Here is a 502,297-nt window from a genome sequence, read left to right as displayed (position 1 = left end):
GCTGCTGTATGGCCTATTATGGGACGTATATTTTTGTTCCTCATCTCTTCAAGGGGTTAAAATATCTGTTTTGGACGTCTTCCCACTTCCTGCTGCTGAAAAAGAAGGGGGGGTGTTCTCTCAGAGATTGTTCTCACTTCCTCAATGGAAACCAAGAGGTGTCAAACTCTGTTTTTATCACTTCATATGTTAGCAAGACACAATGGGCAACATTTTACTTTTTGTTGTTATTCACTTAATGGCCATAGGGCAACAGAAATCTTCATGTTTACTTTCCTTCCAAACACATTCAAAAAATACCACCCACACTCTATATGGTGTTTAGTCACATTAATCTCTAAGTGTACAAAAACTCAATACCATAAAAATGAAATGCCTGGTGGAACGAAACAAAAAAAGTCTTCTTTAGGTGCTGAAGGCTGAAGAGCAAGGGGGTCTGCCTGACCTCCACTGGAGATGAGTTCCATAAAACTGGGCACACAATACTGAATGCAAAGCCTCTGGTGGATACAATTTACATGCCATAATTTTAAAAAGAATAATAAGCCAACCAATAAAAAACAAATATTAGAATATAAAAAAGTTTTCTTTCCCTTTGTTGATAATTGCTGGTGTAAACTGCTTTCACAATGAGCATTCACTGAGGAAGAACCATTCCTTCACTGCTGGTGGGGTACTCCAATCAAGAACCTAGCTGCTGCATTCTGCACCAGCTGCAGTTTCTGGGGTCAGCCCAAGGGAAGCCCCACAAAGAGGACATTGTGGCATCCAGTCCTGAAGTTACCAGTGCCAAGACCACAGTGGGCAAGCTATTTTTGTCTAGAAATGGCTGCAGCTGTTTTACCAAAAGTGAGACCACGTGTGCTTCAAGTGGCATTTCTATACTATGGTTACCAGACATCCCCATTTCCTGGGGACAGTCCCCGGATTTACAAATCTGTCCCTGGAAAAAAATTCATCCCCAGAATGTCCCCAGATTTATATTTTAAGTGTTGTAGATTTATTAGAAGGGAATGAATGTTGTGTGATTGGTTCAACGGCACAAGACACATCATATGGGGACTTCCAGTGAGGCAAAATGGCGGGCGTCGCAGCAGCGAGCAGCTCCTGAAGCCAGCCAAAGCCAACTGCACTAGCAGGCTGGCTCCGGGCTGCTGAGACTGCTGCTGACACCCACCCACCCCTGGTACCCAAATCGAGCCGGGAGCGAGAGCACCCTGCCGACTGCCCAGCGGTGCTCCGGAGCCAGTAAAAACCCTGGAGCTGATGCAGGGAGAAGGAGGAGAGGAGAAGGAGATGAAAGAGAGAGAAAGAGGGGGGAGAAAAAAGAGGGGAGCCCCGACCTTCCCGCACTGCTACTGCCGCTGCTGAGGAGGAGAGGTAAGAGAGCACTGGGAGGGCAAGGACACATGGCCTACTCCATGGTGGCTAGCACTCCAAGAGAGCAGGCCAGGGTCCAGATGAAGGCCATGTGACAAAGGAGACCACAGGAGAGAAGATATTACTTATTAATTTTTAAAAAATAATTTTTAAAAAATAACTTTTTTCCCTCTTCCTCCCCCCCCCCCAAAAAAACGTTTCCCTGGATTCTTTGGAAAAAAAATCTGGCAACCTTATTCTATACTGTCTTCTACATTGAGTCTCAGGTCAATGAGTGTACAACAATTTATAAAAAGCAGGAGCAAAAATGTGAAGCTAATGTGCGGAAAAGTTTTTCCAGCTGGGTTCACGATTCGCTTGTGTATTCACTCACAGGGTTGGGTTTTAGGTGATTTTTTTGTTGTAGCCCTTTATCATGACAGAAGCAAGGAAGAGAGTGGCAAGATTCTGTACTCCTAATATAGATTGCTTTCAGAAAACTGAGCGAGTACTGGTGCCTATATTCAACAAAATTGTTGTTCTAGTGCAAGCCAGTGCAACGATACCTGTTAACACAATGGGACTTTCCCCTCTAGTCTCTCCTCACACACCCACATAGCCCCCCAAATCTGCACTGGAGGGTCAGGAGAACCCCCAGAACAATATGCCAAGGGAGGAGAGGGGAAATAGTTCCACTGGACAAGGAAAAAAGCTTGCACTGACAGAACAATCTATTGAGTGGTATGCTAAACACAACCCTTACCCCTTTTCTATAGTTAATGCCAAGCATGTGCTCCTATGTATGTTTTTGTGTCATTCTTGTTCTCATTTACATGACAAGAAAGCGACAATAAGCAAAATTATAAACCAATTGACTGCTTTGCAAATTTCTGAAGTATAGTAAAATAGTGGCACCCACTGGCCAAATGGTACCATAATTTTCAAAGCGTTTCCTAGACATTAAGAACAGCTAATGGAAGCTCTCAAAAAATGATCTGCTCATTTGTGAAACCATGCAGAACATGTTTAAGGAAGTCTAAGTACACATCATTTTAACAATCAGCACCCATAAAGAAGCATTTTATGTTCACCCTTAAGGAACGTTGGCCAGTCATTCTGGTGCATACGTAATAATCCTTCGTCAAATTCTAAACTGATGCAGCATTTTCAAAAGGCAAATCCATGGTAGCAATCATATAAACAGTATTTTATAGGATTTCTACAGCTATAGAAATAGAAACTTGTTCCCTCTCTCTCTCTCTCTCTCTCTCTCTCTCTGTGTGTGTGTGTGTGTGTTTAAGATGAGGTTCATACATTTGGACAGATATAAAGTATTCTGCACACAGAGTCAGACTTGCAGCATTATTCCAATGTTGGAACTGTGCTGGCCCACTGATTATAGATTAAAAAGTTATGAAGCAATCTGAGTTCTGTTTTGTCCATCTGTAACAAGCAAAATAAAATATAGCTTCTCTCAGTTCACTAAAATCTCATGTTTGCTTTCAGGTTGGTTTCAAATAATTCTACTTTATCCTCCATCCACATATCAACATTTCCTGTGTATTGAATTGGGGGAAATAGTGGAGGTGGGTACAAGCTGATTAGATTTCTTCCTGCAGGCACCTAAATAATAGCCACCTTATCCCCACAGCCCTCCATTCCAGAATTGATATTCACTATGAACAAGTTTTATAAAAGAACAATTTGTGCATGTAAATCCCATGTGCAGCTCCCAAAAGGTCAAAGTAATACTTCTGTGTCAAGAAAGCAAATGACTAATTCTAGTGCAGAGCGTCTTTGGAAAGCTCTTTTGTACAAAGAGCAAGCAGCACTCTTGCCATTATTCAAGTTATTAAGAAAACCAGATCCCATCAGCAAAAGTCTGAGTGCCACAATTCTACTGAAATCCAGTGAAGAGGTGGCCATAGCCTTGGGTAATTGAAGTCAATGGTTTGGCTCATGAGAAGAAGCAGTCGCTGAAGCAAGCTTGGCTTGTTCCATCAGTATCACAATGGTGACATTTTAACCATGCCAACTGCCTTGAAGAAGTGTGACACCTTAGTGCCAGGAATGAACATTTTACAATTTTTTCAGTGAGGTCTCAGTTCTTAACTTGAGCCTCTGCCACATGGGTGGGTAAGTTATCCTGGTTCACCTTCTGATATGATTTATGAGAACAAGCAGTGTCCACCATGAGCCAATGAATCATTCTTGAATCTAAAGTTGCCTGCATTCTCATGAGCATCCATTATTAAATAGGCATGCTACCTATTTTCTCATTGTTTTATTAGGCTAATTGACTATTTGTCTACTATACAATTGGCTGTTATGGAAGCAGCCTCTCACCAAATAATACAGCACAAACAACTTCCCATGGATATTTGGCTTGTCTTTTTTGGAAACAGATTACTAGTTTAGTTAGCTCCTTTGGCTGATCCAGCAGAACAGTTCTTATATTCTTTCTTTCTAAACTTCCCAAAAGATATCTAATAAGCCTTTGGGGAGAACATTGAACTAGATCAGCCTTCCCCATTCTGGTGCCCTCCAGATTTGGCCCACAGCTCCCATTATTCCTGACCATTGGCTCTGCTGGCTGAGGCTGGTGGGAATTGTAGTGCAAAACATCTGGAGGGCACCAATTTGGGCAAGACTGAACTAGATGAACCCCAGCCTTATCCAAGGATATTATTAAGCTTTTGATAATATGTAAAATAAAACCAACAGACAATCAGTAACAAGCTCTCTCGCAGTCATTAAAAACACTGCCTGGTTGCTATTCACAGCAGTATCTGCTCCTCAGATGTCCAAGTGCCACAGCTCAAAAATGTTTTATTTAGTCTTTGCTCTTGAGACACATCTCTCAGCTCATTTATCATTTCATTAATGTGCCATGCATTTGAGATGGTGGATATGAAATTAATCCCATTACGCTGTGTGAGGGAGAATTCAAGGGTTCTCATTTCTTACACTCTTTAGAGCACGTATTCAATGGAACTTCCTTTTATAAATTAAAATAATATGCTGTTCTAAAACTTTAATTAACTGTATTTGTACAGCATCTCAATTTCATCATAAAATTTAATGTTTAATGTTCACCTGCCTTTCCAGGAATGAGATGGATGAAATAGCTTCTGATTAATTTTTCCATTAGTTCCTAGTTAATTTGAATCATGAAGGCAAGTGAGAGAAGAAATGTATTTGATGACCCCACCTGAGATGATGAATTGCTTTCTAGATACCTTCCAGGGCTACCTTCCCTTTTTCTATACTTTCTACCAGCAGAAAAAAGGGTCAGAGAATATAAACATTAGTTTCTCTCTGATCTACAGATTATACATAGCCATTGCTATTGTGGGATGCGGGTGGCGCTGTGGGTTAAACCACAGAGTCTAGGGCTTGCCGATCCGAAGGTCAGCGGTTCAAATCCTGGCCCTCCTTCCAAATTTAGACTGGAAATTTACAAGAGGCAGGACCTGTTTTACTTATTTTATGCCATAAAGAATCATGTACATTGGTTGCACTAATAAATAATATCAGCAACAACAACAATAATTGCAAATGACTAATTAAAAGACTGCATAGCTTTAGACTCGTGGGTCTTCAGTTGTTTATCTGCAGAAAATGTTACACCCTGCAATAAACAAGGTAAGTACTGCAACTGAAAACTGAAGAATTAGTTTTGGTGTTCTCCCTAAAGTGTATTATATGGATTATTGGTCTTGGAGTCCTGGGTGGGTTTTTAAAACTGTTTTAATTGTCTCTTCACATTAGGTAACCTGTCCTTGGACCTTCTGGTCCAAGGATGATGGTGATGATTATTAGTTTTAGCGCTTGAAAGCCAAAAAGTGCAATTGAGGGGGCAGAATGAAGTCTTGGAAAAGTTAAAGACAAAAAGTAGAAGTGACTACAGAGTTCTTCAAAGCAGCAACTATTTTAGAACGCTGTGACCTCATTTTCATTCTGATTAGGGATAATATAACCAGAGTGTGTATACTTGGTGAACTGGAAAATAGAGGGAAATTAAATAACTTGAGGATTAATGCTGCTCTTGAGGGCCCCATCAGACTACTGTGTAGTCTTTTTGTTCCTAATGAAAAATAGAAAGTGTATAGAGCTATCTTTGGCAAATATATATTTTAGAGATGACCAAAGGCTCTTTGTGAAACTGGGTTGTGATGCTCAGTCTTTCCTTCCTATTGCTTGGTTTCTTTCAATCCTGAAATGAAATCCACCCCACCACCCCAATCATCACTTTTTTTTTGCACATTAAACCTATTGGAAGAGAAAGTTCCAAATATTAAAACTCTCAAGAAATTTTAAGATTTGTCATCATGTTAAATAATTATAAATTTTATTTCATCTACAGTTGAGGCTAAGAGAGAGGCAGACAGTTACTGGGCACCATAACCTATTTAAAGAAGGAAGTGTATGTGGTGGTCTAACTTTCTATCTACTAGGCTCCACTAGCTCAGGCATACATTTGACTGAATCCTTTTCCTGAAGATTATTTCATCTGTTAGCTGGCTGTGACTGATACTTTGCCTTAGGTACCAGAAGAGCTGTAAAATGATTCATCTAAATATTAACTATACACAAATCCGGCATGTCACTGAATTATACAAGGAAGGGTTCATTCCGGGACCTTGTGAGGCTAGACTGTGCCATGCAGTCTGGAACCCTCTGAGATGGTCAGCTACCAAGCGTACATCAAGTCTTTATGAAGACAATCAAAGGCAGAGAGTTCCAAAGCATTTTGAAGCAAAATTGCTCTTCATCAGGAGAGTAAAATCTTTTAAAAGTCCTTGGAGTGGGAACAAAATCAAACATATGACCTGCAGCCTTCTTTTACAAGATGTCAAGATTCCATCTCCTGATGAAGAGCTATTTTAACTTGAAATGTGCTAGTACCTACAGCCTGCTTTTGATTGTGCACATTACGGCATTGACGTAGAAAGGGTGCTATCTCAGACAGAGGGGCGGTTTTCAACCACTTAGAAAAGCTTGCTTTTGGATCCAAATTGCTTGCAAAAATGTAGTCAGTTTTAAGAGCCTTTGTTATGCGTGCATGCACAGAAAATGCCTACTGCACTCAGAAGGGGCTTACTCTCTGGAAAATACAGTGGTACCTTGGGTTAAGTACTAAATTCGTTCCGGAGGTCCGTTCTTAACCTGAAACTGTTCTTAACCCGGAGCACCACTTTAGCTAATGGGGCCTCCTGCTGCTGCCACGCCGCCGGAACACGATTTCTGTTCTCATCCTGAAGCAAAGTTCTTAACCTGAAGCACTATTTCTGGGTTAGCGGAGTCTGTAACCTGAAGCGTATGTAACCTGAAGCGTATGTAACCTGAGGTACCACTGTACACTATGGTGTCCATCAGGATTCAATTTTGTCTTCCACGACATCTACATGAAACTCATGAAACTGCTGAGTGAAGTAATCTGGAAGCCTGGGGTGAGGTGTTAACAGTATGCAGATGGCACCCATCTCTTGGAACAAGTGAAACAAATGCCACCAAACTCTTTCTAAGAGACAGTTTTCAAAAAAGTTTTAAGACTTCACACTCTCTCCCCTCAAGCACTGTGAGTGGAAATAGTTGAGTAAGGTTAGATTATAGCCCTGTAGCTCTCAATAAGCAAAGTCCAGCTCTCCTGTCTCCACCATGGTGTGCTCTTTATATGGTGTAATTGCAACAATTTGGAGACTGTCTGTCTATGTTTCTGAGAGACTGTTTTGCGCAACAGATTGACACAAATCACTACAAATAGATTTGAGTCAACCTGACCTGCTCTATAGCATTTTGAAGCTTCCTTGATCCAATCTGGGCAGGGCTCAAATGGGCCCAGTTCAGGATTTGGCCAAATCCAGGGCACAAGCAATAGTTTTCAGTGGAAGCGGTTGAAAAAAAAACAAACCATCAAATGTACAGCAATTAGGTGCAGAGAAATCAAATGACATTTTTGAATGTATAAACCAATCCTCTATCTGCACAAATAAAGCTGGATGGTCTTACCATGCAACCAGAAGAAGAACTCTGTTTCCCAGAAACAGTATCCATGCAGACTGCACTATTCTCTAAAAGGCTGTGTTCCCTGTGAAATGGAAGACAGAAGATGACAATGGCATTTGCCACTGACATTTATTGATGAGAAGAAATCCACAAGAAAGCCTGCTTTGGATTCAGACTGAATGTGACTGTTTAATGGATGGCTGGAATGTAAGAGCCATTAAGGGAAAATAAAGATATCATTAAATAAGTAGACAGAAGGGAGTTGACTGTGCTAATGGATGGCCACAGAATACCAAAGGGAAGCAAGAGACAATTGAATAATATATTGTATTAGCAGAAATGCACTAGTGACCCAAAGCTACAGTATAAAATGGAGATGAATCAATAGAGTGTAATGGGAAAGAATTATATGTGGGTTGTTGAAGATAGTGGCATGCTTTTTGGATGAGAGCTGCTCCCCAAAAGACTACTGTAGTTCCCTGAGATGTATAAATCTTTAATCAGCTTCCCAGCTTGTTCTCTCATTCTTGGCACAAACTCTCTGGCTCCCGCCATAACTTAGTTTATGGATTTTCTTTTGCTCTAGTTAAAAAAAACACAAAACCAGGCTCATTGGAAAACAGTTTCTACAAGATCAATACAATATTTGTGGCGACAATTTTATTATTATTAGTATTTTCAAAGTGTTTTTCTATATAACTGTTCCTTCAGATAGAAAAATTCATTCTCTTAACCAAAGACTTTGAATATGAATGTTTGCTGATGACTTACATGACTCTTGAGATTGTGGAAGGAAAGTGATGGCCATATTGCCCAACAAGACAATTAATACATGTCTTCTAAATGGACACCAGTGCTCTAAACTATACAACTAATGGTGAGTGAGCCTTCTCTCTTCCTACAGGGCAGTCAAAGCTAAAGATCGAGTCATGAAAGTGAAGACTCCTCACCAATGCAGGCATAGAATAGTAAATCTTTCTATGACTGAAAGCAAACTATTGCTCTGCTTGAAATAGATAAAGTCCTCCTTCTGCACTTGGCACTGTGTTATCTTTAACCTTCAACCTAAAGGTGTCCATGAGAGTTGTGGCTGCGAGTCAAGGCCCCATCCTCCGCTTTATGATGAAAGAAGACACATGGACACAAGTATTTTAGGTTAATGGGCTAAGAAGGGCCACAACTTTATTGGTTACAGAATGTGAGTGTCATGGTCCGGGTTACAGGCAGTCAGAGTCCTGGCTTGGTACATCGGGACCGGGGTAGAGGACAGGAAGCAGGAATCAGCAGTCCAGGGATCCGGAAGCCAAGGGTCCAAGAGTCAGGAAACCAGAAGTCAGGAAGCCAAGAGCCGAGGGTCAGGAGACCAGGAGTCAGGAAGCCAAAGCACAGGTGGGTAGCGTGTTGCAGTGGCAAGGAGCCAGAGGGAAATGCAGGTCTTATATACCCCTCCCGGCCCTTGCCACCAGGTGCTACGAGTCTTCTGTCAAGCCTCACCTGTGCCAAACTCAGGAAGGTCCCAGTCCTGCGAGGCCCTACCAGTCACAGGGCCTACGTCCTGCACGCACTCCTGACAGTGAGTGGTGAGGGTGTGACACAGGCCCAGGGGGACCAACCACGCCCTCCCTGCAAAGCGCGGGAAGCGAGTCCTGCTCGCAACCCCTCCCCTCGCGGAAGAGGAGAGGCTTTTTATTTGCCCCCATTCAGTTGCCCCGGTTCTATGGAGGAAAGCTGTTCCATTGTGAAAGAGTGCCATTGTGAAAGAGTGTCATTGAAGAGTGGGCAAAAACATATTGGAGGTCATGTTTTTAACCCACCTGATGTCTCCAGTTAAGTCACATCATTTTGCCCCATATAAGACAATGGAACTCAATAACTAGGCTTCAGCTTTGAGAACATCTGAGAAGGAGAACAACATGTTTCCCTTTTGCTCCAGATATATGTCTGAGGAGATGCATATTCTGACTCCCCCTCCAGCTTAAAATTTGGGACACAGCTCATGTGTCAATAGAATCTCTACACCCAGTACTGATGCCCCCAATGCCTGTAGCAAAGACATGTCTTGCTCCCCTTCTATTTAGCCCCTTTAGTCCCCCCCCCATTGGCCAGCAAAATTCCCATCAGAGGGGTAACAACATGTGTCTGTTCCTTCCCCATTCTCATCAAAATGATGGGTATTTGCTAGTTTAAATCTGCATGGTAGAACTGAACCCTGGATTACATAAGCATCTTCAGGGGTACTGCAGAGATGTTACTTTGCAGATGCAGGAGCCAGGTGCAAACTATTAAACTGAAATACTGATACTATTTATGTGGAAGTAGTCTACTTGTTCTGTTTATAAGATTTTGGTTTGATGATCAATACAGAGCCCAGTGGGATTTCATAGGCCTCCTACTCTAGTCCAGGCTCCTCCAAATTGAGTGATACCTGCAAAGCTATTGATTTCAGTGCAGCTGTATGCATCGCTGGGAGCGGGGTCAACAAAATAAATGAAAACTAAAGCTACACACTTGAAATCTAAACAATGCAACAGCCCTATAGTCTGTAGTAATCACTGACTCAATGTGTAACCAACCAAACAAATCCCAAGTTGTATATCAGATGATGATGTACTCCTTTGCCTGATCCTTTGTTCTCCATAGCAGTGTACTTAAAGTACAAAAGTGGTGCCAAGAGCTTGGATGAATGAGTCATATGCTTCAGAAGCCATTCCCCCCCACATGTTTAGGAGCATCTGCAGGGTCTTCCCAAGACATTTTGCTGCCTGAGGTGAAGGACAAGATGGTGTCCCCCATTCCATCAATAGAAGTCTACTGGAGCGGCAGCTGAAACTTGCTCCCATAGTAGTGATACTACCTTCAGTGACGAACTTTGGGCTTTGAAATTTCAATGGCACCTTGTGCAATGCCAAAATTTGGCGCGCACACAGACACACACCTCTTGCCTTCCATTGTTCATCACTGTTGCAGAGCACATTGCAGCACCTCTCAGCTCAGTGCCCAGTGCAGGCGAACTGGTCATGCTCCCCTAAATCCTCCTCTACTGCCTGAGGGGGCATTCCAATGGGCACTCTGCTTGCCCCCACCTCCACCACCGGCATCAGCACCCATTTCCTCACTCAAAACCAGTGGCAGAGGTGGCTGTGCTGGTGGTGCCGGCAAAGGCGGCAGTGGCAAGCCAGGGCAGCACTTCCCATTTTGCCTCAAGCAGCGAAATAGGATTCTTCACTCCTGTTTATGGAGCTGCAGAACAGGCTGTGTGGAAGGCACAGCTCTATCTTCCAGCAGAAGGTTATGCTTGGAGACTTAGGAGAAACTGCTGGAGAACTGACACCGCTGCTTCCCACCGTTTTGCCACTAAGGCAGTTGCCTCAATATGCCCAGTGGTAGGGCTGGTCCTGAGTATCTAGATTACAGAGGAATTTTCCTATGGAGGTTATTGTGCCATTTTACTTTATGTATGCATTCTTCCCCACCGATGGACATGACCCGTATGCAATAAAATGTGATGAAAGCATTTCACATCAGCCAGCACATAGTATGTGAAAAATGGATATGTGAGAAGCAGGGCTTTATCAATGCCCCCTTAGTGTCTGTTTGGGGTTCTTAAGACCATTTTTTTCATGAGTGATGATGACTATGCACTCTTAAGGTTACAGCCCAACCTAGGTGCTATTCAGATTACCTTTGTAGCTATTATGGAAGCACTGCTTTTGCAATAAATGTGCATCTCCTCAGTTTTTTGTGTTTTTTTAAAGGCAGCAGCATACCCTCCAACATTTCTCCATTGAAAATAGGGGAAAGTGGGACATTCCGGAATCAAATTATCTAAATCAAGAACTAAAGTGTGTGTGTGTTAACTGGAATGTTTGGTGTGGCTCCTGCCTGCTATCTGGGTTGCTTTTTACCAAACTATTCCTTGCCCACAGGCTCTGCTAACATGCTTTCTTATCATAACTGAACAGTGTTATGCATATGATTGTGGTTAGCTGAATTTTGTTCTATTATGCAAAGATGGAGGCTGAAAGAGGGGCCATAACTAGGAATGGGTACAAATTTGATTCATTTCATGTTTAACGGTGAACCTACTAAATATATACTTTCGAAAGCAATGCAGAAGCCATTCTTATAAATTCTTACTTCACCAGATTTTGCAGTGTGATTCTGCAGCCAAGTAACAAATACACACACTTGTGAAAATAACATTCAAATTGTATTACAACAGGGGGAATGACTTTGCAAAAATGTGTGCGTTAGGAAAAATTATCTGGTGAATTTTCATGAGGACTAATGTGGAAATGTGGAGAGCTGGAAAAAGGAGAACCTGAGAGGAACCAAAATTAGCACATTTGCCAGAACTCAGAATAGATACTTGGTAGGGGAAAGGTCTCATATTCAAGTCCTCCCTGGCATCTCCAGTTAAAAAATTATCAGCAAGGCTGGAAAAGATTCCCAAAGCTTTGGAGAGCTGCTGTCAATCAGAACAGAAAACAGTGCTGAATGGCTAAAGACAATCCCATATAGCTGTGTATTATATTTCATGCAACCTTTATGTCCCCTCTTATCCCACCCTGTGATTTTATGAAGAGAAGAGACAGAACAAGGTAAAATAATAAGGGCTGCACTGTCAGAAGCCTCCACAAGGACTTCCACTAGGGCAATGGGCCTTTCCCCCCTTTCTTGCCCCCACACCAAAGCAACTCTAGGCGGTCAGGAGAACTCTAGAGCAGAGTGTGAGGGGAGGGGATGTAGAATATAGTATCTGGCAAGCATAAATGCTTGGACTGACATAAAGGTTTCCCTAGTGCTACTGATGAGTGTTCTGATATTATCAGAGCTCGTCCAGGCTTCTGGTAGCTTCAGCCACTCTTTTAAACAGGACTCACTTTTAATCTGGCAAAATAGCTCATGGAATTTTATATAACTTTTATCATCTTGACTTTTCAACTGTTTAATAGCCCTTATCAGCAAATAAAAACCTCCCACGACAGCTGAGCAGAGTGATTGAGAAAGCCATAAACACAGAAAGGAAGAAGACATCTATAGTTAAACCAAGCCTGAATGCCTGTTTGCTGCCAAAATCCTCCGTAAATACAGAGGTCTAACAGGTTTATTATCCTCCCTTTGATTGTATGTCATTATAAATGCATTGTTTTCAAAAACACCAATTCCTCCTTAGTGCACACTTTGCAGTAAAACACACTGATCTGGATTCTTTTAAAAGATTAATAGACATAGCTCCCCTCAGATTCTAAACTTGTAAAATGACTAGATATTGCTTTGCAAATTCCAAGTGTACAATTGCAGGATTTATCTATACTGTATTGCTAGATATTAGGAGGTGAGTGAGAAAGTAAAATAGGATGAACTTTGGATTCATGAAGAAAGGACTACTGTTTAGGAGTGCATTACAAAGGTCAAGGGCTGTTTTCACCAAGCTGGTGCCTTCCAAATGCTTGATCTACTACAATTCCCATCAGTCCCTTCCAACATGTGTATAGTACAGTGGCAGAGTGTCACACAGGCAGCTAAGAAGCCAAGGATTCAATTCCCTCTCACTGTATGGCTATGGGCCAAGAATCTCTCAAGCTAAAATGAGCAGGCACCAATAAAATGGGCAGGGGAGGGCCATGTATGCTACCTTGAAGTCCTTGGAAGATTAATGCAATACAATCTAAGAAATAGATGAATTGTGTAGACAGGCATATCCATGTTTGGATGAACCTGGAGCCCACCTCAGCCATTCTCCCTCCTGCAATTTCCATCATGCAAGGGGATGCATAACAGATGCATAACAGACCCTCCAAGTTTTCCTGTTTTCCAGGGACAGCCCCAGATTAACAGAAGACATACCAGTTTCTGATCTGATCCCAGAGTGTCCCACTTTTTCTTAGGATGTCCCTTTTTTCATCAGTGAAATTTTGGAGGGTATGGTAGAATGTTGCTATTTTCATCATATATGCGACTCCCGAGCCAAGGAGGTTTAGAAGACATCTGAAGGCAGCCCTGTATAAAGAAGGTTTTTTTTAATGTTTAATGTTTTGTTATGTTTTTCTATATGTTGGAAGCCACCCAGTCAGATGGGCAGGGTATAAATTATAACATTATCACCACCACCACCACCACCACCATAATTATTATTGAATAAAAAGGTAAAGGACTCCTGACAGTTAAGTCCAGTCGCGAACGACTCTGGGGTTGCAGCGCTCATCTCGCTTTACTGGCCGAGGAAGCCGATGTTTGTCCGCAAACAGTTTTTCCGGATCATGTGGCCAGCATGACTAAGCCACTTTTGGCGAAACCAGAGCAGCGCACGGAAACGCCGTTTACCTTCCAGCTGGAGCGGTATCCATTTATCTACTTGCACTTTGACCTGCTTTCGAACTGCTAGGTTGACAGGAGCTGGGACTGAGCAACAGGAGCTCACCCCATCGCAGGGATTCGAACCGCCGACCTTCTGATTGGCAAGCCCTAGGCTCAGTGGTTTAGACCACAGCGCCACCCACGTCCCTTCATTATTGAATAAAAAAGGTAAAGGTAAAGGTACCCCTGCCCGTACGGGCCAGTCTTGCCAGACTCTAGGGTTGTGCGCTCATCTCACTCTATAGGCCGGGAGCCAGCGCTGTCCGCAGACACTTCCGGGTCACGTGGCCAGCGTGACAAGCTGCATCTGGCGAGCCAGCGCAGCACACGGAACGCCGTTTACCTTCCCGCTGGTAAGCGGTCCCTATTTATCTACTTGCACCCGGAGGTGCTTTCGAACTGCTAGGTTGGCAGGCGCTGGGACCGAACGAACATTATTGAATAGGATGCCCCTATTTTCATCAGCAAAATGTTGGAGGGTATGGCATAATAACTGACTCCACCTCCTCTGTTTCATCACTGTCACTGTTCCTGGAACTCTGCCTGTGTTGGAGACTGAACCTCTGCAGCAGGGAGCCTTTTCTACTTGTATAAGTGCTCCATGTGATCTAGAAGCTTCATCTTTCAGGGTTCTAACTTGCATGGAGAGCATATGCAAATAGAATGAAAGTTCTGCAGTAATTCAGTCCTCACTGCATGGAGGACTGTGGAAATGGTGGCAGTGATATGGGAGAGAAAGGTCAAGGAACATGCCCCTCACACTTCATTGTAAGCAATGCAAATTGTATACAGGGAAGGATGCCTAAAAATGCATCTTGTGCAGGCACCTAATTGTGCAGCATGTTATAGAAATAGAATAGAATTAGAAATACTTTATTGTCACTGTACCACTTGTTTATAGTGAGATTAAACGAGCCCCCTCCCTCCCCCCCCGCAATCTTTCAGTCCTTGTTACACTCTGTGTGCTGTCGTACGACCACCAACCCCAAATGTCAGCTGTAACGTTGCTGTCTTCCATTCAGCAGCTTCATGGCCCACGGGTAGAAACTATTCTTTAACCTGTTCGTGCGGCTTATCATTCTTCTATATCTCCTGCCCAAGGGCAGGAGATTAAAAAGGTGCTGGCCAGGGTGTGAGTCACCCCTGAGAATGTTCCTCGCTCTTCTGAGGCAACAGTCTCCTGCAATGACATCTAGCAGACTCAGGGGACAGTCCATGATATTGTGTGCTGTCTTCACCACCCTCTGTAGGGACTTTCTGTCCATGGCTGTCAAACCAGCGTACCACACCGTAATACAGTATGAGAGAACACTTTCTATCGTGGACCGATAGAAGGAAATCATCAGTTGCTGTCTAACATTGTTCTTTCGCAAGACCCTAAGGAAATGAAGTTGTACAGTACCTTGAGCTGCTTCCATACCTACCATGTGCATTACTGTGATTAAGACTCTGAATAATACTCTTCCTGTTGCTTTTAGTAACTTGAGGAGCTCAGGCTGAGGATTCTATTTATGGCTTCCAGACACCGCCTCAGATTTCACCTGGAATCCTGGTATAATGGTTTCAATTGTGACCAGCTTTTTTACACATCACATTAAGCACGTATATATGCAGAGCCTGAAACCCTACGATGACCTTCAAAAAGAAATCCTGGACATCTCCACAGTCCGAGTAAGCAATCTAAAAGGGGATAAGGAAGTTCTATTTAGAATTGGAAGATATTGATTAGTTTCAGAAGCTAGGAAGTCTGGTTTTCAATTTTAAATATATCCAGAGAACTGAACACCCCAAATCCAAGATCCTATCCTCCCAACACAGTTTGCCACCACCACCACCAGTGGAAAAAGCTCTAAAGTGCTATGAAAACTATAGCTCAGCAGGTTAAAAAAAATGGCATTCAGTTGTAGCAGTGCCTTGTGGATTCCATCCATTATTTCTGGAGAGGTGCTCCAAAATGAGAGAAAAAAGCCCTTCAGCAGAATTTCTCAGACAGGGATCTTATTTTCCCTGCATTTCGTATTTCTTTGCCATGCAGCTCCTTCTCCTTTATCACCTTTATTGTTCATGAGGCTTCTGCATCTTTTCCAATCAAGCAGATTTGTGCGTAATTTATTATTAGTTAAGAATTAATAGGCAACTGAAAGTATAATGCTACATTTCCCCTCTTATCTTTTGGTTTTCAGTAGCATTAGGCACAGGAGTCTCGGCATTCAATTTGTCATTTACACACATTGTTTTGTCATGTAATATATTGTGATGTTAGGCTACAAGAAATTTTAAAAAGCTCTTAACTGCTTTTGTCTGATGTATGTTTCCAAAAGAACCCAGTGCTATTTAATGAGCACCACTTACAGATTTTTTTAAAAAAAATATATTAAACAGTTTATAAATGCTTTTAAATGAATAAAGGTACCCCTGCCTGTACGGGCCAGTCTTGACAGACTCTAGGGTTGTGCGGTCATCTCACTCTAGAGGCCGGGATCCAGCGCTGTCCGCAGACACTTCTGGGTCACGTGGCCAGCGTGACGAAGCTGCTCTGGCGAACCGGCACCAGAGCAGCACACGGAAACGCCGTTTACCTTCCCGCTATAAAGCGGTACCTATTTATCTACTTGCACTTAAGGGTGCTTTCGAACTGCTAGGTGGGCAGGAGCTGGGACCGAATGACGGGAGCTCACCCCGCTGCGGGGATTCGAACTGCCGACCATGCGATCGGCAAGTCCTAGGCGCTGAGGTTTTACCCACAGCGCCACCCGCGTCCCTCCCAAATGAATAAAAATAAATAAAATAATGAACACCTCTCTTCTTAAGTAAGGTTTATTTTTATATTTGCAATGCGTTTACATCTCTCACATCCCCCTGAAATGACCGTATTTTGAATTACACATACATGGTTCTTTTTAGCAGGGATGTGAGCAGCAATGCAAATTATACAGTTTGAATTGCATCTCCTTGCTAAAGTAAGACAGACAGAGAGAGTACATCACAATGGCTTCTCTTTTTATTGTAGAATATTCCTTCCCTCCTTCATTGCATTGGCTTTTGAAGCTGCAAACATCATGGTATGAGAAATCTGCATAGAGGCAATTATGCACAGAATGAAATAATTTAAATATGGAAGTGGAACTGAATAAACAAGAATGGAAAATTAACACTGCAATCCTATGTATTTTTACTCAGGAGTAACTCCCATTAATTTCAATAGGACTTAATTCCTAATAAAGATGTTTAAGATTGCAGCCTCAGTGGAGGGCTACAGTCCCACTAACTAGACAATGAAATGTGGACAGAAATTAAGGCTTTTGAGGGAACATCTATAAGACTGCATGTAGAACAGAATATCAGCACGTAACACTTCAATATTTTATGTGCTTCTGAAAGACACCAGTATAAAGAATGGGCCATATATTTTGTTCTGCATTGAAAGCTTCTGCTCTCCATGGATTCTAGTCATCATTAAACTGAATTTTAGCCCAAAGATTCCACTGCAGATTTAGGATTCTTCCTTCAAGTTAGAAGTTGAAGGGCTGACATATATAGGAAAGGAACATAGTCTTCTCCAGGTTTAACTCAAAGATCCTATCAAAGTTTTAGAGACTCTTGCTTCAGATGAAGTTTTACAGAGCTGTTCTGATAGTGCTCCTTTTTTAGAAGAAGGCTTTTTTGTGAACGCCTTCCCTCATGAGGTACCTTAATATGTTCCCAAATATTGGTATGAAAAGGAAATTGGACTCTCTCATATCACCCAAATCATCCATAAAAGGTGTTTCAGTGCAATTCTCACTGAAAGTATGGGGTGTGTGTGTGTGTAAATAGTGTTTTTTCATCCACAGCATAGTGAATTTTCATTAGCAGTATCTTGTAATGGGGAACAAACACATATATTTAACAGTTATGTTAAACAGTTACATATAATGTTTTTACTTGGATGGGTGGAAGATGAACAGGTGAGAGTTCATTTCCCCCCTAAGAGTTCATTTCTACCCTTGTGTAGAGTGGAAAAATGCTAATTCCCTGCAACAGCAGAGGACACCTGAATCACCTATAAGTTGGGTAGTAGCCATATTTCAGGAAGACTGGTTCAAAATAATGTCAGAGGCTAAGGGGACATTTCCATTATTCTATTGCTGAGCGATACATGACAGCTGATGTAATGTACTTTATTCTGTCACATTTCACCACATAGTGGCTGTACTCATCAATTTTGCAGGAAATGGTTACAACATGTGGGGATGTGGAATTGCTATGTCAAAATTATGCTCTTTCTCTCAAGAAATATTCACCTTTCAATGTGTGTAATAATTACATCCTTCTCACTTTAATTGTCCCCTACTGTTTCAATTTGAGACTATACTCTTCTTTATTTCCTTCCCTCAACTACCGTGCTGAGCTGCAACTCTTCCTGTCAGTGCTGGTGGGTCATGAACCAACAGTTCCATTCTTTTCTTTACCGGAGTTGTTATACAGCTGGATATGTGTTAGTATAAAGTGCTCTGAGACCTTGGAAATGAAGAGCACTCGACAAAAAGTGAGGTATTGTGGCTGGATTTGAAAGTGAAGTGGAAAACAGAGCACGGAAACAAAAACCAAAGCACAGAGGGCTCAGCCCAGTGGAAATGTTGCAGACAGCAGTGTAAGTTCATGGCAATGAATGATAGATGAGATATGCTGGCATTCACTCTGTGCTGGGAGCAAGCTTGGCAAAAAGAAATAGCAGAAGTGAGAAGTTTGAAGAGAAATAAGTTAGATGTCTCAGTCATTTTGCTACAGAAAACACAGTACAAAACATCAGGGAGTGAACTTAGGAAGGCTTAGCTGAAAGTGCTTGCTCCGCCTATAAAGACCTTAATGGCCTAGACACAGGTCTGCTGAAGGACTGCACCATCTCATATGAGCCTACTTAAGGTCACCTTCTGAAACCTTGTTCCAAGTGTCTCCTTTCACAGGTTTAAGTGGGTTTCCAGTGTGATGTAGTGGTTAAGAGCGGTAGATTTGTAATCTGGTGAACCGGGTTCGCGTCTCCGCTCCTCCACATGCAGCTGCTGGGTGACCTTGGGCCAGTCACACTTCTCTGAAGTCTCTCAGCCCCACTCACCCCACAGAGTGTTTGTTGTGGGGGAGGAAGGGAAAGGAGAATGTTAGCCGCTTTGAGACTCCTTCGGGTAGCGATAAAGTGGGATATCAAATCCAAACTCCCCCTCCTCCTCCTCCTCCTCCTCCTCCTCCTCCTCCTCCTCCTCTTCTTCTTCTTCTTCTTCTTCTTCTTCTTCTTCTTCCAAGGACATGACTTTTTTCAGCTAGTACCCTTTCTATGAAATGCCCTCCAGAGAACTGTTTACCTTTTATGTTGGAAAACTTTTGCTGGACAAAATTTCCCATGACCATTGGGCTATGATGGCTGGATCCAACAGCAGTTGTCATCCAATGCTGTTTTGGCAGCCACCAGTTGCCCATCTCTGCTCTTAAATCATCTCTGCTCTTAAAAACACTTCGTTTTCTTTGACCTGAACCTATCCACCAATCAATTTCACTGGCTGACCCCAAGTATTTTGAGAGCATGGGGATGGAGCCATTTTTCACACCGGAGGGACTCTTCCAAATTATTATTACACTGTAGCAGAGAATCTGGTTTAGCTAAGACTTAACTCTACAGCATTCTCAGCATCTGCCAGCTGTTTCCAAGCTGAAGCAAAACTGGTTTGTAAAAACAAATAGTAGGGACACTGTCATCAAGAAGAGAAACCTTTAACCTTAACCTGTTTCATTTTTTTCACCTGAAGAATTTTTTTAAAAAGACATTTTATATTCACAATTCTTTTTTTTTTTAAAGAAAATGTTAGAAGTTTTAAGGAGAGATTTCAAATTAAACAGCTTAATCTGGTGCTAGGCAAATGATCCAAAACTTCAGTAAATAATTCATCTACACAACGTACACAGTGGGGCCTGTGATGCAAATTGTGTCAAGGGGGGCTTGTTTTGTGCAGAGACATCTTAATTCAGTACACAAAGATAATCCAAACCCCCATAAATGATTCATTACTGGATTGAGCACTGTGGATTTCTCCACAGACATGCTCTATAGTGCATTAAATATGCACATGGCTTTTATGATGCATATTGGGAGAGAAGGATAATCAGTGCCTATTTTATCACACAGATACCTTAAAACTGAGAGAGTCGATATCTAAGCACAAAAATGGAAAGCAACCACCTACCTGCAATTATTGCAGTAAGGCACATATATGTGACATTTCATCACAATATACAGGTGAAACTTGGAAAATTAGAATATTGTGGAAAAGTTCATTTATTTCAGTAATTCAACTTAAAAGGTGAAACTAATATATGAGATAGACTCATGACATGCAAAGCGAGATATATCAAGCCTTTATTTGTTATAATTGTGATGTTTATGGCGTACAGCTAATGAAAACCCCAAATTAACAATCTCAGAAAATTAGAATATTAAATGAAATCAGCAAAACAAGGACTGTAAATAGAGCAATATTGGACCTTTGAGAAGTAGAAGCATGCACATGTACTCAGTACTTGGTTTGGGCCCCTTTTGCATCAATTACTGCCTCAGTGCGGCATGGCATGGATGCTATCAGCCTGTGGCACTGCTGAGGTATTATGGAAGACCAGGAAGCTTCAATAGCAGCCTTCAGCTCTTCTGCATTGCTTGGTCTCATGTCTCTCATCTTTCTCTTGGCAATGCCCCATAGATTCTCTATGGTGTTCAGGTCAGGCGGGTTTGCTGGCCAATCAAGCACAGTAATCCCATGGGCACTGAACCAGGTTTTGGTACTTTTGGCAGTGTGGGCAGGTGCCAAAGTCCTGCTGGAAAATGAAATCAGCATCCCCATAAAGCTCGTCTGTGGAAGGAAGCATGAAGTGTTCCAAAATCTCTTGGTAGACAGCTGCATTGACCCTGGACTTAATGAAGCACAGTGGACCAACACCAGCTGATGACATGGCTGGTTCAATGGACATGGGATTACTGAGACATATCTGACCCTAAGGTTCGCAACAGATTACACATTCATCATCCCTATTTCCATTTCACCCCTAGCTATTGATCATTGATCATGCTTGCTGGGGCTAATGGGAGTTATGGGTGCAGCAACACCTAGAAGGCCCAAGGTTCTCCACACCTGGCTTATGAACTGATTTTAGCTAGGAGAACTCCTCCATGTAAAATCCAATCTTCAGGGAGGTCAGTGCCAAAATATATATATCGGAGTTTGGATTGGATTGAGTTTGCATTTGGTGTGCTCTGCATGGCACAGAATGTGAATTTATGTTTCTTTCAGGATTGCACCAAAATCATTGCACTCATTTCACACGCTAGCAAGGTTATGCTTAAAATTCTACAAGGAAGGCTCAAGCAGTATGTGGACCGAGAACTCCCAGAAGTGCAAGCTGGATTTAGAAGAGGCAGAGGAACCAGAGACCAAATTGCAAACATGCGCTGGATTATGGAGAAAGCTAGAGAGTTCCAGAAAGACATCTACTTCTGCTTCATTGACTATGCAAAAGCCTTTGACTGTGTCGACCACAGCAAACTATGGCAAGTTCTTAAAGAAATGGGAGTGCCTGATCACCTCATCTGTCTCCTGAGAAATCTCTATGTGGGACAAGAAGCTACAGTTAGAACTGGATATGGAACAACTGATTGGTTCAAAATTGGGAAAGGAGTACAACAAGGCTGTATAATGTTTCCCTGCTTATTTAACTTATATGCAGAATTCATCATGCGAAAGGCTGGGCTGGATGAATCCGAAGCCGGAATTAAGATTGCTGGAAGAAATAGCAACAACCTCAGATATGCAGATGACACAACCTTGATGGCAGAAAGTGAGGAGGAATTAAAGAACCTTTTATTGAGGGTGAAAGAGGAGAGCGCAAAATATGGTCTGAAGCTCAACATCAAAAAAACGAAGATCATGGCCACTGGTCCCATCACCTCCTGGCAAATAGAAGGGGAAGAAATGGAGGCAGTAAGAGATTTTACTTTCTTGGGCTCCATGATCACTGCAGATGGTGACAGCAGTCACGAAATTAAAAGACGCCTGCTTCTTGGGAGAAAAGCAATGACAAACCTAGACAGCATCTTAAAAAGTAGAGACATCACCTTGCCAACAAAGGTCCGTATAGTTAAAGCTATGGTTTTCCCAGTAGTGATGTATGGAAGTGAGAGCTGGACCATAAAGAAGGCTGATCGCCAAAGAATTGATGCTTTTGAATTACAGTGCTGGAGGAGACTCTTGAGAGTCCCATGGACTGCAAGAAGATCAAACGTATCCATTCTTAAGGAAATCAGCCCTGAGTGCTCACTGGAAGGACAGATTGTGAAGCTGAGGCTCCAATACTTTGGCCACCTCATGAGAAGAGAAGACACCCTGGAAAAGACCCTGATGTTGGGAAAGATGGAGGGCACAAGGAGAAGGGGACAACAGAGGATGAGATGGTTGGATGTTGTTCTTGAAGCTACCAGCATGAGTTTGATCAAACTGCGGGAGGCAGTGGAGGACAGAAGTGCCTGGCGTGCTCTGGTCCATGGGGTCACGAAGAGTCGGACACGACTAAATGACTAAACAACAACAAAATTTTTTTATTTTATTTCATCTCCTCTACTTCAGTATGTAATAGTATGTCATATAGATACAATTGCTACTTCAGATCATGCTCCAGTATCTCTTGCCATACAGATAGGTAGCCGTGTTGGTCTGCCATAGTCAAAACAAAAAATTTTTTTTCCTTCCAGTAGCGCCTTAAAGACCAACTAAGTTAGTTCTTGGTATGAGCTTTCGTGTGCATGCACACTTCTTCAGATACACTGAAACAGAAGTTGACAGATCCTTCTATATAGTGAGAAGGTGGGGAGGGGTATTACTCAGAAGGGTGGTGGGAATGGGTGGTGGGCAGATAGCTGTGATAAGCCAGACTTAAAACTTAAAACCATGGAGAGACCTGGTCTGAACAAAGACATTGGATTCTTATCTCATTATACATGACAAAGCCATTTTTCACCTTCTCACCCCTTGCTTTTTCCTGTAAGATCTATTGCAGTCGTTAAGAGTCGTCAACAGGCTTATCACAGCTATCTGCCCACCACCCATTCCCACCACCCTTCTGAGTAATACCCCTCCCCACCTTCTCACTATATAGAAGGATCTGGCAACTTCTGTTTCAGTGTATCTGAAGAAGTGTGCATGCACACGAAAGCTCATACCAAGAACTAACTTAGTTGGTCTTTAAGGTGCTACTGGAAGGGAAAAAAATTTTTTGTCTTGCCATACAGTTATCTGATGTTGCTTAAATAATAATAACAGTAATAATAATAATTTATTATTTATATGCCACTCATCTGACAGGGTTGCTCCAGCCACTCTGGCTCTTGGCATTTAAACACGGAACTTCTGAATAAGGGGGGGTGGGTTAAGACAGAAGGGAGTTGAATTTCAGGAATATTTTGAAAATAATGGAGGTACAACTTCTTCATGTACTATTGAATGGTGAGCATGTAATGTAGAGAAAACAGTGAATCCCTTTTTAAGTCTATTTGCAGCATCCCCTTCTCCAAATCTGCATCGAAGTTTACAACACGCTAAATATGAATTTAATAATTTATTGCCTGTTAAAGCTGAATTTGCATTGACATACATATGCCAGAAGTATTGGGAACATGCAAATGTTCCATCTGCGCAACCATTGCAGTTCACCAGACAGAATGCCCCCTTCCCCATGCACTATTTTGGGGGTTCTCCTAAAACGCCCCAGAGCCAATTTTGTGGTGACACAGGGGTAGCGGGGAGGAGAGGGGGGAAGCTACGATAATAAACATTTAGAATGACTACTACTCTGGAAATTTTATGCTATGGCTTCATGTAACATCTGCTATCATCAGTCCATGACATCTCGTCCCAGCAAAAGCAATAAAATAAAACTACAACATCACAACTCAAAGCAGATGCAGCAAAACTAAAGGATAAATAATAAGAAAGAACTGTAAGTGACGCTCTAGCCAGGCAGAAGCAGCAGCAGAATTCAATATCATTAAAAAAAAAAATCCTGCAGCAAAGTAAAAACTCCAGATAGAATAAAAACTACCATGCTCCCCCAAAAGCTTCCTAGAAAGCAGAGTTTTTGCCACACGGTGGAAGCCATTAAAAGGAGAGTGGGGAAACTCAAGCCAGGTGTCCATCAGGAGCAAGTTCCAAATCCTAGCCACAGCTAACCAGAGCTGTTATACTTACAAGGTCACCCTCTGTCATTGCTGTGAAACTACCTATTCTTTAGCTCTGGAGCCTTTGTGCTTGTTTTATTTAGTCATCTTGCATTGTTCTTCTGTCACTCATTTTCTACCTTTCTTCTTATGACAAAAAAACGCTGCTGATCAGCTGGGCTTTTTAGCAAATATATTACTTATATTCTCACCTTCCTAAAAAACCCAAATGTGTTTGCATTCAACTTAGAACTTGGAAATGAACCAGAAAAGTAATGAAACGAGGATGAAAGCACTGGTAGGAACCATCTGCTATAATGAGGTCTATTAAGAAAGTTACATTGGTATTCTATTAATCTTGAAATAATCTTTTAATTCCCTCTTCTTAAAGGATTTGCCTTCCTATCTCAGCCACTGGCTGGCTTTGCTATAGTTTTCTTTTGTGTTTCCTCATTATCCAATCCTTGTTCCGAAATAGCTGTATCTTCGTTTTTAATTACTTTTCTCCGCCTTCTCTATATTAATCGGGCTAGTTAGGTCATTATCTTCTCTCTTCAGGCCTTTTTGAGCCAATTTATTGGTCATTTTAGTGTAGACAATTTTCCCCAAGCTGCAGGTATAGGTACACGTCGAATGATTTCATAGACATAAGCTAAATCTTCGATTTAATTACCACATTGCTTCATGAAGCAAAGCTGTTGTCCCTTTGGATTCTCCAGATATAATACCATTACGTTTTGACATTGAATCGGAACAAATTAAAAACCACTTGGGCCAGGAAGCTGCTGTTCTGTGTGCCATAGTAATTGCAATAAATTGAGCACTGTAGAATTTCAAGGGAACATTAAACTGGATCGATTCCCCACCATCCCCACCATCACCCTGGTTATAAATGCAGTTCCTCAAAGAGTCTCAAGGGATAATGAATGTCAGTGCACCACATGGAAATGCGATAGCAAACTGAATTTCATCTCTGATGTCGAGTTGGATTCACGATACAACAGAGGCTTACAAAACTCATCTTATATAGGGGGGGGGGAGTAGAAGAAACCCTTATAGCCAAAGAAAAAGTATACTTTAAAAGCAATAGAAGCTGTTATACTCTAACTGGGAACAGGTTCAAATCTTAAAATTTGCATGTGAGCATAAGTGAAAAACATATTGGCATGATGGCGCTCCATATGGATGCTATAATGTTTGTAAACAGCTTACCATATTGCTGGGGCTAATCTCACAATGAATCCCATGCCTCACTTCTGCTTCCAAGGAACATATGTTCAGAAAATGCTCCTGCGGTCCACCTAGTTAACGGGTGATTGTGAAATCACCATTGAAATCGCCATGGCAACTTGTGCTTGTGTTGATACAGTCTAAAGAAAGGGGTTGAATTACCAGGCTGGTGGCATGGAATTTTAGCAGAACAAAATTGTTTAGTAAATGTGATTTCCTCAGAACTACACCCTTGTGTAACTAATGGTCTTTGCTGTGTGGTTTTAAAGCAGTACCATAGCATTGGCTCCATGTCTTATAAACAGGAATGCCGTTGTATAACTGAAGATCCTCTCTCTATACCAGACTGACTGTGCTCTGAGATCTTCTCAGGAGGCTCTTCAATGTCTTTTGCAATTGAGGGAAGCTCATTATGTCTGTTATATGCATAACGACTGTATGTTTGATTGTGTACAGCTGCATTAGGTAATACAACAACAGTTACATGAAATGGGGGAGGATGTTGGGATTTCATTCCTCCCATTGCAGGATGTGTAATTGTTTTCATCACATGTCTGTGTTGACATTCCATACTGTTGGAGTCATGAGAACGGAAGTTTCAGTTACACTGTTCCATTATGTTGTACTATTGCTTTTCTGCTCTCTCGGAGATGGAGAAAGGAGCCATGTTTTCTTTTGTTCTGTTTTGTACATAATAAAGTAGCTTAGAAATCTACATCTCCAATGCCTAGCTTCTGCTTGGACTCTGCTATTGTATTGTGTGCATATATCTTTGGATATGTGTTGCAGAAGCGCATCGGGAAAGAAGAGTGATGAATCATCCCAAGGGTTGCTTGTGGGGGAGAACGTAGCTGCCTGGCATTCTCTAGTTGGTGCAAGAAGCCCAGCGAGGTCTATCTCCGTGTACCTAGGCACTAACAGGTGAGACGGAACCTGAGCCTCCTCTGGAGGTGCCTGTATCATGGAATCTCTTCTCACAAGTGCAACTGGCACAAATGTAAAAATTTTGGCATCAGGCTATTTACTTGTTTGCCCAGGCATTATAAATTGATGATTATTTAGCTTACTCTCTTGCCTTGAGCTGTGTGTTTTGTTTTTCAATTGAGATGTATTTTATCATTTACATTTTGTAATTTATGTATCACTGTAGATGAAGCGTGGGTTGGAGACACTTCAAATAAATAAATAAATAAATAAGTAAATAAATAAATAAATGATATGTATCAGGTGCAGAAATGCCCATCTATGTATGCATGCTTGATTGCTTGCTAATTATCAGTGATGATCAGCTGATATACTGATGTTTCTAGAGCCATATGACATTTATTGAGTGGGTAATGTTGTTGTTGTTGTTTAGTCGTTTAGTCGTGTCCGACTCTTCGTGACCCCATGGACCAGAGCACACCAGGCACTTCTGTCTTCCACTGCCTCCCGCAGTTTGGTCAGATGAGTGGGTAATATCAGTGAGTAAAAGATGTTACTTCAGTAGCCTAGCTACAAAGCATGTAAGTTTGTCTGCGGTTTTAAAAATTAAGGTGCCTGGGGAAAAGGTGGAATGATGATGATGATGATGATGATGATGATGATGATGATGATGCACATAGCCAGAATCCCATCTGTCAGCCATGATGCCATGGCATCATAGAAAAAGAATGACATGTTGTGAACATTTCCAGGATGCACTCTGTAAACACATATGCACAAAACTTCAAAGATGCTCCAAAAATCATAGGACATAATACATGGAAGCTTTTATCGAACTTAATTTGGCTAACAGATTCTGAATTGCAATAAGGTACTAATGGGTCAGTCAGTTCACTCAGCCTTGCTTTGAAGGACTTCTTAAGTGAGAAGGAATGTTAACCTTAATACAGTACGTCTTTTTTTCTTTTCTTTTACTTTGTCGCTCTTTAAAGAGCTGCCATGTCTGCCAAGTTTCTCTGCATCCCGGGATTGTATTTCTTATGCCTTATTTCTTTAGAGGAATGTACGTCTCTCTTGGTTGCTTCTCCAAAAGATCTCTTTAACCTTTCATTAAATGTGCTGACAGCTGGTATCAGTTCCTCATGAATTAGTTCAGTGCATTTCCATTTACATATGTCCCAACAGAATTCATTAGCGTTCCGTGCAGGTTCCTGTCCTCTGATTTCCTTTGTAAATTCAAACATGAGCCAGAGTAAATAATTGGAAGTGAGAATATGGAGAGCAAGGTGGGGAAGAAGGAATGCTCAGGTGCCTGTGTTGCATCTAATTTACATTTCTGGGGCACGGTCTCCATAAGGCAGATTTGCTCAGACTGGCTTCTCCATTATCTTGAGGAGTGCATGTGTATGATGCATTATAACTTTTCAGAATGATATGTCAGATAGGTTGGGAGTGTTTGAATCAAATCCTGTCTGTTCATTGGTCAAAGGAGGCATTCCACATTGTGCACTACCCTTGCAGAAGGTGTCAAGCATTTCACTGCAGTGTGCTTTTCCACTTCTAGTTACCCCCCTACTGCAGCTGTCTCCCCCTTTCAGCCCCACCATCTTGCCATATCTGGAAGAAAGAGTAACAGACAAGTTGTAACTGCACCACGGTTATTTCTCATTCTTCAAGACTCAGCAAAATGCCTGGTTAACAGCTTGAAGGCAACATCAGACAACATGGAGGCAGCTGACAAACAGCAAAGAAGGTATGGTTTCCATTGCAAGACCATGGTGCAAACTGCGCTAATGGTTCTAGCTGTCTTAGGATATTGAACAACAGGACTGCAAAAATGTTGGGGAAAGAATTTGAGTAATGGAACAGAATGCATGGGAAAGTGCCTATGAAATCAATCTCAGCAAAGATTCAAGAATCAACTCTTAAACTTTAGGTAGCACTATACACTTGTAATTTTTTCAAACATTAACCCCAGTCTGTCTGCAAAATGCTGTAAAAGAACAGAAAGGCATGTATTTCCATTTATTGTGGCAGTGTGCAACATTCTCATGGACATGTTTGCTCCAAAGAAAATGACTGAATAAACTGAAGGCAATGGCCACACTGAATCTACCAAGATACAGAGCCTAGATGGTTCACAATAACTGATCAGGTCACTGAAGCTGCAGTTCTATGTACACCTATCCATTAAACTAAGAATTATGAGTACTTGTATAGGTTTGTGCTGTTAGAGTATCAAACTCTTTAAAATGCAAATATTGTTCATGAGCTAAAACAAAAAATCAAACATGAGCTAGCTCAAACACATGGAGGAGAGCACTTCTCACTTGCATTTCTGGGGCAGTCTGCACAAGGCACAAGTCCTCATCATTAGGCAATACATGAATAGTTTACTTAAGGATTTGATTTATTTTAAACATTTTAAATAGATTTAACCAATTTTTATTTTTATTGTATTGCATTCCTTGTACACCACTTAGAGACTGCTGTAATTAAGCAGTGCTGTATATACATTGTCTAAATACAGTGCTACTACCACTACCAATAACAATAATTCCGCAAGGCTTCTTTACATATTAATCACTAGCATGATTAAAATGTATTACTTGTAAAAGGATTTGCATGATGTAAGCTAAACACCTAGAAATTTGAGGAAGAAAATGTTTAAGTAATAGAGTTTAGCATTATTAGTAACTGCTGGAATAGCAGATTACTACCAGATGGAAAATAGACCAACATGTTGTTGCTGCTGCTGCCACAGCTGCAACTAATATCACAGCCACTACCATTATTTACCATTCATTTTATGCTTAGTACAAGATTTTAAAATGAAAGGTGGAAGCAGGGAAGAGAGCCCAATAAAAGAAGAGAAGCGGGGGGCGGGGGTGGGGGCGGGGAGAGATGAAGTGGTTAGTTGGCAAATAGATGCAATAGGGCGTTCAGCATATGTTATGCAATCTTTCATTCCGGAATGCTTCTTCGAAATGCTTCCATTCATGGATCTTGAATTTGTAGCTAGATCTGAATGTAAAAATGCGACTGCTAAAGAGGAAACATTCCATTCTCTCCTCCTGTTTCAGCAAGAGTTTGTTCGGGTTCTTCATGTGTGTTTAAGCTGCAAGGACAAGCACAAGTCTTTTAAAGCTTGTAGTAAATAAGTACACGGTTGTTTTGTTTAACTTATTCATTTAGCTCAGTTTCTTTCGCTAATACTGCAGTTCTGGTGCCAAATTAAGATTGCCAACCCACGAATGGGTAAAAGTATTGTACAATACAGTGGTACCTCAGGTTACATACACTTCAGCTTACAAACGCTTCAGGTTACAGACTCCGCTAACCCAGAAATAGTGCTTCAGGTTAAGAACTTTGCTTCAGGATAAGAACAGAAATCGTGCAGTGGCAGCGGGAGGCCCCATTAGCTAAAGTGGTGCTTCAGGTTAAGAACAGTTTCAGGTTAAGAACGGACCTCCGGAACGAATTAAGTACTTAACCCAAGGTACCACTGTACATGGATTTAGTTGGGCCTGAATTTCAGTGGAGTTTGTAGGCATAGTGGTTGTGTCAACATACGCCTTAGGATAACAGATTTCTTAGGATAGTAAAAAATAAATAAATCCTGATTACCCCCCCCCTCAATATTAGCATATAAAGCCTACGGGATAGCATCCATTGGATAAGTGCAGAACAATTACTATGGCTACATTGGTATTTCCCAAGAAAAGAATGCAAGTCCTGCCCTGAGGCTTACTTACAGTCTAAAAGAAAAATTAAAAAGGACAGGGCTATTGGGTAAGGATAATAAACACAAAGGGAAAAGGAGAATAAATAGAACCAGAAATGTTAGTGTGGGCTCATATAAAAATTATTATGTCTCTCTTTCAATTAGACACAAAAAAGAATTGGATTGCAAACTAAACTCTATCCTTTTGGTTTCTTTTTTTTATAAATAATTTTTATTAATTTTCCAACATACATTTATAATATCCAATCTAAATTTATCACATATTTTCTCTTTTGGACTTCCTTCAGCCTCTCTAACAATCATCCATTATTCAATTTTTTAATTACACATTTCCTAATTTTTATATTGCATTTTATATACCTTCACCCTCTTATTTTTCTTCAACACAATATTCCTCAAACATTCACAGAGCTTCTTGAAATCCCACTAACCTTTTGGTTTCGTCAATGTGGTATTTTCTAATCTTTTTACCTAGAGAGGGAATGAAGATTGATTAGTTTTAAGAGGAACATCTATTCTAGGACAGTATCATGCAATTTAGTGAACCAACAGACTTGGCTAAGTCATAATACACAACTCTTGAGGAGTAGAAAACTTTCACTAAAAGCAACACGAATAGCATAGCAAGCAGTCAGGACTCTTCTTTGTGCACAACTGAAAGACCACACAGAAAGAGATAGCTGAGGGTGACTTCAAAGATTCACCCAAGAGGGTTTCATGCACTGGAAGAGAAATGGAGCACTGAAAGTGGCAAGGCTCCCTATTCCTTAATAATCATAGGAGATATGGGCTGCAGTGCTAGAGAATAGTGTGCAGCTTTTAGGAAAGAAGAGAAAAGAGAATAAAGCTCTGTGAAATTGGAGGGACATTGCTGCAGGAACACAGTTTTGTTCAACATTCTGGGGCTTCACAACCACTTGAGTTGTTTTTTATGCTGATAGTCTACTCTTTTTAAATACAATTTTATATTGGTGTATATTGATGTTGTCTCCCTGCTTATTTAACTTATATGCAGAATTCATCATGCGAAAGGCTGGGCTGGATGAATCCCAAGCTGGAATTAAGATTGCCGGAAGAAATATCAACAACCTCAGATATGCAGATGACACAACCTTGATGGCAGAAAGTGAGGAGGAATTAAAGAACCTTTTAATGAGGGTGAAAGAGGAGAGCGCAAAATATGGTCTGAAGCTCAACATCAAAAAAACGAAGATCATGGCCACTGGTCCCATCACCTCCTGGCAAATAGAAGGGGAAGAAATGGAGGCAGTGAGAGATTTTACTTTCTTGGGCTCCATGATCACTGCAGATGGTGACAGCAGTCACGAAATTAAAAGACGCCTGCTCCTTGGGAGAAAGGCGATGGCAAACCTAGACAGCATCTTAAAAAGCAGAGACATCACCTTGCCAACAAAGGTCCGTATAGTTAAAGCCATGGTTTTCCCAGTAGTGATGTATGGAAGTGAGAGCTGGACCATAAAGAAGGCTGATCGCCGAAGAATTGATGCTTTTGAATTATGGTGCTGGAGGAGACTCTTGAGAGTCCCATGGACTGCAAGAAGATCAAATGCATCCATTCTTAAGGAAATTAGCCCTGAGTGCTCACTGGAAGGACAGATCATGAAGCTGAGGCTCCAATACTTTGGCCACCTCATGAGAAGAGAAGACTCCTTGGCAAAGACCCTGGTGTTGGGAAAGATTGAGGGCACAAGGAGAAGGGGACGACAGAGGACGAGATGGTTGGACAGTGTTCTTGAAGCTACAAACATGAGTCTGACCAAACTGCGGGAGACAGTGGAAGACAGAAGTGCCTGGCGTGCTCTGGTCCATAGGGTCACGAAGAGTCAGACACGACTAAACGACTAAACAACAGACAACATATTGATGTTTTATGGTGCTGATTATGCATGAATCTGATAGCTTTGCTGAAGACTGGTGCAAGGGCTCAGTCCTACATACACTTACCTGGGAGTAGGGATTTCGGGGGTGGGGAGTTCATTTCAGTATGCATTTAAAGCCAAATCTATGCAGTCTGCACTTTCTCAAACAATATACAAACAGAAATGCAGCCATCCTTATCTGGTGCAGTTCTCCAGCCAAGCAATGTTTACAAAAATTAATGTACGTATTGGGGAAAGTGCATAAAAATGAAGATGTTTGTGAAAATAACATACAAAAATGCTGGGGAAATTGCTTGTAAAAAAAAGTCTATACAGTGGTACCTCGGGTTACATACGCTTCAGGTTACATACGCTTCAGGTTACAGACTCTGCTAACCCAGAAATATTGCTTCAGGTTAAGAACTTTGCTTCAGGATGAGAACAGAAATTGTGCTCCGGTGGTGCGGCGGCAGCAGGAGGCCCCATTAGCTAAAGTGGTGCTTCAGGTTAAGAACAGTTTCAGGTTAAGTACGGACCTCCAGAACGAATTAAGTACTTAACCCAAGGTACCACTGTGGTGGTCAAAACTGCATATAAAAGTGTATTGATTAGGAGAAATTCACACTAAAATGCTGATTTCTTTTACACTTTTATGTAGAAATCTTTATCCCAGTTTGCATCTGTATTGGATTTGAATTATTATTTTTTTGTTTGTTTTAAATTGTTTTAAATTACTTTTAAATATTGAGTTGGTTTTAATGGTTTTTGTTGATGTTTTTACTATTAAATCACTTGAAGATTTTTTAATTGATAAATATAATCAAATGAATAAAATAAATACTCTCTCTCCTCTCCAGCATGGAAGGAAGGAAGGGAGGGAGGGAGGAAGGAAGGGAGGAACCAACCAACTAACCAACCAACCAGCGAAGACAGAATGGTCTATGAAATGTCAGAGGCATTCCTGGAATGAGAATGAGTTGCTCTAGGACTAGATTAGCACACTAGAGCTTTGTTAGGGGAAAGTTCCAAAAGATTTCTTCAGTACCAAGCATTTATTTAAAACAGAGTACAAACTGCATATTTCATACTTACGTCTCATTAGCAGTACTACTGGAATCAAGAGGAGAACCAAAAGCACAATAGCACCAAGAATCAGCACTTCCTAACAGGAAAAAATACAAACCAAATAGGCTTTTAAAACTGTTATGATCCAGGTTAAGTTTGCCAACAGACGAGGACACCTGGACACCAGTGTTCTGGCCTGAAGCTCCAGTTGGTGGGCTGAAAGGAGTGGATCGATCAGCACATTTCACTTGAGTTGGATTTTGTGATCCAACCCACTCTAGCTTCCAAATATACGAGTTCACTTTTCTTTTACATTTAAAGATCAGAACTAGAGATGTAAGTAAAAGAACATTTACACATGCTGGGGACAAGCTTTCAATAGATTTCTCTTTCACCTGGATCAGGGTGCATTTTTGAGGGTGTAAATTGGAACAGCCTTGTCATGGTAATCCCTTGTGTGCTTACATTATGGCCAGAAAAAGCATATGCAGATGTATGCTGAAGGCCTGACTTTTCTTCCCTGGAGTAGAGCAGGAGAAGGATTCAGGGAAGTAATGCATGTCCCAGTGGTTGACAATACAGAACCCATGGGTACCAGTGTGCCCACCAGTATCATCTATGGCACCCATGAAAAGTCTCAGTAAACATCTCAAAAATCCACGATACATCAGAGACTTGATCTTTCTATTCCATTCCTGTTTGCACTGGCTCAGTCTCTCCTACAATGAATATACTCCCTTAAACCTGTCACATTTAATTGAGTGTCAGGATTGGACACACACCTTCCCACCCATTCTGAACAGAGAAGAGGAACAAAGAGTTTCCCTCCATGAACAAGTCTGGTGGTGGCTGATATAGATGGATTTCTGCCCATTGACAGGTTGACTGTTGTGGGAGAGGGATCACGCCTGCACCATTTTGTGGCCACATCTCTTTTTCTGCTCTTTTAGATGTGGCAGCCATTTTGTGTTCTGACAGGGCCCCACAGCTGTCATTTTGTGACTGGTGTCAAGATATGCCCACTGACCCCCAAAGGTTGGTAACCCCTCACTTAATCCCTTTCTGACTGGCTAATGTTTCTGCTCCAAATCCCATGCTTTTCCCTGTGTACATATATGGCAGGAGTCTGAGCTTGTTGAAAAAGTAAGCAACCAAATACAATAAATACCTTATATGTTACTAGCATATTAGAAATTCCAAACTGGTTTTGGCTAAAAAAAGAGGAAAAAATGAGGATCACAAATCATAAATACACATTTTGAAGCTTATAACATTTCAATGAGAGTTTCCACAATAAAACTGGTTGAACAGACATGGAGAAAATTTAATTTCTTCAATTTTTATTTGCAGTGGTGGCCATCTTTATAATGTCATTGCAGCTATAAGCTACTAATGAGAACATGACACCACAGATATTCTTCCAGTACATAGGATTATGAATCAAATGAAACCACCCTAACCACTGGAACCTTGTGGGATGCCTGGAGTAGGGTTACAAGGAGGCAGCCATTCCCATCCCAGGTTGATCACAAACAGCACCTTTTCTTTCCATTGCAGTTCAGCTTCTGCTAAAACCTGTTACTCATCTCACTATTCGCTATGGCCGAAATGTATGTAATTAATGAAGTAATTAATTTCAGTGCATTTCAGTGGAAGGGGAATGTTAGGAAAAAGAGCAGAAAATAATGTAATGACTTGTGTAACATTTCTGGGTAAAAAAAGAATAGTGAATACCTACTTGTTATTTGCTGGAGTCATTTCCATTCCTGACTTCTGATTATCATGTGAATGTTGGGGATTTTCACTTCCATTCCTGTTTCCAGTGGAGTTCTCTGACATCTGTGGGTGAACCACAGCACTTTTGGGGGACTGAAGGGTTTGGTCTTCTGAGAAGTAAGGGACAGTTCTCTGAGGAGATTCTAAGGGATTTGAAGAGGAACATTTGACTGAGTAGACTACAGTGCTGATGTAGACAATAAAAACACCCACCTAGAGTAAGGTTACCAGATTTTTTTCAATGAATCCGGGAACACTTTCCAACTTCCTACTAAATAGATGGATTTTGTCGGGGGATTGATTTGTAAATCTGGGGACTGTCCCCAGGAAACGGGGACATCTGGTAACCTTAACCTAGAGAATACAGTGGAGGAGAAAGCAGCAGGAGATACAGTCTACTGAGCTCATAGGGATCATCCAGCAGCAGCTCCATTGCCACAGGAATGAGAGACACTGAGGCAAACAGCTGCTTTTGAGCCCAGGACTGTGTAACAAGGGGCAGGTTTAAGAATCTATTCACATTAAACTGTATACACATCTTCGGTACTCCCGCAACCACCACCACTTTCCACTACTTTCATCTACTTTCCTTCAGGCAACATGGGGGCTGTGGAGACAACAAACATAATGTTGGGGCCCTGGCTTTGTTTCTCATCATGCATCTCAGGTCCCATAATTCCTTCCACTTGGGAGTATGTTCCCACCAAACACTGGAAAAGAACAGATAACATATTCCACTGTGATCTCTTTACCTCCAGGTAGGATATTGCCTTATAGTGCTGGTGTTTTTACTTTTTCCTGGATCCTACGATAATGACCACAAACTGACCATTGCATAGGAGAACCTTCAGGGAAATTATCTGTGTGATTTTTCACAAATGGTCTGACACAGTATTGTAGATTTCAGGCTTCCAGGAACTCTCCAGTTTGCAGCCCTCTCACACCATTTCACCAGAGTGCATATTGGGGGGAAATTGGAGTTTCTTCACTCTTCTCTGAGGTAATATGGAAATACTGACTGACTTGGCAAGCTTTTCGGGCATCTGAATTATCTGAGGAAAGCCTTGAATTGGTTTTTGGTTTTGGTTTTAAAGTGAGATGGGGGGGGGGCGAAAAATATGGTTAGAAATTTTCTCTTTAGGAAGAGAGGGTTTTATTCTGGAATTATTGCCTAAGTTTATGGGGTCTTTTCACATGGGAGCAACAGGAAATCAATGAGCCCTCCTTCCTCCCCCTGCCCATCCCCAGACTTGGATGTTGGCTGCTGTTTGTGGCTAGGAATTGGATTGTGGAAAACAAAACAATTAAGTCATGAACGCACATGTCAAATCTAGAATCTGAATTTCTGAGGACAGTTTCACAGAAGCCACCGGGGAGTCTGGCCAATCCTTTACAGTAGGAAAGGCAAGTCATCATAGGCAGACCTCGCTGCCATGAAGAATCCTTCTTGTGAATGCAACCTCCTTACATGGTCTGACTTGCATTAACGAAGTCTTGAAGAATAGCTCAAAATGGAGAATTGAAAACAATTGTTTTGGTGGGTTGCATGGGAAATGAGGAAGCTCATAAGCAGAAGGAAAGGAAACTTCTGTGTTTCTTTGGTCCTAGTGCCAACAATCTGGAACATGAAATGTGATTTAAGTAACTGTGTTCCAGGGTACACTTGACTTCTGGAAAACTGGCTCTGCCTTTGGGTTCTGGGAGAAATGCCCAGGCCCATGAAATAAAGACATTTTTGGGGTCACGCGGTCAAGCTATATCTGTTGCAGCAAAGATTAATACAGAACTAAGAAATACTTCAATCCGACAGACAATGGAACACACTTAAGAATGTCATACCTCGGGTTACGAACGCTGCAGGTTGCGCGTTTTCGGGTTGTGGACCACGCCAAACCCGGAAGTACCGGAACAGGTTACTTCCGGGTTTCGGTGCTCGCGCATGCACAGAAACACAAAATGACATCACACACATGTGCAGACACAGTGCTTCAGACTGCAAACACTGCGGGCTGCGAATGTGCCTCCCGCACAGATCACGTTCACAACCAGAGGTATGACTGTAACTGTGAGGGAAGAGCAATCCAGATAAAGTGGAAGGTGGGGTTAGGGGGGATATTTTAAAAGGAGCACAGAAGAAGTGGGGAGCTATTCCCCACCCCCTTTCTTTTTTTCTCTCCTCAAAGTTGCTTAACCTAACTGGTTTTTCAATTGGAGCTACTTCTAGTCCCAGATTGCCACGGGGGGGGGGGGCATATGGGAGAGCCAGTGTTTAGGAGGAATGAGTTCACTTCTCCACTTCCACCTACCTTCTCACTTATGCCATTTTATGCTTTAAATTGTCCTGTCTTTATATGGATTTCCAGTTACTTCACCCAGATCTTCCACCATCATTTCTCATTTGACAGCCTGTATGTAGCTTGTGTGTTTTCAATGCCTGTTGAAAACCCTTTCTATTTTACTCAGACTTTCCCTAGGAGAACAGCTGTCTTTTTGTTTGCAGCTGATTGGATTATTACTGAAGAATATTCAGTCCTGCTTTCAATGTTATCTTATGGCTGGTCCCCCTGCCATCTTGTTCACCACTTAACTATTTTATATCAAGCATTTTATAAATTCTTAGAGCAAATAAATAAATAAATTGAACTTAAAGGAGGCAGTTCTTCTGGGTTAAGCATTGTACCTGTAGCTGGAGAGGCAGTCACTGTGGTAAAAAAACAACAGACATTTTCGGTCAACTCATCCTGGCGACGGGTTGGTGATGGTTTGAAGTTGACTGATGGAGAAACAGTTGTAAGAAAAGCCATGCCTGTCGTCACAAAAGATGTGGTCATTGTTGGAATATGAGCATCAGTGGGGGCTGCAGTGGGGGAAGCAGGGCTATTTGAAATAAAAGGAGAGGCTTGTGGGAAAGTAACTGTGGTTATTAAGGGAGAAGGAGTACTTGTGGTGATAATCAGTTGAGGTGTGGTGGCAATAGTTGTGGTGGAGACTGTGGTTGTTGTGGTAGAGACTGTAGTTGTTGCTGTAAGAAAACAACAAAAATATGTATCAGAACTACATCTATGGAATGGGAACAAAGCAAATGGTGGCCAAAAAGATGACAACTCAAGCCAACAAATGAGGTTGGAGGTTGAAGGGGAAATTGTTTACTAACTGAGATTCTGTGATAGGTCAGATGAAAATATTTTTGATTAGATTGTTCAGTTCTGCTGCCAGCTAGATCAACTGCAGCTTTAAATTGTCCTGTCTTTATATGGATTTCCAGTTATTTCACCCAGATCTTCCACTATCATTTCTAATTTGACAGCCTGTATGTAGCTTGTGTGCTTTCAATGCCTGTTGAAAACCCTTTCTATTTACTCAGACTTTCCCTAGGAGAATAGCTGTTTTTTTGTTTGCAGCTGATTTGATTATTACTGAAGAATATTCAGTCATGCTTTCAATGTTATCTTATGGCTGGTCCCCCTGCCATCTTGTTCACCACTTAACTATTTTATATCAAGCATTTTATAAATTCTTAGAGCAAATAAATAAATAAATTGAACTTAAAGGAGGCAGTTCTTCTGGGTTAAGCATTGTACCTGTAGCTGGAGAGGCAGACACTGTGGTAAAAAAACAACAGACATTTTCGGTCAACTCATCCTGGCGACGGGTTGGTGATGGTTTGAAGTTGACTGATGGAGAAACAGTTGTAAGAAAAGCCATGTCTGTCATCACAAAAGATGTGGTCATTGTTGGAATATGAGCATCAGTGGGGGCTGCAGTGGGGGAAGCAGGGCTATTTGAAATAAAAGGAGAGGCTTGTGGGAAAGTAACTGTGGTTATTAAGGGAGAAGGAGTACTTGTGATAATCAGTTGAGGTGTGGTGGCAATAGTTGTGGTGGAGACTGTGGTTGTTGCTGTAAGAAAACAACAAAAATATGTATCAGAACTACATCTATGGAATGGGAACAAAGCAAATGGTGGCCAAAAAGATGACAACTCAAGCCAACAAATGAGTAGGTTGAAGGGGAAATTGTTTACTAACTGAGATTTTGATTAGATAGTTCAGCTCTGCTGCCAGTTAGATCAACTGCAGCTGAACAATGGTCCACAGACTCCCCACACAGTGAACTTGTAGTGCAGAGAAACCTAACATCTACTTTTCATAATTCTCATAGGATGGGGAAAATGGGCAGAGGATAATAATTCCACTCACCTCTATTAACCTGTAGATTCAAGGTTATTTTAATGTCATTGAACCAGCCTGGGATTTCAATACGACAGCAGTACAATCCTTTATCTCTTTCATTTAGACTTGTAATTGTCAGGGACACATCTCCCCATGTCACAGATCCCCTTAACTGGTACCTATGTGAGTTTCTTGATATCACCCGCCTTCCATCTGTGCGGAGAATTTCGTTGCTGCATTTAGAAGTCGGGCAGCTGCCTCGGCCCCAGCACATAACAGTAAGGTCATAGCTGTTTCGGACAGGATAGGTGCATGGCAGTTTGATGGCTTGGCCCACCACCCCTCTTACTACTGTTTGAGATATGGTATCCACTGAGAAGAAAAGAACAGAGAAAATGGTCAAGAATATTTTACTCCATAAAATGTAATGTTGCTTTCCTGAAATGAAGGAACCAGTTTTCCTGAAAAACTATATATTTAAATTGTTAGCTATATATGAATGCGTTCGTCACTTTTCTGTTATGTATATAGAAATCAAGCACACCTTTACATTTATTTATTTAAGGTGTTTAATAACCAAGCAACATACAATTAAAAATAATTAAGTTCAACAGTCAATATAACATATCAATACAGTGGTACCTCGGGTTACATACGCTTCAGGTTACATACACTTCAGGTTACAGACTCCGCCAATCCAGAAATAGTGCTTCAGATTAAGAACTTTGCTTCAGGATAAGAACAGAAATTGTGCTCCGGCGGCGCGGCGGCAGGAGGAGACCCCATTAGCTAAAGTGGTGCTTCAGGTTAAGAATAGTTTCAGGTTAAGAACGGACCTCCAGAACGAATTAAGTACTTAACCCGAGGTACCACTGTAGTCTGAAACAAATAATCTAAACTAAAACCCAGTTGAAACTAACAAGCAGCAAGTCCATTTGACATATGTTTTGATCACAGTGGACTGATAGAAGGAGAATATTTTTATCAGACAACGCTTCACTTATTATTGCATGAATCGGAATCCTATTTATCATGCCTTACACCCCAGTCCTATACACATCTCAGCTGTAATTTTGCCCGTTTTCCACCTGTCTTAGATTTCCTAGTCATTCCTGAATCATTTTCAGTAGAGGCAGGCAACCTGTTGCCTTCCAGATGCTCTTAACTACAACCTCCGTTATTCCTACCCATTGGCCATGCTGGCTGAGGCTGATGAGAGTTGTAGTCCAGAACACCTGTAGCTTTCCACCCCTTGTTTTTTTAAGTAAGTAGATTCTGGCATCCCCACTGTCAATGCGAGTTTACACTAGAACAGTGAGTTGTACTTCTGTGACCAAAGCATCTTGTGTTTTGGGGATGAGGTCAGAACTCCCTTTGTAATGCTTGAAACACAGAGAAGGTGGACTCTCTCATATTCTCCCTTTTGCTTAAGGCACTCTGACAAAAGAAAGTTCTATGAGGTGGAACAAATTACCTGCTTAACTTCATTGCATTTCAGTAGGGTCAAGGAAACGAGGATTTGTAACATTGTGCTTGTTTCATCCTTTCCTAGCCTGCTCTACCCTAGAGTTTGACTATTTATAATCCATACCTTTCTTGTCCTCTGTATGAAGTGACTTCTAATATTTTGCTGAGTAGAGGGCATGGGGGGGTCAGTGCAATGCCTCTGGCTGCTCAAACTACACAGTGCCCCTCTGCTCCTGTGCCTGGTTGTTGAAGCGGCAAAACGACCCTGTGATTCTAATCCCTACCCGGCTCAGCTCTCCCAGAGAGGGCCGCAGGCATGAAATGCTGTGCCTTGATTCTGCTGAGCGGTTCTTCTCCGGAGATCTGTGAATGTCATTTCCTCTTGGCAACACTCCCAGGAAAGATGCGGAGGCTCCTCCAAATGGGCCCTCATAATTTTCATGCAACACTCCCCAGGTGATATTAGGACGGCACTGTCTTGCTATAGGATATGTTATTGGGATGATATTGCTTCTGGCCCGTGGGGTTTACACATTTCAGTAATGCTCTCATTACGAAGCAGGCTAAAATAATTTCAGGGGTGGAGGGAAGTTCAGTAGCTAATGAAATGGAAAGCAAGGGCATTGGCCCATCATTACAACACCAGCATTGACCAACAACCTTTTATTTTATGGCATATAGCATAAAGAACTGATAACCTTTGTATAAGAACATTCAGTGGACGTCTAAGAATTCTGTTCTCCTTAGTATTACTAAGCTGTTCATTAAAGGTCTGCTCCCACTGAAATTATTGTTAACGGTAGAAATTTCAGCAATGACGAATAGAAAGGGCCAGCTTTGGGTTAAACCACAGAGCATAGGACTTGCTGATCAGAAGGTCGGCGGTTCGAATCCCCACAACAGGGTGAGCTCCCATTGCTCAGTCCCTGCTCCTCCCAACCTAGCAGTTCGAAAGCATGTCAAAGTGCAAGTAGATAAATAGGTACTGCTCTGACGGAAAGGTAAACGGCGTTTCCATGTGCTGCTCTGGTTCGCCAGAAGCGGCTTAGTCATGCTGGCCACATGACCCGAAAGCTGTACGCCGGCTCCCTCGGCCAATAAAGCGAGATGAGCAACGCAACCCCAGAGTCGGTTACAACTGGACCTAATGGTCAGGGGTCCCTTTACCTTTATATTGAGAGATAAATCAGAGATAGCCACAACCTGGGAACCTCCTGTGTGGATTGCTGTAATGCATTATATACACTTGAAAACAATCCAGAAAAGTTAGTTGGTCCAAAACAGGGCAGCAGGATTATTAACCAAAACCAACTGCTATGCCTATAATTGAGCAGGAATTTGCCACCCACATTGGCTTCCAGGCCCAGCTTGAAGTGCTGGAATGTGTTGAAAGCCTGAAACAGCATGGAACAAGGCTTCCTGAAGGATTGCTCTCCCCATATATACTTACCCAGCAAAATCAGCTGGCACAGTAGGGAGATGCCATGCCACTCTATCCCAACAGTGGTGTAGGGGTGGGTCAGAGCAGTAGCAAGGACAATGCTGTGCCACTTCACCAATGTGCCACTCCCACCAGTGTGCTCACACAGCCCCAATCTTGCCACCATACTAGCCCACTCCTCCCTATTCCAGTAAATGGTGCAATGCCACTGTCAGGGGGCAGCAGGGTGGCATTGCACCAGCACCTCCTGCCACCCAGATCTTCTGAAGCTCTTCTACAGGTACCCCCACCAAACAAGGTGCAATAGGTGTCTACTAGAGAGAGGGCCTTCTCAGTGATGGCACCCTAGTTATGGAATGCCCTTCTTAGACAGTCTTGCCTGGCACCTAGGTTGGATACATTCAAGACTAGGTAAACAACTCTTTAAAATTTACCCAGGTTTTTCCATTATAGATTCTTAGAAGCTTTTAGTGGTTTGTTTTTTAATCCTTTATATTAAGGTTATTCACTACTGCTGGCTTTACTTGCATTTTATGGTGTTGCTGGTTTTACTCAGTTTTAGATCTTCATGTTCATGCATTCCCTTACGTTTCTTTTTATTGTAAATGCTCTTAGTAGCACAATATTATAACAGAGGTGCCTAATCTTTTAAAAAAATATATATACCTGAAATGTCTGATTCTACTTTTAATGGAGTTCGTTCTTGTTTGACTATTCATCTATCATTCAGCATTTTTATCTCCTTCCTAGCACAGCCTATGCAGCAAAACATTTTATTTCAAGTGAACTAACAATCTGTAGTGAATTTCCATGGTGTTTGAAAACTGAAAATCTTGAAGTGGAATTCTAATGGTGTTACTCGTATTCAGGGTACAGCCATTGAACTTAAGTAACTCGTTTCCATTGACTTGATTTGATGACTAAGATGTTTCTATTTGGGGAAAGAGCCTTGAACCTTTTGGGTTGCCCAGATCTCCTTGTGAGTTACACTGGGACATAATGTCAATAGACATAATGTCAATTATTATTTTCATTGATAAAATTATAATTTGAGCTAACATGGAGATTCCATTTGTGACTGCAGTGTAAAATGAGAGGGGCTGTGGTGTTATGTGACAGATGGCATGTTTTTAGTCCTCAAACTGTAATGTTATCACTATGAAAATGTTATTCTTCCTACAAAATCGCCTATTGTGCATATCAATGCCCAAACGATTTTGTGTTTTTTATTATTGTTTTCAAAATCAACAAAGTGACAAATTCCTGTTTCCCCTACAGTAAAGCATTTGCACATAAAACTTGTGGTTATGTTCTGTGGACAGATCAATGTTCTTCTAGCATCACAACTAGAGGTTACACTTCTATCACAGCTCTTCTAAAGCGATTCCACAATATAGTTATTCTGAGGTTGAAGGTCCTCAGACAGAAATGTAACTAATAAACATCCACTCTAAGAACAACCTTTTCTTCCTATATCCCATCCCACAGTGCCATTTGACCACTAATACAACAAACTAGATGTTCCAGTGTACCAGGACAATTTGCTGCAATACTTTACAACTATTTTAGCTCATTGGCTAAGCTAATGACTGGCTTAAACATACACATACAAACAAACAAACAAAAAACCATGACGCAGAGGCAACACTTGATTATAGCAACAATTTAACTCAGAATTGTCTTCTGAGACTCCACTGGAAATATTTTTAAACAATCAGACCACTAAAACAGAATTCCAAAAGTCTACTCTTTACCAACACATATAATTTTAGACATTCTTTTATTAGCTTAAATATGTGGGATTTTCTTCTCCTCGCTGCAAAACAGAAGGTACAAAATAGAATCTATTTTGTTACATGATCTAAAAAGAATAATGAATCTTAATAGCAACTCACCTATACAAATATGAATCACGATCCATTGAAGTAGTATATGTGACATGTTTACAGTTCATGAACCCCCAAAGTGTCCTGGGTCGAAGCACTTATCACATCTTAACCAGTTTGAAAGTGCTGAGTGAGCGTTGCCTTTTGCAATTTCTCTATTTTGAGTTCAAGCACCTTAAGCCTCAATGCCTCTGTGCTTCTAACGGCCAAACGGGTGTAACACAGGAGACCCATACTAAATTATCCCTCTTCAAAATAATAATAATAATAAAACCAACTGCAGGGACATTTGATTTCTATTCCATTGTCCATTACCAACTTTATTTTTAAGAAAATGTTTTGTATTAATTTTTGAAGACACACAACCAATGAAACGAAAGAACCAAAACTCAAAAACGAAATGAAAATGAAAGATGGCATGGAATTGTGGGTGAAGTTACCAGAAAGTAACTGTATACAGTAGCATATGCTTTCCAGGGGCCCCAGCCAACAGAATGGCTGGGGCAGGTTCCACAGGGGATAATATACTGAGACACGCAAACTCATGGGCAGAAGGAGGAGCTACGCTAATACCATACCATGTCATTACAGAGGAGGCTGGTTTAGTTGTTTGTTGAAGAGTATCTCTGCCTCCAGGTCTGGTTTTAACCGGATGGATACTGGAATCAACAAGGGAGACCCACATGACCTGAAGGTGCTGCTGTGTAATGCCAGGTCATTGATTCATAAGACTACTGCCATCCACAACTTGATCGTGGATGGAGGACTTGACCTGGCATGTGTAACAGAGACTTGGTTAGTTGAGGCAGAGGGGCCTATTCTTGCTGCTGCTTGTCCACCAGGTTTCTCTTACGCACAGCAACCCAGGTCATATGGGCGGGGAGGGGGAGGTGCAGTGATTTTTAGGAAGTTATTAGCTTACACCAGGCCTATTGGGAAGACCCAGTTTTCTGAGTGCATGTTCTGAAAGCTGGGCAATAGGAGCAGTACAGGATTCCTTTTGGTGTACCGACCTTCCTGCTGCACCAAGGATTCCCTGCCCGGGCTGCTTCAGGTCGTGGCGGATGTGCTCCTGGAGACACCTAGCTTGGTTGTCCTAGGGGATGCCAAAACAACCTTACAAGGGGCCACTTAGGACTTTGTGGAAAGTATGGCCTCCATGGGGCTGCCCCTAAATACCAAGTTTGGCCCAACTCATAGTCATGGAAATGCCTTAGACCTGGTGTTCACCTCTATGGATGTGGGTGATCTGACACAAAGCAAAAGTGAAACAAAAGAAGTGCCATGGTCGGATCACTTCCTGGTGCAACTGGACTTCTCTGCAACCCTTCCCCTCTGCAGGGAGGTGAGACTGATTTGGATGGTCCACCCCCGCCACTTAATGGATCCAAATGGTTTCCAGAGAGTGGTAGGAGATGTTTTATCCCATGTTGATAGCCTTTCAGCTGATTCCCTGGTGTCCTGCTGAAATGCGGAGTTAACCAGGGCTATCGACTGTCTGGCTCCAAAGCACCCTCTCCAATTATATGGAGCCCGGACAGCCCCATAGTTTTTTCTAGGGCTGAGGGCAATGAAACAATCGCTGAGATGGCTAGAGTGCTGGTGGCAAAAAACTCATTCTGAATCGGACCAGACATGGGTTAGAGCTCAACGTTGAGCCTACCAAGTGGTGATAGTGACAGCAAATAGGACCTTCTTTGCCGCCTCTATTGCATCTGCAGAAAACAGCAGCAGGAGACTCTTCCACCTGCAATGATTTTGCAAAGTTTTTTGCAGATAAAGTCGCTCAGATTCGGAAAGAGGTAGACTCCACAAATCTTCGGGGAAATCGGGAACTAAGGGAAACTTGTTTTCCTAAGTCCAATTGCCCCATGGGGAGAAGAGGGGCAAAGAGGGGAAGAGAGAAAATGGGAAGGGGTGTGTGGGTGTGTGGGTGTGGGTGGGTGTGGGTGTGGGTGTGAGAGAGAGAGAGAGAGAAAGAGAGAGAGAGAGAGAGAGAGAGAGAATGCAAATTAATTAGTAAAAGGATGGAGTGAGAAGCGTATGCGAGAATAAAGGACAGGTGACCAAGGTACATGCTTGTGCAATGTGTGTGAACAGATGGTGCACGGGAGAATGGAGTGGCTCTGCTCCCACTTTGGCCTTATTCATCATCCGCTTCAGCCCCACTCACCACAGGCAGGCATGCACCCCTTGGCAGTTTTTTGCAGATAAAGTTGCTCAGATTCGGAAAGAGGTAGACTCCACCGTGGGAGCAGGGCCAGGGTGGGAGAGTGCTGGAGTCCTGTCTAGTCAAGTTGTATGAGATCAATTCCAATCTGTTACCTCCAAGGATGTGGACAGGCTGCTTGGACGAGTGAAATCAACCACCTGTCTCCTTGACCCTGCCCATGCTGGCTCATAAAAGTAAGCTGGGAAGGGCTGGGTGATGGGCTCTGCAGGGTGGTGAATGCTCTGCTCTGTGAGGGAGCCTTCCCAGACCTGCTGAAAGAGGTGGTCATTAAACCGCTTCTTAAGAAAACATCTTTGGACCCAGGCAATATGGCCAACTATCGCCCAGTCTCAAATCTTCTATTCTTGGGCAAGGTGATTAAGCGAGTGGTTGCTGAACAACTCTAGGCATGCCTGGAGGATGTGGACCACTTGTATCCCTTCCAATCAGGATTCAGGCCTCATCATGGGACTGAAACTGCACTGGTTGCACTGGTTGATTATCTCCGGTGGGCTAGGTACAAAGGTGAAAGCTGTTTCCTAGTTCTGCTGGATTTCTCAGCGGCCTGGTCGATGGACCATGACATCCTTCTGGACCATCTAGAGGAGCTGGGAACTGGAGGCACTGTTATACAGTGGTTCTGTTCCTTCCTCCTGGGCCATGTCCAGAAAGTGGTGTTGGGGGATGAGTGTTCAGATCCCTGGGCTCTCACCTGTGGGGTGCCTCAGGGTTCCATCCTCTCCCCCATGCTTTTTAATATCTATATGAAGCCGCTGGGAGAGATCATCGGGGGTTTGGGCTGGGTGTTCATCAGTATGCAGATGACACCCAGCTCTACCTACCTCTCCTTTAAATCAGAACCAGTAAAGGCGGTGAAGGTCCTGTGTGAGTGTCTGGAGACGGTTGGAGGATGGATGGCGGCTAACAGATTGAGGTTGAATCCTGACAAGACAGAAGTACTGTTTTGGGGGGACAGGGGGCAGGCAGGTGTGGAGGATGACCTGGTCCTGAATGGGGAAACTGTGCCCCTGAAGGATCAGGTGTGCAGCCTGGAAGTCGTTTTGGACTCACAGCTGTCCATGGAGGCACAGGTCAATTCCGTGTCCTGGGCAGCTGTCTACCAGCTCCATCTGGTATGCAGGCTGAGACCCTGCCCGCCCGCAGATTGTCTCACCAGGGTAGTACATGCTCCAGTTATCTCCCACTTGGACTACTGCAATGCGCTCTACGTGGAGCTACCTTTGAAGGTGACCCAGAAACTACAATTAATCCAGAATATGGCAGCTAGACTGGTGACTGGGAGAGGCCGCCAAGACAATATAACACCAGTTCTGAAAGACCTACATTGGCTCCCAGTACGTTTCTGAGTACAATTCAAAGTGTTGGTGCTGACCTTTTAAGCCCTAAACGGCCTCAGCCCAGTATACCTGAAGGAGCATCTCCACCCTCATTGTTCTGCCCGGACACTGAGGTCCAGCTCTGAGGTCCTTCTGGCGGTTCCCTCACTGCGAGATGTAAGGTTACAGGGAATCAGGCAGAGGGCCTTGTCAGTAGTGGTGCCTGCCCTGTGGAACACCCTTCCATCAGATGTCAAGGAAATAAACAACTACAGTAACTGACTTTTAGAAGACATCTGAAGGCAGCCCTGTTTAGAAAAGTTTTTCATGTTTGATGTTTTATTGTGTTTTTAATGTTCTGTTGGGAGCCGCCCAGAGTGACTGGGGAGGCCCGGCCAGATGGGCGGGATATAAGTAATAAATTATTGTTATTATATATACAGTCATTAACATTAAACAATGATCCTGACTGTGTTGCAAAAATATGTCATTATAATTTCCAAATTTCTGGTGTGGCTGATGAAGGTTCCTGATGTAAACGATGGGTGTTAATATAAGAAATAAGGTACTACTCTATGCACTGGAATTTATCTTTCTTTGCTTTTTCATTAATAAATCTGTGGTACCAAGTTATTTCTTCCATCAGCATAATAGTCCAGATACCATGCGGGCAATGCAGTGTTGGCCAGTGTCTTACATGATATGGTTGAAGAGAGTCAATTCACAAATTGGGAATTCCCAAATAAAACTGCTAATCAACAAAAGACAGGAAATAATCTTTATTTATTTTCAGGGTTTTGCCATGTTTGTGTGTGTGTGATTTAGAAGGACACACATAGTAAAGGACACATAATAGTAAAATCTGAAAACTCCTGGTCTCCAGGAAATGGAAAGCTCGTGTGGAATATAAAACTCAAACTGATATATCAAAGTAGTACTTTGAGTGCCCTCTAGTGAGCCACTGGAAAAATTAGAACATAGTTTTCCCTCTGATCTGCAGATAACAATAAATGACTAATCTGTATTAAGTTGTATATCTGAGTTGCCCCTCTTGTTTCCTTCCCCCTCTTTTTTTATAAAAAAGCTAAAGTTTTATTTTGCAAGAAAGTTTAAAAATTATGGGCAACAAAAAGGAGGAGGACACATAACGATGTAAGCAGATCGATAATTAAGGGGAAAGGGAAACTTACTAATTACAGCTCGTGGTGGTACAATACAACAGATTATATCAATCTTATGGAGGCTGTGACTGTACTCAGGGATGTCAGCCAAGACTATGACCATGTGAATTGCATTGCCAACCCTCTGATTTCAATCAGAATACTCAATGAAAGATGTTATCCCAGTAGACCTCAAGGACTGGAAAACTGGTCCATCATGTGGGGAAAGATTCCATGTAGTAAAGTTTTCAGCAGCAGTCACATGGCTCTTTGTTGTCCTTTTAATTGAGAGAACCTCACTTGCAGAAAAGACCTAAGAAGTTGTATCTGTGCCTTTAGGTGATAGATGGCCAATTAAACAGACAGTAGGCGACTGTGGCATGGTTCTTCAGAAGGAGAAACTGGTTATGGCATCCTTTTCCAATTTGATGCCCTCCAGATATTTTGCATGGCAAATTTCATCATCCCTAACCACTGGCCATGCTGTCTGGGCTGATGGGAGTTGTAGGTCAAACTATCTAGGGGACACAAGGGTGGGAAAGGCTGGGTTATGGCACAGAGTCAGGCTTCCAATTCTGGTCTGTTTCTCTTACACAGCATACTAGAGGGAAAGACATATCAAAGCACAGTGGTATGCATATGTACGGTAATAAAGTTGCAGTGTCTCACGCTGTAGAAAAACATGTGAAGTTCTCCCCAAAAAGTCTGGCCATCCGTGAATCCGGACATACTCGTTGTTTTACTGATATCTTTTTGATAGCCAGTCTGCTCCAAGTAACACCTCTTGGTGTAGTTGTCAACACAATCTAAACTGTGCATATTATTCTTATTCTAATCCATCTCATAAATATTTTCCGGTGCACGGACACCATTCTCCATAACATGTCGAATTCCTCCAGTGGCTGAGCTTGAGATTGCCACCTGACTGGAAAGAGCAAACAAATATAAATCACGTTTGGGCTAAATGAAATATGTGAAGTCATAGCAAATATACTATTGTTAAAGTAACAAGTTTGATCATTCAACAAATTCTAGTATTCCCCAGTTTTTGGAGTCTATCCTCTAGGTTATTCTATGCACCAATTCCCTTCAGTTTGCTCAAGGCAGGAGTTTAAGACACACACACACAGGTGTGTTTAGCTATTCTGACCTAGGACCTGGCTCCCTAAAGAACACTGTGTATTGTTATGAAGCTGTTCAGCTATTTAGTTCTTGCAGGATGGGCCCTTTTGAGGATACTGCCATCTGCAGAGGCCCGCTTGATAGTCATGCACAAGAGCTCTTTCTCCTTATCGCTATCATATTGTAGAACGTGCTCCCCTCAGAGTTACGATTGACCCCTTTTCCTTGTTTTTAGAAAAGGTATCAAGACACCTATTTTTTAATTTGGCCTTTTAAATATTTTTGTTGTGTTGTTGTTTGTACTGCTTTCATTGATTTTAAAGTTTTTATTTCTGCGAGTAAAGCAACAACACTTGCAATAAGCTACCTGACCCCGTGAGGGGGAGGCCGTGATAGAAAGAAAGACAGCCAGTTCCTCCTCACTGATTCCTTCTTTTTTAGTAACTATTTCTTGGTAAAGTAGATCACTTCCTTTCAGGCTTTCGTTTCTTCCTGATTCTTCTCCAGGCTAGGGGTACTGTCTTGGTGACACGTAATACCTATACTCAGAATGGCTTTGGCTGGCCTGAGTTTGCTGTGAGGCATCTTGATGCTGCTATGAACATGCGCTGCAGCATCCAGGCCATACACCTGAGGTCTATGTCACCTCCCTGACAAAAAAAATCGGAAGAAGTGTCCCTCTCCAATGCAATAATCCCATTACAAATCATACACAAACTGAAACAATCTGGGCCCAGTTAAGGATAACCTGAGGAAGACTTGTTTTCTGAAACCATCAAAATTGTACCTTATCAACATCTCTAGAAATAACTCAGGACCAAACAAAATGGACAAATTATGGTCATAATATGTTTTCTAGTGCTGAACTGAAAGTTACCCAGTGAGAACTCGTGGATCGAATTTTAAAATCTGGGGGACAAAACATATCCATAGCCTTGTGTTTTGCTGCTGTTTTGTGGCAACAGCATTCTCCCTCTCCCTAAAATAATTACTCTGTAAATGGCATAGCATTGTTCTTAAGGATGTACTGAGAGATAGAAATGGTCACCAGAAATAACTCAATATACCCAGTGGGGTGTTTCGGGTTTTCTTTTTTTTTACCTTTTCTTTAAACAGCAGACCATTACTTCATTTCATAATCTGCTTTTGAAATTCCCCTCATTTTGAAAATTGATATTCAGGCCTACCCTTCTGCAGTGGCATAGCGTGGGGGGTGCAGGGGCGGCCAGCCGCACCGGGCGCAACATCTGGGGGTTAGGGCAAATCCACGGGTTAGGGGGCGCAAATTACTTGCCTTGCCCTGGGTGCTGACAGCCCACGCTACGCCACTGCCCTTCTGTCTGCTTCTCATAACTAGCCCCATGTGGCCTTGGGGGTGCTGCTGTTTGACGCACATGGAAGTATTTGCATGCTTTAAATCCAGGCCTATAAACATCCTAATGTAACCCATGATGTTACCTATATATTTCCAATGAATGTGAATATGTAGCACTCGTGCTGAACTCTCCAACTGTAATATTACTTCACTTTGTACCAGAACAATTGCAAGTTGTAGAATTACTATAGCATCTACTCTTCTTAGCATTAAACTAGAAACAGACTTGAATAGTAATTACCTTATAGAATTACTCATCTTCTGCTTCTTGTGGAAATACCCTGTGGGATGTTTTTAAAAAGCATAAATAATATAAAAGGCAGTTGCTTTCATTAGATTAAGAGTGAGATTAATATAGAGGAACTACCAAACAGTACTTCCTGATATTACTGCCCTCCAGAAAGTTTGTCCTATTTTCATATTTGTATGCAGCAAGTAAATCATCCTGATTTTGCTAGTAAGGCATTACCTGAATATGTTTGCACTTTCATTGTTCCAAAATCCATTTTGATGAAAATAGGGCAATAGACAACCTGGTTACTATGGCAAGGTGACTATTGTCTCTCTTCTCTACTCCGCAGTATTGGCATAATGAATCACAGTAATTGGCAATGAATACAGTTTGTGTTTATTGGTATTAAAAAATGTTAATTATTAACTATATATGGTTGTTTGTAAAAGATGCTATGCTTTTAGTGAATAACAACAAAAACCAAGGATTGGTGGCTGCTATAACATCAGTGGACTGGACTTATTAAAAGCCAGATGTGCCAACTTGAATAAAATATTGCGGGGGCCAGTAAGCCCCACCCTACATAGCTGCTCACATGATGTGGCACACACATACCATTTGAATAGCAATGCCCCTCAACTTTGGGCGCCCCCGGCCTCCTCAAATATTTTACTGGGTTGCCAAAGACTCCTCAGCCCCTAGGATTTGGCTCCTATGCTAGAGGCATTGAAAAGTTGTAAATTGACAGGTGTTGCATGCAGTGTTGGCATGAGAAGCTTTGTTTTTATAGTAGGACAGGGATGCAGAACATGTAGTCTTCCACATGTTGCTGGAATTCTGCTCCCATGAGCCCCAGTCAGCATGACCAATAGTCAGGGATGATGAGAACTGTAATCCACAAATTTAGCAACTCTGTGCATAGTTTACAAAAATTCATTAACAATAATGTACAACATTTCAGCAATTTATAATACATGGTACCTCGGTTTACAAACTTAATCCGTTCCGGAAGTCCATTCTTAAACCAAAGCTGTTCTTAAACCGAGGTGCACTTTCCCTAATGAGGCCTCCCGCCACCAGTGCCCTTCCACCGTTTGGCTTCTGTTCGTAGACCGAGGTAAAGTTCACAAACTGGAACACTAATTCCGGTTTTGCGGAGTTCTTATACTGATAGTTCGTAAACAGGGCTGTTCTTAAACCGAGGTACCACTGTACATGAAACCTTAACAATATATACAATGCCAAAATAATAACCACATGCACAACTCAATATCTCAAAGCCAAATGGTCCAAATATTTCTGAAATACGTCCATGAGAACTACTCTCTATATGTGTACTTGTGCTGGTGCAAACCAACGAAGGGATGTAGGATACTCCAGAACAGATTTAAAGGGCACATGAGGGCAGAGGTGTGGTGTCATGGGCCAGGGAGGCCATGGCCCTGGGCACACAGCTGACTGTGCTCCCACAACAGGCACGGAGTCCTGCTGGCAGGCGAGTTTGACTAGTGGGCAGGTGGATAGAGGCAACGGGCAAGTAACCTGTTGAAGGCGAGCTCTGTTCATCCTCCACAAGCACCCCCCTGGCGCGTGTCCCCACCCCAGCTACCCAGTCTACCAGGAGGTGCAATACTTGCCCCATCCCGGGAGCTGGCAAACCCATGCTACGCCACTGCATGAAGGGAGGGGAGGCAGAAAGACCCATTGTGCTAGTGGTGATCCTTACACTATTGGGACCTTGACATAGCGCTGCATTGAATACAATCCTTTAGTCCCACAAATATTGACTAATAATGATACTGCATCTCTTCCAGCACTAGCCCTGAGAGATTCTGTCTTCCCTCCCTCATTTGCCAATGTTGAAAAATATATAGCGAAATTCTGCAAAACTACAGGAATACTTACACTTAAGTGCCAGCATTGCCACAATGAGCAATAATACTACTGCACATGTTCCAATGCCAACATATAGGACTGTCCTTGAAGGTTCTTCTTTTCTTTTCTCTCTTAGTGTGGTAAAATGTAAAGAAATATTCTGCAAAAAAATATATACAGAAATGACCTCACTGAGTAGAAACTGAAAAGTGCAATACAAACACTTATGTCCAGATATAACAGATTACCTTTCAAACAAGTTACTTATACAGAAATGGAATTAATAGGGTAATTTAGATGAGGTGAGCTAATCTGCTAGGAGTGTTATAGTACTGAAAATTATGCTTGTGCTCATGAAATCTGATGAGATACAGTACTTTTCCATGTATAAGACGAGGGTTTTTTTTCTTTTCAAATGATCTCCAAACTGGAGGGGAGGGGATCGTCTTATACATGGTTAGTGCAGAATTGGCACGGGGGATTGGTCGTTTTCGGGAGCAGGAGATTGTCAGTGGCGTTTGGGTGGGTGATTGGTGGCTGCGGCAAGCACTGCTTTCAATTTGCTGCGGTGGTGGCAATGGGGTGTGTGATTTGCGTCATCTGTTATGGTGCTGGCTGACGATTGGTGGGTTTTTCGAGTTGCACTGCTTGTTATGGCGGGTGAGTGTTTTTTTTCAATTCCCCCCCCCCAAAAAAAAAGCTCAACAACTCTGGGCAAGCTCCCCCCATTTTCTTAAATTTGAGGCATCTTATACACGGGGGCGTGTTATACACAGAGAAATACGGTAAATTATGATCATAAAGGAAAAATGTCTGTTTTATATATCCATCTATGTGCACAGTAATTTGCAAAGCAGAAAAGGACACTTTCAATCTGAGAACAAACACAGGGAAAGACAGCAGGTGGAGGATGGAGGCAAGATAAAACAAGAAAGAATATTAATTTAGTTATATTTAAGCTTAATAGCATGGGGCATGGGGAGCAGGGGGGGGTAAGAGAGTCTGCCAAAGGCTTCATGTAAGAGGAAAAGAAGAAGTCATTTATTTATGGTTCACTCACCAAAAATGATGGATAGCAATAACAAGAAAGAACAATATTTAACACAGATAAGTTCTGGAAGGACATTTTGTACCTATAAGTTATGTAACATTTCCATCAGTCTGCAAAGAAACCAACCATGCAGATACTTACATCCTGTGGGGGTTGTGTGCTGGACATCCATCTTGGTTCCAAAGCAAGGTAAGTTTCAGTGAAGTGTATAGTAGCTGGACAAAGCAAAGATAAAGTGGCATACTCATTCATACAACCTGGATTCGCAGTGTTGGTGCTGACCTTTAAAGCCCTAAATGGCCTCAGCCCAGTATAACTGAAGGAGAGTCTCCACCCCCATTGTTCAGCTCGGACACTGAGGTCCAGCACCGAGGGCCTTCTGGTGGTTTCTTCACTGCGAGAAGTGAGGTTACAGGGAACCAGGCAGAGGGCCTTCTCGGCAGTGGTGCCCAGCCTGTGGAATGCCCTCTGGTCAGATGTCAAGGAAATAAACAACTATCTGACTTTTAGAAGACATCTGAAGGCAGCCCTGTTTAGGGAAGTTTTTCATGTTTGATGTTTTATTGTATTTTTAATATTCTATTGGGAGCCACTAGAAGGGTGGGGTACAAATAAATAATTATAATTATAGCTGTCTTTGTCTTTGAAAACATAAATGGATGCTTCTGGATGATGAGTCCCAAGTTATATGCATGGATAAGAAAATCTAGTGTTGTCAGTTTAAAATGGGAGTTAAGCACACTCACTATTTCTTCTAATTTATTCTTTCTTCTTTTCTTTCAGAGTTACAGTCAACACTTCATTTCATTTCACTCCATGCTTCACTAGACTTGAGACTAACCAATGGAGACTAACAAATTCACAATCCATCTATATACATATACCTGGTACTCTAGCTGTAGTTGGACTCCAGTTCCCTGATAAAGAAAAAGAACAGACAAGTCAGTTGCACCATACCATATTTGGCAAAAAATGTAAATCTTTGCTGTATTACAGGGGTAGTGAACCTCTTTGAGCCCAACTACCTGATTTGTACCTGTCCAACCTTCCAAGGGCCATAGTTCTTACAGGTATGTCCTGTTTGGAAGAAATTGTCTCACAGACCATTTGACAGGACCTGGCAGGTCTATTTAGTTTGCAGGCTTAAGGTTCCACACTACTGCTATATTAGCTTTGGGTACAAGCCCCAAAAGCATTAGATACAATGGAATATATTTAGCACTTTTTGGACTTGTGGCTGAAGCTAACATAGTAAAGAATCGTGTGAACATCTACTGGTCATTGAGGTTTACCAAACTATGGATGGCTGTGCAGAAGTTGCATTCACACATATACTTTGGACTTGCCCAGTGGTCTCTTCCTTTTAGCAGGAGATCAACTGCTGTCTCGTTTTTAGTTTTACTTTTCATTCCAGCAGAGGTCAACTATGACCAAGCCCTCTGATCATGAACCAAATTCCTGCTGCAACTTTTATATTTCAGCAGGTCATATAGCCTGAAAATCTGAGCCATCAACTTGTTGGATTGAAGTCTTGCTTGGCACAGGACTATTTCTAAGAATATGAGAATGTAACAGCAGAAACCCGCTCTTCCTCCCTACCTTTAGCTGTGAGTGTAAATACAGATGCATATTTGTGTGTGAAGGAAATGTGATTATTGGGTAATTATGAAGAATTTAAGGGCATAATGACAAAAGAACTGTTTTGCTGCAGTAAACCAAAAGCCCATCGAGTTAAGAAATAATTGACATTTAGCTATTGATACCCATCCTCTGCAAATATGCATAATCATTTTTTAATGCTACCCATGTTTGGCGGGGGGGGGGAATAGACATATGATTTATTGGGATTGTTAGCCTTCATAGCAGAAGCTCTATCTTTTTTGTAAAAAGTTTTATCAAGACCCTTTAACATTTTGCCAAGCTTAAAAATATGCTGCAAATATTGTCTTAGGTAGTGACAAACTGGCATATGCCTGGTGGAAGCATTCTGCTCACCTTTCTCAATCACAACTTCAATGTTATGTTTCAGATCATTGAACAAGCCACTTATGTCCACACGACAACAGTATGTTCCCGAATCTTCTTCTGTTCCGTTCACAATTGTCAGAGACACATCTCCTTGATGAACATCTCCCAGTAGATAATACTTGCTATCCTTCTTATATATTGATTTCCGTTCGTTGGTCTGGAAAATTTGACTGGAACACCAAGATAGAGGGCAACTTCCTCGCCCCCAGCATATGGTTCTGATCCCATTTTCCACAGTAGAATAATGACAGGGTAAAGTGATGTTCTGGCCCACTTTTCCCTGTATTGTAGTCCCAGCAACTGATGTCAACAAGCATGTAGGGGAAGACACTACAGTTACAAAAAAGGAAAGAAAAAAGGAATGGAATTGTGACAAACTGTGGGAACATCACTGTATTTGTAGAAAGATTTCCATCTCAGCAACTTTCCTAAAGCCTAATATTATGCTGACTTTGTAATTTGAAAATATTCTGCCCAGGCACATATTCCAACACCTCGCCTCAGTCTCTTGAGTTGAAGCCAAGAAAACGAAGAGCAAACACACCCAAACTAAGCTGAACAATAATATGGGTGCTCAAACATGAAGTATGTTTCTCCATGACAAAATGTGTAGTCATTTATGGGGGGCGGATTCATAGGGCTGTATCCAATGGAGTCCATTCAATATCAGAAAGCTCTCTGAGCTAATAGAACCGTAGAGGAATGGAGAAGGAATCTGATTTTTGAATGGGGGACCTTTGGAACAATGTGGAAGGTAGTGGGGTTGCAGGGAAGAGGGTGAGTTATAGGCTCCCTGTTCTGCTGAGAAACTCTTTGCTGGATCAAAGAGCTTTCCATCAGCAGAGGAACACCATTGGATGCAACTTGTAAATACTAACTTTCAATAGCAGTCATCACTTATGCACTTCAGTGGAAGTTTCTGAAATGTTTGGTAAATTCTTTAGCAAGCAACAAAAAATAACTGATAGATATTCTTATTAAACAAATCAGTTTAGAGCAGTGGTTCCCAAATAGGGGTCCGGGGACCACTGAGGGTCCACGGAACACACCCAGGGGACTTGCTTATCTTGCTATTTGCACGATGAAAGCCTTCCACGGATCATCCAGCCTCTGCTCATGCCCAGTGCCTGCTTGCTGGCCAGGGAAAAACTTGTGAAAGAGTTGCTGGGTGCCAAGTGAGCTGGGATTGAGCAAAAACCTCTGACACAGTTTCTTAGGGCTTTTGCGACTGGAGGGGGCAGGGGAGAGGAGAGCAAATGGTTTGCTCCACGGGGCGGATTGACATGCCTATCATTTTTTTTAAAGTAAGGGTTCCCTTCCCCCTTCCCCTTGCTCTCTACTTTTTAACTAAAAATAAGTTCTAATTTCTTCCAAGGTCTATCAAGTTTAGAGGACTCTCCCACTGCTTGTGGGTACGGTTTTCAGTGAATCTTGCCTTATGACTTTGGGATTAATGTCTCGGTTTGGAAGTCCAACAGGGAAAATAGCTAAGCAAATTGCCACAATATATATATATATATATATATATATATATATATATATATATATATATATTGCAACAAAACAGCATTTTGTTTTCTTGTTTTCTGAGTCAAGCTATGTGGCTACATTTGGGAGTGGGAGGAAACAGATGTAGGGCAGAAACCAAATAAATTTAAAAGTTGGTTGTTTCTATTGGGTAATAAGCAAGAATAAAAACCTCACTCCAAATAAGTACTGTATTTAACTAATTAATCTATTTAAGCCAGGGATGAAGCGGGCACAGAAGGACTGTGTTATAAATTACTACTACTGCTGCTATTACTACTACCACCACCAAAACTACAAAATTCCATCTGTTTTCTACTCAGTCTTCACCAATACTTTATCAAGCCCTGACCAAGCCTTCACCTATGTCTTGAAGGTGCAAGATCCCTCAGATAGCAGAACCTTATGCTACAAAGTTTTGCTAAGATGCACCATCTCAGATTACAAGTAAGGAATAGCATATAAAAAGCCTTCTGCATATAGAGCACTTGCAAGTTCTATACACAGTTCCTTTTTTTAAATTCAGTTGTAGTGTAGCAATGGAGAACTTTTCCTACTGTCTGGGGATAGGCAATAGCTCAGGGTAGAGCATCTGCTTTGCGCATGCCCTGGCACCTCTGGGTAGGGCAGAGATCCTTATCTGAAATCCTGGAGAACTACTGCCATTCACTGTAGAGACAATACTGAGCCAAATGGATCAGTGGTATGACTCAATAGTTTTTCTGACAGATTCAAAATTTCATGTGATCAGTTGAACAACTTTCCGTGGTTGTGTATGGTAGCCTACTTGGCAGACATTTTCACATACTTGAGCACTCTCAACACAAGCCTTCAAGGTAGTGATGTGAATATTTTTTATGTTGAAGATAAGACTGAGGCAGTGATTTAAAAATTATGATTATGGGCAAGCTGAGTATAAGGTGGTAGCCTCACTAATATCCCAACACTGGAGACATTTCTGGGGGCCAATGACATAGAACTGATGCCATAAGTAAAACATTACATCACTGAGCACCTGCGTGATTTAGCGACCAGCATCAGAGATTACTTCCCTGCACAAAATCCTGAGCACTCATGTGTAAGGAATCCTTTTGAATGTGGTGATGTACAACTATCTGCAGAAGAGCAAGATGTACCTGTTGATGTGACTTGTGATGGCTCATTGAAATCATTTTTAAAAGACTGTAGACTGGACCAATTCTGGGTGAAGGTTTTCGCTGATTATAAGAAGTTAGGTGAAAAAGCTTTGAGACATCTAGTTCCCTTTTGTTCCACATATCATTGTGAACAAACATTTTCAACATTTTGTTATATGAAGAACAAGCATAGAAATCAACTTGCTGCTGAACCAGACTGGAGGATAAAAGTAGGAAATATTGAACCAGATGTGGAAGATTGTTTGGGACTAAATGAGGCATGATTTCTCCCATCACATTTAGCTTTAGTGTGAGTAAAAGAAAAGAAAAATATGTTATCTACCAGAAACTAAAGAGCATTTGCGCTGGTGGGAAGCCCCTTGGTGGTTAAGGACTGTGGTCAGATTTCACAAGAACAGAATATATTTTCTTTCAAATGCTGAACTCTGTATGCTGATAGCATGTGACTCATATCCTCACAGCTCTTGCTGACGCTGTTGAGTAGAGCCCCGTGTTTCAAATCATACAAATTGATAATGTGTGGGGATATCATAGCATATTGTAGCACAGAACCAGGTATTCTGGAAACCTAGGGTGCATGTGAGGTTTATAGTTTTCACATGGTTATCACAGGGATCTGTTCCAGTTAGGTGAACATGCATTACATGCAGTCAGCCTCAATAACATCTTAATATGTCACATGGTTGGTGCTGACGGTTAGGAAAAGAAAGTAGTATTAGTGCCTAAGCTCTTGAAATCATATACCATATGCAAATAACAGCAGCATGTTAACTTTCTCTCATTCCTGCATCTTCATCCCTAAGCACGTTTACTCAGAGACAAGTCAATTTAGGTATACATCTGGTATTACAGCCTTAAAATGTTAGAAATCACAATCATTTGCCAGATGTCTGGTCTTGAATTAAAGAGAATTAAATATTTACATACTGAACAATTACACTGTACAAGTATAAAACAATGATTTCCCAGAAGTGCAACTCCACAATTTATAATTTTTTAAATGTTTGATTACCTGTAAACACCACCAACAAAATTCGTTCCAGGGGAAACATGGTATAGGCTTAGATGGCAGCAGAGGGTGGCTTTGTTCCTACTGCAAGCGGAGATTTAACAGAATGCTCATTTCACAACCAGGCTTCTGACTTCTCTAATTTCTGATCTACATCATGTGTGACCTAAGTCACAGCACTCAGCAGCAGACTTTCTTTCTTTTCCCCACCCTGTGGTTAGTTCACATCTCACTGGGCCACCCAATGCTGGTGTTTGGTAAATACTGTGGACATCTTGGTTAAAAGGTAACAAACTTCCACAGCAATGACAAAATGCTTTGCTCAGGACATCAGAGGATGGGATTTGTTCTGTACAGTACTCCCATAATCTTCAGAAATTGCCCATAAGATTTAAATGTGAAGATAAAGGCTTTCTCATTATACTGTTCTACACCATTTTTTTAATTGCAAAGTGTGGCTGGAAAGTTATGTGTAGACAGGGAATTAGCATTCAGGCTAGGATTCAGCTATTACAGGGTCTTGATGTTGTTCAAATTAATGGCTTGCTAAAGCAACTAATAGATTAGAATTAATCCAGTGCATGCACATTCACTGTGTCTTTAAAGAGAAAGAGAAGTCACCCACTCAGAAGCAACCAAGCCTCCCTCCCCATTTCCAGGGGTGGAGGGCATGGTGGTGTCGCAGTGCTTATCTGGAGAGCTGAATCGCTGCTGCTTACTGGGAAGGAGCGGGTGAGGTCAGTGTAGTTCAAATGCTCCAGCAGAAGCACCAGATTGAGTCTGCCAGTGTGTTTGCATTGCACTAACCTCCCTGTGTTAAGCAGCAGTGGCACTACTGTTTGAAGGTCAGGTAAGCACCACTGTGAGCAGCTGTCTGCTGTTGCCTATTTTGTGCCTTAATCTTGCCAACATCTTGAGTTTTATAATACATGCAGCTGCATCAACTTCAAATGATAAAATTCAGAAAAACTGCACCAGACCCCCTCAGATGGTATTATATGTGGATTTTATGACACCCACTGGGTGGTATTCAACTAAATTTTATTCAGAGTAGAGCCATTTAAAAGGGACGCGGGTGGCGCTGTGGGTTAAACCACAGAGCCTAGGACTTGCCAATCAGAAGGTCAGCGGTTCGAATCCCTGTGACGGGGTGAGCTCCCATTGCTCAGCCCCAGCTCCTGCCAACCTAGCAGTTCGAAAGCACATCAAAGTGCAAGTAGATAAATAGGTACCACTCTGGTGGGAAGGTAAACGGTGTTTCCGTGCGCTGCTCTGGTTCGCCAGAAGCGGCTTTGTCATGCTGGCCACATGACCCGGAAGCTGTACGCTGGCTCCCTTGGCCAATAAAGCGAGATGAGCGCCACAACCCCAGAGTCGGTCACGACTGGACCTAATGGTCAGGGGTCCCTTTACCTTTTTAGAGCCATTTAAATGAATGGAACTAACTTAGTCGTGTTGATTACCGTAATTTCAACAGGTCTCCTCTAAGTAAAAGTTGAACACCACCCATGGAGTTGGCTCCAGGCTAAGTTAATTGAGCTTAAGTTCCAATCACTTAAATGAGGCAAGTTAGTCATTATTTTAATATAAGTCCCATTGAAATCAATGGGATTTAATTTTGCTCACTGCTAGCAACCAAAGTCGTGGTACTTTAGTGCATGTGCACAATAAAATCCAATACACGATAAATGTTGATTTCTGAACATGAAGGTGAATGCCTTAAAGAACTCCAGAGCCTTATTTTGATTGACTACTGGGGTTTGCATGTGCAACCATAAATAAATATTGCACTCAATTCAGATAATATTGAGAGGATAGCTAATGAAGATATGCTTTTCTCAGCTAAACAGCACCACCAATTTTTATTAGTGCACAACAATGCACTAATGATTTAGTTTCAGATTAACATAAATTGTTTATAGCAATGCCACCAGCAATAGATCCCTCCCCAACCCCCAGGAGACAGCCCCTGTTAAAATCCATAAGTTCAATAAATAATGAATGCAATGTACTGAATAATATATTGGTAATTTCAGCATAATAATTGCTTTTCTTAACCAAGGAGAAACGAAAAAGTAGCATCTTACTTTGTAAGAGAAGAAAACAGAAATTCATCTCATTACTCCTTCAACCCAATAGAGTTTAACCCATACTCAGTGCACAAATGTAGTGTGGACAGTCACAAGCCAGTCCTCGCAAAACAGCCCTGTACCATTGCTGTCTGTTTCAGTCTAGCTTTTTGAGCCTGCTGAAACCACATCCTGTATGAAACAGAAAAAAGGAACCTGTCCATTGCTGATTTCAAGAATAGACTGGTGTTTATATTCTTGCTGATTCAACCCTTGACATTTTCCCTAGCCAAGACATACATAATTATTATTTATTTACTGATTAAATACATTTTATTTGTTTGTTTTAAATTACTATTTTGCCTTTCATTCCAAAGTGCAAATATATCACATAGGACACTGGGTTGAGGAACCCATGGCCCTCTTAGTGTTTTTGGATTCCAACTTATCTCACCCTTAGCCAAGATTCATAGCTCTTCCTTCTATAATTTTGCTTTTAATTTGGTTGATACCTGTCCTAGGGCCACATGGGTGTGTGGGAATTAAATACAAAACAATAACACCCAGAGATGGTGGACAAAGGAGGCATGGCAGTCCAGCTAACTGTGGTCCAGACCAGTGCTTTGAAGCTAATGCACCATCATCACTTTATTTTGTATATAAAAAAGGAGTCCTTTTAAATGTTCCCACTTTCTCGGGAGCTTATGAAGAGCCTGTTTATCAGCAGGTATGCAGGAAGCTGACTGGGGATGCAGTCTCCCCCAAGCTAACTGGCCTCCCCTGCCTTGACATGAAAACTATGCACAAGTTAATTTGTTTTATTTAGTTAGTTTTCAAAATCGTCATCTCCTAATCACATGGAAGGGGTTTTCTTTAATTTCCTACAGTTATAGTCACGGTTTTCGATCCCAGTGAGTGGGAAGCAACTGTGTCAGGATGAGTGTGAAGAAGCCCAGAATTTGTCACTAGGCCCTCTACCCACTGGCAAAAGCAATTGTTGGCCAAGAAACTATCTCCGGGAGACACTTAGTACAGTGGTACCTTGGGTTACCAAGGGACGCGGGTGCCGCTGTGGGTAAAACCTCAGCACCTAGGGCTTGCCGATCGCATGGTTGGTGGTTTGAATCCCCGCGGCGGGGTGAGCTCCCGTCTTTCGGTCCCAGCTCCTGCCCACCTAGCAGTTCGAAAGCACGTCAAAGTGCAAGAAGATAAATAGGTACCACTTTCTAGCGGGAAGGTAAAAGGTAAAAGGCGTTTCCATGTGCTGCACTGGTGCCGGTCGCCAGAGCAGCTTTATCACGCTGGCCACGTGACCCGGAAGTGTCTCCAGACAGCGCTGGCCCCCGGCCTCTTAAGTGAGATGGGCACACAACCCTAGAGTCAGACACAACTGGCCCGTACGGGCAGGATACCTTTACCTGTACCTCGGGTTACAGTCGCTTCAGGTTACAGACTCCACTAACCCAGAAATAGTACCTCGGGTTAAGAACTTTCCTTCAGGATAAGAACAGAAATTTGTAGAGAATTATCTCTGCAAATAAATCTAGACCTACTTAAATTATTTCATCTCATTTGCTATGGCTGGGCATCGCTAAAAGTGCTCTGCAATATTAGCATCAAGCACACAACTCTGAACACCAGGGACCATCTAGGAAGGAAGAATAATTGCATTCAACAGATATACAGTGGTACCTCAGGTTACATATGCTTCAGGTTACATATGCTTCAGGTTACACACTCTGCTAACCCAGAAATAGTACCTCGGGTTAAGAACTTTGCTTCAGGATGAGAACAGAAATTGTGCTCTGGTGGCGCGGCAGCAGCAGGAGGCCCCATTAGCTAAAGTGGTGCTTCAGGTTAAGAACAGTTTCAGGTTAAGTATGGACCTCCGGAACGAATTAAGTACTTAACCCGAGGTACCACTGTAAAAGACATTCTAAGAATGACCATGCTTTTCAGCCGTTTCCTGAAGAAAAGGAAGAGAACTACTTCATCCTACAGCTGATTTAAAGTGTTTGCATCTAAGGCTGTAGTTTTCACCCTGCTTTTAAGTGTCACTGTACTATTACTCTAAAGCAGAGATACATATTTATTTTATTACATTTATATACCACCTTTATCTTCCAAGGATCTAAAGGTGGTGTACATGGTTCTCCTTGTACTTGGTGTATGAAACTAGTTTACTCATGTCCCTAATGCATGATATGACTGAATACATTCTTTATGAAGGCAGCAACATAGAATGTCGTGGCAAAACCACAACCAAGATATTTCTTCATTTTTTAAAATAGATGTGGGTAGAATAATACTGTACTTATGAGGGAAATAATCATAATTTGCAAGTTAGGTGCTGCCCTCTTTTGCCAACTCACAGGAAAAACACTGCAAGTATGATTGAACCCTTAATGTCACCAGAATGACAACTAAAAAAAAACCTGCCATACACAGTGGAGTTAGTAGAAATGTTTAATACATGCACACTCCTGTTTCATTCCTGAGGCAAAGAAACAATGTTTCATAAAATCATGAGGATTCCAAGTAGAACACACTGATCCAAAGAATCTAATTTAAAGAGGGGAAAATACATAGGAAGTCCATTGGCAGGAGAGCCAGTAGCCATTGTGTGGAAGCGGGACTCTAGATGCTGATTTTCATGCAGAACCCCTCTCCCCGCAGTACCAGCATTGGGTTGCTATCCATTTTGGGCTGGTGGTTCTACTTCTAAGTTTCCACCTCCACTCCTATCTTTCCTGAATTGTATCCATGGCAGCATTGAACTATCCAATATTCCAAAAACAAAAAACCTCTTGACCCACTGCTGCTTTTATTAGCACTCATGCTCCAATATATTGGGGGACCCTCTGGAACAGCACAGGATATTGTGCAAAGGGCTGCAGCGGGTGCAAGGGCAGAATTGGTGGGGGTCTGGGAGATACACGCTTACGTGCTTTCTGCTACTGGAACCATCAATGGATAAAAACCGCTGTGATTAACAACTGTAGTTAACCTCACTGGTCCCTGAGCAAGCTGTGAGGCACTTGCACTATAATGGAATCTTGTGTCATGATCGTAGGGCCCATCATGCAAGATGCAACATTTAGTGACAAACAGACGTATTTTTAGAAGTACATTCATCTCAACAGGAAACATTTAGGTATTTATTTGTGTGTGGTTTTTAAAAAGGTTGTGTTAAACCAAAATCAGTTACTTCAATTCATGAAGTAAAATTCAGAAAGGAAATTCTTGGAATGGTTTTTTGCTTATATTTGGCATAACGTTGTTTGCAACAGTCTAGCAATATTGTAGAATATGTATTTTGCTCTGACTGAAACAAAGAACCACCAGAGTACAGAACTTCCCACACACAATCAGGAAATGAGTTATCAGCGGAATCTGGGCAGTAACAAATGACAAAAGTGATGCTTTCCAGAATAAAGCCATCTATCTGTTTTACTTTTATTTAAAGCCAAGTAGACAAAAACATAGTGCACACTAAAATACTATAAAAATAAATCAGAGTTTATTGTCTCTTACAGACCATGTTCCATGATTGCTCATTAAGTATCACTATCAAAAGGCAGCATAGAAGAAAATCTCACACTCTACTGAACTCTTCAGCATCAGTTTCATTTTCACTCCCAATAACTTTTATTAACTCAAAATAAGCCTACAAAGAGTCTTTATGTCATTTCATCAATAATGCTACACATGTTTGCATCTTTATCCAAAACCTGATCCTTCTTGAGGTTAGAGCTTGCTCTCTGCTGGTCATTCTGTCCAATGCAACTGAGACTGTCTTCATGGTCCAAAGGTTCAGTTTTTATCCTCATCCCTCCATCTGAGTGAGGCAAGTCATCTGGCAGAGAGGCCAAGCAGTTCTGGATCATTTCAACAACTCGTTCTAAATGCTTCTGGAACCTCTCTGCAGTTTCCAAACGCTGACGTTTCTGCACTTCCATCATGACTCTCAATGTCTCTCTGGCTTGGTGGGGTCGATATTCATTTATAAGATGATGCACATGAACAAAAAGCAGTTTTAAGTCTTCCAGTTTCTCCTCTCGTTTTATGCTGCCTGGGCTCCTTATCAATATATCCAAAAGGTCCAAGAAGTTGATCAGGATAGACATGTTGAGTTTCCTCAGTTCTTTCTTATGGTCAAACTGCATGGGATGTAATCGCTCAATGCCTTGGCTTTCCAATGGTCGAATAATTAGTTCATCACACTGAAACTGGTTTCCAAACATCATGTAGCTATCTTTAATTGGTGGCGGTGGCTTCGGGGTGATACCTTTACGGATATTTTCATCTGTATATTCTTTAATATATTGCATTGGAGGGGCAGGGAGGGCACTCACTTGCTGAGGTTCACCCATTGTGGAAGATCAAATCACTAAAATAATGAACAATTATTTAGAATGTTAGTTTTAGAGCAAAAAACAACAACTACCATATTTTAATACCAGTAACTAGAGAAAAAAGTATTTATAAACTAGAAGAGAATGGTTCGTTTAATTTTTCCTTTTCCTTTTAGGCCTGCTATGGGAGAAAAATTACTAAGAAAAATATTTACTAGCTACTTCAGGCTTCCTTAGCCTCAGCCCTCCAGATGTTTTGAGACTGCAATTCACATATACCTGACCACTGGTTCTCCTAGCTAGGGATCATGCGAGTTGTAAGCCAAAAACATCTGGAGGGCCGAGGTTGAGGAAGCCTGAGCTACTTAGTTGGGCTCCTTTGAATGTTTCACAACAAACATTACTGAGAATTTAAAATAAAATATTGACAGAAATGGTAATTTGTGCTACATTTAACAAGACAGAGGCAGCAACTATTCAACAGTATTTCAGAAACAGAACTCATTTCAGAAAGCACCTTAAATTACATGGACACCACAGCTTGCATTACATAAATCCATGTATTTTGCAACCATGCTGTGAATTTAGAGTGCAATCGTATATACACACTTACTCAGAAGTATTATTATTATTTATTTAGTAAATTTATCAGTCGCTTTTTCTTGCCAACTCAAAACAAAAGCCCACAAAGCAACATTAAAATGAAACAAAAATACATTAAAATATTACATTAAAAATACATTATAGTCCCACCCCATGCTAAGAGGCCACAGACAGAAGCCAAAGGCTTCTTTAAAGAGGAAGGTTTTTGTTTGGTGCCTAAAGATATATGGGACTTAACGGGATTTACTCCCAGGTAAATGTTTAAATAGCATGGTTTCTGTGTTGCTCATGGATCAGGGAGCAACGCACGGTCACCTCGCTTACTTTTTCCTGATCCAAAACAATTCCTCCCAGTAACAAACACTACTGTTATTATTTATTAAATTGATATACAGTGGTACCTCTTGTTAAGTACTTAATTCGTTCCGGAGGTCCGTACTTAACCTGAAACTGTGTTTAACCTGAAGCACCACTTTAGCTAATGGGGCCTCCTGCTGCTGCCGCGCTGCCGGAGCCCGATTTCTGTTCTCATCCTGAAGCAAAGTTCTTAACCTGAAGCACTTTTTCTGGGTTAGCAGAGTCTGTAACCTGAAGCATCTGTAACCTGAGGTACCACTGTACTGCCCTTCATCCAAGTACTACAAAGCAGTTTACGGTATAAAAACAAATCTTGGCTGTGAGTTCTGGAACAGCCGCTCCCTTCCTTCCTGGCCTGAGAGGGTGGAGCCCGGACTGACTGCACCTACAAAAGCCAAGCTTATTTTTAGGGGCTTTGGTCAATACAATTTTTTTGCACATTTAAATCTTTCATGACTTAATGCAGAAATTGTTCACTTTGGCTGTAGTCTTTCTGATATGTTTTAATTTATTTACAGCTACTTCTGCTACGTTTGCGATTATGTACACATAATTGTACACATTATTGGCCACCTCATGAGAAGAGAAGACTCCCTGGAAAAGACCCTGATGTTGAGAAAGATTGAGGGCAGAAGGAGAAGGGGACGACAGAGGACGAGATGGTTGGACAGTGTTCTCGAAGCCACAAACATGAGTCTGACCAAACTGCGGGAGGCAGTGGAAGACAGGAGTGCCTGGCGTGCTCTGCTCCATGGGGTCACGAAGAGTCGGACACGACTAAACAACAACACATTTTCCTGCCGTAAGCCACCTTGAGCATGGTTTTAACAATGGAAAGGCGGCATACAAATAAAATGACAAAAATATGTAACATCGTAACAATCATCAGAATCACACACACACACACACAATTTGAACGCCCATAGATTGTTTAATTAGCCAAAGTCCTGGAAGGAGAGGAATGTTTTCGCCTGGCGCCTAAAGATAACCCGACTCGACTTCTGTGGACTGTAAGGATTTAATGTATTTTTAATATAATGTATTTTTAATATAATGTATTTTAAAAAATGTAATATGGGCGGCTGAGTCGACCTTACTGCGTTTTCACTGTCGTGAAAGGAAAAAAAAAGTCTCTTCTGAAGATCCCTTCCAGCTCAAGTAGCAGTTTAGATTCTCACCATTTTTAGAGGGAGGGGCAGACAAGAGCTTTTGGAAAGGCGGGCAAATGGCGGTTAAAAATCAAAAGGAACCCCGCCCCCCGCAACATTCACCCCCCCCCCACTTTAGGAGCCCTGGCCCTATCTGGTTCTGCAGGCACAAATCGGCGCAACTCACCTGGTCTCCCTTCGCAGCTGCCGCCTCCGTTCCTGCTTCGCTTCCCTCCGCTTCTTCCCTCCCCGCAACTACCGGCACAGAGCCACTTCCGGCTTCCTGCCTCCCTATTGGCTTACGCGTCGGGACGACGGGCAGGGGAAAAGGGAGTGGGTGGGGGGACGGAGGGCGGGAGCAACAGCCATAGACTTAACCGCGGGCGGAGTGAAAGAGTTGCTTTCTGATTGGCAGCTCCTGATATCCAAGGAGGTTTCGTCATCCTCTTCGCCATAGATATTAGAACGCGGAGCCTCCTAGACTGGCCATTCTTCCACGCACAGGACTTCCTGGTTTCTTTGTGATTCTGGTCTCATCATTGAAGGGGTGAGATCGCAAGAGAAGCTCAGAGGAGACCATGCCAAAAATGCAATTTCTTACTTTCCCGACACCATAAGATCCCAGGGTGGGCTACATCAATTTAAAATTTTATGTCAAAACAATTTAAAAACAAATTACGATCTCATGAATAGAATGGCTTCTAATATATGCATACTGTATATGCTTTTTGGGGTAAAAAATTAAAGGTGGTCCTGAAATATAAGTGCTCTGTGTGTGCCAGCACAAAATGGCTGCCTTTGGCAAAAGGAGGGGGAAAGTGGCAATACAGTACAGAGTGTTTGTGAGCACTGACACAAAAATACCCTGGCAGTTGTCAAAGCTCAGGGTAAAGAGGTGCGTCTTCAACACAAGCTACAGAAATCTGTGGGGAGGGAATTCCACAATTTTGAAACTGCCACAGAGAATGCTCTCTGCCATGCCCACCAAAAGGGCTCCCTCTGCTGAGCATAACACCAGAGTGGGTCTGTGGGCTTTCACATATCTGGGGCTTATGCGCTATCGGGTTTCCACTGGTCCACACTGGTTTTGCATAATAGTCCTTGGAACAAAACAGAATAGGAGTAGGGAAACTTCTCCAGCCTAATAAGAAGCTCAAGCAGCCCAAGGGCAGAGCCAAATATGTCCCAGGGGCCAGGTGGACAGGCTCCATAGGGCCACATCGGGCCCATGGTCTGGAATATTTTCTTTCTAACACAATGCAAAGGAGCTTGGAATTTGCATACATCATGTATAAATCAACAGTGTAATAAAAGCAGAGTCATGTCTCAGGATGTACAGCACCAGGAGAATATCTACAGCCAAATGTTTACAAGTGAAGAATTAATTCTGGTAGGTGATATCGTCTTATGTTAATATAAGATACAGCACTTAAATTACATTTGTCTTTGTGTTATGCCTCTCTTAGGCAGTAGAGAGCAGCAGTGATACTGTCCTGAAAGGAATACAAACATGGTCTTTATTATTTTAGTTTTGTGAAATTATTACAGTGGTACTTAAGGTTAAGTACTTAATTCGTTCCGGAGGTCCGTACTTAACCTGAAACTGTTCTTAACCTGAAGCACCACTTTAGCTAATGGGGCCTCCTCCTGCTGCTGCTGCTGCTGCGCCGCTGGAGCACGATTTCTGTTCTTATCCTGAAGTAAAGTTCTTAACCTGAAGCGCTATTTCTGGGTTAGCAGAGTCTGTAACCTGAAGCATATGTAACCCGAGGTACCACTGTGTATGGAAAGCGCTGAAAAAGTGAAAATACTTTTTGGGATAAAAAAATGGTGCAAACCTCAATGGAGGTGTATTTTTAATGTTCTTTGTACTTGTTTTTTTGCCTGATGAGGCAAACAGCAGTCTCTGACGGTGATTTAGGTGTGAGAAATAACAAGAAAAGGGATAAAAAATCTTACTCTTGGTTTTTTCTTCTCATATCAAATTAGTAACACCCTTTGGCTGCTTTGAAATAAAAGTAGAGTGCTGTTGTGCTCATGTACTGTGTGGGCTTCCCGTGGTTATCTGGTCGGCCACTGTGTGAACTAGATGGACTTTGGTTTGATCTAACGAGGGCTCCTGTTATGTACTTATTAACAGTACAATTCAATACATTTCTGCTCAGAAGTAAAGAGCATTGAATTCAATTGAAGTTATTCCTAGGAAATTTTGTATAGTATTATAGCCCTAATTACAAATCTCCCATGTCATGTAATTTTTAAATTTAATTGTTAATTCATTGCAGTGCATATATATATATAAAATCTAAAAACAGACACATATTCTCACAGGTGATTTCACGGTTGCCAGGAACAGTATCTTTCAGTTATCAAATGTCTGATGAACAGAAATATTTTTAAATTCCTCCTGAAGTTAATAATGAGGGAGAGAGATGCTCATCACCAGGGCAGGCATCCTATGAATGGGGAACCACTTCCAAGAAGGCCCTGTCATGGGTCAGTGCCATAATCCAGTGATAAAATACAATATGCAATAAGGGTCCCTATATATCAAACACAATCATCAATTAGAGATGATGATGATTTATATACAGCCATAATGGCTTCTAAGGGGTTTACAAGCAAAAATCCATACGTAATAACGATACACATGAAAAAAATTCCATCAAACATTTAAAAAATGTATTTCAAATAAAAAAACACATAAACATAGGACAATTAGCAATAATGCTATGTTGTTGTTTTGTCGTTTAGTCGTGTCCGACTCTTCGGGACCTCATGGACCAGAGCACGCCAGGCACTTCTGTCTTCCACTGCCTCCCACAGTTTGTTTGTAGCTTTGAAGACACTATCCAACCATCTCGTCCTCTCTCGTCCCCTTCTCCTTGTGCCCTCCATCTTTCCCAACATCAGGGTCTTTTCCAGGGAGTCTTCTCTTCTCATGAGGTGGCCAAAGTATTGGAGCCTCAGCTTCACGATCTGTCCTTCCAGTGAGCACTCAGGGCTGATTTCCTTAAGAATGGATAGGTTTGATCTTCTTGCAGTCCATGGGACTCTCAAGAGTCTCCTCCAGCACCATAATTCAAAAGCATCAATTCTTCGGCAATCAGCCTTCTTTATGGTCCAGCTCTCACTTCCATACATCACTACTGGGAAAACCATAGCTTTTACTATACGGACCTTTGTTGGCAAGGTGATGTCTCTACTTTTTAAGATAATCCTATAGAACTGGCAATATATCTCTTTTGACCCTTTTCAGATATGTCCCATTTAGTCTTAAGTCTTGGGAAAGGTTTTCTAAACAATCTTATTTGGTGAGATATTGAGAAGTTAGGCCATACCTGATACAATAAATTAATAAATCTCAGATGACAGCAAGACATGCAAGTTTAAAGGGCTGTCTATGGAAACATCAGACCTATCAGTTACTTAAATAGTGGGTGTGGACTTCATCAGACCTAATGTTTGTGCTTTACGCATTCATTCCTTTATTATTATTGTGTTTATTAGGTAAATTGTAAGTGACTTTCTCTTGGCTTTTTTTTTTTTTAATTCGGTGCCTGATTTACCTTTCCATTTTCTTTTTCTTATTCATTTCCACCTCCCTTTCTATGAGCATATAAAATAATATAGTGTGCACTTTTCAGGTGACAGTGTATGAAAGGATGTGGTTATGGTTTTTACATCAGAAAGGAAGCTAGCTGAGCAGCACTGCCTGAATGACAGATGGAAAGATAAGCACCTATGCTGCTTTTTGCATCCACTTTTGTGAAAGACAACATTGTCTATCACATGAATTCTCTTTCCCAGGCTTATGTGCTTTGGTATTGGGGCCGGTGCCTTTCCATCCTGGAAGGGCCCCTGTTACTTGATGAACAATGAACAACGGTGTTCTTCTTGAAGAAGAGCTTATCAAAAAGTCCCAGCAAAAGAGAAGGACGTCTCCCTCCAATTTTAAAGTACGATTCTTCGTTTTGACAAAATCAAGGCTGGCGTACTTTGAGCATCGTCTTGGGGTATGTGTGTTGTCTCCCATATCTTTTTCAGAGCATCTTATCAAAGGATAACGAAGGGGTAGGGAGAAACTGAGTGAATGAGGTAATCTGGGGCTAGCTTATGCGATAGTGGCTTTCCCAGCGATTGTGTTTGCTTTATGTTTGAACAAAATTGTCCTATGTGCAAACCATGCATTCTTATTTTAATTTAGGGTTCTGAATAAAGATACGATAGTGCTTGTTCCTTTCCAGGAGAACTGTTTCAAGGCATCCACAAGTGATTTAAAAAGCATTGTTTGCCTCATTGTATGTCATTGTAAGTTTATAGACGCCAAGAAGGCGGACAGCTTGATGTAGATATGAGAATGTTGATTCTCAGTGGTTTGAGGGTTCTAGAGCAGTCTTTTAACTGCAAGCTGAAACGTTTATCAGGGCCTTTTATCTTCTGTGGCTTTGAAAAAACGGAAATGGAGCTAAGTCCTGCAGAGCCATAAGGACACCAGTCTTACTTACACACAAACACAAACACTACCCCATCATTTAAGTATCACCCAAATCTGTTCCTTGAACACCACACAAAGTCTCATTGTCCAGACAGAACTATTGTTTCAGGGATTAGGATATCCTTGGAAAGAATTGATATGGCATGCTAAAATACCACAGCGGGACTAAGTAACAGCTAGCCTGTAGTTACAGCTTCTGCTATTGGGGGTCCCATTGGTCACCTCCCTGCCCCTGCATGGCTTTTGTCATCAGCTAAAAAGCTGCTTGCTTTCTAAGGAGTTTGCTGGTCATTGTTCCATTTTATTGAAATCTAATGGTTGTTTTCTCTCTGTGTTGTTGGAGAAGCTTAGATAAACATTGTAGGTGGATAGTTCAGACCCAATGTTCAGGCTCAGGGTGGTAGAATTTTGCTGGCATATTTACCACAGGTGCTGGATGTTGCCTGTTATATTTCCAGCTGGAAAACATTTCCCCCCTAACTTTTGCAGTCCTTTTGTCTGCTCTCATCCCTCAAATGCTACAGACCACACCTAGAGACCAGGTCACCAGTGCAGTAACTGGAGTTGTGTGCGGATAACATGGTAATAGAGGGAACAGGCAAGAAGAGGAACAACTACGTTTCTCTTCTTTCATATGGTACTGATGGTGTTGATTAGGCAACACCTAGGGTCCAGGGTAGGAGAGGACAATAGGTAGAATGCTCTCATGTCATTATTAGTAAGTTTGTTCGGTTCTTGAGATGGCAGATCCAAGATGGAGAAATTATTAAAGAGCTTACAGAATAACAAGTGCCTCTTCCTGGGAGGTGACAGCAGCATTGTTGCTTTCTTCTTTCATTGCTGTTAAAAGGGCAGGATATCTGAATTAGGATTCCCCTACACAGATTTTAGATTTAGGTTAACTATGCAGTGGAAGACTAAAACTTACTCTGTTTAGCACCACTAATTTTGATAGGACTCAGTTGATGCTAGGGATCATAGAATTGTAGAGTTGGAAGGGGCCACAAGTGTCATCTAGTCCAACCCTCTGCAGTGTAGGAATCTTTTGCTCAATGTGGGACTCCGTGGTTATGCTAGAGGATTCTGTCTGAAATGGAAACGGGAGCGGAAGTTGCCACAGCCTTCCTATTCGTCATAGGTCAGGAATAGAAACGACACAAGAGAAGATAGGCAGTATTCACTGTTGTCATTTCCCCCCTTTTAATCTGTAAATGTTACAACTAATTGTGTTATTTTCTGCATTGCTTTTGATGTTTCCCTTCTATTGAAATGTATTGAAATTATGTCAAATTTGGCCATAGTGGATAGCGAGACAAACAATGTAGGTTTTAGCAGAAGCTTCTGTAGTGGAACAGAAACAATGCTGATTACAACAAGGACAGGACCAGATGAAAATTGGTGCCTCCTTGCATCCTTAGTTGATGCAACCCTGTGTACATATAGCATAGAAAAAAAGTAGGAAATGGATAAGAAAAAGTAGAATCTTCCATCGAGGACCTGAAAGGAGCACATCTCTGAAAATTATGTACATACTGTACATAATCTAAATTTGGATGGAGGTAAATTCCTGCCAACCTAGCAGTTCGAAAGGACGTTAAAATGCAAGTAGATAAATAGGTACCGCTCCGGCGGGAAGGTAAACAGCATCTCCGTGCGCTGCTCTGGTTCGCCACATGACCCGGAAGCTGTACGCCGGCTCCCTCGGCCAGTAAAGCGAGATGAGCGCTGCAACCCCAGAGTCGTTCGTGACTGGACCTAATGGTCAGGGGTCCCTTTACCTTTACCTAGATTCCTAGAACCAAAACAGATGAGACATAGAAGAATATGTGATCAGATTTTCCAATTAAGTTTAACTTAAAAGCAACCAAAAGGGAGGGCCTAATGGGATTATGGAAGCAGAAATGGGAGGGAGAAGGGTTTTCCACCCTCAACCCTTTCTCCCATCAATATTCCCTATTAAGGTATTATCCCATAGAAGAAAACATCCAGTGCTTTTTCCTTTACAGTTCTAATAGCAGCTTCAGAAGAGAGAGTGATTTATAGTTGAATCATATCTCATAGTAAATGCATTTTTAAAAAATGTGCATAAACTTGTTTAGTTTTGAAGAAAATGCACATAGGAGGGCCCTTCTCTGGAACATGTTACTGCTCCAGATTAGAGACTGTACAGATTTTCCTAACAGAAATATCTTTCCAGATGCTCCCCCCCTTCCAAATTACTCTTTGCTGGTAAACTGTACTAGGGTGGGGTGGGGGTGTTGAAGCGCACACTGTCCCCAACATTATTTCTCCTCTAATCCAATACAGATGCCTCTCCTGGTCATAGATCTCCTGCATATTGTCTAATTTGGCCCTTAATCCCTGGTAATCTGAAACTATGTTTTGCATTTGATCTTGTTGCATATCTCATGACCTTAGAATTTATTTTAACCCAACATTTAGGCTGCAATCCTAGGCACACTTACCTGGGAGTAAGACCCATTGAATACAGTGGGATTTACTACCCATTATCTATGAATATAAGGACACTTACCCACTTTTTAACACTAGTTTTGTGGTATAATTTAAGGCCATGGAATAAATGGGGATGACTGGCACAGTAAATGCTTTTTTAAAAAATCAAGAGGCATTTTAAGTGTGTTTTTCTGATTTGATGCTCTATCCCTGTTGTGCAGTACTTAGAAATGATGGTATTAAGCTAATAAAATACATAATTAAATATCAATATAATATTCTTTTATTAAGATACATAACCTGATCCTGTACTTTAAAGTGCACTTCTAAACATATTTGCTAGGGAAGACCCCTTGTGCTCCATTGAACTTCTTGTATGTAAACATGTTTAGGATTACACTGTTAGAATACAATTTACAAGACTCTAGATGTGTTGTTGTTTTTAAGAATAAAAAAAGGCAGAATAGGTGTAATTTTCGTCAGGATTGCAGCATGCAGGCGTAGGGTGTTCATTGAAAATTCCCACTTATTTTAGTGTGAGAGAAGGACCACTAGTGCAGAAGGGTTTTTTGTTGGGATAATGGCTGGTGAGGTAAGATGCTGCAGTCCTGATGTAGATGTTCCTCCCTAATGTGTGCTATTAATTAAAATAAGAAATCAGGGTGGCTGCTGCCTTTAGATCATGGGTAGGCACACTAAGGCCCGGGGACCAGATCTGGCCCAATTGTCTTCTAAATCTGGTCCTGGAATCAGCATGTTTTTACATGAGTAGTATGTGTGCTTTTATTTAAAATGCATCTCTGGGTTATTTGTGGGGCATAGGAATTCGTTCATTTTTTCTTTCTTTCCAAAATATAGTCCGCCCCCCCACAAGTTCTGAGGAACAGTGACCAGCCCCCTGCTGAAAAAGTTTGCTGACCCCTGCTTTAGATGCTGTTCTGCTTGCCGGGCTTCACACAGACACCTGGTTGGCCACTGTGAGAACAAGATGCTGGGCTAGATGGGACATTGGCTTGATCCAGCAGGCTAATCTTATGCTCTTATGGACAGTCTTACTGTCTATTTTGACCCTTAATCTTTGAATAACCTGTAGCAAAACACAGATTTTAATAGAGCCCAATAGCAGCCTTTGGCAAATGAAATCTTTTATGGGCCTATTTCTCAGCTCTGCTGAGAGAGCAACACTGCTGCCTTAACACACTGCGTTTCCCAAATAAATTATCTTTTCCAATAGCGGAACTATGTGTACATTGAATGTTGTTCTGGGGCAGTTAGGTGATTCTGGGGCAGTGGAGGTTTTGTTTGTTATACAGTGGTACCTCGGGTTACATACGCTTCAGGTTACAGACTCCGCTAACCCAGAAATATTACCTCGGGTTAAGAACTTTGCTTCAGGATAAGAACAGAAATTGTGCTCCGGTGGCACGGCAGCAGCGGGAGGCCCCATTAGCTAATGTGGTGCTTCAGGTTAAGAACAGTTTCAGGTTAAGAACGGGCCTCCGGAATGAATTAAGTACTTAACCCGAGGTACCACTGTACGTGGTGTGTGTGGAGACTTTGTTTCTCTCCTACACTAAGACTGCAATTTTAAGAGGAAGACTGGCATGATGGAGGGAACTAGGGGCCTCTTAACTTGCTCTTCTTGTGACATTTTTCCACTGCAAAATGACCACATCCCAGCCACCCTCAGCTGATAAGACAGCTTTTTAAAATCAAATAAATAAACTGAAATTGTTGAATTGTTGCTGACAAATTTACAGTCTGCATGATAGTCTTCACTAATGGACAGATTTTTGTTATCAGTCAGACTGTTGGCATATGCAGGGTTAGGAATGCATACGTCAGTACAGTATATGTGAAATCAGACTGTTAGGGGGGAAAAGAGAGTTTTGTCTGCAGCAGCAATTTGCATGTTATAATAGGGACACGGATTACAAGACACTGGTGGATTTATGCAGGGCGGCAATCTCGAAAACACATATCTATTATGCACGCTTTACTTCATGGTAAGATGGCCCCTCATTGTGTACTGTATAATGAAATTTAGAAGACACAGATCCTTATTGTTGCTAGATTTTCTGAGGTTCATTCTTCCCCTGATGTATGTACAAACCTTTCATTAATGTTAATGGCAATTATGCACTAAACATGAGAGGAGAAAGAGCTTTCTGTTCCAGGGATGAGAATTGGAGTTTTAAAAGTCATAGCAAAGCTTGCATTTAAGAAGACCACAGCTTTGCAGTTAAGAAGAACATAGCTCTTAATTCTCCTAATAGCAACATATTTCGTCAGTTTTCCTTCTCTTTTTTTTTAAAAAGCGGACTACAAAATCAGTAAAATGCCATGGATGGTTTCAGTGGCTGGGAGCTAGGTTGTTAAAATATTCTGAAGTTTCTTGGTTCTCGATGGAGAGCGTTGTGGCGGACAGCACAAAAATATGTATATTTAGAAATTTAGTCCATTGCATCCACTGTGGTTCTCCCTGCCTCTCTTAATAGCAAGCATCTCTCCAGGCTTCAGCCACTTGGTCAGCCAGGAGTGTAAACCTTGGATGAAATCTATTGGATGTTTCATTGAAATTCTTTTACTGTGTTAGAAGTGTTTTGCCATCACAATTCTTTGAGATAGCAACAGCTGCAGTGTAAAATAGAATGTAAAACAGCATAGTATTGCTGCAGAGACAATAATGAACAAAGGTGACAGTCAAGAGACACAGAACTGCACCTGAAACAGCTATTTATTGCTGATATTGAACAAAGGCACCTTACCCTGTGTCTTTTGTAGGTTTAGCTCGCGTAAGAGACTCGGAGCTGCTGTTTCTCCAGGTCTTTTTGCTCTCTCTTCCTCATAAATGCATACGACAACAAACACAACTTCATTACATATCTTGATAATGTCCAAGATGCATTCCACCCCACCACTCAATGATTTGGGGCAGAGCCTCATGGCATCTGCAACATGTTTATTTGTATTGGTTTATTTAATAACATTTCCCTAGTTTATTTAAAACATTTAAAATTCCAAAGTGGTTTACAACACATAAACACTGATAGAATACAACAATCATTTCAATTCAAATAAAGACCTGGTCTCAGATATTAAGCAGAGCAAGAGGTGTCTTTAACAATATTATCTGAATAGTTAGTATTTCAGTTTCTCCAAATATCAAAAGTCTTAGAGTACAATATTTTTGTACAGTGCCATTGTATATGTATGTAGGTTGTATTTGTATTTGTTAACAATGATGAAAACCGTGTGTGTGTATTATAGTCAATGCAGGAGCTTCCACAATAGGTGGACAATTCCATGCACAGAGAGAGAGAGTTTCTTATAGTTTCTGGAATCTATTTTGATATATAACTCATACATTTCTGTATTTTCCTTCCTTGCACCAGACCCCTGCTGTTAGTTATGCTTCCTCATTTCTCAAAAAGCCAATTTCATTTTATTTGCTTTTCCTTGATTTTCAAAAAGGGCATATAGATGTCCCCTTGCAAAGTATTGTTTTGTATATCTTTCCTCTTGTGCTGTTTCCTTCAGTGAAGTCTGCATGGACCCAGGAACAATGCATAACTTGTGCTGTTTGTCTCTTGAACCTTGATGCACATAGATCAAGAATAATTTAAAGTGCAATTGTACTTTGAAAAGTGACTATGTAAAAAGGCCTCTTGCTGTTCAAAGGGCCTTCTCCCAGTGTGCATTCTGATTCATAACTGCTGGTTTAAGTGACAATGATAATTGTTTTCTCCTTTCTGTTCTGTTAGCTCTGGAGATTGAATCAAGGAAGCAGTGGCAGCGGCGCCGGGTGTGTGTGTCTCTTTGTGAGCATTACTAAAGGACTGCATTATTCATTTCCATTAGTTTATGCCTGTATGAATCCATGTTCACATTGGGTCAAGATTCTCAATGTCTGAGGCAGGTTTCCCCAGTGAAGTAACTAGATGACATGTGCCCTTTAATCCCTAATGCAATCTGAACACCAACCTTCCTCAAGGGGAAAGGTTATTTCCCATGTTGATTGCCAGTTTGTTTCCAGGCCCATGGTGTTCACACTGGTGTTTAAAGCCCTTAATAACTTATGCTTCAGATATCTGAAATGCTGCCTCTATCCCAACCGACCCCCCTCAAGTGTTAAGATAGGCAGAAGGAGGGCGCTTGTCATAGTTCCACCACCATCAGAAGTGTGCCCTACTTTACAAGGGATAAACCTCTATTTGAAGGGCCGTCAGTCCTCTGTTTGGAAGACCTCTCTGTTTGAAGGCCTGTTTGGTCCAAGTGTGGTTTAAAGATAAAGAACCTTAAGAAGGGAGAGCACAGGGGACCTTAATGTCACCCATCAACAATTAACACCTGAGAGTCAGTGACAAGCAGAACCAATTCTAGTTCTGTCCCCATCCTCCTCTCTGCTGATTTCTATTTTTTTTAAGAAGATATTTATTAAGATTTTCCATTTTATACAAACAAAGAAGAAAAGGGAAAAAATTAAAAAGAAAAAATATTAAAAACACATAAATTTCATAACTTATTTTTCAATAACATATTTCCCTGACCTCCTCGTGCCTCCCCTTCTTGTATTCCAGTTCAAATTATTCATCCAGCAAATCCTTATCTCATAGCATTACAGCTAAAAGCCTTATTTTCTATCCATCTTCTTAAATTATTGTAACTTATACTTTTACTTATATCCAAAAAAAGAACGATTTTTTCATATTCTTTTATACCATTACAGCTGATAACCCCTTAATTTCAATCCAACATCACTCAATATTCCTTAATATTACAATATTTTTGCAAATAGTCTTTGAATTTCTTCCATTCTTCTTCTGTCGATTCTTCTCTCTGGTCACGGATTCTGCCAGTCAATTCTGCCAATCCCATAAACTCTCTGCTGATTTCTACAAGGGCCACCCTGTGACTAAGGAGGAGGACAATATCAGGCAGTGGCGTCCTCCAGGCTGGTTGCATTCTGCTTAATATCAGTTGAACATTAGCATTACATGTAGATTTAGGCAAAAGCTGTTTTAATCCTCACGTGTGAAATCACCACAGGAGTATTGACTGATTTAGAATGCCGTATTTTTAATAAAACATTTAATATGGTCATTTGGGGGCTAACAGGGTTAGCATGTCCACTTTTTTTGCTTCACCAGGGTTAAGGTAGGCTTGAACAGACCTTGCCTACGCCTGTTAATAAGAGATGTTCACATTAAGTGGTGTGTGCAGCAGAATCCTAATTGTTGTGAGCCTCCTCAAGCTCTGCCAGACTGTTTCCCCTCTTGATTAGCCAAGGCTACTTATGCCCAAATGTGATTTTATTGCATTTTGTGTGTATCCAATATACAGCTTCATTGTATGCAATGCATGCTAGTAACATGCAGGTGTTGTTTTGCCTCCTTTGTTTCAATAAGCGGTGTTTCACATACAGTGTGTGCATTGTGGGTTTTCAGTGCTAAAACCACTGTGTGAAAGAGACGAAAAGCCTTTGCTGCTCAGATCCTCTCCCGCTTTGCGTTGTTTTTGAGGCTCTGAAAAAGGAGATAAGTATTAGATCCTAGAGTGCCCTAGCACCTGATGCCAAGACATGTTGCTCTAATCAGTTAGTCCTTAGCCTAGGGTGTGTCAAGAATGGGACCAGGGCAATATTTCCAATCACGACACCATTCAGGTGCTGTACGGAAATCAGAACAGGGTGCCTGGAGGCAATTCACAGCTTCATGTTAATTTCACGGTCATGGCAGAATCCACAGAGATCTGCAGATTATTTCTGTCAAGACTTCTGCAGAAAGCAGCTCAGTTGCCCATGTTTCCCACTGCCAAGATGGCTGCAGCACAAAATAATTGATGCCATTTAAACGAGTGCATTGTTCAAAATAAAAAAAGCAAGTCTCCATATAATCAGAAAATAACACTGACTGTGAAGGTTGCTATCTGGATTTGCAAAATGCTGGTCTGTTTCCTCCTTGTGTCCAAAAGGTCTTGGTGCTTCTCTGTATCGGGTGCAATGGTTCAGTTCACTGTGTTAAGTGAGGGTTTAGCATTACAAAGGAGGAAAGGGGAGCTTGGGAACCTGAGCTTCACTGCGGCTTGTCCACATTACAGTACTGACAAATACAGCCAGTGTGTCTTCAAGGAACACTGGGCAGCTGATCATTGTAGTTGATTGCAACATTGTAGGAGTGTAGGTGATTGCTACATTGTAGGAGTGCTACTGAAATTGCTTCCCCTGGAAATGCGAAATACCATTAATATGTGCAGATTGTGTTCAATTTTGTTCAATAAACTAGTATCTATTTCTTAAGCGTTGAAATTAGAACTTGAAATTGGAGGGATATTGTTCTTCAAAATCGACATTAATTACAGCCCTTTCCTAATTTTCCTGAATGCATTATGCTGCTGAATGTCAGTACAGTACCTCACAACTACTAATATATATTTTCCTACAGTGAATTATTTTTTGTAAGCTATGAAGGTTTGTGATAGGTTATGTGAGGGAAATGAGAATAGTAAGTGACAAAATGGAGATGGGGACAGGTGTCATGAAAATGATGGGATACATTATTTTTTAATTTCTTTGAAAATGTGTATTTAAATCTAGATTTTCAAGATAGGCTACAAAAGAGAGCCATAAAACAAAAATAAAACAGATCAAAAACATTAGATATAAAAGCAATTATAGTAACAGTAAAAATACAAAAAATACAAACTTTTAAAAAAAATTGTCAAAAACATGGCTCTCTGGGCAGCCCAGTCCAATGGGCGGCATATAAATAATAAGATGATGATTATTATTATGCAAGCCTACAGAGTGGCAGGGATATGTAGAGAAGGACCTCTGGTGCCAGACGTAACAAACAGGTAGGTTTCTGTGGAAGGAAGTGATCACTTAGGTGCAAGTGTGAAAAGTTTTTATGCAGCTGGAGATTAAAATCAGTTTGAATTGCACTCAGAAATGAACAGGAAGCGACTGCAAGATATGATCTGACTGACCAGGTCAGCAATCTTGTTGCTGAAATAGGGAAAGTGTGTGTAGAAATGCATATACTGAAAATAAAATACAAAAATGTGTTATGTTAGGGGAAATTACTTTGCATAAATGTGTACATTAGTCGAAACTGCATATAAGAATATGTTTATTAAGAGTAATCTTTATATTTTCCATTCAAACTATCATGTTAGGAAGAAGATTTTAGGCAAATGAGTTATACTTCGTAGAAGAAATTGTCCTGGAATCTCTGCCTAAAAAGGCAAATGCAAGATGAAATGATTATATTGATCAGAAAATAAAGCAATTGCATGTTTGGAAGATTGATTTAATATTTCTTTCTATCTCTTTTTGCATTCTCTCTCTTTCATTGGTACTAAAAATTGTAACATAGATAAGTTTTTTCCTTGATTTTTTCCAATGTGCTTTTCAGATATGAAGGAATAACCAAGACTTGGTCCTGTAATGTTAACAGTAGAACAGGCACTGCCTACTTCATAACATAACCCTTTAGAAAAAATTACAGACACAAACTGAATCCTGTGTTGTTGTTTTTATCTCTTTTTTTGTAGAAAAAAAGAATTCTAAAGGGCTCAATTGAACTATCAAAGATAAAGTGTGTAGAAATTGTGAAAAGTGATATAACAATTCCATGTCACTATAAATTCCCTTTCCAGGTAAGTGAAAGTTTGTGACTCTGGGCCAGCTGTCCTATTAGGCAGAGTGATGAAGCCACATCAGGCATGAAAGGGTAGCAAGTATTTAGATATTTAATTCATTTTTGCTTCCAGAGAGAAGCAAAAGAGGTGGAGTTTTCTATTTTAGATGACAAATAACTTTGCTTGCCTTAAATTGCCTTTCACCTTGACTTTGCCTGGGGTGGGGTGAGGGGCGATTGGCTAAGCCTCAGGAAGCAAGGTGTCTTCTTGGTCCAGCCCTATCAGTTCCATAACCTAAGCTGGGCTAAATCAACCAGTTTGACAAGTACCAGAGTCAGAGAGACTTTTCTGTAGCTAACAGTGCTCAGACTGTGGAGCTTCTTCCCTGAGGGGATATGTTAAGCCTCAATTTTTCACTTTTAAGCGTATCTGGAAAATGTTTATTTTCCTATTTCTTAACTGCACAAGAACGAATTTGGGTATCTGGAGGGGAAATTCAACATTAGGAAAAACTCAGCTGGCTTTCCTTTTCTAAAAGACAATTCCTAACCCTTTCGGCAGCAGTTAGCTTTTGAGCTAGATGCAGATTAGAGTAACATGGGTGATTTATTTGACTCATGCAACTGGAGATAATTTGGCAAATAATTGAATTATTTATTTCTGCTACAGATATATAGATAGATAGATGATAGATAGATAGATATCCATGCCATATTTTGACTTTTAAAGAGTACTTACGGTATGTCAGAAGTAGGTTATTTTCCTATTTGGCCTGGAATGTATTCTATGCACCTTTTTTCATGTTGTAGATTTTTCATGACAACTATCTGCTGTACGTCTTTGCTCCCAGCCAAGCGAGCTGTCAGAAATGGGTGCTGGCTCTGAAAGAAGGTAACTGATCACAGTGTAACCTCTCAGGTCAATAAATATTCTAAGAGCAGGATCAAAACTATTGTTGTAGCATAAACTTTAATGACTCAGAGCCCACTTCAACCACTTTCACATATGCTGCCAATACTGCATGTCTACTATTGAGTTCCTTTTGAGTGCAATCGTCCTGTTGAGTTCCATGGGATTTACTCCCCAGTAAAGTATGAGCACAACTGCCTCCTGAAATGCTTATAAGCCTCTCTCCTGCTGTCAGCATACATATATAAAAGACAGAAATGCTGCTACAAAAACCTTTGTATAATATTTTTTTGATTGATTGATTGATTGATGGGCATGCAGGAAGGCAATTTCTGCTTCAGCTCGTATGCTGTCTTTGTGTCACTTTTGAGCTGAATTGTGAGTTGCTGGCACTCTGGACTGAACCATTTCAGACTGCAAATGAGGGGTCATATCTTTTTGTTTGTCCCCCAGTGTGGGCAAAAGCACCGAAGCTTCCTTCACATAGTAAATACGTAAACACAACAGCAAGAATGTTTTAGCATTCCCCCATATGCTAGGGACTATCACTGAAATGGTATAAAAATACCTATAGTAAATAATTTTCTGTCCATGCTAGGGACTTTTGACATAGGGAAACTTATTATTTTTTAAATGCAACAACCACGATCCCCACATCGGTAATTTAAAATAGTGCAGTCTGGAATCTGTTGCTTCACTCCATGTAACATAGCTGTTACATATTCAGTAATCCAGCTGTATTTCTTTTGGAAATTTGGCCTAGCCAAAGAAGAGAAATTATTGTATCTCTGTTGGCTGGCCACTTCCAATTGTAGCCCACAATGATGGGATGGACCAGATGTGCCCCTCTGCATGTGGAATGTAATTTTCAGCTACACTGAGCCTTCTGTCACACCTTCTCCTTCGCACTCACTGGCAGTTTATATGGGAGGTACTATAACAGCATTTTTCATCAGAATGCCACATAACGATAAAGATTGGTAGCCATTGTCAAGATGGATAGGCTGGGGAAATTTGACACAATCTTAATTTTTCCATCCGACTTTTTCCAGAAACTAGGAACAACAACAATTTGGTGGCAAAGTTTCACCCAAATTTCTGGATAGATGGGAGATGGAGATGCTGTGCTCAGGGAGAAAAACTGGCAACAGGCTGTGTGGAGTATGTTCCAGCCAATACTGGTATGTAATTCATTCCAAGTGTCCTCATCCCTTCTGAATCAGTACTGAATTGATGATTTACCCTGATGTATGATGCTTTAATTTAGATGAGATATCAAGCAAGCACCTGGTCACCTTTGACAGTTGATATCCCATGCCATGTTTAGTGCTCCCTTGTGTTTAATTAAGTCTTCGCTCACACACATAAAGCTTATTGCAAGCTGTCTGTGTTCTGTGGTTTGACTCACTCACTCGAGTGATCTGTTTATGCTATTGTTTGAACCCCTGGCATAGATTTACTGGTTGTCCTTGGCACTAGAGGTCCACAGCCTCAGTGTTGCCCATCTGCAAAATGGCTACATGTTATATGAAATGTCTTCTAAATCCTTTGTTCTTTAATAATTAGTTGCATGGTTGTATGCTCCGTATAGTATGCAGCTGGCTTTGGCTGCTTGAGTTCTCTGCTCTACTTGCAGTTTTATTTATTGCTTTGACACAAGGGTGGGGTTTCCCCCCTTCATTTTGATGGCTTTAGAACCTCAGGCCCTGGGGCCAAATGCAGCCCTTACACCTATTTGTCTGGCCCTCAGGACTTCCCCCAAGGCCACCCCACTCACTGGCTCTGCACTACACCCTCCTTTAGCCTGGCTGGAATGACTTCTTGAACTGTGATATCTCTCGTTTGCATGGATGGAAAGATGGGTAGGAGTGTGTAGAAACCTCTGACGTGTGTGGCTGCTGGAATGCAGCCTCTTGTACAAAAGGAAGAGTCATAGAACTCTAGATTTGGAAGGGACCACAAAGGTCATCTAGTCCAACCCCCTGCAATGCAGGAATGTTTTACCCAATATGGGGCTTGAACCCACAAGCCTGAGATTAAGATACTGATTTGTCCTGCCCACTTTTCCCTCTAGCCCTTCTGGAGGAAAAGCAACCCTTGGGCTGAAAAAAACATTCCCCTCCCTTGTGTTAGACAGATCAGTGATTACCCTGGTATTAACCAGCCTCAGGGTATTTGTAAGCATGTGGAATATCCATGTCTCTGAAGTATACAAAGTATTTTCCATGGGGATTACTCCACCCTCTCTTTGCTGGATCCACTGTGCATCAGAGCTCCTGCTCCTTTACTGCTAAATTTCCTGCTGCATAAAGCTCTGCCTACTGCTGGGCTGGCCAGTGAGAAGCAACAAGCTCCATCCCTTGGCGCTGATACCGAGTGGGACCTGGTGGAGCCAAGAAGTGAGGCCAGGAAGGCTTAACACTTCTTGGGCTTACTTGTTACCCGAGGGCCTTCTGGCGGTTCCCTCATTGCAAGGTGAGGTTACAGGGGACCAGGCAGAGGGCCTTCTCAGTAGTGGTGCCCGCCCTGCAGAACGCCCTCCCATCAGATGTCAAGGAAATAAACAACTATCTGGCTTTTAGAAGACATCTGAAAGCAACCCTGTTTAGGGAAGTTTTTAATGTTTGATGTTTTATCATGTTTTTAATATTCTGTTGGGAGACGTCCAGAGTGGCTGGGGAAACCCAGCCAGATGGGCTGGGTATAAATAATTGCTGTTCTTGTTGTTATTTATTATTATTATTATCAATGTTCACCCAGCTGCAATAGTTTGACCTTTCAGGTTTTGGCAACCTTGGTAAGTGGGCAATGTGCTTCATACAGCAATGCTCATGTTTAACGTAGTTTCATAACGGCACTGTATAAATGTGTGACTGCTATTGTGGGGAATGGAAACTGGGTCCAAAAGTGGGGAGAATAGTGAATGCCATTAAAATTTATAGTTTTGGGAGTGGTTAATATGAACCTCAGAGACAGAACTTGCAGGTCTGCTTTGGGCCGGTTCAAATGAAGGTTTGCTATAATATGATTGTAAGAAAGTACTACTTCAGGTCTGCTTGCCTGAAGCCTCTGGCCGTGTGGTTAATTAACCGTTCTTCCCCATGCCCATGCCCAGTCTCTGAGCCACTGCAAAGTGTGGTGAGAGTTGCTTCATTGCAGGAACAGAAACTGCAGAGCAACCAACTCTCCATTTGAAAACAGAGCCACCCTGTGGCTGTTTGAATTTGCCCAGATTTGTAGGATTATGATAGTTCTTTCTACTTTCAGAGGAGGTTTGAAAAAGGGCAACCACCCCCTGTGAGGAAAGGTTGCAGTATTTGGGACTGGTTACAGATAGGTAGCCGTGTTGGTCTGTCATAGTCAAAACAAAAAAAAAAATTTTTTTTTAAAATTTTTTGTTTTGTTTTGAGTATTTGGGACTGTTTTGCTTAGAGAGAAGGCGAGTAAAAGGCGGCAGGACGGAAGTTTATAAAATTGTACATGGTACAGAGAAAGTGGGTAGATCGAAGTTTTTCATCCTCTCTCATAACACTAGGAATGGACATTCAAAGAAGTTGAATGTTAAAAGATTCAGAACAGATAAAAGAAACCACTGCTTCACACATTGCTTAGCTAAACTATGGAGCTTTCTCCCACAGGAGGCAGGGATGGCCACCAACTTGGATGGCTTTTAAAAAGGGTTAAATTCATGGGGAACAAGGTTATCGGCAGCTACTAGCCGCTTTGGTTATGTTCTGCCTCCACAGTCAGAGGCATTATACCTCTGAATACCAGTTTCTGGGAACGGCAGGTGAGTAGAGTGCAGTTGGGCATCCCACAGGCATCTGGTTGGTCACTGTAAGAGCAGGATGTTGGACAAGGTGGGCCTTTGGCCTGATCCAGCAGGCTTGTCTTTTGTTCTTTATGCTTTGGTCTAAACATGAATCATATTGTTGGTAAGCGTTTCTTTTTCTTTTTCTAGTCTCCAAGAAACCTCTTCCCCCAACTCCAGAGGATAACTGGGTGAGCGTAAAGAAATGGCACAGGCATAGTGATGAAGTGCAACGTTGTTAAAATTCAAATATGTTCAGATATTTCTATAATATTTGCATGTATCCAAAGGCCGGCTCCCTCAGCCAATAAAGTGAGATGAGCGCTGCAACCCCAGAGTCGGCAACGACTGGACCTAATGGTCAGGGGTCCTTTTACCTTTAAAGGAACACCTATATAGCTATCTATCTATATCTATCTATCTATCATCTGTCTATCTATCTATCAGTACTTTTCCGTCTATAAGACTCCCCCATGTATAAGGAACCCCCCCCCCCATTTTTGGGGACTCGGTTGTAAGAAAATGAGAGGAGATGGCCCAAGTTGTTGAGCTTCTCCCCCCACGCAGCTGTGGGCAGGAAACACTCCCTAGATGGATTACCGCTCGCTGCAGCATCGAGAAAAGTTGCGCTCCCGCCAACCGGCTGGCTGGCTGGCAGGTGCGCTTCTTCTCCCCACCCCCACCCCCACCCCCACCCCCATGCTACTACCCATGTATTGGACAACCCCATTTTTATGACACGATTTTTTAGTCAAAAAACCTTGTCTAATACACGGAAAAATATGGTATGCACTTGTCTCGTAATCATTTTTAAATAGTAATTTTGGTTGTGTCTTTGGGAAAATATAGTAAGGGTCCTGAACTGGGTATATATCTTCTTCCCATGTATAGCTTTGAAGTGCAGTATTTCATAGTTTAGGATTTAAGTACTGTATGCAGTAGTTTAAATCATTCATATGTGCAGAAGACTGTTGTGTGTCTCCAGTGCATGTATGATGTAACGTGAGTCGCAGGCATTTTAATATACTTATTATTTTCATATGCTTAATCTGGGCAATCTTTCCATCCTAAAATGGGAATGGAAAGATTGTGAGTATCTGACACATTGACTGGGTTCATACATGAAGTCCTACTTTGGTTTATCTGTCTCCAAACTAACCACCAGCTGTAGCCAAGGTTTGCCCTACAGTTTACAGCTTGTGCTTTGCCTGAGAGAGCTAAATAGTGAGTCTTATGTCAGTGTAGCGCAGCAGCAAAACTACAGGGGAGGAGTGAAGTGGCCACAGTCTTATCTTCTAGAGCCCACACATGCAAGTGAGCTCACACATTTAAGTGTGACATGCAAGCTAGAACACTGGGTAAACATACAGATGTATTTCTTGTAGTTAATTTTGCATATTTAATATGGCTCATTCGAGGGTTTTTTTTTTGTTATTTCTGTACAGAGATTATTTGCAGAGTCCAAGGAATCTCCAGTAATAGCCATTTATGACTACAGTGCACAGAATCCTCAGGAGCTGGAATTACGGTGTAACGAAGAATACCATGTTATTGATAACTCTGAGGTCCACTGGTGGTTGGTTCAGGATAGAAATGGGTAGGTAGGCCATTTGCTTTGAGTTTCTCTTCTTTTTGTAATTGCAGACACAGAATTAATAGCCACACAGCTTTCTCAGACTGTACTGCTTCCTGCTCAGATTGATGGTTACTGGACTCCATCTATAAATATAGTTTGGAAGCTTATCCTCTGTTACCAGTAATAGCCCTTTGTAGAGGAGAGTTTAAAAGGCTTCGTGCTATTATAAACCATTTTAATTCATGTATACTTTGGGTGGAAGATGCCTGGGTTTCTAGTGTACTAATATTAGAGCATTCTGTTTTTAACAGGCACGAAGGATATGTACCAAGCAGCTATGTGGTAGAAAAATCACCAGAAAATCTGCAAATATATGAGTAAGATTGTTTTTCTTCTTTAGCTACAACATTGGCTTGGATCCCAGCTAGCCACAAATGGAAGAGTTCATTCCATTTGCAGAGGGAACTGGGATCTAGCATAGTAGAAGGCACCCTGGGGTACAGGGACAAGGCTGGACTTTTCAACAATCTCTTCTTTCCCTGCACTGTGTTTCAGCCTCCAGAGGTTTCCCAAAGCCCCTAAAGCATATTTTTAAGGGTACAGGGGAAAGGTGAAATACATGAAAGGCTACTGACTTCTTTCTGCTGATGTGAGCGTCTTGCTGCTGATGGGGCACTCCTGCTGGCAAACGCTTAAATAGATCTAAGGCCAAGCGATTATTACTACAAAGGGGGTGAGAATTCAGTTGAGTAGATTTTTTTAAAAAACCTTCCAAATGAAGGTGTAAATTTGTTTCAGGTTTGGGAGGGTTGAACTGATAGACAGGATTGTGGAACTAGTGAAAGGGGATATTATCTGTTCAAGGGGCAGAAAGCTATTTCAAGGAATATTTAGTCTGCTGAATTGTGGAGAGTAACTCTCCTTTTCCTTTACCAGACGTGGCCATAGCCATGCAGTTTTTGCATGCACTGAACATTCAGAATCTGCTTAATTTGTACTGATTAATGAATTCTGATTTCCTTAGTATGTTCTTCACAAATTAACATGGATGATAGTTCATGAGCCATTTTATGTGCAGCATAAAAACAAGAAAGTAACCCAAATAACTCCAAAGCCAAGGAGTTTACAGCTAAAGCTGTACAGCCTAACCTCACATTCTGGGACTTTTTTGACCATTGCAGGTGGTACAACAAGAGTATCAGCAGAAGCAAGGCAGAAGCCCTGCTCAAGGAAGAGGTAAAGTGAATTCCCTATGGTGATGGTCTTTTATTTTTCTTTTATATATATATTTTATGCTTTGGTTACTTTGAACATGTTGCAAAAGAGACATCTTGGGGAAATGCAACAACACTCTTAGTAGCATCATGTGCTCCTGATGTTCAACATGTCCTATAAGACCAGGGCTTTTACAATGGTGGCATCTGTGCCACACTGAAATGTGCTTCCAGTGAACATCAGGCAAAAACCTACAGGGATTTTAAGGTGCCTTATAAGATTTGATCTGTCTACTCAGGCTTTCTCAGAGGAGTAATCTAGCTATGTTTATATAGTAATTTGATCTAGTGATTTGCAATGTATTTTGTATATGTTTTAGTAATGTAATTTTATTGGGGGAAGGGTTCGGTTGTCACAATGCTACAATATTCTTTTTTCCCCTTATTGGTAGTTCTACAGATATTATTTTAATTAATTTAAAATAATGATTTTTAAAGTCACTATCCAATCCTCTGTCACCTGAATTGCCTGATTATATAATTTGCTGGGTTGTAAGTAGTAATCTTTCCACCACCAGTTCCAGGCAGGTGTCTCTCCCATCCTTACCTGGTTGAACCTGGACCTTATGTTCTACCACTGAGCTGCAGTCTTCCTCTAAAAAGCAGGATGAAATATAATACATTATGCTAACCAAGCGTCTTTGAGGATTGCCTCTTTCTTTTCTCATATTTGTACCACCTGTGTTTGTTCTTTTTAAAAGAAGCCCAAGTTCCTGCCTTAGCACCAGCACCATTATACTTTGTTCTAGGTCAGGCGGAGATGTGAATTGGGGGAATGGTGATATGGCTTCAGCCACTTAGTTTAGGGATTCTGAAGCCTCTGTTGCATCACTGTTCATCGCCTCTGATTTTCTCCTCCTTTTCAGGGTAAGGAAGGAGCCTTCATGGTGAGAGATTCAAGGCAACCTGGCACATACACGGTCTCAGTTTTCACAAAGGCTTTGAGGCAAGTCAAATCCCAGTGGATGTTTGCTGTGGTTCTGTTATTTGGGTTTTTGTTTCTTGTGTTTTGTAAAAGGAAATAACAATATTGATTTTAAAAACTGAGAGTCTCTTTAAATATTTTGACAAGCATGACAGCTTTCTGTTCTCTTCCTCCCAAAACATGTGTTTGAACCGTAATAAAAATGGGAACATTATTCCCTGAAAATGTCACGGCAGAAATCTTGATGCACAGTGTTGTATCAGTTGTAAATTCCTGCATTTATTTCACATGACAGATTGGCTACACACACACACACACACGCACACACAAATCAGTAAATGTAAATTTGATCACACTAAATTAACAGATCCAGAGAGTGGCCTTTTCTGCAGTGGCTCCCTGTTTGTGGAATGCTCTCTCCAGGATGGTTTACCTGGCACCTTCATTATATATCTTTAGCTGCCAGGTGAAAACATTCTTCTTCAACCAGGGCTTTGGTTGATTAATATCACACGACATTATAAATGAGGGTTTTTTTTGGGGGGGGAATATTGTTTTGTTTTGTTTTTGTTATAACTATTTATTTTGTGCTTTTATCAGGGGGTTTATTGAACCGCCCTGAGATCTTCAGATGAAGGGCAGTATATAAATCTAATTAATATATCAATAACGATTATAATTTTATTATTTATACCCTGTCCATCTGGCAATAATAATATTGAATCATTTAACAAGGTATCAAACATATCTGTCCCCAAACTTTCCAAAGTGTGACCTTCTAAAGGTGCTCTTTCTAATTGTTGTTTAAAGAGAAATAATGGAAGGGTTTCTTTTCACTACCTTTTTAAAAAGTAGAGGCTCCTAGAGTCAAATAAGTGTGTGTTTGTGTGTGTGTGTGTGTGTGTGTGTGTGTGTGTGTGTGTGTATGTCTGTGTTTTCCACTTTGTATCTACAGTATGTGCCCAAAGTTTCACTGATGCTTGGTAATTCTAGTTTGTTTGTTTTTTAGCTGCTTCTATACTGTTTTGAAAGGAAACTTATTTGTTTGTTTTGTCTATTTAAGCAACGAGAACAACCCTGTTATAAAACATTATCACATCAAGGAGACAAGCGACATCCCCAGGAGATACTACTTGGCAGAGAAGCATGTTTTTGATTGTATCCCGGAACTGATCACCTATCACCAGCACAATGCAGGAGGTATGTCCAGGCAAGAACAGGAGAAACAGCTTTGAAATGATCTGAAGATGTTGGGATTTTTTAATACATTTTTTAAAGTTGCTCTGTAAATCAAAAGTTCAGTTCAGCTGTTTTTAAACATGAGTGGTTGGTTTGCAGATGCAACAGTGCCTCTGCAGAGTCTTGGTGTCAGCAGTGGGGAGTTTGGATTGCTCTGTTAATTGAACTTAGTTCCCATAATTGAATTCACACAAATTTCAATGGGAAATAAGTTCAACTAACTTATCCAGCCCTGTGTAAATTACCTGTGTTTCTGATTATCTGAATGATTGTAAGTTATACCTTGTCTCTTATATTTGCCACTCTGGGCCCAAACTTTATACTGACAGAGCTTCATAGAACTTCTTTGGGATGTAACTTCTCTATGAATCATAGTCCTAGACATATTCAAACATATTATGTGAAATGTGGCTGTCATCTATCTCCTTAGTCTCCATTAACTCTTGGCTCCATGGCCCATCTCTTTTCCACCCCTTCCAACAATCAGCAGTCAGTGTCACCTTTTCCTCCAATTCATGTATACATATTTCCCATCATGCAGGTCTTGTTACTCGTTTGAGGTATGCTGTTTGCTCCTGGAGAGAAAAGGCTCCTGTTACTGCGGGCCTAAGCTATGGTGAGGAGACTGCATTGACTTGATTGTGTTTTTATTCTTCAGTTATATTCATTTGGCATAATGGTTCCACTTGTCTATAGAAGTTAATGTTGCATCCATTTTTACTGAGAACAGGCTCACATCAATGAATGGATCAAGTAGAAACGTACTTTTAGCAAAAACAACAGAACCTCATAGTATCTTAAATACTAAGGGTGAAATTCAATGGAACGCTAAGGAGATTGTTCCATCAGTGTAAACATTTCTGCTTGTCCAATAGAACAATTTCCCCTTTCCTCTATCTGTATTCTGTTTTGAGGTCTCCCTGAATGCCCCCCCAAGCAGATTTGGGGAGTGCATGGGGGCAACGGGGGGGGGCGAGCCTTTAAAACAAAATGTGTATGATGGTGCAGTCTAATGGGGAACTGATGAATTACTATAAGAAACTAACCACGTTCCATTATTATCAAGATTAAATTGTCAAAATTTGAATGAAACTTCTCAAACCCTTAAAAACTATTATCATATCTGGGGGTATTGTAAAAGGCCTAGTACTGCTGCACTCCTTTTCTTCCATAAAGCACTACACAGGCTTGAAAGTGTTCTTCTGCTGCCTTATTCTAGGAAAATGGATGATTAATCCTCAGGAACTGACATTTGACCAGGAGATTGGCCTTGGCCAGTTTGGGGTGGTTCATCTTGGTTACTGGCTGGGCCGGATGAAAGTGGCCATAAAAACCATTCGCACAGGAGCCATGTCAGAAGAAGACTTCATTGAGGAGGCCCAAGTCATGATGTAAGCAATCCTGCCGAGGTCCAATACCAGTCAAGGTTCATTACATTGTGTCAAGCCTTTAGAATGATGCCAGGTGAACCCAATGTTGTGTAAAACAGAGACACCATTTCCTAGTATATGAATCGAATGGCAGCATGACTTTTTATCTCTTAGTGCAGCCTTCACTAATGTCCAGTTTTGGACAATCTCTATAACCAGAATTAAAATGTACCGAACGTTGTGCTTCAAATACAGGCTGAAAAGTTGTGGGACATATGAGTGCTTTGTAAGGTTCTCTTTGTCCCCTTTACTTTGGTGGAATTGGTCTTTACTGGAACAATAAGAGCTAATCACTGAATTTCATTTTTTATCTATGTGCAGACATATGCACAAATAAATATTAATGAAGTCATGATGCTTGGAGACTACTTAGTGCAGTCCTATATATCTACTCAGAAATTTGATGGGAGTTATTTCCAGTCCCAGCTAAGGCTATAATTTCAGCCTGAGTTTCTGGTTGATGATGGATCTTTATGTTGTCCTTTTAAACACTGGGCAGTTCTAGAGGGATAAGGAATATAAAGCTGGCATACAGCAGGCTATTTTTACTGCAGTCTTTGCTTGGCTCAGCAATTCTTCTTTTTACGATTCTATGAATTTTTGCTTTTGTTTTGAGATAATATTTCTCTAGACACCACGACAAACATGAAAAATGTGGCATCAATTATTTTAAAGCTTGAAGAAAATATTTTCGATTTTAAAAAGCAGTAATTTGAATCAATATAAAGATGGGGTAAAATGCTGTTTCCACTGGGACTTTTGATGCTGCACAATCTCTCCTAATGATGAAGTTGGAAATGAAAGATTGACTTTGATGTCACTGGTGCTATACTCAAAGGAAAGGCATAATTTTCGCTTTTTATAGCTCCTTCAATTAAAATCCCTATTGTATTAATATCTGATGCTTATTTTCATAAAGACACAAAGCAAGCTCAGGTTGTTGGGGAAACTGCATGAGCATTTATTATACACATTCTGAAGTATTTAAATGCATTGTGTATGTGAAGAGTATTTAAACTACATTCAGCAAGGCTGTTGCTTGAACAGAAAATAGTGGAAATGTCAATTACATTTTGTTTATATGTCCAAGCAGTGCAGAATCCATCTTACTTTTCAAGAGATTCGTACAATGATGAGAGAAATATAACATGAACTTTTCCAGGACCCACAATTTGTGTGTATACCATTCCTGGGTCTGGTTTTCTTCTTTCACATTGATTTTCTTGCTCTTTTCTTAAATTTCCGGTTGAATATGCCCATATATCAGCTTCTGCAAAGGACTTCACATGACTACACTGATTTCTCCTCCTATATCAACAGGAAGCTCTCCCACCCCAAATTAGTCCAGCTGCATGGGGTATGCATGCAACAAGCTCCTATGTGCCTAGTGTTTGAATTCATGGAGCATGGCTGTTTGGCTGATTATCTCAAGAGGCAGCGAGGGAGTTTCTCAAAGGAAGAGCTCCTTGGAATGTGCCAAGATGTGTGTGAAGGAATGTCTTATCTGGAACAAGCGTCTGTCATCCACAGAGACTTGGTATGTCTGGGTCATGTCCGTCTGTACCTCTTGCAAAGAAATTAGTAAAAGGTAAAGGGACCCCTGACCGTTAGGTCCAGTCGTGGCTGACTCTGGGGTTGCAGCGCTCATCTCGCTCTATAGGCCAAGGGAGCTGGCGTACAGCTTCCGGGTCATGTGGCCAGCATGACTAAGCCGCTTCTGGCGAGCCAGAGCAGCGCACGGAAACGCCGTTTACCTTCCCACCAGAGCGGTACCTATTTATCTACTTTGACGTGCTTTTGAACTGCTAGGTTGGCAGGAGCAGGGACTGAGCAACGGGACCTCACTCCGTCGCGGGGATTCGAACCGCCGACCTTCTGATTGGCAAGTCCTAGGCTCTGTGGTTTAACCCACAGTAGCAGCTCTTAAATAAAGAAGGAAGTGAAATTATCACCACTTACAAACCATAATTTAAATAATTAGGACTGTAACAAATATTCTTCCATTTCAGTATGTGAGCCAAAAATAGCGGTTGTGGGGCCATTATAGTTATTTCCTGAAAAATCCTTTTATTGTCAGAATATTTACTCTTTTAGGCGACCCACCCCCCATCTTCAAATGCTATTGTTTCCCTACCTGCTGAGGCTCTGGTCCATTGTCCTTGTCGAGTTTTTCCACAGACTGGCCAGTCACATGGGTGATCCCAGCAAACTGGAAATCGCATGCTAAATGGGATGATATCACATCACTATGTAGCCAATTATATTTTGCTACATGAAGATATTAGTGAGGGAACACAGTCTGCTGAGAATGAGGGCAAACCTACATGGATCAAACATATTCATGAACCCAGCCAATCAGATTTGACCATATGATTATGTCATTGAGTGAAGAAGACAGACTAATCTGATTAAAAGAGGAGGAGCAAATCTGAGATATGTAAATGAATGTGCAAACATTTTCACAACCTCTGTGGAAAAATGCTCAAAGGTGTCAGATGTACTTTTCAACACAGCTAAAATTGCTCTTGAGAAATAATGTGTTGTTTCAGTTCAGCCCTACTAATACTCTCTTTTTCTCCATTCTACACAGGCTGCTCGGAATTGCTTGGTAGGAGAATTCCAAGTTGTCAAAGTGTCAGATTTTGGAATGTCACGGTAATTTGAACCTTGTATGCATACTGGACAAGTAGAATTCCACTAAAGTTTCCCCCTCCTTTTGAAATGTGTCCAGCAGCTACTTCATTGTTGTGGCAAAATATACATTTAGTCTGGAGCTCATAGTTGTCCTGTTCTTGCTGAAACTTCCTCTAGCTGTTCCCTCCTTTGACAATTTTTTTTTTTTTTAATGTGAACTCAAATTGCTGGAGGCACCATTTCTCATGATTTACACACTTGATTTCTTTTGCCCCATTGTCATTTCCAATCAAACAGTTTGAGCCATTGTAAAAACCTATAAAAACTAAGAACAAAGAAAATAATGAGATGCCTCTATCATACCACATTCAACCCTCTGGAAAAGAAATCCCATCAACTGTTAAACCACTGTCATCACCTGCTGTTTTCCAGGCATCATTTCACTAGTTGCTAGCCGGATATGTTCTGTAGTTAACAGGACTGTTGAAATGGTTGGCAGTATCTGATAATATGGAACCAGAGGCAGTGAACCATTTGGATTAGCTTCCAGTCTGGACCAGGACATATTATCCTCTTCACCAGTAATCACGTATTATAAGGAGGATGTTATGTTAGCATAGTGCACAGTATTTATTATTATTAATTCAATTTATATACCACCATCACAAGATCTTAGGGTGGTTCACAGAATAAAATCCAATATATAAAAACAAGTAAATAACTCAAACTAAAACAGTAACTCCCCCCCCCCCAAAAATCCCCCAATACTCACCCACAATATTGTATGAGATCCTGAGAACAGATTCTTATGCTTGCAATGTATGCATTCTGCCATGGAGCTGCAGCCTTTCCCTGTGTACAATGGTGTTTGTGTAATGTGGACCCTGGAATCATTCAAATGGGTTGTGGCCTTAAACACGTTGCTCTGTTTTAGATACGTCCTTGATGATCAGTATACCAGCTCCATGGGCACCAAATTCCCCATCAAATGGTCAGCACCAGAGGTTTTCTCCTATAGTCGGTATAGTACCAAATCTGATGTATGGTCATTCGGTAAGAGCCTTTAATCTCAAAATTCCCATTCACTTAATTACTTCATTACTTCTTGAAAAGACCTTCCATTGTTAATCCTTTCTAGATAAGAAGTTCCAGCCTCGTCCTCATATCCCTTTTGTGTAAAAAGGCTTACATTATTATTATTTAAATGTAATATGTTTTAAACCATATTTGGCTTAACATTTCCTATAGATGGGGAGGGGGGGATTGCAGGCGCCAGCATGGTCTGTGACTTATTATTAATTTGCATAGCATGGTTTGCATAAGAGGATTCTTCTGTCAAGTCATGGCATCATGCTTCTGCGAGCCTTTCCGCTTTGCTACCCCTCAATCTTTTCACATTCTCCACTGGGTCATTAAACCATCCTACTGTGACCTGAGGAATGACAACTAGCCTTTACCTATGAGTGAGCACTTCAACTAAGAGTTTCGTGATTTTGCTTATTCACCAATAAAGGATCCTGGAAGGACATCCCCTAGATTTATAAATGTTTCAAAGTACTTGTATCATGAAGATGCTTCTTGAGAGCCGGCATTACTTAGCTGATATGAATACGGAATTCCGCTAGAGACAGGCTAGCTCTGTGCTTTTTGCATACAGTTGTCAACTGCAATTAAGAAAATATCCTTTCCATTTTGCTTCTTTATTTTGAATTCACAATTAGTGTTTTGGGTGGTTTGTTTCTAGTCATGCAGAACAGCAACACTTGTTTAAAGTGAGTTTCACAGTTTCGATTTAACCGTGTTTTGATTCTGCAGTTGTGTTTGATTAATTAATTTTGACCCTTTTGAAAAGCAAGTTGGCAGACAGATCATAACCCCAGTGAAGAAGTTGCATTGTCTGCAACAAAGAAATTTTTAATAATTTACATGTGATCATTGTGAGCATCAATGGTAAAGTCCGGAGAGCCAGTGTGGTGTAGTAGTTAGAATGTCAGGATTCTTCTTCTTTGGCGATCATTTGTAGCCGTGTAAGATTGTCTTCCATAAACATGGTCTTAACAGTGAGTCTGTAAGTGACTGTGCAGGCCAATTCTGGATCCACACATCCTTCCACAGTGGGGATATAGGTTTTCTGGCGGGAGTTAATCACAGTATGGATTTGCCAAGTGTGCCTTCCTCTTAGCACGTTTCTCCCTTTTGTCCTGAGTTTGAGCATCTTCAAAGCCCATGACACCTTTGGTAAAGGCTGTTCTCCAATTGGATCTGTGAGGTCAGGGTTGAATTCCCCATTCAGCCATGAAGCTCACTGGGTGACATTGGCCAGTCACTGCCTCTCAGTCTAGTATTCCTATCAGGGTTGTTGTGGGGATTAAACAAGGAGGGAGAGAATCATGCAAGCCACCTCCAATTCCTTGAAAATATGGGATATAAATGCAATCGATCAGTCCTGGCTCCCACATGTAGGCAGAGGCAAACACGTAACGTACTGACAATCAGGAAACCAGTGAGACTAGTTCTATTGTAAGCCTCATTTAGTCTCAACATAGGAAGCTGCCTCATTTATGTATTTATTTATCTGAAATTCTGTTCACACTTTTCCGAAGGAGCCCAGGGCAGCAAGGACAGCCAGTCTTAAAAATAAATAAATTTCAAAACTGTTAAAAACACCTAAAAAAGATACATTTTAAAATGAGTCAGCAAAGTTTTTCAGCAGGTGGCCGGTCCACTGTCCCTCAGACCTTGTGGGGGAACCGGACTATATTTTGGAGGGAAAAAATTAAAAAATTCCTATGCCCCACAAATAACCCAGAGATGCATTTCAAATCAAAGGATACATTCACTCATGTAAAAACATGCTGATTCCTGGACTTTCCGCTGGCCGGATTTAGAAGGCGATTGGGCCGGATCTGGCGCCCGGGCCTTAGTTTTCCTACCCATGTTTTAAAACATTCTAAAAACTATTACAGTTAAAACCATTGTTTCATCCAGTGATCTCAGGGATTATTTCATTTTAGTTGTTGTATTTATATCCCACCTTTTCTTCCAAGGAGCTCAAGGTGGCATATATGACTCTCCCCTCCTTCATTTAATCCCCACAATAACCATGTGAGGTAGGTTATTTGTGGGGCATAGAAATTCGTTCATATTTTTCCCAAAAAAATATAGTCGGCCCCCCTCACAAGGTCTGAGGACAGTGGACCGGCCGCCTGCTGAAAAAGTTTGCTGACCCCTGGACTAGATTATCCACAGGGTCCCTTCTAACTCTAGGATTCTCTGCTGCCACTGCCATGTGGTGGGAATGGCTATGCACATGTACCTCTCTTCAGTCAGATTTGGGCCACCTTTGCCCTAGAAGAGGATTGCCCAGGGCTCCTCAGTAAACCAAGTAGCCTCCCAGACACAGAAGATGTCTGTGGGAGAAAGGCGGGCCATGACATTAATGTGGATGCGCTCTCTTCCAAAATTATATGTTGCTTGTTCTCTTTCAGGAGTATTGATGTGGGAGGTATTCAGCGAAGGCAAAATGCCTTACGAGAACCGGACCAATGCTGAAGTGGTGGAAGAAATCAGTGCTGGTTTACGTTTGTATAAGCCCAGACTGGCCTCCAATACCATTTACACACTCATGAGACATTGCTGGAGTGAGGTCAGTACTAGAACAGGTGCAGATTACTTCATATATGAGAAGAGGGATCAGAATGCCACCTCGTAAAGGGGGATCCGAAACAGCACTGGTCTTTACTTAAGGAGAGCAGAAGTAGTCCTGCTAACACATTTAAACATTCTAAGAAAAATAATATGCAAGTTTAGAATTTTAATTGGTCAAAAATTCTGGAAAATCTGTCATGTTAGGGTGGGGTTATCCCACTGCAGGTGTTAACTAGATTACCAATGCCAGGACGTTTGCGTTTTCATCAGCAATATAATTCTCATAAGCTTTAACATACTTGTCAGATTAAAATTAAGAATGTTGATGATGACGTAGGGCCACAATCAGACGAAACCTTTTTCACGTATTTACCAGCTCATGGAGCCCTCTGCCATATTCTGCACCTAGCCTTTTGCTTCCTGGTGAGAGGAAGCTTTGTCTGGTACCAGAAGAAAAAGGGCTCACTGCACAAAAACGTGACTGGGCTGGACAGTCACATATGAGCTGCTGTCTATTGTTTTCACCATCATGCAATGCTTACTAAACAACACTGCAGCTGCTATACTTTTTATATATGCTGGAAGCTGCCCAGAGTGGCTGGGGCAACCCAGTCAGATGGATGGGGTACAAATAAATTATTATTATTATTATTCCTTCTTAGAAGGTTTTCAGTAAGAATGCTGGCATGGTTTTTTTTTTAGCTTATTGTTGATTTTAATTTTTTGTTTGAATGTTTTAAAATAGTTGTTTTTAGCGGTATTTTCCATGGTAATTTTATTCTTTTTGTAAACCACTTTTGAGTTTTTATTACAATCGGGCAGTATAGAAATCCTGCAAAAATTCATTAATTAATTGCTTTTCTGGGTGCTATTGGCCTTCACAATATGGTCTTCAGTGTTGTCTTCTATGTTGTCCCTTCAGAAGCAAGAGGACAGACCCCCCTTCTCTACCCTGCTTTACCAGCTCAACGAAATATCTGAATCTGATCTTTAACTAAAGATGAAAGGAAGCTGCTTCTTAATTAAAAAAGAAAAAAGATATGAAAGGCATGACCACGTTTAGCACGCCTTGTTCAGATGTATTCATTCACCTTGAAGTAGCTGACCTGGGACAGAAATAGCAACAGGAATCCTGGCTATTTAAAAGTCCTACACAAACTGAGAAAATGGATAATGCAAGATGCTTTCAGGGTTGTGTCTAATTATCTGTTTAGTGAGGATCCAGGAGTCTATCTTCTGTTTCACATGGTGATACCGATATTGAAGATGATGAACTGTCATTGCTTTATGGAGCTGACACTCTTTTTTTAATTGAAAAATGACTCATTTCAAGGGGAACTGAAGTATGACTTTCATCCTCCAAGCCTGCTTGAAGCTGAACGGGAATATTAAGCTATTCATAAACAAATGTTTTGACAGCAAATTCAAAACACAATTTTCTTGCAATATAAATTGCATGGATTAACATAGGACGCAGCAGGGACAGGTGGGACACGTTACTGCATCTTGTACATTGGGAAAGTTAAGAATGGACTGCTTGCTTTGAAGCTCTGGAGTATAAACTATAGGATTCTGCTACTTGTTTATTTTCACTTTTTACATAATGTGTTGAAAGAAAGGGTGGGGGATATATATCTTCAGCAGGGTTAGCTAATATACAAATATTGTATAATATATTCTTTCACTATCAGCTGTTTAAAAACTGTTGTTACAAGAAACATGGGTAAAAAAAAATGTGAGCACCTCAGGTGGCAAGTGTTGAATGCTATTAATGACAGCAAATTGTTACTTTATTTTACATGAGAGAAATATAAATATATGATAGATAATGTACATTATATTGAACTTCCACCTTAGTTGTCAAAATTTCTTGAACTGGCCCTTTACGTGCTTACCCATTTCCAATGGTCAATTAGAATGTACATTATTATAAAATACCCTGCTGGACTGCTCTCCATTTGAGGATGACTTTGAACTGATTGTATTGTATTAGAATAGTATAGCTATTTAAGAGTTTTTGTACATTGTTATTGCTGTGATTATGTTTTTGTATTGTGTTTCATTATATAAATTTTGCTAGCCTCTTTGACCATTTTCAGATTGTAAAACTAGAGATTCTTTTAGAAAAATGCTGGAAAATAAATAATAACGGAAATATGGAATATGTAGATGAGATGAGAAAACTATTACAAACTGTTGGAGAGTAATATGTCCTGTTGTCTTCCATGTAAATACTATCATTACAAAAAGTTTCAATGCACAGGTTCACATTTAACAAATCTTATATATAAAGGAGAGTTCTATTGGATATTGGTGGTTGGCCCCAAAACAGGAACTTTAAAACAAATGTCCTGATCTGGCAAGAATGCCACTGTATACGCCAGGCATAGGCAAACTCTGGCCCTCCAGATGTTTGGGACTACTATTCCCATCATCCCTGACCACTGGTCCTGTTAGCTAGGGATGATGGGAATTGTGGTCCCAAACATCTGGAGGGCCAGAGTCTGCCTATGCTTGGTAAACGCAGCCTACATGTGTTCCTTGTGTTAATGTCCGTAGTCCAGACACATCTCATCCAGGCTCTACTTAACTGACTGAATGTATTTCTGGTGCAAGGCTGTACATCTGCATCCAGGACCACAATCGTTGCATAAGACCATTGCAGCTAAATCAAGGCCCAGGCTGTATCCTATGGAAGAGAGACTTTGCTGCAGAGTTATCTTTGACAGTGTTAAAAACTGAGATATGAAAGCTAGCAGCTAAATGGCATCTTAAACCTAGCTTATGGGCGCAACAATGGCATTGCCCTCAAAGAGGTAGAGCTGTATCTTGCTCTTGCATTTCAGAGTTGTACCCTCAATGTACAACTCAGGACTTGCTTGTCCTCGGTGTAAAGGAATTGTAATAATCTGATACTGTACATAGTTTTTCATAAAAGTCTTGCTGTTACACATTTTTTGAAATCGTTTTGGAGTAGTAAATATAAGAGCACCTTGTGTCAAACATTTTGTTAATCATTCCCAAACAAAATAATAATAAAACATCAGAAAAATCCAAGATTAGCCATATTCAGAGTAGAATTAATAGCTGTGACTAAATTATATACCTTAATCTAAATACATTAAAAGTACATTAAACAAGGCCACTTAAAACCTAAACAAAACATGTTGGGTTTAAAACCAAACAAAAAAGCCCATTTGAACTTGGTTGTGATTTACAGGCAGATCCGATCAGGGTTGAAAACAGTTTTTTCCTAAATTGTTCCCAAATTGCTTCTTTTGTTTTTTATATATTGCATTTTATTGTATTACAATTTGAATTCCTTAAAATTATACTCTTCTTAAGCCCTGCAAAATTCCTCTTGAGGTTTAATTTCTCCCTTTTGCCCTTTCATGCCTTAATTTCCCCTCTCCTACCCTGCCTTCTTTCTTGCCCTTAGCTTCTGTACCTGGTCTTGTGAATATTTTTGGAGTGCTTTTATTTGGCTGCCTTTTCATTTTCACTTGAATGATTCATTTTTACTTGAATGATTCATTTTCACTTGATTTCCTTTTCACTTGTTTTTTATTGGGCTGCATTTTCATTTTCACACACTTATGGGCGTGTGATTTATTCTCTCCCCCCCCCCCTTTCTTTTAGGGGAAATAAGGGTGGAAATAAGAAGCAGACACCTGACAATCTAGGGCTGGCTGAATGCTCCACAGGCGAGGCTTAAACTGCTTGCCTCTCCCCACTCTTTTTGGAGCCTCCTGCTCCTCTCTTCAGCCCTTAAGATGAGAGAGAAACGCCGAGGCCAACAGGCAGGCGCTCACTCTTCCTCACAGCAAGCAAGCGGACACGCAATCGCTGCTCATGCCGCCGATTTCTGTCGTTCTCCCCTCCTTCCCCGAGTCTGCCTACAGAATTTGCTCCAGCAGCGGAGCCCATTCCTCCAGCAGTTTCAAGGAGGACGGGCTTTGCGGGAGGGGGGTGGTTTCACAACCCGCGAAGTCCCCTGTCGTTAACAGGTGCAGTTACTGCCTGACAGGGGGACACGGTCGATGCACGCTGCGGAGGCGTGCAGGGCGGAGGTTGCGCGCGCGGGGGGGGCAGGTTTCTTTCTCGCGCCAGGGGGTGGGGGGCGATGAGCACAAGAGCTCAGGAAGCGCGCAAGCTGTAGCCATTTCCTGCTCTTTGTGCGTGTGTGTGAAAAGGAGGGAGGGGGAGGGGGAGAGAGAGGGAGCCTGTCTAACTAGGACTGTGTGTGCGTGTGTGTGTGTGTGTGACACGAATAGATCCGAGGAGGAGGAGGAGGCCGAGGCTGTGGCGGCGAAGGTGGAGACTGCCGAGTGGTGGCAGCAGCGGCGCCTCAGCATCTCTGCCTCCTCCGTTGCCCGCCGCTCGCTGCTGCATCCCGCGCAGAGCCCAGCCGCAGAGGCCGGCAGCATCCTCGCTTCCAAGGCCAGGTAAATTTAAAAAAACCACACCGGAGGATCCCGCCACCCCGCAGCCGGGGATCATGGGGGCGCGACGACGATGGCATCCCGGCGCGCGCGGCTGGGGGAGCCGCTGTCGAGCACGAGGCGGAGCGGCCACGACTAAGGCGGCGGCGGCGGCGGGGTGGAAAGATGCCTCTTGGCGCGCGGCTTTCTCGGCTTTAGCGAAGGGTCTGCGGCCCGGAGGACGAGAGACGGGGGTGGGTGGGTGGGGGTTGCATATATATATATAATATAGACGCAGGTGCGGGGTCGTTTTCCTCCCGGCGACAGAAACGGCGGACCTTCGTCAACATCCGTCGCCCGCCCCTGCCCGCAATTCATTCATCTCCTGCTCGCTTCGGCCGCCGACCATCAAACCATGGTGGTTTGATGTGGGGGGAAATCTGGGCAGTGTTTGGGCCGGAGGGGTCTTTCCCCCCCCCCCCCCCGCCAAGCCTGGGAGCCCGTTACCTCCCAAGGGCCGAATATGACAGCTTTGCTTGAAGGGCGTTGAACCATGAGACTGCAAAGCTCTGCCATGATTCAAACGGGTTTGCAACAGGCTTCTGGCAAGACCCCGGGCTCTCCTCCCCCGCCCGTATATTTTTATTTTTGCATTGCGGGGGGGAGGGTGTCACTTGCTTGGATGCATTTCAAAGCATGGATGCAGGCCTGCCGGTGTGTGTGTGTCGCAGGTGGCCAGGTACCGAAAGAAATTGGGCCCAGCTTGGGTTCCGAAGGATTTTCCAAGAGATCTCCCAGAATGCCTAGAGCTACCTGGGATATTTCAAGGCCTCCTTGTTTATTATAGAGCACCAAGCAAGTTCCGTGTGATTGGTTTGTTTCCTATGGTGGGGGGGGGTAGGGGTGGAAAAAATTGTGGTGGTTCCCAGGATTCTCTGCAAAAAATGAAACGCTTATTCTGTCTTTCTTAATGAGCACATAGGGTTTAATTAAGCAGTGGCTTCCAGGATCAAATCGTAGCTTGTCATTCCCTTGCACAGTTGGTCAGTAATTTAGTCATTAGGTGGTTGTGGGGTTGTTGTTGTTGCTTTTGTTGTTTATTTCTGTCTTGTTGGTTGGGAAATTAAAGGTGTGGTGCATAGGCAGAGATAGATCAGGGTGTGGGAGGCGAATGGAAAATGCTCAAAGGGAAATGATGTGGATTCACAGCAAACATGCACATTCTCAAAACTGGAAAAATAAAATAAAAAAGATGATAAAGTGGTAGAGGTGAAGGTGCAAATAAACATAGTTGAAAAATCAATGCTGCAGATCATACTGAAAGAAGCAGTTGGAGCCAATGGGATATGTGGTCTTTAACTTTGTATAATTGGAGGTACTGTAATTCACTCAAAATATATTTTGGTTTGGGCAATAATAAATCAAGCTTGATTTTTTTAAAATTCTTTTCCTGTCCTGTGTCATGTACACTCATATCTGCATTCCATCCTTGAGAATACATTTAAACAATGTTATACAGAAGCATTTGTCTGAGTCAAACTTTTGAACCCACAAGGTGTGAGTGGGTTGGAAATGAATTAGCTAGTTTATAGGGCCAAGAAGGTCCCAGATGACAGGAGATGAATTGGTTTTGCAGAGAATTGCTGCACAACTCACAGCTGAGATCTGTGAGGGGAGAAAACATGAGAAGGGCAAATAGAAGTGGGTGAGTTCTGATGGAGCTTCTCTGGACTCTTTTTCCCATATGTGCTTAGTGGGAGTTAAATGTAAATAAATAAATAAATAAAAGAACAAACCAGAATTTGAAGTTGCAGCTGAAAAGGATATTGTTGGTGATTCAGAGGGGGCCTCTGAGCCATCTGTTGCTGTCATTGTGGTGGCTGGGGCTGTTGGGTTTCACATCAAAATAATCTTAAGTAATGAGGTTGAACTGACCTGCAGGAAATGGAAAGGAAGGCAAGCTGTGATCAGGTGTTATTTGTTGTATTAGACAGTGAACTGCACCTCAGGATGTGTAGAGGATTTTTGGTTGCTGAAATGTAAGTAATCATCTGGCTCTAACTATTTTAAAACTAAGCTTTGCTCAACACAGCAGTTCTCAGAGTGAGAGATGCACCTCTTCACAGAAGTCATCTAGGAAACAGCCCCTACCAACCTACCTACCAACGAACTAACCACACTCTCCTAAATGAGTGTTTTAGAAGTCTCCCTGTGGTGTCATTGTGTGCATTTCTGCATATATTCTAGATCATCTGTTTTTCTTACAATTAAGTTTTGTTTTCCTACAAACCTTCTCATTCCCCAACCTCATTTTAGCTTTTTATTTTATTTTATTTATTATGTGTACCTCACTTTCCCACTCCCCAAAGGCAGCTTACAGTCATTTAAAATCCAAACAAGAGTTAAATGCTATTTCTGAAAGTTGGAAGATCTTTTGCAGTGGCTTCTGGTGCTATGTTAGAAACTGCAGCCAGAATGGGAAGTTAGATACACCACAGTACCCATGGAGAAGAACCTGGGTATGCGCCTGGAGCTGTTCTGACATAATAAGTAACTCTGGTTAGATGGAAATGGAAACTTCTGTATTCCTTGTGGCCACCCGAGAAGAGAGGGAGCTGGAGGAGTGTGCAAGCTCAAGGCTTGTGCACTTAATGCTAAATCATAGTTTAGTGTCCCATCCAAATACAGTCATTGGGTCTTCCATTTCAACTTGTATTAGATATGTATATTCTAACATTTCAGCTATGAGAAGAAGGGGGATGTCCCTTTAGGGGTGTAACAAGGAATTGTCTATTTGTCTCCGTCTCTACCGCCTTATATTCCTGGGAAGGAAAGAAAGGAGTCATCACAGGGAAAACATCAATGCATGAGGCGGATGGTTCTGGGTGATTTCAACATAAAAGCTAAGGTGACTTTGTCTGGTGTAGTTCAGGAATTCATGGCCTCCATGACAATCATGGACCTGTCTTAGATTATATCTCAGCCAGTGCATGTTGCAGAACTCACAATGGATCTTGCCTTCTGTCTGGAACAGATGATAATGTCATTACTTGATCAGGTTTGACCTGTAAGCTTCCCAGGGGTCTGGGATGGTTTTGATGCTCCATCCTTGCTGGCTGATTGAACCAGAGGGACCTGGACTGTCAGCGCTGGCCATCTGCAGAGTCCTATATACTCCTATATACTTGTAGGAGCTTAGAGTAATTAAGTGATAGGCTCCACGGCTAGAGCACAGGGTGTCAGACAACTTGTAGCCAAAATGACCTAATACAGGTAAGAACTCACTTGATGTCTTGGCCTTTGATGGTGATAATAGTGAACAAATCATATGTGTCCATCACCATTGTGATATAGCGTTGTCCACCTCAGTGTCGTCCAACAGAGCTGTTTTGTGTGGTGAGGGGTGTCCTGTGTGTGGGCTTCATGAAACAGACCTTGGAACCCATAGAAGCCCACTAGGAAGAACTAGCAGTGCATGAGCTACTGTAATGTGTTTCACATAGGGCTGCCTTTGAATCTGTTTCAGAAACTTCAGCTGATGTAGAGCATAGCCATCTGGTTATTGGCAGGTGGTCAGCACATGCTACCTTGATTGGGTTGCCAGTGCATTTTTGGACCCACGTTAAAGTACTGGTTATTACCTTTAAAGCCCGGGATGGTTTGGAGCCAAGCAAGTTATTTAAAGGATCACTTGAAGCCATATGGTCTTGCCCACAGCTTAAGAACTCAGAGGGCTGACTTCAGTGCCTGCCTGTAAAGTCAGTTTGACTGATGAGCAAATGTATATAACCTGAAATTATGGAATGCAGTTCTGTAGTGATTAGGCAGACCCCCATCTCACACGTTTTTTTAAAAAAAGTTTTTGATAGAGGGAGACATGAATGAGTTAACTGGGTTAAGGCTGAGTTAAAATTTATGCTGGTGATTTTAACATTATTATTTATTGTTGCTGACTTTTAAAAGGTTTTTTGGAATGTGTTTGCATTTTAAAATACTGTATGAGAAGGTACTATGTGGACACTCTCAGAAAGTGTAGTACAGTATATGTCCCTTAAATAAATAACTAATGTTACGCTTTGTAGACAACAGTGAAAGAGGGCATTTTCAAATAATTTGGTGGATGTTTCATTAGCGTAGCTTATTGTTACAGAGCAGAATTTTATTTCATAAGAATTAATGTGTGCTTATAGGAAGTGCTTTAATTGCATAGCTTCCATGTCCTGGCTTAGTGTAAATATATAGCTATCCATCAAAGCGACAGGTATTTCTACAACACCACTAGGACCCCCTAATAGTTCTTCTTGGTATAAAGTGTTTAGAAAAGCAGTATCCCAGTGGAATACAGTAATTCTAAAGTGATAGCATAGGGACATATGGTGGGAATGAATGTCATACATTAATTCATAGAATTGAGCAAATGAGATGAGAATTGGTATTAAAAATGAAAAATTTTGAACTATTGAAAACTAATGAAAACTATTAAAACTATTGAAAACTTTAGGCTGATGGTAGTTCAGTAAATGTGTGCCTCAATTACATTTTTTAGCTTCTTTGCAGTATTCCTGCTGGTTCCCATTAGACCAATGGTCTTCCACACGTGGGTCAGAAGAACCCATGAGTTGGCCATAGTCTGACCTATGGTCACAGCAGGAACTCTACCACCATAGCAATATATTATGTAAAATCAAAAATTGGATCTCGAAGCTCATTGGGCTAATGATATATAACAGATGGGACAGCTGACCCAACTCATTTTTCAATATTAATTATTTCTGTGAAATATGTGTCAGTTTGGAATATGTGGTATTTACTTTATTCGGAATGCACACATTTTGATAATTTAATTAGAATGTTTTGGTTACATCCAATTAACTATTACTTAGAGGACAGGATTCAACAAATGAGTCCCATCACCAGAAGGTCTGCAGACGCCATGCAATTGGCTTATGGGGGGAGGTTGTTTGCAAGAACCCCCTGGAGCAGCTCATGGAGAAGAGAGGGGATCAGTCCGTCTAGCAAGCCAAATTGCTTGTCCTGATAGAACAATCAAATTAGTGCTACACTGAATTCCTCCCAGAGTAGATCTGTTGAAATTAATGGATATAACTTAGTCATATCTATTAATTCATTGAGTCTACTCTGAATATGGCTGATCTTGGATTAGAGATGGAAAGGCCTGAAAAAGGAAGGGGGTGAGGAATGCCCCACCCAAGCCTTACTTTTGTGGTTTTTTTCTTAATCATTCTCAAACAAAATAATATTTTTTTAAACAAAATATTTGAGACAAGGTGCTCATATATTTACTAATCCAAAACAATTTCAAAAAATGTGGAACAGCAAGACTTTTATGCAAAACTATGTACAGCATCAGATTATTACAATTCCTTTACACCGAGGACAAGCAAGTCCTGAGTTGTACGTTGAGGGTACAACTCTGAAATGCAAGAGCAAGATATAGTTCCACCTCTTTGAGGGCAATGTCATTGTTGCGCCCTGTGAGTTCCAAACCAGGCCAAGGAATGGCCTGAGTGGGTGCAGCTGCACTGAAACTGAGAGGATAACAGAAAGCCTTCCCTGAACCTTCTCTATATAACCTTCCATGATTCAACACAAGAATCAGGAGCACCTTTGCTGTTATAGGCTCCCCATATGAGCTTACCTATGGCTTGAGGTTTACTGGGGTGGTCCTTCTGGTGCTTCCAACCCTGAGTGAAATTTGGGGTTCTGTGAGCTACCAGAGGCCTTCCCAGTAACAACATCCCAGCTGTGGAACACGGTCCCCAGACTTTGCCATCAGTTGTATAGGCCTTTAATATGTGTTAATTATGGTGCCAAAAAGATATATTTATATGAAGGGGGTATAGGGAGAATCCAGGGCCTGCCTGCAGAGTGGAAGGAAAGGGGGGCCTTTTTCTGTTTCCCCACTTCCAGTCTCTCTCTGAAGCATGGAGAAGAGACCCTTTTAAGAATATTAGGGGGTGAGCAGGGGATGCAAGGCTTTGTTTTTTGCAGTCTTCACATGAGGACTAGACCATGTGAAAAATGAACATAATATTTTAGCTGCAGTTCATTCATTTTCAGCTTTGTATTCTTGTTATTAAAGAAGTGCACCTAGACATTCTGTTGTTGCACCGATAACCTAGGATTAAGGTGCCATTTAGCTTCTAGCTTTCATATCTCAGTTTCTAACACTGTGGCAGAGACGCCCACCTTGAGTGTCCCGTTTGCAAACCTGAGACTTACCGTAAGTGTCCTTCTATGATCCCACTCCAAGGAGGGGTCGCCTCTCTCCACAGGCAGGATCAGTGAATGTGAGTGAGGCGACACCGAGCAAAAGGGATGGAGGGAAGGAAAGAAAAGAAAAGGCGACTGTGTATTCCTAGCCCCGCATGGAAGCACCATCACAGCCTGAACCAGAGCTGCTTCTTCCCGGCTACCTCTTCTTCCTGCACTAATAATAATAAACGTGCCAACCCTCTTGCTGCCCACCAGGCAGTTACCCCAGATGGCCAGCTGGGGGGGGAGGCGCCTCTGCTCAGAGTTTCACACCCACCCCCTTCACTTCTCATCCAACACCCAAGCAGTCTTTTTGAAGCAAGCAGGGGAGCAGGACTCAGGTGACTCTGAGGCCAGAAAAGAAAGACGCTTCTCCACTTCTCCAAGACCGGCTCATGTGCACAGGAAGGGACCAGAAACCTTGCCTTGGTTGTGCCTGAGCGGTTCCCACACGTGGAATGTGACTTGTGAATGGAGAGTTTCAAACTGTCCCTATAACATTTCCTTTGGCATATAAAATGGTATTGTATTTCTCAGGCTCATGACTGATGCTCAGGTTGAGAAGGGCTATTCCTTAGGTTAGAATTGCTAAGTGACAGTTTTGATGGCTAGCAGTTTACTTGGAGGCAGTTTTGTGTTGTTGTTTTGCAGTGTGTGTGTGTGTGTGTGTGTGTGTGTGTGTTGGTTGACCTGCTTGAGTTATCTGTTTTGCAGGTAGCATTTTGATGATTACCTGCTGTTCAAATGTCTTCTAGTAGTTTGACTCTTTGACTATCTTCTTCAGTCACAACTTTGTTTTTTGGAATTCTGCAGTGTTGAAGATGGAGCCGTTCTAAGTTGATTTCTGAATCATATGCTCCTTGTTAAACATGGAGAAGCTATTCTTTTGATCTGCATAGGATGGTGACTGCACATTTATGAAAGCAATTGCCCCAGACCAATTGAGTAGCTTTCCCATGTTCATCATGGAACAAGTGCTTCCAGACAGCACAAGGTCATCCTACTCTAGTGATAATTTTGCCTAGGGAGTTGCTGGTTTAGGCTGGCTTTGTCATGTCTGGAAATACTTAAATACTCTTTTTAGGTCCTCTGTGAATAACAGAAGGCATTGCACAGAAAATAATTTTTAAGAAGGGGGCGGATCACTTAAGATTTTTTGGAGATAGTGTCTTCTGTGCTTCATCATGTAATTTGAAGCAGAGTATGTGCTGTGTGAAAGGTCAAAAGTCTCCTTGTGTTTTTTTTTGGGGGGGGGATGGAAAAAAGTCCCTTCTTTCAAGTTAGCTGATGCAATCCACTTCTAGTGTAGAAAGTATGTAGTTATCTGTTGAGAGCTTGGTGCTGTAACAGTAGTCGGTCAGGCATGACAGTGCAGGAAGTATTGCACCTATACATGAACCACAAAGAGTACAGTTTATATCCCTCCCACCCCATCCTGTTTTCTCTTTTGAACACTCGCTTTGTCAGCTCTGTCCCATATAAACCCACGAGGCACAGATGGCTTCTGTTGGCTAATACCCCCTGCTGACCTTTTGAGGATCACTGACCCAGTGACCCCATTGCAGTATCACTGGAAAAAAGAAGGAACTATTTGGCTTTTATGGCTGTGGAGATGATGACAGCGGCGGCGGCACTAAGTAGCAGATGTTCTTGGCTCATGTGGGAAAGCTTGATAATTCTGCCATTATAGCAACAAAAATCTCTCCTTAAAATCATGAATTGAAAAGGAAAAGACATGAGATTAGTGTGTAAGCTTTTTCAAGTTGAATCAATGGTAGGTAGGGTTGCCACTCCCCCCACCCCCGCCGAAAGGGCTGCTGTGCTTTGAACAGCTGCCCAAGGAGCAGATACTTTGCTGGGGTAATTTTTCTTGGTAGGGAAATTAAATGGTGGGGAAAGCTTCATCTGTTAACATTTCAGCATGCCAGGGACCAAGCCAGAAAAAAACCCCTGGCAATTCTAATTATGCAGAATATGGATATATTTTGCTTCGCTGTTCTCATTTAAATATTTTTGTCTGTTTGGGGTAATGATATCAATGAACAATTGTGCTGCTTTAGAGGGGAATAGTACATCCTTTCCCCTTTCCATATTACAGCCAAACTTTTGTAAGAAGCAATATTTGAGTGATAACAATACTCAGCCATGTTGTAAGCAAGGCTTTCTAGCTTCAGACCTGCCCTAGCTTCCTTTACTTTCAACAACATTTTCACACAGAGTCTCTGCCAGTGAAACTTCCGCCCTCAAAGAAAACAGCATCTCAAAGCAACCAGCAGTGACAGGAGCAGCCATGCCTGCTGAACCTCTCCATGTCATGAAGCCGTTAAACGCACATGTAGTCTCCTTCATTTCATGAGCACATGCACAAAGAAATATGTGGAGCAGAAGCACAGCATGAAATCTGCTATGTGGGATGGAGTTTGCACTGAAGATATTTTGCTTTCTAACGCGGTTTTGTAAAGATAAACTTGGGCTGCTGTCCTAAGCCCACTTACCTGGGAGTAAGCGCTACTAAATGCAATAAGATTTCTAAGTGGAAATGATAAGGATTGCATTGTTAGTCATGTATCTTATGCCCAGAAGGCAAAGGGACTATTATAAATAGGCTGCAGACATTATGTAACATGGAATGATCCAGCAACTACAAGAAATTTGTTGTTATTGTTTTCTAAGCTTCTCTGCGTGAGCAAAACAATTAATGTTCATGTCAGAAAGAGATGCTCTTGTCCACATGCAACATTCCAGTTCTGAGACCAATGGCCACTTTCTGAGGCACTCCAGCCCTCTTCTCCAGCTGCTGAACACTTCAAAATGCGAAGCGTTATCACATATCAGGCACCTTAAATAGGACTTTCACATCACCTCACATCACCTGGGAGGGAAACCTCAATGCCAGGTTTGCACATTTATCAGTAGGTGTGAAGCAGCCCTGAGATGCACAGAATAAAAATGTGACAGAATCGAACTGTGGGATATAACCTCATTTCATGCAAGACTGCAGTGAGATAAACAAGAGGCATTCACTTCAGTACCTCTGAGGGAATATTATTATAATGTGTGCATTCCTCAAGAGGATTGCTACTCCGCCTATCTTTGGGCTTGCTCCCAGGGGCAATGAAATGCAAGCTCTTTGGGTTCTATGAATGTGTAAAGAGTTTGAGTTCAGCTCCTTCAAAATGAGAATAGTTGGTGTGACCCATATTTCTTCCTTCTGGAAACCTTTTCTTGTAAATCACTGACCACAAAGCCTAGGCAGGCAGCTGCTTTGCTGTGACAGCTGTTTATCACACTTGCCATAAGGACCTTTTCAGAATTACCTCATCTGATCGTTGTGTCCATCTGTTGTCGCTTCCATACTTGAGATTGTAACACATTAAATAACAGAGCCTTGATGACCACTACAGTTTTGCAGGGCCTACTGGTCCACAGATAAATAAAGATAAACAGACATCCATAAGTCCTTGTACAAGGGGAGGAAACACATTCCTCTGCTAGACATAGACACCTTTGCACATCTCCCCCCCCACTCCCCATTCAGTAGACTTCAGAGAATGTAGTTTGACCTGTAAAGAATCAATTAGTTGTTTGATCCAATCTAAAATGCCCCATGGGAATGTAAAGATAATTCAACAGTTCTATAGTGTGCTCGGATGAATTATCAGAATTTTACAGACTCAGGAATAATAATTAGTTTATTCAGCAATGTCGGCCTCTGGGTTATATTGACAGAGGCCAAACTTAATTGATAAAACCTCATAAACAGAAGTAGAAGAGGCATTTATTTTATTGAGCAATAATGCCAGTGTATCTGCTGCACTGAATCTGCACATGTTCTCTTAAGGTTGTGTTTCCTTTGCAGATATAACCACACTTTCCCACCACACTGCAGGTGCCTGTGCAAGTGCTGTAGACATTTGTTGGTTGTTTCCTTTTTCTGATGTGAAAAATAACAAAGTACACAGAATATTAAAAGAAGCACATGATCAGAACAATTGAATTAACTGGATAAGTAGAAGCTTTTGAAAGATGCTGCAAAATAAGGGAAATGTTTTCTGGGTGTCACATGTGAAAGTGTTATCACTGAGGACTTCTCTTCTGACAAACGGGGTTGGTTTCTCCATACTCAGGGGACTCAGTAGGTACATGAAATTATAAAGTTTGTACATTTTAAAAAAGCAGAGCAGAGTTCCCAGAGTGTTACTCGGGACTGTTTGTGTATGGAAATAGTTTAAGACAGTGAGGCAATGCTTCTTAAAGCGGCTGCACCACAGTAATGGTGTGCTGTTGGCCCATAGCATGGTAACCGCATTACAAGGTTAGTATTGCACAAATGGCATGCAGAAGGTAGTCTCAAGATCTTTAGATACACAAGGTACTGGAATGCTACAAATTATCCTTGTACCTCTCATCTGTGTCTCTTTTATCTTTCTCAAGACGAAAACATTTTATCTACCTGCCCACTATATGATTGTGGTGTAGCCTTGTCTTAACTGCTTGTGTATGTAAATCAAATCAAGTCAACGTGGTTTTCCTAATGATCTCAGCGATCCACATGTGGGCTACCAGCAGGCTATCTTAATGCTATCTTATGGCAGTTTCCCTTTGGAAATGCAGCCATGCAGCTTTGTCCTATGCAGGTTAACTCAGCAGTATATGGTGTGTTGTTGGCCTGGTGGAGCTAAGTGTGTATAGTATTACAGTCCAGTCTGCATTCCAATCCATAGTTACATCTTGTTTAATTCCTACTGATTTTAGTGGGGCATGTGTTTGCATGTTGGCCTGTTGTCTAATTTGATTCCATTTGTTCTGAATCCCTAAGTTTTCTGGCACTGGTTCTCTAACATAATCTTATTTTCTTTGAGTTTAGTTGTGAGTCTGAAAGCTTGGAGCCATGACAACTCACGTAACACTGGAGGATGCTCTGTCCAATGTGGACCTGCTGGAGGAGCTGCCATTACCTGATCAGCAGCCATGCATCGAGCCACCTCCATCGTCTATCATGTACCAGGTAAACAGCAGGTCTTCAAACATTTTATTCTAGGGCCTGCATGCTTTTGCCATTCATTTCTGCAGTTCGTGGTATTTTGAAGTCAAGCAGAAAACATTGTGATTGGGGAAATATGTAATACAGTAAGCAACAAAGGATGACTACAAGGTTTCTAGCTGGGGCATTCAGAAGAAGGTCCACTATTTGATTGCTGATTCATGACCCTAAACTGTGTTTTATATAATCAACTTTTTATTTTGTTCTCTGTACATCCCAATGTTCTTTTGTTGCTATGGCCGATGGCTGACACAAATAGGCTGTAGTGAAGTATTTTGCAAACATGCAAAGTGGCATATTCACTGCTCACATCTGTTACCAAGTTCGACCCAAAGTATCACGTCATGCAACCAGTGTAAATCTTCTGCTAAAACTGGTCAGTGCTACACGAGCTGATGTTACACCGTGCTCTTTTAATAATAAATTCTTCCACAAGGAGTTACAAAAAAATCAGGGAAGTTGTTTCCTGTGTTGGTCTAAATATTTTCAACAGAGCAAGAAGCTGAAAGGTTGAGATGGAGGAGGGAAGCTGAGGGTGATTAAATCCTATGCCTCAATTTCTTTCTGTTTTGACTGTTTAGATAATAAAAAATGACTGAGGTGGAAGAGACCTTATACCACTGAGATTCCAGGCCTTAATAAAGTTTCAGAACTCTTCCCTCATATATATATTTTTCCCTCTCTTGCATTGCATGCTTTCTCTGGGGAAAGTTTGACTGACGCTGACCCCGGTGAAAGCACGGGAACCTTTTCTTGTATAACAGTTTCCTTCCTGAGATTGATTGACCATCTTTCAAACAGGGCTATGATCCCTTTGCTTCCCTTTCCATGCTGTCTTGTGGAAACATGTATTGGTTATAGGTGTGTGTTCTAAGCACAGTAATGATCAAATAAGCATGAATTCACTCATCCAGATTGTTGGCTACTGCCTTGTGAATGACCACACCATATGGTTTATTAAAACCTGCTACTATGGATTCCCTTGTTGACTAATTACTTGAGGTGATAAAAGACAATGACACTGTAGTGACTGCATAATAAATCTATGTGTTCCAGCTATCAAATAAGTGTTACTCTGTGTGTGAGAGCTTGCTCTAACTGCGAGCGGCATTAACCTTTGTTTTTTTATTTGCTCGCAGGCCAACTTTGACACCAATTTTGAAGACAGAAATGCCTTTGTAACTGGCATTGCTAGGTATATTGAACAAGCTACAGTGCACTCAAGCATGGTAAGTGCCATAGATTATACACAGCTGCCTACACTAAAGGGGACTCGGTGTAAAGTTGGTTGAAGTGTAATTGTTTTTTTGTGGTAACCAGCACTGCCATTCTGCCAAAATGTGTGTCTGTCTTCCAGAATGAAATGCTGGAGGAAGGGCATGAATATGCAGTGATGCTTTACACCTGGAGGAGCTGTTCCAGGGCCATTCCCCAGGTAAGATGTACGGTTGGACTCAAGCCCAGCCCACTCAGACAGAAATTACAGTCCAGGGGGAACAAGGGATGGAAATATTTAGAAGAATTGCAGAGAACCAGGGCTAAGGTATTGGCATAGGGGCTCTGATTTGGGTCTTGGTGAGGATGATACACGTTTTCCATCTTCTCACTATCAAAATGTTCATGAAGCGGTGCTGAGGTTCTGAGTTTGTGTGATCAGGGTGGGGTGGCTTTAAGAGGGGATTAGACAAATTCATGGATGATAAAGCTATCAGTATCTACTAGCTATAATGGCTGTGCTCTTCTTCCATGGTTGGAGACAGTATACTTCTGAATATCAGTTGCTGAAAACCACAGGAGGGGAGAGAGATGTTGTGCTTAGGGCCTGCTTGCATTTAGTTGGCCACTGTGAGAACAGGATGCTGGACTGGTTGGGCCACTGGCCAGATCCAACAGACTCTTCTTATGTTCGTATGGGCCTTTGTTACTGGGTCAGGAGCTTGTCTTCTGGGGATCCAAATTTTCTCCCACTGTGTTTGTTAAGATGCCTATATTAAACACAAATCAACAATGTCATTCCTATTTCATCAGCATAAGCTTCCAAATGCCATACAGGTCACAGAGAATAGCATTGCACTAAGCACTGTTAAGGCCTCCTCTGGGCTATTGTGATTAACTTATAAATACCATTTCCAGTGTGAATTCAGTATGATACCAGATTGCTCTATATGCAGCCTGGGAAATACTCTAATTCAGCAAGCAGTGCTGGTATTGGTGCCATTATGGACTCCAAGCTGGATCAATATGCAGTTCTCCTAAGGGTTATCTTTTGCTGTTTGACTAATGTGTCCCTATCCCTTTAGTCTTTGTAAATCCCAGCTGAATATTTCCTTGCTTCACATGAATTTTTGATCACATGATCTAGTTTCTTGCTTTGATCACTGAAGCATATTGCAGGCGAATTTATGCAAACCAGGTTAAAAGACCACTAGATCATGCTGATGAAGGGAATGACTCTTAGGAGAGAAAGAAAAAAATTGTGCACAAATTCTTGAGAGCCTGATGTATCTACTTCTGTTGTTCTGCCTATCTGCCATGCAGTGTATGCTACACTTCAGTTAACTTCACAGAGGCTTCGTGTGTATTTATTCAATCTGTTTCTAGTTCACCTTGTAGGTCACAAGCACTCACAAAACTGATTACAATAAAAATCTATGTAGGGCACCATCAATAAAGCTTGGTGGAATAAATAAGAAATATTTTGGTGCCGCTTCAAGGCCACAAGAGAGGGAGGCAACCATAATTTTGGGGGAGGTAATTGCAGACGTTTGTGGAGCCATCACTGAAAAGGCTCTTTCCCTAGTACCTGCCAAAACAATTGACTTTAGTGTCAGGCTAGAGAACAGGGCCTTTGAAGCCAATAATTGGGCTCTGGCAGGTTCATATAGGTATAGGCTGTCCTGCTACAGAAGATCTCTTTATTCAGCTAGTCATTTAATATATGAAAATAAGTGTAGATTTTTTTTTTGTAACCTGGTCTTATTGAGTGTGGAAGATTTTTTTTCTTCTAAAGGAAAATAATTAAAAAGCAGTGTTTTTTATTTAAATTGTTTTGGAAGATAAGATTTGATTTAATTAAAAAACCAAAAACTTTAGAAAATTTAGAAACAAAAAAGAATAAGCGATGAAAGTGCAAATGCAATATTATGATGTCTTCCCAAATGCAAATAGAAACAAAGTGTTAAGCAAATATAAAGTATGTGCTGCTGGCCAAAGATCATTTTTGATACATATTACTATTTAGAAAATGCTCACAAAATTATCTGGCTTGGCGACTCTCCTTATCACAGATCTCTGTCACGCTGCTGTCAAAATAAAAAAGCAGAACATTTGTCCCATTAGGATAACTAATGAAAATAAGTGTTGTCCTTCAGGTAAAGTGCAATGAACAGCCAAATCGGGTTGAGATTTATGAAAAGACTGTGGAAGTCTTGGAGCCAGAAGTTACAAAGCTCATGAAGTTCATGTATTTTCAGGTAAGTTTTGGGGGAGCTTCAAAATTCCTATGCTTCCATATGATCTCCTTTGCTCATCAGCACGGTCAGTTCTGATGTTGCAGAGTAAAGCTGAAAATGCTTCTAGGAATGTGCCTTAGTTCACCTTATCTCATTGCGGGGAGGTGGGAGAGCAGTGTGCCTGCTTTAAATTTGGCACATTTGCCAAAAATGTAACATTATTCTTTTCATTCACATAGCTGACCTATTTGAAGTTCTTAGTTGACATGATTCAACTTTGGGTGGGATTCAGCTAATGAGTCCTGCCAGCAGAAGTCCTTACACAGGGCTGGGAAAGAGGGAATCATTCCATCTGGCAAGCCCAAACACTTGCCTTGAAGGAACGATCACCATACTATTTTCAAAACTGTCTGTGCCTTCCCCCTGTTGAGTCAACAAACTACTTGCATAACTGATGTGGGCACAGTTTTAGTCTCTCAAATTCAGTTTGGGTCTTTACTTGTGACACAAAACATAGTCCAAACTAGCAAGCCACAGGATATGATCTCAGATGATGACAACCTTTTGAAACAGACGTTTTTCCTCTTGAATGTAACTAAGCTGTATGTAACAGTATAAAGAACAGCAGCCATATCATTGGTCTGCCCAAAGTACTGAAACACTTTTCTGAGGGACGCTAAATAGAATAGCAATGTTGGGGTCAGGTATGCTGCTCTGAGCACCAAATGTGGGTTTGTTTTCTTTCCTGTAAGATTATCTGTCAGCATTTTTGAAAATGTGTTTTGAGATCTGCAATTTCTACCTGAAAAGCTGAAGGACACAAGCAGAAGAGAACGTTAACATTTCATTTTCACTTGCAGTGGACATATACCATTTTATTCATCTCAGCAGGTAAAACTGCTCTGCTGCTTGCTGAGTTGGTATTTATTTCAGACTATCTCTCTATTTGTCTGTCTGTCTGTCTGTCTAACTACATACATACTATTCAATTTTAGTATATATGCTGCCGAAGCGAGCACTAACTACATACATACTATTCAACCACTTTTGCTGCTTGAATTTTCCTCGTCGAGAAAGCTAAAAGGTCAATATTTGGAACAATGATTTCAACTGCTGGGTGGAAACATGGCAATGTTGAGGCTGAAAAAGGGAAAGAGCAGGCGATGCGATCCTGATCCTAGTCAGAACAAGGCTATTCTCAGCAACTATTTGCTCAAGGCCTTCCCATTTCACCCCACCTCTGAATTACCCATTTGTTGCTGTTTTCCAGAGAAAGGCCATTGAGCGATTCTGCAGCGAGGTAAAACGTTTGTGTCATGCAGAGAGAAGGAAAGACTTTGTTTCTGAAGCGTATCTACTGACATTGGGGAAGTTTATCAACATGTTTGCTGTCCTGGATGAATTGAAAAATATGAAGTGCAGTGTCAAAAATGACCACTCTGCCTACAAAAGGTGAGATTGGTGAATGCCAGTTCATTTTTAGTGTTGCCGTTCTGAGATGGTGAATTGTTGGGACCTTTGGAATTAGGCCCTGTGTTATTCCAGCAGTCTATGAGAAATATTTAGCAGTAGAAATCTATTTTTAGGGAAGCAAAGATAATGAAATGGAATGCTTCTCTTAACCTTATGGTAAAGGCTCTTTTTACAGGCCTGTATTACATGGCCACAAACTAGCATAGTATGTACAGAAATACCCTGGTCAAGGTAGGATTTCTGTTGTCTTTCAGAGCAGCCCAGTTTTTGAGGAAAATGGCTGATCCCCAGTCTATTCAGGAATCGCAGAACCTTTCCATGTTCCTAGCAAATCATAACAGGATCACACAGGTATGGTAGTTTTATATTATTTTTTCTCCCGTCATGTGCTCAGTTAAGTTACTACTGTTTTGCTTTTTATGTGCGTTATAAAGCTTTAATTCCTGTTTTTAAGTCATAGACTGTCATCTTGAACATAGAATTATTTAAATAATTAAAATTAAATAATTTAGCAAAGTTAAATAATTGACCTAGTCTAGGTTTGTTATCAGATTGTTGTCACCCCCATTAAACATTTTATCCTTGCAACAATCTGTGAGGTAGGTTAGGTGGAGAAAGATTGACTGGCCCAAGGTGCCCCTTTGAGTAGAGATTTGAACTTGGGTTTCTCCAATCCTTGTCCCAATGCTTCTCAACTGGTATCCTCCAGGTGTTTTCGGCTACAATCCCCACCATTCCTGACCTTTGGCTATACTAGCTATGGCTAATAGGAGTTCAGTACAAAAAAATAATAATATTGAAGGCACCAGGCTGGAGAAGGCTGCCCTAACCATTGTGCCGCAATTCCTTTGTACCTGCATTTGTTATCTGGAAAGGCCATAACCAATACTTATTGGCTCTGTACACTGAAGTAATTAAATTAAGTTTCACAGTCTTTAAACATTTTTATTTTTGTCCTTTGTTTGAAATTGCTAAGGGTCTTGTGGGTTGTTACGTTTTTTTAAGTGCCTGCATCAGCAGCTAGAAGTCATTCCAGGTTATGAGGAGTTGTTGGCTGATATTGTGAACATCTGTGTGGATTACTACGAAAACAAGATGTACTTGACGCCCAGTGAGAAGCATATGCTCCTAAAGGTAATGTCTCTACCTCTCTCCAAAGATGACTTATCTGTCTCTTGATCTTTCCCTCTCTCATTGTGATCCTTGTTCTAAAAATAAATGTTTTTATGGTTCCTGGTTATTTTCCTCCCCATTTTGCTTCCACTTTTTTTTCTTTTACCCATATTGTGTCAGGCTTAAGTTTCACCTCTTCATGAAGACACAACAGCCCTTTATTTACAAATGGGATCAAGTCTTTGGCAGAGTCAGTTTAATACCTCTTCCTTCCACATATTTTACTACTACTTCTACTACTACTATTATTATTATTATTACTAATAATACTTACATCCCACTTCATAGCCCTGACAGGCTCTCAAAGCAGCTTACATAAGATTTCTCACAATAAAAACCATATTCAGGTCTGGTATCGGGTACAAAAATAACATAGTATCCCTACAAGTTCCTTCCCTCATCCTTGGTGTTTCCCTTAGGCCCCTGCCGACTAGGCAACTGGTGTCTTTTAAGACAAGAGAGTGGGTTTAAGCAGCTGACACTCACTCAGCCCATGATGTAGGCAAGCCTTCCCTTGCTTGTAGTTGCCAGTTGCCAGGCAACAGTTCCCACTGACGGGAGGCAATTGATATGTGCCTGCTTTGAGAGACCATTACTGTCTGAAAAGTGGGATAGAAAAGTTAGTAATGTACCCTCAGAGAATAAAGACCAGTCTTCAGGTGGTGTGAAACATTTCTTCTCCAGTTTAGGATTCTACCCTTGAACTAAGCTTCCGAGCCACACAAAAGGCAAACTTGCTGTATCTTGGAAACATTCCTCATTATAGAGACCGGACCTATTCCTAGCATTACCATTTAAAAAACAACCCTTACCTCACCTGTGTTGTCAGTCAGAGTAGACGATATTGGGCTAGATGCACAAAGTCTGGCATAGTATAAGGCAGCTTCTTATGATTATTAATGAATTTCAGAAGAAATAAAATTGGAATTGATAAGCCGTAAACACCCCTAGCTGTGATGTTGGATTAGCTTATAACTTTCCTGAAAATATCACTGTTCTTCCCACCAGACCTCTATGCTTATCTCATTTTTTCTGCTAGGTGATGGGCTTTGGTCTCTATCTCATGGACGGAAATGTCAGTAACATTTACAAACTAGATGCCAAGAAGAGAATCAACCTCAGTAAAATTGACAAGTTTTTCAAGGTCAGTGTCTGGCATTGCTTTGGCTTAGGATTGTCTCCAAAGGAATCTGTGGTCATGCTGCTTGGGATATCTGTCTGGGGCAAAGCAAGCACAATTTGTGAAAGATTGAGATGCTGGAATGCAATTGCATTGGAAATCTTCAGTGTCTGACATTACAGTAAGCTGAGTTTTTGTTTGATGCCATGTTTGTGATATTGGATAAAACTTGCTAAAGTTGCAGTCTCAACCTGCTTCTTAGTGTGCCACTCTTTCCCATTTCCATCACTTTTCTTTGAGGAATATTGTCATGGTGCTGCTAACTGTCCATATTTGCAGCATTTCAGAGTCATTGTACTCACGTTCGATTTTTACAGCATGGCTACGTACTTTATATTGGGTAGGGCAATCTGTTCCTATGTTATGCAACAGGTAGATTCCACTTATACCCAGATATTGTGCCCATAACATATAAGCTGTGAGCTGCCATAGTGAGAGTCCATTTCCATCCCTGTTGAAAATGCTGTATTCTGTGTTATCAACAATGCTTTCATTACCATGAGTGGTGAATTTAAGTGCCTTGGAATTTTAGCTACATAGGTAGGCAGGCGGGAGGTGCTGGGGTCAGTACTGTACAATTGCAAATGAAGCCTTCCAAATGTGTTGAGTATTTTAACACCATGCAAATACCCATGCTCAAAAAATTGTAACAAAAACTATAGGTGCATAATAGTTGGAAGGGGGCAGGAGGCTAGATAATGTGCCTATCAAGCCCTGGCTTCGCACCAATGTCAACCAATGCAATGTAGATCATAGAACATGTCGCAAGCAGAAGGCACGTGCACTGTGGAGAAGAGCCAAAGAACAGTTCTTCAGATAACCCTGCCCTCTTCAGTAACCAAGACACCAACTTCAGTTTTTTGAAAAATGCCAGTGGTGCCTTACTGCTTTTAGAATGGCCTTATTGGGGTGGACATTTGACAAAGTTCCACTTGCTCTGCCAGTGTGGAGAGAAATAAAATGGCAGACTCAATGAGGAAGAGCAAGGTAGCAGGCTGAGGTGCTCCTTGGAATGCCGCGTTTCATTGAGATTCTTTCTCTCCTCAGTGTTGTCACGTGTAATATGTTTTCAAACATGGCAACAAAATTTGGCAGACAGCATATATTAAAAAGTTCACAATTTAACCATTACCTGTGTTACTGGCATCCCATGAGTGGACCCAATGACCACTTGTAAACTTTGTCAACCAAGTTTTGGAATTCTGAAATCTGCTTCATGTGTTGTATGAAAAATGAGTTCTCATGGCTGATGTCTATATTGTGAGGGTAATGAATGTGTGTAGGGGAGTCACTTGACTGAAAACATGTGGCAAAAATGTGTCCAAGAACCTCAGCCGGTCATGATTTATGTTTTCCACGTGTTTCCAAAGTTAACATGTTTCTTCCAGTCTTGTAGTGGTTACAACAGAGATGCACAGGGAACAAAGGAAAACTTAACTTTTTCAAAATAAATTTCAACATAAAGGAATTTCACTCCTAGTAGCTGTAGCATGAAGGGTCTTGCCATTTTAAGCAATGTTAGAACGAAGTACAGTGATTCCAAATAGCCAAAGTTTGTTTGAAAATCTGTGCTGTTCATTCTTTGGGATGGAGTTTGCAGACCGTTTTTCGTCCCAACAATGCCTTCGGAATGACCTTACATCATGATGTGGTGTTGTTACAACTGAGGCACTGGGGGGATGGGGACTGGACAGGCCAATTGTCTGCTGACTACAGCTGCTGCACACCACCAGTTGTGACAGAAAAAGTAAATTTCTGTTAAAGAAAAATTTTATTAAAAAAAGGTGTTTTGGGCCCCATTGTTGCCTTTGAAAACCTATCCAGTTTTCGCTGCCTGCTCCAAAATAACTTGGTTTTCTCTTCCCATTTTACCCACCCCCATCCCATCCCAATACACCCCACAGATTATCAGCAAGAGCTTTGGAAATGAACTATTTATTCATAGCCACACACTATTCCTGTGATGAAGGCAAACTAGGATTGTCAAAGTTTAAACCTCTGGGGCCCCCCACCCTTTAGCAGCAACTTGACCTGTACCACTGCCAGATACATTCACCAGCTTGTGACCTCTGCTTGCTGTTGCTAGCTAATTAAGAAAACTGTGTTCCACTATGAAGTGTAACTTAAGAACTGCAGTTCATTTTAGCTTAATTGCATCCCTTTGGCTGCACGCCATCTGTTGCTCTTCAGATGTGACAATATTACTCTTCATTTACCAGCTGAACAATGTAACCTGATCTGTTTGTGATAGTAGCTTCTGTTTATCAACATAGCCTCACTCCCACCAGCAGTGTCCACTGCCAAGGACACTGAGTAGTGAAGGGAGTGATTTTTTTCATTTAAGGTACTTGTAAGCTTTTTGACCTTGCCATCCTTTGAAGCTGTGGGCTGGTTCCAAAATGAATTCCAGAGCTCCCTGTCACACACATATGGGTGAGATCTGCATGTTGTTACTGGTTTGCGTGCTATATTTCTCCCAGGCGTGTAAATGACAGAGTGACTCCTGTATCCAACAAAGGATAAAACAGAAACCAATTTCTAATGCAGTGTTTCAGAAATGAGAAGCACCAAAAATCTACAGCCATCACTCTTGAAATTTAAACCCACTGTCCATGTTTTAATACAGTTAGCTATAAACCGAGCTTTGTACCGCCTTGGAAGAAGAGAGAAGAAATTGCAAACAAAATATTAGGGAAGAAATGTATCCCAGACTACAGTTGTTACCATCACAGGAAGAACAACAGAAAGTACTGGGTTAAAGAGACACTTCCTGTTAAAAGGGTCAAAGCATGGTGATACCCTTTCTCTTGTAGAACATTGCTGCTACCGTACTATGTGTTTTTTTGCTGTGTCTGTTTGGGCAAAGCATCTCAAGGCTGAATTTTCATACTGATTTTTTGATGAGTAGTTTTATTCATTGTCAGCTGTCATATGCTCCCATTTAGTGAGTTCTGAATATTTACTGGGATACTGAATGCTCCCCAGGATATAGTAACATCTCACCATGTAGGTGACATCTTCAGAAGAAATGATCACCATGCAAAAATGATTGTCAAGAGTCACATCATGGTGATTTTACTGTGTGAATCTTGTTTGAGTCATTGAAACAACTCAACTGTGTGAATCTGGTTTGAGTCATTGAAACAACTCATGTATGCAATTCATTACTCAATAAGGCTCTTCGCTGATCCAAAAGTTATTGGGAAGACTGTTCCAGAACTTTATTCATCTCTGGCGGTTAAGTACCCCTTTCTCCTTCCAATCTCTTGTATTGCTCTCTCAGACCCAAGGGAGCCTCTCTGCCTTATTTAAACCATCTTTTGTTTTTTCTTCCAGCAGCTGCAGGTGGTTCCTTTATTCGGCGATATGCAGATAGAGCTGGCCAGATACATTAAGACCAGTGCTCACTATGAGGAGAACAAATCCAAGTGAGTGCCTGCCATAATGTCTCTTGGCTTTGGTGTGTCCTGGTCAAGAGAGGAAGTTGCCAGACTCTTGCAACTCTCCTGCTCTCGTGTGTGAGGTCTGTGCATGGGTGCCTGCAAGTGAGTGTGTGTATCCACGTGATTGTGTTACTGAGTGTGACTCTGTAGTAGTGAGTTCTTTGAGGCTAGATGTGTGTGGGTTCATCATTCCTCATCCTTTCCTTGCTGTACCTTGGGTGAAAACCCCAATCTTGTGCAGAATTAGGTGTACCTAAACCCATTGAAATAAATTGTTTGGTTATAGTCCAAGCTATTCTCTGTTCCAGCATAAAGAGTTCTTGCTTTGGAACCTTATTTATCTTTCTCTGTTCTGTCCCTATTTTGACTGAGCCAAGGCCGTACCCCTTTAACAGCACAACCAAGGAGCAGTTTTTGGACTCAATAAACTGACTCTTATTAGAGCGACATCTGTATTCCCTGATAGTTCCCCCACATCTTGCAGATTTTGTCACTGACTACTTGCCTAGAGTTATCTGCTTCTTGCTAGCTAGTGCTGCCTCCTTTCATCTCTTTCAGACACATGATCTCACCCAAGCTAGTCTCAGACGCACTGGTGTGAGACAATCTAGGCAAGACCCATATTGCCCTCTGCGTTCATTCCTGCCCTACCTTTTGATTGGATCCTTACTAGCTATGTCCCCATACCTAATCTTACAAAGACTTTCTGGATTACCATCAGAATGCTCACTAGTTAGACAGACGTGCCAGTACCTTATGTCAGTTTTCCTCATCCTGGTGCCCTCCAGATGTTGAATTACAATTCCCATTATCCCTGACCATTTTGCTGGTGCTTATGGGATTTATAGTCCAGACCATCTGGAAGGCATCAGGTTGAGGAAGGCTGCCATACACATCTGTGTCTATGCTTATCTATGTACATGCTGTTCATAAATTGTGAGCCTGAATAGATATATCTTGAGGATACCTGTAGGTGACTGCAGGTATGAGTGTGCATCAGATGTTGGTGGTTTGTGCTTAGAAAGGATATGAATGTATGAATGCCAGTGTCTGAATGCATTCAGGTGTGTTTGTACTTTTACAGACTGATAGATGTTCATGAGAATTGGAGCAAGTTTGATACTCATCAGTGTGTGTATATGGAGTGTGCTTATGTGATTGCAAGAATGTGTGCATGTGTGACTGCATGTATTGTGAATATATTTGTGAATGCCAAGTTCAGTGTCTGTACTTACCTGTCTGCCACCTGTTCTTGTATGCTTTTATGCTTGGTGACTATGAATGCAGCAGTTATGGATGGTTGTGCTGTGGATGTGAATGTGGTGTGCCTGCTCTGGGTAGTTTTTATCCGCATTTTCCAATAGGATCTAAAATTCTCCAGAGCATGGACACTGCACTTTCTCTATCTGTCCGGTACAGACTACTTTTTTTCACAGGGAAGATAGTAGGGGGTCAACCTTGTAATGCCAGAATTTTAAACGGTTTTTTCAAAGAAATATAAGGTGAAACCCACTGTTTCAAGCTGCAATCTCTTTGAAGGGAATTGATGACATGGAAGTGGACACTGAACACCAAAGTATGCATACAACATGGCTCTGCTGCCTTAGATAGCATGTCAGTCATTGCTTAGCAAGGATCAATTTAAATAGATACACTGCTGAATATTCATTTGGTGATCTCCCACCTCAATTCACACATGCAAGATGATGCATGGGTGTTCTCTTGAAATGGAGGTACATGCAGCAATCTCCACGCCGTTGTGTTTCAAGCAGCTATCCGTAGGGCCACTTACATGCATGAGTTCTAAAGACTGCTGTTAAATGCGTTGCAAGATCTTGTTCTATATCACCTTTGCCGAAAACACCACCTTTGCTAAAATATTGCTCCACATCTCTCAGCTGGTATGTATTGGACAGCAACTCCCATTTCTTTTACACTCCACAAGCTGGTGCTGTCATTCTGTGACTTCCATGAAATGACCGTGAATACAAGCCAAGTATGTGAAACTTGTTTCATTCGCTCTTTGCTTGGATTCAGAGCAAGGCAAGTCCATGAAGCAATCGTATCTAGGAAGTAATCACCCTTACAGATATCAAGCTTTTGAAAATGGCAGTGTCCTTTGGGTGCATATTTATTTAACATTCTGAAGGTTGTATTCAGCACAGCATTAAAGCTAAGGTTCTGTCAGAGCAAGGACATCAGCTTGCACAATGGAACATTCTCCCTCTGTTCTACCCCCATGCGCCAACTAAAACTGTTCTGAAGTTTCCCCCAACTCTCCAGAGCAGATTTGGGGAAAGGGAGGAAAGTAGGAGGAAGTCCTGTTGCGCCAGCAGTAATTCTTCTGCATGCAAAACTATTTCATTGAATACTGCCCTGGATTTTGTCATGGGTGTAAAGTATCTAACCAGTGGTTTCCCTCACCAGCATGTATGTGTGGTTTGTCACTGATCATCCTTACCCAGGCATAGGCAAACTCGGCCCTCCAGATGTTTTGAGACTACAATTCCCATCATCCCTGACCACTGGTCCTGTTAGCTAGGGATGGTGGGAGTTGTAGTCCCAAAACATCTGGAGGGCCGAGTTTGCCTATGCCTGTCCTAACTTGTTACACAGTCTGTTGGATCCTAACTGTCATGAACTAATTTCCACGGTGTATGGAAAGGTTTTCCATTTGTGGAAGCTGTTTTAACAATTTGTATGTTTTAGTCCCATTTCAAATATCTCCCAACTCCATCCCAATAGTAAAAATGTGAAATATTTCTTCCAACTGTCCTCACTTACTAACAATTCCTTTTTCATTCAGTTTTCAGTCAGAGCAGCATGGCCCCCTGCAACTTTCTCCTTCCAGGGAGAACAGATTTTGGACTTTAACGGGCTGCAGAATTGTTTTCCTGTGCTTTCATACCCTGTCCTTTACTTTTCTTGCTCTTTATTCATTTCACCGTTGTGCCGAGATGCAATTAACTATGTTTTTCTTGTATGGCCTTATAATTCTGACCATCCCTGTTAACCTGCCGATTCCTTTGGGGGAAGCAGGACACTGAAAGGGTAAGAGCAAAGTATTGGGATCATGGGACATCTGAAGATATAATTAGACATGACCATCCACTGTGAGCAAAGTTAACTTAACTGCAGCTACCATAATGTCACCAAGGAGACATAGTTCAGATTCCAAAAATGGGATAATAACAATATATATGCTTTTATACTGAGATTGTGTGACATCTGAAGATATAATTAGAGATGGTCATCTACCATCAACATAGTTAACATATATGCATCTACCAAAATGTCACTGAAGAGAGCTAGTTCAGAGTCCAAAAACAGGATGAAAACAGTATCTGTATCTTTAAATAGCTAATGACCAAAAAACCCCACAACACCTAGCAGATTTTGAATAGTGGAACAACATGGCAAACGGCCAAATTGCACATCATGGTAAGCCATGGTTGGTGGCTTAATCATGAATTAGCAGCATTCTAGTGCACACACCCGAATCACTCCCACTTTGTTCTTCCTCTTATGTGAATAGGAGCAACAGACCATGAAACTTGGCTTTTTGCTATGTCCAAATCTGGGGCTGTCGTTTGTTTCTTCTGAAAAGACCACAATAACAAATCCAATATTTGTTCTAGGCTTGCTGATATTGTTTTGGGGGGAGGAACAAACCATGATCCTGGTTCAAACCTAATGACAAACTAAGTTGCATTGCTTGTTGTTCCTTCTTGCACCAGAGTAATTGTGCAGTTTGTACTAGCACACTCCTCATTCTTGGTAAGTCATCAATAATGGCTTACTGTGGTATGCAAACAGTGTCATTTTTTACTTGTTGCACCTATTTATTTATTTTAAGCATTTTTACGGCCAGTTACTGAATCTGTAAACAATGCACATTTATCACAGGAAATGTTAGTGATTCAATTCAAACATCATACAAAAAGTTTAACTGTTGTTTTGGTGTGATGTACAAACTGGCAAGCTGTAGTTTGAAATCGGCCAGTAAACCAGAATTAAAAACATACATCAAAGTGGTTTGATGTGATGTCTAAACCAACAAACCTCTAGAGGCCTGTGCAGAACAAAAATGGGGGGAGCAGACTAGCTAATTTGCCTGTACATTTGGAAACTGAAACCATGGTTTGGGTTCTAAACCATGGTAGGAATAAACCATGGTTTGGTGTGATGTCTGAACTGAATCAATGAATTAATTCATTCAAATTCTCATTTACAGAGAGCTACTCTGATGATTCATTTGTGCCAGATAGGTATAATATAGCCATAATACACACAGACCCTGCAACTCAGTTTGTGGAATGGGTTTTTTTTTTAACTTTTTGTTGCTGCTGCTGTTTTTGTTCTGAGCACATGAGGGCTACTGCAGCGTGCTCTGAAGATGGTCCAGAAGCTACAGCTGTGGAAAACTTCTGCCACTTGGATTCTCGTGGGGGCCAGAAAATATGAATGCACAAATTTGTTCCGGTTTCTCTGAATACCAGTAGGTTTTTTGTCCCAACACAAAGTCCTGGTCTTAACCTTTAAAGCCCTCAGTGGCTTGGGTCCAGGTTATCTGAAGAACCACTTTCACCCCTGTAATCCTTGCAGTATGCTAACATCTGTCCCAGGGGTCCTCCTCAAGTTCCCACCATTAAAATCAGCTAGGTTGGTGTGTACAGGGCATTGTCAGTGATGGCCTCCAAAACTATAGACCCCCCTTCAATAAACTTGTATCTTGTCCCTTCAACCGTGGCATCGAAGGCTTCCTTTTCATGCTGCCTTTAATTGATACCAGAGCAGCAGCTTGGATTAATCTCTACACTGGTTCTGCTGCGACTATTTGTACCTTGTTTCTCACTCCATTTTAAATTGATTTGTGAGGACTTAGCCCTAAAAAGTGGCTCAAATCCTTCAAATAAGACAAAGTATTTAGGAGACTTCTCCTCCCAGCTGCTGCTTTTGGGTTCCAGTCATACATTCACAATAAGAGATGCTGAAGACCAGTCTCCCTTTTCTCTCATGTCAGTCCAGTTTTCTCCATGACTGCAAAATAAGTGCATTATAGATGCTTCATGAAGGTATGAAAGATGAGGCCACAGTGTTGCCCTTGGTAAGTAATTGGCTGTGTAACATGTCATCCAGAGGGATATTGACAAGCACGCTTTCCCATGTGTTGACCGGGTGAAGCAACAAGCGAAAGAATTGACATATTTACAGAGTGATGGAGCAAAAGTGTCTCAAGCAGTAACTGTTGCTCCACTGTGTTGAGTGTTACCCAGTCACATAAAGGCGTTGGTTTTCTGCCCAGGTGGACATGCACTCAGAGCAGCATCAGTCCCCAGTACAATATCTGCGAGCAGATGGTTCAGATCCGAGATGACCATATCCGCTTCATCTCCGAACTTGCTCGCTACAGCAACAGTGAGGTAAGCTTCCATGGAGGGAAACAAAGGCCCTGGAGCAATTTGTGGAATGAAAGGGGGAAGGGTTGGATTTGGACCTGGGGAAATGCTCAGAAATGCTTAGTGGGTAAATCTCATCTGTAATGTTAGAGTGCAGATAAAACCACCCCTCAAGAGTGGGGGCTAACTACTCTGTTTTCCGGGTTTACTTTATTCAGTATTTTCACTGCCCCTACCCACTTTTAGCCAACCCAAAGGAGAGTAGCATCCTGGTTGTGTTTCTGGTTTTTTTAACTTGCCAGATCCCTAGGCTAAACTTTTTGTGCCATGCTTTTAACCTTCCTGTAAACTTCCCACTGCCGCATACTTTCAACCTTTCTCTGAACTTTTTGCTTTTCTGTTGCAGAAGACCCCAAAATCAAAAGCAACCATTTTACAACCTAAAAACAAATGCAGAATGGCCAAAACTCATCCTCCATACCCACCATCATTACAGAGTCCATACCCACTCTGTAATGTGCCTCTTTCTGAGGTTCCAGTTTATTCCTGTTTCCTTTTCCACTTAGCACCATGTCTCTCTCAGTTCTTCTGCACCAGCTCCCTTTTCTTCAGGGCTGTCATCTCCGTTTTTTGTACAACTGTTTACTTTTTCTTGCTCAGACCTGAAACTCAGTTAAGGGAGAGGGTAATACTTTTTAAAAAAGATATGATAGTGGCATCGGATAAGATGCAGTTGTTAAGCTACAATAGGCATGTGTCCCTCAGACAGAGGTACTTATCTGATGTTCTCCAGGTTGTGACTGGCTCAGGATTGGACAGCCAGAAGTCAGATGAGGAATACAGGGAGCTTTTTGACTTGGCTTTACGGGGACTGCAGCTTCTGTCCAAGTGGAGTGCACATGTTATGGAAGTGGTAAGTAGTGGCTATAGACGTACAATACTCAGGGTGTCAGATGTGTTTAATTCTTATTCAGCCTGATTGGTGGCCATCGATTACCACGACACAAAACTTAACGTGAATAAAGCAAGGATTTTGCATACAGTGGAGGAGTTGTGAGATCGTGAAATGGTTTCACTAAGATTTTTCTCAAATGACAAGCAGTGTTTGAACAATATCTGCTTTTGTTTTCTCTATTCAGTATTCTTGGAAGCTGGTCCATCCTACTGATAAGTTTTGTAACAAAGATTGCCCAGGCACCGCTGAGGAGTACGAAAGAGCCACACGGTACAATTACACCAGTGAGGAGAAGTTTGCGTTTGTGGAGGTGGGTGGCTGCATTGTCCCAGTACGTTCAAAGTGGCAAATGTCTCTTGGAAAAGGGTGGTTGGAGTGCTAGCATGTGAGGCTCAGTATACTTGGGGTTAAACATTTTCTCCTTTGGCCAAGTTGTTTCTGCTATGTTTTTTATCTGTAAGGGCTTGTATACATGGTAAAACAACACCAGTCCCACTAAACACTACCAGTGTTAGGGTTTATCCATACTTAGTTTTCTCCGTGCTCTTTCGAGGCACATGCCCATGCTTTAAAGCTCCATGTCAGAGCATCTTTTTTCTTTTTCTTTCTCCAGAGCTTTTCCTATGAAAACCTGCTCTTTAAAGCTGAATCAGAGCAAATGGCAATTTGGGTTTTCTACAGATTCCCATTTGCTCCGATTCAGCAATCCAAACATTAGTGGGGGGAAATTGACTTGGCATGTTTCCCTTTACTGCATGAGGGCATTGAAAATAAAGGATCCTTTTTTATCTTTAATTACTCAGGTGATTGCTATGATAAAAGGTCTGCAGGTGCTCATGGGCCGAATGGAGAGTGTTTTCAACCAAGCCATCAGGAACACAATCTATGCAGCTCTGCAGGATTTTGCTCAAGTGACACTGAGAGAGCCACTAAGGCAAGCTGTCAGGAAGAAGAAGAATGTCCTAATCAGGTGAGGCCGGCCTTCCCAATACAAGCAAAACTTGGCTGTGAACTCTTAAGGGAGAAACCAGATGCTGCACTCAACACAATACTGTCAAAAATGGCAGCCCTGAATGCGGTTCCCCCAGAGTTAATCCATTTTGTGGCATTATCACATTAAGCCTTTCCCCTCTGATGTTCCATATCATTGGCTCCTTCTGATAGGGGTGGAGCAACACACAACTGAATGAGGTCACAGCAGGAGTTAGCATCTCTGAACATTAGGGAGGGAGGAAGGGAAAATTTGACATGGGTTTGGTGGCAACTCCATGTCAATCATAATTTAGTTCTACTCTTAAATGTACCTTTGTTTCTCAAGAGCTGTGTTGGAAGAAAAGAACAATAGCAGCTATTGACATGGTTAAAACCTGCATCCATAATCTCAGGATGTTCCTAAGCAATAAAGACAAAGGTTCACAATCCCCCAACAATTGCATTATTGTCCAAGGGCTTGTGTGAAACCATAGCAGGATGATGATGATTATGATTGGATAAACAGACAACACCAACATTCCCATGTATTTTAATAAACTGCTTTATTAATAAACTCCAAAGGGCCACATGCATACGGTTCTTCTGTTTATGTATAAAACTCTGACTTTCCTGTGGCTGGAAGGTAAGGATCACATAAGCTGTGTCACCCATTTTGGCCTCTGGCCACAGTACCACTGGCCCTATCAGGTTTCCCATGATGCGCTGTGGCCCCAAGGCTTTTAAAAAGACCCGCACTGCTCCTGTATTAATTGTATCTTTGCATCAGTCCTGTGAGGTAGGCCAGTCTGAAGAAACAGTGATTTACCAGGCCCTATTCAGTGGAGAGTTGAATCAAATTTCTTTCATCTTCCTAGTGTCCTCCAGGCAATTAGAAAGACAATCTGTGATTGGGAGGGAGGGCGTGAGCCTCCAAATGACCCCTGTCTGAGAGGTGAGAAGGACCCCAAAGGCGGTTTCGATATCAAGGTCCCACGCCGAGCTGTAGGGCCTTCTAGCACACAGGTATGTACCTCCTTCTCTGCTGAGAGCAGCTTGGGACTCGAATATGTTGTGTCTGTAAACTAAACATTTAGAATGCTTTTGTTTTAAAGTTTCTCTTTAACACCAGTCACGCTGTCTTAATTATATCATGTATAATTATTTGATATGTGAATTATGTTCTGTGAATCACACTGTTCTGCACAAGTAGGAGGTTGCAGTTCGTAACATTGTTTGCTGTTCTAAACGTGCAGTTAGCTTGCAGTTCAGCCTTAAACACATTGGTTATAAAAGGAGAAGCCTCTCCAGTAACATCAGCCTGCTTGTGCACTTTTCCTTTTCAAGGAGCCTTGATCCTCCTGACAAACAGATATCAAAACTATTAGCTCAGGTGGTGTAGGTCACATCTTGGGTACTCTGGAAGTCTGGTTAGATCCTCTCACCTGATAGGTGATTGGCACTGTCAGAAATGAAAAACTAGTAAATGGTGCTGGAGTATTACGTATACATCATGGAGGCTGGAAATGGTGTTTTCATTCCCCTCCCACTCCACAGTAGTTCTCTGAGGAACAAGATATATTCCAATCAACACATAACACACAGGACCTTTCATATTCATTGGTTTGGAGCTATTTACTTGGAAGTAAATTTTATTGCGATTTTATTGGTGTCTGCTTCTGCATAGTTATTATCAGCAACCCAGTGCTAAGGATCAACATGGCGGCACTCTTACAGATCTTCCTGCTTCTAGCCTGGCAATTGTGCCACGCAGAGGCAGAAGAGGGCACATCCTTGCTGCCCACCCCCAATCACCTAGACACAGTAGTCCAGGATGAAATCAGATCTCCATTCTTACTTGGCTTCCCCAACCTGGTGTCCTCCAGATGTTTTGGATTCCTGTTCCCATCATCCCTGACCATTGGCCACACTGTCTGGGGCTGATGGGAGCTGTACTACAGTGTTCCAGGTTGAGCAAAGCAATTAAGTGGCATGGGAAATATAAATTGCCCACAAGCTTTTGAGCTGGAATTTTGTTTATAGGTTTTTAAGAAAAAGTACAGATAAACTCACACTTGAGCAGTCGTTAGCTGTAGGAGATTTATGCAGGGGTTAAATTCCAAGGCACTGTATGCATCAGTGAAAGTGCATATATTTGAAAATCAATTGGAAAAAACTACAAACATTCTTGAAAACCCCTTAAAAAATCCAGGGGCACTTACCAGCCACCCACATCCACCTCAGTAGCTCTCTCCAAACTTTGCTCAAACCCCAACCCTCCATAGGCATCAGTGGTTGGTGCAAGGGCTCTTGGGATTGCACTTTCAAAGGCTCTTGGGATTGCTAGGTGCTGTTTCCATGCCTCTTCTGACCTTTCTAGGGCCGTTTTTGCCATTTTAAAATTCACTTCTGGGTTTGGCGCAATTTACTTGGAAGTAAATTTTATTGTGACTGTATGCACAGTCAGGTACATATTGAACATACGTAAATGGGGGGTTGCCTGCATAATAAGAATAATTGCTCTCCTCTTGCAGCTTTATATGGTGAGAACCATGCTGGAATCGCTCATTGCAGACAAAAGTGGCTCAAAGAAGACTCTCAGGAGCAGCCTGGATGGACCAATAGTTTTGGCCATTGAAGAGTTCCACAAACAGTCCTTCTTCTTCACTCATCTTCTCAACATTAGTGGTAGGTAGTAACAGACGCAGGTTTGATATGAATGCATGTTTGGTGTGTGTAATACGTCAAGGATAGTAGCGTCTCAGGCAGCCTTTCTGTTGATATGAATACATGTTTTATATGAGGTAACATTTCAAAGGATAGTAGCATCTGGGGCAATCTCTCCCTTTTGCTGTAGCTCATATTAAGGTGCTTTTAGATCTGGATGTGAACTTTGCCAGAAATTGCTAGCATGTGTGTTTAAACTGGTTTCTTGAATACAGTAGTTTATGGCCATGAAGCATATTTATATCTTAAAATAAAAATCATATATCATGTACATACTCTTTTCTTAACTCGGATATGCTTTTAGATCTGATATATATTATAATTTATAATAGCAGATGTAGACTAGCCTTCTGCTCATTCTTCATAAGTATTAAACCTTCCTTCGCTATTTGTGTTTGTAGAGGCCCTCCAACAATGCTGTGACCTATCCCAGCTTTGGTTCCGGGAATTTTTTCTGGAGTTGACCATGGGCCGCCGGATTCAGTTCCCTATTGAGATGTCTATGCCTTGGATTCTAACAGATCACATCCTGGAAACCAAAGAACCTTCTATGATGGAGTAAGAGCTCAAGGATGTTGTGGAATGCATCTGTGGAAATAAATGGGTTGGATATCTTTGAGATGGCAAACTGAAGGCATTTGTCTTTATTGTAGCATGTATTCCTTCTAGCATGTAAAAGGAAATAGTAGCCTAGTGTCTAAGGTCAGGTACTATGCCTTCTGTACTTGCCTTTCATTTGGGGTACATTGTCTCCTTTTGCCATCAGAATGGGTGGGTGGCAATGAGGACTGGCTTAAAGGGTAAGCCAGATATTTTGCCTAATGGGGGGATCCTCAGGTGATGCATAAAATCAGCATTCATTGCTCTGGTCTTTTTAGAACTTGTGAAACAAGTGAGATTGATTTATGGCAGGGGGGTATGTTTCACTTGGGTAGTTCAAACTCTTCCATCAGTTTCAGTTTGTGTGTGTGAAGAAATTTGTTTTTAAAAGTCAGAGGATTAATAACATGCATTGTTAAATTGTAAATATTGATTACATTTTATGCATGAAACTAAGTTTCCACTGGGTGTGCTTGCTTGGTTGGTTTTTAAACACATGCTTACGAAGTGTCCATGGCACACCGAAATGCAGGTCCTGATCTCTCTGACAAGAAGTTGCCATATTCAGAGTCAAACCACTGGCCCATGTAGCTCAGTATTGTGCATGCTGACTTGCAATAGCTCTCCGATTTCAGGCACGGTTCTCTCCCAGCCCTTCCTGAGGAGGCCAGGAATTGAACCTGGGACCTTTTGCGTGCAAAGCAGATGCTGTACCCAAGGACAGTTTTTGGTTGTATCTCTATCAGGTCTTCCGTTGTCTGCCGTCACTGGCTCCCGTTTGCCATTCTTCCTACTTCTTGCACCCTTGGACATGACCCCCCCACCCGTGCTTCCCATGTGCCCTTTCCCTTCTTGCTCATATACAAATACTTTTGAGGGCAAGATTCTACGCACTCCAGGTTGGCTTTAGTGCTAAGTGAGCAGGCAGAGAACTTCTGCTTTAAAGAAGAAAGAAACGGAGGTGACTGTCATACCCAAACACTGTGCTGGCATGTCCTAAGCCTGTTTCTTTCATTGCAGGTATGTGCTGTATCCATTGGACCTCTACAACGACAGCGCTTATTATGCTTTGACCAAGTTTAAAAAGCAGTTTCTCTATGATGAAATTGAAGCAGAAGTGAGCTTATTTTCTTTTCTTTTTTCTTACCTAATTGTTCTAGTAACTTCATAAACAATTGTCCAGTCTTATGCATTTTGGTCCTAAAGCCTGTTTCTTTCACTCTTCTGACAGGTCAACTTGTGTTTTGATCAATTTGTTTACAAATTGGCAGACCAGATCTTTGCTTACTATAAAGCAATGGCTGGCAGGTAGGAGTCTTCTGCTTGGTTTTGGTTCAATTGTCAAAACATGGCAAGCTTTTAACTGTGTTGTATCAGCTGCTATGTACTTCCTTAAAGGACAGACTGCTTCCTTATCTGAAGATCTTATAGCTTGTGCAGGTGGTGAGATCACAACAAATATACATTGCTGGGAAATGAGAGGAGATTGTTAGCACAGAGTTGAAAATGGTCCATGTTAATAACACGAACTGCTTAGTACTGTATTGCATACTCTTGACTGGCAACTACCTTTTAAACAACTAAATATTGTCACGTATCCAAAATATGTTGCCTAACCTCTGTTCCAAATTTTGCATCATGGAAACAGAACTTCTATGTTAGTAACTTACAGATTTTTTCATGCACTAAATCCCACAATTAATTTGATGGTTCAGATACCCTTGCTGAATGTGTATAGCATGGGGTAGCCAAATGGAGACCTCCAGACTCTGTTGGACTTCTGGGGCGCATCAAGTTCACCACCTATTGCCTAGCGCTACTTTTAGGTGAAATATTGTTAATAACATAAACTGAGCCATTCAAGTAAAAGCATTGACAAGTTGCTTTCCAATTACAGTGTGTTATTGGATAAACGATTCCGGGCTGAATGTAAGAATTATGGAGTGATTATACCTTACCCGCCATCCAACCGCTATGAAACGTTGCTCAAACAGAGACATGTCCAGGTACAACTTAAGTCAGTTGCAACAAGATTCTTTTATATTGGCTTGCCAGCTGGGGAGGAGTTGTACATCAGGTTTACATTCCAGACATCTTTGAGTTGCCAATCTCTGCCATGCACAGAGATGTAAATATGAAAGCCTAAATAATTTCATATAGCACATCTCAGATCCCAAGCCAGCCAAGGGTACTCTTGTAGTTGCTTCACCTATGGTGAGAAGCATCACACACATACAAACATTTTTTGGCCCTTAAAAGTAACTGTGTGAATCTACTCATAATATGATTTATATCCCTAGTGAAATAATGGGCTTTAGTAGAATGGACAGTTATGGTTGGCATTTCTCATCCATTCATCTCATGGCATACTTTCAAATATGGAAGCGTTCTTTGTTCTCCTTTTTATTGTTTTAATGGGAACATAGGAATCTGCGTTATACTGAGTCAGACCATTGGTCCATCTTACTCAGTATTGTCTTGCTCACTAACTGGGAGCCTCCCAGACAGAGTTCTCTTTTAGCCCTGTCTGGAGATGTGGAACTGAACCTTCTGCATTCAAAGCAGATACTGAGCTACAGCCCTTCTCGCTCATATGCCCCAGCCAGCAGGGTTTTTTTTACCAACTGAAGCTCCACTTCATGTATAAAATTACTCCCTTACCCTCAGTTTTACTACAGTGGAGGAAGCAGATCCTTGTGCATATTCCTTTGCAAGCATGGGCTTTCCCTGACTGCTGAAATGAATGGATCAAAATCCTTACCTCCATTTTAGTATAGAAAGGCCAACTCATACATATGGGGTACAAGTCAGTTCTTTCTCTCTGCATAGTAATTCCGAATCAAGGACCACTTCTTAATCACCTTCTCACTTGCTGTCTGTCTTGTGACTTCCACAGCTGCTGGGCCGATCCATCGACCTAAATAGACTCATCACTCAGCGTATCTCAGCCGCAATGTACAAATCACTAGACCAGGCCATTAGTCGCTTTGAAAGTGAGGATCTGACATCCATTGTGGTAAGTTTTCCCAGTGGCTCTACTAAGGCTGGATGACATGATGCAGGTTGGAGTGGGGTATTCCTAAATAACAACAGTAGTAACCGCAACACATTTTTTCCTTTCTTTGTTTTTGTAAGTTTTTACATAGAACAGCTGTACTGTGGAGAGAAGATAGAGATACATTATTTCTCATAGTCAGAATGCCTCTGGGCACCATATGATCTTTCCCAAGACCCTCTCAGTTCTGGATTAAGGAGAGGAAGCAGAATGGAAAGAACTGCTTCCCAATGCACAAATATTGCATCTCTAGTACATTTATAATCCCCAGTGGAGTCTATTCTCTTATTACTAATGTGCTCACAGTATGTAGATTCAGGTCTTTCTCATGTATATGTTACAGTCAGGAATCAGAAAGGGAAGTTGTCAGTCCTATATGCATCTTTTGAGAATGGTGCCGTAGGAGACTGTCTACATTCACTGGACTTATCTGCAGATGGGGGAAGAACTGTCAACATCCTCCAGTGGTTGCTGATAGCCTCCACACCTTGGGCATTCAGCATAACATACTGTATTTTTCTGTGTATTAGATGATGTTTCCTGACTCAAAAATTGTGTCAAAAAACTGGGGTCGTCCAATACACGGACAGTGGCATGGGGGGGAGCGGCATGCCCGCCAGCCAGCCGGTTGGCAGGAGTGCAACTTCCTCCGATGCCGCAGTGAGCATCTAGGAAGTGTTTCCTGGCCGCAGCTGTGCAGGCAGGAGTAGCTGTGTGCTGCCAGCCAGCTGGTTGGTGGGAGCGCAACTTCCTCCGATGCCGCAGTGAGCATCTAGGAAGTGTTTCCTGGCCACAGCTGTGCAGGCAGGAGTAGCTGTGTGCTGCCAGCCAGCTAGTTGGTGAGAGCGCAGCTTCCCCCAGTGCCCCTGTGCACGGGAAACACTCCCTAGATTGTTTCCCGCGCGCAGCGGCATCAGGGGAAGTTTCTCTCCCACCAACCAGCTGGCGGGTGGGAGCACAACTTCCCCTGATGCCGCTGCACATGGGAAACAATCTAGGGAGTTTTTGCTGCCCGCAGCTGCATGGGGGGAGAAGCTCAACAACTTTGGGCTATCTCCCCTCATTTTCTTAAAATTGAGTCCCCCAAAATAGGGAGGAGTCTTATACATGGGGGCGTCTTATAGGCAGAAAAATACAGTAGATAAAATTTATTGGTTCTTTTCTTGGCAAAGAAGAGGCACTGGAGTATGAGGATTTTCAAATAGTTGGGTCACTAAGCAATTGCCAAGTATGATACAATGGCTAAGAGATTGCCTTGTGAAAATTCAGCCTGAACCCCTTAAGTCTTGTCTCTGCCATGAATCCAGTCAGTGGACTTAGGAGGTCACTGTGTCTCAGCCTGCGTCTCCCCTTTCTTCTACAGTTTGCAGTATGGGTACAATAATAAGCTTTGTAAGGGTTAGTCAGCTGATGTAAGTAAGCGATATAAATATAAATGTTAAGAATATTGTGTTGTCTTTATAATTCTTCCCCTGGCATCAGTTCAGATCAGATGTATGGTGTTTTCAGTCCACAACCTGTTAGAAAAGTGCCCACTCCTTTCTTTGGGTGCAGGAGCTTGAGTGGCTTTTGGAGATAAACCGTCTGACGCACAGACTGCTGTGCAAGCACATGACCCTGGACAGTTTCGATGCCATGTTCCGAGAGGCCAATCACAATGTCTCGGCTCCTTATGGTCGCATCACCCTGCATGTCTTCTGGGAGCTGAACTTTGACTTTTTACCTAATTACTGCTACAATGGGTCTACTAACAGGTAAGAAGAAAATGTCAAATAGCTCAGTTGGTAGAGTGTAAGACTCTTAACCTCGGGGTCGTGGGTTCAAGCCCCACATTGGGCAAAAGATTCCTGCATTGCAGGGGGCTGGACTAGACTCTTGTCGTCCCTTCCAACTCTACAGTTCTGTCATTCAAAGTGAGGTGCAGTTTGAAGGCTAGTTATAGGTTATGGGTGCATTTCAAGACTCATACTCTTCATCCTTCTTGACCCAAACCAAGGTGGGTTACACATAATCAATTTCACAATAGAGTATTGAAACTAAAAACAATTATAGGCATTGCTCTTGAGTTGGTCAGGGTTTCAGCATAGTTATTTTTAGATCAGAAAAATGACATCTCATTAAGCTGTCAGGGTTGGATGGAAGGGGAAGGGTCACATAAAGCTGGTTAATGTGGGAATCTTAGAGGATACTGTAAATATTTGTATACAAATGTGATGGGGTTGTATCCAAAGTTGTGGGAACAAAAAGCATACAGCTGATCTCTCTCTCCCCCCCCCTGCAGCCCCTGCAGGGGTCCTACTGGACCAAAATCCTTCCACTTGATATTGGATAATTCCTCCCTCATATTGCAGCCCTTTTTCGCATCGCCCAAGAGGGTTTTCAGAGGAGGGAGGAGAGGAAGAGAAAGGTTGGTTGACTGAGCTCTGCCTTCTACACCATTGGATACAGCCCACAGAATTTATAATAGACACGGAACTCCATTATATTACATTATAATGAGCTTATTGACTAAACTGCGGATAAAAATATGTAGCATTGTTTGATATAGTTCTTTGAAGAAGCATTTATGATAAAATATATTTTCAGTAACACTGAAATTCTAGTGATTGGTATTAACAGTTAGAAATGTTCATTTCACAAGTAAAATAAAGGGGTTTTTTCCACTATACTTGGTAGGTGAATACAATAAAAATAGGAAAATACTGTTTCAGACTGAAAATATTAGTAAACTGCCAGTTCATGTAGGAAAATAATTAGTTAACTTGGTGCATAAAGCAATAATGTAAGGAGGTAATCATAGTGCAATACACATCTACTCCAAAACAAGCTTTGGACGCCATTTTCTTCCATTTTTTCACAAATACCAGATTTGTACGGACAGCCATTCCATTTACCCAAGAACCCCAGAGAGATAAACCAGCCAACGTCCAGCCGTACTATCTTTATGGATCTAAGGTGAGTCAGGAAACATATTGGGTATTTAGAGTCCAGTTTGGAAGGAGTTTCATTTAAATGAATGATTTAATGAAAGATGCACCTTAATTCAGTTAATGTCAGAGCGTAGCAACTGCATTGCAGCTTTCTGTAACATTAGTGTATCTGAGGGTCAGTGAGACATTTTTCACAAATGATGTCCATTTGGCCAGTTTCCATGTGATTTGTGCCAGGAAATACTGCAGGGGGCTGGTGCAGTCCTCACATTATTGCACAAACTGTCTGCATCAGTGCTCCATTACCGCATTGCCTTGCTTAAATGTTAATGTTACTAACCCTCCCATAATGTCCCTTTATCATTGGACAAATATCGCAATATCCATCACCCCACCTGTTGTCTCAACTTCCTTTTCTCCTTATTATTGGCTTTTCCTTAATAAAAACAAGCTTTGGAGAAGTCTATCCATTACCCCTTTACTATAGACAGATGGGCCTGGTTCATGCATAATGATCCCAGTCCAATAAATTATGGCTTCCTTCTCATCACCCCACCTCTGCCTTGTTCTCAAGCACCCTGCATTTGTGGGTTTTCAAAACCATGGTTTCCCATGACATCAGACCTGGGAAACTGTTGTTTAAGAATTACCCTCAATCACAATGCAGGATCAGATTCTTGACTCCTGTACATTTTTCTGTTCCAACCTGAGGTTCGTTTCATGGCTAAAAATGTTCCAATGTACATAGCAAGCAGTGTTAGGCCACATGCAAAGCCCTTCCCCAACACTACAATGAAAGAAAAGTCAATGCAAATTCTGGAGCTCATTCTTTCATCAGAGCATCTGTAGAGCTTTGGACTGAGGCAAACATGGTAAGCATGTTTTTCACTAAAATCATTAAGTTAGTGGCCATAATCCAAAGGTGTGTACACACAGAGAGAGAAGGGTGCAGGCACAGCAGGAAATTTGCTCATTGCTGTTGCCGTAGCAGTTCCAACTGCTGAAGACAGAAACTTCTTTGATAACACTGCTGATATCTTTGCAGTGGGAATTGAAAAAGGCGTTTACAACAAGACCCCCAACTGTAGACATGTTCCTCAAGTTCCCCACCCTGGTGTGCTCCGATCACTTCTTTGGATCATCACAATCTGTATTTTTAGGCTTGGGTTTTTAATCAGAGCTAATGACTCCATATATTTGCTTTATAGAAAGTTGAAACGTGATTATTTAAAAAATAAAACACTATGGTACTATCTGATTGCAGAGACGGCAAAGTCACATTGATAGGAAATGTTATTGTCTGTGTTAGCCAAGATTTAGATCTTTTCTACACATTACTCCAGCAACAGACCAGTTGAAACCATCTGAATGACTAATATGACATGACACATTGTTCCTCTACATCAAATGGAAGGTCTCCATGGTACTTCAGTAGTGATCTTCAGGCTATTCCAGCACAAGCATAGAGATTCTTCACACAGTAAGCTTAAGAAGAGTCTGCTGGGCCATCTGTTCTAGCATCCTGTTCTCACAGTGGCCAACCAGATGCCTGTGGGAAACCTGCAAGTAGGATCTGAGCCCAAGAGCATTCTTCCCCTTATGCAGTTTCCAGAAACTGGTATTCAGAATCATTACTAACTCTGACCATGAAGTCCTCCATCGTACCTAGTAGCCTTCAACAGCCTTCTTCAGGAATTTGCCTAACTCTCTTTTAAAGCCATCCACGTTGGTGGTCAACACTGCTTTCTGTGGCCACAAGTTCTATAGTTTAACTATGTACCGTGTGAAGAAGCACTTCCTATTATCTTTTAATCTTCACCTTCATTGAATGCCTAGGAGAATTATCCATGCATAATTTCATGCACTTTCATCATGTCACAGAAAGGAGGACGGTCTGGGACTGATGTGGAAGCACCTGCACATATTAAACCTGCAGTATGGAGATGCTACCATCTTGACTGCAATATGCAGCTGCCTCCACATGGGGGCCACAGCAGATAGATTGTTCCTCCACTAAGTTCCCATTCTGTAGAGTGAAGAATTTTGTGTAGGTCAAACGCTTTTCCTACTCCACCACCAACAGAAGCTGATCCATTTTACCTGCTTCATGTAAAGATAGCACTTCATTTGCTTTGTATACAGTGGTACCTCAGGTTACATACGTTTCAGGTTACAGACTCCGCTAACCCAGAAATAGTACCTCGGGTTAAGAACTTTGCTTCAGGATGAGAACAGAAATCGCGTGGCGGGGGTGCGGCAGCAGCAGAAGGTCCCATTAGCTAAAGTGGTGCTTCAGGTTAAGAACGGACCTCTGGAATGACTTAAGTACGTAACCAGAGGTACCACTGTATTTTCATTATTTATTTATTCATTCTAAGCAGCCCTTCATTGTGTAAGACGGGTGGAGAAACCTTTTTTAACACTGAGGACCACATTTCCATGGCAGCTCTCCTGGGATCCACATGCCCAGTGGACCCCAGGTGATGGATCTAGGATGCAGTGCTGACTCCAGAGAAGTATATGGCCAGGTTTTCATTAGTTTCGGCTCTAGTATATCGAAGAGTAAAATTTACCCACCAAAGCAGATTGATGAGAGGGGCTGTCAAGCACAGCTATTTTCTTGAGATTTAGTTCCTGTTTTTCACCTGTCAGTAGAGAAATGCCTACATGTCTCTTCCATAAATACACTTGACATTCTGGAGTGATGGACTTACTTGAACATTACGGGCTGCAGTAAAACATAGGTAACAGGAGCAAATCAACCAACAGCCGTTTAGATGAATTGCAGGTCAATCTTTTTGTTGTTGTTTTAGTCATTTTAAAGTTCAGTGTTTACAGTTGATGAACACTCTTGCCATGTGAAAATCAATACACCAAGAGTAATGTATCCGGTTCTGGGCATTACAATCTAAGAAGGACAAGGTGGAACGTGTGCAGAGCAGGGCAACCAAGATGACCAAGGGTTTGGAAACCAAACCTTGTGGGAAACAGTTGAAGGAATTGGGTATGTTTAGCCTGGAAAAGAAGAGTCTGAGAGAAAATACGATAGCCTTCTTCAAATATCTAAAGGGCTGTCACATGGAAGATTGAGCCAGCTTGTATTCCCCTGTTCTGGGTGCTAAATTACAAGAAAGGAGATTCTGATTAAACATCAGAAAGAACTTTCTGACAATAAGAGCTGTTCAAGAGTGGAACGGCCTCCTTCAGGTTTTTAAGCAAACCATATATGCCTTAGTTGAGATTCCTGCATTGCAGGGGTTGGACTAGATGACTCCCCGGGTTCCAACTGTACAATTCTATCATTTGTATAAGTGGAAAGGAAGAGAGAGGTGACTGGGATCAGGTTCAGAATTGCATGCTGTAGTCTTAGGGACTTCCTATGTTCAAATGTATCCACAGGAAAATATAAAGAAAACTAGGAAAGCACTAGGTATTTCTCATGTTAGGTTCTCTAAAGCATTGTTGAGCAAACCGGCGAGCTTTTTAAAAAATGAGTCCTTTTTTCTGTAGATTACTGTTTGTCACTCTACTTGAAATTAAAATACCGTAGTAATGTTTGGATGGCTCAGGTTCCTTTTTATTATTTTATAAGCAGGGCAATAGGAAACTGTTTGTCAGAGATGACTGTCAAGAGAAAATAGCCAGCCAGCCACCCACATAAATTCACCTTTATAGCACCTTTTGCAGCAGAACCATTGTAGGTTAAAAAAATGGAATGTATTACTTTCCATCAAAACAGGAAATAATATGTACAAATATAGCACATGACTATTGTTTTCATGAGTTTGTTCACCCAAAAGATACTGGTAGCATAACATTAGTAATTCTGATTTAAGGAGTCTCTAGTTACCTAATGCAAGAAGAATGGATGGTATTCTCTGTTGTTTCCTAATTTAAGGACTCTGTCTGTCCTGGTAGCAATACAGGAAATTGCACTCTGCCTTTGCTATAAGGTGTGGTGCTGATGTCAAGTGTCTCCAGTGTGATTGTGAAACAGAGTAGGGATTCAAATATATATAAGATACTTCTATACAGATGACTCCCCACTTACGTGGGGGTAACATTCTGGCCCCCTGTGCACATAAGTGAAATCACGTAAATTGGGGAGCACTCTTTAAACACTCTCTGTGCCCATCTCTCTTTAATCCACACTAAAAATACTGTATCCAAAAACATCCACAACTAGAATTGAAGCTCTGTGATTGGCAGTAGTTATTTTTTATTAACCAATCTTACAGTACAATCCTATGCATGTTTACTCAGAAGCACGTCTCACTGTTTAGGAATTATTATTATTATTAGGAATGTGTGCTTAGGATTCCAGCCTCAAAATCAGTGATACATAATGCCTTCCATGTTTTAAACAATTTCTGAAAATTCAGAACTGCAAGTACTTCTGGGTTCCTTTTGTAAAAATGGCATCATATTTATTTTCCAGGAATATGAAGTAAGCACAAGTATCCATTAGCAACTGAATTAATTCCTTTCTGTTCCATTGCTTATTGCTACATATGAATTCAGGCAGGGACAAAGAGCTGCTAAAACTCCCACACAGAAGAACATGTTGATTCACTGCTGCTATATCCCTTTCTGTTCAGTAGCTGCAGTCTTCCTTTTTCAGTGTGTAAATCCACTTTTGAATATTCATCAGCTGTTTAGCATCCACATGCTGTCGTATTTGTAATAGCTGCAACTGTTATGCTACTTAATACAGGGAGAAATTTAACTACACTTCTTGTGCTCATCTTTGTAATTATTTTTACACATTTTTAAAGAATTTACTTGTTTTAACATCACCGTCCCACATAAAGTGATCCTTATGTGCATTTCTTGAACTATTTTTAAGTTTTTATAAATATATTGTTTTACCTTCACCTCGTCACTAGAAAGTTGTGCATAGGCTGTGATCAGGAGCTCTGATCAACATGTTGAGGTGAAGGGTCAATTCACACAATCCTGCTCCTCGCTCACTCTGCATATTGATTGAACTTGTCTGAACAAGGCTATGATGAAAGTCTTGGGAAACAGGACTATAGCAAAGCACTTCTCACTATTGCTTATTCAGATTTCACTTGGACACTCCCATTAACACACCTGGTGTTCCAATCTTCCATAAATTGCTTAATGAAAATGAAGTAACATACAAAGCAAAGAGTCCTCCGTTTATATGTCATGACCCAATTTACCGTTGCTTGGCATCAGCCAATCATGTTAATTATATTTACTCCAGTATCCACATTAATTGCATTATCTCATTGATATCAAAATATAGTACCTTATTGATGCAATCACAGTTTGTTCATTTAACTTTCCTTATAAATGGAGATTGAACAATGCATGTCTCCTCAGAAGTTAGACATGTTGAGTTCAGTGGACCTCACTTCTTGGAAAGTGTGTACAGGAGTGCAGCCTAAGAAAAATGTGTCCAGAGTTGGCAAAGAAACACAGATAACAACAGGGAAAAGAACACTGCATGAAAGGCACATTTGCTTTTGGACAGAGATTCCAGAGTTTTGTGCAGAGAATTCAAAATTCTCTGTCAGCCTACCACTAGATTCTGTTATATTATTAGCAAAATAGGAAAATGTTTACTTAGTGATCTGCAAGCTTCAAACTATTTGTATAGCTGTTCAATATATTTTGAAGATCCAGTAATGTTTTTGTTTTTGTCCACCCCCACAGCCACTCAACATTGCCTATAGCCACATCTATAGCTCCTACCGGAACTTTGTGGGTCCTCCTCATTTCAAGACAATCTGCCGGCTCCTTGGGTACCAAGGGATTGCTGTGGTGATGGAAGAATTGCTGAAGATCGTCAAGAGCCTGGTAATGGTGCAGTTGTGGATGAGGTTCAGGCCAGGAAGTCAAAACAACTCTGTATATTGAACAATACATTTTAAAAATAAAATGTATATTATTTTAGAATATAATTCCCATTACATTGAGATGCCTGTTTTGGGTTGGCAGAGTATCTCCACTGAAAATATTCTGTTCTGGACTCTGATTACATTGTATTGGAGCAAAGACAATGAGAACAAAATTAAGCACCAGGAACTTGGGAAATGGAAGATGTTCCTGGACCTGTATCTGCAGTGCACATTTATATCAGTCTCTGATCTCCCCAGACCTCACTTTGCAATTAGAAACATAGGAAGCTGCCTTATACTGAGTCAGACCAATATTCCCTCCAGTTCAATATTTTCTGTGATGACTGGCAGCAGCTGTCCAGGATTTCAGACACTGTCCTCTCCCATCCCTAGATGCTGTACCACTGAACTAGATGCTCTACCACTGAGCCACAACCATTCCCCAGGGTCCCCTGAAGCTTTGTTTAGAACTTTTTAAAAAATGAAACCACTGTTGTAAATCATTTTCATAACCGCATCTGTGGCCACTTTGTAAAACAGAATAAGCTTTCAAGTTTATGCTGATCTTCTAGAGCTGACCTTTGTGTTCCTCTGCTTCTGGTAGTTGCAAGGGACCATCCTTCAGTATGTGAAAACCTTGATAGAGGTGATGCCAAAGATCTGCCGCCTGCCAAGGCATGAGTATGGATCTCCAGGTTGGTACTTGGAATGCTTCATGAGATGGCTGTCAATGTCATTTCTTCCCTATGTGCATCTTTATTTATCTGTGAAATTTGTATTAATGCACTTTCACCATTCTGCTCAGGATGGCTTATGTGCGGTTATCCTGCCTTAAAATAAGTTATGCCAAGAGATAGTTGCTTGCCTAAGGCAACCTTCATAACAATGGAGGTTTGAACCTAGGTGTTCTTGGCATAGGTCCAGTGTTCAGTTCATTACACCGCACTGCCTTTTCCTGTGGTTTCAGTTTGTTGATGTCGATGTGTGGAGAAGTCTCCTAAAAGACTAAAGATTATGGAGAGTCCATGCTGACATCCCGCCAGGAGCAGATAGCCAGGTTATCATTCAAGAAAGCTGTTCTGTCCACCTACCCCAAGAGATTTCAGGTGGGGATGGAGTTGTATTTGGCCTGGACGGTGGTGGAACACGAGCATCAGCATGTCAGCACATGTTATGTCAATGCTGACCTAGTCTGAATTGATGGGGCTATATAAGTTTGCTCCAGCCCTCTCTGTTTGCTATTCTCAGCTCCTGCCACCTTGCCCTTGGGCCACAATGTAGGACTAGAAGGTCACTAAATTCCAAATAGGAATCCTCTAGTTTGCAGTGGTTTTGTTATTGTTGTTTTGCCTACTCTGTACAGGGCCTTAGAGAAAGTAATATTTCCTAACATCTTGAGCTCACAAGAAACAAAGGCATCTGGAGTATCTTTCTCTTTCCCCTACTTTTTTCCGGGTATGATTGGCTGTCAGTAGCGTCCTTCCACAGCATTGCTCTTCAGGTGTGGAGCAGCCTGAGCCATAGACTTCTAAGAAGGTTGAAATGAAAGGAGAGTGTATGAGGCAGGCGCTCAGGACCACAGCTACTTCCAAGGGCAACACCAACTTGCTCTTCGCAGTTGGCACCCTTCTTTCCTATCATATCGATCCCTAGTTAATTTCTTCCTTTCTCTTTTGCTTCTTACCAGGAATCCTGGAGTTTTTCCATCACCAGCTGAAGGACATAATTGAGTATGCAGAGCTCAAGACTGATGTGTTCCAGAGTCTGAGAGAAGTGGGTAATGCCATTCTTTTCTGCCTTCTCATAGAGCAGGCCTTGGTGAGTTAAAATGAATTCTTTCAAAAATTGGCAGGGTTTTAAATAGATAAATTAACCAACCAACCAGATGAGCTCACCCAGTTCAGTTAATATGTTGATGCAGCTGTGATTTAATTAATGAGGGTGGCACCATGTTTGTGTGTGTGTGTGTGTGTGTGTGTGTTTAAATGGTTTGGCATCGGTTGTAAAGCCATTTTAATGAGAATAGACTTGAGGAGATAGCTGGTGGAAATCAGAATGTACAAACCGTGGCATGTGGGAATTAAATTAACATGAAAGTGGTGGGGATTGTGGAGTGGTTTCAGGAACAGAAAGGCTCTGTGCTTTTAACTGGTTTGGAAGAACAGATCATCATGAGGCTTCGTTGTGGATTTAGTGTGTTACATACACATGGCATGGAGCTATAGGGATAAAGGGGGGTTTGGGGACTCTCATTTGCATGGCATTTTTATGTGGTATGGGTATGTACCCTGCTCGGAGTTAATCCAAACAGTCTATGTATGCCTTCGACTTCATCCTTTGCCGGTCCCTTGCCTGTTCTTATAGACTCCACTTCAGGATTGCTAGTAATAGTGATATCTGTACAGGTTGCATACATTGCATGACATTGCTGTTTGAATTTGCAAACACAGTGCCTGAATTCTTAAAGTACCTCCACTATACTGCTTCCTGCACACCTGGTTTAGCACCAGCACCAAACCATGAGTGCGGATAGTTGCTTTCTGGATATCCCTTAGTGCCCAGCCCAATCCTTTTGGTGCATCCCATCTTCTCTTAAGAGGAAGAATGTGTCTTCTTGGGATGCTTGACTGTATCATAGCTCTCTTGAACGTCATTTTCTCCCATTGTGGCTATGTTGGTCCTTCCGATCTGCATAATGTTAACGTGCGCTTGAATGTGCACAACAGCCTCCCCCACCCCCTTACTGGATACTTATTCACTGAGTTGCTTCTCATAGTAGAGACACATCATTAGTGTATTAGGGAGCCAATACTATTTTGATATAGGAGCAAAATGCCAATAGCAGCATGGAGGTAAGCGCATCAGGGTCATAGTCCAAGGACAAGTATTCTGGGAAAGGATGATCAGCAGAAATTATATGTGTTGTATGTGAATAAACCTATCCAGTCTTTCTCTCAGTTCTAAGTTCATCAGTGAAGATTTGGATTAAATAATGTAAAATGAATCATTCCTTTGTACTTTCTGATGGCCATAAAGGCACACATAACTCAATCCAATACAAATTTGGTTACTGTGTTCGATATGACTGATTTATTAATTTTTCCTCTACGAGTGTCTATATATTTCCTGCTTGTGACTGAAGAGAGAACATTTCGACACAAGCTTACTTTTCTTAAATTTCACTGTTGTTGTTGTTGTTATTGTTGTTGTTGTTATTATTATGGATAAAAGTTCCAGAGTACTAGTGGTTTTGCCAATCATAGAGTGGTCTTTTCACAAAGACCTTCTGAATTCATGATTTCCTGAACATCATAATGCCACTTAATTTCTTGTATGATTAATAAAAAAGAAAGAAACGCATTTCCTTTTCCAAGGACAAACTAATCTATCAATTTACTAATCTATTAACTTGTGCTTGGGATGTGCCACAGAGCACAGATAGTTAAACATAAGAGATGTGGGCTGACGGACGTCTTCTTCATTGCCCGCCATGGAAGGAGAATTCCTTCTGCCATAGTCAGCAATGAAGGCCTCCCCTCTGTTTTCGAGATGAGATTGGACATTTAGCATGGGGTTTCTTGAAAAGTAGGAAGCAGTCACATACCATTAGACAGTTAACTATTAAGTATTGCAATGGAAGTTGAAACCCATCTTCTAGGACGTTCATTGTGCTATTTTTGGTAAGCAGCCAAGGCTTTAGATGAGGGAACTGTGCACGTATTTTTGACACTACAAGGCATGGCTGGTGATTGGAGAATTGATCACAGCATTCTGAATGTGTCCTCGCACAGAGATATATTGGCACCTCCCCCTTTTGCAGCGTCTTGCCTCTTTGCATGCAGCCTGCAGCCATCATGGTTTACTTTGTTGCTGTGCCGCCCTGTAGACTCATGCAGAATTTGCTGCCAACCATTACTCAAGTCTCCTCCAGCATTATTGCTTCCCAGGTCTTGCCTCTTTGTATGTCTGCACTTTGGATTACCTTTGAATATCTGTATGTGTTTTCAAGTTGCTTCTCATTCTTCTTGTGGTTCCCTCTCAGCCTCTTCCAGCCTAGTCCAAAAGCACGGCTACTTGGAAGTAAGTCCCTCCTAAGGTCTCTTGGGCCTTACTACCAAAAGAGCGTGCTGAGGATTGAAATTTGGATACTATTTATTTCTCTCTCCTCATTAACATTTGTAGGTCTTAACTATCTGCTTGCATCAACAGTAAATGCCTTTTGTAGAGCATCATAAAACCAAGCATACATATGACATTATGTAAGGTTTCTCATTCATCAACATAGGCCTTACAGCCACAGAGCTACAGAGTCCCTCCCAAGAGATAGTGTTTTCTAAACCTAGAGACGGTTGCAATGATTAATTGCAGTGATTTTTTTTGCATTCTCCAACTTACATGCACTACACTGGCTTCTAAGCGTGTTTATAAATGTGGTGCCAAACAGACATTTGCATTCCCTTTGTTGCACATGTTCCTTGGAATGAACCACCAGACAGTCTTTTTTGTGTGTGTGAGTCTTAGAGCAGTTTTTCCAAACTGCTTTCAGTGGCAAGATATTGGATGTGTCTGCAGCAGCTGCCCTCCCCAAAAGACCCCAGAACACACCAAGGGAAGCTGTTTCGCTTTTCACACCTGGTAGCGTCCCTGTCTAGGATTCTTCCTCTGGGCTTTGTACTGGGAAAGTCTGTACCTCGTTAAACTTCTCTGCAATGCCAGGTCCGGATACATGAGGGACATTGACTGTGTTTAAGCTTGCCATTTTAAGCCCCAAGCTGAGGTGTTAGCTGGAGTCACACAGTATCAGGTAACAGGTCCAGAATGCCAGTCCCAACTAACGAAAGCAGGGTCAGCCTCAGGGCAAACTAGACTTAAAGATCTATGAACAGGATGTTCTGCTTTTTTTATTTTAATTAAAAGCCAACTTGAGAGGTGTGTGTAATTTGGATTAGAGCAGTGCGTAGCCTGGTAGTTATATATTTTCCTCTGGGCGGTAAATAGAAGGGGGGGTTGGGGGGAAGGGAATTTTAATCAGGAAAACAGTGTGGTGGAAGAGTTAATACCCTTTCACAGTGCCACAAGCACCATCCAAGTGGCACTACCATCACTACCTCCACCCCTCTGGTGGCTTTTATGTATTGAAAACTGGGATATCTGTGATATTTTCCAGCGCCATTTCTAGTTTGACCCTGAGGTTTTGAGGACCTAGGCTAATTCCCAGTAGGAGTTACTTAGGACAGCAGATGTAAATGCAATACAGCTTAATATTGCCATGATGTCTACTAGTAGGGCCTGGGTTTGTCAGAAGGCCCACTACTAACTTATCCTGAGTTTCATAAAATGTAAAGGGTTATTTTACTGTAGTCCTGTATGGAGATGTCCATAGATTGTGCCTTCTCTTTCTTCATTGGCAAGCTGATGGAAGAGAGAACTGCTCTGAGTGGCTCAGTTTATACACTGCAAGGCCTGAGCTGTCCTTCTGAAGTTCTGCAATTGCTAAGTCACCATCCTATTCAGAGAGGTCTTTGGAGAACCAGGCAGAGGGCCTTCTTGGTAGTGGCGCCCACCCTGTGGAACGCCCTCCCATCAGATGTCAAGGAAATAAACAACTATCTGACTTTTAGAAGACATCTGAAGGCAGTCCTGTTTAGGGAAGTGTTTAATGTCTAATGTTTTACAATTTTTTATGGGTTGTAAGCTGTCCAGAGTAGCTGGGGAAAGCCAGCTAGATGGGCGGGGTATATATAATAATAAATTATTATTATTATTATTATTATTATTATTATTATTATTATTCCACATTAGACCTGTTAGATACATGGTATTCCTGGACAGAAGGATCTGGCTAGGAGGCATTTATAAAAGGAATAGAAGTTGAGTTACAATTCCAGCTTTGCATAGGTTTATTATTATTATTATTATTATTATTATTATTATTATTATTACTGCTAATATACTGCTTTTGTCACAAGTTACTTGCAAGTGGTTTAGGTTTACAAGTGTACACCACGTGTAAATGTTTGTAACCACACAAGGTATACCTTGGTGCAGACAGTCACACAAAGTAGAATGAGGTTGAGCAGCACTTATCTGGAATCCTGGCAGAGTGTTCAGCCACAGGGTTCGGACCGTTTTCCATCCTTGCCTTAGATCCTATTACTAGATGAGTTAAAGAACCACAGCAAAACTCCAGATTTTACCATAGTTTTTTTAAAAAATCTTCTATTGGTTTGCATAAACTTAACATGGATTCAAAAGGCATTCTCTTCCAGTTCTGTCACCCATGAGATTGGGCTATATTTGAATAAGCCCTCTGGAGGCACATAGATCAGTATGGCCACCCCAAGTCTTTCAGACAGCTGAACAACTAGTCCCACGGGGAATTTTTAACACCTTTTATCTTTCTTCCTCCTGCCTCAGTCCCAGGAAGAAGTGTGTGATTTGCTGCATGCTGCTCCCTTCCAAAATATTTTGCCCAGGGTCTACATCAAAGGTAAGGAGTGGAGAGGTGGTCAGATGTCAGTCATTATTCCCATAGATGTGTTAAACCTATAGAGCTGCAGAGACACAGCTGGCAATCGATAAGTTTCAACGAAACTTGCTTAGGCCCTTAGCAACTAGTCAGCCATTCATTGAACTGAATTTACTAGTCGCCCTGCTGAGCAGTCCTCATGAAAGGTAACTTTGCACAACCCTTATCGGCAAAAGCAAGATGTTTGCTTTCAAAACAAGATGTGCTGGTGTTGCGGCTGTAAATCGCAGAGTCCCTTCTTCACGATGCGCTACCCTGCTTTTGTTCCGTCACACTGGTCCCAGAATTGGATAATGGTTGGGAGGTGACTCTGAAATGCTGGAATTTTTTTTCCCGTTTTGCTTTCTCATTTCACTGTTTGCTGCTCGCTTAACAGAAGGAGAACGCTTGGAGGTACGCATGAAGCGTCTCGAAGCCAAATATGCCCCACTTCACCTGGTTCCCTTAATAGAGAGGCTGGGAACACCGCAGGTAAGGATGACATTGAAACCCACACGGGGTAACTAAAAATTTCACATTACCCCCCCCCCCCCCGCAATTCCCAGATTATCTCTGAGCTACAAGAAGTCTTTCTGGATACTGCTGGATACTGACTTGGTTTCAGTTCTACACGGTATAGTTTGTCCATAGATATTTCACTGTTACCAAGCAAAATTAAATTATCTTTAGTGAGGATCAGTGCACTGTGTGTGTTTCATGATGGCCCCTGATATCACTCAGAAGCTAACTGAAGCAAAGATAGAAAAAGAACCAGATTGTTCCTGATTGCCACGATCCTGTTATTGGGCTATTCCAAATGGATTTTGAGTCAAAATACGGGTTCACATGAACAACCGCTCCTGTTTCAAATCTGCTGCCACATGATCACAAATATGACCACAATTAAAACCCTCTCTCTTATTCCTGTAAAACCCAGCACTGTGGCATTGCAGTGGCAAATCTATGTCCTGACACCTGGCTTATAGCATATTACAGCACTTCCCACATCAATTGTGATCAACTTGCCAGCTTCTCTGCCTCCAACATAATATGTCTAAGATACTTAAGAGTGTGTACTCCTCTTCGTTGGCAATTTGGGGTAGTATCCAGCTAACTTGTTCCATCAGTGCAAGGTTTTCCATTTGCACAGTGGAACTTCTCCTCGCCCGGTGAACCCCCAGCTGTTCTGGGGCTTTCTCCAACTCTCTGAAGGAGCTTTGAGGAGGGCACAGGGAGATGATGGGCGGGGTTTGTTGAGCAAGTGGAAATCCTTGCATTGGCAGAACAAGTTAGTCAGATACCACCCTTGGTCTGAAAGTCACTCTGCACATTATGTGGCAGGAAAACTTTACACTTGCCACCTAGAGTACTCTCAACGGAGAGCTGCAACCAGTCCTGGATCTCTGAAGAGGGTACATCTGTCATGCATGTTTCCACATACATTTTATGAGATGTATACCTAAAAATGATAGTTGTGCACCTAAAAAGAACACAGGAAGTGGCTCTGAACGATTGTCAGATCTAGAGGCAATAAGGAATTACTTCCAAGCAGATTGGCCTGGGAGATTTTCTTTCTTCTACAACAGGCGTTGTGAACCTGTGACCCTTCAGAGGTTGTTGAATGGTTGTCTTTCCCCAACCATGGCCATATTGGCTGAGGCTGAAGGGACTTGGAGTCCAGCAACCTCTGGAAGGCCAAATATTTCTTCTCTGCAGCCTGTGGCTTGGCTCACTTGCATGAGTCATCTGAAGCTATTTGCTCTACAGTGCACCTGCTCTCTGCTTGTGGTCTGGATTTTGAATGGGTGGTTTGGCTCGCAGCAGGTGACTGAAATAGGTAGAGCTTTCTTGCCTTTACAACCAGCAGAATGGGGGCATTTCATTCAAAGAAAAAAATCACAAGGGTGGTTATGTGTATGCGGTTGTGTGCCTTTGTGTATGTAATGCTTAGTTAACTGTCTGTATAACTTTCCACTCAAATTTCCGAGTCTGTTAGCTCCTCCTATTATTTTCCACATCAATTTTCTTCGTAGGGAAGATAAAACAGTAGAGTAACAAGCCAGAAAATTTTGAGCACTCTTGGTGATCCCATTGATTCAGTAAAAGAAATTTAAAGTATACTCCTATGCAATCAGTCCCACTGAGTTGAGTAGAACTTACTCTCAGGTATTCAGTATAGGGTTGCAACCTTAAGCATATACAATGTATGACTGTGATCAGTGACAGGCAAGAGTGCTTAACTTATGGTCAAATTGAATGTGATGTAAGAGAGATGGGATCAGGATCTCCCTAGGGAACCCTTTTTCCAGTACCAGAAGCAGCCTGCCAGGCGGGTCAAAGCCACTATGCTAACTTCCTAGCATGTGAGTCACTGGTGCTTTCCCGCAGGGAGAGGTGGCAAGAGGCTGACAATACCAACCTCCTCGCCGTGCCACCCCTCTCCCTCCTGGCAGCTGTGAGTTCCTTGCCAGGAGGCCAGTGCTGAATGGGTTTCCATGGCCTTCCACCCAGGCACTTCTCCACATCCTCAGACCATTTAACTGGGAATCCCTATAAGAATTTTCTGGTCCTAATGTACACCATTGTCTTTTTGAATGCTGCCGCCAGTGATTATTTAATTGAGGACAAGGCTATCAATATTAATGGCTAATAGTTGTGATGGCTGTATGTAGTCACTGGGGAACAACAGCAGGTTGGGGCTCTTGGCTTTGTGTCCTGCTTGGAAACTTTACTGTGGGAAACGGGATGCTGAACTAGTTAGACCGCTGCTTGGATCTAGCAGTGTTCATCTTACATCATCCAAAGACCCATTTCTGCCAGGTAATCTATTATATTGTGTTCTGTTTTCTTAATCAAAGGAATTAGGCTGACAACCAAGGCAGTAGATTCAGAAACATGTATAGGCAGTTAGAGAGCTTTGGATGGGCAGTTAACTATCCATTACGTACATAAAATAGTGGGATTGTAGGACATAGGAATTCAACATTACAGTCTTCCAACCGTCCCATCAGCACAAGTGTTTCAGCTTGCCCAACAGAACAATCTCCCCTCTCTTCCCTGCACATGATGTTCTGGGGGTTCTCCAGTCCTCCCAGAGCCAGTTTAGGAGGACATGGGGGAGGAGAAGGTTTAAAGTCCCATTGCGCCAGCAGGACTCATCACACCAGTTCCTGCGAGTACAGCTACTTTGTTGAATGTGGCTCTCTTTGTTGAATGTGTCCTCCTAACTAGCTTATTTATTTACTTCTTACTAGATTTATTTGAAACTTTCGAACACCTAGCATTTCTTCAAACCCTGATTGCAGGAGGGCTGTAAATATTCCCTGTGCCCAAGGAAAAGGGAAGCTATATTTTGCAAGTCTTCTTTCAATTTACGTTGTCCCAGCAATCCTCATTCTGTTTTGAAGAAGTGCATTCCACAACCCCCAACACACATTTAATGTAACGTTTGATGCCAGCAGATCACTGTTGTGTAATTCATTCTCTCTTTCTCTCTCTCTCTTTCTCCGAAGAGAGCATGGGTTGAAAGACTGTGCAGATTGGACTTCCACATGGAGCATTTGCCTCAGACATTATGTGCATTCACAGCTCCTACTCCTTTGTCATGGGGCGGGGGGATATTGTTGGGCTGGATGTGCACATAAAACAACCCAGGGCAAGAAGCGCACAAATCCTGTCAACTTCTTCATAGGCACAGGAGCCACAGACCTGCTTCCTTTATATCCATTTACACCTGATTAATAGGAGGAGTTAGTTGTTGTGAGACAATTGTCCAAACCTGGGGTGGGTGAACTTCCCATTCAGTTGATGAAAGTAGGTTAGTTGGCCTGTTTTAAGAGCTGTATTCCACCGGTGCTTCCCATGGTAGGGCAGAAGTTAGTATGAAGGGCAGAAATGGATCTCTCAACATTCAGGCATGTGCGCAATGGGGAGCCGCATGCATCTTTGCGTTTTATTGTGGGAAATGTCAGAAGAACATCAACAGCACTTGGTTCCAACATACATTGAGAATGGTAACAGAACTTGGCCCACGGAAGGTGCCTCCACCCAATTCTTTTGCCCTCTCCCCTTCATCTTCCCATACCAAAGCTTTAAATAAGGCTTTCTGGGGGAAGGAGCGGGTGAGAAAGTCACATTCCACCAACTTCCTTCCCCTGGTTCTTCTTCGGATCCAAGCCTCTATCTGAAAAGGTTCTGTACAGTAATTTGACTTTCTTCTCTTCACACTTGCTTTCTGTTGAGTATTAATTACTTCTCCAACAGAATGTCCTTGTAACTATGCCTTAGATAACACTGGTGGAACTCCTAATCTCAATATTTACCAACTGAAAAATAGATGGTGAGTTGAGATTGTATCAGGTCTGGGAACGTTGGGAATCTGTTGATACTCTGCAGCCAAGAAGGAGAGCCTGTGACCCTCCTGTTGGTGTATTTTGACTTTAATGAAGAATTCTAGCTGCCTCTGAACACCACTGTTCACCACTGTTACAAACAACAGCAGCAATAGGATTTACCCTTGGGGGGTTTTTTATGTATGATTCCCACTTAAGAATCCTTGATATGCAAGAACTAAGAAACGTATGGAGTTGATATTTCCAGGCCTATAAATGCCTTACTGTATGTCACTTGTCTTACTCCTGGATAGGAAAGTCTAGTCATAATTTTCTCTGTCTTCCAGTTTTAGTCGGTGAAGATACAAAAAGAAAAAGGGTGAATGTGTTTTTTAAAAAATGGACCAGTTTACTTAAAGTCAGCCATGCCAAGAATCCAGAATTGAAACAATTCCAGGTTACATACCAAAAATTCAGATATAGCTCACCACCACTAGGGAATGATGGATGGGTCTTTAATGGGATTGTTGACATTCTGGTCATAAAGTTGTGTGAAGCTGGAGCAACATGACGAATGGCTTGTGCCAAAATGGTGCTGCAACATCCCCTTCAAAGCGAATAGGTCAAATCCATCCTGCTGTGCTTTTGGTTGGTTGCAACTACATTATCAGCAGTTACTGCTATATACCACCTACATAGGGTTGAGATGACATAACTGTATGATGGCTGATGTGCCTTTAGTTGTTCCCCGTGCTGCCACATCTCATCCTGCCATCCTGCCTCCCATTTCTGTGCTGCGTATTTGTATTCTACTCATCTTACTGTTCTACATCAAGCAAAAGCTTACAACTTAGGAGTGCAATTCTCCAGGCAGTGGTCCTGTGTGACCCTCCTTCATTTCAGTCTGCAAATACACTGCCCTGTTTCTATTGTAAAATGTGGAGGGGGGTCCCCTCTAGCAGTGAGTGTTAGAAAACTGGGTGGGTGGAGGAATCTTAACTTGTCGATGCTTTTTAAATTCAACTTTTGAGATTATTAACAAATGGGAGAAAACCTATTTACCCATTTATCTTACTTTTAACCAGCCGTCAATTTCTAGTCAATATAACTAAAATACATACAAAAAAATGATTGGAACCCTGGTTCCCTTTTAGTATCTGTCTGAATTTAAAATATTCATAGAGGATGGCATCCCTGATAATCAAAGCTAAACTTGCACATTCAGTTGTATATTTTAAGACATCCTAAAGAGCATATATGAAATAACTAGTGTGGATGTGCATATTTTGATTAATATTTCACAATAACCTGCTGTTATTAACAACAGTCTAACGAATAGGCATGTAAAAGACATGATCATAATATAACGTACACTACAAACTCTGCAGAAACAAAGTGCCCTTGCATAGCAGTACTTTGCTGCCAGGCATTAAGTATGCAGAAACAATAAAATGTGCAGGAAATCTTGAAGATAATAATAATAATAAAAAAGAAACACCTATTAGAGAAGCAAATTTCAGCTTCTCTTTTCCACCACACTCTTGGTTATCCTCAAAGTAATGAATATTTGGATAAAGGGAGGATACTTTTGACAACTCACTCCTAATCTAAATGACAAAAGTACCGCAATGTTCTTAAGCACAAATTATGGGCAAAGGAAACTCCTACTAGAAATATTATTTCCAAGTGCAAAACACAGGAAGGAAAAGGTCAACGTGATGAGCATTCGTGTGGAAAGTGACGTTTTACACCTTCTTTTATTCTTGGGCTTCTCTTCCTCCTCAGCAAATAGCCATAGCCCGTGAAGGAGACTTGCTGACCAAGGAGAGGTTGTGCTGTGGCCTGTCCATGTTTGAGGTTATCCTGACTCGCATTCGGAGCTACCTCCAGGACCCCATCTGGCGTGGGCCTCCCCCTACCAATGGCGTCATGCATGTTGATGAGTGCGTTGAGTTCCACCGGCTCTGGAGTGCCATGCAGTTTGTGTACTGCATTCCTGTGGGGACAAATGAATTCACTGCTGAGTGAGTAGGCCTGCACTGGGTTGCATTGAGTTCTAATGATCATATATTAGAGGATCTTCCCCCACAGCCAGGAAAGCTATAGCAAATCTGCAAATACCTCCTTACTTGAGGTTTGCTTCTACATGCAGGAATGTGGGCTGCTTTACTAATGACTGGACACTGTATCTCTGATGCCAGGAATGGGGTCTGGGATTCTCTAGTGGTAGTCAAGTGAGTTATCTTTTGAATGACTCTGACCTATTTGGCCTAAGACAAAGCACTGGCTTTCGTTATACTGGCTTCTGAGTTGATTTGCTCATGAACTGATATTTGCTGTTCTCTTAACAAAGAATCAAGCAACCAGGAATTCTCAGGACAAGCAACTCAATAACACCATGCCAGCCAGTCATTCTCGATAAGTAATTTCTTCTATGTCCTATTTCCCTCCAGGCAATGTTTTGGAGATGGGCTGAACTGGGCTGGCTGCTCAGTCATAGTCCTCCTGGGACAGCAGCGTCGCTTTGATCTCTTTGACTTCTGTTACCACCTGTTAAAAGTACAGAGGCAGGATGGGAAAGATGAAATCATAAAGAATGTGGTAAGTCTGGGGGTGAACACTGAGCTGAATGTCAGGTTGCTTGACTATGTAGCTTAATATTGTCTACTCCAGTGGTTCCCAATTAGGGGTCCAGGGACCCCTGGGGTTCTGTGGAATCACCCAGGGAGTCCACGGCCCTCACCCTTGCCTCTCCTCCCCAACTAATTTGTTGTCATTTTTGCATGGAAATATCACAAATTTTATGGTCTGTTTTTCAGTATATCTAAAATTCTTTGCTTATTAGGGGCTACCCCACATTTTGTTCAAAAAAATTGCTTTGCAGAGATAACTACAATAGAGTTTTCAACATTTTCAAAAGTGGGGTGGGGGGGGTCCGTGGCTTGGCTTTTGAAAAATAGGAGGTCCTCAGTAATTAGCTAATTGGGAACCACTGGTCTACTCCAACTGGCATTGGCTGACTGTGGTCTGAGACAGAGATATTTCACATCACATCACCTGCTACCTGGAGTGGAACACAAGACAGTGGTGTAGCGTGGGTTGTCAGCACCCGGGGCAAGGCAAGTAATTTGCGCCCCCTAACCCGTGGATTTGCGCCCCCTAACCCTAACCCCCAGATGTTGCGCCCGGTGCGGCCGGGCCCCCCGCACCCCCCATGCTACGCCACTGACACAAGAAGCCACCCAGAGACCCCCGGGTATAGGGTGGTATATAAATTCAATTGATGATGATAAGCACCTCTGGGCTGGGGAACCTTTCTCGCTTCGTGGGCCAGATCTTTATCTGGATCTGCCTCATGGCCCAAATTTGACAGGCAGGCAGGGCCACCCACCTGTCAGTCAAGTGATGTCATTATGTTGCTAATAGATACGTAGGAAATAAGAGGTGTTATTGGCATTTTGTCACTGCAAAAAGCTAGGAAGGAAGTGTGTCAGGTATTAGTTTCTCTAGCTGTCTTCACTCCAGCCTTTCAGCATTAGGCTAGCTGTAGAAGCAGAGGTCTGAAAGCTTCATTGCTCTTTGCTTTGCCTGTCTTTTCATTTCTTCTCTAGCCTCTTAAAAAAATGGCTGACAGGATCAGGAAGTACCAGATTCTGAACAATGAGATTTTTGCCATCCTGAACAAGTACATGAAGTCAGTGGAAACAGACAGTTCTACAGTCGAGCATGTGCGCTGCTTCCAGCCCCCCATCCACCAGTCCTTGGCCACCACCTGTTAAATAGTCTGTGCTGGAAATGAAATGTGAGCATTTGTGTCTCTACATCTGAAGTCAGTGAGGAAGGAGCGACTGGATCTCAGAGGCCTGGAAGGGAAAACCCTGAGAACACAGATCTGTCAACAGTGCAGTCTTGGATGGACCCAGTATACAAAGAAGCATTTTCCTAGAAGGCCTGTTTTGAATGCATGTTCTTCTATAGTATCTTTCTGGTTGGTTTTACCCATAGCTTTGAAAATGTGGTGAGATGGAGCAAAATGTGGTTTTTTCTCCTGTGGTATCGTCAGCTTTTGTGATGACCAAGAATAACCCAATCAAGCACAAAACTCTATGGCCCTTAAAAGAGTTGTTGTTTTTTGGGGGGGTTACAGTTGAAGCAGTCATCGCTTCATTGTGTTGCAAGTCTTCCGCTTGATGAACCATGAGACTGAAAAGCCTTCCTGCTTGATGGGAAACAACAGCTTAAATGTTTAAAACATTCAGAAATGCTAAGTTGTTTCTGCAATAGATGATAAAGAGCTGTGTGATTTACGCAAGCAAAAAAAAAAATCAAAAAAATCAGGTTCTTTTAGAGATGGAATATTGACTATCATTCTCCACCTAGAATTAGAGGATTTTTTGTCATTGCCTTGTTGTCCTCTGCCCTTCTAGAATTGTTTCGGGTGCAATCTTGTGCACAATTAGCTGGAAACAAGCCACATGTATAGGGCAGTGCTAGTAACATTTCTAAGTTTCATGATGCATCTTTTCTTAAGCAGTGGAGCACTGACAAAAGAGTCTTCTCATATTTTGAATTGATTATCACTGCTATGGTGGCCCTGTATAATACCTTCCCCTTAACCAAGTACTGTTGGCAGTAGTTTTACCTGAGCGTCTAGGATTTTACACAGCCAGGAGAAGAGGCACTGATTGTCATGACCCAGACTCTTGATAAAGTTGCCGGGTCAAGGAACTAGTAAGTTCTTTGAGAAATGCGATTGATGCATTCTTTGGGATATAGTCAATAGAATAATGAGATCAATACACTTCCCCATTCTGGAAAAATATATGACATTTGGTAATCGGTTCAAACTTAGGTATCCAAACTTTGGAAACAATGCTAAAAAATAGATTCGGCATGACTTCAGGACGTTTAGAGACAAACAAAAGGCAGCAGCTTATATATCATTAATATGTGTGGTTCCAAAGGCATGCAGAATTTCAACAAAAGTTAAAAATTGCCCTGTCATAACCCTGTAGAACAAAGAGGTAAACATAGGAATTTCTGTGTGAACGATTCACAGAATTGGAGATCCAGGCGGGGCTCAAAAGGTCATGCTTCTGCAGTTCCCTACACCAAAGGAGACCTCCTGTCACCAGTGTACCCTAGAGCTCAGATGAGAGTGTACTACCTGTAGAAGGTAGAAACAAGAAAGGGATGTGTATGGGAGGAGAAAGCCTGGAGAGAAAATACCAGAGACAATGCAAAGAAGCCATGCGACAATGCTACAGAGAAGTCTCTCCAAACTAATGAGAAAGTTTAGAACAAGTCTACTGAGACAGGTACCAAAGTTTAGGGCTGTATAATAGCGTGAAATGAAAATAAAGTTCTATAAGATATTGAGAGAAGAATTAGTTTCTGCTAGGCTATCATAAGGCACTTGAGTTATTTACCATGCAAATTTCCTGTCTCCCAGTTGCCTACCGTGACTATTTAAGGGTTTCAGAATTGCAAGCCTTTAATATTTAGGTACTTTAGATTGAATTTCCTACAAGGAAAAGGCAGCATTTTATCTCCCTTCTGATTTGCGCTACAGATTTCAGAATAAAGCATTAAGGAAATATTTAAAATGCAGTCTATTGGACAAAGGGCACACAATGCACCAGAAAGTTCTCCTATACAAGCCACAAAACAATGAAAGGGAGAAGTGCAGGAGCATAACCATGTTCACTTCACTGGGGCTTGCTCAGGAAAACATCCTGGTAGATTGTTGAAGGAATGTATATGTTGGTGTGTTGCCCTAATTTTTACCCTGTCAGGCTCCATCACTGTCAGGGCAGATGTCAGAACATCCAGCATTTATCCTAGACTCCAGACATTTAGTTCTTTACTCTAACTTTTGCCAAGAGAAATCGCCACTTTTTAAAAAAAGTGTTGGTTTTTTTTAAAAAACAACAACCAGGTGTTTTAAGTCTGTGTTTTTCCTCCTTTGTCTCACCATAAAGCTGATACAGTACTTAATTGCTGGTGTTTGGTTCCTTGTCACAGCATGATGACAAATCTTACGAAGCCAGAGACTCAGCTTTTTTTTTCTCCTTGAGGGCGCATGAAGTAGAAACCTCTTAATTGTCTGTGTCAGGCACAGGAAGAACATTCTGTTTCAAGGGACAGCAACGACATGGAATTATTACCATGAAGTATGTTTCCTTTGGCAGATACCTTTATTTCCTTAAAGGCTCTCATCTTTTTCCAAAGTAACTAATAAATATCCCTCCACAGAATCTGGGGAGCCTGTTTGCAGCATTTCAAACTGCAAGATACATCTTGCAATGTGGAATTAAGGCAACCTAAAGGCTCTTAACTCAGGCAGAAACAAACAAAGGGGCTTGGAAGTCCAAAGGGGGGAAATTAACTTCCAGCAAATCCCATCTTAAATATCGAATGCAACAATTAAAGTGCTTCAGGGTTGTTGTTTTTTGAGAGCGCATATTGTCCGTTTACCTGAATTTCATTCTCTTCATGCACCTTAGTAACCCTCAACGTCAGATTTGCAAAACTGAACCAAACACTATGTAAACACCCCCGAGTTAGAATCTGAACACATCTAATGAATTAGACAAATAGGATGCTGTTCATTTTTATTTTTATTCCCACAGCCTTTTCAAAATAAAATTCAATCTTTTTGTGGTGGTTACTTAACAGAGCATGATACCACAGGTGTAAACACTCAGGCCACTTGAGAAAGTCATTACAATCCAGAACAAATGCCATTCCGAGGCCTGCTCTGTAGTATCAGCTGCAATATGTAATATTTAACAGCCCATATCCAATAGAAGAGTCAACTAGATGATCATAATTCCAATAATCGTTTCCAGTTCTATGAAATGGAATTTTTAGCTATGCTCACACATTGCATTTTAACACTGTTACTCACACATGGGTTGTGGGTTATTCTCTGTTGAGATCAATGCTATTTATAGGGAAATCCTAAATGCTTTAAGTACACAAGTGAGAAGGAAAACAGGGTTGACTTCTGAGTCTTTGAGTGTGGGGAAAACTCAGGGTAAGTTTACAGTATTTCCTAGAGTTTTTAAAGTATCTGTCCAACATGGTTTCCTTTCTCCCAGGATGTTTTTGCCCTGAGATTTCCATCTTTTGAATTCCCAGCAAAGAATCCCAGTGGCCTTCATAGGATGCTCTTTATGAGATAGTTCTGGTCCTCCTACTTGCAGACTAAATAACAAAGTTGTTATCAAAGAGTGAGCTGAGTGAACCAGATTTTCCTCCATGCTAAAAAAGAAATGTAACATCTAAGTCTGTCCCCAACTGTGTGTGAAGATACACTGTCCCACAGGAACACTTTATGCCACAAGAAACAAATAAATATAATAATTAAGAATACCTGCAAGAATGTTCCCCGGAAGATGCTGTGGATGCATCTCTTCTGTGATCCACTGTTCTGTCCTAGCCTTCCCATCAACATCTACTGTAAGAGGATAATTCTTACATAAAGTGCCATTACTTGCCTTCCAAGAATGCCCAGAACAATGATTCATACAGAAGCACGGAGTGGAACTCCTCTGAGGACAGACAGTTCTTACTCCAGACACATAGCTTATGGGGGAGTAAGCATGAAATGCACCTATTTTATTTAAAAAGAAAAAGGTGTTTCTCACCTATCAGAATTACAAACCCCGGATCAGTCATCCTTACCTTTTCCCCTGTAGGTGGAAAAGCATACTGGAGAGGCCCAATGGCTTGGACCCAAACTCATCCTGTGCCAATGGAATGCAAGAAAACCTCCTGGAGTTCTGCTGATTTTTGAGCCTTGGGTGGGCCATGCCATGCCCAGCCTTTTTGGGTGTGTGTATGGTGGCGGGGACACAGTGGAAAGGAGCCAGGCCAGGAAAGCCCCATTGCATGAGCAGAATTCTGTGTCTACTTCTCTGGCTCCAGCCCATTATATTTTTGAGTAGACCAGTGGCTGAAAGATAAAGGGCTAGGTAAAGGATGGGGGATGATCTGGGCTCCCCCTCCCCCATGCCCACCTGTCATTCCCCTGGCATCATATGACATCAGGTGATTCAAGCTTCAAAGGAAGAATCAGAAGTGCTCTATGTTCCCAATTATCCCTTTGCATCCACAGCTTACAATTCAAGCCGTAGCTGCAAAGGTTCCTGCGGAAAGCGAGGCTTGCTCTTGGCGATGGATTTAAATTCATGGCTGTCTGCAGGCCCGGCGTTCCACAGGGACAGGCTCCCCTCTGATCAGGAGCTTCTGAATACGACCAGTCCCAATGGGGCTTGTGTTTGGTGCCAGATTTAAAAGGCACAGCTTCCAAGCCTTCCTTGCTATAAAATAACTGGGAGTCTCCTTTAAGGCTTCCGGTCATTCCTTTGCAGACATGGCCCTACACAACCTTGAGGGTGTCTGGGTGGACACGTCTGGGGAGGGGATGGCCTTGTGAGTAAAATTAGAACCTCTAGAAGACCAAATTTGGCACACAGACCATATGTTCCCTGTCCCTTAGTTAGGCTGCCCTAACCCCATCCTCATCACTGTCTCAAGTCTTGATTGCCGCTTCCAAGGTTGTTTTTCAGTAAAAATAAAATAAAAACAAGCCCCATGTTTAGGGGCAGGGAAAGAAACATGCAATGGTGTGCAACATGTCATTTGGCTTTTTAAGTGTTTCTGGTGGGAACCAGGAAACCACAAAGGTACGTACCACAAGGTAGGGCCTGACAAAAGGATAAACCAAGCCTTGAGGATGTAGACTCCAGACTACTTCAGCAATGATGATGAACAGCTGTGGCCCTTTCAGGCTTTAAACAGTCTATCAGGTTGATTTTTTTGTGACTTGACGTTAAAGAACAAACTCTCTGCACTTCAACCATGTTCCCTTTACCAACAGAATTTGTCAGAAGTGTCAGTGGTCATATTAATTCCTATTCTCTTCTGTATTATTCTGGTTTTAATTGATATTTGTCTATTTGAGAACATGAGCAAGGTGCTGTTTTTAAGAACAGATGTTTTTAAAAAAGGACTTTGCATAATTCTTTCAAATGTATCATATTTGTATGAAGACTTGTCCAGGACTTTTTTGTACAATGAATTTACATTTATTTATGGTGCGGTATATTCACAGTAGTGATCAACTATGGTGTTTGAATTCTTGAATCATATTTGCTATGCAGCGGGAAATGATATATCTTGTTTTGTATTTTTGTTCCTTCATCATTGGTCAACAGAAGTTCTTCATTTCCATTCAAAATGCTTCTGTATCGATAAGACACCCTGTGTGTGGTGACATGATGACCTGTATTGCAACTTCCAACAATATGTACAGCAAAGCTAGGATGAATCCTGTTAACAAGGGAAAAATAAAAGTTGAGTCATAAATGGTTTGAATGAAAGGGTGACAAAGTTGCTGTAGCATTATTACAAAAACAGGTGGTTTGGGGTATGAGGCGAATCAACCCAAATTGGGGCTTATACAGGTCTCGGTGCTACATTTAGATCTGGGGATTCAAATCTTCCAAGCTGTAGTTCCCTTGCCCATCCAGTTGCCACAATGCTTGTCACTGCCATGTTCTTATTACGCTTATAATTCAGCAAGCACAGTGTCAGGAGCAAGACAGCAATAAACCACCCCATAGTGGAATGTCAGGCATAACAAGCACAGTAGCTCATCCCCAGTAAGTCTTGCCCCATGGATCTGTTGCAAAGACTGAAAGTCCTTGCCTCCCCAGAGCCATCTAAGTTCTCTCCAGGGCTTTTTCAAGCAATTGGAGATTGCACCTGTGTGAAGCTAACCTCTCTTCCACCCTTTTCATGCCTCTCTGAATGCAAGAATACAATAGCCACTGGAGCTCACAGAAAGTGTGGGCTGAGGTAAATCTCCCTAGCAAATTTCACCCCAGTTACATGAGCACTAGGTACGCTGCACAAGGCACTCTCAGCCCTCACCCTGTTTATGGATATACTAGTAATAATGACCTACCGTCGAGGGCTGTTGTAAAGATTACTGAGATTATTTGTTCAGAGAATTTCAGATACAGTATATCAGTAACCTTTTCAACATAATCAAGAGCTATCTTTCTATTGCAGACGGAGAAGGGAGCTGAGGCTAAACGTAGTTTACCTCAGACCACCATTCTCATATATACACACACACAATCATGGCTTTGTGTGTATGTCAGTCTTAGTAAGCATAGTTAAGTCCACTCTCCTTTACAGTACTAGTGTGTAAAATGTTTTCCCTCTGGAAAGCAGACATGGCCATTTCATTTCTCCAAAGCAATTGGATAATATTCACCAGGGAAGCAATAATTTCTGTTACAGCCACACACTGAAAAATTTAGCAATGAACCTTTTTTAAAAAAAGTATTATTGTTTTCAAAAACTTACAATAAAAACAACCGACCACAATATTCACGCAGAGCATGTTAGAGAGAGATGCCGGTATCACTTTACAGATCACTAACCACTTTTGCAACCGTGATTTCTCTTCATCCAGTGCTAATATAACCCCTCTACATTGTCAAGTGAGCTGGGTGGGTGGGGGATGGGACCTCCCATTTAGTTATGAATGTGAGAAGCCGAAACTACACCCCATCACAATGCTCCTTTTCCACAATGCCTCAAAGCACCTGATTTTGCTGTGTGATACCCTCTCATACACTTGTGTCCCGAACGTTGAGCCAAGCCTCCTGCAGGAGGAATTGTCCTTGAATGTCCAGATCAATGGCAAAAAGTGTGGTATAGAGACCGCAATAGCGAGGGACCGATTGCTGGTACCCTGAGTTGTTCCATATCTCCCAATACAGCCAAAGAACATACCAGAAGGGACAAAAACCTGTGTTAACCTACACTCCAGATACTTACAGTTGCCTCAGCCTCGCAGCACACTATTTCCAAACCAGTATTTCAAGTGTGGCTGCATTGCTAAGAGACCAGTGTTCTACAGGGAAGTTTCATTAGGAGGGATGGAGGGGGGACTTGTAAAAAGGGACTCATTTGTCAAATGCATGTACTGTATTCAGATCCCTTTTCCATTCCAAACTGCATCAGGTAGGGAGAAATCATACGTCTTGTTATGATACTGTTTGAATTGCTTGAAATTCAAATAGGCTGGACCACAAATAGGAGAACAATCTAATACGGAAAGAGAAGAATATCCATGATTTTTTCCCCCACCCCCTGACGGGCATGTAAACACTGAATATTTATTATCAGTTTCCACCTGTAGAAAGAAGAATTTAGTAGAGGGAGGAACTATGCCAATAGTACAATAAACTCTAGCCAGCTTGGTCAATTGGATGACCTGGTACAAGTCATTCTCTCTCAATGTGTAGGATAGGAAATGAGGTTGAATAGCTTCAGTTAAAGAACTTCAATCTATTGGGCACTCTATTTGTATCATCATTATAATAACAAATCATTCAGAAGGTGCCCCTGTAGCAGACTGGCCACTCAGATTGAAAGGATACCCCAATTCCCACCAAGCCCAAGACTTTCCAGGTGCATACTGCATAAACAGAAGCACTTCACACACAGCCTCTCAGCAGTACAAGCAAGTCTTACGCCACAGGATATGGTGCTTTCAGTGTCTCTTAGTGTTAAAGATACCAGGCATGACCCATGGGCCAGGTGTCACCTGGGATAAAATTCATTCCCCCAGGAAGGGCATAGTTCCATGCAAAGCTGGACTCTCATTCCAAGGGCCTGATACTACAGTACCTCTCTCTCTTTCACACCAGTCCAGGACAGCTATAGTCCCATACCCTGGAAATGGTCCAAAGAAAATCACAAAGAAACAGCCTAGAAGGCGGGGAACCAATTTCAACCATAGCCTATGAAACTAATTTAAAGGGGATGGGCCAAAGCAACTCAAAAGGGGAGCATCCTTTGGGATCAGCTTTACTGGCAGCTGTAGTTTTTATTTTTTTCTTTCCTGGCACCAGAACAAGGTATGTCAAGGGGGGGGGGACGTGTCCTGCACAGCAGCCACCACTCAGGCTGATGGAAAGTCCCAGCAGGGCCTAGACCTGATGAAAAAATGTCAGCCCAGCAAGAACAGTCTATTGGAGATGCTGAAATTGGACCCTAGGACCTTTTGCATACAAAGCATACAGTCCTTGTCTATAAACTTGCTCACCTTCTCTGTGGGAATTGGATGTTTCAATGGTGTACGTGCATAGTTAGCACATGTTTTGTTATCTAAGAAATAAGGATCTTATTTGCTTTTGATTTCTGCTCCAGGCATTCTGTGAGAATAAAGTTCAACACTGTTGTCCGAGCCTTTCATTTCAGTGTAGTCAAACAGTATTTGGGGCTTGCCGAACACTTCTTAAACAAACTCACAGGGGGTCAGACCCAGGCTAAATGAAACAGAATCAAGGGGACTTCAGTTAGCTATTACTAACAACAACTATCAGACTTTTAGAAGACATCTGAAGGCAGTCCTATTTAGGGAAAGCTTTTAATGTTTGATGTATTAGAGGATTTTAATATTTTTTTGGAAGCCGCCCAGAGTGGCTGGGGAAGCCCAGCCAGATGGGTGGGGTACAAATAATAAATTATTATTATTATTATTATTATTATTATTATTATTATTATTACTAACCATACCAGTTTCAATGGGACCTACGTACAGTTAGCTTCTTCTGTATGCAACCCAAGAGCATAGTCCCTATATTCAGTCTCCTCTCCTGAAAGTCCTTCCTCCCTATTCCCACGTGTGAGGTCAATGTCATCCATGTGAGCCTCATTTCTGTACACCCCTTTTCTCCACACTGAAATCTGGTTCACACATTCATACCTACATTTGATGAGTCGTGAATCATACATAATACACTGCGTTTTTTCTAGAAAAAGAGGTGCCGGAACTCAGCTGAACGCCTCCCTTGTTCTCTTATAATGGCAATTGTGCCCACCCGAGAGGGACTGGAACTGAGTTCTGATGAGTTCTGGCTGGGGAAAAAGCCCTGCTTAGCCACATGTGTGAGCTATATCAACTGAAATAATTTGTTGAGTTGACTTTGGGCGGTAGGAAAGTTGTGCTGGCAATATCTGTCACACCAGCCCATCCACACATCCAAGACTTTAGTTTGCAGCTGGCAAGTAACAAACATAGATGTGCAAACTTGAGCTTATATCAGTGGGGGCTGGTTCATTAGGGCTAACCAAACACCACCCTACCAACCTCAACCTTTCCTCGGCCTTCTTACTTCTTACAACCACTCCAGGGGATGACCCTGCCTGTCAGCTTCCTCCTCCTCCTCCTTTGTCTCTGGATTTCCCTTGCAGAACTCAACAGGGAGGCAGCTGGGGACAAACTTCCACCGGTGACTCGGCTCTGTCTGTCATTGGCTCTGGCTCCACCTATTTTTGGTACCAATAAGCACCAGCCACCCCTGACTTATATATGTGTTGGGAAAACATGTGCGAACTAGTCCTGGGCATCTAAGGCCCATTTTATTTTGCTGCTTTTGGTAGAGGGGCTTCGTGGATTTCCCACTTTTAGAGTGCAAGTTAAAGAAACTTCATCCAACGCGCACACACAAAGTGGAAGTGTCTGTTTTCCAGGCAGAGCTGAGAACCCCCCCCCCCCATTGTCACCTTAGCGGTTCTCCATGAAACAAGGAAACCCGACATGTGTGGCATCTGACCCCGGGAGTCACGAGCACCTGCCGGATTTGCGCTGCCCCCCGTCCCGCCCCAGGGCAAGGAAGCCTCGCAAGGCGCGTAGGCGCCGAAGAGCACGTGGGCACAAGCCCCTCCTCTGGAGAGGGAGAGACGGAGTCAGATTGAGAAAACCCGGACCGGGAGGAGTGGTGGATCCGGCTGGGGCAGGTGTGATCTCAGCAGCCACTTCTCTTTTCTCGCCCAGGGCAACTTCTCCGCTCGCCACAGGTTGGGGCGAGGCCAGCCGGTCGACTTCGAGTCTCTGACGAAGGGCGAAGAGCCAAGAGCGCGCAGAGGCCGTCCCAATAATTTGTTAGTCTTTGAGGTGCTCTTGCCAAACGAGATCCCTTGGAGTTTTCGCTGCAACAGGCTGGCAGGGCTGCGCTACTCCTCTGGGAACAGCGAGCGAGCGAAGATCGGCGGCGGCGCGGAAGAAACGATCGCACCCACAGCCTCCTTGGGTCCCGTCTCCGGCAGCCGCGTCCTCTTCGCGTCGCTTCTCCCGGGGATGCGCTGATCTCTGCTGAGCCTCGGCAGGAAGGAGCACATGGAGCGACCGGAGCCGCTCTGGGTGAACAGTAGCTGCGCCAACGGTGAGTAAGAGCGCTCGCCTGGCCGCCACACGCGGGTTACGAGGAGGGAGATGGAGAAGAGACTGCTCGGCTGCTCTCCTCCTCCTCTTCTTCTTTTCCTGCTTCCACTTCCCAAGGTTAGGGAGACCTTTCCATCTCCATCAGGCGAGTTCCTGGTTCCTGGTTCAAAAAACGGATCGGTCCTTCCCACGCTGGCAGACAAACCCATTAAAATAATCGTTTTCCCCCTTTTGCTGGAATACGTATAATTTTAAGAGGGAGACCAGAAGATTTATAAGGTCTTCAGAACCTCTTGCCCCACGTCGCCCTTGAGGTTTCTGTGTTGCTCCGAAGAGTGGCCTGCTTTGCGTAACCGTGGGTTTTGGGAAGGTGGCGTTTTCTTCTCCTTCGGTTCTCCAGGCGATTGCAGCAGCTTCCTCTGTTTCCTCCCCTCCGGGTGCCTGTAGGTCACCAAGCAAGCAAGCCAAGCGATTGTGCAAAGTACGCCTGAAGAGACAGGTGCAGAGATTAAAAATAAAAAGGAGAAGCTTGTTTGGCAACGGGGCTCGTTCTCACGATCAGCCCGGCCAGTCTCCTCCTTTGCAGGTGAAACTCAAACTTAAAGAGCAGGATTTTCCCGGGAGTGTTCTACTTAAACTAGCGAGGTGGTCGTGAGATCGAATTAGAAGTAATTGTATATTTCCTTCTTCTACCGTTTATGGAACAGGCAGTTCTTGTGAGTGCTTGTGGGAAGCTGCATTGTATCAGGTCAGACCCTTGGTCAGTCTAGTCCAGTATTGTTTACACTGACTCCCAGTGGCTCCCCAGAGTTTCCCAGCTCAACTTGAAGATGCCAGGTATTGAATTTGGGACCTGCATGCCAAGCAGACTCTCTAGCACTGAGCTGTTCACCCCTAGAGGAAAAAAACAAGAACTCTGGTGGCAGGTGGGCTGCGCTGCCCTGATGTATCAGTGAGATTGGACTTCTAACTCCTCTCTGCCCCAACCAGTGTAGCCAATGGGAGATGTAGTCTGACAACCTCTGGGAGGGTCAAAGGTTCCTTCATCCCACAAGTAAAAGGGCAAAGGAAAGATTAAAGCATGGGAGGTTGGGAACATTATGGCCCTCAGGGCAGTTACTCCAGTATTATCATGTCCACAAACAGAAAGTTCATAAGAAAATGGAAAAAGCCCTGAAGACTTCCCTCATGCTCAGGTATAATAGCTGCCTTGTCTTAAATTGTGCTGGCTTGATTGGGAATTATGGCTGAGTATGGCGCTGTGGGTTAAACCACAGAGCCTAGGACTTGCCGATCAGAAGGTTGGCGGTTCGAATCCCCACGACGGGGTGAGCTCCCATTGCTTGGTCCCTGTTCCTGCCAACCTAGCAGTTCGAAAGCACGTTAAAGTGCAAGTAGATAAATAGGGACCGCTCCGGCGGAAAGGTAAACAGTGTTTCCGTGCGCTGCTCTGGTTTGCCAGAAGTGGCTTAGTCATGCTGGCCACATGACCAGGAAATTGTATGCCAGCTCCCTCAGCCAATAAAGCGAGATGAGCGCCACAACCCCAGAGTCGGTCACGACTGGACCTAGGTCAGGGGTCCTTTTACCTTTACCTTTTTATTCCAGGATAGGGTTATGGGAGTAGTGGAAGGGTTAGGGTGCTAAGTGGGTGGTGAGAATGGTGAAAAGCAGTGGTGACTTGTGAATCCTACAGAACAATGTGGTGTTGCTCAGATTAGGATTCCCTGTTCACCTTCCAAAAGGGTATAATGATTTCTCCCTCCATTCGCAAGCAAAAGTAATAGAGATGGCTTCTTTTGCTGCCCTGCCACTGCTGCTTAATTTGCTAAGAATGTTTTGAAACAGGATCAAAAGCCACATCTGCTTTCATGAGTCTGTTTTGTCATAGGCTTCTTGTGAAATAGGCTGTAAAAGATAATAGAAGCATATGACCCATAAGTCTTCAAGAATACCTTCTGTTAGCTTCTACTGATGAGCATGGCTGCTCGCTGGATTAATGTGGCTTTATTGGCTCGTGACTCTTTTTTAATATTTATATTTTATTGAGGTTATAATAGTGAGTTAAAGTAAATAGCGGAGGAAAGAATATAAAATGGAAAAAGAAATAATCATCATAATAATTTTCTTATTTATACCCCACCCATCTGGCTGGGTTTCCAAATATTAAAAACATTTTAAAAAGAAGAGGAAAACAGCAATAACAAAATAACAGTAAAATACAAAACTATACAGTATATATGTAGATGGATAAACTTATTGTTTCCCTCAATATATGATGATTCATGTGTCACTATGGTTTTGATAAATATGTTCCAAAGTATCATTAAATTTGTCCATGCCTAATCTTCATCTGAAAGTGATCCGTTCATGGGTTGCAGGAGTCGTCATGTCAGCTATCCATTAATTAAAGGATCCTTCATCCATATTTTTGTCCTTCCAATGTATCAGTATCAATGCTTTTGCAGATGTGAGTGCATGGAGAATAGTCAAGCCTCATATATTAAGTATATAGTTTAAAATGATGTTATCTTCTGAAATGTTTAACTCTTTCTCCACAATATTTATTCATTCTGCATCTCCAACAGCATGTTGTCGCTGAGAGTCCATGTTTATGCAATCATGATGGAAGCCAATAAACTCAAAATAAAATCTCTTGTCGTATGAAACATCATTTATAATCTAACGATACATTGGAAACGGAGGCTAAAATATTATCCCATTCTTTAACTAAGATGGAGCTTGTTAATAATGTATTCCATTTGCTTCTCAAAGTTTGTGCATCAAATTAATTAACACACAATAAACATTTCTAAAAAGTAATAGCTGGCTTTTTAGCCTCCAGGGATTCAGTCAAGTGTTCGAGTATCACCTTGGCTTGTGACTCTTGGTGTCAGGCATTACAGCAAGGGGATCCAAAGATGAATAAACAGATTTTTAAAATCTATCAATTTCAAAGAAGTTTGCACTGCAGATTAGGACGGAATGGATGGCATACTTTTTCTAAGCTTTTATTTTATTTGTATTCAGGGGGGGAAACAGAGCAAAGGAAGAATGATGTATGGCAGATTTTGATGAGTTTACAAATCTTTCATTCTCTCCTTTAACAGATAATCCTGAATACTTTCATGGCAGTTGGTTTACCTGCTTGTGATTTTATGAATATCTGGCTTGGCGGGGGTGGCAGGCTATGGAGTGGGCATCATAATTAAAGGCTTTGACCTTTGTTGAAATTCCATCAGTCTTTAATAAATACATCACTTTCTCCTTGAAAATTAGAAACTATGTTTTCAAGACCGGAATTCACTAAAAACGTTCTTGACTGGGAATTCTTCCAGATGTCTGCTGCTGTGTGTGACATTGCCATTGAAGTATAGAGATGCCTCTCTAAACATGGCCAAGGTGTAAAGAGACAAGCGATTTGAGTCTGAATTGCTCACTGGATAACATATTGCACTCTGTATCCTGAGAAGGTGGTGGGTTGTGGGTCAGCTGCCTGTGGGTCTCATCATTATAGTTGTAAGCTCCTCTGGGTACCTTTTTTTCTTTTTTCTTTTGGCTGAAGAACAGGGCGAAATGCTTCTGATAAAAAACAGCCAACACCTGCAAACCTAAAAGGGAGCAAGTCCTATTGAAAGCGAGACCTACTTGTGAGTAAATACGTTGTTGGCTGTGCTGGAAATTTGACTTTCTAGTTAAACTGCCAATTTGGATGTTTACTTCTGTCCTTTGTGGTTTTTATGGAAGTTTGAAGGGCTGATCTACACACACTGTAGACTGAGGCGAGAGAATCCTTTGATGCACAAGTGGGCTATACTAGTTCATGCTTCCTGCCAACCCAGCAGTTCGAAAGCACGCCAGTGCAAGTAGATAGACAGGTACCATTACGGCGGTAAAGTAAACAGCATTTCTGTGCGCTCTGGTTTCCGTCACAGTGTTCTGTTGCACCAGAAGCGGTTTAGTCATGCTGGCCACATGACCCGGAAAGCTGTCTGTGGACAAACACTGACTCCTTCGGCCTGAAAGCGAGATGAGCGCTGCAACCCCATAGTTACTTTTGACTGGACTTTACCATCCAGGGGTCCTTTACCTTTTACCTTTTACCTTTTAACTGCTTCATGCTGTAGTTGGGGGAGAGGGTTACCCATTTTTTATCACTCTCGCATGTACCGTATTTTTCGTCCTATAGGGCACACCAGCCCATAGGACGCACCTCGTTTTTTGGGGGGGAAATGAATGAAAAAAAATTTCCCCACCCCCAGCCGCGGCTGTAGCCCCAAGCCTTGCGCACACCTACCCGAAGCACGGGGCGCCCTCCGGAGGGCTCCCCGTGCTTCGGGCTGCAGGCTGCTGCCCCAAGCCTCGCGTGCCCGGCGGGAGGTCCCACCAGGCGTGCAAGGCTTGCGGACACCCGCCCGAAGCACGGGGAGCCCTCCAGAGGGCGCCCCGTGCTTCGGGCTGCAGACTGCTGCCCGCTAGCCTTGTGAGCCCAAGGGAACTCCCGCAGGGCTTGCAAGGCTTGCGGATAGCTTCCTGAAGCCTGGAGAGCTAGAGGCATCGGTGCGCACCGACCCCTCTCACTCTCCAGGCTTCAGCGAAAGCCTGCATTCGCCCCATAGGACGCACACACATTTCCCCTTAATTTTTGGAGGGGAAAAAGTGCGTCCTATGGGGCAAAAAATACGGTACTCAGCCAACAAACTGTTTTAAAAACTACTGCAGTAAGGAGAAAAATAGTATCTCAGCCCATTTTCTTCTGTGCTGGTTTTCTGACTGTGCAGGTTCTTCCCCCCCCCCCAAAAAAAAAGTTGATTTCCCCCTCCCCACAGTCTGAAATTGTACAGTCCATTCTGCTCCCTCAGGAGTCTTCCACCTTAGCATTATCACCTTGGCTAGACAGAAGACATGTCCCAGATCCCATTTCATTTCTATTGCAAAGGGTTGAAATTTGTGCTCTTTGAATTTCCCCTCACACAATGCAGCAGAATCTGAGCAAATAAATTGGTGTGGTTGTAACTGGCCTCAATCCTCCCCCTTCTCCTTTCTTTTTTACGTGGGCTTTTGAGGATGTTGGTATTCTTGTCAATCCCCGAGGAAGGAAAAGGCTACATGACATTAGGGCATTGTGAGTATGTTGGAGATAAGAATTCACTGTTTGTTTTCAGGCTCACAAAGACTGGTCTGTATCAGGCAAATTGCCAGTGTCAAAACACCACGCCACATTTGCATTACTGTATTTGTAGCATAGCTACAATCCTGCCCTGTTTTATCACACCATAGGTATATATGTTCTCTCCTTCTCATTTAAAGAGTTCTTGCAAATGGGTACGCACCATTTCCTTTAAACTTTCCTTTAAGGGTCTGGGCTGCCAACAATTTTTTTCGTCAGAGCGCCTGTGCTTTTAAAAAACGTTGTATATATTTATTTAACACATATACAGCTCTGCAGAAAAGTGGATTTACAATTAACGACCATGTACAAAATAAATAGTAATAGCAAGGAACAAAACACAAAGCATCTCAGGGTTCTTAAAAAAACCTGATTAAATAACCAATTTAGTTCAAAAATATTTTTATCACCTATATCCTGAAAACCAATGGGTAGGGTATAGAATAAACCTCCCATGTTCACTAGTTTCACACACCCTCCAGCATTTCTCCTATGAAAATAGGGACATCCCATTCTGTACTGATACTTTTACTATTTATACCCCACACATCTTACTGGGTTGCCCCAGCCACTCTGGACAGCTTCCAGCATATAGAGGGTGAGTCCTTTAAAAGAGGCCCCATGGATATGGAGTACACATGTTCCACGGGGCATCTTTTAAAAGACTTACCCTGTATAAAAACATTTAAAAACATTTTTTAAAAAACCTTCCCTATACTGTACAGGATTGCCTTCAGACGCCTCAGGGGCCAGATAACTTCATACCCTCCAACATTTCTCCAATGAAAATAAGGACAACCTAAGCAAACTATGGCAAGTTCTTAAAGAAATGGGAGTGCCTGATCACCTCATCTGTCTCCTGAGAAATCTCTATGTGGGACAAGAAGCTACAGTTAGAACTGGATATGGAACAACGGATTGATTCAAAATTGTGAATGAAAGGGTATGAAAGGAGTACGACAAGGCTGTATATTGTCTGCCTGTCTGTTTAACTTATTTGCAGAATTCATCATGCGAAAGGCTGGGCTGGATGAATCCCAAGCCAGAATTAAGATTGCCAGAAGAAATATCAACAACCTCAGATATGCAGATGACACAACCTTGATGGCAGAAAGAGAGGAGGAATTAAAAAACCTTTTAATGAGGGTGAAAGAGGAGAGCGCAAAATATGGTCTGAAGCTCAACATCAAAAAAACGAAGATCGTGGCCACTGGGCCCATCACCTCCTGACAAATAGAAGGGGAAGAAATGGAGGCAGTGAGAGATTTTACTTTCTTGGGCTCCATAATCACTGCAGATGGTGACAGCAGTCACGAAATTAAAAGACGCCTGCTTCTTGGGAGAAGAGCAATGACAAACCTAGACAGCATCTTAAAAAGCAGAGACATCACCTTGCCAACAAAGGTCTGTATAGTTAAAGCTAGGGTTTACCCAGTAGTGATGTATGGAAGTGAGAGCTGGACCATAAGGAAGGCTGATCGCCGAAGAATTGATGCTTTTGAATTATGGTGCTGGAGGAGACTCTTGAGAGTCCCATGGACTGCAAGAAGATCAAACCTATCCATTCTTAAGGAAATCAGCCCTGAGTGCTCACTGGAAGGACAGATCATGAAGCTGAGGCTCCAATACTTTGGCCACCTCATGAGAAGAGAAGACTCCCTGGAAAAGACCCTGATGCTGGGAAAGATAGAGGGCACAAGGAGAAGGGGACGACAGAGGATGAGATGGTTGGATAGTGTTCTCGAAGCTACCAGCATGAGTTTGACCAAACTGTGGGAGGCAGTGGAAGACAGGAGTGCCTGGCGTGCTTTGGTCCATGGGGTCACGAAGAGTCGGACACGACTAAACGACTAAACAACAACAACAACAACAACATTATAGAATGTTTCACCTCCCTCTTTGCTTCTGATTGTTCAAGTATCAGTCTGCCCTAACCCAGGTCCTCCACAAAGCATTCGAGTCCTTAGGTGTCACTCACTTTGCATAGCTCAACCAAAAGGTCTGGACAAGTTTTGACAGCACCTGCTTCTTCTCCTTTCTTTCCTGTTCTGGAAGGCAAAGTAGAACCTACACATGGAGATCAGGTGCTGTCAAGCCCTTTGGCCGCAGTTTACCTTTAGAAAGCTTCGCCCAACCTATCCCTATTTGAGTTGTAAGGTTTGTACTCTGCACCTCAACTATCCATAATCCGTTTAGTCACGGAAAAGAAGGATATTTATAGTAATGAGTGGCGTTGTAGAGATGACAGAGGTATAATCGTTTCCACCTGTCTTCTATTATGGTGTAAATGAATTGGTGCCTTGGGTGTGTCTTGAGTCTGGGAATCACAGAGGCTCATCAATCCCCACCCACACTAGCTGACACACCTTAGATCTGGGTGCTGATAAAAAATTTAACTGATGAAACTTGATTTGTATCCGTGTTTGTTCCTGTTAAAACTATGTTGCATGCTTTATTTGCAGAGCAGTCTATGCGTATGTATGTGCTGAAAGAGAGTGTGTGTTTCAATTCAATGCTCCAAAAATTCTCCTTTCTCCCTTTCTCTCCCCCCCCCCCGCCCGTTTTATATCTAGCCTGAGGGGAACTTCTTCAGCCCAAGGCTCAAATTCTTCATGAGCCGTGTGTCCGTGGTACTGGGTGGGACCAGAGGCAACAAAGGGTGGAGAAACAGGTCTTACCTTCCTAAAATAAAAGTTAAAGGTTTCTACATATGTACCCACCCACTTCTGTCTGTCATCCAGCCAGGCAGTAGGCTGGGAATAAAGGGATGCAGGCTGGGAAGGATCCCAAAGCCAGACAGAGAGGCCTGAAGGTCTACGTTCAGCCCTAGGCCTGAAGTTCTTCACCACTGATCTAGCATGTTGACTGCATTGGGAATATTTTATTCTCTCCTATGTGAAGATGATAGTGTTACCGGTACCAAGTCCAAAACGCCGTCCCTCCCAAGCCAATAAAGAGACAGTGGGTGGAAAGGTAAAAGTTTATTCTCAGTTGCTGCACAGAGACTCGGCAGGATATCACCAAAATCGAGCCCACAAAATGCAAAGCATTTATGCCACTGTAGCAAGCAAACAAGCGCATGATTTCTTGCGTCACTATTAGCTTGTGTGAACAAAGCGTGCCTAAGTCAGGTATTCTACTTGGCTACAGAACAATTACTCACTTATCCTTCTTCATATCGTGCTCAGGCCATTCCAGGTGTGACTGGCCTTGTACTTGCAACTGTGGGAACATCTTGCTGTTGTGACTGTGTTTATGCGCACTCAGCAGGCTGTGGTTAACTATGTATATGACATGCAAACTTCAGAGCTGTGGCACCCAGGTATCACTAGTGTTTAGTTTGACTTTGACTTTTATTTAGTTAACTTATTTCAGTTCTTGCTGAGGTAGGATTTATTTATTATTTATATTTATTTATTTATTTATTTATTTCATTTTCAGAGGTAAACTCACAAGTTTTGAGCCTTTCTCAGTGTTGTTGCTTAAACAAGGATAGCGCATTTGTTGGCACAATTTGAACAATCATGTCTTGGCTTAGTAAGCTGAGGTTTCCACAAGCCTTTCTCCTGCCCAATGCATCCCTTTCACTCCTTCCTTTTTGGCAGGAGCAATCGAACCAGGAAGCCTCTGTTTAGCCATTTAGTCTGAACAAAGAAACTATGATTACCAGCTTTGGAACAAGATGGGATATTAGAGTTCAGTTTGAAGTTAGTTTAATAACCTGGTTTGTTCCAAAGCTAGTAACCTGGTTCAGATGAAACAGGAAACTATGGTTCATTATAAACTCCACGAAGGGGGTAGAGAAGGGGCTGCCAGGGTGGACAAGAGGTGTGTTCCTATCTCAGTTTATTAAGATGAGATTTGATTGTCTGAATCAACCAGTTTTATAGTCCCATATAAATCTGTAAATCATAATTTATTTGCATTTGCGAAAAAGGGGGGTTGGTTATTATCCTCAGTCGTAGCTCAGTCAAGTTTTTCCAGTTTTATATTTTTTGATAAATGATTTGTTAGTGATGAAATGTTACTGATTCAGTACAAGTGTATGAAAGAGATTTTGAGAAATGCTCTCTTTATGTGATGCAATACATTGTAAGACAGACTGCAAAACATACAGCATTAAAGCTGTACAGTTCTTTCGTTTGGTAACATATATGGCTCTACATAGGAGGGAATTCTGATGAACAGGTAACATTCCCTTACTTCCATCATCCATACAGTAACTACATCTATTAGTTCATGGAACTAATAAGCGCAAGAGCTAATCATGTTCTTGTGCATGTTCTAGAACAATCATGTTCTAGTGATCTAGCAGGACATTTCTTTTCTTCTTTCAAGGAAGCAAAGGACCTAAATAATGGCATGTTTTGAGTATGACACATAAAACAAAGGCAGCAAGTGTATTATTTGCTTAAAGTCTTAATTTCTGCCCTCTTCCCATTTTCTTGTCTTCCCAGGTTCATTGTTAGCTCTGACATGCCTTTCTGGGCAGACGTTCTGTCAGGTTGTTGGGAATGTCAGCTCAACAGTCTTACCCCACAGTAATATCACCTTAAACACAAACTGGATGGTACGGATAGAAGACAAATATGGCTTCTACATTGGCTTGGCCTTGGCCATCTTCTCCAGCTTCTTGATTGGCAGCAGCGTCATCCTTAAGAAAAAAGGACTGCGTCGGCTTGTGGAGACAGGAGGCACCAGGGCAGGTATGGTTTCAATGGCTCAGGAGGTGGGTGAGGAATTATTTTCTGAATGAGCTCTGGTTGTATCTGAGACAGGGCTGGCCAATATGGCGCCCTTCAGATGTTTTGGACCACAAGTCCCATCAGTCCTGACCACTGGCTGACAGGAATCGTCATCCACATCTTGAGGGTATCATGTTGGCTATTGCTGAGAGATCTGACTTTGAGCCTCAAAGTGTTTTGGATTCTGAAGGCCTTTGCCTACACATTACACAGAGGCAAATCCTTGCCTGAACAGGCAACTACAGCCAATCACAGTTCATTAGGGAGTGTGCCTGTATGACACGTTTCTCCATCTAACCCATTGAACTTCAACTGGTAGATGAAGGCAGGTGTAGCTGGTCAACAACTTGCCTCAACCCTGACCTTTGGTCATGCTGGGTGGGGGCTGATGGGAGTTACAGTCCAACATCCAGAGAGCACCACATTGGCAACCTATCTCTGCGCTACTTTGTTACAGCTGGACCTAAGGTGAGTCTCAACAGCAACACCAACACCATGCAGATACGATAAAAATGAAGAAGCAGGTCTCCAAGTGCATTTAACTAAATCTATTTTTTGGTTGGTTCATTCATTCACAATCTATTTTATACCTCAACTCAATAATCTTCCTAGGATGGTTTACTAAAATAATTTTAAAAATGGAGAAAATAGAATAATGCGAAATCCACGAAATTATAAAAGCAGCAAAAAAAGTCAGCAAGATTAAAATGGCACCTAATAAATTTGGGAACAGTTTCTGACACTGAAGGGACAATAATGTAATCACCAGTCAAACCTCATCAGCATTCCACCCCTGGGATGCCACCACCGAGAAGACTCTTTTTCTGGAAGTAACTCGTCTCACCTTGGATGGTGGTGGTAGTGCGAGGCACTTGCAGGGGGGCTCTCCAGTGAATATCTTAATGCCCCTGTTTTGCAAAGCTTGAAGGCAACAGACTAGCTCTTTCTCTTAGAAAAATATCAGCAGTCCCTGCTAAAAGGAAATAAACTCGAAGAGCACACACAGGTTCTATAGCTCTTACAGGACCATGGAGTTTCTAGACTTTGCTGTTCTACTCTCTTCCCCTGATATCTACCCCATCTAATCTCATGCCCATCTAGGCATTCAGGCCATATTTGTTGTCATGGTATCTAGGCACCTCCCTTTTTCTCCTGCATTTTAACATTCCTGAAAGTCTGACATCTATTGATAGGTGGTGCTTCCTGTTTTGCCAGTACCTATTTTCAGTCTTAAGCTGCTTTGGTTTCCAATAAAATACTGGAATCAGGATTCTTGTGTGTAGCAGCTGATAATCTCACTCTGTGTTTTTCCAACAAAGTTTTTTTTTTACCTTGTTTTTCAGTGTCATGTCTTGTTCTAAAACTAGGATATCATTATTATGAATAGTAATAATGTTCAGTTAGCTATGGAGGGAGTCACTATACTGATATGCATTGACAAATAGCTTTTAGATCAAGGCCTCAAATTTGCAGGGAGCTTCCACAAGTAGAGCTGGTTCTCAACTGCAGGCACTTAGCTGCAAAGCATGTAGGGTCAGGGGGTAGGATCCTAATGGAGGCACTGGGATCTTTTAAGTGCATCCTTGATGTCATCCCCCTCCCCCAGTCTCATGCAATGGAAAACATATGAGGGGGAATACTTGATTAGGGTAGCATCACAACCACAAAAATATAAGAAGAGTCTTGCTGGATCAGACCAATGGCCCACCTAGTCCAGCATCCTGTTCTTACACTGACCAGGCTTTTTGGAAGCCTGAAAACAGGATTTGTTAATATAGATTTGGGGAGATAATGATCTGACCTGCCAGCCAGAGTCGATTCTCCACCCCGTCATAGTTTAGTATTGAGTGCAAAAGGGCCTGGGCCAAAAGCATTATAATAAGCCAAATGGCATTAGGCAAACACCATCGTATTCTTTTAGACACCTGTGAGAAAATTTTCTGTTTTGGTGGGCCTGTTTAGACACATGATTTGTTACATGTTTTGTTGTGTTTCATTGTTTGAAATGTTTTTAACAATTTTGAAATGTTAAATATGTTTTGCTTTATTTTTGATTGCATTTTTATTATTTATGTGTTTGCCACTCTGGGCTTCTTTGGGAGAAAAGGCAGGATATAAGATGGAGGGAGGGATGGCTAAAATTCATATGATGATGTGTGTCAAAAATGTGCTCTATAATTATCTTGAACATGAAATGCTTTCTTGTCATTCTGGGAAGGAAGTTAAAAATGCACCCAGAACCCACTGGTTTGCATGTGTTTTATCTCTTTTTGTTTCTATATAATTTTACCTAGTATGTGGTTCTTATTTCCTTTTGAAGTCTCTAAGCATGTGTGCCTTTTGCTTTCCCAGGGGATGGAGGCCATGGCTACCTTAGGGACTGGCTGTGGTGGGCTGGCTTGCTGACCAGTAAGTATGGTTATTCACACTAGCCTGGATTTGTTCCTATCAAATCTTTATCACTTTCCCTCTTTTTCATTCGCTACTGCTACCATGTGGAGGCCATTTCCATTGGTAGTGCGCCATATGCTAGCAGTGATATTTGAGAGCCTTTACCCACAATGACATGGGAAATGGCTAGGTCATCAAACTGAACTATATGGAGATGGCCTTTCAGTCTTTACCACCATTGCATGAAGCATGCATTCAGCTTTCTTCAGCTTCCCTGTGGGGACTGGAATGTATAGAGCTCATCACCAAGGTTGGGGTGGAGGGAATGATCATCACCAGGGCCAGCCCAAAACATATTGGTACATGAGGCAAACCACAAAATGGTGCCCTCCCTCTGGAAGAAGGGTTGAGTTAAGATCTACATCAGGAACGAATTGGGGAATCAAATCAACATTATATGATGGCTGAAGTGGGAATCAAAGACTGTCATTGGGAGTACAGGGTCCCGCTCTGAATTGTGTTCAAGAGACCCAATAGGACAGCCCTCACCATTTCCTCCCTATGTGTGGGAGACCAGCAGTGCACCCTATTCACCAAGAGGCTGCTGTAGAGGCGGCATTGGGTGGGGGAACTGCTGAGGAGGTGGGAGATCCAGCCTCCAAGGAGTGTGACACAGCTGTTGTTGCCACATCAGCAGTAGCAGTAAGCGATACATTCCTTGGAAGCCAGATCTGCTGCCCCTGTGGATCCTGCCACCTGAGATGGTCGCCTCACCTTGCTTCATGGGTGGGCTGGCCCTGCTCATCACAGTATAAATGATTGACTCCTCAGTAGAGATGTTTGCTGGCCAAAAACAACAAATAGCCTCAAGGCACCTTATGGAATAAGCCAGCAGTAAGCAGCCTGGTGCCTTTCATATGTTCTGAACTGCTACTGCAACTCACATCCACCCCAGTTTGGCCACCGGTCAGAGGGAGATGGGTGGTGGGAGATGTAGGAGGCTACCTTGTTGCTGCCCCTGGCATCAGCTTTCATGGGCTAGAGTCCACTTCAGAAGGAGTTGGAAGCAGATTCTAGTCCATGGGCAGGCAAACTAAGGCCTTCTAAATCCCCAATCGCCTTCTAAATCCAGCCCACAGAAGGTCTGGAAATCAGCGTGAGTAGAATGTGTCCTTTTATTTAAAATGCATCTCTGGGTTATTTATGGGGCATAGTTCATATTTTTCCCCAAAATATAGTCCAGCCTCCCACAAGGTCTGAGGGACAGTGGACCGGCCCCCTGCTGAAAAAGTTTGCTGACCCCTGTATCTAGTCCATGAAAGCTTATGACACTCTTAAAGGTGCTCCAAGGCTTTGGAAGCTACTGACCCAAGGCGGTGATCAGTCATTTTAGCATTGTCTGGTTTGCTAGGATTGGGTCCATTTTCTAAAATTGGCTGGGCACATCTGCCACCATATTGGATTCTGATCCATTACTCAGGAGATATTTGGTCAATACTTTTCGCACGGAGTTCCTTGAATCTACAACATGACTCTTAAGATGTCTTTTCTTGTTTAAAAAAACGAAAACACAACAGTGATTGCTGTAAAACCATCTTTCTCCTGGTTTTTAACTCCAGTGCTCTTTTTCATTGGGCCAAACTATGCACTGAATGCAAACAAGATTAGCAAAAACGCTTGAGGAGGAATAGCACTCATTGTAATTTACCTGTTCTCTGTTTATCCTTCGGCTGTTTGCTCAGTGGGTGGAGGAGAAGCTGCCAACTTTGCTGCCTATGCCTTTGCTCCTGCAACAATTGTTACTCCGCTCGGAGCCCTGAGCGTGCTCATAAGGTGATTTCCTCTCGTTTCTATTCTGTCCTCCCATATTTATTCTAGGTCTGTAAATGTCCCTGGTAGTAACATGACTGGCCATGCAAACAGAAAAATAGCCTGATAACGTTCTCCCAGTACACAGAAGCCAAACATTTGCTTCAGCCTGGCTGTTCCCCGCCCCCCAAAAGCAGATCTTGCACGATACTTTTTGACACAGGGGTGACTTTAATGTAGCACTCATTTAAAACAGCAATCAGCAACCTGGTGCCCTCCAGATGTTTTGGACTGAAATTCCAGTCATTCTTGACCATTGGCCATTCTAACTGGAGCTGATGGGAGTTGTGGAGACACCAAAGTAGTGGTCCCAAAGGCTGCACTCCCTTTGGGGGCAAAATGGTGGTGGCAGCCTGCCGCATTGCAGCAGCACCCCTTAAATATTAATCTCAGGGCTGGAAATCAGTCAATAAGACACAGCGAGTGTTTTCCTCTTCCCAGCTCTGATAAGACTTGATGAACCTCAAGGGCGTTAGGGCTGCTAGGAAGGGATGTGTGGGTGGAGTTGCTCCCCTCTTCCGTCTCTGTGCTCCTCATCAACTGATACACATGGCAGCTAGCATATGATTGGAGGAGCAAACTGGTTGCGTGAGAGTACCCAAAGCTCATCAATATATCAGCTTATTAAGCTAAGATATGAGCATCTGAACATGCCCATTGTCAGTTAGATGATTGATTCTGATTTGAAGTGTCCAAATATTGCATATATCTCTCTGTTTGTCACTGAAAGAAGTTTCCAAAGTTCTGTAGAAGGCTGTTATTAATGGGACAACCATGTATTCTGACTTCTTGTTAGTTTTCTGTATGTTGATTACCCCAAAGCAATTTTATTGATTTTTCTCCCCTATGACCCAGTGCCATTTTGTCCTCGTACCTGCTTGGAGAGCGGCTGAATCTCCTGGGCAAACTCGGTTGCATGCTGAGCATTGTGGGTAGTACAGTTCTTGTGATTCATGCTCCAGAAGAAGAGGAGGTCACCACTCTGGACGAAATGGCCTCTAAACTGAAAGAGCCAGGTAACCAGAAAAGCAGAAGGTTAAAGGTATCACCAACCAGCTATATACGTAGCTTATTATCTGAATCCCTTGTTCAAGTGGGATGGCAGTGGCATGGCACTTCAGCTTTGAATCCCCCATGTGGCTGTCATCCTATTTGTGAGCATTGTGGTTCAGTGCCATCCCCTGAAAGGTCTTTGCACCTCTGCTGCTGTTTCCTGGAGACATTGCCCCCTTCACAGATCTCTCATGCCCCATTGCCAAATTGGACATGCAAGGGTGTTAAATGTGGAGAGCACACTTTGAAACCCTCTTCAGACTCTTTGCACTAAAACACACAGTGGTCCAAAGAGGAGCCTGTGTGCCCAGTGATGTTGGGCGCATGATGCCCTCCCATGATTTTAAGTTATGAATTGTTAACCTGTGGCCCTCTAGGTGTTGTTGGACTCAACCAGCAGTGGCAGTGGTCAGGGATGATGGGAGCCACATCTGGAGGGCCACGTTGAGAGTGAGCCACCTCCATTCTAAGACCTTGTTCAGGCAGATGTCCAAATAGGTCTTCTGAGTATATATGCAGGTGCATGAATTAGAGCTCGTGCACATGTCTTTCCCTGGATCCCGCCCTTATGTGTGCTTATTTTCTGCATTTTGTGCCAGTCCTTTTGGCAGACTCACCTCACTTAGTTCCATTTGTTTAGGTGGAATAGTTCTCATTTCTTACAGCTAGGATTCTATTGGTTGATCAGTTGAACTCCTTATACCTGTTAGTGGTGTGTTACTGCCTTGCCACAACTTGTGCTCTGCTCCTCATAAAACTGCCGCAACCTGGTGATGAATTCCTCACCCCCCCTTCTTTTCATTCTTTCAGGTTTCCTTGCTTATGCCAGCATTCTGTTGGCGGTCTGCCTGGTTCTGATTTTCTTCCTCGCCCCACGTTACGGCCAGACCAACATTCTCATCTACCTCACCATCTGTTCTGTGATTGGAGCATTCTCAGTATCTTCAGTCAAAGGACTAGGCATCGCCATTAAGGGCTTTTTTGCTCACTGGCCTGTTCTGAAGGACCCACTCACCTGGATTCTTGTCCTCACATTGGTGGCCTCTATCACCACCCAAATCAACTACCTCAACAAAGCTCTGGACATTTTCAACACCTCTATGGTTTTCCCCATCTACTACGTGCTGTTTACCACCATTGTCATCACCACTTCAGTCATCCTCTTTAAGGAGTGGGTCACCATGTCTGTGGTGGACATCATTGGGACGGTCTGTGGGTTCCTCACCATTATTTTAGGGGTCTTTTTACTCCATGCCTTCAAAGATATGGACATCAGTTTGAGGAACCTGCCACAAACCCTTCAAAACGCTGACGAGGCCCCAGCCGTCAAGGACGACAAGAACATCCTGATAGAGCTGGATAATCCAGAAATCAAGGCTGACAACAAACCCAAAGTATTCATGATCTACAGCTGAAACCTAATAGCAACAATCCTGCAGCTGCAGGAACTTGGATTGAACTGTGTGTAGGTAATACAGGCATGTGCTATATTTTGCATTAATGGGTACGCATACGCATCTTCTGAGAAATAGCAACCAAGTTGAATACCGTGAACTAGCTCTCTCATGTTTTGTCTCAGTAACCCTTTCCCCCCATCCTTTGGAATTTCACCGCACACCCCATACTCAAGAATTGCCTTGACTGCTTTGACTGTGCCTGCCTCAGACAAGCAGGTTTTCATTAATCATTTGGGGGTGGGGGTGGGGATTGGTTCCATCTGTGGTTGAAGTTGCTTCTTGGCCCCTTTGCATGACGTTGTCTCCTCCAACGTGATCTTCCCCTCAGAGGCTATACTGAGGTGCTGTGAGGCCACAAAGAGCATTCAGATTTGAAGTCCATGACCTGTGAAACTTCAGGGAAAGTTCTTGTGGCCTTTTTCAACCCTGAGTACTCAGTCCTCTACTGAAAGTGTTTTTTTTTTTTTTTTTAAATAATATTTATTGAAGTTTCCAAAATACAGAAAGAGAAGAAAAGAAATTATGAAGATACATTCAGAACCTTATTTTCAAACATCCACTTTCTGGGACTCCCCCCTTCCCCCACCCCTACTGTATTCCCCTTTCATATTGTTGTTTCCACAAGTTCTATTTCTGATTTAAAGCACAATTTATATACCCCATTGTTCAAATTTAAATTTATACAAACCTTATGCAACACCCTTGATAAAAAAAAAAGCAAAAGATCTCTCCCCATAGCCCACCCCCTTTTCTTTCCACAATGTCCCCCTTTTTTCCCATTAAAGTAAAAGCACACAGAATAAAAGTATAAAAAAATAAAAAATATATTAGAAAAAAGAAAACCAATTCAGAAAATAGTTGCAAGCCTTTGGATTCTAATTCTCCCTCCCCTTCCCCGGTTTAATTTCCCTTATCCTCCAATCTATGTTTCCAGCCTGGAAATCTTAAGTCCATCAATCCCATTTTTCCCCCAACTCCTTGCAGAATTATTTCCCATTTCTAGGATTACTTTCTTTAAAAATTAATTCCTAAATCTTTAAAAATGTCAAATTATAAAATTCCCCCCATTGTTCTTTCAAGGTTATAGTCCAGCTTCCTCTTGTTCCGCTGCTAAAACTTTCTTATTCAGAAGTTTAGTAACTCTACATGGGTTGTTGTTATTCAGGAACAAAAACTTGCGTTCAGTCCCTTCCTTCTTCAGTAAGGTATTCTGTTGTCTCCTTTTAGTCTAAACACCCTGTAGACAAGATTCAGTTTCCGTTTTGCAGCTTTCCCAGGAGATAACCAGTTCTGTGAAATTCCGGAGTGTTGTATTTTTCCCGGCTTACGCCCATCTTTGTAATGTCCCGAAACTCCTCTAGGGGGGTTGTTGTAACTTTGTTTCCAAAAATCCGATTGTTCTCCGTATTTTCGCCATTTTGTATTCAAGTCTTAACAAATTATATCAAGTTATAACAAATTTGACCAGCAAGGTCCTTGTAATAAATCCTCTTTAATATTCCGACTTTGACAGCTACTTTGACAGCTGTCAAAATCACCGGCTCTTTTCACCAGGCTCACTCCTCAATCGCCCCGGTTCCCAGGGAGGGGGGTGCATTTTCCTTCTCCTTCAATTCTTCCTCCAGCACAATTCTTGTACTTTCCCATCATGGAATTCTTAATTTAGCAAAGATACCGTTCTTTTTGGGCCTTGGCTTCCCAATCCTTGTTTTAAAATGTCTACAATAGGGAGGGGGACTGACTTCCTTTTTAGATCCCCCCCCGCTCGTCTCAAATCCCAAAAATTTTTCTTCTTTTAAACCCGATTTCCAATTTACTCACGGGTTGTTGTTAAAAGTCCAAATTCTCAATGGAAGAAGTCAGCGCTCTCCGCCGGATGGCATGCGGCTTCGCTCGGCAGGGATGGCAGAGGACTCAAAGCACCACGCTTCTCCCCGGCACCCGATCCGTAGCCTTTAAAAAGGCTCCTTCACGAGTCGGGAGGGCGCTAGCGGTGCTAGCCGAGTCTCCAAGTCCACGGCCCCCGTGGCCGTGGTTTCTAAGGGTCCCCGCATCGCCGGTGCGGTAAAACCCAGCCCCTGCCGAGCCGGCTCCCTCCGGAGCTCGGAGGGAGTCCGCCATTCGGCGATGGCGCCAACCCGGAAGTTCCCTCTACTGAAAGTGTTAACAGAAAATAACTTAAGTCATTATTCTGATGAGCCAATTAGATCAGATATATCAAGCTATGCTAGGACTCTTTTCCCAGACAACTAGCTTTCTGTTGTTGCCTGACAATTCCTGATGAAGGGGTGATTGCACCATCGTGTGATTGCCTCATCTGTACGCTAAAGAGGGAACAATTTCACTGGGACAATATCTCATGCGTCTTTCTGTCTATGCATACTACCCTTTAGTGCCTTTTTGGTCTTCCACTGTTATTAATTTATTCTGCTTAAAAGTGGATGGAGTTAACCCATTAACCTATTGCCCTGATAGTGCGGCAACTGTCTTACAGTGCCAATGTGTATCAAGAGGACAATTCTGATAGTGGTCCCATTTCTTGTACTATAGTGCCTATGTAATAATGTATTATGAAAAGGCATAACAGCCAGTGCAAAATTGTGAAATACGCTTCATCCCTTGTAAACTTCTGGTAAGACAAAATGTTGTTTGTATTTCTGTTAGCTTCTGCCATTATACCAAAGGGTCAGCCATCTAACCAAGGGTGTTTGAGAACCTTTTACCTTACAGTGTACATACAACCATAAGGAGAATCAGTCAAGTGCAGTATTCATTCCTGTGGTGGTAAGAATCTTGTCCATGCGCCCAGTTTTTGGCTGCAGGAAGATGATGCAGTTCTCCTCACCACAAGCAGCATACTTCTCATGCAACATGCTTGGTTGCACATTGTGTGCACTTGGGCTCAGTACCCATGTTACTCTGACAACTTGACAGCTGCCAGGGAAACATGAAAAGCCCTGGCCCACACCCAAGAAACCCATGTTTAAAAGCTAGGGCTTTAAACATGATAGATATGAGAGACTGGTGTTGTGATGTAAATATTATTAGCCAATAGCCCTCCATGTTCAAAAGTGCCTTAAGTACCAGAATGATGGTGGTATCTCATGAGTTCTGTTTGGGGTACTGTGTTACGCCATCATTAATGGGGGGGGGCAACATGCTAGTTATGTTCTTAATAAGATTTGTAAGTGGCTATAACCATTACTGTTTATTTTCAATGTTAAGTTCTATAAGTATGTAGTAGACCCCCCCAAAAAAAACCTTTCTGTACAGCTCAAATCCCCAGTTGTGACCACAGCAGTGTAAACTGGGGTCAAGTCTGCAGGATTTATGATGTCATGAAAGTTGACGGTGGTTTGGGTCCCATGACTGTCACTATTTCCCCAAATGCTTGTAAGATTTCCTTTGGTCAATGAAAGTCTTTTTGCTTAGCCTTGATGACCAAGAAATTGTAAAATGCACTGTAACAGGCACATGCCCCTTTTTTTGTGGAAAACCAATAAGAGAGAAATTAAGCAGGGTTAGGGGACAGACATCAAAATCATGAGAATGATGAATTGAAGCTTTTTGCAACAGCTCCCACCAACCCTGAGTCCATGACTGGCTATGTGTATAGCAGGCGAAAACATTTAGAGAGTGCAAGGTTGGAGAAGTCTGCTCCAAATGAAGGAGGCTCGGGGGCAAATGACAAGCATTGGGTGCCATAAAATCCACATCCTGATCCTGTGTTCTGTTCCTGTGAAACAGCAAATCATCGTGCCTAGTGCAGGCTTCCACTTCATGGAGAAATGTATTTGCTTGCTATGGGGAGGGACAACTTCTCAGTCTCCACCGCAGCTGCAGCAAGAGCTGTGCATTTAAAAAGAGCAGCATCCTAAGATTTATACGGATAGCACAGGCATTAACCGAGAGCTGGCAAAAACTTTAAAGGAAATTTTAGGATGCAAAGAGAGTTAATTTTTGCATGCTAGTAATACTTCAGCTGTTGAAGTACAAACAGAAGCTCTGCCTGTCTTTACATAGTCTCCTTTTTTGTCATTTAAATCAGTGGTTCTTCATTCCAGAAGGAAGAACTCCAGTAAGAGTGTTACCCTTCTAAGGTTTACTTTCATTCTGCTGTGCTTCTTTTTCCAATACAAAATGACAAACTGGAGATTCTTGGCATCTAAACTTACGGTGGCATGTGTGTTTGATGCTAGGTATGAAAAGTTGACGAGCTTCTAGTTTCTTCTAAATTTGAGGTCCTTTCTTCACTTCTGGAATGGAAAAAATGTGGTGTTTGAAGCCTCCAGGATGCTGAGCTCTAACGGCATAATGAAATCTTACAATAAGATTTGATGGGAAGGTTGGAGAGTGGAGCTCCATAGAGACTGAAGTGCATCCAAGTTCATCTCACCATCATAGTACAGTGGTACCTTGGGTTACAGACGCTTCAGGTTACAGACTCCGCTAACCCAGAAATAGTACCTCGGGCTTCAGGATGAGAACAGAAATCGTGCAGTGGCAGCACAGTGGCAGCAGGAGGCCCCATTAGCTAAAGTGGTACCTCAGGTTAAGAACAGTTTCAGGTTAAGAACAGATCTCCAGAACGAATTAAGTTCTTAACCCGAGGTAAAACTATACAGAGTTCCAATATCAACCAGAAATTTTGGCTTTGGCACTGATGCTGACAAATAACATTCATCCGGAAAAGGGAGGAGATGGATCTTGAATGAGTACAAGCTACAGATCAGAGATCAATGAAATGTCACCAACTCAGTTGAGAGGTCATATTTCAAAACTCTATGGCAGACCACAACTGTGGGCTAAAAGTCTGTGCTCCTCATTGTCTGCAAAGGTCTTTTAAAACTCCGGGGATCTTCATTCCTAATGAATGTATTTTACAGTTAAATAAGATCAATGTAACTTTGTGAATAGTTATGATGGACAACTTGGATTTGCCCCTCCCTCCACTCCCAAGTTTGAACATATGGCATTTCAATGGTACTCATTTGTACTTGGAGAGGGGAAGAATAAAGATCTTTTTGTACAAACTCTTAAAAGGTGGAAATTTCAATTGTTTTAAGTTTTGTTTGCTTCCTTGTATTGCTTACTGTAAGGTTTGCTCTATGACAAACCAGGAAGGCAAGTGCTGCTAATTAGATACTGGGATTGCAGCGCCCTCTGCTGGTGATAAGAAATAATTTTTGATTTATTCTACCTCAGACGTTCTGGGAAATAAATTTGCAACGCGGCCATTATACTGTTCTCCACACACAAGGACCATCTGGCTAACCCAGTAGCATAGGTGACATCTGGAAGTGGTGCAAGCCCTGCCCTCCCCCACTTCTCAAGACCAAAGCCAGCCCTCCGTTCAATGATTTGGTAACTGTACATATTGACCACAAAATTTATTAAATATAACTAGGCAAAAGGCACAACAAACTGCATTATTCAAGTATTTGCATAGATGCACAGAGATCATATTGTAAACCTGCGAGACATAAAATGGTGACGCATGATGCAGAGGCTCTACCATAATAATAATAATTAATAATAATAATTAATAAACACTGAGTGCAGCCCTGTGTGTGTTTACTTGGAAGTAGGTCCCACTGAATTCACAAGGCCTTACTCCTTGGTAAGTGAGCATAGGACTGCAACCACAATGTTCTTCTCCCAATCTATCCTTTCAACATACACACGAAAGTACAAAACGATTTCCGATGCACTCATCAACCTTGTTTGAAGCAGGGATGCCAGTTCCCAAACCTGTCTATTTAAAAACTTCTTGTAAGGAAGAAGTTCAGCAAAACTGGGCTATCTCCATGGGACAGCATCTGCATATCACCACCTCTCTACCCTGCCATCTCTTGTAGCACCCAAGGAAACTTTACCTTCACACTACAGCAGTTGAGGACAGAGGGCCTACAGCCACATTTCGGCAGCATTAGGGAGGGGAAAGCAGAGTGCTGATCTCTTTGCTGTGGAGCTTTTAAAAGTAAGCTCGGATTGACATTTGGCAATGCCTTGAGGAAGATAACCTTCCAGCTCTGAGTAATTTTTTCCCCTTGAAATTGTAGCGAGTTGTTCTTCCGAGTATTCTGAGATGGCATAAGCCAAGACCTAGCAAAGCCAATAACTTCAGGGAGGTACTAAGTTAGCAGAACAAATCTGTTTTGTCTTCACCTGTGACAGTTCTGAACGGAAGATTACTGAGTGCCTGAGACTTAACCTGAAAAGACAGAGACCAGGATGGATGCTGTTATGTTTTCTGAGACGCACACCTTCTGTCTTGAAATGGCTGCCGGCATGTGTTTAAAGCACACTAGTATGTGTACAACCATTCATTTGGGATATTTGAAACTAGACCAAAAATGTTTTGGAGTGTTAATTGTATTTCCAGTGACCATTCTTTGTGGCACCAGTTCTGTGCTAGAACTGGAAGAACGTAATGAGCACAACCTGAGGATTTGGGGGAAAATGCAGTGCTCAAAACCACTTGTGCATTGTTATTGATAATGCAGTAGACAGCATAGACCGCTTATTCTGTAACATGAGAGCAATGTAGGTACATGCATAGTTAAGATACCACTTGATTATTGCACTGTGCACAACTTGGGAAAATTTCTAGGAAACCTTGTTTTGCGTACTTAAGCTGAGTTTTGGACTGTTGAAATAGTATTTTGGGCCATGGGGCTACAATTGTTTTGGCTCATCTAGAAAGACGACAACCAAGCCTAAAGGGCCTTTTTTTTAAAGAAACAAAACCGAAAACACCAGTTTGTACTGCTGCCAAAAAAAACAGAAAATCTCTGCATAAACAGCACCTAGACCCATTTCTAAGACTGGCTATGGCAGTTTTGATTCAAGTTTCCTAACAATTCATGGTAATAGACAAAACAGTTCCTCATTTTTAGCACCAGCATATTTGCAAAGCCAACTGAAAAAATATCACCAGTTCAACAAAAGCACCAAAAACACCTAAAACCTGAGAAAACATTCATAAAGCTTCAGACTGGTAACAATGCTGCAGCTGCATATTTGGAAGTTGAGGTTATTTATGCACTATGGTATCCTGTTACAGTATTAAAATAGCTGGGGTTTAATCAACTACTCAATGGTAAAAGCACCATGAGTTAATTTTTCTATTTAGCCAGCTGAACTGTGTTAAGACACCCAGTTAGGTGCCTACAGGTGAATTGGAATACAGAGGCTAGAAAGAAGGCACACAGCCTATGATTTTTTTGTTGAATCAAGTGAGATGCAGCAAACCACTGTAGTAATAGGAAAAGAGTATTAGGATTATACCACCTGTAGTACCTTGTCCGAGGGCTTGATCACATTGTAAATTTGCCACTGGTAATCCATTTTACACCAGCCCCAAATTGGAAAGATGCAAAGGGAATTCCAATTACACCGAGATTTAACCAAGGGTTATTTCCAAATTACCGTATTTTTTTGCTCATAAGACTCACTTTTTCCCTCCTAAAAAGTAAGGGGAAATGTGTGTGCATCTTATGGAGCGAATGCAGGCTGTGCAGCTATCCCAAAAGCCAGAACAGCAAGAGGGATCGCTGCTTTCGCTGCACAGCGATCCCTCTTGCTGTTCTGGCTTCTGGGATTCAGAATATTTTTTTCTTGTTTTCCTCCTCCAAAAACTAGGTGCGTCTTATGGTCTGGTGCGTCTTATGGAGCAAAAAATACAGTACTCAGTGTTGGTTTTGATCAGCCTTCTCAAGCCTGGTGCACCCAGGATGTTTTGGACCTTAATTCCCAAACAACCCTAGTTAGGGGTTGATAGGAGTTGTAGTCCGAAACATCGGGGGCACCAGGTTGGAGAAGGCTGGCTTGTATTAATTTAGGGCTATGGTATTCAACCCTGCCCACCAGCTATAGGCTTCAAAGCCTTAGCTTGATAGTGTTGAGTGTAAACTCTCAACCAAGATTATCACATCAGGAGAGGATAACTATCCTCAGGTAAATTAGTGAGCAAGCCCAATCCAAATGAAACAAAAATAGACAAAAACTAAGCTGAGTGTACTTGATTATATGAACAAGATGTAGCACGCGAAAACAGATAACGAACTGCAATTAATTGTAGGAAACCCTTAAAATGCCTTGCTAATATTTGGTTGATTGGTAGAATACATTTCTTTTAGGTTGTCATGGGAACAGTGTGCCGCCACACAAAACCCGCCTTGCATTCTGTGCGGCTGGGCAGAACCTATAATTAAGATGCCACATGCAAACAGGATGGAGTAGACTTTAAAGGTTGATGGCGGTTGAGAGCAGAGGAAGGACTCACCACAGTTATGCCACCAACATTTTCAAACCTTGAACGTAATGACCAGAAAAGCTTTGGGCTAAGAAGGTGATGGTGTAAGAGGGCAAAGGTAAAGCACTGAACCCTGGGAGATTCCTTAAAAGAGGGAATAAATATAGTCAGTATGTAGCAAAATTCCACAAGATCAGACTACGGATCCATACAGTACTTTGGAGGAGATGAGGTCATCACAGGGGCACCACAACACTCTCTTCCCCATAGGATTGTCTGTGGTTGTAACAAAGCTGGAAAAGCTGAGAAGGATGCGGTGGCTCAGTGTTGACTAAAATACATTTGTCTTCTGTTGAGGCGATAATGAATTGCTGGGAGAAATAGAGGCTTCTCCCACTTCCGTTCCAGCACATTGCATATTGCACTATAACACACCAGTGCTATTTTAAACAAGTAACTCCTGTAATGAACAAATATCCAAAAGGCAAAGCAGGTCACATTAACCTTGGTATGCATGGATAGAATCCCCACTGACGTCCAAGGGTGTGTCATCGACCTGTGCCAAGGTTGCTAGAACCGGACCTGAAATTGGTCTCGGCTAGTCATACAAGGCTGTGGGATGGGGAGGAAGTTGAGATTTGCACATGCCCAGCATGTCTTCTTCCTGGAAACAAAGCCCGTGCGAAACCCCAGGTCAATGAAGGAAGAACCGGTGTGGAGTTCAGAGTTGCAAGATGACCTTCAATGTCTAAACTTCAGGGTATTCACAGCTTCAGCATTCTTCATGACTGAATTCTAGGAAAGGGAAAATGATTGTGAGTATTTGTTCAATGGATGGTAATTTAGGTAAGAGAAGCAAGAGAAGAATAGTACCTCTAAAATGGAAATACTTCAGTCTCTTGTAACTGTTCTCACTTCACAGTTATAGACCGATTCTATATGTGTTTATTCAGAAATAAGGCCCACTGAATGTAATAGGACAATCATCCCCAAACTTGGCCCTCCAGCTGTTTTGGGACAACAACTCCCATCATCCCTAGCTAACAGGACCAGTGGTCAGGGATGATGGGAACTGTAGTCCCAAAACAGCTGGCGGGCCAAGTCTGTAATAGGACTTGCTGCTAACTATAGGATCTCAGCTTTAATTATATATACAGTGGTACCTCAGTTTACGAACTTAATCTGTTCCGGAAGTCCGTTCTTAAACCAAAGCCATTCTTAAACTGAGGCACGTTTTCCCTAATGAGGCCTCCCACTGCCGGTGCCCTTCCACCGTTTGGTTTCCATTCGTAGACCAAGGTAAAGTTCGCTAACCAGGACACTACTTCTGCTTTTGTGGAGTTCATATACTGAGTTCATAAACAGGGCTGTTCTTAAACCAAGGTGCCACTGTAGTTCTGTGTTACAAGCCGGTGGCTGTAGAAGGAGAGGATGGAGGAAGCCTACTCACATTGGATTCTTCTTTCTAAAGCACCCACCCAAAAAACCTATTTGTAAATGCCTTCGTATATGACAGAAGCAGTCAAATGTAGCTGCTCCCTGCCCCTCAAAGAAAAATGGAGCTGGCCCAGACTGACAATCCCCAACATCTCATAGTCAGCTGACAAGGCCACAGATTGAAGACTTGACACTGAACACGGTGGAGTTCTGGTCTGAGGTATATTGCTACATAGCACCTGCTGTCCTTTACATGCCTCACCTCCTGACGTACTCTCGTATTCCTTACAGCACTGTAGGGGGGTGGTACTGCTGCGTTCATCCTGGGCAACGCAGCTCTGTTGCTGGCAGGAACCGGATTAGCAGGAAGAGCTTTCTGAGGTGGTCGTGGTCTGGAAGAATCCTGGGACAAGAAAGTAAGATCTAGCAGGGATCTTCTTTTAAAACAACAACAACCTTCCAACTATCCAGTTGCCAGGATGGGCAAAACTCTGTGTTATCTTTATTCCCTGCTTTATGATCTACAGAAATGCTAGGCACCAGGAAAATAGAGCAATGCATTTTTATTCTTCAGAAATGCATGTAATGAGGCAAAAGTCTGGATTTCCCTTTCAGAAAAGAAAAATATGGCCTTAATTCATTTGCATGTGAAAACACATGCAAAAGTTTGGGGCTGAGCTCATATGAAGCACAGCCAACTGGCAATAGGATGTATGCCAATATAGCTATACTTGTGTTTTTTCAGTGTTGATATACACAGTTGGTGGGGAGGGGCAATACGTGTCCTGCTTCTACCAAATGCATTTTCCCACGCTGAAGCAGAACTAACTATACTAAAGTTTTATTAGCCCTCATTTACTAATATGTACCAATAGTAAGGCCAAAATCAGCTCTTAGGCACCATTAACTCACATATTCACTCTATTTTTAGCAAGCTGTGGGAACAAGTTATTTCCACGGGTGTAAAGATATCAATCCATATAAAAATACTCACCTGAGAAACAATGACTTTTGGTGCTGGTGGCGCTGGCCTGCTTGGAGGAGTTCGCTTGGGGAAATTATTTGCCTCACTCTGATACCCGAGAAAGGGAGGTTTCTTTGTGTTAGCTGGGAGAGCAGGTGGTGGTGGTGGTGGTGGTGGTGGTTGCGCATGAATTTTGAGCTCTGGAGGTGGTTCACAGTAGAGCACTTCAGGCTTTGCAGGGATATTCTGTATGCCAATAGCCTGCATGCAATCACACAAAGAGCAGGTGATCTTTCTAAAATCACTCCTGCATTTACATTGTCTAGGTTTGCTCCTGCTGAGACACTTCAAATGACCCAATATGAATAGATTTATTAACCAACCACAGAATCTCAGTGCTGCTTACAAACACCATGCATTTAAAGCATCCCCCAAGAATCCTGGAAACTATAGTATGTCAAGGGTGCTGGGAATTGTAGCCCTGTGGTGGGTAAATTGCAGTGCCCAGGCATTTTTAGTGTGTGTGTATGTTCTTTAAAAGTACACAAAGTCCTGGTCCCATATACATTCCTTGTGTACTCCTTGTGTTTATTTATGAGCACTCCTTGTGTTTATTTATGAATTTTTGCAATTTCTCTCCCACTACTTGGCTCCATTAAAGCCCTTAGGGTGAGTTACATCTAATATAAACAACACAAATGAATTCTTTAAACATTGACATTAATACATTCATGCTGGGTCAAATGCGTGCAGGCAATCATTTACCGTGAGAAAAGGGTGCTTGCGAGAGCCCAAAGAGGTTCCCTAAACAATCACTTTCACCTTGTGTCTCTAGGATGTAGCAAGAGAAGCAGCTTTGCAGTTCCAGCAGATTGATTGATTGGATCATGTGTTTTACAATGCATGGGAATTATCAGCATGGATCAGTAGTGGGTTAGCAATACAGTGGTACCTTGGTTCTCGAACTTTATCCGTTCCGGGAGTCTGTTTGACTCCCAGAACTGTTCGAAAACCAAGGTGCAGCTTCCAATTGGCTGTAGGAGCTTCCTGCACTGAAACAGAAGCCATGTCGGATGTTTGGCTTCCAAAAAACATTCGCAAACTGGAACACTTACTTCCAGGTTTGCGGCGTTCAGGAGCCCATTTGTTTGTCAACTAAGCTGTTCAAGAACCAAGGTTCTACTGCATAGAGAAGATCAGGTGTTATTCAACATGGCAGCTGTAAGTAGTTTCAGCTTTCAGGTACCTTTCTCTGTTCCTGGGGGGTTTTCAGCTTGAAGGCTGGGTTGGCATGCCCAGTCACACCACTCTGAATGGGAGGAGCGGTACTGCTTGAGGAAAACAACAGGAAACAAATATTACAAGGAAGCTGCCTCTCATGGTATATATTTAACCATTTCATGTAGCTGAGTCAGAGTCATGTATCAAAAACAAATAATCTAATCAAAACCCAAATAATCTAATTTAGGATAGAATGGGAGTGAGACTGAGATGTTTGGCTCCCATTCTATCCTAATTTAGATTATTGGAACAACGTTTTTGCAAGAGGCCAATATATATTGTAAGTTGATTTGAGTTTATTTTTTTGTAAATTTAAAAAGGAAACTAATAAGTGAATATAATTACAAATAATAATTATAATAATCTGGCCAACTCAACTGCAATAATCCAGGCTCATTTACGGGCAGTGAGTACTGTTGATAAACTAAATTTTGCAGCAGGAAGTCTCTGCATGATGAACACTAAATGGGCTAAATGTCTGAGGTGGGAAGTAATTGGAATTTCATAAAAGAAGAAAGGAACTAGTTTAAACATCTTCCCTTTTCAGTATCTATATCTTTGTTGTTGCATATGCAAGAAATACATTTGTTTTTCAGTATATCTGTATCCTGGCCTTTCTCCAAGATACATGGTGTGCAAGGCAACTTGCACATGCAATCTCAGACTTCTTTATCCCGGCATCAGAAATGGAAACACATCTGTTACTGTCATGCTATAAATATTCACCTGAACTGCTGCATTTTCTTTGGAGGAATGAAAGCCTGCTTTAGTGGCACAAGCCTGGCTCTCCATTTATAGCAGCAAAAAGCAACTCCAATTGCAATCAAAAGCAAGATGGAAAGGACTCCTATTATGATTGGGAAAGGACCTGACAGGGGGGGAAAACAGACATATCAATATTGTTATAAGTCCTCCTTTCACATCTTTTCCCCAACCCCCATACCATGGTGACCAGTGAGAGAAGAGGGAATTTCAGCAAGTTCTACTTATGTCATAATGTTGCCCAGGAACTTGCCATGCCCAGATGCCAGATGCCACAATTCAAGGTAGGTTTGGAGTTACAGGACCACAGACAGCTCCAAGAGAGCAACTTGCCCCAACCAGGTTTTAAACCTCTACTCCCATACCACCCTTCCAGGCTCTACCCCCTTGTGGATTATTAAAGGGCCAACCCTTTGGCCTGAAGGTGAGCACTCCTCCCCATTCAATAGCCTCATGCCAGGTGTGTGCTTCCTGCATTGCTGGATGGGTAAGGTACTGTAGGATGCATTTGGTTCCTACAGATTCAGGGAAAGGTGCCTGTGAGGGTCTCAGCTCTGGCCCTACAAGCCTTGGTGACTTGGGAGCTTGTTCTATTGGCTTAGACTCAACAGTGTCTCCAGCAGCTGGTCTAGCTCCTTAGCTGGAGTCTCTGGGCCATAGCTCAGTGGTACAGCACGTGCCTTGCAAACAGAAGGTTCCAGGTTCAATCTCTGGCATCTCCAGGTAGATCTGGGACAGACTTCTTCCTCACATCCTGGATAGCTGCTGCTGGTCAGTGTAGCGGACCAGCAGCAACAATCCAGGATGTGAGGCCCCAGATGTTGTTGGACTACAATTCCCATCATCCATAGCTAGCAAGGATGATGGTAGTTGTAGTCCAAGAACATATGGAGACCCAAGGTTGAGAAAGGCTGGTGTAGACAATACTGTGCTAGATGGACCAATGTTCTGACTCATTATAAGGCAGTTTTCTACAGCTGCTGGAATCTGGAGTTATGACAAAAACTCCACCTGCCAAATTCCATCGCCCATTCAGCTATATAGGTACAGGTTCCCTTGCCCTCTCTTGTATCTAGTTACCTTAATTCCCTCCCACCCCCTTCAGATTTCCTTAATTTCCCCAAATAACATAAGTCACACCCACTTTTTTGAGGCATAGGCCCACTGTCCAGGCTTCCTCCATTCCCAGGTTTATTGCAAAATGGAGGTGCCCATCCACTGAAACAATGGCAGTTCTGGTTGTTGTTGCAAATCTGTAGAGAGAACAATGAGGAAATTTGACATTACCCTTTCCTTGTTAGCAGAAACATCACACACTATGATCATTCCAATCCAAAAGCACAGCAGGGTGGATTTGTAAGGAGCGCTTGCACCTTCTGTTGACAACTGTCAGGGCTCAACAACACTACATCTATATGAAGAATGTCTCATCTCCCCCACCCCCACCCCCCAAAAGTCATGTCTAATACCACCCAGCCTTCCTAAGAATTGCAGTGGAAATTCCTATCATTTCTACCAACCAAGTTCCAATGGATATGTTTTCGCCCTTCAAAAGTATACTGGGATATATGCACATTCCCGAAATGCGACCAAACTGACTTTCCACTATTTTTAACCTCCTAGCAAATGTTTCCTGTAACATTGTCTGGCCATGATGGGCGTGGATAGCTTCTTCTCAAAAACTGCAACATGGCTTAAGAACAGCTAGCACATCCAACACATAGTATCCAAGGTCTACATAACACTCAACAATCCCCCTATGCCAAACAAATCCATGAAGACCTCAATCTGACATCTATGTTTGAAAGCCCATCCATAAATGCATGCAGTTGTACAGGAAGCCATTCTAGCAGGCCACAGGGCAGAGTAGCTAACATGGTACCCTCCAGATGTTCTGGAATAACACTAGCTATGGAGGAGGAATCAGTTTTCAGTGGATTTATAAACAATTTTTTTGAGGTGGGCCAGGGTCTGAACCAGTTGAGCTTTGCTCACATCAGTTTGTCTATTTATGCGGGGATTATGTTCTGAGGCACTGCATGCATCAGTGAAATCACATATATTTCCTCCTACAGATAGAAATAAAAATCACTAGTTGAATGGGCAAGTAGCACAGAGCGTCATATTAAGAAGGCAGAAACCAAGATACCTACTCCATGGCCATTGCACTTCTTCCCACAGTCTCCAGTGTCAAAGAAGGAGGTGTTTCTACAGCGCCCTTCAAAGCAAATCTGTAGGAAGAAGACAGGCATTCAGGATAAAACTGAAGCAGTACTATGAAATGTATTCCTAGGCCAGGAGATAATCAAAGCTGAATCCATTGCTTCACCCCACAGATAATACTGCTGCTCTTGGTAGCTGCTGGAGTGGTGGAACAAACAGAAGTCAAAAGGTGGTGGAAGAATGGCAAAAGCCAATTATTATTGTTCTGTGGTTCCCCTCCACAGCTTGCTGATCTGCTGACATGAGGCTGAACAAGAATTATTTTGCTTTCACAGATCTGTAGTGTTCCACCCAACATTCGATGTGGTGGAGCTGGTGAAACGCAACCAGCCTCAAGCCTCACAGCATTCCCTTGTATTGAGCACAGTTCTTAGAAGGATACAAGGGATCAAATTTGGGGGTTGGGAACATTCCCTCCCACATGGAGCTGCTTTCCAACAAGCACATGACAATGAGCACACTCATTGTCATGGACTGGTTGGATGGCAGGAGACACAAGCTGGGGAACCCCCAAGGGAAGAAGACTCAGAGCCGGGGGAGTGGTGGTGGGACAACAATGGGTGGTCCGAGGGAGAAGAGGGAACAGATTGGCAGGAGGAAGCATCAGAAGCTGAAGCGGCAACAGGATTTAGTGAGCAGGAAGAGCATGGGGCAGAGAGCAGTCCAGAATCAGAGGCAGAAGAGGAAGGGGGGGATGGGACAGAGATGAAGTAGGCTGCTGAAGAAGCCAGGGAGTCCCCCGCTCCTACTATGACCAGCTCCCTGTCCTTCCTGATCTGCCAGAACATAGAGAAATTAGGAGGACAGAGCAATGAGAGATAAGACAACAGAGCCTTAGGCTGCTGGGGGAAAGAAGTTGAAGAGGAACCTTACAGAGTGGTGGGAAGGTGGTGACCCTCACTCCTCGCAACTGCCTCACTGGGGCAAGACCTCCTGGGAAGAGTCACTGTGATCACCTGTGCTGTTTTGGTTTCTTTGAATAAAGAGCTAACTTCACTGGCACTGGTGTTTTTTATTCTGACCTACTCCTGGCTCTGGTTCCTGACACTCATTTCTGAAGAGAGTTCCACTTGTTATTTTTTCTTTTTCAAAGCTGTATCAAACCTCTGAAAAAGTGGCGCCACTCAGGTGCTTTGAAAACAAAATAAACTGAGCTCTCTTCATAACGCACAGTTGGAAAAGGTGCCAGAGCATTGTAGGCAACCTGCACTTACATGACTGTCACCACACTTCGTTCCTGCCATCACAAGGCCCGGGTCTAACATGTCACCTTCATCTTCATTTCGGTATACATGAGTCCCACGACAGAATATGTTCCTTCCGTTTAATGTGATAGTCGTGTCAATTGCAACAGCATTGGACTCCAAAGGCTTGGAAGCAGAACTTTGGCACTGTATCTTGCCACACTTAGCATCTCTAGAAAGTGAAAATAGTGCATGAGAACCTGAGCATTCTGGCTAAAGTGTCAGCTTTTCTTCACATTCAAGAAACTATCATTTCCATCCTACAAAATGAGCAAATCTGAGACAGAGAAGTTTCTATGGGACCAGGAACTAACGTTCCTTAGGCACAACTAATGGTGTGTTTGCATCAACTTTCCCCTGGATATATCTTGGGATCGCCCTCAAAGGAGTCAATGCTTAGAGTTAGGCTTGGTTTTGAGAAATAAAGTTTCTCATTAGAGTTTCTCATGAGGGATCACCTAAGCCTCCTCCTTAAAAGATTGGTGGCAACCCATCAATAAATAGTACTTGAGGTGGCCAGCTGGGCCTTTTTTCTAAGTAGCAGATTTGTTCACAAATGATCACCTCACACAGTTCATTTCACACAGTAGGTGGGGGGGGGGCTTACTCACAAGTCATGCTGCTTTTTTCCCCAGATGCAAACCACACACTCAGAAAAGCTGAAGGATATTTCAGCTGAAGAATGGTTTACGTTCACATGGCATGAACATTCACTAAAATATTCAATATAAGCAACTGAATATTGCTAACAAAATTCCTAAGAAACCAGAAGTCATCTTCAGCCAGTTACAATAGAAAACTGGTTATTTTTAAGCCTTTAGCCTATAAGGACACCAATCCCACCCAGAATAGTTGGATCTGCTTTCTACCTTAAGTTGCACTTCCTGTATCGGCCATTGATATCCTTCCCACAGTTCCCATAGGAATCGCCAGCAGCATTAACCTTCTCAAAGCAGATGTCAGGTGCTGGCCTTGCTCCTGCATGGAAGAGATTCATGTAACTGCTTTCTATGGAAGATAGTAGCTTACCCAAATCTGCCAACCACTGACTTTCTACCATGGCAGTAGATGTGAACTCTCTACTGTGAAGAGCAAAAAAACCAGCAGCAACACTGAGAAACCGAGGTATACGAGGTAAGTCATCAGTATCACTCCCCCTGTGGCACAGGATAGCATAGCATTTCTCAAACTTGGGTCTCCAACTGTTGTGGAACTACTACTCCCATGATCCCTGACCACTGGTCCTGCTAGCTAGGCATGATAGGAGTTGTAGTCCAACAAAAGCTGAGAAGTCCATACTCCTTTTAAAGAAAGGTTTTTTAATTCCACATGGCTGTGAAGAAAGTTCAAAAAGCTATTCCCCACCATTCAAAATATCATAGGCAAGAAATAGGAAAGTGGGGACCAATATTAAATTGTTTGCTAAAACCATATTTATTTAAAAGGCAATGTCTTCCATAATTTTTAGAGACCAGGAGATTCAGTTTTTGACAATCTGGATAGAAAATTACTGGTAGAGTAAAAGGAATGGTTTTCCTCATTCCATTTGCTTGGACTGCTACCAGCCACAATAAAGGTATGGACCCCACAGGTTGATCATATTCAACTGGGGACAGGGCTGTGTAGCAGAAGGGATTTTAGCATATGCAATTTCCCTTGAACCTACTGCACTGTGATAGGAGAAGCTGCTCCTGCTAAAATTCATTCTACTTATCTATTAAGAGCACACAAGTCACGGTTGCATCTGGTCACAGCAGACTCAATGGATGTAAAGTCCATTCCCCAATCTATCATTTTCCCTGCTCCTCTGTCCTAATACAGCTCCATCCATCAAGCTCAGGATATCAGCAGGGGAACAATTTGCTCCTTCCCTTCCCTAGACCCCATGCTGTTTGAAAAGCCCCCCATCCCATTTAGTCACATGTCCCTCCTTACCATATCCCCAGAGCTGCAAGCACTGCTGTTCATACGTGAGGCACATTCCGCTGTAGCAATACGCCCTGCCACTCGCACAAGGAGTGCCATCCAGTTGGTAGAAGTTTGCAGGGCAGAACGGGGATTTGCCTGTACAGTATTCTGGCAGGTCACAAGGTCTGGCTTGTTCCCGGCAAAGAGTCCCCGGTGAAATCAACTAAAGAAAGAGGAAACAATTAAAAGAGTTGCTCCAGGGTAAAACTCAGGTAAGCACACCTGGTGACTTAAGTGAACAGGTTCATCTTTCTGCCTGTAGCTTTCCCACACCTTCTACAATGTTCATGATTTTATAGAATACCAGTTTGAATAGGTATGCATTGATGTACCTATTCCATCAATCCAGCAGTCCCACAACCTTGTGGGCACGCTGTATTGGTCAGCAGCAGCAGTGACAGGAGGGTGGCTTCTGGGCATTGCTGCACCCTTGTTTGTCCTTAATGACATAGGTTCGATCCCCAACATCTCCATTTTTTAAAAGATCTCACTCAGACAGCAGTGCTGGTAAAGACCACTGAGGAGCTTCTGTTACTAGCCAGAGTAGACAGCACTAGGTTAGATGGGAAGGGCAGGGAGCAGCCTATGTCTGTATTCTGCACGGTGCCTGGAATATACTGCTGGCACAACATAAAGTTTCAACGCAAAGACAGGGCGGAAGAGAAGTATCCGTGCTCACACAAAAACACAATGAATCTTGTGTGCAGAACTCTGAAGGACTAACAGCTGCTCCTCACCATCCTCAGGGCTACGGCGACTGCTTTAAAGTGCGGTGATTGTCAGCCTTGTTCCGGCTGTAGGCAGCTGACACCACGTAGAGCAGGTGTAGGGAACCTTTGGCATTCCAGATGCTGATGGATTCCAACTCCCATCATCCCTGGCCACCGGCCATGCTGGCTGTGGCTGATGGGAGTTGTAGTTCAGCAACATCTGGAAGACAAAAGATTCCCTGAAACTGATGGAGAGGATTAAAATGTTGCAGTTGTCTGCAAAAAGATGGAAATTGCTTGGAGAACGACTGGACCTGATAAACTGGCCACAAACAGAGCCAACATGTGCAGTGGTGGTGGTGATGATGATGATGATGATGTGCCGCCCATCTGTCTGGGTTGCACCAGGCACCTGATTCTAATGGAAGTCGGCATTTGGAGAGGAGCATGGAAGCAGTTAACATACCAAGACTATTTTAACTACACTTGCCTAGGAAAACTGAGACGTAAAATGAGACACAGGCATCTGCACCCCACCCGAGCCTACCGCTACAGATTTATCAGCTGGTTGGCTGGCAAAGGAATTCAGCTTTGGGTAGTGTAAAGCAGAACAGAAAGCTATTAAGCGAGATACAAGGCAGTTTAATCCCCCTGGAAAACAGCCTCTGTGTGCCTAAGTACATGTTTTGTCTCCCTAGCATTGAGGCGCCCGCAGCGCAGAAAAAGAAATACCAATAACTGGTAATAGAATCGAGCAGGGAGGCCCCACACCAGCCAGTTGCCTGCTTTGAAAGACAAGCCATCCACTTGCAGTTGCTATATCCCATAAACACAAGGCGGCACCAGTATAAGCCAAAACAGCTGGCAGGGTAGGGGCTGGGGGCTGGGGCTGAGGAGTAGGTTTCCCACAAGACGAGAAAATAGGTGGCTCTTTCACAGTCTCGCCTAGGCACACAAACACCTGTAGATTTCTGTCCAGCAGCAACAGAAGGCATTTCAAGAAAAATCCAGCCTGACGCTAGCAAAATACACTTGTGGCATTGTCAAAAGCGGTTTGTGCATATTTAAATGACCAGGTCTCCCTGCGGTGACTGCAGAAGTGGGGCTTGATCACTTGGTTTGCTGTTTCTGTGTTTACTATAAGGAAAGCCACATATTTCAACCCCTGTGCCCAGTTTACCATTGAAAGTGCTATGCATGTGTTCTTCCATTTAAAGTGGAGTACTTTTTATACCTGGGTTTCCTAAAAGAAGTGTGAATCTAACATGCAAACCAGCCCCAGACAGAACAAGGTCACAGTCTCCCTCCCTCTCCTTCTCAGTTATTGTCCTATAAACAGGAAAGCAAACCTTTATTTGTTGTGCTGTACAGAGAGGAACCAAGTAACCCCACCTTGCAGAGGTGACAGCAAGTTCCATGGGCACACTCAGCACCAGGCTTCAGAGAGCAATTAGAGGCATTGCAACAAGGATTATTACATTCCTAAGGGAGAGGGGGAAGAAACAAGACACGTGCTGTGTTTACAGGGCAGACAAAAAAACACCAGGGAGCATTGGGCTGCTTTCCAGGGCAGGTTGTAAGGTTGTAACTGCATGTGCCATTGGTCTTTAAACCACACACATAACAAATAACCTGGAACGAGCTCCAAGCACATTTCCTAACTGTATTACTACCTCCATGATGTGCTTGGGAGCTGTCAGAATTATCAAACTGCAGCAATTCTCACATAAATTTGGATCAAAATGCTATCCTTATTATCATTGTCATTCATTTATTTCATTGCCAAATCGCTTCCCATGAGATTGTGCATCTAGTCTAGTTTTGTGCTTTTGTCACAAGAAAAATTGTCTTCCAGATGCCACAAGACTCTTGGTTCTTTAGTTGCAAAGGGGATTTGGAATTACAAACAGCCCAGTAATCATTCTATGGGGGTGGGAGGGGGACAGAGGCAGAACAATTCCAGGTTTACAGAGAGTGTTTGTGTTGCTGATATGTCACTGTAACATAATTCCATTTTCTCTCTCTTCTTATGTTGCAGCCTATGTTTTAGTTTTTAAAAGTTGTTGTAACATGGATAATGTAAAGTCGTGCCAGTGACCCCTTTGATCATGAAATAAGTCCAACAAGAGTTACCTCTTCTTCTCCACAATCACACTCCTCCCCTTCCTCCAGGTAGCCATTTCCACATCTCTGTCCTCCGTATAAGGTCTTGGTATCTGGCATATTGTAAAGACACATCCCTCCACCAGACTGCAGGTACCTGTCCAGCTCCTTCATATTGCATCTGTTGAATACCCTGGGGAATGGGTCCCTGCAAGCAAGGAGGGCACATTGTTTTGAATGGGTTGTGAAGTAATGCATTACAGTGACACAAGAAAATATTTTGTTACTAGAAACCACCAGCGAACAATGCTACCTTTCCCTATCGGTATATCATTACTGTGTCAAGTGAATGGCAGGCACAACAGAATTGCCCTTTTTGCGTTTAAGCAGGAATCCGTCCTGTACCAAATATTCAGTGGGGGGGGGGGAGTGCTGTTTCATTTTATCACTGAACTTTAAGTGCTAGAGTGTTAGAATTTTCCTGACCTCTGAGAGAGTGAAAAACATGGTGGGTAGACTGATATTTTGACTCATCCACTGTTCCACTGGTCTTGTTGCTTTCCCCCAGACAGTGGCGTAGCGTGGGGGGTGCAGGGGGGGCGGGCCGCACCGGGCGCAACATCTGGGGTTAGGGCAAATCCATGGGTTAGGGGGCGCAAATCCACGGGTTAGGGGGCGCAAATTACTTGCCTTGCCCCGGGTGCTGACAACCCACGCTATGCCACTGCCCCCAGAAAAACTGGCTCTTTACCGTTGAATTGGAGCAAATGCCAATCAGGTTTTCTGTGGACTGATGTTTGTTCTGATTCAGCGGGAAAGTGGCAGGGAAAACAGAAAACCACTTTGGCTCATGGCTAGAAGCACAGGGGAAGCAGAAAACTTCTCAGAAGTGTGGATGAGCCCCTGACAAAGTTATAATTCAGATTTAAGCTCCTTCCTCAAACCAGTCACAAATAAAGGAAAGCACTCTAATGCAACCCAGTTCGTAGCATGTTTTTACCAAACAATGAGAAGAGCCACCTCACCCTGTCGCAGCAGCCATGATGCAACCTCCATCTCTAGCGCTGGCCGTACAGCAGCCAGCCGCATCGTGGCTCATGCCAAAGTTATGGCCCATCTCATGGGCCATGGTGGCAGCAACTCCAATGGCATTTTCAGAGTGATCCTGTCCAGACAAGGAATCAAGGGTGAGAGTCAGTATATCACGTAGCAAAGTGTGAACAGAAATATGTATTATCTGGCACAGGAGATGGGCCTGTCCATCAGAACGCCCAATGAAGCATGGGTGCAAGATGCTCTCCTCTCCCTCAGCTGTGCAACATTCCCGGGAAGAACTACCCTCAGACTCAAGCCAGATATCAGGAACCTGTGCCCCTCCAGTTGCTGTTGGGACTCCCAAATCCCATCATCTCAGAAAATCCTGGACAGGGATGACAGGAGTTGGCAGGGCAACATCCTTGGGAAGGGGGCAAACTGGAGTGACCACCCCAGGCTCCACACTCTGATAGGTACTAGGTACCAACAACCCTGCTGCCTCCTATCCACCCAGCAAGACTCTTCACTGCCTTCGTTCCTATAGCGAGGCAGGGTGGGAACAGAGGGCCTTGGTGGCACTAAAGTGGCAGAAAAAGCAGGGGAATGTAAACCAGGGGGACAGAGGGGCAGCTGCTGCAGCAGCAGCAGAAGACAAAACAGAAGTGATGTGGGGAAAGGGGTGCCACTGCCATCAAAATTAAGAGGATGGGTGGCAGAAGCAGGGAGAAGATGAAGGAATTGTGGGTGGGGGGTGGGTGCAGACAATCTCATTTGCCACAACTCCTCTTAGGGATGCCCTGAGAACTGGAGTCCAACAGCACCTGGAAGATAACATGTGCCCCATATATGGTTTAAGCTAAGATCCCATGCATATCTACTCAGAAATAAATTTCACCGTGCTCAAGGATACTCCCAGGTAAGTGTACATAAAACTGCAATTCTAGTTTATTGGGACAACGATCACAGGAATCTGTGATAGGGTCACATGTGATCTCAAGGAGTGCTCTTGGGGCAAGGGGTAGTCTCCTGAATCACCACCAAGCAATGTTAACTTGTGAGCTTGCATTCTCTGGATGGTGGCTTCATCAGGCACAAAACAATACGGGAAGTATCCAGTGGAAGCGTGGGATGCTGTGCTGCTACTCATTTTGCCGGATCTTGTGCACAGCAACTTCCTGGAGGGTTGTGCTCTTTGTCAAGTTTAGGAAGCTTACCATATTCACTCCTCCAGACTGGTAGACAGAACACATGGCCATCAAGGGGGCCAAGCCAATTGTAGTACCGTGGAAGGACATCCCACTGAAACAGATTTGGAGAGACGTTGCAGAGAAGAGCTGCTTGTCAACATGCCCAGCATTCCATAGCAGTCTGTGCTGCCCTTTCTCCACTGCCATCGCTGCAAGCAAACCTGGACAGAGCTGGGTGGCAGCGAGGTTGGGGCTGTGCAGTGCTCTGGTAGGGTCACCACATACAGTAGGTGTTCCCACTCTGCCCTGATCTCACTACCACCCTGCTATACCCCAGCACCGTTCCAATAAGCAGCAGTGATCCCAGTGGTTCATTAAACACTGCAAACATTAAAGGATTCACACAAACCACAGCCTTTTGAATTGGTTTATGCATGCAGTTACATTTTAGAGGCAAATCTGGAAATTAAGCCTAAATTTGCAGCTTGCATTGCTTTCTCCAAAAATTACAAGTCAATACGAACCAATGCAAATCTTCTACAGTAGGGGTTGGCAAGACATGAAAGTTGTTGCAGGTATTTTTGAAACAGGATCTGCATTTGGTCCTTTATACCAGGGATGGGGGCAGACATCTAAAGTGTGACTAGTATCAACACAGTTACATAGAACAGTACCAGTTCACATTTAGTAACTAGAGAACTCGGAGCAGCGGCCATATTATTCCTATAAAAACAACTTACGTGATTAGCTGGGCATTGTCGTGCTTTTTGTACATAAGCAGCTTACGCCTCCAAGCAAGAAAAGACCACAGGGTCGAATGTGGGTTCTCAGAGATGTCACACTTATTGTGGTCATTCCAAACCTCAAGCCCAACCAGAGCAACCCGTATGTTCAGAGATTTGTAAAACTAAGAGGTTGGAGAAAAAGAAGAGCTGGAGTTAATCACATGCCTCTGTTTCTACCATATTATAGCTCCAATATGAGTTACATCTTCCTAGAAGACAGTACACCCCATTCTTCCTTACCTAGCTCTCCTTGGGAAATAAATGTACATAAAACATGCAGCAAAAGCTGGAACTGAATTCTTTGTGATTCTTAGAGCTGTACTAGACATTACATGCAAACGCTCAGAATTTGCCACTGATTGCTTAAATATTTGGAAAAGCAGCTGGGAGGAGAGGGGATGTACAGAAAAAAACAGCATAGGGTTAGGTTCTTCATCTTTTTACATGCCAATCATTTTTCTCCTTCAAATGTCCCCTGCAGTGGCTTTCCCCCATACAACAAATTTGTCCTCTGAAATACACATTTGTATTATTATTATTATTATTATTATTATTATTATTATTATTATTAATTGATACACCAAAAAAGCAAAAAACAAAACAAGAACACAAACAAAACAGTAATAAAGACAATATTAATTACAAAGCAAAAAGTGCTCCTTAGACTGTAGACCTGACCTCCCGTCCATTCCTTATTTCATTTATATATTATTTGTTGCCAATACACACTTTTATCTTAAATTAACTAATTATTGGTTTATCTTAAGTTTCATACCTTTCGTAAAGCTACTACTAAAATTATTCAAATACACATTTGGAACTTCACAGGAGAACAGCGACCTTGGGATGAAAGTTGGAATGATGGGAGGGATGAAAGTTAAGCACTCCTCCCCCTGCCATTTTTTTTTCAACAAATGAAACTTCCCAAACTCTTTTCTTATTTTTTAAAAAAGTGAATATTCACATATAAGCATGTAGTTAAGTCCTTAGCATTTGACATCTTTCTTTAAAAAAATAAAAGCTGTTTTCTCATAAAACGTAGCTATTTGGTCTCACCTTATCTACATAATTGGCAGCCTCCAGTAACTTATTTTTGGTTGCTTGAAGATCATAATTATGCTTCTGAAACTGGGGAGGGAAAAGCATTTCAGAATTATTCCATAAAATATCACTGCCATTCCTAACTCTGTGAAATTTATTCCTTTGAGATTCTGGCCTAACTCACTTGAGGAGCTGCCTTTTTTACTGCCCAACTACTGGGGATTTGAAATTTGTATTTCAATTTATCCCACGAACATTTACAAGCTTTAATAATTTCCTTGTACTCTGCGCTTCCAGAAAACACTTAAATAATTTTTTCGAATTCTTTAGATAAAAAGTTCAGCATAGTCTTTATACGGTCAAGTTTTTGGAGCACATTTCAGGCACCTTTGTGCATTTCAGGCACCGCTGTAATAACCTCTAATTTTAGAAATGGAAAGGTTGAACAGGCCTCATGGAGGTACACAGCCCTTATGATGTGGCTTACTCAGCAACATCAGAATGGCACCGAAATCAAAACCAGCTCTTAGCACAGCAGAGTCTAGTTACCCTGCCTGTCCTAGCAGAATTAGTGTCACCACTCACCCCTGACAGATTAGTGGGGTTCATGAAAGTACAGTCCAGATGGCATAGATGCTAATGGTTTCTTGCTGCAGCTGACTGCCCACTAACCAGTGTTGATTATTCCTCTGTATCAGGCTATTTGTAATTATAAAAAGAGCACAATGTCTCTGTCCTACATGACCGAACACAGTTGTAACGTTATCCTGAAATGCCGCCTAGAAGTTTTTGGCAGGATTAGTTGTATTCTCCTCATATGCACAGCATGCTATCTAGTAATCAGTGTTCTAATCCCTGTCCCTCAAGCTCTGCTGGTTGCAACACCCACACTAGCCTCGGGGCAACTTATCCCATCCAGATGTTTGCATAGCAACCTCCATAAATTGCCGTGCTGGTTTTTGCAGACACAGCAGAGCAGATGTAGCTTCTGCTTTGCGGTGTCTGCAAAAAAACACCACCCAAAAATGGGTGTGATGTGCATGTCCCTTAAAATATTGTCTGTTAACTGAACATAGGTTGCTTGATCCAAGCAACTACTATTTGTGGGTCTGTTTTGTGAAGTGGGTTTTTCCCCCTTTTAGGGCGCGATTGGGGAAAAGGTTGCCTATTTTTCTATCTGATGTCTCCTTATGTATTTCTGTATTCACTTTGTCTAGTAAAAGGAGGGTGAGCAAACAACCAGAAAACCCAGAATGTTATTTTTCTCACACCACCTGCTCAGCTTCTCAGCGCCTACCTGTCAATCACCTGACATTACAATATCACCAGGTGAAATGTTCTCCTTTGCCTGCACAATTTGAAATCAAACCACAATAGCATAGGCAGGGAGTTTTGCAGGTGTCAATGACCAGCTGATTAATAGTGCCTCTAGACCAGTGTTTCTTGAACTCAGGTCACCAGCTGTGGATGGACTACAACTCCCATCAACCTTGACCACTGGGTCCCGCTAGCTAGGCATGATGGGATTTGTAGTCCAACCACAGCTGAGGACTCAAGCTTGAGAAACACTGCTCTAAACCCTGCTTTTGACAGGTAGCCACATCCTTTCCTGCCTCACACTTGGCACCATATATGTAGGGCAAGGGGCCATGACTTGAGCAAGTGAACAGACCTGACAGGTCTACAAGTTAGATCAGTGGGCCAGAGGTACCCCACCACTGTCTGAGGCTGAGAAAAATGCAGTGGTTTGTCTACTCTGCTTGGAACAATTTGCAGCCAGGGGCCCAAGTGGGATTGCAGTTTTGGTTGTAAAATCCAAATGGCACTAGTTGTGGTTAACTAAACACAATAGTCATGCATGATATTTATGCATAGAGAATTCAGAAACACAAACTCTAGCATAATGGAAGCCTTGTGTGTATGTGCATGTGTGCAGACACACAGATATATCACAACAGGGGGAATGTGTCCTTTACATCAATTGTAAAATTGCAAGTGGGAAAACAACAGTTATGAAGAGATCCAGTTATGCAGAGAGGATCAAGTTACCCCGACATAAATTATATGAGCAGCGATGAAATCTTAGGAGAAGAGTGTGCCAGGAAAAAAAGCCATTAAAATAAAAGATGCGTGAATGACCTAATGCTCTTGGGGATGGTTAACAAGACAAAGACTCAACTAGCTCCAGGTCACTGATTAGAAACAGATTCCAGGCACATGCAGACAGGATGTTTTTACATTTCTGTCAGTTGCTAATATACACAATATGAAATATATGAGTGCTCTCAATACAGTTTGATCCTTTGCTACATGTTTCAGCAGAAGGGTCTGCAGCTAAAAGAACAGGAGAAGAGAAGTATACAGATCTGGGATAAGGAGCATTGTTAAATCAGGTTTGGAAAACGCACATAAATTATACTCATTTTATTTCTATACCGCTTTGTATTTCTAAGAAAAAATATCAAAGCATTTTAAAACACATTAAAACATCAGATAAAACAATCCAAGGCAAAACTTTCCTGTTTTGCTATTTTTGGTAGCTCAACAGGTCCAATTAACATATCACACAGGATATTTTGATTTTGTGTCATAATTTTGTGTATTTTTACTTTAAAGCAGCCTCCAAAGTTACTATTAGCACCGAAGGGGTGGAGATATGGATGCAGGATCCCCCTACAGCTTCTTTTAAGTAAAAAGACCTTCTGGTGAAGGTCCGATCATTGATCTCATGTGTAATAAGTAGTTTGGCCCTGAACTGTCTATCCTGGGTTTGATTCTGGATCTGGTATAAATCCACGTCCCTCTTACCTCTGCATAATCAGCCACTAGCAGGAGCTCCACGTATTTCATAGACTGTTGGTCATCCCTCTTCACCTATGGTGACAAAAGTACACATCCCAAACTGTTTCATGAGGCTCTTTGAAATCCAAAAAACACTTTTATAAAAATGTACTCATTTTGTGAGGTTCAAAAATAATTAGAAATAATTAGAAACTGTTTGTAGTCCTCATAATTTCAAGAGAAAACCCCACCTCTCCAGCTCAGATTTGAGGGCAGTATAGGTGGCATGTGGGCAAAGAAGAGAGAGGAGCAGTTCTGTTATACACATGGATTCTCAGCTCAGACTTCATTTTCCTGGGGGGGACCTAAGGCAAATCACTGTTTTTTAGCCTCAGTCCTTCATCTGTAATCTAGGAATAATGATGCGGCCTTTTTTATACTGTTGTTCCCATGATTATTGAGATAATACAAGTGAAGTACTTTAAACACTTAAGCATGAATCATCGTTTTCCTGAAAGCTTTTAAAACAGATGTCTTCTAGGATGCAACGGAATAATTCAGAAGTACTAACCCTGCGATAACTGGACCCGGCTGGGCTTGTCAACTCTCCAAGCCAATCCATAGCCTTTGATCCTGAATGCTGGTTTCCACAGGTACCCCTGGCAACCTTGAGATGTTCAGACCTGTAGATCAAGTGTTGCTCTTGGCTATGAGGCAGTGGTTCCACGATATAACTGAGGTTGTTGCTCAGGACTATAAGGCCACTGGAAGACAAAATCAATAAAGCAGAAGTTATGGTAGGCAAGTATTTACACTTCATTATTTCTCTGGGATTGCTCAGTCGCCAGAGCATCTTAATCTTAATCTCAGGGTCATGGGTTCAAGCCTCATGTTGGGCAAAAGATTCATGCATTTGCAGGAAGTTGCACTAGATGTCCTTCATGGTCTCTTCCATCTCAATGATTCTATGAATACAAACCAATAATCACCTAGCTTGGTGTATACTGTATTTTGCAGAATATTTTTTTACTGAATTTGTATAAAAGAAAGTTTCAGCACATTTTGCTAAGGCCTAAGATCATGGAAGGGACGCGGGTGGCGCTGTGGGTTAAACCACAGAGGCTAGGACTTGCCGATCAGAAGGTTGGCGGTTCGAATCCCCATGATGGGCTGAGCTCCCATTGCTCGGTCCCTGCTCCTGCCAACCTAGCACTTCGAAAGCATGTCAAAGTGCAAGTAGATAAATAGGTACCACTCCGGCGGGAAGGTGAACGGCGTTTCCGTGTGCTGCTCTGGTTTGCCAGAAGCGGCTTAGTCATGCTGGCCACATGACCCAGAAGCTGTACGCCGGCTCCCTTGGCCAATAAAGCGAGATGAGTGCCGCAACCCCAGAGTCGGTCACGACTGGACCTAATGGTCAGGGGTCCCTTTACCTTTACCTAAGATCACAGAAGGGTAAGAGAACACATGGGGCCATATTCTGTGCTAGCACAAGCCAGCACTAGGATACCTTATTATTAATACTCTGGGCACTTATTTTTAGTAAAGGGGCTTTAGTTGCGATCACTTCAACTACAAATTACAGAAAGGCCTGTTTTCAACAAAGGAAACTAGTATTGTTTCATGAGAATTGCCTATATAAAATTGGGTGTTTTTGCTCTCCCAGTTATTATTTATGCAGAATGACTGGGAACAATTTCTCAAATGAGATTGTTTTGAGTGCATTGTACCAAGGAAGAAGTGTTTGGCCTTAGAGATGGTTACACCCTTCCCCACCTGCTCACTTCCCCCCTTGAGAAGTACAAACATATGCAAGTGTTTAGCTTCTGTATTCCTCCAGTAATTCTGAAAGGACTTAGAACAACATGAAGGATACTGGCCAGCACATGGACCAACTCTACTGTAAATGAAAAATGAGGTTTCAGATGGTCATTTTGCAGCCAGGGATAAAGTACCGGAAAATGGGGGGGGGGGTGAAAGTAGGCCAGCATGCACCTGCAATGCTTCCTATTTTGTGTGGGCTCTGTGTATTATGTCAGCCATAAATGGCCAGGATTTGCTTTGTTTACACTACTGGACAGTTTGTTTACATTAAAGTGACTTGAGGTCATTGAGGGATTTGGGGGGGAAATAAAAATTGGCCAAAACTGTTTCCTGGCTGGATGGCAGCCCAGCTTTCAAATGGCTTTTTATAAAGGTGACCAAAAGGAAACCACGTCCTGTTTATAAAAATAATCTCTTTAACTTGTCATTTCAGGAGGTCAAATCATCTCACGTGGAATAAATATGTGCGTATCTGTACAACAGACTTGTGGCTAACATGGGATGTAATAGAATTCTGTTCTTGCGAGGGGTAAATGGAAGAGAACAGCTTTTCAGAAGAAGCATGTATGTCAAGATTGCTATAAAATGCTGGCACTGAAAGGAAGAAATTCAGAATAATCTGTTGAGATAAAGAGATAAGATTCTAAGAAGGCAGGAAAGCAAGCATGCGGTGGAAACTGAAGATACTGAAATGATTCTATTGATGATGAGATTTTATGTAAGATAGAATTCAGAGGAATAGAATCTTGAGTACCTAATGAACATTTCTTCAGATGGTGCTTGGAGGTGAAAATCTTAATGCAGATAACCTCCTTTTGAATGTACATTTCTGGGGATCCCTCACTGATGTCATTTGACGTTTCGGTATAGTTCAGTTGGTACAGCATGAGACTCTGAAATCTCAGGGTCGTAGGTTTGAGCCCCATGTTGAGCAGAAGTATCCTGCACTGCAGTGAGTTAGACCTTCCAACCCTTCCAACCCTACAATTATGTGGAGATTCTAAGTTTGAGCTGGGGCAACATAAGAACTGTTCTTGTGGCTTAGATCAGGGCATAGTCTTGCTGAAGCTACGCAGGTCTAGGTCTGGTCAGTGTCTGGATGGGAGACCACTTGGGAACCACATGTCTGCTGCACAGGGTTCCATTGTAGGAAAAAAGGAGGATATAAGTGCAATAAATAAACAAATCAAATCTACCATTCTGTTACCAACAGTGTAGCTCAGTAGTCCAAGTCCAGTTCAAGTTGTTCCATTGCTCATGTTGTTCAGATGCCTGATTATCATCTTCCAAAGCAACTACTCTATTCTGAACTTAAAATTGGAAAGCGTAATGCTGGTGGTCAACAAAAGAGGTTGACCAAATCTTTAAAAAAAATGAAGTATAAACACTAACAATTGGGAAACACTGGCCTGCGAACACTCCAGTTGGAGAACAGCCTTAACCAAAGGTGTCATGGGCTTTGAAGAAACACGAACTCAGGATGAAAGGGAGAAATGTGTTAAGAGGAAGGCATGCTTGGCAAATCCTCACCATGATCAACTCCTGCCTGAAAACCTATGCCCCCACAGGGGAAGGATGTGTAGACCCAGAATTGGCCTCCACAGTCACTTACAAACTCACTGTTAAGACTGTGTTCATGGATGTGTAACAGCTGCCATAGTTAATGCCCATTAACATCTGTCACCATTCCTCCATGTATGGCTAAAAAATAACTATTGAATGGCTTAAAAAAACATGTCATTGCCATATTGTCTGATAGGGAATTACAAGACTATCAGAATGTCCCTGTGATCCCAGAGAACTGATCTAATTTGAGATTCTGTAAGGAAGAGCTTGGACGCGGGTGGCGCTGTGGGTTAAACCACAGAGCCTAGGACTTGCCAATCAGAAGGTCGGCGGTTCGAATCCCCGTGACGGGGTAAGCTCCCGTTGCTCGGTCCCTGCTCCTGCCAACCTAGTAGTTCGAAAGCATGTCAAAGTGCAAGTACCTTCCCAGCGGGAAGGTAAACGGCATTTCCGTGCGCTGCTCTGGTTCGTCAGAAGCGGCTTAGTCATGCTGGCCACATGACTCAGAAGCTGTACGCCGGCTCCCTCGGCCAATAAAGCGAGATGAGCGCCACAACCCCAGAGTCGGTCACGACTGGACCTAATGGTCAGGGGTCCCTTTACCTTTACCTTTAAGGAAGAGCTTGACCTTACCGTAGACCATTGCATATGCTGAGTGCCACACTTGAGTCTTCTACCTCTCTCACAGTACCATGGTAAAAGCAATGATCCTGGAAGGACAGAACAAAGACTGTCAAGGTATTAATCTGTAAATTTATTTTTCCTCCTCAACTCCCCTTGATGGTTGATGCAAGAAGAGGATAGCAAAATGTATAGATTCCTCTTCACCTGCTCCCCAAAAAACCCTGCATATGAGAAGTCCATAGTTCATATGCTTTTTTCCTTTATTGTCAATGAAACCTAAGGTGCTTTGAAATCCCAAGAAGGGTAGATGTGGCTAAAGCACATGGCTTGAGTATAAACACATTGTCATTTCCATCTGGCAATGTACATGTACTATTTTGGGGGAAACAACTATACATTCATGTCTCCTTTTCTTTGGGTATATTCCACCACTGTAAGCAGCTCGTCTGGTGTAACAGTTAAAATGCTGGGACTAGGACTCAGAAGGCCCAATTTCAAATCTCTGCAAAACTCACTGAGTGACTTTGGGCTTGTCACTATTTCTATGGTTTGCTGTGAGGAAAGAATGGAGGCAAGTACCTTGGAAGAAAGGTGGAATATAAATGTAACAGATAAATGAAATGTTCCTATTCTATAATCTCATAAATAAATATTCAGGTGTGAATAAAGTACAGATCAGTTACTCATAACCTCACATTTTGGCATAATACTATTGAGTCCTGCAGTATTATTGAACGTAATTCCTTTGAAAGCCTGCCTAAAGGCCAGATCCAAAGCACACTGAAATCAATATGAACTTTACCGCTCTCTCCAAATGGTTCCCGGAGCATTGTTACTTTTCAGATCTTTAAAACACCCACATGGCATGAAGTGATAAAGCCCTATTGTAGCAGGTTCCTGTCATTACAAATGGCAGGAAAAATGCGCTTTACAACCCAATTGCCAATAAAATTCCACCACAGTAATCTTTCTCATGAAACTTTAAGCCTAGAGGAAGGGAAGAGGAAGCAGCAACAAGAAGGATGAGCTCATAGACACAAGCTTTTTCATTTTTTAATCATCTAATTAGCAATATGAATTTTTGCACTGTTTCGGTGAAGTGCCAGCCAGTCAAAGCATTTCCACTCAGTTAATTCATGAAGAAGGTCCTGCTGGATATGGGCCAGCTGGCAAGGGCAAGCTTTGCAGCGAACTGAGAATATAACCAACGTTCAGATCCCTCTTAGCAGAGGACAAGAGCAGAGTGGCCAGCTCATGGATATCCAGTTTTAGATTCAACAGGACTTCTTGAGAAGAAGTGTGACCTGCCATGATTGAACAAGAGCCAACAAGAGCCAATCCAGTTTGTATCGTATGGCCCAGTTCACACATCATAGCAAACCATAGTTAATTGCTTACCGTGAATGCACTGATCTGGGCTGCCTTGGTTCTTCTACCTTTTGCACAGGAGAAACCAACTACAACCTACAGCTGTCATCTCCATTCACTATTCCCTCTAGTCAGCTAGGCTCCCTGGGGTGGGGACTCTGCGGCTGGGCACGCAATACTTACCGTGTTGTTCAAAGTCACAGTGTGGGGAGTTCCGCTCTTAGTATAATGCGTTTCCGTATAGCCTGGTGCAAAGAGGTGCCTGCCAGCAACAAAGGAGAGACAAAAGAGAGCAGAAAACAATTATATTTTGCATGTCATTACCTAAACGGTCCACCTCTGTGAAATCTTCCTACCATACATCATTAAAGGCTTACACCAATATCTTACAAAAGCTTTTTTTAAAAAAACAACAACATTGTCATGTGGCATTTGGGCCCGCCAAAGTTGTATGTAGAAAATAGAAATCTTTAAAATAAATAAAAGTACAGTATCTTCTTTTTAAGAAGATCAGACCTAGCCATTCTTAAGGAAATCAGCCCTGAGTGCTCACTGGAAGGACAGATCCTGAAGCTGAGGCTCCAATACTTTAGCCACCTCATGAGAAGAGAAGACTCCCTGGAAAAGACCCTGATGTTGGGAAAGATGGAGGGCACAAGGAGAAGGGGATGACAGAGGACAAGATTTTGGATAGTGTTTTCGAAGCTATCAGCATGAGTTTGACCAAACTACAGGAGGCAGTGGAAGACAGGAGTGCCTGGCGTGCTCTGGTCCATGGGGTCACGAAGAGTCGGACATGACTAAACAACTAAACAACAACAGCAACAAATCTTCTTTGGGGTCTGTACAATATATTGTTGGAGATGCAACTGGCGTGGCAGAGTGGAGTGGAGGTGGCATTATTCACCTTGCTTCCCAGTGCGGAGGTTGCTGCTGGTAACCAAGAGGGAGAGGTAAGGCAGGGCAAAGGTTGGTGCTGTGCAAGCACAGCAGCAGAGCCAATCCAGCGCATTTGCAGTGCGCTGACCTCCCCACTGACTTGCCCTTTTCCTTCTTGGTTATTGGCAGTGAGTTCCGTGTTGGTAAGCCAAGTGGGCAGTGCTGTCCTGTTCTGCTGGACACCACTGTGTTGCTAAAATAACCTGCAATGTCTACCATCAAGCTGAGTAAAATACACAAATGCAACTAGGGGAAAGATAGGCTTTTTGAGGCTTTGCAGGAAGTCTGGTATGCACCGACAAATGGCCCCTGGCACTTCACCATGATCTGTGAGTCATCAGGAGAGATAAGGGAAAATGCATCTCTTTTCTTCGCTCCCTTCAGAAGGATCATCATTTAAACCCCTGCATCATTTAAGTTAACTTCAAAAGTTGTATAGCTCACTGTCTGGCCTAGGGTAAGCTGTTAGCTCTTAGTTGCATGTCTTTCACAGAAGGTTACGATATTAAAAGTACCTCTGTATACTGAATGTGCTCTAGAGATAAATAAAGCCAACTAATGCCAATATGGCAACCTTTTATCGTTACTGTACTCCAGCAAAATTAATTTGGCTTCCCTGGCCTTCTTTGCTGATACAGAACACCAAGCCTTGCAACTGCAGACTACAGATAACCATAATAAAACAAAAACCCTAAACAAAAAATACTGCAAAGTAAGCTCTCTATTATCTCCTATGTTGTCATGGTCTGGAAAGCAAGAAATAATTATTTTCCCCACCCAAACTGTATTAGCTTCCAGGAAACTGACATAAGCAATATGCTCGGAGCAAGCAATGGCCTTAGGAGAGGCTGTGCCAAACTTGCTTCAGGTGTGGTAAACCCAGATGAGGTTAAATAATAATAATAATTAAAGTAGTGACTCCTGGAAGCACTTCACAGATAGGCAAAGGGTTTGACCAGTGTAAGCTCTTCCAAGTTGGCAGTTCAATTGCACACATGAAACTATAACTAAAAACATGGAAGTCACATGGAATTTTAGAATTTGAATGGAGTAGTACTTTTTTGTTTCATCAGGGGACCTAGCATTCTAATATTATGAGAGGAGACAAAATCCAATTTACCCACTTTCCCCATTCTATTTATAAATTTTGTGAAAATTTATCCCATTTACTTTCTCTCTCTCTCTCTCTCTCTCTCTCTCTCTCTCTCTCTCTCTCTCTCTCACACACACACACACACAAAAACACACGTATATATCCTGGTTCTTAAGTCTGGGCTGAGACCAAGAATATGAAAGTATATTTGAGCAATATATCTGTAGTACAGACTGAAACAAAATGGTCATTCCCTCTGACAGGAGAATCTGGTAATTGTAGTTCTGTGAGGATGAGGGTGGGGAAGAGGGATCTCTAAACAGAATTTTCAGCCTCACCAAACAGCAATATCCAAGATTTTTTTGGTGGATGCTGATAACAAACTGGTATAAAACACAAATACTTGTAATGTAGGTATATCCAAAGTCAAAGATAAGAGCATGTGATAATTGACACACCGATAACCAAGGCCTGCTGACATCAGCTGAGAGCTTGAGTACGACCATTTTGTCCTAATAGGCAATGAATTGTCAGGGGAGCTATAAAATCATTGCTCTTTCATGAACTGGCATATGCAGATCACCATTCATCCAAATCACAACTACCAGCATCTCCAAGTTACCTAACTTACCCATACATATAACACTGTACCCCTATGCCTGTTCACTTGAACTTCATTTTACTTGAAAATCTTTTATCTCCTCCCATCTTTGGACATCTGATTAAAAGAGGATAGATTCAAAGCCACTGAGTTATGACTTGCACCTTGGCATATGTACGACGACACTAAGGGCACTATAAGCTCAATGGATATTGTTTATACATTCCCTGAATTGTGTGTCTCTCACTCCATTTCCCCTTATTGTTTCCCAACCTATGATGCCATTCTTTAGACTACAAAAGAAACAGGAAATTTTGGGGTTATTTACACCGAGCAAACAAAACCCAACAATCTGAGTTTTGCCCTACTAATGCAAACTTAATATTATTGTGGTCAAGGCTAACTCCGGAAGGTGGGTATTTACCAGGGCCCCAAGAACAACTGAGATCCCATCACTCTAAAAGTCCTGCCATTTCCACTTTACACGGTATATTCCAAGAAGATCAGGTGCAGCTTAATAGAACTGTTATGTCCCACTGGGGGATTGGGGTGCAGCCACCATAGTGGAGGAGCAGGACATGTTAAGCACTCAACAGTGGCGAGTGCTGGGCAGTGAGTGCCAAGCCACAGCAAGTGGCAGGCGCCCAGTGGCAAGGTGGGGGCTGGGCACAGTGCAGGCGGTGGTTTTGCCTCAAGCAGCAAAATGACCCAGCCTGGCCCTGAGTATGAATCTTATTCTAGAGAAGTCAAAATACAAGTAATCACGTGGTATTTTTATTTTTTAAAAGTCAGGATGAAAATACTCAAAATGAAATTTTTCAGTAACTTGCTGGTTTCCATTTTTTGTCAGCCTACCACACAAATGTCAGTAAACACTCAATGTGTCATGCTGCGGTTAACGAGTATGGGCAAGATGTGAAGGACCTACCGGTAAGTACAAATGTGGCCAGCATGTGACAAATTGGGCTAAGTCCTGAAACAAGGCAAGTCACAGATTCTAATTTTTCCTATGGCTAGAGGCTATGGGCCATCCAGCACAACAGCTCTTACATCAGGAATTTAAGAGGACGGAAAGCACATGGTGCAGTCAAGGAGCCCTACCTGTGTACTCCCCACCTCCAGAGGTCATCCTACTGTCTGGAACATATGTTGTTTTGAGATTATTTGCAATCCCTATATTTTTTGAAAAAACAAAAACAGACCTTTCTAATTCTTATGTTCTTATTGTCAAACCCATGGACCCAAAATAAGCAGGGTTAAGCTAACTTAATGGCTATGAGCCACACCATTTCATGCTTATGAATACAAAAATAAAACATCCTTAATTGGACACTAAACAAATGCCTGGCAGGGATCTACAGTTAAATCCAACATAAAATAAAACCAAACATTGAAATGGCGATCTAACACATGAGCAGCAATGTAATTCTGAGGTCATTTGGCCAACTTTTTGCATGTGTTATTATTTATTTGAAAGAGGAAGGTCTGGTTTCTGCAATGCTGATCAATGTGTTCATATCCCAAATAGCTGTGGTAAACATTTTTCTTTGTGCGCTATAAGTTACACACACAGACACACGATTGTGACATGGTTTAGACGTTGGCACTAAGCCAATTCATGGCTTAGCCTGAATGAGCACCAGTAAAAACTGCAGCCACATTAGTGCTGTTCTCGTGAGACCCAACACTATTCCATAGGTTTGCATAGCATTACATGTGAACCTGGGCTCATGGTTTATCTCACTCCAAACTATTAGTTCTAACTTTTGCTCGTTGAATAGTTGTTGGTTTATTATTTCTCAGGTGTTATTGTTTTGGTTCTTTAAGCAAATATATAGTAGAGATTTGGACTGACTTTTATGTACGACAGGTCTCTGAGGTCCATGTTTTAGATGAAGGTGAAGCTCTGGAAATGCCTAAATAAATAAATGTCTATTTGTCACCCCTACTAAAACAGGAGTGGGAAACTACCAACCCCATGACTGGATGCAGGTCCCAGTGCCTTTCTGCCATGACCCCTCCTCCTCTTTAGCCCTGCTCCATCCTCTTCTGTACCATCCCCTTGCCCAGTGATGACTTCCCAGCCTGTTGGGTTTTCATGCTGGTCAGGAAGAAGGAGAAGCTTCTTTTCTTTCCACCCACCACAGAACCAAAGCAAGAGGAGGGCACAGAGAACAAAAGAGAGAAAAAGAGGTGGGGAGGGAGAGATGGGTGCCTCTGCCCACTTTTGGCTTTGGTCCCACCTGCCACCAGGTGGCCATGCCAACAATATGGATCCCCCAAGAAATCACTCCCAAGCAACTCACAACATAGAAAACGCTTCCTCATTACCTCTGCTATTACAACTCACATATGCATTTACTGCAGACCTTAGGCACTTCCAGTATACTGTACAGAAATGGCTCTAAGTTTCTCTTGTGATAAAGTAATATGAGCCACTTGGTTCAGATTCTCTGCCTCCTCCCCCCCCCAACCCCCCCCCCCCCACTTTTTGTTTCTTTTCTGCCAAGGGGATGAAAATCACTAAGTGGTTCTGCTGACTAATAGGACAGTTATTATTTTTCGAGCATCACAAGCAATGGCCCTAAAGAAGAATACAAGTTAACTATGACAGTGAATGTTGTGAAAAATCAGTCCAATCCAGACTACCTGGCAGGAAAGCAATGTCAGCACCATAGATCAGGCTCTAGTCTCTAGCAAAGACTGACCAGCCAGTGATTTCAAAAAGTGGTTTGTGCATCAGCCCAACCCTGTTGTAGGGGGCTGATAGCATTTTGCCAGCTGTTGGCTTCAATCTCATATTCTATCTGCAGTGCTTCAGAAAGGAAGCTGCTTCTGCTGATAAGATTAACAACAAAACTGGAACTGTTTTTCAAAGCTGATGTGATTTCAGAAATGGCTGGAGCACACACACACACACACAACCCGTTTTAAATTGGTAATATGTGGAGGGGTGCAGCTTTAACCCAGAAGAAAAAAATCACTGGCCCATATCTAGGCAAGTGAAAGCTGACCTTGATACACCCACATAGCATGCACCCAGCGTTTGCTTTGAAAGAATAACTTCTGTGGGTGCAGGCTGCTTGCTGCTGCCTGCAGTTCTGAATGTCCTCCTGCTGAAGTATAGATGCAGGCTGTATGTGGACAGCTGCTGCCAGTTTTCATTGAGCTGCAAACCTCAGGAGCAGGGTCAGATCCAAGGAGTGAGCAAGGGCCTGGCCCACAGCCACAATGTACAGATGTCTTAAAGTCTCCTTTCCAGCCCCATTCAGAGCCCTCTTGGCTCAGCTCTGCTCTGTCAATGATACCATTGTTCCTAACAAATCCTCCATCTTAACACCATGGGGCAGATCAGCGAAAGTGCCTGCAGTGAAGAGGCTTCTATTTTGTGGTATAGGGTGGGGAGTGTCAAATATTTTATGTATGAGGCAGATGGAAATTAGGTTAGAAAAGAGCATTGTGTCATCCGAATGGCAACAAGGGAACAGAGGCACATACATCGCAGCTCCCTTGTCGCGTGGCTCTTCTGGAGATTTCATCAGCCCCCTACACGACTGAAGCCTCCACCAGAATGGAGAGATAAATCCATACTTTCCAAAATGCCTCCATGGCATCATAGAACCATAGCTGGAAGGGACCATGAGGATCATGTGGTCCAATCCCCTCCAGTGCAGGAGTCTTCCACCCAAACCCACAGCCCTGAGATTAAGAGTCCTATGCTCTACCGACTGAGCTATCCCTCATGGTCAGAGGGATGCAAGGACTGAGGAAGGGAAAGGCACATTCCCTCAGCACCATCCCAGAATATTTTTATGCCTAAAGAACAACTCAAATGGTGTCCCCTCTGCATGGGCTTCCTTGGTATCTGCACCATTTCTACACCCATCCTTGACTTCATCATTTTGCTCTCATCGGAGAAAGTTGTTTCACCCCACCAAAAGAGCTATCCTACCTCTGGTTCCAAGAGATGAACAAAAAGCACAGAAGAACATAACCATAGTTCATCGGTAGAGCATCCTTTGTGCTCTACCACCCCAGAGAGCCCCAAATTCAATCCCCAGGATCTCCAGGCAGGACTGGGAATGTTCTTGGACTGAAACCTTGGAGAGCTGCTACCAATCAGTGTGGATAATATTAAGCTAGATGGACCAATGATCTGACTTGGTATAAGGTAGGCTCCAAGGTTCCTATGTGTTCAAAGTCCAAAGAGAGAAATAAAAGATGAAATTCCAATGAACAGAAACTAAGAGATACAAAATACTGCATGTCTTGCTTTCATTCACACTAGATGATGTCAGTCAGCACTGGCTAGGTCTTCAACCTAAGACAGAAGCATAGCTATAATTTAAAGATATCCAGCAATACAGATTAATGAGTAAATGGGAACAATTTCAAATCAGGAAAGAGAAAGTACAGCTCAAGAGAGAAAAACTGATAAGAAGTCACAACATCAGCCTCACTGAAAAACTATGAGCAGCTTCCAGGGATTGAAATATACAAAAGCACAAACAAACAAATAAATAAACGGTTTTGAGTTTTCAGAATTCAAGGGTCTGGATTAATTTGAGAAATTTACCTTCAATCTAATGTAAAACCCACAAAAATACTTTTGAACAATATGGACTGTTGCTGCAGATGATACTGTATATTCATAGTTTTCACAGCAACAGAAACAAAGTATTATAAGAGTATGTGAAAGGGTAATTGATGACTTGGCTTGTTAGTCCAGTGGATAAATGGAATAAGCAAGTGAATGGAACAGATCAGGAGCTTCCTCCACCTCAGTAATTCCTGACAACGGCTATTTATTATTATGACATCATCAAACTGGGAATGTGTCCATGTCCTTTGCACTTATAAACATCTATATATGTATATTGGGAGAGCACCTGGGAACCCTGTATATATAGTGTTGAGTCCCATGATGGAAGAAAGATGGATTGCCCCTTTATGATAGTAGTTGCAGAAAAAGTTATGGAGCATAAGAGATAACATAGAGAGGTCAAATCTAAGACATCATTCTGTATTATTTGGTTTCCATTTGTCAAATTTGTTTTGCAGGGAGCGTGCATTGCAGTAATCCAGCCTTGAGGTTACCAATGCATGGTCTACAGCAGTCAGGCTATCCATATTATGTGTAAGATTTCAGTGACGATAGAATTTTGTACCAGTGGATCAACATCCTTCTGGATAAAGGGATAAATGTAAATAAAAAATCCTGACAACAAACTGCGTGAAAAGGACAATAGTGACTTTGAAAAAGAATGGGAACCCTTTACAATATATTTGCAGAAACAACAGAAGGAAATGGTCTCGCTGGCAGGATTTAAATAAACATTTACAATTTTATTTACAGAGAACAAGTAGTACAACAACGTGATAACATAGTATTGTAAATAAACAGCAGAATGTATCATCTGATGTAATAAACCAGTAGTTGAGGGAAGTCAACTGGGATGGGGGAAAATGGAAAATGTATGTACAGCAATGATATTGGATATTTGTTTTGAGAAAAGAAAATTAATAAAAAATATTTTTTTTAAACTGTAAATAAAAAATCCTGGACTCTTCATCTTAGTGATCTGAACAAGCTGGAGCAGCATTTTTGTTTAAGAATAATGTATTTGTCTTAAGTTGACCATATCCTTTCCTCAATAGACTGCTGTCATTTAAAATAATAATAATAATAATAATAATAATAGGTGCATACAAGTATGACAGTCAAAATCCAATATCAATTCATTGAATTTGACAGGGGTATGTCAAAATGAGGTCAAAATCACATGTGCCAAAGCCCACTGACAGCAAATTCTTAATATGAAACAATAAACCTGCCCAAATGGCTTGCCAAGAATACTTGGAAGTAGAGAAAGGATTTATTTCTCAGCGATGCTTTATACACTGTTGGATTAGGACCCAAATCCCAGTTCCTACACTGCTGTGATTCCTTTTGGCTGTAGTACAAATGCCTTCAAGTGAGTGATAATTTGACTTTGCTCTGCTGCCTTACTCCAATAACATGAAATCACCATTTGTTACGAAAAACAAAACCATCCCACCCATGCAGTATATGCCAGTAATGAACTGCTTTTTAAATTCCAGAATCACATGGGATTGGAAATGTTCAAATTCTGTAAAATAATTAAAGCTTGAGGTTTTTAGTTGGCTTATGAACTTTGGGAGTTACATTTCACACTTTCTTCATAAGTTCTCTTGGGACTCAAGTCAGGAATATGATGCAAGCCAGCAGCCCTTGGATGAATTGTTTAGGATTCTCTTCTTTGCAAAAGGTTTAGTGTAATTTGCAAACACTTATGTCCTTCCTCGGGTCAACCATGTTTCAACCAAGCTGTCTCTAAGTGTCAGAACTGCCGGGGAGAGTTAACGCTGATGGGCAAGGAGATGTGCCCCAAAGCATGCAAAGCCCAAAAGTCACAGGGGAGCAAATAGGGCAATTTGCTCTTCTCACAACTTTTCTTTGTGGCATGTATAAATCTACAAGTTTTTTAAATAAGAAGGTATTTTCAAGTGGGGCTTAATGGGGTTCATAGTGCTGCTGATGCCAAAGGTTTGGGTTCTGCTTATATCATCTCTTCTGGAAAGTACCATATTTTTTGCTCTATAAGACTCACTTTTTCCCTCCTAAAAAGTAAGGGGAAATGTGTGTGCGTCTTATGGAGCGAATGCAGACTGCGCAGCTATCCCAGAAGCCAGAAGCAGGGATCCCTCTTGCTGTTCTGGCTTCTGGGATTCAGAATATTTTTTTTCTTGTTTTCCTGCTCCAAAAACTAGGTGAGTCTTATGGTCTGGTGCGTCTTATAGAGCAAAAAATACGGTATATACTTCCTGGAGCATCTTATGCCGAGCTAAGCAGGTCTCCCCTCTTATAACCCCAAAGATTAAAGAACTGTAAAACTGCAGAGTCAAACTGCCTGAACATCTTCCTATAAGATAAGCAAAATGAGGACAGGAGAGAAGGAAGCTTTCTTCCTGCCTGGGAAATTGTGCAATGTTTAGAGTCAACGAAGAGATAACCTAGCTTCCTTGCCTAGCCCTCTGACAATGAAATCACCATTCCAAGAGGAAGATGAGCTGGAATCCCTCCCGGAGCGAGACCTGGCTTTCCAACCATTCAGAAACGCTTCGAGAGACCTGCAGAAGAGGTCAAAGCCTTCTGTCATTTGTTCCCATTCATATCCTACGTGTGTAGGAAGTTACCAGCAAATCACAGTGTGTGTAGCGCCTATGCAAAATCCCACAGCAATCCTTCCTACGTAAAGCTGAAATAGGCAACAGCCACGTTTGTTTCCAGTTTTCTGTTTCCTTAAACAAGCACTGGAAAGGAAACCAGATAAGGCAGGAAATTATAATGGAAGTGACCCTGTATCCAGCAGCTCAGAATCTCAGGCAGCGGTGGGGGGGTGGGGTCTTGTTAGCCCTAACACATGGAAACAGTACAGTGGATTTGTCAGTTTTGTTTTCCAAGGTACAGTAATTCCAGAATTAGATATTTGAGCTGGGCTGAGAGCCAGAGCATTTTCTGTGTCAACTAGCCAACGACTGCGTGTCTTGGCTACCATCACAATGAATTCTTCCCAGCCTGAATTATAAATGCCCTTTCTAAACAAACCTGTGCCAAGGCTCATTGCCGCCATTAAATGCCATGCCTTCCGTGTCCAGCAAAATGGAGCAAACCACACAGGTGACACAGGAAAGTTTTTAGATTACCAGTAACAACCTTCCATTCTAAAACAAGATCCTCACTAGCAGTAGAATATTTTCTTCTTCTTCAGTACAGCTTCTCTTCTAAAAATTACCCTCTTCATCCAAAGGGCCAAGTTCTTAGGCATAGTCTTTTGTCATTAATTACTTATATGTTTGTCACATTTTCAACCTTGCTATCTTCGTCCAAAGGGGAATTCTGTCTTTCTTTCAAAAATGCACACAAAGCTTAAAACAAATCTGTTTACATGTGAGGTTCTTCCTGAACTATGGCTAATGTTATTCTTAGAACCTCTCTCCATCTATTTTGTGATCCATCTGCCTTGGATTTTCTGCTTTGCAGCTGCAGAGCTTAAGCATCTCGACAGATCATTTAATAATCAATTGGGCTGCACCAGGTGTCTGGGAACCTATTCAGAGATAATAGCTAATAGAGTAACTTCCTGTGGAATTAAATAGAGCTTGAATCTCCTCAATCCCAGCTATAACCACCACCAAAACAAAAATTGTTCGTTTCTAACATACTCAAAGTATCCTCAGATGTACTGAAACTAAGCTTAAGTATGTGTTGAACTTACTTCAAAACACTAACAGTGCAATACTACACAAACCTACTCGGAAATAAGCTCCATAATAAAATTAAGAACAACAACAAACCAATAATCCCCCTCCCACAACACATTTAAAAGGGCATTGATTAAAAACAAATATCCAGAAAAGAAAAGCAAAATATACTAGTATAAAAATTATACTGGCAAAGAACTAGTATTCTATGTTTGGAGCACTTGACGAAAGTCTCTACCAGTAGCCAAGTGAGGAGTTGTACTTATTACACATCACAGACAACTATGAGCCCTGTACATTTTCTCCTGCAGCCCCTTGCAAAGTTGAATGGCTGTGCGGGTCTGTGTTTAGAGGAATGAGGGGCCCAACTCAGGAAGTAAACACAATATATGTGTTCCGTTTTGCTAGCCTGTTGAGAGCAGGCCTTAGATGAAAATAGCACAGCATGGTTCCCAGGAGACACCTGGAAATTATGTCATCATGCTCAGAGTTAATCTACTGCTAATGTTTTGCTCAAGAGACTCTGCTTCTGCCAATTCTCTTCCACCACTCATAGCTTTCCCTTCACAATTCCACACAATCCCAAAACACCAGAAATGTAAAAGCAACTGGACAAAAGTCCTGTTTCTGTTAGGCTGCAGACCCAAACCAATTCTTTGGAGCAGACAACAGATTTTTGCATGTTCAGACCTTTAAACCTCCCCCTTAAATAAATTCAGACAAGACTCAAATTTTGGTTTGGTTTTTGGCAGAATTTAGGCCACAACTTTATTGATTGCGGCAAGTGAGTGGTTGCATAGGCTCTGCTTCGACTAGCTCCCTGCCCCATTGCAGGTAGCGCTGACTCAGGGCACCAGCATAGGTCAGTCTAGGATGAATACCTGGATAAGCGGAAAGCCAGGAACAGGCTATCTCCACCACCCAAATTCCCCCCTGGACTCAGGCACGGGCACAAACCCCTCTCAGGGATTGACCAAACCATCAAGTCCCTGGTTTCCTTTAATGGAATACCCTTCACATAGGGATGGCAAGACTGCTCTCCCATCCCTATCACCTGAACCAGAGCCTATCCGCAACCTTACAGGTTGTGACGATTTGCTACGCGACAGGTGAAACCCAAATGGCACCAGCCAATTAGCCAAGTGGGGAAAATTCCTGCCGTGCTCCTGTCCCAACGACAGACGACACACGACAGCATAGCAAGGTCAAGCACAAAGCCCTAAAAATAGGGAGAGGTGGGTGGGTGTTCTGATGCACGCACCGAAAGAGGAAGCTCTGGGTATATATAGGTATATATAGGTCCCTTGATCCATTTAACCTGCGTCCCATTGGCCTGATTAAACCCTGCATCAAGGGACCTACCAATTGTGTGTTGTGGCTATCCGATCATACCCACCCACAACACAGGGTTTGGTTGCCAGGTCTCACCGCAACATGTGCCCTCTTTAAGGGGGGACCCGATTTCTCAATTAAAGAGCATGTTGTGCAGCTACATCCTGACTTCATAACAGGGTATATTGAATACATTTAACGGTACTCTAATCATTTCCCAAAAGCCAATGCAAGCATGCGCTTTCATGGTTTGTATTAGAAGCTGTGCTGAACAGAAATCTAGCATGTGTTTAGCGACGTAAGATGTGTCAATTTCTCTTCCCCTATCTCGCCTTAGCTGTTGGAACATGTTTAGCAAGTAGCATTTCAGGGCAGGCTGACTGCTCTCAGAAGGTTCCAGTCTGGCCTATTAAGACAAAATCTTTTCTGGAGGGGTTGGGAAGGCCTGCAGACTTTTTAACAAAGGCCTGCCTCTGACTATTTGTAGGACTCAAGCTCTGCTTTCTTCACAGGACCAACAACAATTGCAAAGAATTTAGAGACCGTTTGCTTGTGATTCTGTGTATCCATCAGCCCTGTGAACCCAGAAGTGCTGTAACTGATTAAAGGCACTCAGTCAAAGTAAAGTAGCAATAGTCTTTCTTTCCGAAGAATTGGAATTCCTTCTGGGTAGCTGAATAATTAGATAGAAACAGAAAAACAGTTTCTCCAATAGTAGACAGCAGTCACGCAATTAAAAGACGCCTGCTTCTTGGGAGAAGAGCAATGACAAACCTAGACAGCATCTTAAAAAGCAGAGACATCACCTTGCTGACAAAGGTCCATATAGTTAAAGCTATGGTTTTCCCAGTAGTGATGTATGGAAGTGAGAGCTGGACCATAAAGAAGGCTGATTGCCGAAGAATTGATGCTTTTGAATTATGGTGCTGGAGGAGATCTTGAGAGTATCGTGGACTGCAAGAAGATCAAACCGATCCATTCTTAAGGAAATCAGCCCTGAGTGCTCACTGGAAGGACAGATCCTGAAGCTGAGGCTCCAATACTTTGGCCACCTCATGAAAAGAAAAGACTACCTGGAAAAGACCCTGATGTTGGGAAAGATGGAGGGCACAAGGAGAAGGGGACGACAGAGGACGAGATGGTTGGACAGTGTTCTTGAAGCTACCAGTATGAGTTTGACCAAACTGCGGGAGGCAGTGGAAGACAGGAGTGCCTGGCGTGCTCTGGTCCATGGGGTCACGAAGAGTCGGACACGACTAAACTACAAAATTTACTATTTGTCCTCTGCAAATATGATGAGCATCCCCCTCATCCCCTATATTACAGTTACTTATAAATAAAACTATTTCTAGTGTCTTTCATTCCGGAGAGTACCAAAGCAGTTTACAACAATAAATCATAAAACATACCCCCCCCCAAAAAACCAATAAAATATTAATGTTACAGTAATCAGGGTGCTAAAAACTGGTATAGAAACAGCCTAGAAACGTCTGAGGAAATAGGTAAGTTGTTGGGGGGGGGTTTGCAATTTTTAAAATAATGGATAAATTTTCTAAGCACACTGGAAGCACCCAACAGTTGGTGCCTAGGCTCATCTCCAAGGGGAAGTCATCCCATAGAGTAGGTGCCCCCACAGAGAAAGTTATATTGCATACAATTATAACTTCTGCAGCTAATGCAATTAACATGGCTTTATCTAGAAATGATCTAGAACCGTGGTTCCCAACTGGTGGTCCATGGAGCTCAGAAGTTCCACAAAACCCACCTGGGGGGGTCCATGGCACCATTCACCTACAAAAACAACCATAGAGATATCAAAATTTTCAAAAGTAGGTGGTCCATGGTTTGGCTTTTGAAAAATAGGGGGTCCGCCATACTTAGCTAATTGGGATCCACTGGCCTAGAATGCAAATGATAACAAAAACTTGGAAATGTCTTATATTTCAGTCTCTTGGTAGTTGCCAACACCACCAGAGCCCTCTGTTTTATTTGGCTGGATGGCAGCAACTAGGCCTCTCTCACATAGGGCAGAGTCTTCTCTTTTGCAGAGTGCCTTTCTTCTGATCTATGGACTTATGTCACGGGTGGCAAACCTTTCCCAGCCTGAGGGTGGCATTCTTTTGTGAACAAGCTTCCAAGGGGGGGCACATCAGTGGTGGACACAGCTCAAGACAAAAGTGGGCAAAGCAATAATGTGACCCTTTCCTTCATAGCATTGGCTACATTCCAACTATGCAAAAGCCAGAAGTTTCTGCACCCACACCTCTTTATCTTCGATCTAGTCAAGCAAGTGGCCTTTTAAAATGTGGGGGTTTGGGGGGGGAGTTATTGGATTATTGTTGTTTTTATTTTGATTCTGTATTTTGTGGTTTTATATTTTGATTTTATTCTGTGAACTGCCCTGAGACTTCCAGATATAGGGCAGTATATAAATTGAAATCAATCAATCAATCAATCAAATAATTACAGTTTAAGGACACATAACTAGCAAGACAAAAGCAGTTGAAGAAGGCTCTGAGGATGGCTAAGGGTGTGGCATGGCAAAGGGAGAGTCCCACAGACCAGCTAGAGATGCCTGTAGGGACATAACCCCTGGGCCTGATGTTACCTCTGATTTATGTAATCCCATTTCTAGTGCCTAGGAACAGGAACAAGCTAGAGTTTTTGTGGTTTGTTTGTGTACAAGTTTCACAAGTCTCTTTTGGAGGCTTGCTCAACATCTTCTGCCTTTGCATTTTGACACCTATACAACACCATAGCAGATGATGTTCCACTAACTGAACTTTTATTAAAGGAACAGGAGTGCCCTGTTTGGAGTTCAAAATGGCGGATAAGCTCTGCTTAGTTCACACAATAGATTAACAGGAGTGTATATTTAAATGTACCCTGCCTTTTTGTACAAGGTTACTTACTCATTCTTCTCAACATCCAAGATGAAGTTTCTTCCTTCAGCTGTTATTTCTACTTCTGCTCTGGGTGGGTGCTGTGTACAACACAGAAACAAAAGGTTTACACACACTCTGCATTTCTGGCTTACGACAAAATCAAGATATTAAGCAAAAGTTGAAAAAGAATAGCAAATATTTTATTTCACTGATTCTCAAACAGTAGACTGCAGATCACTTACAACCCAGTTGCTATGACTGTTTTCTTAGAAGCAAATCCAATGGAGTTCAATAAGACCAACTCCCAGGTTGCAACTGGATTGCAGGCTTATTGGTCCTCAGCGGTATACCAGACCATAACACAAACAGAGAAGAACACTGGCAAACCATTTCTGGAGCAAATCATGATGAACGCCAAATTAAAATTCCCTTCCTGGGCTCCAGTGCAGCTGTACTGAATTGACTGGCTTGAATGTAAAGGAAAAGCAGGGCTAGAGAGTGGATAAGAACATAAGAAGCATCTACTGGATCAGGCCAATGGCCCGTTTAGTCCAGCATCCTCTTTTCACAGTGGCCAGCCTACGAGAAGTCCAAGAGCAGGACGTGAGCACAACAGCACTCTCCCCACTTGTGGTTCCCACCAATGGGCACATATGTACTGCCTGCAGCTGTGAAGACAGAACATAGCCATTGTGCGGTTGACAGGAACTTGTAGATTTGTGCATGACGCATGCCACTGTGACATTGGTTGGTCAAGACATTACTATTCAAGACTGATTCAAAGAGCAAGAAAAACACAATACAACGAAATTTAGGAAATCATTGGCTGATTGGGAATGATGCAGACCCTAATAATGCCTATCTAACACCCACCCACCCTCCTTCACTGGAGGTTGGGTGGCCCTCTGTCAGGAATTCTTTAGCTGTGGTTCCTGCATTGTAGGGGGTTGGACGAGATGCCCCTTGGGTTCCCTTCCAACCCTACTATGGATATTACAGTATGTTCTTTCAGAAGCGGAACTTGGCTAATGATTCTTTGTGGTGGCTTACGAAGGCTGCAAGGTGGAAATTGGCAAATATTAGCTGAAGTGTCAAAGGCAGAGCAGACGGATGAGGCAGGAAATCGCTATCACCTCCCCCCATGCACCCTCATAAAAAAACAAACCACAGCCTGTTAATAAGAAGGAAAGTGAGTAATGTTGGTTGTCCCAAGTAATCAAAATTGCACCATTGTTAAACATGTTCCCATCCTAAGTGTGGTCTATGAAGGAACCTCGCCCAGACTGAGCAGCAAATTGTTCAACCAAAATAGCCTCCAGCTTCTGCATTTCTAGTGCTTACACACACACACACCAATGCTTGCTACAACTTCCATGGAGAACACCATCCTCTTTTTCTATTCATATATCGACATTGTCCTTGACTATTCATAGTGGCAACAGATGTGCCCCCCTTCTCATGCCTAATTTTAAACGATTTTTCCAATTTCATTTTAGAGCATTCAGGAACATTTTTGAGAGCTTGCATGAGCAGGAGGAGGGAGAGAGCACTTTGTGGCTAATGTGCAGGGCAGAGACTCGGGAGATGTGGGTTCAGTTCCCAGCTCGAGAGTTGCCTGTGCAATCTCTTTGTTGAGCAACTTGTTCCGAGCAAGAGAGAAGGACAAAAAAGAAATAGCAATGCCCTCTTGCCCTTATTGACACATCCTTCTTCGTCAACTCTGCAAGGGATCTGATAGCAAACGGGTCACAGAGCTGGCCCTTCCCTTTGATCAAAAGCACATTTGCATGGCCACACACATAGCAGTAGAGGAAAACTGATGCTTGCTTTGATTAAATCTCTGCTTCCCATCTGTCTGGTGCTTCCACACAGCCAAAACAGAGACGGCCAACAACAACTAGCTGAACTCCTCAGATAATTCTGCTGCACATCTGTGACATTTTTGTAGGAAATAACCGGGGAAGGGCTGTGGCTCAATAGGAGAGCATCTGCTTTGCACACAGTAGGTCCCAGCTTCCATCTCCTGCATCTCCAGGCAGGACCGGAAGTGTGCCTTGCCTAAAACCCTGGACAGCTGCTGCCTGTCAGTGTGGACAGTCTTGAGCGAGAGGGACCCATGGTCATGTCTCAGTATAAGGCAGCTTCCCATGTTCTTAACTGGATTGCAGTTGGAGAAACTCTCAAAGTTGGCTTGGAGCAGGTGGAAGACGAACAGCACTACTGACTATATCCAATGCCAAGCATACAGAATCCGATTCCTGTGCATCATACAAGGAACCACATGGTACCACAACCAAGGGGGAAAGGGGAAGCATTAGTGAGAATTCGGCTGCACACAGAAAAAGTTGGCAGGCATTTTTGTGGCCACAGCTTCAGCTTTTCCAGCTGCTGCAGTCTCGAGAACTGTTGCCTCTTTGTGTAGGCTAGTTCACAGCATGGTATCCTTATGTGACTAGAGGGGCTACAGATGCTCTAGTGGGGGGGGGGGGCTTACAAGCTGCTTCCAAGCCTTTTGAGAACCAGACGGATCAACCCAGTGGTTTGAAATTGTCTTCCGCAAATCACACAGTCTTACGTCTTGCTTACTCATCTTTACAAGATGAGTGGCCTATTTAGCAGGGTGGGTGAACAGAACTGATGCACTGTTAACTAATATAAACACTGATAAGGCTATCACACTCTTTTCCCCAGGCCCCATGCCAAAAAGCCCTTTATGACTAATGGTGATAAAGGATCTAAGGGTAGCAGCAAGAGGCACTAAGAAAACATAGTGTCAAAAAGACACTTGCAATACACAAAAGACCCCTCGTTCTAAAAAAAAATACTTTCTCCATTAGCACAAATAGTACTTAAGGCCAGGTGCACCTCTGCCAGAACCATATTTAAAAGCAATTTGCTGGTGCCACCAGCAGATACAATTCCCTCTGCAACATAGTAAAATGTAATAAATTATAGAATTTCTAAATTCTGAGGGTGGTATTCAAGGAATTTTTACTCAGAGCAGACTAATTTTAATGAAAGAACATGACTAAGTTAGGTTTGATAATTCCAATATTCACTTAGTTTTGATGCTCTTGCCAGATGATGACTCAAAAGGCCACAGAACATCTTCACACATACACCCATATGTGAGGGGGAAGGGTCAAAGTTCAGTGGCAGAGCATCTGCTTTGCCTGCAGAAGGTTCCAGATTCAATCCCTGGCACCTCCAGGTGGGGCTGGCAAAAACCATTGGAATCTGAAATCCTAGAGAGCCACTGCCAGTCAGCATAGACAATATTGATTGAGCTAGATAGACCAAAGGTCTGACTCAGTATAAGACAGCTTCCTTCATTCCTCTTGGTATTGATAATGGGTATATGAGTTTATATGACCATCACTCTATCCAGCTTAGGCAGATTTTACAAGGCACTTCACAGCCAGACTGTCACTGCTATATAATTCCCACCAATGATTGCATCAGGAGGATAATGGTTATTTGAAAGGGATGAGAAAGCACAGCTCGTTTCCTGTTATTGTGGCTAAGCAACCTACCTTATCATTGCCAGAGCTTCCATCTGATCGCCACTGAGGTATTATGATTTCATGGTGCACCTGGGAGTGGACTGCATTCCATGTCCCTGAGGAAACATAAATAACTGTTCAAAGCCCTAGTATGAACTCTGAAAGGTCATAGGAGAAAAGCAGCACACAGGGGGGAAACCCCCACTAACATCCTACTGTACCTATCCAAATAGCCAACGGTGTCTTTTCCAGACCCAGACAAGTCTTGCCAGTCAAAAGCAGCCTTTGTTCTTGAGAGCAGATTCATCAACCACTTTCCATTCTCTGTTTCACAAGTATAACCATAATGCTGGCTTCTTGGAATGGACTAGACTTCTTGCATGGAGACTAGACTGAGTTGGATTTTTGTGGATAATACAACCCCAAAAAAAGCATTTAGGGCATCATTTCACCTGGGTTCATTGCTGTCGTTGTAGCTGATTTGGCACATTTGTTTTTTTAATGGTTTCTCCTTTTGCTGGCTACATGGTCAAGCCAATCAGGGGTCATAGAGCTAGTATAAGCGCATCAAAGCACCACACAGCCAATCAGATTAATTTTTCCTTGAACCACACTCCCTCCTCCCACATTAACTCACAGAGAGCTTTATAGCTGTGTTAAGGCAAATTTTGCTGAAGGCATATAGTAGCTGACCACAGATTGCTATATTTGGGGTAAGGTAAAAGGTAAAGGACCCTTGGATGGTTAAATCCAGTCAAAGGTGACTATGGGGTGTGGCACACATCTTGCTTCAGGCCAGCTCAGCGTTTGTCCACAGACAGCTTTCCAGGTCATGTGTCCAGCATGACTAAACTGCTTCTGGCACAACAGGACACCATGACAGAAACCAGAGCGCACAGAAACACCATTTACCTTCCCGATGCAGCAGTACCTATTTATCTACTTGCATTAGTTTGCTTTTGAACTGCTAGGTTGGCAGAAGCTGGAACAGAGCAATGGGAGCTCATCCCGTGGCGCATATTCCCACCACCAACCTTCCGATGAGCAAGCCCAAGAGGCTCAGTGGTTTAGACCACAGTGCCACCCACTCTCAGTTCGGGGGGGGGGTTAAGAAGGTGTTTTCCCACAAGGTTATTCTGGCTGATATTTACAGGTGTGGTTTTGGTGAGTAAGTGTGATGAAATCAGCTTGTTTAAACTACGTTGCTTTGCTGTTTCTTACGCTACAGACAGTTATGGGGTGGTACTACATTTGTCCTGGTTTGTGCTTCTTTCTTATTTATAGAATTTTGATGATAGTTCTGCTTTACGGGCAAAATGAGCCTTCATGATTAGGGAGAAAGCTGTTCCAATAGAGGGCTTCTCCAGCCTAGATGCTGTTGCATTCCAGCTCCCATCAGTCTCAATCAACATGCCCAATGGTCATGGATTATGGAAGCTGTAGTCCAGGATCAGCAAACGGGGGCCGGTCCACTGTCCCTCAGACCTTGTGGAGGGCCAGACTATATTTTGAAGGGGGGGTGAACAAATTCCTATGCCCCACAAATAACCCAGAGATGCATTTTAAATAAAAGGACATATTCTACTCATGTAAAAACACGCTGATTCCCGGACCATCTGCGGGCCAGATTTAGAAGGAGATTGGGTCAGATCCAGCCCCTGGGCCTTAGGTTGCCTACCCATGCTGTAGTCCAACAACCTGTGGAGATCCCTATTCCTCGATTTACAGGCTTTTGCCAAAGTCAAGCACACTGAATCAGCAACTGACAATTTGGCACTACATTTACAGAACAATCCTAACCCATACCTCCCTCTGCCCCTTGCTGGTGAGGATTTGTGGCAGACAGTGGAGTGGAGTGGGCAGAAAGAGGATGATCAGTGCTGATCCATGCTGACCATTGCACCAACTCCAGAATGGCACAGGACACAGGCCCAATGCAATTATGTGGTAGCAGAGGGACCAATTTGGGATCCAGTGGATTTGTCAGGTCAACCCTGCCCTCTCCACACCTTCAAGTGTCCCATTTCAGTTCTTTCTGATGGCTCCAGCCAACAGGTATCCCACTATTTGGCTTTACTCCTCAGCCACATATTTGATGGCTGGAAAAGGGAGTCTGGTGTTTTCACTTCACCAATGAGGAGGCTGCCTTGACTATGAGAGCTGGGGGGGACGGACATCTCCATCTGATCCAAGCCATCCACCCCTAACCTGGAATAAAGGGGAGGTCTAGATTGCTCTGTTACTATGAAAGTAGCTGTCCAGTTCCAGAATTGTCAAGTTGGAAGGGTGTCTAGGGATAATCTAGTCCAACCACCAGCAATGCAGAACTATGTAGCTGTCCCATACAGGGATTGAACCTGCAACCTTGCTGTTGTCTTGAGAGGGCTAGAGGGGCAGTGTTTTGCCCTAGTGAGGACAAAAAAGACTAAACATGGAAGTGCATACTTCATGCATCTGTGAAGTGGAGTTTGGACGGGGAAAGGGATTGACTGTGTTGTGAACTCTGCACTTCCCACTCCTTTCCTTCTATAAAGATACTGCATTATATTGAGTGAGTTGGTCTCTATTTTGTGGGAAGGATTCAGCTGGATATTGGGAATTTAAGATTATGCAATTCATAGGATTAAAGGGCTCAATGAATCCACTTCCCCCACTCCTTTCTTTTTTTAAAAAAAATAACTTCTTGCAGTTAGGAAAATGTACTAAAAAGTGTGGGGTAACATGTGATTGACCGAAAGACATATAACCTCCCCGCAAACAAATCTGGATGAATGCTCAATAAAGAGTAAACTTTGTATAACCTCCATGCAAACTTTGCTCAATAAATGCGTCATCTGGAGGAACCCTGGGCCATAATCAACTAGCTGGTCCTGCTAAGTGGAAGCCAGAACCAGGATGTTTGAAGTTGCATCCCTCTCCAAGAATCCAATTGCCTTTTCCTGTTCATTCTTCCCCACATGCTTCCAGAAGGATGTCCACGCTCCCTTCCCCCTATCCTGCATAAATGCTTAGCATGTTCACCTAATAAAATACAGTACCTAGTTAGCTCTTTTCTAAGAAGTATAAAACCTAAAAAAATAGCTGGTTGGAGAAGGGTAGAAGTCTGACATTAAAAAATGACCACAAGGTTCAGCCAATGTTGTGCACCCCTCTGGTCTGAAGAGGGGATGGTCATAGCATAATATTATCACAAGGACTGGCCAATCAGTGATCTCCAAATCCAAAAGAACAGATTCAACCTAATCCGCTCTGGATTAGAAAGCAATATGCAGAAACTAGGCAGATTTGAAGGATTAGAAATCTGAGGGATTAGAAATTTGGGTGTCTGTACATTTATCTGCCAGTTTTTGCCTTGCATTTTGGTCCTGCATTTCCTACATTTCGAAGAGCAGATGCATTTTTCTTTATTGAATATTCATGAAAGTTCACTGTAGTTCAAAACAATCTTCTGTTCATTTAATTGTACGAAGCAATAACTTGGCAAATATGATTAATGTCACGAGCTCTTAATTAATCTGCCCCTGTTCTGTAAGCAATATAGACATTCCTGAAGGTTAAAAAGGTTTCAAATTATTTCCTTCTGAATTTTAAAGGAACAATTAACAAAAGGTTCATATAGCAGAAAACCTCAGACACATGAAATTAGTTTCCCTCCACTCCTTTCAACTCAGATTGTATGGCCTCCTAGATCAAGGGGTGTGTGTTTGTGTGTGTGTTGCAATCCTTAAGCCATTCCAGGAATTAAATAAGCAAGTGTTTCAGGGTTAGAAGGATTCAGCAAACATATTAGAAGCTTGCTTTCCACACTGCTTTGTTATCATGAGGACTAGAAACTTACTTTACAGCTGAAATGTTAATGAAGCCTATGCATTGCAAGTAAGCAGCTCTCTTATGCATGGGTGGCATTATGACTGACAGAATGTTTTTGACCCCTGTGACAAGTCTACAATTAAAGACTTCTGCATTTAGTTCAACTGTGGGGCTGCACAGCTGCCATTCAGTACCCCTTCTGGTCCTACCAACCTAGGACTGTGGTAAGAAGAAATGGAAAATCTGCCGTTCTATTTCTATAACCACTCCCAGGGGCATACCTGTTGAACATCCTTTCTTAAACGAATTTGTTGCTTCTGAATTAGAGCTTCATGGCTTGAAGGGAGGGAGGGAGAAGGCAGCATCTTCTACACCTATGGTTTATGTTCACAGCAATCTAGTGCATTTAGCATTTTCTTATCAAAAGTGCTGAAACCTTCTTTCCTGTTCAGGTGTGCTCCCAGCTAAGCATCCATCCTTTCATGCAAGTACTGCATATACCAAGAGGTAAATGCGCTGTTTAAAATGAAGGTTTGCAAGATTTCCACTCAAATCTCAGTTACTGTCGTTTGGTGGATTATGCATTACAGCACAATCCCATGTATACTCAGAAGTAAGTACTATTAAATTCAGTGGAATTTACTCCTAGGTAAGTGGGGTGAAGATTGCAGCCTTAATCAGAGTGTTGTCTCTCTCCCCCCCCCCTTGGTAAAACTGTTCCCACTTTTTATCCTGCCCTCCTGCACAGTGATCCAAACACTTACCTGCCCAGCCTGACTCCTCAGCCGGCAGCTGCCTCAGCCAAAGCAAGATGATGGAAACAGAATAAATCAAGTCTCCTTTTGCAGCACCGCACATGATCCCTCCCATGGTCTGCAGAGAAGGCACGTTTCATAGAGATGGAGATGTCATAGCTGCTGGTGGTTCTTGATGCTGCTGCTGCATTTGGCTTGGTACAGAAGCCTCCGCTTTTGCAATGCCTTGGTAGGCACATGAAATAGTGGCTTAAAAAAAAAAGACCAGCTTTCAAATCCCGCCCATCACGGAAGCCATCATTCCTACCCTTCCAAGACAGATGTTGGCCGGTGACGTAGCAGCAGCAGCAGCAAAACGCAGGATCCGTCCAGCCATTATTATCTGACGAGGAGCCTTTAAGAAAGCATAGCGGGAGGTGGTGAGAAAGGCAATCTGTCTTTCCTTGCAGCCCGCCTGAAAATATAGCGAGAGCTCGTTCCTGTTACTCCTTTGTCTGCGAACCTACCGGCGGTGTGTGCACTAAATTTCAGCGCTAGTTGTATTTATTTCAGGAGCTCCTTCGGATTCTGAAATGTATGACTTAAAAGCTTGAGGGGTCGTTTATCAATCAGTCAGTTATAAGCATTAATTTGATAAGCAGTAAAGAGATCAGGGTGCATGCACCGTCAGCCTCCTTGGAAGAAAACGCACGCCGTGCGCATCTCCAGACGCAGAACAGGGTTGGGGCATTTCTAAACGAACAGTTACCTTCCCACGAGGCATCTGTATTAAAGATGCATCTCGACTTAGATCTGTTCATCCGCCCTCTAGTGGCAAAATCAAGAGCTGGAGCAGCCCAAACAGACGCGGTTGTGTGGCTTCAGAGTCCAGGCAGATTCAAATCTTACACTCTCCATTCCTTGTGCCAGCTCTGGTGCCTGCTATATTTAAGCCAAATGCATTTAAGCAACCAAATACATTTAAAACGGTTTCTCCAGTAAATCACTGGACCAGTATGCAGTGAAGACGAAGGGAATATAGTCTGCCTTCTTCGCTTGTTTGCAAGGGGGCGAGGGGGGTTGCTCTCCTTTCCACTCTCAAGGCAGCTTAAGTTATGCATAAAACAACACAGAAAAGTTATTTTTAAAAGGCAATAATGCATTCAGACTGCAGTCCTATGTGCTCTTACCTCGGAGTACCTCTAATGGAACTCAGTAGGACTTACTTGTTTAGGGAAGTTTTTAATGACTGATGTTTTAATGTATTTTTAATCTTTTGTTGGAAGCCACCCAGAGTGGCTGGGGAAACCCAGCCAAAAGGTTGCGGAATAAATAAATTACTACTACTACTACTACTACTACTATTTCTACTACTTCTGAGTAAGCAGACACTGAAAACCCTCACTTTGCAGTATCACACCCACACCCACAGAGAGAGAGTAAAACAAGGGGCACGGCTGTACTGATTTATCCCAGCAACACCATTCTGTGATATTATAAGGGATGGAAAGTGTCCATACAAGCCTATGCCGTTTACAGAGAAGTAAGTCCCCCTATGTTCATGGAGTCCCAAGTAAGCATACCTCCTCTGAACATCAGTAACCACGGACAAAGTGACAGTAATCCAAACAGCAGAAAGAGGAAGGATAGGCAAGAGCTACTACGAAATTAAAAGACTCCTGCTTCTTGGGAGAAAAGCAATGACAAACCTAGACAGCATCTTAAAAAGCAGAGACATCACCTTGCCAACAAAGGTCCGTATAGTTAAAGCTATGGTTTTCCCAGTAGTGATGTATGGAAGTGAGAGCTGGACCATAAAGAAGGCTGATCGCCAAAGAATTGATGCTTTTGAATTATGGTGCTGGAGGAGACTCTTGAGAGTCCCATGGACTGCAAGAAGATCAAACCTATCCATTCCTAAGAAAATCAGCCCTGAGTGCTCACTGGAAGGACAGATGCTGAAGCTGAGGCTCCAATAATTTGGCCACCTCATGAGAAGAGAAGACTCCCTGGAAAAGACCCTGATGCTGAGAAAGATGGAGGGCACAAAGAGAAGAGGACGACAGAGAACAAGATGGTTGGACAGTGTTCTCGAAGCTACCAGCATGAGTTTGACTAAACTGCGGGAGGCAGTGGAAGACAGGAGTGCCTGGTGTGCTCTGGTCCATGGGGTCACGAAGAGTCGGACACAACTAAACGACTAAACAACAACAACAACAACAACAACAACAACAACTAAGTCACTCTCCATAGTGACCAGTAAGGAAAAAGGGAAAAGGCATGAGGCCACCCATCTTGCTGAATCTAAGCAACTCTGGGTCTGGTCAGTGTCTTCCTTGGAGGTTTTAAAGCAGAGGTTGGATGGCCATCTGTCTTGGATGCTTTAGTTGAGATTCCTGCATTGCAGCAGGTTGGAGTGGATGACCCTTGGGGTCCCTTCCAACTCTATGATTCTGTGTACAGTTGCTCCATGAGGGAAGGAAGGTGAGATATAAATACTGTATAAGGAAATAAATAAATCCCAGTCCATTTGGGACTCAAAACCATTAGTTGAAAAGGGACAAAATGAAAGGAAGAAGACCACAGTCCTAAGCATGGAATGAAGCTCCACTGAAATAAATGGGGTTTACTTTCATGTATTTTTTTTAAAAAAAAGATCAGAGGAGGGGGGAATCTATTTAGCTGTTTGCTTTATCAATGCTTTTATAGAAATCTCAAGAGACGTGTGGGGGAGGAACCCTCCTAATTTGCCGCTCAGCCTCTTAAGAATAGTATTGATCTTTCCATCTATAAAGACTTCTGCATTTGTACATGTGTAGTTAAAGTGGCACTGTATATATATGAAAGCAATGAGGTGCAAGATTCAAAGAGCAGCAGTTTGCAGGTGGTATCTATTGATCTTTTGACCATATACCAATAAATCAGCCAGGGGGGGAAATAAGGAATTTATTTAAAAGAAAAATACACTGTCTGGAAATAATGATTTTTCTGCTTTGTTCTAAGCTTCAGTTTCAGCAGATGGATGCTGAGGGGGCAGGAAGAAGTGGCAAAGCCCTGGGGGGGGGGACGACAGAGCTTAGTGTATGCCGTGTGGTGTGTTCAACACCCCTAAGCTAGCCAGTACTCCTAGGTATGGTAGAGGATACTGCTTGGCTGCTAGTGTTGAAGTAAGATTCAACTGCAAGTCCATTAGATTTTTCTACATGGAGTGGGGGGGGGGTGGAGGTAGGCACGATTTTGTCTTTCATCTCAGGCAGCAAATCTAAGGAAGTTGTTTTATTAACTTTTACTTTTGTTTCAAACGAACACTGTGTTTATCTTGTACACATGTATGCTTTTCAGGGATCACCTACCTTTCGGGGTCTGTCAGCACATTTCCAAATGTGTAGCATGAGCATCACACACACACACACACACACACACACACACACACACACACTTCAGTCTATTCCATTGGCTGCAATAGAAAGTGTCTTTCAGTAGGGGAAAGAAACCCTACAGGCGCCTGACAAGGTCTTTAGATAGTGTCAGGGAACTGTCATCTGAGACGAAGGAGGTGAAAGGGCTCATGGAGGGTGAGAGAGACCACTCAGCGGAGGAGGGGACCAGCAGGGGGAGAAGTGGAGCTCCAAGGGAAAGTGAGTCGGAGGGAGGGCTCAGAGACACTTCAAGCGAGAACAGTGGGGAGGTTTCAGGACCTCCCGTAGGGACACCCACTCCTCGGCGGAAACTGTCACGCCGAGAGTCCAGAAGACGCGTTTCCGTTAAGGAGCTTTTATGCTGGAAGAAGTTCCGTAAACGCCCACTGTCCGATTCAACGAGCGATTGATGGAGCCATGCTTAAGGAGCTCCATCACAGACAGAGGTTTGGGAACTTAGCCAAACTCTGAGGGATCAGGATTTTACGCACAAGCAGCTCACCATCCCATCACAGCAATCGGACAGTCCCTGAAAGCAGCTTGTGCAGAGAGGCATCATGAGCAACCCAGCCGGAGCCGGAGGAGCAGCAGGAGCTGGAGAAAGTCCAAGTCTGGAAGAAAGGTACAGAGTGTTGGAACTCCAGCTAGCAATGCAAACGGCGAGGCTAGAAGAAAGGAGGGCGCAGGATGCAGAAAAGGCAAAAGGCGCTACACTAGCAAGAAAGATGCCAGGAATGGTGCAGAAGTTTGGGGGGGACCCCAGGAACTACCAAGCCTTTAGGACAGAGATGCAGTATGCTCTCGAACTGCAGTTTAACGACTTTCCCGATGAGGCATCGCGAGTGGCGTTTGTGATTGGCCATCTCGAAGGCGGGGCGAGAGACTGGGTGAGGCCCCTGATGGCAGGGAATAGTGACATGCTGAAGGACGCGAGGAAGTTTTTTCGCGCCATGGATTTGATGTTTTCCAGCGAGATTGAACAGGGACTGGTGCGCAGACAATTGATGGCTTGCAAACAGGGGAGCCGATCGGTTCGTGAGTACTGGACTGAGTTTACAATGTTGATACATAAATTGGGGTGGGACCTATCGGCGGAACCCATTCAAATGCTCTTTGAAGAGGGGCTTTCTTCGGCGGTGAAAGACGAACTTTCCCGGGCGCCCAGGGCGGAGTCTATGGACCAGCTGACCAAATCAGCGCTGACCATTGGAGCGCGCCAGGAGGCAAGAGCCTTGGAGAAGCGGGAGGGGAAAGGAGAGCGTTGGAGGGATTTCCGCATTCCAGAGATTCCAGAACCCAGTTTCCCGCCCGGAGAGCCGATGGAAGTTGGAACAGCGCGCGCGCGCGCAGTTTCAAATCCCAGTGAAGGGAGGAAGAAGGAGGGAAAGAGCGCCAAGAAATGTTATCTCTGCCAGCAGCCAGGTCACTTTGCCAGAGTCTGCCCGCAAAGAAAGGAATGGCAAGGGATGGCGGGAGCTGTTGGGGGGAAGGAGGAGGAAGTCCAGGAGCCAGTAAAAGCCAACGCCTGTCTGCCACTGTCAGGGCACTGCAGACAGGCCAAGGAGCAGTAAAAGTGCCCACTCCGGAACCTCCAAGACCAGCCCTAGTAATAGAGGTGTTGCTAGAGCTGGCAAACGGATACCCACTAAAGACCAAGGCGCTGTTGGACTCAGGCAGCTCCTGTAATTTTATGAGCAAGGAGTTTGCAGCTGAACACCAGATACAGACACTCCCTTTAAGCAACCCCCTGCAGGTCACCACGATCGATGGGAGGGAGCTGTTGGGGGGAGAAGTTAGCCTACAGACCGTCCCAATGGTTATGAGGGTGGCAAGGCACACCGAAAGGATAGCGTTCAATGTAGCCACCCTGGGAGGGGCGCCAGTCATTTTGGGAATGAGCTGGCTAGCGTTGCATGACCCGCTAGTGGGCTGGCATCAGAGAGTGGTCTCCTTTGGGTCAGCACATTGCCTGGAACACTGCAAAGAGGGAAAGGTGCCAGAAGGGGCAAAAGCCTCCCTAGCAGGGACGGAAGTGGCGGACAAAGGGAAGGTGCCCAAACAATACGCTGACCTGAGCAAGGTCTTCAGCGAAAGGGAAGCTGATAAACTACCACCGCATAGAGACTTTGACTGCCAAATTAACCTGGTCCCTGGGGCCCAGCTCCCCGTGGGCAAGCTGTACGCCATGTCAGACAGGGAAATGCAGGAGTTGAGGGAGTTTATTGACAAAAACCTGAAGAGAGGTTTCATCAGAGAGTCCAGAGCGGTGGGGGGCAGCCCAGTGTTTTTTGTGGACAAAAAAAACACGGATAAACCGAGATTGGTCGTGGACTACCGGCGGTTAAATGCCGTGTCAGAACCAGTGACTTTCCCCATGCCCAGGATTGATGACATTTTGACCAGGGTGAGGAAGGGAAAGATATTCACGAAACTGGACCTGAGGGGAGCATACAACCTGATACGAATAAAGAAGGGGGATGAATGGAAGACAACGATGTTCACCCCCCTAGGGGCTTTCGAATATCTCGTTATGCCCTTTGGATTACAAGCAGGCTCCGCCTGTTTTCAATCGCTCATGAACCATGTACTGGGACCTTTGCTCTACAAGAATTGCGTGGCCTTCCTCGATGACGTGCTGATATATTCAGAGAATGAGGAGCAGCATGTAAAGGATGTCAGGGAAGTGCTGAGCCAGCTGCAAGCAAACCAGTTGTGGGTGAAATTGGAGAAGTGTCAGTTCCACACCAAGGAGGTGGAATTCCTGGGGTACCGCTTATCAGACAAGGGATTAGCCATGGATCCAGGCAAGGTCCAGGCGGTGCTGGAATGGAAGACACCGAAAACGAAAAAAGATGTGCAAAGGTTCTTAGGGTTTGGGAACTTTTACCGTAAATTCATCAAGAACTTTGCCCACTTAACGGCTCCCATCACGGACTGTCTAAGCAGCAAGAAGAAATTCGTTTGGACGGCGGAGGCGGAGCACGCTTTTGAGGAATTGAAAAAGGCATTCGCTTCGGAAGAACAGCTCCTGCATGTGGATTTACAAAAACCCATGAGAGTGGAAACTGATGCCTCAGACCGGGCGGTGGGGGCGGTGCTGCTTCAGCCAGGGAGCAATAAGTCGGAATGGAGACCGTGTGCCTTCTTTTCGCGTAAGCTGAACAAATCCGAGAGGAACTACACGGTATATGACCGAGAACTACTCGCCATTCACGAAGCGTTCCGGAGATGGAGACACTTACTAATTGGCGCACAGCATAAGGTGCAAGTGTGTACGGACCACAAGAATTTGGAGTATTGGAGAACGGCACGAGTGCTCAACCAACGACAAGTGAGATGGGCCCAGGAGTTCTCCAAATTCCATTTTGAAATCTGCTATGTGCCAGGTCCAGAAAACATCAGAGCGGACGCTCTCTCTCGCAAACCTGAATATTTGGAGGGGGAGGGAGCGCCAGAAGAGAGACATATTATCCCAGAGGACCACTGGGTGTGTGGTGCGGCCTGGGTGGGGCAAAGAGAACTGGTAGAGGGAACGGTAAATGATGAGTACGCCCAGGATAAGCTCAGAGGTTTAAGGAGAGAGGGAGAAGACCCCGGAGGTTTTGAAGAAAGAAACGGGGCATTGTATTACAAAGGGGCGCTATATATACCCGAAGGGGAATTGAGGGGGAGAGTACTCAAACAGCTGCACGACAATCCCACAGCGGGGCATTTTGGGCAACACAAGACCATGTGGTTGGTGACCAGGGAGTTTTGGTGGCCCAAGGTGAGGGAGGATGTACGGGAGTATGTGAGAAGGTGTGACCAATGCCAGAGAGCCAAAGGAGAAAGGCGGGCACCAGCGGGGTTATTAGAACCGTTACCCACACCAGAACAACCGTGGGAGGCGGTGTCGATAGATTTTATGACTGATCTGCCCAAATCCCAGGGGAAAACCGCCATACTAGTCGTAGTAGACCTGTTAACTAAGATGGGTCACTTTGTAGCTTGCTCACATGCAGTCACGGCGGAAGAGACAGCGAAATTGTTTGTAGAACATATTTTTAGGCTGCATGGCGCCCCCTTGAGGGTGGTTTCCGACAGAGGGAAACAGTTCACGTCCAGATTCTGGAGGAAGCTTATGAGCTTGTTGCACATAGAGGTCAACTTTTCGACTGCCAGGCACCCTGAGACCAATGGGCAGGCGGAGGGGGCAAACGGTATCCTTCAACAATACCTGAGGTGTTATGTCAATGACAGAGAAAACGATTGGGTCGAAAAGTTGGCACTAGCGGAATTTGCTTACAATAATGCAGAGAATGTGTCCACCGGGATGAGCCCCTTTTTGGCTAATTATGGGTGCCACCCCAGGGCGTTTCCAGGGGAAGGAGGAGAGAGATGGAGTGTTCCGGCCACTGAACTTTTTGTAGAAGAAATGGAGGCGATCCATCGTCAACTCCAACACAACTTAGAAAGGGCCAAAGAAGAATATAAGAGGCAGGCAGACAAGAGCAGAAGGGAAGGTGAAACAATTAGGGTGGGGAGTCGGGTCTGGCTATCAACCCAAGGATTGCCGTTCAAGGGGGGTTGCAAGAAATTGAGACCCAAAAGATTGGGACCATTTGAGGTCATCCAACAGGTCAACCCAGTGGCTTTCAGACTCCGGTTACCGAACCACATGAAACTGCACCCAGTATTCCACAGGTCATTACTGTCACCATACAGGGGGGAAGGTGAAGGGGTATCCACACGGGGGCCAGCCATAGAAGAAAGGGAAAGCCACAACTATGTGGCGGAAATCATCGACTCCAGGTGGAAGGGTAATCAGGTGGAGTATTTGGTCGCGTGGGAAGGGGAACCGGAGTTGGAAAACACCTGGGTGAAGGCAGAGGAGGTCCATGACGAGATCTTGGTCGAAACGTTCCACCAAAGGTTCTCCAGGAAACCTCAGCCAGTAGCGAGGTTCCGGAGGGAGTACTTTGGCACCACCGACGAGGAGGAGGAACTGGAGGGATTCAGGGAATCGGTGGTGGAAGGAGGTACAGACTCCGAGGAGGAGGAGTACTTGGAAACCGGAAACAGCAAAAGGTGGAGGGAAGTGTTCGAAACTTCGGAAGATGAGGGAGGTTCCTTCAGGGGTTTTGCTCCCTCGCCTCCCGCAGAGGAGGGGAGGGAAGGGGGTGAAGGGGGCCCTGGAGGGGAGGTGGATGTCAGGGAACTGTCATCTGAGACGAAGGAGGTGAAAGGGCTCATGGAGGGTGAGAGAGACCACTCAGCGGAGGAGGGGACCAGCAGGGGGAGAAGTGGAGCTCCAAGGGAAAGTGAGTCGGAGGGAGGGCTCAGAGACACTTCAAGCGAGAACAGTGGGGAGGTTTCAGGACCTCCCGTAGGGACACCCACTCCTCGGCGGAAACTGTCACGCCGAGAGTCCAGAAGACGCGTTTCCGTTAAGGAGCTTTTATGCTGGAAGAAGTTCCGTAAACGCCCACTGTCCGATTCAACGAGCGATTGATGGAGCCATGCTTAAGGAGCTCCATCACAGACAGAGGTTTGGGAACTTAGCCAAACTCTGAGGGATCAGGATTTTACGCACAAGCAGCTCACCATCCCATCACAGATAGATAGAAAGATAGATAGATAATGGATAGATAGATAGATAGATAGATAGATAGATAGATAGATAGAGTGGTACCTCGGGTTAAGAACTTAATTCGTTCTGGAGGTCCGTTCTTAACCTGAAACTGTTCTTAACCTGAAGTAACCACGTTAGCTAATGGGGCCTCCCGTTGCCGCCACGCCGCTGCCGCACAATTATTGTTCTCATCTTGAAGCACAGTTCTTAACCTGAGGTACTATTTCTGGGTTAGTGGAGTATGTAACCTGAAGCGTATGTAACCTGAAGCGTCTGTAACCCAAGGTACCACTGTAGATAGATAGATGATAGATAGATAGATAGATAGATAGATAGATAGATAGATAGATAGATAGATGATAGATGATAGATAGATAGAAGATAGAAGATAGATGATAGATGATAGATGATAGATGATAGATGATAGATGATAGATGATAGATGATAGATGATAGATAGCCTATGAAGCTGAAAAAGTGGGTTCTGGCCCTCAGTAACTTTTGCCATAAGAAATGTGTTAGTTTTTCAGTGCCACGAGACTTTATTGTTTTTTGGGGAAAGAATATTCTTCTGGCAGCTTATAAAGTTGCTGCTTTTTTTTTTTTAATGGAAAGTATCATCTGGAGAGTAGCGGTTTAGCTTTTGTGTCTCCAGCCATATTGTTGTAAATACGTTCCACTATTGTGGAGTTTTCTCACTCTCTAGGATTTTGCCTAGGCTGGAACTCCATGCTGGGCAAGGTGGTCCTGATTATGTGTTTGATGACCAACAGCAAGCCAAGCCACTAGAATGTGCATAACGCCACATCTGTCATTGGGATGGCTGAGAGAAACAATTTTGAAGTCAGACTGAATGTGGAAAGAAGAGAGAGAAAGGGAAAATCGGTGCTGGTTTTGAACTTGTTGGAAAAGTTTGCTAAGTTGCTGCTGAGCAGAAACTGCTGCATAGGATACTACCTGGTAGACTGTTTCTGTTTTAAAGCTAGTATTATCTGGGTACATGCTTGCTTCCCGTCTACTCAACCTCCAAATTTATACACAACCAACTTTCAGTAGTGTTGTCTTATAATGAAGCTTGTAATATGAGAATAGTCCTGGAACCTGCTACATACTGTATCAGAGAAGTGTGTGGCACTGCAGCATGTAACACAATTATTTCTCAGAAGTTGCAAGAAGAGTGTAAACCAAGTCGGTTCATTCACTGTTACTGTACCACAAAAATGTGACACCGTTCAAATAATGACATTGAAGATGCATCTGATTAAAGTGGTGGATTCTAGTCAATGAATGCTTGTGTCATAACCATTTTTTTAGCATTTAAGGTGCTGCAAAATTATTTAAGTCAAAGCACACTACAATAATCACCTGTGGCTGATTTGAATTCAAGGCTTTTGTCAGACACATCTTCACCATGATATTCCTTAAAACCCATTCATTCTTAAATTGCTGAACAGGGATGCTCTCATGATATGTGCCGAGTGTCAGATGACTGAATGAGGCTTGAGAATGAGATCGTTGAATTTGGTGTGTATACACTCATATCTCTCACTTCTGGTTTGTTGGCTGTGCAAGGCTCTGTATTGCTTCAAAACCCTATTTCACCAGAAGCCTAAGCTTGCTGGGAGATCTTCATGACAAAAAGGTAAGATAAAAATTCCTTTAAAAGTTTTTTTTTAAAAAAATGGTGAGAGATAAAACAAAAATGTCTGTACACGATTGGAACCAAAGCCTCTTCCAAGCCTCTCTCAGCTCTCTTGAAATGGCTATCTGTTTCCCACCTTAAAGAACTTTATCCTTGATAAACATGAAGCATATGGCACACCAAAATCCAGCGCATCATGACTGAGGATATGGTTGCTGGAGACTGTGGTCTGTGTTAACAATGGAAAGCCTGTTCTACCCAGGATTCCCCCCCACATAATTCTATGCTGTGCAAGTACTGTAGGAGGGGGCTTTCCTAGAGTGACAGCATATTTAGGAATGCACACTATTATGCATCATCTATGCAGAATTGGAAACTGACAGATGATAGACCTACTTTTCTAGTTGTCCACATAGAATTACGTTTATATGAAACAGGAATTGGTGATGGGGCTGTGTTGGTGCACTGACTACAGAATGGTATCTCTTCCTCTTGTTCTTCAGTTATTCTAGATACTAGGCACATAACAGTCACCCTGCCTTTCAAATAAAGTTTCAATCATTTAAAAAGAAAAGAAGTAACCTGGGTATTTAGCTAGTTTTGCTTGATTTACTTTTTGGACAGTTGCAAGAGAAACAATGGGCAAGGCTGTTTCCCCTCTTCCCTTAGAAATTTTAACAGCTGTGTATCTTTAGTGTATAGTCAGACTTTGTTCTGGGGTCTATCCTGAAATAGTAAAAGAAGCATCTTGGGATCCACCCTAGAGACTTTTATTCCCCTGTGGCTGCCGCACCCAGGCTACAGAATTTTTTTGTTTCAAGAGTTACCAATCCTGCTCTTCAATTGCCAAGATTTTTCATTTTACCAGATCATCACATTCAAAAATGCATAGCGCTTTTTTAAAAAAACAAACCCCTGTTAAGTCGCACAATGAAAGCATGCTGTAATGAAACATGCCATATGGTAGTATTTTTACCACTGGGTTGTGGTCACTTGAGCTTTGCTTTCTCTCTCTCTCTCCCTCCTTCTGTCTGTCTGTCTCTCTCCCTCTCCCCACCCCGCCTATGTTCCAGGAAACCCCCGGCACAAAAATATGAGCTGTTCACTGTCCAGTTGTGCATAGCTTATTCTATATATAAAATATCCTTTGAAGGGTTCAGACAACTTCACAGAGAGAGGCCAAGAAGATCTTAGCTCAGTGAGGTTCTGAATAGACTATGCTGTGAATGTCATTCATCCTACATCAAGCAGAAATATTTCACTAGCAGCCTTTTTCACTTTATAAATACCTTAGATATTTCTGATTCAGGCAACCCCTAGTTAAGCTGTCTGAAAGGAACCAGTAATGAAGCAGAGTGAAGAAGCTGGAGCAGTGATGATGGCAGGAACTGAGGCCTCATCAGCATTCTATAACTATGTGAAAGTCTGGGCCTCGTGTCTCACAATGGGATCTCATTTTGAGTGGGGATCTGATCTATTAGGCTTGGGAAGTCAAAGATGGTGGAATGTGGTTTGTTATTATGTATTTATTACACTTGTATCCCACCTTTCTTCCAAGGAACTCAAAGTGACTTATTAGTCTTGTGCCACCTCCGCCCATAATGTCTTCACAACAACTCTGAGGAAGTGACTATAAGCTCAAGGTTATTGAGTTTCAAAGAGGTGGATTGAATTAAACCTGGGTTTCACTTGTCCTACTCCTGCACTCTACCCACTAAGCTACATTGACTTTATAGAGTTTATGGTGCAAAATCTGACTTTGGTTTATGGTTACCCTTCCAAAGTTTGCCAGTTCCATGCATTTACTGTGCCATCTTTGTGCATGGTGCTCTACAAAGAACAGATATGGCAGGTCTGTATGCCAAGGGGTTCTGGAAGAAGGGAAACAGGAATAGTGAAAGGAGGTGGGACTCAGTTTCTACCACCGTCCCTCAGTTGCCATACACACATATGTAAACATCTACATGCTGTTTTCTGCTCTTCAGCAAAATCCTGGACAAATACGTCTTTTTCTCCACCAGGTTTCCAGTTCAGAGGTCACTCCACTGAGGCAGCCATCACTTCATCCCTTGGAGTGGTAGCCAAGTGGTATTTTAACTGCTCTACATGGAGAAGGCCCCAGGTTTGGTCCCTGGTGTCTCCATGGACAGTTCTTGCCAGTCAGTGTCAACAGTACAGAGTGAGGTGAACCAATTGTTTGACTTGGTATAAAGGCAGCTTCCTATGTTCCTTTCTCTTTGTGAGCTCAGTGGCCCATTTGATATTGCTTTTCTTGGCCATTTCTGGTCTCTCCTTTTGCCTGTATGTTCTGTCCTTGCATCTCCACCTTTGTTGAGCCCTGGGCTGGGCAGTGGCAACAACCCAGCTGGGTTAGGCAGGCACAGCTGCACAGTATAAATGTCTTTTTCTGGCACTGTGCAGCTTCCGGCTGGCTGTGCTAATGCAACACAATAACTAGCCACATTGTGTGAGGGCCTAAGTACCGTTGTATCCTGCTCATGTGGCACTCGGCAGAGGATGTGACTGCGCAGAAGCACTGCATTCTTAGCTAACACAGACAGGGGGTTGTTGCAAACTTTATTTGAGAATGGCCAAAAAAGAAAAGAAAGCTACATTCATTGTGGTTTAATAAAAAGACAGGCTGAAAACCAAGAAGGATGGCTGCTAAAGTAATAAAGTGGTTCAGAGAACAGCTTGGATGGATATCATACTAAATCTCCAGGATTCATTTGAGGAAAGATGGTTGAACAAATCATCGTTTCAAAAAAACCTATTCCACACTGAAAAAGAGATAGATATAAAAGATAATGCTTGCCTGTATTATTCTCTGTGCCCGGAAAGAGCACCAAAGGCAGCTCCTCACCCCCCACCCCGTGCTGATTGGTGTGTGGAGAGGGTGATTTTTGCCAAGATCACAGCTGTGGAGGGAAGGCTTACACCTCACCTTACACAGAGAGCCAGTGTGGTGTAGTGGTTAAGAGCGGTAGTCTCGTAATCTGGGGAACTGGGTTCGCGTCCCCGCTCCTCCACCTGCAGCTGCTGGGTGACCTTGGGCCAGTCACACTTCTTTGAAGTCTCTCAGCCCCACTCAGCTCACAGAGTGTTTGTTGTGGGGGAGGAAGGGAAAGGAGAATGTTAGCCGCTTTGAGACTGCTGAAGGGGAGTGAAAGGCGGGATATCAAATCCAAACTCTTCTTCTTCTTCTTCTCACCTCCCTGCACACTGACTGCAGTGCTGACAATCACTATTGCATCTGCCTACCCTGTGACCACAACCACCACCAATATGCCTGGTATTTTCTTTTTTTAAAACTCATGGTGGGGTTGCTAATCACATTGTTAACATGGTATGCAGCTGCACTCTCAGAGGGGAAAAGTAAAAAGGCAGTGAAAGAAATAGTGCAGAAAGCAGAGCCGGGGGCAGTGAATCTTCGCCAGGCCTCAACAAGGACAACCCAGATGGTGTGGAATTGTTTTTAAATGTGTGTATGTGTGTGTGTTGGAATTGTTTTCAATAGTTTTATATATGGGACGTCTTATAATTTCTTGTTTTACAGATGTAACTTTTCTGTTTGCTTTACCATGGTATATTTTATTGTTGTAACCCCAATTTTATTAGGGAGTAACTCCACTGAATACAGTGGGACTTACGGTACTTCTGGGGAAACATGTATAGGGTTACATTGTTAATTATGAATAAGAGGCATGCAGACTTCTATTTGGGTGTATAAACACAAACAATAAGCACTAATGGTAACAAATTGTAATTTATTTTTTCCTAATTCCTCAGGTTTGGGGAATCTGTGGTCTTTCAAATGTTTCTGGGCTAGAACTCTCATAATCCCTTACAACTGACTGGAGGGATGATGATATTGTGTGTCCAACAATATCTGGAGGGCCAATGGCTCCACATTCCTGAGCTCCACCGTTGACACTTTTTATAACATTTCATTTTCTTCATTTTTCATATCTCCATAGTGAAGTCATATGCTCTGTGCTTCTAGTCTTTCTAAAATATACCACACATACTAGGGTTGCCATATTTCAAAAAGTAAAGAATTTTTTCGGAAACCCTCAAAATAGTTGAACTTTTCTTTTGACTTGCCTAAGATCCAGGACAAAACACCACATGTCCAGGAAAATCCAGACATATGGCAGCCCTATATTAAGCCTGAGCCATGACGCTAAAAATAGGTTCTAATACAGTGGTACCTCGGGTTAAGAACTTAATTCATTCTGGTAGTCCGTTTTTAACCTGAAGCACCACTTTAGCTAATGGGGCCTCCCGCTGCTGCCGCCACGCGATTTCTGTTCTCATCCTGAAGCAAAGTTCTTAACCCAAGGTACTATTTCTGGGTTAACGGAGTCTGTAACCTGAAGCGTCTGTAACCTGAAGCATCTGTAACCCGAGGTACCACTGTACTAACTTCTGGTGGTCCCTGGCCTAATTTATACTCTGAAATAATTAGTTCCTTCATTTTTGAGAGTTTGGATTTAAGGTCACAATTGTGAACAACCAGGAACAAATGTTTTTTGGCATTTTCAAAGCTTTGTTGCTTAAATCTTTTGCCAATGGGTGTGTTTGCATTCCCCTAAAAATGGATGGATTCAGAAACTTGTGAAGTGATATTCATTAATTTGAATGGGTAAATTAATTCCGAATTCGAGTAACTGGAGTTCATCTTTGTCTGGAACATATATTAATGCCCTCCCACATGGAAGTCTTCCCCTCTATCCAATGGGTTACAGAAAACAGTTGATGTTTCTCAGTGAAAAAACAGTGACATCTGCACATGTTTAAATGTACTTTTTCCTTTGTAAGCACTGTATGCATCTTAATGTGTGCAAGGGAAGGGGCTTAAAAAATTGCAGCTGCACAAACCCAAGAGTCAACAGCTGCCCCTGATTTAAACATTTTTGCTGGCCCTGTTCCTCTGCCTGCAGCTGCAACCTGACACACACAAATCTAGCAGGTAAACATTTCCCCACCACTTCAAGCCAGGAAATATTCATCTGTGAACTAAAACAATTGTTTATCAGGCTGCTGTTAAAAGCGTAGGTGCAGAAGCAGTCAAAAGCATCCTACCTATAATGTTAAACTCTCTCCTGCTGATTTTAAAAAGTAGTTCAGAGTTACATGGATGCCCCTAATCTCTAAAAACTTCCTTAGACAGGAGTTGTTCTTTAGCAACATCCGAAGGGCCAAAGATTCCCTACAACTGTTTTAGGATGATCAGGATTGGGGATGTCACTTGCCCATTCTTATTACAGTGCCATACAAATTATTTTTTGTGTTTATACCTTGCATTGGGAGGAGGCAAATACATTTGCTGGACTACTCTGGAGATGACAGATTCTAGAGGCATATTGTGGCATTAGTTTTCATAGCCACTTCAGGTGAAGCTGTTGTCCTGCAACTGATAATGTTGGCTCTGAGCCTCTGGCCTACAAAAGCTTATGCCATGCAATTTGTTAGTCTTGAAGATACCAAAATACTCTTACCTGAGGTAATAAGCAAAAGGTTCAACTCCTGGACCAATTTTAACTATTTCATACTGTGTATTTGAAAACAAAAAACACTCTGTAAAAGTTTTGCCATTCTTTCAAATGAAATTTGCATATGTAAAAAGGTAAACGGGAAAGGACCCCTGAACAGTTAAGTCCAGTCAAAGACAACTATGGAGTGCGGCGCTCATCTCACTTTCAGGCCAAGGGAGCTGGTGTTTGTTCACAGACAGCTTTCCGGTCATGTGGCCAGCATGACTAAATCACTTCTGGCACAACGGACACTGTGACGGAATCCAGAGCACACAGAAACACCATTTACCTTCCTGCCACAGTGGTACCTATTTATCTACTTGCACTGGTATGCTTTCAAACTGCTAAATTGGCAGGAGTTGGGACAGAGCAACAGAAGCTCACCCTGTTGTGTGGATTCGAACTGCTGACCTTCTGATCGGCAAGCCCAAGAGGCTCAGTGGTTTAGACCACAGTGTCACCCACTTCCTGGATTTGCATATATATACTACAGTGAGTGAAAGTATTAACCTTCCCCCCCCCAACCAGACCTTGGCTTTAAAAGTGCATGGCAGAGCTTTCGTGTGATCGCGCTTCACTGTTTGTCATATTTGGAGAAGGCTGCTCAATACATGCATTTAATATGGTTGCTAAGGGTTTTGTTGTTGTTTTACTGGCTGTGTGCCTTAAAAGTCAATGGACACAAGATATTTAGCTGGTAAAACTTTCCCCATCACTTTGGCTGAAGACAGATGATAGTAATTTCAGAGCTGAAAGTGAGTGGGGAAAAGCACTGTTGGTTTTCTTAACCATGGTGTGTCCATTCCTAACACTGCTGTCTGTGGTAAACAGATTTGGCTGGGGTTTGTAGTGCTCGGGGAACCTGCAAAACCCATTTGACCAGGAGCAATATAAGGCAAAAGCAGCGAATGTTTGCACCACACCTAACACAGAGGAGGCTGGACTATTGGAAGAAATGGGGCACTTCCCCACCAACCTCAGTTCACCCTCAGCCAACCCCCATCAGCTTACCTTCCTACAAACCAGTCCTGTGGGTGGGACAGGCTGTCAACTCCCTCCTTCTTAGTCTATGTTACCTTTGTACAATTCAGCAAGGGGTGGGGCAGCAAAACTAGTAGTTGGCTCTGCCTGCCACTGACTCTAGCTCCACCTACTGCTGGCCTCCCTACCTTCGGCCGCACAAGTTCCAATGGGCACCAGCCACCACTGCCTACATGCCTCAGTCATATTGCTTTCATGCTAAATATTCCAGTCTCCATCCCTGGCATGCCCAGATGCAGCTAGGAAAGATTGCTGCATGAAACTCTTAAAAACTAACAGGAGCAGGGAAATATTCGATGGAAGTGAGATCTGAGTCTTTAAAAGAGTCAAATGCGATCTCAAAATACTGTAAAAACAAAGAAAGGGCAGTGACTTTTTCACAGTTCTGAGTCTCTTTCCTCCATCTCCCTTCCCTGTGGGTGATTTCCTCCTATCTTTCTCGGTTTGAGCCAAAGCATAGTCCTACCAGAACACTTATGGTTTCCACTTGCCCCAAAGTGGAAACTAGGGTGGATTGTGGCTTCCAGGCTTGGTCTGCATAGCAGAAACCATGCTTGCTAGCTCAAGTGAAATGGCAAGCTACAGTTTGCCTCAAACTAGGAAATGTGGGAAGGAATGGAAACATGCAAAGGGAGGAGGGGGGTAGTGTGAGCCCAACGGTCCAGCCAGGCTCGTTCACATAGCACCTAAGCATAGTTTGGCACCATGTCTGAAACATCAGTCTGGATTTAATAAAACTGCAGTCAACCAATATATGGTTCCAGCTAGCCAATACTGCAATTTGTTTTAAAAAGAAAAAAAAAAGATTGGGGCAGGACAGATGGGAAAAAGCAGATGGAGTGAACAATCCGACAGCTGTTTTATACTTTGGAGCCATAGTTATGTGGGAAATAGCACATTTGCCCACAAGAATTCTTGAAGGTCATCTTTCACCCAGTAGTCTGTTTCAGAGCTAGGGCATGTTTTTGGCTATTAATAAGACTTTCCCTTAAAAGCACTATTGACATAGCATGCACAATGGAAGCTGAGGGTCTGGTTGCAGCATTCATGATGGATAAGCCTGGTCCTCAACTACCTTAACTGTATTCAGCACAGTTGGAACAATTTACTGGAAATGCTAGGTCCAAAGTATAGAGTAAAACCATAAACCATAAAGATATCGAAAGGACAAACTGTACACAATTTTGATGAGACACTGCCAACGATTGTCAGTGAAAATTACCAGTGAAGTATATGAACTTCTTTGTTCCTTTTAAGTTTTTCTGCTTCAATTCTGACTGCTACCTTGAAATATATTATCATAAGGTTGTGTACTGTCTGCATTGCTAGCATTCTAAAAACGATTTTTAAAAATTTATAATAAAATCACCCCATAAATGTATAGAATGTATAAACTTTTGAAGCAGCCAATCTTTTCTTTTATAACAAATATCCCTGAAGAGACTTTAAAGTGGTTACTGTGTTTTCACTTATTATTACATGGACACAATAGGATCATGACATTCTTAATTCATAGTTCATCACAATATATAGAGCTAACAACATACAGTTCATGTGATTTTATTTTAATGTAACAAAAATGGAACAAATGTACTATCAACCCCACCCCCAAAACAAAGAAAAATATCAAAATAAAAATGTTTTCTAACATGAACATTTAGCAACATTACCTTCTGTTACATCTATTTTTCAAAAGATACATTTAACATGTATGCCTGAGATATTACTGTTAAATATACTCTGGTATAGAATCATAGCCCACTTGTATACAACACACAGCTAGATTCACCATTACTTGTTCTTAGAAACATTCAACAGTCCCATTTATGTGGGCTTTAAATATAAAATCCTCTTATCGAGGAGGAAGTTAAAATCATAAGAGGGGCTGTAGAATTTCAGATTACTATGTAACCATTTTCAGCGCATATATATAATCTGAAACAAGTGCATAAAAAAGATAGCAATTTTAAAATCCTGAAAATAAACAGAATTCCACTTGCTCCATAAATATGTAGATTAGAATGAAAATCCCACTATGTCATCTAGGAACATAAATAACAAAAGTTCTGAGTTAGGAAAGTCTGCCCCCATAAGTGAGTGATCCTATTACCATGTAGGATTAGACGGGCAAGTCTCTAGAAAAGCCTGGTGAATGTATCTGCTGCTTCTGGCATTGCATCAACATAAAACTGATGGCATTATGTCCTGACTCCATGAATGAGTCACACCTTTCCTTTGCATGCATGTAAAACTGAATGCATGGTGCAGGTAGATCACTGCTGTGTCTGTGCAGTATCAATAAAGTGCATCAGTCAAGTTCTGGAAGTTTGACAGAAAGGTGGTGCACAAACATATAATACAAACAGCTCAGTCTTATGACCTACCCTGACAAGGTAAAGTATATGAAATCAGGTGTATTAAGGTACAACTCCTGCGATGGTACAGTGCCCTGAAAAACCTCCAATGTATCATAACAATTTTAAAACCTGGATCAATTATGTCTTCTTGACCACACTCACTAAAATAGTGTTATATGACCAACATGTTTTATTTCATGTTTTAAAAAATTATGCTGGATACTATCATTTGGGTTTTATAATTACAAATCTCTTAACACCTTTCCTTCTTCCTCATCATCACTATCAGTCACATTGACTTGCTGTACACTAGAGGGTGTGGATGGGGTTGCAGTAAAAACATTCTCAAGGGCCCCAATGTCCAGCTGTGGCATAGGGTTTAAGTATTCCTCTTCAGTCTGACTGTGGCTGCTGTAATAGGATGTCCCTTCCAAGCTCTCGCAGCTACGGGAGTCTTCGCTATGCGTATGCTCATCAGGATACTCTCTAAAAGGATAGTCTCTGTTCAGAGCAGAAAACATTGCCTCGTGTTTTTGATACTGGTCTTCATAAAAGCCAAGACATTCAGGCATGGAGCTGGGGAAGTTTCCGTAGCCAAACGGTGGGCGACTGTATGGACATGTGCTGCAACAAGACAAAGATGAGTTACATCACGGCTTTTACCATAAAACTGAATGATATATTATAGCTTGTTTGTATTCAAATCTGGAAACCAGTTACCATAATAAAGGGATTACCTCAGTCATGGGACACAATTGTAAATAGAATACAATAATATGGCCGTGTTTCAAAAAGCCAAGATGTGTGCCCATGGTACATTATACAGAATAACTAATTTAGAAGAGACAATGAGAACAGGGTGGGTAACTTGTACCCCTCCAGCTACTGTTGGACTCCAACTCCCATCAGTCTGAACCAACATGGCCAGTGGTTACACATGATGGGAGTTGGAGCACCTGGAAGACCATATGTTCCCCTTTTCTGGTCCAGAAGGTCATCTGGTCCAGTTCAACAACCAGGGGCAGGACCATGTAGCCACATACATCCCATAACTCTTAATGCAGACCTGTTTTTTTATAACGAATGATTTCAACTTTTGACCTATACCACACCTCATAACACCTCTACGACACTTCATAACACAAAATAGCAAACAAACCATCAGTATAAAAGAGAAGTAAAAATGAAGACTACATCAAAATAAACATCTTTGCAAAATACTCAATTTAACTAGAAGCTTTTTGAAACAAACAAAGAAAGAAAGAAAGAAAGAAACAAAGAAACAAAGAGACATACTAGCAAGCAGCAGGACTGATAAACCACCTCAGTAAGAACATTACATGCCACCACTAAAAACCACTAAAAACTTCATAACCATCAGCCTAGCTTTTAGCCTGTGGCTCATTGAACAAGGTCTTCTAAACTGATATAAGCATGGGTGAATACCAACTGTTGCAGAACATGATGGCCTTTTGTGATAAGGAAAGTGACATGAAAAGGGACTGGAGCTTCTGCAATAACACTTGTTTGATGCAACATTGTCTAATTTCCCCACAAACATATCAGGCTGAATGCTCATTAAACAGGTCATCTGGAGATGACCAAAGAGTCAAGAGAACCCGAATGAGAGGTTCTCCTTTCAAAGGAGGAAAGTGAGTTGAGGAGAAAAGTTTAAACAACAATGTCAAGGTCACAGATCAAATTTAAAAAGCAAGAATGAAAAAGAAACCCTTATAAAAAAGCCCTTTGGTCACTGCAAAGTATGATGAGAAATGTTTCAGTGGAATGAAATGAATAGAGGATAAATGTGTGAGGAAAGAGGAAAAAAGGGTGGACAGAAAGGAAGAGTATACAGTCGTACCTTGGAAATCGAACAGCCTACTTCTCGAACATTTTGGCTCCTAAACGTCGCAAACCCGGAAGTGACTGTTCCGGTTTGCGAACTATTTTTGGAAGCCAAATGTCCAACGGGGCTTCCATGGCCAATCAGAAGCCATGCTCTGGTTTCCAAACATTTTGGAAGTTGAACGGACTTCTGGAATGGATTCCGTTTGACTTCCAAGGTATGACTGTACATGGAAATTCACACAGGTTCTTTTCAATCTTTTCCTTGTAGAAGTCTGCAAATCCTTCTGTGGTTGTCTGACTAGATATGCAACTTTACTGCAGAACACAAATAAATAGCTGCATTACCTTGATGGGAAATAATGGGGCCCAGGTAAAAAGTAAGGATGATGAAATGAAAATCGAGGAGGAGCTCCGAACAGGGTGGCTGGATGACCGATGGGAGGAGGTTGATAAACGTGTGGATGGGGGATGGGAGGAGCTTGAGGAATGGGTCCATTTCTAGAACAAGAAGAAACACCTGAGTACTCCTTAGGGGGTTGACTATTTGAGACACTGTATCTGGAATGTGTGGTGCTTGTATTATTTGGGTTCCTGCTTGCACTTTCGATAGAAATCTGGGTTGGTCTCTTTATAGAGCAATTTGTTCCTGAAGATACACGGTGAGCTTCTGTTGGTGAAGGTGCAGCAAAACGCTGAGGTTGAAGCACTGGACGAATCGGCAGATTTGCCGTTGAGGCAGCCAGTGGCGCTGTGCTTCCTACATTTGGCTGGAACAGCGTAATAGGGCCTGGATGCTGAGCAGAAGGACCTGGCAGCTGGATAGTAGAAGGGGCTTCACCTTTGGAGAAGAGAAAGTATTATCCGTAAGTGAGAAGGTCCCATTAACACTATGTTATAAATATTATAGAATGATCCATGTAATAGCACTGGATCATCCCTCATCATTTTTGAAGCTTTTCTTTAATATAGCATAACCTATGGTTGCCATATGTCTGAATCTTCCCTTTTTGAAATATGGCAACCCTAGCATAACCTACTGCAGTTTCATACCCAACGACATCCATGGATGCAATTTCACGAATCAGCAACATTAAAAAAGACATTCAATATTTAGACTGTTAATCTTTTTTTAAAAAAATGTCTTTTCTTTATAAATCTCCTACAAGTTTCCCTCACAATGATGCCCAGTATGCAGTGTGCAATCATTGAACATGTAAGGCAAAGACTTTCCAGGCACTTTTTGGCAAGTCTCTCAATTCCCTATCAGCATAAAACTGAATCTTTTATATAAAATCAAGTCCCCAACATTTTCTCCCCTAACAGTGTCTCGCGGGACCAAGGAAAAGACCTCCAAACAGGGCTGTGCAGACAGGGACTAGCTTGGTTTTTAATAGTTCCCAGGGAGTTCTAAAAAAAACCAAAGGAAACAGTTGCAATATGCGATACAGCTGAAAGGGTGAAAAATCTGATTCTCATTCCAGACACTGGCATAACTGAGCATAGGGAATGGGATATAATGCTTCTTCTTTCCCTCCTGAAGTCAACTTCAGAGTGTTGGGGAGGGGCAATATATTTCTAAGGCAGCCTTTGAAAACTGGGATGTGGGCTCAGCAGGGAAGGAGGAAACACAGAACCTGAAAGACCTTCAGTGTGGTAGTGGTGATGAAGGTTCCTTGCCCCTTCCTCAAGACTTTCAAGCCATGTTCATTTTGGGGAAACATGGGACAGGACTAGATTTAGAACAGTGAGCATGCCCTGGTGTCTTACTCTTCATTAAGTCAATGATATATGAGAGGGTGGAGAGTGGTGAGGCAGAAGAGAACTGAATCGCTTTTGCTTCTCTCATCAGACTTAACAGATGTTTTGCTAGTAAGAATAATGACCCAACTTTACTTTGAGAATGATTAAAACAAATAAACAAGCATATAAACAAAGCATTCTGTACTTCACTAATCTAATTTGGAAATGAATTAATAAGGCTACCGCAAAACTATGGCCACATCTCATCATCAAATATTCCTGCATAATCCTACATAATCATACTCTCAACAAGAATACAGACATTGGGTTTTTGTAGTTCCTATCATATAATGAACTCACATAAACTATTGGAATGAACTCACAGACTGGGTGTCCAATGCTGTTCTGTACGCTGGGTATGACCACAGAGTAGGTGGGAGATCGGAAAGGGTAAATGGTAGTTGGATTTGTAGTAATAATATTCTGAGATGTCCCAGTAAAGACAGTGGAGGCTGTCATTGGGCTGGTAGCAATGATATTCTGAGTAGTGCCAGAGAATACTGTGGAGACTGTCAAGGGGAACCGCTTCCTTTTGCCAGGTCGTGGCTGGTAAACCCAACCTGTGGGAATATAAAAGAGTAAGCTCACTGAAATATAATGGGTTATTTTATTTCAAAACTGATTAATGTAATAACAAAGGACACCAAAAAGAGTACAGTGAAAGCACCTGCCTGATGTTAATAAGCAGGGAGTTCCAAAGTCTGGATCAAAAGATCAACTTCTTATAACTACAGAACAAGTATTATGTTGCACCTGTAACAGCGCCAGTTCCGCTGGTGGAAGCTGTCAATTGAGCATATCTAGGGTAAAGTGATCTTGCAAGTAAACTGGTCCCATCCTGTTAAGGGCTTTATATACTAATGGCAACACCTTGAACTTGGCCCAGTAGCATTTGCTATAATAAATCTGCTATTGTACTTAGTTTTAAATACTTAAATAATGTCAATGGCAGATGCTGTAAAAATGCACATGTGCAACATCCATGCATACAAGAGCTTACAGAGTACAGCTCCTTTAAGCAGCTCCCTCTTCTGAACTCGTTTTTAAACTTTCAGAGCCTGAAAAGAAACCACTATGGGAATAGAAGGGGTGGGGTGGTGACAAAAGCTTTAAGGAAGACTGCCTCGTGGTTCCTGCATGGTGGTGGGGGTTTTTTTGTATTTCCTTTCAAGTATCGTCCTTGAACCCCACCTTTCCCCACTCATAAACCTATTTCTGGGTAACACAAGGCACTGCATCAAGACCATCAGATGTTAAGAAACATGTAAAAAAAACCAAAACCTATTTTATACCAGGGAATTCTTCTCTGTGCTTTTCTTTAATCTTCTGAGCTTCATCATAATAAGGTTTCTTTTGCTCTTCTGTGAGTTTGTTCCACTCCAATCCAAGCTGAACGCTTATCTCCGCATTATTGGCAGCAGGGTTAGCTTTGGCTAAGGCTGGCCGGTGAATTCTTGCCCACACCATAAATGCATTCATGGGACGCTTGACATGGCCATCTCTGTCTTTGCTAAATGGAGTGTCTGGTATCCCTACAGGAAAGAAAGATGGATGGGTAGGCAGTATAAGTACCATACAAAGTTTGTAGTTAAAAATAATGAGTTTGCTATTGATTCTGGGCTCATTACTTTAGTGCAGACTACAGAAATAAAGGCCAAGCTCCAAATAACCATAAACCATTGTCATAAGCCCACAGGAGCTTTCGGCTTATTTTCCTTAAATTTTTATAAGACACCTTTCTGGATCACGTCCTCTCAAGGGGGCCAACATCAATATACCAAAAGAAATACAGTAATAGAGAATGACAGTGCATATGCTATATTTTAAATGTGATACAGTATTGTAATGTAATGGGACTTTAAAAAAAAAAGCCTCCATAAAAATAAAATACAGCTGCTATAAACACATTTCCAAAATCACAGCAGGAAAGGAGTAACAGCAACTCTCTCAAACCACATGGCAAACTGTGCTTGAAATCGAGGGGAGCTTCACAAGTGATCTGTGACATGGCAACTTTTTTCAGACAGAGCCACATTCCCTTCCGAGGGCCATGTGTCAGGGGTAGGTGGCGCCAAAGACAAAAGTGGGTGGAACAATGAATGTAAATTTTATCTTTGTCCACTAGGCTAGTTTTACACACTCTCACTCACCCCTTCCATCAACTAGACAAACTAAAGGCATTATCAGAGTTCAAGGACATATTCCAGCCAATTCAAGAAGAGTGTAAAGTAGAGCTGGAGGGGAGAAGGGCTTGGGGAAGAGTCCTCAGGACCAGACACGGCTATGATTATATTTGCTTACTTGAAAAACAAATATTTATTGATTTATCAACAAAACCCCCTTCATTTTTGAGTGTAGGAAGGTATTGCATACTGCCAAGAACACTAGAGATGGTGTCTTTGTGCTCCATATATATATATAGCACTGCCAAAACAGCCACTGCATCTGTTGTGATTTTGCAGAGAGGGAGCAGTAGACTGTATGTCTGAGTCCCTCCTAATTCCTGGATCCAACAAGGATCCAGTTGCTGCTGGAATAGCCAGACACGTTTCTTGATAATGGCCCCGCAAGTATGCGTCATTAAGGTAACAAAGGAAGTGGCTCTGTGCCAGAGCAGAAATGAGTGTGCCTCCCTCCCTCAACTGTCTGGCAGTTAGAAAGACAAAAGCAAGGGAAGTGTGTAAGTGGTAGAGGCTGGAAGCAGCCTGGGCAGCTGAGAGACACACAGCCATGTCTGACTTGTGCTGGAATCCAAGGCTGTGGCTATGGGAGAAGCAAGATGCTGTTAGCACCTCCCTCACAGGCTCAGGTTGTATATATGTGTAAATAAACGATATATCCTAAAGACACCATGGTCTCCACTGTCCATGGTCTCCTCATTCTGAGGAAACTGAACCCTGGATAAGTGCCTGGAACCCCTGGATCTCGCACTACTCAGAGATTGGGGTGGTGTTCAGTGGTATATAAAGCATGCTCAGGGAAGGGGGCTGGACACAGGGGAACAGGAAAAACCCAGGCAATACCCAGCAATCAGAGACTGCCCATCTGACACACAGGGAGTCAATGAATGGGACATCCATCTAGCAGACAGCCCCATCACCACACACACACTACAGCGCCCCCCATTTCATCAACCCTAGTGGCACAGTCAGTAATTACCTTGCTACTGCCAGTCCACAAGCATTCTTCTAGGAAGTAGTTCAAATCCTGTTATGCTCCCACCACTCATTTATTAGCACATGACACATTGAGTAGGGGGTGGGGTTATTGGGCTGTTGTTCTTGATTATTATTATTTTTTTAAATTTATGCCACATTTATGCCACATAAATAAATAATAAATAATAAATAAAAATAAATAGGAAGGAGACGACACACAACATGGCACCCACACAATTTCATCTGCAAAGAGCACATGCACATATACACACACACCCTTACTGGGACAGGGATTCAAGACCCACTGGGGGGATGGGACACTCTAGTTGACAAACAACCAGGGGGAGAGGCCAGGACACACACTGACAGTGACAGCAGCAGCAGTGTCTCACTCTGTAGGGCAGACTTTGCCAATATGGTGTGTTCCATATATTTTGGACTACCAGTTCCCACCATCCCTTCCATTAGCCAGGTGCATGGGTGTAGCCAAGGGAGGGGCAGCTGCCCCCCATCAAGTAAAACAATATAAATACTTAACTAACCGACCAATCACGTTGGTTCTGCACCCCCAACAAAGGTCTCTCCCCACCCACCAAAAAAATCCTGCCTATGCCCATGGCCAGGTGGCATGGCTATTGGAGTTGTAGTCCAAAATGTCTGAAAGGCATCAAGTTGGGAAAGGGTGCTGTAAAGTATGGAGTTGGGAAGCAGGAGAAAAAGGTTTGAGCATCACCAGGCAGAAGGGGGCAAAATGTCCTGGCTCAACCCCATACTGAGCAGTTCCCTAACAGTTCTGCTGCTACTGCAGCAGACATCAATTGGACACATTGTGTGGAATTTGTTTTCTCCATGCTCCAGTCTCAATACAGGCATTGACACCAGCAGCACAGAGCTGGAAGGAAAAGCCCTAACTAGGTGAAACAGCTTATGATTATATGCTTGAAGTGTTTGATTTGAATCCAGGGTACATCCCTACACTAGGAAAGGGGGTGTGTGTCCACCCAGGCATACGTCAACCATTCAGGAGGAGCACCACTTCAACCAATAGCTGTTCCTGAGTCATTTTATCTCAACCTATGGGTCCCTAGATGTTGTTGGACTACAACTCCCATCATCCCTAGCTAGCAAGGCCAGAGCTCAGGGATGATGGGAGTTGCAGTCCAACATCTGCGGACCCACAGGTTGAGAACCACTGGCTTAAACAGATATGTACTAAAAGCAGAATATTGTTTTTGGGCACTAAGGTACTAAACTTTACTCATACATCTGAATCTAAGCTTCCTGAATTATTTCAAAGTACAAGTATTAAGGATTGGAATGCATATCAACAACTTCTATTAATCTATGAAAAGAATTACATATCCACTACAGATGTTTCTGTGGTCAGAACTCAAGGGATACAGCTTAGAAATGGTGAGACCTAAATTTAAAGTTGTCTGGTGCTGCAATCCTATGCACCCTTATACTTGGGGGAGTAAATCTCACTGAAACTAATGCAGATATGCACAAGATCAAAAGCCTTAAATTGCTCAACCTTTATGTCTGACTTTGGAAAATCACTCAAGCGATAATTCTGAACCCTAGTATTTCAAAAGTATCCCCATTAATTTTACTAAGGTTGGTAATTTCACCGGACTGGAATATTGCAATGCATTCTATGTGGGGCAGCCCTTGAGGCTGATGAGAAAACTTTATTCCTGAAGGGTAGTATTGAAATTTATTAAACAAAAATTTACTTTGAGCATGTTTGCCTCCTACTTACTTGCACTAAGCAGAAACAAACCATGACATCTGGCTTAGAGTAACACCCAAGCCAGCGATCAAGGTTTGTTTTGCTACAATTCATAATTGGTAATCTTGGCTACAAATCATAGTTTGTTGGGAGCAATGCCTCCAAGTTCTTCGTTACTCACTGTCCCTTCACTGAGTTGGCACAAGGCTTGTTACTTCCCTCCCCCTTGAAAAGAACATAGAGCTGAAGGAAGAAGTTGAAAGGATGGCACTCTTTCCCACTTCTTCTTTCTTCTCTGTCTGCATTTCAGGGCTCAGAAAAATGAAAGGAAGGCATTGCTCTTTCAGCTCGATGTGCTTTTCAAGACTCAGATCAGCTCCTGAGCTGCTAACAGAATGTGAAGGGAAGAAAGTAAATAGCATAGGAGGGAAAGAGGAGTTATCTGGGAGACTGAAGAAAATGGATCAGTCAGGGGAAAACAGGTGCCATGGGAATAAGGAGAGAGGTGCACACATGTGCCTGTGCACATTGGAGCCAGTAAATCAGATCCCCTTGGAATTGCAGAATTTTTCACAGGTGTTTCCCAGAACCAGTATCACATCATGTGTCAGTTGACTGAACCATGGATCTGGTACTTTCCAGAGCTGCCATGACACAAAGACGCTGATCTTCGGCACAGATATTCCTGGATCCTCGTAATACAAGGGATCTCTTCAAAACCATAATCAAATCATAGTCACTTGTGTCTGCAGACATATTCTGTAATTTATTGGGGGTGTTTTTTATTCTGTGTAAAGATCAAGAGTAGCCATGCTTTGATCAATGCTTTTGATACCTGAAAGCACCAGATCTGCTTTTTCTTTTTTGAACTGTGTTGTGTACCGTTATAAGGTGGGGTGGGGTTTTTTTGGTGGTTTTTTTTTTTTGCAGAACCTCACATAAAATCATGCAAATTCAAGAGGATTCATTTTAATTCAACTGGATTTGACTTTTACCAAACCGTTTGAAAAACCAAACAATCTCTGTGTGTGTTTGGAGGGGGAGGGAGCAACTAGAGGTGTTGGTGCCCACAATACTCCTTCAAAATACCTAATGTGCCCAAAGGCTCAAGAATGCTTTATGGGTAACAGTCTCAGCCAAGCCTACTTCAGTATTGTAGTGAAAATTAAGTAGTGGATGTTTGTATAGTGCCCTGGGCTCCTTGGAAGAGGGTCAGAACAAGGCCTAACAGATTTATTGTGGCATAAACTGGCGATGAAGTGGATACTGGTCTATGAATGCTGATGGCACAAAAAATGTTAGTCTTTAATCTGCCACACATGAAAGAAGCACTTTGTTGTTTCTTCTGAGGGTCACAGTTAATCTCTGTGCCCTGGTTACAATGTATTAAAGAGGGCAGTGGCATACTTCTGCAATAGAAAGCTCCTGCAAATATTAAAAAATTGTAGATGGGACTTTGCATAATTGACCATCTTCATAATCTTTGGCGGTTGCAACAGCCAGTAAAGTATACAGTGAGCTGTTGTTAATTGCATGAACTTGAGTGAAGCCCTATCTTCCTTCTGGCCCTTCATATATTTTTTAAAAAAGTTTGGAATAGTGGTGCAGATTAATGTGTATGAACAGTTCTATCCCAGTGTTTACTTGTACATAAATAGCGACTAAAGGGCAACTTGGCAAATTCTATTATACCTATCTACTACCTGCATCTGAGGGTAGCACTGTGAGAGGCACATCTTTCGTTTCTATTTTCACTGAAGGCTCCAGCAAGGACTGCATTTTAAGGGGTACTTGTGCCACTGGCACTTTAGTCACTCTTATGAGCTCAGATGGAGGTGGCCCCTGAAACTGGATTCTAGCCCCAGGAGGGACAGCATGGAGCGTGACAGGAATCTTCAGTTCTTGAGGATGCTGAGACAAGTCAGCATCTTTGTTGACATGAGCTGGGCCGTTGGAGGAGGGGCGAGGCTTGGATGCCACCTCTTCCCTCCCCTTGCAAGCTTCCTCGCGAGGCTCCACCAGTTCCGTTTTGATGGCCCCTTCTTTTCCGGACCCCAAGGCTTTGGCATCACAATTCTCTTCCACCTTCACCACCTTCACCTCTTTCTTGATCTCCTCCGGCTCTTCTCCTTTCCCCACTTTGACTTCCCCCCCTCCTTTCGCGCCGCTGCTTCCCTCCTCCTTCCCTCCTCGACGACTGGCAGCCGCCCTGTGCTCCCCTCTCTTTTTCTTGTTGCTGCCGCCGGTCGGGAGCAGTTGGTTCTCTTGCTCCTGCTCCTCCGCTTTCACTTGCAGCACCTTCTGCTGGCCATTTCCCTCCGCCACCGCCTCTTCCAGCTTCTCGCAAACCCCAGGTTCCAACCCGAGGCCAGGCTGGCAGAGCTGCCTGGCAAGGCAAGGCTGGTCTTCCAACAGGTGCTGCTGCTGCTGCTGCTCTTTATAGGCAAGCCCTTCCCCAGGCAGCGGAGGTTTCTGCTCCCTGCGCAGGGCATTTTGCTTGGGGTGCAGTAGGGGGTGCTGCGGCCCCTGTTTGGGGGAGAAGAGCAGGAGGTGCGGGTCCCTGGCCCCCTGCCCCGAGAGAGGGTGCAGGAGAAGGTGGTCCATCCGGGGAGCGCCCTGCCAAGCCGCGGGGTGCAGGAGGCGGTGCTGCTCTCGGGGGGTTTCCCCCTGCGCCCCTTCTTCCATGCCGCAGCCCGCCCCCCGGGGAGAGGGATTGTTGCGGGGATTGTGAGCTCAGCCTCCGCCCTCTGTGACCGCCCGTTTGTTTCCTGCGGTTGGTTCGCAAACGTTCTCGGCTCCCCCTCCCGCCAGGGGCACGCGCGCCGCGCTCGGACCCCGCCCTCCGGCTCGCAGGAGCCTCGCGCCGCCTCGGGGCACCGGCTGGAAATGGCAACAGCCGCGGGGCTGGCTCCACGTGCCTCCCGCACTTTCCCCTCCCTGGTGTCGCCAGGGCGACCCTGGGGGCCGCGTAACAATGAGGTCGCCATGGAGACCCCGGGACGAACCCACGCGCCTTGCCCGCTTTTTTGAAAGGGCTTCGTTTGGCGGCGGCGCGCGCGCGCCCTTCACCAGCTCCCTCGCCCCCAACGTTCCCTTTCGTCAACAGCTACCGTTCCCTCAGCCCGTGCGCTTTCAGCGCGTCGCCTCCTTCCTTGACAAGCACCAGCTCATTTCCCCTCGTCTACGGGAGTCCTTCTTTTCAAACCCAGCCTCGGGGTTGGGAGGATGGAGACGACCACGGCGAGGATAAAACTTAAAAGGAGTGCGGGATGAGTTACCCCCGCACGGTGCGACACGTGTTGCACCTGACCGTGGGAAGGGAGGATGCGCGTTCAACGGGCACAGGGAACTGGATTAATGAAGACCCGAAACAACACTGTCAGAATCCCCGTTAAGCACGTTTGCCCGCCTTTCCTCAACCCGGCGTCGCGGGACTACAACTCCTATCAGCCCCGGCAAGCTTGGCCAGTGGCCAGGGATGATGGGAATTGTAGTCCCCCGGCACCGGGGGGAGAAAAGGCAGGCGCGCGTGCGCACATAACACACACGGCGCGAGGGCCTCTTTTCCTCCCCCGCCCCCATTAAACGCCCCACAGCAGCCTACGCACATCCAGGATGGGCGGCATCGAGACTGGAGGGCGTGGCTTTCAGCCTCGGGTCGCTCTGCATTTATCCCGTCCCCTCTGCTGCGAGGCTTTTTGCGCCCGGCAATGAGAGGCGGCTAATGCGGTTAGGTAGCTGCAATCCCGAAAGACCTTGCGGCGTCATAGAGACTAGCGGCTAGAGCGGACGATGGAGGGGGGGGTGTTTGTGTGTGTGCGCGAGCGCCAGCCTTCCGGGATTGCGCAACGCAGCTTCCGCTGATGCTGGCGCTGCCTAGGCTTGGTGGCGTTCTTCCGCCTGCTGCCGCCGCCGCCTCCCTCGGTCTGCGCGCGCGGCTGAGCTGCGGCCGCGTCGCCATGGCGAAGAGCAAGTTCGAATACGTGCGGGGTTTCGAAGACGAGGCCACGTGCTTGCCCAACTGCTGGGTCGTGGTCCGGTTGGACGGCCGCGGCTTCCACCGGTAAGCCCCGCTTCAGCTATTGGCGGCAGCTTGGTTGCCGCTGGCGACGGCTCAGCCAATGGTGGCGGGAGGAGGGAGGGGTGGAGAGGTTATGGGCATCGTGCAAGGATAGGAAACCGGTGGTCGGATTTCAGGGTAGCAGCTGCCCTTGGGTATCGGGAGGGCTCTATCCAGAGGCGGATTGTGGGCGGCGTAGCATCCTTGGGACACGGCTCCTTAGCCAAAACGGCCACTTGTCGTAATCTGAAGACCACTGTGGGAAGCTTTGGTTTGGGAGGATTTCTCCGTTGGGAGTGTGCGCATCTGTTTATTTCGTAAAAATTCTGGATCCACACGTCCTTCCACAGGGGGGACGTAAGTTTCCCTGCGGGAGTTGATCACGATGTTTGCCAAACGTGCCTTCCTCTTAAGCACGTTTTTTTATTCCCCGCAATCAAGTGGTGTATAAATTTTATGAAGCTAAGTTCATAAAATGTATACACCACTTGATTGTAGGGAAAACCCATCAGAGCACTTTACCCAAAAAAAGCAATAAAAATGCACTAAAAAGTTTACAACCATAATTTAAAACACTGATGATTATAATAATTTTTATTTATTTATACCCCACCCATATTGGTGAGAAAGTTAAAACTGTATTAGAATAGACTTAAGACTAATTAAAACTCATGCAATCTTCCTAAACATCTAGGCAGGCTTGTCTAGATGTGTTCATCAGGGGCTGAAAAGAATACAATATGCAGGGAGTTCGTAGGCCACCCCTCCCTTATTGCATCCACCTATCTGTTTCACATCTTGTAACTCACAAAACTCACTTCCAGCCATCCCCTATTGGTAGACCAGATAACAATCAGTATTGTCATGAATATTTGAAAAGCTGCAATTGTCCTGCTGCTTCTGAATAAGGAAAGGAGGAATAGAAGGTTTTCATTCTGCTTAAAAAGACACTGAGCTGTATGAGTTACAGCTAGGATTCTTAGTAGTGCCTCAGTGGAAGTAGTTTTACTGTTATGTACTGAAGTTCTCACCCTGGGCCAGCAGGGGGATACTGTAGATAGTTTTCACTTAGGTCCACATATGCAAATAAGGGATTGAAAGTGACGTTCAGTGATTGGATAGTTACAGAAAGTAGCTTTAGTTGCATTGTAGTGGAGCTCTATATAAGCAGGCTGGCTGAACCCTTTAGTTCAGTTCTGTTGTGGACTGTGAATAAACAAGAGCTGTTTGAAGAATCGCTGTGTCATCTGATATGTTCACCCACATTTACCTTCCATTTGGCAAAAATGTGAAGAAGTTACAAAAATCTGCTGTTTTTAATAAATTATAAATTAGTATTGCAACTAAAACACAATAACATGCATATGGGATCCAGTCAAAAATTAAAAAATAAAAATATGCTGATCACCACTTTAATAACTTTGACAAATTTCATTTCTTTGTATTTTTCCCTTTTTGAAGCTTTGCCGAGCAACATGGTTTTAAGAAGCCCAATGATGATCGCGCTCTTAACTTGATGAACAAGTCTGCACAGACAGTAATGCAAGAATTAGAGGATATTGTCATTGCCTATGGACAAAGTGATGAATATAGCTTTGTTTTCAAAAAGAAAAGCAACTGGTTTAAGAGAAGAGCAAGGTAACTGGTCTTAGAGCTTCTCTCTCCTCCCATCCCAACCCAATATTTGCATATCTACTCTTCACATGACATGTTTTAAATATAACCAGTTTGTTTATATTTTATTATATTATTTTATTATATAGTTAGAATATTGATTAAAGTATTAGTAACATTGCTCTTTTAAGCCCTACTATGCTCAGTTCTTGTGTCTGGCTATGGAGACAATAACTCATAACAATTCTGATTTGGTAGAAATTGGCAGCTTTTTAATAGGTGCTGTGTAAAGGCAAGGGGTGTACTATTTATTTTGCTTAAAATTCATTTTCATCTGAAATAATATAAAAAATTGACAGCTGTTGTATGCATGCAACATGTGTTGCTTTTCATAGATTTGGTAATGGCCTCCTTTCATGTTCATGCAGTAATAATTGCAGAAAACAAAAGAAATGCAACCAAAGTGGGAGGTGGAAGGGGTTTTGGTGGGGAATTCAGTTCACAAGGTAGGAGAACAAGTAACAATGTATGTATACAGATAAGCTTCAATTTGCACATTTTCATTGGTATAGTCTGTCCATTTGGCTTAGTAGGTGGCCATCAGCTGCTGTTATTAGCATATGATATGCTTTAAGAATGACAGTATACTGCGGCTTTCATTCTATGTCATGATCTCATTGATGCAATCAGCCATCCAGTCCTGAGAGTTGACTGAGCACTATTATGTTCAGCCTGCAAATGGCCAAATTCATAGAATCTTCATTTTCTGTTAGCCAGTTTTCATATCCTGGACTTGGAAAATGTAGGAGTGAATCGTACAGATCTGGAAAACTCTGAAACATTCAGCCATTAATGGTTTGCTGTAAATGTGCCTTTTAGTCTGTTTCACTCTTTCCTGCTAGTGCTGGGAGGAAACAAACCATGATTTCTGTGTTTTAGGTTTTGTATCTGAACCAGGGATAAAGGTTTCTTTTATTCCCAAGCATAGCCAAGGTTTATTCTTGGCTTACCGGTTATGGTTTGTCGGAAGAGAACAAGCCATGATCCATGGGTTGGATGTAATGCTTAGCCAGGGATTGTGTTTTGTTTCCTTTGTGCACAAGCAGGGAAGAAAGAAGGGGGTCCCTTGGGCATGATCATGGTAAAGTATTAGCCATGACTTTTGATGATGCATGAACAGGGCCATTGAGTCAGATGCATTTTTGCATTACATAGAGTACTCAAGTGTTTATTTATTTGTCAGTGTTGTAGTACTGATGTTATTAACTTTCACTTCCTTTTTATTTTCTGTTTACAAGTAAGTTCATGACTCATGTGGTCTCCCAGTTTGCCTCCAGCTACGTTTTCTATTGGAAAGATTACTTTAAGGACCAGCCTCTTTTGTATCCACCAGGATTTGATGGGCGTGTTGTGTTATATCCTAGTGACCAGAATTTAAAGGACTATCTTAGTTGGCGACAAGCTGATTGTAAGCATCTCTTACGCACATGAGAAGCCTCCACCATCAGGTTTTTGTGTTTGATTGTTTGTTTGTTTGTTTGTATGGGTTTATGATTATTGGTCAGTTACAGAGAGTTATCCTTCAGCTGGGATATTCCAAGACTTTAGTTCTTACACATATGGAAAAAGTTAAAACCTTGGAGATTTTATGCCACGATGGGAGAGGCATTGCTTTCATGTCTTTTCCCCCTGCATCCCAACGACACCATGAGAAATGCAAACAGTATTATATTCAATTGCGTAGTAAGACGTGAACCCTGCTGCTGCCTTCAGAAGTCTAATCAATGAATGTAAAAGGCACGACAAATAAGATGGCAATCACAGCAACCCATGTTGTTGTTGTTCTCCCTTCACTGCACACAGCAATTTACTTGCATGTTTTCTTCCACCCCACCTTCCCCGACCAATTATCTGGCTACCTGACTGAGTAGTGTTTCCATGAAATGGATAGCAGTAGTTTTAGATTGGCTGGATGATCTACAGAAACCCTCATGTTTGATGTGACAAAAAACCTGCATAGCAGGAAATTTTATCTATTTTAAAAACATGTCGCAAGAACTGTTGGTAGGATAATAATATATAAAACACTGATAAATACTGAACCAAAATACTGGACTTAGATAAAAAGACATGCTACTATTTTTACAATATCATATTCATATAATAGTTACAGGTAGGTAGCCGTGTTGGTCTGCCGTAGTGTGCATGCACACAAAAGCTCATACCAATGACAAACTTAGTTGGTCTTTAAGGTGCTACTGGAAGGAATTTTTTTATATTCATATAATAGTATACAAGTCCTTCAGTAACTACTGCTGTGGCAGAAAGCTTGTTCAATGTGCTTCCCAATGTAGTCTGATGTTTGTTATTTCATTCCTGCAGGCCACATAAATAATCTCTACAATACAGTATTTTGGACTCTTGTGCAGAGAGGTGGCTTGACACCTGTACAAGCCCAAAAGCGACTACAGGTATGAAAGTCTTCTTTCAAGATTATGCTAAGTAGTATGTTCACTCATGCTTGAGGTTTTAATGCCAGCATCATGTGCAGGCATTCAAATTACACAAGTGTTATGGGCAATGAGAATTGGGAGTCTGGATGAGGTTGAAGGGGTTTGTAAGTGACACAGTTATCATAGTGCAAGGGTGTGTGTGTGTGTGTGTGAGAGAGAGAGAGAGAGAGTGAGTGAGTGAGTGAGTGAGTGAGTGAGTGAATAGGTTACCTGGGGCCCAATCGTCTTCTCAATCCGGCCCGCGGACAGTCCAGGAATCAGTGTGTTTTTACATGAGTAGAATGTGTCATTTTATTTAAAATGCATCTCTGGGTTATTTGTGGAGCATAGGAATTCATTCATTCCCCCACCCCCACAAATATAATTCGGCTCACCACATGGTCTGAGGGACAGTGGACCAACCCACAGCTGAAAAAGGTTACTGACCCCTGGGTTAGATCTTTTTTTAAACTATATCCAATAGCTTTATCTTCCTATCTCCATATTAGTATGAATATAACACTTGTCAAAGTTTAAAAACCAGGTGGAACAAATAAGGATTAACTGTTTGTCTAAATGCAAGCAGAAAAGGGGACTGGTGGGTTGTGTATACTCCATCCTGTCTCCAAATACAGTGCTCAGATCTAGATGGAGAGGAGTCAGTGTTTTCATATGGCTGTGTGGTGGTGTTTTTATAAGAAAAAAAAAATTTTCTCTTTATCCTTAGGGAACAGTTGCAAGTGACAAGAATGAGATTTTATTTTCTCAGTTCAACATTAACTACAATAACGAATCATTGTTGTATAGAAAAGGAACTGTTCTACTGTGGCAAAAGGTAATATAATTTTGAGAGATACCTATTTGTGTGTAATGCATTTTACAAACTGTTATACAAAATACTTACTTGGGAGGTAAGTGGTTTTTGACAGTCATATGTATGCTGGTTTTACAGGTGTGTCTGCTTTTATAACATTACCACTGTTTAAGACTTAAGGCTAGAAATGTTCTGGTCTTCAGTGAAAAGGATAATTCCTCTGGTAACTTCACTCCTCAAATTTTAAGTAGTGAAGGTTCAATAGGAGCACATCTGCCACTGAAAGACCAGAACTTTACTAGTGATGATTCTAATTTGAGAGTTGTCTCATATTATAGTTAAAAAAGAAATGAAACTGGAATTGCCTTCTAGCCTACTTCAGTTCTGCGATTCTACATTAATATGTCACCTGTCTTTATAGGTAAATCAAGCCATTAAAAAGAAAATTAAAATTCCAGAGGAAACGGAAGAGAAGGAAGTTGAAGTGACCCGGCCAAGGACTACAGTAGTTGCTTTGCACTGTGATATCATTGGGGATCAGTTTTGGGACCAGTATCCTGAAATCCTAGCTGATGATAGCTGACATTTGCCATCTGGATGTTGGTGTGAAATACTCCATACAGTTTACTCCTGCAAGGACCATGGGAGACGGATAGGTGACTGGCCCAGAATGGATATTTCAGTAAACTTGTGTGGTGCACTTAAGAAGCCATGTAGTGCTTGTATTCATTTTTATAGTTTCATAGATGTGTATGTCTTCCCATCAAAATTATGAGGTGCCTTACAATAATATCATTGTCAGGTTGATAAACTTTTTACTTGAAAAGGAATGCCTTTAATTTAGGCTATGGCCCTCAAAGGCACTCTACTGGTACAAGTCCCATGAGATTTTGAGCTGCCCATTTAAAACTGAAAACATTTAAACTCTTGCTTCAAATTAAGTTCTATCATCAGGGAGCCAAGTTACAAATTATCCTAGTTGCTAATGTCTCTGGATTATATGAGTGATAAACAAAATACCCTAGCAAATGGCTGAAACTAATTAGGAAGTCTTCTCTCAAGTGTAAATTAGTTATGGCTTTTTTGAAAGCTATGGAAACATAATTTCCCTCCGTAATCATACATTTATTGTTTGGACTCTCTCCTTGCTGCTTTACTGATTATTAGAGAAGGTCTCGGGTGACCAAACTGGAATAATAAACTTATTGAATAAGGGGGGGGCATCACAACAGGATATGTTTGTAGGTCATGCTCTCAATTTTCTGCTGCCTGGGAAACTATCCAGTTCCTGCTGTTGAGGATTGTGGCAATCAACTTACTGGAAGTTCTTTACTCTTCAAAAAAAAGTTTGTGTTGCGCTTCTGCATTCTTTGTGCCGGACCTGTGAAGTAATAAGACCTGTTCCGGAGTGGGGGGGAGATGGAGTGTATGTGATACTTTCTCTGACTATGCAGAGACTGGAATGATACATGCTGGGAGATAATGACAAAAGGGTTTTATGTGGAATATTTTGTTAATGTCATTCCATTCCTCACTCTCTGCCTTTCCTGCATTATGTTTTAAAGAAGACAAGGTCCCTTAAAGCCACTTTGAAAAAGAGATAACAATAATCAACCAATTTATCTAAAATGGTGGACATCTTCATTGCTATAGTTAGGTTAATCATTAAGAAAAACAACCTTCTAAGCAATGTGTGTTTAAATTATTGCTGTAATGTTAATAAAATTTTGCATTGATTTATGGAATAATTCTCTTGTATAGTTCAGGAATCATATAAGTCAATTCTCTATCACTGGTGCACTCTGCTACCTATCATACATACAAATATCCTCGCAAACATGCAAATAGATCTTTGACTTCAAGGCTTCCATGTTCTACTTTCTCTCCATCATGGGTGGGCAGAGTATCTGGGTGGTTTGATCAAGGAGGTCCAACTCCCAATTAATGTATACAACAATAACCTTCCCCTAAATCGCTAATTTAGAAAGCTGAAATGAAGAGAGCTTGAGGTACTCAAGAACAGATTTGAGTGAAGGACCTGAAGCTCAGCTGAGTTATGATGCTCCTACTGTACTCAGTAGCTATGCAGAGGCAACCAGTCTGTTAATTCTAATGTATATATTTTGTACTGTACCCCATTTGGTTGATTTCAGGGTACTAGTAAAACACAAAGTACCGGTAGCTTCCACAATCCTGTAGTATGTTTTCCTCTGCTCCAAATCAATCAACAAACGTCTGGCTGTCACGAAGCACGCCCGTCAGTAAATCACAGTTCAACACTGGAGTTAACTCATTACTAGAGAAATAAGATCTTCATAGACCTGGCTGGGTTTTAGGCCTAAAAATCCCCATCTCTCCACAGCTGTCTGTCTCCTCCTCTCTGGCTTCTTGCAAGCAATCGGAGACTGTGTCTGCGTGCAGCCTATCTTTGCTCCACCCATTTTATCCCTCTCCTGGTTCTGGTAGTGATGGTGGATGGAGCTTGCTGCAGCCTGAGGGAGAGACACCTGTGACTCTTCACTAGCCTGACTCACCTCTGCCTCTTGACCTCCTTCCTCCCACTTGCCTGCTTCAGCTTCTGCCTCTGATTCTTGACTTCTCTCTGCCAGACTCTCCCAGCTCACTGAGCTCTGTTACCCCATCAGCTTCTGACTCCTCATCTTCCTAGTCTCTCCTCCATGACCACTTACCATCCCACCACCACTGCCTAGGTTCTGACCCTCCCTTCCTCCCTTGGTGGTTGCCCAGCTGGTTCCTCCCACCATTCATCTTGTGTCCAACCAACCAATCATCATTTTATTTGTATGCTGCCTTTCCACAGTTAAAACAATGCTCAAGGCAGCTTACAATATGAAAAGATTTACATAATTACAGACATAGCAAAGTTGTCATAAAAATAAATCAGATACTGGCTGAGGTTTCAGTGTGGTGTTGGGGCTCATGACCTGCTGTTCACACAGGATCCTTGACCAGTGCAAGTATTTTATTTCCTTTTCTTGGTATTATACGCCACCTTTCTTACATCACGGAACTCAGGGTGGTGTACGTTTGATTCCCTGAGGGTCTGCTTAGCTTCAACAAGGTGATGCCCCCCCTACCTCCAATTCATATCCTTCAATATTTGAATCGACCCTTTTATTTTAAAAATGAAATGAAATAATGATTTTAAAATAGAAAACGTAGGTGTTAAATACCTGCTATTCTTAACATACCATATACACTTTTAAATGCCAGGCGTGGGTGTGCCAGATGGCTCCCTGAATTTTGTCAATCTCTTGACTTTGAATTATATAGAAGAGGTCTCATTGTTTCCCCCCTCTGCAAATAGAATGGTTGCTATACGCGACAAAAGAGTATGCTGTAACAGCTCGTATTTAAGATTATTTCATATGAACTTGGTTAGGCGCCACCCTGAAATCCCGCTACTCTTGAGCAGCAACGCCGCGTTCGAAGTGCGATTTTCCGCTTCTGGGCACTTCATTTGGGCTCACTGCGGATTCTAAGAAATGTTAGCGCAATTTTCCTTCGCACGACGTAAGACTTTCTTGCCATATATTATTGCATAGGCATTAAACGCCACTTCTGAGGAAGATCTGCAGAGAGAACTGTGCAAATCCGGCCAGCCAATGCAGCTTTTCTACGGGAATCATGGACACTGCAGGAAGTATTAAACGCGCGATGGGGTGTCGGGCGTTATTTCGGATTAACTAACGCCGAGTAAGGAGGGAGAAGCGAGGGAATAATGTTGCCTGCGTCGGCCAGCGCGATGGGGGACAAGCGGCAACCGGCTGCAGCTACGACTTCCTAGGGCAGCCGATGGGTGAAAAGCCCAAAGGCGCTCGCCAGTCCCAGGGCAGGTGCTGGGAATCTCGCTCCTGGCTGTCTTCCGAGAGCGCCAAGCAGCGCTAAGAAAGGCGGGAAGACGCCTGCGGTGCTGGGGCGGCCCTTAGCGGCGAGAGCGAGGAGCTGCGGGCTGATCCCTTCCCTGCAGGGCCAGGGAGTCATGGAGGAGGCGGAGGAGGCCGGCGCAGGGCCCAGGCGCCGGCGCCGCCGCCGCTCGGGCGGCCGCAGCAGCTCGGAGCGCTCGCCCAGCCCCGGGCGCCTGGACGTGAGTTCGCCGCGCTTCGACCCTCTGCTGGCGCTCTACTCGGAGCGCACGACGCTGCCTTACCCGGCCGCGCCGCACTTCAACAACCTGGCCGAGTACGAGAGCTTCCAGCGCGGCCTGCTCCGCGCTCCGGGACGTCAGCGAGGGGCCGCCGGCCGCGGCAGCCGCCCAGCGGGGCCCCGCGCCCGGAGCCGAGGCGCCCGGCCCCCCGCCGACCCCGAGCGCATCCAGCGTCTCCGCAGCCTCATGGTGGCCAAGGAGCCCGAGCGAGAAGAGGCCGAGCGGGCCAGGCAGCAGCGGGGCAGGAGGGCGCCTCGCAACGTGCTCACCAGGATGCCCGGTAAGGGGAGCTGGGCTGGCTTGTTTCTGAAGAGGAGTATGTGCTGTGAACGTCTATAAGTCGCTGGTGGGCAAGGGAGGGAAATGCACTCTGCGTATGCTCAGAGGCAGCCCTTTCTTATGACTGGAAAAGGCATTCCGGGGATGGAGCCTGGACGTTGAAAATGGGTCACTGGCTGGTAGCATTTCACAGTTTTATGGATGTGACAAGTACACCCGCCTGTGGCCCATGTGCACTGTGATGCACCACGTCCCCCATGTGTTGGCTTGGCTTAGACCCACGTGTGTACGTGTTGCATGGTCTTGGCACAAGCACTGTGTACATACAGGCAAAACCGCAGAAATAAAAATCTGCATAGCACGCTGATTTCTTTATGTGTTAGTTGGCACTAGCCTGTGCTGCTATTGCAGTGTTTAAAAAGACACCATTTGGTGTTGTGAAACATACATTTTAAAACACGTGTGCATTCTGGAGTTCTGGCTGGGTATTTGTTGTTGTTGTGATTATTTTCTTATTAAATTCATTGGTTGCTTTTTTAGGCAGAGTAACTCAAAACGACCTGCAATATATGAAAGACCACCTGCATTGAAACTGGCCAAAAAGGGGGGGGGGGTCCTAAAAGACATTGCTGTTTTCAAAAGGCACGATTAAAACTCCATCTATGTGAGGCCATAGATAATTAAGAGCCGAAAGCATGGTGTTTTTTAAAAAAAAAAGTTTGTGGCTTCATTGTGGGAAGAATGTGTTTTCTTGATTTGGGTGTGTGTAGGCTGTAGAGAGGGGGTGAAGTGTTTGGAGTGATAAAAATATGATATATTTTGAGGCAAGAGATCATGGGTGTGGGCAAGAGGGAGAACTGAATAAAGAGGGAGTTCTGGAGAAGCTCTGCAGTGTGTGGGAAGGTAGGTGCTTTGATAAGAGATTAAAGTGTAAAAACACGTTAAGATTATTGGTGTAAGGAAATAGGACCTCTTGGTCTGATGTGGAATTTACTTGCTCATATACTACATTTATATCCTGCCTTTCCGCTGAGGATCACAAGATGGTGCATGTGGCTGTACTCCCTATTTTATTCTTGAAACAACCCTGAGAGATAGTGACTAACTGGGCCAAGGTCATGCAGGGAGCCTCATGGCTGAAGGGGAATATGAACCTGGATCCCCTCAAACAGTGTAACCACCACACCATGCTGGCTTAAATGTAATTGACATTAGGTTGATCAAAAATGGGTCATAAATGTTGTTCATAACTGGACGTGTGGACATTTTGTTCAGTATATTCCCTCAGGCTGAGTAACAACATGCAAAGAACATTTTGAAATACGTGTCTGCATAACCGTGTTGTTGAGTAACAAGGGTGAGAGAACTTTCCACGGCCTTGGGGAACACTCTGGCAAGAACAGTTGCTAAGGGCATTGGGATGCATAAAATGTTGAGGTGTATTGCCTTAGGGATGTTGTCCATGGTGGATATTAGGCCTGGTACTGGTCAGAGCAGGGATGGAAAGCTCAGGTCCAGGGGCCTATACGGCCCCTAGACCTTTCTGCCTGGCCCTCTGGGCTCTCCCCAGATACACCCTCAATAGCTCTGCTTCACATCCTCCTTGGATGTTTTTCATTGGTTTGGCTGTGTCGTTGAACTTGTATAATGCCTCCTGCTTGCCTGGGTGTAAGAGAGAGAAGGGTGTTTTGTGTAGCACAAAGGTAATATTCAGATTCATTGCTCCACCCACTTTTGCTTCTGGCCCCACCTACTGCTGGCAGGTGGCCCCCAGGAGGTTGCGTACTGGACAGGTTGATTTAGACATCAAAGGTCAGGTACTCTGTTCAGTTGCAAAGCAAGAGTGACTGCATCCTAAGGGCCTCAGCTCAGAGACAGCATGAAGTGAAGACACAATTCTCCTGCCAGGAGATGTAACCAGTCAGGTACTTTCTGCAGCTTGCTGTGCCCCCATATCAAACACATGTTTTTTTCCACATTCTGTGGCTTGACATGTATAATACAAAGCAGATGCCCTGCATTTGGTGGCAGACAGGGGGTCTGTTGAGGTCACTTTTATCCCTCACTCCTCTTGCTTATTTTCTACTTACAGTATCGATTCAAGGAGAGACTAGCCTTTGAGGAAAGGCTCTTTTGCTTCTGAAAAATGCCACTGTCCTAGATAAAACAACAGTATGTCCTGCTAGTTATAACAACGGTATGTCCTTTACATTGTTATAATCTAGGTTCTTAACTATCCGTCCTAGGGTTATAAATATAGTGCAGTGACTCGTGATAACATGATGATAGGCAAGTGAATCACAGCTTGAAGTGTGATGATGATTGTTCTGAGATTATGCACGAAATCCTTTTGCAAAACTCCCACTTATTTCAGTGGGATCGTGATTTCCATTATGGTTTGGAATATCTGTACCGAGAGCCAGAAGACTGTCAGAAATAAAGTTTACATGCATCTTAATACAGTAATTAGATCTCAAATCTTAATTGAACAAGTACAGTGTTGTTTGTTATTGATGCGATGAGTTTCCATTTTTCAGGCTAAAGAGTTGAAAAGGTTGGCTAGTAAATTTCACTTAACTAGCAAATAGATGTGATTCCTAACCAAATGTAAAGTGATAACTATGTTCACTTCTTAGGAACCTTAGGGCCAAAAAGCGATATATAGGGTTGTATGCAGTTGTGTTCCTCCACACACAGAAGGCTTGTTGTTCCAGCAGAGAGACTTTGTGAACAAAAAGAGGAGAGAGGAGTTTTTTCAAGTTATTATTTTATCCTGTCTCAGACATGCAGCCTATTCCACCCCCCCCCCCCAAAAAAGACACTTTACAACAGTCTAATGTAGTTTGGCCTTAAATTACAAATTTCCATTGTCTTTAAGGTTTTCTTACATGCTGACTTGGTATGTGGCCCAGATGTTGTTGCATCATAAAACCTCTAATCTTCTTTCCTAACTGACTTTGGATTGCTAGCCACTTGTTTTTAAAGTAGATGGTTTTAGGAACAAATATGTGTTCTGTTTCCATATCCAACAAGTAAATAATAAACTGAGCATATATAACCATGGGCAGCAGCATTGACCACATGCTGTCTACATTGACCTTCTATAGCTGTTTGAGTGGAGCATCTGCCCAAGCTTTTCAATGTACAAGATAGGTTTACCTGTAGTGTTCATGCCAGTTTATGTTACAGCAATCTACTATTGGGTCACTGAGTTGCTATCCATGCAGAGCTTATTTTATGCAGACTTAACTCATTGATGCCCATGGATCTAGCCATGCTATTTAAAGGACGTGTTACTTCTTTATTTTGCTTTTGTTTTCTCCAGTATAATTGGCGATAGATACATATAGGTTGTTTGGTACAGGCAATCCTTCCTAGCCAGAAAATACATGTGCCCCTTTTCTGAAAATCATATTTAGTTTTGTTGATTACTGATAAAAAAACCCAGTTATCAGTTGATTACTAATAAAAAAAAAGGATTTACCAAGAAAGTGCCAAGATTAGTTGTAGCTTCTTAAACTCAGACTATAGAATATCACAGAATTCTTGTATTCAGCCTCTTTCTGATCCTTCGTTAAGCTGCAAAAAGTCTGATTTGGATTCATTGATTCTGTAGCTGGAAGCATTACAGAGTTAATAAACCTTAATAAAACTCTGAAACTTCACAGGCTCCAAGACTGATAAAGCTACATAATCTGCATGGGAAGAGATCTTAAATTCCTTTCTTGTTTTTAAGCCTTGGATAACAATTATTTTCTCTGCTTTTGTGAAAGACCAAAGAATGATTGAAGAACCCAAATAATAGTGTGGTCTCTCCCATGCATAAAAATATAGCTGTTTAGCTGTTAAGAGAGAGAAGAGATTATGCTGATTCTTCAGCTCCCCAAAAGTCTTTACAGCACATGGATAGAGCTGGAGAACCAGAAAGCGATAGTGCCAGAAAGGGTCTTCCTATGGTGAATAATTCTTCCCTGGCACATAATGTTTAGAAGCCATTGTTGCTTGGGGCTCAGTCATCATGCTGTGAGTAGTGGGTCTCTACCCTGCTTAGAGAAGCCATAAGGGATATGGAGTGAAGATCTGCAATCCTATGACCTAGCTCCATCCTGTAAAGTGATCCTAACGTTAGAGCCTGGATTGCTGAAGCAGGGAAACGGATACTCCTAAATCCAGGAGTAGCCAACGTGGTTCCTGCCAGATGTTTAAGGCTACAGTTCCCATTAGCTCCAGCCTTGGTCAGTCATCAGGAATGGTGGAAATTGTAGCCCTATGGAGAGAGCACCATGTTGGTTACCCCTACTACGAATCTTGCCATCTTTCAGGGTCACTCTCAATTTCACTTACTAATGGAAACATTAGTTTTGAGTTGATATTTTGTGAGGACAATTCTAGTATGCATGCCAGTTTGCAACATGCTATAATCCGAGGTGTGAGTGTCATCATTTAATTTTTTATAGGTCAGGGTTTTTTGCCTTGCTTATAAGCATAAATAAGGCATTAGTACTGTCCCACTCTGTTGGATGTCTGGCATTTATGTTTACATGTCTGGCATTCACATTTACATAGTTTGCTTATCCAGAAGATTTGGTGCGCAAGACGAAGAATGCTAGATAAGCTAGTTTGTTACTACACTGGCTTATATTTGAATGGCTTGGATACAGAGATGCAGAAAGCTTGTTCCACTCATGGGAGGGCTGTTCTTGACACAGCAGAAGAGCGTTGCGCAATAAAAATTATCCACAATCTAGAGGAGCTATTGTGTTTGTGTGAACTCCTCTTAAGACTTTTCTATGGCTTTTTGGTGTTTATATATCACAGCCTGTGTCCTCCCTATGTTTCTTGAGCTGTAATTTAACACCCTGAACTATGCTGGTACTGCAGTGTGTGCAGACTCCTATTGTTTGCGCAAGAGTTCATGGAATACATTTGTACCTTGGTTCTCAAACGGAATCCGTTCCGGAAGTCCATTCGACTTCTGAAAACATTCGAAAACCAAGCCGTGGCTTTCTGTACTCAATCGAAAGCCATGGAAGCCCCATTGGATGTTAAATAATTCGCAGACCGGAACAGTCACTTCTAGGTTTGTGGTGTTTGGGAGCAAAAACGTTGGAGCACTAAGCTGTTCGAAAACCAAGGTACGACTGTAGTACCAACATGGTTTTTTGCTTTCTATTTAGGATTATTTGAATCTCTCTCTGTGTGTGTTTTACTTAGAAGGCGTTTTTCATACCTTACTGCCGCTTACACACACACACACACACACACACACACATTTAAGCTAACTATGAAAGCATCAGAAAAAGCCATAAAAAACACCAGGCAAAGCCATTAAAATAACAGGCATTTAAAAGAGTCTCAGGCATTGTTAAAACAGTGGAAAGCAGGATGAACTTGACCTGATGCTTTTGCATATTAGTCTAGCGGGGGTGACCAAAATTTGGGTGTTACCACTGAAAAGACCTTCCCTCTTGTAGCCAGGCACTTACCCTCCAAAGGCAGATGTTCATGGAGAAGGGCCTTTGAGGCTGATTTTAAAGAATGCCATTATTTAGATGGCCAGGTCCCAGACTCCCAGACTGTTTAGGGCTTTAAAGGTTGAAAGTCTACATTTTAAACTGAATCCAGAAATAGACCAGTATCCAATGCAGCTCTTTTAAACATGTTCTGATATGTTTTTGTTGTCGGTCTTGTGGTTCCATTAAGGCAAGTGACTACTACTATGTGTGCTTATAGTTGCCCATCAAACTATGGGGTACAGATAATTTTCTTGTATAAATTAAGCCACAGGAACCATGCTGATGATTGGCACTTTGTTACAGAGGCAGTGATTATCTACTAAAAATATTTATGTTGTATGGTGACAACCCCCAGTAGCCTTTTAATTATCCTTTAGAATTGGGGTATTAAACACATACTTTACATTGGGGAAAAAATCCATTTTGAACTATTAGGGATGTAATTACAGCCTCCTAGATTGCACAAATGATTGACAATGCATCTGCATTGCTTTTAAGCCACAGAAAAATAATAGCTACATGCAGAGCATAATAGTTTTTGATGTTCACAGAATGGTTATGTGCTGCCAAGACAAATCTAACACAGGGTTTTTCCTCCTCTGGAGAAATCATCATCAGAGTATAGAAGCATCTCTTTGTATTTGGTGGTGATAGGGTTAGGGAACTGTGCCAGCTGGATATGATTGATAAGAGGGTGAATAGGCCATTCAGTGCCATTAGGATGGGATCAGAGTGCTTTATTAGCAAAATATTCCACAGGTAAGCATTCCTGAAAACACACAGGACTAAAGAACAAACTGATATGTGCAAGAGTTGTGAAGCCGTGATCATTTTCTGCAAGTCTTCCACTTTGAGCCCATGGAGCTCAGTGTTCAGAATAAGACAAGACTGACCTTGCAGACACTGGTTCTGATTTAAATAAGCCTGAGTTCCACTTTATATTACTTACTGGGATTTTGTGGGATGTAAATCTTAATAGCTAGGTGAGGTTGACCAATTTTGCTTATACAGTGTTACCTCAGGTTACGAACTTAATTTGTTCTGGAGGTCCGTTTGTAACCTGAAACCGTTCTTAACCTGAGGTGTGCTTTCACTAATGGGGCCTCCCGCTGCCTGCACGCAATTTCCGTTCTCATCCTGGGGCAGAGTTCGCAACCCAGAGCAACTACTTTCGGGTTAGCGGAGTTTGTAACCCAAAGTGTTTGTAACCCGAGGTACCACTGTATGTTGTTACTATGACATAAGAAAACTGAAGCCTTCAGTAGTGTTATAAAGCGTAGCTAAATTTGTTATTCCTTAACTGCATTAGAACACAGCACTTTAAAGACTAACTTGTTTTATCATGGCAAAAGTGAAAAGTAGTTAAAAAGTATTGGTGCAAACAAGGCAAGTTTGTTTCTTAGATCTCCCCCAAAGCAGGTTGTAGACTAGAGTAAGGATGGGGAACCTATGACCCTTCAGATGTAGTTGGACTCTCAACTTCCATCAGACTCAGCCAGGATGGGTAATGGGAGGGCTAAAGCTTTCCTATTCCTGCTGTACAGGAATCTAGTTAAGACATTGCAGCTGAGTGGATACTTGGTATGAGTGTATAAATTTGTAACATTTTCCCTAAGCAGAGTTCACTGTAATGCTTTGAGTTAAAACAGTGAATGGTTTTGTTTTATTCTCCATGGCATTTGTTTCAGTAAAAAGTAATGGCAGTTTACATTTATTCTAGTTCACGAAGGCAGTCCGCTTGGGGAGCTTCACCGATGCGTCCGTGATGGTGTAAAAGTCAATGTCCACGTCCGAACTTTCAAAGGACTTCGTGGAGTCTGCAGTGGGTTCTTGGTTGCATTTGACAAGTTCTGGAATATGGTAAGGATTGTCACCCCCTTTCTATGATTTTACAGCTAATTACCAATTGGCAAAGGGTTACTTCAACCAGATGGCATGTTCAGCAAAGGGGTAAGGACGATCCTCTAGTTTTCAGGTAGAAGTGAGTCTTGGCTCTTATCTGGTCAGTTCAAGGCAAGGCTTCATCAGTGGAACAGTCTTGCACCCTGTTGACCAGGGAGTGTTTCTTCAGAGTCTTGTCTTCGGTTAACACAAGCTGAGCTAATTGTGTTAGATTGTTCTCACTTACCTTCCTCTTTCTCGCTCTTGTTTTATACCCCCCATTTCCCCCCCTGCAAGATCTTTCCCACCTCCTTTACTTTTTTGTTACATATTATGGTTGCTAAGTGAAAGATGCACATAAAATGTCTTGGAAAAGGTATGGGTGAAAGCAGAAATCTCCCTAAAATATGCAACAAAAGCCCTAGTAGTCATCTGTTTCACTGGAACCCCAAGTCGTCTGGCATTAAGGTCCCCGTCCCCCCCGTCATTCTCTTGACCTCTCTCCCACATGCACAGCAGTTTGTCATCTTTTTGTTAAGGTTCCTTCCGTGTTATGCTAACTCTGCAAGGGCTTTTTAGTTTAGTTCAAACTGGATGCTGACGAGTCAGAATTAAGACACAAGCTGAATGTGCCACCCGTCTAGAGTGTTAGCTGCAAGAGTAAGCACAAAACTTGATACAGAAGCAGAGAAAAATTTTTACTTGCATCACCAGGCCAGAATCCTAACCAAATTGACTAGACCTTCAGAAGAATAGGGAAGAGCAATAGGCAAGTGGCCGTGTCCTCTAACACAGCCCCCCCAACCTCTTCATCTTTGGCAGAAGTTCAAAAAGAGGAGCCCCAATGCACAGGGCTTTCATTCATATGGAGAAGTCTGTGTGCACAGACTCCTCTTGTACTGAACCTGGGAACTTAGAAGTGTGGAGCCCCTGGGGATGTTAGGGGTGGGGCAGTCAGGCATGCAAAGCACTTCTGAAAAGGACTAAGGAGAAGATGAAAAGAAATGTGCAAACATTTTGTAATTGTAATTCTGCAGGTATCCTATTTAAATTTGTGCTTTCTTCCGTTTTTCTTTAAAAAATAATAATTGTAAGCAGTGATTTTATATATATATATAAAAAAACGGAAAGGCTTAAATTATTGGAGTAATGTGTAAGCTGAATAATGCTAATTCCTAATTCTCTGCACCCAGGCCTCAAAAGTTACATTACAAAAATGCCATGTACAGCCACAGCCTGCCTTGATATTTTCTTTCTGCTTCCCTTGCCCTAGGCCCTGACAGACGTAGATGAGACGTATCGAAAACCTGTGCTGGGTAAAGCTTTCTATGTAGAGCCACAGTTGACTCTCACCAGGGTAAGTAGCCATTCTTCCGCTTGTCTGTTGTTCTGGGCCAGCCCTACCGTTAGGCAGAGTGACAGCAAAGATCCCCTGTGTTGCGAACAGAAAAATCTGGCAACCTAAAAGCAACACGACAGGCTAATAATTTGATTACACTTCATATAGCTACTAAATTGTATCTTCATTCAGAGTCACTAATTAGTAGTGAAAGCTGAACCATTGTAACCTATGTACCCTCTTGGACCTCTTATTTGCTGAGGAAGAAAGTTTGAAACAGTCGGTTATCCAGGAAGGACTGTCCTTCTACTGTGTCTGGAGCATCAACTTCTTTCAGCGTGTTCACTGCTAAATATATGAATAAGTCGTTAATATAACCAGGCGCATCCGTGCTGTGGTTGGGACTTTATACTTATTTTGGAAGGCATGTTGCCTTAAGCTTGAATCGTTCTCTGTTTGATACACCATTGAAAAAATCCTCTACTTTGGGAAATTCTCTGAAGTCACATTAATTGGTGTTACCTTGTATATACTGTATGCCACTTGACTCTGAATGAAGATACAATTTTGTAGCTATATAAAGTGTTGTAATCAAATTATTGGCCTGTCGTGTTGCTTTTAGGTTGCCAGAGTAGGCAGAGTGAGGCAGCAGATATGGAGGAGAAGAGAATGGTGGCAAGGTGTTGGAAGGGAGAGCTGTGTGTGCCACACCATGGCCTACCCAAGCTAGCCTGCTAATTTCCATTCCAGCTGGATTCTGTACATGGAATGGGGGGGGGGCACCATCTTGTTCTTTGCCTCAGACAGCAAAATGTCTTGGGCCAGCCTTGTAGTTGGCTGGTGCAAGTACACTAAAGTTAAGCCTACAAGCTCAATTTCCCACATACTAAGGGTGTATTTTATTTCAAAACAGACTTAAGGTTAAGCTGTAGCGCTAGCTCATTTCTTAATGTTAGGTAAATGGATAGAGCAGCAAAAGTGGGCCCCGTTCCCACTTTCCAGCCCTTACCTTGTAAAGAACTTATAAAGTTGCTGGCCAAGGGTAGAGATTTCTTTTTCCAAAACCTTTATCTTTTGGCGCACTTGGCAACATTAATCCACTCTTTCATAAAATGTTAACAAGGTGGCTTACAACATATGGAACGCAATAAAAGCAAACTATAAATATCTACAAAACATAATTTAAAACATTTGATACTGGATGTGTTTTGCAAGCTTCAGTTATAGGTGGCAGACAGTGTAATTTTTTTTACTTGCAACTGGTATACACGTGCTTGATGGCTTAGGACTTGTTGCTTTGCAACCTGCTTCCTTGGGAAACACTGTTAAAGGGAGAGGAAACTTCAGTCTGTGGTTATGCTCTTGATAGCCTTTTCACATGGACAGCTTCCTAAAATGATGAGCATCCATGTGTGAGTTCTCCATTAGCCATTGCTCTTCATGACCAGTGGTCAGCAGATTTATCCAGCAAAATGTATCCACTAGTGCCGCTTACTGTTTAACATTTATTCAACGCCAGCAATGAACTAGGCTCTATTCACACAACAGACTGAAATGATGCAGTCCTTGTCCCAGAGGGGTTACAGCTCAAATCAGATTGATCTATTGCTTTAGCCCCAGGATTTAACAGAGCAGTACAAAGTCATGGCAGTGGCATTTGTCACAAAGTCAAATCTGCTAGTTGTACATGTGTGAGGTGCGTTAGTAATGCACACAGAAAACGTGGAAGCTGGATAACTCCATAACTGCCAAATAAGTAACCTCCTTAGCATTAGAGTGCTTACAATTTGTATTATCCAGCCAACAGAAAGTACTGTACATGAAAAGCATTGCTGTGTATTTTTCCTCTTGCAAAAAACACCCACTCTCTAGCTTGGCCCTCCGTGGTGGGCCATATGCTTTCAGATTACAGAATGAGATGACAGCTTTGATGACATATTTGTTTCCTCCCACCCCCTGTAGCTGTTTGACAGACTCAAGCTGCAAGAGTCCCTGGTTAAAAAGGATGTTTCAAAGATGGCTGCTGATCTGCCAGCTCTTCCATGTGATCCTAGGACACTTCGGTGGAAGTCCGAGTCAGGTCGGAGGAGGTCAGAAGAACGAAGGGCAAAGAAGCATTCGAGCAAAGAGAGGACACGGAGCTCTAGCCTGCCTCGAACTTACGGGAAAGAGATTGAGCTGTCTGGCAGAATCTCCCAAACAGAAGGGACTAGTGCAGGTGGCACAAGAGGTCGTTCACGGAAAAAGCGGAGGCCCAAAGTGGATTACCAGCAAGTTTTCACGCGGCACATAAACCAGATTTTTATTCGGGGGGAGAATGTCTTGCTTGTTCATCTAGCCCATTGATCTGATTGCCATTACTCAGCCAGCAGCATGAACAGTGGTGACAGCTGCATGCTACTTTGTGAATTGTTTTGTAACTTCTTCTCTTCCTCTGACTAAAAGGGAGGAAGGCAAGAGCATCTTGAGCCAGCTACCAGCTTGTTTGGACTAAAATTTGGCTAAGGAACTTGCTGCCTCCACAAAGAGACAGATCTCCTAAGTCCTTGAACTGTGGAACTTCCAGAATTTGTGGGGCAAGTATTGCTGTATATTAAAAACCCATGTGGTCTGAAACAAGTAGCTCTGTTTTTGCTATGTGGCTGCAAAAGAAGCGGAGTATGCCATTGACCTTGGTACTTCATTGTGGAATGCTAGTAATTTGAAATCATGGAAAAGCACGTTTATAAAAAATGGCAATGGAATTCAGAGCGTGTGAAAAGGAGGAATGGCTTTAGGCATGGACTTGTTTGGATCTCATCTCTCCCTCCTCCTAATAGCATGCATGGGTGGGGAGGTATTCCAGAGTTGAATCACAGTGCCCTCTTGTGTCTTGAACGAAAAGGGAATGGAAACTGAATCAAGTGGTTATTTGCTGATGGGATGCCTTTTCTCTCTAACTCATTTGTGATCAAAGACAGTATTTGGCCTTTTCTTCAGTATTTACACAGCCTATGCTCTTAAAACCATCTTCCCCTGCTTCCCCACACCCCACCCCACCCCACCCCGTGCCACCAGCAAACAGTGAATGTAGCTAACTATGTAACTTCTCTACCTGGAGCTTGTCTAAATGTATGTATTGTAAAATGGGTTGGAACAACCCAGAAAATTGCAATCCAGGTTTTTTTTTATTGTTGTTGTTCATTTCATCCATTTGTGTGTTGCAGCCGTAAAGACTTAAGGCGATGTACATAAGTTGCTTAAAATAGAGAAGATGGTGTTTTATGTTTAGGCACAGTTATACATTATAGAAGTGGCTGATTTCCCTGATGGTGATTGAAGAGAATAATTTGCTTGTGATACCTGCAAGCGTAGTCCTGATTGCTTCTAGGTTCTGAATGACATGCCTCTAATGCTAGTTTGATTGTTTCTGAGAAGCATGTTTTAAGACTACTGAAAAGTATGCATGGTGACTATTTAGAAAATCGGTATTATTAACTGTTTCCCCCCCTTATGATTCAGTAATCATCAGAAGAAGCTGTGCAACATGTTGTAACAATACATATATATAAAGTGTCTGCCAAGAGAGATTTTATGGTGCTGTATAATAGTGCCCTCTGTTTACAGTGCGTGTGTCTATGTAGCACTCCAATAGCTGGACTTTGCTGCCATAGCTTGTGTTGGAATGCAATTACTATTGTATTGGGAGGCATTTTAAAAGTCTCTGTAGAATTATTAAGCTCAAAAACACAGATTTCTAACTCAAAACATATAGGTTACATTTTATAAGTCAGTTCTGATTTTCTAGAATAACCTGACAATCTTCTAATGATTGGCGTTTTCCACCATCGATAGTAACCCTTAGACAATTGCATGTAGTTTGTGATTATCATTTTTTCAGGCTTAAAAAAAAATTCATGGGTGGAGCTCAGTTTCTTTCCTCTTATTTCTCCAGCCGAGTTGTGGACTGCAAAATGGGCTGGGTAGGCTCTCCTAAGTTTCAAGGTCAAGAGGGCAGATGATTGTTCCAACTTTTGTGTTTGGAGGCAACCATTTTTTCCCCACTCAGTGCCTTGAAATTTGCAGAGTCATGGCATCATGTGGGATTCACAGGATCTTTTTGTACAAAGAAAGAAAGAAAGAAAGAAAGAAAGAAAGAAAGAAAGAAAGAAAGAAAGAAAATCTTCTGCTGCTAATGATGAGCCCTCTCCCAAATCATCTGGAGAATTATTCCCCTTCAGAAAATATTTGGTGAAATGGCCCCAATTTGGAGGAGCTCTGAATGTCATGCTCACCCCCGAAAACTGAGGCTGCAGTTTGAAAAGGAAGGCCAGTGTGGAGAAGAGGGGCTTCTTAACCCTTTTTGTTCATGTTGTTTTTCCTGGGGAGTCCCAAAGCTTTCCTCAGTGGAGAGTAAAGCAATCTTCAGTGGAGAAAACAGCATGAGGAGAAAGGGCTGTGTCCCACAGCCCGCCTGCTTCAAAATGTGTGAAAAAGAAGCATGGGATGATCCACTGTGTGAAGTTCTGCCCTGAGTATTGTGAGGTTCAAGGAATTAGCCATTTTATTGTCAATCTAGTACAGCTCAAGACGACAGACTGAAAGGAAGGTACAAGAGCTAGGAAGGGAAAAGGAGCTGAACTTGGAGTTCACCCGCCATTTGCTATGTTTTGACCAGATGTGTAGCTTCCCCATTGAGTGGGAATGGGATATGCAAAATGTCTTCGATGATGTTATTTTTTCCCTCGGGTTATTCTTTGCCATGCTGCAATTTAAAATACATGTCACAAACATGTTTTTCACTCTTTCACCCTCCTTGCTTCAAAAAAAAACCCCAGGGACATGAAATACTAGTTTCTGAATTCCCTTAGCAGCCTGCCTTTTGCCCTTTCCAGTTTGATTTTCCCCAGTCACCTTTGGCTGCAAAGGCTATCACAAAAATGATCCTAAGAGATTCTTGTGGCTGGATTTAACGAGTTTTGTGTCTGTTCTTGATTCTTCCTCTGTGGCTCTTTTCTCCTCAAAGTACAGTTTCTTGACTCTGCTCCAGAGAGTTTTCTTTTAACTTAAAAAGTTCACCTAGACACCTCTCCCTTTAAATATATATATATCCCACATTTTCTATTTTGGGGGGTGGGTAGGCCTCGTGTCTGTTCTTGAGATGCCTGCTCTTTCACATTCTACTTCACTAAGGTTAGGTCCCCAAATACAAATTTAAGTGGACCATCAAATTTTGTTTTTTCCTGAATGATCTTTCCCTTCACTGGTCTTTATCCATATTCTTTGGAAGGCCAAATGCTTTCATAAGCCTGCCTCTGTAAGTTTACTACCTCATGCTTCAGTGTTTAAATTGCTGCTGCTTTTGTCTTCCAGAATCCTTTTCACTGTCAAGCCTGGTTAACAACTTTGTCTGTGGTCCCATATCCACTGTCAACTTCACAAGACTCTTTCTCTTTTGAATTCTTAAAAATATCTTCGGACTCTTACTGACTTGCACGTTTTCTATTGTTACTTGAAGCCTCTAGATCAAAGGTGCTAAGCTTAATTTCCAAGCTGTTGTTTTGGAGTTGCAATTCGCCTTGTATAAGTAGTACTTATGGAAGCATATCTGCCTGTCTTACTATTCTTCCCACACACCACAAATTAACTCAGGATTTATTTATTTATTTATTGGCAAGAAATTGAGTTTCTCACTAGAATTCCTATCCTGTCTTGCCACTTGGTTTCTAAAGTTGCAAAGGTGTCAAACGTAAAGTGCCCCCGCTCTCCAAAGATAGTAACTTCATAAATTTGAGACAAAGCCACTATATAGACCTGATGAGTAAGGCACGAATGTCTGGAAAGGGGGACGTTTTCATATTCTTCATCAGCTTTCCTCTTCCAGATTTTTCTGTTAGTTTCTTGCCTGATTGATATGAAACACACAACTCTCCAATTCAATCCAACAATTAAAAAGAAGAAAACAGAAAGTTATGGAGAATCAAAACCAAAAAGGTCTGTGTGGCCACATTTTACTTAGCAAGTATGACATTTGAAAACTCTGTACCCATGTATGAGTCACCCAGGTGTTTGTAGCATTTCCATACCAGTGATGTGACAAATGTTCACTTGTAGAACACTACCACAAATACGCAAAGTGGTTGTTTTTTTAGACTTCCATGTAGAGGTTTTGGTATTTAAACTCTCAGTTACTGTGTGGCAGGTGGTTTTGTTCCATCACTGCGGCAAGAAAATTACATGTACTGAGCCTTTCCCTTGCTTTTCAACTTTTGTGAAGAGTTGGCAACCCTGCAAATGCAGGTATGTGTGGCTCTGAAGGTGGCAACTGTGTTATTGGCAGGCTGAATGGAGGTCTCAAAGCCGAACTTTTTCCTGCTGCAGACTTGCTGCCATTGGGGGATTTTTTGTGTAAAGAGAGAAAATACCCAGAGAGAAAAAAATTATTCCTATATTGCTTTGACAATTTTTGTCTCAATATGAGTTCAATAGTGCCTATTTACACTTCCATCAGTAAGAATCTGCTATGTGTCAAAACTCATTACTCATTCCATGCAGCTCAAAGCATACTCTGGGAGTGGTTGAAACATATTTTAATTCTGTTTCCCCAGTTTGCAACAGAATTCCTGTTGGGGATGAAGATGCAGAGAATTACATTTCTATTCAGCACTAGGAATACACCAGTGCCTTGTTGAAGCTCTTCCTCAAAATGGATGTCAGAGGCCTACTTTAGTGGAGGAGTAATGTGAATAACTTGTCTCTTGATGTATACAAGCCCTTTTTAGATGTCTCTGAAAAGAGCTATTGCTCTTGGCTGTCAGAGGTGAAAGCCTGTCATGAAAGAGAAAAAGGCTTATCATGTTTCTGGATACCTGCTTTATTAGCTTCACAACAAGGAATAGGATTAGTACACCTGAGACTCTGTCAGACTTGTATTCGTTTAGAGTGAAAAGTAGTTTGATCAGGTTGTGTACAAACATAGCTAGTCTGTTTCTTCCCTTTTCTCTCAGAAGATTGAAGCTTTCCCTCAGGAGAAGGGGGGGGGACCCTGAAAGCTGCTCCAGGCTCCTTTCGCAATTATGTTTGATTTTCACTACTTCAGAGCAAAGTGCAGCTGTATCCTAGTATCATCTCCTTGGTAAGATCAGTTTTAGGCTGAGAAACAAACAACCAGAAATACTTGTCCAACCTCTCTTGGCATTGTTAGGAATTTCTTCAGCTGACTGCTGTACTGATACATTCCCGGCTTAATGATAAAGGTTGGCTTCAGCGTTTAAAGCTTAGATAAGTGAACCTGAACTACATTACAAATTGGTTTAAGTGGCCTGGTCTTCCCACTGAACCTTGGGAACTGTAGTTTAGTGACTTCAAAGTGAACTTCAGTTCACAAGGTTCCTTGCTTAAAAACCATTGGAGGCTCAAAATTGATTAAAATTTGTAGTGCAGGTATACTTTTAGCCTCAATAACTGGGTTTGATTCTTCTATGCCTTTGCTTTCTGTGTCTATTTTCCCTCTGAGACTGTTCGCATTTGTAAATAAAGGGGTAACGTTTGCATTTTTTGTATAATGTAAAATGTAAAAAATAATAATACAGTAAAAATACCTATTACACACCCTTTTTGTCAGGCATTAGCTCTCTAGCTTTCCAACTCAACAGATCAGAACGGATAGATATATGGCATATAATGCACACGCAAATACTCTGAACTAAAGCCCAGTTTAGTTGCAAGTGTATGCTGTACTCACCAGAGTACTTGGGACTAGAAGGAACATGCAAGCTGTTTAATCTGTCTTCCTGTTTTATTTCTGAGAAGAAATTGCTGCTATGAACCTAAAAATGAATGTACAGTTTATTTATTTATTTTTGCTTGATGGATTTAGATTTCTGTATACAAAAGAGTTCAACCTCTAAGGCAATAAATATATTGATGTAACATAGACTGCTTCAGAGTTATTTCTTGCAGACTAACTATTGGGACAATTTATATATGGCAAAATTTATATACTGACAATTTTGATGCCAGGAATATTTACACACTTGGTTTATTACATTGTAGGTTATTGCAGAAAAACAATCCAAAATAAGCTGCTGAGAAGCTGATAAAAACAGCAGTTGCCTTAAAACCATCCACCATCACCCCACAGCAGGAGAATACAATCACCTTGAGGCCAAAGGCTGGACATTTTCTTATTTTTATTTTTTGAAGGGGAGGGGGAATCTTAGCAAAATAGACTCCACTGCTAAGGTTAGCTATTCCTTTATGGTTGTGAGTTGTTTATTCATTGCAGAATTGGGAAGGGTGTGCTTCTGCATTTCAGAGGTGTGTATTTGTGAGATCCCCTTCTGAACTGAGGTGAAAGTTTTCGTTTGGGCATAAATGGATTTATTCATAGTTTAATGTAGAAGATTAACTGTGAACTGTCATGATGAGTTTATACCGGGAGATGCCATGTATCTGCAGGGAGGCTGAGCAGCAGTTATTGCAATGTGTCCAACTGGGGGATATGGCCCACGTACTTGAGCCAAGGCATCAGAATCTGATCAATTTTAGTTGGTTGACTGTAGGCCAGTAAGGCTGCAGAATTCCACCCAAATTGAAATTATTAGGTGGGGGCCTTCTGAGAGAATAAAAGGCTGGGATCTGGTCAAGAAGGGACGGGGGAAAGTGTGTGTGGTTGTTGTTCATCTGCTGGAAGTTGAGTCACACAGCGGACACCTGAGGACTTAAGGAGAGGCTCGGAGTGGCTTGTGAAACCTGAGAGGATCTGAGAGCTGAAATCACTGGCTAGAGCTGTGGAAGAAGAATGGCGGGGAAGCGAGGCAGCATTCAGGAGAGTTCTGCCTTCAAGAATCAGCATTATGGAGAAACTGAGGTAACAACAGTTTCTGGGCAGAGGGGAGGGGGAAGGCTGCAGAAGTCCTGGAAAAAACTTGAGAGACTCAACAGGGAAGTGTTCATAGACTTGACTGAAGACTGCAAGTGTGCTCAGTCGATGAGAATTAACTGAGGAAGAGTGACATCGGGAAAATTAGCTTTGGGTTTGAATACAGGTAGGACCAAGCTCACACGATTACTGAAAGGAATCCTATGTTGTATTTGCTATTTAATTTAAAGTGACAGTAACCATACAGTGTAAACATTCTTATTTAAAGCAATTCTAAGGAAGCGAAGCTAGTTAAGGAACCACGCATACATACAAATATCACTATTTATATTTTACTAATATAATTGACTTGTGTTTTTTTTACCTCTGTGCTGTTTTGTCCTACTCCTAACCATAGCCAGTGGTGCTTAAACTGAGGTAGAATATAGATGGCATTCAGATACACAGTGGCTGCAGTAATAAAGGGTTAGGAAATGAAGGAATGTGACGTAGCTAAGGGGAAAAGCTAATGTGTGAGAGGCAATAATAAAAGGGGCATTGAAAGGATGCTGATAGGCTTGTGAGGAACTAGAATATCTTTGCATCCTTCTGCTGAAGTTACGCCGCTGTGATAGGAGATGGTGGAAAGGGGCACCAGACCCAGTCATGTGCCAAGCATGCAGTAGGAGGAGGTGGCTTGCCTTTTCCACTTGGGACTTTTGTGCTTGTGTATAGAAAACCTGTAAATAAAGTAACCCAAGTTAGATTCGGAATAGTTCCTGTGATAGCAAAATGTGAGGACAAAGGACAAGTCAAGTCAAAAAGACCAAGCAGGCAGAAAAGCCCTTGCTTTTTTCCCTTGTTGCTTCCAGATGGAAATGAAGCCTTGTTTTTAAAAGCCGTTATCTCTTTTCCTACGCTTACATCCCTTTATCTTCGGTGTTTTTCACAAAAGCACTTTAATGTTCTTTGCTGAACCCTCTGAAATATTCTTCCTGTTGCCCGTTAGCAAACAGCACAATCTATTAACAATGTGTTGTTGTTGTTGTTTTACCATTTTACTTCATCAGTAAACTTATGCTGATTTGGGGATTTTTTTTTAAAACTCTGCATACTCTTGTATAGAAAAGTGTCTGAGAAATATGTATACAAATATTATGGGATGTATTCAATGTAGCACTAAGGAGAACATTCCCTCAGCACAAAGATTTCTCTTTACATAATGACATGTTACGGCAAAAGGGTTCTAGCCCTACCTAGTTTTCTACGTACAGGAATGAATTGGGGTTTTTTGTTTTATGTATAAGGGAGATGCAAGTGGTATAGCCACACAAATAGTATAGCCCTTTCGCAACTTTACCATTTCAGTGGGAATGAGGTGTTTGTAACTCAGCGGATGGGACTGTGCCTGACTGCATTTCCTAGAAGAAACAGGTTGCTCAGTTCTATCTCATTATATTACTTGAAACAAATGTGTTTGATTATTCTGTTAAGCAGAGGGTGGGGAGCACCAAACCTCAGGAAAAGCAAAAGAAGAAAAAGAGCCTCAGAATGATGCTAAAAGTCCATCTTTATCAAATACAGTTCTTGTAAAATACCTGGAAGCCCAGACTATTTTGATCGAAAATAACTATTTTCATAGATACTTACTGAAAACAAGCTTCTCCTATCCAAAATAAGGATTTTCTATTGTTGACTTGATAAATGCCTCTTCTTTTGCTTCCCTTGATAGCGCCAACCAGATTTGTCACATCAGACTCAATAGAATGTGTCCTATGCTGAAGATAAGCTAGTCATCATGCTAGCCTGTTCTCAGTCTTTGTTAGTAGGATAAAGCCGTGCTGTTGGATAAAAGGTATCACAATATTAAATGCTGCCATTGTCAGCTCTTACTTGGTATACATCAGAACCAAAAACCCATCTCTTCAAACATTCTTCAAGGAAAAGAAAAGGCCTTAAACTTTTTTTGCTAGTCCCTCCAAAATTATTCCTGCTGTACTCATTACTACTGTCCACTAGATGGCAATAGTTTAAAGAGAATTTGTGTTCTGCTCAGCTGGCAAAAATGACATCAGCCTCTTTTACTACAGTCTATACAGAAGGCTGGCAAAGTAGAGGGAAGAGCAGTAGGTGCATATGTTTGTTTCAGCCAAGAGCCCAATTTAAAGTAGAAAGAGAATCTTGGAGGAGTTTTGGATGAAAGAGCTGCTTTTCCTGCTTGATTTGACACAGGTAATTTTAAAATAAAGTAATATAGTTTAATTAGCTTTGAACACACACACACCAATGTGTGTCCTTTAGTTTTATATCTTAAGAAGCAAATGTTTCCATCAGAGGCTCTTTGAACAGAGCCCAGGCGAGTGCATATCAGCTCTAAGTCATTATGCAAATTGCTAACTAGAATAGCCTTTTGCAAACATTTCAGCCAAAACCTTGGATTTTTCAAGTTAAGGGGGCACTTTGGATACCCTATTCCATTCCCACTCATTGCATCAGACTGATTTATTTTTATGATTATTATTATTTAGATTGATATACCTTGAGGGGCACACGAGCAGTTCCTTGAAATGTTTCACCAGAATCATGCAGAACCAGCCTTCGTCTTGCTTCTGCGGCGCAATGTATTTTATGGCATATATGTATGGCGCACATCTACCACAAATAGGAATGTCACCCTGGTGCACCTTGCAGTACTACCTACAGAGCTATCTGTGCCTTGGAATGGTTTGTTGAGGGAAAAACCAGATGCAATGTGAGAGACATGTGATCAGATAACCTGACATGTTTTAATTTGCTTAGAAGTCGCTTTGCAGGAACAGAAGCAGCTGGTTTGGATGGGGCCCATGACACTTTGGGGAAAGGGGGTAACGCTTTCCTTCCACACACAAAAATATCCCCCTTCCTCAAGCTGCAGAGGGTTAGAAGCTGAGAACAATTAGGATATTTGGATAGGACCTGTATGTGTGATTGCAACACAGAATTGTGTGTATTCCTTTCCCTAATTTTCCTGGGGTTTTCTATCCTCTCCACTGCAGCCCAAATGCAATGTGATGTGTTAGATGTATATTTCTCTTGCAATATATTTTTATTCAATGTGGCTGCAAAATTGGGGGTATGTTCTCCTGATACCACCACAAATTCCAGTCCAATGAGGACCAGTTAGACATTGCAGAAACTTCCCCTTGTCAGTAAAATGAAGCGTGCACACATAGTTGCCTTGAAACCAGTTGGTGCTACTGCAAGCCCATCTCTTGGAAATGAATTTTCCTTGTTTTGAAAAAGACAGAGGCTGTGAATACTGTCCATGCAATCCAATAGTGTTATGGAAGTGGCAGTGAGTTCAATGGGAGTTACTCCAAGGTAAGTGAATATAGGATTGCTGCCTGAGTTATATGGAAACTGACAGCTTTGAATACTAATTTTGCCTGATATTATGAGCTCTTAGCCAATTCATGTGTGCGGATTTTTGTCTGAACTTCTTGCCCAATGATTTCCTTACGCAATGAAACAGTGGGAATTAATTTGTTTCAAAAACGGCATAGAGCTTGTCAGCCTTCATTGGAGTGAAGATGCTCAGAGTTTGCCTCTTCCATTAGAATGCAATTTAATTAAAATTTCAACTCCTTAAAACAGGTCTTCAAGTGCCTCATTGCATTGAATTGTAGTGGGTAGCAGAGTGTGAATCATTCTCTAGGAACCAGTTCCACTCTCAGCTCTGCCACCATCAGCTAACAAACAAAGCTCCAGTTTTTGTTACAAAAGCTAGTGTATGGGTTTTCAGTCAGCAGTTTCTCAAAGAGAGAATTCAACAGGTTGCCGCACTTGGCCTCAATAAAGACTTCAAAAGGACGTGCATCTATTGAGAAAACAAAACAAAACCACCATCCCATAGTGGGTTGATAATATAATTGCATGCAAATGTCAATAAAATATTAAGGCAATCTTCTGCTGAGTTGGTGGAAATGGCATCTTTGTTTCGCACAGAGCTTTGCTGGATGATACCGAGACTGGTTCTTCAATCAGTATAATTTATTTTATTTATCATTGAACAAAATGATTATAATAAAACCTCTAAGCAGCTTACAAGAAATATTAAAATCATTGGTGAAAACATTTAAAAACAATTAAAAACATTTTAAAAATAATTAATTTTAACCGTAAAGACTTATCAACATTTATGTGTCTGGATAAGCTTGCCTATCATAAAGGTCATACTGGCTAACAAAAACAACTTTACTGCTAAAGTATAGACAGAGGTGTCTATGCAACTCTGAGACAACCTAGAGGTGCACTGCTTCACTCTGCCATTAACGATAAACATGTGTTAAGCCTCCTCAGATGTTTTGGACAACAGCACCCATTGACTATTTTGTTAGCTGACATTAGCTCATTAAGGAAAGGAACAACAGCAACAGTATCCCACCCATCTTGCCTCAGCCACTCAGCATCTTCCAACACATATGAAAGCATAAAAGATTACACATTAAAAACTTCCCTATATAGGGCTGCCTGTCTTCAGATGTCTTCTAAAAGTTGTATAGTTGTTTATTTCCTTCACATCTGATGGGAAGGCGTTCCACATGGTGGGTGCCACTACTGAGAAGCCCTCTGGCTGGTTCCCTGTAATTTCACTTCTTGCAGTGAGGGAACCGCCACAAGGCCCTTAGAACTAGATCTAATTTCCTAAATGCTTTTAGTAAATAAATAAGTCGTGGTTACTGGTGGAGCAGACATGCTAACTTTGCCTAGATTGCTGTTTTCTATTGTTTTCTTTGTGAATCAGAGTTAAGGTTGATACTCCAATTTAAGTGAAAAGCAGGTAGTATAATATTCTGGAGTATGTTCTGCGAGACCATCTTGTGATGTAGAAGGAGCTGGCAGGAAACAATGGCTGCTGGAAGTCAGCCTCTTAACTCGGGGATTTCGTGAGCTGTAATTGCGTTAAGGGCAATAAGAACTCCAGCTAAATAAAGTGGCATGAAAAGAAGTAGTCAGCACACAGCAAATGGCACTGATTGCTCTTCACCCACTGCAAGCTTTAGAGTGTCGTCTCGGGAAATCCAACCACACATCCTAAGTGAAGAAAGTTAAGTCAGGTTTTGACTGGCCTGCAAGCTTTAGAGTGTCGTCTCGGGAAATCCAACCACACATCCTAAGTGAAGAAAGTTAAGTCAGGTTTTGACTGGCCCTGCTCAAAGCAGAAATGGAAATCCGCCGCCGCCCCCGCCCACTCCTCCTTGCTATTAGCTGTGGTGGTGAAGAATATCACTGTCAAGACTGCTCAGAGAACAATAGGCAATCCTGGAGTAGCTGGAGCTGTTTCATTCAGGCACAGAAAAGAAGCTAAAGTTCATTTGCCCCTGAAAAGCTCCCCTCATCTCAGGCTATGTGTTGAAACCAGGAATTAGTATACACCCAGACACACGAGGATTTTGGTAACCCACCCTGCCATCACCAACATTTTGTAGAAAAGACTAATTGCCAAGTACCATATGCATGTGGGACCATTAGTAATTCCGTAGCTATGCAAATTAAAACAGTGATGTATGATTTATAGCTTTAATAATGTTCTGAAGGCTCTTAAATTTTAATCACTTGCAACATCCTTTTTAATATTCAATTACTTTATTAACTAATTAGGTCACTTGCTGAAAAAGCACATAAGGTTGGTGCTATTTTAATATCAGCTGAGCCTCACAAAATACCTTTGAAATGGCGTCAATGGTTTATTTATTTTAAACAGATCATTAAGATGCTATCATTAATAAACCATTTATAGGGAGGAAAGCCCCCCCAAAGAAAACCCATAACCCCAAATTGCAACTGCTGTGTCCAGAGGCTTCACCACTGACTAGGAATAGTCACTCAGGTGCGAGACTCAGAGGCTCCTGGATGAAGAGGAAGATTGGCTCAAGTCATAAGAGTAATCTAGGGTTCCTGGTAAATGGAACCATAGGGCTAGTGAGCAGTTTGCAAATGTTCTTGGAAAGCACACACAGTGCTAGCAACCAGAAGCACTTTCTAGCTTTCAAAAATGATTTGCCATCTCTGCCTTCCTTCCTCTTGGGAGAACATGGACTTGGGAACTATCATTCATGCCATGGTGACCTCAAGGATTGATTACTGCAATGCGTTGCATGTGGGATTGCTCAAGATGGTTGGGAGGCTATATGATGTGAAATGCCTGGGTGGTAGTCCACCAGGACCATGCATGCATCTGTTCTTTGCCATCACAGGGGTGGGCAGCCTTGTTGGGTTCGTTAGTTTTTTACTAGAACTATTTGAACCACTCTGCTTTTGCTGCTGTTTTATCTTTGACGACTTTGGTGATTCTAGCATTTTACTGGGTTTTACCATTTTGAATATTGTCATTAGCTACTGTTACTTATTTGTTTTACTGCTGCTTATTTCTGGTTTTTAAATGTATTGTGTTGTGATGTTAGGGAAAGCTGCCTTGGGAGGATTTTGACCCTAAAAGATGGTTTGTAAATATTTAAAACAGACAGCCAATGAGAGCCAGGTACAAAATAGATACGATTAGCATGAAAGAGCAGAGTACCGCTGGGCAGAATCTGAGACTAGGAGTTTGTTTTCCCATACGAGAAGTGAACTGAGCTCATTGTCCCTTCAAGCACAAGTCTTTCTTCATTTCATCAGCCTAATTTTGGCAGGAAAAGTCATTTTGTTGCTACTGTTGGTGAACTATTGAGAGTGAGAAGCCCTTTATAATCTATTGCAGAACAGCCAGCGAGACCAGTACAGTAGTTTCTAATATCCCCTCGTGCCTTATTGGTTCAAATAAGTTTGTCTAGGCCAGCATCCTGCTTCTAAGAGCAGCCAGCCAGCAGTAACAGAAGAGCCTATGAGCAGGTATGAGGACAACCATAATTTCAGTTCAGAGATATACTTCCATTCAACATGGAGGTTCCATTTGGCTACCATGGCTAAAAACTGCAGTTTCGCTGTAACCACCTGTGTGGCTTGGGGACATCATTTCTTAAAGGGCACCTTTCTCCATAATAATTTCTTTTCAACTATGGAAACTGATTTGCTCAGGGCTCCACCTGTCTATGAAGTACTGAAATCTGCTAGGGTATGTAGAGTGAGGTTGCCTGACACATCAGACACCCCCCCTTTTAAAAAACACCTTCAAATCTTTTTATTCTTCTTCTGAAGGTAACAAGGTCTACACAGAGAATTTCACTGCAGCAGACTCCACCCTCTGTCCTCAAATGAACTCATTGTTGGTCCTCTTCCAGATAATCCTTGATCAGGGTTAGAAAAATCACAGTTTATTCATTACTTCTCCAACATGTATGGCTTCCTTTTGCTATAAGGAACCCAAAGTTTTCACCACAAGTGAAGGTAGTTTCAAATGCCACATATACCCATATACCAATAACGTCTTAGAAAAGGGGATTCCTTTTCCTAAGTATTACTTAATCCTCAACATTTCCTGGTAAGCAGCCCTTAATAAACTAATGGTAGAACACAATCTTAAACTTATGCAGAACACATTGGGACCATACCTTTTCCCAACACTTAAGTTTCCTATTTAGAAAATGTACATATTGTCAAACTAAAGCAAGCACTGTTCTGTGCATGTATAATAGGTTTTCTGCTGCATAATTTTGTTTTTCTCTCACTTTTCTTCAGCACGTCTGATGCTGGAATCTTAGACATGGCCTTTGAACAAAGCTACTTTGGGGAAATACGAGACTTTTTAAAAACACAGAAATGAAGTCAGTGTCTTGTTCTGTGTGTTATTCATGTAGCATTTTGTTAGGGCTGCCATAAGTCCGGATTTTCCGGGACACTACTGGGATTTCAAAGGCGGAATTGATATCCAGGGGGGAATTTCCAAAAGGGGGCACTTTGTCCTCAATTTTAGGCAAGTCCTGGACCTTAGGCAATTCAGGTCTGAATGCCATCTGTCCCATAATACATTCATTACATGGCCTTGGGGGGGAGGTGCATCTTGCACAATCCCCACCACCACCACCACCACCAAGAGGAAATACACTTCAGCAGACCAATATTCAGATACCATTACATCTGAACCAGCAAACCATGGTTTACAATTCTGATTAGGAGGAGGAAAGCAAACCACAGGTTGCCCATTTGAGTGTAACAGCAGATGGTGTGTCATGAGAGAGGGGGGGTGGCAGTGAACAGAAACTCTTTAAGCCTCAACTGCCCTGCTTTCATCTATATTAGGATAATATTGGGTTGTATCTAATGGTGTCACTCAGCTGATGGTAAGACTTCCATCAACAGAACAAGATGGAAGCCATTTTTAGCAATCTTCCCATCACCCTGCAGCCCCCAAATCTGATCTGGAGGGTTCCTCAGCTGAAAGATGCCTGACCACCAGCTGAATGACTGCACTGGACACAGCCCACTGTCACAGCTTTCCTGACAGTTGTAAGGGTTGTGACGATATGTGAAACACTTTGAGCATTTCAGAGCATTGTACATAAATTATATAACTGTTGTTTTCTATCCTTCTTTAATTGTTTGCTAGAGTGCCATCTAGCTTCAGCTGATTGATTAAATGGGATCTGAACTGATAATCAGAATGCTGCCCTCACCCATTTCTGATGACATTGGGTTGTATCCAACGTTAGTGATACTCACAATAAATCTACTGAAATTACTAGCATGACTAACTTAAGCCTCTAAACTCCAATGAGTCTATTTTGACTAGGACTAACATACAAACAACCCATTGTTTTGCCCATTACAGAGACTAAAGGTTGATATGTTTGCTGTGTCCAAAAGTTAATTCAAATAAGATGAGTTCTGTGGCAACTGCAAAATACAGGGTATTTCTATTGTGGGGTTTCAAAGATTTTAGTCCATTTGTTTGGAAAAACCGGGCAAATTCTTTTCAAGTTATAATAAGCAATACATTGGGGGGGGGGGCGGTTAAAGCTTTACAAATTTCAAGAAACACTGCCAAAAGCACAGCTTTTCTTTGATTTAACATAACATATTTACTTATGTATGATAATAGCTTTGTGACACTGTGCGGATTTCAGCAAAAATCAGAAACAAGCAGGAACACATGCAGCCTCAGGGCTTGTACAAGTATTCATAGTGCACTACATAATACCTGCAGTTTTGAAACCAGGGGGCATTGTACCCCCCAGAGTTAGGCTGACTTAGAGGCATCCATACTTTTCACATCACTAGCACATTATTTCAATTCCTAGTCCAATTCTTTCACCTAAGGCTTGGGGCACATTAAAATATCATATTGGTTTTTAAAGGTACCCCTGCCCGTACGGGCCAGTCTTGCCAGACTCTAGGGTTGTGCGCTCATCTCACTCTATAGGCCGGGAGCCAGCGCTGTCCGCAGACACTTCCGGGTCACGTGGCCAGCGTGACAAGCTGCATCTGGTGAGCCAGCGCAGCACACGGAACGCTGTTTTACCTTCCCGCTGGTAAGCGGTCCCTATTTATCTACTTGCACCCGGAGGTGCTTTCGAACTGCTAGGTTGGCAGGCGCTGGGACCGAACGACGGGAGCGCACCCCGCCATGGGGATTCGAACTGCCGACCATGTGATCGGCAAGTCCTAGGCGCTGAGGTTTTACCCACAGCGCCACCCGCGTCCCTTCATATTGGTTTTCTTAATGGGATTTCTTAACCACATTTCAGGACATAAACCTCCGAAGACAATTCATAAGCATTTTTCATTAAAAAAAAATAATAATAATAATAAGGTGCTATTAAATACAAATTGCTGAAGTTCAATACCATTCCCTAGACATCATACAACAAACCTCATATAATGAAAAATACAATCTGTGGCACAAAGGGCCAGTGTGTCTGGCTGTTCACCAGAAGGCTGGTGGTTTGAGCCCACTCAGGGATGGCTTTGGGCAGGATTCCTGCATCGCAAAGGGTTGGACTAGATGACTCTTGGGGTCCCTTCAAACTCTGTGATTCTATGATTCTAATAATGCAAAAGATTAATAAAAGCAACATAAAATGTCCCCTAAGAGACAGAACATAAGGAAGTACTGTACAACTTAGCCTATGCTACAAGAGCATAAGGTTTATTTAGAACCACAGTAAAACAATGAGAGCCTAGGCTTTGTTTTATAGGACAATTTTAATAGGTGTGAGTGAAGAAAATGCTCTTCATCTGCACTGAAAAGACCATTCCCTCTTCCCTCCCTGACCATTTCTCCTTGCGTGCCATATTTCTTTAGATTGTAAGCCTACAGGCAGGGGACTGCCTTAATTAATTGTATGTAAGTCACTCTGGAGCCTTTTGGTCTGGAGAGAGGAGTACAAATACTCTAAATAAATAAATAAGGTGCTAGGAAACTGTTCTGCAACTACTGGGGTGCTACCACAGAGAAAGCCCTTTTTTCTAGCAGCCACCTGCCTCACCTCGCCTCGCCTCATTTGGTGGTGGCTCATAGAGCGAAGCCTTTGAAGAGGATCTTAAGGTTTGGGTAAATATATGCAAGGAGGCAATCTTTCAGTAAAATTACAGCAACCTCCTGATTTATAGGCAGCAAGAAGAAAAGTTCAAAGAACAGCACTATGCGATTGAAATAGGAAAGTTTTCGAGGATCTCTTAAAAGCCATTAAAGATGGGCCCATGCACATTTCCTTGGGAACATTACAACAAAGAGGAAAACATCAAATCCATCATCTACTAAAATGCCAGGCTGTTAGCAGCCAGAATTTGGCAACTAAGCTAAACCAAGGTTTTTTAAAAAGCAACAGCAGCTTTGTATCACTTGGGCCTAATGCAAATTTGTATCTGGCCAAATATATTCGCCTCTTTTATTACCACCTTCTCTGTAATGTAAGCCCAATGAAGCAACAAGAGAGGTTCCCCAGCCAACCATCCCACCTCCATAACCCTCCCCCTACATTGTTTCCCCCACCAGGCATAGTTCCAAATCTGTATTTCTAATGGAAGGGAATAAAAATGGGCCAAGGAAGGCCCCAGGGATGGGGAAGCATATCATAGAATCATTGAATTTTAGAGTTTGAAGGGACCCTGAGGGTCATCTAGTCCAAGATGGCAGACGGCCATCCAACCTCTGCTTAAAAATATCCAAGGCAAAGGACTGTACTATCCCCATGGAAAACTATCTTGGGCTGCATTCCAGTCAGTGACACACAATCACCAAACACTTGACACAAAGCTATTTCCCCATTAAAACACACGCAGACATTTAATTCTTAGTAACTCCAGTCAAGTTTCACCTTCTATTTTCCCAAAATGCTTTGGGGGGTGGGAATTAATCTGTTCTGTATTTGCAAAAAGTAAAAAGAAAATCTCGGTAATTATGGAAGACAGATGCAAATAACATCAGCTCACAGCTGAACTGCAAGCCTTGCCTTACCTAGACCCTTAGATCATCTTTGGAAGACCACCTCAAGATCCCCTCTTCGAGGGAGGCTGGTGTCAAGGGTGAGAGCCTTTCAATTGTGGCTTCCTATCTGTGGAATGCTCTCCCACCTAGCATCTTCTTTAGCACGTTCACACAAAAACCTGATTCTCCACTGCTCATTGTCTTCATTTCAGCATCCAAAGCAAGATTGGGGGGTGGGGGGTGTGTGTTGCTGCCGCTAAACAATTTGTTAAACCCTTCTAAATATGAAAGCCCAGCCAATCTACTGCTAACCACCAGCAGATCTTAGTTTATCTTTTGGCCACCCCCCAATACATAGCACTGCTTTTTGAAAACAGTAGTGCAGTCTCCCCTAGCCTGGTGGCCCTCCAGATGTTGTTGGGACTACAACTCCCATACTTCCTGACTAGTGGTGTCACTGAATGGCTCTGATGGGAGCTATAGTCCGACAACATCTGCAGGGACACAGATGGAGAAAGCTGCAGTACTGGATCACAGGTTTCATCTGAAATCTTACTGGCTTGGAATCTGGAAAGGAAGCAGAAATACATGTATTGCATCCAGCACACTCTTATCACAGTAGATTAACATGCATTATGCTGGCTTCAGCAATCAGACTTTGCTGTGTAGCTATTGAATCGAATTGTTTTATACCACAATAGGAATTAAATGCATTTCTTTGCCCCTATGAACATTTCCAGGAAGGGCTTTAAATGAGAAATCTGTTCTCTTTCACATCAGCATGTTTTATTGCAACCACTACCTGTCTACCCGTTTATTTATTTGTGTGGTGGAACACTAGGCTCTTTTTAGCTAATTTGCATTGCTAAAATAAGCTGGTTTTGTAGAATGTAGAGATCACTATTTTAGTGGTCCAAAGGAACGGGGAGATGCCAACTTGAAAGGATACTGGCGCCCAGCGTGCAGCTGGGCACCAGAAAACGAAAAGGGAACAAAACGAAACAAATACTCTTGCCAGCGCTGCCCATGCTTCACAATGGAAGGAAAATGGGAGTTCTGTTTGCAGAGACAAAGGCACGGGTACCAAACAGTTGACTGTTAACCTCACCAGCCCAATTCAATGTGACAGTGACACTTCACAGCACATTGCATCCAATCTCTTTTGAAGCTGACGAAGATTGTTTCTGTTTTATATCTATTGGTTTATTAATGGACCACAGCCTCTTAAACAGATGCATATTCATTAGGTAGCCAGCTGTTCGGAGGTTCCCAGATGTCGAATGTAGCTTTGTCTTAGAATGTGTGTGTGCTTTTCTTTCTTTTCTTTTTTTTTTAAAAGCCCCTTATCATGAAACAAAGTAATTCAGGCCTATTAAAAGAGCTAGTTAATTACTAAACTGGTACCTTATGGCACCCAGTCATTCTTTTGCCCCTTTTTATGATTTGAGTCATAAAAACCCTGGGGACTTATTTAAGAAAGCCATCCAATACTTTAAAATGAAACACTACAGAATTTTAGACTCCTTTGTGTAATTGTATCTACTAGAAGAACTCACCTAAATTGGCAGCTGAGTTGTACATTATGGGCCGAGGTCAGAGATAGCACAGATTCTCAAAACTATAGAGTGGAAGCCTTACCCGCAATAGCCTAGAGAAACAAAAGTAGGCAATTTGCATTCAAGCTCTGCTGTTGCCATTGAATATTGGACTTGAAGATTGGGGGGAAATGCAAAGAGAAATTCTAGCATGCCTATGGAAGGTTATGGTACATGCAGGAGCAATATACACGGTACAGGTCTGTGCTGTAACTGGGTGAGAGGTATTCATGGCTCCTTTGTAATTATTTGTTTCATACAGTGAATTTCCCACACATTTGAGCAGTGCTAAGTCCCTTTTCAACAACAACCAAACCTTCAACTTGAATGGGGAAGTAGAAATCCAAGAACTTTGCAGATATAATAGCTGCCATCAGAGGAAATGCTTCCTGCAGCTACAGCTTTGCCCTGCCCCATTCATGGTTTTTATTTCCCCCACCCAAGCAGGCAACAAATCACTGGTTTGGAGCCGAGATGGCTCAGTCGAAGTGAGAATGTAAGAGCTCTAAAGGATAGAAGGGCCCTAATACCTAGTGGCCAGAAAATCACGGGACTGCAATGCTTGAACATTGTTACATAGCTGGATTCTGTTGCATAAGTAAAACCTTATCACACAGATATGCAACCAATCATGAAATTCTTTTTAAGAATTACTTGTAATCACAATTTCTTACCTTACATGGCTGTTTTGCTCCAGCTTTACACAAGCACTGGCTAAGGGCAGCTTTAACTGGGAATTTTCTTTTTCCAGAGCCATTTTCTGCATTGGTGTTTCAAGACATAGCACTCCATTCCATGCATTATTGTCACATAAAGCCTTGTCAGAACTTGTCATAAAGTGGCACATAAAATGGCCATGTTTGATACAGACACCAGTGTTTGCCCAGTACAGGTCAGGCTGAACTTCCCTTGTTGGTTTTCTTGCTGGAATAGCTGTTCATGGCTCTTGTTCCTTTGGCCAATGGGTGGGGTCAGAAGGATTACAAAATTGTTTGTGAATGGGAGTAATGAGGGAGGAGTTTCTTCCTGACAGCTGCTCTCCTCTTCCGTGGAAGGTCCCTCCCGCCCACTTGAGGAAAAAAGAATATTCCTGATGCTCATCAGAGTCTAGTTAGTGAAAAAGTAAAGGAAACACATTTGAACAATTTTGCATTCCCCCTTCTTTTCCTATGTGTCAAGAGTATCATATTCTTACCAATTTGACAGCTGAAAATTCATAGCCCAGTTGAATGCCAATTGAGCCCTAAGTCAGTCGTCTAAGTGGGTTTGGTGGAACTTATTCCCAGGCAAACAGGCACAAGATTGCAACCATAATAACTATTGGACTACAAATTAAAATGAGAGAAGAAAAATTGCCTTCCAAAGTAATTTGTAACTAAAAAACGCCAATTTGAGCACATTCCAAATCAAAACTTTTATTACATTTCATATTCTACCTACATACACACACACCTCGATCTGTGTTTCACAGCGTGCAGAATTTCAACTTGCTACTGTGGATAGAAAGTGGGTTTCACTTTTGGGAAAGTAAGATGCAGCTTTGGAGTGAGAACCCAAGAGCCTAGTACGCAAGCTATTTCAGGGAAGCGTGACACAACCAGGTGGCTTCTATTGGAACGTTGCAGAAAGCTGAAAGGACTATTGCTTTTCCAAATGTTGTTGGGGATCAAATGCAAGTCAAACTTTCTTTAAAACCTCCTCAGACATTTTGTAAATTCCAGAAATGCTATAATATTAAACACAGCCAAGAAGCAGCCTAGTATGGATTTGCAAGTGAACCTGCTACAAAGTAGTGCATTGTGGCAAGGTCCTTTTGACAGTTCTAGCCACCCAGCAACACTATTTTCCAAGATACTTCATTCCATTGAACCTCCCTCTGGTCCCTATTCAAGCAGTCAGCATTTTGTGACCAATGAACAGGTTAAATCCTCATTAAGCAAATTTTTGGTTCCCCAACCCCACTTTTAAAGGTTTTTTTTTAAACAAAAAAATCTACTCCTGCAAACATTGAGACCCTTCCATGCCTGCTAATGTTTGGATGGTGCTGTTTGGGCTACATAAGGATCTAGACTCAGAGCGTGAGTCCACTATAGCAGTGGTTTTCAACCATTGTGCCGTGGCCCCCTGGGGTGCCTTGAATGATGGTCAGGGGTGCAGTGGGCAACACTGGCCTCTGTCCCTTTTTCCTTCCTTCCCTCCTCTGCTGCCCTCTTGTGTCTCTGCCTCCAAAAGGCTTGCATAGCTGCAGCCCTGGCTATAAGCTCTGCAGGCAAATGGTGCCTCTAGATGGCACCTCTCTTTGGGGTGGGAGCAGCTCAGAAACCAGGGACAGCAGCAGCTACCTGGAGGACTCCCAAGGAGAGAAGAGACTGAGGGAACACTCCACAAGGGAGGGTGTTCAAAAAAGGGTGAGAGGTCGCAGGCAAGGGGCAATATAACTGGGCTCCTGAGCCCCTCAGCGTGATGCAGAAAGAAGGTAGTTGGTCAAAGGAGCAATGGATTCAAAAAGATTGAAAACCTCTGCACTATAGGATGACGGTTGCTGCACTGAATACCTAGGTAAGATAAAGTGTCCTGGAATACACATCTCTGGAAACCCGAGACCTGGGAGAATATAAATGGTTTTAAGCGCTGGTTACATTTATTGTTGATATCACCTTGAGTGCAGGATGCCTGCTTACATTATGCAAAAACTTCATTGATAAATCCCTCCTGCCCTCCTCCTCTCCACCAGAAGTGTCAAGCTCCTCTTTGCTGATGGATCGAGATGAAACAGATGCTGCCATAAATACTCTTGTTTAGTGGTTTCAGATGCAGTTTCTGTTTTGTAGAACACACTGAGTGCTCAGGTTATCAGCAAGCGTGCACCTGTGCCGTTTATGCCTTTGCTAGGTCCTAGTGTTCTGCGATGGCATGGTAAATGCATTCCGAAGCACAGCCTTACAAAAAGACCCAAGCATAATGCTTAAGTTGCATACAACACGGTCATCTATTTTGGGTGGAAACTGTAAATCTGAAACATACCAAGTACCTGATGAATGTGAGCCCTGTTGCCTTCTTCGTACAATCTTTTCTTATGTCCCATGACATCCCAATGTGAGCCTGTAAGACTGCCAAGCCTCTGCAGGTTGCTTTGCGACTATCTGCCATTTCTTTTTCCTCTGAGCAATTGTTTATTTTTGGGCAATTTGTGAGATCTGCACACCAAGGTGAATACTCTTGATACTACCATCCATGGTGGTTGATTGAACTTAACACGATTATGTAGAGAAGCAAGCTTCGGGAGTATCCACTTTTATGGCTGTCCCTTTTCTTGAAAGTTTGACAATACATTTTTCACAAGCAAACACAAGTTACCGTATGCCCTAGCACTTTGTGGCCAGGTTTAAGAGGCACAGGTTTTCAATGTTTTTAATGCCTGCTTTGAATGTGTCACTGTTACTGCCTGGACCCCTTTGGAAAGCAATAGGATTCAATCTCAACGCAGAACTACTACCGAAATACTTCACAACATTTCTTAAAGAAGTAAATCTAGTTCAGTTTCAACACTACTTTGTTCCCACTTGCTTTCTGAAGCATTCTTTTAAAGCCTGAAGAGGCACATCCCAGCCTTTCATTGTATTGTATTGAGCATACATTATTGGACTTTGGTGCCTTGACATCATAACAGTAGAACGAGGTTTTTAAAAACAGGTTTGACAACTTCTCCGTTCCCCCCGAAAACCCGTTTGCTCCCACCTCCTGCAGTTTTGTAGGTTCATTTTTATTTTATTTTTACTTTTTTATTTTTGCTTCTCAACATCTGTCACAAGACAAACTTACGAAGACAGTTCCCACAAAAAGTTCAAGGGTTTCAAAACTGGAGCTGAAGAGAAGGCGATCTGTCCCGCACAGCCAGTAAAGCTTGTCTTGATTACTTTGATGTAACAACACTTGAAAGCTCTATTCTTTGAAACTAATTTAAACACATTGAATTGTTGAAAGATTAAAAACCGCAGTCAGCTAATTACACTCACTCTCATCTCTTATTCAGCAAATGAATCACTTTTCATTACCACTTAGCTGAAGTACATGAATTTCTGCCTAATTAGAAATGTTGTAGATGGAGCATTAGCAAGGCTGGAGTGGGTCAAGATATCTGCGCTGCTTCATTTTTAATTCCTAACAGTAGAGTCAGATAGGGAAGGCGGGAGATAAAAAGTCATTAAACAATTTTAAATTATTTATAAAAATTACTTTGCCCAAATTATAATTATTTCTCTCCCCCCCCCACTGCTCTCATGAAATGTCAAATGGAATGAAAGGAGAAGCAGCCCCAACATTGTTTTTAATGAACACTTTAATGTTATGTATAACAGAACATTATGAATACAATGGAAATAAAGTTTTATCAATTTAATAATAATAAAAAATATCCAACATAAGAAAGGGGAGCCAATAAAGTTTCATACCTAGAATATAGTACTCATTCTCAGTAGCAGCCCTGGCTCTGTGAATATAAACTGAACCTCTGCATCCCAGACTAAAAATCATGATCTGTGTTTGAACCTAAATGCAGAATCATAGCAGGAAAAGAAAAAGCCTTTAATTTATTCTTTCATTTCCTTTATTTTCATTAATCCATAAAATCTGACTGCTACAGGTTTCCTTTAATAATAATAATAATAATAATCTATATATTTATTCATTTATATATATTTATTTAATCCCTTTCTATTGGATTCCGCAATTGCTAAGGCCATATTTACATAAAACAAGTGAAGTCACCAAATGTATAAAATTTAGAATCCAATGCTGTTGGATTAACAAAAAGTTTAGAGGTGTTCTTTCTTAATTTAAAGATGCTGTTTCTCATTTTTTGTGTTGCAAGAAAAAAAAATTCTTGCATTTTGACTGTCAGTGATGTAAACAGTGACCCCAGAGACCCCAAGGGGGGCTGCCACTTTTCACTGGAGTATGGCTGCAGAAAAACCACCCCAACCAAAACCCAACCATATATATATATTCTCTAGAGTTCTCTGAAAGGAAACCATACAGCAGTCTGAATGAAGTTTCTACCAGTTCTGCATTGTGTACTAAAGCAGAAAGAGGTAGGAAAACCCCACCCGTCCCACCCTATTCATCAGCAAATTGCTTAAAGAGGTCTATAATAAAAATTTGGATAGTATAGCAGTGTTGCTGGAAGAGTAGCAAAAGTATATATACATTCCAGGTCCCTTTGAATTAGCCATAATCACATATGTAAGCCATTTTTTTTTTGGACAAAAATATATATATATTCTTATAAAAAATTGATCAGCATACTTTGACTTCAAATTTGACTCAGTGGTAGGAAAAGGAACGGATCCAATTATGATAAATAGATTCCAGGAGGGGAAAAAAGAAATCAAGTATAAAATTAGATTCACACAGATATACCCAGGCCCCAAATTCCAGAGTTTCCACAAGTTTCAAAGTTAAAACTGGTTCTGCCATCTAAGAAAGGCTTTTAATTCTCTTGTTAAAAAACAAGGCCTAGTGATTGCAATATCAACCATATCACTCGGTGGAGGACGTTTTCTTCACCAAAACTTGAACAAAAGTAGGTTGGGAGTTTACAAAATGACCTTTGGGTTCTTTAGATGGGCTCCTTTAAAGTAAGCAATAAAAGAAAAAGAGAAAGCATTTGATCAGCATTTTCAACCCTTATCCCAGCTTTATTTGTGCAGCTAAAATCCTTCATTCAATCTGATTGGTTTACAATCTTTATTTGCTAAAATTTGCAAAATTTGCAAAGGCATCTTGCTTAGGTTGCACAGTTCCGGGAGTCATGGAGGATGCCACAGCTATATTAGTAATGCCCATGCCCGACAAACCCATTCCAGAAGTTGGCATTGCCATGTTCACATTCATTCCCATCATGCCCTGGTTCATCATAGGTGTGCCTCCCATGGAGGCCATCCCGATCGTGCCAGTCATCACAGTGGGCATTCCCATTCCCACGGGAACAGGCCCGCCCATCAATGGGTTTGCAGGAGGTCGAGCAGGCATCATGCTGGGTGGTGAGTTGAGGCTCATGGTTGCAAAATTCTGAGACATCACATTCATCGGTTGTTGCATATCTACGGGGCAGAAATGAAGTTTTAAATGTTAAGGTGATTTTTTTATGATATTTCTATCATTCAAAGAAAATGCAAGTATATTCCCACCCCACCCTTATTTAACGTATTGGCTGTATATTAAAAACAAAGATGATCCTTAAAGGCATCATCCAACATATTTCTATATGCCTGACAACTGAAGTCCAGCACAAATCCTAGTTGTCACAGTTCCCCTTCCTCCAATTCTCTTCTTTCTCCATGGCCAAACCATGCTTTGTCTAGATATCCACTTATTTATTATGCTCAGGGATCCACAAATATAGTGTATTCCCTCTACATTAGATCTTTTTAGGCACAACTTTGTTAGTACCTGGTTCAGAAACTGGGGGAAAGGGAGAAGAAAACGAAAATTCTGTTGAACAAGAATCCCCTTTCACTGCTTGGGGGCTGACTGTTCAAGAGTTTGGGAAGAGACATCATAAAAAGCTTTTAAAGGCTGCACTATATCATTAGATCAGGGTGAGGAAAATTCAAAGCACAAGCAGGCCGATATAGTTTGTGATCCATCAAGCTGAACATAGTTGGCTCACCAGTCACATGCTCTCTGGGATCGCAAAAACAAAAGGCAGAACCCAATGAATGGCTGGTCAATCAAAAGTTGTGCATACTCAAGCAAGAGAGTTTTTAAATAGTAGAAGGCTACGAAGTTGCAGATAATATACTCTGGTCACGGAAAAGAGAGAATTTATAGGTGCTGAGGAAGTCTAGCGTTCTGGAGCTTTTTAACACCCACCCACCCTTTGATCAAGAATATATTGTGAAGTGTGACCTCATTGAAATACATGCACAGCAAGAATTGTATTACTTACTTTGTTGCTGAATCATTGTGTTGAGTGATGGTTGCTGGGGCTTGGAAGGCTGCATACCAGGAACTAAATTGTCCAAACTGATATTTACACTAGGGTCTGACCAAGTGGATGGCAGGGTTTTGCCTACATTTTTGGGAACCATCTCTGTGCCCATATTATAAAGTGGATTAGGCTTCTGTATCATTGGGTTAACACCGTGCAAAGGCTAGAAGCATTAAAGAAAGAAAAAAAGAGATCTTTAGAGTTATGCTACGAATTGCCAACACAGTATTTTACAGCTATAATTTATCAGAGAGAGGAGTTCATCCAGTCTTCATAAAGAGAAACAGATGGACATTTATGTTCTCCTAAGAGAACTGAAGAAAGTTGAAGTTCATGCTCATAAAATTCTCAAGAGCATCTCTTTAAGTACTTTACCTATCATCTGGTAGTCTTCTGGAACTGTGCCAAGAATGGTAATTCAGAAGTGCCTTGCTTCCCCCCTTACCTAAAAATACTTTCTCTGAACCATCCTTCTATTTTAGATGCTTTGGAAAATTAGTTTTCTTCTTCTTACATTTACAGTATATTCCACCTTTCTTCCATCATGGAACCCACACAAGTAATTTCCATGAGGTCTTGCACTGACCAGACCCTGACTTGCTTAATTTCAGTAGGTTAATGGCCTCATGCAACTTCAGACCATACCTGATCAACTAGTTGCTAAGTTTTCCAAGTCCAAAGACTTGTTTTCAATAGTCAACTACTCTTAAACTGGGTAAAACTATATGTGAGCCAGAAACAGGTGGCACTCCCCACCCTCATCCCCCTTGCTACAATCAAAGTGTCACAAGTTTGAAGTCTTCCTTATGTTCTACAACTCTTAGATTGCTTTAGATGTTTCCTCTCTCAATTTACTTGAATCTTGAAGAAAAGAGGGGCCAGTGAAGCAAAAAGGCAAGAAAACACTTTCAGAGCCACAGAAAAGATGCTTTAAGTTAAGCGTGTGTCAAAACTATCCGTTGAGTAAACAGCAGTCAAGGGACTGCAGAACAGCACCATACCTGTGACCTGGACATAGGTAGATTGATGCTGACAGTGCTGGAACCCATCATAGATAAATTCATGCTTTGGGAAGAGGTCATGGTGGCTTGGGAGGTACCCATCAAATCAAAGAGGTCAGAAGGATTTGAAGCAGCTGGAGGCTGGCCAAGGCTCTGCTGAGCAGAGCCACCAAAGAGCTCAACAGCTGGCTGAGCAGAGCCACCAAAGAGCTCTCCAGCTGAAGCAGCAGGGCTTGGAGAGGTTTGGTTGAAGGCACTCCAGTCGCCAAACTCTCCATTCCCACTTGCAGTTGTACCTGGGGAGGGAAAAGAAAGGTAAGAGTCTTTATGAAAAGCACAGAGCAAATGCCACATTCCATGAAGTGAAACAAATGAGAGCCGATGTATGTCCATCCAGATTAACATCTGCAGGTAGGATCTCCATCTGGACATTACCCTCCCTCATGAATATTCCAACAATTTTAACAGGATAGCAAAAGGGGGGGGGCATAAGAATGAAACAGCCACACCAGTGCTAAAGTATGGCTGGTTATGTGCCACCTGTGGAGTCCACATGAGTGGGACATAGATTTCCTAACAGGCAAATCTGCAGGATCCACTTTCAACACATAAGAATGTGGCAGGCATAAGAGACACCTGAAGCATAGCAGAAGTTCAGTATCTAAATTGCCAGTAGCTCAAAATTGGGAGCCTTAAGCAAAGCTGAAAACATTAACTCATTGATGTTTTGAATCAATCACTGTGAACAAGGCTGGTCTCACAGTCGCAAGAAGTCATAAAAACAGCAATTTGTTCAAACTCATCTGATTACATATACATTACTTGCTGTATAGAGTTATTAAACTGGTACAGCTAAGTGGGATACCAATAAAATAATGGGCTTTCAAATTCAGTTGCCTCAGGGTGTTTATCTCACCTCTGTTGTGCTTGTTAACAGCATTGTGTAGTATTTATTTAGCGCTCTATGGGAGCTTTGATAAATATGCATTCAAAGCTCTCACACGCTCTCAAATCTTTGTACACCATGTGAAAAGATAGAGAGCTGCAAGACATTTAGTTCTTTTAACGACAGTCTGCCTGTCTTTACATATTTTAAAAATACACATTTTACTGGAATAAACTTGTGAGTGAAGCTCCAAGGTGTAAAGATCATGAGGAAATAGATGTTTGGTTTTTAAAGCGAATGAGCCTTTGGTATGATTATCAATTGCTAGCCACTGATGAGTATTTCAGTTTTGAAGTGCAACAGTTACGTAGATCTTACTATTGTAGCCTGATGCACAGACAAAGGCACACAGGGGCACACATGCCAGCACTGGTTTTCACACAGTTGAACAACTTGCAATTTACCTTTAACTGTTAGGCCTCATCAGTGCAGATGGAAAAGAAAGCATTCAAAATTTTAAATCAATGTTCACCTGACAGGTCTGAGAGATGAGAGACCCTGCTGAATTCAGAATAATCTGGTCTGTACAGCCAGCTAGGAATTAGTGATCTACAAACCTGCCTATTACTTAGAATCTAACTCACCTAATCTTAAAAAGGTTGCAATAATTTACATTTCATGTCAATAATTCGTAATAGTACCTGTTCGCCTGGGTATAAAACCCTTGTTTTAATTAATTTCTCCTCCACAGGTGGATTAAAATTTAAGTAAGGAAGGGCAGGGAGGGAAAAGTACATCCATCGCTTATCTGTGCACTCCACTTTAACGCAAGTGCTGGGCTAGAATTCATTAGCTTGGGGCCACAATGAAACATTTTGCTTTGATCTCCCTTACAAAAGGGACTTTATTGGGAATATTTCAATTAGTACTGCCTATTAAAAATTTAAGCACACTTACAAGTATTCCTGATGGATAAGTAAATGCTGATTCTCCAGTTACGGGATGCTCATATCCAAACACAAATAAAGGAAAGGGGGAGAAGACAGAAGCATTTGATGCCACTCTTCGGGGAACTTTACCAAAGATGATTAATCAACAAAAGATTTCTGGGGGGGCTTTATCGCTCAAGAATGATTAATCATTGCTGGCTGCTTGCATAAAGGTGATTGGTGGAGATTAATCATATTAACACTGATAAAGGAGTATTATCAAGCTTAGACTGCATTATTAGCATAATAGGATTTGAGCACCACAAACCTAAATTTTCAATAACCTGTAAAATCAAGGCAGAACATTATTAAAGCTTAAAGTATTTAAGGGCCCAGTTCTCAAGTCAAATCCTATCCCTCAATACAATGCATTTTATTACTGATGGCTGCAAGAAACACCACACCTTCTTCTATGCAATATGCTTTGTGGTAGAACAATTGTTTTAGCTACTGCTTGGTTCAAAACTCTTTGAACAATCCCAGCTCTGTTGACCAGCTATCTTTGCTCAGTAATAAAACATTAATTCATTGGGTCTTTTAAAAAGTAATTTGGGTAACAGCAATTATTATAGCAGTGTGGCAAGAATACAACAAAAGACAGTATTTTAGGGCCAATCATAACATTTGTATAAGCTTCCTCACCCATACAAGGGGCTCTTACTGTGAAGTTTTCATGTTTTTTCTCCCCAGTGGACAATTTTTAGTTTGTGTGGAACTTAAATAAATCAGTACACACAAGTTAACAGTCCCCTCCTAGGACATGTAGCAATCCTGCCTTATGCACAGCATCTATTGTCGAATTCTAAATGTTTCTTGGGTCAATTCTAGCCTTCTTCCAAGAGAGTACTTTAATATAAAATGTGGACTTGTAGAATACAATTCTTAAGAGGCTTACTGCAGATCACATAAAAGAATACCATTACAGGCGAAAGGGGATGGAGTACACAACATACTATACTATAGCAATAGCTACTACTCAGTATTAATTAATTGAAATTCATTGTTGGTACCTGTGAAAATCATTCCAGCCCAGTATTTCAGTTAGCTTCAATTAATGGTAAAGGTGTTTGTGAGGGGAGACAAAGTAATGATCATTACTGCAGTATTAATTCATTTAAATTCATTTTGGTGCTTGTAAAAACCATTCCAGAGCAATTATTTCATTTGTGTGTGCGCGCATCCTCTCTGCTGGGGGTGTGCATATGTATGCTGCTCGTCCCCCTCTTTCACCTGGGTGGATTTTGCAAGTGTGTGTGTCCAAGTGCACATGATCTATGCAACCCTCAAAGGTGTAGCAAACCCTTGATGTGGCCCTTGAGCTGGAAAAGGTAAGCCACCCCTGGGCGAAGGGTCAAAGGAAAAGCTCATTCCCCAAATAATTAATCCCTCTGCCCCGAATAGGGAATAAGTCATAATAAAATGAAACTACATCACAATACAACACGGCAGAATATAGCACCTTTAAAATGAGAACTCGACATAGAATTTAATCTATTCTGGAAGAAAAGACACTTTCAGGTAGTAAGAGAACAAAATTTGAGAGGTCATCTTTCTGTTCCACTCCCTTGGCACTGTACCTTGTGATGGGGGGCAGCCTGCTGAGGCAGAGGCGGCGGCAGCAGAGCTAAAGTCCGCAAACCCTCCGAAGGGGTCAGTGGCTCCACCTACAACCAATCAAAGGACTTGTTGTAAATTAGTGAACACAGCCCCACACCAGTAGCAGTTCACATCAAATATTAAATTTTATATTTAAATATCTCGTATGTGGAGTCAAGATATACAGTTCTGGGAAATGGTGCAATCCATCAAGCGTATTGAAGCTCAAAGTACTTAAGGGCACAGTTCTCAAGTCAAATTCTATCCCTCAATACAAGATATTTTACCACTGATGGCTGTTATACAAGGATGGTTGTCATGGTACAAAAACTGAAATATGTGGCAATCCTGCAAACCGGGCTGCAGGAACAAAACCTGGGTGTGTATGCAATCATACTCTTGTGCTTTACTTTGACTAGTTTGTGGGGAGTTTCCACCCTCAACTTTTTCACTACTCTGGCATGCACAAGCATGGAAGAGAGCACCACAAACGATCATGCGTTAAATGAAGATTGATTCAGAAGGGTGATAGTCCAATCAAAACAAAATGTCACAAGGCATATACATGGCTGAAGTCTTTCTTTCCTTCTTTTTTGTACACAAACAAACCTGTCAAATCGAATTATGCCTGCTTTTATGGTTCAGTTATATCCCACCACTTGTACATCAATGCAAGTGGTCTATATTCTACTTCGTAATTTCAGTAATAATTTACCAAGGTTGCATGGAACGCAAAACTGGTGAAGACCCAGCGTAGGCTTGGAAGAAATATCACACAGTAAAGATTAATGCAATTCTAACTCACGTACTAGATATAAGAAACAGAACAAGTCTTTTATTGGAGAAATGCCTTTGTTTGCTTATTATGCTGCATAGAATGAAAAATTTAAAAAGGCCTCCTTACATGTTAAATCTTGTGAGACTGAAAGCAGGAATGACTTGCACAGGATTTCAGATTCAAGGTTTTAATGCATAAAACCTGCACTGGTATTCATTTTTTAATAAGTTTGCTTTCTTTTCAGAATAAGAACATTGAAAGTCCCAGTTGTAGATACTAATGATTTATTTACTACAAAATATAGTATCTTTACTATTCTTTCCTACACATTTTTTATCAAAATGGTAAAGATTCACAGCCTCTGCACTGGTCATTGTTCTGTACATCTCCTTATGTCAAGTTTGAGGGCCAAACTAAATAGGATGGTTGCCGCAGGTGGGGATGTCTGAGCAGGAATGGGAATGCTGTACACAAGGATGCTACAGTTCCTTCCAAGCTATTAGCCCTAAAAGGAAAGCCCCCATTCAAATTATTAAAATTGTGGACATTAATTGGCCCTCTGAGAGAAATACATACAAAAAAATAGGCACTTTCTGCAGATATATATATTTTCTGTGAAGGAAAATGTTTGGGTGAAGCAACTCTCCGCCACCATGTCTTTAATAAAGGGCTTTAGGCTTCTAGTTGGCAGTTTCCTCCTCTGAAAGTACCGAAAAAGTGATGGCCTTAGCTGTTGCCGTTTGTCCTTAAAAAAATTCACCTCTGAGCAGTCACACCCTTCCAAGGAGTACCAGCAGCTCAATTATTCTGCTTTTAGTGTTTGCGTACATTATATGGGTTACATCACAGCTGCTTAGCCTGCAGTGCTTAGAAACTAGCCAGGTGGGACTGTAACATCTGTGTTGCACTCAAACACCACCAGGGACAGCTTCCAACATCTGGTGCCATTTCTGAATTGTCTTATCGCTGCAAGACATTCTGCTCCATCTGCTGCTCTCAACTCGGTTAATTAAACTAGAACCATTGCCTTTTTAATAAATGGCTGGCAGTAATAAAAGGAACAATTCCCTTTCTAATACATGTGTACTTGTATTTCTTTTTAATGATATTTTATTTTAGTCAATTATTAGGAAGTCATACTTCATTTTCAGATAGGAGCATCTCCCTTCAGAATGTACATGGATATGCTATCAAATAGGAGATTTTAACAACTGCAGTAACAAGACCCTCCTAAAGTCTTATAATAGGTGAATTATGTTGTAGAGCATATCCAAAAGACAGACAGATTGGGCATTTACCACTATAGATCTTAAATCATTATGGGAAACTGTGATGGAGTTTTATGCAAAGATAAGCATCACTTTTATCTAAGCAGCTTGATGATGTACAATACATTTGCGCTATCCAGAAGATGGAAACAAACAGTATTTACATAGCATTGCATGGCATATGCAACCACGTGCACATGTCTTGTCCGTAAACACTAGCATACTTAAATGATTACAAATTTCAAGACCATGGTTATTTGAACTAGCAGTGCTAATTTAGACAATACAGGTAAATGATACCAAACAGTCAATTTAAAAGTAACAACCGTATGGCAAATGCTTGAGCCAGTTAAAAATCAGGTGAAATCTTTTGGGATTAATCTGCTTCTGCACATATTTTGGTGGTCCCATGCTCTATCTAGTTGCTTCCTCCACAGAAAGTTTACTCAAAGCTAACAGCAAGTCTATGAAGATGGTTACTTAGGATGCAGTGCCAGCACAGCCACCTGGTGTTGATAGTCGTGCAACAGGGTGAGCTAACAACTACCATTTCCATATGAAGCACTGCACAAATCTGTTTCATTTTCTTTTTCTATCCTCTATTAAATGATAGAGATTTGTATTAGGCATTGCTCAATGTATTTACCCCCCTTCTTGGGGGGAAAAATGCTTCCCACTGTCTTGGTGTGGACTAGTTGCTTGGCAGGCACCTCCACAAAAACATGAGATTTCCATGCCCCTATCTTTACAAAAGAGATCAATGCCTATTGTGGCCCCTTTTGCTATTTTGTGCGTGCCACAAGCTAATGGAGCCATGCTCTTTACAGCAAGTAGCACACAGGTTAGGGAAAGTGACCTCCTTAGGAAGGACAGTGCTAATCTTCACAACATCATTAGCTAGCCTCAAAGACTCCCAAGTGAGAGCTGTCGTTATAAATTAACTCCTTCCATCTGTCTCCTTAGGGCAGCAGAAGATGCTATTTGTGGTGGCCAGCTGGTAATGTGTCTCATCTCTAGGACATTTTCTAAATGCTGATGTGGAAAGAGCGGGTAAGCTTAACTTCCACTAAAGGAGTGAAAGCAGAATAATTGGCAGTCAAATGGCAAATCCACAAAAGATTCAAAAGAAAGATGAGCATGTTCTGTTCTCACAGCAACAGTCTATAAGATCAGGGTTTTTTCCAGATAGAGATTTAAATTAATAGTTGAGCACTCCTTCAAATTATGGGATACCGGCTGTGGCTGAGATCCAAAGAGCTCCATACACAACTGGAAAACTGATTGAGGGTGGGGGCATATTCAAGTCACACTGAATCCTACCCCATAAATCCTTTGACTTTCAGGAGATACTTTTTAGGAAGTTGTAAGGGAGTGCAATAAAAACAGGAGCTTGAAAACCCCAACCTATTTGCCTCTTGGGATTCTCAATCTGTTTAAGTTGTTGCATCAACTTTAGATTTGTGGAGAACAAGGGGAATATCAACATTATTTATAATAGATGATCTACCTGTAGATAACTGGAATGAGAGTAGAACATTTTATTATATCCAAACATGTTTCAAGTGTTGTAAGAAATGCTCCTCTCTCTGTATTTATTTGTAAGACCAAATATATGTGTACACCTGCTGTTGTCAATATTATGAGGACTGAACAATCTGCCCATTAACACTCCATTTACGTATGAGGCGGTGGGAAAGGCAGGTACTACAGCATCAACGCAAGGAAGATCAAATACAATGCTGAGCTGCATAGGAGCCACTCAGATTAAAGTGTTTCCCACACAGCTGCAGTTGTGTCTAGAACCCTAACCATAACCCATTGTGTGTGGTCTAGAACCCTAACCCTAACCCATCCTTTTCTTTAGCCACAGGGATGGCTCTGTGCCTATAAGATTAGCAGGACTTCAGTGAGTGCTTCAAATCAGTGGGAGCCCATGGTAGTAGAGAGGTATGGGTCATGTATGCAATGGCTCTTGCTACAAAGCTTAACAGAAGCACACAGTTTCAGTGAACCGTAAAGGAAAAATATTGTATTCCAAATATTCTATCACTGTAGAATACTCCATATGCCAAAAAAGAAGCAATGTCTGTCTACATTGTGTTATGATCAGGTTTTAAAGGGAACTATGAAACCAGATGGTAGAGAAAAACACAATTAAAGCTAAAAGTAGAATGTTTCTAAGAAGATTGAGATCAAGAACTAAAGATGTTGACCCTATTCCTACATGAAAACACAACTTTAGGAAAGTGGAGGGACTGAGCACTGTTCATGTATGTTAAAAACCCAATAAAAAAATAACGGTAGACAAACTGGAGAGATATTTGCTGGCGAAGGAAATCTCAATGCCTAGTAACAAAGACCCAGCAAAAAGACTCCTTAAGTTTCTATACAATCACCAGAAACTTTTATTGCCCTAGCCCAAGGCCATGGCCTCATCCAAAAAACAGTCTAGATATATGTACCATATTTTTTGCTCTATAAGACTCACTTCTCCCCTCCTAAAAAGTAAAGGGAAATGTGTGTGCGTCTTACGGAGCAAATGCAGGCTGTGCAGCTATCACAGAAGCCAGAACAGCAAGAGGGATTGCTGCTTTCACTGTGCAGCGATCCCTCTTGCTGTTCTGGCTTCTGAGATTCATAATATTTTTTTTCTTGTTTTCCTCCTCCAAAAACTAGGTGCGTCTTGTGGTCTGGTGTCTTATAGAGCGAAAAATACAGGTATTTCTTAATATGGACAGCTTCCAATCACGTTTGCTGCCGTTTAAAATACACCTACTCACAAGAATTCAGAATCCAAAATCATACTAAGTACAGGGATATAATGCCGACTCTCATTCTCCAGTATACTGACAGGAGAAGAATTCCTGTGCCTCTGCAAAGTTTTCAAGCTGCTGCTTGCATTTTCTAAGGAACCCTTCAAAAGCAGGGAGTGGCAGGGGGCAAAAGGATAAAGCTTAATAGCTGTGGCCTAAAGTCCTGCTTATGAGAAAATAATTTCATGTTATTATCACTATGTAATTAATATACACAGGACAAAATAATAATAAAATAATAGTAACCCTGGGGGCGGGGGGAATGATTGCAACTGTTCGAAATTTTGCTTGGGTTTAATACATAGTAGAAGTTCCAGATTTAGCCAATCATTAGCCAATCATGTATATCCTTCTGCAACCAGAGAAGCAATCACACGAAGATGTTTGTGCAAGGCTCACCAAAGGTCGCTGAAACACCAGCTGTTTGTAGGTCATGGGACCTGTTTGCACAAGGTGCTTCAATTGCATTTAACCCCCCCTCCCTTATTATCCCACACTGTTCCAGAGCACCCCCTGTCCCACTGGAGCATCTTTTTAGTGGATGCAGGGGGCTGCTGTTGGAAGAAGATGGCAGGAAAGTCTTCTTGCGGGAGCACTTTTATGGAACCAGCCCCATGTTGAAAATTTGTATAGGAGTAACCAATTCTGGCAGAATCATGACAGTTCACAAAGCCCAAAAGTACAGCCACACCTTTTCAGAAGCTCATGGTATTGTAAATGGGAGATAAAAAGGGGTGGAAAATAATCTTTCCACTAACAACGTTAATGCTGTGTTCTGAATCTGTTGAGAAATTCTTCCTTCAAGAGAAAGCATTGTTTCAGTTACATAGCTCTTAATCCTCTTCTTAATTTGCTCACAGGTAATGTGGATTATAAAACTGCAGCTATCAACATCTAGCCACCTAATATAAGATTGATGATTCTACAATCACGCCAGCAGAGCAGTGAAGATATGTAAATAGAACCATCTTAATATTTCATGCCAGCCAGAGACAATCTTCCTTACTTTGTCCTGATATGGCTATTCATTGGTTTTTTTAAATATACCAAACATGCACTCCATTATAGAAAGTAACATTTACTTTACTTAAGCCTCAGTTTCACTAGTCGCCTACAATGGAGTGAATGAATTGAACAGTTTAAGTGACCAAGAAACATAGTTATTTCTGAGGTCACCCAGGAGTCAATGGACAGGAAACAAAAATAAGAAGTAATAAGGTCACTTTTGCTGTACACATTAGATGTGACTTGTAAGTCAGCTACTCTCACCATTGCCTCTCTCTCCATGTGTAACACGAGAAGTGTTGAAATCTGACTGGATTACATGCTTTTAAAATTAATTATGAATAACATTGCATTTCAGCCACCACAGTTCCTGACAAACTGACTTAGCTGTGAATCTTTCTAAGGTGCTATGGTTATTATTAATCTATACAATATCGTAATTTGCATGTGGTTTTATGAATAAGTACACAGCTCTACATTTAACTGACTGATACAGTTTCCCTTAGCTTCCTAATGCATACCTTTGATTTCAGCAGAATTAAAATGTACTAGACTCACAAGCTACAGCTACTGCTCAAACAGAGCACAGAAATACATTTTACCTGTTGGGACTGATTGATCAGTGCCATCGAACAAAAGATCGACCAGGTCACCAGATGACTTGCTGCCAGGAACCTAAGGACAAGCACAATTGAACTGTTTTAAGAAATATGGTTATGAATATGCAAAGAGGTGTGTGTATGTGTAACTTATATTAAGAGAATTACAAAACTGAAGAATATAAAGGAAGTTATTATTGTGCAACTTGTTAACAAGGATTAAGCTGTTACCTCCCATCAGACAATGTGAGGAGAGGTGCAAAAATATTTTTAGAAAACACACCCATTCCATATAACTATTAAACATAGCAAAGGCTGAACCATTTCTTAAAATATTTCCTACCTTTATAGTTTTGCTAACATGCATTAAAATTTCATTTTGAGACATTCAAAATACTAGAAACATCATTTGGTCAATTGTAAGCTGCCTAGAGTTTTAAAGCTTGATATCTTTCTGCTTATAACTAAATTTGTATAGCCTTCTTTGTGCTTTACAATAGTTTTTAATCCTCTGGTTATTACTGCCTTACCTCTGGGATTATTCCAATTAAAATGAAAGGCTGATATGAGGAGTGTGATGTCTAAAGGCACCAAAGAAATTCAGAGTTGACTTTGAGATTTGAACTCAGCATCCCAAATATGAATATATTTAATTGGAAGTAACTTCTTCATTTCCTGAAGTAATTACTTCCAAGCATCTATGGTTAAAACGGCATCCCACCCCAAGTAGGTCCATCTTCTTTTTTGGGGAAATTGGAATAAAGTGACTGTTATACCAAAGGTGGAAGGTATATTTTAGGTTCTGCTTCTTTGATAAAAAATAGCAAAATGCTAGATACCAGAATACTAAAAGCATAATTTAAGAAATTTCTGCCACAAAGTAGAGGTAGTGTGATTTCTTCTGCTGCTACAAGGAAGGAAATGTATTTACCAATACAATCCATGCATTAAAAATCACAATATTATCTTGTTGCATGGGTGCACTTTATCATTTATGACTAAATCCTAGATTTTTGTACACATTCACAAAGGACGGCAATGGATGAAAAGTTGCTTTTCCTGGAGCACCATGTAATTTTAATAGACTATAAACCTTGGCACAAAGACAAGTACATCTATGGTAAATTCTATGCACCTGGGGGTTTCTAGAAAACTTGCTCATTACAACATTAGCGATTATGTGGACACAGGGCTCACTTTAATTTGCTTTTAAGAAGTTCCCTCCAGTACACTTGTTGAAGACTCTCACTCTTGGGCGGATGGGGAAAATAATTGGAAGCAAAAAAAAAGTCCAGGATAACAAGAGGGGAAGGATGCAATATCAAACTTAAGGTTGCAATCCAATACACACCTGCCTAGGAGATAACAACCATTGAAAATAGCCAGACTTCCTTTTCAGCCAACATGTATAGGACTGCACTGTAAATGCACCTGTGGATTTAATGAAGTCTGGGAGTGCTGGAGAACAAGATTTGTCCCATCTAAGCAGCAAGCATGTGCAGCAGATTGTGAACTTGGGGTGCAACTGAAACATGACATTTGGAGAAGGCGAACTTACCTATGCAGCAGTGCACCAACATCTCTCTGATCCTGGGCCCCCAGCCACTACACATGCAATAACTAGCACACAGGCACAATGTCTGCCCAGGCTAAAGACATGAGGCATACAAACAGTGCACAAACAGGCAAACAGATCCAGTTTAAAGCACAACCTCTAGACATGTGCAACCCTAGATGGTTAAGTTCTTCTTCCTTGCCCTATGCCAAATATAAATTGGTAGCAAAGTACATGTCTGGGTATGGCCTTAAAGGACAGGGCAGACCCAGAATTAAACATTTCAGCATATAGTAATACAGTGGGCTGGCCACGTATGCAAGGGTTCAGTTCTGGAGGTCCTCCCACAAAGGCAAAATTGCATAAAGTCAGGAACCCCCAGGGCCCCAACCCCTGCAATCACTCCTACTTCTCCAAAACAGACCTTGCTTACGGGGCTCTGAGAAGGTCATTAAAGGGCCCCGACATGCTCCCAGAGCCCTCATGCCTCCTTTCCAAAGCCCGATAAGCAAGGCAGAGGGCTTAAAAAACTCTGTTTATTTAAAACATTTGTACCCACACAGTTGCTTCCAACAGAACAAAATACAAATAAAAAAATCAACTACACAAATTAAATAGAACTTTCATTTCTAGATCACATATTTTTCATGCCTTTTTGTTTGAATGTTTAAACTATCCCTCTTTTTAAAGTGAAATTCTTATACAAAGATCCTTGCCTTTTCTGAGGGCATCTTCAAAATAAGTTACTGAACAGAGATACTTTGGGCACAATAGATGCATACATTAAGTGCACAATTTAGATGTAAAGGATCTGCTTGCTGGTGGATCAGTGTACTGCCATATGGTCTTTAATTTAGGGAATACTTAAAATTTGTACCATCTGACTATAGCTTCACTAAGTTTAACCATCAGAGCTGTCAAACTGCTGTTTTTGCAATTGGGCTAATTTAAATAGTTATAGTGGAAAGGGAACACTATAGCTTTTCTTCATTGTTTCCTGACTTCCTTCCCAAGTAGCATCACTTTTAGTACAGACTCGGCAGTGCCAGAAAAGTAATATGCATCCTCTTTCCCTCCATCTATGCGGGCAAGAAAAAACCCCCACTGCATTACAGCAGAAGTAAAACATGCTTTCACATTATGGTCTTAGTGTACTTACCTATGTAATATAGATACAATCTCTAGTATTCTAGCTTCCCTGAGGCTGACATGGGAGTTTTTAAAACTGCCCATCTGTTCACTTCATGTCTTCAATCTCCCTGCAATTTTGAGCTTGACAGATTCCATCAAACAATGACTTCTGATTCCCCTGGTCTTCAGACATTAAGTGATCCTTCCACTTCCAGAGAATGCTTGCAAAGGTGTGGCAACAGATTTTATCTCATTTCTCTACTTTATAACAAATAAAAACTTCCAACTGAACTGAAGAGGTGGAATGCTCAACCTGGATTACATTCAGTGTACATTATACTTCTATTATATACAGAGTTGTGTTTGATTACAACCTGGATTACAATACAAAATGGAAGTAACCCTAACACAGGCATCCACAATTTTAGCCTGGCTAGGATCCAGCCCCAGGCAAGCTTGGTGATACACGGTGGAGGTTTTGAGAGTGCCTTTGTCCAGCAGCAGCCAAGGAAGCCTCCACTTCTCTTTCCTGCTATGGAGGAGGAAAGGATGAGAGTAGGAAAGGATGAGGAGAGGCTAAGCTACTCTTCCGCAAAGTTGGGAAGAAGGATGCTCACAGTACACAAAGCAAGTGAAAAATGCCAAATCCTGGACTGGTAGGTAATCACAGTGCTCCATAGTAGGTGGGTCCTTCCTGTGACAGATGATACAGTAGTTTCCCTGTCTGCTGAAGTTAGAAACCTAATGGAATGCCTAGGTCCCTCCGTCTTTACTCTTGGATAAATAGGTGCCAGAAGCAAGGTGATTCTTCTGCTTCTGGAGAGGGGACATCTAGTCATACTGATCATGCTTTTGCAACTTCCAGGATCACCTACAGGCTGCAACTATTTTAGGCACATCTGATATGTGTGCGTGACCACACACACATTGCACTGAACCCGGAAGTGAACAAAAAAATGTCCCAAAAGGGGGCAGGGCAGATGGGGCATCTGCAGGCCTTTTCAATGGCATTTCAAATATAATTTGAAATTAACATGTTTAATTTCAATTAAACATGTGGTGCCTTGGAATGTAACCCCCACATCAATTGGGAGTTGCCTGTATAGGTAAACAAGTTCTACATGGAGCTTCCGTTGAGACTGACTAAGAAGTTCCAACTAGTGCTGAATGCTTATGTCTGTGTGTTGATAGCTGTTGGAAGGCCAAACATACTTAAACCTATTCTACAGCAACCTGCCCTAGTTACCAAATAGTTTCTTACCTTTGAAGCCCTTCACAGCTTGGGATTCAAACACCCTGGAGACTGTCAAAACCCGTATCAACCCAGGTGCTGCGTCATTCTTTGGTCTGAGCTTGTTCTATATGCCTAAATCATATGAGATGAGGAGCACCTGCTTAACCCAAATGCAGTTCCAGTGCTTTCAGTGAATTACTCCCTATGGCACACTTGAAGACTCCAGATTTATTACCTTTAATGAAAACAGTACTTGATTAGGAAAAATGCAAATTCAAAGGTACAGTTGTGCCCTCCTACCTTTGCTGTAGACAGCTGAGTGTAAGCGTTCTGGTCTGGACTTCCTTTGTCCCCTGTGTAATGTGCAGCTGCTCCCAGGTCAATGGTTTTGGAAGGGTTTGCTGTGCGCTTGTGTCTGGTGGTGGTGGTCTCTGTGGCTTGTGTAATATGGATGTGTTTTGTGGTCACTGTCTCCTCCTCATCTTTGAATTCTCCTTTAGGCGATTTAGCTTTTCTAGATCTCTTTTCCTCATCGCTATCACTGTGAAGGGAGGAAACAACAAAAACCACATTATAGACCAAAAGGGGGACAAAAGAACTTGAAAAGGTAGCTAGCAAAGGTATCTTGTCATCAACATCTTTTAGAGGGGATTTCAGTCAAGAAAATATTTAAGCAGAGATTTTCCAAACAAGCAAGTCTGTGGTAGGCAAAAGTGGGTGGAGCAATGGTGGTGATTCTTATCTTTATACAGAAGACTAGAATCCAGCCTGGCTCAAATAAGATATTTCTACTCATAGCCCATGTATAGGATTCATCCCAATTTCTCCAACCACTATCTAGGAAAGCAAAAGGCATTATTGCTGTTCAATGATACATTCCAGTCAGGCAACAGCATTTCAGGAGTATATGGGGCAGGGATGGTGAGGGGGGATAACTCAGAGAGGGAGTATGGGCTGGGGAGAAGGTATGGCTGGGGAGAAACAGGGGTGGTGGTGAAGACTGTATTCAGTCCCTGAGCCACAGGTTCCCCATTCCAGTTATAAAAGATGTTGTTTCAAGGTTTCCCAAGCCTACCACCCATTTTGTGACTACTTTGGACTTTGCACCATTACTAGCCAAGCTTGCTTTCTCAGTTAGAGAATTATGAAAAAAAAGTGCCCATTAAGCTTCACTACACAATATTATACTATAAATGCTACTTCTTCACTGAGATGGCAAAGACTTTGTTTGGATCATTGGGCCACACTCCCAATTCCCAACACTACAACTGGAAAGGCTGATCAACTGAAGCATTGCGCAAAAACAGTCTCTACCAATTGTATCTGGTGAGAAGTCTCATTCTCTTTTGGACAATGACACAGTAAATATGTATGTCCTCATAATCATGGGACTCTACAATTACATATCCTTTGTGCAGCTGTCCTATATCTGCTGTGTATACTGCACAAAATGTGCTTGGAAGTCATACCCTGCTTTAGAATTTCCTTTCCGCAAAATTTTAAAGCCCAACCTTTTCTTTGGAAGCAGCATAAGAGGCTAGTATATTGGGGATCAGGAAGGGGCAATTTCTGAAGTCTGTATTATATTAATATAGACGTAAATCTTGCCCTGAATAGGGTGAACAATAAAGAAGCTTGAGGGACTGTCTTCATCCAGCTCCCACAGTGGCATCTCCCTGCCCACCTCCCAAATCTGTCACCAACAGATCCAGCTTGCCCCATGAGAGTGGGTCCCCCCCCAAACACAAACAAACAAGTTGTCTTATCCATTCTGTCGTTACTTTTTTTAAAAAAGCAATGCTTATTGGTGTAACATTCCTATGTTTGTGAGGTCTGCACAGAATTTATAAATATTGTAAATAAATAAATAAATAACTGTGTACATTTATCTATTTACAATATTCATAGTTTGTGGAGACCTCACAAAGTCTGCCTCCATGCGGCTGACGCAGATAGCAGCTTCTTGCAGAACCATGGCCTGCAAGCTGGAGAACAGTCTTTATCTTCCACCTTCCAGTGCAATTCCTTTTCCTTTCTGTCATCAGCCTTCATCATGATTTAGCAATACATTTACACCAACAGCAACTAATTTTAAGGCTAATGCCAGCTTAAGCAGGGTTTGCAAATGCACTTGAAACCATGATTAGGATAGGAAGGAACCCAGGCTAGTATTGGCAGAGATACTATGGTTGAAGCCAACAAAGAAATGGAATTTGGAAATTCATACCGGAGGCAGATTTCTGATTTGGATATCATAGTCTGCAAGGAACCAGCCTTAAAACTGCATTCGGCCTATGTATATGCAACTTTATAACTTGTTTTGAAAAGTCATCACTTGACCAGTGTTTTTGGCAAGGGGCAGGTTAAGTTTCCAGCAAAATTATGTTACCCACAGCTGTACTTTTATTTGGAAGGTAAACAGTTTTTACATTGTATGATTTTTTCATTATTAAGGTATGCAATTGGTACAGGGCAAGATACACTGTTGAATAACACATGCAAATGTAACTTGAAATATAACTGTGAAAGGTTTCTCTGTTTCAATAAGCAATAGAGCACTGAGTCACCTAATTTCAGAAAGACTGTCTTGTTGTCAGCATGGAGGTAACACAAACTGCAGTATGCTCTGTGGGGTAGCCTTTGTTCTCCACTAACAATGGCTCAGGCTTTGCCCATTATTATTATTACTTAGTTATGCCTCCCACTGCATCTCAGCATATTATCTGCTTGCCAGCAAAGGTCATTTAATTCATTAAGATCAGTGAACATAAATACCCAGCATTTCATTTTCTTTTCCAACAGAGATTACAGATGCAAAGTAATAAGGGGGCCTAACAGCCCCAACCAAGTGTAGAGGGAATAAATTCGCCAAACACTGCTGCAGAGCACACTCTCTTGCTTTCAAGAGGGTTTGTGCAGAAACACAAGCCCCAATGAGGTGAAGAAATAACGGAGCAAATGTTTCTGGGTTTGCTGCCCCCACAAAAAGTAAGACACTGCCAGATTCCATGTAATGGTTTTACTTATTCATTCCTGTCCCATCTGTAAATTCAAGGCAGAGTATGAAGTCATATGAAAGGAAATTAATGACATAATCAAATCATTACCAAATACAACCAATACAATACTGATATGAAAAAAGAAGAAAATTAAAAGCAGATAGCCCTCAAACCTCTAAAATTGGCATTCATTAAAATATCGTGCTAATAAAACAGACTTGACCTGCACCTAGATCAACAGTGAGCAACTGAGGATGCTAGGATGCCATCACTGAAAAGGCCTTGCCTCTAGTCATCAATACCCCAACTTCCAAAGGCAGAGCTGGGACCACTGAGAGATGGGTACAGTGGGTACCGATGTACCAGTCCCAGAGCCAGCTCTGATTTGCCATTAAAAAAATAAAATCTCTAGAAAGAAAATTGTGAAGGAAAATGTACAAGGATGCTTCTAAGTTATTTCTGTGAGAGGAGTCAGCCTGGCTGCTCCCACCTTTCAATGTTTTTAGCCAATGAATGAAGTCAGAGCTATGACTGATGGGTTGTTTGAACACCGAGCAGTAATAATCATTGGAATTTCAAAGAGCTGCTGTTGTTCGCTCCTCTTTAGTGCACTTCCCCAGCTTCTGTCTCATTTTCCAGTCCTTAGAATCTCTCGTCTGCATTCTGTTTTTCCTAGCAAACTGTGTGGTGGGTTGTTAGCCTAAGATTAGGTACTCCATAGAAGTTATTTCCTACAAATACTGCTGAAGAGTAAGTTTATACACTCATATTTTTCTTCACTGGGATGCGGGTGGCGCTGTGGGTTAAACCACAGAGCCTAGGACTTGCTGATCAAAAGGTTGGCGGTTCGAATCCCCGCGACGGGGTGAGCTCCCGTTGCTCGGTCCCTGCTCCTGCCAACCTAGCAGTTCGAAAGCACGTCAAAGTGCAAGTAGATAAATAGGTACCGCTCTGGCGGGAAGGTAAACGGCGTTTCCGTGTGCTGCTCTGGTTCACCAGAAGAGGCTTAGTCATGCTGGCCACATGACCCGGAAGCTGTACGCTGGCTCCCTTGGCCAATAAAGCGAGATGAGCACCACAACCCCAGAGTCGGCCATGACTGGATCTAACGGTCAGGGGTCCCTTTACCTTTACCTTATTTTTCTTCATTCTTAAATTCTTTAGAAAAACCGATTGTGTGCTCTTTCAACACTTGATTTTCTTTTATAATTTCTGTTCTTTTTTTAAAAAAAGCATAATGCTTACAAAACCTAGTTAAAATTTTCTCAGATTATATTGAATAAATGTTCAACTGAATGAAGTTCAATTTTTCTGTGGGTGGAGAGGGGGGGAAGTGAAGACAAGAAGAGTTATTTCCACTCCCACACTTTGTACTATACCCTGCTATAGTAAATAAAAGCTAAAAACATCCATCATGTGAGAATATATTCCTAAAATTTCCATGTAAAATGAAAATACACTGTCTCTTATATTTTGTTAGAAAAACAAAAATATAGCCATGGAAACAGGAAAAAGGGTCCAAATAATAGTGTGTGTTGCCATTTAAAAATCTCCACACATCATATAAAGATTCAGAACAGAGTGGAATATATTGTAGATTTAGTCTGATTTGATACATCTGGTTTAACATTTAATACACTGCTAAATTCCCCTCTCAAGCTCAATTCACCTTTCAAAAGAAAAAGAAAAAAACCACTGGAAAGAAGTACAACTTTAGCACCTTAATGAATTTTTTATTCTTCCAACATGCTGTTGTGAAAAATATTAAATATATGAAAGCTCCTACTGCTTTAATCTCATCCAGATGAGATTTGTATAAAGGCTTCCACAGCAGTATCAGAAACTATTAAGTATCAGTTTGATCTGCTGACGATAAAGTTCAATCCACTTGTTGAACAGATCAACTATTGGAGTCTGCACAGCAGGCAAAACCTCCAAAATGTTTTCCTTTTAATGTAGAGGGCATTTAATGATCTCATAAACAAGTGTCCACTGTACTTTATGAAAAGGTTAGCTGAAAAGTAAGCAGCCATTTCTTTAGGCTAAGAGAAAGTAGCAAAATGTTCTATCTTTCTACTTTTATGACTTGGACACAATCAAAACAAAAAAGGTAGCTATTTTCCTCCGTACACTCTTAATAATCTAAAAACCCCAAGGTACTCCTTCACTCCATTTCACTGCTAGCGACAAAATTAGGCCCCTACTAAAGCTGAGACAAATGAAAGCATTGGCTCTTTCCAGGTTAGAACATAGAAGCTTCTCTACTGAAAACTTCACCAGAGTTTTTGCCATTTTTCCAAACGCAACAATCTGAAAGTGATTTTTTTAAAAAAAATGAAAGCCAAGATGATTGGAATTTTAATAAACTATTCAATAGGGCCCTGATTAGTTTTACAATTGTAGGCTAGCAAACTCCTTCAACAGTTTTTACAGAAGGCAGTTAGAATTGTTGTGGGCTACATAGATTTGGAATGTCTCATGTAATGTGTTGTCCACTTCAATTTGTTCCATATTGCCTGCTTTGTTTAGCTGCCCACCTGCAAGGAATGGTCACACCCCCTATTACTGAAATAATGGTGCCAATTATAGAGGCATGCACATGTGAAAGAGATAGAAGGACAACAGAATCCAAACTAAAGCCTATTTTTCATGATTTATAGGGTCTCTTGGACATCTTAAAAACTTGGATTACCAGGGAGGCTGCAGATCTTCTGGCTGACTCAGATGAGAGCCAGATTTTCATTACTTTCAGCACAATTTCTTCTTGGTACTTTGGCCACTGAAAGACTAGATTTTCCCAACAAATCACCAACAAGAGGGAAATCTTAAATTCTGTGCTACAAAATCTACAAGGCTATGACCAGAAAAATTTACAAAAAATTACAACCATGTGCTTAACTATTATTCTCATTGGCTAAAATAAGTGTTCTAGGACACAAAGGGGTGGGATCTACAAAATTTCATATGCAGAATTGTACTCATGGAATGCTCACACTGACGGAAGGAGGGAAGATTAAGGCTCTTCCATAGGCAGAAGGAAGCCTTTCATTTAGATAACGGTCTACCAATTTCCAAGCTACGAGTGTGCTTAAATTTAATTTATAGAACAGCATGGGGCCCTGAAGAAGAGATGGCACAATGCTAAGTGAAGAAATCACAGCCTGATTCACGGTGGTACCCATTCCTTTTTTAGACGCTTAAACCACATGGGGAAGCCAGCCCATATGTTTTCAGCTTATTCTTCCACAGCTATAAGGACTATAGTGCTTAAAAGATGAAAGCCAACATTTTCAGGATTTCAAACTTATCCCACAATTACAGGAAAGAAACTGGCAAAAGCTAAAAAGAGGTTATAAAAAGGACAATCAATATAGCAACAATGTAAAAATAAGTAAGTACCTGCATCTTTCTGGAGAATCCTCTCTGTCTTTCCTCCGGAACTTGCTGATGGTGTCATCAATTGTGCTCCCGATTTTATCACTCAGCTCACCTAACTTATCACTGAATGGAAATCCGCCTTTGTTTTTATCCCATTCTTCATCCCACTTGGACTTCGGCTCAGTATCATATCTTTCATCTAAATAATATAGGTAGATAGTAATTTTTTTAAAAAAAGGGTGGGGGAGATTTAACAAAAAATGCCACTAATTCTTGTCAACAGACCTTTAACAGTTTTCAAAGCAAACAGAAACTTTCATGATGCTGCAGCAATATTATTACCATGAGAAAGCATGTTATGCCAGCAGTTAATTGGCTCAAAATGTAATCCAAAGATGTTGATGAACTGTAAGGCAAGGCATCGAACTTCAGAATAAGACCAGACATTGTAAGAGCGGGCTAAAAGGCTTCCCTCACCTAAAGAAATGAACCCTGGCTTTATGAGCAACTTGTGAGAAATGAACCTGATTTGTTTTCTAGCCAGGCTGCCATAGAAAACTGGAAACCTTTCAGAGACTGTATATGTTTCAAAACCTCATGAATACAGAAGGTTGTACCAAACCCTGCAAGACAAGTGTGAAAACAGCTGGCAATATGTCTAGCCTCAATCACCAGTTTTAAAGGCTCTTTAAATCTATTAAGGAAAATGCAGCATCTTATCCCCTTATGCGATACTAGGGGCTCTTTAATTTCTCAACATTGTATCGCCACCAAAAATTTGCCACCTAAACAAAATTTGCTTCACAATACCGAGAACCAAGTACTACTGCTAACTAAGAGTATGAGATGGCAGCATCGCTCAATTGTCTTTAAACAGTGTCTCAATTGGTGCAGCAGTAAAACTGCTAGCACATTTGCAAAGCTTAGCATGATTCCTGCACCACAGAGAGCTGGACTAGATGACCCTCGGGGTCCTTTCCAACTCTAAAATTCTATGATTCTATGAATTCCATAAGGAATTTGAATCTTCAATTTATCTTCTGTGTGCACTTTTTATTAAAAAGTACCATAAGGGCTAATATATTGAAGCTTTAAAACTATCTCATTACAAAGCCTCCAGCATTAATCGAATTCCTGAATAAAACTTGAGACTTAGCTTACCAAATATTCTAAAGGAATATTACAGACATGTAAATACAGATTGGGCATCTTAGTGAGATAGCTCAGTCGGTAGAGCGTGAGACTCTTAACCTTAGGGCTGTGTGTCTATACCCCACACTGGACAAAAAGATTCCTGCATTGCAGGGGTTGGACTAGATGACTCTTGCAGTCCTTTCCAATTCTATGATTCTCTGTTTCACCTGTGTTAATGCTCCCATTATCTGAGCCAATTTGATTCATGACATCCACCTACCTGACTTCTCAGGGGGACTATCCTGCACACAGTGTCCCACTCAAATCAGGAGCATCGTACTCCTAACCGTGATGGTGCATATAGTGAGTTCACCCTGATAACACATATGCAAACCCCACTCTCGTTTATATACACGAGCAAGCCACAACCCAGCTGCTTCAAAGCACATTAGGAATCCCAGGTGCAAGGCTATGCCATTCACATAAGTGGGAAACCTCTTTATGCATGGTAGAATATAAGAAGTTCCTGGAGCAAGCCAGTCTGCCATCCTCTTCTCACAGTGGCCAACCAGATGCCTAAGGAAAGCACAACAGCAGGACATCCCCAAGGTATGTTCCCTTATAGAATATAGGATATTATGCATGTACAAAAGAGAGGGATGCTTCTGGGGTGGTACATCAAGTCTCAGTTCCCCTCTGAGGAAGGTACGCCTGACATTGTATTCTTTATAGTTCCAGTTTAAGACATTTTATTTGCCCAGCTATTTGAAATTATTGTATTCTCAACTAGCTGAACAGCCTTACTCTGCTCAATTTTATCCCAGGTGCAAGGCCTTGGTCCTGTATACCTGAAGGAGCGTCTCCACCCCATCATCCAGCCCCGGACACTGAGGTCCAGTGATGAGGGCCTTCTGGTGGTTCCCTCGCTGCAAGAAGTGAGGTTACAGGGAACCAGGCAAAGGGCCTTCTTGGTAGTGGCGCCTGCCCCGTGGAACACCCTCCCAGCAGATGTCAAGGCAATAAACAACTATTTTATTTTAAAAGACAACTGAAGGGAAGACAACTGTTTAGGGAAGTTTTTAATGTTGGATGCTGTATTGTTTTTAATATTTGGTTGGAAGCCGCCCAGAGTGGCTGGGGAAACCCAGCCAGATGGGCGGGATATAAATAATTGGGTTTCCTGTTGTTTAAACATTCCATTGTAGATTTTAAATTTCTATGCATTTCTAAAATTTATATGCATTTACATTTCTATGCATTTTCTATTAATAACACCCCCCTACTGTACCATGGCATCAGAGTCCTATAGAGAAATGAATTGCAATAAGGGTTGCATTGCATAAGAATAGCTCAGCTACCTTGAAAGGACAGAGTTGTTCTGTAAGAGATGGAGTTCACTGCAGGGAGTAGATCCCCACAACTTCTGGCTAGCAGACAGACACCTGTAACTCAAATACTCTACAACACACTGGACAACCCCCCCCCCCACCCCACACTTGCTGGCCTCCTATTCAAATATTCTATATTGGGTTTTTACAAGATAAGGAAGGATTCCAATGGGTTCCTCTTCCCACAGCCAAAGGCCAAAGACTTTCAACATAATCTGTCACTCTTGTTCATTGTGGTTGGAGCATGAGCTTTTTGGGGATGGGACAGAGGCAGCTCCCATGCTGCAATGGTAAATATAAGAATCAGGCTTCAGGGGAAACTAGTTCAAAAGTGTTGCCTTATAATGTTAGACAAACATTATCTGCAGTTTCGAGATCAATATTGTTCTACACACAACGCTGAATAATTCTAGACCTTTTTACGCTCCCCCCCACTTTGCCCTGAAAAAAGTATTCCCCCTGGTGCAACCCCATGTGCTACAAAGTATGTGTATGTGCATATGTGTCACAACAACAAATAGGAAAGATCCACATGGCCAGCTTGCCTACGTAATTGTCTTATTCGCAGAGACATCTGAGCCACATAGGAGAGCATAATGGAGAAGTGGTCCCTTGAGTAGAGTGGGGTGGGAGAAGACAGCTTTGTTTGCAGTCCAAAACACTTGACAGCAGTAGCAACTGTTAGGAGAGTCCGAAGCTAATCACTGTTTGGATACAAACAATCTGCGTTGCCAGAGAATCCAATAAGCTTATCCTTATCTAGCCAACAGTAGGGATTTTGAAAGGAATCTTAATGCAAACCTCTTCCAGTATATACTGTATTTTTCTGTGTATAAGACGATTTTTTTCTTCCATTTTTTGACTAAAAATGGGGTGGTTGTCTCATACACGGTTTTTGGCAGGGCGATCAACAACTTTGAGTACTATTGTCCCCCAAAAGCTGAACAACTTTGGCAACCTAAAAATACTGATTTAATTTTGGGTTAAAAAAAAATTGGGGTTGTCTTATACACAGGGGCATCTTATACACAGAAAAATAGGCACTTAACATCTCCTCTATGTTATGAACTAAGGTTACTTCTCTCTCTGTGTAACTTCTTTACTTCCCTTCTCACTAAAAATGCTTTCAGATCAATAAAAGCAAGACAGCCCCTGCCCTTGGGCTGATAATCCAAAAAGACACAACACAAAAAGAATCAGATTGGGGGAGAAAAGGAAAAACATAAACTCAGGCACCGCTTCTTAATGTTACAAAGTTCCAATAAGGACCCGTTTTGGTGGAAACAGTTCATAGAGAGGAGCTAGAAGGAGCTAGTTTCTCAGCAAAGCTGATAGGGCAGTCCTGCTTCCCCTTTTCTCCATCTTCTACAATCTGAAGGAAAGGCTGTTAATTTAATTTGTTAATCTCCCCTCGCTGTTCAGTCATATGAAGGTCTACTTCCTTCAGATAATGACACCTATGTAGATTGGTGATGGCACTCATATATTTTTTAAAGAACATATATTTATTATAGCATATCCACAAAACCAAGCTAACTTTGCAATATGCCAACTACTGATTACAGTGCTGTACTCACTGTATCTGAATCCTCCAACACTGTCTGAAGAAACCCCAATGTATTTATCTTTGTTTTTCTTTGCCTTTTTCCTCTCTTCACGAAGTCTATCATCGTCCTGGGCAAATTCTACCATTTCTTTCACCTTCTGACGTATATTTATACCTTGGTCTTTGCCATTCTCATCTGTGTGAGCGTATATAAAAAAGAAACAATTTAGTAGAAACAGTTAACCTCAAGCATTAAGTACCCTGGAAAAAAATAGATATAAAAAGAACACAAAATATTTTAAGGTTATGGTATTCCAAAGCAATTCTCTGTAATGAGTGAACAGCACAGTTTTTTTTTTATAACCAAAATTTCATCTTAATCTAAGGGGTAGCATTTGAAAACAATGTCAACTGAGAAAGCTTCTTAAATGCTGCTGATCTACTAAAAATATTAGTTAAAAAAAGATTCAAAAATAGAAACACATTTTCTGCCAATTTTAACCCATTTAAAGCAACCTCCTCTCTCAACCTTTTTGGGAAGGCAGTTTTTCTTCAAAATACTAATTGCAATATTTCTGTCTTGCTTCAAAACTGTATTTTTAAAATGCTGTCAGCCCGAGTGCACTACAAACTAAAATTTGCTTCACTTCTCTAAGCCTCTTTCTTATTCAGAACACACACTGGCCTTGCTGCCTTTCCACTGTAAATATTATTTGGTGGGAGGAGAAAAAACCCCCAGCTTCAAACAGATGTGTATGTTTTGGAGCTCTAACCTTTTCTTCCCATATGATTAAAGCTATTCCTTTACACACACCACAGGGGACCAGTCTCTAGTGCATATTTTAATATAAACCCGAACACTCATGTTGTGTTGGTTCTGTTGTTATTAGCCAGTCTTTTCTGCAAGTTCTTGTCTTCACTAATTAATACTCTAGGGTCCCACGTCTTGAATTCTGCACTCTTCACACAACCGGCAACAGTCACATTCTAATTAGAGCGGGGAAGCTTCTAAGCTGGTTCAGGTGACTGACAACTCCAACTACTGTTTTAATTTGCTTATAAGATTTTTCTATCGCTCACCTACAAAGTGGTAATTTTCCAGGGATCGCAAATCATAAATGTGTTCTCTGGCACTTGTAACAACACGCTCTGATCCATTCCTTATGAGGTAAGATAGGAGCAGCAGAGACTATAAAAATACAAAGCACCTTATTATTGCATGAACAAAAGCCATCAGTATTTTTAACTGCAATAAAAAGAAAAGCCTAAATGCACAAAAATTAGTAAACAAAAGCAGGATTTGTTCCCATTTAAATAAGCCACCTTGAAGATTGTTGCTCCTTAAAGCAAGAACCACTCATAATACAGTGCACAAATTTAAAACTGCATTTACTCACTAAGACAAAAAATGCAGAACATTAAATCATAAGTTATTTGCCTGAAGAATGTTCTCCAGGAGGGGGAAATTATGGTTAAGGCAATTTAAGACGAAGAAGGAGGAAAGAAAAAAAACACCCTGAACTCTACAGAATGAAACAATTTTCTTTTGTGTCTCTCTTTTTTTGCAATTGCCTTATTCCCAAGAGTTTTTCCATTTAAAAGCATTTTTATGGCAATTTATCTATGTAGCTTTCTGCAGGAAATGTGTTGATGTATGAAACTCACTATTTTCAGGTAAATTTAAACAAACTTCAAAACAAAAATAAAGTTGAAAAGTATTTTAATTTTGTGAACTTCCTGCAATTTCCAGGCTTTCCCTTGATTTTGAAACCATACATAAATAAGTCATTTGGATGCCAATAGATGCATGTTTATAAATGGCAATGATCTGAAACTAGTAGATAAATCTCAAGTATCCTTAAGAATGTTAAATCCTATGTATGATAGCATTAAAAATTAATTTATATTATGCTGCAGGGAAAACAATTACTATAAGGTAAAACCTACGGGGGGGGGGGTAACCTTGCCTGAGAATTAAATACAGTATGTTCAGTGTACAATATTTTAAGTCTTAAGGCCCTTTTCAATGCTATAGGAAACAGAAAAAAAATGTATCATGATGCATATGCTGAATTTAATTGCAAATGCAGCTGAAAGAACACAAGGGAACAAATACTTGATGGTGAACAAGTAACTGGCTTTCTCTTCAGTTAGTTACAAGATAAAATGTAATTAGCAAAGTTGTGCATTGGGGGGAGTCCAGTACAATGTGTGAAATGTATTGGTGGTAAATGTATGTGTTCATTTCCAGATTGCTTCAAATGTAAATTGAGTTGCAAAAGAGACATTCAGAACAAATATCAAAATGAGGGTCTCACTAGTAGGCCAGCAAAAGGGTGATTTCCCAGTTTTAAAAGATCAAATTACAGACAATCCTCTATTCAGTATTTAAAACAGTAATAAAAATTAAAATTGCTAGAAGGCATTCATTAAAGAGTCTTTGTAGAGAAAATCCTTATTTTTCAACAGAGAACTCTTCTCTAAAAACATACACAGGAAAAATCAACTTGATTAAAATCAAGCTTGTACTAACTGCACACAAAGGATCCGGAAACTGTGAAATTTAGCATGGATATTATGTTAATGATAGCACAAAACTGAGTTAATTACAATAGGGCACTGTTGTAAAATTAAAACATTCAAGTATGTGCCATATTTAGAACAAAATTAAACCTTGAAGAAGCTCATAAAAAGTAATTTTATATACATACTTTATAAACTCTCCGCCAGTTCTTTTTGTTGTCTTTCAGCATTCGTGTCCAAAGCATGTTCATAAGTTCTGGAAACTGTTCATACATAAAGGTAGCCCTAAAAACAAAAGAAAGGCAAAAGAAGGAATTAGCTGTTTTCAGGAAGGGTCTGCTAGGACCTGCATTTGACAGCAGGTGGCAGACTTGCTCTAAATTAGAGCTTCAATCCCAATTACAGAGCTACTGACATTTGTACAGAAGTATTTCATATACAGAATTACTCACTAGATTAGCAATGCTGATAAGTTCTCCCCCCCCCCAAACAACGGAAATAATGAAGAACTAGAAGTTCCTTGTTATCTTAGCCTATCACACCATTCATTTGCCCTTCTTGAGAAAGCATTTACGAAGGAGCACCAACTTCCTAATTTTGTATTTCTGAAAAATGCTTTGCTAGACCCCTACCCGAAGGAAATCTTATCTCCTACAAGTTACAATGCTTCGTGGAAATAGGTTTTAATAAACAGTTGCTTGTGGCCATCATTCCAAGTACCATTAATACTGATCTCTCCATCTCATTTATTCTTCAGAAGTGGTGAAGCAGGAACAATTCTTACATGTATTTCTGCATAAAGATGTACCTTCCTTCACTGCTGAGTCAAATTATCACTTACTTGGCAATCTCTCCCATGAGTTGCCCTGAAGGTCCCCACGGATCATCGTTGGTTGCTTCTCGAACCTTAGACTCGATTTCTGAATAATTCATGACCACATTGGTGCTGCAAAAACAGAATTAAACACATGCATAAAGATTAGCATCAAAACTGAGAAACACATGAAAACTTAATAATGACACTAGCGGGTACCTTAATGAGATACCTCTACAGGGTGGGAAAGAAAACATCTTTAGTGGAGAAGCTACCCCGAGGACACCGCAACACATTTAACTATCTTTAAGAAGGTTTTACTATTCCATTAGCCTTCCAGAATATAGCTTAGAGACTAAGGATTGCATTAGACTTGGAACCATTCCAATAAAATATGGCTTATGGACAAATTAAAAGTAAACCGAACCACTGAAGACTGGCCATTGTTACTTTGCTTGTACACATAAACACATGCACGCTACAGCTATTTGCCACACACCTAGAACTGAATCAAATGAAACAACCCTATGATGAAAACAAAACAATAGGTCTTATTGGAGCAGTTGCCAACAAAATTAAAAGAACTGAAGCAGAGGCACCAAGTATCACAGCCTGAAAAAGGTGGGACAACATGGGCAAAATCCATACAAACCCCCTGTCTTTACCTAAAGACAGTCTTAAATACCATCTACAAGGATTAATAAATGAATGCAGGAACCAAAAATGAAAGGTTTAGTACAGGGATCGGCAAACTTTTTCAGCAGGGGGCCGGTCCACTGTTCCTCAGACCTTGTAGGGGGCCGGACTATATTTTGGAAAGAAATGTATGAATGAATTCCTATGCCCCACAAACAACCCAGAGATGCATTTTAAATAAAAGCACACATTCTACTCATGTAAAAACACCAGGCAGGCCCCACAAATAACCCAGAGATGCATTTTAAATAAAAGGACACATTCTACTCATGTAAAAACACGCTGATTCCCGGACCACCCGTGGGCTGGATTGAGAAGGCGACTGGGCTGGATCCGGTCCCCGGGCCTTAGTTTGCCTACCCATAGTTTAGTATCAACTACATTTAGTACCTTATGGCCAATATTAAGACTTTTCTTTTTCTTGTATTTCCACATAAATCCTTAAAAAAAATACCTGGCTAATTAATATGCCTTTGAAATTTGCAAACACACATGGGAAGGCAGATTTGTCCCCACAGAATATTATGCTGCGCAGAGTAGGCAACTAGGAGAATGAAAGGGAGAGAATTGCCACATGAGAATTTCAAAATCAGGGTCACTTTGGAGCCGCTGAGTCTGAAATAAGAGACATCACCCAACTCGGAAAGGAAGAAAACGAGCACATTTATTCCTCTACACTAAAAACTGGCAAGAAACGGAGATGTACTTTCAGATAGCCTTGCTACTGGGAAAGTGGCAATATTTTTTCCATTTACATTGCACACAGGAATGCATGCAGTGTTGTATATAATACGCTTTCCCTAGTCCTCTTTAAGCTTCTTCATATATAATGTGCCCTTTATAGACACGTGTGATGGACAAGGGGAAAGAGACTCTGCAGAGTATACAGCTATTTATACTACGATATGAAAAAATATGCTGAAGAGAGCTTTCATGGATTCTCCCACCCAGAGGTAGAGGCTTCAATGAAGCTTCCACCAGTGTCCAAAGAAATTGCTAAGCTATATTTAAGAACCTTTTGCTACTGATCTTGAAATTTTAGTTGATGCAGGGTATATCTAGAAGACCTTAGCAATTACTGTCCAGTCTCCAAGTTTTCAATCCTGCCATGTTTTCTATTCTTCAACTTACGATTTAGCAGGAAGTTGTGGCTCAAACCTCCAGACCCTCCTCCATCTATTTTAATAAAGCTTCAGGCTAGTTTTGGGCCTGGTATTGGTATTTCTGGATTTTTCAGCAACTTTTGATACTAATGCTCCATTTTTATTTCGGGATCTGGTCGGCAGGCACCTCGTTGTGGTTTTAAGTGAAGTCTTAGAACTAGTTTCAGTGGACAAAATTTAAAATGAAATCCAAAATGGGAAAAGAATGCAGCGTGTCCATTAGAAGTGGTTTGGGCCAGTGTGTAGCAAGGAGTGCTCATGGAACTATCGCTGCTCCTGGATGCCTGGTGTTATGGGGATGACATCAACTGTGTTAGACACACCAGATGCCAACATGGAGAGTGAATCCAAACAGGATGGTGGGACAACTCCAGTGGCTCTGGGAAGAGATTATAAAATGTTAATGTTAGCTATGTTTGCTGGGAGAAAATGCTCCTAAGTTCACTTTTATGATCCTCATGAACCACTTGATGATGGCTGTGGGCCAGTAATAAGTTTTATTCAGGAACATCCAGTATCTAGTCAAGTCCCTTTCAGAAGAACAAGGTACTTTTTACAGATATCCATGTCTTTATAGCTGGGGGAAAACTATTGCACTGTAGTTTACACGGGATTGCCCTTGAATTTTTTTGTCTTCAAATTGTACCAAATGCTGTCCAATTCCTGGTAGTTGCAGGAAAATGCAATCATTAAACCGCAGCAGCAGCAGCAGTAGCAGCAGCGAACAGCTATCTATTAAGTTTCTATTCCTGCATCAAAGTACATTTTTTAACCTAGGAAGGGCTTCACAGCTTCTCAGCCCTGCACTGATTAGCGAATGTATGTTCCTCTGCCAGTACTTCACATACCCCATGTTAAAATAAGCCAGGAATGTAATGGATAGAGTCCCTCCTGTGAGAGATTAAAATAGTTGCAGGACAGTGAAGACAATTCACTTTGGTGATAGCGTCAAGTTTACAGAAAACATTCCAAAGTGAAATCTGCCAACACGCCCCCCCCCAAACACACAGACACTAGGAAGAAATGTGAGATACTGCAGTGGTCTCTGTTTTTGCTATTATTCTAGGACTGTTTTATTAGGATTGGTCTACTGATGCTTAAGACTTAATTTCCTGACACTATCATTTGGTTTAATTTTATTGATATTTTAATATGCTTTGTAAGACTGGATTGTAATGATAAGCAGCAAAGAACTTGATTTTTTTGGAGAACAACAGCCAGAAATCCTTGAAGCCAAAAGCTAAAAATCAATTTTATCTATTCCATGCCTGAAGAAAAGGTAACCTGCATGTTTGAATTAAGTCAGTCAACAAATGAAAACCATTATTTGCACCAGAATGTGTGTCAAAACAGATCTGTATGGCTGCAATTAGAACTATTTATGCACTTTACTATCATCCCACCAAAGCACACAGTTCAAGGCTATGGTTCTGCATTCCCCTTTTAGTAGAGACACATATTAACCTAATGCTATTTTTAATTCCCATTCATATGGAACTGGTTTTCAAGACAGGCATCTGAGGTTTTATAGCTTTCAGCGCACTAGTTTCTTTGTCCAATGTAAGGAATACCTGTGGATCAAATGGGAAAGGTTCTGTTTTTACAACCTTCCCCAAGCTCTTGTTTGAAGGGCTGGAGGAAAAGACTAAGATGAAGTGTTTCCTACATTTTTCTAGGTTAAATGCTCAAGATTGCAAGTCATGCAGGAAAGAAAAGCCACAAACATCCATTAACAGGCACCCATATCAGTTCAGTTAGGAGTGATTAAAAAGTTCAGGAGTAAAGCAATCTGTGAGGAAGTTAAAAGAGCAGATTGGGGGAAGTTAGAACAACACACAACCTAAAACTACTAGTTATAAACAGCACTAAGTAAGGCAGCACACTATCTCTGAATTCATCCTGCTATAAAAATATTATTCCCAGCAAAACAGGGAAAAGTACTAATAACCCCTCAAAAGAGATGTAGCATTCCAGAACAAAGTCTTCAGCCGCATTTCATTCAGCACCAAACGTAAACCAGGGGGCGGGGGGAAGGTTGTGTAGTTTGGCTATGTTCCAGGTCATTTAAAAATAACTATTTCAAAAAAGGTGGAAATCTAGTTTTATTCTTCCTTTCCCATGTTTTCTATGGCCCTCAATCCATGCCCTACCCATGATGCCTGTGACCTTTAGAGCAGCTATTTTTTTTTACTTCCAGATGTGAGGGGGAAAAGTGACTGGTTTGATTGCCAAGACTTCCTGTGATTGATATAAATTTGATATCTGAGGACACTTTCAGACACCAGGAGGGAGGGCCTCTCTGGTTAGTTTATCCTGGGCCTCTTCCAAGGAATCTTGCTGGACTTCATAGACAGAATTCTTTGCAATGGGCTACACAATAGCTGGATTGACAAATGGACTGAGCACGTTATGCTTAAAGCCTGCTATAATCCAAGACACTGTCTGGCAGGGACCAGCCTGTTATTTTAAAACCTGAGCAATTAGAATATTTGTCACGAACCATTAAAAAAAAGTCCACATGAATAAAACTAGATGAAACTCATTTCTAACCCCATTACTACTTCGGCAAAATCAATGTGGTATGTAGCTATAAAAGAAAGCAGAAGTTTAAACTAGTTTTAATCCTTATTTTCAGCTTCTTCTTTTGTGAGACCTACATGAAATGGGTTCTGTAAAACCAAGAGCAGCTGGTGAATTAGTTACCCAGAATTTGTATGCTACTCTTGAAACTCCTTTGCCTGCTTCTGTGTAATATATGAAAAAGCTGACAAGACCACAAAGATAATTTGTGCCAAGTTTATGAATAGAACTCTGGTAAACAAGAGTGTCCTGCTGTTTAGTTGAAAACTTGGTAAGTAGAGTAGCTAATTTGGAGTAACCAACCTAATTTAAACACCAGTATTTAAAGTAAGAGTATTTTATTTATTTATTGGATTTATATCCCAGTCTTCCTCTCGAAGAAGCCCTAGGCGGCCCAGTATCCCAGAGTCACGTATACATTTTCCATCAAAGCCATTTGATTCATGTGCTATGAATGTCTAGTTCTTGCCAGCTTGGGTGGCTATCTAATATTTCATAGAATCAGAGTTGGAAGGGACCCTGAGGGTCATCTCTTCCAACTCCCTGCAATGCAGGAATCTCAACGAGATCCTACATGACAGGTGGCCATCCAATGTCTGCATAGAAGCCTCCAAAGGAGGAGAGACCACCACCTCTCAAGGGAGTCGGTCCCAATGTGGAAGAGCTCATACGGTCAAAGTTCTTTCTGATGTTTAGTCAGAATCTCCTTCCTTGTAACTAGAATCCACTGGTTCAGTGTCCTACCTCCGGAGCAGGAGAAAACAGACTTGCTCCATCCTCCATGTAACTGCTCTTTAGATATGTGAAGATGACTATCATATCCCCTCTCCTCTTCACAAGGCTAAAACATACCCAGCTACCTCAACCATTCCTCATGAGGCTTGTTTTCCAGATCCTGGATCATCTTGGTCACCATACATTCCAGCTTGTCAATTTCCTTCTTAATTTGTAGCACCTAGAACTGTACACAGTATTCCAGGTTTCTCTATTAAAGAAAAAAACGACTATTTCCCCCATATAATTCTATGATTGTCTAGTTAAGTCTGAAAATCATTTATATCATGTAAATGTCTTCCCATTAAAAGTGTTCTCTTCTTTCCAGAAAAATAGGATTATATTCAACATGACTAAGGTGGGTTGCTTAATTTCAATGAGTCCACACTGAGTAAAAGTTGATTACTATCTAGTTGTAAGAGTTGCCATACATTAGTGTGTGTGTGTACTCCATATATATATGTGTGTGTGTGTTGGAAAGTATCTTAAAATTCACTTTGTAGCAACTATGTTGAATTGATAGAAGTGTCTAGGGATTGGCAAATCTCCCCATTCTAAGAGTTCTGAGTGTGGGGGGTGGGGAAACTTCCATAATCAGGATATCTTCCTAATCTTCATGATTTCTGACCTGATCACAGCAGCCTCATGACTGAGGGACATTATTATAAATGCAAAATATGAACAGTCCTCAAAGCTCCCAGAGTGGGTCAATCGTGTGGTTTGCTAAAGGTACCTCTAGGCTTCTCTGAGGCAGCTTGACAGAACTTCTACAACACTGTCAAAACAAACACCAAAGTGGAATGGATCCCGTAGCTGAAAACAATTACATTAATGCAAGGAAAATGATATCAGGGTTTTTTTTAGTTTCCAGCAAAAACAACAACTGTGGGCAGAAAGTTTCAAACACCATGATGCGAAAGTTTTGACAATGAAGCCTGTGAGCATACACTGTTCTGGGTAATAGGGCTTCCCCTGAAGACTCATGAATGGAGTTTCTCCTAAAGTGTGTGCATACTCCACATTTAGGATTTGGATAGGGAAGGCTCTTTTAAAGAATGATCTCAACTGCCGAAGTGCACTTGAGGCAAGCCTCTCTCAACACGCATTTGAATACAAATACTGTACAATCCAATCACTTTAAAGGACAATGTCCTTAAGGCAGTTAAAAAAAAATATTCCATATAAGCAAACAAACAAAGCTCACTTATCCAGAGTTGCCCTCCAATTAATAGAAGGGCTCCCTTTATGTTGTCAAACCCACCCTACAGTTCCAGAGAATCCCCATTCTCCCTGGGGAATCTTTGGAGAGCACGCAGATTAAGAATGTGTTGGGTGAAAATCCTTTCTTTTCAAGCAGAGTATCGGGTAAATTTGTCTGAATCCAATCCACTGTCTTTTTAAAAATAACCTCTGAATCAGTCAGGGAAACAAGCAGCGGAAGTGGGAAGCATGGTTACAGTTAAGCTTTTTATTGTCCCAGGTATACAAAAAAGCAATTATGGTATTGTGCATGCTTGGAAAATATAGCCAACAAGTATATGACATCTGCAATGAAATATTATTGCTTCTGAAGTGTCTCAGATTTGCTCAAATCTTGTTCATCCATGTGCAAAATAAATATATAGTTAACACTCATTGCATCCTAATATAGTTAACACCCATTGCATTGTAATCCTAAGCATGTGTCTCTAGTCTAGAAGCAAGTCTCATTGAACACAGTGACTATAGAGTCATTTTTTTGTTAGTCTTCATTCTTTTTATAAAAAGGCTGCATGAAGAATTAACAGCTTCTGGAATATACTTTGCGTATCTTTTGCTACCTTGGATTGTAGGCAACATTTATAGTTGAAGTGTGTGCTTATATATCAGTATTTTTTGGTTTGTGGTACTATGAGTTGAAAATGGTGAACACTAAAAAGAGAAAATAGTAATTGCATTTTTAACAGGTTGAGTACATAAAACATGTTACAGAATTTTTTGTTTTAAATCAAAATCAGGTGTGGGTGTTTTTGTTTTGTTTTTTGCACTTGGTTAGTTTTCATCTATTCAGTTTGATACTGTAACATAGTAGAAAGTTGGTGTTATACACAGAGATGATAATATCATGACAACTATATTCAAAGCACATCAAACTCTATCACAAAGGCAATTTCTGTGGCAATGTTATTTTAAAAATGCACTTTATGCAGAGGTGGGCAAAAGGCAGATCAAGATCTAGGATCTCCTAACAAACCTCAGAAGCAGACCAAGGATTTCCATTTCCCAAATATTTTAACAAGGCAAACAAAATGACTCTCACTGCCCCCATTATACCTCTAACATGAAAAGAGAAAGAGAGTTTGTGTTTGAAAGAGAGAGAGATTTTGTGTGGAAGACTGAGCTTAGTTCAATTTTGGTACTCAAAATAAAAATTCATAGACTCAGAATTCTTTAATTCTAAGTAATGTTGTCTACCTGGCCCAGTTGGTGGATTTCTCTGTTCTATTAAAAAACAAAGTGGATGCAGCAAGCCTGAAATCTACCCTCCCTTGCTCTATGTATACACATACATTTTTATTTTTGGTTGTGTAATGTATAGCTGCATGGGGTGAAAAAGGGTATATCCCTACAGTCTTTTAAAAACATTTAATGGCTTAAAGTTTATCCTTCTTACAGGGATAAGAAAACCTGATTTTAGATGGTCTATCCCAGCCATAGACTAGTTTACATGCATGGATGGTGTTGCTATCCTCCCACCCAAGTTCTTCTGAATTAGCTGTGCCTGTCAATAAGAGTCTTATTATAAGCAGTTTTCCAGAAATATTTTTTCATTTGCTATAAAAATAACTTATGTAATGCTTCTCCAGCTGAGCCTGAAATGTCTTCAACAGAGCATTTAATCAGTAACACGAGAAACTTGGGCTCAAGAACCCCAGCGCTGTTCATAAGCCACTAGAGGCCAGCAAACCATGTGAGAAACATTAACATTGACAAAGAAGGAAAGTTGTGTCGTTTAGCTGTATTCCATCTCCTATGAACTGATTGCCATGGCACCACTTCTGCCAGAGAGTAAGAACAAATTGACCAGTCACTCAAAAATTTAAGATGTTCGCATTGCACTTTCCCGGGAAGCTCACACCCAAAAGATTACGCACACAAGTTAAGGCTGCAAACCAACAAATAAAACCATTAAATGTATCAGGAACCATTTCTAACAAATATATCCACAAAACAGCAGATACACAAACATGTAGTTACATTTCTGCTTCATTTCTTTTTAAATAATGTTAATGAAGGAGTGTGTGTGTGTGCATGCATGTTAAGACTAACAAAACCAGAAAAAAACCATGGCCCGGAAGCATTTTCACTGGATGGTAACATCTACGTCTTCCATCTGCATTCACATTTTTAATTTAACTTTGAGACACAATGACATCATGGGGGCATCATCAATGCGTCTGCTGCATTCACATATAAAGCATGCACCTGTTTAATCAGAGAGAGGCCTGAGCCCTCTCACATTTTATCTTCCTACACCTGGTTGCTCCAGCAATGTCTTTCTTTTTCTGGCATCACTAGTGAAGTGATCTGATCTGATCTGGGGACTGTGACAAGCAGCTAGAGCAGCGGTCTTCAATGCCATATGCTATGACGACTGTTCAATTGCCTTGCAAGGAAGATCATCACCCTTCTTCAGGTTCAAGCTGATGTTTCTAAGGGACTTAGTAGTCCAGCTGCAACAAGAAATCCTTACTACCATCCCTGCTCTAAGTATGGAACTGGTCAGCAGGGAAAGCGTTTATCCCCACACACATAGTGGGGCTGCCAATGTCCTCCAAATAACTCTGAAGCAAAACACAATTATGGGAAAGATCCACAGGCTTCTCCCCTATTCCAAATTTGACATCTCATGAGGAGGAACACGATTAGAAAAAAGATAAAGGGCAGAGCCTGGCCAAAAAAGGGAGGCAGAGAATGATCTGGTATGCACTTATTGCTTAGCCATGATTTGTTTAGCTTGACTATGGTTTATGGAACTATGGAATGTGCAAAGCCAGTCCAGTAAAGCCATGTTTTGTTGTTAGCTTACAAATAATGGTTTGCTATTGCTGTGGTTTGGTGTTATAGTGGTACCTCGGGTTACATATGCTTCGGGTTACATACACTTCAGGTTACAGACTCCGCTAACCCAGAAATAGTACCTCGGGTTAAGAGCTTTGCTTCAGGATGAGAACAGAAATCGTGCTCTGGCGGCGCGGCAGCAGCTGGAGGTCCTATTAGCTAAAGTGGTGCTTCAGGTTAAGAACAGTTTCAGGTTAAGAACGGACCTCTGGAACGAATTAAGTACTTAACCCGAGGTAGCACTGTATGTCTAAAACCAGCAGTCTTGTTTAACTATTGTTCGTTTGGCAACTGCATCCCAGACACTTGTCGAGCTACAAAGACATGAGGCAAGAGCAGCTGGAAAACCACCCAAACTCTGGAAAAACAAGACACAGTGTGTTTGCATGGTTAAAACAAAGCATGGCTTACTTTTATGTTTACACGGCAGTCACTGAGTTTCTCCTTGTGTTTCTGCTGTGTAGGAATTGTACAGAGGAATAAAAACCCAATAAGGGCATATGTGTGAACTCACCCTTCAGCAACACCGAGAAGCCTGAAACTTGGATTTTTAATGTTATTCCTAAATCTCCAAAAAGGTTTCCTAGTAAGCGTGCTGTGAAACATTTATCCATCTGCTTGCTACCAAGCCAAGAAATACCAGACCATTCTGCAAGCACCAAAACACCAACAATTATCTCTTCTGGCCAACAATGCCAATTTCAGCCCAGCACTGTAAGAATCAGGTTTTCTATTTCCATCTTTGGAAGTAAAGGTTCAATAATTTATGTGACAGATGTGCAAGACAAACTGAAATGAAAGAGATAAGCCAAGAAAAACATCCTGATGTCTACAACTGAGTTATGGCTTGGGGGAGGAAGGAACTATAAAAGCTATTTCCTGCTCCTCACAACTTTTTGTGATTTAAAAAAAGTACCAAGAAAACAAGATAGCCCATTATTCAGAACCCCTCTTTCTAAGCTTTCAGAACAGCTGAAAGCTGAGATCATAGGTTTCATTCTGGTCTCAGCCCACAGCGCTAGAAACTCTTCGCTGTTAATGAAGAGCTTCCCTTTCAAGCTGAGTGTTCAGGTTATGAAACCAGTCTCTCAGAGCTTCCACATTTATCAGAATGGTTTAGAGAAGTTTGAAAGATTAAATATGAAGGTGAGGTCTTTTAGATAGCCCTTTGATTAAAGCTTTTATTTTTTTGGCAGAGCTCTTTAAAGGCCACAAAGGGCTCGCTTCCTGTATTGTAAGGGAGGAAGTTGCCTCCTGCTGGTAAGGTTTTAAAAGTTATTTGGCGGAGGGGGAAAATCCCATCAGATTGATCTTTCCTATCCATTGTAGGTCATTTTCACCAATGAATAGAGAATGAACATAGGACAAGAATTTGAACTTTGTCCTTTTAGCACTTTAGGTCCTTTAATTCTTTGCCTTTCAAGCCTGTATCTTCTCATTCACTGTTTTTGTCATTTTAACCTTAAGTACACCATGAATTATGTTTCAAGGCATACTCTTGTGGAGCATTCTGCATCAGGTGAACTAACAATTTTTTTAAAAAAAGCAAGAGATCCTGTGGCACCTCAGAGACTAAGTGATTCATTGCAGCAGAACCTTTTCATAGCCATGGGCCCACACCGAGTCTGTAGTAACTTGCAAGAAAGTGGAACACTGGGTTTTAAAGCATACACTTCACATTACTGGCCTAGTGAAGGGGTTCTGATCAGGTAGGCTGTACCCTGTGTGTCCTTTGCAATGTGTACTCAGCAATTAAAGAGAAGGAGGGAGGGAGGGAGGGAGAGAGACCCCAAAGTAAGCCTATGCACTGAGGAAAGCTGAATTCTGCAACCAAATTAAATTACAGAAATTCAGCCTTTTAAAACATCTAGCCATGAGAGTGTCAAGGAGCCACAAAGAACACTGAAGCTCCACCCGCTGACTTTGTGTTATGTCTTTCCGTGTGGCCCAAAGAGTATAGAAGATAACAATCATATCTTCTATTTTGGATTTGTACAGACAACATTGATTATCACAGTAACATTTGTTCTTCATTGTGTGATAAATGCAAGCTAGCAACTTGGTTCTGACAGAATGCGAAACCATGCTTTCCTGCTTTGGGAAGAAGCCAGGACGAACCATCCTTCAGAGGAAGATCAAGTGTCTACTCTCAAACTTAAAATTAAAGCACAATTCTTCATTATGTTGAAATTCAGGAAAACTGGGTCTTGCTAAAACTATGTTTAGCAAAAACAAGCAAACATAAAACAATAGTATGATCTAGCTGTAACTCTGAACAGTAGTGTGCCTGTTATCGGATGAGGATATAATGCAACTCCACCCCCCTTGTCTCACTTCTAGTAATGCTAACAAAGCTCTATACATTAAGTGTCTTGAACTCCATATCCTAACTGCATTATATTTACAGAAAGGTAGGAGACCCAGAAACACATAAGTGTTTGACAAAAAAGAATCTGGCAAGAACACTTTTACAAAGTTTGCTGCTCCACACGAAAAACGTACAGTAAGGTGTACCTCGTCTTCATACAATGTTGTTCAATGGACAATCTTAAATGATGAGGATATTGGCCTTTTGATGCCTGGTAATGGGCTCCCTTGGTAGTGTTCCATTAGAGATTACACCAAGCTTTGCTAAGGAGATCAAGACCATGTGATTAAGTCCTACTGCCAGATTACTAGTAACAAAGCATGCCAAATAAAGTTATGAAAGTAAAAATATTGTGGAGGGATAGTATTAGCTGAATGATTAAAATCCAGGAGACATCGCTTCACAACACCAGAAATTCCAGCCTTTGGAGGTAGAGAGAAAGAGAGAGAGAGTAAATAACAATTCCAAAACCTTGAGCATCAAAGGACTTGACTTCAATCTTTTAAAGTTAACTCAATCTGTTGAGCTAGTGGATGGGGAATTTAGAGCTGAATTTCACAACACTGTCCTAAGCAGTTTAAAGTTCATTGTATATTTGCAACACTTCAATGCTTATGAAATCAACTATACATTAATCCTTCTTACCTAAAGCACTGGTACGGCTCCTAACCAGATTAAATTTTAGCAAGGCATTAGCATCAGACATTTTTCAATACCATTATGTTCCCACTTCTGACCAGAATGGAAATTTCAAAAGGTAGCTTTTATGTGTGAATGTTCTTATTCACCAAAGACTGACCCTTCAGACAGAACTTCATTTTATTTAACACCCATGTTAGTTTCCAGGCAGTGTTCAAAACTCCCATTGTTCTAGGAGCATTTTGCGACAGGGAATTTTATTAATGCAAGAGCAGTTTCTGAGCTCTATGCCCATAACCTAAGTTTAAGGTGCCATTTAGTTCCAAGCTTTCATATCTGTTTCTAACACTGTTTCCAGGGTAGTTTTTCTAATATTTGCAAGCTGCATAATCCTCACATAACTTCCTGAACAGTGATGAATTATTATCAAGTACCATTAAAAACTCAAGTGCAGCTAGTTCTCTTCCATGGTCTGCATGTCTGCTCTAGAAATTCTCCAACAACCTGCCATGTGAATATCAATTATTTCCCCACCTCCATACCTAGGGATCACCACTATTCTCAACCCTGTTTTATCACTTCTCTAGCCTTCATTTTCATATATTCAGAGTATATTAAACTGCTTAAGTCTTTGTATGCTGCCTTCCCAAAGTTTAAAGCTTGCTCAAGGTGGCTTACACCATATAAATAATGACATAACTACAAACATAACAAAAGTAGTCAAAAACAATAAACAAAACAAAGTACACAACCAAACTGAACAATTTCCACATAAATCATAAGAACCAAAATAAAGATAAAAAAGAATAAAAGCAACAATGCCCCTAAGTAATACCCCAACCCAAGGAGAGCAGTTCCACCATTTGGAGGTTTCTACAGCCCTCTATAGCCCTCTCCTGGGCCACCAATTCCACAGTGGCAGAACTACCAAGAGAGCCTCTTCTTGCTGATCTTAATACCAGAGAAGGTTGATAGGAATGGAGATGCTCTTCCATTGACAGGAGTTGTAATCCAGTCCCCCTTCTTTTTAAGTCTCCAAATATACAGAACAGGCATGCAATTGGTTTCAAAATAACTACTCAAACTAGCCTTAGAAATTAAAAAAGTGCCATTGAGAATTACTACCCAAGAGCAATCATCTACTAAATATACAGCTCTTCATTTCCCTTTTTTACTTCTAAAAATTGGTAGCACAATTCTAGACAAGGGAGGTATGCTGTAAACTGCATAGTAATATCTTGGCATAATACACCAACAACATATTTTTCATGATCAACGTTAAAATTTTATCTACAAGAGCCATCAGATTCTTTTGGCTCTGCCCATTAGGGAAACAGGTACATGTATGCCCACTCGCATATCCAGTAAAACAAAGTGCATGAAATGTGTAGGGGAAGAGTAACTGCAGCAAACATGGAGGTGGCGCTCATAAAAGGCAGAGGGGTGGAGCTAGAAGAACAGAAGATGACAGTGCCTTCAGATGTGATTTGAATGGAGATCTTTCTGCTTTTAGGTAGTAACTAATCATTCAAACATACCAGAACTACTGAAATTCTTGCCAAATGACACTTAATAACTAGAGCTTCTTACACTATTATGATGACCGTAATTTAGCTTTTCCACTCTCCAATCTAATTAAGGATAAAGAGACTGTTAACGTAAGAGAGAGACATGGCAAACCGCTTGAAACACTTGCTTTAAATATGAAAAGCAGAGTTATAATTGGCAAGCGTAAGCTCTTTTTTGTAGGGCCCAAGGTTAAAATTAAAGTCTTCTAGCTTTTATTAAAAGTAACACGTTATTTGCTTCCCAGAGTAGAATCTATGAAATGGATCCTAAGTCCCTGCGAATGGGATACTACTTCTGGTTGTGAGCTGGGAGAGTGACTAGATTTTCACCTATGGTCGTACCTCATGCTGCGTCTGTTGCAGGTTACGTCTTTTCAAGTTGCGTCCTGTGGCAACCCGGAAGTACCGGAACGGTTACTTCTGGGTTTCGCCGCTCGTACATGCGCAGAAGCACTAAATGGTGTAGTGCATGTACGCAGATGTGGCACTTCTGGATGCGGACGCTTTGAGTTGCGGATGTGCCTCCGGGATGGATTACGTCCGCAACTCGAGGTTCCACTGTACTCCCCTTTTCACCATCAGCTCCCTGTGCCCTCAAAAAATCAGCTTTGTGGGGTTGGGAACCACCCAGAACAACAAAGCAAATGACAGTGGGGGCTGCAAGAGAAGAAGGGGGATATCACTGAACACTACCTTCCACCCCCTTCTGCCAGTGGGGACCTTCACTCAACTGTGCTTCCGAAAAGGGAAACACAAAAAAGGGAAATGCTTCTGCTATCAACTACTACCAGCAACTGCAGGTGATACAGCACATCCTTAATCAGAACTATCCAGGGTGCTGACTGGTCCTAAATTTATTCATTCTTCAGTAGCCATTTTGGCTTTGGCGTGTAAAAGCAGCCTATAGTAGCTAGGTGAAAGTAAAGGGACCCCTGACCGTTAAGTCCAGTCACGGACGACTCTTGCTTTACTGGCCAAGGGAGCCAGTGTTTGTCCGCAGACAGCTTCCGGGTCATGTGGCCAGCATGAATAAGCCACTAATGGTGAACCAGAGCAGCGCACGGAAATGCTGTTTACCTTCCCACCGGAGCGGTACCTATTTATCTACTTGCACTATGACGTACTTTCGAACTGCTAGGTTGGCAGGAGCAGGGACCGAACAATGGGAGCTCACCCTGTCATGAGGATTTGAACCGCCGACCTCCTGATTGGCAAGCCCTAGGCACTGTGGTTTAGACTACAGCACCACCCGCGTCCCTATAGTAGCTAAGAATCCATCTTTTAATAGGAAAGGGTAGGATGCAGAGTTTCGGGCAATTCTCCAAGTCACGGATGGGAACCTCCAGTCCATGGCACTAATAACGTCCACCAGGCCTCTTAATTTGGGCTGCGAGACATTGCAAACTACAACCACCTTTCAATCACCTGATGTTATACAATGTCAAGCACAGAGATCTATTACTGATGTAAGAACTAAGTGCTAAAATCAGAGCTAAGGGATCTCTTATCTCCAATCTTAGTGCTACGTGCCACAGTGCTAAGGCAGAAGCTAAGCCTCTGTCTGTTCACAGCATTTCTCTTCTCTCTGACCACAGCACTAAGATCAGAAGTGCTTGGTAAAAGGCAGAAAAGGCTTATCTCCAGTCAAAGTACTGTCAAGAGTGCAGCACTAAGATAAAAAATGAGTCTGTGCCTGCTCCCACGTTGAAATTTGAATCATCTGACATCACGGGACATCAGGTGATGGAGAGTGAGCCAGTTTTAGATGCTACCCAATGCCCATTCTCTACCCGACTCCCTGCCTTTATATTCACTGAAGACATGTCCTCAGACACAGCAAGGGGCAGGCCTGTTACTCTTAGCCATATTCAGCCCTTCCTCCAAACATGGAAACTAGGAGTACAGAAATGCAAAGCTTTGCCCTGGATTCCATTTCTTGGATATGTCTGGAGTATAGAAAACTGGTTTTAGTTCATCAGTTTTGGAAGTATATACAATATAATCTTCCCTTCCTTCAATTTGTGGTATCTTTTGTATACAGTCGTACCTCGGAAGTTGAACAGAATCCGTTCTGGAAGTCTGTTCGACTTCCAAAGCATGGCTTCTGATTGGCTGCTGAAAGCTCCTGCAGCCAATCAGAAGCCCTGTTGGATGTTTGGTTTCCAAAAGAATGTTTTACTTCCGGTTTTTTATTGTTCTACTCCCAAGGCATTTGGGAGCCGAGGTACGACTGTACTATATGTTCTGATCTTTGAGATAAACTTTGCCCTTTTTATTGTCCAAAAAAAGGCACTTACCTTGCTGTTATGGTAATACATAATTTTTATCTTACATCTTATTAATAATGCACTTTTTAATTTGTTAGTAAAAATTCTGCATTATAAAATGCTTATCAAAAAGCAGTGTAATGAGCTGTTCAGAGTAAGAAACAGGTTCACATTTGCTCTGCGGTAACTATACCAATGGCTGCATTTTCAGGAAGTCGTGAATTTCATTCCAAATCCTTTTATTATTTCAACTAGCTACAAATACAACTAAGCCTGCTAAACAAGCCTCCATCAATAGGCATTTGCAAAGTTGTTTTCTTTAGGAGGCAACACCCTCCTTATCATCAGAACAATGTAAGTCTCCTTCTCTTTCAGATAGCATTTGTAAAACTGGTTGCACTAGATGCTTAAACAACCACAAGAGTCCTAGAATGACAGCTTGTGACAGTTTCACTTGGCATGTTTTTCATTCAACAGTCAACCAAGCAAATTCATGAAAAAATAACCTACCAGATGGTAGCCTGTTTTTAGTGTAAGCTTGCCTAGTTTCCAAATTCTACATGTATCTAACCTTTTCAGCTAGACCCACTAGCTAGTCAATACACTATCAGCGTGGTATGATAAATTCAGTACACTTCTTATAACAGTAAACTTCTATATTGTGAAATCACTCCAACAGTTCTGTACAACAAATCAGAATCATAATAACCATTACTATATAAAAAGTCCTTGCAGTTACAGCAACGTAACAGGCAATACATCCACTAGCAACTAGCCTCATTACATCAACTTCCTCCAAAAGGATGAAGAGGCAGGTCCTCTGGAAAGCTCTCAAGAACTATTCCATGCTCAGATGTTTGGGGATGTTTTCAGGAAGTGGGGAAGCAGCAAACTCATGGGTGCATTTGTAGACATTTGCACATGATCATAGTTATCACTTATTTTTGGAAGATACTTGAAGAAGAAATAATTATCAGCATGATATATAATCAATATATACCAGTAAAAAATATATACCCTGCATAGCATGTCTGGGGAGCATTGCTAGAGTTTCTTCCTTATCCAGCTGTTATTTCAACTTGTGTTGAACTTGAAGGAATGTTTCACTTTTAAATGCTCCCTTTCATTCACCAACGTATTCATTAGTCAAATGAAGAAATACACTGACTAGTCAATCTCTCCCTTGCCTACAATGTGAAACATATTTTATGCTATAAGATGGAACATAAGAACATAGCCATAATGTTGAAACACCCTCTAGGGTACTATGTGGTTTTAGGGCCGCTCAGTTTTTTGGAAGTCCCAATGTACAGAGGACTCGTGAAGTAACATGAACAAAGAAATGTTAACCATTTGCCAGTACTGCACACTAATCTGAAAAAAAGCTTGAGGAAAACTTAAGACTCAAGTGATATATTAATAAGCCAGAGTACCAGAGCAAAGGAGGCAGAGGCTCTTAAATTAAAGAAGAGTATTAACTTTCAGTAGAGTAGTTTCATGTGAAAATAAAGTCAAATTGTTTATTTAATAGGAACAGGCATTGGTATTTTTACCAATTCTGAGTTGGTAAACTCAAAATATAAGATATAAAGAAGACTAGGTTTCAACAGCAAATTTGAAAATGGTTCTGCACGTTAAAGGCGTATTGCTAAACTCCCTTTACTTCAATGATTACTTCAAGCAGATGGCCTTTAATGTCACCTCACACATACCGCCACAGTGGTTTTATGCTGTCCTGTTAGGCCATTACTATCAGCATCACCACTATTCTTACTCTCACCTGTCAAATTAAATGCGTGAAGTCCAGAGGCCTGGAACAGATGACTGGTTTCTTAAACGGGCCCCAAGCAAAAAGTGGAGGGATTTATTCTCCCCTTGATGTACGTAAGAAATGTTAAGGCAGTACAAAGCAATTCAGAGGCGTTCACTGTTGGCCGCATAAAACCATCATCATGTAGTTACCAAAAACTACAGGGAGAAGCAGACCATGAAAAATTCTACTCTCTCACCTCAATAATGAAGCTTATTCTTCAATAAAGGGCCAGGGAGAATTAATGCTACCCCTTTAACATCTTCACTTAAAGTGAACAAAGAGGCTCATGCTGCCACATACCAATTAATCTAAACTTAACAGCTAGTGCTTTTCACTAACTCCACAACCCATGCTGCCCTTTCAATTCAGCTAATAGCCTTCATGAAGAAGTCAAACTATTTAGCTTTAATTTAGACAACTTCAGTGATTGCATAGAAGTTAACTGCTGAAAGGAAAAACAACCTTGATTAGAAATCAGAAAGTATGTTGGAAAGGTATGACTAGTAACGAGTCTGTGGCTAAATGCCTTACTCATGTGCACTGCCTTGCTTACAATACACAGCAGAAGGCCACATGACTTGAAGGAATTAACAGTTTCCTGGTTCAGGAAAGTTTAACCATGGCTCTGACGCAATCTTAATGCCATGTGACCACCCAGTGAGTTCAATCTCTCTTTTTGTTGGTTATTCCCAGAACACTTAACAGTAGGAATACATAACTTCTGAGTGCCAGATCCTTGTCAAATCTCGTTTTGCCACTGTTCTGGGACAGGAGGTCAGCATTTGGCGGATCACAAGAAATCGTAGGAGGGCAGCATTCAGCTTAGTGGGTCACAAAAAGGTCTGACTGATAGAACTAGATGATACGACTTCTTGAATGTATATTAAGTGTTTTGCACAGCATTTTAAAACCAGCCACAAGCATTATGATCCTTCTATCTGATAATCCCATATTAAGATTTTCATAAACTAATGATATTTCCTCAGACATCACCTGTTCCCAGATGATGATGTATTTCACCAGAAGGCACCCAAGGGTAGGTTTCCTGAAACTGACTATGCCCAGTCCCACTTTAAGAACAATTTTCTGCAGAGTTTGCTGTTTTTCTGCTTGCATGGGAAAACAGCAATTCCATGGCTAGAAAAATCATCATAGCCATGTTATTTCTGCTACACAGGAGCCAAGAGATATGCAGGGATCATGGCACAGTATTCAGACAAGGCTTGTTATCACTTTAAGCGCTCACTTAGCTAGTATTAAAAATGTGCAAGTTAGCCATAATGGAAATTTAATATGAACTGTAGAGTGGTGCCTAACCAGTCTGTCAGGAGGGCATTCTCCTTTCCCCAGAATGCACAATCCATAGTAGGACTACTTGTTGGTTCTTAGCAGTGAGGCAAAAAACTATACTCAACTCATTCATCTTCATCATTTAACCTACCGTATTTTTCCCTCTATTACACGCAGATTTTTTCTCCTAAAAAGTAAGGGGAAATGTCTGTGCGTGTTATAGAGCGAATGTGTGGTCCCTGGAGCTGACAAGCGCGAGTGAAGGCAAAAATCAGGCAAATATCAAATCGTCCGGAGAAGGGAGGAAAGAGGAAGCTGCTGCTTTCCTGCATTCTGCCTCAGGGTCTTACTGCCCACCGGCTTCTGTTTCCTTACTGTGTTTGCTCAAACGGAACAAAGAGCAGAGAAAACCCCTCCCCTCCAGGCAAGCAGAGTGGAAAGCTCCTCTCCGTGCGTCTGGGACTCGAAGGCAACATGCAGGTTGGGGGGGGGGGGAGAGAGAGAGAGCTGGCTGGCTTGTGGGGGGGGGGGGACTTTTGCCTTCCTTTCCTCCCTCCGGTAAAACCCCTCTCCTGCATTCTTAGCCAGCTGCTTCTCTGCACACCCCTCTCCTTGTCGCTTCTATGTTTTTCCTTCCCTCCCTACTTAAAACGTGGTTCCAATCACGGATCCACATGGATCCTCAGGATCTTTGCATTGAGTCACCCCAAATTCACCATCAGATCACATAGCAATGATCTGATGCAAAAACAGGGCTGCAATGCTGCAAAAACATGGTTACAAAGCACGGATCCACATGGATCCTCAGGATCTTTGCATTGGGTCACCCCAAATTCACCATCAGATCACATAGCATGTCCATGGCTACAGCCTGCACCAAAAAAATCACGCACCCACTGTTTCCTGGGGCTGCAATGGTGCAAAAACATGGTTACAAAGCACGGATCCACATGGATCCTCAGGATCTTTGCATTGGGTCACCCCAAATTCACCATCAGATCACATAGCATGTCCATGGCTACAGCCTGCACCAAAAAAATCACGCACCCACTGTTTCCTGGGGCTGCAATGGTGCAAAAACATGGTTACAAAGCACGGATCCACATGGATCCTCAGGATCTTTGCATTGGGTCACCCCAAATTCACCATCAGATCACATAGCATGTCCATGGCTACAGCCTGCACCAAAAAAATCATGCACCCACTGTTTCCTGGGGCTGCAATGGTGCAAAAACGTGGTTACAAAGCATGGATCCACATGGATCCTCAGGATCTTTGCATTGGGTCACCCCAAATTCACCATCAGATCACATAGCATGTCCATGGCTACAGCCTGCACCAAAAAAATCATGCACCCACTGTTTCCTGGGGCTGCAATGGTGCAAAAACGTGGTTACAAAGCATGGATCCACATGGATCCTCAGGATCTTTGCATTGGGTCACCCCAAATTCACCATCAGATCACATAGCATGTCCATGGCTACAGCCTGCACCAAAAAAATCATGCACCCACTGTTTCCTGGGGCTGCAATGGTGCAAAAACGTGGTTACAAAGCATGGATCCACATGGATCCTCAGGATCTTTGCATTGGGTCACCCCAAATTCACCATCAGATCACATAGCATGTCCATGGCTACAGCCTGCACCAAAAAAATCACGCACCCACTGTTGCCTGGGGCTGCAATGGTGCAAAAACGTGGTTACAAAGCATGGATCCACATGGATCCTCAGGATCTTTGCATTGGGCTACCCCAAACTCACCGTCAAATCACATGTCTGTGGCCGCAGCATGAAGCACAAAAATGATACATCCACTGTTTCATTCAGAATTTTTTTTTCTTGTTTTCCTCCTCTAAAAACTATGTGCGTGTTATGGTCAGGTGCGTGTTATCGAGCGAAAAATACGGTATCTATAGCATACATGCTGTCACTCAAAATAAAGTTTGGTGTTAAGCTACAGAGGGCCTTGGATCAAATTAAGGCCTGCATATAATCAACATGATCCACATTCATCATTTTATTCAAAAGCAACATTTGATAAAAATCACTGAAAGTCCACCCAATCATGTAATGCAGAAGTCACCAATACATCTTTCCGCAGGGCCTGTAAGACGGAGTTGTTCCGCCAGGCCTTTGGTCAGGGCTCAGCCTGACACCCCTTCTCTTTTTGTATAAGAACTGGTATGAAAGAGGCCTCCCAGCATTCTCACAGGCCCATATAAGAACAGCGTAAACAGTTGGGCCTGATGAACATTTACTGTTCCCAACCCTAATCCTGCGGAAAGCCATCTAATTAGATTTTAATTTGATCCTGACTTGTTTTTAGGAGGTAATTCAATTATTGTTTGATTTTATACCAACATTATATATTTGATGTTAGCCACCCTGAGCCCAGTCTCAGCCGGGGAGGGTGGTATACAAATAAAAGTTTCAAGTGTAGTCCTCCTGGGAAGAAGGTGATGGGACAAAATGTGCAGGGACCTTCTAAGCAATTTCTGTTGAGTATTTTTCCTGGTACTGAGGAATGTTCTTTGTTGCCAATAGGCAGCAACTGCACCCCTCAGTGTGTAAAATAAATACTCTGTGATCTCCACAATCAGAACCAACAGGACATAGCTGACTAACCATGGCACACATAAGGTGGTTTTGTGTTATGCCATGCTCCCCACAATAGCTATTTTGTGTTATGCCCCCCCCTGCCCCACCACACAGCAGCTATTTTACTACAGGTGCCCAAAGCACCCTCTCAAAATTTTAGATGTGTCTACCGGTCCAAAAAAATTGGTAACTCCTGATCTTGTGCCACTGGATTAGCTATGATGGAGACTGCAGTTGAAGTTCATCTTTGGACTCTGATTATTGGTTTAGGCTAGGAAACTCTAGAAGAAGCAGGTATCTGAGAGACCACCCTAACCATTATATGCCCAGAATATTACTGCTTTCTGTAGGAGGGTTTTTCCTTAAAGTCCTAAAAAATTCTGAAGCCTCCACCACAGTAGCTCATAGGAATGCTTTCAATGTGAATGTCCCTGTTTGTGGAACAGCATCCCTACTGAGACATGACAGGTGCTCCCCATTTGTACTTTCTTGAAACACAATACATTTTTATTGTGACAGATGGATGGAAAAGTTGCGGCCTTAGGTGTTCAACTTTGATTGTTTTTTGTATTTTTTAAAAAACAGAATTTAGTTGTTTTTATTATACTTATTATATGTTTGTAAATCATATCAAGGCATATGGAAATCACATTGAGACACATGTAAAAGGAGACCCAAACAATAATAAATAATATTTGAATTTACCAAAAAAAGGGGGACAATGATTTACAAATAAAGCCTGCGTATGTGTAGCAGAGAAGTGGCACTAAGGGAGGAGGACCTGAACAGGAGCTAAAAGGTCGCATGGTAAAAGCCATGCACGCAGAAACCTGCAAAGAGAATGTCTAGGTTGCAAAGAGAATATAATTAAAGGCATGATTTAAAAAGCACAAGAAACATTGTCACACACCCACCTTTTAAACCTCTTGTGTTAGTGGCAGATTCAAGGTGTACACACTTAATTTTTAGACAGAAGTGCTTCTCTAAAGAAGCACTAACTAAACTGCAGTTTCCAACATATTATCTAGATCAGTGTTCTCCTTGGTGGTGAATACTTCGCTGAGCTTCCAGATACAAGGGCATTGAGAAAAATGCTGCCTGTGAAAACAACTTGATAGACATTCGTATTTTATATGCATGCATCGTCTACCATGTTTTTAAAATCTCTTTATAGATTTTAGGCTAAGTTCCTTCTCTCACAGGAGAGCTAAGCAGACACAACTAGGCTGGAGAACTATCAACACTTTGCATGTAAATGCACCATTGTTTGTTTGGTGGCTTTTGTTGTTGTTTTTGAAAGAACCAAAATAGGTCATTGTTCCTCAGCATTATCAGCAGCTGGAGAGGTTAGCTCACACAGCGGAGGGTTAAATGCCGCCTAAATACCATGATCAAACTGTCCCCTTGCTTTAAGATCGATGTCTTATGCTGACCCAAATAAATCTTGAATCCCAAGTAATGTTAGATGACCCTGTAAAAAGGAAGTTTTCAGGTAGGTTAAATAGCAGGAGATAAATATGAGGCTGTAATTTTATCATCAGCTGAATAATGTAATCTGACAGATCACTCATCATAACCTTTATATATGCTGTTTCTAGGCCAAGAAGTAGAACCTACTCACTGAACAGCTCATAATACCATGCAGACAACTCAAAGACACCCGTCTCAAAAGAAAATCTGAATGAAGAAAATATTTTAAAATATTGCAAACTTACATCCTCTTTCACTATTGCGGTGACAACCTAACAGTTTGTAATGCAGTGACCCTCTATTGCAGGGTCACTATAACCAAACTGCTATTACCATTGTACTCCCAACTTTACTGTACACTTGTGAAACATAGACTACTTATAAAAGCCATCTCTAACTCCTAGAAAGATTTCATAGCAGTGTCTCTGAAAATTTTTACATATCACCTGGGAAGACAGGCAAACTAATGCCAGTGTACTGGAAGAAGCAAAGATCACGAGTGTTAACACAATGATTATTCAACATCAACTTTGTTGATCTGGCCATGTTGTTCAGATGCCTGATTATCATCTTCCAAAGCAACTACTCTATTCCCAACTTAAGAATGGTAAGTGTAATGTCAGAGGACAACAGAGGTTTAAAGACGCTTTCAGGGCAAATCTTAAAAAAAGGTAGTATAAACGGAAACAACTGGGAAACACTGGCCTGTGAGCACTCCAGTTGGAGAACAGCCTTCACCAAAGGCATCACAGATTTTAAAGAAGCACGAATTCCGGATGAAAGGGAGAAACAAGCTAAGAGGAAGGCACGTTTGGCAAATCCTCACAATGATCAACTCCCACCCAGAAACCTATGTCCCCAATGTGGAAGGACGTGTGGATCCAGAATTGGCCTCCACAGTCACTTTTGGACAAACTGCTAAGACCATATTCATCGGAGACAATCGTACTCAGCTACGAGTGATCGCCAAAGAAGAGACCATTGAAATAAATTTGATTATGGCCCAGAAGTAAATGGAAATGAGGCTAGAGGGACAAGTAAAACTGGCTTCTCAATGTTCCTGGAAGAAAACTGGGTATCCTCATAGTTGTAGTCATCAACTATGAGGAGCCGCTATCAACATGAACCAAACAACAACGGTAGTTAGTAATAGGTGACTGAAATAAGAGAGACATGATTACAAGAAAAAGTACAAGCATATACAGCCCATAATATGAGGAAATGTAAAGAAAAAGTGAGACTGTTAAGTAAAACTTAAACCCACTACTGATTTAGTGAATCTCAGTCTTCTCAGTATTCATGAATAGTATGGTATCAAATATGTATGACTCTTCACTACTTCATGTCCAGAAGTTCTGAATAACCCGTTTCCAGGTTTTGTTTAAAAAAGAGACTCTTCCAGGAGGGCAGGAGGGAGATAATATACAATCATATGTACAATACATGCATGAGTGTGTGTTTGTCTGTATGTGTACAGACAAAACACTAGGTACTTTTTAAGCGCAATATTAACTTTGGCACTCTTACAAAAATAAAAGTCTTTGTTTTATTGAAACTTATTACAAATACACCTGATGTTCAAGACAGCTCTATCAACTGCTGCATTCTATGAGTTGCATTCAGCTGTGTCACTCAGCTGATGGTAAGGCTTCTGTCAGCAAAACACAGAGGAGGCAAAGGTCAACAATTCTACCCCACCTCTGCAGCCCCCATGTCCTCCATAAATCTGCTTTCGAGAGACTTCAAACCTCTGGAGCAGACTTTAAAGCGGGGTGGGCTGCAGTGTGGGGACACTGAAAATGGCTTCCTTCCCCATTCTACTGACCTTACCATCAGCTGAGCAACAACACTGGATACAACTAAACCTGCCACTGTTGAATACAGAATAATGCAAGTCTGTACATGCCTAATCAGAAATTAGCCCCTGCAAATTCAATGAAACTTGCTTCCAGGTAGGTTCTCGCAGAATTGCAATCCAAACATATCTTCATTTTGCCGTTTGGAAATCTTCATTTTCTGTGCTGTAAGTTTATTACAATCTGGGTTTGAAAACAGTATGCACAGCCTGAGGTTGTGGACATGAACCTTGGAAATGTGAAAGCCACCACATGAGTGCTAGAGTCCTTCCTGGCTCATTAAAAAGACCAGTGGGGACAGGTAAATGGTCAATGCCTTCTTACAACATGTCAGGGTTCCAGAATGCCTAAAGGAGGCAGTTGGGGTTTTGTTAAGCAAGAAAACTTAGAAAATAAAAGAATGTTGCTATAATGTAATTATGAAGTAGCAATAAATCTGTATCGTCAGTTAAACTTCATTAGATTGTGAGCCAGTAGTACATCATTATCATATACAGCGTGTGTCATGGTAACTGGAGACAAAATTAGCTATCCTCAACTCATATTTATTTATATCCTGACTCATCCAAGTAAATAATATATTCTTGTAAATACTAACATAACTCAAGTTGATTATAATTTATAGAGAAATAAGCATCTGAAAGATCCATGACGTCTTATCTTGAAACTTCAAGCTAAGCTTCCTGGACTCAGAAAATGGCAGCTTGAATATTCTTTTCACATGTACATCTATCCCTTGTGTGATTTTATGTTCATGTACGCACATAAACATATTTTAAAATGCTCATCAATTTTTTCACTTGATGCAGAAGATGGAGGAAGCAAGTGTTCTAAGGGTTAGAAGCTGTGCTGCACAAAAGGCTTTACAACCATGGTACAGGAACAATATGCCTGGAAGACTCACAGATTGCCCTTCTGGTCTGGAAGCACTTTGCCAATACCAGGGCTTTGTAATCTAATCAAATGCAGCAGTATAAAATGACTAACAACTGTTTCCAAACATTGCTTAAAAGGTAATTTCATTTAGCACCCTTAAAGAAAAAAAAATGTATGAGTTTTCACCTGTTTCCCCAAAATGTCACGGTTTTTCATTTCAGCTGTCAGAAGACAAAGAGAAAACAACATTCCTCCCTTAAGTTCTTGGTTTTTCCCAGGCCTTTACAAATCTGCTTCACAACAATGGCCTGGAGATTACACTGTATGTTTGTATTTTGGAAACAAATGATACTGGAGGAAGAACAATCATTTGTTTCCATTGTACCAAGACTCTCCCATTTCAACCATTAAAAACCCAGAGTTGTGGCTAAGGCGATGAACCTTGCTATATCTGAGTATGCCAGTGCACTCTAGCACAAAGGATACAGAGTTCATTTTCTAAGCACTTTACCTTCTCCACCAAGTGACCAAAAACACTTGCTAACTTCTTCAACGTCCGCAAGTTTTAAAACCATTTTAGTGAAAACCAAGATATGCAGGTTACTTGCACTGGTAGACAGCATCTTGAGAAACTGTAATGCAAAATGCTTTTTAAAAGTCACAATAATACCCCTTCAGAAACTGCAGCCACACGCTACTTCATGAAGTGCTGTTACATCCCTGTATTTAGCAGCAGTGTCAGCAGCAGTGAAACATTAAAAGGTCAAGGGTGGAGGTAGCATGCAGAGATAGCATTTAAGAGTACCTGGGGAAGACTCTTGAGTTCCTCCTATCCGAGATAAACCAGTATTCCATAAGTATCAACAATCTAGATTCCAGGGGTTGTATCCAACCAAGGTGTTTTATTAGCACAAGGACATATGCCTGCACAATAGGACTTCCTCTCCTCTTCCCACATACCCCCAAATCTGTTCCAGGGAGTTGGGGGGATCCTCAGAACAGATCTGAGACAGGCATACGAAGTCCTTGCACTAATGGGATGACTTTGCTCAATACAAGCCCCAACTTCCATACGTGTTGTAGAATGATGTCTTAATGCAAAGAGGGAGGACACCAGATCTACCAAGTCCCCACAAATCCATCTACATCTCTGTTGAGATCAGACATTCAAAGACAGGCATAGGCAAACTCGGCCCTCCAGATGTTTTGGGACTACAACTCCCATCATCCATGACCACTGGTCCTGTTAGCTAGGGATGATGGGAGTTATAGTCCCAAAACATCTGGAGGGCTGAGTTTGCCTATGCCTGCTCTCTAAGAAGATGCATCCCCCCCATCTGTTATTTTGCGTTAGACATGATCATACCAGGAAATGAATGACTGGTTACAGGATCAACCCCCCTCTGCTAATATCCAAAGGCCATGCTGTTCTACACTTTTCTACAGAATGCTCACAACATTGGTTTTTTTACCTGTGTCATTGCAACAGCTTGGCAAGTAGCTCCAAGTTGTTACCAACAACATAGCAGTGCAATTACGTGCTGCAGTGCTAGGAGCCCCACAACTGTTAGGTACCTATGTATCAAAAAGCGGCCTATGCTTTTATAGAAATATGAAGTAATATAATATAGCTACCCGTGCTTATAGCGCATTTCCTTATTTTATCTGACCAGCTGACTCAAGTCAAACTGGAGTTCCACAATACCTGAAAGATGAGAAGCTTCTACTTAGCAACAAACTATATGTTTCCAGTTTACCATCAAACTGTGGGTTTGCCATTACAGTGGTACCTCAGGTTACGCACAGTCCTGCTTACCAACGCTTTGGGTTATGAACTCCACAAACCAGAAGTAGGTGTCCCGGGTTGCAAACTTTGACCCAGGATACGAATGCAATCCACTTCCGGGGCTGCAGGAGGCCTATGTAGGGAATGTGCCTCGGATTAAGAATGCTTCGGGTTAAGAACGGACTTCCGGAACGAATTAAGTTTGCAACCCAAGGTACCACTGTATCCATAAGTGGTAGGGAAAGATGGGAGTCTGAAAGCTAGTGTGTGCTCATGTAATGGTTTGCCATTACATCTGAATGCATCCACTTTCTTGCAGGTTTTATACTGCTTCAAAAACCTGCAAATCCTATCTGATCAGAGAAGATATCAGAACTAAATAAAGTACTGTATTATTATTCTTACCATAAGATACCAGGGCAGGTTACAACATTAAAACACAGTATTAAAAGTGTCTTAAAGAAACTTACAATCACAAAAATAAGGTGTTAAAGCCATCCTGATACTTTCATACCACTCAACTCCAAAGAAACAGGCAGGAAAGGGGGATGCGAGAGGCGAGCCAGGTAAAATCTGTAAGCTGGAGTGGCAAGCCTGTGGTCCTCCAGATGCTACTGGACTAAAATTCCCTGCATCTGTGATTGCTGGCCATGCTGGTTTGTGGCTGATGTGAATAACAACAACAATAATCACAATAATAATAATTTATACCCCAGCCACACTGGGCAGCTTCCAACAAAATATTAAAAATACAATAAAACATCAGGCATTAAAAACTTCCCAAAACATCAGGAAGGTTACAGGCTAGCCATCCCACCTTAAAGTCTTTTCAGCCAGTGCAAAAGCCAAGGCAGCTACAACTGCAGTGTATGGGCCCGACAATTTGCAGCTCACAGCACTCAGCTGAAACCGACATGAAAAAGTTGAGCTGGACTCATGCACCTTGCATATGATTTAGCTGAACTGTTGATGAACGTTACTCTTATAGCCTACTGCCACAATATTGCCCTATCATAGCCTTACCCAACCTGGTGCATAGGGCAGCCTTATACGTAACTTGCACTGACTGAGGCTGAGGGAATTTATGGTCAAAAACCTATGTAGGTCACTAGTTTGAGGAAGGCTGTTCTATAACACTAGGTCTCCCTGAGACCCTTAACAAAATTATTTCTCGTTGTGTTTCAAAGTTATTGTTCTCACCATGACAATGAATAGTTCAGCTTTACAAACAAGCCCACAAAATTTACTAGCCTACAAGAAATTTTATTAGCATGATGGGGGCTGGCAGAGGAGGCACAGAGAACTCCATCCCTCCAGTAGCAACCCACTGGACTAGGAATTTATGTTCTGGAAGGTTTTGTTGCTTGTTGATGAGGACAGACGGAATACCTGATCCACCCTCCATCTACATGGAACTCCTGGTTGCCCAGGGCTACCAGGCAAGTACTTAAAATACAAGGTTGGCATAGTTCACCATAGGTCACTCTCAGACAGATAATACTAGAGTTCATTGTTCTTTGTTAAAGTCACAAATGTAACAGGTTATAGCACCGTGTACAAGTTAGAGAAAGATATGCCTTATAAAATAATTAGACTCAACATAAGCAACGAGCTTATTTTTCTTGTTAAACTCAACAAGATTGATTTTTTTAAAAAAATAAGTGATGGTTTAGGGTTAAGTATCACATTATCATTGCTTAACATATTCTTTGAACTTTGACAAACAGAGTTTATCAAAGATATTACATATGGATGAGTAATCCTGTCAAACTAAATCAACAGGCACTTTTAAATTTTTACTCGTTCTCGTCTTCTAATTATATATTGAAAACCAATAACAGAACATTAAAAGAACTTTCACAAAGTGAATTTTGAACCACCACCCACATTCTAATACTCATTAGCTGCATGGACTAAATGCCATCTATTAAATATACAAACTCAGTTAGGTTAAATATAATTGAGGAAGAGTTTATCACAGAAAGTGAAGCATCCCACCCCCACTCTGATTTCTGTGAAATGAACCATGGAATCCCATTTTAAAAGATAAAAAAGCTTTAACAACAGGTGGGTTGTTTTCTTCCCAAATCTGTATGCACAATGCTTTACGTTAAGGGAAGACCGCATGATTCAGTATCTTGCTCAACAAGTCTAAAAAGGAGGAAATTCTAAACACGCACATTACAAAATACTAACTATAACTGTGCAACCATTGGAGTGCACAGAGGTGGGGGAAGAAAGAAACTATCATACTTCAACACAGTTAATGGCGAAGTCACACCAAAAGAATCTACTATGAAATCAGTCAAGTAGTATTCAGTATGGAGCTGTCACATGAATCAACCACCATGCAGTACCCGGATCACTCTTGATCAAGTAGGTTAGAAAGATTTAAGTTATCAACTTGACTAAACTCTGCTTAGCTTAGGATAAATGTTTCTCAGTGTTATTCGTTACTTGCTGCTGTGCAATTTCACCCAGTTAATAAAAACTGCTTCAGGCTCATAAAAATCAAAGGTTATGTTTGTTCAAATGTTACAAGTTTAAAATTAACTTGAAAGACTGTAATTTAGCCCAGAAAAGACAAGTACACTCAGATGAGAGGGCTGCAAGCAGCAATTACATCTTCAGGCAGACAGTACCTCACTCTAAAAATCGACACACTGGAGGAATTCTTATATAGCTCTTGTGGTATGTGGCACTATTTCCATGATGAATTATTTCTAAACTCCTCTGTATGTGAGCTACTCCATTGGAAGCAGAAGGGATAAAATGAAAGATACAAAATCCTCTTGACTATATATAGCAACAGAGCTACATAAGCTGGTTGGTTGGAGCCCCAAACTACTCCTTACCTTCCTGTGGCAAGCATAATCTTTTCTTTCACTGGTTTTTTCCCTTCCACACTGAGAAGTTCTACTCAACTCTGTATTATTAAAACCAAGCATCACCTTGAGCAACAAGTTTTACAAACCCTGTGTTTAATGGATATAATCACAGGGATGTATGAACAGGATTGCAGCCTCAAGGAATTAAGATATATCAACAGTAGCAACTTTTAGTCAGAATTCATACAGGAATTATGCCAAGCAGAGGGGAATGAGAAGATAAAAGCATTCCCTTTTGCTGTTGAAATGGAATACGCAGGATGAAACGGTTAAATCTGCTATGATTAAATGGGCACAAGATATTGGTCATAACATTATGTTTGCGGACTGGGAACAGTTGTGGACCACCGGTATGAAATTTACGGCATGTAATGCCTTAAGAGAGAATATTATGAAAATGATATACAGGTGGTACATGACACCAGTCAAGCTTGCAAAAATATATCATTTGCCCGATAACAAATGCTGGAAATGTAAAGAAAATGAAGGTACATTCTTTCACCTTTGGTGGACGTGCCCAAAGATTAAGGCTTTCTGGGAGATGATCTATAATGAAATGAAAAAGGTATTTAAATATACCTTCCTGAAGAAACCAGAGGCCTTTCTCCTGGGCATAGTCGGCCAATTGGTGCCAAAGAAGGACAGAACTTTCTTTATGTATGCAACAACAGCAGCAAGAATACTCATTGCAAAGTATTGGAAGACACAAGATTTACCCACCCTGGAAGAGTGGCAGATGAAGGTGATGGACTATATGGAATTAGCGGAAATGACTGGCAGAATCCGAGACCTGGGAGAAGAGTTGGTGGAAGAAGACTGGAAGAAATTTAACTATCTAAACTATCTTCAGAAACACTGTAAAATTAATGAATGTTAAAAATGATATTGGATTGAAAATAAGTGGCATTAGCAACAAAGTTATGAGAATATGCAAAAACGAATTGATAAAGGATGAAAATATAGAGGTACAATATGTTAAGATATAGAGTTAAGATAAAGGAAAGAGGGTAAGGATTTGCTGACTTGATTACTTAAATGGGAATACAAAAAGGGGAGGCGTGAGGAGGTCAAGGAAACAAGCTAACGAATTTAAAGTTATAAAAAATGGATTTGTTTTTAATTCTTTTTTATCTATCTGTTTTTTTGTATCTTGTATTTTTATTTTTATTTTTTATTTTTTATGAATTTTTGTATGTTTTTGGTTTTTTTATCTTTTTCTTTTACTATGTTTCTCTTTGTATTTTCTAAACTTATGTTTTTGTAAAATCTCAATAAATATTTATATATATATATATAAATAAATAAAAGCATTCCCTTAAGCCTAAAAACAGAGGGGGAAATAAGCAACAAGCACACAAACAGAAGTTTTTGCCCCTTTCTTAAATCATCTTTACATGAAACATTGCCAACTCCCATGCAAGCTGGCCCATGAAATGAGAAAATTACATTGAGATCCTTCAGCAGGTATCCCATCTTCAGAGTTTAGGCGGGTAGCAACCAGTAAGGGGTTATTTTTTCTGTGAAGGCAGCCATATTGTAGAACTTTCTTCTCAGCGTATTTGCCTGGTGGTCAGTTATCTTTTTAGACAAGAGACTCAGACTGCCCTGTTCTGCCATGCTTCTAGTTATATTTAAGATCCCTTTATTAGGTTTTTTTTAATGTGCTCTGTTTGTTGCCTTTACTGGCATTTAATTTTGATATGGAATTTTATTGTTTTTATGGTAATTTGCATAAGCCACTTTAAGATAATATATGTTGAAAGGAGGGATATATCTTATAAACAAATATAGAGGCTCCTGGCGGGAGCAACAACTGACAAACACTTAACTACGGTAATTGCCATAACCTGCAAGCTAGTTGGGGTAGGAAGTTTTTGTTAGGCATTTGTACAGTGCTGAGCACAAGAGTATGTGAAGCAAAGTCTTGATAAATAATGCTGATAATGCAAGAGAGCCAAAGGAAATTGGAAACAGCAATCCCAAGTCTCTAATCTATGACACTGGAGAAAGTTTGGCTGAGGTGGATGTATCTAAAGTGGTCCCTGCTCTGCTCACTGAAAGTCCAAGCGGGCAGTATCCACACCAGCAGTAGCCAGCATAAAGCTCTAAAACAGCTTTCAAGGGTGGGAAGGGGGCAGAGCTGGGAAAACCAAGGATCTGTTGGGTCTCAAGACAGACAAGCAAGCTGCAAATTGCAGTGCCGGGGGGCAGGGAAATAATCTGGGTCCATTTGCTGGTGTATGAAAACAACCTACTTTTGGGGGGCTGGTGCACTTGGGGAGGCTGAGAATGACACAGTGACTACACCATCAGTTAAGCCCAGTTGTTGCGAAATATGTAACAGACAGTGTCAATTCAGATATCGAACTTTGCAACAAATATTAAACACATGGGGGGATAATGGGTATACGGAAATATATAATCAATATATTTTCAGCTTCATGGTTTCTGTGAACTTATAGAAGAATCCAGTAATGTACGTCAGATGCTCTGTGTGGTTTCAAGGTCAGAGTAGGTCTAAAAATAAGCAAGCCTTTTAAAGCCAAGATTGGTGTACATGAAAGCACTGTTGTCTTCACTTAGAACTGACGCTATTCTTTGAACAAATGTTACCTACATTCTGCCCTGAAGTTAGCATAGGGTTCTTTTTATACAACAGCAGAGAGCCATTCTGAGCGGTCTTAAACAGTGTTACAGGCACTGCTTTCTGAAAAGTGACCCAAATCCCAATCACATGTCTTCTGAAAACTTTTTTTAATGAAGGTTTTGGTGCACTGGTACACATTGTGTCTTGGATTTCAGAGTGTTATTTTTGGAGGGGCAATTCTTTTCCCCAACTATGATTCAGCATTCCTATTATAGGTAGGATGAGGAACTTAGCCCTCCAAATGTTGCTGGATTCCAGATCCCATAAACTCTAGTCGTTGTCTAGTGGCAGAGGCTGATGGGAGTTGGAGTCCAACTACATCTGGACAGCTATAGGTACTGCAACGCTGCTATATGCCAACAGCAGACAACAGCATCTTACCTTCATTTACAACATTTGCAAACCTGTAAATACAAACTGAGACAGGAATAGAAATCAAACCTGTGATATACATTCTCCAATATTACCTAAGAGATGTATGTCAAAGTAAATTACTAAATTTGAAAACACTCACAGTACCCCGCTATCAATGTAGCTGTGTGTACAGAAATGTTAAATGCTCTGTTTCACACATTCCTCTGCTCAATTACTATGAAACCAAGGCTTCTTTCTCTTGTGATAGATAACACAGCAACTGTCTTGTAAAGTTTTCACTGCAGAGAAGTATCTGTAAATCACAATTATTAAAGCACCAACATATTTTGATGGATTAAAACACTGTATATGGTCTCTTTAAACATCAACATTCACAATGAACACTGTAACCACCAAAAGTTCACAAAGTGTCATTACATATATGGAAGTTTATTTAGCCAATGTTCTCTTCACAGAGGTCTCTAAAAGTAAGCTTTGCTTCTGACTCTACAGAAGTTTCCGGTGGGTGTTTCACAAGGTAGTGCAAGGTGCTGATAGCAGGAAGAATTCAAGGCATACTTCTTTTGCCCTTTCTAACACTGATTAAAAGACAATTCCTGAAAGTTAGCGTTCTTGAGAATTACATTAACAATATCATGTTTTGAGAAGCATTACACAAGAGCTGCACTTTTAGGCGGAGTGAGCATGTGTCTTAGTCCCTGCCCACAAGCAAGGGTGGTGCAAAATATTGTGTGACTGCCCGTCCCACATTTTTTACTGGCAGTTTTGAGACTTAGTATGGCTGCTGTGCTTGAAACAAGTTAATTTAAAGGAATGCCATGATCTCAAAATGGTACCTGGTACATGTAGTAACCCCCCGCCCCACCAACCCTACCCTAGCTGAAATATCAAGTTTTTACTTCCTGCATGAAGTTCCTTTTCCTCCACCACTTCACTAAGACTTGGTGAGGGGGTGGGGGGAGTAGAATAGTTTAGATAGCCTAGCTATTTATAAAAATGGGAATAGGCACTGCCACTCTCCTAAATGCCGATGGAAGTTCAGAGGTTGCTCCAAATCAGCAAGGGCAGGCTCAGACAGTCATGCGCTTCCACCAAAGGTTGAGTATGAGTTGTTCACAGATAAGATCTGCAAGTGCTACGGCTTAAGATTGTGGTGCTGGGAAAGGAAGAAAGAGATCCTCCGAAGGAAAAGGAAAAACCGAAAGCATATGAAAGCATATGGGCCCTAGTAGAGACGTTAAGCTCGATGGGGAGTCAAAGGGCCAAGATCCCCAAGAAGCAGCAAAAATATCACTCTTGTGGGGAGAGTCAGCTACAAAGAGGTAGAAATCCCACTGGAAGGGAAAGACCAGGTCGTGAGCACGGGCAGGTACATGTATCAGTTACAGCCAAGTGAAACGTAAGAAGTTTCGGCGAGAACGACAAACTGCAAAAGAGGGCGAGGAGGAGGAAAGAGCAGGCGCAGGGGGGAGAACGGGAGGGATCCTGAGTAGGACCGGGGTCGGGGAGGGTGGGCTAGCCGGTGAGACCCTAATTCGGGGTGGGAGCAAAGGTGGACGTTACAGAAAACGTGGCTGGGCAGACGGAGGATAATGGGAAGGGAACTGGATCAACGGGACGCGATCGAGGAGTAAGGGCGTAGTAAGAGTTTAGTAAGAGTTTAGTAAGAGTGGGGGCGCGCGGGCTGAGGGGCAGCCAGACAAAACACACAGATGTCCCCCCCCCCGACACCCCATAATACTCACGCCTTGTCCACCAGCTCCCGGACTTTCCACATATTGAGCATCTTGGCCGTCGTCGTCGTCGTCGTCGTGGCGGCGCGGAGAGCTTCCCCTCCCGGCCTAGGCCCCTACTAGCGCGTCCCCGGTCTCCTCCTCCTCCGCCTCCTCCTCCGCCAGGAGTCCGGCTAGCTGCTTCTCCGCCGCGGCAGCGCCAGGCCCGTCTCGCCTCGCAGCACCACCTCAGCTTCGCCAACGGCACAGAGACGGCGAGAGAGAGAGAGGGGCGATCGGTCCTGCCCCCCGGAAACCGGCAGCGCTGGGCCGCAAGGCCTGCTGGGACAAGAAGTCCGGCCGAAAGGCGGCCGGGAACGCCGGGCCTCGTTGAGAGAGAGAGGCGGGGGGGGGCGCAGAGGGATTCCGCCGCGCAGCATGCTGGGAGATGTAGTCCGGGGAGAAGCTTCTTAGAGGGCGGTCCCCTCCGCATGGCTTGCTGGGAATTGAAGTTGTTTCTTTTGGGATCTTGCTCTAGACTTCAGTTGGATTTACTGGAAGAGGAGAAGAAACGGTGGAGGCTTCCGCAGAGAAGAAGTTGAGCTTCTTTAGGCCAACGTTTGTCCTGTACAAACCAGTGCGAGAAAAACGGAGAATAATCTTTAATAATAATAACAATAATAATAGTTAATTATGTGAAGTTCTCTGCTGCAGTCATGCTAGCTAGAATCTCAACTCTAAAAACTCGTATTGTCTCTATTGAGGCATAAAACTGCAGCAACCACACTGATGACAATCTAGGAAAAACCAGGAGTTGTCCAACAAATGTAAGAAGAGCTGGATCAGGCCAGCGGCATACTGAGTCCAGCATTCTGTTCTCAAACAGTGGGCAACCAGATACCTGCGGGAAACTTGCAATAGGATAGGAGCACAAGACCACTCTATCTTTCACTGCTTTCCAGCGACTGATATTCAGAAGCATTGCCGCCTCCAACTGGAGGCAGAGTATAACCATCGTGGATAGTAGCCATGTATAGCCTTATCCTCCATTTCTAATCCTCTTTTGCAGCCATCCAAGCTGGTGGCCATCACTGGCTCCTCTGGGAATGAGTTCCATAGTTTAGTTATGTGCTGCATGTGTAATAGTTGTGGCGCATGGGGATTATTTCTCTCATCATTACAGGTGCTCACAAACCATCCATAGCTGGGAAATGGTACCATGTATGCAGTCCATATATTGCTGATTCTATATAAGCAGAGGTAACCTGAAGTTATATGCTTATAAATTGGCCAAGCCAGGTAGGGTGTTTTTTGTGAGTGAGGATCTCTACCAAAGACTGAGCTAGAGAAGGTTCAAAGCATTATATGAAATGTAATCACTTCAGCAACCAGTCACCTCCCATATCTTTGGCAATGGAGATGTGACAGGCACGTTTCTGAAGTTGTATTTAAAGACTGATGGCACTTCAGGGAACATATTTGAAGAGGGTCCCTATTTGTGCCTTTTATAGGAAATTTTCAGCTAAATTTTTTTTTATTTTAGTAAGCAGAGTATCAACCTAAAACGTTTCATTTATTGTGTTTTCACTATTTCTCTAAGCTATTTCAGTTGGCCTTTCCCTGTTCTTCAACATTTTGTCTGGATTGATACCAAGAAAAAAGAAGAATGTGAAAATCTACTTGAGGTAGTCATAACGCTATCAAGAAAATGATGTTCACAGCTGCAGTGCATATATTAGAGAGCTGTGTTGGTATTTACAATGGCACTAATACCGCTAGTTTGTAACACTGAAACTATCTTTGTTCTCAAAGGATTCACACTTCTCATGTCGGATTTCAATACTGCCAGATGAGTCAAGTTACAGAATGCCCCCAACTAATCAGTGTTAAACTGAGAATACAAATATTTCTGGGATTCAGAGCAACTATTTATTCATTTTCAAAGTGCATAGGGTTAGTATCTATTATTTAATTTCACACTAGATGTGAACTGGGAGCAATTCAGGGAAAATAGAGGTAGGTAAATAAAACTTGATAGAAAAGGGGGGGGGTTGTCCTCCTCCATTCCTTCTGCAGTCTCTTTCTGTCAACATTTAAATTGCACTTCCATAACTTTGGTGGACTGTGACTTTATTTTGGAAGTTTTTTAAACATTTCCCCTTGCTGTGACTATCAGATGAGAAATGTGATGGTCACAAAGATCACTACAAATCAGAATCCTGGTCCTTAAAGCTAAAGCATAACATTGATTGGTTCAAGCAATGCAAGAAGGAGGAGGAAGAAGAGGGTGAAATTGATGTTGGCACATGTTAGAGATGGGTGGAAGGGAGAAGCAAACTATGGGTGCGCTGAACTTCAAAAGGCACTAGGCTATTCAAGAAATGGTTTCAAGAAAATCTAAATAAGCGAGTTCCAGAAGAAAACCAGAGATTAAAACCTGGGCATTGTCAGGATCATATATGCTGTACATGCACAACCTCCTTTTCTTCTCATGAAATCGCAAACAAATGGAAGGGAAGGCTATGGGGACTCAGGCATTAAAACTATCTCAAGAGAATATTGGCTCATCCTACTTGACAACAACACATTGCATGATTTGTCTTCAGCTATTACACAGCTATTCAGGAGTACTAAGCAGTTTTTATAACTACTCTCTTATGATATAATGAACAGTGCAGAGTTCATATTCATAAATCCTTTCTCTACCTAAGTTTCTCATCCAAACATGACTTCATCTTTTTATACCTCATATTATGCCTCAAACTTTTTCAAAGGAGAACCAGAGAGTCATCATGAAAACCAGGGAGTCATCATGAAAACTGGATCTCTTTGTATATTTCCCGGTTTAATGTATGGGATTTCACCTGCTAGAGTTGCATAAGCGTGTGTTCATAGAGTTGATTTTGAGATTTCCCCCTCCCCCTCATGCTCTGTTTCATTCATGATAATTGCTGATCATGATGTGCCTTAACTACTTCATCCCACATAACAGCCCTCCTGACACTCATACTGAGCACACTGAAGGCTAAGGAATATCTTGCAACATCACTGAATGTTCAAGTCTTGGCTTGTGTATCTGGTCTCTGAAGCTCTCACCGTTCTTTAAAATAATTAAGGATGGGTGTGGTGGGAAAGAAGTTTGGGTAGGTTTTACTAGGTACCTCTGAAGGTAACGACTGGGTTAGTAATGATGAAAAACTACATTGTCCCTTATAAAACAGAATAAAAATAAAATCAATTAGAATGCAGCTCAAACTGCACATTTCTGCTGATTTAACCCTAATATTCAAGTCAGCATAAACAGATAGTATCTCAACACCCCCCCCCAAATGCTCAGCCTTTGACTGAAAAGGAACCCCATAACTAGATGGGAGCTGTCCAGATGTGGTTTAAGGATAGTGCTTCAAAGAGGGCACCTTTGGTCAATCTTAAAGTTTACAATGAGGCATGGAGGGTGAGGAGGCATTCTCTAAAAAGTGTGTTGCATGTGTTTCGTTTTCTGGGAATGGAGTTGAGAGACAACCTAACCTGGGGAGAGAACAGCAAAGACCTGGTGAAGAGAGCACAGCAGAGGTTATATTTTCTGAGAATCCTCCGGAAAAACAATCTCTCAAAGGACCTGTTGATGGCATTCTACCATTGCACTGTGGAGAGCGTACTAACTTATGGTCTGTGCGTGTGGTTTGGGAGCTGCACGGCCAGGGAAAAAACAATGCTATCCAGGGTTGTAAAGACTGCAGAGAGAATTATTGGGTGCACTCTTCCCACCTTAGATCAAATCTATGCTGCCAGGTGCCATAAGAAAGCGGCAGAGATAGCACATGATAGTACGCACCCCGGAAATGATCTCTTTCAGCTTCTGCCTTCTGGAAGAAGGTATAGGGTTATAAAGGCCAGGACTAGCCGCCTGAAAAACAGTTTCTATGCTAATGCAATTCTGGTTCTAAACGCAGCATAAGGGGTCTCTGTAGTATAGTGTATTTTAAAATGGGGTTTTAGAGTTTTTAGGGGTTTTTGAATGTTTTATGTAGTTTTTATGTAGTTTTATGTAGTTTTATGTAGTTTTGTGGGAGTTTTATGTAGTTTTTATGTAGTTTTATGTAGTTTTTCAATTTCATTGTTCCGCAAGGGACAATGACAATAAAGATATCATATCGTATCATATCGTATCGATCCTAACCTCATCATTACAGGTGATTAAGGAACTATAGCAATACAAACATTTGGAACAAGCTCCTGGATCCCATGCCCTACAGTAAGTAACTCAGGCTTCAGTTTATGTAAGTGATACAACTGCATATCACTTCCTTGTTTGCTTCCCGGTTCAGCCTTGCCTCCACTTCTGTGTCTGGGTTCTTTGGTGTGTATGTATAGCATAGTTGTATAGAACACATACATCACCACAGCAACAACTATTAAAAAAACACAGACACAGATTAAGAGAGATAGTATTCTGTTGCAGACCTACAAACAACCCTGAACTTAAATCATATGCAACTAGGGCCAGAAGTATTTCTCTTTTCTTTTTTTTGGGGGGGGGGGTTGAAGGTAGGGGGAAGGAAGTGACCTATTTGTTCACTATTACTATTGTTTACTTCCCTCCCTGCCCCTTTTGCCTTTTGTGTAATTTTTTGTGTGGAAGGCAAGCATGTTTGGAGGGGCTGATTTGTATGGACTTTATAAACCACTCTAGGAGCCCTTTTGCCTGAAGAATGGAGTACAAATGCACTAAATAAAATAATAAAATAAATGAATACCAAAAACAGAAATAAGCAACAATATTTTTAAAAGCCAACTTTTAAAAATCAAGATGCAAAGGGCTGGATTTTAGGGGAGAACATTTCTAGAACGCAGCCTTTGGCTCTTGCGTCATGGTAACTAAAGTTGAGAGAGCGTTGCATGAGTAAAGGCCCTAGCAGAGGGGAATTGATCAGTGAAAATTTGCAGAGGAGTGCATGGTAGGGACCCGATTAGAAGACTGGGATCCAGGGGATCATTTTTAAATACAGTGGTACCTCGGGTTAAGTACTTAATTCGTTCCGGAGGTCCGTTCTTAACCTGAAACTGTTCTTAACCTGAAGAACCACTTTAGCTAATGGGGCCTCCTGCTGCTGCTGCGCCACCGGAGCACGATTTCTGTTCTCATTCTGAAGCAAAGTTCTTAACCTGAAGCACTATTTCTGGGTTAGCGGAGGCTGTAACCTGAAGCGTATGTAACCCGAAGCGTATCTAACCCGAGGTACCACTGTACACTTTTTGCAATGATATTGAACATGCCTTTGGTAACAAATGCAGTTATACCATGCTCAGCACTGGTTGTTGCCACTCTATGGTTGACAACAGGTGATCATTTTATAAATATAAAAGGGTCATATTCAACATCACACTCTCCCAGTCCTTCCATTGGCACAAGCATTTCCGTTTGCCCAACAAAACAACCTGCTGTGTGCTGTTCTGTGATTAAAATAAATATTAACATTAACACTGAAATGGTTACAGTAGGGTGGAAATGATCTCTGTCTGTGGGTCAGAGAAATTTTCTAGAAACTGTAAGAAAAAAAGAGCTGTAACTGAAAAGCAGCCATACTCACGGTGTAAGTGTATTTAAGACTAGTTACTGTGCATGGGTGCAGTAATGGGACAAAGGAAGGTGAAGAGTGTGTGTTGTCAGTCATGCAACGCAGCAAAAAGGGGGAGAGGCAAGTTCCTTCATGAGACTTAATGCTATGTGATTGATGATCATCCAGGCAGCACCCTTCTGTCAAGTCTATGTAGTATGCATGAGTATATGTATAATTTCTGCATGATGTAAGAAGCCTTTCAAAGGCATAAATAGCTTATCTGGAACCAATGGATTAAGACTTGACTGGTGTGAAACTGAATTGACATCTTAACTAATAGCAGTGCAAGTTGTGTTGGAATGTTGTATCATGAAAAGAAATAATACCTTATTCTAAGAAAAGAGTAGAGTTCTTTTTAAATAAGGAAATGTGTATAAGTGTGTGGAGGGGGGGTGTTACAGCTTACTATGACAGTTCAATGCACTGGTAAAATATCTGCTTATGGAATATATTAAGTGTTGCACTTAAATTGATTTGACCCTATTAACACCAACCGCAAACAAGTTCAAGTCAATATTATTATTTAAAAGCAAAGGAGGGACTGATGAGAAGCAAAAGAAAGGTCACTAGTAGTTTCATAGCTAAGGTCAAACTGAGGTTTCATTTAAAAGCGTGAATTTAACCACCAGTTTATTTTCAGACTGAACAATTTAACCGAGTCACCAGATTTGCATGCCTGCTTTTTTTGGGCAGTGCTACATTAAAATAATGTGGTTTGTATAGAGCAGTGAAACCATGCTTATGTTTACTAAGAAGGAAGTCCCTTTGTGTTAAATGTGCATACCATATGTTATATGTGGTACCTACAGTAGAATTCAACAGGAGAATCACTGTGGTAAGTTGTTTCATGGGGAATGTGCATCTGTTTTGAGCCCCTGTAACAGGTAAACGGCGTTCCGTGTGCTGTGCTGGCTCGCCAGATGCAGCTTGTCACGCTGGCCACGTGACCCGGAAGTGTCTTCGGACAGCGCTGGCTCCCGGCCTCTAGAGTGAGATGAGCGCACAACCCTAGAGTCTGTCAAGACTGGCCCGTACCGGCAGGGGTACCTTTACCTTTACCTTTAACATCTTGCCAAATTATGAAGATAATTTTTGCTATTTCCTTTCTTCTACCACCTTCCTGCCATAGTGCATGATAACACATGTGGTAAAATTCTCTGAGCCACTTAGCAGGACATTGTGGAGACTAGCTTACCAAGTGGTTACATTACAGTGATACATTACTCGTGTGGTAAATGGTCATCTATATTCAACCAGACTCACTTTAGGTTTTTCAGTCAGTACCGTACTGACATTTCGAGCTGCATCTTCAAATAGCTGCCATTTATTTATTTAAAAAATCTATAATTTGGCCTTCACCTGTACTGATACCAGGACAGGAAACAACATAAAATAAATGTTAACAAACAAAACTAGTTCTTAAAACACATGTAAACACATGCAAACAAAGGCAATCAAAAGCAATTGAACAGGAGAAGGCTAAAACAGTCCCTTAGAATAATAGAATTACAGTCATACTTCGGCTCCCGAATGCCTTGGGAGTCAAATGTTCAGGCTCCCGAACAATCAAAAACCGGAAGCGAATGTTCCAGTTTTCAAATGTTCTTTTGGAAATCAAATGTCCAATGGGGCTTCCACAGCTTCCAATTGGCTGTAGGAACTTCCTGCAGCAAATCAGAAGCCGCGCTTTGGAAGGCGAACATTTCTGAAGTCGAATGGACTTCTGGAACAGATTCTGTTTGACTTTCAAGGTATGACTGTATAGAGTTTGAAGGGACCACAACTGCTGCAATCCCCTGCAAAACAGGAATCTTTTGCCCAATGTGGGGCTTGAACCTTGAGATTAAGCTGTTGCTGAAAATGTGTAAAGCTTGAGTCAATGGGTACATCTGCAGCTGGCAGCAAAATGACAACAGTCTCAGCACCCATCACACATACCTGTAGCAGGAGGGTATTCCACAAACAGTGCTCTGGTACAAAGAAGGCTTTATTCCATGTTAACACTGAATGAGCCTCCCCTAAAAGTGGATGCGAAGCGGAATGCTAATCATATAGTACAGGCATACTGATATAGGGAAAGGAAAATTATCAGATATATTGGTCCCGAGTTGTACCTTGAATTGGTCTCAGAAAAAAATAGGTAGCCATTAGAGTTTGGAAGTTGGTGTAATATTGATCTCTTCTGGCTGCTCCTGTCAAAATTCTGGCAGCAGCATTCTGCAGGAGTCGCCTTCAAGGGCAGCTCCCTGTCTAATGCACTAAAATGATCCCAATCATTTTAGTGCATTAGACAGGGCATGGATTAGAGCATGGACCACTGTGACAAGGCTATGCTTATCCGGGTATGGTCATAGCTGGCATACCATCTGAAGCTGGAAAACCTTGTTCCTTTTCATTGATGCTGGATTTAGGAGTAGTCCCAGGCTACATACCCGTTCCTTCAAGTGAATCCTACCCAGAGCAGAATGTACACCTAATTCCTGGACAGAGGAACCACCTACCCCATACAGCCTCCCTCTTGTCAGGATTCAGATTCAGGTTTATTGGCCCTCACCCACCCATTACTAAATCTATACGGATTCAGAATCTGCACAGCCATACCTGACTAGATTTCCATATTGCTGATACATGGGACTAACACCAGCATGAGTTTGACCAAACTGCGGGAAGCAGTGGAAGATAGGAGTGCCTGGCGTGCTCTGGTCCATGGGGTCACGAAGAGTTGGACCGACTAAAGTGTCAGACCGACTAAACGACTAAACAACAACAACAACAACAACACCACCACATTCTTCCAGTGTGAAATGCCCGACAGAAACACTCGTTCCCTTTTTGTCCAAAACATGTATTAAAGGGCAAGCATGGCTTGGCAATGTTAAAGTCATTAATACTGCCAATGTTATGGAGTTCTGATTATCTGAATATTATCTGAATACCCAGGGCAAGGTGCTTTGAATATTTAAGGTTCTGGAGTGATGGAGAACTACATAATTTGAGTGAATTACTGCCTGAAGAAAACTGGTGAGAGTGTATGTTTTAATGCAATTGATTTTATGCTGATGGATCTACTTAAAATGCCTTCGTAGTTGGATTCCTGCAGCCCGCTGCCTTCGTCCCAGAGTGTTTTTGTTTTAATGGAGCAAAATGATGCTCAGCCTAGCCTTTTTTGTCTAGCATAATTGCAAGGTTTGCCTTGCCAGAAGACATATACAACAAAAAATCATACCAACTGAAGGAATGTCACGGCCTTTCTGCTCCTAAGCCAGCAGCAGTCCCGGCGATTTTGTAATAGGCTTAATTCCCTGGCCCCCTCAAACAGAATGGGTTTTGTTACTTCTCATGCTGGCATGGAGTTAATGCAAGCCTTCCGCCTCCAAGATTCGAGACCTCGAGGGAAAAATGTTAATCTCTTAAACTACTTGGTTTGCCAGAGTTTTCTGATGGGGAACCTATTTGCTGCACATCTCTTTTGGTACACTGGGGCATTGGGAGGGGGCGGGGGAAGTGATGATAAATGGTGCTACCTGGAATGAAAGGTTTTGTTATCGAGAAGAAGGAATAAAATAAGAAGAGGATCAGCAAGGTATGAACTCTAGAGAGGCAGGAGTTGTCAGAAACCTTTCCCCATCAAACAGGCTTCAGAGAGCCACTGCAGACGGGTTTTTAGTAACAGTCAGTCATAAGAGTGTAGGAAGTTGACGTCCTGTCCCTCAGAGAGCTGAGGTATTGACAAAAGACATGCAAACTTGAAAAACGTACATTTGTGGAAAAATCCATCATGACAAGAGACTGCACTTAAGTCACCAAATGGACCTCACCCCTGGGACAGAACTCACTTATGGTTGTACATCCAGTGAAGCCATCCATGGGATTAAGCACACAGCCAATAAAAAGGGAAGCATTTGGCAATCAGATCTTTCAAAAGCTATTTGGCTTTTAACACTGAGGGCTTGCTGTCATTGACATGTACTTCCCTGCAAAACCTCAGTGAATCCATCAGAAGTGCTGAGCCATTTGGAGCTGTGCTGAAGCACAAACATATTCAAATGTCATTTAAAGGAATCCCTCAAATCTACCTTGTTGTAATCCTGACTAAGCCTTTCAGCAACCGTTTACATAAATTGCATAGGAAAACTCAGATTTTTGTTGTTGGTGGTGCATGTTTGTACCAGCTAGTTGATTTTAAGGGATTAATGTTGTGGTCCTTGACATGTCTGCTCAGGAGTATAGCCCATTGTGTTTGATGACTTACTTCCATAGAAGTGGGTATTGGCTTACAGGGGTCAGCAACCTTTTTCAGCCGTGGGCCGGTCCACTGTCCCTCAGACCTTGTGAGGGGGCCAGACTATATTTTTTGGGGGGGGGAATGAACGAATTCCTATGCCCCACAAATAACCCAGAGATGCATTTTAAATAAAAGCACACATTCTACTCATGTAAAAACATGCTGATTCCCGGACCATCTGCGGGATGGATTTAGAAAGCGATTGGGCCGCATCTGGCCCCTGGGCCTTAAGTTGTCTACCCCTCGCTTACAGACAAATCTGAAACTTCAGATTACATTGCTTTCCTGTGATCCTTTCCTCTACTTATTTTCTTTAAAGCATGAATCGACCTGGGGCAGGCAGCATCTGGGACAGAAGAAGTTGGCAACTCTTTCTTCTGCAGTCATTAAATTACACTCCCCAGGCTGCTTTTTTTCATATTTTAGAGGAAGGCAGTGGGGAAGATATAGGGAACTCATATCTTTCAGTCACAGAAAATAAAAGTAAAAAATGGCTTGGGAAGGATTTTGAGTTGAAGAAGAAAGGTTTTAAGTTGCTTCATTCCACACACCCCTCCTCTGCTTCAGGTTTCAGCTTGCCCAGGCTGATTCAGTTTTTTAAAAAAACACACCAGGGGAAAGAATAATGGAATTCTGTATGATACGTTGTTTGAGCTTGAGTTAAATAGTTTATTTAGGTGCTTGCAAGAGGAGTTCAGAGTCCATCATACTCCTGGGCTGACAGTGAATTCTGAATGCAAAGTAGAAAAGTGTGACTTTGGTAGAATTATACTAAAATAATATTGAATTTTGTCAGAATTGCACTAAAATAATATCAAAACATAATGAGGCACCTGGTGAAGAAGACTTTGGCCTGGAAGAGCTAATGCTACGATATATTTACAAATCTATTAAATAATCCTTGGAAGCCTGAAACATTGCCACTCTGTGACATTTTGTTTGGTGTCTTAACAGTAACATGCTGTGGATTGGGGTTAGTGTCTGGAGTACGCAAAGGTATTCGAGCCATTATTCACAATTAACAGTACAGGTGGCATCCCAAAATGCACTACATACTGAGAAAATCGAAACTGCTGCACATTTGTAAGTATGCCCATCTTACTTTGAACATATGGATAACTAAAACTGGGAACAATTTGCAGAGAGATGGCCATTTTAGTCAGTTGTAGAAAAAACAAGAGTGTCTTGTGGCACTGTGAATACTTATTTAATTTAGTTATTTCATAAAATTTATACACCACTTGATTGTTTTTAAGAAAACCTCAAAGCAGTTTACAAAAAAAGTTAAAACAATAAAATTATCACTAAGAAAAACTAACAATAATCTGAGACATATGGAAAGTCAAAATAACAACAGACTAAAAACAAAACTCACAAATACTGGAAGGGGTGTGGGGAGGTCTAGTTTTTCCTGGGCCAGAATCCATTTGATGAATTAGATGCTGGTCCACAAAAGCTTATGTTGTAAGTTTTGTTTGTCTTAAGATGTCAGCTAAGCCTCATTGGGTTGCATGCAGACTTAATGGTGCTTACTGTAGACACATTGAAATAAGTATTAATTTCACTAGGTCTTATTTGAGTATGACTGTAATTGAGTATGACTATAAAAGTAGAGACATCACCTTGCCAACAAAGGTCCGTATAATAAAAGCTATGGTTTTCCCAGTAGTGATGTATGGAAGTGAAAGCTGGACCATAAAGAAGGCTGATCGCCGAAGAATTGATGCTTTTGAATTATGGTGCTGGAGGAGACTCTTGAGAGTCCCATGGACTGCAAGAAGATCAAACCTATCCATTCTTAAGGAATTCAGCCCTGAGTGCTCACGGGAAGGACAGATCATGAAGCTGAGGCTCCAATACTTTGGCCACCTCATGAGAAGAGATGACTCCCTGGAAAAGACCCTGATGTTGGGAAAGATGGAGGGCACAAGGAGAAGGGGACGACAGAGGACGAGATGGTTGGACGGTGCTTTCGAAGCTACCAGCATGAGTTTGACTAAACTGTGGGAGGCAGTGGAATACAGGAGTGCCTGGCGTGCTCTGGTCCATGGGGTCATGAAGAGTCGGACACGACTAAACGACTAAACAACAACAACAAATAATTGGATATCACTCCTTAACTCTGATTTTTTTTTAAAAAAAGAACCATAAGTTGCATGGTTTGAAACTTTGACCTCCAAGTTGGTTGGCTGGTCTTTTTCCACAGGGCTTTGCTGGAAATTTTACAGCACTATCGGTGATGCCAAGTCCTGGATGTAAGCAGAAAGGTTTGGCACCATTGGGCAGTCCATGAGTTCTGTGGTGCCTTTTGGATTCCATGGACTTAGCAGTCTTCTGGCAGCTTAACAAAGCATTCTCTCCTTCCTTTCCTTTTTTGGGGACTAGAATAATAATGATGATAATAAAAGATTGGAACAATAGATGTCTTTAAGTATGGGAACACAAATCCTTTATCAGTCTCCTGGCCATGCACAATAAACAAAGCTGGATATTTATTTCATTTATAGCTCAGCCTTCAGAGACTGTTGCTGCTGTGTGTGATATACTCAAAGAGTTGAATTTGTCCATACACTACAGCACCCAACAGCTGTTTTCTGGCTAATAGCAACAAAGGCTGAGGGTAAATAAATGGCTGGAAAGCCCCAAAGATGAGTTCTCATGATCTAGTTCCACCCACATGCTCATATGGTAGTGTAGATAGGATTTTTAATTAAATAAATGAAATAGAATATTTGGAAATGGGGTTGTTGAAATGTCACTATAGTTGGCCCACGGTTTTACACCATGCCCTTGGTTCCAAATAGGTAACAATGTAACTTGTTCAAGGAAAAACAAAGTTTCCTGCAATACAATTGTCCTGAAAGGGGGAGGGGGGAACAACCTTGCCATCATTTTAAGCATGTCCACATCTCTTGACTTGAGAAATATCTCCCTTGTCTGGGGAAAGTGTGCAGATCAAAAGCTCAGGAACACAGGGTAAGAAAGCTACAGTTGGAATTGTATTCAGCACTATGTGAGCAGAATTCTGCTTGTGCAATAGGACTGCCATTTTCTCTCCTCACCTGCACACCCCAAAATCTGCTTTGGATGGCCCCCCAAGTCTCTGGAGTTGATTTTAAGGCCTGCAGGGAGGAGGGGCTGGAGGGGAGAGGAAAGGAGAGGAGGTTTTGTTGCATGCCCATGAGTCTGTTGTGCAAGCAGAGCTTCCGAGTTGGACATAGCCCAAGTACTACTTCTGGTGATGGCCTATCAGGGGGTACATTTAGCTTCAACCCCTGCAGGCATTCTGGTTAGAGAGTACCTCAGAGTCTGACCTGATATGAAGCAGCTTCCTGTGAAAACTATGTAAAAATAACAGCAAGTATGGAATCCAGCAGGCAATCTGGGCTGGCACTGGTGGTTGTCATAGGACTGGGGTCTCAGCAGGACTTCTTTTCCAACCCTGAACCTGCTGCCATCAGAGCTGTGGCAATGCTGCTGCTTGCTGCTTGCTGCTGGCACTGTTGCAAGTCACAAGTCACTCAGTTGCACCCATTTTTACTTGCCAGTGGTACTTATTAGGGTTGTCCAGCAGCTTTAGACGAATCCCAAATCCTGAGCCAAAGCAGGGTGCTTCAGAGGCTTTTCTGAGCTTGTTCAAGGCAAAGCACAATCTGTACAAGGTGCCTCAAATCAAAGCAGAACCTCCCAAAGCACTTGTTTTGTGTTTCTGCAAAACAGAAACGCTGCCACCAGGTGCCTGCAAAAAGTGAAACCAAAGTCTCTAAACTTAACATCCTGTATATGGAAAACACCAGGGTGGGGACTGAGCAAATGAGTGAGGAGAAGGAGTGGAGATTGCTGTGTTGTGACTAACAGGTCAGGCTGATAATAAGAGGGAATGATTTGTCCAGGCTCTCCAGTCCCAGTGCTTTGTGAGAAGGGATCTGACAGAAATAAAACATTGTCTTGGTCTTCTTACTCTGTGGATGTTGTTCTGTTTCTGAGGAGCAGCAGCATTAAAGAGTTGGAGGATTTTGTTTACCACACATCTTTCCAAGCCAGCCTCTTATTTATACCCCACTCATTTTCTTCCAAACTGTAACTGCCATGTTTACTTTGTTCCTTTGGATTTAATCTTGCTATGGTATGCATTTCTGTTTGAGTAAGTGTTGATTGCTTGCTCTTATAGGAATCAGTGGGTGTCCCCTGCACCTTCCATTTAACATAGTTGTGGGAAAGTTCAGGGTCCAGTCTTCTTTCATCTGTCTTGAGGGATTTTATTATTTTATTAACTTCTCTGCTGTAGTTTGCCTTATTAATTATTATCAAATTATTGCCTTTGCCTGTTTCACACAAACACACCTGCTTGCTTTGTGCTGGCAGCAGTGTTAGTATATATTCTGTCTCAGTGATTTTGCTGTTTTATTAATTTCTCAGCCATAGCATCAAAATTTGGGTGTGTGTCTGTTTTGTGCACATTTCAGTCTGTTACTGAACTAAAGTGCTATTGTGTGTGCTCAAGCATTTACTGTTGTGAGAAGCAAAGCGTTACACAATGCACATTTTGTCATTTATCATCATCATCATCATCCCCGTATTGTTAACAATCCATTATTTTGTCAGATAATGAGAAATGCACATGGTGTTGGCAGCAACAACAGGGGAGATTAAGTTACTATTTGCCAATTGCCATGGGACTTTTGGGGTTTGGGTTTGGGATGGGTTTTTGGAAGACACCTGTGCGTGAATATGTTTTATGTGTGGAGATCAGTCCACACTGACCAACACACAGTCTTCACAGTAAGGCTCTGTTCCGATGGTATGCGGTAGATTCTTATCTGCTGCAACCTTCATCTGCCTTCACAGCCATTGTAACATACTGCTTGTTATCTTCCACCTGTTCTGCTTTTGAGGACTTCTTGGATCATTCTTTGTGTAGCACTTTCCCCTTGACCTTACCACCTTGGGTGACCCTACTGGGAGTATGAGACTCCCGACAGTTTTGCTCACAATGATCATAGGAATGTGCAAGCTCACTCACCACAGTAAGGCAATGATCCAGCAAGTGAATGTGAAGAAGCATACAACTATTCTGTCAGCAGAGACTGTATTGAATCATATCAGAACTGTGAAAACCAGGTGAGAATTGGCAGGAAAGGAACAGCTTTACAGGATGCTAAATTCATGTGTGCCTGGTGCTGATCAGTAATGAGTCACCCTTGCCATGAAATGGAGTTGAACCGACCAGAAACTTTAAGGAATATGTACCTTCAGCAATTGAGAAAAGGCACAAAGGCACAACTAGCTGTAGGCACCAGTAGAGCACTTGCTTTTTTATACCTAAAGGCTTTTGAGCTTTGCATTCTCCTCAGTAAAAGGGATACCTTGCCAGAGGCAATGGCATTCCACTGCAAGGGGAATATATTATTAGAGAACTGATACAGAAACAGAACAGCTGTCTGACAGAGATGAGCTTGTGTGTATGTGTGCCTGTGAGGGACTGAGCTACATACTCATGTACGGTTAGCAAGGCACAGTGGAAATGTGCATAACTTGTCCAGGTTTCTCCTTACTCCAGCTCTGTACCAACTTGTCACTGTTATGGCTTCATATATACCTCTGTTTTAAAATGCTGGTCAAGTGGTTCCTTGCTTGCAAAAGCACTCTGCGTTTCAGAGCTAAGAAGCCCAGATAGGGCTTGACAAAGAGCTGCAGGAGAGGGGGCAGCAGAGGGGGCAACATCTTGCTGTCCCCTTGTAATGCTAGGAGGGGAGCTTGTCGTTCTCTAGCACAACAGGCCAGATATCACCCTTTTCTTCCCTGTACCAGCAGCCAGGGAGAAAGTGTTGGGAGAGCCCGACTCAGGTTGACTTGGTGGAACTCCACATATCTGATTGTTTCAGCCACCCACTGAACAGGAAGCAGTGGAACACCGGTCATTTTTCAGCTCCGTGACACCCCATGAATTTACAGAGGGGCCAGATACCTTGGGATGCAAGCCCAGTGCTACTGTAGCGGAAAGGGGAATAAAAAGGAAGAAACTGCTTGACATCTTCCACCATTTTGATACACCCAGCCTCAGGTTAGGAAAGTGTCGTGAGGTGAAACTTTTCATAGGGCAACAGTTAGGGCCAGAGGCACCAGCTTGCAAGGGCAATTTGAGGTATGTGTGTGACATCGTGTACGTGAACCAGGCAGAAGCTTCCTGGGCTTTGGGAAGGAGACACCAGAGGAACATTAAGGCGGCTAGCCTAGTTCCCCATGTCCACTGACTGCACACCACTGGGTTAGGATTATTCTCCCCACCTCCTCAAACTACCTTATCTGTGTATCCAGATTTAAAATTTTGAGATGTATAATTGGCCTGTTGAATTCTTACAGCCCATTGTTTTAGCTGTTCTCTCTGGCAACACGCCATATACACCAGCAGGTTCAGAATCTTCAGGAGAATATTTTTCTTCTTCTTCTCACCCTCAAATGGAGTACAATTAACATGGAAAGCAACCGGCAAATATGGAAATGAGTCTGCTACCGAGAAATCTGCACAAATAGGGTTATTGGAACACCCTTAGAAAGTAGATTATTTTTCAGTCCAGTCACATACTGGTTACCTATGTGATTGTGTGTGAAGAAAAGGATGGAGCAGCATCTCTGAGAGTTCTGTCTGTTCCCAGCTACGCTGTTTGAACTGCACATCACAGTCCAGTGACTGACAACTGCAAAGGCATTAGCTACTAGCCATGGGAAAAAGGACAGGGGGAGAGAAAGAACCCACATTGATTTTGTATGATCAATACCCTAAAAAGTTGTTTACCTGTATCTGTGGAAAATAGTTTGTGCAGCTAGTTTTCTTGGAGAAAACCATGCTGGAGAGAAAATCACAGTTTCATATTTTTCCTTGCTTACACTGAGAGCCTTATATCTTGCCTATGGATAGTATGTTATAGAGGATCCATCATCGAATCATCTGAGCTCCTTGGAAGATAGGAAGCTGCTTCTACTGAATCAGACCATTTTCTATCTTAATATTGTCTACACTGATTCAGGCAGGGAATATTTCCAGCCCTTCCTAGAGATGACAGGGACTGACCCATCTGCAAAGCAGATGCTCTAACACAGCCCTTCCATCTCTCCCCCTCCCTTTTTTTTATTTCAATACATCTGTAAGAAAATGAAGGGCCATTTTCTTTCTGCAACTCCAGCAGGATGTTTTTCAAGCAGTGGTTTGTTGCCAGGCATCCAGCTCCTAAGACATGTTGCTTTAGCAAACTAGCCTTTGTATTTGTGTTTAGTGCACAGAGTGACAGGCTCTGTTTTGTTTTTCTCTTTCCTCTGCCCCCATAACAGAACTTCAGATTTTTTTTGTTTCAGAAAAGGGCAACCAAAATGATCAAAGGGATGAAGGAGCAACACTGTGAGTGAAGGTTGCAGCATTTGCCACTTTTGAGGAAAGGTGAGTAAGATGTGACATGATGGTGTCTGGAAAATATTGGGGCTCAGTACCCAATACCCTGTGGGTTCAGCCTGGATGGCCAATAAAATCCAGTTACCAATTGTCAGTAAAGCAGAACATTTAGTTAGGCTGTGCAAGGCTGGTGTGACAGAATCTCAACTAGCTACTGAGGTGGCACACCAAGTATAAAAACAGCACAAGCAATTATACATTTACAAGCAAAGGGAAGTGAAGGGACATTTACGTCCGTATATGGCGATCCTTCTACTAGCTTGTACTGGTTTGATCAAGAGACATAGCGAGTCTCTTATCTTTCTGTCCCTTCTGCTTCCTCAACAGTTACAGCAATAGCTCTGGTGTATCTGTCGTTCCACCCTTCTCTTGCAACACAACCTTCACATTTCAGCCTGTGCTCGTTCACCCTTCTCTCAAATATTTCAATTTTTATTCTGCAATTTCTTCGGCGATACAAGTTTATAAAATTATGCGTGGCATGGAGAAAGTGGATGGGGAAGAGTTTTCCTCCCTCTCTCATAACAGCAGAACTCATAGACATGCAGTCAAGCTGAAGGTTGGAAGGTTCAGGATCAGGCATAGGCAAACTCTGGCCCTCCAGACATTTGGGACTACAATTCCCATCATCCCTAGCTAACAGGACCAGTGGTCAGGCATGATGGGAATTGTAGTCCCAAACATCTGGAGGGCCGGAGTTTGCCTATGCCTGTTCAGGATAGATAGATAAAAGAAATCACTTCTTCATGCAGCGCAAAGTTCCATCTAGAGATAGGAAGGCCTGGAAACCCCCTGGAAAAAATGAAAAAAAAAACCCAGTTTTTCCTCGTTTCCCCCCAAAGCCATTTCCCCCCCAGAAAAATTGAAAAAATAGTTTGATATACTTTGAATATTCCACAAACTATCCCCCCCCCCAATTTTCCTGAAAAAATGGCTTTGGAAAAAAACAGAAAAAAACTTGTCCCCCCCCTGCATTTTTCAGTTTCCCCCCTAAGGCCTTCCAGCACCACACTTTAGAGCTCCCAGCCAACTGACACCAGGCAGGTGCTCTCACTGTACTCTTTCCGGCAACTGCTCAAAACATTTTCGTTAGGGCCAGCCCAACTGAACACAGAAGCTGCATGCAATTTACTTCCTTTTAACCACTGCTGACTTTAATAATCTTTTGAGTACTCTTAAATACCTGCTTTTAACTGTGTTTTATCAATCATTTTAATGTACTGTTGTATATTATTGTAAACTGTTTAGAAAGCTCTCTTACCATCATGCAGTTTATAATAATACATTCAATTTTAAACACACACACACACATTTTCCTTTCAAACAGAGTTTGAGCCTTAGTGCAACATACTATTCAGTAACTAGATATTGGTTACTTCTGGGCCTGGCACGCAAAAAAATTGCCTTATACTTTGCCACAGCTGTCTTCAAGTAGAGATGGGAAGGCCTGGAAAACCCCTGGAAAAAACAGGTTTTTCCCATTTCCCCCCAAAGCTGTTTTTTCAGAAGTTCATGAGAAAAATGACAAAGAGGAAGAAGAAATGGAGAATGATAGCAGTAGTTCAGAAAATGAGATAGAATAAACTGCATGTATACATTGCATCTTCTTTTTAAAAAGCACTACTCAAAGGGTAGACCTTCTATGGAGCTTAAGTATTGAGGTGGATCTTAACTTTATTTGCTGTTGGTGCTAAGTGGCAAATCTGATTATTTTTTTATGTTGATGGTTTCTTGCTTTTTTGTTGCTTTTGGGGGGAAAGGGGGAGGGTTACCTGTTTTTTTGCGAGCATAATACTCTTATATACACTGCGTTTCACACAATTTGTAATACTACGCCACACTGAACTTTTTTTTCAATTTTCCCAAAATTTCCATTTTTCCGAGAAAAAAACGGGGGGGGGGGGAACGTTTTTTTTTCTCATGGCTTCAAAATTCCTGGAAATTTTACATCTCTAGTTCCATCCCTCCCACAGAAGGCAGCGATGGCCACCACCTTGAATGGCTTTAAAAGGGGATTGGACAAATTTGTGGAGGATAAGGCTATGCTCTTCCTCCATGGTAGGAGGAACTAATGCTTCTGAATACCAGTTGTGTAAACCACAGGGGGGAGAGTGCTCTTGTACGTGGGTCCTGCTTTTCGGTTTCTTTTATATCTAAATTTAATTTTATTAAATTTTCTCTTTTACAATTTAAAATACTCATTTAAACATCCTTAAAATATCAGAGACTTCCCTTCTTCTCTTTCCATGGTTCATTTTGCATCTCATAAATCCCTGCATATTTTTCAAAAACTAAACCATTCAGTATTCCATTATTGCATTCATCAAAACATATTTACATTGTTGTGTTGAATTTATCTTAATGCTGCCAACGTTTTCAGGTGTACACAATTTCCCCCCATATATTCAATAAATGTTTTCCAATCCTCTCTAAGCATATGTTCTTCTTGTTCTCTTATTCTATATGTTAAGTCTGCAAGCTGCGCATATTCTGTCAGTTTAAGTTGCCATTCTTCTTTAGTTGGGATGTTGCTCGTTTTCCATTTTTGGGCTAGCAAAACACGGGCCGCAGTTGTAGCATATATAAATAACTGTGGCGTTTGCCTCCTAGGATGGGTCATAAGGAAAGGGTTAAAATAGGTGTGATGTGATTGGCTAGTGAGAATGCAAGGGGGGAATAAAAGTTAGAGTGGGAGGTTTTGAAAGTTAGTTGAGGTTTGAGAGTTGAGGTTTGGGAGTTGAAGAAGGAGGAGGGAGGAATAGGCAGTGGGTTGGTAGAGTTGTATTGTGAGAGAGTGAGAGGAATTGTTAGGTGGAGTCAGATAGATAGTTGGAATAATCAGTTTGAAGTTGTTAGGAACTAAGATTAAGAAACTGTCAAGAAAAACTAACTGAAACCATAAGCTTGTTCCTGCATTTCAAAATAAACTTGATTATTTGTATATGTTAACAACTGACTGGACTCCGTGTGTCCCCGTGAGATACGGGGTGGTGGCAGTGGAAAAAGCTATCGCAGTGGTGGCACAGGGTCAATAGACTGTCAAACATCCGGGGGCCCTGTGTGTGATCGCCACAATAACCTTTTTTGACACCTGGGAATTTCAGTCTGAATTATCCCCAACGAAAAGGACTCTGGTTTTTTTTTTTGGGGGGGGGAGTACTTTTAAACATTTTTTTCAGTTCATTGTGGATTATTTCCCAGTACTCTTTTACCCTTTTACAAGTCCACGACATGTGAAAGAACGTTCCCTCAACCTCTTTGCATCTCCAGCATTTATCTGATTCAGTCTTATACATCTTAGCACTGCTTTTGGGTTTCCCACAGACATCCGGTTGGCCACTGTGAGATCAGGATGCTAGATTAGATAGGCCATTGGCCTAATCCAGCAGGCTATTCCTATGTTCTTAATTTCCTCTCATATGCATTTTAAACTCATTTTTTTTTTAAAAAGTGTTATTCTTTTCAACAGCAAAGTCAATTTAAAATGAAACTTGACTGTGTTCACACAACTTCTCCCACCTGAGGAGAGATGTATATCTGAATTGATTTGCATATTTATTGAATATGTGTTTCCTAGGACGGCCACACTGAGATGCTGTATCTCATTTGCAGCATGTTCCTGCTGGTTTGGAGGCTTGTTAAAGGAGGGGGGAAATATGTTTTCAAAAAAAAAGGAGAACACATTACATGTGGACTACAAACATAAAAGTGACTCAAGTAGGAAGAGAAAGAGATAGATTGGCAGCCTGGAGTCATAATAAACCATTAAACCGTTTACAGGAGCCTTACCACAGCTTGCTGAGTTTGTTGTTCAATTACTGTTACTGATGAAGAATGCCAATAATTATGATTTGGAGCTCTGTATGACATTTGTATTTGTAAAAATAAAAAAAATTAATAATCTGACTGAAAAATCAATTGAACAACTGTGGAGCGGTAGCTACCTCTACAGTTCTGGCACCCAGCTTGGTTTTAGACAAAGAATTATTATTGTACTGTAATAAAGAAAGATGGAACTGGCAGAGAAGTGCAGCTTGCCAGAATCCTGCATTTCATGTTGGAAGGTTCACACTGTAGCCTGTGATCCTACCTGAGCAGAAGCTTCTGGCTGGCTATACAGTGATCGTCTCTGATACTTGCTATAGCCCACAAAAGAGCCAGCCGAGACTGGGGTGGCATGTAACAACAGAATTTAAAAACGAAAAACCCACACACTATTTTAGGCTTCACTTCTGTACCCATTTAAGTGGGGTTGCACCATTAATGCCATTGTCTCTTCTCAGCCGCCTCCACCCCATTTATCTCTATTTCCTAGGTAAGGATGGCGATCACTGGACCTTCTCACTTATTTTCCAGGTTCTCTCAGATGCAGTGCCATGCCACCCACTGTGTTCATTAAGGCTTACTTCCAGGTAAATGTGCTTTAGGATTGTCACCTTAATTAGGAAGTTTCTGCTTTCTCTGTGCCTTTGACCTACATTCCACATTAATCCAACCTGCCAACAGGTATTTATATACACGCTTGGCATCAATTCATTTGGACACACTTTTTTTTTTTAATAAAGGATGGTGTTAGCATAAGATTTTGGAAGTCATAAATAATATTGCGTTCTTTGGACTATTGTTCTTCTTTGGCAACACATGAAATAATAAGCTTTTTTTTTGTATATATATAAAAAAACCTCAGGTAAAGACAAATGGGGATTAGGAGAAAAAGACAAATTGGAATAATGAAGGAAAAGTCATTATAAGAAAAAAGAGAGAGAGATTGGTAGAATCTTCTAAAATTTAACCTAGAAGTGAGAAACTTGAGGTGAATTGCTACATCATGTGGAGTGCAATGAATGTTTACTCAGAAGTAAGTCCCACTAAGCTAAATAGGGTTTCTACAAAAACTCAGGCCCTATTATTGCTGCCTGCAGTGAAAAGGGTTATTTATATATATAAAAAAGGGACCCAAACTTCCTCTTCTGGAACAAAATGTGCATATAGATTTATACTAAGGTTAGTGAAATATATTTTGTGTACCATAAAAACAAAAACAAAAAGATGTCACAAAGGGCCACACAACCCTCATGTCAATGCAGCAGACCAGTGGAAGTGTCTCTCAATTCTTTGGGTGAGGAATGGTTAGTGCATAGGTGGCGTGAGAAGTAAAATACAGTGTGATTGGAGACAGCGCAGCCTTTTAGGAAACGTTTTGATGCTACTATAGCACACCTCACACAAAAACCCTCACAAAGTCCATGAAAGTGTGAGGGCTGAGCCAGACCATGGCTGCATGTGCACCATACATTTAAGCACATGGCCTCCACCACAGAATCCTGGGGACAGGTAATGGTAGCTCTGTGAAGGGTGAACTACAGTTCCCAGGGTTCTTTGGGGGAAAGCCATGTGCTTTAAATGTCAGCTGCTGATATTGACATGCTGCTGTGGCCATGAGTCTCCTGGCATCACTATATTCCACTGAATGTGCAAATACACATATGATCCAGAAACCTGCGCATTCAGGATTCCTGTGCTTGAAAGCTCTATAAATAGCTGTATGTGCGCTTCAACTGAACTGACATCAGGAGCATGGTTGGCCATTCCCCTGTCATATGCTCACTGAGCATGTGCCAGACTTTTTTTTTTTTGAGTCTGTGCATATGAGGTTACAGGCAAAGGAAGTAACCTCAGCTACACTGAAACTGGTAAAATAAGGCCACTGCACAGAAAATTATCTTACAAGAAACTTGCCCACTCCTTCTCATAGAGTTGATTTGTTTTACATATATTTCAGTTGTTATCAAATTTCCATTTACGCAAGCTGCCCTGGGGATTTATGTTGAAAGGAATTTCTAAAATAAATAACACAGCCTAAGGCCCCTACACAGAGGAAAATTTCCCTTAATTTCTGAACACTTTCTTTCTGGTCTCTTTGACAGGTCCGGATTGGCTGGCACTTCCTGCTTCCTTATTGGTTGATGAGGCCTAAATATAGAAATAGGCCCTCAGCAAACTAGGAATGGCTGAAAAATATGTTAGTTATGAGCCCGTAATATAGCAATCTTGGCGAGTGAGGTACACTCACCTCACTTAAAAACCATTCAGCTCTGTGAGGGAGGAAGCTGAGCTTGAAACATTTCACAGAATTACATAGGAAACTGACCTAGACCAAGTCATTATAAGAAAAAATGAGGTCATTGGTCTATCTAGCTCAGCACTGTTGACGGTGATTGGCAGCGGTCTCCAGAGGTTAAGGTGGGAGATTCCTAGCCCTACCTAGAAATGTTGGGGATTAAATTGATGATCTTTTGCATGCAAAGCATGCACTTAATTCATTTATTTCATAAAATTTATACCATCAAATGATAAGTAAGAAGAATTAATAACAATTTAAGACTTTGAAAAAGTTAAAGTCGCAATAGACTGAAAACTCAAATCAACTTTTTATACATCTAGGTAAAAGGTAAAGGTAAAGGTTCCCCTGACCGTTAGGTCCAGTCGCGGACGATTCTGGGGTTGCACACTCATCATGCTCTATAGGCTGAGGGAGCCAGCGTTTGTCCACAGACAGCTTCCGGCGCATGTGGCCAGCATGACTAAGCCACTTCTGGTGAACCAGAGCAGAGCACGGATATGCCATTTACCTTCCTGCCGGAGCAGTACCTATTTATCTACTTGCACTTTGACATGCTTTTGAACTGGTAGGTTGGCAGGAGCAGGGACCGAGCAACGGGAGCTCACCCCATCGCGGGGATTCAAACCGCTGACCTTCTGATCAGCAAGTCCGAGGCTCTGTGGTTTAACCCACAGCGCCACCCGCGTCCCCAGGCTTGTCTAAACAAAAATGCTTTTAGCAGGCAATGAAAAGAGTGCAGTGAAGAAACCTACCTGAATGGCCGCACATGGGGTAAAGCTTGCAAGTAAACTGATACTAACAGCAGCACCTTGAACTTGGTCTGGTAACAAATCGGCAACCAGTGTGGAACTTAGAGCACAGGTGTTGTACCACAGAGCAATGGCCCTAATGGCCGTAATGACCTAAAACTACAGCTCTGTACCTGTATTATTAAGGGCACAGGAGCCAGTCCCATAATGTCTGCAATGATGCTACCAAGTGCTTGTGCTCCAGCCATCTCTTTCCCAACTCATCCAGTAATGCCTCGAAACTGGATGAAAAGCAGCCTGAAAAGGGGCTGCTAACCTGAACCTCTTGTGAAATTCTGGGGGTTTCCTGAGTCCATGCCATCAAAACATGCACTCCACCCAAGCATGTTAAAGGAAGCACACTCAAAAAGCAAAAGCCCTTCCTTGCTTTTCAGTCAGGGCACCCTCTGTACTTCTGTAAGTTTTACCATTTTGTTGGTTTAAAAAGGGGTGGATGGGGTGGGGTGGGGGAGGGAAACCTTAACAAAACATTCCTTATTTTCCGGAGGAGTCTATTGCTGCTTCTTTGCTTCTGATAGCATATTCCTCCTGCTAAGAGAGTGATCAGTGGCTCCCTTGGGCTTCTGGGAGGAAGAAAAGGAGGGGAAGCTGGGGACAGATTCACACCTGCTAATAGATGAATTGTCAAAGCAGGTCACTGGGGAAAATGGATTCCCTCACAGAAATGCAAAGAGTTAAATAATTCCGGGTGTTTCCTTGCATGAATTATAGCCTGCTGGAAAGCGGGTAGAGAGGTCTCTTGGAAGGGGAGGTGGAAAGCCCCCTCACATTCCAGAGGAGACTGCTTGGTAGTATTAAGAAATATATCTCTGCTAGCTTGGCTCTCACTGCGCACGCCATACTGACAGTGCCTTTTCCCAAGTACTGAACAAAAGGATATTTGGTGTGGGGTGTGTGTGCAAAATAACAACACAGGAGCTGGAGTTGTGAAGCTTCTTCATTTTACATCAGATTCTTGCTGGAAGGGAGGGTCCCCCGAGTGAAAAGTACAGCCTGGCCTTGAGTAAAAAGGGCTAATACACATCAATACACTCCCAGCGTCACTTGCACTGTTTTCAAGTTGACAGCTCACACTAGGACTCTTGCAGTGTCTCTCCTGTGTCTGGAAGAGCTGGGATGTCAGTTACAGGGGAGGAAGGACAGGCTTGGGCACCCAGGCATGAGCAGAAAGAAAGAGGGATGACATGCTCCTAGTAGCTACTCCTGGGTGTCATCCCAGACCTGACCTTTAGAATGCAAAGCGTTTTGTCAGATAGCTGGCAAGAAAGCCAGCTCCCTCGACCCCTGGGAATTCAGAAAAGGAATGGGACTGTTCTTTCTCCCCCTCCCCCCTTTCTCTCTCACAAACACACACACTTTCCTTCACATTTATTCCCTTACTTCAAATCATAGAACCACAGAATTGTAGAGTAGGAGGGGACCACAAGGGGCATCTAGTCCAACCTCTTGCAATGCAGGAATCTTTTGCCCAACATGGGGCTCAATCTTAATCTCTTAATCTCATGACCCTGAGATTAAGAGTCTCATGCTTGACCTGCTGAGATATCCCAGAGATGCTCTTCCTGAATAGCAGGTGCTTTTTGTGATTTGGTCCATTAATTTATTTGAATTATTAGCCACTTGCTACAAAAAAGGTCTCTAAGTGGCTTAGATTCAGCGTCTAAGTCTTTCTAAGATTCAGAGCCAAAGGCACAGCATAAAAACAGAAACAATACCTTACAATAAACACTATTATAATGACCCATGAAAAACCCCAGCAGTAGACAGCAGAACATTTACGGTGATCCATCATATACCTGGGGGGAGAGATAAGCTGAAAGGATGTTAATGATGGTGCCAGGTAGACCTCACTGGGGAAAGCATTCAACAAGTGGGGAGCCACAAGAGTAAAGGCCCTCTTCCTTGTTGCTGCCCTCCAAACTCCCTCAAATGGGAGACCCATAAGAGGACCTCAGAAGAAGATCAAAGGATAGGTCCTACCCTCAATGCCAAACTTAACATTTGAGGATGCTGGCCTGAAAGAAGTGCCTAAAGGATAGCTTGTTTGAGAAAAGCAAATAAATTTCCTTCTCTTGAGTTCAAAAGTAATGCATGTGTAACTTTAAACCACCAGAGGGCATTGTTTGTTTATCAATCCAGCTAGCACTTGTTTGTAGCTCTCTAAATTAGCTCCACCTCTAAAAACTGAGTCATTTTGTTTATTGTTCTCTTCCAACTTGTTGAGACAAGTTGCTCTCTCTCATCTCCATCCAACCAATAAATAGTTCCTGCATGAATACAGCCTTTGAACTCTGCAAGCTGCAAGTGATTATTCCAATCTAATTCACCCAAGCTGCAAGGTTTGCCAACATAGCTAGCATTTGGTCACCTCACACCAACAACCATTTTAAAGCAGCTGCTCGACTGTGTGCATGTGTGTGTGTGAAATCCATGTCTGCATGCCCTTAAATGACCCATAAGGTTAAGGTAGGGGATTAGTCACTGTAGACATCTGAGGAGCTTGAAAAATGGAGACTGTGTGTTGAATGAGAGCTGCATTCTGGGGCATTTCCAGAGAGTCATGCCATTAGAAGAATGCAAGGTGATAAAATGGCTGCAAGCATAGCCGAGACCTAAATTATTAATGTTGATTGTGAGCTACTAGCAGTGGTGTATTGACCGGGAGTTCTTTGGTATCCTAGCAGCCAGTGTGTACTGGAGAATTCCACGGACATTTAACTCCACTCTCCACGGCGGAGTCAATCAGCCATGCAGATCTCTTGTTCTAGGAACCTTGTCAAGAGAGCACCACTGTCATTTCTCCAGTGACACACAGAAGGCACCCGAGTTATAAATTGGGCTTCAACATAGCCGAAGTCAGAAGAGGGTAAAGGAGAACAGCGGTCCTGCATGTGTCAGCAGCCACAAGAAAGTGTGGAGCGCATTAAGAAGCTGTTAATCAAATCCAGGCTGTGGATCTGTGCTCTGTGCTGACATCTAGCGGAGCAACTGGAACATGGCGCCAAATGCAAAACAATGGCTTGTTTCACTGACCGGGTGCTGCTACATACACAACGGTTTACTCCACCAATCACTAAAACAACCGTAACAGTTTCCATTGTGCTTAAAAGCTGCAGAAGAAATGACTGTACAAAACAGTAATTTGGCTCGAACAAAGCCAGGTCTGTTAAAGCTCCAGCTTCTCCCAGATTGGCTGGCAGGAGTATAATCTTTTAGCTCTGGCTCAGCTAAAAATGTATCAGAGGTTTTGAAGGCTACAGATATTGAACAGCCACACACAGTAAACACATGGTAGAACCCAGCCAGACTTTAGCACTTTAAAGTCCAATCAATTTCTGTGTGCCAGTGTGTTAAAAGGGTGTGTGCTTCAGTCTCCAGTGAAATCAGTGTTATCTCAAGAGTGCCTTACTGGATCATGCCCATAGCTCAACCTGGTGTCTTCAAGTTGTTGTTGTTTATTTGTTTATGAATCACTTCCCATGAAGCATCTTGAAGTGATTTCGCAATGCAGTATAAAACAATTACACATATAACAACTGTTAAAACAGTTGCATATATAAAAACAATTAAAACAATTAGATGGGTTTTTTAAAAAAACCTATTTCAAATCTCATACAGATACCAGCTATATCAACAGGCTTTGGGGAACCTCAATGTTTGCAGAAGTATATTCATCCAATGCATTCCACAAACTAGTTTTTGAAGCTGCATTCATGCATGCACCAGGATCCATAACGACCCTGTAATTTATTGACAAATACAGCTGTTGGTTGCATCTCTCCCCCCTCCCCAATCCAGCTTCAGCCAACCAGAAATCTAGATGTGGAGCAAGCAGTAATGTGAACATTTGAGGAGGCAGCTGCCTATGCACAGATGACTATGCATGCACAAATAACATTGGGTGGAGTGGGGGTGGTCACGCACATCAGATGAACGCATCTCCGCCCCTTTCTCTGATGTGAACAACCCCTTGCAAATGTGGCTTGAGATGCAGCAGGGGAAAATGACCTCATTGTGCCTTCACTGTCTGGCCTTCTGAGCTGAGGGCAGTAGAGTCTTAAAAATGGATTTAGAGCAGGGGTAGGCAACCTAAGGCCCGGGGCCAGATCCAGTCCAATCACCTTCTCAATCCGGCCCGCGGACTGTCTGGGAATCAGCATGTTTTTACATGAGTAGAATGTGTCCTTTTAGTTAAAATGCACCTCTGGGTTATTTGTGGGACAAAGAATTCGTTCATTTAAAAAAAAAATTAGTCTGGCCCACCACATGGTCTGAGGGACGGTGGACCGGCCCACGGATGAAAAAGGTTTCAGAGCATGTGCACTTGCACCTGCCCATCTCCAGGTGTGGAACCTGGCTCACTAGCAAGCTTTTTGCATTTTTGGTTCACGTGTCGCGGCACATGTGCTTTTGGCAGAAAGAGGCACACATGCAAGCGCTTCACACCTGATCCAAGGGAGGAATTCTGATCCCAGAGAAACTCCTGAGAAACCAAGCAGGGTTATACGTGCTGCATAGAAAGTAATGAGGTAATTCTCCATCAGCGGGGATGTTCGGAAGCTAATAATATCCTAAACCTCCCTTTTGCCAAATACAGATGAAGGAGGCATTGTATCTGTTTTGACTGCTCAGTTTGGCTCCCTGAACACGGCTAAAATAGATCCTTTCTCAGCAGGGAAGTCAGGCTCCTGCTGCTAACTTAACCTGATCTTGTGTCATATGGTCTTGTTTGCAGCAGATGCAGCACTCCTCTGAATGAGTCACGTAGACAGCAAGGCTGAGACTCCTTACTCATGGTTAAGTTTGCCTGGTGTCCCCCTCCCCATTACAGCTATTCACTAGAAGGTAATGCCAGCCTTGTGACCCAAGGCACCCACAACATCCATTTAAAGCACATAGCTTCCCACAAAGAATATTGGGAACTATATTTTACTCTTTGCAATTGCCAGTGTCCTACAATTCCCCCCAAATCCACAGTTTGCAGGATTCTTTGCAGGAAGCTATGTACGGTATGGATGTGCCCCTAGTGACTTTTTATTTGTGAATACATACACACAAACTTACTTAAAAAGCCATAGCATTTGTCCTTCTAGCTGCATACTATCTACTCTGTCATCCAAGGTCTGGTATATTGTTCTGCCCCTGGTAATTCCTCATGCCCTGAGGAGTGGGAAGATCTCCAGTCAGTAGTGGATGATGTGGTAGGGTGAAGATGCTTACAGAACCTCCCAGAAGGTGAGTTGCTGCTATTTACCCAGGGGGGAGTGGCAAGGCAACAGGGAGGGTGGTTCAGGGCAAACACACCAGCTGGAGCACTAGATTGGCCCTGCTGGTGTGTTTGCCCTGTGCTTCCCTCTCTGCCACCCTAGCCCCCTCTTCAACTCAGTAAGTCACAGCAACCTGCCAGGAGGCAACCACCTCCAGCACACCACACTGCTGCTTGCTCCAAACATCTTCTGTGCCCAAGAAGCTCCATACAAGCTCATATGTTGCATCAGAGAATACATTGGAACCTGAAGAAGCCTGTTGGGGATATAGTGTCATCTTAGTACATCTCCTGCACTGAAACAGATCCCTCCCTATTCCTAACCAGTACTAATATATCAGCTGTAAGCAGATCTCACATCTAATGATGCAAGGGATCAAGATCTAAAACAGTAATAATTAATTTTGTTATTGATGCTGTGCGATGGACAGAATTAAGTTACGGGTAATTTGTAAAAGCCTGGGATCATTTGTTGTAATTTTAGAGCAATTTACCTTCCTAGTGCACGTTGGTTGCCAAAACTGAACAATAAATAAAACAGAAGCACTTTTTTTTTTAAGAAGGATTAACAAAATACTTCCAGGAAAAAAAATAGCATTTTATTTTTGGATGCTAACCCAAATTACAGTCTTTAGAAGGCTCTTACATGAGCACACAGATGGTATTTAGCTGGAGTTCCTTTGCGCTGGTGTTGCGTTATGTTCTTGGATTTCGTTTAGATCTGACCCTGCATAGAATTTGCACCAGAGGGCAAGAAGAAAAGATGGCGCACTGCAGGGAGCTTGTTAGTACTGGAGAAGGTAACAAAGCATAAGGGGAAGTATAGAATTGAGAAAATAAGGCAAGGTTGTTAGAAGTAAATGGACAAGGGGGAATGAGTGCTGTTTCTGCACGTGGAGATCATGAAAAACAACAGGAAGAGGCAGAAGTGGAAGTCACACATGGAAGAGAATGAGGGCTTTCCCACACCTCCGTTTGCTCCATTGCTTTCCAGTTGGGTTTTCTGAAGATTGCCATTTGTTTCGATTTATCATTAAAGTGCAGGTTTTCTGGGGGAAAGTGGCAGGGCAAAGCCAAAATCGCTCAGACCTGTGCTTTCCAGGCATGGGAAAAGCAGAAGTGTGGACAAGCCCAGAATGAGTAGGTAGAGCAGAGCAACAGAAAGAATGACGTTTTAGCAGGGCTGAAAAGAGGAAAACGGGCTTCAGGATACAGCAATGTGTGTTTACATGCATGCAATATATGACTGCAACAAAAGGGTTGACAAATGCTTGTATTATATATGGGGAGCTGGGGTGGTTCACTTGCGAGTGCCAGCGCATAATATGTGAAGAGGCCCTGTGATATGGGATGATGAAGTGAAAAAACAGGCCTTTTTATGTAGAAGGATGTAACTAGTGCCAGTCAAAATGAAAACAAACCACAATGCATGTGTAAGAGCATAAGAAGACCCCTACTAGATCAGATCTAATGTCCATGTACTCTGTTGTTCCATTTCCAACTTGCTTCTCGAACGTTCATCAGAAGGACATGAGGGCAGCAACCCTCCAACACAATTTCCCTCTCAGCTACTGGAAGAGTACCACTTCATATTCTATTAGGCCCAGGATGGGGAAACTTATGGCCCTCTAGAAGATATGTTGTCATGTTCACAGTTTCAACCAAGATGTTGTCACGTTCATGGTACCAACAAAGATGTCGGAATCTATGACTTTTGTTATTGATCTCAGAATATTCCAGTCTTTAACCCGAAGCTGACTATATCTCAATGTCTACTTCTAATTCCCCATTCCTTCTTACAGGGAACCACAATCTATTTGGCCCCAACAATCAAGCAACCATCTTATATGAGAGCAGATTGGTTTTAGGCATATCTGGTTCCCTTACAATGGCTTAAATCACCCCTGCCCAATGACTGTGCTTCGTTCACCATCAAAGCACCAAGCCACAATAGCTAATAAGAGCACAAAAGGAGAGAGTGGACCAATGAACCATCAATCAATCAATCCTTATTATGGTCAAAGACCAGACAACAGAAATAACAATAATAGCACGTATAACTCTGCATCAGCACTAGTTAACAAGAAGTATGTACATGCTTCTTAATCTGGAATTTTCAGGAGATATGGTGTAAAACAGAGCCTATATTCCACACTTTTGTCATGATTCCTATGCAGATTCCTAGTTGTAATTGCCCCTGTTGTCACCTACCCATGTCTGGTAGATAGTAGGTTTGTGTTGCAAACACACAGTTGTCACTTCTGCAGATAAGTTTATTTAAAATTTGGTCACACTACAGATATCTTAATTTAATTGAGTTTTTAAAAAAATAAAAAATAAAACTGCCACTGCATGCTAATTAGGAACAGATTTGATTGTTTTAAAAATATTGTGAAGTTTGTGTAATTGGCTGCAACGGTACTGAATTAGCATATACTATCTGTTGCTGCTCTTCTAGGATATAATTGGGCTTTTACTGTGCTTAAAATTGAGATTGATGACTTTAAAAAAGAAACCTTCTCTCCTCCCCCATAAGCCACAGCAGTTCTGTTTAACAGGAGCAGGTGTGTTTCCACCATGTACTGAACAAATAATGACCACGCTAGTCTTAATTAGACACTTTCCCCTCTCAGCAACGTCTGGGGCCTTTTAGTTTAAAAATGTGAGGGGGGCAGGATATCATAGAGGTGCTTAAAATTATGCATGGCGAGAAAGAGGACAGGGATGATTTTTTTCTCCCTCATAGCACTAGAACAAGGAAATACTACATATGGTGTAAACCTAAATTATGGAATTCAGTATCCCAAAATGTAGTGATGACAACTGACTACTAGTCATGACTGCCATCAGCTACCTCCATGATCAGAGGCCATGTGCCTCTGAATACCAATTGCTGCTGGTGGGGGGGGGCAAGAGGTGAAGGCTATTGCCCTCCCATCACCAGTTGCCAAAATTACTTGTCTGGCCTTAGGTACTGTGCACCTTGGCTTGTGGGGTAGTGGCTCCATTTGCTGTTCTGCCTCAGGCAACAAAATACATTTGGCCAGTCCTGTTCTCACCATGTGTGTGTTTGTGTGTGAACTTACAGGACTCTCTAGCTGGTCCTTGGACCACATCCCAGGCCACACCTTCCCTCATCAGGCCACACCTCTCACTGGCTCTGCTTTGCACCCCATCCTCCTGGCTAGAATGTGTCCTTGAACTCTGATAATGTCACTTGCTTGCCTAGATCAGTGTTTTTTTGACCATGCCCCACCTAAGCATCTCTAAAATCCTGACCCCCTCTCCCGTGACATATAATTCTTGTTATTCAAAATGTGGAGGAAGCCTAAAAGGCCATTAACTGTTAAGAACTCATTCTCAAGTTGCCCCCCTTAAAAATCAAATTGCCCCCAGTGGGGTGGGTGCCCCACGTTGGGAACCATGGACCTAGACAGAATATGGAGAGGGGTGTGTACAAAGGTAAAAGTCCTATCCATTGCTTTGTTTAGGGAAGTTTTTAATGTTTGATGTTTGATCATGTTTTTAACATTCTGTTGGGAGCTGCCCAAAGTGGCTGGGGAAACCCAGTCAGATGGGCTGGGTATAAATAATAAATTTTTTGTTGTTGTTGTTGTTGTTGTTGTTGTTGTTGTTGTTGTTGTTGTTTGCTTACTTCTGCCTCTCACTGAGAGCCAGTGTGGTGTAGTGGTTAGGAGCAGTGGACTCGTAATCTGGTGAACCGGGTTTGCATCCCCGCTCCTCTACATGCAGCTGCTGGGTGACCTTGGGCTTGTCACACTTCCTTGAAGTCTCTCAGCCTCACTCACCTCACAGAGTGTTTGTTGTGGGGGAGGAAGGGAAAGGAGATTGTTAGCCACTTTGAGACTCCTTAGGGTAGTGATAAAGCGGGATATCAAATCCAAACTCTTCTTCATCTCATCTACCACTGCCACATGGCCCTCAAAAGGTTGACCAGATGAGATTGTGGCCCTCAGCCTGGAAAAAGTTCCTCACCCTGTGGCACCTCTACTGAGTTTGAATCTGAATTGTTCATTCTTGGAGCATAACTCAGGTAGATGCTACGTACATTTTGGTTTAGATTCATGCTTTTAAAACAAATTAAATTTCTCTTAAGCAAATCTTATACGTTATTCCTGCCTCTGAGTTCCCTGCCTATTTAAAATTCTGTTCCATGAGCTTACCTGGATTGAAGCACAAAGGTACAGTATCTTCACAGGGATAGCATTTAGTGACTCTAAAGTACAAAATGACACATTCAACCTTCTTTGTATTTATGTTCAGGTATGTTTTGGAACCTTCTGGCACATGTTTTATATATATTTTTTTCTTATACAGAGCTAGATTTCAAGGTACAGGTAAATGTGTTCAAAAGCTGCCCTTGCACTACTGTCACCATGACCAACCACCTAAGCAGCATGACATTTGTCTGTGCATCCTCACACATGTTCTGCAGCTAAGGAACTTCAGAATTGGCTCGGGTTTTTGTGGGTTCCAAAGCAAAAGCTATCAGTGAGTTTCTGAACGCTGTCATCCCAAAGGGAAAAAAAACCCCTAAAATTTCTGTTTGTGTGCGGTCAGAGATATATAGCCTAAGCAGGGGCTTTTGCACCTCTGGAGTTCCGTTAGAATCTCAGTTAAACTAATAAAAGTTTCTAAACGCTCATAATAAAGTTAGAGTAGATACAGTTATTGTAACTTCTGCTTTGCAAGGAGAACATGCCAAGTAGTCCTTGGAATACAAAACTTTGCCTTATTATTGTGCCTCTTTCTATAGCTCCCTTCTTTCGCTTTCTCCTTAAGGCTCATACAGAAACTCTTAATGAAGGGGTGACTGACCTTTAGCCTTCCAGATGTCAATGGATACAACTCCCATAATCCCTAACTATCTGGCATGCTGGCTAGGGTTGATGGGAGTTGGAGTTTAACAACATCTGAAGTACCACAGTCTAGCCACCCCTTGTCAGGAGCGAGGCAGCAGTTCAGGGCAGTTGAGAGACAAAACACATCAGCTCTGCTGCCCTTTTATACTCTGCATGCTGATTGCAGCATCTGGACTTGATGAGGCTTGTGATCCTCACCTGTTCAGAGCTGAGGAATCACACCCCTCCCTTCAGACAGCTGAGATGCTATGTCTGCTCAACTACCCATGTTGAATTGGATGTGCCGGGGCTGTGCTTCGGGTTTCACTCTGGACTGTATCCCGACTGCTGGACTTCAGACTTGGCTACCTAGATTGACCCTGAATCTTGCTTCCTGATGTTTGGACTTTGGGCTTTGGACTTCACTTGTATAGTTCAACCCTCGGACTTTGAATTTGGACTTAGCATACTGACTTATTGCCAGGTAGGCCAGGCGTTCAGGACAGGTGTATGTGCTCATGTTGCGAGTTTGGTAACCCACTAATAAAAATGTAATTAGATCAGATACTGCCAGGGTTAAGCTACCTTCTAACCTCCAGCATTTGGGAAAGAATAATGGTGTATTTTGCTGCTTCACCGTGATGTTACACACTTCCTCTATAAAGTGGGTCTGTGTACTGTCAGGTATAGGATATATGCTATTCTGTAACCACAATACTGGCAGGAATGAAAGTTATCTTGGCTGTGCAGTTTTGTTGTTTGTGTAGTTTAGCTCTGGGGGTCCATTTTCCTATTTTGTGTCAAATGACAGTAACGGCAGATCCCACCATGACAGTGTGCATGAACAGATAATCTTTATCATTGTTGCTTTGTCTAGGCATGTTACTTTTGAGAGCACTAACTTGTAATGATGTCTCAGGCGTTTTATCGCCATATTATTGGGTAGCAGTCAGAAAGCAGCTTAATGCCATTTGAGGGTTTATAGGCTGAATACCTTTCCGCTTAGTTAAATTTCATGATCTAAATTATGGCTGAGATCCAGGGGCTCACAGAACTAGTTTCATGTTGTTTTGGAGCCATATGTGTACCAATGAATGAGCTTTTGGGTTCATATAGCTTCTTGTCTTTGTTTTTAAAGCGAGGTAAGAAGATCCCTGATGCATCAGACCAGTGGCCCATCTAGTCCAGCATTCTGCTCTCACAGTGGCCAGCCAGATCCCTAGGGGAAGCCCTCTCCTAGCTTCCCTGCATGTCTCCTTTTGGAACCTGCCAGCTTTTGAATTACACTGCTGGGTTTCCTGTCAGAAAAGACTAAGTAGTTTGCACAGTAGAGCCTGCTTAACACATTCCCATGAAAATATTCTGTAAAACTTCCATGGGACAGAACGATGACCTAAGAGTTGGAAACTGCCATGGAGCCGTGCCTGGTTTTGAGCTGGGGATCTGGTGGATTATACAGTCAATGAAAGTGCAGGGAATAATTTCCCGTCCTGTTTTTTTTAAAGTATGTGGTATGCCTTTGTTGACCAGACTGATTTCTACCTTTTCCATCTCCCTTTTCTCCCACATAATCATGAATGGGTGCATTAAAGGGTTACGAAAGCCTGACTTGGAGCTTGAGGTTACGGTCCATAGGCATGGATCTTCTGGCTCTGAGGGCAAACTGCCAGCATACTGGATGAATCTTAGGCATCAGTGTGAGGGATTTTATTCAATGTCCCTGCTGGGGATTGTGCTAAGCCCGAGCCATAACCTCCATGTCAAGGGTCTGGTCTCAGTCTGACCTCACGTTCTCTGCCGTGTATTGCAAACCTTTCTTTTTAGTGTGGCATTCATCTTCCTATCACATGCAAATGTTTCTTGGAACAGTATCCCAGAGTTTGAATTATAAGTAGCTGAGAAAGGAAACTGCACAGGAAATCATAGAACCATAGAGTTGGAGGGACCCAAGGATCAGTCCAACCTTAATACAGAACCTTAACCCCATGATTATCTATATGATCATGCAAAGCTAAATGTTCTACATTTTTGTCGAGTAGCATGGCTTTACATTGATGTTTAAGGCTGACATCAATGCTTGGTATCCTTGTGCTCAAGGCCCCTAGTAGGGCCCACGGCTGTTGCCTCCCCTGCCCCCCTAATTTCCCCCTTCCTGTCCCAACTACAAGCAATGCTAGTGAACTGGATTGGCTGGTGTGTTTTTTTTAAATAGTTAAAAAAATTCTAAGGGAAAGCTGGATTTTCATGTTTTAAAATAAAAGCAATAGACTCTGACTGAATTCCTTACTTGCGTAAGAGCTCTCAAATCAGAGCTGACGTGAAGTAGGTTACAAGTGGGAAAGAGCTTTAACAAATTTCCTTTAGCGGAACTTGATGCGATCTCTTGACCTGAATTTTTACCCTATTAATTTGCTTTAAAGAACACGTGTGAGCCTAACATAGCAGCAAAATCCTCAAAAGAGCTGAACTATAAATGTTAAAAACAAAAGAAACAGCTAAACAGAGCAAGGGAAACCTCATGTATCATTATATATATATATATATATATATATATTACCTAAATCAGTAAAGATCAAGCAAGGTAGAAGTTTTTTTAAAAGAGAGAGAGAGAGAGAGAGAGGAGAAGAAGTGTTGCTATTCAGTGTTAAAAGAAGCAAACCTGGGAGTAAGCCCAATGCTTCTGAAAGGGGCTTTTCATGATACATCCTCATGAAAAACGACAACCCTCCCATAATCCATCAGATATGGTTCTGCAAAGGCATTTAAATGTGGGGTCCTGTCAAGGAAGGCAAAAGCCTAATGATGGATGATCCAAAGGAGTTTATCTTGCTCTGGGAAAAAAAGACTTTGGAACTGACACTTTATGTATTTCCAAGCCAATAACAACATCTTAAAATAACGCCCTCTCCCTCCCTCAAAGAGGATCTGACAGCACGGGAGAGGAGGGGGCTGAGAGAGCAGCGATCACAAATGATTCAGTTTCAGGGTCTGAGAACTTTGTTGTGGGCAGCACAGCTCTGAAATGATTTATAATTAACTACAAGATGAAGACTCAAATGCCATGCTTTCATAACATGGCTATAAAAATAACCGCATTCATGGTGTTTGCAAAATTGGAAACAAATGTCCCAAGGAAAACAAGAGCTCTTTTGCTTTTTTTACCCATGCTTTGGTGAAAGGAAAATACTGGGAGTCCGAACATTAGCACAAAAGATGAGCCAGTATCATCTGTCATGGGAAATTCATCTGGGCAAAAGCAGGATTGCTCCATTACTCCTTTATGACTCTGACAGATGTATAACTACACTGAAATGCCTTACATTAAAAGCCATTATATGCCCTCCTTTTTTCAAGTTTTGTTCATTTGCATGTAAAAGGTCTCAGAAAGGAATACAATGCCCTACAGTAAAGGCGTATGAAGTATTACCTCACATTTTCTGGAAGGCATTGGAAAGTTAAGATAATTCGAAGATCCAAGTTAAAATTCATGGCCAGCCCCAATATATGATGACAGCCCTGGACAATTATTTCCATTGGTAAAACAATAATTTTACTTCAGAACAATGTGCATTTTGGTCACAAAAAGTACCTAATTATTGTGGTAAAGTATATTTTATCACCTTCACTATCACCACATTTTTATGAATATGAACGAAGAGCTGTTTGACAGTGGAATGGGTGGAGGACTCTCCTTCCCTGGAGGTTTTTTAAGCAGTGGATGGATGGCCATCTGTCATGGATGCTTTAGTTGAGATTTCTGCATTGCAGGGGGTTGGGCTAGATGATCCTCAGGGTCCCTTTCAATTCCACCATTCTGTGATTCTATGGTTATAAAAAGAGAACTGCATCCCCCCTTTTTCCTTTCTGACTTAAGGTCTGAGGAAGTGTGGCATTGATCAGGCCTCACAAACCAATATCCATCAGTTTTCTTTGTGTGTGTGATTATATATAATTTATATAGCACCATCTCATGTAAAATATCAAGGTGGTGTACAACAATATATACAAATACAATAAAACATAAAGTACCACAAAAGCAATACAAGGCAATTATTGAAATGACTAGTTAATCCTAAGAGGGAAAAAAATAAGGCCTTTCAGAATAAAACAATATTTAAGAAATATCTGAGAGTCAGCAGTGAGGGCACCTGCTGAATCTCCGTTGGAATAGTTTCCCATAGCATACTGAATGCCCAACTTTTAATTGTGGCCAGCAGGGTCTCTGTAACATGGGGAACAATTAAATGGTAGATTACACCATGCTGCCTCTTTCAAACAGAATCAGTAGTGCAATGGGACATTTCCCATTTTGATGTGAGAAAGACCCACGTTCAAATTCATTTCCCCCCAAACCAGCTTTAATCTGAAGTGAGAAAAAGAATGACACAGCTGCATTTTAAGCTTACTCGCTTTGCCAGACCTTTCTTAGGCATTACAAGTACAGGCCATCATAAAACATCCATATATAAACATTTAGAATATATACAAATAAACAGCCATGTAAAATATATAATGACAAGGATTAGCAGTTTAAGCTAGTAATGTGTACACAGCCTTTGAGGGGTCAGATGCCTTCATCAGTTGTTTCATCAGTCAAACCCATACCTTCAAGAAATTACCAGGTTTTTATGAATACACAAATCAGGAATGCAGAGCTTACTTCAACAGAGTAAATGACTTTCAGCAGCATTTGTGCTGATTATTTCTGGAGTGGTTGTTCCATATTCTATCATTCCTCTATAAAAATGTTTCTCTTCTGATCTAGACCCCTACTATGCTTACACTGAGATGGGAAGGAGGAGTTTGGCAGGAACAGGACATCACAAACACGTCAAGTCAAAGCAACTTTTGTTTTCTGTGCCAAAAACCTCAGTGGCATTTACAGACTCTACAATATTTTTTTTTAAAAGAAAACTCCTGAAAGTTAGCACATAGCATCCCTTAATGATAAACAGAAGTAAAATTCCAGTACGTATTTATTTAATTTGATATATATTCCTCTATTCAAAAACTGAGGGCAACGTGCAGCATTTTTGAATATTAAAAACATCAGATGCTTGCTCAAATAAAGAACAAATTACCTTTCCTCTGAAATATATTACCATCCTATTTCAGCAGTGTCAGGTCCCTAAAGAGAACATGCTGTGCTACCATCTTGGCGTCCATACATCCAGTATGAAATGCCTCCATGTTGCTGGTCAAGATAAACTTGCTGTTTCAGAGCTCAGTAAAGCATCCATCAAAGTTGGCAACTGCAGATCAATATTGTTTTCCGCATCATAAGAATCTTCAGAATCCCTCTGCAATTAGAATGTTCCTTTATGATGGGACATGGGTATTCATGGAAGTGGAGACATCTGAAATATCCACAAGCCATCACACACACGATTTTGGTGCATTGCATGCATGCATGAATGGCTTGTGTGTGTAGGACACTTTTCCCTCAATAGAATTCTCTGAATTAGGACTTAAGTTCTGGAATTAACTTGAATGAGTTTTTCCGGCAAGAAAAGTAAGGTGGCCCAATGACCAAATAAGAGCAATAAGACCAAAAAGAAAAAAAGGGGAGAGAAAAGAAGAAAATTGCTAACCAGGACTAGCTTCTTCATTTGATCATCTCAAACAGTGGATGCAATCCATTAAGTGCAAGTAAATCCACCAAGTTTCGGGCCAGTTGTCACATGGGATTGATCTCTCATCTCTGACTGTCACAAAAACCTGGGCACTCAAGAGAGACAAAGGAAGAATGAGCAACCGTTTTCTTTCAGAAAGTTATTTATTGAAAAAGTCTCCAGACACAGTAAAAAACAAGCTCAGAGTCAACCATGTCTATAGCAGCCAAAAGGGCAAAGTCTAACAGGCTTTCGGATCTCGCAGTGTAACATTTAAATCATTACCAATTTATTATAGGCAAAACTTATTTCTAATGCTGTATGCAAAGCTTGCTATCCTTTTTTGCCCATTGCCACTGACAGTTAGGCCATTGTTTCTTCTTCTTCTCCCCCGTCCCCCAGCTAGAACATTTTCAAGGGTAGATTTTTTTGTTGTTGTTTCATTCTCACATCAAGGTCTTTCTGATCCCAAGCTTGCTATTATCCATAAATTAATTTCTGGCACTACAATAAATTCTAGCAAACCCAATAAAACTGCAAGCTTAGAGTTAATTCTTTGCCATTTTTCTTTTCAAAACAAGAGCTTCATGAGAAAGGAGGAACAAAAAGCAGTAAACGTTTGCTGGAGTGCCAGCCGGATCAACAGAATGAATTTATGTTTCCAATTGTCTTCCTTCCTCGTCAAAGCTCTTTAATTGCAGTCGACACCCTTTATTAGCTTTGTTGGATGGGGCCAGTTTTAGAGCACCTCGCGCAATCATTCTCACAAACACACTTTCCATTCTCACCCCAATGTGAGCAGATGCTTCAGCCTCAGTTCAGGCAGAGTTTCTGCTGTTTTCAGTTCAAGCATCAACTTGATTATGGGTAAAAATTGTGGATATGGTGCCTGCTGTCATACGCAGCCTCTGAGTTCAAAGTTTCCAGGGTTAAAAAGGAGAGTGGAATTTGCATAGTCGGGCACTGCCTTTAAGATTGAGGCCAACTAAGTACTCCAATACTTTGGCCACCTCATGAGAAGAGAAGACTCCCTGGAAAAGACCCTGATGTTGGGAAAGATGGAGGGCACAAGGAGAAGGGGACGGCAGAGGACGAGATGGTTGGACAGTGTTCGCGAAGCTACCAGCATGAGTTTGACTAAACTGCGGGAGGCAGTGGAAGACAGAAGTGCCTGGCGTGCTCTGGTCCATGGGGTCACGAAGAGTCGGACACGACTAAATGACTAAACAACAACAAGTACATGTAATACCCCACAACAAATATTTAACTTCAAGTAAAGTTAAATAAATCAGGTTTCAAAACCCAAATGATAGTAAGAAGGGGCAGGGACAAAGGAGCATGGATACAAAACCAAACCAAACCAAACCAAACCAAACCAAACCAAACCAAACCAAACCACACAGCATCAGAACGACAATACCAAACTGGCAGGCTAAGGGCTAATTTAGCATGACAGACCCTACTGGTTCTAGAAGGTGAGCTATACAAAACCTCTGAGCCAGCCATCTCAAATCATCCCAGGTGTTGAGGGTGGTTACTTGTCCCTCCCTCCTCCTTCTGAAAAGAACGTAGAGCTGAAGAAGGAAGTTGGAAGAGTGACTCTCTTTCCTGTTTCCTCTTTCAGCTCTACATGCCTTTCAAGGCTCAGATTGTTTCTACAGGATCCAATGTTTACACAGATGGATCCCATGGAAAACTGGAGTGTGCACAAATGTGCTTTCTCTCTTTCTGTTGGTGTGGCACTTGGCTGTGACAAGAAGTGACAAGTGGCCATGGCATCCTTGTGGGAAAGGGGCCCACTGTGAATCATGCTAGGTGGGCATAGAGACCTCAAAGGATAGCACCCGCAATTTCCTCCTGCTGAGAGGAGACCAGCAATGGCTGCTATTCAATGAGAAATTCCTTCAAAGGCAGCCTGTTGGGGGTGCTGCTGAGATGGCGGATCAGGCTTCCAAGGAGTTTGTTGCAGCCACGGCTGCCACTGTGACAGCAGGTGATGCATTCCTTGGAGGTTGGTTCTGCTGCTCCTGTGGATCCTGCCGCCTGAGGCGGTCATCTCACCTTGCCTCATGGGCTGCCCGGCCCTGCTTATGCCTGTAGATCTCCTGGCCTGCAGCCATTACTGAATCATTGCTCAGAATGTGACAGTTCTGCAGAATAACATTTCTGCAGAAAGCCCTTGACATATTTGTTTGCTATTATTATTTTTAGGTGATCCAGGTTTTATGTAACTTTGGTTTTCTTACGAGTCGTGTTATTCCATTGTACCGCTGCTTTGGGATTATTACAATAAACAGGGGGCTAGATATTTCTTAAATAAATAAATAAACAAATAAGCCCTCATGCAGGCCTCACCATAGACTGCCATGAATTAGCCAATAGGATTTAACACCATTAACTACCAAGGCAAAGCCTGTCGCTTGCAGCTCATTCCTCAAGACAAAGGAAAATGTGTATCTAGTCCATTAGGTAACTGAAATGTGAAAATAGCTTCATTTTTCTTGGCACGATAATACAGATTTAGAGCCTCATTTCCATTAAAATTACTGGGTTGAAATGTCCACTTGGAATTCTTATTATGATTGATATGTATTTACAGGCAAAATATACATTCTGAAATCTCTGGTTAAACAGTCTGTCTCTCTTGGAGTCATCCCAGTTTGGAGATTTGTGTTAGGAGATGCAAGGTCAGGGGGAAGTAAGAGCAACTACCTCAGGACAGCAGATGACCTTCGAATTAGTGTGTAACTGAGACTGAGATTCCATTTGTTGGCTGATGTTAATTCATGCCAAAACTTTTGGCTATATCAGAATATCAGGAGCATGATAGTAATAAGCTGTAATAGGCTGAGCAAAATCTATCAAGGGCCAGTTTAAGGCTTAAGCACAACTCTTTCTGTATGGCTTTAAATTTCAGTAAATATCTTCCACCATGCTTGCTTTTTTTTTTTTTTTTTTGCTGTTACCTCATGGGGAAAATTACAATACCCTTTTGTTAATTATATATAAAAAAACTAAATCGTATGTCCATAACAACCAGAATTCTTCAAAACAGGAAACAACCCACATCAAATCAGCTAGAAAAGTGCACACAGTCTAATGCTATCCTTAAATTTGGCAGTCCAGAATAACATAAACAATGTTCATAACTGTATGAATTTGTTTTTCATTGTGACTCTTTCATTATTTCTTATATAATACATCAGCTGTGGAACTACAAGGAACTTTTAACACAGTTCATCAAGAGTTATGCATGGCTGGTCTTGCCACAAATCCGGAGTCCATGTGGAACCCATTATGGGGTTACTGCAGATCACCATGTGGTGATCATGTAAACTTAATTTTCTCATGCCCTGACATTTCTTAGGATGCAATCCTACACAGATCTCCTAGGGACAAAACCCTACTGAATAAAGTGGAACTTGCTTCTAAGTAAAAATGCAAAAATGTTCTCTGAGGTAGCAATCCTACTTTTGAGGGAACAAGCCTTCTTGCACTCAGTAGACCTTTCATCTGAACAGACCCATACATAATTACACGTGGTGAATTCTTTTTGTATACAGTACAGGAATGTGTATGGGACAGGAGAGCTGGCCTGCCTCACAACCTAATTGGAATAGTAAATTCTTTAAGGGTTACAGAGTGCTAGAACATTACCCTTGCATAGTTAGATCTAGCAATCAATATTGTTTCCTCCAAACCTAAACTGGCAGTTCAGTATAAAGGCCAGAATGAGTCTGATTAATGGCACAATCCTATTCATCATTACTCAGAAGTAAAGTCCCACTGTGTTCAATAGGGCTTTCCCCCAGATACATAAGATCATAGCCTAAGCGAATCACAGTTGTTCAGCAATGAAGACTCAGGAAAGAAATACATTTAAATAATATTTTGGAACACATATTCACATAAGGAAAATATCTGTGTGGCAGTCAATGGGTTCTTTGCCCCTCCCATGCCTACTGATTCTCCACAGCAAACCCTCACAGGTCTGTTCCATACACACTCCAGCTCACCTTCAATTTTGAATGCCAGTTAGCAGTGACCTGGTGGTGGTGGTGGGGGAACCAATTTAAAAGGTTTTAGTAAAGAAGGGTGGGGGAGAATTAAGAAGGAAGGAAAAGATAAGTACTCCTCTCCCACCCACTGATTATTCCATGCAAGTCATTGTCTTCCCTGCAGCTCAACAGTCGCATAAGCATTGCAAGGGAACCATGTGGTTGGCACTAATCTACTGCTTCCCTCTTAATTGTAGCTTTGCTCTTGGGTGAAAAGAACTAAAAGCAGAATGCCAGAATAGAATAAGTACCGATGATGGTCACAACAGCAGCAGGTAGTGTTTCAGTTGCCAGAGCACCTTTCCTTGGAACACACCTGCCCACAGTTCATCTCACCTTCTCCTTTTTTTGATTGGTGGATCTATGGATTTCTGCCTTGTAGTTATAGAGACAGGGATATAAAGGATGTATCAGGCCAAGGAGGAAGGACCTGGAAATCACTGTTGTAGCTTAAGTTGTTTCATCCCAGTAACTTGAAAGGCAGCGACAGCATCCCTGGTGATGGGATCCATGCCAGCTAATGTTTCTGAGGAATCCGGACTTCAGGCAGACTTTCCTTAGTGACATGCAGTGCTCTCTCTCACTTGAAAGAAGAGCAGTACTGGCTGAATACCTTGTAATGTTAGCAGGTACTGCAGATGGATGATTTTAGATACTGCCTACCCTCTTAGATTTTGGAGATGTAGAATATCAAGAGCTGGCGCTGAAGCATCTCAGAAAAAAGGGGTTGAGGGTCCACTTGACTTTGCTTCAGTTGGGTTGGCTTTGTATCCATGGAGACCGATCCTCACTTGGGAAGGTCCAGGTATAATATGAGACCATAGAACAGGCAAGGCTCCACACAGAATGAGGAAAAGCCACTGAGGGTCAAGACCGGGTCAGTCCAGTGGGCTAGAAAACAGTAGAATGCACCTAGAAACAACCTCCTAGTTTATAGAATACTACAACAGGAAACATTTGTTTCCCTCCCTGTCAGCAGTTCATTGGTCTCATTTGCTCCCTCACTGGCCTTCCTTCACATTATGTTGAGTTCAGGCTAAGGCCATAGATTTCTTTTCACTTTTTTATGTCATAAACAATCAGCTGCTGACATAATGGACATCTATCTCATAGCCATTGACTTTTGCCCTGCACTTGTAGGAACCATTACTGTATCACAACAAGGTTTTATGGATCTGGTGGTCTGGAGAACAGATGGTGGGATTTAATTAGTTCTCAGATTGGGTTCCTTCTTTTAATTCAGGGGTAGCAAAGCTGCAGGCCAGGATTTTCCAGTTTTGAGCTTTTTTTTTTTGGTTCTGGCTTGAAGAGTTGGTATAAAAAAAGAACTGAGTTATTTGCAGCAAATATCTTATATACGTAAAAGTAGTCATGTAAGCAATCATCCTTGATTCAAATATTTCTTCTTTTCTCTCTGTGTTAAATATGGCAGTGATTTCCAAAATACATCAATCTGCCAAGTGAGGAAAGACTAAATGTTGTAAAGTCTACATTTTTTGTTGATGTTCTTTCTGTATACTCTTCCTGATGGACTTTTCATGAGACATGATGATGGATTCTTCGCAAGAGGCCCCTGAGAACACTCAAAATACCGACACGCCATGTTGTGATGCTAATCTGGAGAAATAGCCTCTTGTAACCTGTACTTTTCTTGGAATCATTCCTATTTACACTCAAACAAAAATGGCAGTGATGAAATCTAATCCGTGATTCCAATGCAAACAATTTGAATGGAGTTTGAATTTCCTCTATGACAACAACAACAATAATTTACAACATTGTGGAAGAAAGGTATATCAGAATTGGCCAATGGTCCCATGGCCATTTGTCAAAGTCTACTACCAGGAAAACTGTAACAGGAAAACTGAAATATGAAGTCTTAATGCGAGCTGGAAGCCTTATACGAAACTGGTCAGTTTTAGAAGTTTGACAAGTGTCATAAGCTGCCGCTTAGTTTTAATCATGTATTTGAATATATCTGAATGTTACTATTTATTAATAAAAATATTTATATACTGCCTGTTGTGTGGGCATATTGAGATGGTGTGTAACAAAATCACAAAATGTAAATGCAATCAAAATAGTAAAAATTCATTATAATGAGCAAGCACACACACACACACACACACACACACAGAGAGAGAGACAGAGAGAGAGAGAGAGAGAGAGAGAGAGAGAGGGAGGCTTGGGGGCCTCAATAGCACCCCTCTAAAGGCTTCACCCAGGGCATAAAAAACTGGCTAGACCCCCTGTAGCTAAGGCACTACCCTTCCAACAAATACTGAGGGGGCCGAAGACACCTCGGCCCCCTAAAGTTGGCGTGCCTGATAGTTAACTATGGACCAAATTGTCTCAATCGATTTGGATATAGTAGGAGATATGCTTACTACTGGTTTTCTCATCTATCCCCCACTTGCCCCCATCAAGTAATGAACTAGATAGGGAAGCAGATATGTGGCAGTACAGCAAACTGGTTCATCTTTGTAGTTTTGTAAAAAAAATATATTCTAGGCCTGTAATGATGGCTTTTAGTTAGGGAGGAGAACATCTGAAATGGATAATTTGAACAAAGGCTGTGATATCTTATGGAATGAAAGCCTCTGGTGGGTGGAGCGTACTTTGTGACTGAAGGTTTTTAAAAACAGACTAACTCCAGTATGCTGCATTTCCTCTTCTGTTCAGTTTCCTTCTGTGCTTCTTGGTTTACCAGTCTATACGATCCAAGACTTGGCATTTTACTCTAGGATCCACTGTGTATGGTGGACAATCAGCTGTGAAGCAGCAGGAAGCCATTAATTTTTTCCAGCTTACTGCACCTGCTTTTTAACCAACCCCCCCCATAATAATGTTGTTGTAAATCAATGAACATGGTTTATAATAGCAATGATGCCCTTGAAATCTGTTCACACTGCCATCAGCGAGTGGTTTGCCAGAGCATTTGCTGCCCTTGGCTTCACCTTGGGCTATTAGCTGACAAATCGGTCATTAGCCAATGGTAATGACCAATTTTGTAGGGATGATTGCTTAAATATCGCCCACCTTGAAAAGAGAATTATTGCTCAACTGAGAAACGAACCCTTATTTTCAACTCAGTGGACCTAATGATCTTATCTTATTTTCCATCCTACGGTGCTGTGGGATCATAGACGTGAAGGGCTGCATTCAACGACTTGTCTTCAGAGGGTGGGGGAGGGGAATGTTCTCCATCTTCGTATTAATTCTTGAAGCATCAGTGGATGAAGACAGATGGTAATGAAACCAATGTAGCTGAAAGTGACTGAAATGATAATAGATTCTTTACGATGTCCAGAAATTCTGGACTCTTAGTCTCATCACACACGCACTTCAGTGCCAAAGTCTGCCATCTTAAGCTTAGTATTCCTGTCGCCGCCTTTGGGCTCACTAGAGCAGCAAAACCTAGCAGAGGTTTGCCCAGATGGCTCTTCCTCTCTTGCCAGGTTGGATGCAACAGTAGCCACTTGCTGGCATTGCTACTAATATCATGGATCAAGAAGCACAAGGTGGCCAGTGACTTCCCACTAGTCTTAATTTGGTCTCATATGCACTTTTAATTTGGGCATCTGTAGGGACTGTAAGCTCTCTTGAAGGTCAAAGTTTTGGGGGGAAACAGTGGGACAGAAATAAGTAATAATATGTGAAAATTAAAAATGGGATTCCAGAGCTTGACATAAATGTTGGGATGTATGAGGTGCTAGGGTAGGGGTAGTACCTCTGGTAGGGGGCACATCACATTCCTCCTGGGGTAGTTTGTTCCCCTTTGGTTCCCACCCTGCATTCAGCTCTCACCTGTGGCTCCTAGAAGCTGTTAGCATGTGGCCCAGGATTGGCTTCGACTGACTGGCTAAACCAGGTGAGGGTAACCAATGGGTCTCAAACCCTCAGTGAGTTAGGGACTTGCCCTGCATGTGAAGGCAAGCTCTAGCGGATTGAATGGACAAGACCAGTCATGGATCCAACAGTCAAGAAGGTGGTTTCTGCACATGCTGTAGAGGGAAGTGAGGGGCCTATGGGGTTCATCAACCTGGGAAGGTAGCCCAACTAGGAGAAGGAAAACTCTGATCCTAAGCCTCTGCTGCCTTGCGGAATATCTTTGGGAGAAGAAAAGGCTAAGGAGTAAACCCTATGCCTCTTGTATACCTCCTTCTGGCAACTCCTGCTGCTAGGCTGGTGCCCAATGTATTGCTCTGCTTTCTTTTGGACCACATCAGTGAGACTGAGGGGGGGGGGTCTTGTCATCTAGGCAGCCCAGGATCTCCATACACACTGCCCAGACTTGCACCCTGGGGAAGTCACTTCAATGCTGCTAGGGCAGTGGGTTGACTTCATTCTTGGAGGTGCACTCCATTATATCCTGAGACAGATGGATGCCAACAACATAAATGTCCTAGTAGACACAGGTTGTATATGTGTGTAAATAAACCATATATAATAAAGACACCACAGTCTCCCCCATGCCTCTTTGTTGTAAAAGGAAACCCAGACCCTGGTAAGCACACCTGGAACCCCTGGAATCTCGCATCACTTAGAGATTGGGGTGGCATGTAACAATATGTTCTAAACTGAGACTGGAGTATTTCTCAAAAAGCTGCATGAGACCTATGGATTGTGGCTAATGTCATGTGTATTCCGCTTCAGAAGTCAGTGGTGAGAGCAGAAATTTGTACATAGCTTACCCCCCCGCCTCCACAGAGAGAGACAGAGACAGAGAGAGACAGAGATAGCGCCAGCGCCCCCATGGGATATTCATATGGAACTGCTCATCAAATGATCAGCCTGATAACTAGGAAAGGGCAGTTTGCATCTCCCATCAGGGTACTGGGCTGGCTGGAGAGGTTTAAACAAACAAACAAACAAACAAACAAACAAACAAACAAACGAAAAACAGTGTTATGTCTCTTTATATATCTTCATTTTTACCACTGCTGCCCAAATTGGTGGGGTCTGCAGGCGGATGAGGATAGAAAAAAATTGTTTGGTGGCTGGATCTATAGGGAAAAAGTTCCAAATAAATGATATTCTTTCCACACAAGACTGATACACAGCGAGGTTTGCCAGTCCCTGGTCACCACTAGCAGTGAGAAATTGCTCCCTAGGTGAGCAGGTGGTGACTTAGAGTTTGTGACTTACAGCACAGTCTGTAGGGTAAGGCATTTTTAAAAATCCACTAGATGGACTCAAGTGAGTGCAGATTGAATTCTAGTCAATTACTGAGCCAGTACTTTCACTAGATCTCTTGTCCTTTGTGCTGTAGAGAAACTCTGCTGTTTGCATCCCTTTAGGCCGCTGAAGACATGTTAATATTGGCTTTAATTATTGCTGGACATTTTCTTAATTCTGTTGGTGTTTGGGCTATAAACCACACTGGGATAATACTTGATGAAGGACAGTTTAGAAATTAATGAAATGCGTATATAGATTAAATAAACAGAAGATTGTCATCTATTGCTCTGTGAATGTAGTCTTAGGCTTTGGAAAGAACTCTTTTATGTTCTTTCATTTGCCTTTTCCTTGCCCTAAGGCCGAGTCACAGGAAAAGGTGTGAGGTAAACTCTAATTAGCTGTTGCATTTGTTGCAGAAGCTGCAGCTGCCCTCATAAGAGAAAATAGCCTGGAAACTGCTTGCGTGCAGAATTGAGGACTAGGTTAAGACTGCTTACCAAGTAAATAAAAATGGGTAGTAGACTGTATTATTTTTCCATGTCCTTGGGCAGAACTCCATATTGTGTATCTTGATGTGAAATCTGTACACCACGACTCTTGTAGTCATGGAGGATAAGGTCATCAGTGCTACTAGCCACAATGGCTATGCTGTGCCCAAATGGTTGGAGGCAGTGATGCTTCTAAATACAGTGGTACCTTGGATTACAAACACCTCAGGTTACAAACACTTCGGCTTACCAACTCGGGTAACCAGAGGTACCACTGTACAAGTTGCTGGAAACCACACAAAGGGATCTGATTTTCTGCTCAGATCCCGTTGAAGGTTTCCCATGGGTATCTGGGTGGCCACAGTGAGAAAAGGATGCTAGACTAGATGGGCCATGTTCTTACATTCTTATGATGTGCAGTGATTGCCTGAGGGGTTAGTTGGAAGTCTATTCTCCATTGAGTGGACAGGGAGGAGATGGGGATGAGATTCATCAGGAGGAATGCCTTCACTTGTTCCACCTCTTGGGGGGAGTATAACATAAGGTTACCAGACGTCCCCCTTTCCTGGGGACAGTCCCCGGATTTACAAATCAGCCCCCATACAAAATCCATTGAAGTTGAAAAGTGTCCCCGGATTCATTGAAAAAAATCTGGTAACCTTAGTATAACATTACACCTCTATTGAAGTGGGATTAACCGCTGACTAAGTTTAGGATTCCAGCAAAGGCCTACTTCTTCCCCACCACATCCCAGTTCCACCCACTTCCATCCTGCACTGGCAGCAGCCTGCTGCTGGCACAAGTCTATCTCCGCAGCAGCAAAATTTATTATCTGGTGTAGCTTTGCTCTAATGCCAACACCAGGAGAGTTTGGGAGGAACTCTGTCATGCTCAAGCAGGGAAAACCCAAGTACATCATGGCTCTTTATAATATTTCTTATCTCTGCAGCCAACTAGAAAGCTCTGTACTCAAGTGTGTGATCATAGACTGAATGTGTAAGGCAGCCTAACAAGCTGCCCAGTGCCTTTCATGATTATATCACAAGTGGTTTCCATCAGCCGACACATCAAACACACACAAAGCATGCCACCAGAGCTGAAACAATGTTGTTGGCAACCACCAGATGGTTTAATTAAAAAAAAATTTTTTTTGAAAGCAAAAGTTTTGAAAAAATATGGACCATTCTTTTAGGCTCCCTTGGCTAATCAGCAAAGGAAAGCATGGCCTTGTTTTGTTTCTAGAATCAAACAACCACCGCCTTGTCTAATTTCCCCCTCCTTAGTGAGAAGAAAGATAAATGTAAAGCTAAGCAGCCTCTGTGTGAAAATTAGAAATGGACTTGGAGTTGTTACATCATCACAATGTTGTTACATTGGAGCAGCTTGTTGTTAAGCCATTTAAACTCAACATATTCCGTAGTGCTGTAGTATAATACATATCAAAAAGGATGCAGTCATGTCTGTTTTGATACTGCCATGTCTTGGCGCTACTTGGATAGTCTTACATTACATGGAATTAGTTCCACATTTCTTATTTTGCCATTAGCATATTAATGCACAAAGCTGATGTGATGGGATGTTGAGCTGCTTGTGCGTAAAGTTCCTAATCCCTCAGTGTTTGGCTAAGTCCACAAACCACTGTCTGTAACGGAGCGCCATAAGCATGGCTCCGTCAGTCGCTGGCAGAATCCGACAGTGGGCGTTTACGGAATTTCTTCCAGCATAACAGCTCCTTAACGGAAACACGTCTTCTGGACTCTCTACGTGACAATTTCCGGCGAGGAGTGGGTGTCCCTAATGGAGGTCCTGAAACCTCCTCGCTGTTCTCGCTGGAATTGTCTCTGAGCCAATCTTCTGACTCGCCTTCCCTTGGAGCTCTTTCTCGCCCCCTGCTGGTTCCCTCCTCCGCTGATAAGTCTCTCTCAACCTCTGGGAGCCCCTCCACCACCTGTTCTTCCGATGACAGTTCCCTGACATCCACCTCCCCTCCAGGGCCCCCTCCACCCCCTCCCCTCCCTTCCTCTGCTGGAGGCGAGGGAGCAAAACCCCTGAAAGAACTTCCCTCATCTTCCGAAGTCTCGAACATTTTCCTCCACCGGTTGCTGTTTTGGGTTTCTAAGTACTCATCCTCCTCGGAATCTATTCCTTCTTCCCACTCTGACCCCGTGAATCCTTCCAATTCCTCCTCCTCGTCGGTGGTGCCAAAGTACTCTCTCCGGAACCTCGCTACTGACTGAGGTTTCCTGGGGAACCTTTGATGGAACGCTTCGATCAAGACCTCGTCATTGACTTCCTCTGCCGTCACCCAGGTGTTTTCTGACTCCGGTTCCCCTTCCCACGCTACCAAATACTCCACCTGATTACCCTTCCACCTGGAGTCGAGGATTTCCGCCACATGGTTGCTGCTTTCCCTCTCTTCTAAGACAGGTCCCTGTGGGAAAACCCCTTCTTTTCCCCCCCTATACGGTGACAGTAATGACCTGTGGAACACTGGATGCAGTTTCATGTGGTTCGGTAACTGGAGTCTGAAAGCTACGGGGTTAACCTGTTGAATGACCTCAAATGGTCCCAATCTTTTGGGTCTTAATTTCTTGCAACCCCCCTTGAACGGCAGTCCTTGGGTGGACAGCCACACCTGATCCCCCACCCTTATGGTTTCACCTTCCCTTCTGTTCTTGTCTGCCTGCTTCTTATATTGTTCTTTGGCCCTTTCTAAGTTGAGTTGGAGTTGACGATGGATCGCTTCCATTTCTTCTACAAAAAGTTCTGCGGCTGGGACGCTCCATCTCTCCCCTCCTCCCCCTGGAAATGCCCTGGGGTGGCACCCATAATTAGCCAAAAAGGGGCTCATCCCGGTGGACACATTCTCCGCATTATTGTAGGCAAATTCCGCCAGCGCCAACTTTTCCACCCAATCGTTCTCTCTGTCATTGACATAACACCTCAGATATTGTTGGAGGATACCGTTTGCTCTTTCCGCCTGCCCGTTGGTTTCTGGGTGCCGGGCAGTCGAAAAATTGACCTCCACGTGCAGTAAGCTCATGAGCTTCCTCCAGAACCTGGACGTGAATTGTTTGCCCCGGTCTGAGACCACCCTCAAGGGGGCGCCATGCAGTCTAAAAATATGTTCTACAAACAATTTAGCTGTCTCTTCCGCCGTGACTGCATGTGAGCAAGCTACAAAGTGGCCCATCTTAGTTAACAGGTCTACTACTACCAGTATGGCGGTTTTCCCCTTGGTTTTCGGCAGATCAGTCATAAAATCTATCGATACCGCCTCCCATGGCCTCTCTGGTGTGGGCAACGGTTCCAACAACCCCGCCGGTGCCCGCCTTTCTCCCTTGGCTCGCTGGCATTGGTCACACCCTCTTACATACTCCCTTACATCTTCCCTCACTCTGGGCCACCAAAATTCCCTGGTAACCAACCACATGGTTTTGTGTTGCCCAAAATGCCCTGCTGTAGGGCTGTCGTGCATCTGTTTGAGTACTCTCCCTCTCAATTCCCCTTCGGGTATATATAGTGCCCCTTTGTAATACAATGCCCCGTTTCTTTCTTCAAAACCTCCGGAGTTTTCTCCCTCCCTCCTTAGACCTTGGAGCTTATTCTGGGCGTATTCATCATTCTGCGTCTCCTCTACCAGTTCCCTTTGCCCCACCAACGCCGCCCCACACACCCAGTGGTCCTCTGGGATTATATGTCTCTCTTCGGGTGCTCCCTCCCCCTCCAAATACTCTGGTTTGCGTGAGAGAGCGTCCGCCCTGACGTTTTCCGGGCCTGGCACATAGCAAATTTCAAAATAAAATTTGGAGAACTCCTGTGCCCATCTCACTTGCCGTTGGTTGAGTACTCGTGCCGTTCTCCAGTACTCTAAATTCTTGTGGTCCGTGCATACTTGCACCTTGTGTTGTGCACCAATTAGTAAGTGTCTCCATTTCCGGAACGCTTCGTGAATGGCGAGTAGTTCTCGGTCATATACCGTGTAGTTCTTCTCGGATTTGTTTAACTTCCGCGAGAAGAAGGCACACGGTCTCCACTCCGACCTATCCTTCCCCGGCTGAAGAAGCACCGCCCCCACCGCCCGGTCTGATGCGTCAGTTTCCACTCTCATGGGTTTTTGTAAATCCACATGCAGGAGCTGTTCTTCCGAAGCGAAGGCCTTTTTCAATTCTTCGAATGCTTGCTCCGCTTCTGCCGTCCAAACAAATTTCTTCTTGCTGCTGAGACAGTCCGTGATGGGAGCCGTTAAATGGGCAAAGTTCTTGATGAACTTCCGATAAAAGTTCCCAAACCCTAAGAATCTTTGCACATCCTTTTTCGTTTTCGGTCTCTTCCATTCCAGAACCGCCTGGACCTTGCCTGGATCCATGGCTAACCCCTTGTCTGACAAGCGGTACCCCAGGAATTCCACCTCCTTGGTGTGAAACTGACACTTCTCTAATTTCACCCACAGTTGGTTTGCTTGCAGTCGGCTCAACACTTCTCTGACGTCCTTTACATGCTGCTCCTCATTCTCTGAATAGACTAATACGTCATCTAGGAAGGCCACACAATTCTTGTAGAGCAGAGGCCCCAGCACGTGGTTCATGAACGATTGAAAACATGCTGAGCCTGCTTGTAATCCAAAGGGCATAACGAGATATTCGAAAGCCCCTAGGGGGGTGAACATCGTTGTCTTCCATTCATCCCCCTCCCTTATCCGTATCAGGTTGTATGCCCCCCTTAAGTCCAGTTTAGTGAAAATTTTTCCCTTCCTCACCCGGGTCAAAATGTCATCAATCCTGGGCATGGGAAAGGCCACTGGTTCCGACACTGCATTTATGCTCCAGAAGTCCACTACAAGTCTAGGTTTATTCGTGTTTTTTTTGTCCACAAAAAACACTGGGCTGCCCCCCACCGCTCTGGACTCTCTGATGAAACCTCTCTTCAGGTTTTTGTCAATAAACTCCCTCAACTCCTGCATTTCCCTGTCTGACATGGCATACAGCTTGCCCACAGGGAGCTGGGCTCCAGGGACTAGATTGATCTGGCAGTCAAAGGGTCTATGCGGTGGTAGTTTGTCTGCTTCCCTTTCGCTGAAGACATTGCTCAGGTCAGCGTATTGTTTGGGCACCTTTCCTTTGTCCGTTACTTCTGTTCCTGCTAGAAAGGCCTTTGCCCCTTCTGGAGCCTTGCCCTCTTTGCAATGTTCTAGGCAATGTGCTGACCCAAAGGAGACCACTCTCTGATGCCAACCCACTAGCGGATCATGCAACGCTAGCCAGCTCATCCCCAAAATAATGGGAGCCCCTCCCAAGGTGGCCACATGGAACGCTATTCTTTCGGTGTGCCTGGCTACCCTCATTACCATTGGGACGGTCTGTAAGCTGACTCCTCCTCCCAACAGCTCTCTCCCATCGATCGTGGTCACCTGCAAGGGGTTGCTTAAAGGGATAGTCTGTATCTGGTGTTCTGCTGCAAACTCCTTGCTCATAAAATTACAGGAGCTGCCTGAGTCCAATAGCGCCCTTATCTTTAAGGGATGTCCGTTTGGCAGCTCTAGCAACACCTCTATCACTAGGGCTGGTCTCGGAGGTTCTGGCGTGGGCACTTTTACTGCTCCTTGGCCTGACTGCTGTGCCCTGATGGTGGCAGTCAGGCGCTGGCTTTTACTTGGTCCTGTCCTTCCTATTCCTTCCCCCCAACAGCTCCTGCCATCCCTTGCCATTCCTTTCTTTGTGGACAGACTCTGGCAAAATGACCTGGCTGCTGGCAGAGATAACATTTCTTGGGGCTCTTCCCCTCCTTCTTCCGCCCTTCACTGGGATTTGAAACTGCCCGCGCGCGCGCTGTTCCAACTTCCATCGGCTCTGCGGGCGGGAAAGCTGGCTCCGGAATCTCTGGAATGCGGAAATCTCTCCAACGCTCCCCTTTCCCTTCCCGCTTCTCCAAGGCTCTGGCCTCCTGGCGTGCTCCAATGGTCAGCGCTGATTTGGTCAGCTGGTCCATAGACTCCGCCCTGGGCGCCTGGGAAAGTTCATCTTTCACAGCCGAGGAAAGTCCCTCTTCGAAAAGCATTTGAATGGGTTCCACTGACAGATCCCACCCCAATTTGTGTATCAACATAGTAAACTCAGTCCAGTACTCACGGACAGATCGGCTCCCCTGTTTACAAGCCATCAACTGTCTGCGCACCACTCCCTGTTCAATGTCGCTGGAAAACATCAGGTCCATGGCGCGAAAAAACTTCCGTGCGTCTTTCAAGACTTCATTATGCCCTGCCATCAGGGGTCTAACCCAGTCTCTCGCCCCTCCTTCGAGATGGCTAATCACAAACGCCACTCGCGATTCCTCATCGGGAAAGTCATCAAACTGCAGATTAAGAGCATACTGCATCTCTGTCCTAAAGGCTTGATAGTTCCTGGGATCCCCCCCAAACTTCTGCACCAATCCTGGCATCTTTCTTGCTTGTGGGGGGGCCTTTGCCTTTTCTGCATCCTGAGCCCTCCTCTCATCGAGCCTCACCGTTTGCAGCGCTAGCTGGACCTCCAACACCCGGTACCTTTCTTCGAGGCTTGGACCGGCTCCAGCTCCTCCTGCTTCTCCGGTTCCGGCTGGGTTGCTCATGATGCCTTCTCTGCACAAGCTGCTTTCAGGGACTGTCGGATTGCTGTGATGGGATGTTGAGCTGCTTGTGCGTAAAGTTCCTAATCCCTCAGTGTTTGGCTAAGTCCACAAACCACTGTCTGTAACGGAGCGCCATAAGCATGGCTCCGTCAGTCGCTGGCAGAATCCGACAGTGGGCGTTTACGGAATTTCTTCCAGCATAACAGCTCCTTAACGGAAACACGTCTTCTGGACTCTCTACGTGACAATTTCCGGCGAGGAGTGGGTGTCCCTAATGGAGGTCCTGAAACCTCCTCGCTGTTCTCGCTGGAATTGTCTCTGAGCCAATCTTCTGACTCGCCTTCCCTTGGAGCTCTTTCTCGCCCCCTGCTGGTTCCCTCCTCCGCTGATAAGTCTCTCTCAACCTCTGGGAGCCCCTCCACCACCTGTTCTTCCAATGACAGTTCCCTGACAGCTGATAACACTAAAAGCTGAGATACTCAAGCACTTCTAGTTTCTTCATCACAGAGCCATGCTTCTTAGCTTCATAAGGCTGCATGAATGGATCAGCACATATTATTTTTATTATGTCCCCTGAACTATAGCTGATATACTTTCTCTGTTTCCTTGTTGATGTTGGAGGTGGTCTTAAATTGGTTGAAGTGAGTTTTACGATGAAGCATGGTATGTTATGGGTTTGATTCCAATCACATCTTGTACCTAATAGTACATCATTTGGGCATAGGTGTGATTCATTTAATTCAGGGGTGCCCAAACTTTTTTCAAAGAGGGCCAGATTTGATGAAGTGAACATGCGTGAGGGCCGACCTTTTTTTTTTACAATTTTACCTCAAAGTTGTTGAGCTTTTTAAAGTATTCAACTTGTTGAGCTTTTTAAAGAATTTGACCCCAGTAAATAAACTGCCATGAAGGCTGGATAAAACTGGCTGGGGGGCTGAATTAGGCCCCCAAAACAGACTTTGGGCATGCCTGATTTAATTGAAGCTGGGGGAACGAATTATCTCACTGAATTTCTCCAGGGGAAGGAAAAATTCTCCCAACAGATTCTGGGTGGATAGGGTCACCATCAGCAGTGACAGTAGCACACATTCTTCCTTTTCCTTGAAGTCTTCATATTTTTGTTGCTGCTGCAGCTTGCAGGGGCATCATCTGTGTTGCTAGACTGACCACCATTTTGCATCCTCCACCTAGCATCGTTCCAGAGCATGGTGAGTGGGGAAGATGACAGCCAACACTAAAATTGGTGGAGAACACAATTCACAGCAACTGAATAATAGTTGCTGGAGGGGAGAGGGCTCCTGAGCTTGGGTCCTGCTTCCAGGATTCCCATCAGTATCTGGTTTGCCACTGGCCAACAGGATGCTGGCCTAGATGGGCCACTGGCTTCATCCAGCAGGGCTGTTCTTCTGTTCTTCTGACTGAGTGGCATTCTGATGCATGCTTATTTGAAATTAATTTCATTGTGTTCAATGGTGCTTGCTCTCAGAACTGCAGTTTTAAATCATTTGAGCTCCCCTAGTAATGCAGGGTTCCTAGTCTGATGTCTGCACTGTATTATAATATGACAGACTTCAGATTATTTTCATAAGAACTCATACTCTTCAAAGCTATGCTGGCTAGAGCTGATTGGAGGTGTGCTCCAAAATGTCTGGAGGGCACCAGATTGATAAAGGCTGAACTAATATATTCAGAGTGTTATCATTATTATTATTATTATTATTATTATTATTATTATTATTAATACTCTGCACTTTCTGGTTTAAAAACCGGGCTCAGGGCGGTTAACAGCAAATATAAAACATTGACTAAAATGTGACTTAAAAACAGCATAAAACAGCATCAATATCAATAAAATCCAGAAATTCAGGGGTCATTTGGGGGGGGGGGGAACAAAACAAAACAACTTAGTCAGTAGACATCAAATGATCACCAGGGCTAACTGGCCAAGTTGGTCCTACTAGGGCCAGCAAGGAGACCAAGGAAGAATTTAAATGTGAGGTCCCAGAAAGGGTTTCTTCATAGAAGAGGAAAGAGAAAAGGAAGGGGTGGAGCCTCCACACCTAGCGCAGAGACTCCCTTCCACAGTCCCACAACAATTACAGGCAATTCTCCACTTGCGCACATTTGAGATGCATGCAGCCACACACACATGCCATTTTTGGCACTGAAAGTGGGTGGGGTGGGGGTGGAATGGGGCAATCCCCACCTGCGCATGTCCCAGTGATGCATGTGGCGGCTGGGAACAGAACCCTCTGCGTAAGTGGCGATTCCCCTGCATTCTTGAAACCATTATGCTGTTTTTGAGCCTAAATGCTGGAAGTGGGCAGGTATTTTGGTATGCAAGTCTTTTTTTCAGCAAGGGAGGGAGGAGTTAACCCTATGCAGCATGACACACACAAACACCCTTCCTCCAAAAATCACCCACCCATACAGCAATTACGCTAGAAAATAGACTTCTATTAGCGCCAGTTTAAGGCTACCTTCAAGAGTCCAATTGCTGCATAACAGAGTGTCAATCTTTGTGGAGGTTGCATCTGGGGAAGGCAGGGCTAACCAGGGCCAGCCCACCCAGGACACACAGGGAGCAGATGGGGGGACAGTTGGGAGGGGTGGCAGATCCAGGCCCCAAGGAGCGTGCCACATCACTCGCCGCCACCGTATCCTGTTGCTGCTCCGCTGCTGCTACCTGCCCCTTTCTGACCTCCTTTTTCTCCCCCACCAAAGGTAGCAGGAGAGAGAGGCAGCTTCAGTGGGCAGGATGGGGAGTGGGGCTTCAGTGACAGGTAGCATTTTCGGTTTTGTTTGGCTCAAGCAGCAAAACATCCTGGCCCGGCCCTGGAGCAAACATTCTCTCATAGCCGCCGTCTTTGTGAAGGTTTTCCTTTTCAGCAGCAATTAAGGCTCGTAAAAAGCTACCGCACATACTTTTTTTCCAAGGGAAGTTGGTGCTGGAGTGGAAAGGAAGGCATAAGAGATGTCATGCATCCAGACATGTGAATTTTGGTTCCATCTATGAGCTGCTGCCATTGGAAGGTTGGCCACTACTGGACTGAAAAAACCACCTGCTCCTTCAGATTCCTTCCAGCACGACACCTATGCATTTCAGGTAGTATCTCTTGATCACTTTGGACAGACGAAACTCATTCATGCTAAATTCCCATTGTAGAGTTGTTGTTACTTATCATCCCTCACACGAATAAACTACCAACCCTACAACTACAGGCTCTGAATGAATTGCATCTTCCCTGTGCACCACAATGGAAATTCTAAAGGATGACCTGGATATTGAGATGGAAACCAGATTACTGCCTGACATAGCTGACATGTATGTGAGCATTTCTTATGGTGCATGCTAATACGCAGGTGTGTTTGCAGTACCCGCAGCGTTGTAATGGTCACATTCTGCGTGACTGCTGAAACTCTTAATCAGTCCCTCCTGATGAAACATTAATGAACTTTGTAAATGCAGGAAGCAGTGGGAAATAAATGAATTTCAGCTGGGGTTTGAAGAGCTGTCAGTTCCTCTTGCTGCAATGTTTCAGAGGAATGTCCTTTCTGATAAAGCCTCTGAGAAACGTGGAGGAGTTTGGAAGAGGGGTTGGAAAAACAGGATGCCGAATGGCAGGCTTTACTAATGTTTAGCATCTGCAAAGAATTCAGCAACAGCACACGGTGCAAGTGAGGGGAGTGCTAGCGAACAAGGGAAAGTTGTTAATCTGAGAGTGATGGGTGAAAGGGGAGAAATTAGTCGTCCGTCCCCCTTTTTCACTCTCCAGCTGGAGGCCTGCTAGCATTTTACAGTAGGGCTACAGTGAACAGACTTGATTACAGCAATAATGAACAATGCTACTTTGTGTGCCTGTAGATTCTTTCATCCCAGGACCATAAAGGACTTCACAAACACCATGTAAGTTCTGGATGTTAAGTCGGTAGGGATCTTTCACAATGGGACATTGATACTCTTAGTAGCTGATATTAGTAGTATACAGATCAGTAAACAGAGGTATGGGGGGGGGGAATCATAGAAGTATTTAACTGTCTTGATTTTTAAAACAATTCGTAAAAATAAAATAGTAGCACTACATTTGATGGAATCTTGAAAAATTATAACTGATTGGTGTCAGTGGCAAAGCTGGCATCTAGGTCACTTAACCTATTCAATGTGTCCATGTTCTTTTCTCATTGTGTATCGCCAAGTAATACCTTGTTTAATGTTACCAATCAAATTGCTGCGTCCACTGAGATTTTCTGAGAAGTCCAGCTATCTCAAAGGTGTGTTTAGTTATACACCTTTGCTGGTCTTTTTTGGTTCAAAGACTCTGGAATTCCCACAGTAATAGGGTTGCCATGCGTCTCTAGCAGTGTCCGGCAAAATGTACGGGAAATATCCGGACGTATGGCAGCCCATGGCAGCAGTGCTGTTTTTGCTGCTTTCCCACAAAAATAGCTCAAAAATGGCTTTCCCCCTTTTTTCTTTTGCAATCTTGCCAAACAAATGCAAGAACTTTGGGCAAAATAAAAAAAATAATCAACTTTGCCCCCCCAGAAAGCTCAACAACTATATGTTAGATTAGTTACCACAAGTACAATGTTCACAAGTACCACAGGTACAATGTTCATATTACCTGACTCAGACATAATTATTTTAATAGAGATAATTCATATGTTCACTTTGAGTATCTCAGTGTTGAGGCATCCAGCAATAAAAGACCAAGTGAAACATGCACATGTGTGAAGCAGGCTAAGTCTCCTTGGCCGTGGCTGCATATCACATATCACACCTGTCAGAGCTACCCTAGGTCCCAGCTCACAAAGGACCAACGCTGCTTCGTTGTTAAGTATAAAAGTCTTTATTGAAGTTCAGTTTCACTTCCAGAGCCGCAGCGCGCAGCTCTACGTCTCAACTGTCAAACCGCTGATGCTCCGTCTGAGTCTCCTCCCCCTTGACACCAATTTAAGATTCTAGCCTTGCTCCACCTTCTCCGCTGCTCCTTCCTCCTCTGGGTCCGCCTGCCCGCCGGGGTTCCGCCCTTTCTAGCCTCTTCTCCCGCTGATTCCCCTGAGCCTTCTCCCTCCCTCCGGCGGGCTTTAGGAGCTGGTTCCCCATCCGGGTCTCCTGCTGTTCCACGCGCCTGCACATTTGAACTTGGCGCGTGCGCCCAGCCAGCAGCTTTCCTCCTGACCGTTTCACTGCTGCTGTCACTGCTTCCCCCTTCGGGGGGGCTAGCTGCAACTGACCTCCCTTCCGTTCCCCCACTCTCCGATGGAGGCGTGGTCAGCCCTGACTCCCTCTCTGGAGGAGACACTGCCCCTGACACATGTGACTCTTCCCCCCCACTACGCTCTGGTGGGGAAACTGGTCCCGATCCTCCACTGCTGCTTTGGGGTTCCCCTCTGGCTCCTTGTTTCTGGTGCGTCCCCCCTGGGACCCCCCTTGCCCTGACCATCGGCGCCCCCTTCTGATTCGCTGGAGAAGCTCATGGAATCTCTCGGGCCACTGTCATACTCCCCTACGCTGCCCTCGGATTCTTCCCCTTCGCTCTCCAAATCCTCTCTCCCCAGTGCTCCTGCTCCTGATTCCCTGACAACACCAAATCATAGTTTAGTCCAATGTGCATGACCTACAACATGTCTCCAAATTGTGTGCTTCTGCTCCCCACATCCCCGCGTGGCTTGGAAGAGGTTTGGCTAGGTTTGGCTAACTAAAAATGTTAGTCAAAGCTTCCAAAGTCCGTCCTCTTTCTGGCCATGCAGGGAAAGGAAACAGGAAGGAGGAAATGTCTGATTCCTAGACCCTCTTTGGCTTATGTACTCATGCTAAACTGTGGTTTACTGTGATGAACCCAGCCTGTGGCTCACTTTTAGGCTGCAGTCCTATGTGTCCTGGAGTAAGGCCATTTACAAACAATGGCGTTTAATTCTGAGTAAATTTGCATAGGCTTGTATTGCACCTCCTAGTGATAAATCTTGCACTTGTGGCTGGATTAGAGGGATCTATTTGTCTATCAAGAATTGCAGTAGTAATATAATTGGCCTTTTCGTCACTGGTCCCTGAAACTCACTTCTGGCAGCCTATTGCCCTACCCACAATCCCTGCCAAAGCCATTAGTGGGTTGTGCAATGTGATTCCATTATCATAGCTATTTATTTAGGCCAGATTTCTACTCTTCTCTGTGGTGATCAGAATCTTTGGAATTCCACAAAACTCTTCCTTAGGAAATTTAAGCCATTCAGTAGTCTGCTCAAACCTTTATTTCCAGGACATAAAACATGCATCCAAGAAGTTAAACATATTCTCAAAATCTTTGCTGAGCTGAGATATAAAACATTGTTGGCTACAATGGTAGGAATGTGAGAGTAATTTTGGAGTTTATTTATTTTATTTATCTCTCCTTGGATTGTTATGGCCAGATAATTGCAACAGAAAGGCATTCAAAACATCCTGATCTCTATCAAACGATATAACCCGAGCCTATAAAATCCAAGGACTAGACAATTAAAGTACGTAAACAGGCATGAAAAATACAGAATTTTTCAAAGTTAAAAACAAACATGGTCCTGATCCAATGAACAGCTGTACTGATGCAGTATCTTGAAGGAACAGGCAGGAAGTGTTTTATCTGCTCGGTCCGAAGAATTCAAAGTTTCCTGATTGCTTGGGCGGGCACAACCTTATAACATCAGCCAAACTAGACTAGATAATGTAGCGTACAGCTGTGGGTCTTGTTTTTTTCTACCTAAGCAACGATACTCCTCAGAACGAACACAGTGGGTGGGCAGGAGAGGGTTATCTCTTCCTTCCGCAGTACATAGGAAGCTGTCTTATCCCAATCAAACATTGCTCCATCCAGCTTAGTATTAACTACTGGCAACAGCTGCTGTCCAAGGTTGCAGGCAACAGTCTCCCCCAGCCTTACCTGGAGATGTTGGGGATTGAACTTGAGATCTTCTGACTTCAAAACAGATGCTCTACTGCTGAGCTACAGCTGTTCCCCAAAGCATGGTTGGAAAAACGCACACACCAAACATGGCTAGGAGACTTTTCTCCTAAGGCTCCCTAGCTGTACAGGGAAGGGGTGTTGTTCCAATCATGCTGGGTAAGGAGAGCCTCCCCTCTTCACTTCCTGTGCTCCCCATCAGGATTTGTCCTCCTCCACATGCTTGCAATTTAGGAAGAAAAGACAAGGTATATAGATGCATGTACCTCTAGCCCTCAGCTACCTCAGTAACAAATGGTTACTGATATTCTCCCCTGTGTACCACTGGCCTGTCCTAGGAATATGCTTTAGCTATGTCAGTGGGTGGCGCTGTGGGTTAAACCACAGAGCCTAGGACTTGCCGATCAGAAGGTTGGTGGTTTGAATCCCCACAACGGGGTGAGCTCCCGTTGCTCGGTCCCAGCTCCTGCCAACTTAGCAGTTCAAAAGCACATTAAAGTACAAGTAGTTAAATAGGTACCACTCCAGAGGGAAGGTAAACGGCGTTTCCGTGCACTGCTCTGGTTTGCCAGAAGTGGCTTAGTCATGCTGGTCACATGACCTGGAAGCTGTACGCCTGCTCCCTTGGCCAGTAAAGCGAGATGAGCGTCACAACCCCAGAGTCAGCCACGACTGGACCTAATGGTCGGGGTCCCTTTACCTTCACCTTATGTCAGTGGGAAAGAAAAGCTGCATTTTTGGAAGGGACTTCCAGTGACACCTTGAGCTGAAGTAGACAAGGAAGACAAGTCCCATTGATTTCAATAGAAAATTCCAAGGAAATGTGCTTAGGATGACTGCCTAAAGCTACGTCGAATGACTTTTAAATTGGTCACCTTCAGTTAAATGCATTATAAGTTGTTACACAGCGCTTCATTGGTGATTGGAGAGGGAAGTGAATTTACACATCTCTGTTTTGCTAACTGGAGGGAATTGTGAAAAAGGCTTGAAGGACCATTCCCATACTGCCTATGAGCTTTCAGAATTCGACTCACAGGGTAGAGAGGAAAAATTCAGGAAGATAACTTGGGTCCCCTTTTGCAGCTTCCATTGGGTATTATGCTCTTCAGGTATTTCAGAAGCTTCCTTAATATTATCTCTTTTCGGATTCAGTAACTGTTAGGTCCTCAGCAGGTATTCATGGAATAAATGAATCTTCTTCTTATTCCTATTATTATTTATTACATTTATATATCACCCTTCATCCGTGGATCACAATATCTGAGGTTTACAATATAAAACCACAAAAAGACATACCGTAGCAAGTAGGTTTAGGAATGCAGTGTAATTTATTTCATTTTATTTAATCGTTAAATTTATATTCCTCCCTCCTAAAGGTGCCCAAGCATTTATGTGAATAAAATTGCAGTTAGAAACGAACATACTTAGAACTGTTAAAAACCTATAAAAACAATAAAACACAATAACACATCTGATGCAAGTTTAAGAACAGGAAACGTAAGTCAGGGAAGTGTGAAAAAATACACCCTCTTTTTTATATGGCAGGGCAAACTGCTAGTATGAATGCAGGGAGAATCATGCTGTACAGAATAAATAAAAAGAAGAAGACAGAAGAAGAAGACAGAAGAAGAAGAAGAAGAAGAAGAAGAAGAAGAAGAAGAAGAAGAAGAAGAAGAAGAGAGGAGGAGGAGGAGGAGGAGGAGGAGGAGGAGGAGGAGGAGGAGGATTTCTCACCCCAAAGGCTTGGAGAGCACAACAAATGAAAAAAATGGTACTAAGAAAAGATGAGTCTCTTCTCTTTTAAGGAGTCACATGACTTGATGTGATGAATCTGTCTGGGATTGATTGATTGATTGACTGATTGTTCCTCCCACCCCTCACCCCCCTGCCTGCCTCTGGCTTTAATCTTGCTCACAATTAGGCAAGTTATGTCTCATGAATCAGATGCATATTTAACAGCGCACAGGACTTTAAGCATAGCAAATGCAGTTTTGGTTACATCACACTTTTGACAAATGGAAGTGTGTTTGGCTTTGCAACTACACAGAACTCACTTTTTCCTCCAGGGTTCCATTTGTGATGGAACCAGTATTACCAGAACTGGGAAGGTTTCCATCCACATTTTGAGCTCTTCCAGAACGGAGGTCTTTCAATCTGGCATTTTAAAAAATAAAACAAAAATACTCATCACTTTTTCTGAAGCCATACTCTGAAATGGAATATTTGGACCCAGCACCTAAACAGGATAAATGCATGGGGAAATTATGAATGCAGGGTGTCATTAAGGATATGGTTGGGGATGAAGTGACTTGAGACATCTCCAGCTCTGTGAAGGGAAACGGCTTTATTATAGATTCCCACACTGTAAGTCAGCTCATCAAATGAATGACAGACCTTTTCGTAATAAGCCGAATAATCACATCTGTTTCTCTAGCATGAGAAAACTTAGAAAGCGATTCAAATTCCTTAAATTGGCACTGCATACTTACGTTTTTATCAGCCTCCATGCAAGAAAGATGTTTGCATGTAATGGACCCCACATTTGTAAATATATATGCAATTGCAAACACTATCTGTATTTGTTTAAATGCATCTATGTGAGGAGGTACGGCATATAAAGATAATACGTGACTCATAGAAGCCCTTTCCCGGTATTCAGTATCTACAAGAGTGGGTGCATCCTGTCACCCCCTCCCTCCTGCAGCAACATGTCCCGATCTTCTTTTCTCAGCCCTTCATGAGTTGGAGGCTTCCCATAGCCATCTGGCTGGCTGCTCTGAAGAGGATGCTCAACTACATGGTCCTTTGGCCTGATCCAGCAGGCTCTCGTAGTCTTATGGAGGGTGAGCTCCTGTAATGGCGGAAATTCCCTGGGCAGATTAGAACGGGGATTGTGCAATATTCTAAATTGCACGGGGAGTCTCAATGAGCACAGAAGGCTCCCTGCTTCAGAAGATCACACGCTAGCTGCATTGAACACCTGAATAGGTCTGTTTTACCAGCCAAATCCTAATCACATTTATCAGGAAGTAAAGCCCTATTTATTTATTTTTACTTCCATGTAAAATTCCTTAGGATTGTATCCATCCTGAGTGGTCTTATGTAGCAAAACTGCCACTACATTTAGAATGCGTATCTGCCTTCACCCTGGGATTGCAAACAGAGGATTCAGGTGAGGGTGCAGCAAAATTCTTTAATTAATGTTGGTGGTACAGTACTAGGGGGAATTAACCAGATTATGGGAAAGTGCATTATCTATTGAAGTGTTTACAGTTCTAAATAGTTCCGTTGCTCTCTTTCTTTCTTTCTTTCTTTCTTTCTTTCTTTCTTTCTTTCTTTCTTGTGATAAATAGATTAGGCACCAGAGGGCAGGCTTTCCCGTGCCTGAACCGCATAGCCTGGATCCACAGCTATTGTTATGTTTATGCAAATAGCCTTTGACATAATAGCTTTGAAACAGTTGAAAATTGGATTGTGCCTTGAGGCCAAACATTCAGACCACCACCTTGGCTATATTCATCTGCCAGAGTAAATTGGGTTCAGTGTAGGCTCCACGTGCTGTATTTCAGAGCGAGATTACAGGGTGGCAATAACTTTTGTCCAGGAAAGACAAACGCAGGTTTCTGGCAGGAACAGTGGAAACACTTAGCCTCCCACTATCTGATGAGATATAGATTGCACAGAGAATTTCTTTAGACTTCCAAGGACAAATTTTCAAAGTGGGATCTCCATTTCTAGCTTTTGCCTGCATCTCAATCAAATTAAGGTTGAAACTCCTGAAATAAATACCTAGTAACGAATTGAAGCTATTCAAAGAGTGAATTTACTACCCAGCACAAATCCATATCTCTTTACCTGATAGTGCCAGAAGGATTGAAGGTGCTATTGAAGGGTTAACGGTTTGCCTTTCTAAAGTCTTGCCTTTTTTAAGGCTACAGATCTGTCTGCCACAAGACAAATTATGCAGAATGTAAGTGGTAAGAGTAAGCCAATCATTAAATCTCACAGTCCATTCTGCCTGTCATCATGAAAAACTGAATGAAAGGAAAAGGAAGAGAAACAGCATCATCTAGGGCTGGAGTGGCCTGATGTGACTGCAAGGCCTCAAGAGAGATGTTTAATTTTGTTTTCATTCCAACCAGAGCTTTATGGCTCTTTTTGTTTTAGTACTCAGGAATGGTCAATGACGTGGTGCCCTCCAAATGTTGCTGGTCTATTACTCCAATCGTCCCTTGCCATTGGTCATGCTGGCTGGGACTGATGGGAGCTGGAATTCAACAATTGTTGTTGTTGTTGGCATCTGTCTGTCTCAGGGGACAATGGAGGAGTGCGCCTTTGAGCGTGAAGTCAAACTGTTGGAAGGTTGCAACGCCTGCTGTGGCTGTAGAAACCAATAGAGGAGAGGCATGTTTTGTTGCAGCTGGGGCAGATGTAGGCATCTGGTTGTGCTGCTGCAGATGCACCATGGTGTTTCCTCTCTCTGTGCTCCTCCCAGCGGTCATTTCTCCTCTGGTCCCTGCTATGGATACGCAATTTGACTGCCTGTCTCCAGGTACTGCAGCAAGGGATTCCCAAATGGCGGGTTTATGTTGCCAGCCTTCATGCCACATTTGCAGACCTCTTTGTAATGCAGAGTTGGTCTGTCAACAGACCTGGTGCCTGAAGCCAACATGCAAGCCTGGTAGACCTCCATCTTGGTATTGGATGTTAGCATCACATTCTCCCATACCCTTTTGGAGAGGCGAGCCACTGCTGTAGCTGCCTTGCAAATACGCTTGTCCAGGTCAGCTTTGATGGAGAGGCTGCTGGTTATGGTGGAACCCAGGTAGACAAAATTGTCTACCACCTCAAGCATGTGTTTACCAGTGCTGATGTGTGAGGTGCTGGCAATGTCCTGACCCAGGAGGTTGGCTACCCCTGGGTAAGTTATTTAACTGACTGAAAGGCTGAATGTTACGAAGGTGGGCCAGAAAAACATCTTGCTTGACAGTGGGTGTTTCATACAGAAATGCTCCAAAGATTGCAACATACAAAATTTAGGGACCTCTTAAACATGATGCCATGTCTATTTTAGTAAAGGTAAAGGTACCCCTGACCATTAGGTCCAGTCGTGGCCGACTCTGGGGTTGTGGCGCTCATCTCGCTCTATAGGCCAAGGGAGCCGGCGTACAGCTCATGTGGCCAGCATGACTATGCCGCTTCTGGCGAACCAGAGCAGCGCACGGAAACGCCGTTTACCTTCCTGCCGGAGCGGTACCTAATAATAATAATAATAATAATAATAATAATAATAATAATAAATTTTATTTATATCCCGCCCTCCCCAGCCCTGGGCTCAGGGCGGCTAACAACAATCAAAATAATCCAACATTCTAAAAACATTCATTATAAAATTAATTAAAATCAAATTAAAATCAAATTGATGGCAACCATTAAGCAAAATTCTGTGCAGATTGCCAGAGGAGGGGGTCAGGCTGCGCCCTGACCAAAGGCCTGGTGGAACAGCTCTGTCTTGCAGGCCCTGCGGAAAGATGTCTGGTCCCGCCGGGCCCTAGTCTCTTGTGACAGAGCGTTCCACCAGATTGGAGCCGCAGCCGAGAAAGCCCTGGCTCTAGTTGAGGCCAGCCTAACCTCTCTGTGGCCTGGGATCTTCAGGATGTTTTTATTTGCAGACCGTAAATTTCTCTGCGGGACATACCAGGAGAGGCGGTCCCGTAGGTACAAGGGTCCTAGGCCGTATAGGGCTTTAAAGGTTAAAACCAGCACCTTAAACCTGATCCTGTACTCCACCGGGAGCCAGTGCAGCTGGTATAGTACCGGATGAATATGATCTCGCAGCAAAGACCCCATAAGGAGTCTCGCCGCGGCATTCTGCACCTGCTGGAGTTTCTGGGTCAGTCTCAAGGGCAGCCCCACGTAGAGCGAGTTACAATAATCCAGTCTGGAGGTGACTGTCGCGTGGATCACAGTGGCTAGGTCAGGGCGAGAGAGATAAGGAGCCAACTGCTTAGCTTGGCGGAGATGAAAAAATGCTGCCTTTGTTATAGCTGTAATCTGCGCCTCCATAGAGAGGGAGGTATCGAAGATTACACCCAAACTCTTAACGGACGATGCTGGCACTAATTGCACCCCCGCAAGAGATGGGAGTTGCCCCCTCAATCCCATATTGCTCCGTCCCAGCCAGAGGACCTCTGTCTTCGAAGGATTTAACTTCAACCGGCTCCCATGTAACCATCCAGCCACAGCTTCCAGACATCTGGTCAGTGTGTCTGGGGCCGAGTCAGGATGGCCATCCATCAACAGATAGAGTTGGGTGTCATCGTCATACTGATGGCAACACAGCCCACTTGCACTTTGACATCCACTTGCACTTTGACATGCTTTCGAACTGCTAGGTTGGCAGGAGCAGGGACCGAGCAACGGGAGCTCACCCCGTCGTGGGGATTTGAACCGCCAACCTTCTGATCAGCAAGTCCTAGGCTCTGTGGTTTAACCCACAGCGCCACCCGCGTCAGCCGTTAATTTGTAATAGAAGCAGGCCTGATCCAGAAGCCCTTAGGTGGGAGAGAGGTTGGTTAATTGTGGTGTGGATAGTTAGCACTGAGGGAGAAGCACTTGGCTTACACTCAGATATACTCTCTATCGTTTTATGCACACCAGGGCTGCTCCTTAAAAAACAAATAAATGAAAATGGATTCCAGGACTATGTAAGCCCCGTGGAAACCTGGTCTGTTTTTGATAGTCCTTTCCTCAGGCATATACTAGAATTTGATTCTGATTTCACATGCAGTGATGTACTTCATTGATTACTGTTACCACTCCAGGTGAGCTGCATTGTTCCTGGGTCAGAAAGTCAAAATATGGTTGTTCCATCTGGTTACATAGGATGTTTTCTCCAGACACTTAAAAACGACCTAAATCACAGTGGGCTGAAATAAGTATCCTGAATATTTATAGCATCTCACAGCTCCTTTGTATGTTAAAAGGTAAAAGTACCCCTGACCATTAGGTCCAGTCGTGACCGACTCTGGGGTTGCGGCGCTCATCTCGCTCTATAGGCCGAGGGAGCCAGCATACAGCTTCCGGGTCATGTGGCCAGCATGACTAAGCCGCTTCTGGCGAACCAGAGCAGCACATGGAAACGCCGTTTACCTTCCCGCCGGAGCGGTACCTATTTATCCACTTGCACTTTGAGGTGCTTTCAAACTACTAGATTGGCAGGAGCAGGGACTGAGCAACGGGAGCTCACCCCGTCACGGGGATTCGAACCGCTGACCTTCTTATCAGCAAGTCCTAGGCTCCACCCGTGTCCCCCTTTGTATGTTACACAGCAGCAAATATATTTCATCCCATGTATAGAATCCAATCTCCTATATCACATTCTCTATCCTTATATATTGTATCCACACTGCCTACAACTTCCTAAATATGTCACATGTACTTCTCAAAGTCAGTTCCAATTCCGTATATCAGTATGCATATTATCCATCTGTCTGCCTGTCTGTATAATGATTCCCCAACAGCTAACACAAAACAACAACAATACAATAACAACACATAAAAACAACATAAAACAAGAGTAGCAGAAAAGCCAATAGCCAGATTATACATAGAATATTTAAGGCCTAATTCAGGAGTAGCTGATTTGGTGCCCTCCAGAAACTGCTGCACTTTAACTCCTATCAACCTTAGCCAACAGGGCCAAGGGTTAAGGATGTTGGGAGTTGTAGTTCACCAACACCATCAGGAGGGCACTATGTTGGCTGAGCTGATCTGGTTTCCAACAGGTATCGGAGTTGGAGCCAGGAGAGTCTCCCTGGGGTGGCACAATTGAAGAGGCTCTATATCAAGTGACCCGTGCCTCAGTGCCTCACATCTGAAAGTGCAGGTGGAATGGGACCTGCAGGCTAGCTTCTGAGGGCAACCTAAGTAGTCAAGTACGATGCTGGCAGGACTTAAGTTAACATATATAAAAATGTACGTTATCTATAACATGGTCCTTATTTTTTTTCCTCAGCTCCAGATTCAAAATGGAAGCCTTTGATTTGGGATTGTTGGGTTTTGGGGGTTGTCCCCCCCCCGGAAGGCTTTGTAGATTGAACTCTTTTTGCTCTCCCTACCACTTTCCCTTTCTTCTCTGTTTCTTTTACAATTAATTAGCTAATAATTTTGCTACTGATCTATTCCTCATTTAAAAAAAAAAAAAGCCGAATCCCTGCCTTAGATCTGGTCAGAACAAAGGTGGGAGAATTTATGTCTTAATTTTAGTTCATTACGGCAGAGAGAGCATCTCCTCCCATCACTCTCGCGCTCCCCCCTCCTTCCTCCCTGCCATCCTTTGGAGTATCAGTTATCACTGTGCCCCTAAACTCCTCACACTCGGCAGCGGCACTAGAAGAGCCATCACTGCCCTTTATCTTCCGCTGCCTCATTAAGAGAAATGAACCTGAGTCTGAGAGAAATGACACAAGGGAAATAAAAATGTAATCCCTTGGTGCCACCTATAATGAATTGTTATGAAAACCATGAAAATATCTGTCTGCGGATATTGTTCTTTGATTTGAAGTCGGTGTTGTAAGCAGTAATTTTTGTCATTAAAGCTGTTAATCTGTTCGGTGCTCCTCATAAGTTTTTATGAAGAAAAACAGCCCTGCTGCCTACATGCTCATCGCAGGGAGCTCCTGAGCAACGAAACACGAAGCGGAGTGCATTTGAATAATTAGTTTTAATTATGGCTGAGGTCGCTGTCTGTTTCGCCTGCAAAGTTACGGCGCTTGTGGCGGCTTGTCCACAACAGCTCCATGTTGGGCTGATCGACCCACTTAGCTTGTCACAGTGTTATGCACCCCCCTTGCTACCTCTTACAAATGCCAGCTTTGTGGTGGGTACAGCATGACACACCGAAGAACCAAGGCAATTCTGGCTGTTCCAGAAAGGGAAGGGGCCATATTTGAGAAGCAGGTTGTAAGCTCTGGTGGCTTCCTGACAGCTGCAGAGTTAGGAGGACACTGAAGCAAAGGGAGCAGAAAGACCTCATAAGAGAGCTGGCACATTCTCAAATATACCCATAGCTTTCATGGTCTTGCTGGTTTAGGACACAAAAACTATTTCTTCATGCAATAGGGAATCAGTGTGAGGAATGTGTTATGACAGAGAACTAAAACACCATCATACATGGAGACTGAGGCCTATTTGTCACCATCGACCATGCTAGGCCAATGTGCAAAGATTAGGAATTAACTGTAGGGACTGGATTAAATAGAAACTGTTTTATGAACCTCACTAAGGCATCTGCTGTCGTGCAGTTAAGGGATTGTAGACTCCGGACTAATATATTTTTTTAAGGGGAGGGGCTCTATAAATAGTTATGTCTGTCACTTCCCAAATAATACACCTAACTTTAGTTACTTCAGACTGTGGTAAGCCAGCCCTGCTGCATTCTGGGAGCCCTCCACATTTTGCTGAACCCAGGGCAGGACTCACCTAATGAACCCCATCAGTGGACTTCTGCTTCCAGAACAGGGCTTTACCCCTTTCTTTTCCTGTGTGCCCCCCCCCAATCTGGCCTGGGAGGGTATCAGGAGAACCCTCTCCTCCAAAACACTATGCAGGGGAAAGAGAGAAGTTCCATCTGGCAAAGTGCAGTGTTTGTGCGTACGGAACATTTGTCATAGAATAATACTGAATTCCACCACAGGTGGTACAAAAGATGCAAAACACTTTCTGATGGTTTGGGGGGGGGTCTTCTAGCAAAAATATTTAATCAAATTTTGAGTAGGGGTGCCTTATGTTTTGAATTCAATATAGAAACTCTGAAGGGGCATCATCCCCTCCCCCCCTTTTAACGGCAGGTTGAGGTCCAGCAGTGCAGATGTGAGAACTTCTCCCTGCATCATCATCATCATCATCACCATCATTTTCTGTACTGCCCTTCATCCAAGGATCACAGGGCCATTTACAATGTAAAATGCATGATTTTGTCATTCAATTTTATTTATTTCCCTGTCTTCCACCTTTCTTCTGTCTTGGAACTCAAGGCAGTATACATGTGGTTCTCATGCAGTTGCACATCCAGATGCTGGCCAGATCTAGACCTGCCTAACTTTGGTAAGGTGGTGGTTTCATGTGCCTTCAGAGCAAGGCTGTGTACACACTATGCCTTTTAAAGCACATCCGAAGCATGTTCCACTCCTCCTCAAAGAATTCTGGGCACTGTAGTTTATCGCTCAAAGAAATACAATTCCCAGCAACCCTTAACAAACTACAGTGCCCAGCATTCTTTGGGGCAGAAAATGTGCTTCCAGTGTGCTTTACAGGTGTGTGTGTACACAATCTGTATCTGGTCTGAAGCATCACTGGAGGAGAGTGGATCCAACCACGGAGAGGCTTCAACATATACATTAACCATTAACCTTGAATAGTAAATAAGTAAATAAATTTCTATCCCACTCTACATTTCAAAGGAGCCCAGGGTAGCAAACGACAAAGCAGCTAAACAACACAATTTAAAAATAAATCTCTGAATGAACAGAGATTATTGATATTTTACATGAACAGTGTTGCGCTTCAGCATAAATCCTTGTAAGAATGAGTGGCAGATACAATCGAAGAAACAGCGGGTGGATGCATAAGAGAGATGAAGCTACACTGACTTTTAACGTTTTCTTTAGGAAAGTGGAATTCTATGTAGGGCAGATTTCTCTGTCCTTCTCCTGAGTCACCTGCATGCAAAACAGCAAGCATGTAAGCCCCCCGCCCCCTGCTCTTCACATCCAGGAACATTGTTAAGTTATTTTATAGTGATTTTCTGAGTCGAGGACAAGATGATTGGTGAAAGAGAGGTTTTGAAGGCACCATTAACATGGTAGGCTGAGCCCGTTGACAATAAGTCAATGATTGTTTCTGACGTGACTCTTAAGAGTAGCAAAAGGACATCTGTAGGATGACTCATATTAATGGAAGAGGAGTATGTATGACTTGAGATTTAGGACAGATGTCAAGTTCAGGAAAGTGTAGTGTAAGGAAGATCATTTTTATCATCAGAGTAGCAGGAGACAACTTGTCAGATTGATGTTGACTCCCTTCTTTTTATTGTTTTGGCAGTTCTGTTGGCAAAGGAAGAAAGAGCAGAGGGAGAGGAGAGATACCAAGCGGCAACCTTGACCAAAATACTCTGTAGGTAAGGTGAATGACCTCCTCTGAAATATGGCTAATCTGCGACCACAGCAGGGCAGAGGGAAAGGGAAAGGGATTGGGGGTGGGCGAGTGGGAGGAGAAAACTTTGATATTAAAAGGAAGTGTTAAGTGCAGGTATCATGGATTTCTAATGCTACAGTTCTGTGCACACTTACATGAGAGTAAGCCCCATTGAACATAGTAAACATACATAGGATTTCAATTCAACACTTTCGTTTTATTTGTTTGTGTTTTACTTGTTTTGGGGTGTGTTTTGCCTGCTTTAGGGAGAGAGTTCTGAGCATCTCCTGCTTTTCATCTGTGGGATGGGTATCTTGTGATGCCCAGAGCTGCCCTCTAGCTCTGGAAGGTTGGGCACCCTGGTTTTAAACTTGGAGTTTGGGCTGCTTTTTTATTCTCACTATATATGATATTCAAAAGCGACATTTGGTGTTGTTTACTCTCATGGCTACTTGATATTTAGTTGCCTATATTTGCTGCAAGATGAAACCAATTTAAACTGTGCGTATTCCAATACAGAAGTTATTAACAGCAGGCTTAAAATAGCTACCATGTTAAGTTCAAAGTGCTGGCCCTATACAGCATGGAACCTGAAATATCATCCCACCCCTTAAATACCACTGTCTGTTCTTTACAGTGTAGTTAGGTATTGGCCGTTAATGTTGTGGCACCTACCCTATGGAATTCCCTCCCACTGAGTATTAGGCAGGCACCATCACTGCTCTCTTGCCTCCTCTTTCAACAAACCTTTTAAGTGGAGATCTTTCCTGATCTGCATCTGTGCTGGAATGGTTGTTAATATGGTGGTTTTTTTTAATTGTTTTACCACTTTTTTGCTGCCCTGGGCTCCTTTGGGAGGAGGATTTAAAAATAAAATAAAATAAAATAAAATCAGATATTTTCAGAGGTGGTCTACTACTAGCAGAAACTGCCAGGAACTCCCCATTGCTGGCATGGCACCCCAGCTATGACATCACTTACAGCACCATTTGTTTTAGCTTTTGCAGACCGTGGTCAATTTCTTGTAAAATGTACCATATCAGAGAACTCTTATTAGTGACAGGGGGTTCTTTCCTGATTATTGAGGCTTTGCCTAGGCCTTTGTTGGCTTTTTAATATTTTAAGCCTGCTGTTAATTTTTAAATGTTGCATGGTGCTTTGTACAGTTTAGTTATTTTAAAAACATTTTTTCAGTGATGATTATGCTGTGTCGTCATTCATGTAGGGACCGTTTTGTAGGATTGCCAGTCTAATTCACATTTCTGTAATTTCTGTAACATTTCTCCCCATCCTTGGGAATTTGGCCCTGGATAAGGGAAGGGGTGGGACATGGGTGGTGCTGTGGGTTAAACCACAGAGCCTAGGACTTGCTGATCAGAAGGTCGGCGGTTCAAATCCCCGCGACAGGGTGAGTTCCTGTTGCTCGGTCCCTGCTCCTGCCAACCTAGCAGTTCAAAAGCAAGTCAAAGTGCAAGTAGATAAATAGGTACCGCTCTGGCGGGAAGGTAAACGGCGTTTCCATGTGCTGCTCTGGTTCACCAGAAGCGGCTTAGTCATGCTGGCCACATGACCCGGAAGCTGTACGCCGGCTCCCTCGGCCAATAAAGTGAGATGAGCGCCGCAACCCCAGAGTCAGCCACGACTGGACCTAATGGTCCACCCTTTACCTTTACCTAAGGGAAGGGGTGGACCACATGATTTGCAGGCAGGAAAATCCCAGGTTCTATCCCTGGCATCTCCAGGAGGATTTGGGAAATGTTCCTTCCTGGAGAACCACTGCAACTCACTGTAGAGACAATACTAAACTAGATAGGCAAACCATTGGGCTCAGTATAAGGCAGCTTCCAATATTCCTATATATTTATTTATATCTGCAAGTGCAACAAAGGAATCAGGACAGGTAGGATAACATGCAGATAGAAGTCCTTCCCCGTAGAGGTGCTTCTGGCACCTTCATTGTCCAGCTGTCCTCGTATGATGAAGGTACACCTCCCTGCCCTTTGACACTTGAGATATTTTTAGGACCTGCTCTGGTTGTGATTGTAATTGGTTTTAAACGCTGTATTTTATATTGCTGTAACCTGCCCCAGAACCTTCTGATGAAGGGAGGGTAATAAATCTAATGATAATCAAACTAGTAATAATATTATCATCCTGATGCTTCATGGAACATATACCACAAGTTTCCATGTTTCTCAAACAGAGGAGAGCTTGCAGATTAGTTGAGAAGGACGTTATGGATAATGTAGCAAGTCACCTAGGGCCACCTTTCTACAGTGGTGGAATTTGTTTTGGGATTGGTTGGATCTCTGTCATGGAAAATCCCAGCACTTGTATCCTTTTTTTTATCTCGATCCAAGATTAAAGCAGTCCAAAAATGTTAAGAGTTTCTCTTAAATGGCTTTTTGGGAAAGAGAAATATGGAAACAATCCATTTCATTCAACCTCATGTCCAGCTGTTCAAATAGCAGAGGACCATAAACTGGATGAAGATCTTGCAGGTCTGGCTTCTGACACTGTTGAGCTCAGAGAGACACGGCCCTCATTGTGGCCTAGAAGTGTGAGAAGCTTCTGTGGAAGGGAACAAATCTTTTTTATCAAGAGCTGCTGTTCTGGGGCTGCTTTTTCTAATGCTTGCACCACATTTGGTTTGTTATAACATGCTTCTAGTATGACAGAATGGAATCTCTTGGCGGGGAGTGGTTGGTGGTGGCAGCAGCTGGACCTGGCACCTGAGGCTGCTGCCTGAGGCAACCACCTTACCTCATATGAGGGCCGGCCCTGTATACTAGGATAGAGTGTGAATTAAAATATGCATTGTATGAACACTTTTACCCTAGTATATGCATCATCACATCTTAGTAAAAAACTACAAAGATGCCTAATATTAAGGAAACCTGCTTGCAAAAATAATGCCTAGGAATAATGTGTGCATGAGGAGAAATTTTCACAAAAACTGATAAATTTTCAAGGGCACTTTTAAAAACAAGATTTTGCAAATTCATGTGGAAATGTGGAGAACTGAGTTTAAGACTGGAAAAAGGAGAATAAGAGAGAAACTAAAATTGGCAAATTTGCCCTTCCCTATTCCAAGCAACTAGCATTCAGAGGCCTACTGCCTCCCACAGTGGAAGGGGAATGCAGGCATTATGACTAGTAGACTTTGCCTTATTTTACCTTTCCCTTCCATCTTTACCCGGGTGCAGGATTGCAAGCAATAAAAAGAGCCTCCAGTTGCCAGGTTTATTTATGGAATTTCTGTAGTTCGAACTGCCAGCGGAGGTAGAATGCTGTCTCTCTGTAGGAGGAGCTTGGAAGTGAATGGGAGCTGAACTCTGCCGAATCCAGAAGGATAGGACCTTTTCATGGGAGGATCCTCTCTCCTTCTCTGAGGCGAAACACGCAGGCAGGGCTGAGCTGTTTGTGCTGTGATTTGCTTCAGAACTCTCTGTGTTCAGTTCAGCCTTGAAACAGAAGCTGCAGGATGAAACATATCTTCAGAACCCATTTGGTGTTACGGTGCAACTAAAAGGTCAGCTTGTGTCAGCAAACAGCACTGTTTGATTCTTGAAGCAATGTCGTTCTCTTTTTGCCCTGTGTGAAGCCCTCTATTGCTGTGGCTTCTGGACTCTTTTTTTTTTTTTTGAAAAAAGGATGTCTGCATTCAATGACACTATGTCTAGCTCTCATCAAAACAAGTCTAATGAAAAAGCAAACCTCGCAGTCCATCGTCCGGTTCACACGTCCTTTAGGATTTGCTAATATTGCAATGAGTCAAGCCATAACTCCAGTGCCTTAGTTGTAGTGTTTTATGGCTGTGCTGACCTGGTGATGTCACACAGGCATCGGAGATGAGGTGTGGGGTTAGCAGCATGCCATCTCCTAGGAAACGGCAAAGTTACATGGGAGATGGGAACGTATGGCCCGAAACCAGCAGCGGGGAGCTGGGAGGAGAAAGGAGCTGTGTAGGAGTTCTCAAGGCAGGATTTCAGTGGCCCATGGAGGAAATGTGGCTTATTAGTCTGCTTGCCAAACTTTTAACCTGACCTCCCCCTTTACCCCAAACCAAATATATCCACATTCTCTTTAGCAGACAGGATGTAGTTGCCAGTAAGCTCTGACATTGCAGTGACCCACACTGTGCAGAAATATCAACAAATCAGCACAGGGGAAAGTCAGTGGTGAGGCAGCAGAAAGTGCCTATGTAAATTCCTTTCAACTAGGACCACCACTTTTTCCATCTAGGAACTTCCTTGGATCCTGCAGTCTAATCAAAATAATCCTGTGATAACTGCTAAGTAATTCTTTAGAAATCAAGAGATCAGTTATGTTAGCATTTTGATGATACTAGTGGAATTAAGATAACCTCATGTAAGAAAGTGTATCCAGCAGATTGAGACTACTGAACAGAATTCATTTGGATATATTTCTGTGCTTCTAGCTTTTCAAGAAGGCTTTAAGGAAGCAGCTGATGTGACTTTTCTGGACAGAGATATTGTTAGGTAAATTATTTCATTTTACAGTATTTAGGGCAATCATTGGATGTCTTACTTGTGGTCACTAAATACATTTCCAAATTTAGCTTGGTCCCAAAGTGATGTACCTCTGAGTAAACACACTTGGCACCCCACTGTTCATATATAGCTACCAAAAGTCAGTCGGACTCACAGTTGATCAGGTTTATGGCAGAAAAGTAGCTTGGGATTGGAGTAATGCCATCTTAACAGCAAAGGGTGGTGCCACCAAAAGGCTCTCGTTGGTTGACCATAGAGATGGAAGGGGGAGCATGGAAAGCAGGGCTTGGATGCACCATAATGGAAAGAAAAGTTAATATAGGTTAATTAGAGATATTAAACCTAAGCTAAATAGTGATCAGACCTTTTTGGCTTTACGGGTCAAAACTATTCTCCTGTAGTGAAGCAATTAAGTCAGATTTTTTTGACCAAATTGTGCACTTTGGGTTAAAAGCATCAAAGTTGCCATGGACATCATCAGTTTATTTTTATACCACTTTTTGGCCAGGGCCCCCAAAGGAGTGAACAGATTAATACAAAAGAAAATACAATAAAGCAGCAGTAAATACAAATAAAAAGTACAATACAGCAAATCAATAAAAACATAAAAGAGCAACAACCCAAGCACACCATGAATCACACTTTATACATTCACAAGTTGCATTTGTGCTCTCACCACACACACAGCTACCATCCACAAATAACTGACCATACAATAGGCTTCTCCCTGCAAACAGCAAAATTCTTACACTTGCCCTCCAGGTCAGGACTAGCTGACTCAGCCTTCTGGCTCCTCAACAGGTTGCAGATCTTCAGGTAAAGGAACAGGAGCAGGTGCAGTAAAGGGTGGGCTAAAGTTGGTATTCACCTCCCACCCAGCAATAGTTCTATTACTACTGAATGGCATGCAGTGATAATGCCTAAACATTTCCTGACATGGATCCATCCTCATGTCTATTTCTGTTTCAAAATAAATGAGTTTTAATTTTACACCATTTGCTTATAAACCAATATTCTCTGCATCAATAGAATGTTCCCACTGGTAGTGGTAGGCCCCAACTGAATTAGATAACAAATATAAAATGGATATTCCCAGACAATAAATGCAAAACAAGAAAACAAACACAAAACGTATTTCACAATGTTGTATGTGATGGGAATTAGTAAGAGGACATATTAATTATATTTAATCCTCTACAGACCCACACGTGTGGGTTGGCAAACAAAAGAAAAACAGCTGGTGCTTGTTTTTTTTTTTTAAAAATGTAGGGCTTGCACATAAAGAGCCCCAGTAGCAAATCTTAAATCCCATCGTTACGCAGATTTAATGAAGCATTGGAATAGGTTTTTAAACCTTCTTTAATACATTCCAGCTCCTTGAGGTAGCTGGCCCACTTTACCCCACCTGCAGAGAAACAGACTACACACTGAAGTAAGTTTAAAATATACTTTACTTACAGTCATGCATTGCCCTTAGCAATGACGAATTGCAGGTAAAATATTCTTAGTTGAAAACTATGGCAAAGGCATCCTCAGACACATGTCTGAGGCACAAAAATATGTTGAGGCCTGTCTTCCTCCATCATGTGCAGCAAGAGAGAGAGAGAGAGAGAGAGAGAGAGGAGAAACAGGAAACAAACCCTACTTCCTTCCTCTCAGGAGAAGAGGGGATGTGACATTACCAAGCCTAATCTAGCAATCAGAACTCTGTGGTCCTTAATTCCTTCACATACTAACTAGAATAGTTAGGTGTGACTGTGTCTTCCGCAGTAAGAATTCGTGTAACATCACTTTTAAATAAATATTTCATAAAATAAAAATATCCATATACAATTATTTAGTGTAGGTCAATCTGTGTGTGTGTGTGCTAAGTTTCATAGTTTTAACCCAAAGTGCATGATTTTTTTGGCTGAACCACTCCACCACTGAACTATATCTGAAAGACAATAGGTAGCTGGAGCAGATGCTAGAACCAGGATGTAGGTTGCCAGTGTGTGAGGTCACTGCTATCAACCTGATATAAGTTTTGTCAGGAATGATGGTGTATAGGAGGCTCAAGATACAGCCGTCTCACCACTGAAGAACCTTTAGACTAACTAGGCATGGAAAGAAATAAGTACTTGCACAGGGGAGAGATGCAAAGGCAGTTTTAGTGACCTCCATTGGAGTTCCAGCTGCAGAATACGTGAAAATACAGTTTGGACTGGAAAGAAAAAGGTTGTCCTAGAAGCTCTGTGACAAGAGATGATAAATAACATGTTAAATATAGATCCAGGTAATTTGTTGCAGATAAAAGCCACACTTGCTTATTGAAGACATGTAAAGAAAAATGATGTTCTGTGTTGGGATTTTGGGGTCAGAGGAAAGATGGTACGGAGGGGGGGATCGCCCCACAAAATGTGGTTGGGAAGCTCTGTTAGGAAGTTATACAAATACGAAAAAGAACACACTGTGGTGGTGGTAAAGAGGTCCCTGGCCGACCATTTGAAATATGGGAACAGTGACCTTTCTTACAGTGTTGTTCTAAAATTACCTTGAAACTAGCCCCACTGAAGCATTCAGAAGAATGTGTGAATGCTCACACTAGGGAGTGGGTGCCTTCATGCATGTCAGGTGCACCCACACCACTTCTGACCTTCCTAGAAGGTCTGAAGGGGGCTTGTTTAGCAGAAGAAGAATAACAATGTTCTTTAAATTTATATGCTGCCCATATGTTGCCCCAGCCACATAAAGGATACCATAACCTTGTTTGAATGTAATGCTAAACCATCGTTGGGGCTTATGGAGATTGAAGGCATTTGTCTCTCTTTTAAAATTGCTCTGTGGCTTGTTGTTACCTTGAACTGAGACAAACTGTGATTTGTTTTAACCATGGTTTGTCTGAGCAAGCCAACTTTGAAAAATGGTTTATATCGGGGTAGCTAATCCTCAGTTTGGGAGCCTGTTCCACATACACTCACCACAGTAACTTTTTCTGTCCCCATATGAACCGACTTATTTTGGTGAGAGTAGTAAAAATTTAAATAAATAAAGTAGACGCAGGACTAGGGTGTTTGGAGCCCAATGCCTTGATGGAGATGAAAAATAGCCCCCCAGTCATTGGTTTGAACATCTGATGAGAAGAGAGGGGGCAACAACCCCCCTCCTCAGCTGATCTGCATGGGTAAACTGAGGACTTCTGAGCAAAAGAAGGAGTAGCAATCCATGGTTTACGTTCTTGACTTGTTTTGATAAACCATAGCTAAAACTAAAACCAACAAATGGTAGTTAGATACAAATGTAAGTGATTGAAATTGTGGTGGTGGAGGAGAGGGAAGGAGGAAGCATTTGAGAACGGAGGCTTGCAGAGTTTTGTTCCCATGGCACTAAATGATGGCTTGAACAGTGGTCTTGTTGGGTCACTACAACGGAGTTGGCAATTGCAGCCCACAATGCTTGTCAGTGTGCATTACGTGTAAAGAGTGCTAAACTTTCTTGTCCAACCTAGAGAATGCTAGAGATGCCCAAGTCCGCAGTGGGATTTAAGCACATAATTAAAGAGTTTTATTCCCTGCGGAATTGCACATTTTGTGATTAGTCTACAATCTGTCTGAAGTGCCTGGAAATATTTGCAGTGATAACCAAATTCACTTTCCTTATTGCTGCATAATAGGTACCTTTTTATACTCTGCCTGATTAAACACCAGCCCTTTAGCAAATTGAGTACTGTGTCAACTACTTATTTATCTGGCACTTTTTCTAATAAGCTGTAGATCTTTAGTACGTTTAACCTCACTACAGCCCTGTGAGGCAGACAGCTACTATTTACAGACCAGGAAGGAAGGCTCCGCAGTGAATCTATTGCCTCGTTCACACTTGAGGGAGTGCCACAGGCTGTTGGGCTTGTGGCTGGGCACCACTCGCACAGAGGTGCTATTAGTGAGAACTGGCCCCACTATGTGAAGGGCGGACAGGACATGTGATATATTTAATAATAACAGCTCTCTTTTGGGCCACTGTGCTCTTGCAAAATTCTTACAAATGGCACCTCAGTTTCTTTATTTAAAACATTTTGATCTCACCCTTCTTCCCCGCCACCCCCAAGCTTCTGCAGTGGCAGACATATACTAGTTCTTAGTTACACAGATATTGTAATGAACCAGCAGGAATTGAGCAATTTGGAAAGAGAGGAGCCAATTGTTGCTAGTCTTTCAGTAGAACTGATGCAAAGTTGTTACAGTCTCTTTTCTCTGCCATAGCCTGATGGAATGGCTGTGGCAGATGGTGGTTGAGAGTGGAGGAGCCTGATGGAGCTGGTCTTTGGTAGAGTTGATGGAGAGGCCTTGCTGTGACTGTGAACCCTGCAACTACTTCCATGAGTTTCTGTGGCAGGCACCATAAATGTGAACTCAGCTTGTGGCAGAGGCGGAAAGGGAATTGAGCTCACTCAAAATCCAAACACCTTGCACTAAGATGTTTTCATTAAAAGCCTTGTTTTGATTTTTGTAAATTATGAATTGCCCACAAATGTTCACTGCAGAGCTCACCAGCAGCCACAGTCTACCTTATATCAACTCTATTTGCAGGGTCTTAAGTAAAATAAAAAAAATAAATAAATAAACAGATTAGTATGGAAGAAATGTTCCAACTAGCAATGAGTACAGTATATGCAAGTAACATTGGAGCACTTTATGAGGATGCTGTTTTAAGGTAGCAACATAAGATAGGTCCAAGGAAAAAAATGTAAAGCATTTATAAACTGCTTAATATTTAAACATCTCAGAGCAGTGTATAAAAAATAAGCAATATCATTAAAGCAAAAATATAGCCTGAAACCAATAATGCTGCAGAAGAAAAGCATCTAAAAGTGTATAAAAACAAATAAAAAACAGGAATTCGGGGGATTCAGAAACATAAAATGGGGTTCAATCTTTTGGGCCAGGGAAAACCTGAGCAAAAAGACAAGTCCAGATGATCCTAAGTGGTCTTACAGGTTTATACAGGAGCAGCCGGTCTTTCAAATGATCTGGTCCCAAAGGCTTTATATGTTAGCAAGAAGACCTGGAGCTGATTGGCAGCCAGTGGAGTTCCCTCAGCACAGCTGCAATGTATGTATGTGTCCAGGTTCTCCACTCAACAACCTGGTTGCAGCATTCTGCACTGGCTGCAGCTTCCAGACCAGTCTCAAGGGAAGCCCGCAAAGAAATTGGACAAACGTGCTGTTGCAGGTGTCCTTATCTGGTTATTACACATCACAAGAAAGATAGATGATGCCACATCTGGGCCATAATACATCTGGCAAATCTGAAGAAATAAACATTAAGAACTCCTTCCAAGGAAAGGTATTCCTCACTCTTTTTTTCTCATCTTGCTAATTAGGGGCTAATGAACCACAGACTTGTTACCAAGAAGGAATATTGTTTGCATTGATTATGTATCTAAAATAAATGAAAAGGCATTGAAACGCATACTTCTTGGGACACAAGCATTCCATGCAAGGAAGCTTTTTGAATACATTAAATGTTAAGAGGCCGTGCCTGTGTAGTAGTACTGAAAGTTGTAAGAAACCAAATAAAAGTGAAACCTATTCCTTCATTTCCACAATAACATTGCTGCCATTTAGCATTTGTTGTTCTGTTCTTCTGTACTGTCAAAGCTCAATTAGTGCTGCTTCCAAGTAGGGATGGGGTGGAATTTTACTAATCTGCACTTCCTGTAATAAAACGCAAACCAAAATACTCAGCTATCCTTCGAAATTCATCTTTTCCTGAATGTTGCAGTGCATTTCTTCAACCAGAAACCATACAAAAGTGCCTATGTTAGAGGAAAGTGGCCATATATTAGTGAAAACAACATTTATAAATACATATTAGGGTACATCCTTGCATAAATATGTTTGTTGGGTACAACTGCATAGAAAAGCGCAGTGCTTTTTTTCTGGGGGTAAGCAGGGGTATGCATACCCCTAAACATTTTTTGAATCTACATTTGGCCTCATTGAGGGGCAATATTTAAATATGAGTAGGAAAATGAGAGTACCCCTAAACATTTTTTTTAAAGAAAAAAAAAATCACTGGAAAGGTGTATATTACTTAAACCACATCTTAAAATGTTCAAGAATTGTTCTGATGACTTTCCCCCTCTAAACTGGTGCAGAGATGTAGCAAACCGAAATTAAGATCGAAAATATGAGAAGCTGGAAGAAAATGAAATTTGACAGATTCATCCATCTCTACTTCCAGGTATACTTACAGACTATAACCTAGATCCAGCTCTCTGAACATAGCTAAGGCTGTATTTGAATACTAGTGCTGTGTACCTGGATGTTATCATTGTAAACCTCCACAGCTGCTCTTGGAAACCACAGCAAGTTCAAACTGATGACACTTACCATTAAGCAGCCCTGCCTGCTTTGTTTCTGCTACAAGGTTGTGACTGCCAGGAACTGAGCAAGCTGCCTGCTTCTCTGTAGCTGTGCTAAATGTAGGTTAAAGGCAAAAACACTGAGGTGCATCTTATTGCTGAGCTTCAAGGCAGAACAGCAAATTCCAGCCTTTCTTCTAACCCTGCTAATTCTAATATAGGCATCTCCTGCTTAGATTGTTAATTAGGAGTTAATTAAGCAATTTTATTTATTTATTCCCGTCTGCCCTATCCCAAGTTAGTGATATTAGAATCAAAATTCAACGAAACCCATTAAAATCCCAATTAAAAGTGCAGAATCAGAAGTAAAAAATATTCTGTAGTTGCTTTATCCCAGCTGTAAAAACCAGATCTTATTCTTTTATTTATTTACTTACTTATTTTTAACATTTTTGTCTCTTCCCTGGAAAATATTGGCCTTTGGCAAATCTACTCAGGCAGGGAGTTTTAAAGCTATTGGGCTGCCTCAATTTGACATTGAACCCAACCTTCTAGTGATTATTGGAACAGTCAACAAGAACTAACAGTACAGGAAGAAGCTGGTACCTGACTCTATCTGACAAAGAGTATCAGTCAGTATTGGATCTTTAGTAGTTGGTATTGGATAAAATCTGACAGCTGGAGAGCTCTTGGTTAGAGCATGGTGCCGAAAACATCAAGGTTGCAGGTTTGGTCAGCTGCATCTTCCTGCATTGCAGGGGATTGGACTAGATCAGGCACGTTCAACTGGTCGACCGTGATCTACAGGTAGATCCTCAGGTGATCGTTGTCAATCGCAGGCTCCTTATCAATCGTGGGATGGAAAATACTTGGGAATGAATGTGTCTGCCCCCCTGGGCCCCTCGCTCTTCCCATCTGTTGCATGTTGTGCTGGGTCGTTTTGCATTTGCTGTTGACGATTGGGGATATAATGGTTGGCTTGTGCACAGCGTGGTCTTTTTAGCGGTGGATTTTTAGGTGTCCGATTTATACCATTCCCCCTTTAAAGAAGCTCAGCAACTCTGGGCAATGCTTCCCCCAAAAAGCTCAACAACTCTTTGCAATCCTCCCCTTCCACCCACCCACCCCACACATGCACTCCCTCCCTCCAATGACAATGGGTAGATCACTGCCATTTTCCTTATACTGGGAGTAGATCGCAGTCTCTTGGGAGTTGGATGTGCCTGGACTAGATGATCCTCAGCGTCCCTTCCAACTTTATGATTCTATAAAATATCTATGAGATGCAGCAGAGTATTTGATAAACTTTGTGGTAATCCCACCTACTAATGGCTAAGCTTCAGGAAACATCTCACTGAAAACAAAATAGACGGCAGTATTTAAAATCTGAAATGCATTGTATACAGTCAAGATCATAGCTCTACTTTATGAATTGTGGGACCTTGAAATGAGGGCTGCAAATATTTAGCAAAATGTAGTTTGCCAAATTGCTTAGGAACCCTCTTGGGAGGAGGATGAGATGTAGACCTGAGAGCCTCATTGACAGGAATTATTCTCTTTCCTTGATGGTAGGTTCTGGTCTCTCCCATTTCACCAGGCAGTATTTAACTATCACGCCAGGTCTGAGCTGGAAATCACAGTGTTTGACTGGGAAGTTCTTTTCCCAGTGAGCTGGTTGTGATTAGGGATGAAAGCAGTAAGAAGACAAGATGGCCAGTCTGCCCCTCCCAGCTCAGTGCTTTGCATATGTTTCAACCCCTGGCATTGATGTGCAAGACTCTTGACTGAAACTCTAGAGTTGAAGTCAGTATAGACCATGTTGGGGAACCTCAGACACAGGAGCTAATGTGGCGCTCTCTGTTTGGCCCTTGGGAATCTTTCCAGGCCACACCCTTAACACCCACCTGGAATCATTTTGTCTGGTTAGGATACACCCATAAACTCTGACGATGCCCCTTTGCTTTCCTGGATGGAGGGTAGAGAGTGGTGTCTGAGCATGTGGAGAAAGCAGTCCACTGCACAAAGGTCATTGCTCTGCCTGCATTTGCCTCTGGCCCCACCTGCCGCTGGAATATGGTCACCAGAAGGTTGCCTAGAAGGGAATGCGGCTCTTGGGCTGAAAGAGTTTTGGTTTCACTGCGGCAGTGAGCTCATGTTGGAGCCCACAAACTAGAACAAAAGCATTCATTAACAAAAATGAAATGATTGTTATGTTTTCAACAAATATTTCTCATAAATAGCTGTAGCAACCATCCAGCGGAGCCCTTCTGTGGCCATGCCTAGGCTAAAATACTTCCCTGCCTAGAGAGGCTGACTTGACCACTTGAGGTGGTCTTCTAACATTTTACGCAAAAAAAGGACTCTGGGCCCAGTCAAGTTTGTAGTTGTTTTATGCTCTCTGGAATATATTTTGGTCTAAATAAATAAATAAATAAATCAACCAACCCCCACTCTTGTTTTTCTTTCTTAAAGCTTTTATATCGTGTTTGTATTTTTATGTTTATTTGTTATTAACATTCACTCTGTAAACTGCCTTGAGTGCTTTTTTTTTTTTAAGGCAGAAAGTTTGAGGTATACATTTTGTAAAAAATAAATAAAGGGATGAATCCCGTGTCTCCTTGGGAACGAGCTCATCTTTCCCATTGAATTTCTCCTTCTCAGAGTTTCTTGAATGACACCCTGTTTGTTAAATGATCCTGGTGTACAATTTTGGTCTTATCTGGCCTACTTCAAAAGGCATTGTGCGAGTTGGAAGCTGCAGTCAGTTGATATCCGGGCCTTGACGTACATCATTATGAGGCCTAACAAAAGAGTGCAGTCCAGGTCCTGTAGCCACTCCTCTCTCCCTGCGCCCAGCTTTGCATCAGATGTGTTGTGCGGAGGTTAAGAACCTATGATTATCAAGTGCAGGACAAGGGTCCCACCTGTTCCACCATTTCCCTAATGTATGTGTGCAGCCTGCCCTGAGAGGATTCCAGCCAATTAAATTATGCTGCTAGGTACTAAATACAATGTGCAGCACATGGTGGTGTAAAATTATGGAATTTGGGGGATTGTTAATGAGCTCAGGTGCTATACAAAAGAACATTTTGGGGTGTTGTTTCCCCCTCCCCCCGCTTTTGCCTATAAAATTATATGACTTGGAATCAGGGCTTTTATATAACCCAAACACAACCATTCTAGTTAAAGAAGGGGAGGGAGGAATGAAAGGGGCATAACACAGCAGTAACAATGCCCGGGCCCAGTAAAATTAAATGCAGGTTTCTTCATAAATCTTTGGCTCCAGCAGATGTGTAACACATGTTGGAAATCCAGAATATGTCACTGGGACTTGAAACATAGGCATGAACCTGTTCCCAAAGACGAAATATCTGTTCACAGCGAGGGGCTGACCCTGCTCTTTATGCAGAGATCAAGCCTCTGCACAGCCTATTGTGCATCTGCCATGTGTTTATGCTCCGGGATTGGGGACGAGGGTGACTCAAGGAAGGACCAAATGAAAGAAAATAACAAATTGCACACATCACAAAGGGGGCAGTGGCATGCCGGGGGCAATAAATGATTTGGGCAAAAGGTGACTTAACTACCACAGCCGTCAAGAGCCCAATTAAGCTGGGTCACTGGGAGTGCGCCAGCTTTCTCATCTGTATTTTTAGGGACTCGCGGTCCCTTGCCCTTGTAGCAAAAAATATTGTCACCCACTCCATAATGGCAGATGGCATAATCTGCTTCAAAATATGGTTGTGTGTTCCCTGCCTTCTTGCTCCTTTTGTTGAGTGGGGACCTGCCCCCCCACAACCTGCCCTAAGCAGCCTGCAAACACACCATACATTTAAAGGACATGGTTTCCCCCATAGAGTCCTGGGAACTGCAGTTTCCACCCACCAACAGCTACAATTCCCCGCACCCTTAACAAACTACAGTTTCTAGGATTCTTTGGGGGAAGTAATGTGCTTTAAATGTATGGCGTGTACACAACCATAGGTTCATGGAACATGGCAGGGTAGTGCTGAGGGGAGGGCAGTGCAGACACAACAGTGGCACCAGTCTGGCACTCCTGCTGGTGTGCCTGACATGACCTCATCCACCTCTGCACCTTCTTGGTGTGCGGCGGCAGTTCTGTTGGCAGGAAGCCAGATCTGCAGTGCTGTTCTGTTGCTCCTGGGGCTAAACAGAAGGGAAATGCCAATTTATTCCTACTTATATAGTGTACAGCCTGTTGACTTGTTTGTAACCCAGCCCCGGATTATGAACACCAGCACCTCTCTTTTACCTTACTAAGGATATAGGAATTTGCAATTCTCAGCTATGATTATGGTCAGGGGAGGTCTCATGTGAGCATTTCTAGGTAGGCATTTCTAAGCACATTTCCTTCTGAGAAACAGCGTGAGGAAGGAGCTCCATTAGCTAATATGGCTTTAAAGTGTTTTTGTGGCTTTGAAACTCACCAATCATGACACTGTCAGCGCCTGAGCAATTGACAAAGTAAAGCTGGCTGTCAGAGCTTAGACACAGTTTCCTTAAACTGGAAAATTTTAAATGTTCCCAGTGGCCCAGCTATTTGTCCTTTCACATGACTACTAGTCAATACGGTGCCGGGGATATATATTAAGACAAAAAAAGGGGCAAAAAAGGGAGACAAGAGGCATTATTATTAATAAATGAATGGAGCTATTTGTTATTTATTATTTAAACCCTTGATACCAGCAGACCTGAGTGATCCGTGAAATATAGGCCAGTAATTTATTTATTAAGGAAAATAATGATTTCTTTGGGTGCATGGTGTAGCCCTCTGTGACCCAAAGCAGCGGGAGGTTTATCAAATCCAAATACGATAGCATGTACTTTTAGAGCTTTTCAGAGTGCTGTAACTGACAAGCTTTTTAACATAAGTACGCTAAGCAAATTATTTATAGAAGTATTCTGGGAATATTTTAGGGTGTTTTATTATCACTTCTGAAAGCTATGCTGTGTTATTGATCTTGGTGTTTTAATAGAATCGAAAAGTGGGGGCACATGTATGCCGCTCTAATCCAAATCAGCACTGATGGTATCCAGTATATCTCACAAGAAGAATCCTTGGAAGGGAGGTTAAAAATTGGATAGCATATTATAGCCCGTAGCTTAAGGTAATGAATTTTGGTCATTATGGTGTTTCTTAACTTAAAGTGTCAGAAAACATCCTATACTTTCTTCTTTTATCCTAACCTTTCCACTCACCGTTCTTCTGAATCTTTATTTCTTGCATTAGTATAATGCAATTTGCATTGTATTTATGAAGGCTTCATCCCAAGGAAGGTGTAATCATCATTATCCCTTCCTACATGCTATTAAAGTAGAACATTTCTCTTTAAAATTGGATTGCTTTCTTAGTTGAGCCTAAAAAAAAAAAAGTTCCATGTGAATAGCTGCTGTTTGGGCTGTTTCCATATTTGTCTTTGAGGGCTGCTTCTGACATTAGTGTGTTTGCTTGATGCCATGTGCACACGAGTTACTTCTCTCAGGGAAACTGAAACATTGAGAGGTGCTGTACAGTGCCTAAGAACAGGGGCTGTAACCTGGCAGTCCCTGGTTCACATGTCAGATCAGACATGCAATTACTGGCTGGGAGTTGGTGAATCATTCTCTGTTTCAGGCTTTCATCTCTACTATGGGGATAAGACTGGCCTACCTTGCAAGGCTGATTTAAGATTACCGAGGTTGGAATGTGGTGGGGACAAAAGAGATCAGTTGAATATGCCTTGTATTGATCAGCTGCACTGGATGTCTTTGGGAGAAGAGGAAGCATGGGTGGAGTAGATGGGAAGGGGAAATTTTGTTTTAAGACAATATAAAATCCATAACATATGGTATTCTTATTTGCGGTTGCCAAAGCAGCAGGCGGCGGGGGAGAATTATACATTGAAAATAATGTTGGAAAGAAAAGAAAACATGACATGTTAGGAGGCGGGAAAGGCCATCTGGTTTCCAAGGCTGCGCCTTTATAGCAGGCCTTAATCCCATTTTCCTGCTTTTTCGCCATGTGCTTGGTTGTGATGAAATGTGGCCCTCCTTAACAAGTGCCACTGCATTGCTGGTTATCTCAATTGGCGACTCCTAATTAAATCAGAAAGGAGCTTTTTATATATGTCAGGAGAGATTTTCCTACACCTTTATTTCTCAGTAAAAGCCCCCTTTGCTCCTTCATAGCTTGTGGCAGGGCTGCGGCCTTTCTGTACACACCATGTTTCTGGCAGTCCTGAGTGGTTCCCTTCACTCCTTTCCTCTTTTGTCATTCCCCCTTCCTCCTTTTGCCTTTCCCCTCATTGGAGATTTTAACGTTTGTTTTATCCTTTTTTTTAAAAAAAAAAAAAAGGGAGGGGAGGAGGAAATGCAAATGACACAGGAGACCCGGTACAGTTAATATGCTTGTTCTCAGAGGAGAGAAGCACTTGTGTTAAAATATAAATTGTGTATTGCTTTTTCTATTATGCTTATTTCCCTCGTAATGGACAATAGGTGGTTTCGAAAGGATAATCACATTGTGACAGACTAAATGAGCCTCTTTAGAGTGCTAGGAAGCAAATATGCAAATGCAAAATTGTTTTAGGGAATAATCTTTCCAGTCATTGAGGCTGGAGATTCTGCAAAATCACTCTTCCAATCCCCTGGGATGAGTTGCACTGTGCGGAGGCCTGGAGCCCCATAGGAATTAACCTCTCACCCCGACTCCACGAACATATGCATGAGAGTGATGTATATACATTTGACTAATATATATCCCATACATTTGCCCCAATGATTGCTTCCAGATACACTCTCTAGGGCCAATTCTGAGGTAATACAATTAGGGCCTCTAGAGAACCAAAAGGCAGGGAATAAATAGAAATAAATTAATTTTCTCTCCCTCTTTTGAGGGTTAGGATGGTTGTATACATAAATTGTAGGGCAGCTCCAAAAAACAGACGTGAGTAGACCTCAAGAGATTCTAGAAAATGGTGTATTAAAAAGGTCCTGCATTGCTTTTACCCAGTTCTTACGAGCACAGGAAACTGCCTTACACTAAGTTCATCTACTGGCCTACTTCATTTGTCTACCCTGGTTCTCCAGGGTTCCAGATAGAAGCCTTTCCCAGACCTACCAGGAAATACCTGTGATTGAACCTGGGATGTAAAGTGTGTACTCTACCACTGACCTACAGCCCTTCACTTTAAAAGGGAGTTGGAAGACTCCTCAACATTCTCCTCTATGGTAGTTTAGCCAGCCCTCTTCTTTTTCCCTTTCCCCAAGGTAAGGCTTTCATTTGTGTTTGCGGAAGGTTTGTGAGGTGTTCCTGTGCTCCTATTGGAAGTTTCTGATGCCTGTTAAATTAATCTGTGTATAGGGCAATTGTACTCTAGGACCACAGTGGTTTAACAGCCAATCCCTCTTCCCAGGGATCTCTGGGAACTGCACCCTTAATAATGATGATTCCTAGGATTCTTTGGAAGAAGCCATGACTGCTTAAAGTGGTATGATACTGTTTTAAATGTATAGTGCAGATGACTTCTTAGAGAGACAGGGCTACTGTCCACTCAAGTTCTGCTGGTGCAGTTTCTTCTATCGCAGTGTCCCTGCAATACCATACCTGCAAAATCATCTATTTATAGCTGTTTGGAATTGCGGCACTGCATCCATCAATAGTTGAGTGCAATATGGCTTCCTATAACATAATATGTGTATGAAAATTAAAGGCACGCTTGCACCATCAGATCACTGTTGCTCATTTTCGTTCTACATGGAAACTGCTTTCTGGGTAGGAAATCACATGCAGCCAGCATTGACAACAATCAATACAATATTAATAATCACAAATGATCATCTGCTTGCAAATGCCAGTGAACTAATCCTTATCTGGAATGTTTTTCTAGATTTTTTTAAAAAGGGAGATCTTCAAAACTGCAAAAATGTATCATGAGATTTTCTATTGATTTTTCATCTGAATTTGCAGAGCACAGAATGGTATAACTTGTGACATTTCATATCTATAACTTGCAGTATTTTGTTATACTAGGTGAAAGTGTCATCATTGACCTGGTATAACAAAATATGTAGGTTGAAGCCAGGGTGCTTCTAATTCGCAGTTGATTCAATGACATTTAACTATTGCACTTTATCAGAAGCGAAATAATGTGAAGATATTTGGTAAAAGAAATAAATTCCTCTTCCATGTATGATCATTTAACTTTTTTTAAAAAAAAGCTGCAGTGAACTCGTTTCTGAAAATTCTTCTCATAATTCTCCATTTTGAATAGCAACAGATGTCAGATTCCTCCTCCCCATTGCCATGGTAGCATTCAGTGTCCTGGAGCAACCTAGGCCCAGTGTCACCAGTGCATGCCAGAGATGGAATGGGAAATGACTTTGTCCTCATTCAGACAGTACTTTATTCCGTCTTTGCGACTTAGCCTTACTTGTTAATTTTATCCAATGTGCTTAGAACAGGTCAAGTCTCTTTCTTTAAAAAAAAACCACAACAACAGCTGAGGGAGAGGAGAATCTAGATTTGGACCATAGTGTGGGAGAGGGTTAACCTTTTCCCCACACACTGCCTCCTTTGGGAGCAAATACCATAGTTTAGCTAGACACTGCCTGAAGAAATACTCTATCTGTCCTGAATCTTCGAACATTCAGCTTCACTGGATGTTCACGAGTTCCAGTGGGGTGTGTGTGTGCGTGTGTATGAGAGAGAGAGAGAACGGTTTCTCTATCCACTATCTCCTTGCCATGCATAATGTTCTAGAATTGTATCATGCCACCTCTTATTTGCCTTTCCCACCTAAACTAAAAAGTCCCAAGTGCCACAACCTTTCCTCATATAAAGTGGCTCATAGGAGTACCTCATAGGAGGTACTCTTAAAATGTATTTCAGAATACTCTTTAACTGTGTATTTTCTCTCAAACCACATATTATGACATGTGTAAACTACCAAGAAGTGTTGTAATATTAAAAGGAGTACAAAATCTTGTGGATAGCTAAGTTCTGATCCACATGTTAGCTGAAGAGGAACAGATTGGGTCATTTTGTAGGGGAATCTGCAAAGATCCAGCCCCTCAAACATCCCTAACAGAAGCTTTTACTCCAGCTGATTAATACATATATGCACAAATTCCTAGATATGGGTCATAACCTCAGGGAGTTTGTGCACACTCCGATAGTAATCTGCAGGGCTATAAATGCCAGGTAACACCATTGTTTTCTCTGGAGTTTTCCCCACAGCAACTCCTAGCTCTGAATGAACCGTCAAACAGCTTTTCATACGCTATTTAATGATTTATTATAAGTATTTTTATAGTACGCTTCAATCATATTCTTAGGGTGTTTCACAAAAACAGTAAAATGGTAAAAAAAAACCAAGCACACCTGTCTGACAGTATATGTGTGCAGCCCACTAAGGCAGGGTAGTGTATAGAATCATAGAATTGTGGAGTTGGAAGGGACCCCAGGGTCATCTAGTCCAACCCCCTGCAAAGTGGAAATCTCAAGCATCCATGACAGATGGCCATCCAACCTCTGCTTAAAAACCTCCAATGAAGGAGAGTCCATTACCTCTCGTGGGAGTCTGTTCCACTGACAAACAGCTCTTACGGTCATAAAGTTTTTTCCTGATGTTTAGTTGGAATCTCCTTTCTTGTAACTTGAAGCCATTGGTTTGAGTCCTACTCTCCAGAGCAGGAAAAAACAGGTTTCCTCCATCTTCCACGCGACAGCATTTGATATATTTGAAGATGCTATCTTATCACCTCTCAGTATATTCTTTTCCAGGCTAAACATACCCAGCTCCTTCAAGCGCTCCTTGTAAGGCTTAGTTTCCAGACCCCTGATCTTCTTGGTTGTCCTTCTCTACACACGTTCCAGCTTGTCAATATTCTTCTTAAACTGTGGTGCCCAGAATTGGACACAGTAGTCCAGGTGTGGTCTGACCAAGGCAGAATAGAGTGGTACTATTATTTCACTTGATCTGGACCCTATACTTCTGCTGAGGCAGCCTAGAATAGCATTAGCTTTTTTTTTTGCTGCTGCATCACACTGTTGACTCGTGTCCATTAAGACACCTAGATCCTTTTCACATGTACTAGTAAACCAGGTGTTCCCCATCTTATATTTGTGCAGTGAGTTATTCCTGCCTAAGCACAGAACCTTACATTTGTCCCTATTAAAATTCAAGAATATAATGTACGTATACACAAGGTTCTTTCATAGTCAATATTCCTGTCAGCATTTCAACAGAGAATGGTTTCTCTGTTTTCAGTCAGGATGAATGCAGCTTCCCACCTAGCTCACAGTAGCTATCAGTTATCTCTACGGTTGCAGCCTTAGGTTTGCTCCTTCTGCAACTTTTAAAAAAGTATTTTGTAAAGACAAAATAAAGTTACTGATTGCTAGGTTTATGACATGCACTTGTTTGTATCTTTTCCCTGAATATATTTAGGATTTTAAGTGCATAACTGGTGGCTTAACTCATACTTTCTCTGTTGTTTTTCTGTTCAAAATTTCTGCTTTTCTCCATAAGGGGAAAAGATTCTGGGTAGGGGGGCAGTCATTTGAAAGGAATAAACAGACCTTTCCTCTGCTATTTCTCTGCTTTAACTCATAGCTCATGTCTGCTGAGGGACACGGGTGGTGCTGTGGGTTAAACCACAGAGCCTAGGGCTTGCCGATCAGAAGGTCGGCGGTTCGAATCCCCACGACGGGGTGAGCTCCCGTTTCTCGGTCCCTGCTCCTGCCAACCTAGCAGTTCAAAAGCACGTCAAAGTGCAAGTAGATAAATAGGTACTGCTCTGGCGGGAAGGTAAACGCCGTTTCTGTGTGCTGCTCTGGTTCGCCAGAAGCGGCTTAGTCATGCTGGACACATGACCCGGAAGCTGTACGCCGGCTCCCTCGGCCAATAAAGCGAGATGAGCACCGCAATCCCAGAGTCAGCCACGACTGGACCTAATGGTCAGGGGTCCCCTTTACCCTTTACCATGTCTGCTGCTGCTGCTGCTGCTGCTGTTACTGTGAAGAGCCATAGCTCAGTGACAAAGCATCGGTTTTGCATGTGGAAGGTCTTTGGTTCAATCTCTGGCATCTTCAGGTCGTGCTGTGAGATGCCCACCTGAAACTCTCAAGAGCCACTGTTGGTCCCTGCAGACAATATTGAGTTACATGAACTTATGGTCTGGCTCAATATAAGGCAGTTGCATATATTCTTATATAGGCAGAGGGGTGTGTGTGTGTTGGGGAGGGAGATACAGATGACTGGGTGTCATGTCTACTTTAGGCTTTTGCGGACCAGTCACATCAGATTTATGCTTCCGATTTGGTTGGTGCCGGTGCATTTTCATTTAGGCTTGATAATGAACGGAACAGTCAGGTGCAAGATTTTAGGTTTCAGTGCAGATGAATTGTTCACAACACATGCCGAGCAGCCAGAACGCCAGCAACTCTCAGTGACAGAATGCATTACTCACTGCTGCACAAGCTCTTGGAGGTTGCCACAGAAAGATGTTTGCAGTTACCTGAAAGTCATGTTATTAGAGTCTGCTGTTGCATTAACTCACTGATGTGCAATCAAGTCAGATACCAGCAGTGAGTGCCTATTAGGGCCAAACTGGATGTGAAGGCAGCAGTTCCCTGTGTTTAAAAAACGTGGAACTTCCCCAACCACATGTAAAAAAAGAAAGAAAGTCAAGGGTCTGGTTTTAAGAGCACAAAGGGCAAGGAATGCAGAATGCTTCACCCAGCCTCTCCTCAAGTGTTTTTCTTGTCACCCAGATGCCACACATGACCCCTGGCTGAAAGACAGGGATGTGAATGCTGCTGAGTTATGAGGCCCTCACCTGAATGAGCCCCTTTTGCCCTTTAATCAGTTTTAAGTAGATTTAAGCCCAAATGCGTTCATCTCAAATCTCTTATGAAGGGGGCTTCCAGGGATGTTTAATCTGCACCAGCACTGATTGGTTTCTAGGCTCGATTCTTTAAAGTCCTAAATGGTTTGACACCTGGGTTTCTCAACAACAGCCTTCTCCTGGATGTTCCTCCCCATGTGCGCTGCTCAACATTAGAGATCCTGCTCTGTGTCCCTGCACTATTGGAAATACAGCAGGTATCTGCAAGGTGCAGGGCCTTTTCAGTTGTGGCAACTCTGTAGAATGCTGTCTCTTGGGAACCCCACCTGACTCCATTTTTAAGTGTTGTTCAATGCCTGGTCAAAGATAGGCTTTTCTGAGAGGTCTTTCAGGGTGTCTGACTACTTGTTGCTGCTGCTTCAACTAGTGCTATATAAGGTTTGTACCTCATTTTGCTGTCTACTTGTTATTGCCACCTTCTTTTGCAAGTATTTTTAATTGCTATTTCATTGTTGGCTGCCTTAGTTTTTCATAAGAAATGAAAACAGAATGTCATTTTTAAAATGATAAAATAATTAACAAAATCACATTTTTAATGTAAACATGTGGACATTAGCTTGACAATTTGTCAATGTCCACATGTACGACATTTGGTCAGTCTCTGCCAGTATTATGGCATAGTTACATGGAGGCTCAGATGCTTCTGCATCAGAAGAGGAGGCCACTTGGGACAGCAAGACTGTGAATATTTTCCTGGACTACCTGAAAAGGCAGCCATGATGGAAACCCAGATCTTGACATTGCCACCATGCCAGTCTTAGAGGCATTGGGAGCAGTACCAACATCACCAAGGCTCACGAGCCCTGTGCCCTTAACCAAGAAAATTCCACTTCCATAGGGAGAGGACATGCTGGAATACTGTAGATGATTTTCATGCCTGAGAATGCTTCAGACCAGCACTGGAGCAGTGCTTCCTGCTGTCTCCATTCTATCCAGCTCCCACAGGAGCTATCCAAGGTTCTGACCCTAGGCTGATTCCATTATCTTCTCCATCACCATCTGCCAGCCAGTCCATAAAGTCCTGTAACCCATTCACTACTCAAACATCAGGTACTTCACAGTCTTCATTGTCCCCACCAGTAAACATTGGGTTTTGTCAGGGGCAACAAAATTAACACCTGAAGCAGTATTCATAAGAGTTTCACATCACAATCAGTGTTGCTATTTAGGAGATTGAAAAATACATGCTCTCCTATCATTGAGCTCCCCCATTATGTTTTACAGAAGGAGATTCCTTGTCATTTCAAAAGATTAATTATCAAATTTTGTTGCTACTTGGGCTAGTTGTGTGGTTCAAATAGGAAACTCCTGAATGGTGTAAAGGCAGTTCTGCTCACTGTGAGCCAACCAAAAGCTTTTATATTGAGGATATTAAAGGCAAAAGGAAAATGTGGGTTGTTGTGACCAGGAAATTAGGTGTGGCTGGAACAGTTCCATATGAACACCAGACATCACTGGTGGGTTACACTTTCTTAGTATGTTTTAAAAATAACCCAAGTGGACATAAACATATTAAAATTGGTGCACATATCAGCATTACTGTTTTAATTAGAAAGAAGCAAACAGAAACAAGGAGCCATAAGTGATTCAAGGATGCCTGCTACTCTCTTGCTTTAATTATTTATTGGAGTCAATAAAATTAAATATTTTCATAGCAATCCTGAACAGGATCTGAAGTAATTACTCTGTCAAATTCATCAAAAATTCCCTCATCAAAATAAAAACCTTGATGTCACTGAATAATTTATAATACAAATACAGGGAAATTGTAAAGTATTATAAATAGAAATCTGCAGGGTAAGTGAACATGAATTAGTTAGGGGTTGTGTTTCTGAAAGAGGCTGTCATAAGCTGTATACATTTTTAATAAGTTGTTTTTTGAGGCCTATTCCACTCCCCCCCCTCCCCACCAAACACTGTATACCAACAACTTAAGAAAAGAAATAATGGTGATTTAGGAGCACAGCTGTTTATGATACCAGATGAACTGAATGAAAATTGATGCTCAGAGATACAAGCAACACCTTGAATTAATGATATTTGCTACTGAATGAAAGCTTGTGGCTCAATACAAATCATTTACTGGCACAGCAAAATACATTCTATAACCTCCCATCTACTATGAATGAGTAATATGTCCCCACAGGTTGGTCTTCTACTGTGGAAGCACCATGAAAAGAAAAAGGCAGCAGTATTTATTGCCCAATATAAGGATAAAAATGCTATTGCAGTTCCAATGGGGTATGTGTGAGGTGCTTTGAGCCAAGCAGTCTGACAAGCAAGAGAAAAACAAAGTCAACCTCTGAAAGTAGTATATCCCTGTATAAGACAAACAGACCACCTTGGTAGAAGAGTTCTCCACTCTTGACAGGCAGCTTGGTTGTTGGACTGGATACTAAACCATGGGTTTCAGACAACAAGAAAGTGAACAATTTCCACAAAGTGCAGCTGAGCTGTCATAGCTCACTGTAAATCATCAAGCACAGCCACCACCTCACGTGGACTGCAAGAATAGCATTGTAAGCATGACCAGATTGATGGATCTCAGTAGATCTGCATTGCTTGCTGGCTTAACAGAATGGAAACAACGTACTTTTCCTCCAGTTTTAGGCACGGGGGGACAAAAACAAAATCTGGATAGAGTTCCCCTCTTTTATAATTTGTACCATTTTTCTTAAAGGATCTTTCAAGTCGATGCTTTCTCCAGTCTTTTCTAGCATGTCTAGTCTGATAGACATGTCAGTTTTGTTTACATCTGGAGGAGCCTGGGCAAAGGTTGATCTTTTAGGAACTGAAAGCTTGCACTTAAAAATAAAATAAAATCAGTATACATGTAACATATCAGTACAATGACTTTCAAGCTGCTAACAAGACATGATGGCTGCTATATACTGCCACCAGGATCAGAGGCAGAATGAATACTTCTGAATGCCAGTCGCTAGGGAACAGCAACACAAGAGGACTATTGCCCTCTCATGTCTTCCTTGGGGGCTTCCCATGTGCATCTGGTTGGCCTCTTCAGAAACAGGATGCTGCACTAGAAAAAGACCAGCCTTTGGTCTGATCCATGAAGACTCTTCTTATGTTCTCAATTCAAAACAGTAGAATAAGATGTAGTGTTTGTTAATCTTAGTTTATGCCATCTCTATTACTAATATACTATGGCTGGAATCCTAGACACATTAAACTCAGTGGCACTTACTTCTGAGAAGACATATAGAGGATTGTACTGTTAAGGTTATTTTTGAGTCATGGGGACATGTCTCAGTTCCATTTACAGCAGTGTTATCCTTGTGATGTACCTAGCATGTAGACAAGTAAATAAGCCAGACATTCCCGTAAATACTTTCCGTGCTGCTGGAAGTGTTCTTGTTGAACCTAATCTCTTTAAAACAGATATTGAGTTGCATTACCCCTGTGTTTGTGCAGTAGTTTGGAGACAAGTGTATTATCAGCTCTGGCATTTTGCAAAAGCTGTAACGGAATATAACGTTCAAACTCAATTACAATAGAATAGAGCCAAGCAATGTGTTCACCAATAAGGGCACATCAAAAACAGATCACGAGAGTCATATATTCCTGCAGCATAATCACATATCTCCGTGTAGATGCTCTCCAGATTTCAAAACACACACACATGCGAGACAGTGCAGTGCTGTGTATGTGGCAACTCATTATTTAAATGTACTGTTTGACAATGAAATTACTTACTTTGTGTATTAAAACATTGATATCCTTCCCTTTTAAGATGATACAGAAGGACTTATTACTCCATTGGTGGAACTGACCCAGAGTGTGAGCCAGGAGCTCCCCAGTTCACATATATACGGAATATACGGAAAATAACTCTGATCTTGTAAGGATTATACTGGGATAATGCAGGAAAAGTGCTTTTAACTCTGAAATGCTCCAAATGAATGCTAAGTATAAGTGGTTTTTCCCATACTACTACTACTGGGTTGTTTTTTTAACACAAAAACCACAAAGTTATAATATGTAATATGGTCTTTCTTTCTTTCATAATTTTAATATGTATTTCTTTCCATTAAGAGTACCATAGGTAGAATTACTGTGGCTGTTGTGACTTTTCAGTTCCTTTCAATTCCTTCTTTTCTGTCGGCTGAGTGCTTGACAACCTTCTTTTCCAACTCTCTCACTGGCATTCAATAGCAGATCACTCTTGGCCATCCTCTAGAGATACATCACTGGGACGTACAGATTTGGAATTCAATTCATATTTTGCTATTGATAACTCAACCCTTTTGATGATGGAGAGCTTCTCATTTACATCTTAAATGCTGATCGTCATCAATCTGGTGTGAAAATGTAACAAAGTCTATATGATATTTCCAGATTATTCTTGGGGCATTCATGATCCACTTGCTCGAAAGCATTTTTACTTTATCCCATTGATTTCCCCTCCCTTTGGGTTTGGAGTCTTTAAAGGTTTCCTCTTCTGTTGCTTGTGGTTTCATTGAAATGTGATTCTTATCATTTTGTCCCCTTCCATCTGTTTCATTTTCTACTTGACAAGGACCTCATAGATTTCTTTTGGAAGTCAGATGGGACAACAAAGAAAAAAGAAGAACCCCACCATTCTTTTTTAAAACTATGAATAGCCCCCTTCCCCCAACTTTTTTATTTTTTAAAATAAAGTTCTGGTTCATCTGCAGCTGAATTTATTGGAATGTGTGGCTCAAAAGTTCAGCAAGTGAGTGAAATTCTCAAAGATCAGAGGCCCTCTGCTGTTTCTACTGTCTCCCCTATTTCAATCCCACAATAGAGAGACATCTTTGGGAAGTATCAAGGTCAGCCATGGGTCTATTATTATATTGAATGGAAAGAAATTATTTTGTAGTTGTATCCAACTTCTCATCTTTATCCTGAGCCCAATGGTTTCTTTGTAGTACCTGGAAGCCTAGGTGCCACCTCTGGCCCTTTGTAAATGTTGTGACTTGGTTATTTTAACATTTTCCTAACTTGTGTAAAAAGAAAAAAAAAAACTGGTCAGGAAATTCACCCTAATTTTTAACTCTATTAATCATTTCCCCCCGATTTCCTGTCAAAGTTTAAGAGGGGAAATGTATTTCACTGAGACATTATATATATATAATTATTATTCTCCTGTTAGAAGCGATAGGAGGACAGAGACAGGAAATAGAAGGTGAAAAGAAAAATACCTTTTCTTTTGGCTTGATTTGCTGCTCTGTGCATAATTATTGCACCAGGATACTGCCCTGGGCACCAGAGTAAATGCCATGCAAAGCACTCTTACTAGGAAGCAAATCACATCAAATTTAGTGGGTCTTAGAGCCAGAGGACTTCATAGGAGACAGTCCTAATCCACCCTCAACCGTCTAACATTCAGCTTCGTTGGATATCCACTGGGAGAAAAACCCAGTTTCTCAATACCATGTATAATTTTATAAACTTCAATCATGTTACATCTTACTCGCCTTTTCTCTAAACTAAAAAGTCCCAAAGACTTGCTCCACCCCCTTGATCATTTTGGTTGCCTTTTTCTGAACTTTCCCCAACTCTATAATATCCTTTTTTGAGGTGAGGTGACCAGAATTGTACACAGTATTCCACATGTGTTTGCACCACAGATTTGTATAATGGGATTACGATATTGGCAATTTTATTTTCAATTCCTTTCCTAACGATTCCTAGTATGGAATTTGCCTTTTCCACAGCTGCTGCGCACTGGGTCGACATCTTCACTGAGCTATGCATTATAACCCCAAGGTCCTTTCCTGGTCTCTCACCACCAGTTCAGACAACGTGTGCATATATGTGAAATTAGGATTGCTTTGCAAAAAAACATTATGTGAGTTGTGGGGAGCAGGCAAGGATACTAATTCAGATCCTCCCTGCCCTCAGAATGACAGATTTGGGGGCTTCCCACTGGCTGCTGCTATTGGGGAACACTTTCCAGCCTTCACCCTCCAAATTTCCTCTTTATTTGGAAATGCCATGGATCAAACCTACAAAACATACACTCTACCACTGACTCATGGCCGCTCCCATGTAAAGTCAACTCAGATCTGACGTCTTCTAACTCCTTAGTAAGGTTTTCCTAATATTCTCTACCCAAAATGTAGAGTAGATCTGTAACAGACGGCCAGAGGTTTGGAATAACAAGTGATTTTATGCATGCTTGGTTAACCTTTGGTTACATGGTGCAACAACTGAGGTTCAGATAAACAGGAGCCTCCAACAGTACTGTTTGCCACAATGCCGTCTCTCATTCCTGGTCCAAGGTATGCTTCCTCCTTTTGGGGTTGCCATCAGTGACAGTGTGATAGATTATTCCAGTCCTCTTCCGCACTCCATCATCATGCTTAAGAATCACTCTTGTAAGCCATCTTCCTCTCTAGTTAAAATAGCATCTGCTAACTAACACACTGGTCATTAATCAAGAGTAGCAATAGATTTCACCAAGATTACAGTTCTACATGCCGTTTTAAAAGGGCGCTGGTGCTGGGGAACCTTCGCCATTTTATTTGTACTCTAAGAGTGATGTTCTTTTATTATTACATTTCTTAAAAGGATTATATGGAACATCCATGGTGATACGATATAAAAACACTGCAGAGAAACACTTAAAGAGAACTGCTACTTTACTTTTTCTGTTTTACAAGACGAAGAATCTATTCTCTGTCATCTTTCAATGGGTTTCTCTTGAACAATACGCCAAAATTAGCAATAAACACTAAGCTGTCATGGAATAGACACCATATTTTACACTGCCTATGGGGAATCGCTTTTAAAAGTCTATAACCTACTGTAGTCTTTTTATATGAGCGACTGAGTCATATAAAAATAAGAATTGATAAAAAAAGTAATAAGCCTGGATTCATATCATGAAACGAGTGAACACTAAATTAAAGGATTGTATTAAAACCTTCTGTGATGCAGACAATTAAAAAGAGCAGGCTCAAGTGATTTGGATATCAGTTCCTTATATGAAACAAAGAGGACATCCCTGTGCTACTTTGTGACTGGACCTATCCTATCAGCTATTCTACTGACACCACTGTTTGCAACCTATGCCCCGTATAAAAGGAGATAGGTGTGTCCACTTGGCGCCAGTGCTAGGATCTCGTCACATAATCTTTGCATCAGCTGCCATCAGTTCGGTCACATTCCTGCTGTACCCCAACTCATTCTTGGTGCAAGGGTTTATGTTTTCCATGGGATCACAGGGGTCATCAGAACAACCCTGAAACTCCATTACTAGTGCAATACTGAACATTTGATGTTGAGCAGTTAATGACTTTGAGAGGCTTTTCAATGACCAGCTCTACTGCTCTTTCCCACCTGCTATGCTTAGGAGACAACTTTTGCTATAAGCAGGAGAAGCAGATGCTTGTGCCATGACAGCTAAGATGCCCTTGTGGGCTGTGACTGCCTGAAAGCAAGGAGATGCTCCATAGGGGTATTTTAAAGCAACTTTAACACAGAAGTGACTATCTATAGGTTGCATCCCATAGCCATCAACACACCTGTATAATAAATGAATGACAGGGTATTCCTTTCACCGAGTCAATATTATGTGCCATTAGCAAATCACTGTGGTGTGCTTTGCTGTTGAACAATGAACTTTCCTCCTTCCTTATCAGTGGTTTATTAAGATTTTTTCATTACCGATAAATCATACCAGAAATGAAAATGATGAATTGTAACTGAAAGTAGAACAAAAACTAAACTTTCCTTTTTTAAAAGAAAACAACTGCAATGTACCTTTGGGTGGTACAAAGTTCTTGGGAAGGAAAGCGTCTTCTAATAATCAAATTATGTTCCCACTGTTGCTGCAGTCTTGGGCTTCTGAATAATGGAAAACTCAATCTTTTGTTTCCAGTCAGATAAGTAAGGTGATAAGGAACAAGACAGGAAAAGATAAACAAAAGTGCCAAACGGGGCAGGCAGTGGAGTAAGTTGTTATATTTATTTATATAACAACTGTGGCGCTGTGGTCTAACCCACTGAGCCTCTTGGGCTTGCTGATCGGAAGGTCGGCGGTTCGAATCCCCATGACAGGGTGACCTCCCATTACTCTGTCTTAGCTTCTGTCAACCTAGGAGTTCAAAAGCATACCAGTACAAGTAGATAAATAGGTATCACTGTGACGGGAAGGTAAATGGCATTTCTGTGTGCTCTGGCTTCCATCACGGTGTTTCGTTGTGCCAGAAGATGTTTAGTTATGCCAGCCACATGACCCAGAAAGCTGTCTGTGGACAAACGCTGTCTCCCTCAGCCTGATGTGAGATGAGCGCTACACACTATAGTCACCTTTGACTGGACTTAACAATCCAGGGGTCCTTTACCTTTACCTTTTTACCTATATTTATTTATATCCTACATATTCCCCAGAATCAAGAAGGCTTACAGATAAAATGGGGAAAAAACTATCGGCTTCATCATTATTTTTCCGCTGTTTGGATTCTTGTAATATTCTTGTTTGTTTCATTTGTATCATGCTCTGAAACTCTAATAAACATGGAAATAAAAAATGGTGATGGCTGCCAATTTGAATGGCTTTAAAAGAAGATTACAGTAATACCTCCACGAATGTCCACCTTGTCTAGCGTCCATTCCGGCGAACATCCATAGCAAACCCGGAAGTACCAGAACGGGTTACTTCCGGGTTTGCCGTTTGCACATGCGCAGAAGCGCTAAATTGCGCTTTGCACATGTATAGAAGCACAAACCACTCCGCATGCAGATGCAGTGCTTTGCCCTGTGTCCTTTTCAGCTAGTGGCCAGGGCTCTGGAACGGATCCCAGCTGCACAACGAGGTACGACTGTAGACAAATTCAGGGAGGACAAGGGTTACATTGGTCATGAACGCAATGCAATTTTCCCTAACCACAATTCTTCAGTAGCAATACTTTCCTGAATTTCATTTGTATTTTCATTTATATTTTGATACAGCTATCATTATTATTGCCATTCCTATACCACTTAATGTGTGAAATATTTCTAAGTGGTATACAATAATTTAAAACATTCAAATATTTTAAAAAACAACACCCTGCAGATCTCTTGATACAAACCAGTTTTATGCATTTACTGAGTACATATTGTACTTCATATACTTTATTATGAAAGCATAAAGTGCTGCTTCACATTCCTTCTGAGTTTGCAGCCCTCTTTGTACGATGGAGAGGTGGGTATACACTACCCCTTCTGCCATGTACCACAAACGAAATGCTTCATGGAGAGGAAGTATGGTGATAAGTGTGATTTACACAAGCTTCTCGTCGTCTTCTTTGGTTGAGGGGCAGGAATTCAGCCTCCATGCTTATGAAATCCCATGTGAAGTGCCTGCCTCTGATGCTTACTGTGCATTGTTGAATGTATGCCTGTGCACAAGTTATGCAAAGAGGATCGTCAGCTAGTTGTGTTGCCACATGGACATCATTCCAAGTCTGGTTCACAAAGTTCTCCGCTGAGTAATCGCTATATAAGGGCTGTTTGATTCTCAGATTTGCATGCTTCTAAGCAGAATGTCGTTTGTAACCTATGGCTTACAATACTTACATGCGTTCGTGTTTGTCCACCCACTTCTTGCACAAATACCGTATTTTTTGCTCTATAAGACTCACTTTTTCCCTCCTAAAAAGTAAGGGGTAATGTGTGTACGTCTTATGGAGCGAATGCAGGCTGCGTAGCTATCCCAGAAGCCAGAACAGCAAGAGGGATCGCTGCTTTCGCTGTGCAGCGATCCCTCTTGTTGTTCTGGCTTCTGAGATTCAGAATATTTTTTTTCTTGTTTTCCTCCTCCAAAAACTAGGTGCGTCTTATGGTCTAGTGAGTCTTATAGAACGAAAAATACGGCACATGTACTCATACACTACATTCATGATGATGTTCTACGCATAATGGCAATGGAGCTTCTGTGTGCAGTGGGAAGGACTGAGTGAACTGTTCCTCAAACTAGGAGTATTGTAAGGAATGCAAACGTCTTATTCTCTCACAGATTCCAAGAGTAACCTGTGATCTCAAATAGTACTGCAAGGTGAATTAAAGGTTTCTGGAAATGAATGTTTCCCTTCCTCACTGAAGAAATGCCTCTTCAGTATGGGAAAGTGAAGCTCAACCCTGCTGGAATCTATTTAGGTTTGGAAAAACCAAAGTGCACCAGCTGGAGGGCTTGAACCCACTCGCACAGCAACCTCTTATCATGCAAGCCTTTGTTTTCACTGCTTAGCCTTCTCAGGGGCTTGGGGTCAGTGGCGCAAGCAAGTTGTAAATGACACAACATACAAATCAGTTGAGCCTGACATTGTGCTGGGGCATTCATTACAAGCTGTAAAGGAACACAAGCAAGAGAGCTCTCAGTTCTCCGGCCCAATTTTCCATCGCAATAACCCAATTAACTGGTGTGTGTTTGTTTTACAAAACTCTAAGCTACAATAAACCACGCAGATACACAGGCTGCAGAAAGCCTCGTAATTAGGACAAGGTGTACAAATTAAACCACTCTTTTAAAACTTCAAACCAGCTAACTTCTGACATACTGTACGGCTGGGGCTTCTGGGACCAAACCCAATTAACATCTTAGTATTTTATAAGCATCGTTTTAATTGCATTTGTATGCAATCTTCTCTCCAAATGCCTTTCAAGGTGCTAGCTCTTGTTCCAATTTTATTACTTCAGTGATTTAAATCCACTTTCTCTGCGCTTCCTGTTAATAATGACTGGTGCTCCTTCAAATGATAGGCCAACATAAACCACTCTCTCTAAAGAATTATACATGAAAACTATTACATTTAACTTTATTATTACCCTTAAAAAAAGAAATCTCTCCCCATCTCTGTTGGAACATAACACCTTGAAGCATTTTTTATCTAACTGTCAGATCTGAAAAGTGCCGCAAAGAAATGTTGTACTTTCATCACTTTGCTATGGTTCTTTTTTGTGGCCTACATATGGCACTTTCTGCCTTACGTATTGCTAGAGACAGACTTTTGCCCGTGAACGTTTAGTGACTAGTCTAGAATAATGGGGGTTTAAAAGGGTGTGTGTGATAGAACTATCCCAGAAGCTCTTTGCCCTTTTAGATGGACAATATAGGGATATACCCTTTCATTGGCAAGAATTCTATCTGAGATGAGTGTCTAGGGGAGGGCATTTCTTAGCATAGGTGGGATTCAGCTAACTAGTTCTGCTACAGAAACCTGCACAAGGATTGATGCTGGCACAGTGGGACTCCTTCTCCCTTCACCCCTAAAACTGGCTCTAGGGAGAAACCCAAGAAGTCCGCTCTCCTTTTCGGGTGGGCAGCGTTGTGGCCAGGCATCAAGGCCCCTGCAGTGATCTGGCGGGGGCAGAGATTGATGCTCCCCCTTGTTTCCATCTGGGCTGTGGTACTGGCACCAGGTGGTCCCCCACCCAGGGGTGGCCCCACTGTCCAATTGGCACTGGCAGGAGGCATGGCTGCAGGAAGCTTAAACCACACCGTGGCTGGGGAGAACTCCTCTTGCACCCTTTCGCCAGAGGGGAAGAGAGGGGAGGTTGTTCCCTCTGGCAAGCTGAAAAGCTTGCGCTGCTGGGCGGTTCCCATAGCGCTACACTGAATTCCTCCCTATATGTCGCAGTCCTCTTATTTAGCAGGAAATAAGATGGAAAGAGGGTGGCACTGTGGGTTAAACCACAGAGCCTAGGACTTGCTGATCAGAAGGTCGGCGGTTCGAATCCCCGCCACGGGGTGAGCCCCCGTTGCTCGGTCCCTGCTCCTGCCAACCTAGCAGTTCGAAAGCACATCAAAGTGCAAGTAGATAAATAGGTTCTGCTCCGGCGGGAAGGTAAACGGCGTTTCCGTGCATTGCTCTGGTTCGCCAGAAGCGGCTTAGTCATCCTGGCCACATGACCTGGAAGCTGTACACCGGCTCCCTAGGCCAATACAGAGAGATGAGTGCCGCAATCCCAGAGTCGGCCACGACTGGACCTAATAGTCAGGGGTCCCTTTACCTTTACCTTAAGATGGAAAGATCTGGTTATTCCCTTGACTGTGCTAACTCCTGTAACCAGCAGAAAACCAAGTACCTGCTTGCTAACACAGATGGGGAATGCTGAAAAAGTAGTTTTCTTTGCTGTTGCAATGGCAATTTCAGCTTGCGGTAGTTTGTTATAAGGGTAATTAGATGTTTTCAACTGTATTATCTGCTGGTCTGTAACTATTTTCTCACTCATTGCACATAAGAGTCTGAGCACATTCACTGTTTGGTTTTATAAGGCTGTTATTTACTAGTTATTTTGGCCTGTGGTCTAGACTAGTGGGGTTTTAAAAGAAAATATATTCAGGGGATGCTTTCCTCAAAGCTTGGGAATGTAAGAAGAGCCTGCTGGCTCAGGCCAATGGCCCATCTAGTCCAGCATCCTGTTCTCACAGTTGTTAGCTAGATACCTGTAAGAAGCCTGAAAGCAGGACCTACGACAGTGGAGGTAGAACATAGCCATCATGGCTTGTGGCCATTGATATCCTTATCATGAAAATGAAGCTTGCCTGCCCAGTGATGGATCTGGGTTTTGTGAGGCCTGCGGACAAGATGCCAACAGGGTGCCAGAGTGCTGCCACTTCCTCCCTTATTGGCTGTTTTAGTTGCCTGTTTGCTTGCCTTTTCCTCTGGGCCCAATCAGAAAGGAGAGCTGCAACTCTGAACTCTTGTTATTGGTCTTAACTTCAATGGGAGGTGGGTCTGCTGATCAGTTCAGAAATGTATTTTCCTCAAGGGAAAAACTGCTTATAAGATGCTGGTAATTCAAACCAAATGTTCACATCCACACATACTGATGTTTCTGTGTGCACAAAAGTAGGGATTCATATTTTAACAAGAACCAAACTAATTTACGCTTTTTGAACATACCAAAATGAAGCTAGTCTTCAGAATTCATACTTCTCTCAATTTTCCAGTGCAGTTCTCCAACAAGAATGATTACAACATTGCATAATCTAGGGGAAAGTGTGCACAAAAGGCACGTATTAATGGTATACAATTGTATTCTGGTAAGGGAAGCTGCTTTCAAACAGTGCATATTAGGCAAAATTGCAAACAAAATGTGGATACTGGAAATCTGTCCTAAAATGCTGAAAATTTTCATGATGATTTTTTAAAAAATAGACTGATGTAGAATGTGGCAAATTGAATTTAAAGTGGGGAAAATTAGAAAACGTAAGAAATTGATTTGCCCATCCCTATAGAGGCTGTGGAAGAACTTCTCTTTCCAGACTTCTCTTTCATTAATCTAAAAACACAAGACAGTGTTAGTTGGGAGCCCTTGGAAAAAGGCTGAATATCAGAAGAGAGAGAAGACAAACATCCTCAAAGTATTTACTGCTGCTGATACATCACCAGTCAGTCTGGGATTTCCATTTCTAAAAAACATATCACATAAATAATTTTTAAAGATTCTTTGTTTTGAAAATGTTTGGCAACCTCAAATGCAAAATTCCTCAAAAGCTTCTTGCTCTGTGTGAGCAAAAACATTTATTCTCAGATTCTTGTATAAATACAAGCCTTAATGAACATTAAGGGTTATTCTCTTATATATTGTGCCCTGGGCCTAATCTGGAAAGGAAATGCCACACTTGAAGAAAGAGGGCCTAATCCTGAAAGCTGAAACCAGAGAACTATTCTAGATTCAGGGTTGTTCCCAAGAGGTCCATCTGCTTGACATAAGCAGTGGGAGACTTGGTGGGACTTTGCCCTTTGTCCTCCTCATCTGAACCTGACAGAACTGAAATCCAGTCTCATAGATTATGTCACATATCCGGAAAGCTTCTCCCCGCCCCAGTAATATTATTTCAATATTATTATTAGCAGTAGTTGCAACAGCCTACAGCCGCAGCTACATGTCTCTCCAATGGTTTGACTTCATCCCCAAAGGTACACTCCTCCATTGTCTCCCAAGGCAGACAGATGCCAAAAACAATACCCCTGGTTATCACTATAGCAAAAATGTGGGGTTTTGTGTCTCATTTGTTAAGTTTTTATTTTTAAAGTAAATTTAGTGGTTAATTAAAGAAAAACAAGTTCCATTAAGTTTTAGTTCCTTCAGTTTGTTTGCTAAATAATTTCCTTTATGGCTGAGTATTCAATCAATGTTCACTTAAATAAATTATCTGGGTTGGATGCAAACCCTATTGACAAGTACTGTGAACACCTTTCAGGACAAAGGCCTTCCAAGGCACCTCACGGAAGATGATTATTTTTACACATGTGTTCCACATCAGCTAAAGACTCAAACATTTAAAACACATCACTGCATGTGGTGTGTGTTGCAGATGCAGAGCATAGAATTTTCATACCTCTGGAACACCCCGAAACCAGGGAGAAGACTAGGGCAGGGATAGTGAATTTTCCTTCCCATAGGTTGCAACAGACGAACGAAAAGAACACCCCAAAATGATGCAGAACAAACAAAAGGAAATAACTCTGTCTACCCTACCAGTGTAAGCCAAGATGGCTCTGCCTTTGGTGGTTCATCTGCCTTCTCCCTCTGGCCAAGTCGGATTGGCCTGCACATTGTTAATTAAATAAAAGCACTGGACAAATTCACAGTG

The 502,297-nt window shown here is 42.2% G+C and overlaps 11 protein-coding genes and 3 long non-coding RNA genes across 24 annotated transcripts; 7 read left to right on the top strand and 7 right to left on the bottom strand.

Annotated features, from left to right (window-relative positions):
- Positions 1-15,202: 15,202 nt before the first annotated feature.
- Positions 15,203-32,822, top strand: LOC310758042. 2 transcript variants are annotated; one of them, XR_014545636.1, is made up of 3 exons: positions 15,203-15,399; positions 27,709-27,863; positions 32,605-32,822. It is a non-coding gene; the product is annotated as an uncharacterized lncRNA (long non-coding RNA). The 2 variants fall into 2 exon arrangements; XR_014545637.1 differs by lacking the exon at positions 15,203-15,399 and having other exon boundaries at positions 27,663-27,863.
- Positions 28,100-43,732, bottom strand: LOC310757991 (uncharacterized protein). 2 transcript variants are annotated; one of them, XR_014545608.1, is made up of 9 exons: positions 43,551-43,732; positions 38,775-39,119; positions 37,257-37,598; positions 34,539-34,719; positions 33,969-34,011; positions 32,828-32,897; positions 30,287-30,326; positions 28,809-29,228; positions 28,100-28,353 (listed from the first exon to the last, which is right to left on the bottom strand). XR_014545608.1 is itself a non-coding variant. In XM_083603901.1 (8 exons), the coding sequence occupies exons 1-8, from the start codon at positions 43,594-43,596 to the stop codon at positions 29,156-29,158; spliced, it is 1,140 nt and encodes a 379-aa protein (XP_083460027.1). In that variant the 5' UTR covers positions 43,597-43,732; the 3' UTR covers positions 28,533-29,155. The 2 variants fall into 2 exon arrangements, 1 of the variants encoding a protein (XP_083460027.1); XM_083603901.1 differs by lacking the exon at positions 28,100-28,353 and having other exon boundaries at positions 28,533-29,228.
- Positions 43,733-47,854: 4,122 nt separating this feature from the next.
- Positions 47,855-59,924, bottom strand: HAVCR2 (hepatitis A virus cellular receptor 2). 2 transcript variants are annotated; one of them, XM_083603940.1, is made up of 7 exons: positions 59,630-59,919; positions 55,901-56,263; positions 54,790-54,822; positions 54,047-54,120; positions 52,885-53,014; positions 50,989-51,028; positions 47,855-49,175 (listed from the first exon to the last, which is right to left on the bottom strand). In XM_083603940.1, exons 1-7 carry the CDS (start codon positions 59,667-59,669, stop codon positions 49,082-49,084), a joined length of 774 nt encoding a protein of 257 aa, XP_083460066.1. In that variant the 5' UTR covers positions 59,670-59,919; the 3' UTR covers positions 47,855-49,081. The 2 variants fall into 2 exon arrangements, with proteins under 2 accessions (XP_083460066.1, XP_083460067.1); XM_083603941.1 differs by lacking the exon at positions 50,989-51,028 and having other exon boundaries at positions 59,630-59,924.
- A 5,269-nt stretch (positions 59,925-65,193) lies between these two features.
- MED7 (mediator complex subunit 7) lies at positions 65,194-68,472 on the bottom strand. Its single transcript, XM_083594911.1, has 2 exons — positions 68,346-68,472; positions 65,194-66,085 (listed from the first exon to the last, which is right to left on the bottom strand). Exon 2 carries the CDS (start codon positions 66,066-66,068, stop codon positions 65,376-65,378), a length of 693 nt encoding a protein of 230 aa, XP_083451037.1. The 5' UTR covers positions 66,069-66,085; positions 68,346-68,472; the 3' UTR covers positions 65,194-65,375.
- A 3,465-nt stretch (positions 68,473-71,937) lies between these two features.
- ITK (IL2 inducible T cell kinase) lies at positions 71,938-103,200 on the top strand. Its single transcript, XM_083594900.1, has 18 exons — positions 71,938-72,174; positions 82,665-82,769; positions 83,561-83,642; positions 84,713-84,841; positions 87,622-87,662; positions 88,917-89,068; positions 89,359-89,424; positions 90,229-90,283; positions 91,188-91,267; positions 92,310-92,446; positions 93,027-93,101; positions 93,705-93,876; positions 95,236-95,452; positions 96,506-96,570; positions 97,484-97,602; positions 100,038-100,195; positions 101,120-102,581; positions 102,699-103,200. Exons 1-17 carry the CDS (start codon positions 72,037-72,039, stop codon positions 101,189-101,191), a joined length of 1,863 nt encoding a protein of 620 aa, XP_083451026.1. The 5' UTR covers positions 71,938-72,036; the 3' UTR covers positions 101,192-102,581; positions 102,699-103,200.
- Positions 103,201-104,278: 1,078 nt separating this feature from the next.
- Positions 104,279-169,389, top strand: LOC310757963 (cytoplasmic FMR1-interacting protein 2). Of its 3 annotated transcripts, XM_083603811.1 has the most exons (32): positions 104,279-104,642; positions 115,762-115,902; positions 117,078-117,167; positions 117,296-117,373; positions 119,310-119,411; positions 120,661-120,842; positions 121,118-121,214; positions 121,869-121,997; positions 123,076-123,180; positions 126,553-126,644; positions 131,965-132,082; positions 132,852-132,971; positions 133,198-133,323; positions 133,817-133,983; positions 134,861-135,008; positions 136,517-136,670; positions 137,111-137,267; positions 138,330-138,426; positions 138,541-138,617; positions 139,207-139,315; positions 140,206-140,325; positions 141,919-142,118; positions 143,232-143,319; positions 148,977-149,120; positions 149,766-149,856; positions 150,849-150,979; positions 155,579-155,651; positions 156,067-156,161; positions 161,786-162,024; positions 162,454-162,601; positions 163,612-168,055; positions 168,311-169,389. In XM_083603811.1, the coding sequence occupies exons 2-31, from the start codon at positions 115,786-115,788 to the stop codon at positions 163,777-163,779; spliced, it is 3,762 nt and encodes a 1,253-aa protein (XP_083459937.1). In that variant the 5' UTR covers positions 104,279-104,642; positions 115,762-115,785; the 3' UTR covers positions 163,780-168,055; positions 168,311-169,389. The 3 variants fall into 3 exon arrangements, with proteins under 3 accessions (XP_083459937.1, XP_083459938.1, XP_083459939.1); XM_083603812.1 differs by lacking the exon at positions 168,311-169,389 and having other exon boundaries at positions 104,360-104,642; positions 126,556-126,644; positions 163,612-167,360; XM_083603813.1 differs by lacking the exons at positions 155,579-155,651; positions 156,067-156,161; positions 168,311-169,389 and having other exon boundaries at positions 104,360-104,642; positions 163,612-167,360.
- On the bottom strand, positions 169,187-173,641 carry LOC310758041. The gene is made up of 2 exons (XR_014545635.1): positions 172,607-173,641; positions 169,187-172,406 (listed from the first exon to the last, which is right to left on the bottom strand). It is a non-coding gene; the product is annotated as an uncharacterized lncRNA (long non-coding RNA).
- A 145-nt stretch (positions 173,642-173,786) lies between these two features.
- On the top strand, positions 173,787-195,981 carry NIPAL4 (NIPA like domain containing 4). Its single transcript, XM_083603898.1, has 7 exons — positions 173,787-174,255; positions 183,882-184,130; positions 186,522-186,578; positions 188,303-188,393; positions 189,285-189,445; positions 190,293-191,390; positions 193,101-195,981. Exons 1-6 carry the CDS (start codon positions 174,210-174,212, stop codon positions 190,895-190,897), a joined length of 1,209 nt encoding a protein of 402 aa, XP_083460024.1. The 5' UTR covers positions 173,787-174,209; the 3' UTR covers positions 190,898-191,390; positions 193,101-195,981.
- A 2,652-nt stretch (positions 195,982-198,633) lies between these two features.
- ADAM19 (ADAM metallopeptidase domain 19) lies at positions 198,634-248,172 on the bottom strand. Of its 2 annotated transcripts, none has more exons than XM_083603820.1 (23): positions 247,313-248,172; positions 242,769-242,854; positions 239,263-239,333; positions 224,283-224,361; positions 222,741-222,817; positions 219,289-219,481; positions 218,745-218,810; positions 215,952-216,023; positions 214,851-215,017; positions 214,138-214,222; positions 212,914-213,053; positions 211,919-212,096; positions 211,178-211,267; positions 209,043-209,238; positions 207,977-208,085; positions 207,078-207,279; positions 205,794-205,871; positions 204,785-204,893; positions 203,605-203,746; positions 202,844-202,928; positions 201,628-201,858; positions 200,896-201,036; positions 198,634-199,991 (listed from the first exon to the last, which is right to left on the bottom strand). In XM_083603820.1, the coding sequence occupies exons 1-23, from the start codon at positions 247,416-247,418 to the stop codon at positions 199,938-199,940; spliced, it is 2,757 nt and encodes a 918-aa protein (XP_083459946.1). In that variant the 5' UTR covers positions 247,419-248,172; the 3' UTR covers positions 198,634-199,937. The 2 variants fall into 2 exon arrangements, with proteins under 2 accessions (XP_083459946.1, XP_083459947.1); XM_083603821.1 differs by having other exon boundaries at positions 202,844-202,925.
- Positions 248,173-267,055: 18,883 nt separating this feature from the next.
- On the bottom strand, positions 267,056-278,111 carry SOX30 (SRY-box transcription factor 30; the record flags this gene model as incomplete). The annotated part of the gene is made up of 5 exons (XM_083603837.1): positions 267,056-267,512; positions 269,082-269,574; positions 270,860-271,096; positions 271,829-272,068; positions 277,130-278,111. The coding sequence occupies 5 exons, from the start codon at positions 278,109-278,111 to the stop codon at positions 267,131-267,133; spliced, it is 2,334 nt and encodes a 777-aa protein (XP_083459963.1). The 3' UTR covers positions 267,056-267,130.
- A 461-nt stretch (positions 278,112-278,572) lies between these two features.
- On the top strand, positions 278,573-285,114 carry THG1L (tRNA-histidine guanylyltransferase 1 like; the record flags this gene model as incomplete). Of its 5 annotated transcripts, none has more annotated exons than XM_083603939.1 (6): positions 278,573-278,713; positions 280,948-281,124; positions 282,399-282,568; positions 283,483-283,571; positions 284,320-284,427; positions 284,828-285,114. In XM_083603939.1, the coding sequence occupies 5 exons, from the start codon at positions 281,003-281,005 to the stop codon at positions 284,987-284,989; spliced, it is 651 nt and encodes a 216-aa protein (XP_083460065.1). In that variant the 3' UTR covers positions 284,990-285,114. The 5 variants fall into 5 exon arrangements, with proteins under 5 accessions (XP_083460065.1, XP_083460061.1, XP_083460063.1 ...); XM_083603935.1 differs by lacking the exon at positions 278,573-278,713 and adding an exon at positions 279,290-279,489; XM_083603937.1 differs by lacking the exon at positions 278,573-278,713 and adding an exon at positions 279,530-279,624.
- A 1,652-nt stretch (positions 285,115-286,766) lies between these two features.
- LSM11 (LSM11, U7 small nuclear RNA associated) lies at positions 286,767-305,504 on the top strand. Its single transcript, XM_083603909.1, has 4 exons — positions 286,767-288,854; positions 296,090-296,229; positions 297,524-297,607; positions 299,552-305,504. Exons 1-4 carry the CDS (start codon positions 288,410-288,412, stop codon positions 299,933-299,935), a joined length of 1,053 nt encoding a protein of 350 aa, XP_083460035.1. The 5' UTR covers positions 286,767-288,409; the 3' UTR covers positions 299,936-305,504.
- An 18,187-nt stretch (positions 305,505-323,691) lies between these two features.
- Positions 323,692-390,810, bottom strand: CLINT1 (clathrin interactor 1). The gene is made up of 12 exons (XM_083603854.1): positions 390,500-390,810; positions 355,026-355,130; positions 354,373-354,469; positions 352,742-352,850; positions 351,693-351,857; positions 347,615-347,792; positions 341,517-341,757; positions 337,300-337,372; positions 330,815-330,901; positions 327,363-327,658; positions 326,320-326,524; positions 323,692-325,471 (listed from the first exon to the last, which is right to left on the bottom strand). The coding sequence occupies exons 1-12, from the start codon at positions 390,538-390,540 to the stop codon at positions 325,116-325,118; spliced, it is 1,953 nt and encodes a 650-aa protein (XP_083459980.1). The 5' UTR covers positions 390,541-390,810; the 3' UTR covers positions 323,692-325,115.
- On the top strand, positions 332,094-335,947 carry LOC310758031. The gene is made up of 2 exons (XR_014545623.1): positions 332,094-335,337; positions 335,598-335,947. It is a non-coding gene; the product is annotated as an uncharacterized lncRNA (long non-coding RNA).
- Positions 390,811-502,297: the final 111,487 nt, after the last annotated feature.

The sequence above is a fragment of the Podarcis filfolensis genome, assembly GCF_964270895.1.
Source record: "Podarcis filfolensis genome assembly, chromosome: 2".
Lineage (NCBI taxonomy): Eukaryota > Metazoa > Chordata > Lepidosauria > Squamata > Lacertidae > Podarcis > Podarcis filfolensis.
Note: the sequence above shows the minus strand (reverse complement) of the source record. Positions and strands in the feature narration are given on the sequence as shown.

Coding starts and splice junctions, on each gene's coding strand:
- ITK (XM_083594900.1), top strand. CDS start 72,037: ATGAACAACGGTGTTCTTCTTGAAGAAGAGCTTATCAAAAAGTCCCAG. Junction 91,268..92,309: donor GTTTTCACAAAGGCTTTGAG/GCAAGTCAAATC, acceptor TGTCTATTTAAG/CAACGAGAACAACCCTGTTA. Junction 93,877..95,235: donor GAGGAGGCCCAAGTCATGAT/GTAAGCAATCCT, acceptor CTATATCAACAG/GAAGCTCTCCCACCCCAAAT.
- MED7 (XM_083594911.1), bottom strand. CDS start 66,068: ATGGGTGAACCTCAGCAAGTGAGTGCCCTCCCTGCCCCTCCAATGCAA.
- ADAM19 (XM_083603820.1), bottom strand. CDS start 247,418: ATGGGAGGGATCATGTGCGGTGCTGCAAAAGGAGACTTGATTTATTCT. Junction 215,018..215,951: donor CTGCCAATTATGTAGATAAG/GTGAGACCAAAT, acceptor CCAACCTCTTAG/TTTTACAAATCTCTGAACAT. Junction 208,086..209,042: donor CTTGCAGCTCTGGGGATATG/GTAAGGAGGGAC, acceptor TCTTCCATGCAG/GAGCAAGGCCAGCACCTGAC.
- LSM11 (XM_083603909.1), top strand. CDS start 288,410: ATGGAGGAGGCGGAGGAGGCCGGCGCAGGGCCCAGGCGCCGGCGCCGC. Junction 288,855..296,089: donor CGTGCTCACCAGGATGCCCG/GTAAGGGGAGCT, acceptor CATTTATTCTAG/TTCACGAAGGCAGTCCGCTT. Junction 296,230..297,523: donor TTGACAAGTTCTGGAATATG/GTAAGGATTGTC, acceptor CCCTTGCCCTAG/GCCCTGACAGACGTAGATGA.
- HAVCR2 (XM_083603940.1), bottom strand. CDS start 59,669: ATGTTTCCCCTGGAACGAATTTTGTTGGTGGTGTTTACAG. Junction 51,029..52,884: donor GGCAATGCTGGCACTTAAGT/GTAAGTATTCCT, acceptor AACATCCCACAG/GGTATTTCCACAAGAAGCAG. Junction 49,176..50,988: donor AAGATGAGTAATTCTATAAG/GTAATTACTATT, acceptor TGCTCTTTCCAG/TCAGGTGGCAATCTCAAGCT.
- NIPAL4 (XM_083603898.1), top strand. CDS start 174,210: ATGGAGCGACCGGAGCCGCTCTGGGTGAACAGTAGCTGCGCCAACG. Junction 188,394..189,284: donor GCCCTGAGCGTGCTCATAAG/GTGATTTCCTCT, acceptor CCTATGACCCAG/TGCCATTTTGTCCTCGTACC. Junction 189,446..190,292: donor CTCTAAACTGAAAGAGCCAG/GTAACCAGAAAA, acceptor TCATTCTTTCAG/GTTTCCTTGCTTATGCCAGC.
- LOC310757963 (XM_083603811.1), top strand. CDS start 115,786: ATGACAACTCACGTAACACTGGAGGATGCTCTGTCCAATGTGGACCTG. Junction 121,215..121,868: donor ATCATAACAGGATCACACAG/GTATGGTAGTTT, acceptor CGTTTTTTTAAG/TGCCTGCATCAGCAGCTAGA. Junction 143,320..148,976: donor ACTATCTTTATGGATCTAAG/GTGAGTCAGGAA, acceptor CCACCCCCACAG/CCACTCAACATTGCCTATAG.
- CLINT1 (XM_083603854.1), bottom strand. CDS start 390,540: ATGCTCAATATGTGGAAAGTCCGGGAGCTGGTGGACAAGGC. Junction 355,131..390,499: donor CGGGAGCTGGTGGACAAGGC/GTGAGTATTATG, acceptor CTGTTTTTGCAG/CACCAATGTGGTCATGAATT. Junction 351,858..352,741: donor GGAAAATTACCACTTTGTAG/GTGAGCGATAGA, acceptor ACGCTCACACAG/ATGAGAATGGCAAAGACCAA.
- LOC310757991 (XM_083603901.1), bottom strand. CDS start 43,596: ATGTCACATATACTACTTCAATGGATCGTGATTCATATTTGTATAG. Junction 39,120..43,550: donor CGTGATTCATATTTGTATAG/GTGAGTTGCTAT, acceptor TTTTCTTCTCAG/TGGATACCATATCTCAAACA. Junction 37,599..38,774: donor GAATCTACAGGTTAATAGAG/GTGAGTGGAATT, acceptor GTTTTCTTACAG/CAACAACTACAGTCTCTACC.